At 46.4% G+C, this 492,861-nt stretch overlaps 8 protein-coding genes, 1 non-coding gene and 2 pseudogenes across 16 annotated transcripts in view; 7 read left to right on the top strand and 4 right to left on the bottom strand.

Annotated features, from left to right (window-relative positions):
* The first annotated feature begins 13,213 nt into the window (after positions 1 to 13,213).
* Positions 13,214 to 52,529, top strand: LOC146208057 (luciferin 4-monooxygenase-like). Of its 2 annotated transcripts, XM_084591725.1 has the most exons (10): positions 13,214 to 13,463; positions 20,509 to 20,711; positions 24,364 to 24,565; positions 29,061 to 29,164; positions 31,316 to 31,518; positions 34,885 to 35,053; positions 41,630 to 41,905; positions 47,267 to 47,411; positions 51,341 to 51,613; positions 52,373 to 52,529. In XM_084591725.1, the coding sequence occupies exons 2-10, from the start codon at positions 20,589 to 20,591 to the stop codon at positions 52,498 to 52,500; spliced, it is 1,623 nt and encodes a 540-aa protein (XP_084447851.1). In that variant the 5' UTR covers positions 13,214 to 13,463; positions 20,509 to 20,588; the 3' UTR covers positions 52,501 to 52,529. The 2 variants fall into 2 exon arrangements, with proteins under 2 accessions (XP_084447851.1, XP_084447852.1); XM_084591726.1 differs by lacking the exon at positions 20,509 to 20,711.
* A 13,046-nt stretch (positions 52,530 to 65,575) lies between these two features.
* On the top strand, positions 65,576 to 106,450 carry LOC146208058 (cytochrome P450 3A14-like). Its single transcript, XM_084587214.1, has 14 exons — positions 65,576 to 65,842; positions 77,322 to 77,418; positions 79,334 to 79,386; positions 82,824 to 82,920; positions 86,653 to 86,778; positions 87,247 to 87,484; positions 87,853 to 87,977; positions 90,438 to 90,525; positions 92,998 to 93,067; positions 96,782 to 96,890; positions 100,390 to 100,481; positions 102,123 to 102,263; positions 105,474 to 105,636; positions 106,307 to 106,450. The coding sequence occupies exons 1-14, from the start codon at positions 65,784 to 65,786 to the stop codon at positions 106,394 to 106,396; spliced, it is 1,548 nt and encodes a 515-aa protein (XP_084443340.1). The 5' UTR covers positions 65,576 to 65,783; the 3' UTR covers positions 106,397 to 106,450.
* Positions 106,451 to 108,133: 1,683 nt separating this feature from the next.
* On the bottom strand, positions 108,134 to 109,066 carry LOC146208059 (glycerophosphodiester phosphodiesterase 1 pseudogene; annotated as a pseudogene).
* Positions 109,067 to 124,571: 15,505 nt separating this feature from the next.
* LOC146208060 (uncharacterized) lies at positions 124,572 to 163,798 on the top strand. The gene is made up of 10 exons (XM_084591729.1): positions 124,572 to 124,685; positions 127,684 to 127,885; positions 143,214 to 143,415; positions 149,257 to 149,360; positions 150,459 to 150,661; positions 151,661 to 151,829; positions 156,693 to 156,968; positions 157,561 to 157,705; positions 159,445 to 159,717; positions 163,659 to 163,798. Exons 2-10 carry the CDS (start codon positions 127,763 to 127,765, stop codon positions 163,784 to 163,786), a joined length of 1,623 nt encoding a protein of 540 aa, XP_084447855.1. The 5' UTR covers positions 124,572 to 124,685; positions 127,684 to 127,762; the 3' UTR covers positions 163,787 to 163,798.
* Positions 132,833 to 137,672, bottom strand: LOC146208061 (uncharacterized). The gene has a single exon (XM_084591727.1). The coding sequence runs from the start codon at positions 137,584 to 137,586 to the stop codon at positions 133,048 to 133,050; it is 4,539 nt and encodes a 1,512-aa protein (XP_084447853.1). The 5' UTR covers positions 137,587 to 137,672; the 3' UTR covers positions 132,833 to 133,047.
* Positions 163,799 to 179,100: 15,302 nt separating the features above from the next.
* LOC146208062 (cytochrome P450 3A29-like) lies at positions 179,101 to 186,008 on the bottom strand. The gene is made up of 4 exons (XM_084577990.1): positions 185,835 to 186,008; positions 184,568 to 184,757; positions 181,851 to 182,059; positions 179,101 to 180,060 (listed from the first exon to the last, which is right to left on the bottom strand). Exons 1-4 carry the CDS (start codon positions 186,006 to 186,008, stop codon positions 179,101 to 179,103), a joined length of 1,533 nt encoding a protein of 510 aa, XP_084434116.1.
* Positions 186,009 to 221,563: 35,555 nt separating this feature from the next.
* LOC146208063 (uncharacterized) lies at positions 221,564 to 235,242 on the bottom strand. 4 transcript variants are annotated; one of them, XM_084591731.1, is made up of 11 exons: positions 234,930 to 235,242; positions 234,127 to 234,182; positions 233,697 to 233,761; positions 233,412 to 233,537; positions 230,952 to 231,087; positions 229,303 to 229,448; positions 227,502 to 227,683; positions 226,287 to 226,394; positions 225,381 to 225,569; positions 224,400 to 224,495; positions 221,564 to 222,577 (listed from the first exon to the last, which is right to left on the bottom strand). In XM_084591731.1, exons 2-11 carry the CDS (start codon positions 234,137 to 234,139, stop codon positions 222,343 to 222,345), a joined length of 1,296 nt encoding a protein of 431 aa, XP_084447857.1. In that variant the 5' UTR covers positions 234,140 to 234,182; positions 234,930 to 235,242; the 3' UTR covers positions 221,564 to 222,342. The 4 variants fall into 4 exon arrangements, with proteins under 4 accessions (XP_084447857.1, XP_084447856.1, XP_084447858.1 ...); XM_084591730.1 differs by lacking the exon at positions 234,930 to 235,242 and adding an exon at positions 234,846 to 234,911; XM_084591732.1 differs by lacking the exon at positions 234,930 to 235,242 and adding an exon at positions 234,619 to 234,763.
* A 126-nt stretch (positions 235,243 to 235,368) lies between these two features.
* Oatp30B (Organic anion transporting polypeptide 30B) lies at positions 235,369 to 463,532 on the top strand. 3 transcript variants are annotated; one of them, XM_084591734.1, is made up of 19 exons: positions 235,369 to 235,621; positions 305,336 to 305,522; positions 359,844 to 359,907; positions 422,052 to 422,583; positions 428,564 to 428,717; positions 433,666 to 433,813; positions 434,690 to 434,838; positions 435,326 to 435,482; positions 439,253 to 439,449; positions 441,367 to 441,551; positions 442,353 to 442,563; positions 442,824 to 442,988; positions 444,093 to 444,173; positions 445,777 to 445,894; positions 448,460 to 448,622; positions 449,423 to 449,613; positions 452,636 to 452,700; positions 453,990 to 454,113; positions 457,162 to 463,532. In XM_084591734.1, exons 4-19 carry the CDS (start codon positions 422,290 to 422,292, stop codon positions 457,514 to 457,516), a joined length of 2,757 nt encoding a protein of 918 aa, XP_084447860.1. In that variant the 5' UTR covers positions 235,369 to 235,621; positions 305,336 to 305,522; positions 359,844 to 359,907; positions 422,052 to 422,289; the 3' UTR covers positions 457,517 to 463,532. The 3 variants fall into 3 exon arrangements, with proteins under 3 accessions (XP_084447860.1, XP_084447862.1, XP_084447861.1); XM_084591736.1 differs by having other exon boundaries at positions 439,256 to 439,449; XM_084591735.1 differs by lacking the exons at positions 235,369 to 235,621; positions 305,336 to 305,522 and adding an exon at positions 311,035 to 311,185.
* On the top strand, positions 247,021 to 247,093 carry TRNAR-CCU (transfer RNA arginine (anticodon CCU)). Its single transcript has one exon. It is a non-coding gene; the product is annotated as a tRNA-Arg (tRNA).
* Positions 463,533 to 479,243: 15,711 nt separating the features above from the next.
* Positions 479,244 to 479,570, top strand: LOC146208066 (DNA-directed RNA polymerase III subunit RPC10 pseudogene; annotated as a pseudogene).
* Positions 479,571 to 492,301: 12,731 nt separating this feature from the next.
* LOC146208067 (solute carrier organic anion transporter family member 74D-like) overlaps positions 492,302 to 492,861 on the top strand; it is a 190,170-nt gene continuing 189,610 nt past the window's right edge. For both annotated transcript variants that reach the window (XM_084591741.1, XM_084591739.1), the window contains exon 1: positions 492,302 to 492,817. The gene's annotated coding sequence lies outside the window, so the exon portion shown is untranslated. The remainder of the gene's footprint in view (positions 492,818 to 492,861) is intronic.

Below are 492,861 nucleotides of genomic sequence, written 5' to 3' on the forward strand. Positions count from 1 at the left end.
TGGGTATCTTAACACGCAAAGCAAATCTCTAAAATGCATCGTATAGAGTCACTGCTGAATAGACATTCCATAACAGCTGCTCGTAACTTTATCCTAACCGGGCATAAGCATAAATGCTCATTTGATCAGTTTGTCGCTTATATATGGTTGCAAATAATTTTACCTGCATACATTTGTTCTCATGAAAAGAAATACCCGCGATTAAAAAGCGTAACCATGCTTTCTGCGGAATCCCTGCTTTGAAGCCATGTATCTCGCCACCTCACTGCATGAGGTCTAGCGCTAGCTTTTCCCGGTAACGCATAATGGAAGCATACCTTGCTTACTTTGAGCCTTCTCTTTGTGTTATTATTTAACTCTAAAGCGGGTTTTGATAGGAAACTACGCTTTCCATTTCTCACCACGCTGTTCTGGTTATGTTCCTGGCGGTGGATTCAACTCTCAGCTAGCCGCTGCTGCAACGGCGGCAAAGCTTTCTGGACAGAAACGGCGTATAAAGCCCACGGCCAACTCCTCCATAGAATACTTTAGCTTTCCTGATCCCCGGCTTATCACAACGGCTTATCTCATGCAGTGGAACTGTAAACGTTTACACAGAAATTATACTGGCGTCACAGGTCTACTCAAAACAACGGCATCAATATCTCTTTGCTTTCAAGAAACAAACATTGGGCCACAGCGCAGGAATGAAAAAAAAAAAAAAAAACAATAATTTCCGTACAGGTAGAGCCTAGGCTAACAGACTGTCAGGAGACATCGCAATAATAATACAAAGCGACGTAAATGTAAGAGAAATACCGCTGACAACTAACCTTGAAGTAGCTGCTCCAAACATCATGAGCCATAAAACGCTGACAATATGCTCAGTGCACATACCACCACACCTCCCAGTTACAGTCCATGATTAGGAAGGCGTGATTGAACAGTTACCGGAGCCATATGTGATGGCTGGCGATCTTAGCGCTCGAATTTTCTTTTGTGAAAGCGAACGTAAAGACTCAAGAGGTCAAATTATGGAGATCTCATACTCTCAAATGACATATGTTTATTGAACACGAGAAAGGGTACATATTGCTGTCCTAGCTCCGGAAAAATGAGTAGCCTTGACTTAGGTTTCACAACGCCATCTATATTTGATGATTTCAATTAGGATGTTTTAGGTGACCCCAGGAGGTGTGATCATTTACCAACAATTTTATTTTTATCATCCGCTACACTCGTCATCCCTACGAGGCTACGACGTTGGAAGTTTCACTTCAGCGATTGGCCAGTTTCTAGCACGAATGAAACTTTAGAAGAATTATCTGAGGACCTCAAAATAGACGAAATGAGCGAAAAATTTACTGCTTGTATAACAGCAGCAGCAATAGCAGCCATCCCACAAACTTCAGAACTCTCGCACAAGAAACACAAACTTTAGTGGACAAAATATTGTAAATTGGTATATTGGCCATAAAGCCCCAAAACAAAGCTTGGGAGATCTTTCGCAGGTACCTCACCGCAGTTGCATATAATAGGGCTAATGCCAGAGCACGGTACCTCAGACGCACTGCGAAGAAAAGTTCATGGCAACAGTATGTGTCCCCTATAAACGGTTCTCTAACATCGAAGAAATTGTGGGAACAGGTGCGGAAATTCACAAGGAATTTTACTCCTTTCACTTCTATGCTCACAGCACCCGGCATACAAAGAGCATAAGAAGAACAGGCCAACATTTCGGGCGAGCATTTTTCCAAAGTGTCAAGCTCGTCCAGTTACATACACAGACTCCTAAAGCACGAAGCTACAGCAGAGAAACAAAAACTTGTTTCCAGATCAGTCATGCATGAAGATTACATTGCACGCATTACATTACAAGAACGAAATAGAGTATTATCCTCTGAAGTAAAAAAGCAGCACCGAGTTCGGGCAATGTACACCACGCTATGCTTGCCCACCTTTCTGAATCCGCTGCCGAAGCACTGCTGAAATTTTTTAACGAAATATGAATAACCTGAAAGATATCCGAGGCATGGAAAGAAGCCGTTGTAATACCATTCCTCAAACCTGACAAACCATTAAATAATCCCAAAAGTTAGAGCCAATACCACTTACTAGTTGCTTAGAAAAATTGTTCGAAAGTATTGAAAACAAAACACTTACCTTCATACTTGCAAAACGACTACGTTCTCACACATAGCTCAGTGTGGGTTTAAAAAAAGCTTGCTCAACTACCGTGTTCAACTACCGATCACCTTGCCTCTCACAACACTATCCGGGAAGCGTTCACCTACAACCAACACTGTGTCTGAGTCTTATTCGACTTGGAGAGGGGTTTACGATACCATGTGGATGTTCGGTAACCTGCGTGATCTGACAAAACTATGTATCCGCGGCAGGATGCTGAGCTGTTTCAGCGACTTCCTGGCCAAAAGCATGTTCCGAGTCCGCCTAGGCGCAACCTTCTCCAACACTTTTTAGTGCGCAACTCTTTAGCGCCCGCTCCTGCGTTTTGCGGCGTCGCCGTCGGCGTTGTAATGTGCACTAGAGTATTCTAGTTCACTTTAGCATTGTTCATTGTAACCAGTTGTGCACTGCGCATGCGAGCCCCGCCGAGGAGAGCTGACCGAGTAGAGCAGGAAAGCGTCTGCCGGTACCGCATGCGCAAGACATGAACGTAGATTGTGGCGTAGATTGTGCCTAGAACGCCAGTGAACTTTGACGCGTTCAATGGAACGCTGGTTGGTTGTGTTGGATGCAGCGCTCGGTAGCCCGCACCGCACGAGCCGGAACGCATAACCGCCGCCGTTTGCCGCTGCGAACCGCCTGCCTATATAAATAGTTTATTCTCTGCCAGTTCTTTGTAAGTCATGAGCGAAGAAACCGGTGGAAGTCCTTCGCCTACTACTGCGTGCACAGTTACTCCCTTTTCTGCTGTAGCGCAGTCCACATATGCATTCAGACCAAGAACTGTTTGTGTAGTGTTTCTTGAAGAAGGAATATGTATGAAAAATGGAAAGCTTGTAATTGTACATACACGTCTTGCTCGAAGTGTTTGCCTCAACCTATTGAAATGCTGAAAAAGCTGCGCTCAAATTTTGCATTAGGAGGTAACGTGATCATCGGCAATTTTGTTAACAGAAGGGTGTTCCCCAGGGGTGCATCCTCAGAACAACCTTCTTTATCGTTAAAATGGACTGAATAGCAAAAGTAATTTCAAAATCCATAAGTACTCAGCTTACGTAGATCACTTGCAGATAGCATAAACCTCTTCCAGCATATCTACTTGTGAGCGACAAATACAGGTGAGAATAATCTTGCTATCTAAGCAGATAAAAATGCATTTATATTTTCGTCCCAGGAAAAAAAAAAAAGTGGTTTTACTCTCTTTCAGACGAGGCCTGCAGGCCGATCGCGCACTATGTCTTAAACAAGCTTCACTACCACTTAAACAAGAGCACACATTTTAGGCGTCACTTTTGATTAAAAACCTAACATTTTTATCACAAATACACAACCTAAAGAAAAATTTTCGCAGACCCTCAGTGTCGCTGAAATTGCAGTCTCGAAAACTTTAAGGATCTATAGGGCATGCATATTACATATCTATTGTTCTCTCGTTTGCTCGAAGTTTGATTACTGCAGGTTAATAGTATATGCCTTAGCCAGAGCACCCTACGTAAAACGACTAAACAAAGTCCGCAATCTTTGTTTACGGTTATCATCCGGTGCTCAGAGAACATTACCAATGGCAAGCCTTTATGTCGAAACATTGAACCTTCCTTAAAATATCGGAGTGCAGCATACATACATACATACATACATACATACATACATACATACATACATACATACATACATACATACATACATACATACATACATACATACATACATACATACATACATACATACATACATACATACATACACACACATACATACATACATACATACATACATACATACATACATACATACATACATACATACATACATACATACATACATACATACATACATACATACATACATACATACATACATACATACACACACATACATACATACATACATACATGCATACATACATACATGCACGCACGCACGCACGCACGCACGCACCCACCCACCCACCCACCCACCCACCTCCCCTTCACACACACACACACACACACACACACACACACACACACACACACACACACACACACACACACACACACACACACACACACACACACACACACACACACACACACACACACACACACACACACACACACACACACACACACACACACACACACACACACACACACACACACACACACACACACACACACACACACACACACACACACACACACACACACACACACACACACACACACACACACACACACACACACACACACACACACACACACACACACACACACACACACACACACACACACACACACACACACACACACACACACACACACACACACACACACACACACACACACACACACACACACACACACACACACACACACACACACACACACACACACACACACACACACACACACACACACACACACACACACACACACACACACACACACACACACACACACACACACACACACACACACACATACAAAAAACAAACGAACTCAATAAGAGCTGTGTCCATTACATTTTTTTTTCAACGCAAATAACCATTAACAAACCACTCCTACAAATAACTATAAGCTACAGACGCCAAATGCTAATCACCCGTTTTCTTCACAAACAGTTAGCTTCATTTCAAAGCAGCTAATATACTTTCTGCATATGAAATTTGTACCCTTGCGTCAGTTACTGCTTCATTTGTTCCTTACGGGAGCCACTGCAAGAAACCTGCAATAAGACACCTTTCGGGCGGGGCAAACTTTCTGCTGCACTAAATGTTTACATTATTGTCATTATCATCATCACCAGATATTTAAAAACCCATGTAATGCCTTCGAACTTAATTGATTTCACTGTTAAGAAAGCCTTTGTGTGCTTCATTCTGGTATCTAATCATAATGCATGCATTGCTAAAAACTGGGCTGTCCTCTTTTCTGCTACTCGTGCAATAATCTACTACGAATTCTGCTTTGAGAAATGTTCAGACAAGACTTCCTAAATTTCCCGCAATTCGGTCACGGTCAAAACAGCCACTAAAAAGGATGTGAAAAGCAATTCCGAGGCTACAAATGCCCCACCAAAAAACACGTTCTGAGGTATCAAATAGCCATACATAAAATATGTTGCTAAAAACTGAGGAAATGCTTCATAGTAAGATATCCAAATATTAATATTTTCATTCTTTACATAAACAAAATTTATATAAAGGCTCTGCAAACTTCCACCTCTCCGCACAACATCACTACTAAAGACGGCTCAAAATCAATTAAAGTATCGCGAATTCAAATTTGTAAAATAATTCTAAAATTAAAGAAATGTTCTATTTTAAGCTTGCGAATTTTAATCGATTGATTTCAGAAAGTTTGGCCCTGCCTGACGCAGCCGTGATTTATGCCGTATTCAGGTTCCACCCACGTCCCCATCAAATTCATTACGATTGGGCGTGAACCAAACAGAACAAGTACTCTGTTTATATATTTTTTTCCATGGCACCACATCTTTCGACACTTCTGCCCTGCATCCTAGAGTCCACTCCTGAATTCATGCCGCTGTCATTCCACAGCCATCCCAAAAGCACGCACATTCTGTGGTGGCTGAGGAAGATGGCACGTAGATCGCAGCGCCGATACGCCTGGCCATTTTGTGTCCCTATTTTGAGCCGCCTTTGTTTCCCACAAAGCTCGCCTGTCGGGGTACCGCTTTAGTCGAGCCAGTGCGCAACAGTAAAGCGACACCCGCGTCAAGTTAACGTAGCGTCAGCGAGGGCCTGTTATCGGAAGCGCAAGAAACCGGCGATACATTCGTTCAAGCAGTTGTCGCTAGGAGTGCGGCTGCGAACAAAAAAAAAATAATAATAATAAAGATTAGAAATGCAACATGCTTGCACAACTGTTCAGCTGTTTATAGTTGCGAGCTTCGAGAGACACAACAATTGTGCGTGCTGAGTTTAAAAGTAGAAAATGAAATAAAACGAAGGTTGGTTTTGGGCCAGTAGTCTTTAACACATAGGTGAGTGTTCTCTGCACCACTGGAATTGTCACGTGCTTTCGTTTGAGGAACAATGCTAGGTAGCAGTTCACAACTTCGTGAGACTACTTGTAAAATGCCTTCTGAGCAGTTATTCTGCGGGTTGTTCTATTTTACGGACGTGCTCTGTAGCTAGCTAATAACTAATAATGCAATGGGATATCTTTTTATTCCTGTAGTACTACGTAATATCGTTTTATTCCCATATTCCTACGTATCAGTTTTAATGTTACCTGCTTACCTTTAGTTTCCTGCTATAGAACTCCACAGCTCTAACTATTTTGCATAGTAAAACTTCAGTCGTCCATTGAAATCATCGTACGATTTACTTAGTTGAATAATATCGCACACGGTGGTTGCGAAAATCTGCCTCCACACTTCTAGTATCTTGTTGTTTTGAATTCGGCCAAATGAAATGTACAAAGAATTCAATCTATACAGTACAAAAGCTGATGCATGCGAATGGCCGTTGCAAATACCTCTCCAGCTTGTCAGCACGTACGCCCAAAACAGCGTAGTACTCACAAACGCGCTTTTGTCGAAATTTGTAAACTCCCAGCCTTTTTGCTTTTTACGTAGGATATATATTAGTCTCGTCAGTGAAGGGTGCAGTACATTATTCCTCATCACCTCCGTGGACTACGGTTGATTGTTTAGTGTTGTTTTCGGCGACACAAAGGGTGCCCGGAAGTTGAAATTCACAGAAAAAATGTCATAGCTCAAACATATCACTACTAGCACAGGCTAATTTCATCTAGAAGGAGTCCTGCAAAAGAGTTAATCTCGTTTTCATTTTCTTTCTATAGACCTGACAGATCAGTGCTCTTGTGTTCTTTTGTTTTAAAAACTTTTCAGCTATCGTTTTGTTTCAATTTTTTTTCCGACTCTGCGGTAAGGAATTCAACTAATATTTTCGTCTCGCTTAAGGTGAGGCTTGGCGGTGGGCGTTGTAGGAAGCTTTTCCCCTGTTTGAGTTGTTCTACATAACACATTTAATCATCATGTCTGTGAAGTCCGAATAGGGAGTCACCGACCTTAGCAGATAGAAATCAATGAAAAGAGGAGAAGGTGGTGAGCGATAAAAGAAGGAAAAGAGTAGAGGAAGGAAATGCAGTGACGCTGTTGTGAACAGAGAAGGGGAAAGAAGAAAGAAAGCAAAAAAATAAAACCCTGTGCCGAAGCTTCCGTCCTTACCGCTTAGAGCTTAGCGTCCTTAGCTAATCACGCATCGATATGGCCTCTCGTGTACTGTTATCATCCGCAGGAGTGCTGCCAGACTTTTATTTCCCTCGCTATCTCACACCTCGCTTTGCTTCTTAATTTACTCATTGCATAAGCGAAAGGATGCAGGCAGGAAGCGCAAATGCTCGAAGGGAACAGAGTCATGATTTCCTCCGCGGGTGAATGGGGAAACGAAAGGCAAGATGAAGTTGTGATTTCCGACACGCGAGAAGCCAATCGGCCGTGCAGCTAATCCGGGGTTCACCGGACGGGCTATACTTCTCTATCAGCCAGAGTGACGACAATAAGAGCTATGGAGGGCGGAAATTCAACGTTCGAAGCTACCTCCTTTCATAAGCGGGCTGGAGAGAAAGTTAAGGAATTGTCTGCGCGAAGCACTTACCGCCACTACAGCTCAGCCACAAGACCCCGCTAATTGTTTAAGTTAGCTGCCTAGCTTGAATATATTTAATGCGTTAGCATTAAGTGGGTATGTTTGCAAGGTGATGTCACCAGAAGCTTGTCGGCGAGATTACATTCGAACGAAACGAGTGATAAGAAAACGAATGCATGCACTAGACAGAGGATGACAACTGTGTCCGCGCTCCGAGCACCGCTCGCTTCTCGGAAGAGACGGGCGGCCGTTCCGAAGATCGCCCGTCGCGGTCCGTGAGCAAAGCCCTCGAGGCCTGCAGCTTCCCTCTGCGCTGGGTTGGCGTTCGCCCGTGGTCATAAAACTGGGCTCACCACTCGCGCACGACGCACAAACGCAAGTCGTCCCCGGCATTTTCTGGCAAAGCCCGGTTCGATGAATCCGTCCACGACAATATATATAGACTGATATTCTTGTATAATCTACGTAAGGTGGCGGTTAGTCTAACGACGAAATCCCAAATATGCTATCGCAAAAATTGACCTGTATTATGCGGCTGTCTGAGAAGCCGCAGAAATGGAGTGCGGTGTTGGCGAGCTACGCTTTAGAGTTTTTTTAGCTTTTGTCCACGTCTCGAGTATTTGTGCCTCACCACGCGCAATGTAGCGACCTACAGTAACATGCATGCATTCAGTTTCATTGAGCAAATGCTTCTTACTATTTCGGAATGAGCTGGCATAAAGCGCTCTGGACTAGTTCTATCTATGCCAACGATACTTCCAGGGGAAATATTTCCCAATACTACTTTTATTATGTCACAGACTATTCGAGCAAGGAACTGTAAAGCACCTTTGGAGAAAACTTCCTTAATTAGTAAGAACGCATAGTTATGATCATTGAAGTATTATAAGACGCTGAATCCTCACGTCAGCTGCTGTTCGAAAGGTTAAGCGTGAACGCTATAGTCTGTGATGCCCGTGAGTCATCGTCATCATCATAAGCTGGACTATACCCACTGCAGGGCGAATGCCTCTCCCATATTCCTTTAATATAACCCGGTCATGTGCTAACTGTATTCACTTGATCTCGGCGAAATTGTTAACTTCATCCACCCACCTAATTATATGCCGCGCCTTGCTACGCTTTCCTTCCGTTGGAATCCAACTTACTGCTCTTAGCGCGACCAGCTTTTATTATCTTTCCGCCCTATATTCCCTGCCCATGCCCACTATTTTCTTGATTTCCACTAGAATTTCATTAACTAGAGTTATTTATCTGATCCACTCTGAACGCTTTCTGTGTCTTAATGTTACACCTACCGTTTTCCGTTCCATAGCTCTCTTCGTTGTCTTCAACTTAAGTAGAACCCTTCACGTTGGCCTCCACGTTTCAGCTCCATAGTTGAGTACAGGTAGGAGTACACAGGTGTAAAGAACCAAATCGTATGCGGTCTGAATCGATTCCCTGTGCTATAAACCAACACATATCTCAAGTAGGAGTAATGGTAGAGAGGTTCGTAAACTGCAGATAGAAAAGTATCCCTGGCTGACATAAAGTCACGCCTTTGTTGTCGATAAGCTCAGGGCAGTAATCTTAAGACCGGGTCAAATCGTGGTGGTTTGGTCACGCTTACAGGATATGGTGTGCTATTTCCCAACGTATAATGTGCGATAACTACAAAGGTCTTTGATGGAATATGACAACAAATTAATTGAAAATCTCCTTAATATTTTGTTTGTGTTTGGGATGTTGCCCATAACCTTGTAAAAAAGCTGAATGAAGTGCTTGCACCGATGCACTCTTACGTAAGTAGGTGTCTACTAGCCAGGTACGATAACGCGCACAGTAAAAGAGCTGACACGCGACAGCAGTGCTGTTTCAGCGTCATGCGCGTCTTGGAGGAATAAATATGCTTTTATCTGGAGTGCTTTTCCCCCAGATAAGCTTTTTGCCTGCATAGCGCTAGAGATATGCTCCACGAACCGGTTACGCGGTGGCCTTCTTTTAAGGCTAGTAAATAAAACTGCGCAAATTGGGGTTTAACGCGAGCATTTGTGTTACATACTTTTGAAGACAATTCCCAAATTATGAATTGGCTCTCTTTTCTTGAAGGCAGTAATAAGAAAGTGAGCCAGTATAGATTTTTACTATAATATTCAACATTGGAGAGCGGAAAATACAAGCACTGCAACGTATTAACGCTATGTCTCCTTCTGTTCAAATATTTGTTACAGTTAGCTGGAACATCTGGTGTAGAATCAATGTTACCCGCGCCGCCGCTTCCCGAATTCGCCGTAGCTTGAACTCTGTGATTCAGTGAGTGATTACTTCCTAATTCACAAATATGATTCCATGAAAATGCATCAAGAAAAAGTTTTCTTGGCAGTGTTTTCAGGGCGGTGCTTGCTGAAACTTTCCTTTGTCGAACCCCTCATCTTTCCCGGCGGCCTGCCAGCGATGTTGCTCCAAGTTGCGTAAGAGCGAAAGTAAACGAGCGAGGAGAGCCACTTCCTTGTTCTGACGGGTGCCGCACGCAAACCGCGCTAGGGGCGTGCAGAGCGTGAGAAGTGAGCTGAAATCTTGGTCTGCCTTCAGCGGAACAGGGCGTGTTCTTTCGCCTTTCTCGACCAGTTTCTCTGGATTTCGGCTGCACTTAACGCGACTGTGTTCTTTCGTGCTTTAGATCTTTGGACGAGGGATCAGCTATCCAGCATCCACCTCCTTAGGGGTGAATAATATAAAGCAAACTCTGGTCGAGGCTGTCTTTCTTCACAGCGCTTTGAACAGAGCACGTAAAAAACAAGTCGTCTTATCACCAACATGATGCTTTCAATACACAATGCATCCATTTGCCTCAGAATGCAGTTTCTTCTTCGTTATAAATTTTTTGTTATCCACAGCTAAACACATACTGCATGCCTCGAAGTAGCGTAATTATCTGCCCGCACTTCCATATGTCGTCTGTAGTGGCGTAGTTTCCGTGAGGCGCACGTTTCTGAATAGCCAATGAATTAAACGTCTACTAAATGTAGTAAAAGATGGCAGAGATGACACTTCGTAGAAGAAAAATACAAATGCGCAAACAAATCACCTATTAAAACGATTCTTCATTTCCATGCCTCCTCATCACACGGCCCCTTTTCGACAAACCGCTTCTTATAAAATAGTATACGGCAGCGTTCACATAAAGGTAGGCACCTAGAAATCACGCCATTTTTTTCTTTTATTCTTTTATTACGAATGCAATACTACTCTAGGTTTCGAGCCTTCAGTGTAACGCTGCGGTAGCCACGTCTTACCCACGTGACGCTGTGACGTCATACCCCACGTGGCACTAGGGTGAGAGCTGGGCTACCAACTCAAGCTATAGTGTTCTAGAACACTACTCAAGCGGTCGGCGTAGCGCAGCGGTAGCCACGTCTTACCCACGTGACGCTGTGACGTCACATCCCACGTGACACAAAAGGGAGAGATTGGCTCCCAACTCAAGCGGTCGGCGTGGCGCGGTCGGAGCCGCAGCTCAGTTGGCAGGAGCTGCTAACTTGAGTCTCTCGTTTCACATTGGACGGTTATGTCAGAATTGGCTTGCTAGGACCCTGGCATTCACGTTACCCCTATAAGCCACTAAGGCACGTTCGTATGGGTTGGTTAAAGTGGAGCTTTATATGGTGGGCTGAGGAAGAAAAAGAGAACAACACTTGGTCACCCGCAGCTAATGCTTTCGTTCGATAGTTGGTTCAGCAGTGTTGACATATATATATATATATATATATATATATATATATATATATATATATATATATATATATATATATATATAATGTTATATATATTATATATATATAGTCAGTCTAAGTGCTTTGGCGGCCTTCAGCGACTCACGCTATGAAGGATGCCGTTCCGCATAGTTACCACCGCTATGGTTTTTCTAATATGCACTGACGTTGTACGGAACACGGACGCCTTTGCGTTCGCCACCATCCGAATGCGGCCTCCGCGGTCGGGATCCAACCTGCTTACTCCAGCTTAGCAGTCGAGCTTTATAACCACTGAGCCACCACAGTGAGACAGTTACTGCTGATTCCGTTGTGACTACGATCGCGATCGCTGCCGCCATATATTATAGAAGCGACATTAAAAAACGTCCCTGTGCCGTGCAAAGTGAGCACATAATAATTCAATCAATCAGTGGTTATATTTATTTTTTCTAATATTACACTGATTCGGGCTGAACAAAATTGGAGACCGCTTACCTCAGTCGATTTGTAGCTCTGTTTATATAATTAAATGTTGCAACGTTATCCTGTCTGCTCTATTTTATACCACCTTGTAATGCAGGTATTGTAAGGTGGCCCTCTGGCTGTTTTCACATCGGGACGTTCTAGCGTAATACGTATGTAACCAGCACTGAATAAATATGAAGTCTGAAATATTTGGCATGGTCTAAATTATTAAGAAGTGCTCCACTACGGCTTCATTCAAAGCTATATGCGTATGACTGATGGCTATTAAACTCAGATTTACTTAGTGGTAGGCTGTAAATAAGCGCCCACATTTCTTCTGTCAACAAAAGCCATTAACCATTTTTGGGCTGCTTGAAATAAAACCAAAATTCAAAGTCACGATAGAGCCACTGCATGTCGTCGTTTGCAAAAATCTTAGCACCACTTTTGTGATGTGGTTTTTATTACCTCCCCCCGTGTTTCCGTGTTTCACAAGCAAGCTCACCTAGCACTTGGCGTACCGTTTTCTCACTTGTATTTGCATGGACTTTTATCTACGTCCATATTAAAGCACAGTTTAAGAAATGGTCCATTGGCTAGCGTCAACTTTGACAGGTGAGAACAGAAAATAAATTCTATGAGCAAGGCTATAGTTTTTGTACTCTTCAACGAGCAGAATTTGCAGTGCTCAATTGGTTTACCTTGTAGTTTTGTCTCCCAGTTTTAAAAGAAATCGCTAACGAATATGACATCAACTACCGGCTAGCCTCAGTCCTATTTCTCTTTTTTCGGTGTTTATTTTAACGAAACCATTGAAGAATCGGAACTTTTTCAGGGTATTGCTATCTAGCAACCATTCAACTACACGCTCGAGAATATGGATGGGAACGTGAGTGATCATTACTCGGACACGGCAGAGGTACTCAACAGACGTTACTGCCGATGTGTACTGATTTTTTGGGAGTTAGACATCAGCCCAAGAAGAGCGTCTGACTCGCTGGGAAAAACGCAATCTGGTTTCCTCAAGCAGTCTTCACGGTCACGCGCTGTTGAGCGGCGCATTGATAACCACGCTGTATGGCTTCGCTGCGAGGCGCGCAGGGTGTGCAGAATCGCCTCCTGGCCGTATCAGGCAGAAGGGGCCTTTGCGGACAACGTCATTATCAGCAGTTTGTTTCCGTCGTAACTGATCCAGAGCGCACTGGAATTCGCCTTCATTGTGGCTACATGCGTCGCGTTTAGCTCGGTGGTCAGGTGTAGGCTTGCTTCGCCGTTTCTTTGTTCTTTTGCACTCTTCCTACCCACAAATCTATGGTACTTGTAGCTCGTCTTTCTTATCTTGATAAACGACCGCATCTCTTATCATTTCGCGAGCAGTGAGACACACACTTGAAAGGCAGTCAGACTTCCTTCCGCCAGCTGTGACATTTATAGGAGCCGACGCTTCACCACTTTTTTTTTTCGCTTTGGAAAAGGTACGTGCGTCGATTTTGCACACCTTTTTAATATTTTTTAACTCCTTCCGGGTTAAATAAGAGTTATTTCACTTCTCCAAGTTTTAAAACGGAGCTCTTGACGGACCCTAAATAAAGATAGACCTGTCTGTAGGATCTGTGCGAAGCGCAGTGTACGGGCCCATCACTTGGCCAACTGCGTTTTAACTGCTAACCGTAATGAATATTGTTGCAGGGTTGTCCACTAACCAGTTTGTAGTGCCGGGAAACTCATGGCAATGACAGATTAGAAGCGCTTATACGCTTGACAGCACAAAACCTGCCGCAGAGCATGTTTCTTTTGTACAGGTGCTGCCCTAGACAGTAGCTGCCACTGCCGCCTATTGGAATTTAGGACGCACTCTGAACAAACGTTTGCATACAGGCGTGTACTGTTGAGACCCTTCTAAAACTGTTTATAGACTTTGTATAGGCTGCTTACAGAACCTATATCTATTATTTTCACATTCGGCATTTTTTATCGCGTAATCATGTATGCACTATTCTTTTAGACCTCTTTATATCTTATCGACACAATAGAATCTATTGGATATCCATTGTCCCGAATTTGCATCAGTCAATACATAGAAAATAGTCTTAGAAGGGTGTACGCCCATGAATCTGTAAATATTCCACACGACTTATTTTAAAAAGTCTATAGCCAGTGTAACGAGGGAACACGGGAAAGCTACAAAAACTGGAGCTAACATTGCTATTGTTTTTTTACACGTTTCTTACTTTGCTTTTTGTTGCCGCGGTGACAGGTATGTTTTAGGGAATACTGACAATACATGCGCTGGCAAAACTTGAGTGAGCTGCTTTTCTGGATATGGCAGGCCCGTTGTATCAAGAAAGGCTTCATTAATTGCTTAGAAGATATAATATTTAAGTGTAAATTTTTTGTCCCGTCATCAATTCAAGCTCGAAAAGTCAACAGTGCAACTATACCAGTAGTACTATCCCTGCCTCAATCTGAACGCCGCTGCAGGAAATTGAGAATCCGCTAACACAAAGTGGCATTACATTATTTAAATAAACACTTACCTATTTGCTTAAAAATATGCCCGTGGTTAGGACCCTTGTAGTTTATTTTGTGAGAAATTGTTAATGAAAGCTGCGTTTCTTTCATTGAAAGTATCTCCTTTGTGGTAAGAAGGCGCCACGTAATATTCCCATACATGGCTACTGCTCCTGTATTCGCGTTTAAGAATGAACGAAAAAATATAATGCGGTATTCGATATAGATGTAAGACTTAATTTCATTATTTCCTTAACGCTTAAACCTTGCTACAAAGTTGACGTTCTACTGTTCGTTTGAAGGACGCATATAACAAAAATTGGACTGGGGAGTATAGCGATGTCCTTTTATTTGCCAGAGGAGCAGGAACATGAGTGGTGTTCACTGCAGACGAATGCTAGCAATCTGTTATTTGATTTGATTTAAACGTACTTTATTGAATACCAAGACTCATGACGATAGATGGAGGTAAAGGGGAGTGTACAGAATCTTCATTGTTTGTACAGGTCATCACTGAAATCATATTGCTCTGACCAGGCCACTAAGGGAGCCATACTTGGCAAATATCATTCGTGTGTTAGCGTCAGTTCTTAGAAGGGAATGGTAGTTCAGGCGGTAGGGTTCGATCTCGGAGCGCCCATTACAGCGTAAAATAGTGAGGAAAAGTTGGTGGCGATGCTATATAAGTAAAGACAGAATGCATTGGGATCTGATTACCATGTGCAATCGTAACCTAGGTATGAAGTATCCGTTTAGTCAGCATCGCATCGGCTATAAAACAAAATCTGAGTTATGCTAATAAAAAAAAAAAGAAAAATACTGGAGCAAGAGAGTGGTGGAAGACGAGACGAATAGGAATGCGCCGATAATCTGCCTAGGAGTTGATGCTGTCACGAATGCACGTATGCAGCACAGGTATTAACTGCTCTACAGTGTCTCGCTCTGTAGTGTCACGCTCTGAGTGTCTCTCAGTGTCACGCTGTGTCTCGCTAAGCATCGAGACACTGCGTTTTCAATACAACGTAATCAACGGAAATGTATTTGAGTGCTTAGCTTGATACGCCAGATCAATCATAAAACATCTTATGTGCTCCGTTAGCTATTCTTTTTCTCTTATACGGCTTTCAACTATGAACCTATTAGGATTCCACAAAGAAAAATGTCAGGATCGCACGCTCTTCAGACAGCCAGCAGCGAGAAAATGAGCTCATACCCGTGCATTTTCCCTGAATTGGCTATTTTTGTTTGGATGATGAATTCATTTTCCTCTTGGAATAACGCCATCGCAACTGTTAAATTATTGCAGCGCGGCTCAAAAGCTGCAGAGAGAGAAACCAAAATCAAGTTATCCACACGCCATGCCTGGGATGTGTACTTCTTAAAATACATTACAGCGTAAAATAGTGAGGAAAAGTTGGTGGCGATGCTATATAAGTAAAAAAAAACACACACACACACACACACACACAAAAAAAAAAACGAGCTGTCGGGTTTCTTAACACTAGTTTTTCCAAAACAAATATTCAGCGAAGGTGTCACCCCAAATTTTACAAAATGATTTTCTATGTGTTAATAGTGCGATTCCATTATCACTCCGAATGTCTAATTTCCCGATAGTTTAAGCAACTAATCATGCACTATTTAAATAAAGAGTGTTCACTGGTGGTTATTTCAGTTCTGATAAAAAGTTTGTGTTTTCCATGTGCATGTGTGTATGTGACGTGATCGGGTGCATGAGTTCAGCGACATGCGTGCCGATACTTGGTCAATTAATAATTTAGCGTTGTCGCTAAGGTCTTGAGAGGATTGTGGTATATTCAGTCTCAACTCTCAAATGATGTTCATTGTAACGTGTTCTTCTGTTAAGGCAACTATTTCATCACAGGCATTTGTCAGCCATTAAGTATTCAAAACATTTTGTTTCTCTTTCTCCTCCATCGCGTCTTTTGACAATTCGAATCGCCCTCAGCAAGTAATCCATTGAAGAGGTTCTAAAGAGTGTAGTGAGTTGACGGTGCAGTCAATGGTCAGTCACGAAATCTCTTTGCTGGGCTGAAGCGATCAGTACGAAAAAAACAAATTCCCGTGGAAAAGCCGCCTAAACAGACTCTCCTAAATAAAAACGTTATGCGGCTTCATTACAGGTTACATTGGGAAAAGCTGAGGTGTGCGAATATTAAACGTTTATCTAACCACACGAAATAATCGTAATGCTTTTCTTAAGTTTATCGCATAGAACCACAAATCGCCTCCACGGAACAGAGTGGTGCAAAAACTAAATAAATAACGTTTATCAGATAGTGCGAGGTTGTCATGTGCTCTCTCAAGCGCGGAAGGCGGTTCCGTTCGTCCGACCTATGCAATATACAGCCGGCGCAATTGATCCGTCTGAATTACGTCCTATCCTATGGTGGTATGCACTGGCGTCCCCATGACGCCCAACCGCGTCGCCGGCCACCATGCATGATTCTGCTCCGAAAGTGTACTTTCGTCGTGTCACGGTGGCTCGCGTGCCACATCCATATTGGCGCTTAGTTTCCGCATGCATTGGCAATCGGTCCTGTACTTATCGCACACGATATCTGCATGAAAGTGCATTTCAAACAAACGCCACTTAGAGCGCGCAGATGCGCAGGTTAGCGCTGCTCGAGTCGATGTACGCAGAAAAAGAGCAACGATTAACGTTTTTCGTAGATTCGATTTATTTCGATTAAAATCGGACAACAGCGACAACAGCCTATACGTAAACCCGGGAATACGCGCGTTTAAGAACTTGAGAGGAAGATTGGGTTGATTTATGAGGTTCAACGTCCCAAAGCGACTCAGTCTATGAGAGACGCCATAGCGTAGGATTCTGGAAATTTCGAGCACCTGGGGTTCTTTAACGTGCACTGACATCGCACAGCACACGGGCGCCTTGCTTTTCGCCTCCAGCGAAAAGCGGCCGCCGAGGCCGGGATTCCATCAAGGAGGACTCGACCTGATGGCTGCGGCGGGTCTGTGGTGCTCTTGCATTACTCTGGATGGCGTATCTGGGCGGAACCCTTAATTTCCTGCTGTAGAACATATGCGAACTAGACATGGTGCTTTAGATTTTAACCTGTAGGTTATCTGCGAACATTTTGGGCAAGATGCATTCAGAATAGGCGCAGTAGGGGCACCCTTAAACGTGCCCAAAAGCTGTATGAAATAAAATAACTTCGTCTTGTTTAGGGCCTTGAAATGAGCTTTTAGGGAATGCACTTCGGTTTGCCAAAGGTGTGGCCACCCTGGCGATAACGTCCTTTTTCCTTGCCCACTAAGTGGAAATATTTGCAGCGTCAGGGTGATAATGCAGGCTCGCCGCTTATCTCTGCTAAGTGCCAGCTTTCTCGGCACCGGCTTTTTCGGCAACGCAAGTGATCTGTGTTTAAGATTCCACCACGAAATGCTGACGCGACAGGGATGAAGCGAGGAATATCGAGTATCAGCTACACACTCGCGTGTCCTAGCTTATCCCTTGCTTACAACACTGCGCCACTAAAGGCAATTCATAGGGCTGATAAATTTTTCCAGGCGCTTCATCCCATACAGTGCAGAGCTGTCTCGGCCGCTCACTGACCTTCTCCGGTCAACCGCTGGCCTGTCTTGGTTATCAGCAGCCCGGGCCGCCTTTACTGCCGCAAAACAAGCGGTCGCGAACACTGCTTCTGGTTCATGCGCGCAGCACCGCCCCTACGGGACTGATGGTGAATGCCTCCAGCGTGTCCGTGGGAGCCGTCTTACAGCAGTACATTAACTCCGAATGAAGACCATTGTCTTTTTGCTCTCGAAAGTTACTTCCTGCTGAAACCCGCTACAGCGTCTTTGGCCGAGAGCTTCTGGCCATTTACTCCGTGATACAACACTTTCGGCATTTTGTAGAAGGATGCCAGTTTCACGTGCTGATCGATCATAAGCCTTTGAAGTATTGTATTCCGCACTAATTCCTCGAAGTACGCCTCTCGCGAACTCCGCAAACTCGCCTATATCTCGGAGTTTACAACCGACATTTGCTATGCGCAAGGTGCCACCAACACTATCGCTGATGCCCTCTTTCGTATCGCCGCGGTAGACACTTCCACCGTCGATTGGGCCGCATTCTCTTCCGCCCAGCAGAATGACCGTGAGCTCGCCGCTTTTCGAGAGAACTCCCTCCGACTACGGCTTGTGCCCCATCCACCACAGGGCTCGCCTGAGCCCTTGTGGTGCGATGTGTCAACAGGCCTTCCTCGCCCTTTTGGTCCGGCTTCACTACGTCATCCCATCTTTCATTTTCTACATGAGATATGCCACCCAAGCATTCGGGCTACTCGGCGACTTGTCACCCGGCGCTATGTTTGGCCCGGAATCAACGCTGATATGCGTACTTGGACGCGCCTGTGCCTGCCCTGCCAGACGACTAAGATCTGCCGTCATACCAAGACACCTTCCCAGGCCTTCCTGCCCACTAGCCGTCGTTTCAACCATGTATATCTCGACATCGTGGGCTCTCTACCTATGTCTCGAGGCTACCGTTATACCCTGACCATGGTCGACCGTTTAACTCGCTGGCCGAAGGCAGTCCCCATTCCTGACATCACCACGGAAACTGCTTCCCGCGCCTTCATCTCTGCGTGGGTATCTCGATTTGGTTGTCCTAGCACCGTGACAACCGACCGTGAACCGCCATTTTGAGTCCTCCTTTTTGGCTTCCCTTAATCATATTCATGGCGCCAAGCATCGCTGTACCACTGCATATCACCTGTGTACCAACGGCATTGTGCAACGCCGTAATTGCCAATTGAAGGCCACCCTAGCTGCTCAGTTATCAAGGGACTTTAAGCTGTTCGCCTCAATTGCGCCACCTGGGTTGACTCCTTACCCTTTGTGCTCCTTGGTCTAGGGGCTGTCATCCGGGGAGACTTACAGTGTTCAGCTGCTGAGCTGGTGTATGGTAGTGCTCTGCGTCTTCCAGGAAACTTACTTACATCACAGCAGCTCCCAGCCCAGCTCTAAGAATTCCTTCAACGCCTTTTGGGCTGCGTTAAAGACCCTCGGCCTACTCCACCGCGTCCCTCCCGCCACTATGCCACTTTAGTGCACCCTGACCTGGCCACTTCGACCGACGTTTTTGTTCGCCGCGATGCTGTCCGAGCTCCACTAATGCCGGCCCACGACGGACATTTCCGCGTTATCCGCCGCACTCCCAAAACCGCTACCCTCCTACAGAACGGCCGGGCAGATACCGTGAGCTTAAACCGCCTTAAGCCGGCTTACAGGAAGACGGCACTGGACAGCCTCGCATCGCCACCTGACCTCCTGCTGCAGTGCATTCGCTGGTCTTCCGTCCGTTTCGATTTCAAGACAAGACGGGGAGCCCTGCAGCGCCCTCTTGGGTGGCGCCGGGAACCCGGATATAGCGCACCGCCCTACAAAGACAATAAAGACGGTGCCTGGTTGTGGCTCGTGCAACATCTTGCAAGCAGTCTTGTTCTGGTGCCAATCAACTGCAGTCTTGTTCCTTCGCTCCTGAGGCGTTAGGCATTCCATTTGGTGCAACTGCCGTAAGGGATACCTTAAAGTTTGCTAGTGAAGTGCTGCATAAATCTGAACAGTGTATGTTGCTGGGCGAGTTGGTAGAGCATAACGGAAAACAGCGTTAGCAGACGACGGACAATGCAATAATCGCATCGATATTTTATTATGACTGGTAGTTGTTACCTTTTGCGCATCTTTCCCTTTAAAAAGAAATCTATTCTTTGAAAAAAAATTTGGTCCTATCTTTTTATTTTCTCGAGATATCTCTCTATGATGTCAGTTTTTCCCATTTACATTTCTCGCCTTCCATGACTCCGAAATCATAAATCGTGCATTCTGCGATCTAAGTCAAGGTGAATTATTCTGCGCCAAACTATTCGCCGATCCGCCACCATGCGTGCGTCCGATTCCTTCAGACTCACTATCAAAAACAGAAGCGCCAATATGCGATCTATTGCTTCCTCTCTCCAGAACGGCAGCAAGACCGTGCGTAACCTCTCTTGGCGCAAGGCAAACTCGTGCATTCCTCAGGAGGGCGCACATTGGAGAAGATGAGAGCCAAAATCGAAGACAACGTCGTCCATTCTCCCTATCCCGCCGTCGAATTACCTTGCTGCTCGTTCTACGACGCTGCAAGGAAGGCGCTCCTCAATGACCCTGACAAGTTGGCATTGGTAAGTGTACAAGCAGCGGCTTTATCGAATGCTAAGGGTGAAGTTCATATACCTTGCCCCTCCGGGGTGGTACAGTAGTAAGACGCCCGACTACTGTCCGGAATTCCCGGGTTCGAACCCGACCTCGGCGGCTGCGTTTCGATGGAGGCGAAACGAAGAGGCGTCCGTGTGCTGTGCGATGTCATCGCACGTTATAGATCCCCAAGTGGTCGAAATTACTCCGTAGCCCTCCACTACGGCTCCTCTTTCTCTTTTTCCACTTTAACTTCCATCTTCCTCCCTTCCCTTACGGCGCGGTTCAGGTGTCCACAGAAAACAAGTGAGACAGATACTGCGTCTTTCCCTTCCTGTGAACCAATTATATATTATGTAAGTTCATATATCTTAAAACGGCCTTTCTTTAAAGCAGCCGTTTAGAGCTTTACGTGGTTAGCTTGATGCTCATTTTAAAGACGAGCAGAATATTAATGTTTCCAACGTTTTTACGTTTGGTAATTAAGAAGCACAATGCATGAAATGAAATGAAATGAAAAACTTTATTTACACAAAGGGAATTCTCCCGGCGTTGGTGGGGCCCTCAGTCCAGGGCCCCAGTAGCGTCTTGCGCGCTCTGTCAATCAGCTTGATCTGGTCGTCAGGCGTCGAGCAGGACAGCGCAGCCTCCCACTGCTCCGGTGTTGGTGTGGTGTTTATTGGTGCTACCTATGTTTCTTGACAGGCCCATGTAACACGGTAGAGTGTAGGGGGTTCTCCGCATAGTGGGCATTTATTTTCATATGTGGGGTGGATTTTAATGAGTAGACTCAGATTGGGGTATGTGTTAGTCTGTCGCTGTCTCCAGGCAACCGACTGCTCTCTATTGAGATCTTCGTGGGGAGGTGGATAAATCCTCCTTAAGGCTCTTTGATGTTCAAGGATGGCTCCATAGCGTCTAGTGACTGCGTCCGGTTCCCCGTCGTTGTGCGCCCCCCGGTTGGCGTATGCTCGGGCATTGGCGTCGGCACGTTGGTTACCTTTGACAGTCTCCAGCTAGGCAAAGCACTACAGTGAACGATATGGTATAGCAGAGCAACGCCTCCCTATTTTTATAATGCCTGTTCGCTCAAACCACGACTGAGAGCACCACAATCGCGGCGCACAAATGCACTAGTCACGTGGTATTATTTGTATTTCGCGAGCTTTCTTCTGAGCCCGGAAAAAAAGATACACGTGAGACTTTCTTTGACGCAATTAATGAAATGGGGGTTTATGAAGGTGCTCTACAACTTTCCAATTCACATTTTTGATCTAAAGTCAATATTTAACAAATTAGAAAAATTAACATAATTAGCTAATTAAGTAATTGCAAAACAAAAAATTGCCTGTAGTGCGCAAGGAGGCTGGCAGTTGCATGCATTTGGTTTCACTGACCTAGCTCAAATATATTATTTTGTACCCCTTGGTTCAAGTTAGCTGGGACACCCGGTATATATATATATATATATATATATATATATATATATATATATATATATATTAGCTGCATGAGCCGACGTTACATGCATTGTGCTTCTTAATTACCAAACGTAAAAACGTGTTCACAGGAAGGGAAAGGCGCAGTATCTCACACTTGTTTCTGTGGACACCTGAACCTCGCCGTAAGCGAAGGGAGGAAGATGGGAGTGAAAGTGGAAAGAGCGAAAGAGGGGCCATAGTGGAGGGCTGGGGAGTAATTTCGACCACCTGGGGATCTTTAACGTGCACTGACATCGCACAGCACGCGGACGCCTCTTCGTTTCGCCTCCACCGAAACGTAGCCGCCGCGATACGACGAAAAGCGGGAAGGGCTTTTTTTTTTTTTTTTGTGATGTTATCTCTTTATTATTATGGCCTGCCTGGTAGTGGAGCGCCACGGAGCGTGCTGTTTGCGGCGCTGCTTATCGCTGAGATGCTGCGAGCGCTGGTTTTACAGAGGAATAGATAATGGTGTGCAGCGGCGTTGGCATCGCTATGAAAGGTTGAGGCGGCTTGTTGGAATCATGTATATTTTCTAGATACAAGATAGAACATTTCGGCAGCGTCACTGAAACTGGTAGGTAGAAATATGAAATCGGAGAGTAAATGTAGTTGGTAATAAGTTTACTATATTTACGTTCGATGCAGTCAAGTGTACTCAGGAAAATTAGAGAATGAAATAAAAAAAGGCGTGGTAAATCGACCATGAGAAGGCATTTTTTAAAACTACCAGGTGTCAATGGCTTTAACGCTGCAGTTCTGCTTTAGTCACGATACGCTGTCATCATTACGGTGATAACGAATTTTATCTCTCCGTGTAGCCTACCGCTACTATAGTTTTAGGAAGCAGAAAGTGAACTCCGTTCTCAGACGCATGGCGCTGCAGCAGATGCCAAAGCTCTTAATGGCTGCCAATTAAGTTATCGGCTTGACAGCTCTCTTGTAATTAACTCAGAGGATTCATTTGTGTGTAACGAAATAACAGCGCGAGCGAGACGCAGACGAAAAAGGGGTGAAGACCCAGAGAAAAGCAAAACCAGCGAGATGCAAAGAAAGAACTGCACGAGCGAGACACTTTTGTGGGCGAAATGGATGAATGTAACTTACAACGCTTTATTAGTCTCGCAAGGAAGAGCAATAAGCGACAAAAATAACTCGAACAACGCCTACAGCGCCTCAAGTATGCCAGCCGTGATGCTTAAGTGCTAAGCGGAGCGAACGCCGCACTCATCCCCTCTTCAAACGGCAGGTAAAGTTGCCGCTCCAGCCGATTGGTGTTTGCAAAAGCGCCGTTCCACGAAGATGCACCAGAGGGGTATGAAGCGAGAATCTGGTAGGCGAGTTGTATGATTGGGAGCGAGCCCGGAACTTGAGGGCTGCGTTCCCGTACGCAGGCAGCTTGTACCTAAAGTCACAGGAAATTTTTCTTGTACCCTAATGGGTGGCGCCACATTTTGGCAACTAACTGAAATGAGGTCTACCGGCTGTTTGGCGACTCTTTATGACATGTCTTTTCATTAGTATTCTGATGCTATCCATCTGTACCCCCGCGGACAACAGAAAACTGAACACGCGATTTGATTCTAATATTTTTCACGCGTTGCATAATTGAAGCTAGCAGTTATGTGCGAACCGGTAGTAGACGTCAGCGCCCTTTTTCTTTGACATATATCGTTTTCTTATCTTTAGTGCAGAAAGTGTGATTTTAATTTGAACAGAAAAGCGTGCTCCGTTTACTTATGTCCGAAACTGTACACATTTTCGTGTTGTATAGGAGATAACATCAAATACACATCTGGCATGTGTTGCCGTAAGTTTTCCTCTCCTGGAACGTCTTTGTCATTCTCCACTGGTACCCTGGTACCCGGAACCCGAGCACCGGGAACCCGGGCATAGTTATCTGGGGCTACAACTGCGCGCACTTATTTTGCTGATCCCTCCTTCTTCAGGTATTAGCTGCAGTATCCTAGCTTTTGCGTACAGAACCCGCGCTCCTGACATCGTCATCGAAAGCGACGCCGACGAATGAAAAGGACGCCAATTATTAAACCTAAAAACACATTATTGCAAAACCGTACTGCTGCTTGCATCAGTGCCTTCAATACTTGTTCAATCTGGGCTCAGCTGCCGAAATTCAGCTCGAGGAACTTAAATGCAGGCGGACGGTACCGTCGATGTGACATGCGGAGAACTCTTCAAGCTCATGCAGCGGTACGCCGCTGGCTTTCAAGAGCATGGTCTGGAGCCTGGCCACCGTGTCTGCGTCCATGTCGGCACCAGTGTCGACAACTTTGCTGCCATGTGGGGGTGCGTCTTCGCCGGAGCAAGCATCGTGCTGGCCAAAACGTCGCTCACTGAACGTAAGCCACCGACGTCAAACATTTAGCGCTTTGTAGTGAGGTCCTGTTTCAAATTTGTTGTTTTTGTTTTCCTTTTTTGCCGCAAGATCCAAGCGAATGGTCTCGAAACGTTTTTCAGCAGTATTTCTTGGAATTAGCGCCCACCCTAGCGCCGCCTATAAATGTTTAGGACGACAATGCTAACAATTTAAGCATGTCTTATGTGCCTACATGACAGAAACGAAAAATTACCTGCAAAGGCTGCTATAACCATCAGCACCAAGGCTCTTTGGCCTAGTCTTGTGCATTAAGGAACTTATCGATCACATTATTAAGTTCTGTGTGATAAATTTGAACATGTTGACAAAAATGCATTCCTGTTAACATCGCAATAAAAACCGAAGGAGTGGAAGAGCTACACAGGATAAGCGCTGTTTCTGTTGGGGATTTCTTTCCCTGCGTGTTTACTACGTTGTCGTCTACCATAAATCTTTATGAACTTGCCCTAACGGTTTTCGTTAATCAACGTTGTTTATCATGTAGTGGTCTATTAGCTTTGTATCAGCGCTTGTCCTGACTAGTTCTCTTCTCCTCCATGTTTGTTGGGCTGTTGTCCACCATGAGCCGAGTCCATCACGATTCGTGCCCCGTAGTGTTAAAAAGCTATAGAATGTCCGCGTGAAACACACTTTTGCGGAAATAGAATCGTACAGACCACCCTATAGAAATTTCCACACATCTTCGCCAGTTGCATAGCCAGCGATTATTTCCGGCGAGTGCTATACGCTGCCGGTAAAAAAATAAAAAAAAGAAGCCCGAGGCCAAACCTAATCTTAGTCATGTTCCTGTTCTAATAAAATCGAACGGTTATTTGTTTCATTCATCTGTAATATCTACTTAAAACAACGAGTGCACACATTACTCTGAAGTCTCGATTTGTAAATAAAATTTATTTCCTTGGGTTATTTACAATAATTCCGCATAATATACAGCAACACACAAAACTCTTTTCGGCAGTGTGCGCGCACGCACACACACACACGCACGCACACACACACACACACACACACACACACACACACACACACACACACACACACACACACACACACACACACACACACACACACACACACACACACACACACACACACACACACACACACACACACACACACACACACACACACACACACACACACACACACACACACACACACACACACACACACACACACACACACACACACACACACACACACACACACACACACACACACACACACACACACACACACACACACACACACACACACACACACACACACGTGTACACATGCACGCATATACACATATATACATACACAGATACACGTAGACGTACAAATACACGTTCACGAGATTGAAAGTATATTCAAAAACTGTAATGCAACGGCACCGTAGAAGTCAAAATAAACAAAGTGGAGTTTTAAGCGGAACACTGTGAGTCCTATCATGATCTGAGTGCTATATGAAAGGACAAAATCATTTTCAACTAAGTTTGGCGCTGATAAAGAGGCGTTGTTTATAGCTGCCTGCGTTCCAACGCATACCCTCACTAAATGCAAACATTTTGCTGTAATTCATACTGTTATATTCGCAATTTTGTTCAGCGCATGCAAAAATAGACAACAATAATTTGAGCTCTGTTGTACCATCTGGGTTTTAGAACAGGAACCATTTTATCAACATACCGACACTGTCCTTATTTTCATTTTTACAGTTTAATATATCCATGCGGTGCGTAAAACATCATGGGCGAAAAAAAACGAAAGGGAAGGGGAGGAAAGGGGGAATGCAGCACTCAGAAAGTTTGGGGGAATGGATGGGACGTTCTCGTACCGAGTCGTCTCCCCTCCCCCCCCCCCCCCCCCTCCCCTCCCTCGGCTAAGCACTTGCTTACTTGAACCTTTAACTTCGAATAAATGGCTCTTACGCCAGCAGCACTCTGAGGGATGCGACACAAAGTACAGGAAGGAGAAAAGTAGTAATGAGAAATGAGCTGAAGGTTCGTAAAGAAATTGGTTTACTTAGTTAGCAGAAGATTGCATTTTCTCGGGGAGAGAGGCAGACCGCGACTTTTCGGAACTGTGCGGATGCTGTTTAAACAGTAGTCGCACATCGAGGACTGCTGCTCCTGCTTTTATTATTTATATATTATTTGCGGCAGCTTATAATGAAGGTTAGTGACAAAATTGACATCCTGTGGAAATCTGTGGGACGTCGCGACAAAAACGTCCGGATATCTTTGGCAGATCCCAAATTCATCTGGTAATATCCCATGAACATCCCTGTGGCCGCTGTTTTTGTCTGCGACGAAGGTTTGTAGCATGTCCATATGGATCTAAATCTGGCGCAGGCTAATAATCTCATGGCTATTTGCCATTTAACTTTTTAGATGGTGCCTTAAAGTTCTGAAGCAGCAGAAAGCACAGTAAAAACGGAGAACATGCAGCACAGAATTATTTGATATCTCTGAAAGCATATACCTACAGGGCAGCTAGCCGCACGCTGTGCGACCAGCATGTTTAAAAATGGGTAACATAAAGATCGTAGAGAAAATTGGTACGCATATGTAAAATTTAAACACACAGCGTTTCTCCGTCATCCTTTAAGCTGAAGTGCAAAGAAAGAAGGAGAGCAAAATGCTTGTCAGCCCTTGTTTGCGGTCGAACACATGTCACTGATCGTGGCGCAGTATCCATGCATTGACTACCAGTTGCTGACAAGCGCGCGTTTGGAGACGGAGCCCGAGCTCTTAGTAAACAGCGTTCGCTGTGATCGGGGAAGAAGGTGACATCGACGTTAAATGCACGTACAAGTAAAAGGCGGCAAGTGACACGCGTGCAAATAAACTTGCCGTGAACAACAACAACTAGCACCGCGGAAACACATGCATGGGCACTGAGCAGTAGGAAAAGCGCTGCAGATATTTTTACCTACGAAAAGAAAACAAAATGCACCCCAATGTTTAAGTGAGAAAATTAATAATTACCATAACATTAGTTTATTTTCACACATATTGTTGACGAACGTAGATAAGAGTTTAGGTTCTAATTTGAAAGTAAGCATCTACAGCCAAGCCGCGGCAAGTTGAAACCATGGGTTATGCATCTACGTCAGACTTTGGAATAGTCGTGAATGTAATAGTTACATTATTCTGTGTACACTTCGGTAAATTTGTTCGTGGTAGTTGAATGATTGCGTGAAAAAATGCGTTCTCTGCAAGCTACTGCGAGCATCGTTGCAGAGATTTTGAGAAATTCATTGTGGTAATGCGCGGCCTGAAATTTTACCTTCTTTATCTCAAACATGTACTTCACAAGCAACTATCATGAGTATTTGCTCAAAAATACAAGAGAAATATATTACACGCAATTCTCGGTAACAATACCTTATATGATATCCTGAGGATAGCATGTCCGGGACATTTAAATCGAAGACATCCCTGAGCCATTCCTCGGGAAGTCCAATCAAGAATAGGGTCATGCAGTTATATTTTGGACACCCCTGGGATATGGCGTTTCACCGCAGTGCTGATAATTATACATTGTGCTATGTTGTATTTTTTCCTGATGATAAGCAATATAATATATCAGGATATGCAATAATCAGGGACGTGGGATCAGAAACGTATGCAGTAAGGCCACACTGCGTCAAAATACTTGACATGAGTTGGGCTGTATTTGCAATGTGGCTCAATAGGTGAGGCACTCTTAGCGCTGGCCTCGACACGACAGATTTTATAGTAGCTTCAGCTGTAGCCCCTATGTCTAGGCGATTATCCAAAACAATCGCGAGCTGCTGATTCATTGCCAGCTCATATTTCAAGTAAACGGAAATTGGTCCGGGGCGCTGCGCCACGCGTTCATAGTATCCGTTTCCTTCGGCATTAAAAACAAGTGAGGCTGTTCCTGTGATTCAAACTAGTACGGTAGCTAAAGTATTATTTTCCCATATTCCTCCCAAGGCATGTGCGCAAGACTGGAGCCGGTCGGGCAGCAGGCTCTCATATCCTACTTTTCTGATATGCTCCTACTATTAGAGAGGTTTCAGCGAAAGGTACTCACTGCAATTGAGCCAGAAATGATAAATGTTCCGAAAATGCGGCTGGGCACGGCTGCTTTGATCTAGCCAGAGTGTTGGGTTGCGTGGTTAAACTGTCTACTTCAAGGCGCTTACCAACATAACAACCATGCATCGTACGATGCATTTGCGTAGTTTTCGAGAGCAACGAATCCGACTGAGGAATTTGAAAATTATCACAGCAAATTTTGGTTGAAGATGACGCTCATTTTCTTGCAGAATCTTTTGGGGTTCTGAATAGGTTTATAGATTAGGCATCACTATCCTGAGGTGGTGTGTACAAGGACAGTCATTTTTGCATCGATGTCCACCAGACCACGCGAGTAACGTTTTGAGCGAGTCGATGTCGAGTGATAAGGTCCTCTCTTTTTTTACTTTATGACGTGTCAAGGTGAGTTACGCTACCAGCTCAGTGACAGCGACTGCACTCACGTTCTCACGGAGCCCGCCTTTGCTGAGAAGACTGCTAAGGCTGCAGCGTCTTTACCAATTAAGGTAAGCTTAGGCTATTCAAACTGGAAACGCAGGTCTTTATTGGTAGCCATTTGCATTTTACTTACATGTAGACTGCACTAATTTGGCAGTGCTCTAGTTGCGGGAAGCCAAGGTTCAAGCCCTCGCTGAACCTGGTATTATGATTACAGGACAAATGAGGACGCACGCTTTCGTGCTCATTTGCTCTTATCAGGACCACTGATTGCATATATATATATATATAGCAAATGTGTACAAAACACAACTTAACTGGTGTATAGTGTTACAGCGCCCAGAGTAAAAGGCAAGCTAAGCTTTGTTCACGCTTTCTTCAGCTTTTATCTTGAGAAGAGTGCATTATTTCACTGCATCAGAGCACGCAGTTCGCGAGAACTAGCAGTAAAATAACTAAATAAAAAGTAGACTTAGGTTCCAATAAGACGATAAATTTCACGAAAGGCCCTTGAGATTGATCACGAATGTGAAGACGAATCATGTATGTCTACTCGTGTTTTTACTTGTTTTCCTTTTGTCTATATTTTGATAATTTTCCTCCGTCACTGACTGTGACCAGTGCGGTTTTCATCGCACTTTTGTTAGGTTCACCTTTATTCACCTTTGTCCAACGAGCCATCATTGCTTGAGAGTAGCGTGCAGAAAGGCGCTGCATCGATTATCACCCTGTCCACATTGACCAATTTCCAGCTCACCTCATTTTCATTGGTTACAGGAAGCTTGAAGCGTCGGTCCGAATACTAATCACCTGTTTTGGCCTTGTGATGTCACGTGGGCCAAGAAGCTTTTTAATTTGAGGCTGGTGGCTCACGTCAGAGACTTTGACCAATCTCAGGTTTTGGTGCCATCTTTTGCCCACGCTGCCAAATCGCATTGCTGGAGAGCCATACAAGGCTTTCTCATTTAAAAGTTTGAATATTTCGCTACTTCATGTCTATTCTCGTGTCGAACCTGGAAAACAACGGCGCATGCGCGTGCTCCGCATATTTATGAAGGACGCTGTTGAGGCTACTACGCTACAGGTACATACAGCTACGCCGCGATAAGTGTGCATAATAAAGATTCAGGAAAGCACCGAGGCAGCCAGTCCTCAAGACTAATCACGGCATTATGAGTCGTAAAAAATTCCTCCCGAGAAATCGCTTCATGAGGCCGAGCAACAAGCTATCCTTTCTGGTCACTAAATGTGTGCACAGATCTTACAAAGGCTATGCAGTCACCTAGGAAAAAAAAAAACAAGGCCTGTGTACAATCCCCGGTGTCTTATTTCGCAGCTGTTGTAGAAATGCGATTTTCTTCACCTAACTAAATAACAACACAGGAATTATTTCACGTTGGTGTCTATAAAATGACAGGCGAACGCAAAAGAATTTGTTTTTGTTAGCCTCAAAAAGCGGGCGTTTTAAGAGGTAACTCTCGATACTCGTTTCAATATGGGAAATACTGCGTGCGCCTCTATGAGCAAACGTGACACCGGTAAAAATTCGTAAGATGCTACACACATTATTACCCAAGAAAGTAGAGGATTGAATGGCCGCCGCCGTAGCTTGATCGGTAACATTTTTTTATACCGTTCTGCTAGTTATCTACATGATTACACTGTCATATCACATTTGTCACCATAAGAGCAGATTTCTTGTGCTTTCTTTATTTTCACTGACTTTCGTCTTGTTTCTTCACGTTTGTTGTCTTGTATGTACATAGAGGAAAAATCAGGAAAGACCGGACGATTTGAACAAACGTACTAAGTTATTTTTTAGGGAGCTACCATCAATTTACGTTACCGTTTTTGAAACCACTGTGAGTAAGCCCAATCCGTTTCAAAGCCTAATTAATTTACCTTCATCGATAACACTGCGACGCATACCGTCGAGCTGTACGCGTCATGCGCATGTACAACTTTCTTTATCAGGGTTATCTAAAACATTTTAATGAAGGCGTGTAAAAGTGAGCAGTACGGTGACGATTATCTTGACGATGTATACTTTTTGTTTATGAACATGAATTAAAACTTCAAATAAAAAATCAGGGCAACACTTATTTATCCGTTTTTCCTAAGGCCATCCAACTAGCTCCGTAGCAATAAATGGATATGCGGTGGCAGGCCCCTTTTAAGAAATTCCTCACAATGCCTGCATATCTACACCCCTCGTTCAGGGCTTTTTCGCCATGGGCTCGGCAGAAGGCTTCCTATCTACGGCTGGGTTTCGAGACCTGGACGAAGCAGCCTTCCGTGAGGTTCCCATCAAGGATCCCAAACAACACGTGCTTGTTATCTTCTACACGTCGGGCACAACCGGCCTTCCGAAAGGAGTCATCGGTACCCATTACGGCCTCGTGGGTAATATGGCCACTGAGAGGTGCGTGTGTGGGCGCAATAACATACATGCACAGAAGTGGGCTTCTATCCCTAGTGAAAAAATCCGAAGAGTCGCAATAACCTCATACAAATTTCTCATACTAAACTCATACTAAACTCATACTAAACTCTTATAAATCTCATATAATCTCATACACATGTCATTCATCTTACGAGAAGTATATAAGATTGTATGAGATTTGTATGAGTTTAGTATGAGAAATTTGTATGAAGTTATTATGACTCATACGGTTTTTTTTTTTTTTTTCACTAGGGATATATAACGGCACTGCACGATAGGTATTCATTTACCACCTCTAATATCGAATACCTATACCCGTAGTGTTTACACCTATTCAGTTCAAATTAGAGTAACGCGAACAAGAATCTAGGGAAGTGGGGTCAGCTTAAAGGCGAGGCTGCATGCGCACAACGCCTATGTTATTTATATTTTAAACATTGCCTGAGCTGAAATATGAACAGCACCGTACTTTAGACACTTTTAATATAAATATACGGCAATATCTGTAATAGCAAGGTGCAGCTTAAATATACCATATAAAAAATTTGCAGTTAAAATTCAGTTGAGCAGTTATCAAGTAAAACAATTCTTGTTTTCTGATGTCTGCCTTCATATCAAGAACCTTCGTTGAATATAGAGAAGCAGTCATGAAAAATGTGATGGCTTCGCGTGCGTCATAAATAATGTGCCACATGCTTTCAAGTTGCACTTTGGCGAAGAGCTTAGATACCGTTCATTTATGGCTTCGTCTTAGTTGCCAAGCGTATGGTTGTTAACTTTGCGCGAGCTGTATTATTTCCAACCTCGCCGGGGTGGCGCAGTGGTTACGGCGCTCGACTAATGTTCCCAAGGACGCGGGATCAAATCCCGGTCTCGGCGGCCGCTTTTTGATGGGGGCGAAAAGCAAGGCGCCCGTGTGCTGTGCGATGTCAGTGCGCGTTAAAGAACCCCAGGTGGTCGAAATTTCCGGAGTCCACCCCTACAGCGTCTCTCGTAGCCTGAGTCACTTTGGGACGTTAAGCGCCACAAACCAAACCATTATTTCCATAAGCTCCCTTTAATAAATATAATCCCCGTGGTCGAACTTTCTTTCAGTTCAACATCTACTTTCCCCGTCTCCCACTCTAGACACTAGCTTTCACCTCCCCATGGAAAGGTGATTTTAAATGCAGTGCTAACTTGTGCGGTGCACGGATTGATACCGCCTTGTGAGGGTGCCGCTTCTATGAAAGTTCCACTTAAAACACTCGAATAACTGCGAATATTCAACACTGACTCTGACTGGAAACCTGGGCCGGCTTGCACGATAAAGTCCGAGCTAAGTCCAGACTTAAATGGTGTCTTCAGAAAGACCAAGCTTATTTAAGACGGCTCGTGTTCCGAACGTCGAACGCTTCGGGTTCATGTTCACCAGAGTGGCTTCCCAGAACGGCCTCAGCAACCACTTGGGGCATTTTTACTCGTAACACAATCTTAAGCCGCAAAAAGCAATGGCACGGATTTTACACAACGCAAAATTGACGGAATGTGTACATCTTACAGCAGGGACAGTACCAGCGCATCCCTGTATTTCCCTAATTTCGCTACTTAGACACCTGGCGTCCTTAACCAAGACAGCACTAGAGTCGTAATCATACAAGCGACTTATTCAAGTCAGGACTGAAGCCCAGTCTTGACTCCAGTCTTAAGCGGCCATGCTAGTGGCCTATTCTTTAGACTCCAGTTAAGTCTTGACTTAGCTAAGACAGTCTTAAGATTGTTTTGTGCAAGCGGGGCCTGGTACGCTTCAAATGCACTCGATTATATTGCCATTAGAAGGTTGCTGCCAGCATCGCAGATCTTCACTCCCAATATGAAAATATCTCTATCCTGTAACATTCGGGGAGCGGGGCACTCATATTCTGTTCGGGCTTCAGCGTGTGGGCCTCGCGTCGTAGAAAATGCGCGTCCGTCGCCGGCGTCGCAGTTGGCCGTGAACGAATGATCCGGACTGGTCAACGCGGGACCGTAAAGTCACAGCCACACAACCTCAAATGGAAATTTATGCTTCTCACAGCACTCGGGGCAAACGTGCCTTTACGCATTGTACTGAGAGTGATTAGAATATGACATGAAATCCGAATTAAAGATAGCCTGTACGGTCAGATGATTTAGGCTGGAAAGAAATTATTTTGCTTTAAGAAAAAACGCAAGAATTCAGGTTCGTATCTCTGTTGTGTGGTTTTGCCTCTCAAGTGGTGTCTTGCGAGTGTATGCTGATAAGTATCTGCCTAATTGAAGTCGGGATAATTACAGTAGTAGTATTTATCTAGTTGTCCAGTGCATCTAGTCGTTTAATATCTTTTTTGCCATAGCAGCGCCACCATACAGCGGCCACCGGATTCCCTGCAATGAGATTTACGCCGCTGCCTCTATAGATGGCACCGTATCACTATATACATTAGAGTTACTATGTAGGCTTTGTCTATATAGTAATAAAACCTATATTACTATATAGGCAAAGCCTATATTCGGTAATACGGCCTGTATAGCCTATATAGTAACTCTAATATGAATGACAAGGCCATATCGCATCATACTTAAAGTCGACCTTTAGTTTCTCCGTAAATTACGTCCGTGTTTTGCGCTCTGTGATCTGCAAAGTTGCCTTTGTTTTGTTTGCTTATTAAATTCGTATTCATTCTAATTGTCTAATCATTCTGACCATTCTATTTCTCGTCGCTGTGCTTGCGGCTGATGTTCGTACGTCGACGAATGGACAGACATGACCCCTTATATTTTATATGTGAGCATTATAGCAGTGCATCTCACTACACACTTCCCAAGAAAAACTCCTCGACCACAAGGTTTTGTTTCATTGTATTTGAGCAGTTGACAGATTGTAAAGCTACCGAATTAACAAGATATGCGAATGATATGTCCTTTCAGAGTTTTTGCTTCGGGGCTGTCGGGAGCCGCTACAGGGATTCCCGACAACCTGTGCAACCTGTGACTTTGAATTGTTTGACGGGGTAGGCGGAGGAGGGTGCTGCCCATGACCGTAGTAAGAACAAGAAATGCGTGCTTCTTTCACCACTAAATCAGAGTAAAGATTGCTATCAACTGTGCGTGACAGCCGCACTATTCTTCTTGAGAGCATCATATGTTTCCACCCCAGGCAAGGCTCCATTTGGCAACATGTAGTGCACGTTACTAGAGACTTAAGAAACAAAAATACCACTTTATCTTAGTAGCCGCGTAGCCATCTCGTATGTTTCGTCAGCGTTCGCTCTTTAAGAAGTAGTTTCGCTTAGCTATCTTGTTTAACAAGCTTAGATTCATTCAGTGGTGTTTTGGGTCTTGCAGGTCGTGCTTTTCATGGGACGAGAGTGACATCGTGCTCATCGGGTGCCCCATCGCTCATGCTTCGGGCTTCATCGTTACCGCTCTCAGCGTTCTTCTGGGCATTACAGCAGTGATGACGTCCCCGGCTACCAGTTTACAACGAATCAGCGAGTTGGTGACTAAGTATAAGGTGATATGACAGCCACATCGCTTTAAACTTCGCGGGGGCCCGATTACGTGTACCAGGCATTCTCAAAGGCGCCATGTGTGGGGGGTGTTTCGTGATGAATGCGCATGCTAAAATATGGTGGCTATACGCATTGGTCACATTAGGATTGAAGTTAGGCTTGGTTTGAAGCCCAATGTTAATTGCAGCTGTCGCCCTGTTATCGTTACAAAAAGAAATAAGCTAGGCGGTATGATCGCATATAGGTAGATATAGCCTTCTTACGGCTTACAAAACACTTCGGCTGTGCCAACTGCTGTGGAAAGATGTGTTAGGAACGGAAAGAAAAAAATTACAAGGGTTCAACGCTGCTGAACCAAATAGTGAGCGAAAGCATTAGCTGCGGGTGACCGAGCGTTCTTCTCTTTTTCTTCTTTCTCAGCCCACATATAAAGCCCCGCTTTAACCAAGCCGTATGAACGTGCCTTAGTGGCCTATAGGGGTAACGTGAATGCCAGGGGTACCATGTGAAACGAGAGACCCAAGTTGTCAGCTCCTGCCAGCCCACATATAAAGCCCCACTTTAACCAATCCACAAGTGAGTCGTGACGTCACACCGCGCAGCCGCGACTCCGACCGCGCCACGCCGACCGCTTGAGTTGGGAGCCCATCTCTCGCTTTTGGGTCACATGAGGTGTAACGTCACGCGCTGCGCCATGGCTGCGACCGCGCTACGCCGAGCGCTTGAGTTGGTAGCCCAGCTCTCACCTTAGTGTCACGTGGAGTGTGACGTCACAGCGTCACGTGGGTAAAACCTGAAGTCTCGAAACCTAGAGTGGTATTGCTTTCGCAATAAAATCAATATTCTGAGAGTATTACTTCAGCCGCTCTCTTGTCTGTATTGCTATATGGCTCAATTACGGCCGCCTTGCAGTTATATCTTGCCCATTTATCAACCAATAAATTGTTAGTGATTCGGAAAGGAAAAGTTTCCCCTCTTCTTACCCCGCGGAATGAGTTCATAGTGTTGCCAGAACCAAACGTCCAAGTTACGGATATGTCAGAAAATATGAGTTTGAGTGTTTCAGCGACCTAAAAACTTTTCCAAATTAGTGGAAACGTGGAAAAAGAATATTGTGGACCTTGTGAAGCAGCCAAGGTAGCCTTCCGAGATTATTAGAATTGAAAATCCTTAAACGAGCTTTGCACGTTCTAAAGGGGATCGAAAATCCAGAAGTGACAAAAGGAAATACGAACAGCTTCTGCAGGAGTGAGAAAAATTGACTTCAGGGTCATAAAAGCTTCGAAGACTTCAAGCTTGGACGCTGTGAAACATTTGTGAAGGGAGAGAACATCATGTTTGGAATCAATGCCTTATCCAGCATTAAAAAAGCGCATTGCTTCTTACACCGTCAAGTAGTCATGAACTCAAGTAATCAATAAATTTTTTATTGAAAAAAAAATGAGGCTCCAATAGGATTACATTGTGTTGAAACGGCTACATTGTCTTGTAATCGATCTCATGCGCAATATTTAGTGCAGCAAACACCTCAAACGCAAGAAAAGAAAATTATCAAATCATTTTGATTACTGCTGTATATTCGGAGTAGTTGCGAACGGGAAAGAGATAAATATCTAGGCACACTTCAAGCAGATTTTTTTTTTTCGTTTAATCTGGTTTGCATCCTTCTTGCGCGTATGCCCAATATAGCTTTTATAAGAAACGAGTATCAATTGCGTTTTTTAAATAAAAGAACCATATATTCAACCAACGATTAATGCTTTCATCGTTCTCAACGTGCACTGCTTACTGCACCTGTATTACGTTCGACTTCTTTGCAAACGCGGAAGAAATTTTGTGCCCCTATATTCTGTACGAACTTCTATAACCCGAATATATTCCCAGGACGTTCATCGTGGATCAAATGGGTGGTTCATTAAACTCGCTTTAGTCACTAGCAAGGAACCGGCCTTGAGAGAAAAATGCGTGGAAATTGTCTCAAGGGGCGTATCTCCCTCGCGTGGCGTTTCTCAGCCAAGCATAACCGTGAATTTTTCTTTACCTAAGGTAAAGTTATTTAACTTCTCAAAGAGCAATGAAATCTAGCTTTATGTTTCCTTCCATGGAATACGACAATTGAGTCTGGATCGTTTTGTCGTTTCAGTTTTCTGAACTTCGCAGTTATTACGGTATCTGTTTCTTTTCAATCCCTTTTGTCCAGCAATACATAGGGAGTTTCGCTTGTTGGTTTAAATTTATGTATTTTTATTAGACAGCTCTATTCTATTTTTCTTTACAGACGCTCCATACTGCACAGATAACATCACAGTAGATGGAGCTTCGGCATATGAAAAGGCATAGAGAGTCTACATAAAAAAAAAAAGAAGGATAATCGGAGGTCCTAAATTTGATAAGGAAGCATTTCGTGGCTCTAATGAGCAATTCGTTCCTTGACCCCTCTGGCAATTGTCGTTCACGGTCATTTTTTACCGGCATCTCTCTTCCTAGGCAACTTGTCTTGCGGTGTTCTCTATAAAAAACGAGAGCCAATAAGAAATTGTGTCTTGTACTGTCATGATTTAAGGGTTTCTTTGTTCTGCTTAAGCGTAAGCCCCCCGTAGAACACTACCAATGGGCATTCAAAAAAAAGAAATTCTGATCTTTGATTGGTTCCCTGTTGTGGTCCTCAGGCCGCCCGCCTATCAACGAAAGGCTAATTCTGTTAATTTTTCGTTGGTTTTTACCAAAAGGGGTTGCTATTCGAGTCATTTCTTTTCATTCATTTTTATAATTGTTTCGTGTTTGTTCAGTACAGCTAGGGTATTCGTAAATAAACTAAAAATAAAGAGCGCTGCAGAATTTGCATTGGAGTAATGCGAAAGCACGGATGCTGCTGTTGGTTGCTTCTGGTTGCTTTTAGTTGCTTAATTCACTTCTTGTTTACCCATTTAAGTCTGTGGTACTTTCGAATTGCGCGCCACCCTTCCTATACCCTTTTCCGGCTTTACTTCCGGTTGCGTGACGTCACATCCTCTACTTCACATTAAATTACTTCTTGTTTACCCATTTTAGTCTTTGGTACTTTCAAACTGCGCGCCAATCCCTTCCTATGCCCTTTTTCGGCTCTACTTCCGGTTGCGTGACGTCACATCCTTGAATTCACCCTAATTGACTGCCTTAATTAACTACTTTAGTCTTTGGTACTTTCAAATTGCACACCTATCCCTTCCTATGCCTTTTTTTGGCTCGACTTCAGGTTGCGTGACGTCACATCCTTGACGTCACTTTACTTGCCTTATTTAATTATTTTAGTAATTGATACATGCAAACATGGCGCCAAGCCATTGGCTAATGAGGCCATTTTCGCTTTTATGTTTACATTTTTGCCTCTAATTAATTGCCTAATTAACCTATTGGCCTAATTATTTTTATGAGACAACATTACGTCCCTCTCTATCGATTGACACCACTCGTTAACCTCTACCACCTCTCAATTACTCAGAACTGCTGCGGACACGATTTTGTGTGTTTTGCCTCTAAATAATTACCTAATTAATTTATTGGCCTAATTATTTTTTCGGAAACAGCATTACGTCAACGTCATCGATTAACACTGTTCATTAACCTCTACCACTTTTAAACAGAGTTTATGTCGCCCAGAAATAGCCATGTTACTGACATTGACAATAATCAAATAATTCCTATTAAATATGTTCTTGACTTAATTTTACCACAGCTTGCACATGGATACAATCTCGCCCTCTCAAATGATATCTTTTGAAATGGTATATCCAAAGTTATAGCAGTATTTAAATCAGGTGACAAAAATTTATTTTCTAATTACCACCCCATTTCGATTTTGCCGGTATTCTCAAAAGGCTTAGAAAAGATGATACACTTGAGAATAACAAATATGGCAAATAAGAATGATCTCATCAGTGCATCTCAATTTGAATTCCGTAAAGACAGATCGACAGAACCGGCACTTTTAACGCAAAAAGAAGTAATCCTGAAGCATTTGAACAAGAAAATTGCAGCGGGCCTTTACACTGATTTTTCTAAGACATTCGACAGTCTCAGTCACCTAACACTATCAAGGAAGTTAGATTATATGGCACGTGGGCCCATTAGCATTAATGACATCATACTTACAAAATCGAAAGCAATGTGTAGCAATAGGCAATTATTAATCGAGCTATAAAGCATTTACGACAGGAGTACCTCAAGAAAGCATCCTGTGACCTTTCTTTACTTTTAATTTTTATAATTATGATATAACAAGTATTATCTCGGTTGCAAAGTCTGTCATATATGCTGATGACGTCACCTTGTTTTGTAGTCACAGTTACGATTGCCTAGAAAATGGCACAAACAAAACTCCCAGTGATTTACATTTATGGAGCACATCAAATTCCCTACAACTAAACGGCAAAGAGCAAAAAAAAAAAACAAACTAAGGCAGTAATTTTCACCCCAAGACAGTCTACAGCGACAAAAGGTATAATTTATCTATTGGTCACTCAACAATAGAGGTCGTTGATACAATTAAAACACTTGGTTTATATTTCCATAAGCATATGTTTTGGGATGTCCATGCTAATGACGGGATTTCTCGAATTTCAAGGACCGTGGGTATACTAGCTAAATTCAATAATTTCTTACCGCCTGCTGTTAAACTTCATTTGTTTAATTCTTTATTTATGTCCAATGTAAATTACTGTTTTCTTGTTTGGAGTAACACTACATTCACAAATTTAACTCAAATTCACATTCTACCAAAGAAAGCTGTTCGACTCATTGCAGGTGTAGACCCAAATACACACACCAGAAGCCTTTTCATGGAGTTTAAAATACTTGCCATACATAATTTTTACTCTTTCAACTTAGCAAGAAGATACAAGCAAGATCTGCATAACAATGAGGCGCTTAAATCCATTGCAAATTTAAATTTAAGGGAAGGTAGGTCTACATCCCGGTCACCAGAAATTTGGAAAGTTCCTTTTTTACGCACAACCTTTTGCCGTCAAAGGCTGGAATTTTCACTTCCATTGTTAGTTAATTATCTTCACACTCACAATATAAATGTAGAAAATGTTAGTATGTCAACGTTGAAGACTTCTTAGTATGTCAATGTTGAAGACAGATGGTACCTTCCTTAATAAATGTATAATGATGTTTTCTTTTTCTTTTTTTTGTCCATCCTGTATATATGTATTGTGTTCATTACACTGTTTAAGCAATTTTTTAAAATGTACATGTAGCTTTCTTATTTTATTATGTTTGCTCTAGTTCATGCAATATCCTTGCACATTTATTTCTTTCTATAAAATGTTATCCTGCAGATTATACACTGCTCATGTAAACATTTTTGTACGACCGCTGTATGCCTTGTACACAGGGGCTTGAACCTCGTCAAGTGAAGTGTTTTTCACTTTTGTTCGAGCCCCTGCTTCTTTGACGGAAAATAACCTGAATTGAATTGAATTGAAATTACAGCTGCTGCGGACAACTTTTACATTGTTTGCCTGTAATTAATTACCTCAGTAATCTGCGATTTGCTAATGACATTACTTTGCTAAGTAACTCGAGGGATAAATTGGAAATAATGATTGATGATCTAGACAGGAAAAGTAGAAAGGTAGGCTTGACAATCAATATGCAGAATACTAAGGTAATGTTCAACAGCCTCGGGAAGGAACAGCAGTTTAGGTTATGTAGCGAAGCACTGGAAGTAGTCAGCGAATATGTCTACTTAGGACAGGTAGTAACCGCAGATCCGGACCATGAAAAGGAAATAACAAGAAGAAAAAGATTGGGATGGAGCGCATTTGGCAAGCGCTCGCAGATTGTCACTAGCAGCTTACCGGTATCGCTCAAGAGGAAAGTATACAACAGTTGCATCTTACCTGTATTCGCTTATAGAGCTGAAACGTGGAGGCTAACCAAGAGGGTTCTACTTAAGTTGAGGACAACGCAGAGGGCTATGGAACGAAAAATGGTAGGGGTAACATTAAGAGATAGCAAGAGCGCAGATTGGGTCAGAGAAATAACTCAAGTTACTGGCATTCTAATGGAAATCAAGAAGAAAGGGACATGGGCGGGACACGTAGTGCGAAGAGAGGATAACCGATGGTCGCTTAGGGTAACAAACTGGATTCCAAGGGAAGGAAGCGTAGCAGGGGGCGGCAGAAAGTTAGGGGGGCGGATGAGGTTAAGAAGTTCGCAGGGGTCAAATGGATGCAGCTAGCACAGAACCGGGTTAATTAGAGAAATATGGGAGAGGCCTTCACATTGCAGTGGGTATAGTCAGACAGATGATGATGATGATGATGAAGAATTGCCTAATTAACTTATTGCCCTAATTATTTTTCGGCAGCAACATTACCTCACTCTCTATCGATTAACATCACTCGTTAACCTCTACCGCTTCTCAATGACTCACAACTGCTGCGGGCATGATTTTGCGGACGCGGCCTGCGGACGCGGTCTGCGGACAGAAATCTGTGAAGATAGCGAAGTAATGCTCTCGAATCAATGATATGATTTAGCATGTTCAGAGCACCGTGTCTGCAACATTTACACGCCTTCTCTTGTTGCAGGTAACGGCTCTGTCCCTTCTCCAGATGCACCTGAAGATACTCGTGGCTGAGATGCACAAGACGGGCAACCGCCTCCCCGGTGTCCGCAGAGTCGCCATCGCGGGCAACGTGCTCACAGAGGCTTCCCGCAGGACGGTGCTGGCCGCGTTCAGTGACTTGGAGTGCTTGACGAACGCGTACGCAATGACTGAGTCCATAGGGATCATCTGCGCACCCCCCATTGATGACGCTCCGGGGACTGACGTTGGATTCCCAGCTCCGTGGTCAAAAATAAAGGCAAGCATGCGGCAATTTTGCAGGGGTGCACCGCTCACTTTTCGGTTTCACTTGTACCTGTTTTCCGCTTCCAGGTATTCGCTATGTAACTGAATCAAAAACTCATCCAGATGCATGCTTTGCAAGGAGGAACAGCCTCACATGAAACCTGTACATGTTACTTGCAAACAAATTGCTTCCTTCTTCGATACCTGTTTGATTTTTCGTTTCCGTCCTTTGTATAAAATATAAACTGGAAAGACGTGCTGCAAGCCTTTCAGAAGAGTTATATGTTGGTAGAATTAGTATATTTGATTTAAAGACATATAGCTCGAAATGCAAGGCACACGGTCAGGGTAGACAAGCCTACTTTACTTTCCTACACACCATTTCTAATGTTGCATTCTGTTCTGGCTTTCCATTTTATGCCAGTAGTGTGCGAAAAAAATTAGCTGGGGTTTAACTTTAGTTAAACCCGGATAGTTACGTAAGCAAAGCCGATGTAGCTTCTTCTTGTTCTTGTTCTGCGGTGCGGCTTGGCGTGGCTACCGACCGGGTTTACCCGACGGCTTGAAGAGGGGCCCCATCTGCAGTCGCTCTAAAGGTCAAGCGTGACTACCGGCCGAGTTTACGCGACGGGCTGAAACCTGGCGTAGTATTGCTTACGCAATAAAAATGTGCACGGAGTGACACTGATGTGCTTGGCGTGCGAAACTAGGCTTTCCTACCGCCAGTGTGGATGGAGCCTGCTGCAGAATTAGGGTTTTTTGGCGTTAATCAAATATTACCACTAAGTGAACTGGAACGGGCGTTTCAAGTCCAGTATGGGGTCTAAAACTGCGAGTTCGGTCTACCGGTATAGATGTCTCATCTAAAATACTGTTCATGTGCGGCGTTCTGCTCCAGAACGAAGCGCTCTAGTTAACCACTTCTTAGTTTCCTAAACCACGATTTCTTAGTGATTTAAGGTGACAATGCCGCATTAACCCTATCGACATTATAGTACGCTTACGGCCGCTCGACAGATGTTTCGGCTTCTAAATGCAGTGAGAGTAGATGGTTGGTTTGTGGGGTTTAACGTCCCAAAGCGACTCAGGCTATGAGAGACGCCGTAGTGGAGGACTCCGGAAATTTCGACCACCTGGGGTTCTTTAACGTGCACTGACATCGCACAGCACACGGGCGCCTTGCTTTTCGCCTCCATCGAAAAGCGGCCGCCGAGGCCGGGATTCGATCCCGCATCCTTGGGAACAGTAGTCGAACGCCGTAACCACTGCGCCACCCCGGAGGGAGTCTCAAATAAAGGGCTTGGTATTTGTTTGGAAGGGGTTCCAAGTTGCTCTGGCGAAATAGATACAGAGATAAAACTGTGTTGCCCTGTCTTATATACGAAGTTCTGAGTTGCACCTAATGGTAATATTCAAAAATATGAGATTCTACAGTCTACCACCAACCTGTATTTTCAAAGATGTAATGTATTCTCTTGTTCTGGCAAGACGAACGGGGTTCTTGGGGCTTTTCATGTATAACCTATAATGCCTCAAATTGGGACACTATACCAGGTAACCCTTCGCTGAGAGCGTTATTTGTACAGCAAATACGGATAGAATACTTACGCTCTCCTATATGATGTAGGTGAGACAGCGGCCATCCCACACCACGCCTTACTGCACAGAGAGGGCGACCATTCTCGTGTACTTGCACACTATCAAACGCAGCGCTGCAGGTGGAAAACACTGGGCGCCGCGTCCTATCCCACGCTTCTCGTGGTTTTGCACTGCATCTTCCTGATAAGCAGTCTTGTTGACTAGCTGATGAAAGGGACATTTGTGTGTTCAGAGTTAACTAATACGCTAACTGTTACCTGTATGTTACCAACATGATGAAGCGAATTCTTAGTGTACTGTTAACGTATTGAAAACTTCCATGCTTATTGATAGAACTCAGCTTTCTCGTCACATTGAGCGCTAATCTTAGGTGACTGAGATTAAATATTGAATAACATAATGCAAGTGAATAGAATATGGTAAAATGATGCAGTGAACTCAAAACGACCGTCTGTAGCCCATGTTTGTAATTTGCTCACATTTACAGCAAAACCACGACCCTCACCGTCGAGGTACACTGAGAAGGGGTGATCAGTTTTATTGTTCATTTATAATTTCGGCGTAATTATAAGTCGCGCAACTTCTGTAATAACCATGCGTTCCGGGTATGTACTTCTTGTGAATTATAGTGAGATTTATGCGATTTGCCATTTGTTCTCGAAGTAAAAGGGAAAAGAAACTCTGGCATGCTAAGGTGATTGTGCTAGAACTCATTTCGTGATGCTGCCTTGCTTCGCTGTCAATAATTACCGGGTTGCATCGCAAAGCCAACGACGGGACGTGCAGTGCGCTTGACTCCTGAAGTTCGCTGCCAGTAGCCTTCTGGACGTTGGAGGTAGTTTCATGATATCTGAAACTTTCGCATTTAAAAAACTTAATACTTTGGTGCTCAGCTAAAGCACTAAGGATATTGCTGAACCATCGGCACGCCGTGCGCCAATGACCAAAATTATATCACTGCATGTTAAAACTTCACAGCCCTGGGTGTGAGCTTAATCGGACAATATGTTCGCCTTTCTCGAGCGCCGCGATGGATGTGCAACAGACCTGCGTGGTAAAGTGCTTTGAAATATTGTCATGTGTTAGTGACATGGCCGTAAGCACAATACAGGAGACTTGGTCTTCACTGGAATGAGCTCTTTATTGGGTTGACTTGCACCCGCTAAAGAACTAACCAATTCGGCGGCGGAAAGAAAGCTCTGCTGACGTTGAACTTCAAATGTCCGGTGCATTCGTCAGCGCTCAAATTCAAATGGACGAAGAACCACCTATACAACCGGCCAAAGGAACTTTGAAACGTCTGGAAGGTCACGGAAACAGTTGTGCGTCGCTGCGATCAATCGGGAAAACCTTGGCGCATCTCTCACTACGAAGAAACGTATAAAACCACCTCTCGCGACAGCGAGCATTAACAAGATCGTTTCATGCACTACAATGGTAGTGATCGGGCCGTGAGCTGGCGGCTGTTGAAAGCAACGACAAATAAAGCTTTCAATGGTTCGCGGCAATATATAGGCAAGCTCTAAAGATTGTTGTAGGAAAGAGCACAGCGTCATCAGCCACGAAATAAATATGCCTACTTTGAGCTACGTGGATGAAACAGTAGAATGAACTTAAGCTCGAGAAGTATTTGTAATCCTACTGATTCGAAGCTCATATCCACTGCCAGAAAAATGAACTACAGTATGTGCCAACCCCGCCGGAGTGGCGCAGTGGTTACGGCGCTCGACTACTGTTCCCAAGGACGCGGGATCAAATCCCGGCCTCGGCTGCAGCTTTTCGATGGAGGTGAAAAGCAAGGCGCCCGTGTACTGTGCGATGTCAGTGCATGTTAAAGAACCCCAGGTAGTCGAAATTTCCGGAGTCCTCCACTACGGCGTCTCTCATAGCCCGAGTTGCTTTGGAACGTTAAACCCCACAAACCAACCAAACCAACACAGTATGTGCAAGTCTACACGTGCGCATAAAACCGAACACAGGCTGCAATCCTACTGGCATATTTTTCTTCCTACACACGGTGTTTTATTTGTATAATTATGCAGACCTCCCTTTGGGTCGAAACAATGAAGGCGCAAAAATGTCAGGATCAAATTCAATGCTAGAGGGGGCAGTCTTCAATAAACCTAGGACTACAAACTTATTTCGAGTAAGATAATATTATGGAAAAAATTAACTGAACGCTCTAGTTTCGCTTTAAAAGCGGACATGATAGCGCCTTTTACATTATGGTTTCATTGTACGAATTTGCATTTGTTGTTGTTGTTGTTGAAAGGAAAGTCAAGTGCCTATCTCGCTTCTCGGCCGACGCCAACCTTTACAATTACCGGCACACTATCAAAGGTACAAATGCCGTAGGTTCGAATACCTGTTGTGAACTAGCTTTCAGCTTGACTAGCACACGCATTCGAAATGGTAAGCGAAAAAGTATGACGTCACCCTAAACGCTGCACAGAGAACGGTTCCGTCACACTTTCGATAAGAAATCATGCGCGTCTTTTTGCGTTGCAATCACTGCAACGCAGACACCGACTTTTCGACGACACGAGACCATTGCGCCGTGGCGTAATATATAATGAAGTATCTGACCATTTTTATCAGCCGATACCACTTTAGCAGGCAGGGATAATATATTTTAAAAGCGTTAGTTTTCGCAAAGTGTGGTGTCATGCAACCAGGAACTAAAGCGATGGCCTCGTGTTTTAGTTTCTCTCGGCATGGGAGAGATGCTGGGTTCCATTCTCTCTACCGCCAGGTATCACCGGTAATTTTTAGCGGTGGATATTTCCTATCGGCCTGGTGATGAGCTCCTCTGGACTTAGATGCATAGGGAAAGGGTCCGTCACAAATCACACTTTTCTTGAATGAAAGTTTTAACCGCGAAGGACCGGAACCTTTCTTGGGCGGCAGAATCCGTGGTGGCTCTGTTTTTCTACACATGGTGGACTCAAAAACGTGTTTGCGAGCAAAAAAATGAGGAAAGTTCGAGTGCCACGGAAATTATCTTAACGGTTAGGTGGTAAACCAGCACCACTCTGGACGGATTCCGCACCTCCTAGACGTGAGTCGGATGTTCAAACTGGTTGGTTTGTGGGGTTTAACGTCCCACAGCGACTCAGGCTATGAGAGACGCCATAGTAGAGGGCTCCGGAAATTTTGACCACCTGGGGTTCTTTAACGTGCACTGACATCGCACAGCAAACGGGCGCCTTGCTTTTCTCCTCCATCGAAAAGCGGCCGCCGAGGCCGGGTTTCGATTCCGCCTCCTCGGGAACAGTAGTCGAGCGCCCTAACCACTGCGCCACCCCGGTGGGTTTCGGTTGTTCAAACTACTATGCCACTCATAAGCGGCTAATGCTTTTGTTTCCCTTTTTGCATAATGAGCCAGAAAATCCATGAAGGCTGTGAGAAAAGGCAATTTCGCTTGGAAATCTCGAGCCCCACTGGGCTACTTAATTCCTGCCGCGATTATGGTGGCTCCTGTGTGGTTTTTACGTTTGTCAGGGTTTTTTGAATTACTGTTGCGCTTTCATTTCTGGCTCATTCACGTGCTTTCCGGTACTATTAACGCAATATTTCTCGTATCCTCTCAGAGTGAAGAAATGGTGCACGAATGATTTAAAACAAAATAACTGACAAAACGAAATGACGACGAGCAATTTATTTGCACCTACTGTTAACAAAACTTCAGCTGTTGTCGATGTGCGTAAGCTTTAATTTGCTTGTGTATTATATGGACAAGAGTTTGAGTTAAATCTCCAGAGTAAATGTCTCGCAGATTGTTGACACGGTAACGAGACGAAAACTTGGCGCCAACCAGACGGGCGAGATATGCTTCATCACGCCAACGATGACAAAACAGTACTACAAGAGGCCGAAGGAGACTGCAGAGCTTTTCGACGAAGACGGCTGGTGCAAATCAGGTAGAGGATGCTTTCCTTTAAAGGTGTCAGCTGAAATATACATGCCTAAGGCGCTTTTTCTTCCGTCGTCTCTTCCAAATATTAGAGAGCAGCTCTTTGGCGCCCGTTCATGTGATTCGCGGCGTCGTCACCGTCGGTGTTGTCCCTCGTCACCAGCTCCGCAGCCGAGGCAGCGCGCACTACGCTGCGTCTAGCGCGCGCTTACTCCCATTTCAGATGACAATAAGGAACACTAAAGACAAATAGAAGATTGGTTGGGCTGATATATTGTGGCTGCCTAATAGAAAGAGATCAGTCCAACTCAAAATTGACTTTTCTATGCTATAAGAGAAAAGTGGCAACTCAAATACAAATGCCATCTCCATTTGCCTATTTCGCAAACCAAAATAACGCTGACACGTATTTTCGGGCGCAGACATCAGAGGCTATATTGTTAGGCAATTCACTTCAGAACGATGCAATGATATCCAACGTGATGAGTTACAATCCACAAGGCGTAAGCTTTGTGAGTGCAGTTTTGGTGCTGAATGTACCTTTTGCCAGCTTATATACGTCAAGTTGGCCAGGAAGAGAGAAAAAAAAAATTGCGTTTTTTTTTTCTACGGAGAACAAAGAATGGCGCGTAGTTTTCTTTATTTTGGTTGCAGCACCTCTCGAATGTTCAAGGTCTCACGAGGCCGGCTTGTGAAGGGCTGTCTCCGCACCAATTTGCATTATAGCAACGTGCTCTGGGAGCGCTGCAGGATGCTTATTGGTTCATAATACGGTACTGCTTTTGTAATGCGTTCTGGTGGAGCAGTAACAGCCGTGACCGCAGCCTGCTTTAGTGCGATAGTGTTAAAAGCTCTTTGCACCGATAATCAGCGTCGGCGGCCGTTCGCCGGGGCTGGTGTTGTGATCGAAAAATCCCGAGCGTGGCGCTCACAGGCGGTAGCTGGCAGCTGATAGCTGCGCACTGGATGGACATAGGGTTGGCTGACATTGCATTTTTTAGGGGTTGCCAACTCAGGCCGCACCTTTTACAAGACAGGTTGGTATCAGAATCAGCCACCCATGTCACCCGTATTCACGTTACTCCTACAGGCCACTCAGGTACGTTCATACGGCTAGGTTAGAGCGGGGCTTTATATGTGGGCTGGTAGCCCATGCTATCACATAACACCCTTATAGCTGAGCTTAATTCTCCCCCATAATTTTAAAAAGGAATTCGGGGCTAAAACCACAATTTTCACAAAAACAAAAACTGTTTTTTAATGTTTTCTGTCTTGGATTTTGCATGTATTAAACTTCTCATCACGTTTGGTTGTAATCTGCGGATAACAAACCTTAGAATTAACCATAGTTGAGAGATAGGGTGCACTATCGATCGAAAGCACCTATGTGCGCTTATTTCAAGACCCAACCACATAGCGTGCAAGGATCTGAACACGGGATGCATCCCAAAGTTAAAATACTTGTTTTTCGCGCTCTCAAGCCAAGAAGAACCTGCTATCGAGGGTACAGCAGATAGCTAAAAAGAAAACACAACAACAAAAAAAGTCAAATTTTGTGCCTTTTTTTTTCATCCTTTAAAAGGAAGTGAATATTCCCAAAAATACACCACAGCAAAAACAAACTGTTTTCTTTTTGTCTTTGTTATTTTTTGCACCTATTGTGGTTGCTCGTGGTTATACAGTGTAGGATCTAGGAAGCGGGATCAAATCCCAGCAGCTACCGCTTTTCAATAGAGGCGAAAGCAAGTGCCTGTACACTGGGCGATTCCAGTGCACGTTAGAGAACCTATAATCGGTTGAATACCGATTATAGGTCGAATGAAAGATTTGATTAAGAAACGCCAGAGTATGAAAGCTTCCAATCCAACAGACCGGATCAAATTGGCCGAGGTATCAAAGCTAATCAATAAGCGCAAGGTGGCCGATATAAGGAAGTATAACATGGAGAAAATTGAGCATGCTGTAAAGAACGGGGGAAGCCTTAAAGAGGTAAAGAAGAAATTGGGCATAGTCAAAAACCAGATGTATGCGATAAGGGACAAGGCGGGCAACGTCATCACGAATATGGATAAGATAGTCAAAAGTAGCCGAGGAGTTCTATACAGATCTCTACAATAGCCAGAGTAGTCAGGACCGTAATGAGATGGGCAGTAGGGAAAAACAGTCAGACGTTCCACCAGTAACGAAGGACGAGGTCAAGAAAGCATTAGAAACTATGAAAAGGGGGAAATCAGCTGGAAAGGATCAGATAACTACATATTTGCTGAAGGACGGGGGTGATATCGTGCTAGAAAAACTAGCCACCCTGTATACGCAGTGCCTGGTGTCATCGACGGTACCGGAACCATGGAAGAATGCAAACATTATCCTCAGTCATAGGAAAGGGGACTCTAAGGACCTTAAAAATTACAGACCAATCAGCTTACTGTCTGTTACGTATAAGGTATTTACTAAGGTAATCACTAATAGAATCAGGAATACCTTAGACTTCAATCAAGCAAAGGATCAAGCAGGGTTTCGGAAACGGTACTCTACTATCGATCATATCCATACCATCAATCAGGTGATATAAAAATGCTCGGAATATAACCAGCCCTTATACATAGCATTCATTGATTACTAAAAAGCATTTGACTCAGTTGAAACCTCGGCGGTGATGCAGGCATTGCGAAATCAAGGGGTAGACGAGCCGTACGTGAAAGTGCTGGAAGATATATATATAGTGGCTGCACAGCAACCATAGTTCTGCATAAAGAAAGTAACAAAATTCCCATAAAGAAAGGTGTTAGGCAAGGAGACACACTCTCCCCAGTACTATTTATAGCTTGCTTAGAGGAAGTAATCAAAGACTTGGAATGGGAGCAGTTAGGGATAAGGGTAGATGGAGAATACCTCAGTAATCTGCGATTTGCTGATGACATTGCCTTGCTAAGCAACTCGGGGGATGAACTGTAAATAATGATTGATGACCTATAGACAAGAAAAGCAGAAAGGTAGGCTTGAAAATCAATATGCAGAACACTAAGGTAATGTTCAACAGCCTCGGGAAGGAACAGCAGTTTACATTAGGTAGCGAAGTACTGGAAGTAGTAGGCGAATATGTCTACTTAGGACAGGTAGTAACCGCAGATCCGGACCATGAAAAAGAAATATCAAGAAGAATAAGATTGGGATGGAGCGCATTTGGCAAGCACTTGCAGATTATGACTAGCAGCTTACCGGTATCGCTAAAGAGGAAAGTATATAACAGTTGCATCTTACCTGTACTCCCCTATGGCGCTGAAACGTGGAGGCTAACCAAGAGAGTTCTACTTAAGTTGAGGACAACCCAGAGGGCTATGGAACGAAAAATGGTAGGGGTAACATTAAGAGATAGAAAGCGTGCAGAGTGGGTCAGAGAAATAACTCAAGTTACCGACATTCTAGTGGAAATTAAGAAGAAGAAATGGACATGGGCAGGACATGTAGTGCGAAGAGAGGATAACCGATGGTCGCTGAGGGTAACAAACTGGATTCCAAGGGAAGGAAAGCGTAGCAGTGGGCGGCAGAAAGTTAGGTGGGTGGATGAGGTTAAGAAGTTCACAGGGGTCAAGTGGATGCAGATAGCACAGAACCGGATTAATTGGAGAAATATGGGAGAGGCCTTCGCCCTGCAGTGGGTATAGTCAGGCTGATGATGATGATGATGATGAATCGGTCGAAATACCCTGATGTGTCCACTGCTTCAACCCTCATAGCCCGAGTCACTTTCGGACGTTAAACCCTATGAACTTAACCAATATATTTTAGTTTTAAAGGAACCAAATGGGGGGGGGGGGGGGTATTCCTAATTATTCTGAAAGCTGTAGCTAGTTACTGGGTTATTGAGGAGAAGGCTATAAAACAAAACCCAGAGTGAAGTCCGCCGCTGCCACAATTTACAATGATTCGGCGCAGGAGACGCTGGATACTACGACGAAGATGGCCGTCTCTACGTCGTCCAGCGGCTGAAGGAACTGATCAAGTGCATGGACAACCAGGTTGTTCCCGCTGAGCTTGAAAACCTGATCCTTCAGGAACACGGGGACCAAATAGCGGAGGTTGTCGTGGTGGGACTGCCGCATCCCCTGTTCGGAGAAGCCCCGGCAGCTGCCATCGTACTTAAGGACCATAGTGGGAGCAAGTGTGACCATGGTCTCCTTGCCGAAAGGGTCAAGACCACTATAGCAGGTTTGTGCATCTTGTTGCGCTGTTATTTGTACAGAAACGAACGTTTCATCTTTAGTCTGAATGTGATAGCATTATCTTGCAATATGAAAGCAAGTTTTACATTGACATCATGGTGGTCTTTATATGAATTCTCGAAGCCTGCCTTCCATTCCTTTATCGTTTGTGCCCAGCCAATGAAAAAAGAAGCTAAATATGACAATAAATGTGTGAGTATCACTAAAATACATCAAACCTTCGTAAGCAAAAGCTGTATGCTTAGGGTTAGATTGTCGTAATGTGATTCTGAGCCGACAGGAAGCGTTCGTTTCAGGAATATGGCTTTCACTCAGCTAACAAAAAGAACAGCTTTCAACACAGAAATGACATGTACACCCTTTTCGAGAATTTAGAGCGCAAGCCATACTTCTGAGCCATACTATGTGGCTCGTAATGCATTCCCAGGTTTCCAAACGTTGTTGAGGCAAGAATAATTTCCGTATGCCCTCTCTAATAACTAGCACTTCCACGATTGTTAAAGAACTCATATATGCGGCTTAAAAGCAAACACTCTGGGCTGTAAACTTTTGACAGAGGCTGTACATCCGCCTGAGCTCGAAAATGTACCAAAATATGTAAGTGATAAAAGAAATCAAGCCGTGTCAATGCAGTACTAATATTAGTCGAGCTGCAACATTTTGTCTAGACTTAAAAAACCTTGACCGTACTCTCTGACGCACCAGAATATTGTATGCGCACATATATTCTTTTTTTTTCTTTCAGAAAACCTGGCTGTGCACAAAAACCTCTACGGAGGCGTCTTTTTCTTCGATTTCCTTCCCAAAACAGAGACCGGGAAAGTCAGCCGCACCGCTTTAGCTCAGGCATGCGTGGCTAAGAACGCTTCTTGAGAAAATAAATTTCATTTCACGCAAGTAAACAACCTAAGTGTTTTCCGCTTAGAGCTTTATTGAAGGCGAACTGTCAAATGAAAGTAATGATTTCTCATGGTTGCATTAGAAAAAGATGCTGGACCAACTTGGTGCATGATTTCGATGAAAAAAGCGGACTACAAACAGAGCAGTGAATAGAAGACACGCACACGCACGAAAACTGTGCTATAAACAGGTCACAGAACTGAACACACCAGGAGTCCACGCACACGCGCACACACACTCACGTGTATGCATGTGTGTCGGCGTGCTCGCGCGGCGTGAATTCTGTCAAGATTTTTTTAGCGCGGTTCACGGTAAGTTCTGAAGATTGGCTATGCTGCACATAGGGGTTGAAATTTGTTGCTATATACTGTGCCAGGTGGACGACGGGAAAACGCCGATACAGAGACGCAATTTATAGTCCTTGTTGACGTTTTCATTGAAGTTCTCAAAAATAGCTATGCTGTACTTGGCGTTGGGGATTTCCTCCTACTGTGCGTGGTGAACGATGGAAGAACGATAATACAAGACACAAGGTACTGTGATGTATTCGCTTTGATATCAATATATGCGCATAATAATTAAATATGACTGGCGATGCTGCGCATGCACGTAATATATCCACATGTGTAGAAGTATTTGGAACCTTGCTAGATTGAAGAACAGCTGGCAAGCTGAATAAATTGTAAAGTCGGGCTTGGCTGACCAGGTCTACTGAAACCTGAAGCCCGAGTTACGCACCGTAGCGACCAACCCTAAGCGATGACGATGAGTATCTACATGAAGGGTAAAGTGAATCTGCATCTGTACAAGCTGGAAAGATGAAGCGCAGAATACAGCGTTCTCACTATTTCCCCGCCATGGTTGAAGAGGCTAGCCATGACCGCTGCAGTGCGCCGGATAAAAGGCTTCACAGTAACACAGTTCCACAGTAACGGCTGTTCCGAGGAAGATGAACAGGGTTGACGCAATAATTATTAGGGGAGGTTTGTCCAAGAACTGAGTACGGACCTATGAAACGGCGTTGGAACTTGTTACAAAGGTCAGGAGTGGGTAAGGGTGTCGAGCGCCTCGTCGCCGCCGGGGACATATATGATGCTGAATATGTCCTCAGGCGTGGTAAAATATGTCACATCTTGTCAGCTGTCCTAGCACCGCAAATTTACGGCCTTCATCTCCCGTTGGAATACTACAACTACTCCTTTGCCCCGCCACTCCTTTTGCGGTTGTCGGCATCGACTTACAAGGGCCGCTTCCATTGTCTGCGCAGTCTCCGACGTTGTGACCGCTGCTCTGTCTAATGACCCTGCGTCTGTGGTCGCGACCTCCTTTTTGCAAGCCCTCGTACTGTGCAATGAGGCCCTTTCAAGGGATTCTCACTGACAGTGGCCGCATGTTTCTGTCGACGGTTGTGGCCGAAGTTCTGGAGGTCTCTTCTACAGTTCACAATTTGACCTCAAGCTAGCATCCATAAATAAATGGGCTGACAGAGGTTTCCCCACACGATGTCCGACATGCTGCATATATGTACGCCGACCACGACCACCAAATTTGTGACACACGCATTTTCGTCACGTTCACCTTAACATGGCAGTACAGCCATGTTAGGGCGCATCAAGAGACTTCTGATGCGCGTCCAAATCAGAAAGAATGGCTTTTCACGCGGTGATAGGTTTTGTCAAAGGCAAGTGAGCAGCCGTCGTAGCATCATCGTGGAGGGCCGCCAGAATATGGGCGCGAAACGTTCGTGGAACCACTTGGGACCCAAAGGCTGTCTTCACAGCCTATGTCACAGCAATAAATGTAACGGGGGAACGCACCGTTGTCAGGTCTGAACTGTTGAAGTTACTTAGCATCCTAGAGTTAGGAGGGTGACAAGCGCCGGTAAGACGGTCGACTAGAGAACGACCGTATGGATCAGCTCGTTGATGTGACACAAGGGCGTGACGATTCCGAGCTGTGGTAGAAGGTACCGCGATGATAGAAACCCTGGCGACACTGCGGCGCTGAGGGTGCACTAAGGAAGTCGCATAGATGCACTAGGGATGTAAAATGTCCGGAAAGTTTAAAGCTGAAAAGAAAACAAAGGGAAAAAAACTGTTTTTTCGTAAATATTGGAAAAACAAACTATGATTATTGATATTAATCAAGAAGTAGACCTGCATTAAAACGGCACTTTCTTTTTCTAGCACAGCTAGTGCTTCTCTTGAAAATATCGCGCTGCTTTTAGATGGTTATAGAAAGATAAAAATGTATTTGATGGTCCTAGAAGATTGCTGCCATATGTGTTGCAGCCTCCACTACTTCATGTGAGAGGTGGTCAAAGCTCAATCTGTACACACCAAGTACTGCAATAGGCTTACGGGACATAGAGGGCAGAGGCTATGTTCATTTTTTCTAACGTGTAGCCTAAATTCTCCAATTTGCTGTCTTGCGCCGCAAATGGGAGCAGCAACTATGGGCGGAAAAAGTTGTTTGTTTCCTTGCTTCCTTTTCCTTAGCGCGTTTCTCTTTTTCGTCTCATATATTTTTGACATATGACTTTTTTTTTTTCTAGCGAAATCTTACGCGCAGTTCACTGTATATCTTTTTTTTTTTCATGCAGTCAACTATGTGGCTGCAAGGTCTAATTACCTTTCTGTGCTTTTCCTTCCTGATACTTTCTAGTCTTTTACATTCATGTTCAGTTGTACTCTTTATATTCCTGTGAGTTATCTTGTACTGTTTGAAGTTTATCTCAATTTTTTTTTTTACATAAAATCTGTGATCCAATCTACACTCAACCTTTCTATGTGTCCTCCTGTGTGTTTATCTAGGCTTACTCTTGCTCATGCTCTTACTATTTTCGCGCGAACGTTAACGAGCAGTTCAAAGTTTACCACATTTGTCTCCAATTAAGCCATATGCAGAAAGAACTGTAGTACGCATTTCTGCAGTTAAGCTATATTTTAGTCATTTGATGTTAACTACTCTTTTTTTTTTCCTTCGCTGGTACTTTTTTTTTTAGTCGTTATTTATTGTCTCAGGGCATCAGTAGGTTATGAGATGAAGGATGAATAAATGATTAAATGAATGGAAAAAGGTTGGCTGATTTTATGAAGTCCAGAAGTGAGCGATGATGAAGTCCCTGCGTCCAAGTGACGTATGAGGCAGGATTGGTTGCTGAAATGCCAGCTATTCTCAGGTGCCGGATTCGTGTTGGCTTGAGTGCTGGGCAGTCCCACAGCAAGTGGTGGATGTCGGCCTCAACATCTTCGTTGTTACAGATCGGGCATCCTGGGCGAGGATATAAGTGTTGGAAGTATGACCACGTCCTAGTTACAGCTGGTGTAAGGGCAACACCGACCCGGATCCTCCTAAGCGCAACCTCCTCTGCACGGGTGAGACCGCGGGGAAGGGATATCGCACACGGAGGGATAAGTGCACGTGTGCGGCGCCGGAGGTGCTCCTTTCTTGACAAAAGGAGGGTAGCGTCGTCGACTTCGAGAAGCCGTGGGATTGATGCGTCTTGGTTCACGAGGCGGGTTGCAAAATCAGCTTGACTTTGCGAAGGCAGTAGATCCCGTGGGACCCACTCAATGCGTATTGATTGTGGGATGCGCGCCGCAAGCTGGTGGATGTCCTGGCAAATTTTAGGGCAGCGGCTGACACGTCGGAGCAGACGTACTGCTCTAAGTGCGTCAGTGCGGATGACAATGTGGGCTGTAGGGAGCATGGTTATAGAAGTCACGGAGCAGAGTGCCTCCTGAACTGCCACAAGCTCAGCGCAGAAAGATGTAAGTGGTTCCGAAAGCTGAAACGTAGTTGTCTGATTCAGGCTAGGTCTCCGTGGACAGCGGATTGCCGTTTTGGCTTCACAGCCTTGCAGGCTTCCATCTACGTACATTACTATGGAATCTTGAGGCAGGTTAGTATCTTGCTCTTCAAATCTCTGGCGTAGCAACGATGCAGAGTTGGCAGACGTCGGTCTGCGGATGTCAGTTGGCTTGTTGTCTCCTAACAGTATAAATTTCCAGGGAGGGAGAACTGGCGCAGGTGGCTGAAGAATAATGTGTGACGTTGCATACGCCCTCAGTGCTTGCGTGGAATGTGACAAAGTGGCCTTGAGTCTGCGAGCATCTCGGCGCTGCTGCACCAGTTCATCGATGGTGTTGAGCTGCGCATTCTCCTGTAACGCTACGACCGGAGTGATTCGTGGAAGGCATGTTATGGTCCTCATAGCTTCTCGATTTACGGCTTCAAGGCGATCCCATTGTGCCCTTGTAAGATGCTGGAACTGGGCCTGATAAACAATACGGGGCTGCAGAACCGCCCTCACTAACTGGCGTGCAACAGACCGAGCCAGCGCCACCCGTTTTAGGTGCAATTCTTCTTATTAAACTTATAGTTTGAAGTGCTTGCTTTTTTGCCTGAGAGAGCCAAGCAGTCGCTGATCCTGATTGGTGAATTGTTAAGCCCAGAATTTTCAGGCTCGAACTTTCTTGTATTGGGGTTCCTGGTAGAGAGAGACGAATTGGATTTGAGGCAAGTTTACGGCGTCCCCAGCGGTTGGCGACTGAGGTGTATGAAGTTTTACACACAGAAAGTTGAAGGCCAATGGAGGATGCGTAATCAGAGGTTACGTCTAATGCTGACTGAAGGGCGGCCTCTTGAGTGAGAAGATCATGGTGAGTGCTCCATACCGTGATATCATCTGCGTACTGCAAAAACTTGATTTCAGGGATATCATGTAAGCGCCACGCCAATGGGATGAAAGTAATATTGAATAACGTTGGAGACAATACTGATCCCTGGGGCACGCCACGTAGTGAAACGAATGAACCAACAGTGCCACCGCTGAGGCGTATTGCAAATTTTCTTCCGTCCAAAAATGATGCGACAAAAGTGCGTACTCTCGGAGGGAGATGAAGCATGTCAATGGCATTCAGAATTGCAGCATGACTGATGTTGTCATATGCCTTTTCAACATCCATTGCTAATATGGTACGTACATTGCGGCTGCGGGTAGATGACAGAACTGCTGATGCCAAGACAGCCAACCCGTCCTCTGTACCTATGTATGGACGAAATCCAATTTGAGCAGGGTGATAAAAACCGTGCTGTTCAAGCCACCAAGAAAGTCGTGTGGCTAGCATTTTCTCTGCGAGCTTGCAAAGCGTTGATGTTAAGGAGATTGGTCGTAAGTTGGCGAGGTCCATTGGAGGCTTCCCAGGTTTGGGAATAGGGATCACGACAGCGGTTTTCCAGCTCTCGGGTACGACACCATCAAGCCACACTTTGTTTATGGTGTCTAGTAGTTGAGGGAGTGCAGCAGTACTGAGGTTCTTGTAAACCTCATACTGAATTTTGTCCAGGCCGGGCGCTGTTTTCCGTTTCGTATCGTCAATTGCAGCCAGCAGCTCGCACATCGAAAAGGGGCTCGCAATTCCATCTGCGTCGGCAGCAGATGGTAGTTTCCATGCGTCTGCAGGGATACCTGCCAAATTAAGGTTTACAGCTGAAGGAGGCAGTATATCGTATTTTGAGAAAAATTTTCGAGCAGCTTCTTTGGTGAAATCACCCGGCGACAGATTAGCCGCAAAGCATGCTGTTGCTGCTGCGTCAGTAGAACGACGACCATGTTCCATTGCACGAAACGTTCGCCATAGTGAGGCATTCGATGATTTATCACAAAATTGTTCACACCATGCATGCCACTGGCGTCGCGAGAGATCGCGTTCATATCTCCGAGCCTTCGCAGTAAGATAATTCAGTCGTGTACGTGCCTGCCCCGAAGTAGGGTCTCGCGTAGCAGCCAGCTCAGCTTGACGGCGGGCTGCCCACAAGTTAAGCAGGCCGAGATCTGGTGCCGGTCGACCTACATCAATCCAGGTAGTAGTCGTAGCGCTGTTTAGTGCTCTCTGTATACGGTCAACAAGGAGTGACGGCGAATCTGAAGACATACTGTCGAGACATGAGCGAAAGCTGTCCCAGTTTATCACAGAACATTTGCGGCGTAAAGGGCGGAGACGGGAGGGAAGGAGACCGATGAGGATAGGGTGGTGATCACTTCCCCAGCAGTCCGGCTCCATGTGCCATGAGGGAGTTCCTGCGCCCAACCACCACGTCAAGTCTGGAGCATAGGCAGCACTACGTATGTGACGCACAGGTCGTGTTGCTGTACCAGTGTGATTAAGCAGAACAAACAGGGCATCAGTGAAGGCGTCCCGCACACGCCTACCACGAGGGCTTGCAGTCGGATACCCCCAATCTGGGTGAGGGGCGTTAAAGTCGCCTCCGACTAAAATTGGACACCCGGGGTATTGCCGACGAACACTAAATAACCAGCCAAGATTAATACGGGAAGAGGCGCCTCCAGCTGGTCGAACGTAATAAGAAACAAGAACAACGGTTCCTTTCAGAAATTTCGCAGCAACTGCTACTACCTCTTGGTATGATGTGCACCAGTTTTCGAGAGAAAGGCGTACATGAGGAATACTCGTTTCAACATATATCGCCGCCTTTCCCGGGGGAGAAGCAGTCTGCACGCGACGGTCGGTCATTGAAGGAGACACGTAGCCGCTGAAGCCAGGAATAGATGGCAAGGCGTTCGTTTCCTGAAGTAACATAGCCCACACCCGAAGCTTGTTAAATCGCAGTCGGGTCCTGAGCTCGGCCACCTTCGTGGAAATGCCTCTACAGTTCCACTGTAGTACACCAGGACGACCGGATTTCGCCATTTTTGTGTGCTAGTCCAAGCGCTGTAGTATCACAGATGTCAGGTTGGACAACTGGTTGACCATATAGCGGAGCAACGATGTTGCAGAGTTATCATTGGGCGTTGTGGTACTTTGGGAAGAGGCAGCAAATGGCCCTGTTGCCCGGCATGAAGGCGGTTGTGTTGGGCAATTACTAGATTTGGCGGCTACTTCTGCAGCTCGCCGACGTCGAGCAAGCATTTCGCGGTGTTGTCGGAGCTTAGAGACCTCTGCTAAGAGACGATTGATTTGCTCATCCACTACAGCGATATCGTCGTCTGGTAGATCAGTACACTGCTGTATTGGCTGTTGTCGATGGCGTTTCTTGAGCACCGTATCATTAGACTTTGTCTTAGCTGGAGGCGCATTCGAAGCGGGCTCAGGAAGCTCTGGCCACTCGTCATCATTCCACTGAAGAGCTACAAAGCGATTGGATGTCTGCACCGGTGTCATGTCCTCTATTGGCCAACGCTTAGTGTTCCGAAGACGAGCCTTCTGCGTTGCCTTTTGCTTTGTCGACAACTTGGAGATGTTATCTCGTGGTCGTCCGATTTGCAGAGGCCGCATCGGTACGTAACTTTTCCTTCAGACGCACCTTCATCGGCAGAAGCAAAGGGGCAAGATTTGCGCATGTGCCCTGCCCGAAAACAGTTATAACAGTATACCACACTCGGTTTATACGGCCGTGGCCTTAATATGCAGCCGTAGTAGTACAGACAGGCTGGGAGTGTCGGAGGGCCTTGCAAGGTGATCATGCAGGAACGCCCCTTTCCTATGTGTCGGGCCTGTATGACTCGGTGCGTTGGGCAGTACAGCTCACGTTGAAGGGTGGTTTGATCTTCGTTTATGTCGACGTTGTAAACGACGCAACGCTGCAAGTCGGAGCCTTCAACTAGATACACTTGCACAGGCACTGAGATCTCACTTGTGACTGAAATATAACTAAGCGCTTGGACACGTTCCACCGCAGTAAGTGCCGGGAGCCACACAGCTCTTCTTCCTTGCCGTGAAGCCCCGAAAACCTCTGGTTCCGAGATACGCGTCCAAGTTGGCCTGGATGATCCTGTTTGGTATATCGGTGAGGCTTTTGTTGGCTAGAGATTTAATCGCCACTTTATAAGATGACGATCCCGGTGTAGGTGCAACCTGGTTTTCGATAGTTAAACAGGAGCGCTTTCCTTGATAGCCACCACTTGCCGAGGACGAATTCGGTTGATTATCTTCCGAAAGACGCTTGTGAGGGGCACGGGTGCTCGTTGATACGGATGATGGAGCCGATAGGTCCATTGAAGAGCTTGTCTCCTCAGGTCGCACTGTTGGATGTGCATCTCGTCGTGTTAGCTGAGTGGCCATAGCCGTGCTCCGCCCAGAGAACAGTTCACTTACGGGCTGTTGTCCATTTTGGGAAGGCTGAATGGGCGCTGGTGCTGAAGAACCGGGAGCACCAAGCTGGACCTGAGGCCGATGGTCAGGTTGAGGTGTCGACGGCAGGGCAGGAGTTGCAGCGAGCAGCTCCGGCGAAGCTGCCTCTGCCAGCGTGGCAGCGGCAGCACTAGGCCTAGCCTCCGTGCCGACCTGAGCTGCAATCATGCATGAGTAGCCTGCGCCGGAGGTCTCGCAACCTGACGCGGAGAGGACGTCTGGAGCTTCCTCGGAAATAGAAGATCCACTTCTCTGGAGACAGGACAGGTGCTTACAAGGACGGCAAGAATTTTCAGAGGAGCGATGAAGCCACCTTAGCAGGTAGACACTTCTTTCTCTACCGCATTTTTCTCTAGTACAGAAAGCCATGTGACGAAAAAAATACTGTCCTTTCTTGCGTGTGTTCCCGGTTTGATCTAGTCGATACAATACACGCACGTGAACTGCCAGTTCTGTTCACTTTCCTATAATACTTTTTAGACAGCTGAAAGTTCATCGCATTTCTCATTAAATAATTGACATGGCACTGTGCTCTGGTATTGACGATGTTTGAGTTCACTTCTTCTTATATATTGTGCTAATCTGTTCGTGCTGAGTTTCAGTTATTTTTTTCTTCGAGTTGATTTTGCATGCATTCAGATTTTATCACATTTATAAAAAGGGTTGGGACGCCAAGTTTTGAGGCTATGCGTATAATCCTGTTACGGGTTTCCTGTGTATGTAAGGTCGCCCACGGCCATGTGCTAAACACAATAAAAGAAAATGAGAATGGTTCAACGCTGTTGAACCGAATGGGGAGCGAAAGCATTAGCTGCGGGTTGTTGTTGCTGTCGTTGTCCAAATAACTTATGGCACATACCCACAGAGGGGGATCGGCCAAGAATTGGGTAGCAAAGAAATTTTTTTTTTAATATACTTGCATAAAATAATGATTTGAGGGGTAGAGCAAAGGAAACAAAACGGGGAATAAGTGAAATATAAAATGAAAAGTGGTAACACTCACGGGAGATTGACACTATATTTGTAGGACAAGTGATGTTTTAATATTTAGCAAGGAAAACGATTTGAGTGCAGTAAAAAATTTTGCATGGCGGTAAAAATAGACCTGTGACTGTGCCCAAGGATGGTGGCGCCAAATGATAACAATGTCGGGCTGCTTAAACTAAGGCCAAGCTGTTGCAATGGCCTTTCCATCAACTGTTTTCTCAGCGTAGTAAAGCGGCGGCAAAACAATAAAAAGTGATCTAATGTTTCTTGTTCACCGCAAAATGCGCAGACGGGAGACAGTGCCAAACCAGACCTGTAAAGATAGAAATTTAAAGGTGGGATACGGCATCGCAGCCTTGTTAGTGAAATCTCAAGTTGGGGTGACCGAGCGTTCTTCTTGCTCGTCTCTCTTCTTCTTCTTCTTCATTACCTTCTTCTCCTTAGTGTTCTTCCTCTACCTCTTCATCTTGTCTTCTTCTTCGCCTTCTTCTACGTCTTTGTCTTCTTCTTCTTCGTCTTCTTCGGGGCCGTTCAAGGTCATTCGAAACATCGGCCACGGACTACGCGACGGGCCGAAACCTAGCGCAATGTTGCTTTCGCAACAAAACATTTTGCATGTTTCTTAATGCACTTCCAAAGAACCATTAAATGCTGTTTTGTCCGATCGAGACCCATCGTTAGTACCATAATTAATGGCTTATGAAGCTCATAAGGGTCTCGGTGAATACTGGTGACGTCACATCACAGTAACATGACGTACGATCAACGACGCAAGAACGCGTAATAAATGCCAACCGCTACATGAGCGGTCGATTGGTTGATCGGTAGGCGCCGCCGCTGATGGACCGGCATCGACGCCCGTGCCAAACCTTTTCGCCGATGAGACTGCGACCTGACTACGATCTCTTTGTACCTTATTCAAAATACAAATAAATGAAATGAGGCTACATTTCTCATGTTCACGCTCAGACACTCAGCAGAAGAGGGACAAACAAAAATTAATCATTTCGGCATACTGAATTGTTTCAGTGGATTAAGCACTTAAGACGAAGGCTACCAAGTAAGCCTAAATTGTGCAGCCAAAACTGAATAACAGCAAGTAGTACATTATATTCTTCCGCAGCCTTCGCAGTGTTCTTTCCTTTTTAGTAGCAGCCATCTGTCAATTAGTACAAGGGGATCATACTGTATGTTCTTCTTTTGTTCGGCTTTCTATGCCTCGTGAGAAAAAAGGAGGAAAAACAGCGTTTTGTTTTTCCCCCGAAATTTCCAGCTTTATTTTTTTTTTTCTGAGCCTTCCTATCTCTAAGACGCACTACTCGACGACTCTATAGAAGCGAGAAATGGGAAAGAGCATCGATGTGTAAGTGACATTGAATGTATATTCCTGTGGACACAGAATCCAACGGTCGAGGCATCCAGTCAGCTTTTTGAGGATAGACAAATACAGAGCATGGCGATCGGTGACGACCTTGAAATGGTGGCCGTAGAGGTAGAGGCGATATTTCTGGAGTGGCCAAACCACGGCAAGGCACACCTGCTAGCAAGGCACACTGATGGTGTAGTTACGTGCCGCTGGTGTCAGAGTGCGACTGGCGAACCCAATGACTTTTTCCCGAGAAACACATATCGCACTAGAGAAGTACTGCGGCAATACAGAGGCCGTTGGCACCTGTATCGAGAATGGAGGCAGCAGTGTCGTTGAAGAGAGCGAGGACGGGTTCTGAAGTGAAAGCATTCTCGAGGGTTTGAAAAACTTGCTCGCATTCTTCAGACCGAATGAAAACAGTATGGTCGGTAATAAGCTGGCACAATAATGCTTAAATGGCAGCGAAATTGCTGATAAAACCGCAGAAATTATGAGGCTGGGCCAAGGAAACTGCGCAGATCCTTAGTACGTTGAGGGAGAACGAAGTTCAATTACTCCTCTGTTTGCTAATTTTTTTTATGTTTTTGTTTCGGTTTGGTTCGCAGTCAGCGGAGGGAATTTTGTAAACAGTGTTTTGAGGTCTATCTCTCGAGGGTCGGTCTTCGGGAATAGTTAGCATGCTTCCAAAACTGCTTGAGATTTTTCAGATACGGACTATGGCTTCGGTGTCGCCTCGGAAGTAAGAAAGTGTGACGTATTTTAGGGTTGGAGCTGCTTGCAGTTGGTTGTTTTCTCGAACCTCTCGTTGCTGTTTTACAGGCATATGACTCTAGATGCGTGTGTGCGCTGCCATTCATAGCTAGGTCTTTGAATATCATGTGTTTTTCTTTTGCTTGGTCGGATTCTGTAATGAAAGGCGATTCGTTGCCTCAGACGAACAGGGGCATTGCGTGTCCATGTGTCCTATCATGTGGTCCAATGTGATTTGTTATATATGATAAATAGCAAGAAAATTAGGTAACTTTGAAAAAAAAAAAAAAAGACTTCTGAATGCCTGCGAAGGATAACCACAGGATCTCCAAGTGTCGGTAAGGATCCTTGAGGGCTTCAACGTTATAGCGTTCTGCTCTCTAGGCCACTTAAGTGTATCTCAGTTTTTTTATTGCTTAATAGCGTAGACATTCGTTTCTGAAAAGGCCGTAGCTGTCCCCTACGAGGAGGTCTGCGGCCACAATATTCGGCATCTTAGTCCAGAAATCGCGGCATCAAACTCTAGTTACAAAGACAGCCCTTCGATGCAAACTAAAAGAAAATCAATCTCCTGTGGTACTTCAATTGAAAGACAGACTCAGAAGCCCCCAATATGCGCGCCCCACGGAGTCTAAGTTTGGCTTCGGAACTTGACGACTGAGTCAGTAACAGGGCTTCTAAAACACGCACTGCTTGGTATGTACGTCTATGAAAATACAATGACTGACACAGAGCAACGATTGCACCTCCCCACGGTTCCAATCATCCTGGTCATCGGTTCTGGCATCGCAATAATGCCGCTATATAGCGGATGTCAGCCGTTCAGCGTTGTGCATGATAACTATGCAATTTAATATCAGAAAAATGCTTGTTGAAGCATTACCGAGACAATGCGGCAGGAATAAGAGATACCATTCCCGCCCTCTTATCTCGATTTTACGATAAGTGGTTTCAAAATTAAGCATCGCTCTGCGGCGATAAAAAGGTGAGGGAGACTGCAATTTATGTAGCACGGAAACAGGTTTCGCTGAAACAGATACACTATATTATCCCGATATATGAAATGCGGCAGAAATTGTATTCCTATAACTAGTACCCATCACTCAGTAGTGTGATGTCGTAGCTTGTGCTAAAGACGCGACATATTTCTTTTACGCAGTGCTGCACGTAATTATTTCTATTGCTATATGGTGTGCGAAACGTATGTACTGAAGGGACAAAAAACTATACCCTCAAAGATGCAAACTTTTGAAGACAATTTTAATCAGCTTACATTTGACCTAAATTATTCAATAAATCACCATTTGTCTACGATACCTGCATGGAGATGGGCGAGGCTTCAAACGCAGTTCAAAACCACCAAAGTCGTTATCAGGAAACATTGGCAGATATCGACAGAAGGGGATCGAGCTCGAGAACACATAAATGAGGAGTAATATCTCGCTAGTGGCTTAACGAACTTGACAGCTAATGGGTCTGGGTCAGAAGAAATAAATACACATTCGTGTAGGCACTTGCTCAGTGTTAGCAGTGAGCGCTCGAGTAAAATGGGCACATATCATGTTGATAACATAGCCCGATAATAATAATAATAATAGAAAAAAACAGTTGTTCAAAGAGCTTCAAGCAGTACAGCTTTACGGTACGGTCAATAACAGTACGATCAATAACCTTCGGCCATTCAAAATGTGCAAGCAGATAATTGTTTCATCAATCAAGCAAGGCCATACTGTGGGCATCGTTGTGTCGGTGACCTGGGCGTTAAACAGGCCACACTGTTCTCGCAAAGGGCGTTCAGACCAGACCTAGTGTCGAGGCATAAACGCGACGCACCGTAAGAGGGCGGCCCCTGCACGTCGCTTGCAGCAGTCATCAGTTTACGCCCTCGTAAGCGCCTTTCGGAAAACAGTTGCCGGATTTCTGAGCGAGCCACGTTCGCCCTTTGTTAGGCGCCCCAGCCGAAAACCAGCGGTACGCCCAACTGCCACCAGGATATGTCCGTTGCAGCCGGACTGCTCTTCGTCGTCCTAGTACTAACGGCAGCACTTTTCACGTAAGTCATTCAATCGACCAACGCGTAGCAATCAGTAGACAGGAGTTGCTGACAGACGTGTTTAAACAAGGTTTAAAGGGTATTTCGCGCTATGAGATATGCGTTCATTTCACGTTCTATCTGAGGTCGGTTGTTGTTTGATACATATATCACTGGTTTGGCAGATGAGTTCAGCAGGATCATCCCGCTGAAGTTCTGTAGTGATAATCCAGTGATTGTCTGATTCAAGCTAGCCGTGTCTGATTGCCTACCTCCAGGCTCCTATTTTCAATATTAACGAGCAATGCGCAAAGAATATGCGAGAAGGCGGGAATGACGAGAAAATATTTGCCGTAAAATTTATAACTAATTACCAAAAGTGGTTTGCGGGCTACAGTTTGTCATTTCTTGGTAAAAATCATATCCGATAAATTGTGCCGACAGAAGCATTCTCACGTTTTTTTTTTTCGTTTATTATTTTAAGTTGCAAGTCAGAGAAAAATCTGTACAGTGCTTCCCAACCCCATGCTCCCTATCCAGGTTTTTGCACTGCAACCGATCGAAATTATAACGAACCTGATGACGCGAATTGTGCTCGTTCTAGCCGAAGCTCACAGCAAAAGGAAATCTCTATAGTATTAGGTCCGAAAATATTGCATGCGTGATATCTGACATTTATTCTTCGAAACACTGCATCAAGTGCGTCTATTTCTTCAAACCAGCTCTACCGTGTTTTTTCCCATGTTCTCCTGGGCGATACCTTAGACGCCAGCAATCTGCCACAGAGACGGGATATAACTAATCGTGGTTGAAGCACCCGAGGCAGTCGGTGTCAGCTCGGCCACATTAATTACATTTAGAGCTGTATGGGATCACTCGTACTTTGTCTTAAAACTCGTTGGAGCTCGGCTGTGTGATGTCGTGGACTGCAAGAGCCTCTGCATTAGACGCAAAGTATACAGCCAGCTGTAGGCCAACTACGTGTTGCCACAAATCTACGGGCGCCTGGTTATATGTGTTTTCGACAGCCTTTTATATCGCTTATGGGAAAATTCGGTAACGCAAGTTGCGCATCGCATGTGCGTATAGAATATGCGCTCCAGTATATGCTATCTAGCGCTGTCAGGCAGTGGTATCAGCCCAAATGTTAAGACCAAACTACCCATAGGATATCACGACGGCTTTAATTTGAGGCTTTTCTCAGTAGTCGCAATGAGAATGAGTGCCCTTGTCGGCCATCGGTGGCACATTCGTTGGCAATAAGGTAAATTCTGAATACCACCTATAAGTTGGGTAGTATATAAGGTGTTGTCGTGGGAAAAATCCACTTAACAGCAGTGGCTGCAGCCACTGGTGAAGAGACTTGATTCAAGGATAGTTGAACCACAGTAAATTTGTTTTCTTCTACGTATATTTCATTGCGCAAATCTCAGAGTGACATTTAGGCTTCTCCTACAAGGATATGGCCCGACAGCAGTAACGGCTCCCACCGGCGTCTTGTACTTTCGTATCCACGCTTGACGTATACTGCACTTTTAGACTGGCTTAATCACTAATTCTTTAGTTGGCGCCTCTATGATTTCACACGTATTATCATACATAACATACAGTCATAAGCTAACATATGTGTCCCCGCCCGCCGCGGTGTCGCCTTGGGTAAGGCGCTCGACTACTATACCCAAGGCTGCGGGATCGAATCCCGACCTCGGCGGCTGCTTTCCGACAGAGGCAAAAAGCAAGGTGTCTGTGTGCTGTGCAATGTCTGTGCACGCTAAAGTACCCCTGGTGGTCGAAATTGCCGGAACCCTCCCCCGCGACGTCTCACAGCCTGAGTTGCTTTAGCAGCAAAACAAGATAACACATTATGTGCAGGACTAACCGAAAACCAAGTGCAATCCCCCTTTCACCAAGCTGCGCAAACGTCCATTCGTCGGCTAGGGCCTACGCATCTGATTTGAAAACTTAGGATCTTGGATTTAATTCACATCTAGCACTTCCCTTTGGCAGCTGGCAACTCTGGTATCAGTTTATACCATTTGTGTGGCTACAATCCATGCAACCTACCGATTCCCAGACTCCAAAGGCATGCGCACGTGCTGTTTCGCCTACCACGCCGACTACAATATAACACATTCGCGCAAAGCTTTCCTCTTAATGAGGGCCTTAACTTCCCACCTTAACATTACGCAGCAGTCGGAATAAACTGAGCCTGACCGCTTTTTTTTCCTTCGCCGCCGTAACGTCCACCCATCTTCTACGTTATGCTGCCGTTTTTCCCTCTTCCGTCGTAGAGTGCTCTTTACTCACAATTCGTATCCGTTTCCTCGCGTCCATCTCGTCATGACAATTTGGTTTTGGTTTATACTTGTAGCACCACCTTCAAGTTACGCCTTCTGTGGCGACACCATAACCTATTCTTTCTCTTAACCCACCCTCCATGTTTTTCTTTTTTTTTTTATGGCCGCTCCATTAAGGTTTCGCGTCATATCTTGTCGCCACACAGCCGAGTTCTCTAAGCCACCCGTTACCCCCCTCCCTCTTTTCACATTTCTAAATGACGTAAAAATAGTGGAAGGTGGAATACTGTTCTGCTACTACCTGCCGCGACTGGCAGAGGGTTGCTTGCATTGACGACTGCGACTACGCCAATGACGATACCAAACAACAAATCGGACGTCCACATAAGAGTTGCGCTCTAGAAGGCACTGTTGATCACTGGTAGGAAAGAGCGTCTGCATGGGCGGTGGGTCGTTTGCTCGTTTGCCGAGCGTGTGGAAATCGAGATGGTGAAGATAAATGCAGCTGAAAGCTGACCGAAAAGATAAGGTTGCAGTATAGTCCTCCCTTGGTGATTAGTCACCGGAATCCTCCGTTTACATGTTGAGAGAAAATTAGCTGATCCATTGAAATGGTATGGGGAAACAGCTTCGACTTCCACACAAGTCCTAAGGCTCTGAAAGTGGTTCTCGACCTGAATTAAGAAAACTGCATATTTCATTCGGCGCAGTTTCGTAATATTGTAGCGTGTGCAACAGCAGCCGCTAGGCGGCTGCTCATCGCGAGTCTCGCGCGCGGACTCGAAGAGGTGGCCCCGTAGCGTTCGATGAGAAGAAACTGAAGTTGGCTGCTGTCACTCGGTGCTCTGGACCTGCTCTCCTGTGCCTGCTAGGTCAACCTCCCATTAAAAACCAACCTTCTGGTTACGGGCCTAAACGGCTACGTGACAATATATATAAGGAGATGCATAGATAGTCTCGAAGTTTACATGTTGGGGATTGGCCTTTGGGGGACCGCACCCGAGTAGAGTGGCTGTAAAGTGCTCGTGTGAAAGTGTCAAAGTAGTGACGATTTTCACCTGCTGCAATGATGTGTATGCCTCTGAGTAAAATAATGTCAGTCAGGCATGTTCGTTGTAGTGGTTTGAGCGAAGGGTTGGGCACGACGTTCGTTTTTTTTTTTGACTCATTCAGTCCCAGACTTATGCATGACTTATTCTCATAATTGAGTGCTGCTTGAGAATGCTATCTTTGCCATGAAGACAAGCGTATATCTGGCCATAATGAGGCGGAATGTCTAATTCGAACACAAGACTGGCTTGGATTCAAATAAAGCTTAGAACACAAATTCACACTGAAGGTATGCTACCACAGTCGGTGCAATTCTTAATTAGCACGAAAGACATCTGCATGTGGGATTTGGGGATGTGTGCTCACAAGTTCGTGTGAGGCTTGGAAAGGGGGCAATTATTTCTATTTCACACCTCCGTTTGCAAGTTTGGTGTTTTCTGCGTAGAAGTGTTCAATTGCACCTTCGTTGGCAGCTTAATCTAGACTAAAACGATGAACTTCGATAATATACCTACAAGATTTCTGTCAGGCTAAATCTCATACCCACTGACTGGCAAGTGTATACGAAACACTTGCAGAAGTGCGCACTTGCAGAAGGACCGAGTTAAATATCAGGTTCTTCTTTTCTTGTTGTTTTCTTCAAATTTCTCTCATCTCCCGATTACATGGACCGGAATTCTTTCTAATTGCAGAATACAGAATTTATTTACACTATATACAAATTGCAGCACAACTTCAATCAGGGTGCGGCCTCTCGTCACGGCACCCGAAACGAGTCTCTCTGTTCGCCGCGTCGCTCGGATTCCTTCTCCCCCTCTCCCGGTTCTGCTCTTCCCCCGTCGTCCGGCGTCAGCGTAGCAGCCGTTGCAAGCTCTCCTCCGAATTCCTGGAAACAACTCGCTGACACGGCTGGGGGTGGTTGAGGGAGGATCGGGTGTCCTCTCGGGAGCGGCGCTTTTCTTCGGCCGACATCGCGGCCGGCCGTGCGGCGCCAGCCCGCAGACTCCCTCCCAAGTTCGGGTCTTTCACAGGGAGGTGTCATCCACGGCCGCTTCGCTTGCACACACGCACGCACATACACACAAACGTCAACACACATACGTCGCAGTCTTTCTATTCGTTTGTTCTTTCTGCCCACGATCAGGGCGCGCGCGCTTAACAGACCGTATCGCCGGATGGATGATGACAGACTGATGGATTATGTGTGATCCTTGGACGCGACACTTCCGGGTGCCAAGTCCCCTTCTTATCTGACAACGGCAGGGTTGTGCGTGCTTGTAGGTCGCACCTGCGTGTCCGAAGCAAAAAAGCAAGAATGGCTTATGTCAGCGTCAAACGCTAGCAGGTGAAGACGCGGTGTTACGACCGTGCATCCGCATTTGCGCGCTCTATTGTTCGCCTGTGGGCATGGAAAAGTATTGTGAATATGTGGTGATGGTCCAATGGCTCTAAGTGAGCCTGTTTCCAGGAATCCTGTTTTGTAACCCTGTTTTGCTTTGTGGACACCCTGCAAATGCCAAATTGACCCTGTCAAGAGAACGTCTGGAAAAACACAAAGAAACGTCCCCCTGAGGGAAATGCAGGAAGTGCTTTCTTTCTTTTGTTCACCCTTCCAGTCGAGAAGCCCTATCGTCCAGTGAGGAATGCCTACTTTCCAAAGGAGACGACAGAGTGACATGTCCGCTGACGTGCAGGACAAGAAAGGAGCATGACGCATACGACCATTAAGTGATTTCCCAGGAATGCAGGAAAGATTTGCAATTGTCGAAAACGGACAATGCTGGGAGCGGATGCGGCGTCCACGTGCACTTGGGTTTCTGAGAAGTAAACCCACTTGTCAGAACCAGCCTGTGGTTTCTTTGCTGAAGAATAGAAATGTACCTCCTCTCCTCGCCGTTCCCAAGCTTTTCCCGCCAACAAGTGATCACGCCCAACGAATGAATGCCGGACCAGTCAGTGCTTCAGACCATCAGTGCAGTGATGTGTTCGATTGGATGCCGATACCTGAGGGGCGTGCCCTGGATTTGGTTAGTCAGCATCTTCAGAGAGGGGCTGGACATAGGGGGTTTTAAGGACGCTGCAGAGCACGAAATGTCGCTCTGGGCCCTGGGTAAACGGCTCATCCAGTCGCTTTTCGCTATGAACTCTTAACGCTTGCCATTTTGCTGATGTACCCTTCTTTTTCGTGTAAATAATCTTGTAAATAAGTTTCTCAAAGTGCCATTAAACCTGCTTGTACATATTTCACCAACTTCGAAGATTCAATCCTACTTCAACCCCGAGTCTCTGCACGCTACCAAGTGAAGGCCGGGTCGACATAGCCCCAGCGTCACGACAACTGGTGACCAGCGTTGGGATCTGAATCTACAAGCCACAACATCTGATGACTGGAGGTGGGATCTGGATCTACAAGCTACAACATCTGGTGATTCGAGGTGGATCAGAATCTACAAGCCACATCTTGTGATCGGAGGTGGCATCTCAAGCAACAAGCAGGCGCAACAATCGGCCAACAAGAGAGCAGCTCGGAACATCGATCGCATGTGTGGGTGAGTGCTTGGCTTTTCTTCTGATGTGGACCAGGTTCTAGAACAGGGTTAGATTTTAGAACTGGTAAAAAGTGTTGAAACGCCTTTAGGTTTGGTAGTTTGCACTGTTGTTTTGGAAGTAGCCGACACTCGGAGCGATCATGGACCTACAAAAGCTGCAGAAACCGGAACTGTTGCAATTGTGTGAGGAATTGGGAATTGATACAAGTGGTTTGGCACGAAAACCTTTGATTATAAAGGCAATCACAGATTTGGGAGCCGATGATGAGGAGCTCAGTGAAGCATGGAACCTCATCGCCCAAAAAAAGGAGGAGCAGCTCAGACAGCAGAAAGAGCGGGAAAAAGAAGAAAAGAGGCGTGAGCGCGAACTTGAGAGGGAAAAAGAGGAAAGGGAGCGCGAACGTGAGAGGGAAAAAGAGGAAAGGGAGCGCGAACGTGAGAGGGAAAGAGAGGAAAAGAAGCTAGAAATTGAGCTCCGGAAATTAGAACTAGAGTTGAGCAAGAGGTCGGGCGATTGTCCCCAGCTAGCGGTACCTCGTCTCAACAAGGAGGCAGATTTCAAGATGTCAAAATACATGCAGCCATATGTGATATCAGGGGATATCGGTCTGCATCTGGCTAACTTTGAGCGAACCTGCGAAAAACTGTCCTTCCAGCGAGACACTTGGTCTCAGAGATTATTGACGGTTCTGCCCTGCGAGGCAGCGGAGGTTGTCGCGCGGCTAAGCAAGGAGGACGCGGACAACTACGAGAAGGTCAAAACTTGCCTTCTGAGAAAGTATAGGCTTAGCGCCGAGGCGTTCAGACAACGTTTTCGGAACGCTACTAAGTCCAGGGACGAGAGTTACCCTGAATTCCTGTACAATTTAAGAGTTAATTTGGGCGAGTAGCTAAAGAGCACTGATTCCTACAGTGATAGGGACGCTGTAGTCGAGCGAATTCTTTTGGAGCAGTTTTATAACTGCCTCCCAGAAAAAGAAAGAAATTGGTTACAGGACCGAGGCGAAATTAAGTCGGCAACTGAAGCTGCCGAACTTATTGAGGAGTATGCTTCGCGTCGACAATTCAGCAACCCAGCAGTGGATAGGCCCCGCAATCCCAAGTTGAGTAACCGTCAGAAAAGGCACTTTGCTAGATTTGCAAACGAAGAAAGGAAGGCTTCTTCAGGCAAACGCCCTAGAAAGGACGGCAGTGAGAAAAGTGGGGAAGTGACCAACGCGCAGAACACAAAGAACAAGCTTGGGGCTAGGAAGCCGCTCACATGCTTTAGGTGTAATGAGCAGGGTCACATTGCCGTCAACTGCCGGAAAGAAAAGTTTGCTTTCTCGTATGTCAGTGACTGCGATGAAAATATGCAGCTTTTGGAACCCTACCTGCATGACCTAGTAGTCAACGGGAAGCCTTGCAAGGTACTGCGCGATTCGGCCGCAACGATGGATGTTGTCCATCCGGTGTATGTGTCGCCTTCCGACTATACAGGACAGTGTGCGTGGATCCGCCAGGTAGTGGAGGAACAGAGTGTGTGCTTGCCAATCGCGAACGTGGTCATCGAGGGCCCTTTCGGCAAGTTAACAACCGAGGCTGCCGTTTCAGGAAAGCTTCCTAAGTGCTATCCGTATTTGTTCTCCAACAAATCGGACATGCTGCTGCGAAAGAGGGGCATCCTTTTCGGAGACAGAGTTGTGCAAGCCTTACCACGTTCAAAGGCGCGAGAACTAGCTACACTGCTCATTCCAGAAAAATCCACAGCGGAGGAAACGGCAGTTAAAACAGTGGTAACTGCGGAAAATAGCGGGTCAGAAAGGTTTGAGAGCGAGGCATCTCAGATAAGTCAACTTGAAAGTGAGCTTGATGAGACGCGGAATGAGGAAGTTCTTGAGATTAACCTCTTGCCGCCAGTGTCTAGTAATCTCACGAGACTTCTAAGTGGAACCCGAGAGGACTTAGCTATGGAGCAAGCCAATGATCCCAAGAATAAGCTCGAAGTACAGTGGGAAGGACCTGCTAAAGTCGTTGCAGAGCTTTCTAACACTAACTACGCAGTGAAAATTCCCGGTAGGCGTAAAGAAGTGCGCATTTATCATTGCAATCTTATGAAGCCTTATGTGCAGAGGGAAGCCGTGGTAAATCTAACGTTAAACCTTCCCGAGGAGATGGGGGACAACTTGATTTGCCTCAGCGGAAAAGGAAGCAACGCTCAGGAGCTTCTCAAAAAGACGGAGCAGAGAGGAGAACTAAAGAAATCCCAGCTGTCCGATCTGGGCGAGATAATAACAGAGTTTGAGGCCTGCTTCGTGGACAGGCCAGGCAGAACTGATTTGACTGAGCACGATATTGAGCTGACTTCAGACGTGCCAGTGCGATCAAGGTGCTACCGATTTTCTCCAAGGCAAAGAGAAATTCTGGATAGGGAAGTAACTCGCATGCTGGAATTGGGAGTAATAAAACCCTCGGAAAGCGATTATGCTTCGCCTATGATCTTAGTAGAAGCTCCAGGTAAAGACCCTAGGACTGTGGTAGACTACCGAAAGCTAAATTCTCTCACCAGGGATCAAGTGTATCCTATTCCGAATATTGAGGAGAGAGTAGAACAGGTCAGTAGAGCGGCATATGTGACTACGCTGGACCTTACTCGAGGATACTGGCAAGTACCGCTCACTGAACGCGCCAGCAGATACGCGGCTTTCGTCACTCCGACGGGCAGCTACCAGCCAACAATGATGAGTTTCGGGCTCAAAAATGCTCCATTTTGTTTTTCCCGACTCATGGATAGGGTTTTAAAGGGGTGTGAAACATTCGCAGTGCCTTACTTAGATGACATTGCGGTTTTTTCCGACTCATGGGCGGACCATATGGTACATCTAAGAGCTGTACTGAGCCTTTTGCGTCAAGCTGGACTAACCGTAAAGGCCGAGAAATGTTGCCTGGCAAGGGCGACCGTGGACTACTTGGGTCACAATGTAGGTCAAGGTTTCAGGAAACCCAGCGAGATTAAGATTTCTGCGGTAGCAGACTACCCGCGGCCAAGCACGAAGACGGAAATTCGAGCATTCCTGGGTCTGACTGGGTACTACAATCACTACATCCCTAACTATTCAGCTTTGGCTAGCCCTCTGACCGACGCTCTCCGCAAGACAGAACCGACAAATGTAGTCTGGGACGAACAAAAGGAAGCCTCCTTCATAAACCTGAAGGCTGTGCTGATTAGCCGTCCGGTATTGCGAGCTCCAGACTATGACCGGGAATTCACGGTCCAGTGTGATGCCAGTGATCGAGGGCTAGGTGCTGTTCTCTGCCAGAGAGATGACGACGGTAATGAGCACCCGGTGCTCTACCTGAGCAGAAAACTGAGTTCTAGAGAGAGGGCTTATTGCGCGTCAGAGAAAGAGTGCGCTTGCATTGTATGGGCCATTCAAAAATTGCAGTGCTATCTTGGAGGGGCCAAATTCACCGTAGAGACGGACCATTGTCCCCTGGCTTGGCTGCAAACTGCGACATCGAAGAGCAGTCGCCTTCTTAGGTGGAGCTTGATTTTACAGCAGTACAATTTTGAAATAAGATACAAAAAGGGGAAGTTAAATGGGAATGCGGACGCGCTTAGCCGCTGTTTCTAAGCGGTCCGAGGTGTTCCTCACCATGTATCCAAATTGATAATCAGGTTTTATTTTTTTTTTCTCGTGCGCTTGTATATGTGTGACTATGTAAAGCAGCACGTTTGGTTTTCTAGGAATACGTGGGTCCTGAACGTCTTGAGAGTGGGCTTTTCTCGAACAACAATGGCAGTTTTCTTTTGACCTGGTCTCTTCAGACGGGAGCCGAGTGCTTGCTTCGACATGTGGTTGAGTTTCAGACAGCTCGAGCAATTTGGCCTACGACAATCAAGACAACGCGACAAGCAGCAGCGAGCTTCAAGCGTTCACGTGCAGGCCATTAAGTCGTCTCTTCATGCAGCAGCTGCGGCTGCTGCCCTCCGAGTCTCTTCTGGCGGGGGAGGAGGCTGTTACGACCGTGCATCCGCATTTGCGCGCTCTATTGTTCGCCTGTGGGCATGGAAAAGTATTGTGAATATGTGGTGATGGTCCAATGGCTCTAAGTGAGCCTGTTTCCAGGAATCCTGTTTTGTAACCCTGTTTTGCTTTGTGGACACCCTGCAAATGCCAAATTGACCCTGTCAAGAGAACGTCTGGAAAAACACAAAGAAACGTCCCCCTGAGGGAAATGCAGGAAGTGCTTTCTTTCTTTTGTTCACCCTTCCAGTCGAGAAGCCCTATCGTCCAGTGAGGAATGCCTACTTTCCAAAGGAGACGACAGAGTGACATGTCCGCTGACGTGCAGGACAAGAAAGGAGCATGACGCATACGACCATTAAGTGATTTCCCAGGAATGCAGGAAAGATTTGCAATTGTCGAAAACGGACAATGCTGGGAGCGGATGCGGCGTCCACGTGCACTTGGGTTTCTGAGAAGTAAACCCACTTGTCAGAACCAGCCTGTGGTTTCTTTGCTGAAGAATAGAAATGTACCTCCTCTCCTCGCCGTTCCCAAGCTTTTCCCGCCAACAAGTGATCACGCCCAACGAATGAATGCCGGACCAGTCAGTGCTTCAGACCATCAGTGCAGTGATGTGTTCGATTGGATGCCGATACCTGAGGGGCGTGCCCTGGATTTGGTTAGTCAGCATCTTCAGAGAGGGGCTGGACATAGGGGGTTTTAAGGACGCTGCAGAGCACGAAATGTCGCTCTGGGCCCTGGGTAAACGGCTCATCCAGTCGCTTTTCGCTATGAACTCTTAACGCTTGCCATTTTGCTGATGTACCCTTCTTTTTCGTGTAAATAATCTTGTAAATAAGTTTCTCAAAGTGCCATTAAACCTGCTTGTACATATTTCACCAACTTCGAAGATTCAATCCTACTTCAACCCCGAGTCTCTGCACGCTACCAAGTGAAGGCCGGGTCGACATAGCCCCAGCGTCACGACAGCGGAGGCTTGATTAAGAGTGCCACATATATTTACTTGGAAGCTGGTGCCAACACTTCGAAACCTTAAGGTCTGTAAAGTTATTTATCTACTCGCGTGGTGGTAAAGTGACAACGATTGTCTGACCTCGATGTCAAAATCGCGCCTTCGGTAACACCTACTGTATTCGTGTTGAGTACAGAGCGTGAACTAACATTTACTGCAGAGTAAAGAACCTCGGGCTGCCGAATGTATTTCTAAACGCTTCACTACGACTCGTATCAGAATTAATATACGATAGATCGATCAATAATCAATGAAGGACCCATTCGTCAACAACTCAAAATTTATATGAAACGTCTTTTAAACCGCTGCTCTTGGATGAACTGTTATGATGCCGTTCTCTGCTAGCGTGACGTAACAATGCACATACGAAACCGTAACGCCTGGCTGCCGCATGGGTTTCTGGTTCGCGACCCTTATTTCTGCTTCAGGTGCACCTTTAGAGCATTCTTCTAACTTGGGTCTCGATCACAGCTCGCACTTGATTCCTAGCGGTTGTGCACTGGTTATTTGTAAAAAAACGTCTTACGGCCTTATTATTGTGGAAGCAATGCTTCCCCATGGTTACACTTTCCTCTGTTTCAGGTGGCGATGGCGACATTTCTCGTACTTCCGGAGGATTGGCATTCCTGGACCGAAGCCAAACCTAATATGGGGCAACATTAGGGAATACCACTCCACGGTGAGAGCATTGCCCGACGTTACTGTAGAACTATAGCGTGTAAAGGAGTGGCAACCGCACTCGTTAAGGTTACGAAAGTGATCTTGAAGGGTTCCAGAAGAATCCGGTGACATGAGGCCAGTTAATGTTTTAAACTTGTCACAGTTCTCTCAAATTTTCGCTCGTCGAATTAAGCATTTGTCGCACACGCATTTCCGTCAAGTGGTCTTAAATCTTTCAACGTTAGCTTCCCTGAATGCTTGCGCCTACTTGGTACTATCGCGGAAGGAACCCAGTGCAGATGTCACCCTCTTTTGAAGCGAAAGCTTCACTACGCCATGTGCCAGCCAAGGTCAACTTGGTAGGCCACTTGACCTTGAACAAGCCAGAGGTCACAATGTGGCGATATAGCTTAATAATAGAAAGATTTAGCTTACCGTGTTCCGCGATCTGCCACCGTGACCCTCTACCGCGTGTGGGTGGGGCGCATAAGCTGATTGGTCCCGACGCGGCAGGTGTGCGTGTCGACATCAAGTATATGGCGCCATCTATCGGCGTCGAGGGGATCTGCACATGCGCACCGGAACGCGCGGTGGCGGATCAAGGTAGCGGATCGCGGATCACGATAAGCTAAATCTCTCTAATGGTGCCACATATGGTGTGCCGCAACTTAACCTTTGACGGCAGATGTTGCACCACATGTTGCCTTTTGTTGACGGCGTCCTCGGCAATTCAGCCGCTGCAAAACCACGTTTCCCAAGACTAAAGTTAAGTTAAAGCGTACCGATCCAAACCACATTTTTACTTCGCCAATACACATGTTTAGCAGGGTTAAATCTGAGTCATTTTTTTTTCACTCAAGAAGGTAGGGGGAGATGCGCCCAGCTTTTATGCCGGTGTCTGCGCCCTCTTTTTCAGGTTCAAGGGCGCGCTTTGTTTTATGGAAGCAGTGGTGTGTTCAGCTTTGTCTTAGTCAAGCGGACAGTCTCTCGTACTCGAGGAGCAATCGTAATCAGATTGAATGCAACGTACTCACTAAAAAAAAACATATAGGGTAGGACTTTCTGATGAGCTAGGCCGATTAAACCGTGTGACAGACAGCTTTCCGTCAATACCTAGGCCGATCGGATGGGGAGCGGCGAATTCTCGCCGATGAGACAATAACTAGATCAGCCGCTTTTCCGATAAAACAAGCATAGCAAATAAAAGCTAAGAAACAAGGCAACGGTTTGGCGTGTACGTGAGAGAGGAATTTGGTTTAGAAAGGATATTGGTTCATGGGTGAAATAAACCGGAACTACATTTGCGGCAATTTGGATGTGTTCTCAGGATTGCTTGTACAAAGTTACAGCACTGGTGACGGTAAAGGCGCTGTGGCAAATACGAAAATGTAGCAAGTGGTGTAGTCCGGCTCTGAAGTGTCGAGGGAACGTGGTGATTATCCAACCACAGACGCCACTTTTGACTACAGGCGGCCTCCATTGCTGGCAGTTAACGAGATTAAACTGGTTTCCAGTACAATATTGGTCTTAAAAGCTTGTTTAAATTGTGCCCTAGGTATCCGCGTTCATTTTCATAATGAGGCTTGTAAACTTTTTCATGGCAAAGAAAATGAATCTGAAACGTATTGCGAAGTTCAAAATAAGGGGCAGTGATCTGTCATACGTTCAAGCCACATTTCAGCTACAGTTTCCGTATTATCGTTGTATGCGTGGAGACGCATTCATCGCGGCTTACTGCATGAGTGCGCGCTGCGTGCTGCTGACAATTCCACGTTATCTTTCAACGTTCGCGGCTTCTTTTGTGACCAATTCACATTTTCTTGATAACCATCATAACAAGTGGCTTTCCAGGTATAAGCGCAGTAGGCAAACATCTCCACCTACTTTCTCCTTTCACCCCTTTTCTTTAAATGCGTGCGCTTCTTTGTTCGCAGGACCACTACAAGGTGATCGGCAGATGGATAAAAGAGTACGGTGATACGTTTGGGTAAGTAAGAAGGGGTGCGTAAATGTTAGTTCTTAACCTATTGAAGCTGCAATCGAGCTGTTGAGTTCTTTAAAAAGCGACAACTTTGTTAACAGAGTAAAAACTACATCTGTTTAGTTTATTTTAAGTAACATGAGAAGACGACGCGCTCAACAGTGCTGTATGATTTCTATTTCGAAGGTATTAGCTTTGCTGGCCTTTCTACTTAGAGTTTCTAGTTTCGGTGCTGCTTCACGAGTTCAAACACTTGTTTAGGTACCGGAACTTGTACATGGTAGTCAGCTGCTTATTCCTGTGTACCAATTTCTCAAGCGCCTTCAAAAATTATTCCATGACAAATTTTTTGCCGTCAAATGTTATAGGACCTAACTTACTATATGCTTCCTCTGGTAGGCAGCGGTTGCATGCCTGCGTCGTGTAGGGATGTCATTTAGTTCGACTGCCTATAGTTCATCCAACTTCTTTTTGAGATGTTTCGCCGAGGTCATTGGGCATGATAATTAACCTCAGGTGATGCGCGTTGGCGCTCGCTTTTTTTTTTTTCTTCTTCTTCTTCTTCTTCTTCTTCTTCTTCTTCTTCTTCTTCTTCTTCTTCTTCTTCTTCTTCTTCTTCTTCTTCTTCTTTTTCTTTTTCTTTTTCTTTTTCTTCTTCTTCTTCTTCTTCCTCTTCTTCTTCTTCTTCTTCTTCTTCTTCTTCTTCTTCTTCTTCTTTTCTTGTCTTCTTTTCTTCTTCTTCTTCTTCTTCAAACACCATTGCAACCTTTATTCTTACCGGTAAACACAGCTCCACGATTATACAAAATTGCCTGACACAATGCCACACAGCCGTCCAGTCCCCCGCCTGCTCTTTCCCTTCACCGCCACCGCTGATAATCTGGCGCGCTTCTTGAGACCAACTCTTCAAAACGTCCTCGACACCTTCGGATTGTCCACAGCTCGGCTGCGGTGTTCTTTAGGTTCACAGACAGCCATGGAGGAGCCCAGCGCTGCAACCAGGGCTTTGGCTGTGTTTCCTTGAAATTCGCAGGCAGCTACGGAATAGTTGAACTCTTTCCAATAATTATTCTAGTTGTTTGCGACGATCTTACCGTCATACCCGATGTATTGCATATAGTCCAGCTTATTTGCTTCTTCTGGCATTCGCGCTGCGACATTAGCTTCGCTCTGATGAATCTGCAGAGAGTCAAGCCTTGCTTACAAACTAAGAGTTAATTTTGTTATCATAATGGCTGTTCACGGAGGAGTAAATATTCGAGATGCGTCGGGTCAGCTGAGTCCGAAGAGCTGTTCTCTTCACGTACCTCCTGTCACTCTATGTTGCTGAACTCTGGAGCAATGGGTGGTGGCTTCGAAGTAAAACTGATTTTCTCTATTTGTCGTCGTCACATCCATCTATTGTCTTCGCTCCTTGACTCGCGACCGCGTATGTACCAATTTAGGTGTTAAATAGCCTCACTTCGTATTCAAATGCTACCCTAAAATGTAGTACCATCTTTTACCCGTCAGGGGGTACCTAGTCAAGGATTAGTACTTCCCTAGTTTTAGGTTTTTAGATTTGCTGAAGGACGGGGGGGATATCGTGCTAGAAAAACTGGCCACCCTGTATACGCAATGCCTGGTGTCATCGACGGTACCGGAAGCATGGAAGAATGCAAACATTATCCTCATTCACAAGAAAGGGGACTCTAAGGACCTTAAAAATTACAGACCAATCAGCTTACTATCTGTTACGTATAAGGTATTTACTAAGGTAATCGCTAATAGAATCAGGACAACCTTAGACTTCAATCAAGCAAAGGATCAAGCAGGGTTTCGAAAACTTTACTCTACTATCGATCATATCCATACCATCAATCAGGTGATAGAAAAATGCTCGGAATATAACCAGCCCTTATACATAGCATTCATTGATTACGAAAAAGCATTTGACTCAGTTGAAACCTCAGCGGTGATGCAGGCATTGCGAAATCAGGGGGTAGACGAACCGTACGTAAAAGTGCTGGAAGATATGTATAGTGGCTGCACAGCAACCATAGTTCTACATAAAGAAAGCAACAAAATTCCCATAAAGAAAGGTGTTAGGCAAGGAGACACAATCTCCCCAGTACTATTCACAGCTTGTTTAGAGGAAGTATTCAGAGACTTGGAATGGGAGCAGTTAGGGATAAGGGTAGATGGAGAATACCTCAGTAATCTGCGATTTGCTGATGACATTGCCTTGCTAAGCAACTCGGGAGATGAACTGCAAATAATGATTGATGACCTAGACAGAAAAAGTAGAAAGGTAGGCTTGAAAATCAATATTCAGAAGACTAAGGTAATGTTCAACAGCCTCGGGAAGGAACAGGAGTTTACATTAGGTAGCAAAATACTGGAAGTAGTAGGCGAATATATCTACTTAGGACAGGTAGTAACCGCAGATCCGGATCATGAAAAGGAAATAACAAGAAGAATAAGATTGGGATGGAGCGCATTTGGCAAGCACTCGCAGATTATGACTAGCAGCTTACCGGTATTGCTCAAGAGGAAAGTATACAACAGTTGCATCTTGCCTGTACTCACCTATGGGGCTGAAACGTGGAGGCTAACCAAGAGAGTTCTACTTAAGTTGAGGACAACCCAGAGGGCTATGGAACGAAAAATGGTAGGGGTAACATTAAGAGATAGAAAGCGTGCAGAGTGGGTCAGAGAAATAACTCAAGTTAACGACATTCTAGTGGAAATTAAGAAGAAGAAATTGGCATGGGCAGGACATGTAGTGCGAAGAGAGGATAAGCGATGGTCGCTGAGGGTAACAAACTGGATTCCAAGGGAAGGAAAGCGTAGCAGGGGGCGGCAGAAAGTTAGGTGGGCGGATGAGATTAAGAAGTTCGCAGGGGTCAAGTGGATGCAGCTAGCACAGAACCGGGTTAAGTGGAGAGATATGGGAGAGGCCTTCGCCCTGCAGTGGGTATAATCAGGCTGATGATGATGATGATGATGATGATGATGATGATGATGATGATGATGATGATGATGAATTTTTAGGTAAGTATGCCACCGGTACCGTTCGTATTTGCCCGCCACTAAACACGGATCTGCAAATCGTAACTTTAATCAGACAGCAAATGGGTGGCAATCCGCTGATCAAGAAATGCACAGGCATTTTTTGATGCAGGTCGGTCCCGTATTGAAAGGTATTTGGTAGGCAGAAAGTTTGCCGTCACTCAGCCTGCAACAATAAAGAGAAGTTGAAGCTGGCATATCATCTCACAAAGGGCTTTATCCTATCACATTTACACCTATAATAAATGATTAGGTATCATCCTGAATTTAGGCGGCCCGGGCACCTGAATAAATTCTCGTATAAGAGCGGCATATTGGCTCGGTTAACTTCTTGGTCGCCAATTCTTTGTTGTGCTTGCTGAAGTTGTAGCGAATGTTTTCAATTGCCCTAGCTTCTACGACGGAGACGTACCGTTCGTTGTAACAATGGACCTGGAGTTACTGGAGATGATTTGTGTGCGCAACTTCAAGACCTTCATGTCTCGAGGGGTGAGTAGAGTTTACGACAATGTTGTAAAGCTACCGGTTCGTGCTGCATTATCTGAAGACGTTAAAGCGTCCGTGAAATTTCAGTTGGTTGTCCAATGCACGTATTGTCTGAATACAGCCAACTTAGACATGATGCCATGAATGAGAATTCATAAACGATGGAATAATTTACAAGTATTTAGAGTAAAGTTTCGCGCCTCGCTTCGACCCGTGAGAAATTTTGTCGTCATGATGACGAGGAACTTTGTTAACTTTATGAGTGACAGGACTATCTTGGTGACGTGTGAATTTTCTAAAAATTCCTCTCAGAGTAACCCTGCATCGTATGCAGTGAAATCTTATGCGAACAATTAGGTCAATGTCAAGTTATAAACATTGCATTTCACTTTTCTCCGTCGCAAACTGTAGACTGTAGATATGACTCAGTTCATTTCTAAAAGCCTTATCTCTGCGATATTAATTTATCCACGATTTAGAAAAATAATGATAAATTGACTTTTCTATGTATTGAGCCGAAAACGTATTGCAGCATTTATTGTGGGCCTTCGGTTCTTTATCAAGTATATGTGACAAAATTTGGGGGCGGGGAGGACACTTAAGCTCCGCCTTTATTGATGTAACGCGATGACATTAAAGGCTCCCGTCATGCTTATCCATTCGTAGAACCTCGTTCACGTAAATGCCCTTTCCTGCTCGTTTAATCATTATCTGCTCTAATTATGTCTCTGATAATCAGCATATGTTCACTAGTATGCAGAAGTATCCAGTTATATGATAGATCATCCGACGTAGATATCTATAGAGCCCCGCTTTTAACAACCCGCATGGACGTGCCAATGTGGCCTGTGAGTGCCGTGTCTCAACTTCTCGCCCAAGAGTCCTGAAAGCTTTGATTCCCATTGTCACTCTCACCTCAAATGAAAAGCCAGAGTTAATAATGCACGCCATGTCACGAGGCATCATGATGTCACACAACCCGCCGGTCAATCAGCACTGGGCAATACCACCTGCGAACTGCCACCTGACGGAGCCGCAACCGTTATTTTTTAACCTGATTTTCTGCAGACTGAGCAGCCTTTGACGCTAACGCGTTAAAGCAGGTTTGGTTTGGTTTATGGGGTTTAACGTCCCAAATCGATTCAGGCTCAAATCGATTCAGGCTATGAGAGACACCGTAGTGAGGGGTCCCGCAAATTTCAACCACCTGGGGTTCTTTAGCGCGCACTTATATCGAACAGCACACGGGTGCCTTGCTTTTCGCCTCCACCGAAAAGCAGTAGCCGCAGCCAGGATTCGATCCCGCGTCCTTGGGCACAGTATTCGAGCGCCCTAACCACTGCACCACATGACGGGGCGCGTTAAAACAGGTTCACTCCATGGGCGCGGACAAACAATCGTAGCAGTTTTCCTTTGTTATATTGAAACGTAGGCATCGGGGAAAGAACTAGCCAGAATACATGGGACCTGGACTTTATTGCATTTCACTGCATCCCTATTAATTACTGGTATCGAAATGGTACACAAAAAGAGTATACAACATTAGACACCCCGCCGAGGTGGCGCAATGGTTACGGCGCTCGACTACGTGCCCTGGGATGCGGGATCGAACCCTGGCCTCGGCGGCCGCTTTTCGATGGAGGCGAAAAGAAGCGCCCGTGTGCTGTGCGATGTCAGTGCACGTTAAAGAACCCCAGGTGGTCGAAATTTCCGGAGTCCTCGACTACGGCGTCTCTCATAGCCTGAGTCGCTTTGGGACGTTAAGCCATACAAACTAAACAAAATTAGAGACGAACCATTCGTTATGTCGGTAACAAAAAGGAAGCCAGGAACCATCTAGCCCAACATAGCAGCTTGAAAGGTCAGCGTAGCACTCACATTCTTATCTTAAAGTCTCGATGACGATGCTGATAATTGCTATACGTTACAGTGGCGTTTTCTAGTTCCCGATGTTTTTCCAATCTTTTCACATTTTATCCAGTCGATTGTAGAGCTAGGCAAGAAATAAATAAAACCATACCGAAAATAGTACAAGCTAAAAGGATTGAACTGACATGGACTTCGGGGTTGAACTAGGCTCATGTCATCTAAAATCAGCTTGTACGTTGCTCATTATTTATTTGCCATAAAAGTTTTGCGCGGGCTTTCTAGGCGCTAAAGCAAACTTTCGCTATCACTGTTTCTTAAAGGATGGGCATATAAATATACCTGTCATAACGGAAGCATTTGACTTCAATTCAGTCTCTGGATGTGGTTTTTGCCGGAGAAAAACTCGTATAAATGTTCAGTTTATTTTTTTATTGCTGACTGCGGTTAGAAATTTCCCCGCTGTGCCGCTGCTCCATAGGAGCGCCAGAAAAACCGGTGGGGAAGCTAGTCCCTGAATACGTGCTGTCTCTTGCCACGGAGCTCTCTTTTGGTCATTGCATTGGTCCATTTTCTTGCCACAGCAAGGCCACGCCGTTGGACAGAAATTTTTCTCGCATTCCTGCGCGTGTAAGAACATTGGTAATTATTTATACGGTATTAGTATTCTCCAAAACTTCTGGAACGAGCATTGCTTGTAAAAGAAACAATAGCAGTGCATATTGGTTTCGCAAGTAAGGTTCGGTGCCAGTACGACTTGGCAAAAACTGTGAAATGAACAGTGAGGCAGTAATCTAAAATTTTTGAACAGAATACCCACAGTGTTAAGAGACGGAATTGTTTTCTTAACAATGTCATCTTGTGCTTCAAATAAGAATAGAAAAGCGCTGCCGGGATAACGAAAGAAGAAATTGGGGTAATTCAGTTCATGCAGGGAATGTGCGATAATGTGCTCGTCTTCTGGGACTTATTCCAATTCTGATCCTGTTGCGAATTTCATTTCTATTTGTAATTGCCTCTTTTATTACCTAGTACTGTGTTAATCTTATTATTTTTGAAGACAATCTTTGTCCGACCTTTCTTCTATAAATGGAGAGCGACAATCTGGTGTCGTCACCTGCGATGGTTGGAAGATGAAGACTTAGACTTCGCCCTAGCCACCCATGGATATTTCTGGGCTTGGTGGGATTCTTAATCATATACAATGGACTGAAACGAATTTGAGCTCACACGAAAGGCACTGTCCTATATCATCATCATCATCATCATCATCATCATCATCATCATCATCATCAGCCGGACTATAACCTCTGCAGGCCGAAGGTTTTCTCATACTCCTCCAAATAGCACGGTCCTGTGGTAGCTGCATCCACTTGACCGCTGAGAAATTCTTAACTTCACCACCCAGGTGACGTTCCGCAGCCCCCTGCTACGATTTCCTTCCGTTGGAATCCAATTTGTTGCCTTAACGACCACCGGCTATCCTCTCTTCGCATTACATATCCATGCCTATTTCTTCTTTTTGATTTCGAATAGAATGTCCTTAACTCGAATTATTTCCCTCAACCACTCTGGACGCTTCCTATCTCTTATCTTATCACCCATTGTTTTCCGTCCCATAGCTCTCTGCGTTGTCCACAACTTACGTAGAAGCTTTTCCGTTAGCCTCCACATTTCATCCTGATATTGTAGTACCGTTAAGATTCAACTGTTATACTCTTTCCTTCGAGAGATACCCGTAAGTTGCTAGTCCTAATCTTCGAGTAAAGGATCTCCCCGCCTCCCCCTTGAAAGAAACCTGTGAGATATGTCAGGATACCTTCATAAAGAAGAGTGACAATAAATTATCCAAACTTTGTCCTTGCCTAGCTGACCATGATGGTGGAAAAAATGCATCCCTTTTTGGGCAAGGCCATCATATACGCAGACGGTTGTCAGTGGAAGAGCATGCGGAACACGGTCGCCAGTGGCTTCAGTGCAGCAAAGCTAAAGCTGGTGAGTTCACTTGCTCTTCTTGCATCGCTGTCAAATTATGCCATCTTAATATGCAAGACTTTTACCAGGGATGTAGAACACATTCTCCAATGGGTATTTATTGCCCATGGTCGCAAGCCACATTACGCGTTTTCAGCTGGGGTTGAGCACTTGCATGATATGCTTAGATAGCACACAGAAACTATTAGAAGATAAACGTAACAATGATGTCGTTAAAACAGTAAATCAGTTGGTTTATGGGACCATGTGAAGAGAGCACAAAATGTATACACACCTCATCCAGTTGTATGGTAGTTACCATGTTTGACATAAGGGAGGGAAAAGAAAAATTAAAATGAATTGTTGATTCTGCGAGCACCGAAGTACTAGTATGCGAACGTGGATCGTTAACGAAAGCAGGGGCGGGTACCATTTAACACATTTAACGATATTTTTTTTTTCTTTGTTTGGAATTTTGGATTTGAACAGATGATGCCTCTGCTGGAAGACGATGTAGGAGTGCTGCTGAATTTGTTGGATGAGCGCGCGAAGCCGGGAGAGGAGGTTGACATGCTGTACGAATATGAACAGTTGGCGTTGGATTTCATTTTTCGTGGGTCATTTGGCTTCGATGAGCGGTTCCAGGGGAGATCTGACCACCCGTTTGAAGTCACTGCGAAGTCTGCCAGCCGCAAGCTGATGACGGGCAGTCTACATATGGTTGCACGTAAGTCAAAGCGGTGAATTTTTTTTTTTTAATATGTCCATTGGCCAGTTTTATCGACAGAAGTGCATTTTGTTATGAACATTCTTTGTCTTTTACCTCTAAATGACATCTGTTCTATCCATTGAGAGCGCCTTCATTGTACGCTACTTTGTGATACGCTCACGGTATAACTAGTGCTCTTTGTGCCGCCTATAGCTCCATGTCTCTTCCCCGTGGGATTCGATGACGGGCCGGGAATAAATATGGCAGCTTGTGTGCTTTGCGGTCTCCCTACAGTTGCACTACTGTTCATTCCTTCCAAGTGCTTTACAATTTTCTTTTATTGTTCTCAATTCATTGTGTATCCGGCTCGTCTCCCGGTTTTCCAGAAAGCACTACTAGCTTCGGTCCTTTAGCAAAGCCACTCTCCTGGCTTTCTCTCGTCCTTGACGACGTGGACAAGGTCGCACAGGAGACTGACAAGATAATTGAAGTACGAAGAAGAGACCGTTCGGTGAGTGTGGTAAATCCGACCGTGTAAGTGTGTTTTAGAATCCAGGTGGAGGCCTAGTTTTTGCTGTATGTGCTGATTTCTCAATTATGTCTCATTTTCTGCGCTCACTTTTTTCCCCTCAGCTTTCACTCAATGTTCGAGCCGTAAATTAAACGTGTACACCTCAAGATTATTGCAAAACGCTTCGGTTTGCCAGAAATTAAGTCAAAAGCTTTCTTACCTACTCATCATCAAGTTTATTTCTGTTACCTACTAGTTGAGAAATCAGCACATGCAGCACTGTACTCAGCTATGGGGCTGAAACGTGGAGGCTAACCAAGAGGGTTCTACTTAAGTTGTGGACAACGCAGAGGGCTATGGAACGAAAAATGGTACGGGTAACATTAAGAGATAGGAAGCGTGCAGATTGGGTCAGAGAAATAACTCAAGTTACTGACATTCTAGTGGAAATTAAGAAGAAGAAATGGACATGGGCAAGACATGTAGTGCGAAGAGAGGATAACCGATGGTCGCTTAGGGTAACAAACTGGATTCGAAGAGAAGGAAAGCGTAGCAGGGGGCGGCAGAAAGTTAGGTGGTCGGATGAGGTTAAGAAGTTCGCAAGGGTCAAGTGGGTGCAGCTAGCACAGAACCGGGTTAATTGGAGAAATATGGGAGAGGCCTTCGTCCTGCAGTGGGTATAGTCAGGCTGATGATGATGATGATGATGATTATGGTGATGACCTACCAACCCTTGTGATAGAAGAAGTTGGCCGCTGTAACACGGGAAACCACATCAGAGACGCGCTCTGATCGAGCAGTTTCTTGTCTTTGCTAAGTTTCATACCCAGCAACATCTAGGCGGACGTGAGCACGCAGTGCGCAAGAAGCACAAGGATATTGACGTTAAAATAGATAGCTCGAGCACTTGAAATATGAGCAACTGTTTGCTGGCTCTCTCTTGTCCACTCTCTGCTTGCTGTTTTGGGTCATGCTTGCTCTTCACCAACAAACGTGACAATAAATTATCATTTATCTCTTTGAAAATTGATGATGATGTCCTAGTGAAATTGCGCTTCCTAGCAAAAGAAGTGTAAATGTCGGATAACACGTGCTTCTCGATTCCCACTCAAGAGTTTCTTATGTATCTGAAGATGTCTCCGACACCAGTTACGCGGCACTGACAATGAAGCAAAAGGAACAATACGCCCACCCCGATGGCTGACTGCCTTTGGTATACAAACTGCAGGGGAAGATCATAGGCTTAATGCTATAGCCAAGGCGATTGTGTCTCAGTAAAGGAGAAAAAAAAAAACGCCAGTGTGCATGCTCTGTGCAATTTAAAAAGAAAAAATTAAACCGTGGTTAACGACAGCGTGAGGGACTTCATGTAAAGAGAGACAAGGCAAGCAGAAACTTTAACTGAGCTTTTATGCGAAAAAGCAGCGTTTATACATTGTGACAGGAAGCGAAAAACAAACCAAATTTGGCAGATAAAACGCCTAACCATGAAAGCGACGCACGTTTGATGACTGGGCTTTTCACAGAGATGAAAGAAAACATCTGCGACGCTGTGCTGAACTTCCGAACGTTCTTTCTATCTTAGCATGCTATTTTTGTAGCGGCGGTTTTTTTTGTGAGGAATGAAAGAATAATCTCTTCGAATTCCACCCTAAATAATTAGTCATGGTTTAGCTCTGGTTATACCCTAGTTGAATTGCGAAAGCAACGGCGGAAGCTTCTTTTGACTGCTACATTATTCTCTTATCACACCCTATCAGTGTAAGATGCTACATTATTGGGGACACTTAAGCTCAGCCTTTGAGGGTATGACGCGAGAGCGTAAGCTACCAGCCCACATATAAAGTCGCGCTTCAACCAAGCTGTATGGACGTGCCTGCGTGTCGTAGGCGTAACGAGAATGCAAACGGTTCTGGCAGGCTGATTCTGATATCACCCTCCCATATGAAAGGAGCGACCCGAGTTGGCAGTTCCTACCCGTGGCATAACGGTAACGTGAATTCAAATGTCAAGGCAGGCTGATTTTTTTTTTCTATGAGGAGACCGTAGCTAAGCCTCTTTACGGCGTAGCTACGCCTCTTCACGGCGTAGCGGCGGCCACCTGAGGTCTTGCTTTGGCTATTGTAGTATTGATTTGATTGGTTTGGTTTGGTTTGTGGGGTTTAAAGTCCCAAAACGACTAAGGCTATGAGAGACGCGGTAGTGGAGGACTCCGGAAATTTCTACCACCTGGGGTTCTTTAACGTGCACTGACATCGCACAGCACACGGACGCCACTCCGTTTCGCCTCCATCGAAACGCAGCCGCCGAAGTCGGGTTAGAACCCGGGTACTCCGGTACAGTAGTCGGGCGTCTTACCAAGTATTGGTGTCGCAATAAAATATGGAAACACTTCGAAATGATTCCCTCTCTTTCAATAACGGCTATCGCTTTATGTTTTTTTTTTTCTTGCCTGTGAAGTACCGAAAACCTGACATACTGCAAAACTTGTTGGACGCCAAACACGTGGATGACGAAGGGCATAACGAAATGACCTCGAGAAGCAAAGGTAAGGATCGTTCACATCTCGTTTTTATCTTTACATTTATTGATGAAATATTAAGCTTTTCCTTCCGCTTAGACAGACATGGTGTCGAATTACAGTCTGGAAACATCTTGCGCAAGGCTATCTGCTGTATTTTCGCGTGTTTCGTTTTACCGTCTGGCTCTAACCATTTACCTTCTTCTAATACCTCAGATAGCGGTGGCATGTGACACAACGTAAGAAATGTATAACGCCACATTGGACGCCAGATTGGCAGGTGGAGTGAAGGGGTATCTCTGGAAAAAGGGCCTTGGACGAAACGTTTGCGTCTATAATCTTCCCTGTACAAACGACAACCCGGCCGTAGGAGACCTTGTGCGCGTTCAAACGCCAGTGCCTACATGGCGGACTATAGGGCTCAAATTTAGCATCACCCGAACGCGAGGGGATAGCTTGACCACAAGGCCATGCTAGCACAACACTGGAATTATCATCTTTAGGCTCCCAACTGGAGCACGAGTTTCGTACGCCAGTTTTCCCTGCGCAGCACGCACCCGTATTCCAAACGCGATGACGTGCTTCTAATCGGATCTGTGCATGCAGAGCAGGAAACGGCGGCGCATCTTGTGTTGCCAGAACGCTGCTGAGGGTTCGCTGCTTCACCATCTTTTGTCGAGATTTTTCTGCGTTTAATTTGAGTCGTGAGGACATGTTGGTTTAGAAGACATTCATTTATTTTAAAGGCAAATTCCCTCCGTGACAAAAAGAGAGCTTGGAACGTCTACTCCTCAGACAGAGGCGCCAACTATCTACATTGGCAGCGTTTTGTACGTTGACTAATTGAAATTGGTTGTGGTGCAGCCGGCGCACAACTAAGAACGAGCGTCACTGACTTCCAGGTTATTTTGGCAGAAATAAAACAAGTTCGATAGCCAAACAATTTGTGGGAATTTCTCATTCACAAAAAAATTAATACAAGTCTAGTACGTGCGCTGCGCGCGGAATCACGTAACAAAACCATTTAAAAACCACCGTATACTCTTGACTCAACTTTCCGGCCACAATCATAAAATCAATTGTACGCGCTCAAGATGTAGAGCTACTACCTAGTTCAGTGCCACAGCCGACTCCAGGAGGAGCTGTGGTGACGCTCCATGCCATTATGCACAAAATGTTCTACACTATGATGCTGGCAGAACGGCATTCATTACTTTTCTGGTACCTCCAGGGGTTTCAGAAAAGCAGTGAGTCTTTTTTATCAGTGGTAAAAGTGAAAGTTACTGACGGGCACGTGTAAATAATTCTATCTAGACGAAGTAACCTACTTTCTCCAAACTAAGATAGGAGGGGGTTAAATCATATTTTCGAACAAAGCTGTCCCTTGCACTCACGAAATCAATGTTCGTGCTGCGAAATCACGAAAACATCGTCGTTTTGTCTACCACTGTGCACAGATCAGAGAAAGGTCGCAAAGTTACTATATATAGCATGGCTTTGGATGCCTCGTATCGCGGTTATTATCCTGTGACTTTGTGCTCCCCCCCCCTATCTTTTAAGAAATGTCCCCCTAGATATATGCCTTATCAGGGCCCTTTGCATAGCCTGTCCCTTTGTAAGGTGTATCTGCACCAAACCCGCTAAGTGGTGACTAATCATCTACCCCGTATTGTAGTTTTTCCTGGTACTGCCGCTTTGACTTCTTTTGCAGGCTACAGAATCCCTGGTTCCAGGCGGATAAATACATACTCAAGATTTTTTTTCCTTTTTTTCCTTTTTTCTCTTCTTTTTTTTTTTCTCTTCATGACCCACTTTCTTCTCACCCATCCTTTCCTCCCCACTCCTTCACGCCTACTTTCTTCGCACCCACTTTCCCCTTCCCAGCTCTTCTTCGGAAGCAAAAGCGTATTTAAACCCCTGCCAGTGATGATCGCTTTGCCCAGACGAAGACAAGTCCACTTGTCGAAACGTTGGCTTATCTGCGAACTGAGCCGTACCCCATTCACCCTTGTTCAGTTCTTCATATCGTATCGAACAAGTGTGAAGCCGTCTTCGTTTGTTTATGCAATATAGCGTTTTGTGTTTAGGCTATTCAAAATAACTTCACTGTCATTAGTTCCTTTGTTTTGTGAACGTGATCCCTCTAACTTGGATACGAAAATATTTTGGCAGCCTGCGTTGAAACTGGGTATCTTAAGAACAGGAATGGCTGGCCGCTCAACTTATGCGGGTATGGAAATCCTATCGAAGTTCCGCTGTAAAAGGAAACTGCATGCTCACTGAGTTTGGCGGCTGGCTGTGTCTGCCTACATGAAGAAGCACTATCCCTGTATCATGTAGCGGGTGCGTATTATGCTTAAATTGACAATTCGGAGCAGCTAAGCAGGGTCTTACCGGTAGACATTTAAGGTATCTTGTTCTTTGTATTGCAATAACTTCGCCGGTCATCATTCTAATGTTCCTATTTCTCCGATTTACGTTTCTTTTTTTCTCCATTAGTAAAAGCCAAATCCAGATCATTGACCACCGCAGAAGTCATCACCAGCGCGGTCACCTTATTCGTTGCTGGGTAAGAAACAACAAAGTTTACGCTCTAGGGAAAGCTTTACACAGTTCACGCTTCTCGATTTTACAGGGCATGTAAAACTAAGATTCGGGGTCTGTTTCTCAGATGTGTAGTATGATGATGATGATGATGTATTGTGAGTGATGTCTCCTTCTTACATTACGGTATTTACAATTATAAATGGTGTAATTGGAAGAGCAAATAACAGAAGGCGACTCTGCAATGCTATCGCAGAATACTGTATCCACCCAGTTTTTGTTCTTTTCTTCTACGATGATCCTATGGAAGATGTAAAATTTCAGACAGAATTACTTTGTTTTAGTCGTCGAGATGAGCTTAAATTTGAAAGGACAACTTAACCAGGAGAAATTCGGGCTCAAAATACTACTTTCTCTAATAAGAGGCACAAGGATATCGAGTTTTCCTTTTGGCACTGCTGAAAAGAAGTTGAAGTAGAAATGTCGCTATAACTGTGGTGCTGGAAACTATAAAATGCTTTCACATAACTTGAAACGTTGCGGGCGCTTATTTCGTGAGGAGCATGTGCAGTAAGTGCACGTGCGAACAGCAGAGCGTCTATCCTGTTCATACGTATCCTTTGTGTCCCTTGCGTCTTAATAAACTCTAGAAAATATGATCTCAGCAGAGCGATTTGTGGTGCTTGGACAGGTTACTGGACCTGCCGATTACCTCTGCCTTCGTTCCTTTAAGCGAGGAATTAGTTTTTCTTACATTATAATCAGCCTACAATGGAGTATGGGCAACGAGTAAGCTCTGGCTTTGAGGCTATGAAGCAGTAGCGTTAAATACGACCGTCTGTGGCTCACTTGTGGTTACTCGTCGGCGTCATCTAGCCTCTCGTCGCTTAGATAGCAATTCTTCAAAATGTACCTATATCCCACGCATTCGTGCCAACAAACAGTCCTAGACTGCCACTTTACCTACTTAACGGTCGCAGGCGTCCACTCGGCCTAGGATAAAACAGCGCTTTAACCAACCGTTACGAATATTTTCGTGTGGACTATGATTACCATTCCTGATTAGGCATCCAAGAGCACTGAAAGGTTTATTCCTTTTGTTGTCTTTTGCTGCAGCTTCGCTTCTTTTTCTTCTTCGTACACATGGCAAAGTTCATTCGTACTGGTACAAACCTCCACGTATATAAAACACTGCCTGGCACAATGCCACAGAGCTTTCCAGTCCCCTGCCTACTATTCCCTCGACCACTACCGCTGCCCATCTGGATCACTTCCTTGCACCTTCCCTTTAAAAATGCCCTCGACACCTTCGTGTCGTCTAGACCCGGCTGCGGTGTCCTTGAGGTTCCCACACATCCATGGGGAGTTCAGCGTTTTTGGTTTCTCTATTTAGGTTTAGCCATGTTAAACTTCTCCTTATTTATTTCTTTTTATTTTATTTTTGCGCTGCGCTACATCCATATATGTCCCGCGTTACCTACTTGTCTAAGTTCTCCTGTTGTCGTTTATATGAACTGTGGAAAATGTTTGAAGGATATATTCACAAACTGTTCACTTATAAACTCGTATGCGGCTCTTCGCCTTTGAGCTGGATATTGGTGGGCTTGTTGGTGTTTTAATGCAGACTAAAGGGCGGGCCGAGGAGTACACACCAAGAGTACTAACTTTGAATTAAGTTTACATTTTTTCTTTCTAACTCGACGCAAAGCGCGATTGAGCGGCAATTAACGTCTCAGGTGTTTTGCATACACCGTCAACGATTAAGCGAAGCTAACAGGCACGTGAAAACTGATTTGACATCATGCAAGACTACAGCAAAAGGAAACACAAGACGAAATAGCGAAGAACACAGAAAGTGTGTTGCACCAAATATAAACAGAAGGTCCGTGTACTTTTCTTACAGAAGAAATGTTAAGGTTTCAAGGGGTAAACGTGGATACCTTTTGTACATGCGAGCCAGCACCGTGCTCGTCCCCTTCTCAAAATCCCATGTTTTTATTTGATCTCTTTCCAAAATCTTGCTTTTTAACCTTGCCTTCCTGCAGAGGCTGGAGACTAAATCGGGTAGCTCCTTTAGCAAAGACTGTGACATGGCTTAAGAACTTGTCAGGGAAATTATAACTACACGGAACGGTAGACTTGATGAGCCAAAATAGTCACACAAGGTCACATTTCTCTCACACATTGGTCAGCATGAGCGTTGCTCAAGAGGTTCAGCGTTTGGCATGCCCAGGGTTTACTTTGAACGTTCCCAGAGCCTTGGCTGAGTCATTGCTGCACTGCTGGTGAGGTCAGCGGACAGAAGGAAGTCAGCGTTACAAGGCCTGAAGTATTGACATACGTGTGGAAATTTAGAACGTAAAACGATTGCGTTCAATTTAATTGTGAACATCGCGTTCAGGACACCTTTTAAGCTTTCGAAACTGTACAGTGATGAGCACAAAGATTTTAGGGACACCTAATCTCCACATTTTCGAATGGTATGACGCGATAGCATTAGCAGCTCGCATCTGTCAAGTCTTCTGGCGGATTTTTGTTCTCGTACATAGACGTTGCTACTCACCTAATCACTAAGCCCTAAATTTATCCTCTTAATATCTCACACGCGTTTTACATTACAGTCATATGTTAAAGGCCACCCGACATTGATATAGAACCCGACTTGTGATCAGGCCGTAGCAATGTACTTGCGTGGCCTAGGGGCATATGTGTCGGATTCAGAATGCAATGGTCCTATGAGGCTGATCGCGATCCCACCCTTCCGTGTTTTAGAGGTCCTCTTGGGTAGCTCCTACCAAATCGGCCATCCCATGTGGTTTGCTTTAAGTTAGCAAACCTACAATAAGTCAGTGCCTGGCGACGGCAGCCACCGACTATCACCTGCAAGAACCATGCCAGGGTCATGCCTGTACTTTTTCGCTCACATAACCGGAGCTGACAACACCAACGCGGCATTTCCTAGATAACAGGCCATTTAACGCTATCGCGTTATAAAGGATGAATAGGAGGCCCTGAAAAATCTATAGATATAACTATCCTTGAACCTTGTTTCACGAGTGTTAAGCATCAGCCGTAGTCAACCGCAGTCAATGCTGCCGTTTCTATCTTGCCTCACCTCCGCGCTTGGTAAGTAATTAGTAATTAGGCGAGAAACAAAGTCCAGAAATCTGTAACTAGATTTGGCAAATGGGAGACATTGAAGCTGTCGCGTCGTACCCTTAAAGGCACAGTTCAAGTGTCCCACAATTTTTTGAAGGCCTTTTGACAGTTGTCGTTTGTTGGCTTGCACGACGGAAAATATGCCTGCTCCCAGCATGCAGTCCGGCTATAATATACTACTAGTTTGATGCTTCTGCGCTTGAATTTATTAACCGAAACGAGTGTGGGCCACAACGTATTATTGAAATTAGAGGTCACGTTTTACTCCTGGCGGCGGGGAGAGCACATTTATCGCAGTAAAGCGGGAAAGAGACTCTGAAACAGATAATGGCACATGCAGTTTTCAGAAAAGTAGGCTGTGAAAACACTTGTGAAGTGATGCATTATAATGACGACAAATGAACACGGACGTGTACTTAAGATTCTTAGAGATAGCACGAAGTAGCTCCGCGTAAGTCCGCATTTGTATGCCATTGTGAAAGAAGGCCTGCACTTCGAAGATGACAGCATGTCTTTCTCCAGCCGCAGTGGCGCCATCAGGAACCTTTTGTTTGAGTATTCTATTCGTATCATTACACAGGTACGAAACAATCGCGACATCATTAAGCTACGTCACCTTTGTTCTCGCAAAGTACCCGGATGTGCAAGAAAAAGTGCGGCAAGAAATCAAAGATGTCTTGGGCGATGAGGTAAGCACCTGAACATGTCGCATGCATCCTGCATGCGTCCCGGTTATGTATTAGGATGTGAGTTTTTGCTTCCCACTTACTGGTGCAGCTAACTGAATAGTGCTAGTATATACCTAAGACGGTGCGGTAGAACCAGTTTATATGCTTCTTAATATGCAGCGCTGCGTCTTCCATTGTTTATTATTGCCATTCTTCGGAAACGCCCGCAGCACTTTTTAGGTAGTAAGAAACAGTCCGCGCATTCTGCACGTACAATGTTGCTGACAAACTACGCTACATCAGTATATCAATGCGTTAGTATGATAAAGTTGCTTGGGACCCGCGTCATCAGGCTGATCAGGATGAAATTCGTTTCACTGATTTCTGACACACACCTTGGACTCATTTTGAATAGTGATATATTAAGGTGACCTGAACATTAAGCGTCTGAATAACAAAACAAGTTCGCTTGTTGCAAAATTCTACAAAATGCTGTCAATAATGCGGGGAAAATAATATCGAGGCGAACTAGGAATACAACAAAACGTGTAGAGCGCACATCAAACATGACGCGTTCCTAAAAATGGCATCCGGGAGGAGTGGGCTTCGAATTGACATATATGCTTATGAAAACAAGGGTATTTCATGTATTCTTGTTACCAGGCACCCAAGGAGCTTGGTTATTACTTTTTGTCTTTGTTATTTTCTTGGCTGTATTGACTTGGGAATATTGTTGTTGGCTTGTTTCACTTCTCTCATGTTGGCAAGGCCAGCAAAAGAAGGTCTGAATGATTACGTACACTTTCCAATAATCAAACACTTCTTGCGCACCTTACAGAAGGTGCATTCGCTAGAAACGTAAAATGGGCTCTCGCACTTCATATCACTATTTGCTACTATTGATTCCAACTCCACAGCATAATAAAGAGAATTGGAAGGGTATACGTGATCGTTCAGACATGGAAATTCATTGCTCCTGCTTAGCGCTACTTCCGCGAAACATATTAGATTATAACTTGATATACGTGTTAGAAATTTCCTTATTCTGGTCAAAGTATAAAACACAAGCTCTTCTATTCGCATTCTTTCGATGAGTGCAGGGAATGAGACCGTAGCTTCAGATTGGCCAAGCACGAATGTGACATCGTCATGCTGGAAGCCTATCAAAAGCATGCACCAGATTCTAAACAGCCTTATGAATTAAAGGCGCATTTCTTGGGATTCATCGTGGATTAAGGTTGGTTGTGGTATATTATGAGTAGATTAAGTAGAATTAGGGTACGTTGAGATGGATTTCTCTTGGGTGCTGGTGGGCTGCGGTGGACCAAGAGCATATTACATTGGCCTTAAGAGGGAGGTTGGGTTACATTAAGGTAGACTACGTTCGGGTAAGAAAAATAAGGGTAAATTCAGGTAGAAAAAGGTGCATTACGTTTAATTAAGTTGTGCAGTTGGGCTGTATTCGACGAAGTGTTATGATCTATTAACAGCCATTTACGTTGGATTAAGCAGGAAAAACCTAGATGAAGTGTGCATTTTGGCGTATTCAACTCGAATTGAGGAATTAATGTAGATTACAGTGAATTAGTTGGCGGAATAAAATTACTTAATGGTCACTCCTTCATTTCATCTAAGGAGTCTTCAGAACGGCATGTTCACTTTGTGTTCAGCTAAAAACGTAGGTGCGCTGAATGAGAGAATTCCTTACGTACTCACCGTCTGCCTTAATAAAAAAAAAAAATAGCCGCTGTTTTCGATTTTGCTTATTTTCGGTTCAAAAAGTTAAAAAATATCTTGTTGATTGTAAGTTTTACTGGCTTTTAGGTCTGAATTTTTATATTACTTACGGAACTTCTGAACTAATAAATCGGGATTCCCTAAGCATTGTTAGCAGAGATTTGGTGACAGAAACGTTGAAAGCGCGAGGCGTAAGCACAGAAAATATGTTGCGTAAATGAAAAGAATCAAAGCTTCGAAAGGATATTTTAAACTACTGTTTCACATTGATACCACTTTAATGGCAGAAAGTGAAGTGGAACTCAAGAGACTTCTGATGCGCGTACAAGAAGAGAGTGAGAAGTTTGGGCTTAAACTGAACATTAAAAAGACAAAGATCATGGCGTCTTGCCCTATCAAGTCCTGGAGCATCAATGGACAAGAAGTGGAAGCTGTGACGGATTTTCTCTTCTTGGGCTCCAAGATTACCTCGGAAGGAGACTGCAGCCATGAAATTAGGAGACGCCTGCTTCTGGGAAAGAGAGCAATGGTTAGCCTTGACCGCCTAGTAAAGAGCAGAGACATGAGTCTGCCAACCAAGATCCGTATAACTTGTGCTATGGTCTTTCCAGTTGTGATGTATGGATGCGAGAGTTGGACTGAAAAAGGCTGACCGCCGAAGAATTGACGCGTTTGAATTGTGGTGCTGGCGAAGACTCTTGAGAGTTCCTTGGACTGCCAGAATATCAAATCACTCGATATTGTCGACCATAAACCCTGACTGCTCATTGGAGGGTCAAATTATAAAGTTAAAGCTCTTCTACTTTGTTCATCTGATGAGCAGAGAGGAGTCGCTGGAGAAAGATTTGATGTTGGGAAAGGTTGAGGGTCGGCGGAGAAGGGGTAGGCAGCGAACGCGATGGTTAGATGGCATCCTCGAGGCACTGCAGATGAATTTATGTGATGTTAGGAAGATAGTGAGAGACCGGAAAGCGTGGCGTGACATGGTCCATAGGGTCACGAAGAGTCGGACATGACTGAACGACTGAACTGAACTTCACACTGTATAAAATAAAATAGGGCATTTAGTAGTCACTTCTGTTTCACTAGAAGGACTGCATATTATTATATCTCTACATCCCAATCAAGCGCACATCAAGATGTGAGCGCCACTTTCTTTGGATATACCCAGCGAATTTTCTTCATATATAACTGTACTCACCTACAAATTGCCTTATTTAGCTCGGAAACTCCTACGTTAGTCACATGTGCCACAACTCTGACTATTTTGTTGTTCTAGCTCCCTTCCTAGCTTGGTTGTGAGGCTCGAATGTTGCCCTTATGCAATGTGGTTATGGAACGCTAGCAACAAGTTGAAGCTATTTGGAATTACATTAGTAATTCCAAGGCAAAACTGTCAGTTGAAGAGAAATGAACCAAGCCTTCCCCTTGTTCCAAGCCTGAGCAGTCATAATGACCCCTAGCAAAACATGTATTTGTGAGCTACGCTCGCCAATCAAGATATGTCATCATTATCTCGTAGGCATGGCGTGCGCGATGTCTTACGGTCAGCAGCCTTCAGAAGTTTCCTTCATTCAATTTTTTCTTCTACAGTGCAAGCGAAGGATCATAATTTCCATAATGCAGCCGAGCGTGATAAGCCGCATTCACTTCGTGCTGCAATTAAGTAGACTTCGACTTCACTTTCGTCAAAAAACAAGAAAATATGTCCCGTCCTGAACTCCTCCTTTCTATTTTGAGCGTATTTTGACCTCTGATTTCATGCTCTATTTATTTCTGCCAGGACAAACTAGGCTTTGAGACCCTAATGAAGAAGCTTGTATACTTGGACCAAGTAATATACGAGACGTTTCGGCTGTACCCTCCTGGCCTCATGTAAGTATGGCATCAATTATGGAAAATGCGTTCAGGGAATATTATCAGAAATATTTGCACCCACCAACTCTCTGTGCGAGAAGCATTTACTCGACGAAGGGAAACTGTAATTAAAGAATGTCTCTGTCTCTAGAACCTGAGTGCCATTGCGTTCGTATCTTACAGTTTGTTTTTATCCACACGAGTGCCGCTTTCTGCAGGCCCGCATTTAGCATGGTTTATACAATGATATCTAGAGTACATCAAAAATCTCGGAATCGACTCTGGTCAACATTATATAGAAAGCGGTCCCACAGTTAAATGCCGATTTCTACTTTCTCCCAGGATTATTGATAAGGCTTGATGAAGAGGCTTCAGCGCCTCTGCAAATTCGTTTTGGCAACTACGGACTATAACTGAAATTATCAGTAGTTAGCTACAAGCCCTCTCAATTAAGACAATAACAAATTACCTTGGTGCAAATGCATAGCACCAGAATAGAAGGAAAGGGATCCCTCTTTAGGAGGAAATCTCCTATTCAAGAGTATATGCACTGCATAAAATGCCCAAAACAGCTACATCAATTTGTACTGCAAATAGCAGCCTTTTTGCACGTTGTAAGGAACATATTGTTACTTGGTGGCATGACAAGCGATGGAACACGGCGACACAACAGAAACAGAACGACGTGATGACATGACGATGAAATATGCTTTAATGGCCAGCGGGCCTAGCGCGAAAGCACCTAAAAACCTAAGAGAACAACAGAGCGGCGACTTTACCGCTAGCTGAGCCATAAGTTTCGTACAAATTCTGGAAAAGTGTTCTGATGTCAGTTTTTTTTTTTTTTTTACTCATTCTATAACTGCATCAAACATTCATCTTGGCAGATTCTCTCTCGGCTAGTGTTTATGTTGAAGAACACGATCGTTGCTTTTAAAGTGCAATTCCAATTTCAGTTTGAGAACTTCGCTATGCACCGCGTGCTTAAGTCATTCCGATGAGAACTGCTATGAATGTATATTTTAATATCGCACTGTTGCTGCAAAATAAATCTGTTCTTGACAGTTTTTCATACTTATTGTACATTTAGGACCTCACCAAACTTAGCAAGAATGTGAGAGCTTGCTAATACCAGAGAGCTTCCGTCTAGTGCTGCTACCCGCCGGGGTTACGGCGCTCGGCTACTAATCCCAAGGGTGCGGGATCGAATCCCGGCCTCAGCAGCAGCTTTTCGATGGAGGCGTAAAGCAAGGCGCCCTTGTGCTGTGCGATGTCAGTGCACGTTAAAGAACCCCAGGGGGTCGAAATTTCCCGAGTCCTACACTACGGCGTCTCTTATAGCCCGAGTCGCTTTGGGACGTTAAACCCCACAAACCAAACGAACCAACGAACCATCTAGCGCTGCTGAGCGGTGCAAAACCAACGCAGTGGTTTCCTTAATGTCACTTTATGTCTAGTTACTACAGTTCATAATCAAAGCCTCACACTGGCCATTCACATCAAGTTAACATGCCTACAGAAAACGTTTTGGTGACGCCCCACTCCTCCTAAGCCTATAATAAGCATACTTTTCGCTCCACCATCCCGCAAAGGAGACAAGACATACACGTCCCGAAACGTACGTGTCCACATTATTTGCCTAGTGTCTCGATTACGCAGTTTCGTGACGAGAAAGGCCAAACGTGACTTCGAGTTCAAGGGCACACGATTCAAGGCCGGAACTTGCTTCATGGCGCCCCTATACCAGATCCAAAGAGACCCGCGCTTCTGGAAGGACCCACTGCAGTTTAACCCTGACAGGTGAGGTACGCCTGCTTAGCATTTAGTAGACCTTACTAGAACTACACTGTGCGTCTTCAGTAAAGTTGTTCTCATTTTCGTCAACGACTGTGATGTGCGTATTTTTCAGAAGCTCATGGCAATGATGAGGGCGACATCTTTTGGGAGGCAGCCGTCTCTTAAGGGGCGCCGTAAAACTGTGATTGATCGCGGCGTTATTTTTACTCATTAAAACAATTCTTGACAGAACAGTAAACATGAGCAAATGAGAAAATCAAACTGGGTCATAAGTCACTTGAATTTCCTGGAACTCGAATGCAGTACCTCTCAGAGGCGGTGCAGGAAAGCTCGCACCAAGCTGCGCTATTGCATTTTTTCCAAAACAATATTGAGTTGACCGCTCCTAAGTGATGCAGGATCGAACCCTGGCCGTGGCAGCCGCTTTTGGATGAAAGTGCAAAGCGAGGCGCCCCGTTCTGTGCGATTTCAATGGACGCTAAAGAGTCCAAAGTGGTGAAAATTTTCGGGACCCTTTATTACGACATCTCTCATAGCCTGAGCTATTTTGGGAACCAAGCCAAACGAAAACACTCATAACTAAGTAGTATATTGGGCGGTATACTACTTCTTTAGTAGCTCAAACAGGGGGATACGAGGAAAAGTGATTAGCTCCAATTTGGAGGCGAATATGTCCACGTTCTTCAAGCAGCAGTGAAATGTGTTTACAGCAGCTGAAAATGTGAAAACTGCGACTTCGCTGATTATCAAGATCCACTATTTGTTTCTGCCCTGTGCAGCTAGTTCTAGTGTGTGAAAATCAAAGACGACCTCATATTAACCCAAAGACTGTTTTTTATACATACCTACGGCCCATATTTCAAAAATTAAGAGAAAGCAAGATAGTGACACCTGCTGTATGTCGCACGTTCCGGTCCTTCCTTTATGACGCTACTTCGTTGCACTGGTGCCCCATATTTTAGTAGGAATGCCTACGGTGTTGAAGAAAGGCAGGCAGCAGTTAAACATGACTGAGGACGGGTATACATTGGGTATAGATGCAGAAGCAGAATTGCGAAGTCGTTTGTCTATAAACAACATTCCCCAGAAGTTTGATTTCACATCTCTAGCAATTTTGGCTATATATTTAACGAGTGGTGCAGGGTTTTATTACAGTTAAATGGAATAAGTTAAATGGAACTAAAATCTTAAGTGGAACCTTATCGCAACATCCGAAATGCAGCATAAAGAACGGACGGCTTAGTACGGGAAGCAAGCTCTTACCGAGATGGGGCAGTGGTCAAACGTACTGGACTGCGAAGCTGATGTGTTTGCCTCAGCCTGGGTTAGAAAAATATTGGTAGCAAGATTTTCTTTTTTTCAGCGAGTGATCCAAGTAGGTTTCGCAGCCACATCTGTGATATCCAAGAAATGCTGGCAGCAGTGCTCCTATAGCACCATCTATTGTGCTCGTATTCTCTCCGGATTTGTTGTTGAGCGGTCAGCTTATAAACGATATGTGGCGACTCCACGGCGTTGATTAATAGAGCGATTTAGCTTACCGTGATCCGCGATCCGCCACCGTGACCCGCTACCGTGCGTGGGCGGGGCGCACAAGCTGATTGGTCCAGACGCGGCAGGTCTGTGTGCCCACATCCAGTATGTGGCGCCATCTGGCGGCGTCAAGGGGGGTCCGGGCATGCGCAGTGAAACGCGCAGTGGCGGATCACGGTAGCGGATCGCGGATCACGGTAAGCTAAAACTCTCTACTAAATGCGCAACTCCAATCTAAATAATAATTTTGACAGATAATTTTCTTTCGAGGGGATAAACATAAATGATTTACCTCAAAACAAAGCTTCACTTACACTATGGATAACGTGAATTCATCGGGTCAGTTTATTAAAATCGCCACAGCTAAGCGAAAATGAGAAATTCTGCAAAAAGCAAGGACGCGGATTCACGACCTTTATTTCTTGAGTAAATTGGAAGGCGCGGAAACATGGCGGGTACAGGTCACGTGTTCCCACGTACAGAAAACAATTCCAAGGTAATACAAGCATTAGTAAATTCGAACATACCCATGAGGCTCCCGTGATAGAGGAAGGTTATGCTTGTGCTACCAACGTAACGCTTAGACAGCATTCCTGGATAAATGCTGAGGACTCGCGTTTCAGAATATTACGCGATGGCGTATAGGACTCGTTCAGAGGTTAAGCCGTTGCCGTAGCGTAACATTTAGAACCACAATCTAGAAAATTGCAGGAAAAATTACGAGGGACTTAATTACGAGGAACTTTAGCGACTAAAGTAATGAAAGGCGAAAGCCTGAGTGCCACATTCTGCTACATAACTGGCACTAATCAGGAATGAATTAGTGATGAAGTAGGTAATTAATAAATAAATACTTAATCAATTAGATATCAGTTAGTTTGATCACTGAATTACTTACTTAGTTACTAATTATTGTTCCCGTATAGATCCTTAATTTTAAATAATTGATTAATCAGTGATTACTAATGCTCATTAATTGTCATACGGCCATATAAGGCACGCATTCGCACATACTGTGGAGGTTCTCTGTGATTGGTCGAGACTTTAGGACGTCATCCCGCCTCGGCCACTCAGAGTCGCCGCAAACCGGGACACATTTTGTCCACGACAGCATGATCCATTATTAAAGGCTTTCGTCTTAAAAAGTGTGCTGTTCAATGAAGTATGTTTTGTGTTGCCTTTTGAATGCAAGCCGTCTGAGTAAGAGGCAAGCACACACCGCATAGTCACGAAATGATCTTTCTGGTTTCTTTATTTATGGGTTGTTGTTGGTGGCAAGCTTTTTAGAGGGACATCTACTTGAGCGCGCTGCGGTGTGTATATATGTGTGACATAGTAATGTTTGTTCGGATTGTGTACTGATGTTACACTAATAACAACTAAAGAAGTTTTAGTATATAAACAAAAATAAAAAACGCTTGAATTAATAGGCTGTGTTAAAAGTGGTGTCGCATCTACGTTTTATGCCATGCTTACGCATGCTCCTAGTTAATTCCCCTTTGATCCACTAAAATAAGCCTTTGGCAAAGATCCGTGAATAAAACAAACGAAAAATGCGAAAGCGACGAAGCGAACCGCAGCTTTCTAGATTACAATGAAAAACCACTACGAAATACTGTCGCTAGCAGAGACAGAGGGCGTTCTGTGCCAGGTTCTTCATTTTTTTCTTTTTAACTGCAGATTCGCCCCCGAATGCGAACAAGAACTGAACAAGGACGCGTTTATGCCTTTCGGCATGGGGCCACGGTACTGCATCGGTAAAAACATGGCCATGTTAAAATTGAAGCTGGTACTAAGCAAGCTGTTGCAGCGGTATCACTTGGAACTTGGTCCTTCTCAGATGGTGAGAACGTTAATGCTTGTTTTCAGATTGTTACTTAGGAAGCGTTCTGCATACTAAACATCCTAATCCCAGTGATTTAGTTCTTTATTGTTTATAGTTAAAGTGTGGCAAATTCCCGTAGTGCAGTGGGGTATATCATAATTCCTTTTATTATCGCTCCTTAGCGATCGTTCTCAATCGTTCGTACCGCATTCGGCGAGCTTTTATAATGTTCAATAGAGCCCTCGCTTACTCACGCTGCCTACCAGTTTTGGTTCAACAAATTGAGCTGGTGATTAAGTATTTTTCTCACTTCCCACTTCCATAAGAGCTTTATCCCTTATATAAAGCCATGCATTCTTGGTTCGTTGCATGATCATCAATATTTTACACCTTACGTGCACAATATTTCACACCATGAAATGAAGAGTAACCATAGCTTAGGCCCTTTCATATAACTCGGAATATTTTAAGAGATAGGTATTCGTCACATGTTTACAAATAGAATAATTTGTACAACAAAGATTTTTCAATGCTTGTGTAGTTTGACCCACACCTTCAAGAATAGATTAAATTTTCTGGATTGTAGACCGCAAAAATATAAGTAATAAATGTTTACTAACACAGTTATGAAAATTTATTCAGTTCAGTGGCATTTCGAAACAACAATCAAGGCGTTTTCTTTTTTCAGGGCGTAATGAAGATTGCTTCACGAGCAATGTTGTCCGCCCCGGTCAATGGGCCATGGATTATTTTGCGTCGCCTCCAGGAGCCCTTTTAGTACGATTGCTCTTGTTCTTATTTAATTATGACATAAAACTGTTATTACTACGTTGACATGGTGCATTTTTCAGTTATATGTTGTTTAAATACGAAGACTTAGTTGTGAACTGCCTCAAAAGTGTACATAAAAGGCCGTTTTTTTAGCCCCTAAACCTGTTTATATCCTGGTGAAATATGACTTATATGCTAGCAAATATATACTGTTGTTCTTCAAAAGCGTTAGTATTATTTGTCAATAGTACGCTGTAACGCTGTCAAGGAGCGCTCTTTTGAAACATAAAAAAGTAGTTAAAGATATAAATATGAGCTCTTCACATGGCCGTATTGAAGTGCTTCCAGTGCATATTTTTTATTGAAAGGCTTTGATTCGAAGATTGCTTTTCACCTTTTTGCTGCAGTGATTGAAGGGATCAGTAAGCTTAAGTCTGAGAGACCTACTACGTCTGTGTACGCAGTACTTTCCACTATGGTAACGGAAGGTAACCCTATATTGCACAAAAATTGGCTCGTTTGGTGGGTTGAGGTAATTAGTATGTTTGCCTACCCATGTTATAAACCGCGGTGTAAAATCCCCTTCACGATTACCACTTACTGATGCACCACGACGTTCCATTACAGAAGCAGATTCAACTATCTAAGCGATCACTGCGAAAAAACGTTACTCTTCATAATTCCATTGAAAAATTCCCAATGAGATTTGTTTGAAGCATATCAACACTGGGTTCTGTTAATACAACGCGGCTTGTTTAGGAATGAACCCGAGCTTGCTTCTTAAGTAGTCAGTGGCGCAGGAAACGAGCTCCACGAGCAAAAAGGAAGGATTAAGCGAAGTGAGGTGCAATACGGAGAGAAAGTAAATTCATGAACACCTGAGCCGTTTAAAATGAGAACTTATATAACGACCTTGACGCTTTGCAGAAGGTGAAACGTACCATAAGCAACGACTTTAGGCAGACCTCCCAACAATTGGAATCCATCCTAGGAAGGAAACGAACCCGGTGATGTGGAGAAGCAAAGTCTCATTTTATTACGCTGCTCATATGCACAATTTGAACCTCTATATTTCAGCCTCTTGCAGTTTTCACTTTTTGCTCTACAGCCAATAGCACATCACTATTATTATCGGTCGCTATCTACCACTAACTGGCGGCAGTGGTCTCCATGGCAACCGCGCTGGCATGACGCTAGACAAGGAGAACTAAGAAACGTTTCTCAAGTGCCGGCATGGCTGTCAGGATGATTGACAGCTATAGTGTGACCGAAAGACGACAGTATGATCCATTAAAAGCTTTCGCCTTAATACATGTGCAAATTAGTTTCTTCCAACTCAAAAGTGGACAGGCACTGCGTCAAAGATTCATAAAAATCACTGCTAAAGTGAAAACATAAGGCTATTATTCGTGCCTTCATATAGAATTGGTTCATCAACTGTGCACATTGTACCAATAAACTTTGCACACACGGTGGTTTCTGAGTCAAGGCCATGAACCGCGCTGTGTTCACATGAACACTGTAACAAACTTGGACACATTAGACGACGCGTCACGCTTCTTCTTTCCGACGCATGTCAGAAGCAATTCATGTTTCAAGCAAGCGCAGGAAAGGATTCAACGCATGTTTAATGGGCTGTAAATTGACGGCAATTTTCAATTTTGCCCGATACGGGCTATTATTACCAAACGATTAAACAAATTAAACCGAATACGTAAAAAGGCGTGCATAGAAGCAGGTAGAGCTACGCACTGCGCAAGGTATCTGTAATGATGGGAACGTGGAGCACTTTCCGCAGGAAATCGTTCGCCTTAGAATCACTGGATGTCCACGCAATTACGTGCAGGCCTCGGTCGCGCCAGGCGCGCACGTAAGTGGCACTAAGGAAATCCTTGCTCACCAACACGGCAGAAACGCCGGTCACATAAGTAGTGAGACCGCACTGAAATGCGCTATCCGCAATCCAGTCCAGCGCTTGCGCCATCCAGTGCCTAAAGAACGACTTGAATCGGCGCTTCTGTTGATGCTCGTCCAAATATGAGAGTAATCTAGGGTGCCAGGTTAATGCCGTCACAATGTTCGGATTTCGAAGCCGGAGTTCATAAATCAGCTCGGGGGAACGGGAGGTAATGAGTGCACGGCGATACAGCAATGGATTTTCGTAGAACAAGCGATTCAAACGGATGGCGGAGTGGGTGCTGAGTTCCTTCACTTGGAGTATGACCCGCAGGCCAAGTCGCAGGCATTCGTGGAGAGCTTCTTCGAGCGTAGGCACGGGCTCCCCTTGGTAGCGATGCGAGAACGGATGCTTGCTTGCGGCGTCGAGGTGACGTAGCTGTTCAAACGTAATATCCGACAGGAGGCCTAATCCGTTTGTTGTCCGCTCCAGGGTGTCGTCGTGAAAGAGAATGGCGACCTCATCCTTGGTGAAGGATACGTCCAGTTGAACACCCGATGCGTTGCTCAGCTTCGCCTCGCGGATGGCAGCAAGGGTGTTCTCTGGTGCTTCGCGACCTCCTCCGCGGTACGCAAACACAGGCGGCAGCGAACCGTAGCTCCCCTTTTGCTCACCGAGGATGACCTCTGTGGCCCGTGCATCGTTGAGGCGCGGCCGAGGAGCTTTCAGGGCCAGGTGACCGATGAGCGCTAGGCCGAGCACCAAGTACCACGGAATCATGGACAGCGCCGCGACTATAAGACGGCTTAGAAGGAAGGCCGAGTCCCTCGTTTTCCTCAGGACGTCTAGTCACGACCGTCATTATCCACAGCAGTTTCTTCATGCCACATTCTTAATGCGTAACATCTCGTGTCTGTGTCCGGCACTCTGAGAAGAGTCAGGCGAAACCATGTGAATCTTCTTCCTTCTTTTCTTCCACCTCTTGGTACATATCGAGACAACAGGTGAAATATGGAAAAAGTGCAGATTTCAGTGCATGACAGAGCCGAATAACCAGTCGCGGTTTACTGAGTGAAGTTAGTAACCGGCTCCTGAAACCTCCTGAATGCTTCTGAATGAATCAGGGTGATGCATGGAATCGTAATAATCGCAAGTATCACCACGGAAAACGAAACGCAGCGCATGAAGATGCGCGCGCTCATCGCAGAAATGTGCGTAATTGCGGCGAAAACCTCATTTTTGGCACACGTCGCGAAGCGGTGCTCCAAAAGCGGCTTTTATAACAAACTTGAACGACTGCTTTGGAAAGACCGACCGGGCCTGCAAAATATAGGAGGCTATGTGCGGCGTTATACCAATTTAGTGATCATAAGAATCTACTTGACAAGAGCAGATTTCTTCATTATCTTCATCACCATTATGTAGATCACTTTTGAATGTATTTTCCTCAAGACTTCATACCTTGAACGAGCGATATTGGTAAGAAAATTGCATGCGGCAGCATATGAGGCTAAGGTAGAAGGACCCAGCAGACGCGTAATTCAGTCTCCTCAAGCGGATTAAACGGCGATGTCTACCGAGAGGTGTCTCTGAACGCAACCTAAAGGTAACATACACTCACTGAAGGAAGGAAATAGTTACGGTGAAAATAAATAAGTTACCGTTGTCATGCATGCTGTCACCTCGTGGCTCTGTTCAGGGCTGGTTTTGTGGCTATTAAGAATTAAAAAAAATAATCACATGATGCAACCTAAAAGGGAACACCACCCCCAAGAAAGGTATTAGTATCTTATGTTATTGCTGCAATTTAAAAGAAGTCAAGTTATACATACATGATTCGAACAAATGTTTTATTGTAATGCTCAGGTAAGTAGTGTTAATCCATTGCGCCACTGAGGCAATGATTGCAACAGCCTTTACTTGCGCTCTTATTTATTTTTACAATATTTTCGCACTTTTAAGCATTCGTCACAGTTTTTCAATCTAGAGCTTCTAATGGTGCTCTGCGAAACGAGAAAGGTATTACGATAAGTGTTGCGTAAGTGTATTTCTATGAATAGCGCTCTCGACTCCTCTCGTCAAGTGTTTTAAAACTAATCCCATTCTAAATGACAAATCATAGTTTCCCAATCTATTCTTGGAAGTATATGGTTGCTCTGCACCAAATGAAGACATCACAGGTGCCTCGTGAAATCGGAGAACTGCTTTAAAGATATTCGGTTCCATCTATTCCTTGTGAGGCGGCGTCCGTGAGCGCCTCATTTGTTTGTAAACACAGTGTTGGTCTGTAGGCAAGCAAAAATCACAAGGGAACGGGCGATAGAAGCCAGCAATGCTGTAACCTTGTATCCTTAAAGGCGCAGCTTAACTTTCTGCCTTCTTTAAATTCATGTTTGTTCTCAGGTCCACAATTATAATATAAGAGGGGCGTATGCTTTCAAAATATGGCAGATACTTTGACAATATCCTACACATGGCTTCTTATTGTCTACAATAATTCTAGAATGGAGGTTGGAGCCTGTCGGAGTAGCAGCCCACAGCAAGAAACGCTGCGTGCAAGAAAAACGGGAGCTGCAATGATTGAAAGATGGCGCTTTCCTTAAAAAATTTGCCTCGCATTCCTTTTGCAGAAATACGGTACATTTACGAATTGATGTCAGAGTTCCGATCTTCAACTTGGACCTATTTCTTATTCTATAAAAGCGAAATATAAATCAAACCCCTTTATAAAGCAGCTATAGAATTAGCCTTCCCTCACGAGCTCCCTGTGGGCAGCCAAATCAGATTTCATTCCCCGGCTGGTTTTCGAAGATGGTCTTGTGCTCTGGAGCTCCGAGCTTTAAGACAATAAATGCTTCCTTCCCCTGCGGGAAGTCATCCCAATACCACTGTAAGGGTGATGCCAAAACAGCATTGATTTTACACTTATGAAAATGTATGCACCCCAGATCGACAAAAGGTGTATACTATGGCTAATCGGGCGAGTTGGTGATGCATTCTATAAAGACAGCAACGCGAAAGACGGGAACTAGACATGTATCACGAAGGGGCCTGTGAAATGGTATATCAGCCAGGTGAGGGCAATGTGGGTTGTAAGTCTGAAGTAGGTTGTGCACAAGCACTCCACTGGGCCCCTATTTGTTACCGATTAAGGAACTCATCTTCATCTGTTCACATTCCCCTGCATTGGCAAATGTGAACATCCTCTCCCGATAGTCCTCTGGCGCTTATTTTCAACTTTTGACGTAGAGAAAAAATCAACAATTAGTGAAGAAGCTTGATCATATAAAAGCGCCGATGTTGTAACATGCTTTCGTGTAATCGTTTATAACCGCAGAAATATCGCTGCTATAAAGGACGTGAAGGTTGTCTGCTCGGCACCCAAAAATTGCAAAAAGTGTTTCGCCAAAAGTGAGCAATAGAGAAAGGACACCTGTGAAACAAGCCAACGGGGAAAGCTGGCAGCGTGCAACAGGGTTTCAAGTGCCGCTTTCCTGCCCATGCGGATTTTTCTGATAGACTCGCAGGTGTGTAAGTGGAAGACCCAGGTAACATGTGGCCTCGTTACATTCAACACCCACCCCAGCCGCCTGGCTGTTTGTTACTCCAGCTGTAATCCCTAATGGTTCGCCTGCTTCAATGCTATTAAAATACATGTAAAGAAAAAAAATACAAAAAGCTTTTGCTACTGCACAGGATGCTCACAATTCTGCGCTTTCCTGCGTTTTACGAGAGCTTACTCGAAGGCAGTCACATCAGTTAAATATTGTAAAACCCGCGAAAGCAGCACACAATAAAATGTCGAGATAAAGCCACTTATGTTAACTGCAGTGCCTTTGAGTGCGCCGCTACTTCGTTTCAGATAACTAGACTTATCTATGAAATCTGCTTACACCGCTTCCGTTGTCAAGTCAATATCGAGGTTTTATAACTAAACTTATCAGTGAAATCTGCTTACACCGCTTCCGTTGTCAAGTCAATATCGAGGTTTTATAACTAGACTTGTCAATGAAATCTGCTTGCACCGCTTCCGTTGTCAAGTCAATATCGAGGTTTACAAACAACTACCAGCCGCCGTGTACGTTTTTCGGATAGCCATTCACCACTCCTTACGGTCGTCGTATCTCCTATTTCCGCCATTATCTGTCTGTCTTCATTCCAAGCGTGGAATGAAGACACATGGTGCACGCTGTGAGCCACCGATCATACGAAGCCTACCTTTTGCTTTCGAATAGTTTAAAGGATAGCATAAAATGTTATGAATGTATATAATTTTAAAAAAAAAATTGTCTTTTTTTGTTGTTTTGAACACAACGTGACTTTGACGAAAAGCGAAACATGCTGCGATTGTGGAAATTTTACATTTTATTCTGATCGTGACACGCGGGAGGCATCGCTTGCGGAGGCTGAAGTGGGGTGTATAAAGAATGTGCATAAGCGGGTGTCGAAAACGGACGGACGGACGGACGGATGGATGGACGAATAAAACCAATAACACCAACCAATAAACGTTCATTCATTTGGTTTGCCTCTAGCCGCCATGTACGTTTCGTTATTTCAGTGGGGACGAGGATGGGATAGCTGCTGCGCGATGGTACCCAAGCCACCCGAGTTCGACGATGCGACCAGTAACTGGGGCACTTACCTTGTTCGTTTGGCAGCCTTCTTTGAGGGCCACAGCATCACAGATCCAGGGAAAAAGCGTGCACGTCTTGTGTCGGCACTGAATGACAACGTAGTGAGCGTGCTTCAAGGCTAGTGCCAGTCGGAATCGGTGAAGAGCCTGAGCTATGAAGTCGTCGTACAACCACTTTGATCCTCAAGTCAGTGAGATAGCAGCGAGATACGCTTTCTTTATGCGGAACTAAGAGGAAGGCGAAAAGGTACGGGACTACATGACTGACATGAGGTGTCTCGCAAAGGATTGCAGTTTCGATAACTTTTTGAATCGCATGTTGCGGGAACGGATTGTCTGCTGAATCCGTGATGAACAAGCTCGACCTTTTGAAATTGGACTCAAAGTTTTCGTTTACCTTTTTTTTTTAATTGGTTCACAAGAAGGGAAAGGCGCAGTGTCTGTCACACTTCTTTCTGTGGACACCTGAACCGCGCCGTAAGGGAAGGAAGGAAGGAAGGTAGGAGTGAAAGTGAATAGAGAAAAAGAGGAGCCGTAGTGGAGGGCTATGGGGTAATTACCAGCTGGGGATCTTTAACGTGCGCTGACATCGCACAGCACACGAACGCCTCTTATTTCGCCTCCATCGAAACGGAGCCGCCGGGGTCGGGTTCGAACCCGGTTACTCCGGCAAAGTAGTCGGGCGTCTTACCACTGCACCACCCCACCGCAAACCTCTTCCGGTCAGGTATAGAACCCTCTCACACCTTGGAACCAAGAGAGGCCCTCACGTTTCGCTCTTCCTGTTTCTCAAAAGTTTCTCGGCAGTTCATTGTCGAAGCACAGGGGAGAGATCAGGTAGACGTTGAAGGAGGAATACAGTTTTTCCGTCAGTGGAATTTTGGGTGATTTTGATCCGGTAGGGAGGACACATCTAGCCACCTAGAGCTCCCAAATCTGCCCTAAATAACAATATAACCTGCGTAATAAACCCTGTATACGCAGTGCCTGGTGTCATCGACGGTACCGGAACCATGGAAGAATGCAAACATTATCCTCATTCACAAGAAAGGGGACTCTAAGGACCTTAAAAATTACAGGCCAATCAGCTAACTGTCTGTTACATATAAGGTATTTACTAAGGTAATCGCTAATAGAATCAGGACAACCTTAGACTGCAATCAAGCAAAGGATCAAGCAGGGTTTCGGAAACGGTACTCTACTATCGATCATATCCATACCATCAATCAGGTGATAGGAAAATGCTCGGAATATAACCAGCCCTTATACATAGCATTCATTGATTACGAAAAAGCATTTGACTCAGTTGAAACCTCGGCAGTGATGCAGGCATTGCGAAATCAGGGGGTAGACGAGCCGTACGTGAAAGTGCTGGAAGATATATATAGTGGCTGCACAGCAACCATAGTTCTGCATAAAGAAAGTAACAAAATTCCCATAAAGAAAGGTGTTAGGCAAGGAGACACAATCTCCCCAGCACTATTCACAGCTTGTTTAGAGGAAGTATTCAGAGACTTGGAATGGGAGCAGTTAGGGATAAGGGTAGATGGAGAATACCTCAGTAATCTGCGATTTGCTGATGACATTGCCTTGCTAAGCAACTCGGGGGATGAACTGCAAATAATGATTGATGATCTAGACAGAAAAAGTAGAAAGGTAGGCTTGAAAATCAATATGCAGAAGACTAAGGTAATGTTAACAGCTTCGTGAAGGAACAGCAGTTTAAATTAGGTAGCGAATTACTGGAAGTAGTAGGCGAATATGTCTACTTAGGGCAGGTAGTAACCGCAGATCCGGACCATGAAAAGGAAATAACAAGAAGAATAAGATTGGGATGGAGCGCATTTGGCAAGCACTCGCAGATTATGACTAGCAGCTTACCGGTATCGCTCAAGAGGAAAGTATACAACAGTTGCATCTTGCCTGTACTCACCTATGGGGCTGAAACATGGAGGCTGACCAAGAGAGTTCTACTTAAGTTGAGGACAACCCAGAGGGCTATGGAAAGAAAAATGGTAGGGGTAACATTAAGAGATAGAAAGCGTGCAGAGTGGGTCAGAGAAATAACTCAAGTTACCGACATTCTAGTGGAAATTAAGAAGAAGAAATGGACATGGACAGGACATGTAGTGCGAAGAGATGATAACCGATGGTCGCTGAGGGTAACAAACTGGATTCCAAGGGAAGGAAAGCGTAGCAGGGGGCGGCAGAAAGTTAGGTGGGCGGATGAGATTAAGAAGTTCGCAGGGGTCAAGTGGATGCAGCTAGCACAGAACCGGGTTAAGTGGAGAAATATGGGAGAGGCCTTCGCCCTGCAGTGGGTATAATTAGGCTGATGATGATGATGATGAATAAACCCAAAATGTTGTAGTACAAACAACATAAGGCATCATGCCAGTATGTAAGGCTGAAATGGACATTTTTGTAGCGCGTTGCTCTTGAAGATAAGTTTGCTATTTTTGACTAAATCAACAGCATCAACAAAACAAGCTTTTAATAGTTCTTATAAAAAGAAATGTTACGTAGACGTGATGATTAAAAAACAATGGATGATAAAATTTTAGTGCGCAAGTAGCAGGTTTCCAAATTTGCAACTTCTTGAAATGACAAAAACCGCATTTTACACCTCTAGTTATATACTTTTTTTTTTTTTGTCTGAGAAAACTACGCCGCATCCTGCAAAACTAAGGGTGGTTCCTTTGTGTCGAAACTTTAGTCCACCACATATAAAACTTTCATCGAAAAAAAAATGTCATGAAACCTCAATTACCGTTTTTTTTATCGAACATATCTATATTTATTTTCATTTCGTCTCTTCAAACAGGCTGGTTTATGCAATGCGGTGAATAAAAATATCATCGAATATGATAAAGATTTTTCATGCCTTATGGTGTACCTAAAGCCACCTATATTATCACAATCGTCATCCGTTATTTGTAGCTGAAACAACATCACATCAGGAATTCGATTGCAAATTTTTCACCAAATAAATAGACGTACAAGATAATAACTCACTTATACTATAGTAGAATACAATTTAAAAAGAACAGTGACTAATTATAGGCAAAATAAAGCTATAATATGCGGCGTGTGTATTACTCCTCTGAACAGTAATGAACAGTAAACAAAGTCGATTTTTAACGTTTTAATATATTTGACAAATTATTACATGCTCACATAGTACCAAAATTAATGGGGTATTCCACGCATCTAATGCATATGGTCATTAGATGTGTGGATGACTTCGTTTTATTTCAATGCCCGCGTCACACTCAAAAAACGATTGCTATGATTTAGCTTGTGGTTAAACCTGGAGTGCCGCGAGAGCTATCTGCATGGCTGCGCTTAGGTTCTGCTTGAAAGTAAAGATATGGCTTTTGCACATAGTAGTGTACTCTATGGTTTCAGCTTTATTTATGTCATAGGGGGCACTTACCTGGGATAGAGGCTTTCGCCTCTATCGTGTGGTGGTCCGAAGCCCTCCATATTTCAGTCAAAGCCATAAAGAATTCCGACACAACACTTCATTACTGTAACTATTCAATCACCTATTTATGCTTACCGTTCATTAAAAGACCACGCACGTCTGATTTCAGGTCGTTTTTTATACTCCCAAATGATGCCTTCGATATTAGAATACGTGCATCGCTGCTTGGTATTGACCTATAACTCTAAATAGTTTATAACAGAATTTCATTTCTTCCTAGACGTCGCTTCAGTTTCAACATTTCTAAGACGGCTATGACGTGCACTTCATGTATATATATACGACAGGTGAGGCACAAAGAGCTATATTTGCCGAACCGACGGACCTGACGTCCTGTCTCATTTCGCCAGAAAGTGCGCGTCGTGTTTGAGCGCTTCGCGAGTGATATAACTCGGATGACATGGTCGCCTCACGTAAGCCGTATATTTTTTGTGCTATAAGTCCCGCGTGCGCGTGATTTACTTTGCAGTGACGTGGACGCAGTGCACACGTGGCTTGTGCGCCTGTTTACTTGTTTCGTTGTTTCTTTTCCGCCCTCGAAGCGCGCCTCCCCGTGGTGGCTGAACTGATCCTCTACCTCACGTGCCCGTCGCGCTATCCCGCTCCTCTATTCCCATCGGTTGCTGGCAAAACTCTCCCCTGAGGACGCGTGCTGGGGGGGGGGGGGGGGGGGGGGGGGGGGATTGAATAAGAAACTTATAAAACCGGGCTCACTTGCGCTCTTCATGGCTTTCAGTTCCTCATTATTACCAATTGGAAAGGGGGGGGGGGGGGGGGGGGGTCATTATGACTAATTTATAGCCTTATCATCAAGCGGCATCGCGCACATAATATCAGCCCCACTGTAATATCCGCTTGTACAGACCGCACGGACAGCTTTCAAAGCAAGAACAAAAAAACGCGTCTTTTTCCAGGAGGGAAGTGAGAAGCGAGCTCTTGCTATTTCATATCCGCAGCATTAGTTTTTTGTACTTTGTATCCGGGAGCGCGGCTTGAACCTTCACGTTGTCTTGCCTATCAAAGAATTTCGCTTTGCACCAAATTTGTTTTTGCTGAACTTTTATGGGTGGTATAAACCTCATGAAAGAGAGTGACCTGCCCTGTACGAAGTGTGAACAGGTTTATACCTCACAGCTTTTGCGCTCGAACCGGAGAGACCATGTCAAGTACAGATCTTAAACCGGGGGGATTGGTATAATATGATACCAATATCGAACATACCATTTCCGATGTGCAGTCCAAACTCGACAGGCCATATCCGGCATACGTCTAAAACTGAATTTTCCGGTCCGGTATGGATCAAAAACCGGACGGACCGGTCCAGTATATGAAGCTCATATAGCGGGGAAGACAATGTCCAATTCGGAACTAAATCCGCAGAAACACGTTGTGCACTAGTATCCAGCTGATACCGCTGATACCGGACAGAGTGTCTCCGTTGCCCAACTCAAACCGGACCGATCAATGAAACATACACCCATCGCATCTATACATACACCCACATCTATAAAGGTAATTTCTAGCGCCGAAGCCCAGAAACCACCCGGGACTGAGTAGCGGGCTTGAATTAAGCGACCCGGTGATTTAAGGTAACAGCTGTTTGACGTTCTCTTCGTCGGAAGTATTCACATGCAATAAAAAAAAAAAAAAAAACTCCCCGTGAAGTAGCAGATAAAGCGCCGCACTGTGGTAAAGAACGATCTTAGTTTTAATTTTGCTGTGTGCGCTAAATGTTTTTTAGTCTTTTATGTTTTTCTTTCTTTTCTGAAATTTCGTACTGTTATTTTATATAGCTCTGTAGGTTTTGTCGAGCTCGAGACCGCATTTTGTTTTCAAAAACGAGGGTTACTGATCTATGCGGGGAAATTCCGAAAACGCAGCTGAACGCGGTTTCATGGCAGTCCACACTGTACAATGAACCAGTATAAAATTGGGCGGAATTTTTCTACCGGGCTCTGTGCTGTTTTTTGTTGCAGCATTATCGATTTGTCCATCACGTTGACCTCTGTACGTCCTGACAGGATGCTTTCGTTGAATGAAAAGGGAATGACCGCCAGCTTGCTAATCACCTCCGGAAGAAGCATAGAGAGAAACTCGCGGTAGCACTTCGCCTCCATGAAAATCTAATGAAAGTTTAGCAGCATTTCTACCTAGAGGAACCAAGCTAGCAGGTTGCAAAGATGAGACGTTCTATACAATCGCGGGTTTCTGTCTGTGAATCTGTGCACGGACAGCCAGTATCGGTCAAAACACTAGTCGTCCTACACAATTTGCTAGCTGAACACTCAGACAGGTTTTGCATTTCGCTCTTCTACGTTAACTTGCGCGAAACACAAAAATCATATATGCGAAGCACAAAAACAAAGACAGCACAAGAGCCTGGGCCAGTATTGTGAGTGAGCTGGCAGAGCTCAGCCCCATGTAGGCCCACTGCTGTCATTCTATCGCTGATATAGGTCGTTCCAGTGTAGTCCCGCACTCCTGAGTATTGCATTGTTAAACAACATTGGGCATGCCTATTTGTAATGACACCAATATTGGCCCCTCATATCTATGTTCTCACAATATCCGTGGTACCGTTATGTGAAGAGGGCTATGACGGGCTAGAATATATCCAACGTACCACCGATATCGCCGTTACCGTATGATAAGGATGGCAATAACGGACAGCGTTACCGGTCACTCCACTGACGTTGGCCAATATGTGACATTAGTTGACCAATATTGTCAGCTCTGTTACATTGGCCCACCAATGTCAGATATACTTGGCATATCTTACTTATCACTGGTATTGGCGTTGCCATTTCATAAGGATGGCTATATGGAACAGCGTTAGCCATCACTCCACTGATGTTGGCCAATATATGGCATACGTTGGGCAATACTGTCAACTCTGTTACCATGTTTCTCTAAAGCAGATATACAGTGTACTTTATTTAGTAAACATTGTCTCGTCTATTCCGGCTACTGGTCAATATTGTAAGCAAAATTGCATGTGGCCGCAAATATTCTGTGGACAACAACATTAACGTGTTTTTTGTGGTTGCCAAGCACACTTACTTGTTAGGATTCATTAACTGGGTTGTTATAATCGATTTTTGCAAATTACCTTCGAAAATTTAAATCGTTCGGAAATCTTGTGTCTAATTAATTGTAGTTCCGCGGTGCTAGTTTCCATCGTGTTTGCTTTATTCCCGCCTAGATATGGTTGATGTGTCTTGGGATGGCACCGTGTTCTTTTACACTAGATCATCATTGACTTCAGCTAGCACTGTAATTTATCCGTATGTATACTGTGAAGAATTTGGATGAGACCGACGATCGGTCGACGGCGTCAAATATCAAGTTCGCCTTCGCCATGCGGCGGCAGTGCTAAACTAGCTGCGCGCTGACCGGGAGATTAGAAATAATCAAAACGACCTGATATATATCATGCATAGGCAGTGCTTGCTATATTTTAGTATTCTGATCGGCAATGGTCTAGGTATTTGCGTGGCTGCTCCCGTGGTGATTCCTGCTGCTCTAGGTGAAGAGAATTAGAAAAATGTTAGCGAATTTGTTTGTCACTGAGTGTACCAGTTTTAACGATAGCGGCTTCGGATTACCGCTGGGCGCGCATGCAATGCGATGCAATTAGTGAGCGATAGGCGTCGGCCTATTAATACTCGTACGTTACCCAGATCGACTACGACTAGTGCGCTTACATTTAAATGCACCTAAAAAAGAAACTAAGCCTTTAAGCTATACGAATACGAAGCGTCGCTGCACATACTTTTGTTTAAACGATTTAACACAGGTGATATAAATTAAAGCTGGGGTACTGAGCGGTAAACGTCAGTCCGCGCATGAGCGTCCCCACATATGGCAAATCGTATCGACGCTTTCTGGTTCATTGTAGCACTAAGCAGTGTTAGAAACCAAAAAAAAAAAAAAAAAGTGAGAAGAGAGAAGAGAGAAAACAATGAACGTACTATCGGCGTCAAATGAAGCGCGAACAGCGGAACGCGTGGCGATAGGCCTTACTAAGACCGCTTGCCTGTCGTTATCAGAGAGATGCGTGAATTTTCGGTTCGCAATAGTTTATTTCTGTTTTCTGTGACGTTCGTTTTCTGCTTTGCCACTGGAGCGCCATATTCGTACTTAGCACCGATTATACCTTGCACACCGCTTCGTGCTTCCACCGATGCCATGTTAAATTATCAGCATCTGGTTGCGATGCGAACAGCGCAGGCAGGTTTTGGTGACGCATGGAAACTAGATGTACGCGAAGCTAAGAGCGGTAATACAGAAAGTGTTTCCATTCAAAATGGGTATCTATGTGCGCTAATCTCACTCTAAATGCCGCACGCAATATCGGACTAATGCATGCCTTGAATGCGTCGGGGCGATACGTGACTTTTTAATCGCTCTGTTTTCTGATAAGCCTCTTTGGCCAGAGAAACAGCGCTGCGGCACTTGTGATCAGTGGTAAGTATGAATGTGGCGCTCCAGTGGCAAAACAGGAAAACAAACGCCAAAGAAAATAGAAGCAAACTATCGTGAACCGGAAATTCGCGCCTCTCTCTGATAACGACAGGCAGGTGGCCTCAGTTGGGCCTATCGCCATGCGTTCCGCTGTTCGCGTTTCATTTGTCGCCGATAGTACAATCACAACGTGAATAATATAAGGCTATGCTGAAAAAATTAACTGGGTTAAAGTTTCACTCCTTCTTCATCGCACACGTTCGCACATTTTTTTTCTCAAGCGTCCGCTCTTGTTTACGCACCAACTGTAGTCATTGTAGTCATCCTAAACTTTAGAAAACTTCGCTTTAATAAGCGTTTGTTTGAGCTGACTCAAGGGTTGAGTCGTACCCATATTTCTGCGTAAATTACAAATTTTGGTTTGTTGGCTTTCAAAGACGTTTGAGTACTGAGTTCGAGCTTACAAGAACGCCGTTTAGAGTTTGCGCTGTTTCTGTAGAAAATGTCATCAGTCTTTCCTTATAGAACGTAGTTCAAAAATTGTTGTTTTCCTCAGACTGCGTTCAGCTTTGTGGCTTTTGAGTGACAACAGCAGTAATCATTAATAGACAATAATTACGAAATCATGCCCTGCGATTTCTGGGCTGCCATTTTTCTTTGTTGAACTACGCAGTGGCAAATACACTTGAAATCATGCAGTGCAGTAACCAGCATCGACAGACTGCAATGATAGTAAGCAGTTAACTGGTAGCTAATTCTGCTGCTCTCGCCAGCCTTGTGTCACGATAGCAGACGCTAAGTTACCAGTTTCTTCATATGCACCTGGTTAGAGTCAGCATGCTCTTAAAAATCCGCAAGGCCAATGCCGCCGCTCAGCTCTGAAAGCATTATAATGATCAGTATGTTTACAAGTAGCCCATAATTCATTTCTGCACTGGTACGTCATACAAGACGATTGTTTCACTATATAATAGTGGTGGTGTTTTCTTTGAGGTGCACGTCGAAGGGGTGGTTAAAAAACTCTTCAACAGTCTTCCAAGATCATTTTTAACGGGAGTACGGATGATATATTATCATTAGGCTAAATTTGCGAATCTGCAAGTCCTGCCTGTTTTTCCTCAACGCCTTTTCCTTCGTGTCGAATGGAGGAAATGTTATCGAACATCTTGGTATGCACCTAAAATTACACTAGGTTTTCCTTGGCTCGTTTTGTTTGCGGTGGATTCACAAGTAGGTAGCATACGCTTCACATAAAAGGGGTAAGCTTTATGTGATTATATACTCATGTATATTATCCGAGTATATTGCTGCGAACTGTTTCAATCTGTATTTGTTCTTGTTCGACAGCCTTTGGCATGCGGCCTTATCATTGTGATTCTGGCGCGCTTATCAAGTCTGTATTCCGTGTTTGTTCATGCTCGTTGCCGTGATAAGACGCGTTATCATTTTCTTTGCCGCAAAATATGCGTCGGGGCGTGTCTCGAAGATTCCAGCCGCTCGCGTGTGTTTCTACAGTGTTCCAGGTCATGCTAGTACCATTTGCTGCTTTATCTAGATCTTTCCTCGCCGCCTTTAAATTCAGTGCTGACAAGTGAAACTAGTATTCTTAGTTCGACGATCGAAGAGCACGTTTGTTGCTATTACCGCCGCCAAGTTGCTTAGTTCTTTGCGGGCGCAAGTCAGCCCAATAAAGAGTTTCTTCAGTGCAATTACCGACTCTTAATTTGTGTCATCGACCTTGTCACCAGTACGTCACATCTGGTGGAGGTGCTGCTCTTGATCCTTCAAACGGAGACCCCAGCCTTGTTCCTGTCGGCCTGGGGGACCAGCCGCCTAGTTCAAGGGCTACAACCCGAACACGGTATGCTGCCTGACCCCGTTCGACACCGGAAGGCATCAACTTTGAAAATGTTCCAGTCAACAGCCCCGATTGTCTTCGTACAGCCCCGGGAGCCCCCCATCTTCCAAGGTCTTCCCACTGAAGGTGCGGACAACTGGCTGGACCTTTTCCACCGTGTGGTAGAATTCAACGACTGAAACGAAGTTAAGGCAAGTCTGTTTTACTCTTCAAGGATCTACCCGTATGTGATTAGAAAATCACGAGGCAGCTTTGAAGGATTTGGGAGATTTTCAAGAAAAAGTTTTTTGCTGCCTTTGCAAGTGTCGTTCGGAAGGAAAGAGCCAAGGCCATTCTTAAATCAAGACTTCAACTCCCAAATGAGCCTATCCTGGTTTACGTTGAGGAGATGAAGCGCCTGTTTAGCCGCGCCGACATTATCATGACCGAAGGTGAGAGAGTAAACATTTTAATGCGAGGCGTTAAAGAGTCGATTTTTTCAGAACTTGTTCGGAATCAGCCGAAAACTGTAGACGAATTTGAAAGTGAAGCGTCTACCATCGAGACGACGATGGACACCCGGATGAGCCACTATGATCGACCACTGCATCCGGTCAGCGCAAGCCCTTACAGCAGTGCATCTACAAGCGGAGAAAGCCTTCGGGACCTCATCCGGGAGATCGTGCGAGAGGAGCTCCGCCGATTGCTACCATCATCCCCACAACCCCAGGCGGCGACACTCCAGGACGTCGTCCGTGAAGAAATCCAGCAGGCGCCGGGCGTTCTTGAAGCGACAGCTCCAACGCAAGAATAGACAGCGATAAATTACGCTGCAGCATTACGCTGACCTGCGCCCCGACGTGACTCTTCCAAGCCCTCGCCTCTACCGTCTTGTTCCTGAAAGCCGCCCCTTGACCCCCGCCCGCCATGCCTACCAACGACCCCCAAGCCCCAGGATGTGCGACGCCTGGAGTGCGAAGCCATGTAATGATACGCTCATTGGTTAAAAAGTGCTTGTTGTTGGGCTAGTTAATCCTGCATAATATACATGAAGTTAACGCAGAAATGTTGACGAAGATAAACGCCTGTCTTTTTTTTTTTTCGTATGTGTCTATTCTTGTCTTCGTCAAAGTTTTTGCGCTAACTTCGTCTACATTTTTTTTTTTTTTGCGTAGATCACATCCAAAGCCGTTGTTAGAAAAAAATTAATTTTACTTTACAGGTTAAATGCATGACGTACAGAAGGCTTAAATCGGTCAGGGGTTCTGACACACGGCAACATAAAATGTGAGTGCGATTGTAGAGGTGTTTGAACCTCAGGCGATTGCATATGCAGTGAGCAGTGCAAAAAAGCGGCGAGCCCAGGCGGGGCCAGAACATCGTCAATACGCGCTTGCTAAGCCGCAGCAATTTGCAGCAGCTGGCACATCCGCCACAGTCGCAGAATCCTCCACTCACTTTTTCCTCCTTGCGCTGCCTCCTATTCCGGCCAGACCCTCCTCCTCCGTTTCCTTCTTCACGTGCCTACCCTGCCCTTCGTTTTTCCTCGCACTGCTGCCGTACTTCCTGTTTCGCTGCCCTCCTCACTCTCTCTTCGCTTTTAGTGTATTGCCCTCGGATGCTGGGCTCGTCGCCTCTCCTTCTACTGGTTACAACCAGACACGGGCGCTAAATAGGAGTGTAGGAGTAGAGGGACCATACAAACAAGAGAGGGAGACGGGACACACCTGATAAAAAAAAATATGACGCAAGCGAATTGCGGCCATGCAGGGAGCCAGCAGTGGCTGACAGCTGCAGCTGCGTCTCGCAGTCGCTCTAGCGGCGAGACTTCCAGAATTTCCGGTCGTTTAATAAGTTGTCGGCTAGTGGCCCAGTGAGATCCAAAAGCCAAGTGTCGCTCTTAGACAGTGACTGCAGCAGGCCATATTTGACGCATAGAGAGGACGGCGGCTAAGGGCAGCCACGTCGACATCACGTTAGTATCGTCTCTAATACCTGAGGATAAACGGCACGTAAGATCCCAGCGTCGATGTCGGCCCTGCATCTTTTGCATAAACGTGATTCTAGAGATACATCGTTGCTGAAAGAAAATACACTTTGAGTCCTTACGAAGGCAATGTATTTGATACCCCTCTTATGTATTGTGCGCACTGCAAGATTAGCCGCATTTCCGTAGAAGTGGGAGCAGCATTCCTTCTCTCTCCATAAGCAATCGAGGTGTTCATTTTACGAATTGTGTGGTCAGAGTGTACACTTTCTTGCTTCTGCCGACTGTCGGGGTCTCATACGATATACAAGCAGACCGCAGCATTGGGTTCTTGGTATTCTTGGAAAAACGAATTATAAACAGTGCTTCCTGAGAAAGGGGGGGGGGGGGGGGAGAGAAGGCAACCCATTCCGACTTAAATTGTTTTCACTTTTGCCGCATCGAGTGGCGCGATCCAACTCCTTGTTAAAGAGAAAAGCGCTCTATTAAATTTTGCTTCGTACTATAAAGGACCGAAGTAAATAGGCTGGGGTAGTGACTCGAGGGTGACGCCATAAGGACCCTAAAAGAGGGACGCTTAAAGAAGGCGTAAAAACTTCAAGTTCACATTACTATTAGCAAAAACCGGACTGGTTTTTCATTTTAGTGAATTATTGTATTATTTCGAGCACATAATTTCATGGGATCCTTACACTGTTTTGCTTGTTCGTTCACAGTGCTGAAAACGGTATTTATTACGGCTGGCATAATATTAGCATACGCGCTGTTGCACGATTATTACGCAGCTGCCTGCGTCATAATCATTGCGTGCGACGAGTAACAGGAGGGGAGGCAGCCACCATCTAGCTTTGAAGAGTGTGGCACGCAAGTCAGTAATGTAGTGAACTTCATAAACAACAGAAGGGGAATTGTTTTTTTTTTTTTTCGGCTTTTCTGACAATTTGGACACTACAGCTGAAACTTGAAGTACCGCCATTTTACACTAAGCAGGCGAAGGCCACGGCCACTCTGTGAAGTCTGCCGACGGTTACAAAAATTAGATGCCTACTGATTTGTTCTTGCAGACTTTGAGATATTCATGAGGGGGGTATTGGACGCTGGTTATGTCGGCCTAAATTGGTGGTGCCACTCATAGTGCCCAGGCAAAAGGGAATGTGGGAGGTTGGCAAGGAGTGGGGGTGGTCAGGATGCTCCTCTAGTCGTCGTTTGCTTCATAGTCATGGTCCAGACGGGAGGAGAGCGTCCATTGGAGGAAGAGGCCGATCTCCTCCAGGAGGGTCTCAGGATCTGGTTGGTTGCTAAGAGGGGTTCCTGGTCAGGAACAGCAGCTGGTCCTCCGTGGCAGAAGGGGGTTCGAGTGCGCGGTAGCCTGCCTCCAGCCATCGCAATCACAATCTTTTATGTTCCAACCCAAATTTGGGAGGCACCTCAGCGAAAAAAATCATTTCTAGGGGGCACTTGGATCACTAAATTGCGATGAGGCGAAAGCCTCTATCGCGCGGTGGTCCGAAGCCCTCCACTATGGCACCTCTTTCTGTTTTCACTTCCACCTTCCCGTTGACGCGATAGCGTAAGCTACCAGCCAACATACAAAGCCCCAATTTAACCGCGTGAACGTGCCTGCGTGGCCTAGGGATATTATGAATTCAAGGGTTTTGGCTGGTTGATTCTGATATGGCCCTCCCATATGAAAGTAGAGGCTCGATTTGGCAGCTCCTACCAATAGTAATGTCAGGAAGCCTTACGTCCATTTAGTGCGCGACCATGTCAGCTGACAGCTACCGCCTCTCACGACGTTTTTCCTCTTCTTCTTGCTGCCTTCGGATGTAACGAACAGACTGCCACCGCGAGTATGAGCGCTTAAAAAATTTTGCCTTAAAAGCAGGCGCAAACTGTGTGAGAGCGCCTAGGACCCCTCCCATACATAGCAGATTTCAGTTCAGCAGGAAGCAACTTTACATAGAACACATTGCAGGTATAAGCACAGGCACAAACATTGCAGCTAGGCATTACATATATGAGCAGCGCCAAAAAGCGAAAAAAGAATAGCGTAATAAAAGACGTTGCACAGGATGCTAAGCCACGAACAATGATGAGCAGAACGTCCGGCGATCAGTCGTAGCTTGCAGACGCCGGGAGCTGGGGGCACTGGCACTTGGTCTGAAGCTGCAAGGTCGGCCTCGAGTCATACAGGAAAGCAACAGGGTCTGGGGTCAAGCTGATCTCGAGAGAGTCCACAGCCAAGTGGAGTCCCCCCAGTTCTGCTGCAGTTGAACAGCCCGGGAGAGGCAACCTGCAGGAGCTGGACGTTCCTTTCTGTGCAGCCGTCCTCGCCGCTGCAGCCTGGTCCGTGGACGGCAGTAGAGAGCAGTCGATTCATAGTAGGATGCTCCCTGTGCTCTCTTCCGTGAGGGCGGCGGTAGCCTCGCCAAGAGCAGCAACAGGGGAGCAGCGCTTGTCCTCGTTGAAGTCCAGGGTGACCTCCAAAAGGAGGAGGGGGGGGGGGGGGGGTTCGGAGGCACAATCTAGTCACCTTGGGTGAATTTTATGATTTCTTAATAGGCAGCCGTCAGTTGTCGCATTTAAGAGTAGAGAAGAGCATGAAGTCGATCCACGTGGGTGACACTTCTCCGGAGGAGCAGCAGGGTCAGCGGTAGACACCAAGTTCTGCCAGTGGTGTGATGCATGCTTATTTATTTTCTTCATTCCTTGTGCGACGCAGGGGCTTCGGAGTCGTATCTAAGACTTCACCGTGCCGCGTTTACACTTGTTTTTCAAAGCGGCTAGTTCGAATTTTAGACACACTACGACACAAAGTCCCAGCATGTGTAAGTCGAGAGATCACACCCAGTCATGTATGTTTTCCGGAGTTCCTGGAGTATAATATCTTGAGATATTAACAAAAAGGAACATTAATAATTTTTCAAGACTGCTTTTTTCACTTACATGCTTCGCATTTTCCACCTATATTCTTAATTTTTGACAGGATAAACCAAGCATATATACGACCAGCGTTCCGTGAACGAAACCGGGCCAACACCGCGCGCTGACGCTCAACGATCGAGATGCGGGCCAGGATCGAAGATCGCATCGTGCACTCACCCTTTCCCACCATCGAGATACCGTGCTGCTCCTTCTACCAGGCAGCAAAGGAAGCGCTTCTGAAGGATCCGGAAAAGCCGGCGATGGTATGTGCCTCTCTGTGATTTTTGAAACAGATGAACTTGAATGAGCCAACATTAAAAGCTAACTGCAAAGATTCATTTGTGCCGTAAATGAGGCTGTGATGTATGAGCATTAGAAGTTGCATCATGAAGAGAAACAGGTGTCTGGCAGTGTTGTGTAAATTCTGGTCCACTGCTAAAGAGGACATGGGACCGCTTGCTTGCAGCGCTCTACAAAAAACTCTCAAGACGAATACACAAAGCGCGTACGCAGTAAGCACAGCCGGCTTCTCTTCCCCGAGCGTGCACATGCTGCCGCCAATTCTCGCGAGATATCGGCGGCAGCGCTTATCAAAGTGTGTAGGCCACGCGGTGGCGCTGACATCGAGGCACTCTTAAAGCCCGGGCTTTAGGCACTCTACCGTACAAGGGGTTTTAGTACATGTAGTACACAGGGGAGCCACCTGTGGCGATCGGCAGGTGTACAAGTGGAGAAAAAAAAAAAAAAACTCCTTTGAGGCACTTAGATAACTCAAGTGCGCTAACGCGGAAGCTGTTTGCGACTCTTTGCACTAATTTGTCTCGTTTGTACTCGTTTGCTGGGAATGTACGGCGAGGGTACTGACGCTAGCTTGACGTGGGGCGACGTATGACGGCACGCGCAGGCTTAGAACGCCAAAGGAACTTGTTGCTATGCGCGGCGGCAAGGTGCGGCGCCGCCCGTGACGTCACGCACATGCAAATTGCGGCACGCGTTTTTGCTGTGACATACTGTCGTCGTTTGCTAGACACACCTAGCTAGGCACGCCTATATGAAATTCTTTTATAATTAGTAATGTTATGTCTTCTAATTAGTTACAAAGTACTAATTATATACTAATTTGGTCTTCTAAGTTGTTTAATCATTTACGTTGAGATTCACCCTGCTTCAACGTCTTCCGTTTGTTGTGATGTCCTCGTCCACGATTCCCCATTTTGACAAATTTTGACCATGTCAAGTTCCTCGGCATTCGTAAGTATTAATTACGTTTAATTACATAATGTTTACTCTAATTTGACACAAATCAGGCATTTTCCCGTTCATTCTCGGATATTTTCACACTGCTCCGACAACTTCCAGATTATGTGAAGTCACAAACCTGGTTTTTCGCTTTTTGAACCCAAAGTATATCTTTTTGAGTGATCTTAGCATTAATTGTCTTAATTGCACACTGCTGATCTAATTCCACATAAACCCGGTGGTTCTAACCCCAATTTGACGTTTTAGTTCTACTCTGACGTCTGCTCTATCTGCAAGTCCCCGACGTCCGCACTGATTTGACGCCAGTTTGAGATCTTTGGCACTAATTAATTAGCTAATTACTCTCCAATCATGAAACTCGGGCTGAAGGTCATTTTCTCCTCTATCTGATACAGTTATTGTTTTTTCCTGTCTTTATTATTTGCTGCGCTGGAAGCCATGGAAAGGTTTTGGGACCGCACACTTTCTGCGCGCATCCGTGAGCCTATATAATGATTTTCACCTTAAAAATTATTTTACACTTGTGGAAGATAGATCAATCAGAGGCTGGATGGTGTTAGCCACGGAAGAGTCGCCCAAAACAAAAAATTTGAGTAAAGCAATGATTTTGAGAAGTTTATAAGGAATAATCAGTTCAGTTCAGTCGTTCAGTCGTGTCCGACTCTTCGTGACCCTATGGACCATGTAACGCCACGCTCTCACTATCTTCCTAACATCACATAACTTCATCTGCAGTGCCTCGAGGATGCCATCTAACCATCGCGTTCGCTGCCTGCCCCTTCTCCGGCGACCCTCAACCTTTCCCAACATCAAATCTTTCTCAAGCGACTCCTCTCTTCTCATCAGATGACAAAAGTAGCTTAGCTTTAACTTTAGAATTCGACCCTCCAATGAGCAGTCAGAGTTTATGGTCGACAATATCGACTGATTTGATCTTCTGGCAGTCCAAGGAACTCTCAAGAGTCTTCGCCAGCACCACAATTCAAACGCGTCAATTCTTCGGCGGTCAGCCTTTTTCACGGTCCAACTCTCGCACCCATACATCACAACTGGAAAGACCATAGCGCGAGTTATACGGATCTTGGTTGGCAGACTAATGTCTCTGCTCTTTACTAGGCGGTCAAGGCTAACCATTGCTTTCTTTCCAAATGATTAGAGATCATCCAATGATTTTAAATGCCATCTCTTTAATGATGGCGTGACGGCTGCATTTCACGGCTTAGGCAAACATCGTTTGGTTTCAAGAATTTTGACCAATACTGTAAATAAGAAAATAGCCTGGAGAAGATAAAAAGTGCAAGAGTACCAACGGAAAGCAAGCTGGAGGCCTAATGGGCTATGGAGCATTGTCACTCCATAGTGAGTGCCCCGTAATTTTACTTGTGCTTCGTCAAAACAGAGTTGTAAAATATAATGACATTTGTAATGGAATTTAATGCTTCAGAAAAAGCTCCTACGCTGCTTTTGCAATAAAAAAACATTTGACATTACTTTCTGCTGAAAACGACAAAACGGACCCTTCGACCTTGTAGTCATGCAGTTTCAGGGGCCTCCTGATTACCGTCAACATCGCATAGAGCAGACAGACACTCGTTTTACGCCTCTACTGTTAGAGACTAAAGTAGTAATAGCAACGATATAAAGCACTGCGAAAACTCCCAACGAGCGAAGACTAGCATTGTAATGTGAAAGCATGGCTAGATACATAATGCGAAAATCCGCATGGCATTGTCGTTGTGGTTAACACTCCATAATACCCATAAAATGGCAGCGAGTGGTAGAGTCTGAAAGTAAAGTAGAGGTAATTCGATAAAATAAATTGGTCGGCATTGTAGTTCAAACTCAGACCCAGATCAGACGGGAACGTAACGAATAGGCCACGAAGGGCTTTTTTAGACATGCTTGTTTATTACCCGTGGTCCTGTAAAGTAGGGGGTATATAAACAGGATATTTACAAAACACTCAGCTAATTGCTTCGCTGCACAAGCTTTACAGAAAACACAACATAACTAAAATGGTTGCAAGGATGGCACCATATCAAGATTGGAAAGTAGTATAGTCCTGTGGGAACTCATTTTCTTCACAGACGTCTTTTAGTTGAATCGCCACACGGTTAAAATAAATCCTTGGTACAACAAACACAGGGTTGCGGACCAATATGCACACTTTCCAGTAGTTGTTGATTCAAATCATAAAACTCTTATCATAGGTTTGTAACTAGCTTCAGTAACCACAAGGTATCGTGCACTGTAAGAACTTAAAATACAGTATTTCTTCAGTGCACTTTGTAACACGCCCCAGACAAAAATCGCATCATTGTGAGCAGCGAAAAAGTATTTAATGGTTTCAGGTTCATTGCACAAACGGCAATTAATAGAAGGTACAAAAATGCTTTTCTTGAGCAGTTCGAAGAAAACTGTTCTGGTGCCAGAGAAAACCCGTAATCTAAGTACCTGAGTTAAGTCATAATGACCTTTAACCTGAAATTACAAAGAAGTGTACAATGACAGCAGAAAGAGCATGGTTATCATCTATTCATACACACTCGTGTTCGAAAAAGGATACAAGTCCTTACTAGATGCGTTGGCTGTGAAAAACCGCATTAAACCATAAAACTCCTGCATAAATCCTACCAAAGAGGTGCGGTCAGTAAAATATAAAACAATCACCTAGTTAGCAAGGCGAGTCACGAATTTATTGTGGATGAACAATCTTACAATAAATCAATCAATCAATCATTCAATAAGTCTTGATTTTAACGTGCGCAGCAAGGAACCGTGCTCGAATAAGAAAACAAATGCACAGAAAAACTTCACATATAGGGACAGAAAATAAAATAACGAAATAACACAAAGAGTGAAATTCGAACTGAACGTAGGCTCGTGGGCAATGAAATAGATGATAACCATGTCTTGCAGATCACATTACAAAAACAATGAACAAAGAAGAAGAACAAGAACAGTCGTTAACTATATTAATGCAGAAATGTACAGGCACTACTCTACCATATGCCAACGAATATGTAGTCCCTAGAATACAAGCTAGAAATTGTTGCATTTGGTGTCGCGTGCTCAACCCACCGCTGACGCCAGTTGTTAGGTTTGGGTCGCGAGTGCCGGGGTTGCGTACCGCTGCGGCGCGCGGCCCCTCGGTAGCGTTGGCCTGGCGGCTCCGTGGACGGCGGACGGCATCAAAGGTGCCAGCAAAGACGAGGCGTCTTTTAACGAAACAACCTTTACTGTAACATCAGGAAGAAACGGGCAGTGAAGCTGACCCGGAGAGATTACAGACACTCTCACACAGCTGGTGTCTAGCGTCGTACCAACGCCGCGTCAAAGTAGTCTCTCACTCAGCGGAGTCGGCCGCTGCTTTTTATAGTTTGTCCAGTTCACAGGGAAAGGGTAAACCCTCAAAGGAAAGGGAGAGCCAAACATGTTGGTTCACGACGAATGACTCAATCGCAGGTGTTCCGACCTCATCTCCTCCACCTCCTGCAGACAGGAGAGGGCGACGCACTTTCCCTCGAGCTCCAGGCTTAGCCACTTTTTGCACACACACGCACGCACAGGAACACGCCGAGACTTGTCGGCGGGAGGAATCGTTGCGCGGCCGATGAACGGCGTCGAAATGGCCGATCCGCTCGCGGTTCTGCCTGTTGCCATGCGGTGGCCGCGTCAGCTGTCCCACTTCTCGGTGGAGAAACGTAACAGACTGCCCCGCCGGGGAAGGGAGATCCCGAAGGGCAGGGGACTGCATCCGCTGTCCGGAGGGATCGGGATGTTGCTGCTAGCCGGGGTCGTCCGACTCAGCTTCTCTTGAGCTCAAACGGCCTGAAGAAGTCCTTCGCGAGTCCGGGATTCCAAGGCACTCCGCAACTTGTCTTCAGGAGAGATTTCTGACAACCCACAACATCACAACCACGCTAAAAACTCAACCGGTCAGCCAGCAAGTACGGCACAAACTTCACTAAGTTCTGCCAGACTATTTCCCTCTTATGCCCCCATCTACATTACAGGGCAGCTTAGCAGCACTTGGAACGCGTCCACAAATTTGAAAATCGCATTTTCAAAACAGCATTTCAAACAAAGATAATACAATACAAATTTTCAAAATCCTATGTCAGGAAGAAAAACACCAACTAGTGAATAAAGGCTTCTTCTCAAGTTATGGGCTTCGACTTAAGCCATCGGCATTACCGTTGAGACTCCCCTTTTTGTAACGCACCTCAAAAGAATACTGCTGTAAAGCGAGGCTCCAGCGCAAGAGGCGACCATTTTTGGAAGAAGTTGTCTGCAGCCATTGGAGAGGGCAGTGATCCGTCTCGATGATAAACCTCGAGCCGGCAAGGTAGCACGATAGTTTCTGAACGGCCCACACGAGACAGGCACACTCTTTCTCGGTGGCACTGTACGCCTGCTCACGACCGGTCAGTTTGCGACTAGCATACAGGACGGGGTGTTCCTCTCCTCCAGTCTCTTTCTGGCATAGTACAACTCCCATGCCACGCTCACTAGCATCGCACTGAACCACGAACTCTTTAGTGTAGTCTGGCGATCGTAGCACAGGCTGGCACGTTAGAGCGCTCTTTAAGGCTCTAAAAGCGCTTTCCTTTGTCTCGTCCCAGACGACTGTTTGAGGCTCCGTTTTTCTGAGAGCATCTGTCAGGGGACTCGCAATATCAGAATACCTGGGGATGTATCTCTGATAGTAGCCGGCGACACCTAAGAACGACCGGATATCGGTCTTTGTGCGCGGCTGAGGAAAGTTTCGTATCGCGGCAACCTTTATTTCAGAAGGACGGCGACGACCCTGTCCAACCACGTGACCGAGGTAAACAACTTCGGCACGTGCCAACTGGCACTTGGGAGTTTTGACCGTTAAGCCTGCTTGGCGCAAACGGGTTAGCACTGCCCGCAAGTGTGTCATGTGCTCCGACCAGGATGCCGAGAATACCGCAACATCGTCCAAATAAGGCAAAGCGAACTCCTCAAGTCCCCGCAACACTTTGTCCATGAGGCTTGAAAAGCAGTAAGGCGCGTTCTTTAAACCAAAACTCAAAACTTTAGGACGGAAAGTTCCCATTGGTGAAATGAACGCCGCATACCTACTAGCCTGCTCTGTTAGGGGAACCTGCCAGTAACCCCTGACAAGGTCTAGTGTGGAAATAAACTGAGCGCTACTAACTTTCTCGATGCGCTCCTCGATGTTTGGGATCGGATAAATTTGATCCTTAGTGATGGAGTTTAGCTTGCGGTAGTCGACACAAGGACGAGGGTCCTTGCCTGGTACCTCAACCAAAATCAAAGGGGAGGTGTAATCACTCTCACAGGCCTCCACAACATCCAGCTCCAACATTTTCTTTACCTCAGCCTCCATAATATCGCGCTGGCGGGGTGGTACACGGTACGCCTTGGACCGTACAGGCTCAGAGGAGGTAAGTTCAATGTCATGAGTAAGGACAGAAGTTCTACCAGGCCTATCAGAGAATTGACCTCGAAACTCTTGCAAGAGTTCGTGCAATTCGGTTTTCTGCTCAGGCGAAAGCGGTGCTTTAGCGACTAATTCACTAATTAGCTGTTCGGTGACTTCCCTGTTCGTCACTGTACCTAGTCCCGGAAGTTCGACCGGAAGCTCTTCGGGCATGTTCACCATCATACTCACCACTGCTTCCCTTTGCCTGTACGGCTTAAGCAGATTACAATGGTAAACTTGATGTACCTTCCGTTTTCCTGGCAGACTCACTGTGTAGTTAACGTCCGACAATTTTTGCACAATCCGTGCCGGACCCTCCCACTGCACGTCCAGCTTGTTTTTCAGCGATGGGCGTAAAATCATTACCTCATCGCCCGCCTCAAAGCGACGGGTCCTAGCTGTCCTATCATAATGGACTTTGGCCCTCTGCTGAGCTTTGATCATGGCTTCTTCTGACAACTCCTGCGCCCGCCTCAAACGTTCGAGCAACCTGAGCACGTACTCTACTACGACTGGGTCATCGCCCTGGCCTTCCCACGATTCACGAAGCATGCGAAGAGGAGATCGCAGCGTCCGACCGTACACGAGCTCTGCTGGCGAAAACCCTGTAGTTTCATGCGGCGCGGTTCTTAGGGCAAACATCGCCGCCGGCAGGCATAGCTCCCAGTCAGTTTTTCGCTCAAAACACATAGCTCTCAAAAGCCGCTTCATGACGGAGTGAAGTTTTTCAACGGAATTCGACTGGGGATGGTACACGGAGCTATGCAAGAGCCTTATTCCGCATCTTTCCAGGAATGATGTGGTCAAAGCGCTAGTGAACACTGTGCCCTGATCTGATTGGATTTCTGCAGGAAAACCAACTCGCGCAAATATGGACAGCAGTGCATTCACTATCTCCACTGAACTGAGTTCTTTAAGCGGGACTGCCTCGGGGAACTTTGTCGCGGGACAAATCACTGTCAGAATATGTCTATACCCTGAGTTTGTTACCGGTAGTGGTCCCACAGTGTCAATAACGAGCCTTCTGAACGGTTCCGTAATGACGGGCACCAACCTCATCGGCGCTCTCGATTTGTCCCCAGGTTTGCCCACATGCTGACAGGTGTCACATGTCTTTACAAACTCTTCTGCGTCCCGAAAACATCCTGGCCAATAGTACTCTTGCAATAGGCGGTCCTTAGTCTTTTTAATTCCTAGGTGTCCTGACCACGAACCTCCATGCGACAAGCGCAACAGATCCTGACGATAGCACTCAGGCACGATCAGCTGATCGAACTCAATTCCCCTGCGGTCTCGATACTTTCGGTACAGGACCCCATTTCTTACTTCAAAACTGACATTTTTCTTGGCGATACCTTCTTTTAGATTGCAGCGGATGTTCTCAAGGCTGCGATCCTTTTGTTGCTCGGCTATCAAAGCAGACTTGCTGACATTCAGCAACAAGTTAAGACTCTCTGACGTAGGCGCGACGAACAAACCTGCAGATAGCTCTTCTAAACTACCCGTGTTGGGCATTTTCTCTCCTGTATCCGGTGCCTTCAATTTTTCAGGCTCACTTGTGTTTACAGCGGACGTGGTCTCAATTTCAGCGTGCTGTTCCTCCGACCCTTTTTCATCGCTTGACAACCTCATCTTCGGAATTACCGCCTTTGCAGCTAGCTCCCGAGCTCTAGATCTGGTTAAGGCCAGTACGCTAGCCTCTCCAAAAACAAGCCCCTTTTCGCGCAAGAGGTGATCGGACTTGTTTGAAAACAGGTACGGGTACTGAGGAGGAAGCATAGATGACACCGCAGCTTCTGTCTCAAGAGCGCCGAAAGGCCCCTCAATAAGCACTTTGGCTATGGGCAAACATACGCTGTGAGCTTCCACTGCTTGTTTGATCCACGCGCATTCACCCGTGAACATCTCTGGTTCTATGTAAGAAGGGTGAACAACATCCATGGTGGCCGCAGAATCGCGAAGCACTCGACACTGTTTCCCGTTCACGAGGAGGTCTCGAGTGTACGGTTCGAGAAGCTTCATGTTCTCGTCACTTCTGCACAACGACAAAAACACGATCTTTGGTTTCGTCTCTGGACACTGCGCCGAAAAATGACCAGGCTTCTGGCACGTATAACAGACGCGCGATTGCCTTGCCTCGAACCTCTTTTTCCGTTCGGCTTCGGTTACCTCCGTCGCTTTATCGCCGGCCGGACTGCTTTGACTCGCATCCGCACCACGTTTTTTTTCCTTAGCTTTAAAGGGCTTGAACTTCGGCCTCTCAAACTTAGAGCCGAATTCCCCCTGTTGACCGTCCTTAGCTCCACGAGCCCGACGCGTCACAAACTCTTCAGCTAGCTCGGCGGCTCTATCCACCGTACTAACATCTGGCCTATCCATGACCCAATACCGCACGTTCTCGGGTAACCGACTGTAAAACTGTTCCAGCCCGAAACACTGCAAAACCTTATCGTGGTTACCAAACGCTTTTTCTTCTTTGAGCCACTCATACATGTTTGACATAAGCTTGTAGGCAAACTCTGTATACGACTCACTTTTGCTTTTCTCATGATCTCGAAAATTCCGACGGAATGCTTCTGCTGACAGCCTGTACTTTCTTAGCAGACTCGATTTAACTTTGTCGTAATCCTCTGCTTCCTCTTTTGTCAAGCGAGCGATTACGTCTGCCGCCTCACCGGGTAACAAAGTGAGCAAGCGCTGTGGCCACGTTTCCCGAGAAAACTCTTGCTTCTCGCACGTTCGCTCGAAGTTAACCAGGAACAAACCAATGTCCTCTCCAAGCTTAAACGGCCGCATTAGGTCACTCATTTTGAACGATTCCCGTTCTCCTGCACCGTGAGCCCGACTTGCACTGCCAGCGCGTCCCGCGTTTATTTCGAGACGTTTCATGTCCATAGCGAGTTGACGGTCTCGCTCCTCTTTCTCTTGCCTTTCCTTACGGTCTCGCTCCTCTTTCTCTTGCCTTTCCTTACGGTCACGTTCCTCTTTCTCTAGCCTTTCCTTACGTTCACGTTCACGTTCACGCTCACGTTCACGCTCCTCTTTCTCTAGCCTTTCCTTACGTTCTTCAATGATCTCAAGGCATTCCAAAAGCTCGTCATCTTCAGCTTTCGACTCAAGAATAGCCTTTAACACTTCTGGTTTTCTGAGTTTGTCTGACAAATTCAGACCCAGCTCCTTCGCAAGCTCTAGCAATTTCGGTTTGCGAAACGACTTCAAATCCAAATCCATGGCTGTTCCGAATGCTGCCTTCTCTACTGCCCACTATTGCCTTGCTGCAATTAACCCAGCAACAACGACAACACAATTACCAGCTCTGTTCTTTACTTAACAAAAGCCTGGCAAAACTCAGTAGAAGAAAGTCCCGCACTCACCAAACCTCGCAGCCAAGAATCCAACGCAGTCGTTCCGCTGCAGGCAACCAGTCATCACACAGGGCTCGTTGCACTGCTCCCGCCTTTCCGCTGAGCTGCTTTGATTCACGAGTCACGCCTGTGACATCTCCGCTCTTCCCACCAGATGTTGCACCTCGGTCAGGCCTGGCTCGTTTCACCGACCACGGTCACTGCTTGGTCGTCCTCGTCTCTCCGCTGTTCACCAGTTGTTAGACGACGGTATCGCCTGGCTCGTCCCTCCAACCACGGTTACGGCTTGGTCGTCGTCGTCCCACCGCTGTTCACCAATTGTTGCATTTGGTGTCGCGTGCTCAACCCACCGCTGACGCCAGTTGTTAGGTTTGGGTCGCGAGTGCCGGGGTTGCGTACCGCTGCGGCGCGCGGCCCCTCGGTAGCGTTGGCCTGGCGGCTCCGTGGACGGCGGACGGCATCAAAGGTGCCAGCAAAGACGAGGCGTCTTTTAACGAAACAACCTTTACTGTAACATCAGGAAGAAACGGGCAGTGAAGCTGACCCGGAGAGATTACAGACACTCTCACACAGCTGGTGTCTAGCGTCGTACCAACGCCGCGTCAAAGTAGTCTCTCACTCAGCGGAGTCGGCCGCTGCTTTTTATAGTTTGTCCAGTTCACAGGGAAAGGGTAAACCCTCAAAGGAAAGGGAGAGCCAAACATGTTGGTTCACGACGAATGACTCAATCGCAGGTGTTCCGACCTCATCTCCTCCACCTCCTGCAGACAGGAGAGGGCGACGCACTTTCCCTCGAGCTCCAGGCTTAGCCACTTTTTGCACACACACGCACGCACAGGAACACGCCGAGACTTGTCGGCGGGAGGAATCGTTGCGCGGCCGATGAACGGCGTCGAAATGGCCGATCCGCTCGCGGTTCTGCCTGTTGCCATGCGGTGGCCGCGTCAGCTGTCCCACTTCTCGGTGGAGAAACGTAACAAAATTCAGACAAATACGTTAAGGCAATATAATCACTGAACACTGAACAAACAATCAGATATAAATGCACATTTTTAAATGTGAAATATGATTGGAAACAGGCAGAACAGATAATGAGATATTGATAAAATAAACGGGAGAAAGGGCACAAGTGAAGCTAATACGGTAGGCTTGAAAGTGGAAAATATAAGTGAAGAAACGGGCTGTTCAGAATACAACGCTGCAAACATCCAATGGGACAAGGAAGGCTTATTTGTCGTTGTACCCGAATATAGTTTCCCTGGCCTCGCTGTGGTGGTCCAGTAGTTAGGGCGCTCGACTACTGTGCCCAAGCATGCGGGATCAAATTCCGGTCGCGACAGCTGCTTTTAGATGGCGAAAAGCTAGGTGCCCATGTGACAATAATCTTAAAACATTAAGCTCAAGGCTGAAGACAGCACAAGAAACCTACTTGGATGTTTTCTTCGCGGTGAAGACTCCCAAGACGGACATTCAGTTCAGGACGATTGTTTTAGAACGTCGCATATGGGAGTATACGATCCTTATGGTGTTTCTGCTGGAACACCTCAAGGCGCAGAAACTTAAAGACCCTTTTAAGATACCAAGTTCTTCCACCGTTATCCAATTTTTATAGACAAAAACCAGTTCAGATGCTCTTCAGTGAACATTAGCGTGGAGCTCTTGTTCTATTCATTGCCACAAGATAGAAAAACGAATGTAGTTTATTGTGTTCGGCTGCCTTGTGGCGGAATCTACAACGGGTGGAAGGGTGGATGTCCAAACGTCCCTTGAGTCAGCACTTTAACACTCTTTAGGGGAAAATGCGGAGTCTAATCTGGCAGTGCACGTTCTATCTCGTCAATGCAAGGCGGAGGACGACCGTATCATTGAACACCTGATTTCAGCGATGCTTGTGAGGCTTGTGAAAACAATAAACAAATCTGCTGGGAGATGGTCGCGAGCCTTATTACATCGCTAAGGCTAAGGACACATGTGGTTAAGCCTTCAGTGAAATTTCATCAAGAGGAGTTGGCGTTTTGAAGCGAAAGCTTCACTGGGCTAATTGCGGCGCGTTTCGCGTCCGCCGAAGTTTGATTTGACCTTCAGCCGACCTTCAGCTGCGTGATTAGCGGCACGTGGCCTGCATGCTCGCCGCCCCCTTTTTCTTCTTCGCACGTGTAATGCACGAAGCGTGCGGCGCTGCTGCTGCTTCGCTTCTTCTACATCGCACACCTGCTTCTTGTTCTTCCCACACTTGGCAAACTACATTCGTACAGGTACATATCTCCCCAGATATGCAACACTGCCCGACACAGTGCCGCATAGCCTTCCAGACCCCTCCTACATTTCCTTCCACCGCCAAACTGCCCATCTTGCTCGCCTCTTGGGATCTCTCCCTTCAAAAAGCCCTCGACACCTTCTTGTCGTCTAGCCCCGACTGTGGTGTCCTTAAGGACCGCAGATATGCATGGAAAAGCCGCACGCATTCACTTTGTTTAGCCTTGTTAAACAGTTCTTTAATTTTCAAACCACTCGTTTTCAGGCATGGATGTGTCGGAACCCCTTGTGGAGTGGAAGTGTTGGGCTGCCCCTTGAGACAGGGGTGAGGGGGAGGTGCGATCTTGTGAGGACTGTGAGCTGGTAGTGGAATTGTGATTGAGTAAGGCTTAACTATAATCTGGCTTCATAAGCCAGCACGCCACGGCCTGCAGACGATGTGGGGGAAAAGCAACGCGTCAGCGTCGATATGCATGTCGCTAAAAGGGATTCGACACCTCCCAACACAGCGCCGCTCAATCGTCGGACACCTAAGACACCTTCCATTGCAGGCCCGTCCGGAAGGGCAGCCAGCGCTCCAGTTTCAGTGATGTCGGAATCAACAAACGGAATATACGCTCTCTCTCTCTCTCTTTCGTGCACGCGTTTTTCGTTTCCGCACTCCTCTCTCGTTTCTTTCGCAATGAGAAAGTGAAGTCGGATTGGAATCTTTGTTCTTTTAACCCTGTAAAACTGTGTCTGGCGCGCGACCCTTTTCTATGGGCATGGAATTAACGGACCCTGAATATCGCTTTGTCAACTCTAGGGGTCCGAGCTCATGAAATGTTCTTGTTTCTTAATTCATGTTCGGACTGTGATTTCTCTACGTTGGGCCATGCATTTGATCACCTGAATACTGCTTTTTGTATTGCTTTTTAATGTACTGCAGACATTATGTCATATTCACCTAGTGGCCATTTACGCATAATGCTCTAAATAAAATTTATCTAAAAGTAAGATGAATTAATTCTATGGTTTCTAAAATGGCAAACTACGCTGAATAAACAGTCGCATAAGCTAAAGAAGTGTGCTTATTGCTCTGAAAGGTCCGAAGAGCCTTTTTGGCAACTCAGATATTTTCACGGGAGGCTTGCAAGAGGTGCATTCTTATTCCAAAGTGATGGCAGAAAGAAAAGCGTTTGGCATTTCGCATTGCCTCTGTGACATTCCGAGGGTTAATGACTATACCATTTGAAATAATCAATGCTCACAGTCTGATTACTGCACTTGGTTACATCCCATCGACATTTCTGCGATGACAGCACAATATATACAAAAATGATTTGTAAACTGTTGGTAAACATGTGTGTGCTAAAATAGCTTTGTAAGTACGTGCCACTGATAAGGCTGGCTAAGCAGCAAATTGGGTTTTTAAGGGAACCTCCGAAACTTTGAGGTGGGCCAACTACTGCCACTAGGAAGAGAAAGTGACCCAGAAGCATTGCTGCATCTTCTCATTCTCTCGAAATTATGCGCAGGCTCTCATCTCAGGAACGCTTAACCAGAGTTGAATAAGAATTGACAGAGCTTTCTACAAGCTTGCATGCATCTTATTGGTCGCGTCCAAATCAGAAACGGTCTGTCTGCCTGGCTGCCCTACATGGTCGGTTCCACTGCAACAAACTGCGAAGATAGTGTTGATGCAAACAAAGCGGAAATCACCTATTGAAGATAGTGGTCCATATGTTGCATGATTGCAGACGTACAGTCGTGAGCAAAAGTAATATACAACACTCAGCCGGTGACCGAGCTCGGAAAAACTGCATAGAAATGCCATATATTAATAGTGACAGGGGCAGCGACAGTTACATGTGCATGTGGATAAAATGTCGCACCGCCACGATTATCTTGATCCCAGATGGCTGTTGCTGGATGAAGTCGCAATACAGTTTTCCCGAGCTCCGTTACCGGCTCAGTGTTGTATATACCTCTTTTGATCACGACTGTGCATTCAGTACACAGAATATTGAATGCACGGAATATTCAATGCATGGCAGGGAATACCGTTTCGCCCTCAGAAAAAAAAAAACGTGCATAATATTCTTCTTCTTTCGAAATGTATCTTGACAATATTAATGAAGTTAAAACCACATCACGGATGTGGAATCGAAAGGCATCGACAAATATTTTTCTTTGGCATTCCATAAAGACCACACTTACTGCGAAATAGACAAGCATAAACACATACAAAACAATGCAACCAAACATTACCAACGTGACGCATGGAAACTTACAGCACGGGTAATTTCTCAATGTGTAAATGCACTGAGACGGAATTTATAGATTTGTAAAATATTACGCGCTTGGTTCATTTGAATCATAGTATAGGCAGTGGCATAGTTAAAACAATACACAGCTTGACGTCCGCATGTCACAATGTCTTCACAGTCACAACACAGTCATGCAGTAAAAGCAATCGCATGCACATACTAACCTCTGAACGCTTTGGTAGATTTACTGCCATCTTAGGTGAAGGACTCACTGCTGAGAAACTGACACTGAGGTCTGGGAACAGTGCACCACTTTTGAATCTCTGTGGACAGTATATGGCTTCCCCTGTGCTCTGTACTGAGTGATGCCTTAACAACAACACGATAATAAATGTGCCGACCAATTTTAAAAATGCTTGTACCACCGTGTATGTATAGCCACGCAATAATTTTGTTCTCGGTCGGGTGGTCTGTTTCTTTTCTGGTATTCAGTTTTGGTGTATGGGGAAACTTCTTTTTTTTTTTACATAGAACTTGCGAAACAATTGCTTTCTTTCATAACACAGATTGCCGCGTTGTTGGAACCAATATTTTGTAAGGACTGCAGAAAACCATATCACAGGCTTCAAGTAGGGAGAGAGCTCAATTTTATTTCTTTCGCTGGCTAACTTCAGGTTAGCTGGGATGTACCGAATGTTCGAAACTGCTTCGAAGGTTCAAAGCATTCAGTTAATCGGGAAACAGGCTAGGGCCGCACACACTAGAAGCATTTAAACAGATTTAGAGCCCTTAAAATACTCAGTAAAGTTTAGTCGGCTTTAGTACCGAAGGCGACAATGAAAGCGTGCGAACTGGACTAAATAATTGTTCGAAAGCGAACGCCCATAAATGTGACGTATTGATGCATCAACAATTCATTTGTTTGCGAAATCTAAAAATATTTTTTTGTTTGTTTGACTGTTTGTTTGCTTGAACAACTCAAACGCAGGCTGATGGCACCATCATGGTGACGCGCAGAGAGCTCCTCGTGCTCATGGAGCGCTACGCAGCAGGCTTCCAGAAGCATGGCCTAGGACCAGGTCACAGGGTATGCGTCCACGTTGAAAACAATGTGCAAAACTTCGCCGCCATGTGGGCGTGTGTCTTCGCTGGGGCAAGCATTGTGCTGGCTCGGGCTTCGATCACCGAACGTAAGCAGTATAAATCACGAAACGAACTGCTTTTTTTCCTTTGTTCTTCTTCTTCATTGTCTTAATTATTCGCAGTCATGCTCTCAACGGTGGCTTTTGCTTTAGATTAGGAAAGAACCATTTCGAGTTTAATTCCAACATCTTGCCTTGAGCTTCAAGAGACGCGCCGACAGGGAAGCTCTCTTGAAGTGTTACCCTCTTACTATCTTCGATCCAATCAGTAATTAATAGGATTGAGCTTACCGCTTCCCACACATGGCCCCAATTTTAGGAGAATGTGCAGAAAACAATACACCGTTTCAGACTAAAGTTGCAATAGACAGCAACTGATACCAGAAAGGCTCTCGCTAACTGTTGATTTGGATTTCTCCTAAAAACACACGGTCTATGGCAGTTGCTCAGAAAACGTACAGCTTATAGTCTTCACTGGGATGCACAAAGTTTTCACTTCCTCATCTGGGATATGAACGTTTTTTGTTCGTTTGTTTTTCGACACGCCGAAGCAGTAATATCTACTCTGCTAGCCTCTGATGTAGACTTGTGGGAAACTACCTACAAGCAGTTGCACTAGTTTTAGTGGATTGTCTCCCGAATTGTGTTATATATCCTGACACCTAAGCCAAAATAAAAAAATATGTTGTCAAGTGTTCTAAAGAAAAAAAGACCGCTTCGTCTAAATAAGGATAACTGCGGTACATCACGTGTAAACTGCTTTTCAGTCGCTGATGTAGTATTTAGCAATATCTGGGCCTTCTAGCAGGCCCTCGGGGCGGTGAAGAGACAAGATATTGAATTTTTCCACGTAAGAGGCCTAGGTCCGGTCTCGTTAAACCCTGCCGGACAATAAATTATCACTTATTCACTGTCTCCAGCCAAAGTGTTTTGAAATCTTTCTTCATGTATTATTTCTTCATAGGTTACTTGGCGTTATCATCAGCGGTGACTGTTTCAAATGCCTTGTAAATATTGGTAAATAATATGGCTCAGCCAACCGTCGTAGCTCACGTTTTGTTGGTGTATTCTTGTTCTAAATAAGATTTCGTTCTCTGCCCAAAGTTATCCTGAATTTATATCAACGATCTTCCTTATTGCGTACCACATAGCAAGCGTTATTAAAAAAATGACGCCGTTATTTTTCGTCGGGTTAAATGCTATATTGATATTAAGTTCTACAGCACACTGTGAGATTTTTCTTGTCGATAGGAGGGAGGACACTTCGGCTACACCTTTAAGGGTACGATGAGATAAAGTTAGATCCTTTCGTTGGCGGTTCTTTTTGAGGATCCTATTTCGCCTAGATGCACTTTTGCGATTCCTTGTTCAGTAACTGCTCATTCTGTGCCTCTATTGTGCCTCTATTGTGCTCATTCTAGGCCTCTAACCTAACCTAACCTAACCTAACCTAACCTAACTTTAATCTGACGCATTATATGAGGCATGGATATAGAACATTGATTTAGCCAAAGGTGACAAAGTGATTCCTGAGTGGAGCCTCTCACTCGCGATCCAGGGCTACCGAAATCGGTTCTCATCTCTGCCCGTCCTTCCTCGGAGATGCCACTCGAGTCGACAGCTCCTGCCAACTGAGCCATGTTTGTTATCGAGACGTCAAGTAGACTATCTAATAATAAACAGAGCTACATCTCAGCTGCAAACTTGCACATGCCGGATGCGTCCTCGTGACATTTCACTCGCAACGACAAGATGCAGAATTATCTACAGAACGATGTCTTTAACGCGATCACCTTGATCATTATTGGTGAGAGCAGTGCTGATCAAAACCGAGCTTTTCCGATTGGAATGCCTGTCTCCTGTACTTTTCTCCCTCGCATATGTGCCTGCAAGCCACTGCGCCTGATAATTTAATTTAGTTTGATCAAAAAAATCATGTCATATCTGATTTAACCTGGAAGCTTTTGGTGTATATATTATGCGACCAACAACGCAAAGAAATGCAAGAATGTCTGCCACGAAATGTTGTCGCGCATTTACTTCTTTAAAACCAATTTTTCATAAGCATTACTTCGTGTCTAAACATAAAAGGTAGGGATCCTAACCATGACATCTTATTTAATTCGCATAAACATATTCGAAATAACGGCGCTATATTTTGTATTAATTTGTCCTAGGAGTATGTATAGCAGGAATAGAAATTAATTTCAGCCTTAAATTTTTGCCTTGTCATTGTTGAAAGTTTATAAGCTTAATCTATTATAAAGAGTAGATTGTAATTCCACCTTCAAACAATATTCCTTCCTGGGCTGCAAATACCTATCATTTTGTATTCAATATCACAAGTCTGTCATACCGTTGTGTGAAACGCATTCTTCCTATACCTGATTCGCTCTTCGTACTTCTGAAGATGAATTCTATAGTATTAATGAGAGGGTTGCAGGCATCGTAATTAGGCTTAATAAGCGGTATAAACTGAAGGTTGTACAGGCCTATGCACCTACATGTAGTTATGATGACCAGGCAGTTGAAAGCTTCTATGAAGATGTAGAATCGGCAATGCGAAAAGTAAAGACGCAGTATACTGTACTAATGGGCGACTTCAATGCCAAGGTAGGGAAAAAACAGGCAGGAGACAGGCAGTAGGTGACTATGGCATTGGTTCTAGGAATAGCAGAGGGGAGTTACTAGTTGAGTTTGCAGAGCGCAATAACTTACGAATCATGAATACCTTCTTCAGCAAACGGAAGAACCGAAAATGGACATGGAAAAGTCCTAACGGAGAGACTAAAAATGAAATCGACTTCATAATGTGTTCAACCCCCGCCATTGTGCAGGATGTAGAGGTAATCGGGAAAGTTCGATGTAGTGACCACAGGATGGTGAGGTCCCGAATTAACCTAAATCTGAAGAAGGAACACAATAGATTAGTAAGAAAGAAACCCATCAACGAATTAGCGGTGAGGGGGAGGGCAGAAGAGTTCAGGATCTCGCTACAGAATAGGTATTCAGCTCTAACTGAGGATGGCGACATTACCCTAGAGGCAAGGAACAATAATTTCATAGATATCATTACTGAGTGCGCGGTAGAAGTAGGCGGTAGGATAGTTAGAGAGGATACCGGTAAGCTGTCCAAGGAGACGAAAGATTTGATTAAGAAACGGCAGAGTATGAAAGCTTCCAATCCAACAGACCAGATCGAATTGGCCGAGATATCAAAGCTAATCAATAAGCGCAAGGTGGCCGATATAAGGAAGTATAACATGGAGAAAATTGAGCATGCTGTAAAGAACGGGGGAAGCCTTAAAGCGGTAAAGAAGAAATTGGGCATAGGCAAAAACCAGATGTATGCGATAAGGGACAAGGCGGGCAACGTCATCACTAATATGGACAAGATAGTCAAAGTAGCCGAGGAGTTCTATACAGATCTCTACAGTAGCCAAAGTAGTCAGGACCGTAATGAGATTGGCGGTAGGGAAAAACAGTCAGACGTTCCACCAGTAACGAAGGACGAGGTCAAGAAAGCACTAGAAACTATGAAAAGGGGGAAATCAGCTGGAGAGGATCAGATAACTACAGATTTGCTGAAGGACGGGGGGGATATCGTGCTAGAAAAACTGGCCACCCTGTATACGCAGTGCCTGGTGTCATCGACGGTACCGGAAGCATGGAAGAATGCAAACATTATCCTCATTCACAAGAAAGGGGACTCTAAGGACCTTAAAAATTACAGACCAATCAGCTTACTGTCTGTTACGTATAAGGTATTTACTAAGGTAATCGCTAATAGAATCAGGACAACCTTAGACTGCAATCAAGCAAAGGATCAAGCAGGGTTTCGGAAACGGTACTCTACTATCGATCATATCCATACCATCAATCAGGTGATAGAAAAATGCTCGGAATATAACCAGCCCTTATACATAGCATTCATTGATTACGAAAAAGCATTTGACTCAGTTGAAACCTCGGCGGTGATGCAGGCGTTGCGAAATCAGGGGGTAGACGAGCTGTACGTGAAAGGGCTGGAAGATATATATAGTGGCTGCACAGCAACCATAGTTCTGCATAAAGAAAGTAACAAAATTTCCATAAAGAAAGGTGTTAGGCAAGGAGACACAATCTCCCCAGTACTATTCACAGCTTGTTTAGAGGAAGTATTCAGAGACTTGGAATGGGAGCAGTTAGGGATAAGGGTAGATGGAGAATACCTCAGTAATCTGTGATTTGCTGATGACATTGCCTTGCTAAGCAACTGGGGGGATGAATTGCAAATAATGATTGATGACCTAGACAGGAAAAGTAGAAAGGTAGGCTTGAAAATCAATATGCAGAAGACTAAGGTAATGTTCAACAGCCTCGGGAAGGAACAGGGGTTTACATTAGGTAGCGAAATACTGGAAGTAGTAGGCGAATATGTCTACTTAGGACAGGTAGTAACCGCAGATCCGGACCATGAAAAGGAAAAGCAAGAAGAATAAGATTGGGATGGAGCAAATTTGGCAAGCACTCGCAGATTATGACTAGCAGCTTACCGGTATCACTCAAGAGGAAAGTATACAACAGTTGCATCTTGCCTGTACTCACCTATGGGGCTGAAACGTGGAGGCTAACCAAGAGAGTTCTACTTAAGTTGAGGACAACCCAGAGGGCTATGGAACGAAAAATGGTAGGGGTAACATTAAGAGATAGAAAGCGTGCAGAGTGGGTCAGAGAAATAACTCAAGTTACCGACATTCTATTCGAAATTAATAAGAAGAAATGAACATGGGCAGGACATGTAGTGCGAAGAGAGGATAACCGATGGTCGCTGAAAGTAACAAACTGGATTCCAAGGGAAGGAAAGCGTAGCAGGGGGCGGCAGAAAGTTACGTGGGCGGATGAGATTAAGAAGTTCGCAGGGGTCAATTGGATGCAGCTAGCACAGAACCGGGTTAAGTGGAGAGATATGGGAGAGGCCTTCGCCCTGCAGTGGGTATAATCAGGCTGATGATGATGATGACTTCTGAAGAATGGAACGATCTTTCGAATGATGGTTTGGTTTGGTTTGGTTTGTTGGGTTTAACGTCCCAAAGCGACTAGGGCTATGAGAAACGTCGTAGTGGAGGGCTCTGAATAATTTCGGCAGCCTGGGGCCGAGGCATCTTTCAAATGAAACTGTATCTGTTACTAATCTAAGTAATCTTAATGTTCGCAATTTTTGTATTGTAGTTTATAAGCCAGACAGGTGTGTATAACCTACACATTTTATTGTCTTCTTGCTAGCAAGTGTGGCATAGAAGTAATCATTTGTGCATCCTATTTTGCAAATTGCTTTTCTGCTCACCTACCTCCAAGGAGCGTTTACAGGTCTTGAAGGTAAAATTAAATGTCAAAAATAAATTATATTGTTTTGGGAGCATGATTAGCGCACTTCTGTTGGTTTCATAGAGGTCGAACAGGTATGCCTATGCTCTATTACACTTTGAAGTCACGCGTAATCTGTCACTGAGGTATCATGGTTAAAAAACGTTAAAGAATAATTAATTCTTTCTATAAGACGCCGTTTGAATTGCTATGGACCCCTTTGAATTTTCTAGGGGAATTTTTGATTGACTAATGCAATAGGGAAAGAGCACACTCAAGTACCAATTTAAGGAAATTTTTGGAGGCAAGCTTCTAATCAAACGTTTTCGAATTGCCTGAACGGTGAGTGCCAAACCGTCAACGATTCCGTTTTTAGTGTAATACATATATGAAATTCCTAAACCTCGGTAAGTTGAAACGTGTACAAAAAGGCTGTGAATATCGAGGCCGATTGTAAGTTCACAACAGCTTCATCGAAGTCGCACCGTGAAGGTACTAAAAGAACCAGCGAGCCCAAAACAATGTGTCTCTTTCTTTGTGAAGGGGAATTGCGTCACGAGCTCTGCAACAGCGACAGCACGCACATACTGACGGAGCCAGCTTATGCAGAGAAGACTATGAAAGCAGCAACATCTCTCCAAATCCAAGTAAAATGTCCTTCCCATGCAACCGGTCTTTCAGTTTGAAAAGCTGTTTTCAAACTTTTATTGCATGCAAGCCGGTAAATATCAGACCCAAACGCAAAATAAGTACGCTTTTTGTGTTTTAGTTCAAGAACTTCAAGAATTATTGCATGAGCCTCAAAATTAAAGCACTCTTGTTTCTACCTAGGCACATATGATTTCACCGTTTGGTCGGGAAATCTCAATGTATATATTAATTTTCATATACTACTGAAACACTTTTCAAGAGCTATAACATGGACTGTTGTTTACATGAGGCCTCAGGCAAGTAGATAGCTGGAAATCCTTGTAATTTAGCAGTGGTGCCATTTTAAAGCAGTCCATGAAAACCATTATGGTATAGATAGAACCACCAGTTAATTTTATGTTGGCGCATTTCATGATATTGTTGACAAGAAAAGCTTTTTAGGGTAACTGCTCGTTTCCTAGTAGTGAACGTGAGACACCTACAGCAGGGAATGCTCTCTGAACCACTCTCAAAGAGCCTTACAGGTTCCTTGTTAACTGAAATTCGTGTGTGATTTTCGCATGCATATATGGCGCGCTACTTAATATTAAACATGAAGGATACTTTTCTTTAAAGCAGCATATGTTTTAAAAACGTTTCTTCGAAATCTGTTTTCTAAACTACTTTTACTGCTGTTATAAAGAACTCGTTAGGAAAGCACGCTGCGACGCAGACGTATAAGGTAAGCACGCTGCGATGTAGAGACTTAATTGTAATTGAGCCCTGTATGTACTAATGCGAACGACAGAGAGCATGACGCTAGAATATATGTTTGTATGAATATATAGATTTACTTCAACATCCTACCAGAGCAGCGTCATGAATTAGGTGCCTAATGGTCACGAAGCTGGAGTTCGTTGCTAGACATTACAGATATGCCCTTAAAACCACAATATCGAAAGAAAATAAACTTCTCAAACCAGTTATTTACTCCGTTTGTGTATGATTTTTTAGTCTACGAGCAACTCATAGAAAATTTGGAAGAGAAGCGAGTGTTGGCACTAGGTGGTGCTCGCATTTTTTTAGAGATGAGCTTTGTTTTATTCCACGTGCAGGGGTTCTTCTGCATGGGTGAAGCGGAAGGTTTCGTATCAACAGCTCCATTCCGACAGCTGGATGAAGCCACCTTCACAGAGGTTCCCATTCAGGACCCTCGAGAATGCATCCTGGCCATTTGCTACACGTCAGGCACTACGGGCCTCCCGAAGGGAGCCGTCAGTACACACTACGGTTTCGTGGCCAACATTGCCACCGCAGGGTGAGCGTACGTGCACATTGTGTGTTTTAGAAACGTCATCTATACAATGCCTGTCATAAAAATTAAAGTGCATGGCTATGCATGGTTTGGCAAGTTTGACTTTAGCTTTGATTTTGCTCTAATGGTTATAATTTGCATAGGGATGACGCAGCGGGTTGGTGACCGGAGAGTATTCCATCGGGCGGCCGTGGCAAGATGTTTACCTGTTACCACCTCCCCTCTTCTCTTTGGGCCCTTCGGCGCCACCCTATCACTCACACTTGTTTCTCTATTTAGCTGTAAGGCGCTCCTGCTATAGCACAGGCATTTCTTCCTCACGCAAGTTCGGCAGCTTTCTGATTCAATGCCATTAGTGCTGACACGCGGTTGAGCGAGCCCAAAGACTGGTCCAGAGTCACTGGCATCACCTGAGACGATTAACTTGAGCTCAGTCACTGTGGCCTAAGTGATAGGAGACATCTACTAGCTTTGAGGAACGGTTCATATTCTCCAAAGGGATACAAAGGCTCCAGAAGAGACTTATTATGCACTGAGAAAAACAATAGCATCGATATAGATGCTATCGGTGGTGTTACGAAGTCGCAGCATATTTTGCAGTGTGGGTGCAGCTATAAGTGAATTGATGTGATGCATGCCTATATCAGGCTTATGCGATATGGTGGGCTTGTACTGAGGCGTAAAGTACCATCAAACTTGTTCTCAGAGTATTCACGGCTAAATTTTCAATTTATGGGTTTGTATTCTGTGTGAAAGCCATAAAAATAAAATGGGGGTGCGCAATGTCAGCTGAATCGTAAATTAAAGTGCAGGCAACACTGAAGCGCGTAATGAGTGGCTTATCTTGTAAAGGCGTGGGACAGCACATCAGGACAATTTTTTATCCTCTAGTTCTCGAAGCTGATTTCCCTTGCTGTATGGTAAGCTAGCGCCGCACTTTTAGCACTGGTTTGTTTTCCCAAAACGTGGTATTTTTGACGCACACCGTTGTTTTTGTCGCAGGCACTGCTTTCCGTGGGACGACAGTGACGTTGTGCTCATCGGGTCTCCCATCATGCATGGCTCAGGATTGTTCTGTGTCACTATTGCCGTTCTTTTGGGGGCTACTGTTGTACTCACGACACTCGGCGCCAGCTTAGAACGAGTCAGCGACCTCATCACCAAATACAAGGTGATGTTTCGGTCGGGTCCTTTTACACAACTGCTTGGCATTAGCCCGTCAACTTTTGTTATTTTCGAATGTAATCTTTTTTTTTTTTGTTTGTGAGCTTTGATTCTAGAGGGCATTGGCTTATTAGAGGTAAAATTTACGATGCTTATTCCATTTATTTTCTTATTATGCTGTGTATTGTTCTCTTCAGTCCACTTTTTTATTTAAACTATATATTTGCAAGTTATATAGCATTCAAGATCATTTCATTTTCTCCATTTCCGATTGCACTATTCTGGGTGTGTTTTTATGAGGCCCAAAATGTTCTAAAAGAGGTAACTGAATTAACATTATTTTTGTCCAGGGGCTATACTTGGGGCTACGGCGGACACCAGAGAAGAGACAAAGTGCTTCAAGTCGTTTGCTAATTACCTACATGCGTTAATTAACCTTTTAATTCTTATTTAGGTGGTATATTTTATTTGGACTTGGTGTGTTCCTAGAAATAGTATAGCAAAGGAAAACTATTTCATCACAAACTTGTTACACTGGCTACAAGGTCCACCGATGTCTGCCTGAGAGATAGTTTCGCACAGTAACACTGCTCCAGCGGACACAACTAGCGTAGATCGCTCGGCGAACGCGCGCTTTGAGCTTCGAATTGTTGGTGAAATGACTTTGCGCATTGGGTACCGACGCAGCGGCTATAAGCAGACCGCGATCAAACCGAAATTCACAACGAACCGCCGCGCGCCCGTCAAGCTGTCAGGTGATTCCAACAGAGCAAACTCTTTGCGTGCGGCGACGTACGTCACATGCGCTGTGTTACTGTGTGAAGCAGCCTATCAGGGCGACTGTTCTGATCCGTGTTAAGCGCTCTACAATTAACTTTTTCTTTTTCGCGGCTTTACTATTTGGAGGAAGAGCTTGAATTCTACTAATACAATAAACACCCTAACAAAAATTTAAAAATAATTGATATGTTTAGTTAATAAGCGGACTAATTGAAGTATCTGCATATTAACAGGTGACTGCTGTAACCGCCAATTCCAGGGTAAAATGAATTTAAAGCCGGTTATATTTATACTAAAACTTTGAGCCTTCTGAAGAAAACACTCTAATGCATCCGTTGATGCCTTCAAATTGTTTTTTCATTATTCTCAAGAACACAGGTGGGGTATTTTGTATTAAAATAATACATACATTTTACGTAAAGTTAGCCAGATCAAAGAACACGGTTCTAGTGCACATCAACAATATGGTACCGCTGGTTTTTGCTTATTTTCTTATATGTTTGATGGTGTATGCCTGCTTTTCGAAAATACGGGAGATTTCGAAAAAAATTATTTTCAGTAAGGACTGAACAAATTGGAGCAGAAAATTGTTATTTAAGATTTTTCAGGCACCATGTTTAAATCAATTTGTGAGTTAAAGTTTGGCTTCATCCACTTAAGAACCTTCAAATGTAAAGCGAGAAATTACAGGTAGTGTACTTTAGAGCTTAAAAGCTCGGGCTATTCATATTTTAAGTTTTCACTAGCTTAGACAAAGCTCAAACATAATTAACACCTGCGTACTCAGAATCTGATTAATGATTTTCTGCGCTTGTATGTTTTATACAATGCCAAAGGTCTTCGAATCACAGCAGCGCCTCGCTTAGAAGCCCTTGCGTTCCAGAAGAGCGATGCTGCGGAACTGCATACGCAAATACGTTCTGAGCATTTATTATGGAAACTGTTTATGCAAAAAGAAAAGAAGAAACACCAAAACTCGGTTCGTGACCAGAGACGCTGATGGGGCGATGGCATAATAAGCATTACAAGTAAAAGAAACACCACCTCTCTCGTAACGAAAGTATACGTGTAAGTTTGAAACCATTTGTTACGAAGTTCGCTGTCCAGTAGTCTCGGTTCATTAGTCGGCTTAAGCATGCAGTTAATTTTACGGCGACGTCATTTGCTACGCTCAACGCTCAGCGCCTTTATGAGCATATTTGCTGTATGACTCGTCTCCACGTTCTCACGCATATATAACGTTCTGACGCGTCGGACGTGTGACCCAGAAATGAAGCTAAAGGAGGTCTTGTCCGCACTCTCCGGCATGACTTATTCTCGAGATTAAGTCCACATCCGCTGAGATAAGGGTTTCATGTGCACAGCCCATGTTAAACCTGATTTTGCAGCCGTGCTTAGGAAACATCTTCAGGAGCAGTGGCGCATCCGCAGTGCTCATTATGCTAGTTACGCTGAGAAATCAGCAGTGACTTAAAAGCGTACCGCGCGCAATGACTCCCCATATTTGCTTCGGTGCACGTACCTCTCCTGACGGCGCATTTGAAGTGTCCAGCGAGGATTGAAATAGCTATGTACCTATTTGGATTTGCTAAAGTTAGTTGTTTGCGTCAACCTTAGGGCTGCGTTTCAGGTATTTGCGAAGGTGTATGGGTTTATGGGCCCCTATATCAACACCTACAGATGTTTCAGCAACACGCGCGGATGTTACAGGAGGGGGGTGTTTTGCGGTTGTGTCGCTCTATGGATGGTATTGGGGTCTAAAAGAGGCCGGAGAAAGTGCCAGGTACGTTTAGTCCTTAATGCACCATTTAGTGAGTCGCGCAGGTTTGTGCAATTGCTGAGTGGACAGTTTGATGGCTCACTGTACTGCTATCACTTCATCGAGGTTATCTCCAGGCGGGGTATTTCTATCGTGAAATTTTTGTTGTTGTTGTTGTTGTTGTTGTTGTTGTTGTTGTTGTTGTTGTTGTTGTTGTTGTTGTTGTTGTTGTTGTTGTTGTTGTTGTTGTTGTTGTTGTTGTTGTTGTTGTTGTTGTTGTTGTTTTTCGAATGCATGAGTAGAAGTCTGCACGCATTCCATATATGAAGGGTGAAACCTATTGCGGGGTGTCGTGCGGTGTTCTGCACTTTTCTGCTGTTCCGTGTAGCGGTTCCTGCGATGGCGGAGCCATTCTTATAGAAATTGTAGCTGTTTTTTTTTTTTCTCTGGGCTCCGTCGCGAGCCATTCCAGGACCTTGTCTTAGTAGCTTGTTTCGAGTTTTTGGATGAAATAATTTCATACGATATATGATCCGTTTTTGTATCACGTGGTGGTCACTACCTATGGTGTCCGGTCACACCTCGTGCAGCGTCGTGAGTCAACCGTTGGTAGTGAAATCCGGGGACGTACCCCTGATAATGTCGTTCCCCATATGTGCAGTTGTATGGGGGTTTGCCACAATCGTAAGTGGATATTGCATGAATGTGTTGTACACTAAGGCTCTGTTCGGGGTATGTGAAGTAACTCCAAGCCGTGCGACTCGCATTAGAATCCCTGATTTCTGCTCGAACCGGGACCATAGCAAACATTGCGTGGCCAAAAGTGTTTTGTCATGCACGAATAAATTATATGCCCAATTCATTTAAGAGATCGAGGTTCCAGTAATTTAACTCTGCGGGCTGTTTTTATGATGGTACTAAATGGATATTTTGATATTTGTGCGCAAAGAAATTGTCTTCATATAGTGTATTCTGCCGAGGTGTTCAAAAACATTTCAAAACAGTTCAAAAAGAGCGAGGTGTTCAAAAACATTTTTTTTTTTTACTTAGGCATCGTGACGATTAGTGTCAGAGATGATTGTGATTGAGCAAATGCTATGCCTTAGTATTGATTTATTTGGTCTGCTAGCGTAAAAGAGTCATGAAACCACGTGCGTTATTTCTTCAGGCATGTGCAAAGCCTTTTTCATACGAAATTGTTTCCTCAACCCATTTTGCGCAGATATTCCTGACGAACAGCTCCAGTCACCCTACGAAAATTTGAAAAGAAAAATTGGCCCTCCCATTTGCTCCTGCTGTTACACCTCAGCTGAGAAGTTGTATTAGCTAACTTCTAGCTACGACCGCCTACTTTCGGTGTGATTCGAGGTGCAGCCTTAATGGGTCATATTGGAGACATTTAGTTTAGCACTACCGGTCACCGCTGCTCGCTACCGCTAGCGCGCCGTCAGCAGCGCAGGCTCTGATTGGTCCCTGCGTGCCGAATCCGCCAGCATTTGACGGGAACGTGGCGCCATCTGCCATTATTAGGGCGATCTGCGCATGCGTGCTGACGCTCCCGCGGTAGCAGTAGACGGTCTCGATCAGCGGTAGCACTAAACTAAATGTCCCTATTATTGTCATTTAGTATGCTTTAGTAGCAGCCTCTATGCTTACGCTTCCTCAGGGGCTTGTTCGGTTTTCTGTTGTTGCTTATCGTGGCGGACAATATACATTTCCAAACTGGCCACAGAAAATTTATTGAAACCTAAATACCTGTACATCTTTGAGGTTTTCCGTTGCTGAATCTGCGGTCCCTACGGGAAAAAAAAACGAGCTTCACCTTCCTCAGGCTATATTGCCGCGAAACCTTCAAAACAGTATTTGTTGTTTTTTAACAGCCGCCGGCATACAGGCTTATCACTCTGATTCTGGACCGCGTATCAGTCCCGTAATCTTTGTTAATGCTCGATGTCGCGAGTCACACATTTATCAGTTTTGTTGTAGCGCAAGATGCACCGAGATCTGTCTCGAAGGTTGCGGCCACTCGGGTGTCTTTCCGCAATGTTCCAGCTGTGCTGGTAGCCGTTTGCGACGTTATCTAGATTGTTCTGTGCAGCCTTTAAATTGAGCGTTGCCGAGTGTGACGAGCATTCTTTGTCCGACGACTGACGAGCACGTTTGTTTCTATCGCCGCCGCCAAGTTGCTTAGTTCTTTTGCGGGCGCAAGTCAGCCCAATAAAGAGTTAATTTCCGTGCCATCAAGCCTGTGTCTTCATTTGTGTAATCGACCCTGGTCACCACCACGTGACAATATTGCTTTCGTGCTTACCATAGCTTCTTTATTTGCAGGTGACAGCCTTTGCGCTTCTACCTGCTTACTTAAGATACCTTGTAGGCGAAATGCAGAAGACGGGCAATCGCCTCGCTGGTGTCCGTCGGATCTGTGTCGGTGGTGGAGAGTTCACGGAGGCTGACCGCAAGGTGGTGCAGACCACGTTTAGTGACCTGGAATGCGTAGTGAACATGTACGGCATGACCGAATCAATGGGCATCATCTGCTCACCCTCAAGACACGCGGCCCTGGGGAGCGACGTCGGCTTTCCCGCTCCGTGGTCGCAAATCAAGGTAAACTCAGAAGACAAAACGCAAGAATTTGACGAACGTTTTTTTTTTTTTTTTTTTTTTTTTTTTAATGCGCTTTTCACTTTTCTTTCACGCTGAGTGAGCTACGGAGACAGCGATATATTTCTTAATGCAGCTATTCTGACAACGTTTCCTCTGCATACGAGTCGTCATTTTAAATCGGAAGCCTTTATAAAGCTTATGAGAAACGAAGCCTGCCGTTGAGGGCAGACAATGGTACGAAAACTTGAGATAGGTCAAGCAGGACTATTACGTCATCACCACGAAAACGAGTTAGCAAACGGCGTCATATTTGATGAGGCCTCACCGATAAAAGGTGCTTTTTTTTTTTTTATAAGGACGCATTATGTTTTTTTTTTTTTTTTTGTACAGGACTGGGAGGAATTAAGATTTGATTTACTTGGCTGTATATTACTCGTATAAACGTTATTGTATAAGTATTTGTTACCAAAGCAATGGACTGACGGTTGAAGCATTACGCCCAATATATTTCATGAATGCACTACATGGCGGATATTTAAGCACCCATGGGAAGTTGTTTTAGCGCGGCAACTTTAAACTGGGTGCCTTGCAGGTTGTTGACATGACGACGCGGCAAGAACTGGGCCCCAAACAAATAGGCGAGATCTGTTTTCGAGCACCAAGTGCAATCAAGGAATACTACAAGGCACCGAAGGAGTCGGCAGAGTTCTTCGAAGGCAACGGCTGGTGCAAGTCAGGTGCAGTGCGGACTATTATAGGCCCGAGGTTTAATGTCACCGGCTTAGCGGATAAGATAATAATCGCCATGTTATGTTTTACTTTATCTGGGGTTAACGCTTGGCTGAAATTATGAGAGAAAATGGTAAATGTGATGGTGTTTTTTTTTATGTATTTATATTTCGTCGATCACCTTTCAAAGCAGCAAGCGCTGAACGCCTGACCTATGATTGTGTGGCGTCGGATATTTGAGAACGGAGGACTTAGGCACTTAATTTTTGATGCCGCATAGGCCGGGGCGGTTTAACAGACAGTTACTAGTTACTAGTGAGGAATTACATGACATGAAGCGTTTTATGTTCCGCTGCAAAACCGAACAAAGCACCGTAAATTTCCCCTTAACTGTACTTTACACCGGCGCTCAGAATTGATGTCGGTGATTATTATAATGCCTCAGTAGAATTGTTTATTGCAAGCCTGTGCAGAGCTGGAGTACTAGTTTGAGGTTTAACTACACTGCTGGTACTGCCGATGGCTTTTTATTTAGCTTACCATTAGCAGTGGCGCAAAAGCAGGGAAATTGTAGTTGGTTTATGTTTTGGGATTCTCAACGGCCTTCCTTTCAAAGCAGGGCCCTGAACATCTAAACCAGTCAGATTCTAGAAGACTGCTTTGGATTCAGAACAGGATGTGCGGTATTTGGCGTTAGCTGACGGCATACTTTCTGGTGGGAAACGAAAAAGTGCGAAAGAAAGGCCTGAAACAATTGATGCTGAGGAGTGCAAAAGCAGCAGTTCGGGCTAGTTGGTGCATATTCCTCACAATGAAAGAAGAAGCCAGTTCTGCTAGGAACCAAAAACAAACTCGCTTCTACTGCTGAGGTGCGCTATTTATTTATTTATTTATTTATTTATTTATTTATTTATTTATTTATTTATTTATTTATTTATTTATTTATTTATTTATTTATTTATTTATTTATTTATTTATTTATTTATTTATTTATTTATTTATTTATTTATTTATTTATTTATTTATTTATTTATTTATTTATTTATTTATTTATTTATTTATTTATTTATTTATTTATTTATTTATTTATTTATTTATTTATTTATTTATTTCAGGCTAGCATTCGCTGTTTTTCACAATAATGGATGCAATACGGGCGTCGGCAATTCATATATGGTCTCATAGTCGTTACTATTAAGACGCCGAAACTAAAGCGTTTTAATCTCTAAGCAAGACACGAAAAAATTGGTGGTGGCTTAGCTTGGTTAAGCCTGGACTTTAGAAGCGGAAAGCTTCGGCGATGCCATGACTTAGCTTGTGGTTCCTTGGCGTAGTTGTGGCTTACCTTGAGTTGAAAGCCACGAGATCTTGTATTGCACTTACCGCTGACAGAGAACTTCAGACTTCAAGAAGAGCGAAACAGTCGACATTGTCGCCTTCGGAAATTAGAACAACGGCAAAAAAAAAAAAAGGAAGAGTACACATTTCCATATCCAGAGTTGACAAACAGCGAACCGGTTGCATAAATTAAACGCGTACTCACTGCTCTCCACATAACGTATTCCTTTCAAACATTTCCGTTCAGCCGGCTGCAACTCAGATACGCATGAAAATTTACGTGCTAGCTGCCACTGCTTGCACCCATCTCATTACTGTGAATTGCTCTGCTAGTGCTAACATAGTCATCACACTTAAACGCTCCGAAAGGAACGCTCCTTTTTTTTGTTTATACTAATATTCAACATAGGTGATGCGGGGTACTATGATGAAGACGGTCGCCTCTACGTCGTCCAGCGTCTGAAGGAAATGATCAAGTGTATGGACAAGCTTGTTGTTCCAGCGGAGCTTGAGGAACTGATCCTTGAGGAGCACGGGGAGCATATATGTGAAGTGGCTGTTGTGGGACTGACACATCCCGAGTACGGAGAGGCTCCGGCTGCTGCCGTCGTAGTGAAGAACAACAGCGCCAGCGAGGGTGACGCTACACATCTTGCCAATAAGATCAAGGCCACCATCAAAGGTAAGCACTTAAGTAAGCACTTAACAACACGTTGTTTGTTACTCTGTTTGTTACTCTCCGTAAGCAAAGACAGCGGGGATTCCTCTTGAGTTTGAAGTACGTCAAAAGCACGTTTTTAATCGCCGTGTGTTTCAGCAAACTGCCGCAGAATATGAAGGGCATCCACCACTTCACTCGTCATCTCACCAAATCGGTTCAGTATCATAAATGTCGTTTTACACGGCGCACTTTGTTACAGGCGGGAAGAAGGCGCCCTGAGCTGTTACTGTTGGCTTGAATCATTATATTTTTGGCCATTCTCTAGAAAGCAAACATAATATTAACACTTTGTTACCTTTATTTTTCGAAGAAAAAAAAAAGGTCGTTAAATCAGAACTATCGCAAAATTATTTTTGTCACTTCAAGTTAGTCAAATCATCAGACTCCATGGGCGCCTGAGGTTGAATTGGCTTACGTCGTTAAATCCGGCGTGTCATTAAATCGGGTTTTGTTATATCGAGTTTTCACTAACCACTAGTTTCTCAGGGAGTTTCGTGATGCCACTTTGTTACTTCTTTAGCGAGTTTGACAGCTTACTATTATGACGTCTGCCATGAGGCTTAAATGGTCCTGTTGCATAATAAAACGATTTCCTACGTTGTCTCGTTCAAAGACTTGCAAACAAGTAAGTCAGCATGCTTATAAACCCGGCCGCATGTTGTTGTTGTTGTTGTTGTTGTTGTTGTTGTTGTTGTTGTTGTTGTTGTTGTTGTTGTTGTTGTTGTTGTTGTTGTTCTCCTCTAAGCCGCATGTCATGCGTATATACATACTTGCTTTCGAACGCGTCGTCTTTTCGGGATTCCACGTGCGAGCGAAAGAGCACGCGGGAACTTGCTCAGAAGAAATAGCTCAAAAAATATCCGCCTGACATATGGCGCTTCCTGGTCCAAGAAGTTGGTCAGACTGAACAGCGGCAAACATAAACAACTACGGTCAGATATATAACATACACGTTAAATCTCAAACGGTGTTTATGAACTCTGTCAGTCTTCACGAAAATCGAAGCCTACACGTTAACGCTTCCTCGTCCCCATCAAACGGGTGAACCACTCGTGAATACGCGCTAGAGGTAAAGGACTCCGTTTCTGAGAGAATCTCACGTCTACATTCGGAGAGAAACATCACAATTACGTACTGGCTACTCCAAGAACACGCAGGCACGTTCGATCGGTATGGTTACAGTGGTGTTGTATGTCTATGCTGAATGGTCCTTTGCATGATGTTGTGGCTTGCAACTATAGCTGGTGAGTATATTGAGATAAAGGAGGCACAAACTAATAATTAAGTCATCAGCAAAGCACATGAACGCGGATGAGGATACTAAGGGAAGACGACAGCGTTTCCACGTCATACCTTTAAACAAAGAACTTTCTCTTACCTGTGCAGGAGTTGTATTAAGAATTACACAGGCAACAAAATAGTAATTTTAGTGATTTCTGTGGGATACAGATGCGTCTTCCTGTAAAAATTCGTCTGTTTTTATAGCTAGTCCGCTGTCACACGCATTTAAGATTTGCATCTCAAAATAATATGCTTCTCCCCAAACTTGCAGATTGCTAAAATGCAGCTTCTGTTCATAAAAGATGACAATAGTAACGGCCAAACTACAAGCCTACTTCTATATTACACATATTATGCAAAATTTTGCAGGCTTGTGTTATTCAATGAAAAATAAAATTTAATTCCAGATTCTCAATATGGACTTCTAAAAAGCAGTTCCGCAGCATTTTCAGGCCTTATCTATTCAATATTTCCATAAATGATATTGTGCAATCAGACCCGACTGTAGTATTTATGACCTATATATATGTTGATTTTATCAGTCTGTTTATTTATCATGAAGACTGCCAGCAATTGCTAAATCACGGAAATGAAATGTTATTGAGTTTAGGAGAGGGGGCTTCTAGAAACAAATTAACCATAAAAAAATCAAGAACTCAAACTGTTAAATAAAGTCGAAATATAATTCAAAAACCTATTCTTACACTTAATTCTAATCCTGTTGAGAAAGCAGCTTTAGAACCATGTAATTTTCTCGGAACATATCAGCTAGGACTTGCACCTAATTATTGTGGTGGTGGTTGTAGTTTTGGGGGCTGAACGTCCCAAAGCGACTAATGCTAAGAGGGGCGCCATAGTGAAGGTCTCCGTAAATTTTGGCCCCGTGGGGTTCTTTAATTTGTACACTGACATTGCACATTGCACATCACACAAGCGCCTTGCTTTTCGCCTCCATCGAAAAGCGGCCGCCGCATTCAAGATTCGATCTCGCCTCCTTGGACACATGTAGTCGAGCGCCCTAATCACTGCACCATCACGGCGAGGCCCTACATGATTTAAATATTACTGTTTCCAAAATGGGGACAATTACTACCGTCAGTTCTCGTTATCGAGATCAGGTGTCTTCAAAAAAAAAATAAGTGTTGTCTTCAATATGCCTTGAGAATGTGCTGTGAATAATTTGCAGAGATTTGGTTTTGTTAGTGTAGATAATTTGTTAATTTTAAAACATCCATAGGTTGTTTTTGTTTTTTTTTAATGAAGTCAGGAATACTGTAACTAACCTATGCACACATTGGCTAATTTGTGTACACATAAACACGCTTACGATACAAGACGCTCTGACTACTGGGATGTACCTTACAGCAGTACAAATGATCGGAAACAAAGGAAATGCCATATATCTTAGGTTATTCATTAATTACATGGAAACAGCACGAATATAGAAACTTACGTTTACAGAAATAAAACACCTCTCTGTGTTGCCTTTCGTGTTTTGATGTGGTTGCATCCTTTTAAATTTAATGCTTTCTTTATCAGTCAGCAATTTTTAGTTTACATTGTAACATGTCGAAGATATAATCTAGCCCATAATGCTTGCCATTTGGTGTTTCAATTGTTTAACATCCTTATGTTTAGTAGGGCCATTTTTTTAACCTACACCAGCTACACTAGTGTAGCAAAATACCATTGGAGGTATTGGAAATTTGCTACACCGGTGTAGCTGGTGTAGGATAAAAAAATGGCCCTAGTATTTTTAGTGTTGCCAGTTACACTATTGTGTTCTGAGATGACTTTTGCTTTACATCAACACATACTTCTACCACGTATGGTTTTGTTATTGCTATGCTAGAAACTTTGTTATGATTGCGGGCTTCCACACGCCTCAAAATAATCTGCTGAAAAATAATTTATTTCTGTTTATTTTCTCACAGCATTCGTAAATATCCTGTTGTCCGCCGCGGTTGCTGATTGTAAGGGGGTGACTGCACTGTCGATCTGCTTAAATGCCGCTTTTTCTTCCATCCTTCATGTCTTCACTTGTACATCCCAGTCGAAAAAAACTACAGAACTGTGTCAAAAATGCGGGAAAATATCCTGTAGCCCCAGCAGATTTTTCTGTAGTTCTGTAGTTTTTCTGTAGTATATTTCTGTTGTCTGTTGTCCTGTAGCACTTTTTTGTTGTAACTACACAAATTTCTGATGTTACTACAGCATGTTCTGTTGTCACAACAAGTTTCCAGTCAAAAACCGCACAGAAATTCTGTCGTAACATCAGAAAATTTTCTGTACTTTTTTCCAACTGGAATGACTTAATAAAATATACTGAAATGGCTTATCAGTGCAAATACATCAAACCTTATCATTCTTGTTTTAGGCTTCAGCCTCACCTTCTTCGTAAAGAAAAACAGAAGGATGGTATTTCACATTTGAGCATTTGTAGCGCATATATCTTAATTAAAAGCAACTATTCTGAAATGAAGGCCAGTGTTTCGCCGCAGCTATTTCCGCTGCGCATAACGTCATCCATTTAGTGACGATCCACAATGTACATTTTTATTTGTCTCTACTTGAGCTTCCACACTGCTTTATACAAATAAGCATTTCTTATTCCTTTCCAGATAACCTGGCTGACCACAAAAATATTTACGGGGGCGTCTTTTTTTTCGAGTCTCTGCCAAAGACACAAACCGGAAAGGTCAGCCGCAATGCGCTCGCAAAAGCGTGCTTGACTAAAAATAATTTGTGAATTATAAAAAAAGCAGGCTATTTTTTAAAATAAACTACATTAAGAAGTTTCTCAATTGGAGTGCATTTTTTTTTTTTTTCGTATTTGTAGTCGCTATGATGCCGTCAGCCGGAAACGAAGACTGTGGAGGTATGCTGTTGATATACGCGTTAACACTCACTTTTATCTGCAAAATAGAGGCACACACAGAAATGCTATTTAAATGATTCTATTCTGCCTGATGTTACCACGCATTTCCACTGCAAAAGCTATTAGAGCTGGGCTAACCGTCTTAGCTCTACTATTTCAAAGAAGAGAGCGGTTTCGACCATTCAACGGTGCTGAACCGAAAGTCGAGCGTTTGCTCAAATCAGGGAGCGTGGAAATCACGGGACTACACACTGGGTTCAAATCGCGCTGGAGCCACTGACGGTCGCAGAGATAGTATACGTATTCGAGTGAATGCCTGTAATGTTTTGGTGGAAGCGGGCAGTCTCGCTTACGGAGGGTTTGCAAGTGTTGTCTCCTGGGATTGAACCAGCCTGAACCTAGTTTAGACAGTTCGTGTACATGTACATTGTAAGACAGGGTTTCTGTGGTTTGACTCCTCTATGGCTGCTCGCGTATGTCAAGGGCACCACGGCCGGGTATAGATGTCACGAAACGGCCGAAGGAATATTTAAGGGGTGATCCAGGAGACGAGCTGCATGGGCAGCGGTGGAGGGTAATGCTAGGCAGGGCACTGGAAGATTGTGTGACGATGCGTTTGGCGACGTTGTATATATAATCGTGCAGATATGCACTGGTGCTGATAAGGTTCGTCAGATGTGTCAAGAAGAAGCGAGCGCTGCACGTGCGAGGAAGACGAAGCGAGGAAGACGAAGCGGCGATTGATCACTTTAACGAATGGCAGCAGTGGGCCTAACGCTACAAAAGCGGCCAGCTTACCCTCCTCACACCCTGACTTCGCGATTACAAGGCGTGACGGTGCAATTCTCCTTGCATCGACAGCTGCTGCTCTGTATACACTAGTTTTGCTGCTGCCACTATGTTTCGATATTATGTTGATCGCCTTGGCCTCAGGTTTTTGGCTTCTATGTACCTTCACTTTTTGATTTACTTAGTTCCTGTTGTCCTGGTGCGTGTAGAGGTTCAGGATAGAGTGGAAAGTTTGGCTTGTGAGAGGAGGCCTTCTGGAGGATGGAAGTAGGCTGCAGGTGTGTGAAGAGGGCGGAGTATCAGAGTAAGTGGATATGAGTGGTACTTTGTGGTTTCGTACATGAAGAAAACGCACCGCCTGGTGACCATGTTGTGTCACTTGTTGCTGCTACTGGTGCACTCTGGAATATTAATCAAGATGCACACGTTCTAATGCCTTTTCTAGTTTTCGGGCTTCAGCCGTTCCGCTGGGTTCATACCTGCTGTAGCTTGTGGTAGGATGAAGCTTGGTCAACAAATTGCGTGAAACGTGTATCAGTGTTGCGTCTAACTATGCACTCGAGCTTAAATTTAGTTTGTAGGACGCTTCAAATGTGCGCTGTTGCCCATGGCCTCTACTTCTCCCGAAACTGCCAAGGCGTCAGCCCTGAAGCCAAGCAGACCACGTCGCTCGATGCCACGACGACAGCCGATGAAGCACAGACCACACTATATGATGACACTGCACTTGAAACGCTGCTGCATTCCAGTGATTAAGGGGCATCATCAACGGAGCTGCTGGCTTTAACTTCACACTTTCCAAGAGGAGTGCCGAGCTGCTACTCTGCAGACTGATTGATTTATAGAAAGGGAAAGGTGCGGTAACTGTCTCACTTGTTTTCTGTGGACTGATTTATTTTTTTTTTATAGGAAGGGAAAGGCGCGGTAACTGTCTCACTTGTTTTCTGTGGACACCGCAACCGCGCCGTAAGGGAAGGGAGGAAGGTGGGAATGAAAGTGGAAAGAGAGAAAGGGGAGCCGTAATGGAGGGCTACGGAGTAATTTCGAACACCTGGGGATATATATATATATCTTTAACGAGCACTGACATCGCACAGCACACGGACGCCTCTTCGTTTCGCCTCCGTCGAAACGCAGCCGCCGAGGTCGGATTCGAACCCGGGTACTCCGGCACAGTAGTCGGGCGTCTTACCACTGCACCAGCCCGGCGGGGGCCTCTGCAGATGGAACTGCCGCTGCAGGTACTCGATCACGAGCGGCTAGCTCGGCCTGGGCTAGGTCCGGTGGCTTTGGCTCCAGAGACGCTGAACTATGAAACATCTCGTGTTTCCGTAATTTTTGGCAGAGTCGTTGCGAACTCACTTTGGACGTGGAGAGAAGTCAAACGCGCAGGGTGGCAGGACTGCATTGAGCACTTCATCAACGTATATGGCGTCGTCGTGCCTGCTTACAGTTGGAATCTCTGTCTGGATGGCGAAGGCGACTACTAGTATTTCAAGTAGTGTTATACGAGAGTAATTGCTCATTAGTATCAACTAAATCGTGGTTATGTGGCCACCCGTGAAGCGAAACCGCTTCCATAAAACCAAACGAAGGAAAATTTGCTTCTGGATCGGAATTCGAAGACAGAACAACTGCCTCACGTGGGAAATCGATAAGCAAAGCGGGCTAATGTGATTGGCACGCGTAATAGGACGAGAGAAACTCGATCAGCAGTTTATAGTCGTCCCGATTTTAGACACCATCGCTCTCCCTTTGAGTCGTAGATTGGCTGTAGACTGCTTTAGTGAGGTCATGGTTCATGGTTAGAACTCAAGGCCGTGATGATGTTTTTTTTTTTTTTCAATCATGAAGTTTCTGAGGAACACTATACAGCTTTTTTTTTTTTTTTTTTTGTAGTATGTAACCACGCTGAGGTAGATGTCAGTTATCAACTAAGCCCTTTTTAGGTAGCAGGTTATAACTGGCACTTTCAACTGGCCTAATTACTCTTGTGTAGCCAGTGTTGTAGCAGCGCTTGTGTGCCAGGAACTTGAATGCAGCTTCTGTAATGTTATTTAAAAGCCCTTTCATTGCGCATAGGTTCTCTGTGATCCGAAGTATTGTTTACAAGGAAACGAGGACTTTTGCAGGCGAATCGCACCAGCCCTATATGCCAGAGAAAATGCAAGTGCGCGATTGTTGTTACCAGAGAACGATCCCTACATGCGATAGCGGTCTGAAGAAAAAAAAAAGAAAGAAAAGTGAAAAAACAGCACCCAGGGTGCGGACAAATATGAAAGTGAAGAGTACTATACTAATAAAAAATAGGTTAAAGTCAAATATGCAGCGAGAAATATATAAATGGCTAATATGCCATGCCGAATTCAGGCTTCTATGTGGCATTGAGGCTTAGTATTGGTCGAGGCGCAGTGGTTACGGCGCTCGACTACTGCTCCCAAGGACGCGGGATCGAATCCCGGCCTCGGCGGCCGCTTTTCGATGGAGGTGAAAAGCAAGGCGCCCGTGTGCTGTGCGATGTCAGTGCACGTTAAAGAACCCCAGGTGGTCGTTATTTCCGGAGTCCTCCACTACGGCGTCTCTCATAGCCTGAGTTGCTTTGGGACGTTAAACCTCACAAACCAAACCAAACCAAACCAAACGGTCGCATTGAATGACGGAAGCGTTGCGGAGCTTGCACACCTGGCGGAAAAGCGCCACGCCTTCCGCCTTCTGTTGCGCTGCTGAAGACCAGTTCCTACTTTTTTACACCAGCCGAAGTTAGCTTCGGATGTATATACCACGCTTTTTGAACACCGCCACGAAGATGGTACCCCTCAACCCTCCCCCATTGCATGCCTGCATGACAGATTAGAGATCGTAGTTCTGGCAGCATCACATACGAAGAAGCGCATGTGAAAGATTTCAGTTTGGTACAACATTCTGGCAGGTGTTTGCGTTTGAACCATATTTAAAAACTGCCGCATCGAGACTGTAGCTGCCGGTAAGCTGCAAAATGAACGTGCAGCAACACTGAGGGCAGAATGTGGATAATTACTGGTTTTAAAGTGGCATATTTTGTGAATCAACTGAGTGAAAAAGCAAGTTCATTAGATGCCCACCTTTAGGAGCGCCCCAGGGTGTTACAAAAATACGTTTATCGATAGCATCCAGGACTTTTAAACAACGTCTGAAACCAACAAATTGACCTGTTTTGAGTCGCGTGCGCACAAGTGTTTTGGCATGCATTGGCATAAACTGAGAATATTTTGCAGCTACAAGCACCTGCAGGCGGAACGCAGCAAAACACTTGTGCGCACGCGACTCAAAACAGGTCAATTTGTTGGTTTCAGACGTTGTTTAAAAGTCGTGATAATACGCCCTTTCGCAAAAACAAAAAGGATACTTTGTTCCTGACCTATGCCTTAAGTAAATGAGGGTGCAGGGGGAGTTCTGTAGTAGTATGAACGGTTTGTATTTTTGTGGAGTAAACGTTAGGCTCGGTTTTTTTTTCGTTTTTTTTTTCCTTTTTTTCGTGTTTTTTTCAGCACAATTGTTCTTCGAGATTCCCGTCGACACGGTGGGCGACGCTTAGTTGACACAGAGGCAAAGGGCGATGCACTCAGAGCAAGAGACGAAACTTAACTTCATATAACGCTAACAAAAATTTAGATTTGTATCTTTCAAAGATGAAAGCGTCATCACTTTGGATTACGAAGACTGACTCAAAACTGAGCACAATTTATCAGCAGGCTGTTTGGGGCAAGATAGAAGCATAATAAGTAGAATGTTGAGGTAGTTGATAGTCTGACATGATGAAACACAAAGCTGAATAGATGAGAATACACAGAAGACACGCGCGCGCCCACGCACACATGTCTGTCTGTCTCTCTCTCTCTGTGTGTTTGTGTGTGTGTGTGTGTGTGTGTGTGTGTGTGTGTGTGTGTGTGTGTGTGTGTGTGTGTGTGTGTGTGTGTGTGTGTGTGTGTGTGTGTGTGTGTGTGTGTGTGTGTGTGTGTGTGTGTGTGTGTGTGTGTGTGTGTGTGTGTGTGTGTGTGTGTGTGTGTGTGTGTGTGTGTGTGTGTGTGTGTGTGTGTGTGTGTGTGTGTGTGTGTGTGTGTGTGTGTGTGTGTGTGTGTGTGTGTGTGTGTGTGTGTGTGTGTGCGTGCGTGCGCGCGCGCGCGCGCGCGCGTGTCTGCGTCTTCGGTGCATTGTCGTCTGATCAGCTGCGCGTTTCATCATGTCTGAAGAAGGAAGCAGTTAAGCTGAACGACTTGGGCAAAATAGATAACAAGCCCATAGAAAGAGAAGAAGACACTTGGCCCTTCCTCTTTCTTGCTCTGTTCTTTTGATGACCTAAGCACCAGCTGACCCGCCAGACAATAACTGAGCTCACAGCTCACTCATCACTTCTCTGGTGCCCAGGTGTGCCTGCTTATTACGCTTCTAGCAGCTCCGGCGCCCCATAAGCCTCATCTAGACGCCAGCACATGCCGGCCTCCCTGGCAACGGGGAGGTTAATTCCCTAGCCCGAGGTCTTACATTTTGGGCTAGAGGAATGGAGCCCCCTCTACCTGCCGAGGAGCGCCTGCTCTGTTTCCTTGATATTCTCTGTACCGGGACAAATGAAGAGAATACACAACCCCAGCCCCATCTCTTACCATAGCGCAGGCCGCACACTGGCGAAGCTTGCAGACTCAGACTGCGCCATACCTTACACTTCTACATGACCGATACCCAGACCAGTTTTCCTCATCATGCAGGCTTTTCGGCAAGCCAGAACACTTCCTACACATCCTTCTTACATGCCCCGCCTTTCCTCATCCCCCATCACCGATCGTCGCAGAGTTTTACTAGGAGTCTCTTATGAAGAGCACTTCAAATGAAGACCAGCGCACAATTATCTCCAGTTCTATGAGGAGGATTGCTCTCTAGGGACTTTCTTTTGCCTTGTAAGGGTGTCTCCCGTGTTGTAAGGGAGCACCAAAGTGCCATGATGGGGGCTTCGCCCCCACTTTGCACAAATGGCAATAAAAACGTTTCTACCACCACCACATGACATCCAGAGCACACGGATGCCTCTCCGTTTCGCCTGTATCGAAATGTGGCCGCCAACAGTCGTGCTCGAACCCGAGTACTCCGCTACTGTAGTGGACTACTACTACTGCGCCACCACAGCGTGGCACATTATAGCCCCTCCCAACTTGGTGACAGCATATTGTACCATTAATTCACACAAACCATCAGTGAATCAGTGTTCATAGATATAACAATTCTAGGGGCACTTTCGACTACTAAGGTCGGTCATGAGGGCTGATGGCACTATCAGTATCATGAACTGTCACTGTCATCTTCAGGAACTATTACTGTCACTATCATCATCATAATTACATTCACTAACTACCACTAACCATCGCTGTCAGTCCCTATCTACCACCAACTAAAGTTTTTTCACCGACAGCTTTAAAAGTAAACAGAAGCCAGCGAAATCTCGCAGTATCCTACGGAATCTCGAGACGTGTGAAACGGAGAGGCATCCGTGTGCTCTGGATGTCAGACGGTGGTGGTAGAAACATTTTTATTGCCATTTGTGCTAAGTGGGGGCGAAGCCCCCATCATGACACTTGGGTGCTCCTTTAAAACACGGGAGACACCCTTACAAGGCAAAAGAATGTCCCTGGAGAGCAATCCTCCTCATAACACTGGAGATAATTGTGCGCTGGTCTTCATTTGAAAATCTCTGCGAAGTGTGACACTTCACCCTGCTGGGGTGATGCAGTGGTAAGACACCCGACTACTGCCCGGGGTTCCCGGATTCGAACCCGACCACGGCGGCTGCCTTTCGATGGAGGCGAAACGAAGTGGCGTCCGTGTGCTGTGCGATGTCAGCGCACGTTATAGATCCCCAGGTGGTCGAAATTACTCCGTAGCCCTCAGCTACGGCACCCCTTTCTCTCTTTCCACTTTCACACCCATCTTCATCCCTTCCCTTACGGCGCGGTTCAGGCTTCCATAGAGCAAGTGTGACAGATACTGCGCCTTTCCCTTCCTGTGAACCAATAATAATAATAATAATAATAATAATAATAATAATAATAATAATAATAATAATAATAATAATAATAATAATAATAATAATAATAATAATAATAATAATAAATTATTAATAATAATAATAATAATAATAAATTATTATTATTATTATTATTATTATTATTATTATTATTATTATTATTATTATTATTATTATTATTATTATTATTATTATTATTTGACACTTCTCGCGGACGGACAGACTGATGGAGGCTCATGAGCCTATAAAGGCTTTTCCCATAATAGCCGACTATCACTTCTAAGAACCATTGATTTTTCGCTCACGGCGATTAGGTACTATGAAAGCTGCAGGCAATGCCTGGAAGGCTATGCTGTTCGTATATACTGGTATTACTAGCTCATGCTGATTTTTTCTAGCTTAGAACGGGCACAGAACTACCTGGAGCGGCTAGCGTGTTTTAGCATGACATCTAGATGTATGTGGTGTTCTCCATCGCATTCATAGACAGTGACATGTTGTTTGCGGCGTTTGTTGTCGGAGCTCGCTTCAATGTTTATAATAAAGTTTTGAAAACGTAAGCTCTTGTCAAGTTTGCGACACAATGACGTGCACCAGCTTTGCATTCAAAATAAATTGTGTTGTGGCTTCTGATTTACGTTGGTTAAGCCCAGAATTGTGATTCAAGCGTGCACATAGCGCCTAACACGAATTGCAGCACGTGAAGACAGCGCCTAACAGGAACTGCAACACATGACGTGCACTAGCTTTGCATTTAAACTAAAGAAGCTTTGAGAACGTACGCTCTTGTTAAGTTTGGTTATTTATATCTGTTTGTCCAGGGCTCCAAATTCCGAAGCAGTGTTATCGTGGTGGTGTGTCACCTCAGCAATCTGAGATTGCGTCCATTCTAAGGTCCGAAGTTCGGACCAGTGCTAAACAGCTCGTTGGGTTAATGCACACAAAATTGCCGCGTCGAGCTTTAAAATGTGTGATTGAAGAGGATTAGCTATCCAAAGCAGTTCCCCACTTAGTGGTAGGCACATTTGAATTTCGCTCCTAGGTACCAAATTCGGGTATCAACATGTTGAGCACGTAACGATGATTAATTTTGTGCCACCCGCGTTTTTATGCTGATGCTGGTCTGTCCACCATACCCACCGCTGTGGCTTAACAATTAAGGCGCTCGTCTACTGAACAGAAGTACGCGGACTCGACCGCGGTGGCCGCGTTTCGATAGAGGCGAAACGCAAAGGCGTCCGTGTGCTGTGCGATATCAGTGCATGTTAAAGATCCCAAGGTGGTCGAAATCACGGTGGTTGTTGTTTCGACTGTAGGAAAAAGGAAACGAAAATGAACGGGTCTGCTACTGGCTGTAGCTGAGCCACCTCCGCTGCCTCGTGCGGATAGAATAGAAATAGAAAAGAAAGAAAAAGAAGAGGGAGGAATAGAAAGACGCGCGTCGCAACAGCCGTCGTCCACCGCTTGGTGGCGGTGCGATTACGGCCTACAGATTTAAAAAAATCGGTGGCATGCTCCCCGCCGCAAGTGGCGTTGACCTACCACTCCCAGCCCCGTAAGGCCGGGAACAGCCACCCTTCGCCACCGCCCAAGCTCTACCCCACGGTGGAAGTAATCGTTCCGGAGTCCTCCACTAGAGCGCCTCTTTCGTCTTTGACCCACCCTTCCCTTGTAGTGCGGTTCAGGCGTGCACAAAACAGTGTGAGATACGTGCGGCTTTCCTTTCCTCTAAATAATAATAGTAATGATAATAATAATTGGTTCACAGGAAGGGAAAGGCGCAATATGTGTCGCACGCGCTGTGGACACCTGAACCGTGCCGTAAGGGAAGGTAGGAAGGTTGGAGAGAAAGCGGAGTCATAGTGGAGGGCTGCGGAGTAATTCCGACCACCTGGGAATCTTTAACGTGCGCTGACATCGCACAGCACACGGACGCCCCTTCCGTGTGCTGTGCGATGTCAACGCACGTTAAAGATCCAATTGGAAAAAATTTAGAGCACTGCAGAATCTACATTGGAGTAATGCGAAAGCACGGATGCTGCTGTTGGTTGCTTCTAGTAGCTTAATTCAATTCACTTCTTGTTTGCCCATTTAAATGGGCCTTATACGCCTTATAGGCATCATCCGACATATTGTAAGGCTGCGCCCCGACTACTGCGAGGAGCCGAGCCAACAAAACGTTGAGCCGAGCCACAGCCCTATACACAGCCCCATTTATCCTCCTAGCGTGACGCAACGTTTTTAGATTAGGTCGCGTGACGTAACAAACAGCGAGCGCCCTCTCTCGGCTGTGATACAGCGCCGTGTATGGACTCGCCGCCACCATCCGATGGCGCGAGCTGGGGCCCCGTCTCTCGGTATGGCGTGACGTCACGCGGTCACGTGTATGGAGACGCCACGACACGCCAAAGGCTCGAAGTGCTGGCAGTATTGCTTTCGCAATAAAATTTATCGATCCGCGGTGGTGCAGTGGTAAGACGCCCGTCTACTGTGCCGGAGTACCCGGGTTTGATCCCGACCACCAGCTTGCTTTTAGATAGAGGCGAAACAAAGAGGCGTCCGTGTGATGCCCGATAGCGCACGTTAAAGATCCCTAGGGGATCGAAATTACTCCGTAGCCCTCCACTTTGGCCCCTATTTCTCTCCACTTTCACTGCCACCGTCCTCCCTTCCCTTACGGCCCGGTTCAGGTGTCCACAAAATAAGTGTGACAGATACCGCGCCTTTCTCTTCGTGTGAACCAATTATTATTTTAATTTATCGACCTTGCGGCGCGAGTGGTGTAGTTCTATTATCACTAATATCTTATTATTAATCTATTATCACCAATTCCATTATCACAACCCTTTATAATTAACTATCAATCACAAACCCCCCTATATCATTAATCACCAGTATCTAACCTTCTACCTCTGGTCATCAGTCGCTAGCCCCCGATCACTAATGACCAATGACTAACCTCCTATTACTGATTACCATACACTAATCCCCTATCACTAATCATCAATGACTAATCCCTTAACACTACACTATATTACTTCAACCACTGTCACATTGGCCGCAATTTTGTACACACATTTCAGCACACCAGGATGACCTAGTAAGTTTCGCCTTAATAAATTAGGATGCTGCCAGGACTAGACAATTAGTCACTTCATTAACATAAACGAACCCTATGAATCTCTTTTCGCCTGTATTAAAAGGCAAGATCAGGATGTCCGAAGCAGTCAACTGTAAATGACTCCTGGGGAAAACGCTTTCGGACACATTTAGGTTCACTTGGCCATCCACTAGTATGTTTTTTTTTGTGTTTTTTATTTATTTATTTATTTATTATTTATTTATTTATTTATTCCTCAAAGGTCTCTGATGAGACATTACATGAGGGAGTGGGCGTTACAGGGCATATAAGTATAACAAAAATCTTAATGAGATGTTTTCGATGATGCGCTTGAAAATTTTGGGGTCGATGATCAATATGAGATGTTTTCAATGAGCCGTTTGAATATTTTGGGGTCGATGACTGTAGCGACTTCGGTGGGCAGGCCATTCCAGTCCTGTGCGGTGCACAAGAAAAAAGACTGCTGAGAAGTAGTAGTGTGAGCTTGAGGGGGATACACTGCATTAATGTGGCTGGAGCGGGTGATACGGTGGGCTCTCTTTATGTACGTGTTATCAGATGGCAAAGAATAAAAAAATTTATGAAAAAGGTTAAGACGCGCGATTCTACGCCGTGAGGCTAGGGAGGGTAAATTTAATTGTGTTTTTAGTGCCGAAATACTCGAATAGTAGGAATAATTTGACAAAATGAATCTTGTTGCTCTGTTCTGAACTGATTCGAGGGCATTAGTAAGGTTATTTTGATATGGGTCAAAAATAGCATTAGCATACTCTAGTTTATTGTTCCAAGATCGCTGCTCTTTTGAGCACCTCCTGTCGAATTCTGATTATTGATTGTCGTGAGTGCCAGGTCTTCCGCCAGCTTTTAATTTATATCCTACAGCATCTACAGCATAAACATACAAGAAATCTTTCAAATGCACCTGCTATAGGGAAGAAAAATTCTTGGGGTGCACCTAAGTATGTTTAGGTAGAGTAACGTGACTTACTGACTTAAAAACGGGAGAAGTGAGGGTGGCATCTCTAGTTCATATCCCTAGCAAGTGGAAAGTAGCAGATCTTTCTGCTTAATTGGCTTAAATAGGGAAGACGATTATCCACGGCTTCCTTGCCTTTTTGTGTTTTATTATGAGTGCAAGTGGAAAATCGAGATTACAGTTGTGCAAGCTTTCTCTAAATATATATCTATATGCTTTTGACAGATCAGGTTCATTTAATACTTCATTTCAGGGACTATTGGTCATTAATACAGAAACTTTAGCACTGACACTGTTGTCAATTATTCGTCCCGCGTATTTGGTCTACCTTCTACAATCATTCATCGAAAACAAAGCCAAAAAAAAAAAAAATAAAGAGCCAGTGGTGCAGTTGTGCTCAATGTCAAGGTTGTGAAACAAGGGTCTATAATTACATGTGCCTGAAAATTTTGCGATACGAGTAGGTAGGTTTATTATATTCTCGTAATCATAACAAAGCAGATCACAACTTCTAAGAGTCTCATTTTAGAAGAATTGTTTATGGCAATGTCAATAATAAGAGCACGCGCTCTTATTGCTCCGTGTTCTTATCCTCTCCTCCGTAATCTCACTCGGGAGGAGGAGGTATCCGTGCGCCCGATTCGGGCTGGAGTGATTTAACCCCTTCTGTGCGTCACGGTGGCGTGCCGAACGGCTGCAAGTGACCGGAAAATGCCAGCAGTGTCGTGCTTCACGGAAGCTGTGTGATATGCAATTACTGTAGTGGACTTGTCCAGCTAAAGCTTCTGGGAGACAACGCTACCTTAATGAAAGTAGGCTTTCAGTGCGACCTTGAATGCGGCTATTACAAATGGATACTTGATATTAATCGCTTTAACGGGAACTTCTGCGAATGTTTAAGTGAGACCAGTCTACGTTCATTTTAACTTTCTTCCACTTCCCTCTATCTTTTTCACTATGCCTATAATAACAAGCATCTCGAATAATAATAATAATAATAATAATAATAATAATAATAATAATAATAATAATAATAATAATAATAATAATAATAATAATAATAATAATAATAATAATAATAATAATAATAATAATAATAATAATAATAATAACAATAATAACAATAATAACAATAAAAAGCATGTTGCAAGGAACAACGACTCTTCGTTTCTATACGGACCTTCATGCGTTGGCTTTTAAAAAATTTGACGAATTGATCGAGCAGTTTTCTCTTACTTATACTGCCGTTTACGAATGTATTTAAGTCCCAGAAAAGTCTACAATAAATTATGTATTTGGATACTCTTACCTTTCCCCCTTCAGAGAACTTAATTTGTGCTCGGAGGAATTCATAGGTCGATTTAAAATGGCTCAGAAAATGGCGGTCGTTTTCGCAAAAACGCCTAAAGTCTAAGGTCACATGGCGTGGCCTGTCTGTATACGCAGCATAAATGGCGGCCGGCTAAACTCTCGCTCCTTCGTACCATACCACTAACCCTGCAGACCGAACAAGCCTTTCACGGTTGGTTTCATCATACCTAAATATGATTGCGTGGTAATCTTGCTCATTTTAAGTAATGTTCCGCTCGTTATACAATTTTATACACTACAGACTTGAAGTGCACGTTTCCTTCTTCCATCATGCGCAGTGGCTTCTTCCAGCTTTACAAAGAAAGAGAGAGAAATATTATATATGTTCAACAGTCGGCGTTTTTATTAAAAAAATAGTATATATATCAGAAGAAAACATCTCGAGCTAGTTGGTTCATCACAGAGCAAAACAGCGCAAACTTCACAATGGACAGAGAAGGGCAGACGAGACACAGGCGCTGTGTCTCGTCTGCTCTTCTCTGTCCATTGTGAAGTTTGCGCTGTTTTGCTCTATATATCAGAACTTCTTTCCATGGGCAGTAGAAGCAAACTGGATATTATACATAAAGTAACTTTCCTGTTTACGTAATGAATGCAGTTAAGCAGCCCGACAAAATACCCACGACCCCTACATATTCAGGGGGAGGAGCGGAATTTCAAATTTTAGAGCTCCTATAACCTTTTTCTACCTGCATGGCCTTGATGGCCATTTGTGAACCATTCTATATTTGCGGGCAACTTTTTGTGGCTCCGCTGCCAAAGCTCCAGAGCCGAAACGCATCAGCTGAGGGGCGCAGTAAAACATATATATAGTCCCTTCATTCATAAATTTCCCGGATTGAGGTCACCAATAATACACCATTCCGGAAGTATTCACCTTCTTGTTACATCAATATTGTACTACAATATAGGCCAGTACAACTTTAGTGCAATGCATTTTAAGATCAGTGCACTACGCGGGACAAACGGGATGGCTGCGCACTCTGCCGGGATTCCCCAAAAAGCGTACGTCGGTTGCTTCTGCTGAGCTTACCCGCCGGTTTCACAATGCGCTTCTTTTGGCAACGTGAGGGTGGAGGCATTGAGTTTCTTACTCTTACCTAGAGGGAAAGCTGTGCTGCCGTCTATGGGAGTTTACATGGAGTTTCCAGACGGCCAGTTCAGCCACCATGGGCGCTCAAAGCATCATGGGCCGGAGAGCTACCGAGTGCAGAACTACAACTTTTGGCCAAAACTAATGCAAAGATAAACGTTGTTCTACCATAAATAATGTCCTAAGATTGAATATTGTGACTGTAAATTGCAAAAAGAGAGAGAAACAGCATGTCAGTGTGATGTTTATCCAATATAAGCGATGGCTCTTTCTCCTATTGGCTTAGTTTTGAGCAGCACAAATACCAATATTTCGGACTTAATAGGCAAAATTTGAAACAGAAAAACGTTATAAAAATACTTATGGTTGTGCAATCACTTAAGGAAGTTTTTAGTGGCATTTCGGGAAACAAAAACCATTTATTGGCGACGTCTGCTTTTGCGCCTTCGCTACTATGGCTTTCGCGGTCTATGTACGCACCTTCAGATGATGATGATGACGAAAAAGAAACATTGCAGTAACGCCACTCCACGTACCCGAGAAAAACCGACTGTCCCGCAACAAGTAGCACACCGGCCCATGATTCTTAGCGCGCCCATGGTGGCTGAAGGGCAGCGCCCTCAGCTTTCCCTCCAGTTAGTGTAAGGAACTCTATAGGTGGAGGATATTCACTAACCTGCGGTGACCTTTTATGGGGACCTCAAAGAGAGTAAATAAAGACTGCAATAATAAAATGGCTGTAACTGCCCGAGATTTTTTTTTTTTTTTTTTTTTGCAGTGGATAATTTTACGTTTTGTACATTACGAACAAAGAAATGGCAGTACTCTGCGAGGCGCCTCCCTGCTTGCCGCCTTACGCTTGGGAAATGAGCGGAAGTGAGATAATTCCGCACGATATAAAGGAAAAAAAGATTGCCAGGCAAACGCTGTCGATCTGTCCTGGTTTGCGACCTCGAACACCACCTCAGTAACATACCTAGACTCACTTCAGCAGTCACTGCTCACTAATAGCTTGTCCTTGCGATACGAAGTGCATGCTGTCTTGGGCGCACTGTCCTGTGTACGGTGAAATATGATGGCGAAATCGCAAGGTGTCTCAAATACGTGACGTGCATCTCTACGTGTTCAGTACGCCTAAACGGCAGCAGTCGCTCCCTCTTCTTAGCTATCATATATCTTCACCTGACTAGCCTGCGGTCATTTATTCTAATAAAAGCGCTAAATGAAGCAGACACGGACTGAGTAAAGTCGGATGCAATGACCATAAAAATGGCGATAGTAGACTGCTGAGACGATAGTATAAGGCTCGCACGCAGGTGACCGAGCCGTCACTGCACGTTCCGAAAACTTCCCGCGCCTACTGCATATAGTGCTTATTTTAAGTGGAGCAAATGATTTTGCTCGTGTTATGTGCAGACCAAGATGGCACATGTTTTACCTTCACCATCTGCCGCACTATAAGGAGCTTAATATAAGTATACCAGTGCCATTCCACATCACGGAAATTCCTTGTATTAACAATACAAACATCGGTGAACTATGTTTGGAGGCACGTGTAGCGAGAAGGTTTTGCCGGAAGCGAAAGGGCGGGGGGGTGGGGGGGGAGGGGGGTGTATTTTGAGTGGGTTTCGCGGGGTGGTGGGCTCTTCGCTTCGACTGCGTCAGAGTCCCTCTTCCATGTTTTATTTTCGCAGTTTCTGAAAAATTTCGCTTGCATCCGTTAGTGCTTGCTTTATTTAATTCATTCACATCTGAGCAGAGAAACCGTACGCAGACCAATACTTTAAACATCAGTCTCCATGTCCACTCTGCGCTCGAGTTGGATATTTAGCCCTTCGGGTACCAAAACAAAGCCATGATCGGCCACAATACAGCTGGGTTCTTCACCCCGCAACGATAAGCGGAAATTTTGAAGAATTTTAATCAGTGCGAACTTGATTACGAGCAACGCGAGCTTCTCCCCAATGCACATCCTCGGCCCTATTCCGAACGGTACGTACGACCCAGGGCGCACGCGCTCGTGGATTTCTTCGGCAAACCTGTCGGGACGGAACTGCTCAGGTTCGGGCCATAGATCGGAGTCGTAGTGAATAAGCCATGGCGCAACCAGGATATTCACACCGGCAGGAATGAATTGCCCGCAAACGGTCGTGTTCCGCGAACACTTTCTGACTAAGGACACTGGGACAGGCGGGTAGAGACGAAGGCCTTCCAGGACCGTCCAGGAAAGCCTCTTGAGCTGGCGCAATTCGTCGAAGCTGAGATCTTCTGCTGCCTTGTGAGGAAAAAGTTCTTTAAGCTCCTTCACTATTTCATCCTGTTCGCGTGAGTGCTTAGCCAAGAGGTAAGCCAAGAAGGACAGGGTGGCAGACGTCGTCTCGAAGCCCGCCAAAAGGAAAATTGCGCCGTTAGATATGATGTGCTGATCGTGCAGATGTTGGAGGTGCTTCATGGGCCTCAGGTGGTTATCGCCGGAGCCCTCTGCGCGTGCCGCCAAAAGGACCTGCAGTATGCTGCACTCCTTCGGACACTCGCCGGTGTGGTGAAGCTCTACCGTGCTCCGTACAAGATTGCAGACATCCTTGAATGCCTTGGCATGCCTTGTGAGCGGATACAGCCACGTAAGTAGGGCGCGTACCCCGGGCAGTGTGAAAGCCACCTCGATGGCCGAGTTCTCCATGTCTTTGCCTACTTGTTTCAGGTCTTCCAAAATGGGCTCCTCAGAGCTTCTCTGATTGCTCACCTGAGTAAATAGGCCGGATACAAGAATTTTAATCACGTAGTGCTCAAGAGTAAATCGATAACAAATTTTGGCGTCATCCAGAAAGTCATCTCAAAGACGAACACTGCTTGTTCTAAACATGCATGCAGCTTATCCCCTGCAAAGATCGCAATGAGACAGTGATGACGACTTGCTAGTATACTTTTTGTAGTAGTGGCTATTGCGTAAGTATTGCGTCAGTATTACGTCGGTATTTTGCCAGTTGCAAAAATATATCGACTGTCGGTGGCCAGGTCTTCGCGATATCGGCCACCAACCAGACATTCCTGAAATTTGAAGCCGAATCAGTGCAATATGTCAATATGGAATACATTTTAGCACAATATATAAATATATATAAGCAGATAAATGAAGGGGATATGGGGGTGCTCGCCTAATACATGAAGGCAAGAAGCCAACAGTCGGCCAGGCCAAGAAAAGCATTTGGGGATTGTACTTTGTTTTGTTTTTTTTTTAATTTTTACTGCGGTAGTCACATAAATTAGTAATGTAATCTGTTTAGGGGAAATATATATAAATACAAAGTAGAAGAAAAAACAACGTGCCGATGGTGGGAACCGAACCCACGACCTCCGAATATCGCGTCCGGTGCTCTTCCAACTGAGCTACATCGGCCGCTGTCCCTCCTGCTACTTTCTTGGGTATTAATGTTATCGGTATACGAACCTTGAGAGTGTTCACCAGTCTATATATATATATATATATATATGCTGTATAATCCCCTAGGTACAAGAATGCGCGAACCAAACAAATATGGTAATATTTTTTTTCTTTTTTTGTATCGATGCGTGCGAATGCGAAATATAGACGAAATCATTTCTCAATCAGAGAGATTAGAGTGTTAATCTGCCCTGCGCGTCGAAGCCGCGACCCACGCGCACTACCTTGAAGCCTTTCCGATGTGCAGCTAAGAGTGCAAAGTGATCTAATTAGTTCCCGATGCTAATCACAAAGAAGCGATTCTTTTCTGGGCTCAACATAGGCCTGATTACCCTCCTGCACGCCCGAGTATATGCCTACAATCATAATAACTTTAGTTGCTGCGGAATTACGTGTATCGCTACTTAGCAAGCCAACTTCAACGGCACGTTACGCATCACGCAAGAAATGGATGTGGCATAACTTAACATGTACCAAGAATTGTGGGCTCGAAGAGGGCGGAACTGGCATTCATAGAAGAAACCGGCGAATCGAAAACAGCTGATAATTTAGCTTACTCATGCTACAGCACATGCCATACTTAACGATAACGGGATGAAGTCAAGTAAACCGAATAAACAGTGAGCGCTCTAAACAATTCCCATCGTAGACAAAATAATGAATAAGAAAAGGAAGAATAATGACAAACGAATGAGAGTGGGAACGACAGAGGGCCGAGAAGGAGGGTTTCGCAAGCTGTCTCTGTAACGTGGCTTAGGAGTTGGGGGACTGTCGGCAGACGGCCGACTTGCTGACGACGGCCGTCGGACAAAAATGTTCTAACGGCTCAGTGTGACAGACGCAGATATCACGACGACACGATGGTACCAGACCTAATCAACGTCGTGTTAAACTAGTGTGGGAGGGCTTTTAGAAGCCCTACTATGTCCTTCCTTCTTACATTCGTTCGTTCACTGTACCGAAACGCAATGTGGACAGTTTTGTACATGTCAGTCAATCGGTTGCATCATAAATGGGCTTACATTTCGCACAAAGTAATGCAAAGTCTGTTTTAGTGCCGAAATGATAATAATATAGAAGGTGGTACCCACCTTCTGTGCCAAAACAGCTTTCATGATGAAGTCGAACGCGAAATCCGTGGCGAGCTCGTAAATTTCGACTTGTCCATTTGTTCGACATATTTTCGTCGCTCTGTCCACAAATCTTGAGGAGCAAGAAATCGCTGTCGCAGAGAGCTGCTTAATCACGTTTGAGTTGAATGCGTAGTTTAGCGCCGTCCGAACGCTCTTCCAGGAGTTACCTGAAATAACGAAATTAAGAATCAATCTAAGGAACAGTACTTGTATTTCAAGTCGGCTCATTATGAGCACTTCCATTTTTTCTGTTTCTGCGCATTAATTCAGCGTGCATTCACTGACGACCCTGAGCGCATATCAAGTGCAGTCATTTATAACCCCGACATTCCGTTCTGTTTTTAAAGCGATAAACATTATAGTGCACTTTCGTGAAATAGAACTCTGTCCGCGTCTTTTACGGGAGAAGAAACGAGGGTGTGAGTGTGCTTTAGTAAACGTGATCATTGTATAGTGGGCTACAAACACCACGAAAAAAAAATTTTTTCTTGCAGCATACAGCTAAATACCATCTGGTATTTGATGAGTACAGAGTTGCCTTGCTATATACTATGACCTTGTAGCATGCATTGTGCTAAATCATCCTGGGAATGATCCTGCCATCATAAACGTACTCTGTTGCGTGACCTGCACACTGACCTCTCCTCAGTGCCTTTGTTATTGTATGGGCTTTGAATATGAATGTAATATTTCGAGTCTCATGTACCCAGTGTTTGCTCAGTTTTCCGTGAAATGTGAAATTTAATTTATTTTTTTTTATTTTTTTTTTGCTTGCTCGCTAATCGCGCGAATAACCGACAACGTCAATAACTGTGCGGTGTTTCAGGAGACGGGACACCTCCAGGCGTCCCCAGACGCTTCTTGCATAGTCCACCATTTCTTTATCTACTGCGGTCTCTCTCTGAGTATTCGTTGCTACGTGCACCCCCTATATATCGAAATAAAACAAACAAATGTGATAGCACCTGGATAGCATTGCCCATCGAGTTTCGGGTGTAACGACACACGCGCTCAACACCCGGTAAAAAAAAAAAAAATCCGAACACTGACGCCGAGTCAACAGGCACGTGGTATATCATCCGCTTGCGGCTCAGTGGCGGGCGCTTATTAATTCATGGTGATAATTAGAAGCGACACCTTGAAGAAAAAGGGTATTGAAGAAAAGGGGTCGAGTGCACGGAATGTGTCTAGATTACCTTCAATAGCTGGCAGGTGGTAAGATGGACGAAGGTAAATGCCTCTCGCCTTTTATAGACGAGAAGAAGAAAAGCCGGAAGGTGTCTGCTTTTGGGAGGAAGGAGAAAGTTCTCAAGTAGGAACCGGGAAGTGCGCGGTTGTTACGGAAAGAGCGGGTAGCTACGATGAAGGCAGCCATTCAGCTTTCGCTTTTTAATGCGCTAAGCCGACAACCTCAGCTCCTCAAGTAAGAACACCTAATGATAAAACATCGCAAAATGGCAGCTGTGCTCGTTCTTTCGGCACTTTTGTCTGTCATGTAGGTTCATAGTTGACGTTGGTTGTGTAAGATCTGGCCGCTTTGCCATGCGCATGGTGCTGGGCTCAGCGCGTCCGAGAAAACGTTGTAGCGTCCGTCTGCATGGTATCGAAGTTGGCAGAGCGATTAACGGCGCAAACTTTGACATTGGTCGATCTCTTGAACAGAGCTCTTATCCTGCTTCATGTCACTCATATTGTTTGGTTTAATGACTGATGGGGCGTCTAAGGTATGTGCCGTAGGGCTCGACAGTGGACGAAATGTGCTCAGCGTCTTAGGTGCCTGCAACACTCTCTCGATTATCCACTGTATTGTCGCCATTGGTATGCATGCGCGCCTTTTTGTAATATTATAGCAACTTATCCACTGTCATACTTTGTGATTGCCATATTTGTTTTTAGCCCCGTCTACGTTTCTTCATTCAACCTTGTAGATGCACCAAGGCATGTCTCCGTCCTCTCTGATATTAGTGCATGCAGAGTGACGTGACTAAACAGCTGTAGCTAGCCGAGCACGTGGGTCATAAGATGGGCTCTTGGTGTCATCTCTTGTCACGTGAGGAGGGCGGGCTCATGCTACAAGAACACTGACGTATCGGTACAAACCTGGGCGCTTTCCTTGCTTAATTTCGTGGCCAATATTTAGCTACCTTCTCTGATAAGCGCCCTCTGAAGCGCAAAGTAAAACAAGAAATCCACGAACGAAGGGTGCGCGAATGCGGGCGAACCGCCGCTCTATTAGGCTTTCTTGTCACGTCGGACGCCATGAGTTCGCTGGCCTTGTTATTGATGCTGAAAAGTGTCCGTGATAGCGAACGTTCGTAAACATCCAAGGGGAGATATGTTGTTCATAGAGGGCGGTTCGACGCAAAATTAATTTCAGTGTGGAAACAGGCACTGAATAACCAATTTTCAGTGCAATATAGTAGATTGTGTTAGCCCAACCAAAAAAGCTTGTCATATTTTCTTCAGTGTTCGTTATCCAAAACACGTTTATGTGATAAAATAATATGCAGAAAATAGTGGCATACTTCTGTTTTCTTCAGCTTCTGCGTGCCTCATTATAGGCTGCTGCTGTTCGTCCTGTTACTAATATTGGGCCTGACATGCAATCTGCTTTTGTGGGTGCGCCTTCAGAAAGTCCTTGGTGTTAAGATTGCGTGATGTCTCGTGGGACTTACCATTAAGCTGAAAGATGCTGCTTTTAAAAGGCTCCGCATCGACAAAGCCTATGGGCCTGTCCTGAAATAAAGCTGCTTGCTTGACAAAACACTCGTGCACCATATCCGGGTCCGAGATGACCAAGAAGGGATCGCTACCCATGTAGATACCAAACACAGGGCCATACTGCTTCTTCCACTCCATGAACGTCTGCATCGGAAAGAGCGCCAATAATCTGACTGAATTATAGTGAACTATAAGTCTATTCTAGTACACTGTAACTTAAATACAATCACGTGTAAGCACAAAAAAAAATATTAAGTCCTTTTACAGCACTTCTCCAGCGGAAATGGGCCGTACTGTTTCAGCTATGTTCTAGTACTACTCCTTGGCCTCGAATGTTTTTAACTTACTGCTTTTTCATGCTTTCAAAGTATTCTGAAAGAAATGTTAGGCCGGGACACAGAAAAATGTGCACCCATAAAATCGAAATTAACTCGTTGTACACAGGCTCTGTGGGCAATCTTAGCAAGCAGAACCAAAAGCGAAAAACATATACTTGACACCTTGGATATGCATCCTAAATAATTACAGGGTGTGCGTGCGTTTAGACAACACTGGAATATCGATCAGTGTATGGCGGGAGTGGTTGCGGGCTCATAGCTATAGAAGCCGCCTTAACGTGAAGTGCTTATTCAAACGACAATTATTGTGGGAAAACTACTTACTGCCTATATAGGGCGCGACAGTGCTTGACGTAATGTTATTTTACGTGATAGTATATTCTTCTTAGTAGAGCACTATAATGCTTTGCATTAGACACTTATTTCAACGAGCGGTTGCTTTCCAGAGTCATACACGTTAAATTCCGCTCTAGGTAATCCTAAAATTATTTCCTTCATATTTTAAATCATTACACATGTTACGTTCAGGATCCGCCAATTAATAATGCTCTGTTATAAGACGCAACTATCGTTAGGGGACATCGCATAACATAACGCAACAAGACCAGAAACAAGGCTAAAACGTAGAAACCTTCGAGAAAGCTAGGAAGAAAGGTTTCTTCCCAAGATTGCTATCAGACAAGCGTCCCTCAAAAGTAGGTAAGCAGCCTTACCGGCAAGCAGCGCAACGAAGGAATTGTGCAGCAGCGCTGGCTTTCCTGAGCCCTGGAGTTCCCCGAATTATAGGAGATCACCGAATTCACATAACCCGACCCATAACGGGATGTCCATCGCCTGTGCACTTTTGCCACAAGATGGGTATCTGCAAAGCTTTGATTCGTACCGCAAGTCGGTGGTGGGTAATCTGCTTCATATTTCCCCAGAGGATGTTAGGCTTTGGTCCCGGAATGTTGAGGTCCTCGAAAAACCTGAGCATGCGTCGCCGTCTCAACACGAAGAGCACGGTGGCGGCTGCGAATACCGCCCCAAGACTGAAGACGATGCATATCAGAAGCATCCTCACACGGCCACCTGCGGAGTGAGAATTTTCGATGTCCTCCTCTGAGCCGAGACACGCAATGAAGGAATGATGTGGGTTTAAGCACAACTTTGCATCAGAGTTCGAAGAGACACTTTTTTCTCTCTGGTACGCTGCCCGACAACGAATCAAGACAGTACAGCCCACTGACCCACGTTAGCTCATGTAATAATTAGCTCTTTTAAAACCACTATTTTGTGAGCTCCTTGAGCCGGTGGCGATGTTAAATTATCGCGGAATCTCTGAGAAGATGAATGCAAATTATAGTCCATACCTGCAATACGCGCCCCTTGTTTACGCTAAGGTGCTTGCATCTGTTGCTGCGGACACACGGGTGGGCTATAAGCAGGGCAGTATAAAATCCTGAGGCGAAGAAGAGTGGGTTTCCCTACATGTATTCTGCGGTGTTATTGACGCACATCGAAGATGCTATCTATATATAGCGTTCGAGGTCGAATGCGAGAGCGGGTTAATTAACCTCGCCCCTCCTTCAGACTCGTCTTTTTTGTAAACTTGTTTTTTTTTTCCTGCAATGCATATAAACGACCACATTTTAAGCGTGACCATTGTCAGTAGGACCCTGGATGAATGTCAATAATAGCGCCTAACATTTCCTGTCCAACAATCAGCGTTCGTTATATATATATATATATATATATATACACGCATTACTTAAGAACAATAACGTAGCCTCGCTCCGCTTGGAGACGAGTGTCGAGAAGGTGTTCGCCATTGCAGCCTCAAAGAGATTAAGTGGAAGATGCTTATAATTCTCTTCCGTACTTCGATCAAAAGCCCCTACAGAGATGAAGTAATATTATTGTGTCAGTGAAAAAGAATGCATTTGAGGAGCTTTTTCCTGATCCCCGTTTAAATGTCAACGTACATGGGACTCGAGGCGGCGCGCATGACGCATGACTTCCTTTATAATGACTGAGTCAGAAGTCTCTGTTGCAAGCATAATATATCGGCCGTTTCAATCAAGTTCAGTCAATGAGCAAAACGAAGCTAAGTAAATTCAATAACATATTTATTGTATCCCACACGAGTTTCGGTTTCGCGCCATACAACATTGCTATCGTTATCAACATCCTTCGCATAGAGGTTTGTCTTCTTCTTTAAGAATGAATTAAGCTATGTGTTACGTGCGTGTGTCCGATGCGAGGGCGACATAAATTGATTTACAGGGAGGCTTAGCGCGTAACTGATGAGTAAAATAAGAGAGAGACGCAGTAAGAGAACTAACTTCCAACTGAAACTGGAGCGAAAAAACGTACGAGCTCGGGGAACTCAATAGACCGGATTTTTCAGCCGCTCCCGGGCGCAGCCGTTTTCTGCCGGTTAGCACACCGCCGCGCGGGCGCTTCCTTGGGGACTGCGAGGCCGCCGTATCGCCGCGGCCGCGCCTGCATGGTAGCCACGTTTAGCTAGCCTTCAGGAGTTAGAGAATATCGCCAAAAATATTTTCACCGCTTGCATGGGCTAGAGCAAGTTTATTTGCTTTGTCGTAGAGTTAAAACTGACTAATTATATATGGGCTTTAGTTTGACTTTCAAGTTAACTGTGTCGGTGCTCAGCACGCAGCCGTGCTAATAATGCTGTTGCGATGCCTTACATACGATAAAACATTTGTGAACAATTGCAAACATTACTGTTGCGTATGACTCGCATATACTTTCACTTCCGATTGGCTCTTCATTCCTGTGTAAGTTTCTCCGTATGCTTCCGGTATCTTTCCATGTCTTATCTGTCTTTGTGTAACCTGTCGTGACGCTGGGACTAAGTCGACCCGGCCTTCACTTGGTAGCGTGCAGAGACTCCGGGTTGATGAAGGATTGAATCTTCGAAGTTGGTAAAATATATACAAGCAAGTTTAATGGCACTTTGAGAAAACTTATTTACACGAAAAAAAAAGGTATATCAGCAAAATGGCAAGCGTTAAGAGTTCATAGCGAGAAGCGTCTGGATGAGCCGTTTACCCAGGGCTAAGAGCCTCATTTCGTGCTCTGCAACGTCCTTAAAACCCCCTATGTCCAGCCCCTCTCTGAAGATGCTGACCAACCAGTTCCAGGGCACGCCCCTCAGATATCGGCATCCAATCGAACACATCACTGCACTGATGGTCTGATGCACTGACCTGTCCGGCATTGTTTCGTTGGGCGTGGTCACTTGTTGGCGGGAAGAGCTTGGGAACGGCGAGGAGGTACATTTCTATTCTTCTGCAAAGATCCGATATGGTGGTTCCGGCAAGTGGATTTCCTTCTCAGAAACCCAAGTGTACGTGCGCGCCACGAATACTGCTCCCAGCATTGTCCCTTTCCGGCAATTCCAACTCTTTCCTGCATTCCCGGGAAATCCTCTAACGGCCGCATTCGTCATGCTCCTTTCTTCTCCTGTAAGTCAGCGGACGCGTCATTCCGATCGTCCCCTTTAGACAATAGGCATTCCTCACTTGACAATAGCGCCTCTCGACGGGAAGGGTGAACAGTTGAACAAAAGCAGTTCCGGCTATTTCCCACAGGGCGACATTTCTTTGTATCTTTCTTGAGGTTCCCTTGACAGGGCCAATTTGGCAGTTGCAGGGTCTCGACAAAGCAAAGCAGGCTCACACAAAACGATTCATGGAAACAGGCTCACTTAGAGCCCTTGCACCAACAGTACATATCAATACCATGCCCACAGACGAACAACAGGGCGCGCAAGCGCGGACCATGCACGGTCACAACAAACCCGAGGCTGCCCTAATTCAGTTTGTTTTATCCATCTCCTTCATCCAAATTCAGCGGATAGCTGAGCATGCGTACACAGATTCTCGAGCTCGTGCATTTTTCCAATTTCATTGGCAAGTTAGCACTCGTCTTTTGTCCCTCTCTTGTTCCCGTCTGTCTCACGCTAAGCACGGACCATTCATGCTCGGCACGCGGGGCACACCTCAGGCCGCAGTTCTCACCACGCTGCTTTTTAACATTGTCATGGTGCGTCTGCCGGCCCAGCTGGCAGAGGTCAAAAGCGTGCAGCACGCGCTGTACGCCGACGACATTACCCTCTGGGCCACGCAGGTCAGCGTGGACATTTAAACCTGCCTGCAAACAGTGGCAAGTATAGTGGACCGCTATGCCCGTTGCTGTGGTCTTCAATGTTTCCCCAAAAAATCGAAGTTTGTGCATCTCCGCCCCTCTCCAAGATGCACCACACAAATCTCACTCTCGCTTGCAAGCGGTCCCATTCATGAATCAAAAGAGATCAGAGTACTCGGTCTCTTCATCCATCACCAAAGACGCCCTGACACAACAGTAGCCAAGCTCCGCTAGGTGGGGGACGAGGTTGGCTGCATGGTCAGCTGGGTGTCTAACAAACGGGGGGCTGCGGTGCAAAGAAGCCTTGCAGCTGGCGAATGCATTCGTAACCAGTCGAATCCTGTATTCGACTCCTTACCTCCACTTGTGGACGCATGAGGAGTAAACTCTCGAGGTGATCCTCCGCAAAATCATTAAACGTGCCCTCGACCTGCCAATCTCCACCTCTAACGGTCGGCTAATGGCCCTAGGGGTGGTGAACACTTTCAGGGAGCTTCGGGAAATACATTTGATGAACCAATATACCCGTCTCACACAGACAGTGTCGGGTCTCCGCCTTCTTGCCCGGATTAACATTCAACACAAACAGCTCACAGATGAGAGGTTCCGCATCCCAGAACTCTGGAGACGCGACCGCAAAGTGTGGCCTCTCCCTGCCAACATGTCACGAGAAGATCATAACGGGCAGCGCTTGGAGCGGGCGGAAGCCTTGACCCGCCATTATGGCAACAAATCAGGCGTATTCAAGGGTGTGCCTCGGGCCCCCGTCCAGGGTGTTGGTATACGGCCGCAGTCGTTCACAACGGCAGCACGGTCAATGACCTTGCCTTCAAGGCCAAATCTATAACCCACGCTACAGAGGTTGCCATTGCACTCGCCGACTCAGACCATACCTCTAAATATATCATCACTGACTCGCGAGGGGCTTGTCGGAACGTCGAGCAAGAGTGGACCACCTCCTTAGCCAACAGAATACATCAAAATTGCAGTCGGGACACGGGACCCGCCTGCCAATATCTCGTCTGGGTTCCTGGCCACCAGGGCCTTGCAGGGAACGAGGCAGCGGACGCAGCCGACAGTACTTTCTCTCCGGACAGTTTCCTCGGGACTCGAATCCCAATCCGGCCTACACATCCAAAGACACAATTCTATCAGAACTGCATGCATCCCAAATACCCTAACTCTGCAAAGGGTTGGGAAAAGCGAACGAGAGGCTGCCCCTGCTGCTCTTCACCAACACGATGCTGTGTCTGGCACTATACTTAAACATTTTGACTCCCAATTCACTGGTCAGTCAGTGCCAGTACTGTGGGCAGGTGGCTGACACCTACCCCATGATATGGGCCTGCCAACATAACCCATCCCTTCCACCATCCCTAACCCTTCCCAGGAGGACTTGGAGGCGACCCTGCTCTGCTGCTGCGACCTAGAGGCCAAAGGGCCTTAACGTGGCGTGCGCGGGCGGCGGCAACCGCCAATGGGGTCCCTGACTAGGAATTCCACCTAGTATTTGTAAGGCCGAGGCAATTTTTATGTGTTGTAGGCCTTATTGCACTCGCCACCGCTTCGGTGGTGGCGACGGCTGTTGCGGCGTGCGTCTTTCTCTCCCTCTTCTTTTTCTTTCTTCTCTATTTTCTCGTCTGTCCGCACGAGGCAGCGGAGGTGGCTCAGCTACAGAGCCAATAGCAGGCCCGTGCATTTTCTTTTCCTTCTTCCTACTGCCACAACACTTGAATCATCTTTACAGTGTGTACCATGTGTGGTCACGTCTTCCACTTGAGCTCTGAAGCGTGCCTTTCATAATTGGGTTCACAGGAATGGTAGGGCGCAGTATTTGTCACACTTGTTTCTCTGGACACCTGAATCGCGCCGTAAGGAAAGGGAGAAAGGTGGGAGTGAAAGTGGAGCTGGTTACAATGGACAACGCCGACGCCGCGAAACCCAGGAACGGGCTCCAAAGAGCTGCGCTCTAAAAGCGGGTGTTAAACCGGCTATCGCTACAACACTCAGCTTTCGCTCTATCACTAGGTTCAAGCCGTGCTTAAACTCCCATAAGTTTTCTTTTCCTTCTTCCTACAGTCGCAACAACAAGGGTACCCAGCAGTAAGAGCAATGGGGTCCGATGCTGAGAAAGTGTGTCGCCGCACGAGATAGAACCGGCGCTTAGCCTCGTCTGACGGTCGGGACAGCATTGCGACTCGCCAGGAGAGTTTAGAAAAATTTCGTGAACGGAAGAAGGCGAACAGAGCAACCGAGGGGCCGGAGGAAAGGGAAGAACTTCTCGCTAAGTGGTAACGTGCCGACGCAGCCAGGCGTAAACGCCGTGCGGCATAATCGGTCAGCGCTGGTCTACCATGGTTTAGCCTGATACCAAAGAAACGCTCAACGAACAGCATAACAAGACTTTGTCAGGCTAAACCATCGTGAAGCTACTACTTTGGACTTGGTTTGACCAAAGATAAACCATATTTAACACTTCATTCCATTGGTTTGACGGAGTGTCTGCTATGTGGAGCCACGCTGGGAGTCGTCAGTGTGCTTCTTTGCAGCGAGCAGCTTTGCGTGTTTCCTTTCTTCATTGTAATAAAAACGTACGTGCAAGCCTACTGACCGTAGGCGGTACTGCAAAATATTGGTCGCCTGCATAACTGCATGCACACGCATACGCATACGCACCAGCAGTTTTTTTAGTAGCGGAAAAAAGAAATAATTGCCAAGACTGAGAGAATCTTCTAAAGCGAGTTTAAACGTTGACGTTTTGACCTAGGCTGGGAAATTATACAAGATCTAACTTAGCTTATGAAGGGACTGTTCTGTGCTTTGCTCTAAAGCAGCAAGTCTCCTCTTCCCCCCCCCCCCCCCCCCCCCACCCCCTTCTTTCCCATAATCTAGCGCTTCCTCCTCTGCCGCCCGGGCCACCACAGCCCATGCCTCACTTCTAAGGGGGAAAAGGAGGCAAGCCTCTATACTGTTCTGTATTTTGCTCGAAGGACGGCGAAAAACTCCAAGGCAGCTACAAGTCCTCACTCATTTGAACCACGCCGTCTACGTCGGCCATACTGCCCGCCCTTCTTTTAATACTTTCCGCGCTTTGGACTTCAGCGCTGCCTGCCGGTTGTGGGGTAGCGGCCGTGTCTAGTCGCGACTTCCTCCGCCCACGTCACCAGTCGAAGTTAGACATCAGGCTCGGTGCAGGACAAAGCAGCCTCCCACTACTGCGGAGGGGCCAAGAGGCAGGGGGCAAGTGTGCCGGGCATGAGTATAGGATATGTGAGTAATCGGCGTGGGAGCTGTCACATGAAGGCAGGCCGGCTATTACGTCCGGCTGTGAAGGAGAGCAAGACGCGCTGCAGTAGGAAAGGCGTGGACCTGAAGTTGGCGCCCTAAGTGTTGGTGGTGCTGGGCAAGATATTTGTGCGGAGGAGGTAAGATGAGACGATAAAGGCGGTAGTGCAAGGTGATATCGGGGTACGTGAGGAGCGCTTCGCGCTTATATCTGTTCTCGGTTGCTTGGTTGATCCAATCGCGAGCGATGGAATTGGCCGATTCTTTGCCGTGATGAACCGCGTGAGCGGGCACCCAGATGATTTGATAAGGCGCGAGGAGATGATGCCCGAACGAAAGATACCGATGGCCGTGGGAGCCATTCGTCCAACCTCGTAGTTGTAGATCTCAGGCCTCGAGTCACTGAAAACATATTGGGTGGAGATTTTAGTATTAGCAGGGGCGATAGCTGTCTCTTCGGCCTCGGCAGAAGTCGAACTGTAGACTGATGGAGTTTGAATGTGTCTGATCCGGATGTGACTCTGTTTATCATGATGTGTTGTCAGATAAATTCTACACTTGTGGGTTTAGAGGACCTTTTTTTGTCTTTCCTTGTTAATTATCTATCCAATCGTTCACAGCTCGTTGTATTAGGTTAATATGGAAGTGGCCTGCAACAGACAAAATCCGGTGTTCCTCAATGATCTATACTTGCACCCATTTTGTTTAATTTATATGTCAATGATTTGAGTTCTGTCTGCAAACTGAGCCGTGTTTTTCAATACGCAGATGATACGCTCTTTGTTGCTCGACACAAATGCTATAATGCCGCAATAACTTAATTAATGCTAACAATAAAAAGACACAATTAGTATTTTTCACTATTATTTAAAGGGAATTCATAATGATGTGTCCCTTCCTTTGCACAGACCAAATTGTGCTCATTGCAAACGTCCTTCATGCCTGTGTCAAGGGTCAAATACTTAGGAGTATTCTTCGAATTCGACATGTCTTGGAATACCCATCTGTCTTTTGTCTGTTCTCAGCTCAAATAACAAATAGTATACGCCTTAGCCTACAGTGCATTACGCCATGGTACATGCTTCTTTTATATCTGATCTGCCTTTTTGGAGAAAGAAGGTCAAAACAGCATACTGAAATCCACCCTTAAATCAGTATTACATGCTAAGTCACGAGATGAAGATAGTACCGTTTTTCAACGTTTACATATGCCCGACTTTTCTCAACTATTTTCTGAATCAGTCATTTTCAAACACATCTGGACAAACGATTTTCGTACACCACATGTTCCTCTGAAAGATCTGTGAAGTTGCGATTGTTTTCTAACGTGCTTGGAGTGCCAACCCGTTATTGCGAGCGTCTTCGAAAACATTATGTTCGTTCTGTTCTTAACCGGTTACCAAAAAGATAGTGCAAGCATGTTTTGTCAAAGTACGTTGTTAGTTCCGGTATTCTGTTTTTAATGCTATGTTTTTAGATGTTTTATTATCTCCTTTCGTGTGTATTTTCGCTTTTTTTGCAGCTTGTCTGGTTGTGTTACGACCAAACATCCGCATTTGCGCGCTCTATTGTTCGCCTGTGGGCATGGATAAGTTTTGTGAATATGTGGTGATGGTCCAATGGCTCTAAGTGAGCCTGTTTCCAGGAATCCTGTTTTGTAAGCATGTTTTGCTTTGTGGACAACCTGCAAATGCCAAATTGACCCTGTCAAGAGAACGTCTGGAAAAACACAAAGAAACGTCCCCCTGCGGGAAATAGCAGGAAGTGCTTTCTTTCTTTTGTTCACCCTTCCAGTCGAGAAGTGCTATCCTCCAGTGATGAATGCCTCCTATCCAAAGGAGACGACAGAGTGACATGTCCGCTGACGTGCAGGACAAGAAAGGAGCATGACTCATACGGCCATTAAGTGATTTCCCGGGAATGCAGGAAAGATTTGCAATTGTCGAAAAGGGACCATGTTGGGAGCCCTATGCGGCGCCACGTGCACTCGGGTTTCTGAGAAGTAAAACCCCTTGTCAGAACCAGCATGTGGTTTCTTTGCTGAAGAATAGAAATGTACCTCCTCTCCTCGCCGTTCCCAAGCTTTTCCCGCCAACAAGTGATCACGCCCAACGAATGAATGCCGGACCAGTCAGTGCTTCAGACCATCAGTGCAGTGATGTGTTCGATTGGATGCCGATACCTGAGGGGCGTGCCCTGGATTTGGTTGGTCAGCATCTTCAGAGAGGGGCTGGACATAGGGGGTTTTTAAGGACGCTGCAGAGCACGAAATGTCGCTCTGGGCCCTGGGTAAACGGCTCATCCAGTCGCTTCTCGCTATGAACTCTTAACGCTTGCCATTTTGCTGATGTACCCTTCTTTTTCGTGTAAATATTGTAAATAAGTTTTCTCAAAGTGCCATTAAACCTGCTTGTACATATTTCACCAACTTCGAAGATTCAATCCTACTTCAACCCCGAGTCTCTGCACGCTACCAAGTGAAGGCCGGGTCGACGTAGCCCCAGCGTCACGACAACTGGTGGCAGCGGTGGGATAAAGCCCCAACACTGGTGACCAGCGTTGGGATCTGCATCTACAAGCTACAACATCTGGTGATTCGAGGTGGATCAGAATCTACAAGCCACAACATCTGGTGATCGGAGGTGGCATCTCAAGCAACAAGCAGGAGCAACAATCGGCCAACAAGAGAGCAGCTCGGAACATCGATCGCATGTGTGGGTGAGTGCTTGGCTTTTCTTCTGATGTGGACCAGGTTCTAGAACAGGGTTAGATTTTAGAACTGGTAAAAAGTGTTGAAACGCCTTTAGGTTTGGTAGTTTGCACTGTTGTTTTGGAAGTAGCCGACACTCGGAGCGATCATGGACCTACAAAAGCTGCAGAAACCGGACCTGTTGCTATTGTGTGAGGAATTGGGAATTGATACAAGTGGTTTGGCACGAAAACCCTTGATTATAAAGGCAATCACTGATCTGGGAACCGATGATGAGGAGCTCAGTGAAGCATGGAACCTCATCGGGCAAAAAAAGGAACAGCTCAGACAGCAGAAAGAGGAAAGGGAGCGTGAACTTGAGAGGGAAAAAGAGGAAAGGGAGCGCGAACGTGAGAGGGAAAGAGAGGAAAAGAAGCTAGACATTGAGCTCCGGAAATTAGAACTAGAGTTGAGCAAGAGGTCGGGCGATTGTCCCCAGCTAGCGGTACCTCGTCTCAACAAGGAGGCAGATTTCAAGATGTCAAAGTACATGCAGCCATATGTGATATCAGGGGATATCGGTCTGTATCTGGCTAACTTTGAGCGAACTTGCGAAAAACTGTCCTTCCAGCGAGACACTTGGTCTCAGAGATTATTGACGGTTCTGCCCTGCGAGGCAGCGGAGGTTGTCGCGCGGCTAAGCAAGGAGGACGCGGACAACTACGAGAAGGTCAAAGCTTGCCTTCTGAGAAAGTATAGGCTTAGCTCCGAGGCGTTCAGACAACGTTTTCGGAACGCTACTAAGTCCAGGGACGAGAGTTACCCTGAATTCCTGTACAATTTAAGAGTTAATTTGGGCGAGTGGCTAAAGAGCACTGATTCCTACAGTGATAGGGACGCTGTAGTCGAGCGAATTCTTTTGGAGCAGTTTTATAGCTGCCTCCCAGAAAAAGAAAGAAATTGGTTACAGGACCGAGGCGAAATTAAGTCGGCAACTGAAGCTGCCGAACTCATTGAGGAGTACGCTTCGCGCCGACAATTCAGCAACCCAGCAGTAGATAGGCTCCGCAATCCCACGTTCAGTGTAAATAACCGTCAGAAAAGGCACTTTGCTAGATTTGCAAACGAAGAAAGGAAGGCTTCTTCAGGCAAACGCCCTAGAAAGGACGGCAGTGAGAAAAGTGGGGAAGTGACCAACGCGCAGAACACAAAGAAAAAGCTTGAGGCTAGGAAGCCGCTCACATGCTTTAGGTGTAATGAGCAGGGTCACATTGCCGTCAACTGCCGGAAAGAAAAGATTGCTTTCTCGTATGTCAGGGACTGCGATGAAAATATGCAGCTTTTAGAACCCTACCTGCATGACCTAGTAGTCAACGGGAAGCCTTGCAAGGTACTGCGCGATTCGGCCGCAACGATGGATGTTGTCCATCCGGCGTATGTGTCGCCTTCCGACTATACAGGACAGTGTGCGTGGATCCGCCAGGTAGTGGAGGAACAGAGTGTGTGCTTGCCAATCGCGAACGTGGTCATCGAGGGCCCTTTCGGCAAGTTAACAACCGAGGCTGCCGTTTCAGGAAAGCTTCCTAAAAGCTATCCGTATTTGTTTTCCAACAAATCGGACATGCTACTGCGAAAGAGGGGCATCCTGTTCGGAGACAGAGTTGTGCAAGCCTTAACACGTTCAAAGGCGCGAGAACTAGCTACACTGCTCATACCAGAAAATTCCACAGCGGAGGAAGCGGCAGTTAAAACAGTGGTCGAAGCGGAAGATAGCGGGTCAGAAAACTTTGAGAGCGAGGCATCTCAGATAAGTCAACTTGAAAGTGAGCTTGATGAGACGCGGAATGAGGACGTTCTTGAGAGTAACATCTTGCCGCCAGTGTCTAGTAATCTCACAAGACTTTTAAGTGGAACCCGAGAGGACTTAGCTATGGAGCAAGCCGTGGTAAATCTAACGTTAAACCTTCCCGAGGAGATGGGGGACAACTTGATTTGCCTCAGCGGAAAAGAAAGCAACGCTCAGGAGCTTCTCAAAAAGACGGAGCAGAGAGGAGAACTAAAGAAATCCCAGCTGTCCGATCTGGGCGAGATAATAACAGAGTTTGAGGCCTGCTTCGTGGACAGGCCAGGCAGAACTGATTTGACTGAGCACGATATTGAGCTGACTTCAGACGTGCCAGTGCGATCAAGGTGCTACCGATTTTCTCCAAGGCAAAGAGAAATTCTGGATAGGGAAGTAACTCGCATGCTGGAATTGGGAGTAATAAAACCCTCGGAAAGCGATTATGCTTCGCCTATGATCTTAGAAGAAGCTCCAGGTAAAGACCCTAGGCCTGTGGTAGACTACCGAAAGCTAAATTCTCTCACCAGGGATCAAGTGTATCCTATTCCGAATATTGAGGAGAGAGTAGAACAGGTCAGTAGAGCGGCATATGTGACTACGCTGGACCTTACTCGAGGATACTGGCAAGTACCGCTCACTGAACGCGCCAGCAGATACGCGGCTTTCGTCACTCCGACGGGCAGCTACCAGCCAACAATGATGAGTTTCGGGCTCAAAAATGCTCCATTTTGTTTTTCACGACTCATGGATAGGGTTTTAAAGGGGTGTGAAACATTCGCGGTGCCTTATTTAGACGACATTGCGGTTTTTTCCGACTCATGGGCGGACCATATGGTACATCTAAGAGCTGTACTGAGCCTTTTGCGTCAAGCTGGACTAACCGTAAAGGCCGAGAAATGTTGACTGGCAAGGGCGACCGTGGACTACTTGGGTCACAATGTAGGTCAGGGTTTCAGGAAACCCAGCGAGATTAAGATTTCTGCGGTAGCAGACTATCCGCGGCCGAGCACGAAGACGGAAATTCGAGCATTCCTAGGTCTGACTGGGTACTACAATCACTACATCCCTAACTATTCAGCTTTGGCTAGCCCTCTGACCGACGCTCTCCGCAAGACAGAACCGACAAATGTAGTCTGGGACGAACAAAAGGAAGCCTCCTTCGTAAACCTGAAGGCTGTGCTGATTAGCCGTCCGGTATTGCGAGCTCCAGACTATGGCCGAGAATTCACGGTCCAGTGTGATGCCAGTGATCGAGGGTTAGGTGCTGTTCTCTGCCAGAGAGATGACGACGGTAATGAGCACCCCGTGCTCTACTTGAGCAGAAAACTGAGTTCTAGAGAGAGGGCTTATTGCGCGTCAGAGAAAGAGTGCGCTTGCGTTGTATGGGCCATTCAAAAATTGCAGTGCTATCTTGGAGGGGCCAAATTCACCGTAGAGACGGACCATTGTCCCCTGGCTTGGCTGCAAACTGCGACATCGAAGAACAGTCGCCTTCTTAGGTGGAGCTTGATTTTACAGCAGTACAATTTTGAAATAAGATACAAAAAGGGGAAGTTAAATGGGAATGCGGAGGCGCTTAGCCGCTCTTTCTAAGCGGTCCGAGATGTTCCTCACCATGTATCCAAATTGATAATCAGGTTTTTTTTTTTTCGTGCGCTTGTATATGTGTGACTATGTAAAGCAGCACGTTTGGTTTGATAATCAGGTTTTTTTTTTTGTGCGCTTGTATATGTGTGACTATGTAAAGCAGCACGTTTGGTTTTCTAGGAATACGTGGGTCCTGAACGTCTTGAGAGTGGGCTTTTCTCGAACAACAATGGCAGTTTTCTTTTGACCTGGTCTCTTCAGACGGGAGCCGAGTGCTTGCTTCGACATGTGGTTGAGTTTCAGATAGCTCAAGCAATTTGGCCTACAACAATCAAGACAACGCGACAAGCAACAGCGAGCTTCAAGCGTTCACGTGCAGGCCATTAAGTCGTCTCTTCATGCAGCAGCTGCGGCTGCTGCCCTCCGAGTCTCTTCTGGCGGGGGAGGAGGCTGTTACGACCAAACATCCGCATTTGCGCGCTCTATTGTTCGCCTGTGGGCATGGATAAGTTTTGTGAATATGTGGTGATGGTCCAATGGCTCTAAGTGAGCCTGTTTCCAGGAATCCTGTTTTGTAAGCATGTTTTGCTTTGTGGACAACCTGCAAATGCCAAATTGACCCTGTCAAGAGAACGTCTGGAAAAACACAAAGAAACGTCCCCCTGCGGGAAATAGCAGGAAGTGCTTTCTTTCTTTTGTTCACCCTTCCAGTCGAGAAGTGCTATCCTCCAGTGATGAATGCCTCCTATCCAAAGGAGACGACAGAGTGACATGTCCGCTGACGTGCAGGACAAGAAAGGAGCATGACTCATACGGCCATTAAGTGATTTCCCGGGAATGCAGGAAAGATTTGCAATTGTCGAAAAGGGACCATGTTGGGAGCCCTATGCGGCGCCACGTGCACTCGGGTTTCTGAGAAGTAAAACCCCTTGTCAGAACCAGCATGTGGTTTCTTTGCTGAAGAATAGAAATGTACCTCCTCTCCTCGCCGTTCCCAAGCTTTTCCCGCCAACAAGTGATCACGCCCAACGAATGAATGCCGGACCAGTCAGTGCTTCAGACCATCAGTGCAGTGATGTGTTCGATTGGATGCCGATACCTGAGGGGCGTGCCCTGGATTTGGTTGGTCAGCATCTTCAGAGAGGGGCTGGACATAGGGGGTTTTTAAGGACGCTGCAGAGCACGAAATGTCGCTCTGGGCCCTGGGTAAACGGCTCATCCAGTCGCTTCTCGCTATGAACTCTTAACGCTTGCCATTTTGCTGATGTACCCTTCTTTTTCGTGTAAATATTGTAAATAAGTTTTCTCAAAGTGCCATTAAACCTGCTTGTACATATTTCACCAACTTCGAAGATTCAATCCTACTTCAACCCCGAGTCTCTGCACGCTACCAAGTGAAGGCCGGGTCGACGTAGCCCCAGCGTCACGACAACTGGTGGCAGCGGTGGGATAAAGCCCCAACACTGGTGACCAGCGTTGGGATCTGCATCTACAAGCTACAACATCTGGTGATTCGAGGTGGATCAGAATCTACAAGCCACAACATCTGGTGATCGGAGGTGGCATCTCAAGCAACAAGCAGGAGCAACAATCGGCCAACAAGAGAGCAGCTCGGAACATCGATCGCATGTGTGGGTGAGTGCTTGGCTTTTCTTCTGATGTGGACCAGGTTCTAGAACAGGGTTAGATTTTAGAACTGGTAAAAAGTGTTGAAACGCCTTTAGGTTTGGTAGTTTGCACTGTTGTTTTGGAAGTAGCCGACACTCGGAGCGATCATGGACCTACAAAAGCTGCAGAAACCGGACCTGTTGCTATTGTGTGAGGAATTGGGAATTGATACAAGTGGTTTGGCACGAAAACCCTTGATTATAAAGGCAATCACTGATCTGGGAACCGATGATGAGGAGCTCAGTGAAGCATGGAACCTCATCGGGCAAAAAAAGGAACAGCTCAGACAGCAGAAAGAGGAAAGGGAGCGTGAACTTGAGAGGGAAAAAGAGGAAAGGGAGCGCGAACGTGAGAGGGAAAGAGAGGAAAAGAAGCTAGACATTGAGCTCCGGAAATTAGAACTAGAGTTGAGCAAGAGGTCGGGCGATTGTCCCCAGCTAGCGGTACCTCGTCTCAACAAGGAGGCAGATTTCAAGATGTCAAAGTACATGCAGCCATATGTGATATCAGGGGATATCGGTCTGTATCTGGCTAACTTTGAGCGAACTTGCGAAAAACTGTCCTTCCAGCGAGACACTTGGTCTCAGAGATTATTGACGGTTCTGCCCTGCGAGGCAGCGGAGGTTGTCGCGCGGCTAAGCAAGGAGGACGCGGACAACTACGAGAAGGTCAAAGCTTGCCTTCTGAGAAAGTATAGGCTTAGCTCCGAGGCGTTCAGACAACGTTTTCGGAACGCTACTAAGTCCAGGGACGAGAGTTACCCTGAATTCCTGTACAATTTAAGAGTTAATTTGGGCGAGTGGCTAAAGAGCACTGATTCCTACAGTGATAGGGACGCTGTAGTCGAGCGAATTCTTTTGGAGCAGTTTTATAGCTGCCTCCCAGAAAAAGAAAGAAATTGGTTACAGGACCGAGGCGAAATTAAGTCGGCAACTGAAGCTGCCGAACTCATTGAGGAGTACGCTTCGCGCCGACAATTCAGCAACCCAGCAGTAGATAGGCTCCGCAATCCCACGTTCAGTGTAAATAACCGTCAGAAAAGGCACTTTGCTAGATTTGCAAACGAAGAAAGGAAGGCTTCTTCAGGCAAACGCCCTAGAAAGGACGGCAGTGAGAAAAGTGGGGAAGTGACCAACGCGCAGAACACAAAGAAAAAGCTTGAGGCTAGGAAGCCGCTCACATGCTTTAGGTGTAATGAGCAGGGTCACATTGCCGTCAACTGCCGGAAAGAAAAGATTGCTTTCTCGTATGTCAGGGACTGCGATGAAAATATGCAGCTTTTAGAACCCTACCTGCATGACCTAGTAGTCAACGGGAAGCCTTGCAAGGTACTGCGCGATTCGGCCGCAACGATGGATGTTGTCCATCCGGCGTATGTGTCGCCTTCCGACTATACAGGACAGTGTGCGTGGATCCGCCAGGTAGTGGAGGAACAGAGTGTGTGCTTGCCAATCGCGAACGTGGTCATCGAGGGCCCTTTCGGCAAGTTAACAACCGAGGCTGCCGTTTCAGGAAAGCTTCCTAAAAGCTATCCGTATTTGTTTTCCAACAAATCGGACATGCTACTGCGAAAGAGGGGCATCCTGTTCGGAGACAGAGTTGTGCAAGCCTTAACACGTTCAAAGGCGCGAGAACTAGCTACACTGCTCATACCAGAAAATTCCACAGCGGAGGAAGCGGCAGTTAAAACAGTGGTCGAAGCGGAAGATAGCGGGTCAGAAAACTTTGAGAGCGAGGCATCTCAGATAAGTCAACTTGAAAGTGAGCTTGATGAGACGCGGAATGAGGACGTTCTTGAGAGTAACATCTTGCCGCCAGTGTCTAGTAATCTCACAAGACTTTTAAGTGGAACCCGAGAGGACTTAGCTATGGAGCAAGCCGTGGTAAATCTAACGTTAAACCTTCCCGAGGAGATGGGGGACAACTTGATTTGCCTCAGCGGAAAAGAAAGCAACGCTCAGGAGCTTCTCAAAAAGACGGAGCAGAGAGGAGAACTAAAGAAATCCCAGCTGTCCGATCTGGGCGAGATAATAACAGAGTTTGAGGCCTGCTTCGTGGACAGGCCAGGCAGAACTGATTTGACTGAGCACGATATTGAGCTGACTTCAGACGTGCCAGTGCGATCAAGGTGCTACCGATTTTCTCCAAGGCAAAGAGAAATTCTGGATAGGGAAGTAACTCGCATGCTGGAATTGGGAGTAATAAAACCCTCGGAAAGCGATTATGCTTCGCCTATGATCTTAGAAGAAGCTCCAGGTAAAGACCCTAGGCCTGTGGTAGACTACCGAAAGCTAAATTCTCTCACCAGGGATCAAGTGTATCCTATTCCGAATATTGAGGAGAGAGTAGAACAGGTCAGTAGAGCGGCATATGTGACTACGCTGGACCTTACTCGAGGATACTGGCAAGTACCGCTCACTGAACGCGCCAGCAGATACGCGGCTTTCGTCACTCCGACGGGCAGCTACCAGCCAACAATGATGAGTTTCGGGCTCAAAAATGCTCCATTTTGTTTTTCACGACTCATGGATAGGGTTTTAAAGGGGTGTGAAACATTCGCGGTGCCTTATTTAGACGACATTGCGGTTTTTTCCGACTCATGGGCGGACCATATGGTACATCTAAGAGCTGTACTGAGCCTTTTGCGTCAAGCTGGACTAACCGTAAAGGCCGAGAAATGTTGACTGGCAAGGGCGACCGTGGACTACTTGGGTCACAATGTAGGTCAGGGTTTCAGGAAACCCAGCGAGATTAAGATTTCTGCGGTAGCAGACTATCCGCGGCCGAGCACGAAGACGGAAATTCGAGCATTCCTAGGTCTGACTGGGTACTACAATCACTACATCCCTAACTATTCAGCTTTGGCTAGCCCTCTGACCGACGCTCTCCGCAAGACAGAACCGACAAATGTAGTCTGGGACGAACAAAAGGAAGCCTCCTTCGTAAACCTGAAGGCTGTGCTGATTAGCCGTCCGGTATTGCGAGCTCCAGACTATGGCCGAGAATTCACGGTCCAGTGTGATGCCAGTGATCGAGGGTTAGGTGCTGTTCTCTGCCAGAGAGATGACGACGGTAATGAGCACCCCGTGCTCTACTTGAGCAGAAAACTGAGTTCTAGAGAGAGGGCTTATTGCGCGTCAGAGAAAGAGTGCGCTTGCGTTGTATGGGCCATTCAAAAATTGCAGTGCTATCTTGGAGGGGCCAAATTCACCGTAGAGACGGACCATTGTCCCCTGGCTTGGCTGCAAACTGCGACATCGAAGAACAGTCGCCTTCTTAGGTGGAGCTTGATTTTACAGCAGTACAATTTTGAAATAAGATACAAAAAGGGGAAGTTAAATGGGAATGCGGAGGCGCTTAGCCGCTCTTTCTAAGCGGTCCGAGATGTTCCTCACCATGTATCCAAATTGATAATCAGGTTTTTTTTTTTTCGTGCGCTTGTATATGTGTGACTATGTAAAGCAGCACGTTTGGTTTGATAATCAGGTTTTTTTTTTGTGCGCTTGTATATGTGTGACTATGTAAAGCAGCACGTTTGGTTTTCTAGGAATACGTGGGTCCTGAACGTCTTGAGAGTGGGCTTTTCTCGAACAACAATGGCAGTTTTCTTTTGACCTGGTCTCTTCAGACGGGAGCCGAGTGCTTGCTTCGACATGTGGTTGAGTTTCAGATAGCTCAAGCAATTTGGCCTACAACAATCAAGACAACGCGACAAGCAACAGCGAGCTTCAAGCGTTCACGTGCAGGCCATTAAGTCGTCTCTTCATGCAGCAGCTGCGGCTGCTGCCCTCCGAGTCTCTTCTGGCGGGGGAGGAGGCTGTTACGACCAAACATCCGCATTTGCGCGCTCTATTGTTCGCCTGTGGGCATGGATAAGTTTTGTGAATATGTGGTGATGGTCCAATGGCTCTAAGTGAGCCTGTTTCCAGGAATCCTGTTTTGTAAGCATGTTTTGCTTTGTGGACAACCTGCAAATGCCAAATTGACCCTGTCAAGAGAACGTCTGGAAAAACACAAAGAAACGTCCCCCTGCGGGAAATAGCAGGAAGTGCTTTCTTTCTTTTGTTCACCCTTCCAGTCGAGAAGTGCTATCCTCCAGTGATGAATGCCTCCTATCCAAAGGAGACGACAGAGTGACATGTCCGCTGACGTGCAGGACAAGAAAGGAGCATGACTCATACGGCCATTAAGTGATTTCCCGGGAATGCAGGAAAGATTTGCAATTGTCGAAAAGGGACCATGTTGGGAGCCCTATGCGGCGCCACGTGCACTCGGGTTTCTGAGAAGTAAAACCCCTTGTCAGAACCAGCATGTGGTTTCTTTGCTGAAGAATAGAAATGTACCTCCTCTCCTCGCCGTTCCCAAGCTTTTCCCGCCAACAAGTGATCACGCCCAACGAATGAATGCCGGACCAGTCAGTGCTTCAGACCATCAGTGCAGTGATGTGTTCGATTGGATGCCGATACCTGAGGGGCGTGCCCTGGATTTGGTTGGTCAGCATCTTCAGAGAGGGGCTGGACATAGGGGGTTTTTAAGGACGCTGCAGAGCACGAAATGTCGCTCTGGGCCCTGGGTAAACGGCTCATCCAGTCGCTTCTCGCTATGAACTCTTAACGCTTGCCATTTTGCTGATGTACCCTTCTTTTTCGTGTAAATATTGTAAATAAGTTTTCTCAAAGTGCCATTAAACCTGCTTGTACATATTTCACCAACTTCGAAGATTCAATCCTACTTCAACCCCGAGTCTCTGCACGCTACCAAGTGAAGGCCGGGTCGACGTAGCCCCAGCGTCACGACAGGTTGGTATATGATTTATGTGCTGTTTGCTGCCTGGCACTTAAAACCTTAATGTACCGTAAATAAATAAAAACACATCTTAAAAAAAGAATCGCTTCAATACCTACAGACTGTCATATCAGGAGTGCGTGCTATAAGAAACGTCCAATAAACTTATCTTTCGTTTTCATTTATTTTCGCAAGGCGGGTGTGATGCAAGATTAACTACTTTAACTACTTTTACGAAACGGCCGCTTGCATAATTTATAAGGGAAGTAAAAATGATATACTTGCTTATATACGTATATTGATGAAATTGTTATAAGCATCATAAGCATTATCCAGCTTAAAAATGCGGGTCCAGTTCACGTTGTTGAGAGCATTTCTAAAATTCTCTAGTGAAAATTCTGTTATGTCCTGGTAAGCGACAGCTTTCGTCTGCTTCAGTATTCATGCTGGCATCTCCATACAAATGCCATTGATGGTTGACTGAGGCGTCTCAACAATTTAACAAAACGCGCTTAGTCGTAAGGTCAGAAATAAAATTCTGAATAGTTCATTTAGTTTATTCACAAACTAAGTGGAATATAAAAAAAAAAGACATTTTCGCAACGCAGCATGACAGCAAACAATATGTTCTTGGATTTACCTAGCTGCTGTTTTTCGCTTTGTTTTACTTTTTTCAGAAGTTGCTTGAAACGCCCAATATAATGCGCTTGCAATAGTGACTGCAGACTCAGTCATGATAAAGGAAGTGTCAAAAACCCTAGCCTTTACGATCAACAGAGACGCTAGATCCCGTTTACGGTTACCCGTCGTCGCTCTATAAGGTTTGAGAACACATTTAAAAGTTAGGCCGGTCAAACCGTGAAGTACGTGTGTCGGTGTATGAGGAATAAGTTCAAGACGGTCACTTTCTTTACAAACAATTGAATATTAATAGATACTAGTCCAAATTACTCTGCATACCAATAGAGTAAAAAAAAATTAAAATAAAATAAAACGTCAAATGTTATAGATGAGCCAACTCGAGTCACTAACCAATCCGCCTCTCTGATTGACCATGTGCTTTGCAACAAGGACATAAATGTGTTTGCTGGTGTGTGCGACATTGCCATCTCAGACCACAATCCCATCTTTATTCTTTATCCCTGTGACCCTTTGCTTTATCCTCCCAAGCAGTTTAAAAAACGTACCACCCGAATCGATTACGCTCAAGTGCGATCGCTGCTTCAGTGCACAGATTTCGAAGGCGTGCATGATGATGACATAGATATTGAATATCAATACCTGATAAGGAAAATCACAGACGTCATTGACCGATCCACTTACACATACACTAGGCGTAACTACGACCATGGTATATGCCCTTGGATGACAAAAGCTATACTTGAAGTCTTGAAAAAGAAAGATTCATACTATCATAAGTGGAAAAACAATCGAACTAATAGGTATTACCGGGAACAGTTTCGATGCTACAGAAACAAATCGGTCGCCATGATGAGGAACTCAAAGAAACAATACTACACTAATCTAATTATGAGACAGGAAGGAAATTCCAAAAAGATATGGGGAATTGTGAGCGATGTTGTTGGATTAAAGAAAAAAGAACATATCCTTCCAGACTTAATCTCAGAGGAGATGGCTGATACCTTCAATAATAATTTCGTCGATCGAGGAAAAAAACTGGTTAATGGCTTTCCTTCAACAACGCCTCACCTAGGAAGACCTTTTGCAACAAATAATACCTTTGCTTTCCGGGAGATAACTGAAGAAGAAATGAGGTCAGTAGTTAAAAATCTGCGAGAAAACAAAGCTTGTGGTTATGACGGAATACCATCGAAGGTGCTAAAAGACAATATCGACATTCTTTGCACCCCCTTATGCAACATAATTAACCATGCGATGGTTAGCTCTCAGTATCCAATAAGCTTGAAGATTGCGAAAGTTGTGCCAGTCTACAAGACAGGAGATCCCAATGACCCCAGTAGTTACAGACCCATATCTGTGCTTAGTATAATCAATACTGTTTTTGAAAAATTAATATCCTTACAATTGAACAAGTTTCTGCTTGATAATAATGTAATCTGTGCTGAGCAGCATGGCTTTATCTCAGCCAAATCAACAACCACTGCTGTCACATCACTTTCTCACCATATTAACACTGCTCTTCACAAAAATCAAATTGCAATAGTAATATTCCTCGACATAAAAAAGGCATTTGAGTGCGTCTGTCACTCAGAGTTATTGGAAAAATTAAAATCGTGTGGTATTACTAATGCCTCTCTCCAGTTTTTTGATAGCTACCTTTCCGCTAGAAAACAAAAAGTAGTGCTGAGTGACAGACACTCCACACTACTACCTGTGACTTGCGGGGTCCCGCAAGGATCTGTATTGGGTCCTGTTTTGTTTTCCATTTTCGTGAACGACCTACCGCAGGCCGTTCAATTTTCAAAAGTCTTTATGTATGCAGATGACACTGCTCTTTTGTTCACATCTAAGTCACTCTTGGGCCTAGAAAATACGATAACGTCCGAACTGTTTAATGTTTCAGAATGGTTTCGTGCTAATAAACTAACAATAAATGTAGATAAAACTAAATATGTAGTATTCCACTCCAAGAGAAGAAACATTGACCCTAGTACGATTCACATATCTCTAAACAACGATTGTATTCAGCAAGTTTGTTCTTTCAAATACCTTGGTATCATCTTTGACCAACACTTGCACTGGCAAGAGCAGATAGATAAGCTATCTAAAAAGCTAGCTTTCAGTTGCTACGCGCTTACCAAGGCGAAAAGGTATTTCCCGTACACCATACTACGTTCCCTGTATTTTTCGTTATTTCACTGCCACATCAGCTACTGCTGTGAGTCTTGGGGACAAACGTACAAAACTTATCTACTTCCCTTACAGAGACTGCAGAAGAGAGCATTGCGTATAATATACCGCGTATCTTTCGACTGCAGCAACAATAATTTATTTCTAGAAAATCGAGTACTTTCTTTAGAATCAATGCTTAAATACAAAATCTGTGTATTGGTAAATAACATCATTAATACTAGTATTCCTCTGCCACTTGATATTTTCTTGTTGCCATCTCGCAATACAAGACACGCATTAAATGGCAATTTCAACCTCCCTGCCTGCCACAATGTGTACGGAGAACGTTTAGTACAATTTTCTGGAGCAAAACATTGGAACACGTTGCCTATTAATGTAAAACTTGCAGGTAACTTTAAAATGAGTTGTAAAATGTTCTTTATTAACAGCCAAGGAGAGTTATGATCCCCTCCCCCCCCCCCCCCCCCCCCATTTTTTTTTTTTTTTGTGTGTGCGCTTGCGTTTTGTATTAATTGCCTATGAATTGGTTGCTGAAAAGTATTTTTCTCCGTGCCTGTTGATTCTTTTTGCTTGTCTGTTTGAGTCGTTTTTTTTTTTGTATGTTTGTGTGTGTGTGTGTTTGTATGCGCTCATTACGGCTGCCTGACCAAGTTTATTCTGTACTGGACCGTCTACTAGCCCCCCGGCTATCGGTCCAAATATTCTTTATGTATTTCGTTTCCTACAAATAAAGATCACTTTGATTGATTGAGATATTGACAAAAAACAACTCGGTAAATGTCGAGAGGAAAACCTGACAATGAACAAAACACTGCGAAAAAAGAACGCTATAAAGATTACAATGCGTTGAAAATTAATCGGGGATAAGGAAAAGGCTCCTCAAATGCGTTCTTTTTCGCTGACATAATTAGTATTACTCGATCATTAGAGGCTTTTAGTCGAGGCATGGAAGAGTTGTAAGCATTGTTCTTTAATCTGATTGAGGCTACAACGACGAAAAATTTCTACGACATTTGTCTCCAAGCGGAGCGAGGCTCATTTATTGTTCCTATATTGTTCCTAAGTAATGCATATATATATATATAAGGAAAGATAACAAACGCTGATTGTTAAGGCGGTAGCTGATTTTTGGGCAGGAAATGTTAGACGCTATTATTGGCATTCACCCAGGCTTCTAGTGTCAATAGCGATGCGTAAGACGTGGTCGTTTATAGGCATCACAGGAAAGAAAAAAAAAACTGTTTACGAATGAAAGATGTGTCGGATGTTAATTACCCAGCTCTCGCATTCGACCTCGAACGTATAGATAGCATCTTCGATGAGCGTCAGTAACACCGCAGGAGACCTGTAGGTACAACAAGTCTTCTTAGCCTCAGAATTTTATACTGCCCTGTTTATAGGCCTCCCGTCTGTTCCCAGCAACAGTTGCAAGCACCTCAGCGCAAAAATGGCGGGCATTGCAGGTATGCACTGTAATTTTTATTCATCTCCTGTAATTTAACATCACCAACGGCTCAGGGAGCCAATAAATAATGGTTTTAAGAGAGCTAATATAATTACATGAACTAAAATTTGCCAGTCGACTGCGCTCTCTTGATCCGTTTTCGAGCAGCGTACGGGTTAGCAAGAAGTGTCTGTTAGGACCGTACTGCAGAGCTGTGCATGTACTCACATTAATTCTACATGTATGCATGGAGAATTAACTCAGTGACATGGAGAATTAATAATTTCAATGACTTCTTCTGCAGAGGAAGTCATTGAAAATTATCATAGGTGGGCCTGTGCGGGTACATGATGCTTCTGATGCATTGTCGTAAGTCTTGTGGCGGCATTCGCAGCCGCCATGGGGAGCCGCCGTAGTGAGAAGCCGCCGCATGCTCAGGTCTGTAAAAGACCTCGACATTCCGGGACCCAAACCCAACATCGTCTGGGGAAATCTGAAGCAGATTACCCACCACTGACTTGCGGTACGAATCAAAGCTTTGCAAATAGTGCACAGATGGACATCCCGTATGGGTCATCTTATGTGCATTCGGGGAACTCCCCTCCCCCCTCCTCTCAATCCCCCCTCTATAGCCGGCCATACAAATGATTTTCTATAGCTTACCATAGAAAATTTTTGTATTGGCTCCCCCCCCCCCCCTCTCCTCCTCTCGCTACAGCGGTGCTACACAATTTCCTCGTTGCACAGCTTTCAAGCTGCTTACCTGCCTTTCAGGAATGCTTGTCTTGCACCGATTTTGTGAAGAACGTCTCTTCCTGGCCTTGCCCGAAGTTTCTACGTTCTTTACGTGATTTCTACGTGATTTTATGGGTGCACATCTTTCTGTGTCCCGGCCTAACATTTCTTTCAGAACACTTTGCAAGTATGAAAAAGCAGTAAGTTAAAGACATTCGAGGCCAAGGAGTAGTACTAGAACATAGCTGAAACAGTACGGCACATTTCCACTGGAGAAGTGCTGTAAAAGGACTGTAATATTTTTTTTTGTACTTACACGTCATTGTATTCAAGTCACAGTGTACTAGAATAGTCTTATAGTTCACTATAATTCAGTCAAATTATTGGCGCTCTTTCCGATGCAGACGTTCATGTTGTGGAAGAAGCAGTATGGCCCTGTGTTTGGCATCTACATGGGTAGCGATCCCTTCTTGGTCATCTCGGACCCGGATATGGTGCACGAGTGTTTTGTCAAGCAAGCAGCTTTATTTCAGGACAGGCCCATAGGCTTTGTCGATGCGGAGCCCTTTAAAAGCAGTATCTTTCAGCTTAATGTTAAGTTCCACGAGACATCACGCAATCTTAACACCAAGCACTTTCTTAAGACGCACCCACAAAAGCAGATTGCATGTCAGGCCCAATATTAGTAACAGGACGAACAGCAGCAGCCTATAATGAGGCACGAAGAAGCTGAAGAAAACAGAAGTATGTCACTATTTTCTGCTTATTATTTTACCACATAAACGTGTTTTGGATAATGAACGCTGAAGAAAATATGACAAGCTCTTTTGGTTGGGCTAACACAATCTACTACATTGCAGTGAAAATTGGTTATCTAGTGCTTGTTTCCACACTGAAATTAATTTTCCGTCGAACCGCCCTTTATGAACAACATATCTCCCCTTGGATGTTTACGAACGTTCGTTATCACGGACACTTTTCAGCATCAATAACAGGGCAAGCGAACTCGTGGAGTCCGACGTGACCAGAAAGCCTAATAGAGCGGCGGTTCGCCCGCGTTCGCGCGCCCTTCGTTCGTGGATTTCTCGTTTAACTCTGCGCTTCAGAGGGCGCTTATCAGAAAAGGTAGCCAAATATTGGGCACGAAATTAAGCAAGGAAAACGCCCAGGCTTCGTTACGTCAGTGTTCTTGTAGCATGAGCTCGCCCTCCTCACGTAACAAGAGATATGACACCAAGAGCCCATCTTATGACCCACGTGCTCGGCTAGCTACAGCTGTTTAGTCACGTCACTCCGCATGCACTAGTATCAGAGAGGACGGAGACATGCCTTGGAGCATCTACAAGGTTGAATGAAGAAAAGTAGACGGAGATAAAAACAAATATAGCGATCACAAAGTATGACAGTGGATCAGTTGCTATAATATTACAAAAAGGCGCGCATGCATACCAATGGCGACAATACATTGGATAATCGAGACAGTGTTGCAGGCACCACTGACGCTGAGCACATTTCATCCACTGTCGAGTCCTACGGCGCAGACCTTAGACGCCTCATCAGTAATTAAATCAAACGATATGAGTGACATGAAGCAGGACAAGGGCTCTGTTCAAGCGCTCGACCAATGTCAAAGTTTGCGCCGTTAATCGCTCTGCCACCTTCGATACCATGCAGACGGACATTAAAGCTTTTTCTCCGACGTGCTGGGTCCAGCACCATGCTCATGGCAAAGCGGCCAGGTCTTACACAACCAACGTCAACTATCAACCTACATGATAGACAAAAGCGCCGAAAGAACGAGCACAGCTGTCGTTTTGCGATGTTTTATCATTAGGTGTTCTCCTTACTTGAGGAGCTGAGGTTGTCGGCTTAGAGCAATAAAAAGCGAAACCTGATTGGCTCCATTCATCGTAGCTACCCGATGTTTCCGTAGCAACCGCGCATTTCCCGGTTCCTACTTAAGAACGTTCTTCGTCCTCCCATGGCAGACACCTTCCGGCTTCCCTTCCTCTCGTCTATAAGAGCGAGAGGCGTTTACCCCGTCCATCTTACCACCTGCCAGCTATTGAAGGTAATTTAGATGCATTCCGTGCACTCAACCCTTTTTCTTCAAGGTGTGGCTTCTAATTATGTAAATGAATTAATAAGCGCCCGTCACTGAAAGAGAAAAGTATGCTTCCCGAGCCGCAAGCGGATGATATATACCATCGTAGTACCTGTTGACTCCACGTCAGTGTTCGGATTTCTTTTATCGGGTGTTGAGCGCGTGTGTCGTGACACCCGAAACTCGATGGGCAATGCTATCCAGGTGCTATCATATTTGTTCGTTTTATTTCTATATACAGGGGGTGCACGTAGCAACCAATACTCAGAGAGAGGTCGCAGTAGATAAATAAATGGTGGACTATTCAAAAAGCGCTTGGGGACGCCTGGAGGTGTCCCGTCTCCTGAAACACCGCACAGTTCTTGACGTTGTCGGTTATTCGCACGATTAATAAGCAAGCCAAAAGAAAAAACAAAAGATTAAATTTCACATTTCACTGAAAACAGAGCAAACACTGGGTACATGAGACTCGAAATATTACATTCATATTCAAAGCCCATACAATAACAAAGGCACTGAGGAGAGGTCAGTGTGCAGGTCACGCAACAGTGTACGTTTATGCTAGCAGGATCATTCCCAGAATGATTTAGCAAACTCCATGCAACAAAGTCCTAGTATATAACAGGGCAACTCTGTACTCATCAAATACCAGATGGTATTTAGCTGTATGCTGCAAAAAAAAAAAATCATTTTTTCGTGCTGTTTGTAGCCCACTATGCAATGATCACGTGTACTAAAGCATACTCACACTCTGGTTTGTTCTCCCGTAAAAAACGCGGAAAGAGTTCTCTTTCACGAAAGTGCACCATAATTTTTATCGCTTTAAAAAGAGAACGGAATCTCGGGGTTATAAATGACTGCACTTGAGAGATGCGCTCAGGGTCGTCAGTGAATGCACGCTAAATTAATGCGCAGAAACGTAGAAACAATGGTAGTGCTCATAATGAGCCGACTTGAAATACAAGTACTGGTAAGACTAGCCCCTGTTCCTTAGATTGATTCTTAATTTCGTTATTTCAGGTAACTCCTGGAAGAGCGTTCGTACGGCGCTAACCTACGCATTCAACTCAAAAGTGATTAAGGAGCTCTCTGCGACAGCGATTTCTAGCTCTTCCTCAAGATTTGTGGACAGAGCTACGAAAATATGTCGAACAAATGGACACGTCGAAATTTACGAGCCCTCAATGGATCTCGCGTTCGACTTCATCATGAAAGCTGTTTTAGCACAGAAGGTGGGTGCCACCTTCTATAATAGTACCATTTCGGCACTAAAGCAGACTTTGCATTACTTTGTGTGAAATGTAAGCCCATTTATCCTGTAACCGACTGACGTGTACAAAAATGTCCACATGCGTTTCGGAACAGTGAAGGAACGAATTTAAGAAGGGAGGACATAGTAGGGTTTCTAAAGGCCACGCATGATTCGGACTGCCACCATAGTGTCGTCGTGATATCTGCGTCTGTCACACTGTGCCGATATAACATTCGTCTGACGGATGCCGTAGGCAAATCGGCCGTCTGCCGACAGTCCCCCAACTCCTATGTCACACTAGCCCCCCCCCCCCCCCTCCCCCTTCTCTTATTTCACATCCATTATTTTTTCGTTACTATTCTTTTTCTTGCTCCTTATTTTTTCTACGGCGCGAAATTTTTAGAGCTGCTCACTCTTTATTTGGTTTACTTGCCTTCATCCCGTTATTGTTAAGTACCATGACCAGGGACATTTTATCTTTCATTCTGATTAATTAATTCGGCCATACCAAAACAAGCGCCCATTACTTTACGGCAGTAATATTGCCGGGTCAGAAAAGCAGATCTCAAAAAGTAAGACCAGTAAGAGCCATAAAGAACCGATGGATATCAAAAATGGTGGCACACTGAATATCCGTCCTTAGGGTAGTCGCGATAGCGCAGGCGATCAGGTTGTTCAATGGCGACTGACATTGATTCTCTAAAGTATTCATTTCTGCAAATTACTAATAGGGAGTTTTATAACGCCAACTGTAGACTGCATTCATCTCCAGCTTGCTGAAATAAACGTCTGATATTGCGAATCTAGCCGTACAGTGAAGTAGGCGATTAAATCATCGGCCCATTTCGCTGCGCCGGGTTCTTCTATGAATGCCAGTTCTGATCTCTTCGAGCCCACAATTCTCGATAAATATTAACCACAACCGTTTCTTGTGTGATGCGTAACGTACCGCTGAAGTTGGCTTGCACGACACACACAATTCCGGAGCAACTAATTATGACTGTAAACATATGTACTCCGAAGCTCGGAGGGTCATCAGCCCTAAGATGAGCCCAGAAAAGAATTACTTCTTTGTGATTTTTTATTAGCATCGGTAACTAATTAGTTCATTTTGCACTCTTAGCTGCACATCAAAAAAAAATGCTTCGAGGTAGTGCGCGTTGGTCGCGGCTTCGATGCGCAGTGCAGATTAATACTTTACTCTCTCTGACTGAAAAACGCTTTCGTTAATATTTTGCACCCATCGGTACAAACAGTTTAGTATATCTGTATGGTTCATGCACACTTGTACGTAAGGGATTATACAGAAATTATTCTTTATATATATATTTGTGCTAAAGGGTATTCTTCGTCGACATACTACACAGATTCGGCTTCGCGTTTCTTGAATATGTTTTTGCTCGGTGGCCGATATCGCGAAGACCAGGCCGCCAGCAGTCCAGATATTTTTGCAAGTAAACTTCCAGTTTCAAGATTAGTACTGACGCTTCCCGTCGCACAGTTCCGGTGAAGCACCGCATTGCGGGCACTTTTCGGTCACTTGAAAGCGATCGCCACGCCACCGACGACGCACAGAAGGGGTCAGAGCCGCTTCTGCCCGAATCCGGTGCACAGATACCTCCTCCTCCCGGGTGAGATTACGGGGGAGAGGGTACGAACACGGAGTAATTATCTATTGTGGACCTGCCCAGCTACGACATCCGTGAGACAGTGCTACCTGCGGAAAGTAGGCCTGCGGTGGAACCTTGACTGTGATTATAGAAATGTGGACGCTAAGAATTCAGTTTATCAGCAACCTATGTGATTTTTTAAGGCAGACCTGTTTACACTCTTCTTTCTAGCTTCCCCCTACTCCCCGCTGACTTTTCACTACGCCTGATGACAAACTTCTCGAATATAAAAAAGAAAAAGCACTGACGCAATAGCCACAACAACAAAAAGTATACTAGGCAGTAGTCATCCCGGTCTCATTGCGATCTTTGGAGGGGATTAGCTGCATGTTTGGAGCAGGCAGTGTTCGTCTTTGAGATGACTTTCTGAAATGACGCAAAACTTTGTTATGATTCACTCTTCTTGAACACTTCAGTTCAGTTCAGTCGTTCAGTCGTGTCCGACTCTTCGTGACCCTATTGACCATGTCACGCCACGCTTTCCGGTCTCTCACTATCTTCCTAACATCACATAACTTCATCTGCAGTGCCTCGATGATGCCATCTAACCATCGCGTTCGCTGCCTACCCCTTCTCCGGCGACCCTCAACCTTTCCCAACATCAAATCTTTCTCCAGCGACTCCTCTCTTCTCATCAGATGACCAAAGTAGCTGAGCTTTAACTTTAGAATTTGACCCTCCAATGAGCAGTCAGGGTTTATGGTCGACAATATTGACTGATTTGATCTTCTGGCAGTCCAAGGAACTTTCAAGAGTCTTCGCCAGCACCACAATTCAAACGCGTCAATTCTTCGGCGGTCAGCCTTTTTCACAGTCCAACTCTCGCATCCATACATCACAACTGGAAAGACCATAGCACATGTGGGACGCCTTCCAACCTGGGGGGCTCATCTTCCGGCGCCATATCTTTAATAGTATTGTGACTGGCCATAGGGTTTTTTTGGCAGGAAATACTAGAGTGGGTTGCCATTACCTTCTCCAGTGAATCACATTTTGTCAGAACTCTCTGCCGTGACCTGTCTATCTTGGGTGGCCCTACACAGCAGAGCTCACGACTTCATCGAGTTTCGCAAGCCCCTCCGCCGCGACAAGGCAGTGATCCATTGCCTTGTCGTTTGCATTAGCGGTTGTCAATACTCCCCTCCCCACAAAGACCTAGAGCAGCCGGTTGCGTACACACCCCAACCTGAGTTACTCTGTAAAATTTATCAACAGCACATGAGAATTTCCGTTATGCGAACACCCTGCGCTTTACCATGTTACACTTTTCTGTCAAAAAACAAAGTTCGCGTCAAATAAACAAAACACCAACACCGGAGCAGTGGGAGGCTGCGCTGTCCTGCTCGACGCCTGCATGACTAGCTCAAACTGATCGTCAGAGCTCGCAATACGGCGCAACTGGGGCCCTGGACTGAGGGCACCACCCAAGAGAATCCAAAATTTTTATGCAATAATGTTTTTCACATACTCACTCCTTACAACGAGCGATATGTAGCGGCCGGGCGAGCAACTTCCGATAATAGTCGAGCGCGCACCATAGAATCCCGAAACTAAACACAGCTTTGCAGATTTAATTGCCACAAGCGATTCGGGCTGCTACTGCCGCTCCGCTTACGCGGCGGCCGTTTGCAGACACAGATCGACGATTTTTAATTTCCCATAGGTTCCAATTGTTTTAGATCGATTAATTCAAAATGTTTAGCAATAACTAGAATGCGAGGTTCGATCGGGCACTCAAGAAAATTCCGTTGCGGACGAAAGACTTGCTACGATCGCCATCTTGGCTCGACTGAGGCATCGTGTCGTGAAAGTCGTTACGCTGAGTGCTTTTAAAAGTGACTGTTATATGTTACCTACACTATTTGCCCATAGGCTTGGAAGCCTGTCACCGGTCGCTGCATGCAGAAGCAACTTCATGAATTCGTTTACGAAAATATCCGCCAATTGCCCCTGTCGCTAAGAACAATTCCCCCACTTACTTGTGGCAAAACAGGCTTGTGCTTCGTTCATAGTTTTATTTGCAAAAATTTTCCGCGTAGCGCCAGTACATGGCGAGAGCGAGAAATTGCGTGTTCAGACGAGCTTCTCAAGGCGCGGAGATAGGGCGCGAAAACGAAAAAGCAGGTACTAGTGGGATGTTTATTTCCTACAGTGCACTCTTCAAGTACTTTAGCGCGGTTTTTTTGGAAGAAATTTTTTTTTGTCTCTTCTCTGAGAAGTGTGCCATTACTGCCATCCATATATATGCTATCCACTAAAAATTATTTTCCACGGTAGGAGAGTATAAGGTCAACTCTCATTTTGTACTCATTTACATTCCTATGCTTTCCTGATCCTTTTCTGCAATTTATAGCCAGCATACTGAATTTCAGAGCGTTTGTAATTGTATCAGTTTTTATATTTTTTTCAATGTTTTTGGCCAAACTTTATAATTCTGTGGTTGGAACCTCATCTAATCGGCATGCTTGGATTCCTTGCATCACAGAAAGCAAAAATTCACCTCATTAGTGAATTTTCTTGGTTCTATGAGTAAGGCACGCACTAGTGCTAGATATGCTCTGCAGGCTGTGACAGAGATACAATACCACAATGCCTGTAAAATAAAAAGCAATTCCATGCGTGACAGCGATCACATTTATTTGAACTTTCGTTCATAGATAACCAAAAGTGGGTAATGGCACGCATAAGAAATACACATGAGCAGGGCCACAGAGCCTGACAACACTCATTCCACGCTACACTTTATTACAGGGCTTGTAACAGACATCCACTGCATACAGAATGGTGAAAATCATGTGCAGCACGAAGCTCGCAGCATTAACATTAATTTTGCTGAGGCAGTATTCCAACAGACTGTACTGTAAAACGTTACATGCAACGTATTTGCAAAATAAACAATATGAAGCTTCAAACAACCAAATATGCAAAACTGTGTCAATATTTACACGAACACAAGCAGCACCTAAAGCGTTAGTGCTCACTGCACATTTTTGAAAAGAAGCTGCTTAGGTAATGTAAAAGAGCCATGAAAAGTAAAGCTGTTATCAATTTTATTTCTGAACAACTACCTGAAATCTCAGATTACTACTTGTGACTGACTTCTTTATATATATCAGCGATTTCATAATGCCCATCACTTTTCGCCAGCAACCAAAACAATACTCACCTAAGCGTGCATCTCATAATATACGGAGAGCTGGCAGGTACAAAAGGCTTGTCTGTTCTGAACGGGCCCAAAGCAAAATGCACATAGCTTGCAACTCATGACGAATAATGCAAAAAGGAAAACAGTTACTGACAACGGGCTGCACAGAAGGCCTCGCTTCCTTCAACACTCATGACAACAATTTCCCATTTCTCCAGTGAACAAGAGACTCCAAGACATGCATTGCCTCGGCATGAATTAGGGGGCCGAGATTCCACGCTTTGAGATTCTAAAAAATCCACCACTATTCCGAAAGTTGTGCTCATTCGCAAGTAGGCTGTACACTGAAGGTGCAACGAGCACCCTACTTTCAACAATCGTCCTGTACATACTATTTGTGGAAGCACATACGTCAACACCGTGTGCCTCTTCTCAACCAGCTGCTGCAAGCTGAATGCGCTGTGCATGGAATGCTCAACGTTGATTATAAGCGCTCAACAAGCAAGAATATACAGTGTGGTCACCATTCTCAGTCAAAACAGCTACTATACCAACTTTCGTTCAGTTATTAACAGTCAATAAGTGTGCAACAGAGATTAATACTGGCCACAACAACAAGAATAAGTAAGTTAAAGCTCATCAAGGATACCTAAACTAACCAAATGATGACAGGATTATTTTGCTTGCTCACTATTCATGACTGCTAAGCATGCCTCTATATGAGCCACAAAGGAAATTTAGTCCGCAATTGAAAAGAGGCAATGGCAGACATTTTATCCTGATACTATTATCAGCATAAAACAGACATCTTGTGGAAACTCTTACTGGAATACCACTTCTTTATAGTAAATAAAAACTGAAATTATTATTTGGTTCTACAATTCAAAGAAGCCAAACATCATGAAATCACCAATTTAGTACAAAGAGAGCTCATCTATAGCACCTGTACCATGCTAAATTAGCTTGTGTATGAAATCACATGACTAGCAACTATACTCCGAAAATCAAAGCCACAAGATGCTGAAAACACACTTCTGTAGCACTCTCGATTACGGTAAGAGCTTTTGAATAAACAGAAAGTGCCCCACATTTTTCTTTTTTTTTAGTAAGTAACAAAAGCATGTTCAATAATGATGCATACTTGAGTACAGAGCCAAATGTGTTCAAGTGGTAAGCGATTTATTGCAGCACTCTGCAGCATGTGATGGATTTGATAGTGCTATGTTCAGCGACAGCTTATCCAACTAACTTTTGACGACATACTCAGAAGCAACATTCCAGAACAAACTCCGTAAAGAGATTCACTGTGCAGCTATTGGTTCAAGCAGCTGAACTGGTATAGTGAAAGAAATTTGCTTACAGATAAGTTTCCTTTCAACCCAAATACAACGTCAAACATGATGGTGCTTTCTTGCCTTAACGACATGATTTGAAGAAAGGAATGCGCAGTCTTTACACATCCCTCTGAAAAAAAAAATCAGACAGGGCCATTCCTGCAAAACATGAACACTTCTCTATTGGCACTATCAACAAGAATAATGCCCTGATTACCATTGCAACACATTCCACGCTGTTACAAACATGTGGCGATTCCCTTTTTAAATCTGTCGAGTTCAACACATGCGTCAGAAGCTTGGTGACAGACAAAGGAAAAGCATCTACTGAAATGAGGCGACACGCCAGGACTGCGACATAATATGGGCCTCATAATAGGCATCAGTATCTGGACATTACTACATATAGGTGTAGTGATCTACTTGCAAGATGTACATGTCATAGCTGAAAAGATATGACACCAAAAGGACACAGACCAAACTTTCCATGTGCCAGAGCCTTTGTGCTTTTAGAAAATTATGCAAATGAGACTGTCTTCATGCAAATGTGCTGGTTAACAGTGAAATTAGAACACTGGAGAAACCCATCATTGCAGTGACTGGGTATTTGAAATGTCCAATTAAAACAAAGTCAGGCTTTGCACATACAAAAAGCCTTTGTTGATTCTACAATAAAGAATTTCTACCGAGCACTAACAAACTTACAGCAGAAAGATGAGTACACTGTTAGGTTACCTGCACCAACAGCAGCGTCAAGGCAATGACTAAATGATGACAGCTTTGATAAAGCTCAAGATATCTTTGTTTTGTGTCATATTCTTCTTTAAGTGGACGGAAGCATGCAAATCCTGACCAGCGCATGGTAAAGAGACAAGACAAACACAATGTCACATGCAAAGAAAATTGAGAAGTGGTTTTTTTTAGCTAGTGGCGACATATGTGCACAGTTCAAATGTAAGTGAATGAGTGCCTTCATAGTTCACAGTCACACTTGCACCATAATGAGAGGCTCAAACATCAGGCACAGTTAGAATTTCAACAAACCATCATTTCTTTCAGGTCACAACTGCATAAAACACGGCACACACTAAAAACAGCAGCCTCACAGTACACTAGCAATGCATGGATCAGTCAAATCAACAGGTCAACAGCTACCATTCAGTCATTCAAAATACCAGCAGCAATTAACCTTTCATAAGGTACAAAAAAAAATAAATAAATAAAAAAGAAACACCTGCCACGGGCACCGGCATATACCATCAACGCAAAGGCGTAATAAAGTATGCAGTATAAAGCACCGTACAAGTCAGTACTACATAGGCATTAACAATTATAAATGCGTAGATCATTGCCAAAGCTAGGTAGGTTACAGCCTTCTTCAAAAGTAAACAGGCCACATTTAATGTGACGAGGGTAAAAACCCTGATGTTCAGAAGTTTGACAAGGAATACTCATTCTTCGTAGTGTAAATAAAGCTTTAAAGCTTCAGCAGAGCGCCAAAGCGCTCCAACCGCATGGTCTGAAGAACTCTGTGATGATGATGAGAGGGCATGATGAGAGGGCGAACAAAAAAACAGTTTGCAATACTGCCTGCAATTGTTTTTTATTTATAAAAGGATTGACCTTGCCAGAAAAATTATTGGGTGACAACAGTGAGAGTTGGCTCTGAGTTTTAAAAGTGCAAAATTAAGCTGCCTGAAACTGCGAACTTTAGTGCCAATAATGTGAGCTCAGTAATGACAGAGGGCTATGGAACGAAAAATGGTAGGGGTAACATTAAGAGATAGAAAGCGTGCAGAGTGGGTCAGAGAAATAACTCAAGTTACCAACATTCTAGTGGAAATTAAGAAGAAGAAATGGACATGGGCAGGACATGTAGTGCGAAGAGAGGATAACCGATGGTCGCTTAGGGTAACAAACTGGATTCCAAGGGAAGGAAAGCATAGCAGGGGGAGGCAGAAAGTTAGGTGGGCGGATGAGATTAAGAAGTTCGCAGGGGTCAAGTGGATGCAGCTAGCACAGAACCTGGTTAAGTGGAGAAATATGGGAGAGGCCTTCGCCCTGCAGTGGGTATAATCAGGCTGATGATGATGATGATGAGTAATGACAGCTCAATAATGAGCCCCATGACTCAACTTTCAGATTCCTTTACTAACATTATTCTCGGCCTAGTCATACTGTGACTAGTCGATGCTGACTATTTTACTCTGTACAACCAGTCATTACTAATAAAATATTGTTTATTTATTTATTTTTTTTGAAGATGTGGGGGACGGAGGCTGTCTGTCTACATGAAATCTTTTTTTTCACATAAGGCAGCAAGGGATAGGCTGTTCCTGATCACCATTTGAAAGCCACTGGGTTTTCCCCAAGGCTATAAAGGTTGAAAAACTGTGCTCTGTGGAGTTCAGCAAGTCAACGGGCAACCTGCCGTTGAAGCCCATGGTATGTCAAATAAAGCTTCTTGCTTCCGAAGTGAAAGAAAAAGTACTGCAGTAGAAAAGGTGTTATATAACAAATTATTTGCAGCATGCTAACAAATGAAATAATGGTGGCTTTTAATGATCTACGCATCATAAAGTTGGAAAAGAATCTACAAGAAGGACACGTGCAAAACATGAAGTTTTGCGCCACTGTACCTAGAAGATCAACGGAAGGCCTGAGGCAGCTGGCAACCAATTCCAAATTCGAAGAGAAAGACAACTTTATATATCAGGCTTGGTTGAAATCAACCTCAGTCTTGGAGCGAAGAGAAATCATGAATGCCACTGTATACAGTACCTACCTCGATAGTCTACACTCTGCCTGCATCGAGCAAACTGTGATCGGTTCTGACTTTGCTTTGCATCTAGCCGGCCCGTCATTGTGCGTACAGGCTGATGAAGCCAAGCCGCCTGGCACCACACTCACAACAGTACTTTGCTGCAGAAACCGGGTACATGGTACCACACTGGTGGCACAGGTAAGGAACTTTGTTATCCAGGCCATGGCCAACGCCCTGCAGTGAGCCGTCACTGCCACTGCTGCTCACGTGGGCATCGTGGTCGTGCAGTAGATGTGTCGCCATTGTGCCCTCATTCATCCGCTTGGCCCAGCTTAGAGAACAATATGGGGGAAATAAGGACATTTTAAATATGAACACCAGTCTTAGAATAAGTGCCCAGCTTAGGGAACAAACAGGAGAAAATAGGGAGGGCACTTTAAATATGAGCACTAGACTTAGAATAAAAGCCTAGCTTAGAGAAAAAAAATAGGGGAAAATGGGGAGGGCATTTTAAATGCTGCTGCGACTTTTTCATTGACTCTAGCCAAGGAGGAGGAGGAGGAGGAAAAAAGGAGGGCAGAAGGCAGGGATGTTAACCAGAAATAATTCTGATTGGCTACCCTGCACTGGAGAAGGGGAATGGGGCAATTAAAGGGGGAGGGTAGAAGAGGAGAGGAGGTGAGAAAGTCACAATCTGTCAATCAGGCTTGTCTCTTAAAAAGTGAAGTGCCTTGTAGGCTTTGAGCCAAAGCTTACAAAGCCAAAGTGGTAGCCTTCTGAGGCAGCTATGATACTGTCTAGGACATACAAATGTGCACAAGTTAGTATCAAAGCAAGCCTACATGTTCACTTTTTGTTTTTTCCAGACAATTTTTCGTCATCCACAATGCTTGCTTTTGCCAAAAGCACAGATGTGTTAGCCTAAGAGCACATTGAAAACAGCTGGAATTACACTTACTTAAAGGGTTTCCAGACTACAGCAAAGAAGGTACATGAAGCTTTCAAGGTAACTTACATATGCCTCATCATGTTACCCCAAAAATGTTTTTCTTCCAGAGGCTTAGAGAAAATACAAAGAAGCACGCATGCTACTGCGAGAGCATCGAAATTTGGCTGATCACTGAAGAAAGGCAAGAGTGAAGCACAACTTATGGAAACAGCCATCCTGACATAGTCGAAAGACTGAGAAACATGTGAAAAGCTTGACGATTACTGAAAAAAGATCTGGTGAAAATGGTCCTTGTGCGAGCCTGCCATCATTTGGGCTCAAAAGTAAGGAAATTAAACTCCTTCACAAGTGTGCTATTGAACTCAATTATTATATACATATATCTGTCTCAAAGCTATGAAACAAGAGAAGCAAGACATCCAGAGCCAAAGAAAGACAAATATAGCCCTTACCACACTAGTTGATATTTTTGTGAACTTATGCCTTGTGATTTGTTTATTCTCCACCATTTGAGTTGCAAAGTCAGATGTTCCCATGTGCACAAGTATCTTGATTTATAGTGCCCCGGTTTCCATTTCTGCTGTGTTCAGTGGCTAAGCAACCAATTCAAGCTTCGTACGTCACATTGCTTAGCCTGCACCTGACTGTTATTAGCTTCGGTTACTGAGGGGCTATGCTGTGCTTTATAGAAAGAAGTGCTGTATGCGTTGAAGCTTGCTGTTGGTCATTTGGTGCGTCTTGCACAGTGTAATAGTACACTGCAAAGAGACATGGACAGGAAGGGAGTGACATGGAAACACACCTCTCCTTATACTGTAGTTCGCCATTCGGGCTGTATGCTCAAGTAAATGGCACGAGAGTTAATTTCACAGTTCTGCATCCTGGCCCTCTTTTATTTATTATGTTTATTCCGGGAGAAAAGGATCCTTTAATCTCACAGTTCTGTATCCTGGCCCTATTTTATTTATTATGTCCATTCCAGGAGAAAAGAATCCTAAGCTTCAACAAAATCTAGAACTTGAGTCATTCAATGCTAGCGATACGTCGGGTGCTTGAGAATAACCTTAACGAAGTAAGCACAAATTGCTGTAATAATAATGCCTCACATTATAATGCAACAACTTCGACAACTAACAGCATACAATTGTCTTAATGCACCAAGAGGAGCCTTATTTTTTTCTTTAGGAAAAGGTGGACCACTCACTTGTTTGTGAACTCGCCTGTAAATCCTGGTCTAGAGAGCTCAGCAAACTTGGAATTGAGGTAGTTCATCTCTTCATCCATCTTGTTTTCAGAACCACTGAAAAGAATGGAGAGTTAGTTCGCATGTGTGAAGACGCTGCTAGCTATAATATACCGCTATACGGATTTTATGTGACTGGTGCAGTAGTCTTGATACAGCACGTCGCAGCATTGCTCTAGCATTTGTAGGTATAGGGCTACTAGACATGTATAGCGTGATGTCTCAGTTTCGGCTCAGGTTTGTGAACCAACGTGACCGCAAAATGTGTTTGCTTGTACACACAGCATGCCCCAGGGCAAAAAAAAAAAGAAAAGATTAGGTACTGAGTACGCAAAAAATTCAAGCTAGCCGCAATTTATGTTTGGTTTATGATGGCTCCTCTTTCTCACTTTCTTTTTCACTCCCACCTTCCTCTTTTCCCTTACGGCACGGTTCAGGTGTCCACAGAAACAAGTGTGACAAATATGTAAATTCAAAAGCGGAGCATTTTTTTCCCCCCAGTATTATTTCAACTTGCCACACTAATAACTAAAAGGACGAGCGAAATGCAGTGGAGCCTAACCTAACCTCAGAGGTTAGGTCCTCAGATGTTAGTTCAGAGATCTACGACCTAATAACTGTTTTGACATTGTGGAGTTCGATGAACGACACTTCACAAAGGCCGCCCCTCGGCCAGTCCACAGGGAACAAGCCTCCGTTTATTGCAACATGACAAGTATAGTATATACAGACGCTGAGTATCTCACGCATGCGCCCGGCATTACAAATGTACACGTGCACTTTCCTTTTTTCCTTTTTTTTAGGTTCCGGCTTACAAAAGTTCAGCATTTATTGTAAGTACTAGTTTCTATCTCACAACAATGTAGTGTGTCTTAGTATCCTTGTAGGCCCTAGTCACTTTACATACCTTGGCCAGCTTTAAAAATGCAAGAAATGTGTTACCTGTTGGTACTCGTGTAGCTGTTGGAGTCACTGCCATTTCCATTGACACTGCTGCTGTTACTCAGTCCACCGGTCCGAACCCCCGGCACTGTCCTGGGGTTTTTGGGAGCCATGGTGGTCCCTTTAATCAATTCCCGCATCTGCATATCTGCCTTCTTGTACGGGTCATAGTTGTCGTCAGCTGCATACCTGGATGAGCAGCAAAAGAAAAAAGCGACCAAAGGTGAGGCTATAAAACGATGCGCCTCGAAATTTCTCGAGCTGCTGAATACGATGGCCACCTCAAGCCTGCTGTATACCCAACAGATGTTTCGAGGTTCGAGTATGTGAAAAAAGACACTTAGAACTGTTTTCAGCCCTTTTAAACCACTTTCACAACATCTCAACCATTGCTGGACATGCATTAAGTAAGAGCTTCTGGGTGAATGCTGATTAGTGACGAAAGAAAGAAGTTAAGATGTTAAAGAGTAATCAATGTACAGTACAGTGTTCTATAATTTTCATTAATGAATGCACTGGAACATCCTGAGAACTGTGTAGAAGGAATTCCATATTTCCATCCAAGATTAACGCATGCATTCATTGTGCAAAAGATATTACAAAATGGGTCATGATGTGTGTGAATCAAAAAGAACATGGCAGGCTTGCCTGTATTTATCTCACGATAGCCTCGCACCTAGCTCAATAATGAGGCAGCCAGTTTTAGTAGCCATGAAAACTGAAACTTTTGCAATGTACTACGAGGTCATATACGTAATACTAACGCAAATAAAAAAACATTAACGGTGAACATGGCACAATTAGGAGAGGTCAATTTGAATGAGACTTGGCCAACCTGTTGGTCATGCTGTAATTAGTCTATGCTGCTTGCACTTAAAATAATGAAAATGAAGAAACGTGCCTGACCTGTAAGGGCTGCTAACATGGTTTGGAAATTTTTCCTTGAACTTCATGACGCCTCCCGTCTTGACCTGCTTGGGCTTTGCAGGAGTTGGCATCTGTTTCACCCGGCGACTGTAAGCACGAAAAAAAATGGAAATTTAAACGGGTTGTCTCTTATTGACATTGCCTGCTTGGTATGAAACTTCGTACTATACACGGCTTTGCACAAACAACTCCCTCTCTGTTACAGTGTTTCGAGTGCAGGGCATACGGAAAATGTAAGCACGGGTCCAACTAAAACAACTAAAAAATACAAGTGATATGTTACGTTCATTTACGCCTGGTACTCTTTTAAATCGTGCTCTGATAATTTCCACGTTCCTTACACTGCAACGTCTAAGCATAGTTCCCATGAAGTGTCTCGTATTAAAGGATTAAATACACCAAATTTTGGCAGCATTTTTCTTTGTGTTAATGATGTGTAAGCCATTCCTGCATATCAATCCATATGCAGTTTTCACTTATGACCCTTAAATAATTTATAATTGAATTTTCTTTTCTCACCAGTTTTGATTTCGATATAAGAGAGATGGCTGCGACGTCACAGTTATGTCTTGATGCGCGGCATGAAAAAACAGCGATATAACCGCTCATTCTTCACTTGTAATGATTCCTGTTCTTGAGGCAGGCTGGCTTTATTGTTGTAGTGAATTCAAATGACACAGCAATGGTTATATCACTGTGTTTTCATCCTTCGCGTGACCTAGACTTGACTGTGAGGTCACAGGCATCGCTTGGCTGTTGAAACCGAAACAGGTGAGAAACGAAATTCGATTATAAATTATTCAGCAGTCATAGGTAAATGTGGCGTGGTGACCTGTGTACAGTAATGTCCTAGGCATCATTACAAATGATAAAACACGAACATAAAAATTGGATGTCTATAGTCCTTATAGGTCCACTCATATGACCTGTTCTCCCTTAGAGTAATTTATTTACTTGCATAATGAGTGCACTTGAATATACATGCATGCTTTGTTTTGCCTGTCATAGTAGTTTTTAACAACAAAACATTCAACATATTTAACATATTTGACAACAAAATTAGCTTATATAAAAGACGCACCCAAACTTTTGTAAGCAAGTTGAGAAAAAAAAAAAATAAACTCCCTGAGAAAGTAAATATGGTATCTTTGATTTTCATATATTTCTAGGAATACATCGTGACCAAGTACTTACTTTACAGCTATTTTTTTAGCCTTCTCCATAGTCGCCTTATTCGCATCAAGCATGGACGGTGATGATTTGGTTCTCTGGTGGTTCCTTTCCACTCCGAGTCTGCTCCTGCTCCCATCCTTTGACCCCTGAGAGCCTGACGGACTCACTGTTCCATTCTTCTTCCCCGGGGTAGGGACCTTGTACTGTATGAAGTAATGTCCACGTGCACAAGGAGAACAAAGAAATTCCTTCAGATTGATGTACACATCATGTAACATATTGTTAACACATGCTATAAAGAAGAGGGCTCAGAGTTGTCATTGTGAGATCTCTGAGATACCCGAGCTGTAGATGTGTAGCTACATTTTTCAATATTTTAACTATACTGTACAGTATGTAAAAACAAACGAAGAATAATCAAGTATAAAAGGCATCTATATTTGGAATGCAAGGCGAGAACATAAATGCAACATTCATGTACTATATTTTGTGCCCAACACCTGCCCTTGCATACAAACTGCACCATTATTTTAAGCCCATCAGCCAGAAAAAGCATTGGGCAGCCGGCAATTGGGCAGTAGCAATGTTCGCTTCCCGCTGACACCTCCTTCCCTCCTCCTCCTAGCCCGGAAATATCAGAGAAGCAGTCTTGAAAGTTGAGTGTATCTTTTTTTGTTTTCCCAACCATCCACAGATGGAATCTGGGCTGAGTTCACTCTCTCCGAACACTTTCGCTTCTGAGTTGCAACCACTTCCCTCGATAAAGAAGAGATTAACACACTAGGTTAGAGTCGGGACAGTAAGGCCCAAGAGCAATAAGTGTCTCAGCGCACACTTGTCAGTGGCAACATCCCTTATGAGCCTAATTCACAACCGACAGCAACGGCAAAAGTGGTATGGAGAAAAGATGCTATGCTCAAGCCTTTTTAAGGCAATAGCCTTTAACGGCTCATGCTCGCAGATCGTGTACGTCCATCCATACGTAATGGTTTCGTTAAGTGGGAGGCGGTAGCTGGCAGCTGACATGGACGAGCACTAACTGGACGTAGGGCTTCCTGACATTACCTTTGGCAGAAGCTGCCAACTCGGGCCTCTCCTTCCCTATGGGAGGGTGATATCATAATCAGCCTGCCAATGCCTTTGCACTGACGTTATCCCTAGGCCATGCAGCATGTTCATATGGCTCAGTTAAAGCAGGGCATTATATGTTGGCTGGTAGCACACGCTATCGCATCATTGCAAAGGTGGGAGTGAAAATAGAGAGAAAGCGGTGCCATAGTGGAGGGCTTCGGACCACCGCGCGATAGAGGCTTTCGCCTCATCGCAGTTTAGTGATCCAAAGTGCCCCCTAGAATTTTGTTATTGTTCTCTCTCTCTGTCAATGACAGTGTTCCTCCATTTTCTCCCCTTGCTTGCTTCCTTCCTTCTTCTATCGCCAGCCATCTACATTCTCTTATCTTTTCCTGGCCATTTTGACTGCTGGCTGTGGACGGACTTCAGCCTTATGAGAGCCCAAGTTGTACTCTGTATAATATGACTCAACCCGTGAAAAGGGGTTAAGCTTGGCTTATCTAAGGCTAAGGTAGCGTTAGCCAAGAATGGTTCCCTATGAACAAGTGTTTCTTGCAAAACCCAAAATGCCAATTATTTTCTCTGGCTTTGATCACTGGCCACAACTGCCATCTATTGCAATACTTCCTCCCAACCAGTTGTTGCATCAAATAAGCCAGGTGATGTATGCTCAGACTTGAGCTTAAGCCTGAGCGTCGCACGTTGCGCTCTGCACAAACAGAATGCAGCTAGCCCTGCGATAGATACTGACCTTTGTCCTTGCCTTAAGCCTCTCCACTGCCTCAGCACTGGCTGGGCTCTTGGGTATCCGACTTTTTTTCTCTTGACACCATGCGATGTGTCGATCTGCGGCTCGATCACTGAAGTTGCGGCCACAGCTGGGGCACTCCACATAGCCTAAAGGACGAAAAGACGGCAAGAAAAGTTTAATCCCAGGTCTGGATGACTGGTTCGACAATAAACGTCGCTGGTAAGCGTTGGGTCGAAATGTGAAGAAGGTGAAACGGACAAGCATTACCCTGAAGCCGAGGCTGATAAGGACAATGGAGTGTAATAAATACTGGCTCTTGTGGAGAAGTACATTATTTTGTCACACATAACCCGAACCAAAAATTGAAAACATCCGATAAAAAAGTGGTGGCGTAGGCTTTATGCAAATTTTTCGGGTCACCGCCATCGATCAGTGCCAACCATAGTTACCATCTTAACTAGTGCACAACACATTTACCCCTAAACAAACTACCCAAACAGTTGTGCAGCAGTGTTTTATGAATGTTTTGGAAAGCTTCTCAATTTCGTGCCTTGCTCTGAAAAGTTTGATTAGGTCAACATAAGGTATCATTTGAATTGAAGCAAATGACTGACTTTTATGACAACTGAAGCTATTATGACGACTTCATTTTAGTTACTTTCAGAGTCCTGTAATTATGCTGCAACACAGATATAAAATTTAGTTACTTAAGAGTTACACTTAGCCAAAAATTTGTCGAACAATGCAATCAAACCACCACTATGTGGCATCATAGTGGCTGTACATGAAATGCTTCAAATATTCATTATTATGCCACCTTTTTAATCTTATTGAATGCTTACAGCATATCAGTAGATAAACAGATAAATATAATCTGTTTTTGACATGGATCTTATAATTATGTCAGGAAATTTGGTATCTGCAAATTATTCCAAAAGTTCAAGATTAAATGAAGTGGCCAAAAATTTAAGTTTCAACAACAACAAAACAAACAACAAACAAATTTACAGCCCTTCTCTTTTTGAAATATAAGTTTTTTTGCAGCGAAATCTATGCCTTCCCCACTATATGTTGCGCTCAGAAGATTGTCAAACTATACTGACAGTTCCAGATGATGTTTTCATTCGTCTAATCAAAGTTAATTTAGCGTTGTGGTAAACTATCACCTTAAAGCATAGCAAAGAAAACATCACTTTCAAATCACATTCAGCTGAATGAAGCATGAACAAACATGTAATGGTGCCTTCACTAATCCGCTACTTTAATGTGATCGTCCATCACGCATGGCATTCCTCAAAGCAAGCAATGCTGGTGAAAAGTAGAATAGAAAACTTAACAGATGCAACACACTCAATGTTTTCTCTCAATTTAAATCCCATGCAGTGCATAATCCGTCAAAGCCAAAAGTAAAGCTCTGCATATATATGCATATGGACAGACATGAATCTGTGCTACAACGAAATAGTCCCTCACAATGGCTGCAAATGAATACATATAGTGCATATTAGCTGCGTGCAAAAAAAGAAAAAAGATCAGAAAAGGAAAGGAAGGGGCAGTCCTCCATCATGAGAGACAGTATGCTGGCAACCGTCACAAATTGTGCAAGGGGATGTGGTAAAAATAGGAGGAAAGGGGGTCAGTGAACTTGCCTGCAGGCACTGTTGGCCGGCCGCCATTAGTAGCTGTGTCTGCTGGTGACCCAGCATCTTCACCCCGAGCAGCCCGAATTGTTCGGATTAGCTCTTCATGCTTCTCCTTCCAGTTTGTCCTCAGCTTTGGCTTTGGCTGCAACATTTAAAAGCGTTCCTAAAATTGTTGCAACAAACACTCGCATAAAAGCAGCGCAAGGTAGAACAGTGGAAAGGCTGCATAATACAGAATACTATAAACATCATTATTGCAAGACAAAACTTGGAAACGCTATTGGGCTAGAACAGAGGTCTTCTCAACTAATTTTCACGAAACCACGCGCGTTTTTTAGGTACTTTTTTAATTTCTCTGAGTGCCTAAATGCATGCACACCTCGACCACCAGCTCTGCTCCACTCACTTTATATTGAGACTGATCACATCAATTCTTCAATGAAGACTGTTCCACTGGCTCTGGCGGGTGTTATTAGCTGAATCTGAGTCTTACTTGAAGTGCCATACCTTTGTACGCTCCTTTTGACATGTACGATGGGCAAGTAGGAATCGAATTGAAGATATGTGAAGTTCCCCAGCACCTTTCGAAAGTCACTGTGGTTGGTAGGGGCTAATACTAACTACTATACTAATACTAATAACTAAGCTAGAATGTGCCTCCCACATGAGTTGGAACTGAAGTGGGATCACATGTGTGTGCCTCACTCAGACACAATTTGATGGGCCATTTTTCTGGTACCTTCTGACTACCATGGTCGACAATGAAATTTTGCCTAATGGTGATTGTAATGTTTTCATATTAATACGTGCACACTGCCTATATAGTTGCCCAGAAATCCCATAAAAATGTCACTTCATTAGCTGTCCCAGCCTTTGCAGATAGAAAGTTATGCTTGAGTCAAGCTTGGTATGGGGGTCCTTAAGATATATGAGAACTGCATGAAAAATTTAAGACCAGCATCACCTAGCTTTATCTTTCTAACTTAGCCCTTTCAGATGTCAGTTATGGTTTTGATTGAAAACAAATATGTTTTGGCCCAAATAAGACAGCCAATTTCTTACTTTTCTGATGAAAAATGCCAATGGGTAAATGTTTTAATGCACAAAGTTTTAAAGAAACTGTCTAAACAACTGGAAAATGTTGCATTAAAATACTAGGATTTATTGACCCACCAGGAATCATAGGATCATTTATTGTTTATAACATGGACATGATCACCATGTATGAAGTTCAGAAAAAATACAGACATTATATAGCGCTAGTTCCGAATTCCGTCAGTGAAAGAATGGTGGAAGAGGTGCTACTAAGCTATTTGTTATGTCAAACATTTATTGCTGCATTCACCACTGGCAAAAAAGAGTATCTTATTTGTGAAATAAAAAAGGGCTAAATTCACCTGAAAAAAATTACAGAAAGGTAGAATGCGCTTCTAGAAAAAGGAGCGAATTGTGTATTGTATGTTACTGCGCACATGACTAGAATGAATGAAGTGAAGAGCATTCAGTGCTGTAGTTGCTGAAATGAGTTTGGCCCAATGTACCCTGCAGACAGCACATCTGGATTTTTCAAGTTGAGTGCATTCCACATTCAATTATTTGTTTCATGACAAAGAAACAAAAGCTTCAGGGGCAAGTAAACAAAGATCTCAATGTTTTGCAAGAAGTGATTGATGACTGCTTGTGGTGAAACAAAATTTTTTTGGCAGCAGTCTCAGAGTGCAGAAAGCCACGAAAGCCAGACAAAAATAGAATTTCATGGCTGTGAGCACAAGAAGGAAGGAACGAGGCTTAGCAATAACAAGCAAAAGTGTCTGTCATAAAAGTGTCAACAGCTACGAACAATTCTACGAGACAAGAGGAAAAAGACAGACAGTCACGAGAAAATGCGACAGCTTGTTCTCTCGTGAACTAAGTGATTCCCCTTAATTATACTGTCTGTGCAATTCTATAAACTATACTCTGTTAAAACTTTAAAATCACTAGTTAGGGATGAGTACATAGCTTCTAAAAAACCTGCGCTTTTCTTCAAGTTGTAGTTTGGGTAAACAATAAATTATGTGGATTACAACGGTATTTACGTTTAAGTGAACACAAGCAATTATACTGCAGTAAAAATAAGTGAAGCTGCAAATTATGCACATCTGAGCAAAAGCACACAAATAGTTAGCCACATTGTCTGCTTGAAGCTTTTCCATAAATTCACAAGGGACGCTGTTTAAATATACAAAGTATGTTTGAACATAGACTGGCCATGATTGCAATGTAAGGGTATAGCTTTTGCTTGCACAGGACAAGGAGAAAATTATTTAATTATTCAACAATATTGATTCAATTACAATATGAGGGGTGACTTCTCAACTGTATTATGAGTACAGAAACAAAAGAACAGTACTCTTTTGTGGTGCCCACTTTCAACAGCCCTCTCTATTATTGCTCCTCCTCATAAGCAGCATAAATTAGTGTTACCTTTGGTGCGGGTGATGTCAACTTTGGTGCATTCTTGATCTCTGTTCCTTCAATTCTTTGCTTTGAAGAATCAAAAACTTTGCGCTGCTTAGATTTTGTCTTCTGGCATATTTGCTCATGCCGTGCCTGAAATATAAACCAGACAGCATACAGCCTTTTGTCCCCACTCGCATAAGCTATCTGATCTGGTCACAAATTACAACTAATTTCGGAAGCACGTTTTACAGGCTACCATTATAACACAGTCAGACGTATGTTCACTATAGTGCTTTAGAAGAAGCTTACCAAAGCATCAGGTCGGAACGTCCTTCCGCATATTGAGCATGGAGCTAGTGACGCTTGTGGTGAGGCTAGAAAACAGCAAGCACAGATCATTATACATAAAATGGAAACATGCAGAAAAAAGGATCACATGACTTTTTTATTTTATTTTATATACAACACTAATTACAGAATATATAAACAGACCACAATTGCTTTTAAATCGTCTGGCAGATCTGGAACCCAGAAAATGAAGCCTGCAAAACATTTATACTACTGTACACTGAACCTGCCGGTATTTAACACCTACAATGACTAAATACCTGAATGTACGACTAAATTTCCTTTATCCAGGGTTTTTGTGGCCAGTTTCTTTGAAAGTGTCGCATGCTTTGGTGGAAGTAACTGTGGAAAATCATTAAATATGTGAAGAAAAAAAGCCTGGTAAACTTACCAACGTCCTCCATGCTGCTACTCGGCGTGTCATTCACATGCTGCACGGTGAAACAGCTGCAAGCGGCAGTCCACAAGGACATGAGTTAACAGATCGGACACACCAAGTACAAGATCGGTTAATGAGACATCGCGGATTTCAGGCACAACGGCATGACAAAAATGGTGCCATAAAAATCGATTTCAACGTAGCGAGATGCAAATCACGCATTGTGCCAGCAAACAGCGCGGTGCCACAAACCGCGATCAAGAAAACGCACATATCGATGTTTAGTCGCGCAGGCAACGATCGCAACAGCGCACATTAGGCAGACAGACAGCAGGCAGCGAACACAGACAGCACTTAGAGAGAACGCACGTTTTGAGACAACGCAGTCTCCTTCATGCCAATGCGAGGCTGGAGCCAGAGACACATCAACGACAGCGAGCAAAAGCGCTCGAAATCTAGCCGCCTGCCCATATAAGGGAAAGGTTGGGCTATCCCACACAGTACCTCTGTTAGTCCACACCCAACGAGCAAGCTGCCAAGCAGTACCCCGAACGTTTGTGGTGGTGCCACACCGGTTCGCAAGCCTTGAAGAGTGCAGGCAAAATCCGTAGCGCACGCCGCAAACAATTCCTTTCAAGCAAATGCGTCCGCATCACCATGGCAACCGGAAGACAGGCAACTGAAAACACTACCGCCGCGGCGGTGAAAGAGGGGATGGGAGACCCTTTTACCTTGCCAGTCGCGCGAAATACACGTTGCACATCGCTGCCACGCCAGCGCGAAAGCGACAAGAACTGGACCTAGTGGACACTTACGCCCGGTCCACCCGGCAGGAATTAGCCGCTCCCGAAATTTAGGTTAGGAAAACTAGTCCCGAAGAACGGTGCCGCCACACTCTCCGCCGGCGCCGAACGGAGACCGACGCGCTTTGTTTTTGTTGTCGGTGTTTTCTTTCCACTGTCGCTGCTTTTGGCTGCACTTTCTTTGGACTTCCTGGCAAGACCGTTGTAGTGCACTCAGGCTTTATCACCGGGAAACACAAACATGAGACTGTAGATCCCACTGCAAGCACGGATAGTGCTATGCTAATGCTACTAATGCTTTCATTTCTTGCGCTCACCAGTAACATCGTTTACGCAACTGCGCGATATCAATCGAGATGGCAGCACGAACTCTACTGTGTTAAAAACTGCACGTTATTTTTCCTAGGTGGCAGCACCTACCTGGTTTCACTTTTTCTTTTAGTTCGTTGGTCCGTCCGTGACCTCTCACCGTAAACACAGCCAGAAGAGAACCTTTCCGTACGTGAATCGTTTTAGGAAGCGGAATGACTGTGTGTGTTGATTTGACAGTACGGCCACTGCTGTGATTCGCAACTCGGTTATTGCATTTTCTCTTCGTTGGCGATTCAATTTGTGGACTCCAAGGGCACGGGAAATCACCGAGGATTATCATCTGTCAGCGAAGCCCACTGTCCGCAAAGAGAAAGGCTCCGTAAATTGTGCAGGTATGTGATGGAATGTCCATTTTTGCTAATGGTAATGTCGTCGAATGCTAAATAGGCTCTTTACAAACGCATAGAATATGAACAATCAATGAAGTCGAGCTCAGTGGTGCAGTGTTTTGGTGCCGTTCGCATGCAAACAAAAGCCCAGCTGGTCTGTTGCCGAGGGGCACGTTCACTACGCCTGTGATTATAGGTCACAACATTGTGTCTTGGCAGCTGCATCAAGCGAGGATGTGCTATTATTTAGGCTTCTGCACTGAACGAGCAGCTACTAGTACACGCCGCTACAGATGTCGTAGCTTGGGGTACTAAGAAGCAAAAGCGCGCGCACTTTGTTTGAGGCGACCTTTGTGTCTCGCCTTTAAGCTCGGTGGTTGCTGTGCCTGAATGGCCTGAAGGCCTGTTATTATTTTTTTTTTAGTACTACGTCATTGCTGTAGCAGGTTCCTTGTATGAGGCGACGATTCTGTGGGTCGACAGACAACGCAGCGAAACTCGGAAACCCTCTTGTGAGACTCCGTTCTCTCATGAGCCCTGCCTTCGCGTCTATCCTGTCATCGCTTCGGAACAGCTGAACCGCGCGGTCGCTGTCGATTGTGGGCGCGGGTTCTTGCTCGATTAGGTGGTTCACAAGCTTCCTCAAAATCAAAACTTCATACGAGTGCACTTTTAGCAAAAAGTACGTGTCAAGGATTCGTTTCTGGTTATTCGAATCTCAGTGCTTGCCTGCTACGAGTTGCAACAATTGTCGCGCATTGCTGAAGAAAGCAACGGCGGGAGCGTAGAATTTAGTCTCATAAGAACTCAGTGCAATAACCAGTATTAGTGTGTAAGAGTTTTCTCATTTATAAGAACCGTCATCAACTCCTTCGTTGTATCGCCAACGCCAGAGCGGTAGCTTCCTGTGCTTTTTTGCTGGGGTGACTTGCATGTCTGCGATTGCCTGTTTCGCGGTTGTGCGCACATTCTCAATGATCATGAAATTCGCATAAGACCTATTAACGCGTTGGATGAAAACTGTGCAGAGAAACAGCTGTGGTTGACATTATAATGTGTTGTGCCCCAGCCGTCATGTCTACTGAATGCGCTGTTAGAAAAAAATAAATGTTGGAAAAGGACGGCCCACGGCTGTCAATTGTAATTACAGCTGCATTCTCCCATATTTGAGTAGATTTAACAATATTTATAAAATATATTCCCAGTGGTGTTACTTTTAGGTACTGGGCTGGGAAGCTAAACCGCGTATGTGGCGACATTTTCTCGCTTCTACTTCGCTGTGTAACCTGTTTGACTTGCGCCTGCGGAGTCGACATGGGCGTTATAAGACGGCTTGTACAGTGCATTACTTTGTGCCCGCATTTATGTTTGCATGGTGGCTGTTCGCGTTTATCTAATATAAAATTAAGTCGAAAATTTTTATCCGCACAAGCATTGACAGACGTATGAGAACGCGTCGTAACAACAAAACTTTGCTATAAAGCGAGCGGTAATTCTCTAGCGTTGGCCGATTTTTCGATACAGCAGATGATTTCGAGGCGTGTTTAAGCTTTCGTTGCCTTGCAGAGAGACCTGTTTCTCTCTCTCTCTTTTTTAAGGTCATTGCAAATATTCTGATATGGTTTATAGTTTTCCTTTTTGTTTGCTTTGAATGTCATTACTGGCGATACCCTAGATCAGGAGCCACAGAAAACGACGAGAAATTTTGTTCAAACATTCACGTAGCAAGTCAACTAGTTTGGTACTGAAGGCTCTGCAGCGGCAAAACGGAACCTCTGGGCCAGTTAGTGCAGTGACAAGGAGCTTTTCTTTTTTCCAATAAATGTACAGTGCATGAAACAAAATACAAAACAAATGGCAGTAGCAGGGCTATGTGGCATAAGTGAAATGCTTTGTGCTGCGGCACCATCTCCTGCGGTTATCCTGGATGAGATAACGGTTATTCGGGATCAGCTCAATGCAGTAGCGGCCAGGTCACCCAGCTTGAGCAAACACAAAACTGCACGCAGTTGACTGGTTGATAACATGGTCTACTAGCCTCCTTTTTGCACTTAGAGAAACAAAAGTTAGCACTTTTGGACAGCTGTAATTTAGTATGTCGCGCGACACAACTTCGCCAAAACGCTGGACGCGTCGTGCCCTGTAACCTGGCAGTGTTCTCTTGTTATCTTTCCCTGGCGCTCTTTACCAGGGGTGTTCAAATATCAGCTGATGGCCAGACGGATAACGGTGTTTGTCGCCCTGGCAAACATTGGCTGTCAACGCAACGCAATATCGCGGTCATGGACGTCCGCCGTCAGCTCTTTAATCGTTGACACTGTACAGGTCTATTCACACTTGCGACTAGATGAGGTTGCGCGACTACCAGTCGCGCGACCAGAGGAGAGGAGCTCGCCACTACCGATGTTCACACTTGCGACTGTCGCCTTCTCGAAAAACGAGTTGGGAGTAGGAGAGCTGCAGGGCGATGACAGCGAACGTCGGTAGCAGCCGCTTGCCAGACACTTCAGCTTTTTCAGGCGAGAACGCCGACGACGAATAGACGGTGTCAATCACCGTGGTGTCAATATAAAATGTTGCGCCTGCGTGAAAAAACCATTTTTCAAAAGTTCATAGTCTGAATTGAATATCTTTCCAATCTCCTCCCAGGCCATATCCTTCTCCCTGCCTTTGAACTCCGGGTGCCGTTTGTTGAAAAGGTACGTAGGGGTATTCTTTAATTGCATTGAGAAGGTGCTCGATCGAGAACTCCGGGACCTCCCTGATTGGTGAAATGGTTTGCGACTAGTAGTCGCGCGACTAGAAATTCGAGCAGTGCTCGATCGGCCCGCGGCAGTCGCTTTTCGACCGATGCGACCATTTGCGACTGTCGCTTTTCGACCAAAACGGTCGCGCGACCGCTGCTAGTCGCAAGTGTGAACGAGCCTTACGACATTCCTGTGGCACGCCATTTTTGGGGTTACCGGCTGCGGAAATGTTTGCTCGCAAAAAATGTTTGCAGGAAATGTTCGCTCGAACTGATCCTTAAAGATGAAGCTCTGTCTCCACCAAAAATCGAGCCAAAGCGCGCAAACCACTACTCCACGCCGTGCTCGGGAGTTTTGGGTCAATGTCGCCAGATGGCGGACAAAGTGTCGCCAAAAGTAACCATTTTGCATTGAAATTTCGCCAAAAATGTCGCCATGCTATAAATGTAAGGTTAGAGTTGTTGCTAACTGTAGACAATTGTGTGCGGCGTGTGTATTACTCTGCTGAACAGTAAACGAAATCAGCTTTTGATATTTGACTATATCAAACAAGCCAGATAGATGTATCTAAAATCCTGGGTTTAAAGTTTTGTCTGATGGTTATAGCTTTGTATTTAGGTATCCAGAATAGGTTAAACAGCGAACTGTTTTTTGCCATGGGGAAATTGTGGGTGGCGTTTGTTTGCAGACTTTATTTGTATCTGACTCTAGTAAGAGCAATAATAATAAATCAAAACCTTGTAGAAGGCCGTTTATGAATAGAACGTAACCCTGATGGCGGCGCCAGTTTAACGCCGCCACCGAGAGCATTTTTGCCAGCTGATTTCTCGCGAATGTCTTTCATTTGTTTCTCTCTGCACCCTTATTCCTGTCATCGAAGGCGATATTCTTTAATGTTTGTGCAAGCAGTCTTATGACAGCAACAGATGAAATATAGAACACGTTTGATGGTACGTTTCTTCGGCTGAGGTGATATGTACTACATTGTAGCTCAGACGCGCGGCTCCTAATGGAGGCGCACTGCTTCCGCGTTAGTGCGCAGGAAATAGCGTACGTCAAACGCGGCATTTGTAGAATAACGCCCCTATATGAGCCAGATGAATGTGAGAAACACTCGTACTGTTAATCTTTCTGCTTTCTTTCTCCGGGGTCTTGGACTACCGGCAGGTCTTGGAAGCTATCGTATACCTTCGTACAAATAAATGGTAACGAGGGACGACAGCGCATGGTCGCGGAATGTTATGATTGCGGTGGTTCAGCTTTGTAGGGCACCTGGCCAGTACGAATAAATTTATGCTGAGATTACTGTCATATTCAATATTTCTTTCGAATGTGCGAATTGGCATGCTTGGTCTCTATGGTCTCTATTTCAATGCTACACGAAGGGATTTTACCACGCTCCACCGCGAGGAAGCCACGCTGGCTATCGTGTCGATAACGTCCCAGTCGAACGTACGGCACTGCAAGAGTGCGGAGAAACTGCACAAATGCCGCTGATTCGGCTGAATGCATGGAGCGGAAGCATTTATGATACATATGTCACCTGACAAACGCATTCTACTGTCCCAAAAACGCGGAGAGAACGTTATTGTGCGTTAGTTGGCAAGACATTGGGTTTAGAACCCACATCGCGAGACCTTATTCGAAAATCGCCACAAATATCGCCATGTCGCCACTGATAATATTCGGTCGCCACGGGCCTCTGAAATTCGCCAATTTGGCGAAAAGTAGCCACCAGTGGCAACCCTGTCTCCTTGTCCAGCGTGAGGATGATAGTAGCGATAACAATGACGATGCATTTAGTTGGTAATGATGACAGTAGCGATAGTGATGATGTATGATGATAATAGTAGTAGAAGTGACAGTGGTGATGCAGTTAGCGAAAAGAGTCCTGTAAAGTGGCTTTCGATATTTCCGCTTTGAAACAGGCTTAAGCGCAGGCATGTGATTTTGCGCGTCAGGGCACTCGTCTGCTGCACCCAGGGATGCGGGATTAAATCCTGGCCGCGGCGTCCGCATTTCGGTGGACGCGAAAAGTAAGGCGCTCGTGTGCTGTGTGATGTCTGTGCACGTTAAAGACCCCCAGGTGGTCGAAATTTCCGGAGTCCTCCGCTACGGTGTCGCTCATAGCCTGAGTTGCTGTGGGACTTTAAACTCCATAAACCAAACCAGTCCTGCCATTTTTATTTCCCCTTTAATACCAGACGCCGTTGGGCCAGTCAGAGTGCACTTTATGCTTGGCGCATTGTTGCTGTGTCCGCATTTCACACGTTGCTTCGCAATCATACGTCTGAGGCGTTTTCTCTTCCAACAGTGTGCAAGGGCGCGCGGTGCCCTCATTTGCTTCGGGTTTCGTTTAAGGTGTTATTTGGCATTGAATTATTTATTGTTCGCAGCAAACGTTGGTCCTCTGGCTCTTGTTGGCTGGGTTGACGCCCATCCTGCAGGCAGCAAAAGAAACATTTATTGGACAGAAAATTGGATTTTAAAACCTCACCACTCATTCCAAACTTGTGACGCCCTTACCGAAAAGGAAGGTTGACTACTGCGTCGAACTTAATAGAGTGAGCTTACCGCGACGGCTGTATACCATTGTCCCATTCCGCTTTGTGCGACTATACACCACGACCGGTCTCGAGGGAAGCGCGCTCTTCATTTTCGGCTGTGACTGCGCATGTGCAGATTGCCTTGAGGACACGAGATGGCGCCACATGCTGGCCAGCCAACGGAGCTTACACCTGGCTCGTCGGGATCAATCTGCGTACGTGCGTTGGCGGCGCGCGGTAACGGATTATAGCGGATCGCCGATAGCACTATTCAGTGCACTGGAGATATGTGCTATGGCTCTGTAGAGAATGGCGGTCTGGGGTCCGCACACAAAAATTCATGTCGACGAACACATTTTGTGTGTGATATCGCGGATGATGACACCCGTATTTCGCTTACTTTTTGTGTTTCGGGGTTTATATAAAGAAAAAGAAAAACTCGGCTTAGAGTGTGCGTCCATGGCGCGTTTGCGTTTACATCCCGTCGCCTTATCGTAATCGTTACAGGACAGTTCATATTTTTCATCAGTGTCTCTTCAATGCACGAGACACCTTTGCCCTCTTTGACCACATCAGCTGGAGCGTGGTCATTCACTGCAGTTAGAAAGGGATTTCAACCTTAATTCTAACTTTTATTTTCGCCGTTTTCGTGAGTTCAAGCTGTTTTCATGTATGACGCATGAAATGAGAAAGAGCAGGAATGGGAAAATAAATATATAAAGCAGACAAACAGGTGGCAGTCAAGCTAGAACGGAAACTTGGGGGAACTGCAGGTTACTCATTGCGGACAAACCGAGCGCGAAAGAAAACCTGGACACGTTCATGAAATCCCGTGTCGTTATGGGCGCTAAGTAGAAACTGAACAGATCTTCAGAATGTAAGGATGAAGGAGCTAGGTGAGCACTGTAGTCGGACACACACATGCATGCAAACATCAGTTGCTAACTTTGGTCATGTGATAGACACGCAGTGTGTTCGTGTATTACTCTTCTGAACAGTAAGCACAGTCAGGTTTCGGTATTTGGCTATAATATACCCAACAACCCAAGGCATCGAAATCCTTAAGCTTGTAAATTATTCTCTTGGTTGGTTTTTTATTGGGGCAACAAGAAACAGCTTAACAGCGGACTATACTTTCTGTCACGGAGCAATTATTTGGGGTGGTTACTTCAGATTTGAGTAGTTTCTGACTTAGTCGACACTGCGTGCTACGTAGAGGCAATGACTGAGCAGTCTTCGTTTTTAGTCGTGGCTTAACCGTTCTTTATTTTTTATTTATTAATACTGCAGTCCTACAAGGAACTTGCGCAGGGCGGGTACGTAAGTACAAAAAAAGAAAAATTTCAGGTGCAGATGTCAAAAACTGAGGCAAAAAAAAAAATCATACGTGAAATTAACAGTATTAAACAACTGCTCATCAGCAATAAACAAAGAAAATGATATGTTGTGTAGTTATTACAACCAGTCACCCTCAAAAAACATTTAAACCAGATGGGGAAATAGAACGTAATGAAAGAACAAAGTACATATTAGGACAATAACAGACTTCTAGAAAAAGACGCCACGGATTGGTGTAAAATTTCGTTGTTGGTAAAAGCTGGTTCCAGTCGGTGACAAAACGAATAATTAAAGCAATTATTATTATCGTGAGATCAAGTCCGCAATGTTCCTTTGTTCGCGCAAACACGCACCGTGTCGCTCTCCTTCGACGAGCCCTGCACTGCGATCAGAAGTAGGCCATATAAGGTTCCGCAGGATAACAGGTGTCCTTTCAGAAATTACGACATCGCGCGTTTCATCTGACGGCGCAATCTTCGCGCAAGTCCCCACGATTTACGAAAGCCCGGTAATTAGCCATACGTAATTAGTTGTTAATGATCTCGAGAGAATACTCTCTCTAATTTCACCAGACTGCTGCCAACGGTCCGGCGGTGTTAGTTTCACGTGCGTACAGTGTACGCGGAGTCTTCTTTTTGTTTTTGGTTTTACTCAGCGCAATTACGGGGCACAAATCTGTGTGCTAATTTTTATTTTACACTGTCCTCCTTAGGTCCTACCAAAAATGCTAGAGTTACGTATACTTGGCTACCGAATGCTATAATTGAACGTAGAAAACTCTTTTACGGGTTGTTTTCAGGCGCCTTGGAGTCGATAAGCGCTTGACTGCATTTACGACTGCTTGGACTGTGTAGTACTTAATTTTTTCGCTCATCTGCGCATCGTTTAGGCTTTTTCCCGTGTCTCCGTCGATCTGATTCGTGCGCAATATATTTTATACCTTTATCTATCCACGTACTGTATAAGCATCATCCGGTGACGGTCTTCTGCTGCGTGCAGTGGAGGTCGTCCTGTTGTGTTTCGGCGTTATTTATATTGTGTGAGTTACGTTTTCTTCTTTTTTTTTTCAGTGCTTTTCTTTCGCGTGTGATTCCTTGGCAGTCTTTATTTTCAGCTCATTCGTTTTCTCTCTGGAACAGAATGGGCATTGTGGTAAACAGCGCGAACAAAATCAGGGGTGCCGTCTTCCGCATGTCACTTTTCCGGCCCTTTTCCTGCTTGCGCTACCAGGTGTTTCAGTTTTTCCGAGCCGTTAATTAAGGCCTGCATATACCATTCGGCATTCATTTCAGACAGCACCTAGTCTACTAAAAAAAAAAGAATCTCTATGCCTCCGAGGCGGCGTGGTGGACGGAATCCGCAGGTTATTTGTTCTGTTATAAATCAAGGACCCTCTATTTTGCAAGCAGCCGCGCGCTGTCGGAGCCGGACGGGAAAGTTTCTTTGCTTAGTCGGCAAATTAATCGGTTACAAATTTCGCTTTCTTTTTTTTTGTTCGCTTGTTTAATGGAGTCGACAGCCTGTTATCTCATTGTTTCGTTTTTAAACTTGTATGTGTTCTTTATTTGTGAGCTGTTTGCGCGAATTTGATAACACATTTTCAGTTTTTTGTACTTTAAGAATTGCCTAATACTGTACTTTTGTAGAGCTGCTTTAATTCTTGTCATCATCATTTTGTCGATATTATGAATGTAATGCCCACCTGCTATGGTCTCAACTAGAGACGGGCAGTATTGCAAATAAATAAATAAAGTAAATAAATTCGTAAAACCGGGCTTTGTTGACGACACTTGTCTGCTCCAACAGATCATGTAGGCATCATAATAAAACGCTATCACAAACGAGCGCCTGCAATATGACAGCGCACTTCCCCTCGACGCTTAATTGTGCGTATTACGTCAACGGAAGTAAGGGTTACACTTGACAGGCCAGAAAGTACGTTACACAGTATGTATGAGCTGTTATGGAGTTGCCAGCTAGCGGCAACTGTGCGTCCTTTTGCTACAGTGTTTTTCTGTTAGGCGACAGGGCTGATATACCGATCGCGCTGTTCAGACCGTAGGAGGAGACGTATCTATTGCATATAGATAACTGTATCTACTGGGGTAAGATAACATAAGATGACGGAAGGAAAATAAAAGCTCGGAGTGGTCGCGTTGACAGCAGATTAGTGGTAAGGGCAGTTCTCTTAAAACGGAAGAAACGACTGATGATTATGAAGGGGGGGGGGGGGGGGGGGGGGATTACGATGAAAGCTCCGTCGCAGCACATCGCGCAATGTCACGCGAGACCGGAGGCTAAATGCAAGCAGAGTGACCCGCGTGACCTTCGCACATTCGGAACAGCGATTTGCGCCAAGAGGGGGGCGACGTTCGCGTCGTCGTTTTCAATCACGTTCTATTCGCAGTTTGCTCTCTTCGAGGCGAGCGCACTGCTAAGCAACGCAGCGAACACGGTAAAATTGACTGGCGCACAAGGTACCACTCTGCAATAAATTTTCCCCGCGCTCGCCGCCGCCGAAGCCGGGCGGTGTGAAAACATGACGCTGAACGACGGCAGGCAGGCAGGCAGGCAGGCAGGCAGGCAGGCAGGCAAGGAGGCAGCCAAACTGGATCCCTAAAGTTCGCTACACGCTACGGCTCGCGGAATGGCCGACAACACACGCGCGCAAGTCACCGCTTCCGCACTTCTCTTTCTGTTGAACGCAACGCGACCGCTGGCGCGGCAGTCCTGTCAACAGGCTCTTCATAGCGAGCGGCAGTAGCTAGCGGGAAGACGCGGACGTTCCCGGGGTGGTTCGGCTTTTCTCCAGACCGCATCTCAGCATACACGCTTCGTTGGCTCCTTGGCCCGAGGCCAAGCGTTGGTGCCACGGTTTGCCTGCCGTGGCGAGACCGACTGCTGTCTTTGGCGAAGCGCTGATGGACGTGCGCCCGGACCGCGGAGACACACAAATGGAATCCCGAGGGCTTTGCCTCTCCCGCCGAGCGTCTCCTGGCCGAGCGAACCTGTCACATTCGAGGGCCTCCCCACGATGCCGTATACGAGAATCGCCGCGTTTATACAGTTTTATCCGCTTACTTCGGCGCGCGTGTGCCAGGACGTGGTGCCGGCCGCGCGTCAGCGTATCAATCGTTTCTTGAAGAGGAGAACCGGTGTTTTCGTCTCCCTTTCGGGGAGAGATTGACGGACCCGATTCGTACCATTTTGCTGTGTACGGGGGCGTCATAAAAACCGCTTTAGCGAACTCCGTGTTTGGCCTTGTACTTATATATAGTAGCTCTCTTTTACGAAGTGCCCTTTTCAGAGGGCGTACATTCCGAAAGGATGACCGCTTTTCATCAAAAACGAATTGTATATATACTCGAGACAGAGAGATGCGCCTTCGGGTATAGAAGCGCGGTTTTCGGGGCTGTTGGTTCGCGGTTCCTTTGCCTAGTTCTGATTTCCCGTTTGTATATAGGCGCTGCCAGAATTCGCGCTTGCTTCGCGCGGCCTCGTTTGCCGTCTTTCTATCCCATGTGCAGGTTCGTGATCTGCGTGGTCAGTGAACTGAGTGCGCGCCCCACGCGAAAAGTGACAGCTGTCTCCCAGTCGCACGTGCGCTCATTGCTGCCCGTGGTTCCCAAATGCGGTCCTATGCTTACCGGCCCTTCCAAGGCGCACAAAGAAACGTATACATACACTGTATACGTGCAGCGGGACGATGGAATAGAAGTGAGGAAACGAGAGGACGTGGCACCCTCGTCAGCGTCATCAGGACGGGTCGGCCCTTGCTACGTAGGTAGTGCGTTCATATATATGTGACCGCGTTTTGAGTTCGCTCCCTTTTGGTCTATGCGCGCTTATTCCGCGGGCGCGCGTATATACGGCTCTCCTTTCAGTCTTCTGAGTGGAGGATGTACGAAACTGTGCGCGCGCAGTAACACACGGCAGTGATGGTCTTTACGGTGCATTTACAGTGCTCGATCGAGTGGACACTGACAAGGGCAGATTCAGATAGGCCTAGATTATTTAAGTTCCCAGTTTCAAAAGAAAACAGGGCATATGGTTTCCTTTCACTAGAAATGGGATACTGGTGCCGCCACCACCACCTCCACCACCGGTCGTGTATTCGCTGGTCCGATGCGGTGACGTCAGGGGAGACGAACGGAATGGACAAAAAAATAAAAAATAAGGACTACGCGCCTGCATGGGGCATCACTAATGCTAGTGCACATTTGTTGCATAAGCAGGAGGAAAACGAAAGATTAACACGGAGTGAGTGAATGAATGATGACTGAAACTCCTTTATTGAATGTCACAGAAGGACTCCAATGTCTTTCGTAACCTTCTCGAGCGCTAGGTATTCCCTATGTCAGAGCTGACCAGCTGGGTCTTCCACTGCTCCAAAGAAGTGCGTATGCGTTTCCCTGCATACATCCGGCTTGACCTCTCATTCCCATGGTAATGTGGCCTAGGGAGGGATATGGAAGTTTTTGCACCAAACATAGTCGTCCCATGTATACCTAATCTGATACTTGGATAAAGCTGCAGTTGAAATTTTCGTTCGCGCAGGAATTTTATTACCCCCAACCCCACCCCCACTTAAGTCCTTATGTGTATTGGAGGCTCATAACAGCACCTTGGGATACAGGGATGATAGAGCTCTAGCTGTCCAGCTTAAGAGGCACGCGCACCCGGGGATAAGGGATGAGGGTTGCATAGGCGGCGCGCGCTTGGCGTAAGCTTTAGCGGACTTGGCGACAGCTTTCTTGGGGACGATCACTGCGCCCTCGTGGCCTAACGGATAAGGCATCGGTCTCCTAAACCGGGGATTGCGGGTTCGAGTCCCGCCGAGGGTAATCTTTTTCTTTTTTTTCGTTCCAAGCTTTATGTAAGAATTCCATTTCACAACCAATCATGTTTTTGGCGGCCGGGAGCGTGAAAATTAGGTTTATAAGGAAAAAGACGCCCTGCTAATTAAGTTTCTGCACGACCGAACGGTACCGGCGTGGACCGAGAGAAATGATAGGACGTTATGAGAGGGCCATTAAAATTAGCAGCACAGTGGTACGAGCGGCGTAGAGGGTATATTGATGGTCTGTAGTGAAGTGCCCATATCGATTTCCATCACCTTGGTTCTCTAAATGCAAGCTGGCGCCTCACAGCGCTTGGCATATTTCGACTTTCGCCTCCATGGAAATGTGTTTTTGGGGCCACGTTCGAACCTGTAGCATCCAGATCAACAAACAGGCGTAAAGTAAAGCCAGTGAGTCACCTTTACTGGTATTAAATTAATAATAACAAACAAACATTCCAGCGGATTATTTATTATTTAAGCGCAAAATGGGGGGGGGGGGGGGGGGGGCTATGCGCGTTGTGGCAGAATAAGCATACTTTTGTCAAGTTCAGCTCATGGGCAGTCCATTGACGGCAGCAAGTTTTAATTAATGTAAAGAAAGGAAAAACAATGAAAATACTTAATCGTTTGATGAAACTCCAAGCCTATTCACCATCATCGAAGAGTAAGGTTCCTAAAAAGGAGGGAACAGTTTCAGGGGGTTGGCAAGTTGGCATCTAAGCAGTGCACGTGTGGAGAGGCTGTGATGCCGTCCACTGTACCAGGACCGGAATTCAGGGGGCTCCTACAAACGCACCAGTTGGTGAGGTTCATAGCGTTCGAAAGAAGCATGCCCTCACGTGTTGCTGTCGGTGCTGCGGTGTTCGACGCCGTAGTAGAGCAGCTGCGGTTTGTCGACACCACCATCGGCGGCGCTGGGGTCGCAGGTTCGTCGTCGGTCCAGCGAAACAAGTCGGCCACCAGGTGGACAGGATGGGCGCTCGTGCAAACTGTCCGGATGCCAGCGTACGAACTTCTGCGCGGACAGCATGTCGGGGCACCGTCTGGCGCTGTGCGCGGGTGCCTCGAACGTTTCTTGTCTCTGTGTACGGCTGCGTGGAAGAAGGCGGGCTCTCCTTCGGAGATGATTTTTCGCTCGGCGGGGTTCCGGCTTCGGTCAGGCGTGAAGAACTCGGTCCTTCGTCCCTCCCACTGCCTGAATAATGCATAGGAAAGCAGCGCCCGTCGTCTATCTAGCCTGCGAGGCCTATTTTTAAGCGCGACGCCCTGCTGCGGCGTACAGTATAATCACACGGCCGCGTTACTTGCAGTTACTCGCAGTGACAGTATGCGGATACATGCGCAATGTGCCTGCTGTGAACTACCGAGACGTCTTTCCCCTCTTCCTCCTTGACAGGAAAGGGTTAAAAGTTATTTCAGAAGTCCGGATTTCTTTGGCGGAGGGAGTTATTTACACCGTGTCTGTCATATGCCGGCCGTTGGCATGCGGAGTTTTGGTGTATCGCTTTCGGCAAATCACGATTCCTTCTCGTCCCTTTTTTTTTTTTTTTTTTCGCTAGTTGCAATGCAAATTGCACTGACTGGGCGCTCGAGGAAGGAAGGGTTCGCCTCAGCGGCGTGCCTACATTCGGCGTTCTCGGGCTCGGCGGTCGAGCCCTTGAGCGTATGCTATGGCAAGGTTTCCGTGGCGCATTCTCACGCGGCGGCTTTTCATTCCGTATGTGGGGTGAATGCTCGTTTCGACGACCGTGTAGGAAATGTGTTGCAGCATCGCTGTTCGGTTCGCGTCCTCTCACAGTCACAGCATGCGGTCAGCTTTGCAACATTTCGAAAAAAAAAAAAAAAAAAGTCTCAACAAGGTCGATCTTATATAGGGTTATAGAGCGTAAGCTCCGTTTTGATTGTTATGGCAATGACTAAGTAATGGTGTAACTATAACGTGCTCGTCAGTAGCTTTACGACACTGCGTAGTCAGTCAGTAGATATATTGCACTATTTACCATATTGTATGCCAATTAATGGCATTAATTAACTAAACTATCAGATTATACTTGCTCTCACAAGTATAGCTCTAATTATGTACCACACTATATATTTTAGATTGCAAAATTAATTGCACTGATTAATTATAGTTACTAGCAGCCAGATTTTATTTGCACTCGTCAGTAGCTATCCAATGATATATGGTTCACTAATTATATTTTATATGCTGAGTCGTACTTAACTATTACTTATTACCTTATTAACTAGGAACTTCTTATATAACTGCTCTCTGTACTAATTATACTGTGGTATTATACAACACACTTGGCTTAGACGGCTGCTGAAGACATAGTCCGATTTGACCTCTACCGGGCTTTAAATGTCAAAGCAGGATAGGCAGTCGATTTCCGAGTTTGTTCCCCAGGAATGGTAGTTTTTACGCCCTAAAATCCTTACGCCACCGGATTTGATTACAGATTCTGCAGTTATAGCTCGACCGTAATGTCAGGCACTGGTAATATTTAGAAAATGGGAACATTGCCAACTTCAGGCTTTTATTGGATTTTTATTGAATACCACTAGTTTTGAGGCCGGTATGCGTGTATGGAATTGTAACTGCCGAAGCAAGACGGGCTTGGATGATGCTTGTTAGCAGCCGACTTGTTTCGTGCATGTTAGTTGCCGCGAGTGTGCTGCTTCATTGCATTAACAGGCTGTATCTGTGCATTCGACTCAAATAGCATTTCCGGGCGCTTTCCCCATCGAGAACATGCGACAACCTGCACGTATGGCAATCTAGCCGCGCATTTTTCTCAGTGCCCATATGAGATGCGAGATTCCCGCCTACGAAGCTACCTGTTTGTAAGCACAGCTATGGCCCATCGAGTATAGCGTGTCTGCGAACGCATAGAATCTGGGAAACTGCACCGTTCTCCCAAACCTTAGGGGGAATTAAACCGAAAATAAGTTCCCCCGAGCTCGAGGTGTTGGGGACACTTGCAGATAGCACCAGCTGATTACCAATCTTTGTAAAAATTGATTGTCGGTCTCGCTCTGGTTGTGTTGACGTTTGCCCGCCAGTAGAAGGTGCACTTTTGGCGATAGAAGTGGGTTTAAAACACTACCCGGCAGTCGATTCACAGTCGTGACGTCATTGTCGCAAAGAAAGGACGCGTTTCAACTTTGAACCATATTCAGCGTGGATGGCGGTGAAACGTGGCCTCCGAGATCCCTGTCAGAAAATGGGTGTCGACGAACGCATGTTAATTCCCAAACCAGCCGGTGGAGTCGACACCCGTACCTATTTTTTTTTTTAGCTGCTATAGTGATTTTAGTACTATACTAGCGGCCTAGCTTATAGGGACCCCGTTTTCGCTGAAAATGGTCTGTCTATATGTCATCGAAACTCTGTACCTATACATCGAAACAAGCCAACCACTATTTGTGGTCAGTGACTACCTAAGCGCTACTCTTTTTCGTTCGCGTCATTCTTTCGAGGTAGGTCAAAATTGTGACCACACATTTGAAGACGAAATAAAGAGGAAAACAAAGGGATGTATTGCGTTGCAAAGTGTAGCTAGCTATCACAGCTGAATACCCTCCTTTGGAGGGCCTTTAGGGGTAACCTGAATAAATAAATAAATAAAGTGCCTACATGACGTGCCAGGCCCTCCTGGCCTCTCGATACGCCGTGCCAGCTGGGCTTTACACTGAGCACAAGGAGCGGAAAGGGAGCCTGGACGCTTTTTGTTTTTCCAACCGGCTATGTCGTAAGGCTGGCTGGCGCAAGGACGTCTTGCACTTCCTCGCATGGCCCCCTCATCACAATACGGCAGCGCCCAAAGGCTCCCTAGGAATGGAACCTGCTGCTGCCACCGCGTCGTCCTCTAGCGGGAAACTGCTAAAATCCAGTCGGGGTATATGTGTGTGTGTATTGGCGGAGAAGCCAGCCGTGCGCGGCAGAGGAGATACATAATACTAGGGCGGTCGAGCATGGCCACTTGTCACTTTGGCGAGACTCAAGAGTCAACTCTTCCCTCGGCTCACCCTTTTCCACCACCCGGCTACGTGTGGACCCCATAGAGGTGTTGCCATCGGTTACGACATGAATAGCGGAGAAAGAAGGAATAGCTGTTAGAAGCCAGAATGGGAGACGAGAGGAAACTGCGAGCCTTGGTGGAAGCTTTACCCCAGTCTGAGTGTGCTTTTCCAGCATTGCGTCGGAAGGCGAAATTCGACACGCATCGCCGTACTGGGCGTGATTGATATGGTGCGCAGCGCGCCGGCGGGCCGCCTCTTGGAGGAGAAAACAAGAAGAAGACAGACGGAGAGGGAGATAGAGAAGGGAATGAAGGCTACGTGGAGATGAGGCAGCGAGGAATCTCGGATTTCACGTCTGGATGAGCAGCCGCTCTGGCGGCAGCAGCAGCAGCAGCAGCAAATGTCTCTTCTCGAGAATACTGCCTCCCGGTTACGCGCACCGTCCCGTATGCGGCATAAGAGGAGGATGTGGAGGAACGGCTTCTCTGCAGCGCACTTTCGCCAAGCTCCTTTTTTTTTTTCTGCATTTAAATAGTTCGGCATGGAAATGACGGAAAAAGCGGCGAATTCGCTTGCTCAACGGCGACTTGCGCAAGCTTTCGAAGCATCAATAGGCGGACGATAAACAATTTGTGCGAACGAAGAGAAGGGGGGGGGGGGGGGGGGGGGGAAAGAAAGTTGAGGGCGTAGAGGGGTAATAAATAAATGTATTCGTTAGAGAATCAATACAGACTGTGTACTTTCTTGGTAGTTCGGCGACAAGAGCGTAACACGGCTCCTCTGGTTTGTCTCTTGTCTGTGCCGCGGCTGACGATAGATGTAGCAACTCGCCTCGTTAAGCGCGCGCGACAGCCGATGGCAAAGAGCCAACACTTTCTGGAATCAGGGCTCCTCTCATTGAAGACTCAGCGGCACAAAGGCAGCGGATTTTCTTTCGAGTCTTCGACCGATTCGCGTGCTATCATTTTTTCCCGCCGACGAAGACGCCGGTGACTGCTGCGAAGTAGGCTGCCTAAATTTTTTTGTTGCTGCATTTTGCTTGGTGTATTTCTTGATATGAATAGAGCAAGATATATATATGGTTACGGCCTATAAGGCGAGTGCGCGCGGCTGTTCTATTGGTGTTGCAAAGTCGTGTTTATTAAGGGCACTAACAAGTCAATCCGGTCTATTATGTAGTGTATACTGGAGTCTGGTTCTTTCTTTCTTTCTTTCTTTCTTTCTTTCTTTCTTTTTTTTCTTTGCGGAGAACGAGTCACTGTGGCACCCATAATTTTACTACAGCCGATGCACTGCTGTATATAAGTGTGATTTCGGGAACAGCGGCGCATGATGTAGGCTTGTGCGCAGCGTCTGTGCTTACAAGGAGAAAAAGCGAATTGATGTTGCTTCATCAACCCACTTAGCCATTCGCTTGCGTTCTAGTTTTCAACTTGGTATGCAAATGATGACCGCCTTTTCGAATCAGTCTTCGATGCTCTGCGAAAGAGCGGCCGCAAAATTGACTACTAGAAAGCGAGACAAAGAAAATGCAAGGGGGGGGGGGGGGGGGGGGTTCTCTTGAAGAGCTGCATGCCCCCAGCCACAAGGGAAGCGGAGCACGGCACTGTAGAAATTGGAGCAAGACAGAGGCACCCAATTCGCTTGTCCATCGCGTATCGTCATTTTCTTAACTGCTAAGTGCGAGCGTCCTTTTTGACTGGCTTCCGTAGCTCAGAAGGTATCAAAACAAGTTGCATACCCACTATTACGCTGTGATTGTGTAATGCTGAATTTGGGGGACCGGCACTAACATTTGAAACATGTGCGGTGATCCTCCTCTGCACGGGTCGCACCCCATTTAAAAAGTTTAACTGAAGCTCCTACGAATGGGCTTTAGTTTGTGACATCTTTTGTCTGGCAGTAAAGAGGGGGAAAAAAAAATTAAGACCGAGTCCAGGCTGTAACAAGCAGAGGCGTTGTTTTTGTTTGTTTGTTTGTTTTTTTAATGGGGGATATGCAAGGCTTGATGCCGGGTTCGTCCGCGGGTATGTATTTGATTTTCTTTGCTTCCTGATTGCCAGCGAGAGACCGTTTTTGCGAGGGGCTGCACGCTTGTGTCCGTGCCCTGCTCTGAGCGGTCGCACTGCTCTTGTCAAAGAGCATATATGGACGGATATATGTACTTACGCAATGTCCGCCTGGCCAATGCATGCGAGTGTCTGCATCAGGCGAACTGTTCTGAGCTCGAGCTTCGTTCTCTGCGCCCTCCAACAAAGAACGAGACAATGGGAGCCCGTGTGTTTACCCGTCAAGGGCGGCCGCCTTTTGCCGGGATCGCTATAGACAATGCGCTTTGTGAGCCACGCCATGCAGCACAACTTTCGTGCCTAATCGCCTGTATAGTGTGGTACGGGGTGATCAATAATGTGTTCTCAGCAAGAGGTATACAGTGTAGTATGTTATCTGAAATAACGTATTCAGGCCCGTCTCTAGCTTGTATCGGTGCTGCGACTCTTTCTTTGTGGAAGTTTTCCGTTGCCCGCGTTCTGTTAAGTTGTTCACCTTGGTTCTTAGGTTTGTTTAGGCTTGCTTACCACGGCGCCGTGCGAGGTGAGAGTCATGCCATTTTACCCTCCCGTGTAGTGGATAAAAAAAAAAAAAAAGTTGGCGTGTGTTGCAAGTTTCGTACTCTCTTTACACGAAAACGCTTGACACACTTGCGGTTAACCTACCGGCTGTGTTTTTAAATATCGAGTTCGCAAAATGCTTCATATTGCTTTTCGCACTTTTATATTTCCTGCACATTTGCAGTTTAGTTTCAATGCTTAATTCTAACTTGGGTCCATGAAAACCATGTTTTTTTTATTCATTTACAAAAATGTTTCTGCCCTGAATCCTTAGTACGTTTTTAAAAAAGCTGGGATCAACAGAGTAGTATTTTTCATTTCTGTTGTGATTATGAATTTGGGCAAATTTTTATTTATATATTGTCTGCGAGGCAATGAACTCGTACCGGGACCTTCACGACCATGCTCGTAGTGCCTGAAGAGGGGTAAAAAGGTTATGCATGAATCCATACAAAACCTGAATATGATTCGAAGGATGGTCTGGGCATATGTGCTACCCAAAGGAAAGGTTCGATCTCTTTCGAGGTGATTTCTCGGGGAAATACGAAACGTGTATTCTGAGAGGCAGTATATACACGAACATTTACTGCTCACCCACAAAGGCAAGCTCCTAGGACATGCTAACAAAAACATTATTGAAGATAGCTGCACCACCATCGACGATGATATCGTTTTAGGTTCTGCTAATTTCTGTGAATCTGGTGTCAACTGTATGTATACGTCATTGACACGTACATTCTGTGTCAAAAGTTCCGAGTCTGGGGTGCCTTTTTCGCAGTCATACTTGCGTGGCTTGTGATGCATTTGCAGTGTTCCAAATCTCCTGAAGGCAAGGCGATTTTCGTCCTACGCTCTGCGCCACTGGAATGGCCTAGACGTGACTGCTAGAGGAAAGTCACTGCACGGGTTAGGAGACTTCCTGTGCTCTAAACTTTTGGCAAAGTACATGTAGCGTGTGCACACCCTGTACAACGCGCTACACAGTGGTTTGCGTGGTACACGCTTGAGCCTGCTCACTTCGGCAGGACTTCGAATTGGTCAGCAGCAGGCTTAGAGCGCAACCCGTACAGTTAGCCTGGAAACCCCTAACTCACGTTACTGACGCCTTGGTGCAGATAAGGTCCCAAAACGTCACCCTGCTCTGGCGGAATGGTTTGGATACGTCCACATTAAAATCCCCGACCGTCACCACTGAGACAACATGGGGTCTCTTGCTTTTGCTGTATATATAGCAGCATTACTGCAGCCATTTTTAGAACGTAATGAAGTTGTTAAACGGCTTTGTGCTCTCTAGGCTGATGGTATATTAAGTCGAAAGAGGTTCGTGGAACGAAATGCCGTTCGCGAGAGTTGCACGCGAGATGTGCACTGATGTGTCACTTGTAAGTCATCCTGCTGACGTCATCAGAAAAATAAATAAATCATGTCTCCATCGGGAATCGAATATCCATCCCTCGGATCCGCAGCCGCGCGCTTTAACTATACTTTAACGAACTTCGCCACGCCCGGGATTGTGCAACGCACATCATGCTCCTCCTTGTCTACCGTGAGGGTGACAATGACGCTGAAATTAGTGATAATGGCAGTGATGAGAGTAGCAATGATAATGACGGTGCATTTAATCGATAAAGATAATGAGAGCAAACGTGATGCACCGTGTGCACTATGCATTCTCCGGCTTTCGCATTTCTGCAGTGTGGATTCCACGATGCTCTCGGAATATTTTTTTTTTTCTTCGTAGGTTTTGGTGCGCGCGGCGTGATTGTTTGTGGACGAGAGCTTCGATTCTGTTAGGTAGCGCACATTTTATTTATTTTAGGAGGGCCGTGTTTGATCGAGATGCACTTATAGCGCTTCGGAATATCTGGTCAATGGCAGCTTGTTTTGAAAACGGGCGTCTTGAAATGGTCGCGGGACACGAGCGCGGGTCATCGAGGCTTTGCGTGCCGTACTTCGATCTTCCGGCCTATCTTCCGTGCCCGCGTTCGGCGTCGTGTACTAGGCTCGATCGATGGCCCCTGTCCTGGAGAGAACCACTTGCGTGACCGGCGACCGCTGCGGACAATGGGGCATCGAATCCCGCCTTCCTAAGCTTCCTGCGATCGCTCTGGCACCGCTGCTGCTGCTGTGCTGTTGTCCTGGCCTCGACCGCTCGAGGCGCCCCTGTCGGCCCAGTAAGAGAGAGACCCTTGCTTTCGCGTGTCGGGCGCGCTCAATTTTGCGCTGTTTCGTTTGCGCTTTTGTTTTTCTCTCTCTCTCTTTTCTTATTCCGCCCCGAATACGAGCGATGTTACGTATTCTCCAGGTCGTTGTCGTTGGCGTCGCGTGCACCGCTTGACAGGCGCTGTGCCCTTGCGTGCTGAACGGAAGCGGGCTATGAGCTTGCACATGTGATGCATCTTGGGCCCGTGATAGTCAAATTAGCTTTTATATACGTGGGTACTGTGGTCTTTGGTAGAATTTTGTATATAAGGTGCCCACTGTGCCCTACAGGCGAATTAGTATTGTGTACATACGAGCCTTATATACAGTGAAATTAACTGCGTCTCGTTTATATAACTGGTTCGATGCAGCGTGTCGTCACAGCGCATTTACTGTCTTCGATTATATAGTGCATACATGGTTTCGTTAAATAGGAAGGCCCAAATGCGAATGTGTTAGCATGCTGTGGGAGTCGGTTATTATTCATACCTGCTTTGCAGTTTCCCTTTTTTTTTTTCTGTTACCTTGCAGCGATTACGCAGTGTGTTGCCACTTGCCCGGTTAAAAGCACTGGGGTTTTAGAATTGTCCCCTCTCTCTCTCTTTCTGGGCACTTATGCGACTGCAACACCTAAGGCCCCGCCGGGGTGGTGCAGTGGTAAGACGCCCGACTACTGTGCCGGAGTTCCCGGGTTCGAACCCGACCACGGCGGCTGCGTTTCGATGGAGGCGAAACGAAGAGGCGTCGTGTGCTGTGCGATGTCAGCGCACGTTAAAGATCCCCAGGTGGTCGAAATTACTCCGTAGCCCTCCACTACGGCTCCTCTTTCTTTCTTTCCACTTTCATTCCCACCTTCCTCCCTTCCCTTACGGCGCGGTTCGGGTGTCCACAGAGCAAGTGTGACAGTTACTGCGCCTTTCCCTTCCTGTGAACCAATTTAATTTTTTAACACCTAAGCAGCCAGCACATCGAACCCGACCTTGGCGGCTGCGTTTCAATGGAGGCGAAACGAAGAGGCGTCCGTGTGCTGTGCGATGTCAGCGCACGTATAAGATCCCCAAGTGGTCGGAATTATTCCGTAGCCCTCCACTACGGCTCCCCCTTTCATTCTTTCCACTTTGACTCCCACCTTCCTCCCTTCCCTTACGGTGTGGTTGAGGTGTCCACAGAAAACAAATTAGACAGTAACCGCGCCATTACCTTCCTATAAATCAATCAATAAATCAATCAATCAATAAGCAGCCAGCATGTGCATTCGACGGCCTTCTGCAGCTTTGCGACGAGGCGTTTTCTGAACGGCGGTAGCTGCTGTAGGTAATAATATAAATTTTTAAGGTCGCTAAGTGGAAAGCGAGTTAAAAGTGACAAGAATGTCCGAAAAATTGGCTGAGGTTTAACTCAGCTAAACCTGTTAGGCGAAGCGAAAACGTCGTTTTGCGTTGGTTAAGCTTAGGTTTAGACATGGGCAGACATGATTTTGCAGCGATTGAATTGCCTTGACTATGGAGTAGAGGACGCCGTAAACAAGAGGGAAAACGTGTTGTATCTACCGTCAAAGGTCAAGTGGTAGTGTACCATTGGCGGATACCGTGAATGTTTAAGATATAGTCACCCTGTGACCACTGGCTCGTTCAAGGTGAAGCGGTTGCCCAGATTTACCTTGACTACTGCTACAAAGCGTAGTGAAGTTCAAAACGACGTCTTTGTGCTCCATTTTTGCGCTTCCCCGCGTATACCCTCAAATGCGACGCGCATGTTGTGTGTCGCATTTGAGGGTATACGCGAGTATAACGGTGTTAGCGTTCCTTCATGAAACTTCGCCCTCGTGCGGCCATCTTGTTTTTCAGTTCATTCTCCCCTGTAGCGGGCTCCGTGATGTCCTTATTAGTTCCGTGCAGGGAGACAAAAACGCGCTAGCACAAAGGGCCCGTCGGGCTCTGCGTGCTCGTTGAAGACCACCTCACGTCATTGTTGAACTGCATACACTGTAGGAGAATACAGTAAAAAAAAGGAAACAGCAGTTGCAAACTATGGACAGATCTGCGGCGTGTGTATTGCCCCGCTAAATGATAAACAGGATCAGTTTTGACTGTTTGACTGCTCAAAAACAGCCAGAGGCAATAGAAATTCTTGACCTTATAAAATTTGATCTGATAGTCAACTTTTTATTTAGGTAACCAGAAAAAACTTTAGCAGTGAACTACTTCGTGTCGCGGCGAAATTTTATGTGGTGGTTACTGCGGACTTAATGTTTTTCCGGCTATATATTCGGTAACAACTTTTGGGGTGATTTTTCACGGTTTTATTCGAGAAACGCCGAGACTTGGCGAAAGACTGCCGTTGTCTGCGCGCGAGGGGCGGTCACGCTGAGCTTGGACGGACCGCGCCGGGGCGTAGTGTACCGCTATGATAAGGTTATTCGTTTCCCTCTATCCTTATGTGCATCTCTTCTGCCCTGATTGGCAGATACCGGCGATAACGGGGATTTTGCATCACCGGAGCTGAGCGCTGAATAGCGCAAAAAAATTAGCTCGAATAGAACTGGCGTATAATAGTTCTTTCATCCCGGCCTTTTGTTGTACGAGCCGGGGTCTGCCTCACCACTGAAGTGCAGATTACTGAGGAAACATATGGCGTGGTGCAATCCGCTGCAGGAGAGTATATAGTGGGTGGCCGACGAATGGGCTCGTTACGCACTTCTTTTTTTTTTCCTTTCTATAAGGAGCCCCCGCTTTTGTGCACTGAAAAGCAGGGCTGCCTTCCGCACGCGTGTCCAAGGAAACCGCCGTGTTCTTCCTAATGACTGGCCATTAAATGAAGCCCGCAGCTCGGTCATGTTTTCGCTTCTAAAAGCTGTTTCCATTTTAAGTGTTTCACGAGAGAAAAGAGGCCGGGGCAAAGTATAGCGCCAGAGGACGGAGGATCTGACTCTGGCTGACTGCGTGGTATATTTTACCTGCCTGGCGTGGTGGCGACTCGCGCTTGAGAGTTTGTGAGTCGCCATCTTCCGGAATGCGACGAGCATCTGTGTACTAACGCGTACGAGTCCGTGGATCTTGTCGCCTTGTTGTGATAGCTGAGCTTGTAGCTTGCTGTGAGTTGAACGGGTGCTGCTGTCGCAGTATGTCGTGTTCGTAAACTACCGCGTTCGTTTCGTGGATTACGGGCACGAGTACCAGGCAATGTCGGGAGTGAGAGTCCCCGTAAGGGTTGGTTGTATGTTTCTTGGAGACGGCGAAAACCCACAGCGGAGGCTACTGCGCTCAGCTGCTGGCCGTGGATAACATAACTGGCCTCCAGCTTTGGCACTGCACTGAAGGCATAGGAATCGTCGAGAGCTTTTTAAACTGCGACCAACTATCGCCGGGAGGCTTTCATATAGGCAACTGGACAGTAAGAATATATCCACGGCATCAGCCAGGTGACGGATAACTAGAAATGCGCATGACTATAACCAACGTAGCCCTCATATAGCTGTCGTAGATTACGAGAACGCGTTTGAATCAGTCGAAACCTCAGCAGTCATGCAGACATTGGAGAACTTAAGTGTATATAGCTGAACTACCCGAACCTTCACCCAAGGTTATCCACAGAGATGTTCTTGAAACCTACAAGAGGTCCGCGTGAGAGTGCCGTGTGGATTTGAGACTTTCTTGCGTTATAACCACTGCCGAGCCGCTTCGCTTCTGAAAACAACGCATTTCGAGATGGCTGTGGCTGGGACGCCACTCTTTGAGAGCCTGCTTATTTCGTCCGTATTCACGTTTTCCACTCGTCCCAGGGAGAGAAGAGAAAGATAAAAAAAAAAGAAGAATGATGTGTGCGGAACTATAGAAGAGATCCCTCCTGGAGTGTTGCCAAACCTGCTACCAGTCATCAGCAGAAAACGGCGAAAATATCGCCTCCCATTGTTCCGGCGTGGTCTTCCTTACAATTCCGGCGCAGGAGTCTGCGGCGCCCTGTCTTGAGGACTCCCCATCGTTGTACTCCGGACCGACAGGTCTCTTGGCAGCAGCAGTCTCTCCCGCTTAACGCTCAGCGCTAAGTAGGATAAAAAAGAAAAAAAAAAGAAAAAAAAAACACGCGGTGCATGCAGCAGGTGGCAGATTCGGGATCAGGTTAGAAGATTGCGGTTGAGAGGGCTGCGCGGAGGCACTAACAAATGCCCGCCTCTATGCACGCCGTGACTGGCCGCACACAAAGACTAAAAGAAAAAACAAGCAAGTAGGAGCGTACAATTAAAGGGCGAAGGAGCCGAGCGCGTGGCTCTACTTTCGAGGTATTTTGGGGTCCCCTTGTTCGACGCGACGAAGTAATCTCACCGGCACGGCGGCCGAGACAAAGGGTGCCACCAGAGTATGTGGACGGTGCCGTGTGGAAAGGAAGCCGTCTCGCGATAAAGAAAGAGCAAGAACAACAACAATGACAAAAGAATTATTTCTCTGCTCGTGAGAACTAGGAAGTGAAGAAACGAGCGTTCCTTTGCGCGGCGCGGTCTCGAAAGAAGGCCTGTTGTTACGTACTGTTGCTGGAGCCTGGGACCGCGTGGGAACTCGGCAACGTTGACCTGCTCTCAGCATAAGCATGCATGAACGCGCGTCTTGTACTACTGGACACTTCCGCGCGCTTATCTGCTGTTCGCGATTTTGCGAGACGTACGCGTGCGCACTCGCTGCTTCGCCATATTGGCGGAAGCTGTCACTGCTCGGTATACGTTTTGCCGAACTCTGCCCTTCCGTTCTCCCGCTGGTCGTTCAATGCCACTTGGCAGAAAACTGCAGTTAATGTTGAATTGGAAATCAGTTATGCATACACTGGTGCTTTAGGTAGAGTAATTCTGACGATCATCTATAGTGTTTGCTTCGAGGGGGAGACATCGCCGCTGCGAAAATATATATTATATATAATTGCCAAAAGCTGTTTCTATTCTTTCCGCACTACAGGCAGCTGCTTCTTGCGCAACGTTGTGACGATTCATTTTGTTGTAAGATCAATAACTGCATTGATACTTTTATCTGTCTGAGCAGAATACTACATAGCAGTTATACAAGTTCACCGCAATTCAGTGTAATACCTATGAACAAATATGGAACTTCGTGTGTTCAGGGAGGGAGGCTACATCCGCTACAGAGAAGTTTATTATTATATACGAAAGTGCTGATACTGTTTAAGAGGCTGACATGTGAGTGGGGCTGAATCAGTGGTGCGTGTCCGGGAGCCAGCACGCTGTTGCCTGTACTAAATATATGCCCGCAGCTTGGCGCAGGCTCATCGGGTGCTCTCTACAACAGCGAGGTGCAAAACTGTGTTCACTGCCATAAATGAACGCTTCTAGAACTATGCCTTAATTCGTCGTATATCGATTGATTCGCGATAATTTTCAGATGCGATATAAAAAAAACTGGGCAACGTCGCATTTCGAGGGAGAGGAACTGGCGTGGTCTCCGTAAGCACTGACTGTTATACAATTTAGTTGGCTGTTTCTGAGTTCGGACTTATTTTGGTCACGGTGGGAACGCATAAATCGCGCTGTAAACGTAATTATACACTGTCATTCAGGTAAACTACCTATGCTGCGTTTTTCTTGCCCTCTGAGTCGAAGTAATTGTGGTTATTATGGTACTTCAAAAATCTTTTCTCGTCTCCTTTCTGCTACTTTGGTAGCCATGAACCGGTAATCCATGCGCGACTAGAAAAACGGACCATGAGTAATGCAAGCAAAGTTTAAACTTCTGCAAGGTTGCTACAACAGCGCCACTTTTCAAAAGCACCGATTTTCCAAAGCATCGACAAAAGCACCGCCGAGAGCACCACCGAAAGCACTACCAAGCAGCCGCCGGCGGTCGAGATAATAATAATAATAATACTTTATTTTTCCTTTACTACAAGGAAAGGAAAGGAGCAGCCCCTCAAAAGCTGCTTCGAAGAGCAGCTTGATGGGCGGCTGCCCCTGTATATGACGGCATTTCACAGCAACGAAGTCACGCCCACACAGTTAATAAACAATGAATTGAGAAATAGTTAGACTACAAAATAGCGCTAGGTAAATCAGGAAAAATGCATGAAAATAACACAGACACGCCGCAAGACAGAACACCTCACAGATCGTACCCGGGTTCGATCCCGACCGCCGGCGGCTGCTCGAAATTACTCCGTAGCCCTCCATGCGGCTCCTCTCTCTTTTCATTTGCACTCCCGCCTTCCTCCCTTCCATTACGGCGCGGTTGAGGTGTTCACAGAAAACAAGTGAGACCGGTACTGCGCCTTCCCCTTCCTGTGAACAAATTATTAAAGCACCGTCAAGAGTACCACCGCCAGTAAGCACCGCCACCACCAGTAAGCACCGCCACCACCAGTAAGCACCGCCACCACCACCAGTAAGCACCGCCACCACCACCACCAGTAAGCACCGCCACCACCACCACCAGTAAGCACCGCCACCACCACCACCAGTAAGCACCGCCACCACCCAGTAAGCACCGCCACCACCACCACCAGTAAGCACCGCCACCACCACCACCAGTAAGCACCACCACCACCAGTAAGCACCGCCACCACCAGTAAGCACCGCCACCACCACCACCAGTAAGCACCGCCACCACCACCACCACCACCACCACCACCACCACCACCACCGAAAGCACCGGGTTTGTACTCATGAAAAATACAGTAAAGCAAGAAAGCCCTAATTGATAAAACAAAGAAAAGAGATTTCCTGCTACAGAAAAAAAGCCATCAGATATGAACGCTAGCGTGGCTTGCCGTTCTTACCGGCCGAAATAGCTCAGTGGCCGTCGAAACCAGATCGCTTTGGCAATGTTACGTGGACAGACACACCGACCAAGTACTTGGGCGTCGAGCTGGGTGCCTACCGCGAAAGCGAGCATTATTGGAAAGGGCAAATGACCGAACTACGGGAGAGAGCCGAGAAGTGGAAAGGCGCAAACATGTCGATTTTTGCCAGAGCTACTGTATGCAATCTTTTTTTTATCAGCAAACTTTGGTACGCAATGCAAGTTTTGAGTTGTTCGCGCGTAAACGTACAGAAGTTACACAGGATTTTCGCCGTTTTTGTTTGGGCAGGTAAATGGGAACGCTGCAGCAGGACGAATTTGTTCCGTCGGGTAAAAGACGGCGGTTTGGGACTCGGCCATCTGTTTTTACGGCAGGTGGTCAACCGGTTTTTGTTTTTTCGGGATGCTTCGGACCCTTTCTTACGCACCGTCTGCCAAGTTAGGCTACGGCGCCTACTGCCGGAGTTTGTTGTCTCCACCGAAGAAGCTACGGGTAGGATTTTTGGTTATTACAGGGAGGTCGTCGCTAGTGTAAGACTTCTTTCAGTGCGTTTTTCTAATGAATATTTGTCCACTGTAAAACGAAAAAAGCTGTATCGCGATTTATGTGACATTGTTTTGCCACAACCCTTGTACAGAACCTTATACAGTGGAGGTCCGGGCAGAGATGTCTTGAAGAGAGTAAAGAAAATGCAGGTGTCGCCAGGAGCTAAGACATTTTTCTTTAAATTACACACCGGAACATTATCAGTAAAGAAGTTTTTGGAGGAAAGGGATTTTTTTTACCGTGGGGGGCGCACTGTTTAATCTGCAAGCAGCCGGAAACAATAGACCATGTTTTTTTGCATTGTTGGGAAGGGGTTTATTTCTGGGATGTTTTGCAACGTACGATAAAGAAAGAATTTCCACTAGACTCCCACGGCATCCGGTATTTAAGCATTGATAATGAAGATGGCGTTCCGTATGATTTAATCATGCTCATGGGCCTCCACTCTATATGGCGCTCCAGAATGGCGGGCTATCACTCCGACAGGGATGCTCGACCCGCTAGAATATACTTTCGAGAAAGTGTGAATTGGTTTATTGCCATACAGAAAGTGGCTGCTGAACCTCCCGAATGGCTCTCAAGGGTAGAGCCTTTGCTGTCGTTGCGGGAGTTTTAATGTACTGAGACGAAGCCAGCCTGACATTGGCTGATGATGATGACCTTCCAATATGTACTTTGTTTTGTGTTATTCGTGTTGTGTTCTTGTGAAATGGTATGAACCAAAGCCAGGAAATAAAGGAAAAAAAAAAGAAAAAGAAATAGCTCAGTTGGGAGAGCGTTAGACTGAAGATCTAAAGGTCCCTGGTTCGATCCCGGGTTTCGGCAGCGTATTTCTTTTTCTTTTTCTTTTTTTTTTTTTTTGTCGCAGTTCACAGGAATATGGTGGCCAAAAAAAAAAGAAATTAGCTTTGCGAACAAAGGACCGGGAACAGTGCTTTGAACCAGATACCGTGCACAAAAATCCAGACGTGGCCGCGTATACAAGTCTTATAAACACCCGAGTTCGCAAGGAAGATTTAGCTCCGAAGATAGAGCAAGTGCATGACATGACGTGTATGATAGACGTGTTTTTGTAACCTCTCACAATGAAATATTGTCACTTGGCTATCCGGCTGTGTAATTTCTACCTGAAATTTTATCTCGCTGCTCCTACAGATGTCGCTACAGCTTTGGTTTCAGCCGACTCGAACTTAGCTGCATTGCAAACATCAGCATCCGCTGACAGAGGTGAAGGATAAATGCGCAAAATTGTATTGTTCGCGATCTACACCACTGGCAGAAAGAGTGAAAGAATACAGGGATATGAATCTATAGAATTTTGCCGAAAAGCGCTTCCGTTAGTTCGGCGCAAACGAATGCTCTGATGCAAGAAGAAAGCTTGTTTGGTTACGGACGCAGAGAAACTGCCGCAGCTTTCGAGGCCGTGACTCCAGTAATATCTCTTGCAGGTGTGCGAATGGTGCTCTTCGAAACCGAATCGAATTGAGACAGAACCGAATTGATAAGAATCGAATATTGTATGGAATGAATAGCGCGGTACTGCGAAACGATAGCTTTCAAAATACGCAACACTGATTTCGACTAAGGGAAGAGGCAATAAGAAAGCGATGAACGAACTTTGTCAGGGAGCGAATGCCTTCGAGGAGTGGTCTGACGACATGACGTCACAACTGCATAGCCTCGTGCGGGAATTCGAAGCACTTCGCATTAAAATGAAGATAACTATTTGGGAGAGAGTCTAAATGAAGTCGAAATTGGTGAGAGGGTTCTTCTAACAGGGTATTTTTGAAAATATAAGTAGTTCAATAAAGCAAATTTGTCGCCATTGGCGTCAGAGCCCAGACCATGTGCATGCCAGGAGGCAAGTCAGCGCATAATCCACAAAGGACCTTTAATTGGTTACTCTTGGGGCCCCTAGTGAACGCGTTGTGGTATACGCGTGACTGCCATGTGTTAGAGATGTGTGCTGATGTGGCAGTAGTAATAATATTAGAAATCTGAATCGTGTGCTGAAGAAATAATTCTTTTGAAATTCGTGAAACTAAAACGTGGTGTTAAAAGCGCTGTCGCGTGTTTAGGCGAATCTTAAGCGCCCTTCTAATTTCCTTAGTGTGAAGGTCTATAGTGTTCGTGCCAGGTCGCTATATATGTTTATGCTCGTACGCACCAAGGCGGCATAGCTTATCACATTTCGCAGAGAGCGCTTGCTTTGAGCGTGGCGAGATCTGTCCTTTGGCATGCCTTGAGCAGAATACCGCTACAGTTACTGCGTCACAAACTTGTTTGCGTCTTTGATCGTACTTCGGTTATGTTGGTGCGTCCGCATATGCGGAAACTTGTAAACCTGCACTCTGCGGGCCGGACTTAAAACCATGTGCGGCAGCGTATGTGATTCGGACTAGTATGCGTGCGCGTTATTCTGTCAGATCTCCTGTCATCCAGGTATAGTGGACGACAGCGTGCCGTGACTTTTTTGGTACACCCGAGCAGCTCACTGCGAAATCCTTGTTTCTACCCTGTACTGACTCTGGGGCCTTGGCTGCCGGCCCGTTGAGGGACCGCGCGCTTTATTCCAGTTTTTATAAAAATGTCTGCGAATTTATTTTCATCGCGCCGAGTGATGATCTCAACAGGATGGCACGCTCTCGACGCATCGAGCATACTACGGAGAGCTCTTATTCATTCTTAGTGCCTACCAATTAAAGGAAATCCCAGACTATCGCCCAGGCCGAAGGGCGGCAGTTACAGTTGTGCCTTATAGCTCCACTTCTCCTGGCCAGGTGCACCAGTTGTCATGTCAGCCAGTATCACAAAACCAGTTTTTACATCATCGTCCACCTCCGTTTCCCGACTGTTGTGCGGTGATGCGGTTGGGTAAAATGTTTGCGGACTCCGCGAGAATTTCCACTTGTTCCTTGTGTAGTACCCTTTCTCCAGTCGGCCGAAATAAACTGAATTGCTAGGCGCGGCGAAATGAAAGGAGGTTGGTTAGTAAGGAAGGATTTGCTACGAAGGCGACACACTTTGCCGCGTGCAGGTCACCCGTAGCCGTTGCCGCGTCCTCGCCCGCCACAGTGAATTGCGCGCCTCGCCGTGGCCGTGAATCCTGACGCTGCGCGATGGCCACCGGGGCGAAGACACGAGAGCGAGGCACGATTCGCGGTCACGTCTTTGTGTGTTTGTGCGCGCACCGTATGCCCGCCTCGTGACGCGCCGAAGCCCCTGGTAGACACGAATGCGCCTGGAGCTATTTCCCGTCGCCACGGCTTCTTCGCCTTTGCCGACGTGAGAGCGGGTTGTTTCCCTCTTCTGTCGACGCCGCACGTGTTCAATTAGCCAGCCCTTCCTCGCTTGGCGCGGGGGCACGCATCGTGCGTCAACGTTTGTCCCTTACGCAAGATGCTGCTGCTGCTGCGCGCTGTGCCGACTCCACGGAGTGAGCCGAAGAAGAAGAAAACGAGGAGCGATGACACCGCGAGGCGCTTCCCTCTGTGTTCCTTTTGGCGGTCATCGCGTGACGAGCTTGCGACTGAACACTAGCAGCGTCTGCTGCTGAGCGCCGCCGTCGTCATCTTGTTTTTGACTGGCTTGGTGGGCGCCGTTCAAGGTTGAGGAAAGCCCTTGCCACTTCACTATGCGAAGCGGTTGCCCTGTCAGAGTTACACGGCCTCGTTATCAGTTACGAGCCGGCGTTCCGAATAGAAAACGCCTAATCCTACCATACAAGCTGTTTGCGCGAAGTCAGTTTTAGCATGGAGTTTCCGGAGTCGTGTGCCGGCAGTGACGACGAGTATACGTAAGGCGGTTTGCGGTCAGTCTGCGCATGACCCAGGGAAGTGTGCATTTTCTTTCGGAAATTAGTCACGCTGCCGAAGAGAGGGGCTAGCTAGGTATGTACTGTTAACTTTCTTTATCTCGTTTTCGCTGTTTCATCCCTTTCTTTCTCGTGGCACTATTGAGGTGTCCGGCCAGAGAGAGATCCACCGCTCATCATCTGCTCTGTCGTAGTGGATGAGATAAGCAGCCGGTATGTGCGTGGGAATCTGATATTTCAACCATTGCTAGCCATACCTTTACGTCAGGTTTTCTCCTAAACAGCTTACCTCGGCTGAGGCAAACGTTCCAAGGCAAGTTCATGGTGACACTAATGAAGGAGATTGTAATATAGGGTTAATTTACCATTTAACGCGCGCGCGCGCACCCTTGCGCGCACGCACACACACACACACACACACACACACACACACACACACACACACACACACACACACACACACACACACACACACACACACACACACACACACACACACACACACACACACACACACACACACACACACACACACACACACACACACACGCACGCACACGCACGTACGTACGTACGTACACTCGAGCGGTCACTCGCTTACTCACCAACTCGCTCATCTCACTCATTCATTGCGAACGTAGCAGAAATTAGGGTGAACAGTAAGGTGAACATGAAGCAGAACTTATTCAATGTAACCCTAAACCTTCCCTTCGAATGGCATCCAGCAGAAAAAGAAACAAAAAAAAAAAGCTTTGGCTTAACTAGTTCCTTCCCGTCATAGCCTGAGTCCCAAAGCGACTCAGGCTATGAGAGACGCCGTAATGGAGGACTCTGGAAATTTCGACCACCTGGGGTTTTTTAACGTGCACTGACATCGCACAGCACACGGGTGCCTTGCTTTTCGCCTCCATGGAAAAGCGGCCGCCGAGGCCGGGATTCGATCCCGCATCCTTGGGAACAGTAGTCGAGCGCCGTAACCACTGCGCCACCCCGGCGAGGAGCTACATATGTCATAGGTTCGACTCCCCACTGCTAACTTGGCGCCAACTTGGATGGAGGCTAAATAGTAAGCAACCACCCTGGTAACGCTGCACATATAACGTTAGCGTCACCATTTTGATATGAAATCACGTGATATTTTTTGTTGTCACTTCTTGTTCACTCTTTCTGTCCACATGCTTACTGCTTGCGCCACTCAGGGGGCAAATAAGGCTTTATCCTTAAAACAAGTTTGCCACCCTTGCTAGGAGGATTTCAAAGATGCTGCGGCGGCGCTAACGGGCAGCCTCGTTTCTTGATGCCACTGGTTGGTAGGTAGCCTATCGCGATGTGTAATCGAAATCGCCGTCTTCGTAATATTTAGTCCGTGCGTTTTGCACCACGAGTTCGTTGGAGAGGGCCATAGTGCTATGGCACGTATTAAATCAGCGAAACCATCGGGGGACGCTGATTACGCATGCTCTCCGTACTCAGAAGAGCGCTTCAATTCGGCGCCAAGTACCTAGATCACAAAAATGGGCTGTGCGATGTCAGCGTGCGTTAAAGATCCCCAGGAGGTTGAAATTACTCCGTAGCCCTCCACTATGGCTCCTCATTCTCTCTTTACACTTTCGCTCCCGCCTTCCTCCCTTCCCTTACGGCGTGGTTTAGGTGTCCACAGAAATAAGTGTGACAGATACTGCGCCTTTCCCTTCCTGTGAACCAATTATCATTATTATGCCGGAAGGGACGGAATAGCCCGTACGTCGAGCAGTACGGTACTCCCCTGATGGGGCTGGGACAGGTGGGTCACCGCCGCTTGCGGCGGGGCTGGCCTGCCACAAATTTTTATCTGTTGTAGGCCGTCATTGCACCCGCCACCGTTTCGGTGGTGGACGACGGCCGTTGTTGCGGCGAGCGTCTTTCTCTCCCTCTTCCTTTTCTTTCTTCTCTATTTTCTCGACTGTCTGCACGATGGAGGCGAAACGAAGAGGCGTCCGTGTGCTGTATGATGTCAGCGCACGTTAAAGATCCCCAGGTGGTCGAAATTACTCCGTAGCCCTCCACTGCGGCTCCTCTTTCTCTCTTTCCACTTTCACTCCCGTCTTCCTCCCTTCCCTTACGGCGCGGTTGCGGTGTCCACAGAAAACAAGTGAGACAGTTACTGCGCCTTTCCCTTCCTATAAATAAATCAGTTTTTAAATCAGGCAGCGGAGGTGACCCCGCCGGGGTGGTGCAGTGGTAAGACGCCCGACTACTGTGCCGGAGTACCCGGGTTCGAACCCGACCTCGGCGGCTGCGTTTCGATGGAGGCGAAACGAAGATGCGCGTGTGCTGTGCGATGTCAGCGCATGTTAAAGATCCCCAGGTGGTCGAAATTACTCCGTAGCCCTCCACTACGGCTCCTCTTTCTCTCTTTCCACTTTCACTCCCATCTTCCTCCCTTCCCTTACGGCGTGGTTGCGGTGTTCACAGAAAAACAAGTGAGACATTTACTGCGCCTTTCCCTTCCTATAAATAAATCAGGCAGCGGAGGTGGCTCAGCTACAGAGCCAGTAGCAGGCCCGTTCATTTTCTTTTCCTTCTTCCTACAGCCACAACAACAACAACAGTACGACCAACGTCATCTCTCCCTATCCTGGAATGCATTATACGCTTACACCTCAAGTCTACAGAGAACAAGTGAGACAGTAGCCGCGCCTTTCCCTTCCTATAAATCAACAACAACACGTATTCTCGATGTCGAACAAACGATAATTGTTTTTGTTTTATGACAAACTTTCGCTGTCATTAGTCACTGTTATGAAGCGTGGGTTTTTAATGCCGAAGCTACGCGTGGACTGCATGACGCCGTAGTGGAGGGCTGCGGAATACTTTAGACCACTTGACTCCCCTTTCTTTAGGTGCGTTGGCATCGCGAAGCACGCGGGCGTCTTTGTATCTCGACTCCCTCGATATATGACCGCCACGATTGGGACTGAACCCGCGTCCTTGGGACGAGCAGCTGAACGCCAAAGCCACTGAACTACCGCGGCTGGTCATCTTGGAGTGTATTACGTGCAACAAACAGCGATGTCGCCTTGCGATGTATGCTAGCGTCGCCGCTGTTCGGACTGCGTGGCACGTGTATAGAGCTGAGTTGGCATATTTGCAGCATTTTTTTTTTTTTTTAGGCACATCATGCGGTGCGGAATATATATATTTCTGCCTGGTATGAAAACCTACTCTGCATTCAAGATTTCAAATGCGACCATCTCATGTTTATGTATTGTTATCAAATTGTATTATTTCCTGATGGTTTATTGTTTATGTGCATATAACCGCTGGTCAGGGGTAATTTAGTTACATTACTTTACAAGCCTGCGGTGCTTTGCCCGTGCTTGCAGGCTCCACCTTATAAAGTCATATAGTGAAGTGTAGCAACTAAATGTACTGTGCGGTGCACTCACAAGTGACCGCTTTTCTTCACCCCTACTACCCTCTCCCACAGTGATGTATTTCGGGCCCCCTTTCTGAAATTCATTCATCCCAGTCTTCAATCTGCGCTGCCTAATTTTCGTTGTTAGTACTAAAAGAGACGCGCATTGAGAACTTATAACCATCGGACCAGCATCAGATCTTCTGTAAGACCGGTCTGGCCTCATGCGGTGCGCGTGCTGCTTCTTGCATGTGAATGATACGCAAGGGACTTTGCGACATGACGCCAATTGTTCTTCGATCTGCCCTGTTTAGGTATAGGGTGGACAAACTTGGCTCTACCGAATCAACGCTACTGAACTGTCGGCCGGCCGGTGGCCCAAAATAGCTTCGCGGGAGCCTGGAAGTGTACAGAAGCGATATTTGCGTTCGTAATAAGCGCAGCTCCTCGACAAGGCAGCCAATTTCGGCCAGCGCAGTTGGCAGAATGACAGACCAGCCATTCGGCTGACCAGTCTGTCTGTGTATACTCTGGCGGGTCCAGCGAATGCCGGAAGAGGGTGCTCACGAGACCCGGACCATTCCGCTTTGGGGTTTGTCCTTCGGCTAAAAGTACCTCGCAGACCAAAATACATTGTCGGATTCCCTGAACCCAATCCAGGAGTGTCGGTCATCGATTTGGTCTTGAAGAGCAGCACTTCTGCGCGAAGAGGCCATCTGACCCCAATTATGGACTGTCCTGCACAGAGATCCACTGCAGACCAGGGGAGTTGGGGTGCTACAAGCCCGTCCAACCGTCCCAGCAAAAAAAAAAGAAAGGGGGGAGGGCATTCCACTTTTGCTGTCAGTAAAAAGATAACGAATGTGCCACTCTCAACTCGAATCGAAAGGCGAGGCCTGGGCTGTTGTCGAGGGACGTGTGGCGCGCTTTCGTTCGGCCTCGACGTCATGACGGAAGCGAAATTGCGCGCCGCGACCGCGGACGCTCAGACTGCATGTGGTGGGGCTTAGGGTATTTTTCCCGTCGTCGCGAATAGAAACGCGCACCGAGCCAGCTCGCGAGCTGTGCTGAAACTACGCTGCTCGAATGGCGAAGGGTCGTTCCTTCCCGGACACTTCGCGCCTCCTGTGCCGGCGGTGGCGTGTGTCATTCGGGCGCGAAGACAGCCCGCGTGTTGGGGACCATGCAAGTTGAATTTAGCCGCGCATTCTGCTCGCTCAGAAAGGAAGAACGCCGCTGCCGCTCCGACCGAGGGACGCTATTTCGTGCAGCGTGGCGAAAGGCGAGGCTGCGTAGCATGTGTGCTGATTGTTAGGCCCTTCACAACAGCTCGTCATTTAGGTACACATTGCAATGTAACAACCTCTGTGCGGGCGGAATGAAGTTCGCAGCCCCGTAATGCTACAGGTAGGATGGGACGAACCATGGAACCAACCTTACAAAATTATTTTTATACAGTCCGTAGACCGTTTATAGACCTCTGTCGGTAAGGTCTGTACACTATCTATAATCTATAAATTTATGGCCGTACGCCTTCTTAGATCTGTGTGTATGGAGTGTCTATAGACAGGTTTGCACTAGCTATAGGTAGCCTGTAGATTCTCTATAGACGAAAGGAACTGAAAAGGACTGCATACTGTTATAGACTGTAGTCTTTATAAAACTTATAGACAGAAGCTTTAAGTTTTATAAATTTTTATAAAGACTACAATAAGAGTATGCAGTCCTCTTCATTTCCTTTCGTACGAGGCGTCCGTGTGCTGTGCGATGTCAGCGCACGTTAAAGATCCCCAGGTGGTCGAAATTGCTGCGTAGCCCTCCACTACGGCTCCTCTTTTTCTCTTTCCACTTTCACTCCCAGCTTCCTCCCTGCCCTCACGGCGCGGTTGCGGTGCGTGCACAGAAAACAAGTGAGACAGTTACCGCGCCTTTCCCTTCCTATAAATAAATCAGTATATAGACAGAAGCAGTAGGACCACAGTGTGACGATATGTTATGAAACTTCTATAGAGCATATAGTCAATTTTTATGTGGTGAAAGAGGGAGTCTGATAGCAAGTGTCATTTGTGCAGCCAAGGATCCCACCGAAGAAACTGCGCACGCATTGTCAATTACAGGAAAATAAATTTTGTTTACTTAAACGCCTTCTTTGTCTCGATAAATTTATAATTGCCGACTCAAGAAGAAGGTGCGTTGCCGGGGAAGCTCTAGGCCATTAATGCATTGCAACCTACGTACATCTGCGTGTGCGCCCTAGGTGATATTTAATCACTATCATGAATGCCTTGTGGGAACCTGACACTGGGCAGAGCTTGTTCACTGCTTGCAAGCTTGCTTTGGCCCGTTCTATGCCGTCTCTGTACAGGTCTCGAATGTGCATCGCTCCAGAATCCCGTGATCAGCACCGTAGTTTCCACAGCACTGCACCTAAACGTGGCACAGACAAGGAGAGAGACGCAGTACATGCGTCTGGAGCGTACGCATGGCGGTGAACTTTGCCATCCGTCGCGGTCGAGCTCTAGCATTTCCGCGTTGGGCTGAACAACGCTGACGGCTGGGCGTGAGTCATTTCTTCGCGATCGATCACTTTGCCCCGGGACACGGACGTGCGTGGGGCCAGTTCGGGAGCGTTTCTGCCCTGATTTGGCCGCCTCACCCATTACCGGTTTGAAGCCCGAGCCAAGTGGTGTGACAGCTGTCAAAGGGTGTCCCCTTCTCTACTTCCTAGCACGGGGTGTGTAAGTACGCGTGCGTGTCTATAGGAACGCTCTACACCGCGTCTTTCGCTCCGTGATGGCGGCATCTTACGCCGCAGTCATGCGGTCACCTCAAAGGCCTTTGAGAATCGGGTATGCTTGTTCTAGGCGCGTGATGAGCTGCTTTCGCGCGGAAGGCTCCAGAAGTGAAGGCAGATGTGAGATGTTTATAAGCACACGCACAAAGAAAAACGAATGGTCTTGAAGAAGTTACCGTTACATCAAATGTAAAACACTAAAAAGACACTAGATTTACCGGACTAGTTGATTGCGATCCATATGTATCAGCAGGGCGAGCACAGTCAGGAAAGAATGCAGATGCAGGAAAAATGCAGCGCTCTGTCCTGTCTGCATATTTTACTGGTTGTTTGTTGGTTGATTTGTGGGGTTTATCGTCCCAAAGCAACTCAGGCTATGAGGGACGCCGTAGTGGAGGACTCCGGAAATTTCGACTACCTGGGGTTCTTTAACGTGCACTGACATCGCACAGCACACGGGCGCCTTGCTTTTCGCCTCCATCGAAAAGCTGCCGCCGAGGCCGGGATTCGATCCCACGTCCTTGGGAACAGTAGTCGAGCGTCGTAACCACTGCGCCGCCCCGGCGGGGTTTTTCCTGGTTGTACTCGCACTGCTGATACAATGAAAGGAGGTAAGAGAAATTTTACGCTTCTGCTTTTTCCGAGTTGTCCATGCACCTTTCTGCCGCTCTCCACTTTTCGGTTTACCAAGTAATGGCGCAGATGACTTTCTACAAAGCCACCTCTTCTGGCCGAAAATGGCGCACTCGTGTAAAAACCTCCCTTACCGGAATGATAGTCATGAGCAGAACTTATCAGTATATGTTCATTTGCCCAGTTCATCTATAATTTGTCGCGAATATTAACAGCTGTACATATACGTTTTGTTCATCTTTCTGCCCATTTCTTCCTTCTGGTCCGTCGTCCGCGCCATAGACCTGACATTCATCCACTCCTAAACGCATGTCACTTTCTGTAGGTACTTGTCCAGCTTAGACGCAGCGCTCCTTGTCTCGACCAGTGAAGGAAAGCCTACTTTTAGTACATGAGGTTCCGCCCTGCCGGGGTGGTGCAGTGATTAAGGCACTCGCCTACTGTGCCCAAGGATGTGGGGTCAAATCTCGGCCGCGGCGGCTGCTTTTCAATGGAGGCGAAAAGCCAGGCGCTGTGTGCTGTGCGATGTCAGTGCACGGTAAAGAACCCGAGGTGGTCGAAAGTTCCGGAGTCCTCCACGTGGCGTCTCTCATAGCTTGAGTCGCTTTGGGAAGTTAAACCCCATAAACCAAACCAAACCAATACATGAGGTTCCAGTGCTTATGTACGGCTAGCCACTAATTTGTTCGAAGAAAAGTTATGCTGTGCATATAATAACCAGTTACTACTCTGAAGACTCTTAATCAATACTATACAGCCACACCGCGTTGAGGCCAGTAGCCGTGTTTACATGAATGCGACAGCTAGCGCATCGCATCGCAACCGGTTCCTAGCGCATCTCATTCTTGTAAACAGGGGTAGTGCGCTAGGAAAGCACATCGCATTAATGCGCCAAGCAGGGCTAGATTTAGAGGAGTAAGTCGACTTACCCCTCTCAATCTCAATAGGCGACACCGCGTTCCGCCACCACCGCGCTAATAAAGATGATGCGCTACATGTAAACGCTGTCGCATCGCATTACCGTGAGGCGCTACTAAATGCGATGCGATACGATGCGCTACTGTCGCCTTCATGTAAACACTGTGAGTGTGGCTATTACAGGAACGTTGTCGTAGCGTTTTTCCCAGTTTCTGAGAAGCTTCGAATCTGTAACTTGACTTTTAGCTGCGACACTGCTGTCGTCACCCGGTTTCTCGAAGCAATGTTCCGGGACGCTATATCGCAGTCGCATGAAAACGTCGAAACGATAATTGACCGCGCGGAAAGGCGGGGAAGTGTTTTTATATGTTCTGAATGTTTTTTTTTTTTTTTTCATCGCAGCCATGGTGTATAGTGGCATGTGGCAGAGGCCGTTGCGAGGGTGATGACACCGCGACGTGTTTTTCCGCGCTGGCCGCGGGTATCGCGTTGTTTGCTCAGCGCTGGCCGCGCGACCTTCCTTTTCGTTGTCGATTCGTTTTGCGCCTTCAGCGTACACAGATGCCCCGCGGACAGGGAGAGAACGACAGAGACCGCAGAGCGGCCGTAGACGTCTCTGTGTGTGCGTGTGTGTCCGGACCCCCCACCCTGCGAGTCCCGCCAGGAATACCGCACCGCACCTTCGTGCGGTCGCGTCAAACGTATCGTTGGAACTCTTTTTGAACGAATTAAACGCATGGCATCTACACCTTTCCTCCGTCAGCGTTTTCCCTTTGTACTTTCTAACGATTCTCAAGAATAGTTTTATCTACCTTTGGGTAAGAGGCTATGTAATAAAAGCTGCTTATGCATAGATGGGAAAAGAAGACATATGAAGGTAGAATTGTCTCGTTCACCGCGTGTCGCGGGCTTCTTTAGTCCGATATGAAAGAAAATTAATCGCCTTTTCCCTGGGGCAAAGCGGTGACGGCGACAGCTGGTGCCACCTTATCCACCTCCCATCTGTCGGTCAAGAAAGGTCCAAGGTGGCAAGGCCTAGACTGGCGCAGCATATATCAGGCATCTTCGTGGACGAAGTGTCAAAAGTCATGTATGACGATCTCGCTTACGTCACGGTGTGTCGACAGAGGACGGTGACTGCGCTGCAAACACCAGAGAAATTCCCCGACCGTACTGCTATCGCTGATGAAAGCGTGTTTTTCGGACCGGCCTCGCTGACCTCCGCCACTGCGGCTGCTGTTATCCGGCACGTTAGCTATCAGAGTCCTCTCGCTGCGCGCGGCCGTTGCCTGCGTGGCCTTCGTCATTGCGTCATTTCGTCATTCCACATCAAAGCGCGCCGATCTGCGTTGTCTTGGCCGACCGGGCGTGCAAGATTACAGGTCTCACGTTTCAGGGGCTACTGCGACCCAAGGACGCGTGAGGTTTCCTCGGTGATGTCTGAATCTGCTGGGTTTATAGCTACGTGGCAGAAAGAACAGAAACGGCCTGTGCTTGGAAGCAGGGGATTCGCAGCATACAAAACGGGTGGGTTATTTTTCTCGTTCAAACCAATTCTGGATTATTCCGGAAGGATTAACCAACACGGCTGCTCCAGGCGGCAAATACGCCTCCACTTAAGGCCGGCGCCACTTATAGACGGGCGAAAGCGGCAGTGCCGGGCCCAGGGCCGCTTGGCGGGCGCCCGCGGAGAGTCCCCCGGGGTCCCTCCTCGTTGCTTCCCGAACCGACCCGTTCTCGTAGTATTTGTGTTTTCCCGTTCTCTGGCGGAGCGGAAATTGGTTCGCCGGCCGTCGTCCGAGATGAGTGTTTTCCGGCGGTGGCACTGCTCGGTATATATACCGTCAACAGCGCGCCCACACGACGCAGTATACGCCCGTACGCCCCAGCGGCGCGGATAGCAACACATCGCTACCGCTTCGTGCACGTACGACGAGGACGACTGGGACGAGTCGCGCGGTCCGCTTGCGAGCGGGTATACTTCCGCGACGCAAGCCGGGGGTTGGAACTGAAGTTATTGCGATTTTGCGATATCGCTCGCGGCCGTGTTGCTGTCTGCGGGCGAAGAGTTTACAGCCCCGCCCAAAAGTCGGATGATGTGCCGCCAGCTGGGGTTCGGACATAATCCCCGTTCGGTGAGGGGAAAGCATGACGACTCGCGAGGGGATAAACACGGTCCCCTTCCAAAAGAGCGAAGCGAAAGGTGATCTTGTAAAACGTTGACTTATTTCCTTCTTCGGTGAGTTTATTGCCACGAATCCTAGTGCAATACAAGTGCAGGCCGTTTGAGAGGCAAAAAAAAAAAAAAAAATCACACAGAAAGGAAAACAACTAATTTACTATCCTAAACTCGAGTGATGGTCTATGTTTTCGTTACTTTGCTGCTTCGCTATTATTGCTTATATTGCTTACGTTTCTCGAGAACGTTCGCAAACTTCCTGTAGCGCCCGAAAAGCGACTTTATTTGTGTCGCTTTTGTCTTTCTTATTACTGAGAAAACTATATTCCGTAGTCAGCATTGCGAGGGGCCGCCTAGAAATGGGTGCCATAGCTTATTCCGCATTGTGTTTAGCCTCGCAGTTCTTAGCGATTGTTTCATGTATTTTGTTAAATTTAACTACTTTCTTAACTACTGAGTTGTCACTGTACTATACGAAAATTTGCTCCTTATTTTTAGAGTATTTGTTTTTCTTTCGTTGTTTATTTTCAGCTTTGTATGCCTAGGCCATATTATTCGCCATTGTGAACATTTGGTCGTGTATAGGCGACTATACTGGCTTGAAGCTTATGGTTAATAATGAGCTTTATCTGCGACTTGAAAAAAAAAAACATACAAATCCTGAAAAATATGTGACAAAACAGCTCGTTAATGGCCGCAGTAGTGTTGTATGAACTAGGGAAAAAACTGTCAAGGAAAGAGAGGTGACCCCGGAAAGAAGGAAAATTTTCAAACCTGAAACGTTGCAAGATTACGTTTATTAGATTGCTTTAGAGAAAGAAGCGTTCACAAACGGATGTTGAAGCAGAAAAATAAAAAAAAGGAAAACGAACAACATGGGGTGCACAACTTTTAATTGCTAGATCTTACCCGTGTGCCTACAGACTTCTTCGTACTATTCGCCAGAGTGACAGAAAATGTCGACATCTACTTCGTTCCTATATATACGTAAAGGAACCGACACAGGCACTCCAGCGGATATGTAGGTACACAGTAAAGATTTAGCAATTCGAAGTTGTACACCTCATGCTCCTTTATTTATTTTTTTTTTTTTCAGTAGATCACGTCATGAACCAAACTTTAGATATCCATGTCTTAGTATATCAGTAAGGAAATTTTTGGAAGTCGGTGCTTGTGTAGACTTTTTTTTTTTTTTTTCCTCCGTGATCCCCGGCGTCTACTTGGCCGCGATTTGAATGAATGGTATATGCACCAAGTATTTCCTTTCATCGCGTGCGCACAAACGTTCTAATCTGGCACTAGCGAAGCGCATAGCTCTTTACTAGACTGCGCATATTATATGGGCATTTCTGCAAGCTTTTTCAACTCCGTGGGTGCTCTTTACTGAAGGCAAAACGTGAAAATATCGACGGTGTCATGCGGAGGAAGACCCAAGCGCACTGGAGAATCGTGGTTCTTCTGTGGCTCGCTCTAAACTCAGAGGGTCTGTTACGCTTAAGTCTTGTACTACACAGGTGAAATGCCTTGGAGAAGAGAGAAACGGGACTCATCGGAATTGTTTGCGCGTGCGCCAATAGCAGAACATGAAAGGCGCCACGTATAGGTGTTCTTCCGCTGTTTCTGCATCTCGCGCGCTCTTTAGCTAGCAGGAAGCGCAATCGCGCAGTTCCGTCTTGGATATGGAATTAAGGAAAAGCTGCTGTACGAGTGACGCTGTTACGGACGGCAGCTGCTTCCTCTTACAGGACACGCATGTTACAGGAGCGCACTTGCCATAATCCGCCGAATGTTTCTTCGATATTTTCTCTCTTATTCTCTCTCACCTCTCTTTCTCTCCGCATTAATATAGCCTGCCTGCCTCTGTGGTCGGCGGAGCGTGTCTGTTTCTGCCTAGTATAGGGTGACGTTTCGGATCCGCGTTTTGCTCGTTTTCCTGGGCGACAGAGGTTTGAGGAAGCGACGTGCGCGCAAGAATGAAACGCGTCGCGCCGCGTTCGGCGTTGACGGGACTGTGGAGCTATACAGAGAAGAAATCTCACGCCGTCGAGAGCCCGCACGACATCGTGCTTTGAGATAACCAATCGCTAATTCGCCCGTACAGTTATCTTTTATGGTTGCGTTTTGTAGCGAAAACTACATTGGCCACAGTCTTGCCAATTCGCCGTGCCTGTCTGTGAGAAGAATAAAAAAAAAATAAAAAGAAAGAGAAGAAGCCAGCTAACTCGGTAGTCGGTAGAGGCGAACGACAACAGCGAGTTGTATAGGACAGAAGGTTCGTTCGAACGTTGTGACGGTGGTGCGCCCCGGAGTTCGACGTAGAGACGATATCATACCACTGGAAGCCGTCTACACCCGAATGAGGATGGTCAACAAGAGGCAAGAGGTGCTCATACGTGAAGCGAATCCCCTATGGTATAAATAAAGCTGGAACGATAGAGTAAACTATTATGTGCAAAAGCCATGTCTTTACATTCAAGCCGAACCTAGCTAAGCGGAGCCACGCAGATTGCTCTCGCGTAACTCCAGGTTTAACCACAAGCTAAACCATAGCAAATTTTTTGTCTGTTTTTACCATTATCCTGGCAGCTGATAGACGCTGTACCGCCTTGCAACTTCCAATTCACTTATCCCGTTCGTTATAGAAGCGGCTGGAAAAGAATGGGTGTTCTATCTTGAAAAATGTGCCCGTGTTCTTGCAGTGCGGGTCAATTCAATTTTCTAGGCGACGATGCAATTGGTTCGCAACTACAGATCAAATTTGCACACGCGTGTTCGCTCGTGCCTTGGTGAGGAGCAGCGCAATCATGGTCGTCGTATACATATAGACAGCCCGTCGCGTTCCTGTAGCAAACGGGAAATGCTTTGAAGCATGAAAGCTCTCTGGTTGTGAGCTACGTGTTCTGTTTCCTTTGGTTCAATCGGGCGAAGAATATGTGAGAAAGAGAGTGACATAAAGATATGTTTGATGGAGAGGTGAGGACGGGAGGCTGACGGTAGCCCTCGCCGATCGCGCATCGCTCGTCGTCGCATTGTTTCGAAGCGCGAGCGCGATTTCCATCTCTCGGGGGGCATGCCCCCGTCTGACGTGTCTGCACAAGCGCGCTTACCTCCCCATCCTTCTCTCCTCTGTCTGTCTGTCTCTGCCATCTGATCGAATCATATACCTTTCTTCAGCTTCGCCTGGCGACGCTGTCGAGATGATTCCCTTCCTCCGCAATTTATATAGATATCGGGCAGCCGTACAGTGCGATACACTCGCTCTCCTTCCCTCAGAGCTTCAAAAAAAACTTCCAGAGCTTTCCGTTCCCAGCACCCTTTCCTCGTCGCTCAACTTATCTCTTGGCTTTTTTTAACCTCTAACCCCCTCCCCTCTTCTATACTTTCTCCTGCATTGAGGATTGCCGATATTTATCCTGCATGATTGGACACGTGCCTGGCCCTGCGATTTTTTTTTTTCATTCTTTTCCTTTTTTTTTTCTCGGCTCACAATGCGGGTTGCCAATAATTGATCCATTTTCTTTTATTTATTTATTTATTTCCATTGCGAAGACGGTCGCGATCTGGAAGTGATCGGAGGATTGACGAAGGAGCCACGCGTTTGGCAGGCTTCATGTGAAATTGTGGATCTGAGGGCGCACTATATATATATATATATAGATGAGGCTGCTCGATTTACTTTCGTTCGATTTCTCCCTCGGGCGTACTTGTAGAGGGTGTTTTCGTGTACCGTTAACAATGCTTGTCAATACCCAGGCCCACAATATTTCTGACTTTTCCCAGTATCAAACAGACAAACAGGGAGTCATTTTTTTTTTTCAGCCTCCCAGCCACAAGCATATGTTTTTAACGTATTGTAACACACAAAAGAAACACATATCTCGCTTCCAATGAAAAGCACTGCTTCAGCAAAGCAACGAGGAAAACGAGACATTCAGTTCGCACTAGAGATTACCAAATAATTTCAGCCATCTGCGATTCGGGACCGCAGATGCGAGGACAAGGTTTGCCAAGATCGACATAGCAATTATCGTCGTCGTTATCTCTTATTACCCTTTTATCGATTATGGCTGCAGGAAAAGAAGCGAGTCTTCCGCCGATACCCATAATCATATATCCGTGACATAATTTTCTTGATTTAGTTCAGTAATTTTCAGCTTGCAGATTTTGCCAAGTGGTCATATTTGTTCAAGGAGAGAAAAAAAAAAAAAAAAAAAAAAAAACAGAAGCCGTCCTTATCCTTGTCCCCCCGTCGTTCACTTTGCCGCACGGCACGTGATCACGATTTCGTAGGAGGCAAATTAAAATTAAGCTGGCAGGTTGGGTCCTTCAGGTTGGGAGGAATGCATACAGAAGACGAAAAGGCTAGTTGGCTGGAAAATAGGGGCAGTTTTTCCCTGTTTCCTTTTTTTTTTTTTTTTTTTTTTTAAGCATCATACTTCTTTATTGGTGTGCACAGCACGAAACGGATGTAAAAGAGTGAAAGAAAGTGGCGGGCCAAGTCATGGTGCGAAAAACAAATTCGTCCGTATAATTGTTCGAGATTGTTGCTATATTTCACGCAGTGAAAGGCTAAATGTTTGTGTCGCGTTTCAGAAGTGAAGCGGGGCCCTAGGTTTTAATTAATTACCCCCTTGCCAGTGAAGTCTATTGCCCTCAGTTTGGAATTTCGGACGGCTTAGCAAAAGGAATAAACTGTTGGTTAGTTTACATTCTTACTAAGAAACTAGTTTATCGAAACTTATTTGCTGTTAACGGAGAACATCGACGTCTGGACAACTGCTTATTTCGTTTTCCTTGCCAATTTAGGCTTAGTTTCCAGCTAAGTGAGTGAATTTAGGGTTAAAAGCGCCCCGGAGAATGCCAGTGGTTTAAATGACTTTTTTTTTTTTTTTCTTACTTTGCGCGGCGCAATGGGCCCGCCCTGGACCAATATGGTTAAGTCCCTTCTGTCCGTAGATGTATTTCTTCGCTCTTCATTTTCCTTCTCCAAATATCGTTACGCCAGCAACGTTTCAGTGGCGTGTCCGTGCCTGGATTCGCACTCGGTGATGCCGTCGCATACGAATGCATGCAGACACACCGTGCATTGCACCAGCTACACCCATCTCAAAGCCGCGGGACTCTCTATAACGCTCACTGAAGTATGTATGTCAGATCGACGTGCGTTTTAGCATTTCGGTTCTAACTGTGACGAACAGTGAATGGGCTGCAGTCTTTTTTGCTGTTGCTGCTGTGTGTTTTTGAGCTCCGTGGCGGAAAGGCTTTGTATGAGGTCGCGGCACGTCGTCCGTAAAACTGCCCCGGCACAAATGCGGTTCTTTCGAAGTAGGTGGTACGGATGTTTGCAGTCCCTTTCGATGTCCGACCTGTTTTAAACTTCGCCTCCGAACACGTGTCGTCATGACCCAGACCCTCTCGGACAAGTATGCACGCGTGCTTACGAGCTGAGAGGAGACTGACGCTAGCGCTTCAAACCGATGTATACGAAAACATAACGGGACATCAAGAATCTCATTTGGGGCGCTAAACTTGGAAACACGTCCATACCCGTGGAGAGGGGCAATTGAATCCCACGCCACCAGAGACTATGTGCCGCTTAGCGCACAGAGCTAAGCGATTAAAGCACGCCGCGTTACGAGCCGTGCCTCGCGCGCGCGTTAGGTCGGAAAACTCGCGGCGCCAGGCGCGTTGGCCTACAGCGAGCACTATTTAACCGCTCTCTTTCTGCAAGCGTGCGCGCCGCTGCATTCCCGTCTTGCCTGCACTGATGGGGTGGCGGAATCGGGTGCTTGCGTGACGGTATTGCGGGTATGCGCTCCACGTTTGTGTATATTGGAAGAGCGCAGCTCGGCGGGTCGCGGTTTGCTTTACAAAACCTATTGCGCTGACTTCGTGAAATTCGGAGCATGGTATGAAGCTGTACTGCGCGGCATGAAGCAAATGACGTTATTTTCATGCAGGAGTGGTCTCGACTATTGGTCGCCGTTGGTGTGCCTTTTGGAAGGCTTCTTGGATTATATAGTGTCACAGTTTCGAAGCGCGATAAAGCGACCGGCATTGCTCGCCCAGATAGAGGGAGAGAGAAAAGCAGAGGAGGGCTGACAACGCATAGGGGGAGCATTTTGTAGTTCGTCGCCGTTTGCCTCCCCCGCCTCCTTTATTTTTATGTCCCACCATTCACGTAAAGACTTCCAGGAGTTGCGACATTGTGGTATCTCCTCTAGATTTTTTTCGCTTCGTTCGTGCTGTGTCTTTTTTTTTTTTCTTCCCTTTTTTTATCGCTGTTGTCTACAGGGCGGCTGGGAAGCATATCTGCGCAACACCTACACTGTAGCATTATATTATCCCCGGCCCGAGATATATGCTCGGCGTTGGCACATGTGTCGCGAGGCATGATATTACATCTAAAGTGCGTCGCCCTGCCATTCTGTGCCCTTCCGGTGTGATCCCTCTTGCAAGTGAGGAAACGAGTTGCACACAGAGTCAACCAAGCGGTGCCAGGAGGAGTGCACAAAAGCGCGCTGTCCCCGGTGGCTCGGGCATCTCTTTTCGAAGACTAGTGTGTGCGAACCCGGTTATAACTTTGGGGCACACGCCGCCGGCGTGGCAGCCGCTCATTTTTTTCCGGTCTCCCGCTTCTCTCTTCCTCTCTTGTCGCCTACGTCATTAGTCTCGCCTTTCCTCTGCTGTCTGTCGCGTCGTTTTTCGGCTTTGTTCGTGGGGGCAGCTGACCCCACTTATAACCTCTGAACGCTTAAACAGTGTACCATTAGAGTTTATAGAAGCATTCCAGCAGGTAAGACGTGATGTTGGGCTTGTCGGTTCATGGTTATAACAAAACAGAACTGCGCGAAGGCAACGGGACAAGAAGGCAACAAGGGACAAACGGCGACCACCTATGTCAACCTCATTGCTCTGTCAACATGCCAGTCAAGAGTCTTGGGCTCTGCGCTTTGTGCGTGTGTATTCGTGCCTTCTTGCCCCGTTGCCTTCGCGCAGTTCTGTTTTGTCATTCCAGCAGCGTGGCTTTGATACCGAACAACGCGAATAGTTCATGATGTCCCTAAACGCTCCTGAATATTTCTGCATGAGTGCCTGCGTGCCGTGCCGTCCCTTCGTGCTCCTGGAATGTATCTGCAGTGTTCCGTAGCGTCTCGTACGTAGTCCTCTCGTGTCTAGTTGCGAAGCTAACTGTATACGGGTGTTCTTCCGGCATCTAGTCTTCCGGTCTTCTAGAAATACAAATTGTTATAAACGAGCAGCCATGCACATTTCACAATGCCACGCACCCCGAAACGGCTGCATGTTAAGTAATGGCAATTTTTTAATACGGTTCGTTTGTTAACGAACCGCGTTAAGTTGTTGCTGTTCAGCCAAAAAAAGCATGTTCAAAATTGACGACTTTATTTATTTGCAGTTCACACTATAACGATAACATCATAGAGCTGTGGCGTTATTTTATTGTACAGCTTGCGCTCGGAGGCGGCCAAGTTGGTCACGAAAGAGGGGAAAGCGGACCCAACAAATGTCGCTTGTACTGAAAGTGGTACATATGCGTAATTAGACTACTTCATTTGCAAACTGAATCAGTCGCAGGCTCTTTGTGGCGAAGGCGTCTGCGCGAATCGCTACATCAGGTTTGCGATATTTCGTGACGTCTTTTTTTTTTTTTTTTTTTTTTTTCTAATTGTTAGGCCAGTTTCATCGCAACGCAGGTTGCAGTGACGGTGGAGGTAGCCATTTTTGGAATTAAAAAAAAATACAAACACAGTTTAAAGTATAGTAATATCTGTGGTTCCCGTAACGGCACTACGGACCAATATAGCCGCAATGCATCACCGTGCCCGTTCAGCTCTTAATTCTTAGTTGACAGCGCGCTATCATTAGTTAAAGAATCCTACGGTGGCAGAGCCGAATTCAAAGTTACTGAAAAAAAAAAAACAAAAAAAAAACAATAATCCGCCCTCTTCCAGCCCCCAGTTGGTTATTTGCTCAGACACAGTAACACTGTTTACACCGAAGTTAAAAACAGGAACTGTCGCTGTCTGACATCGTCACACTCGAATGTTTTTCGCCGGTGAGCTCGAGGTTTGTCGAGGAAACGTCGATAAAGGCAGAAAGTGCAGTGCTTGCAGTTTGGTGTCGTAAACAAGGGCATTTCATTACCGTAATGGCTCTCTCTATAATCCCAAGCTTCTATACGACGATGCTCCTAAGACGGTGGTTTCTTAACACACCACCGTTGCAGGACTCGGCCAATCAAACAGCGGGGAACAAAATTTTCCGTACCCTCATTTTCATTATGCTTCCGGCCTTCTCGACAACACCCAATGAAGGGGAAGAGGGGAAAGGGGAACACTGCCTTAGGTAGAGGGGGTTTCGTGCGGAGTTGGTTGGCTGCTCCCTGGGCTGCGAAATTGAGCAAGATGTGATCAGCGTCGGACACAAGGTATAATCACCGAGAAAGTGGCGGCTCACAGACCCTTGGTCGAGCCGGCAGCGCGATTTGTACCTTGTGTTTCTTGTTACCGCTCTCTCTGTACGGCCTACTTAACTGGACAGTGCTGAGACAGCAGGAAAGCGCGAGCGGCGACTGCAGGGAACGTAGATAATGAAAAAAAGAGAAAGATAGAAGGGAGTGAAGATCCATCTGAACAGACTAGCTGGCCAGCTTGCTTCTTCGGGACTAGTTGCGATATGTCTCAAACAGGAAATAGTGACCGTCTGCGCACTCGGCTGTCTGGGATTGAATATAGGAAGTTCGATGCCATCGAGAAATTAAGGCAGGGGAGATACTAGTATCTCTAGTACTAGGGAGATACTAGGGACATACTAGGAAGATACAAGCAGGCTAAGCTTATAGCCTGCTTGTATCTCCTTAGTATGTCCCTAGTATCTACGCTTAGCCTGCTTGTTACATCGCCAGAAGATCATATCTACGTTGTCACGCAGACTGTGGTGTTTTGAATAATAGCAGTTCATGATTAGTATTTGTCGCGCATGTTGTGGTCAACGCGTGTCATGAAAACGTGCACTGTTTGCCGGCGGGAATTAGCGGCATTAACCAAGGCGTTTCAGGCTTCGGACAAACTGTTGTAGGGGCTACGTTAGCAGTGCTAATTTCACTGCACACAGATGCGGTACCACACGTGTCTGTATAACTAATTGGGGAAGTTTTTTTTTTTTCTTTTTTTTTTTTTTTTTTTGGGGGGGGGGGGGGGGGAGCATTATTGTTTTCACACAGTTTAGCGTCCTATCCGATACAGTAGCCTCCTGAGCCCCGTCAAGCTGCTTGTTTAGCATTTAACCCAGGAGGCCGTTTAGTTTATACCGGAAAAATGAACCATGAATGAAAGTTTGATTGAATTCAAGTCATTTTTCCGAGAAACAAATGTAATTATTGAGGATCGCAATCCGTTACATACGGATCGCAATCCGTTACATACGTCATTTTTTTTTTTTTTCCATTCCGCTGAGCAACCGAAAAATATTTGTGCCTGTGCGCGCATGTGTTTTTGTGGTCTCTGGAGGGAAGGGTGGTTGGAGTGGGGAAGGGGGGGGGGGGGGGTGCTCTTTGCCACGGCAGCTATTTCGCTTGGCGGCGCAACGGGCTGACATGATGATGAGATGCATGCTTTTGTAGCCAAGCGGGCCTGGCTCGAGCGCTCCGCCCCACTCCACTCTTCGTCGTCTTCGTAACACAATGTAATAGTACGTACAGACGCAATAGGTCCACAGACTTCATATTTACAATAGCGAAGACTCATGCCTCAAATAGAGCATTCTGAAACGTTTACAATGCGCTCGCGTGCTGGGGGCCGCAGGCCAAATGTCTCCAATTTGATCCAAACCCCGTATTGCAAGCAATCAATGACAAATCGAGGTAGACTCTGATGTGGATACTTTAAGCTCTCATACCTGTGTCAGCCCACCCACTCCCCCTGCTCCCCGTTTAGATCAAAGCACCGACCTTATTCAATAAACGATTTTATCATCATCAAGCTGTAATGGTCGCTTGATTCTTTTGTCACTTTTGTGCAGTAAATTAGTTATTGTATACACACCGACTCGCCCGTATAACTGCGTATAGCCTTTGATATACGCCGTGGGTATTCGAAGTGTGCTTCATCGAGCGGTTTTCTTCCTCAGGAGAGCTGGTGGTTCTTTCAATCAATCAATCACGGTAGCGGCCGGTCGGTCCCAGGCCGTGTCTGCACTCCACTGTCGACGCGGCAGATGATAAATGGCCTGCGGGAACGATTTCGCGGGGATACTATTTAAACGGTCCTCGAAGCAGCGCTTTGGTACCCCTATTCATTTCGCTCTCAAACTTTCCTCTCCCGCGGCTTATTTCCGTCGATTGCCGAAACGCACTGCCGTGGACGGGAACACCTGATGGAGTGGCGATATCTGTGGAAGCACGAAATGCCGGGCCAGATGGCTTACATGTCTGGCTGAAACTTGAAACGAGCGCGGAAAGGCACGAAACTTGAGCAGTATAATGGTAGGGATATCGCTGCAGATCTTTTCGGCTGAGGTGGATGGCTACTGCCAGCCCTACGGAGGCTCCTTTGCCACCGGTGTTTTGGTATCTGTGTGCATGCCGTCATTTCACTCGCCACCGCTCCGGCGGCGGCTGTTGCGACGCATGTTTCTTTCTTTCTTTCTTTCTTTCTTTCTTTCTTTCTTTCTTTCTTTCTTTCTTTCTTTCTTTCTTTCTTTCTTTCTTTCTTTCTTTCTTTCTTTCTTTCTTTCTTTAGCAGATACTGCTGTGGTGAGGCGCCGGTACGAGTTGAGGCTTTTGTGTGTTTACTTGTTGTGAAGTGAGTATTTGATGCGGCACCCGTTACGACCGTTTTCTGGCTTTGAATGCTTTGCACTGGGTGTGTTTCAGTGACAGGTATCGTCGCGTTCCAGATACGTGCTTCCCGTGCCCTTCATATTCGCGTAACCCTTTTATGCCTTTAATTCGCGTAACCCTTTTATGCCTTTAAATAGTAGTCGCTACTTTCGAGTGGCTCTCAACCGGCTTGTTGTGCTAAACTGTCGCCGATTTCGTCCACTTGTTTTTATGCGAAGCATACTAGCCGCACAACCGAGCTCTTCCTTGCTGCGCCGCGCGCGGCCGCGTAGCTACCACTTGACCTACATCGGCGCATCACGTGATATAACGTCACAACAGCTGTGAAAGTGGCTCAACTCGTGCGCTCGCTTGCGGACGCGCAGCTTCCGCCGGCGGCCTAACTCCCGCTCCTGCCGCTAGGAGATACTGACGTCACACAACTGTATAAAAGGCGACGCACTCGTTGAGTCAGTTGAGCAGCGTTCTTGTCTATGAAATGGCTAACCAGGTATACTATAGCCAGGTAATGTCTTGTCTATGAATGGCTAACCAGGTATAGCCAGGTAATGTTTAATTTTTTAGGCTAGTATACTTCGCATCCCAGGCTTAACCATAAGCTAAGCCAGACCAATTTTTTTTTGTTTCTGTTATATATATATATATATTTTTTTTTTCAATATTCCAAACCTATGTGATATGTGCGGTATGACGCGACGGTGTTAACTAATGGCTTCACTTGCGGTTTATAGCCCTTTTGCGTACATGCGCTGTGCTACTCGCTTAACCCCCAATCCCTTAATCTGTGCCTCTATAATCTCGAAGCTCAGTCTCAATGATAAGTTTAATGTAATCTATAATCTCAACATAATTTCATTAGGCCAGTCTTACAAGCTGCCACATTATGGGAAAGAGCACAAAGAACCCCAGGTGGTCGATATTTCCGCAGTCCTCCACAACGGCGTCTCTCATAGCCTGGGTTTCTTTAGGACATTAAACCCCGCAAACCAAACCAAACCAATATATAAAGCCCGGCTTTAACCGATCGAGTGGTACGAAAATAACGTGCCCGTGTGGCTGAGGGCAAGCGGGTCTTAGTTGGGATCCAGGGGTCGCGAGTCCGAGTTCTATTTCGACCTCCAGTCTCAAACAGCTGCCCGAGTTAGCTAACTCGACCGCGTCGTCTGATCGCATGACATCACGCAGACCTTGCCCGATTATGCGCCACGTGACCACTATCAGCTGTCAGAGACATGCTCGTGATTTTAGCTCGCGACGCTAACTACGGATTTTGAGCCGAACATGCTGCGACTTGCCACCTGATACGGTACCAGTATCTGTGGAGAAGGAAATCCCTATCTGCTAGGGGAGAGTGCAATACGGCTACCACTCAAAGAACTTTGCAAATATTTATAGGAAATGGCCTTATTGGGACAAAAAGCCGGCGTCACACGCTTGTCACTTGCAACTAGTAGGGGCCAAGAGTTAACCTGTCATGCACCGTCTACGATTTGGGTAGGGTACCGAAGAACCAGCTGCGACCTGTCTTCTGTCATGGTTGATAGGTGATTAAAGTGGAGAGAGGTGTAAGGTGGCTTCCAGTTGAAGATGAAGTGTCGTAATTAACTTGCGCACGGGGATGCACAGTATGTGCAGTCATGCACCGCGTGTGTGTAATGTATATGTGTGGTCGTGCATTGCATTCCACGTATGGCTTATACTGTCTCTGTCACAGCTAATGGAAAGTGCGTGACCTCCAAGTTTTTGTTTCATCTGTCAGCGTTTTGTCCAAGCCATCTGGTATGTACAGGGTCATCCACTTCTAGCAATAACACGGTCGCTGCTTTCGGAGCCGCATTGCGTCCGACGCAGACGCATATCGAAGCAAAGCGATACAGGCACAGATGTACCCGGAGGTTTTGCTTCCCTTGGCCCGCTACTGGTCGGACGCAGTGGCTCTTCGGAAGTAGTGGCCATGTTACAGCTAGAAGTGGACGAGGCTGTACATATAGGCGAGAACAAGGCGGTACACGGATCACATTGATTAGCTTCCCAGTTTCTGTAACTTAATGAGTGACAGAGTGTTGTTTGTGGTGAGAGAAAACAAAAAGAAGAAACAGAAGGCGGAGCTGACAAGCACTTTTCCTCTTACGTTGCTGTGAAAAAAAAAAAAAAAATGGCGGATATGTCAGAAGATCAAAATAACGGCTTGAGAGGCTAGTTGGTGCATCATCGTATTCAGATATCTTCTGTGTTTGTCTTTGTTTGCGCCACATATCTGAATACGATGTCAGAAGATGCAGAGCTTTTGGATCATACCAGTTTTTTTTAATGAATGAATGAATGAATGAATGAATGAATGAATGAATGAATGAATGAATGAAAACTTTATTGGTTCTTTAAAAAGTAGTAGCTGTAGAGGACGGAGTCTTCGTCTTGAAGTCCGCTTCAAAAAGTCACTAGTTTTTATATGCATTTCTCGGGTGCTTATGAATTGTCGCGCCATCTAGAAGCCTTCAATGAAGATTTTTTCTAATGCCGACATCGCCTTTCGGAAATCATTTTTTTTTCTTTCTTCTTTTTCATCTTAATTAACTCTACGGCTGTTATATCTAGGAATTTTTGTTACTACAAGCCTTGGACTAATTTTATTTTCCAGGTGACTGCGCCTTTGTCAAAAATCTGAAAGTTTGCAACTCAGGTGCAGTTTCCTTTAATGGCCGCAGACGCCGCCACTATTCATATACACCCGAATTTCGACTAATCAAAACCGCCGTTGTTTTATAGTGCCTATGGGATCGTGCACATGTCGAGCAAGAACGGCTACTGAGGCCTGCTGACTTCCAGAGACGCTGAATAACTGAGCAGCGTCTTTTCTTAGTTATACGGTCAAGGCTCCAACAGTGTCGTTGGCCCTCGAGTAAAGATTTGCAGTCCAAACAGGTTTAACGATGCCCTGAGGAATGACAGTTGCACGTCAGGTAGTGGCAGTAGAGGTGCTATTACGGCGTTCCCATGCGTTAAGGTCGTTCGCAAAGGAGTCCGCGAGCCATTCCGGCCACTCGTATGGAAAGCGGCCAACGCATTCCACAGGCGACGCGGCTTCTAGTTGGCAGGCGACAGGGTATTGCCACTTCGCACTTCTCAAGCAGGGTCAAGGGTGCGGAGGCGAGAATTAGATAGCCGCGGAGAAAGTCCAGTGCGTTAACGTGATATAGCGTGCACGCAAATCAAGTTTCTCCTCCGCGAGCGTCCTTAATAACCGTGTCAGCTAGACTAGTCTGCGCTGCTTAATGGGCGAAGCGGGCAATTTTGCCGGCTAGGACATTTGCAGAGACACCGCAGTGACAAGGCCAGTGACCCGAACTGCCTCACGAAGAAATACCTCACGAAGAAATGCCTCACGAAGAAATGCCTCACGAAGAATGCCTCTCGAAGAAATGGCTCATGAAGAAATGCTTGCTAAACCTAGTGTCCAGTTGGGGACGCAAAGGAAAGTTGTCTTGCTTTTCTTTCAGTTTCCCCTTCATTTGGCGCCAGAGTGTATGGTACAACCCAGGAGCGAAGAACCAAATGCCCCGCAAAAGGAGGCCGTTCGGTCAGTGGCGTCAGCGTGCTAGCATGACGTCGCAGTTGATAGCCGCCTTTCATTTATCTGTTAGCGGGATATCAAAAGGGGCTTGCAGTTGTTACCACGCATGAACCGGATTAACTGTGACGGCACTAGAATTGGTCGACGACATTGGCAGGCGGGCATACTAAGAAGGTCATTAACCGCCTGGCTCTTCAGTTGTGTAGTGGGTAAAGCTTTTGTGCAATCGCTATATAAGATTTCTCAAGCATTGTCAAGCGTACTGACCCACTGTTGTAGTCACTCATAGGCTTTGACTTTTACACACACACACACACACACACACACACACACACACACACACACACACACACACACACACACACACACACACACACACACACACACACACACACACACACACACACACACACACACACACACACACACACACACACACACACACACACACACACACACACACACACACACACACACACACACACACACACACACACACACACACACACACACACACACACACACACACACACACACACACACACACACACACACACACACACACACACACACACACACACACACACACACACACACACACACACACACACACACACACACACACACACACACACACACACACACACACACACACACACACACACACACACACACACACACACACACACACACACACACACACACACACACACACACACACACACACACACACACACACACACACACACACACACACACACACACACACACACACACACACACACACACACACACACACACACACACACACACACACACACACACACACACACACACACACACACACACACACACACACACACACACACACACACACACACACACACACACACACACACACACACACACACACACACACACACACACACACACACACACACACACACACACACACACACACACACACACACACACACACACAGAGAGAGAGAGAGAGAGAGAGAGAGAGCGATGGCTCAGTAGTTTCGGCTCATGACTGCTGAACTAGGATGCGGGTTCAGTCTCGGACGCAGCGGCCGCTTTTTGATGTGGGCGAAAAGCAAGGCACCCGTGTCCTGTGCGATGTCACTTTAAAGAAGCCCAGATGGTAGAAATCTGGGGAGCCCTTCAACCTCGTAGCCTCGTAGGTCCCCCCTCGTGTAGTCCTCGTAGCATGAATCGCTTTAGATATACGGACGCCGCGTGTAATAATAAGCGATGACAGCTTTGTTAACGAATCTTCACAATCACTTTATGAATTAGAGTTACTTGATCAATCAGTTGCAGCTTTCCGCAAGGTTTCTTTGCTTGCGCGTTATATATTCGAGCGTGGTAGAAGGCGATGACTCTTTCGTGAGAAACAAATTTTTATGTATAGCGTCCCTTTGTGCTCGCGGTCTATTCATCGAGTGCAATTTATTAGAGCGATTGCAGTTCGATGGCAGTTATGCATGAAGGTATACAGGGTCATGTTTAACCGTTTGCAAACTTGCAGGTGGATATTACAGTGAGGCGGAAATCACGCATGCTATTATCTGAATGATTAGGCGATTCATTGACTGTAGTTAACTAATCAACTTTTTTTATTTATGCTTTCAAGGGAGACGATTATATTGCGAAAGTGAGCCCCTGAGTCGAGCCCTTTAAGCTTTCTTAATTGGCAAAGTGGTTCGAAATTAATATTGAACGGCAGACAGACGCATTTGAACGCACGTTGATTCGACTTTACCGCATTGCATAAGATATAATGATATCGCTAATTTATTCCTGGCAAGTTCGCCCAAACTTCAACATTGCCAAATATATAATTAAAAGGGTAGAAAGTTGGACTTGTCGGTGCAGGATATTGTGGCGAAAAGCAGCGCTAACACGAGATGAAGGAGAGTGGCATAGCGTCGGGTTCGGTCTCTATCCTTTTGTTAGCGCTGTTTTTAGCCGCAAGGTATTTGAGGTGTAAAATTGCTATTGACGTGATTTCGTAAATTAAGTGCCGGAAAGTCAACTCAGCGAGCTTTATAAAAGCATATATTTAAGGTGAAAGCCTTCCTAGGCTATGTCGGCAAGATCTTGTCCGCAAAACATCTCCGCAGCTGTTGTGTCGTCAAACGAATGGTTGTGCGCAATAGAGGACGATATGGAGATGCTGCAGAAAAATAGATTATGTTGGTAGGATGATTAGTTAATTAATTCGAGCGAGAAATGTATACGTAAAATCAAACGTTGACATTAGCAATGCGACTAATGTCGACGCCCAATGGATGTGATGACACGCCAACCGGAAATGGATTGTTTCTGACTTAATAATTGGCTATCAGGAAAGCAAAGACGCTTTCTGTTGACACCTACTGATTTTACTGATTTATTTATAGGAAGGGAAAGGCGCGGTAACTGTCTCACTTGTTTTTCTGTGGACACCTCAACCGCGCCGTAAGGGAAGGGATGAAGGTGGGAGTGAAAGTGGAAAGAGAGAAAGAGGAGCCGTAGTGGATGGCTAAGGAGTAATTTCGACCACCTGGGGTCTTTAACGTGCGCTGACATCGCACAGCACACGACGCCTCTTCTTTTCGCCTCCATCGAAACGCAGCCGCCGAGGTCGGGTTCGAACCCGGGAACTCCGGCACAGTGGTCGGGCGTCTTACCACTGCGCTACCCCGGCGGGGCTTTGTTGACACCTAAACCGCGCCGTAAAGGACACCTTTTTTATTGATTTATAGGAAGGGAAAGGCACGGTAACTGTCTCACTTGTTTCCTGTGACCGCGCCGTAGGGGAAGGGAGGAAGGTGAGAGTGAAAGCTGAAAAAGATATAGTAGGGCTACGGAGTAATTTCGACCACTCAAGGATTTTTAACGTGCACTGACATCGCACAGCACACGGGCGCCTCTTTGTTTCGCCTCCATCGAAACGCAGCCGCCGGCGTTCGGGACAAGGAAAGAAAATTTCCACTGTGCGCACGGCACCAGCCCTGGCCTTGCTAGCAAATGCTGTACATGAAGCGCGCGATGTATACCGTGTGCAGCAACAACGCTCAGGCTTTCGCATTTCTCCACTGCAGATTCTGCATGCTCTCGCAGTTTTTGCATTCATTAATAATTTGAGCCTCATTATCAATTATGAAAATTTAAAAACGGGGCTCAAATTTGCTGCTGACATTTTTAATTTTCTCAGCATATCGTTAACCCTTAGAAACAAATACATAAAGTTGATTGGTTAATTCTCTGTCGCGTGCGTAATGTCCGCCTTACTTAAAACCGGTCTGCACAGACCACACAGGCGAACATCTCGTGGTTTTAAAACAAAGTTTGTAAACAATAAAAAAAAAAAAATCACCCTATATCATTCTGAAGGCAACATGTTGGTAGTAGCACTGACTTCGCGAGCACTATTATGCAAGGTGTTACAAGGAAGCTGTCCACTAATTGTTTAATATTGGCTTCGTGAGATATGAAAACGGCTTCTGCTGCACAATTGTACCAGTGTTGGCGTACATCAGAACACGGGGGGAATAATGCTAACTAGTGAGCTGCTTAATTTCTTATAATTGATTTTGTAACTATAGCCGTCTAGTTCCAGTAAGAAATTGGTAGCCGGCAATTAGTTTAATGGCCATATCACTTTTTCGAATTCCGAAAACAAGTTTACTCAAGGCGCTGTGGCTCAGAAATATTTGGCTGTGTCGTGCCAAAAGACGCGCACCTTTGAAAAACCCTCACCGTGCAGCGAGCGCCGTCAATCAATGGCGCAGGTGTCACGTCATCTTTTCTGCCCTGCGTGGTCTGGAGCAGCAAGCAGCGGCGAGCACCGCAGGCCGGTCACTTGCGCCATAGATTGACGGTGCTGAGGGCAGTGCTGTAAAGAGATTTTGTCAAAGGCGCGCGTCTTTTAGCAAAAAATTTTTTTTTTTTTTTTTTTTTTGAGCCGGCCTTATTTGAAACGGGGTAGGATCCGAGAATTGGAGGCAGATGCGGCTGCCGCACGAAGGAGTCATGTGATGATCGTGGGGGCGCTTTAGGCCGTGACGCCACGTCCCCAGCCATGTATGAAAGGAGGAGCGGGGGTAGCCACGTGAAGCTACCATGTTTAACGTATAAGCTAAACCACAGCCAACTTTTTGAGCCACAGAGCTAATCGCATTTTCGGAATTTGAATAACTAATGTGGCCTCACTAATGACGGGCGAAATAGCTCTAATCGATATAGACGTCTAACAATAGCGTGTGCTGTGCGATGTCAGCGCACGTTAAAGATCCCCAGGTGGTCGAAATTACGCCGTAGCCCTCCACTACGGCTCCTCTTTCTCTCTTTCCACTTTCACTCCCACCTTCCTCCCTTCTCTTACGGCGGGGTTTAGGTGTCCACAGAGCAAGTGTAACAGATACTGCGCCTTTCCCTTCCTGTGAACCAATTATTAGCAATAACAGTGATAAAATTAATGAGAAATTAGTTAGCCAGCTTAGTTAACTTTGTTCTTATGTTTCCCGGTGTTCGCCAACACATGGAATTTTGCTTCAGACGCCCACCTCTATGTCTCAAAACGTCTCTTTTAAAGAATTATTGGCCACTTTCCGTGAAACACCTGCATGGTTTAGTTCCATTAAGCTGCACCCATTTTTTCGCTCCATATCTATCCACATGAGAAGTTAACGCCAGAGTTGTTTATTCATACCATTGTCACCCTCACGATTTACGCGCCGCCATCATTTAGCCTACAATTCCCTCTTTCAACCACAGGGTAACTACACCACGAGTTATACAAAACAGAAGCTATGTATCCTAACGCGTCGCCGAGTTAATGCCGTCACGTTATGAGAGAAGGGAACCCTCACGATCTCATTCTCATGTTGCGCATCTCTCAATTCGTGGCGCGAGTTTCGAAAAGCCATCTGTCTTATGAAGGACGCCTGTGGCGCTATCCAGTGGTGCATTAATGGTTCAGTGCGGCAGGTGTGCGCGCGTTTCTCAAGAGCAGTGTCTGAGTCGACCGTCGACGCTACTTGTCGTCTAAGGAGTCGCACGCTGCCTGCAACTTCGGACCAAGTCTTTCGCGAGACGTGGAGTTGCAGAGGTGCGCCCGCATTTTGGGCGTCAGGGGCCGAGTAGATGGCTCTCTCAGCGCTCCATTGTTTCCCATTAAAGGGGCTCAATCGATCGCAATTCCATTAGGCTGGCAGAGCGCAGATAGCGCGCCCAATAGCAGCAGTATCGCGCTCCGACGGTGCGCGTTCTTCTTTTTGTCTCTCACCCTTCACTCTCTCCTCGCCTCGTCTCTGTGCTCTCGCACTTTTGTAACCTTTGCTTGCTTAGCCGGAGCCCCCCGTTTGCTTGCTGCAGGTGGCTGCGGTGGAGGTTGGAGGTTTCGATCCGCGAAAAGAGTCATTTATTCTCTTCGCGTGCCTTTTCCTCTTCTTTTGCCTTGGTCTGGATTTCCAGAAAAGTCGGCGCGCGAACCAGAAAGCTCGAATGTGAATTGTGGTTGAATGGCTCCAGTTAATTTGCCACTTTCCCTCAGGTCTGTTTCGTGTCTCCCTAATGTGCTCCTCTCTTTCTCTTTTCTCATCTCATCTCATCTCTCTCTCTCTCTCTATTTTCGTTGGCACGCTGTTCCTTGGCAGCGGTGGCCGCCTCTTTTCCTGTTCGCTTTATTTTGCAATGTTTCGCCTGGGGCAGTAAAAGGAACGCTTGAAGAAGAAAACCCGGTACTCAGTGCTCTCGTCTTAATTAGCTACTGCTGGTCGTTGACTGAGTTTACAGTGCGGGCGCTAAAACATTTCGCCCGTCTGAAATCGCTCTCCCAGGCCGTATATTCTGCTTTGATCTCAACGTTTGTTTGACTGGCGCGATTCCAAGCCGCTGTTACTTCGCCGTCACGCTACGTCAGACGTGTTACTTTGCGAAGGTCTTTTCTGCATCGAGCTGGATAGGCTTTGGATCTGCCGACAGCGCGAGCCAGGTAAGTATACGAGCTCGAAACGGCCAAAGTGTTCAGTGTCGCGGCGTCGCTCGTCACTTGTACACTCGTGAGCAAAAGTGGTATACAACACTAAGCCAGTGACACAGCTCGAGAAAACTGCATCAAACGACAGCGTAGGGGCCTGCGACATCTACATATGAATGTCGATAAAATGGGGCACCGCCGCTAGTCTCGATTTTAGATAGCGGTTGGTAGATAAAGTTGGGATGCAGTTTTCTCGAGCTACACCACCGGCTGAGTGCTGTATACCACTTTTGCTCACGCCTTACGTGATTTACGTCTCATGTACGCTAATTTTCTCACGCCAAAAAAATTGTTTAGAGAGTGCTTACACTTTCTTTTAGGCAGAGCTTTCGTCATCATCGTGAGTGAGTGCCCTAGAGGCATACACAATACCCTTCTTGCCGACTCCCTGTTGATAACAGCGTGGTCGTTATCGGCTGGCCTGTTCCGTGCCCCCAAAACGCTGCATGATTGTCTGTGTAGGTCCATGTTAGAAAATGTTAAAGGCCCACTGTCCACCCTCCGGTCGAAAATATTTTCTTCCCCGGTGACTGTGAGACTTCGCCCCTAGAACGCAAGGCCGCAAAATGTTTTTGAAAAGAGTAACTAATAACGCAGTTACAGCCACCGCAATTACCCGATTCTGTCATGCTTCTCTCCTTCCGTTCCCTCGCAAAGGTTTTTCACTCTCCTGCCCGAGGTCGTCTAGCCTCCGCAAGATAAATTCCCCTTCCTCCTCCGCGTTTGGCAGGAAGTGGGGCGTGGCACTCCGCGAGCGCGAAAAAAAAAAAAGAAAGAAAAACGGCCGAGGGAGCGCGCGCCGCTGGATTCAGTTAAAGCCCCTAGATTCAGTCTGGCCGTGGCGAGGGAAAAGCGCGCAGCGAGCGGTAGGCACCCATCCTTCTCCCGTCAGTCAGCGAGACGGACCAATGGACGTCGTTCGCGGTACGTACGTCATTACTGTGGCCCGTCGGGCCAGCGCAGGAAACGGGGAAGCTGGCTTCCCAAAGGAGAGCATGAGAGAGCTTTGAATTGTATTTTCGATGCTTTGCGGCGCGCGTGTCACTGTAGCATTTTGCACAGACTATCTCCGGTACCTGATCGAAACACTGGGCTCCTTTGCTTAAAAGGGCCTTCCCTGGACAGTGGCCCTTTAAGGGGAGCACTTACAAGTCACCTTACGTGCAGCAAGTCGAAAGCCTTTCGGCCGCCCTGCTGAGATCCTTGGAACACCCCCGATTCCTCGTGAGAGAGAGAGAAAGAGAGTGTGTGTGTGTGTCTCTGTCTATATGGAAGTCTCTCTCTCTCTCTAAAGAGAGAGGAAAAGAGGCTCTCTCTCCAGAGAAGGGGAGTAAGTAAGACATTATGCTCTCTCTCGAAAGAGTGTCTCTCCCTCTCTGCTCTGGGAGGGGGAGAGGGACTTTCGCTCTTTCTGATCGATCGCTCATGAGCTGTTAATTGTTTTCGCCTTAAAATGACGATAAATAGCATTCGGCGTCCACTTGGGCTCCCGGGCGCGATAAAATTGAGTCTTTGCGCTGTGGAGTATACACACCCATGCTACGTACATCACGCGAGCACGGAGCCAGCAGACTGCCAACTTAGGGTTTAGTCTCGCAAAAGCAAATCTATTTTCTCTTTCCCGAAACTTTTATGCGTTCCAGGTTTCTTCTTTTTTTTTTTTCTCTCGCTATTGTTCCTTTGTTTCCTTTTGTTTAGCTCTGTATAATTTCACACTGCAGTCGGAATATACACACAGAGCGTGTGACAAGGCTATCGATGGTATAGCGTGCACCGATGAGTGGGGAAAAAAAAAAAAAGGCGAAAAAATAAATGTTCACGCGTTGAGAGCGAGGCGTCAGCGCTGCGTCTTTGCCGGTTTATTTTACTTTTTTTTTTTTTTTTTACTTCTCTTTTCTCGTTCTCTATTTATATGGCTTTCTCGCCTTACGCTTCCTTGCACGAGTGGTGCACGGGGTGGAAGTCGGGAGCTTGACGCTGGAGACCGGCTACTGCAATTGGACACGTCCGTTCCGTTTTGCACGACTAGCCGTCGTTGATGGCGTATATGTTGTTCGGGTCCGGCCACCCCTCACGCCAATGACACACACGACCGCGACGCGCCACTTCCCTGCGCGCGCGAAATGAAGCGTACCAACTCGAGAACGCTTTCGTTCTCTTGCCTTTCGACGCGACAGCAGGGGCGCAGCTCTAGGAGTCTCCGTCGACAACGGCTTCCTCGTCTTGTCGCTTTGTACCACCGCCGACAAGCAGCAAGTAGCAGGCAGTGGTGGCGGCGGCCCGGGCGTGTGTGCCATACGTGCGCTGATCCCGGCCCCCGCCCCCCGAAAATAGGCTCTCTCGGACTTTCGCTTATGCATACCGAACAGAAATAGGAGGATGCGGAGGAGGGGAAGTGAGCGCGCGCCGCCACACACGCACAACCTGACACAGATACAAAGCTCGACCAGGGAACACGGCTTCGCGGCTGCTTCGGCTACTCGTTCATTTTCCTGCTGCGATTCGCCTACTCTCTCTCTTTCTAGCGTTCCTTCTTTCCTCGCCTTCGGCGCGTAGCGCTTTGACCGCTTTCATTCCAGAGTCCGCCTGCCGGCGCCTAGTTCCTGCACAGTGTTCTTCTTGGATGGATGTTGAGGAGAGGGTACTGGCGCGTCGAGCGCCACCCGTTCACTGCCGCGTTCAGTGTGCCGACTCGTTTTGCGCCACGGTGTTGGCTTCGACCACGTACTCTCTCTCTCTCTCTCTCTCTCTCTCTCTCTCTCTCTCTCTCCATATATATATATATTTTTTTTTTCCTCGAGTTTTTCATTTTGACTCTGCGAGGTGCAGACTGAGGAGTAGCGTGTAGGCGCATCGTCTGAAGCAGCTGCGGACCTTTGGCATTCAGTTGCTTTAGCGAACGTCCTCGCGCACTCTTTCTTTTTCATTTTTCAATGTATATCGATGTATAGGTTCAGTCCCATTCTATTATCTCCCGATGGAAATTAGTCTGTATGTGTGCGTTTATACGTTATTATTATTATTATTATTATTATTATTATTATTATTATTATTATTATTATTATTATTATTATTATTATTATTATTTTACATCGACATTTGATGAGAGGTTGAGGACTGACAGCCACTTCGGTCGCTTCTTTTTGTTCGGGGGGAAATTACGCTAGCCACGCGCAGTCTCACAAAACGTAATGACTGGGGACGCGCGTCCGAGTACCGCCACTTAAAGCGACCAGCGGCGGAAATGACCGTTCAGGTCACACGTTCGAGCGCTCGTATTATGATTGGCCCGCGACTATTCAGCACGATGTATCTGGGGCTGACGGTTATGACGGGTGCCCGATAGTCACCTTAGCATTATGTCGGACCCATCGGCCAGCGCTCAGAGGCATTAATATCAATTGAGGCCACACGCTCGAGAGCTCTTGTTATTGAATGCTTGCGAGGGCACATATGTGCATGTGAGTATGGAAGCGCTGCGACACTAGCCTCGTGCGAAGTTAGAAGCGAAGAAACGCAGCAACCGGTAACGCACCCACAGAGTTCCGCGATGTCTTGGCTGCACCGCGCCGCGCCTTATTTGTGACCACTTTTGCCATTCAGGATGCAAGACTCAGCTTTGCGGTGCTTTCATTTCTTCACACCATGTAGCACACGGCGGGATGCGCGTAATAGCGCACACTGTCAGTGTAGCCTTTGTCGCATAGGAGTGTGTTACGCTTGCCCTGAATTCCGTTCACAATACTCTTAAGTACGACGAAAATTGAGATTAAAAGAGAGGGAGAGAGAGTTGCAGCCTGCCTTTCGCAATCACCGTTGGGACGGAATGAGTCATCGCGTGGAAAGAGAGTTTGCAACACGTTTGTTCTTTCTTGCTGCCTTAAAATAGAAAGCTGAATATATCGCGCCTTTTTCTCTCGAGCATATTCTTGCAAAAGCCATTTCATAATCCAGCAAACAAATTCGTTCTTATCGTTCCCTATTTCATTTTTCTTTTTTTTTTTCGCGTGTACAAGGGATGCCCGCGACGAGAAACGATTGCGACAGCGCGTGCTCGTTTTCATGACTTCATGTCGTCGTAAAGTTACGCCGTTATTGTTTCCACGGGTGTTTAACATGGGGGCAAATGTATCGAAATACTGACAGTTTGGCAAATGAATGTATAGGCGGCGCATAGTATACTGAACGGGCGGCGGTGTCATATTGGGGTCGACTGCTGCTGTGATGTTCAACGCGAAAAAGATACCTAATGGCTGTCAGGAAGTTACTGCGTGCTCGTGTTCGTCGTGCTTATATTCGCTCTGGTGCATTCCGTACACCACCGAAAAAAAAAAAAAAACCGCTGTCATTATCACTAAGGCAGGAGTTTCAGACCCTCATTGTGCAGCGGTAACGCGACGGCGTGCATTAGCGTATCTTTTTCTCAACTTAACGCCACCATTACAATGTCCGTTGTCGGTCGCTGAACGTTGTCCGTTAATAGTATAAAATATAGCTTTCAAGCTTGGTTTTGAAAACCAAGCTTTTTACCCTGCAATCATGTGACCTATTTGTAGCAAAATGTTCCCTGTATTTAACAAGCAACGAATTCAGGAATCAAATAAATCAGCTATCTCTGTTGACATCAAGGAACTTTACTACTCTGTGCCCCATGATCAGCTGTTTGAGGCAATGCGGGACCTGATCGAGGATTCTGGTACAGTTGAGTTCCAAAACATGTGTGGATGATCTGTGGGTGGCTTTTGGAACTTCTCAAGGCATGCCTATCTTCGACGATGATTGACTTTATTGATAACATGTATGTTGCGGAAGAGGAGAATATGTAAAGGCTGTAGTGTAGCGCCAATCTTAACCCGCATTTATTTGGTCCGTTTTGGCACCGTGCTAAGAGAGAGATTGGAAATGGCATGTTTGACTGAAGTCTTGCGGTATGTTGATGACTCCCTTTAACTTTTCAATGTTACTCTAAATGACAATTTGCAGGATGTAGCCGCTAACGTTTTAGACTGAGTTAGGTCATGTTCTAAAGCTCTAACGTTCGCTCATGAACTACCTGACCGCGCAACAATATTAGATTTTTAAACATCATTCTAACGCATCATGGCAACGGGTACCTTTGCTGGACTTACGTTCCACGCACAAGAAAGACATTGCTACCATACAGCTTATACCATTCAAAGCTAACCAAAAGAACTTATAGATAACCGGTGTCGTTATAACGCATTGCAGAAGAGAGAGAGAGAGAGAGAGAGAGAGCAGAGCTTTTTATTTATTCCAGCGGATGAGGAGGCTCCGGCCCTCCGTCGCTTGGGATGGATGGCTGGTGCCCCGCCTCGGACAACTTTCACGCCATGCAAGATAGCTTTCTGCTACAAAAGCAACATTTGATCGAGAATCAGAGTTCCCTATGCACGTAATCCAAGAGATATCTGGAAAACTGCTGAAGACAGTAAAGACGAAACAAACGAAGCCGACATATAAAGTAGAAAAAAAGAAAAATTGAAGTAATGCCTTACTTGCACGCGCTTTCACACAACATAGAAAAGGTCGCCAATGGTCAAGATAATCAACTGGTTTTTTCCACACCGCGTAAACTGGCTAGTTTGTGCACGAGAATCGGTAATTATAACAAAACATCCACTGTGCGCAGTTAACCATGAGCCAAAAGTTGTTCCCTGTGTAACTCAAATTGCGTATTTCATTATCATGCCGGAAAATGTATGTCGGACAATGGGCCGCTTCTTAAATGCCCGGCTTCGTGAACATGAAAGATCTGTACTTTCCGATAAGGGGGCGAATCTGCCAAAACGCTGCCGAAAGCATAAATGCAGGTCGTTGCTTAAGGGAACCATCATTCTGGGTGGGTTAACACAAATAACCAACGCGAAATCCTGTAAGCATGTCATATTATCAAAAAGGATGAGAATCGTGTCAGTGGCACGTCTGTGACCTTATTCGATAAAAAATTACAGCCATTCAGCTCCTACAGCGCACATAGATAGTGTGCTGTGACGGGCATTTCATTTTCCTCGTGATTATCACTATTTTTTTTTTTCTTGTCATGTGCGCATGTGTTGCTTCTTCGCTGAAGGGTATATATGAATGCGAATTTCTTAGAAATAAACTCGGTTCATAGTCCGGCAGTATACTGTGTACCTCTCTGTGTCTACGTCCTTCCACTGATTTCAATATTTACCGATATGTACCAAGTGGCCCAGCTCTCCAGTCTACTGGATTCGTGAGATTGTTGTGTGTTGTGAAAATTCAGCTCTATGCGCAGTATACAGTGGCTTTCGTTTGTCGAATCTGTGCATCTTTGCTGAAGTACAACTTTTATCGGCTTCAAGCGCATAAAATTAGAGAGAGAGAGAGAGAGAGACTGGGTATCCTTTATGTTGTGAGCGAAATATAAAGATTTTGGGTGGCAGAATCTACCTGCGCATGTTCTCACACCTGTCTTAGCAAAGCAGAAAAATGACGTCCGCGTTTCTGCGCACGTACGGCACATCAATGCGCCCAAGCCAGTGGCAAATTCACGCGAAATGGCGGACGGAACGAAGCACCACTTGATTCATATTGAGAATTACATTGATTCGTGGCCGGGTTATGTGCAACGGCCATGCGGAGCCATGTTCACGCCAAATGTGATTCACACTGTACGTACTTCACACTTTGTGCATAGCTACGGGCTGTGTTGTCAGATGCCGTCTACTGTTCTGGCGGTCATCCCGTTCTCACAGAGGACAATCTGGAGTTTGTGACCGCATGAAAAAGCGGAACCTTCAGTGTAGGCAGAGCTTTCGCATAAGCTAAAAAAAAAAAAAAAAGAATGGTAAATAATGTAGTGTATCTCGCCATCACCTTTTGATATCAGAATTCCCAAATAGAAAATGTTATCCGAATACAGTATTTTCGCCGCCGTTTCCGGAGTCGGTTCTATTCAAAGCGGTGATCATGGAGCTCTGTTCGGTGTAGACGTCGCGGGTTTTATTCGAAGGGGTGGAAAAGCGTTTGAAATCAAATTCCCTCGTAAACCAATACATCTTTTACTGCCGGACAAATATCGATTTACCTGGAAAAAGTAATATTATCGATATTTATGCAAATCCGAAACAAATTTAATTAACAGCTCAAAATTATTGGGATGCAGTCAGCGGTATCCCTCCGCCCAAGAAGTCTTTTTTTGTAGTTTGATGATCTATGCGCGATCCCCTGAATTCTGTTCTCAAGTTCTGTGCAGAAAAAAAAAATAATTTGAAAATAAACCTCACCTTCTATATTGCCCGAAACGAACTGTGACTGCCAGGACGCGATCGTAACACTGCGCGAGCGGCGCAAATTTCGCGCGCCCCTTCACGGCCTCGCGCAGCCATCAGCTGTTTGCTGCGGCGACGGACCGCACGTGCTGGTTGGGCGACGTCACGCGTGACGTAAGCCAGACTGGGTCAGGTGATGAGGGAAGCCCTCCTTGCTTCGGAGGAGAGGGAAGGTGCCGGAGGAGGAAAGGAAGGGAAGACGAGCAGAAGCGGCGCGGACGAACCCAAGAAAGAAATGGACGCTCTTCGTCTTTCTCCCCTCTTCTTTCTACTTTCTTCCTCTCTCTCTTCTCTCTCACTTGTCGACCCGCTTCCAACCCGCGCGGACCAGTCCTCAGCTGTGCTGCGCGAGTCGTGCAGCAGACGCCGCGCGGAACTGTAGGCCGGTGAAGAGCTCGCTCGGCGCGAGAGCCATAACCGAGTGCGCGTGTGCGTTGTTGCTTACGTCTTGCTGAAAGAAGAGTGGTGATCGCTTGGGGCTCACTTGCCTCATACCAGTGTTGGTGGTTCCATCTCGTGACGAAGTTTCGTTCGTGTTGTTGCTCTCCTTCCAGTGATCGTCTCTCTGGAACGGCAACATCGGCTGTGGCTAGCGTACTGTGCGCGAATCCATTGTTCCTGTGGGAAGATTGCAGTGAGACGACAAGGTTCTGGAGGCGGGCAGGATATCGGCGCTCCGCAGGAGATTCTTGTCCTCGTCTTGAGCTTTCGGCGTCGCTTACCTGGCGTGCTCGACGGCTGGTGAGTGAAGCTCTTACTACTTTGCAGCCTTCACGTTTGCTTGCACGATGCTCCCTCGTAAATGTCTCATCGAATGCCCCTTTGATTTCAGATTTTCTTGCAATGCGCTGTCCGTAATGTGCCCGGGTGACGTGGGATCGAGCATGAAGGGTGTTAGAAGAAAGAGAAATGGGGTTAAACGGGAAATCGCGTTCGCCGATGTCGCGCTTTATTCGTGGATTCGAGAGATTACAAAGTGTGCTACGGGTCTTCTCCGCGAAACACGTCGCGTTATCTGATGTCGCTATGATACTGCACGGTCTGCGATGCAGCGTACAGTGACGCATCACCTACTTAATCGTCGCAAATTGCTCACAGAGAAAACGTCAGTTGAGTGTTAGAAGGCATCAATAGAAGTTATGGAGATAGGTCGAGATGAGATGTCAAATAACGAAAAAATTTCAGCTCCAGATTTGCGAAGAAATGCACGCATCGTCTGGGATCTTGCACTCTTTTGCGCCACCATCTTGCTGACTGGCGCAGTAACTGGGCCGTCGCAATAAAAATAAAAAGGAAACAGAACGTAGACAAGGATTCGAACTAGAAAGCCTTAATGGACGATATAGTTGTTGAGTTGCTAATTGAAGCGCCATCTCTACCTACATTCTTCATCACTTCTTCCAAGGGATCGTAGCTGTTAAGGCGGTAGTGCTTGGTTCTTTGCTCTCGCTGCTACAGCCACATGGTGCAGCCGTCAGCAGCAGTTTAGAGGATTCTGGTGTGCGGAACAGTTCTTACTTTGCCGCTTTTACGCAAACCATTCACATGAAATGCACGTATTCAGATATGTGGCGCAAACAAACACACATATCTGAATACGATGATGCACCAACTAGCCCCTCAAGCCGTTATTATGAAATGCACGCTTCATCGGTTGGCATTAATGCCATGCTAATGAGTTGAGAGGTAGCGCTGCAATCGATCCGTTCCCGAGCACACTTGTCCCATGAACTTTTGCTGCCGACTGTACGTTTCTGTGTGTGTGGGGGGGGGGGGGGGGGGGGGTCGCATACCGCCAATTACTGTCGAAAGTAGTTTTGCCCTGGGGTTTGGGGTTTAGAGATACCAATGGTCGGGTGAATGAATCTGCGGTGGAAGATAGCAAAAACCCGATTGGAAGATCGGTGGCTTAAAAGCAGAAAGGTGGCGTAAGTTAGTAATGTAAATATATAAAAATTCATTAAATGGAATGATGGTATAGTTAACCGACCTAAAACGATATTGAGATAGGGGGGGGGGGGGGGGGGGGAACGAGCATAATAGCAACTGCTATCACCCCGTTTCAAAGGGGCCGTTTCTATATTCCATCCATCCCGAGTACACTGTCCCTTGTATTTTTGCTGACGGCGTTCGAGCACCCCCCGACCGTCGAAAGTATAGTTCGGTGACCGTCGGGCTGCCCTTTCCTTTTGCGAGCACTCCCTCTCTGCGAGCTTGCTTTTCGCCTGTCTGTCTAGAATGGCCTGTCCGCCCGCATGCGTTTTGCGTACAGCGAGTTTAATGACCGGTCATTTTTGATGGCCATCTCGCGTCTCCCTGCCGTTACAAAGAGGTCGACGTACACAAGTAATATGCAGCGCGCTCATAGGCAAACCCTTTAAGATACCACTTTCGTAACCAGGTGTCGTTGTTCCTTTTTAAAGCTCTGGGATTGTCAGCATGGGCTGCCAGCTAGCATAGCTGCATATGAAACATGCCCGCTGTCATGCACATGTTTCAGAGCTGCTTTCCTATAAGCAAGGAAGTAATGGCGACGCGGTTGTTCCGTAAGGTAATTGCCACCGCGTAGCATTTGTGCCTGCGGCAATCTACGCATCAACAAAGGCATACGTGTATGGGGACGCGCGCTCCGCCGCATCGCGTTGTGACCGCTTGCGCTACCTTGTAAGAACCAGTTCGCTTGTTCTTGTATCACCTGGCCTCTGCATGGGACCTCATAACGGGGACTAGCAGAGCGGCTGTAGTCTTTCAAAAGTGAAGCCGCGAGGTAATGCTTTTCTGCCATATCTCTCGAAGGCCTCAATGAACGTGCTTAATTCCGACGCTTAATTCTCTGTCGCTTAGTATGAGAGATGATGTTAGTAACGGCAGCAAGGTGTAATTTCTTTGAAAGTGCGGTATACGCTCCGGCTCGGCCCGAGAATTGTCTCAGGACTCCGCTGATGCACACGAAACTTACAGCGTACACTTCAAGTGCCCTTGTCTGTTGCAAGCAGCAGCCTATACTTCATACCTGTGACGTCCCAACTTGTATAGGACAGCCGCTGCTGCGCAACCTAATAATTGCACATCGTGTTCTGCTGAAGCGAGAAAGCCAACGCACATGCATCTCGGTTGGGCGAGCTTAGCTGCTGGCTGGCGACTTCTCTACTACTTTGTCTAAATAAAGTTTCGTTCTACTAATCGAAAAGGTTCTTATTAGGACCTCTCCCCGCTGTGGCTGCCCTGTGGTGCGGCTTCGCTAACTCGACCAGCGCGGTTTTCCTTCTTTATCCTTCGCCCACCCGTCTCTCCTCGGCGGGCCGCGGACACACCAAAGAACGCCACACCTTGCACAAGCAGCCGCGGTCTCGATTCCCAAGCTGCAGTATCGGGTTGCAGCGGCGTAGGTGTCTGGTCGGCTCCTCGTGTGAGCCTTGTTTGGACTCTTTGGCGGGTTTGCGCGTTCTTCAGTTTTCTTCTAACATCCGGGACTGCAGATGATGCATTAAGCCCGAGTGTCGAGTTTATCGTGCACCCTAATTTCATCACAACGGCCGACGGTTTAATGAACGTTTAATGACTTCTTTTCCACATTTTAGACGAAAGATTCCCTTGAAGGAATAGTGTATCGATTATGGGCTTAGCATTTATTCTCTGCAGGGAGGCTGTCACAGTCGCGGGCTGCTTGATTTATCACTGTTGACGTCATATATTCACATCAGTCCAGGGCTATGATATCGATAGAACGAGTCTTACTTGAAACAGCGTATGCGCAGGATAGTCGTCATATTGTCACGGTGTGAAGTCTCTGATCAGAAGTCACCGCGAGACACAGGAGTAACAGAAGTCACAGTGCGGCAGGAAACTAGCAGGCTACCTTGATATGTGGTTTATTGCGTAGGGAAATCGTTCAGGTAGAGGGGGATAAGCGAGTGGATCGATGCTGTGGGAGTGCAGTCATTACTATGTTGTGAAGTCCATGTTTGGTTATAGCCTACACACTTGTGCGTGCAGCGGTCAGCCTCGGAACATGCGCTATATTTTCCGTCTTTGTACCCCAAATCTTCGGAAGTTGAAACGTTCAACACTGTGCCTGCCTTACGCGCTCTTTGCAGGCCGCCCTCTTTCCTCGCCTTGCTAAATATAATAACTGCGCTCCCAAATAAGCCTTAAAAAAAAAAAAAAATTAAAGTCTAATACCGTCATGTCTGTGTTGTACGAGCAGATCGAGAACGCTGAGTGACGTATAGAGCGTTTAATACTTATTCACCCGGAGAAAAAAAAAAAAAAAGAGTGACTTTATAACGGAACCGTGAAACGGAGCATGGTGTTAGAAATCTTTCTTCGACGTGGCAAGTTTGTTTACGTGCTCGATGAAGGTGCATGTGTCTGTTTTCATGCACATTGTAAACAACCAATTCTAGTCGGTAGCTTCTAAAAAAATGTAAAAGAAGGCATCGTCTCGTGCTCTCGCGCTGTTTACAATATGTCTCATTGCGCTCTGCGGCGAAATATTCCTTTCTGCGTCTAACCAGCTGTAGCGAGCGTGCGGGGAAAGGTTAAACGCTCAACCAACCGCCGAGTCGTTTTGCAGTTCGCGTACGCATTTCGAAGGCTGCGTGGTCTATATATGCGGCTGTGGCGTGTTTGTCTGTCCGTTATACTATGTGGCACGGCCAGAGGCTCTTTTTTTTTTCTTTCCTTTTCATGCCTCAACATAATATATGTCTCTCATTGAAAAATGTATAGTCAACCTTTTTCGTTAGAGCTTGATCTTTATCGCTTTTAAACGTCCCGCTAGGAACAGAGCGCAAGTTTGTGCAACCGCGAAACTTACCCGATACTCTACTGGCGTGGTCCTTTTTTATATTGCGTATATGTATAGTGCAATGCGCCTCTGCACATTGTTGTAGCCCTTCTATTGTGCTTATTGTTCCTGCTCAACATTTATTTAGCGGAAAACGGACGTACCAAAATGAACTTATCATAATTATCGGGTCATTGGTGAAATCCCGAAGAGGAGGCGCGTTTATCACAGGCATCAGAAATCGTCGGCTCAATAATGGAGTGTGTTGGTAATACATTGGTCCAACCTAGTGCCAGAAATATCCAACATAGTTCCAATATTGGGCCGACATGGTTAGCGTTTCCTGAGATGCACAGGATGTTGCGGGGCTCGGCGTATACCTGAGTCCTCGTGTAAGTCGGATACAACTCGAGAACGGCAGACGCCGCTAAAGAGAGGCCCTGGAGCCAATGACGTCACTGTTAATTCCCTAAACGATGACATCGTATATATTTTTTTGACCTTGTATTCAATATCATGTACTGCAAACTGAGCACGTGCCACCTATGTATAATTAACGACAGGATGCAGTTTGTGTACTGGCTTATTCTGTTTTAAACAGCCCGCGTTTTCCATGCGCGCGAAATCGAAATAATGGATGGACAGATAACTATTTTGTGCTGTGCTAATTCCCTCCACCTCCGTCCCGCTCAGATGTATACGAAGTCGTTGCTTTTGTAGCTCCAACATACGCCGCACGGTTAGCGAAGAAACCGCACCGACTTTCTGACCCCCAGGTCACGTGTCAAATATATATGTCATCCTGCATCCCGGGATAAGGATGGGGGTGGACGTGAAACCGTTCCTTCTTATCTATCTACTGTACACATTTCATTTTTATCGTTTTCGCTTTGGGCCTCCAGTCGGGGTTCCTTCGCGCGATCACCTCGACTCTCTCTCTCGCGAGGCTGCAGCAGCTCGCTCGCGTTTCGTTTTGCTCGCCGAGCACGAAACCTTCCGTTCCCCCGCCTTCCGCAAAAGATGTGGAACAATGAAAACGGCAAAAAGGCCGACCCGAGTGGCAACGGCGGACGGAACTCCGTCGGCCAGGCTGCCGCGTTTCTTTTGAAAACGGGAACGCTGGCGGCGGCGGCGGCGGCGAGACCGACAGTGAACGGGTGAGCTTGCGCGAAGGAAAAGCCAGCGGAGAGGAAGTGCTCGGCGGCGGTCGACGTCGGCGGCGGGCCGCTGTGTTGCTCCGCTCGACGCGGGGTGCACAGCTCGTTGCCGCTGGGGATGTTAGTGCGGCGCCCGATTTTTCTCCCGTGTCGCAACCTCCGCTGCCGCTTTCCAGAGGAAAAGCAGAAATGCCCAGCGTGCCGTGGCGGAGGTTGGTGCGCGCGATAGGCAGGACGTTGCGGAACGCCAGAGGTGTGCGTGGTTGCTGGTGGCGGCACGAAGGCTTCCGAGAGAGCGCCAGTTAGTGCTAGCTGTCGCTTCGCAATGCGTGGTGCTCATCGGTGCGTAAACTGTCGCGTGACGGAGCCCGAAGGGCGTCCCGATGGGGTGGCCTCGCGTGACCCTGCTCCAGTTGGAGACGAAGAAGCGGCGTGGTGCGGCTCGTGACCGCGACGAGGTTAGCGCGCTTCTTTTTTTTTCCCTCACCCTCCTTTTTTCTTTCTCGCTCTCTATTTTAGCGCTGCTGGCGCCGACTGGTGACGAAAAGCTTTGCGAGTGGGGTGGTTGCCATGCCATGGTCATGCGATGCTGCGGCGGCAGGTCTTGTACTTCGCCGAAGGCGACCAGATATAGATAAGCAAGTGTTGTAACGATGGCGCCGCAGTCTTCTCGAGGGACTGCTGTGAGCTTTTCGCAAAGATGTCGTCGCTTGGACTGCCGAGGAACACGCCGTACTCTTCTAGGGTTGCGCTATGAGCAGTAGTGATGAATGCAGTGTGCGAAGACAGCTCTCTTGCTTCCTTTATTTGGAACCCTATGGTTTCTCTTGAGCAGACGAGAAGTCTCCTCGGCGGGCTGAGGCCATCCTCCATCTGCGAGTTAAATTTTGTCGAGGGGAAAAACAGCTTTCCTCTTATCTTTGGTATAGGGCTCATTTTCGCGACGTGCGCACTTTCTCTGCTGGCTTAAGAACTCCCACATATTTGGGTCGTTTTCAACTGTGAGCGTACAGTGACGCTGGGTTGTCTCGATGGATGGTCCCGTACGTGTTACGCCTGCGGCATGCATCGTGGGGAACTTGACAGCAGTCTCGGGGCTTGGATAGTTCCTCTTTTTATTTCCCATTCGCTGCCGGTTTTCGCCGAAGTGCCGTTCCTGTTTCCGCTGTTTTCCTGGAGTTTGAACTATGAAATAATTATCACAGGAAAGAAAAAAAGCACGCAGTAATTCTCAGAGATTCATCCGGTGACTGTGGCTCATTTCATAGTAAGTAGCTAGTGCTGCACTTTCCGGTTCGTTATCGTTGGCCCGACCGTACATACTTAGACCGGAGTGTAATAACCTTGCCCCTTGTCGTTGCGACGGCGGCCCTGTTTTGCTGCCGCCTCGTTACAACTTTTCTGGGGTTCATGTAATCGGCGTGAGAAGGCTGAAATGCGTCGAGAGGCTTGACAGCTGTATCGCTTTCAAAATGTCACTCACCGTGCGACGCAGCTGGTGCAGAACCGGCCGCAGGTAATGGCCAGAACGATGCCGCAACTCTGTCGAATAAAGGGAGAAAAAAAAAAAGAACTGCCTGCCCTACATTTTGGGAAGCGGAACTCTGCCGTGTAGGCATTCCTTGTGACACTTAACAGTCCCGCTGTTATCTTTTGTCCCCTTCTTTTTGTCTTGCCAGTAATGCGCTCACGGCGATCCTGTCTGCCTGGAGGGGTCGTGACCGGGTTGACCTTGCTCCACGATTGACGCTGTTGACCCCGGTTCAGGGTTTCTTCACCGCGAACCATGCCCGACAATGTGCGTCACGGAGATCGCTGTACGAGGCTCTTCTATGGTCTCGAGAGAAAGAAAATTGCCGGCCCTGAACGCGGGTGCCCTTTTTATTTCTCTGCCGCCTTTCTGTCTGCCGCTCGCAACAGCTGGGACTGATGTATCTCGGCTCCGTCAGGCGTACTCTCCACGAGGCTTGCCGAAGAAGTCTGTCTCCTTCCAAGTGCATGCAATCACAACGGCAGCCGGGGTTGAGCGGCTAAACTGTGAGTTGTGGGCGGCTGCGCAATGGGACGCTGTCGAGGACGCCTACGCCGGATCTTTTCACGCTCGCAAAAGAAGAACCCTTGATAGCGGTGTGAAAGGCTCGCTTCTGCATCCTGACCTCGGTGAAGCAGGATTTCCTACTGGTCCCGTGCGGTGTGACAGTCGGGCGAGGGGGGATGCTTAGCAAGGATTTTGCGCTGCTGACCATGGATAGCGCAAGACAGCTCTTTGGAGAGCTATCGGAATAAGTCCCGGTGGATGCGGATAACGATAGCAGTTTCATACTGGTTTGGAGGAAATGTTGTAAACAAAGCTGGGTCGATCAGTTAGTTGGCCTACGTATGTTTCACTTTGCAACAAACGGCAATGCTCTTCCGAGGCTCAAGTGATCGGGGCTCATCACCGTTTGGCTCGAGCGTCGTTGAAAGCAAAACTTGATGCACACATCGCACAACGAACGGAATGCCCAGAAGACGCTGCATGCGTGGCCGGAGGACAAAAAAAAAATTAGCTGTGTGTTTAACTCTGGTTAACCCTCGTTGAATTGCTATATCAACGGCGGAAGCTTCTTTTGCCTGCTACATTATTCTCCTAACACGCCCTATTAGTGTAAGGTGCTACATTATCGGGGACACTTAAGCTCATCCTTTAACAGTATTACGTGAGAGAGTAAGTTACGAGCCCACATATAAATGAGAAGAAGGGTTCAATGCTGCTGAACCGAATGTGCAGCGAAAGCATTAGTTGCCGGTGATGATGATGATGACCTCAGACAAAATTGCACATACCCACGGTGGGGTATTGGCCAGGGTGCATTGTAGTTTGTAAATATATATATGTTCAAAGACTGGAGTATTCAGATAAATATGGATGTTTAACTACAATTTGGAAAAAATAAAAAGGAAAAGAAACGGTAACCGAGCGTTCTTCTTCTTTTCTTCCTCTTCTCCTTCTTCTTCTTCGCGGCTGTTCAGGGTCAAACGTGGCCCTTCCCGGGACGACGCGACGGGCCGAAACCTGGCACAGTATTAAACAAACGCGGAAACGAGTCACAGCTGACTTTACAACAACTCCATGAATGCAAATGAGCAGCACGCATGCCGGCAGGCTGTGTGGCGGTTCCTTGCATAGGACTGTATTTTCTCCCTCCTTCTCTTTTGCTCTCCTACATTGAGAGCGAGAGCCTGTATGCGGCAGCGCTCGTCGAGTGCTCGTTAGCGAGCAAAGGCGGTCGTTGCAATTCGCGCGCCCGCCCTAACGGCATCGTTTCTTCTGCTGTGCGGCCGCAGGGACGCGTGCCGGGTCGGAGATGCAAACGACGCAACTCGGCCTCTGGGAATCGTTTCGGCCCCCTTTATTGGTGCGCGCTGATTACTGCCCCTTGCTCTCTCTCTCCCTCCCTCTTCGGTCTCTCTCAGAGACACGTTACAAGTTCGCGCCGCGATACACTTTCACCGGCGGTGCGGCGTTGTTGTATATAGTTTCCTTTTCTTGTCGCGCTTCTCGTGCGAAGTGCGCCGTCTGAGGTCGTCTTCGTTCCTCGGAACCCGTGCTTATTCGGACGACGCGTTCCAACTGACGATCGCCCGTAATGCTGCCTCCGATTCCTTCTACAAAACTCCGTCGCAGTATGTTATTCGGATCGTCTTTTAGGTAGCTGAGTGGTGCTATCGCAACGCCGTGAGGAACTCCATCTCAAAAGTGTTTGAAGGCTGGTGAACGCCGTTGTGTTGTCTCCTTCTAGCGTTCTTGGCGGCGGCTGTTTCGGCGCTCCCTGTCTGCATTGTTTGCTTTTCTTTTCTTTTTCTTTTTTTTTTTTTTCGTGTCGCGCCGAATCGACCCCAGACGGTATTTGCGAGAGCTGCGTCTGTGTGTGTGGGTTTCTTCTCCGTCGGGAACCCCGCCGGGGTGGCGCAATGGTTACGGCGCTCGACTACGTACTGTTCCCAAAGATGCGGGATCGAATCCCGGCTTCGGCGGTCGCTTTTCGATGGAGGCGAAAAGCAAGGCGACCGTGTGATGTGCGATGTCAGTGCACGTTAAAGAACCGCAGATGGTCGAAATTTCCGGAGTCCTCCACTGCGGCGTCTCTCATAGCCTGAGTCGCTTTGGGACGTTAAACCCCACAAACCACCACTCTCCATCGGGAGGCCACGCATGCCCAGCGAGTGCAGATGTGTGTCTGTGCTCGTTTCGTACGGTCGCGCGGAGATCCTTTGTGAGGCAGGAGTGTGCAGGAGCCAGTGCTGTCGTCGTTAATTTACTTCGCAAACCGTTTTTTTTTCTTTTTTTTTTTTTCTGCATGCACCTTTCTTACTGGATCGCTTTTCTCTCTTGTTTCATCCCTGTTTCGTAACGTTGGAGATCAAACTTGGAGTCGACAGTTGCAGGCGCACGAATTCCGCACCTGCCACACTTTGGGGACCCAGCTCGGCGTTTATGAGCTGCTGCGTGCGGACGTGTCTTGTGTTCCTGTTTAAGCGAGTAAAAACGTTTGCATCGTAAAGAAAAGAAGTGGGTATCACAGACATGCTGTCAGTTTAGTGTCTCTTGTGTAATGAGGGTACGCAGCGTATTAAAAATCCTCGATGCCTTGCCGAGAAAGCATATAAAAGCTTAGAGGTCAGTGCACAAACTGCATTGGAGGAATGCGAAAGCATTCACTGCCGCTAACTTTTGTTAGCGGCAGTGAACTTTTGTTAGCGGCAGTGAAGTTAGCGGCGCTAACTTTTGTTAGCGGAAACTTTTGTTTAGTTCTCATTTTATTCTTTGCTTTTATTTTATTTACCACTATCATTAATTGGTATTCTCATTTATAATTATTGTTTTATTATTTCTCATAACCACCGTTAGAATTATTTTTGTTTGTCTTATTATCATCAATTATCACTAATGACACTATACTAATAGCCACCTCTTTATACTCAGAACTCACTTCCGGTGATTAGTGTTGACGTCACCGTGGGATGACGTCACATCATGCGGCACACTTTGATGTCAGATTTTTGCTGGCACAACGTATAGTTTACTAATGCTTTCGCATTAATAAATAGTACGTTGAGTGGTTTTACAGCACACTTGGAGAGCGTTCGTACAGTGCTCGGCCCGCACTCAGGTGACGACGGCTGGATGTGAGAATCGATTTCTAAAACCGAACACACGAGAAAACGAGTAGCCCCGCCGGGGTGGTGCAGTGGTAAGACGCCCGACTACTGTGCCGGAGTTCCCGGGATCGAATCCCGGCCTCGGCGGCTGCGTTTCGATGGAGGCGAAACGAAGTGGCGTCCGTGTGCTGTGCGATGTCAGCGCACGTTAAAGATCCCCAGGTGGTCGAAATTACTCCGTAGCCCTCCACTACGGCCCCCCTTTCTCTCTATCCACTTTCACTCCCACCTTCATCCCTTCCCTTACGGCGCGGTTCAGGTGTCCACAGAGCAAGTGTGACAGATACTGCGCCTTTCCCTTCCTATGAACCAACCAACCAACCAAAACGAGTAGTTGCGGGACATTTTTGCGCAACGCATCAGCCTAATCTTCTTTGTCCGTAGCGCAGACCTTTTATCGGGCGAGGTTTTTCGGTTTTGCTGTCTGATAGCCAGGTTTAATTCTTTTTTTTAATGACGCCGCTAGTCGGCGTCATTAGCGCCAAGCAATTAATTCTTCTTCACCCGCACATTCGCGGTGCTCTTCTATTCCTCGTGCTCTCTTCGTTTTTCTTTTCTTCCTCTTTCGCTTCTTCTGCCTCCGCGTTCCTGTAACGAATTACTACAGCCGAGTCCGTCTCGTTACGGAACAGCGATTAGCACCGCCCTCGTCTCGCGACCAGTTATATAGTATAGTAATCTGCGCCCTGTCGCCCCTGCGTCGTGCTCCCCCGTGCGCCCTACTGCAGCGACGGGGCGAATCGCTGCATAACTCACCCGCGCATATATATCTCCCGAGTCGCTTAGCGGGTTTTCCTTCCGGGTCGCCGTGGCGTCGCAGAGCTGCTTGAATGTGTGCCCTGTGCATGAACAGTAAGGGTTGCACGGCCGTCGTGGGCAGGTCGTGTGGCGGCGCCCAGGCGGGCGCTGAAGGTGAAGACGTGGGGCGACGGAGGAAGCCTCAGTCCGGCGCGAGACTCTTTCAGGGCCTGCACGCCGGTAGATAGGCCGCTGTAATGAAGGTAAGGCGACGTCGGCGGAGCGTTAGAGCATGGGGGGAAAGGAACTCACGCTTGCGAGGGCATAAATACGGAACCCGCTTTGTTGATCCGCCGACGCCAGGAGTCGTTCCGGTTTTCACGTATCCCCCCTTTCTTCCTTCGATCTGCCAGTGGCGCTGCCATTGTGTGGTCGGATGGCGAATGGGGTTGCTAAAGGGGATGAGTGGTAGAGTACCTGCAGGGGGAGGGGCGCAGTCTAGCAAGCGTAAAGGAAAACCAGGCCAGGCTAGGGAGCGCCATAAAGGCGCGTGCTGGGTCCCCATACAGCGCACTTGCCGACACACGGCGAGATAGAAAGAAGCCGTGGTGCCGCGCGCTCGGAAGCGGGCGGCTTGCTTTCTTGTCGGCGACGCGTGCGGCTTGCAACGCAGGGCGTCCTTGGCTTCCGGGGTCGACTGGCGAAGGCGGCGCGCGATCGTGTGTGCGCGCATTGAAAAAGAGGCTGCTGTCAGACGTGGCTTTGACTGCCACTGAGGTGCTGTTCGCCACCGTAGTGCTATGTAATGCGGCGATCATGGAGAATGGCGTCGAGACGCTGAGAACACGTTGGTAAACACAAGATGGTAAACACATTGATAACGGTTCTGGCTCCTCTAGTTAACGCAGCCTGCGCCGAATGTACAATTGAGTTTTTTTTTTTTTTTTTTTTTTTTTTTTAAGTTTTTGTGTGTGTGACAACTACACTACGGTAGGCTTTCAAGACCTCGGGGGGCCGCAGGTACGCCGTGAAGAGGCGTAGCTACGGTCTCTTTATAAAAAAATAAATCAGCCTGTCATGACATTTGAATATCACGTTACACCTATGCCACGGGCAGGAGCTCCTAACTCGGGTCGCTCCTTTCATATGGGAGGGTGATATCAGAATCAGTCTGCCAGAATCGTTTACATTCCCGTTACCCCTACGACACGCAGGCACGTTCATACGGCTTGGTTGAAGCGTGATTTTATATGTGGGCTGGTAGCTTACGCTCTCGCGTCATGAGCTTGTGTGCCGAATAATGTAGCATCTTACACTAATAGGGCGCGACAGGGTGATAATGTAGCAGGCAAAAGAAGCTTCCGCCCGGTTGCTATCGCAATTCAACTATGGTCAACCAGACCACCACAACTAATTTTTGTTTTGGATGGTGTTCGCCTTCCTCCCGAAAAAAAAAAAAAAAAATGCCGTGGCGATAGGCGAACTGTGCTTCGGTCGCAAGGAGAAGCTTGTTGTATCGCTTGCTCCGCGTTAGAGTGATATATATATACTTCCTGCCGGTCGGTCTCAGTAGCCATCTCACTATTTCCACTGCCCCCCGCATCTTACGCAAATCTCGATCATGTATTACGAGAAAAAGCGAAACTGACGACAGAGGCAGGAACCATGATACTCCACGCATCTCCTCATCAATATAGCATTTCATCCTCTGCCCATTCAATTGTTGGGCGCTGCTTCGCACCCAATTCGACCTCGCATGTGGGGCTCCCATTTTTCTATGTATTGCTTGCATTTGAAACTGGTTGGCCATGATTGCCCTACTTTTCCGCGTATACATATCTCGAGTGAGCAGAGGGCGTATGTGTATATATAGTATATATGCATACTTGGCTTATTATGAAAGTGCTACCGATTTGTAATTGGGGCGGTCGCGCCAACTCGTCGCTTTGGCCAAAGAAACGTGAATGGGGTCTCCCGTTGTCTTGATTTTTTTTTAATTATTATTTGTTCGTTCGTTTTTGTACGTCATGCCTTTTTGCCGCCCTCCCTTCCTTGAATGGGCTGCGTGTACATGGAAAGTGTCCAACGTGCACAATGTTGCGCGCGTCCCGTGTGGTCTTCGTCGCAAAGTGTCCAACGACCTTGAATAAGGAAGGTGAAGAGGCGAGAGAGATAAGAAACCATGTTTTGCTTTTCCAACTTGGCCCTGCTAACGTTATCTTTCTCTCTTTTTTTTTTTTTCTTTTTTTGTGCTTCGTGTAGCGTGGTTGGTGTCTCTTGCGTACTGCATGAACTCTTCCACAGCTGTGACGCACGAGAGCTTATAAGCTTCGGCCAGGCGAACGAAGGGTAGGAGTCATGAATAATGCAGACACATCTCTCTCGCACTTCGTTGTTTCTGTCTTTTTTTCCTTCTCGAATGCTGTAGCGGCGACGTTGCATGAGCTGGAAATGCCATTTTGCGTTCGGGAAGCACGCTCAGTCTTGTCGACTGATGCAGCGTGTTTTCACGGTACGATATAAGTAATCCGAGCCCCAACGAAAAGGTTTGCGTTATGGATATGTGGCGTTTCTTTGTACCATACGTGGCTCCGATATGCCGCATCCAGAGCTTTCTCAAAGGTGCATATGGGGCTTAAGGACATTATACATTTCGGCACATGGCTCTGGGGAAGTGGGCATTATTATTATTATTATTATTATTGATCGTACTCCAAGCAGTTTTTTTGCACCTAATCATCCTTCGAAAGTACTTGATAGCACGATTCTTCCACAAGCATGTAGAAACTAAAGTGCCAGGAACGGAAAACTTTGAAAAGCTGATATATGGAAACGGAAAACAATCTGGGCTTCTGGTAAATAAAAAGAAGGGAGGGGGGGGGGGAGGAGTAGAGGGAGGTTACATACCAATCTATCAGCGCGATTCATGCGGTGGTGTTTATCAGTTGTCCTCATAGTCTGCCTGCCGTTTGCGTTTCCTGTACACAGCTCCAGCTTCAACGATTCATTTGCGTATTTGAATTTGCTTGCACCATTCATTGGTTTGCTGTGGGAGCTGCGTGGATGATGATGATGACGATGTCATTTTCCCCGTTGTATCGCACCCTAGCGCCTTAGCCGTTATTTAAAGAAAGGAACTGGAGGTGTCTGGTGGGGGTGGGGGTGGGGTGACGCCTTCTGTAGGTTGGATGTGGAAGTGGGCGGAGGCCTTTGGAGATGTGTATATACATATGCGGGTAGTAGGTGGACGACGCTCGTAGATGGAAGCTGCAGTGCGTCTGGGCCGTAAGTGCGTTTGGAAGGTATAAGCTTGACACGCGAACGCCAGACACTTTTTGCGATAATGGTCACCCTAATGCTGGCGCGTTAAATACAAATCGCCATCCATAGGTTTCATTCAACGTTTTTAGATTAAAAACGTTGGTTTCATTAGACGATTCAGACCGTACTGTAAGAGTTGGGGAACTCTTGAGTAGAGGTGGAGTCAGGCCCGTTTCACATGCATGCGATTTTCGCCTGCGACACTGCGAATTCCGTCGGTCTGCGACTGGGAAGGGGAAGCCGCAGACAGCTTGCGACGGGTTTCCAACTTGTTGGAATTCGATCGCAGCGTCGGTGTGATCGGTCTGCGACTGACCATGGACTGACCAATGGGGAGCATCCTGACGGCGCGTCATGAGCGCGTCACTTGCCGTCACGTGCTACCGCCGGAAGTGAAGTATCGCAATCAGCGCAGCAACGTAGTTGTTTAATAATGCAAACTGATTTATTCCAATAACAGTGTACGAAATATTCTGTCGTGACTAAAAACGCGCATAAAACTAGCAACATCGATACACGTTTTGCTGTGTTAATGTCGTATTTAACAAATGGTTAGCTGTACATGCATCAAGCAACCCTGCATGTCAGCCCGACCGAATCCGCTGAGAACGCGTTGTACGTGAAAGCACTGACCGAAAATCGCACTGCAGCGTCACCGACTAGACCTATTATTTTCGGTCCAGTCGCAGCATGTGAAACGGGCCGCAGACGACGAACCATGCATGGGGCCACGCGTGCCGGGCGTCACGTAATGTCCCTCTTCCTCTTCGTGAGCTACGTGCCGGGTACGCGAGCGGTAGCTAGCGATAAAAATACACGAGATTAATAAATTAATTAGCGATTACTGTCTAGTGTATTAATTAAAGCAGGATATGAATGAAGCAGATTAGCCATGCTCGCCGCCAGGAAGAACTACAATAGTAGTTCTTGGCGGCCCGCTGTGGCTAATCTACTTTAGAGCCAGCGGATTTTTTTTTTTTATCATGAGACTCTATAATCTGTTTACAAAAGTGAAACTAGCGAAGGCATATCAGATGTCATAATCCTCTTATGCTACCGGTTACGGCCGTCACCTTTGCGGGTGGGTATTAGCGGCATAGGCAGGGGCGCGCCCTTTCACTGCTGCTGAAGAGACTAACCACGCCGGCAACAACACTCTCGTGTGTTGCTACGTGTTACGTTCACCAGCGCTATGCGCAAATGTCAGAGGAACTATTTAGTAAATATCGGAGACGTATAAACGTACATGTCCCTGCGCAAGCGCTGTGGCATGGGTGGACCTACCTGGCCAAATCGTTGTACGTTTACGCTAGTATACGTCTCCGCTGCGCTAAAGCGCTAATTGATGTCGTTAAAATGATAGATAATTCTTGAAATGAGCTGTTCTCCTTCTTCATTTCCAACATGCGTCTGCGGAAAGTACGTGCTCTCTCTCTCTCTCTCGCTGTCACTTTGCGCGTTAATTCAATGAAGCATGCGTCTGTTTGCAGAACTTCGGGGTAAACTGCGTTGTCCATACGAAGCTGTAGGTCTTGAGGTAGAGCGCGGACGTTTGTGCATGTTACTACAGACTTTTAGTAACAGCCGTGCGCGCGAGCTTCAATGCGCATGCGCAAATCACCCTGATGACAACAGACGGCGCCACGTTCTCGTCAAATATCGGCGGATTCGACACGTAGTGACCATTGTGTAAACTACTTTTACACCGTGGCAGGGACCAATCAGCGCGTGCTGTGCTGGCGGCGCGCGACAGCGGTAAGCGGCCGCACTGAACTAAATGTCGCCATTGTTTCAGCTTGAGACACACGCAGGGGCACATCGCTGGGTACGTCGGCGTACGCGAATGCAATTTCACGGCTTCTTTCTGTGTAACTGTGTCATTCGTCAGTCATCATCACAATCTTTGAACGTGCAACTTTGAGTGGTCTGCCTTTTGACACGCGCCCGGCGTTTTCCTTTGCTTTAACGCTTTATAAGTAAGGAACTATTTTTTTGAATGGCTTCGATGTCTATTTAGTTTTTTTTTTTTTTGCTCTTCCCAGCTTATTCCAAAGCTGCTTGTTGTTTTGCTTTAAATTTACCAAGTTCGCAGTGCGCGCTTCATGCTGGCGAATCTTGTATGACGCGAATGGGCGCTCCTGTTTTCGTTTCTTTTTAAATATTTTTTCCTCCACAGGATGGCGTTCCCCTCTCCTACGCACTAAAGTCCCCTGATAATTTTACTGCGCACTAGGGCGCTGCATCGAGACACCCTACTGCGCACTAAAGAAAGACTCGTAGGGGTCATTTCATGCTTTTTTTTTTTTTTTGCGTTTCGGTGTTGTGGTCGTTTCGCACGTGGAGGCATTTGGACGTGATTGCCTTCCTCCGTGTCGCTATGGTCCCCAGTTTCGAGGCCTCCCGCATCCCTGTGGCCAGCCTGTCATCTTCGGCAGCTATGCGTGGAGCAGGTGCGCACGGAGCAGTGGTCTGTGAGCAGTTTTATTACGATATCGGGCATTCGCGAATCAGGTCGAAAGGTTACTAGTCGCTTGCATAGAAGTTTGCCGTCCATGCTTCGTGAGGATGTTACTCGTGTAATCTCGGCTTCCTCCTGGCCCTTCTTCGAAGCGCTCTGAGAAAGTTAAGTCGTCGTTCTGCTGTATACGAAACGGTTCCTCTCTGTCTAGCTCTGCTAGATGAACGACGCGTGTCGTAAGCTGAACCGAATCCCCGTGACTCATCATCGCACGCTATTGGCTGCGCTTTCGTGCGCTTGGTCCTGTGATGTGCGGTTTGCCGGTAATTATACTATACTATACTACAGCTGTATGCACTAAAGTCGTTGTCGTGTCACGCACGAGCGACCGCAGTCGCGTTTCACCTCAGTCGCTTAACCACGCCTTAGCCCACTGATGCTGTGTGACCGTAACACTAACGCAATGACATCCGGGTTTCGTTGCAAGCCCTTTACGGTGATTCATCGCGAATGAAAGTATACGCCTGTCTCGCGTTATTGTAGTTTACGCGATAGCATCAGGACCCCATGTGCCGTCGGCAACAGAGTGTGCAGTGTCGTTTGTAACTGAAGACTCCGAGGGACCTTGAAGAAGAAAAAGAAAAGAAAAAGCATTACAATTCAAGGAAAGATCCAAATGAAGCGCCCCGAAACCGATGCGACACGAAAACGAAGTGAAAACCTTATATCCAGACCACCTTACATGTCTTGGCCTAACCGCGCTAAGTAGCCCATGTTTTATTATTATTATTATTATTATTATTATTATTATTATTATTATTATTATTATTATTATTATTACAATCGCACTCGAAGTGCCGTAGCCGAAGAGGAAGGCGTCGCGATGTTTCTCATCAGCGGAAGCGTCGCTGCAGGTTTTTTCTTTTTTTTTTCTTTTTTTATGTCTAAGATTGCTTGTTTCGAGTGGCTGTTCAAGCACTACTGGTTGGGAAGAGCGCCCCGTCGGCAGCAGCAGTGGCGGCCGAATCTGTCGGACGTGGTTGCTCGTGCGTGCTAAAACTGTCTCGTTGGAGTCCCGCACAAGACGGAGAAATGTTGCGGAAGCCGGTGGAAACGTTTATCGTTGTCGTTGCCCTGGAAAACGCGCGGTGGGACGAGGCCGGCAAGCTCCACTCGCGCGTGTTCTTTGGCGTCGGAATAAATCAGACGCGGGTGTAAATATATGGTCGTCGCTCGGCGCGTTACTGGCGAGGGTTAGCATAGCTGGTCGGCAAACATTGCTGCCATCTTTAAAAGACTGGGATTTTTTTTTTTCCCATTTTCGCCTGTTGTGTCCTCCTCTGCTCCACTTCTCGCGCCAGCATTCACTCTCTCCCTCGTTCTCCGCTGTCAAAAAGAGAACGGTCCGTCGTTATCCCGGCGAGAAGAAGCGAGGCCGTTATTTTGATCGGCGCTTATAGCCATCCGTCGTCGTTGTCCCACTGCGCGGTGGCCAGCCAGCCATTTAGCCTAGCTGCGCTCTTGGTTCGCGTATATGCAAGTGCCTGTGTCCTCTCATCATCCCATCGCTGCCTTAGCCTCGCTCGCGCGTATTCCTTTCTCTCTCTCTCTCTCTCTTCTTCGTGCGGCAGTGCACGGCTTGACCCCGTTTCCAAACGACCGGTGCAGGCTGTGCGGCTTGCTTCGCTGGCCCGGCTTCTGTCTTCTCCTCTGGACTACAATTTATCTAAGAGAGAGAGAGAGAGAGAGTGAAGGAGGTACGACGAGGAGAAAGAGTAGGTTGGAATAGATGGGGGGGGGGGGGGGGGTGCTGTCCGTCTTCATTCCTGCCTCTGCTTCCGCGCGGGCCACAATGACATTCATTGCCGCTGCAGAAAAAGGGGACTCCCCCCCCCCCCCCTTTTTTTTTTCTTTCTTCTTTTTTTTCGCCTGTGTTTCTACTTGCGCGCAAGATGATGCGTGCTTGTGTCCGCATCTCTCTTTCTGTTCCTCTATCTGTGTGCCCGTGCAGAGGAGATGATGGAGGAGGAGGACGAGGAGAAGAGGGATCAGATAGTTGTAGCAGTTGTAGGATAAAACCCATTTGTAGGATGCTCTGATTCGCCCCCTGGTGACGCTGTTTTGCGGAGATGGCGGCCCTCCTAGCCATGCTTGTGGCCGGGCGAGGCTTGTTGCTTGCATAGCTCCCCGCTGCAGCCTGCCTCAGCAGTGGTTTTCGCCCGCCAGAAAAGGGCGGGTGAAAGGGGTCAACCCGCGTTCGCTGCTTCTCTGGTTGCCCGCCGGCTTGGCCGCTCTTCGCGCTGGCATCCAGTTTCTGGGACGACGGTCGAGGAGTGGGACGCGACCGACACGCCGCTCGAGTCGGTGCTTCAAAACAGCGTCACCTCTTCATTGCCTGCGCTACACGGTTGGATACCTGTGCACACTTATTCGGCATTCGCTTGCCAAACTCTAGGCGATTAAGAAAAGAGACCAAAGACACAAACAAACAACAAAAAAAAAGGGGGGGGGGGGGGATTTCTTAGGTCGGCGCAGGCAGTTGTATGGTGCAAGGCTCTTGTTTGTTCGTCGCGAAAACTGTGGAGTAAACGCTTACCGATGTGATATTCAGAAGGGATGAACAACAAAGGCTGCTTCGCATTTTGGCATTTCAGTCGTGAACGTTTGCATCACCCCGAGTTAAAACGGTCTTTCTTCGTTCCGTCCCGGGGGCGAGAAGTGATAGTCGGATGCGGACTAGCTGGCAGAGTCAGTGCTTTCAACTCTTTTCAAGTAAAGGCTGGGGAAGTTAGCTGATAATCTTGGCTGTAATGTGATGCTGCTCTTTACCACCATTCTGCCACATTATGCCTGCGATTAATTCAATTCGTCATTCGTCGAATTTCATACGTGTTGCCCGAAAAGAATGCCGGCATGCCCTTGGGTCCTGTCGGCATTCACCCTGAATCCAGGGTAGTGAAAGCGTCCGAACGTTTATCAGTGTGGCTTTCACTGTCGTGTACCTGTAGTCTGTTTTCTGCCGTTTCCTTGCTCGTCGTACGACGCCCAGGTCAGGCACGTAGATATGGGAAGGAGGGGGGGGGGGGCACGCCTGTAAGCGAGGGCCCATCGGTGTGTACATCGAGATCGTCCGCAGAGAAGACGCATTCGCGCGCAGTCTGATGAAGACGCCGATGCTATCTGTCATCGGTGCGTAGGCCCGCACATATATGGGTACTGTATTTGCCCGCTCGGCGGCGACTCGTTTCGGGCACTCGGTGGTTTCATGATGCGCGTACAAGGAAGGCAGCAGCGTTGGCCGTAAGCGTAGCAGCCTTAATTCTATCAGTGCACGAGGTACGTATACCCCGAGCAGGGCGTATACGGTACAGTACACGCAGCTGCTTACTTTGTTGCGTCTTAGTGAAGGCGCGGTGGCGGCAGCGCTCACGATGCACCGTTCGGCTTCTTCAAAGCTATAGAGGTTACGAGGAAAGGAACAGCTACTGGTATCAGTCTGAGCGAACGGCCGAGCCTCGTCGTGAGGGAAGGGTGGAGGTATAGTGCACACGTATACTTCTTGCTCACCGAAGGATCGAGACACAAAGTACAGGGCACGTCGTACCGATCGAATTCAAGCAATGCGGACTTCAGCGCGCCGCGCACGCGAGGCATGCCTGAGGGATGGAAGGCGGTTGAAGCGGTTGCCTGCAGAGTTAGCGCGCTGCTAGAAGGGCGGACAAGCGAGCGGGATGTTTCGTGGACCGTGTGTGTTTGTGTGTACACGGCATCGCTTGGGGCAGCTCGTGGGGAGAAACTGGCGCGCTGTGCTTCCTCATTGGAAAGCGGAGCGTTCGTCACGTGTCGTCACGTTCGTATAGCAAGCATGCGTGCGCACGCGCGATGCTTCGTCGCAACAGGGAGTAGAGTGACCGGACCAACTCAATTTAACACGTGACTGCGGCGAGGAATGAGAAGCTGCAAAGGTGTGTATGAGAAGGGTATTCGGATTTGGATCGCCCTCTAACGAGAGCTGGTGGCGTCACTACAGCAGAGCAGTGCCTGGTGCTGTTACGGGCTGTGCATGGTGTAGGATGGGAACGAGAGCGCGGCATCGCGTCGCGTTGTCGTTGTCTTCATGCAGTGTGGGAACCCGATCGAACGTGCGATCTGATGTGCGATGATGCTCTGAGGCAGCTGCCAGTTATTTCCCTGTGGACGTCGATAACAGTATCGTTCTCTCTAGGTATAAAATAACAAATAAAGACTTTGTAGGTGGCTGGGAATGCCAGCGCCGGGTACTTGGCGCTTGTAGATAACACGGAAGAACAGGCACAAAATGAGAAAAGACTTTGTGGGTACTTGGCGCTTTAGAAAGCACGGAAGAAAATAAAAGCAGGGTGAAGGGGATCCGATATTTTTCTGATCACAAACAAAGGTGTGTAGATAATACAGAAGGCACACTTGTTTGCTTGTTTGTATGTGCAGCCTTTGTCAAAAATATACGGCCCAAGGGGTTCGATTCTAAGCACTCTAACTAAACCCCTGGAACCAATACTGGAGTATATAGGTAAGCATAGAGGAGAATGATGACTAGATTTGTCGTCTACTAGATTTCGAATGGTGCAGATGCGTACTGAGCCCCGTTATGGGGCTAAGAAGAAAAACCCTTGGGCTGTATATTTTTGACAAAGACTGTACTTTTGTTTGTTTGAAATGTACTGCCAAAATTGTGCAAGCTCTTCGGCAGGAGTGAGCGGACAAATTAATGCAGAGGGTGAAGAAGAACGTAGAATAAAGCACTACAAAATAGCTGCGCGGGTAAGAATAAAAAAATAGAAATCGTTATTGTTACAAAAATACAAATAAATGCATTTCAATTGAATTGGCTGCTTTATCTCTTCTTTCTGCCTCATTGCCCCCCCCCCCTTCCCCTTTTATGCTTTTGCTTGCTTCATTCTTCGGATTACAGTGAACAGAGCTTTATAAAAAAAAAAAAAATTCACTACTTTGTAAGCCTTGTGCCTTAAAAACGACAGCACGATTGAAATATGACCCTCACCCCGCCTTCCATGCCTTCTTGAAAGTATCAAACGAAAAGCAAGTGAAGGACAAACAGATATATATATATATATATATATATATATATATATATATATATATATATATATATATATATATATATATATATATATATATATATATATATATATATGTGAACGGGAGTTTTTTTCTCTTTTTGTGTGCATAGCTGTGAATAAAACGACCAGCTTTTTGTGCAGATGTTCTTTTTTCCACATAGTTGTATTGCTCCCCGGAAGACTGAATTCTTGCGCGCGACTCGTCTTCGAGCCGTCTACTTCTGCAGTATCGTGGCGCCAACTTGTGGGGTCCGTTAAAACTTTGCACTGACTGTTAAGGTTCGATCTGTACGCTGTACGTCTCCATTTTATTATTATTATTATTTTTTTCGTTGCTTTCCGCGGGCACAAATCACCGTCGCCTCGTAGTCCTGGAAAGCGTTTCGCGCGCACCCCCCGGCCTGTCAGGCCGGAACGCATTTCCCTTATCTTGATGGAAACTGACGCGAGGAGCGACTGTCCATTGGTAGACTTTATTGCAGCTTCCTCCGCTCCCGGAAACAAGATAGGGGACAGCGTCTGTCTGAGTGGAGCCGGTCAGTGCATGAGTAAAAGAAGACACACACACACACACACACACACACACACACACACACACACACACACACACACACACACACACACACACACACACACACACACACACACACACACACACACACACACACACACACACACACACACACACACACACACACACACACACACACACACACACACACACACACACACACACAAACTAACGAACAAAGAAAAAAAGAGAGGTCATTCCCACATACGTATAAAGGGGGAGGTAGAGTAAAAAGCAGTAACTGCAAGCTCCATCGATATATAAGCGTACGCTGTCCACCGGCGGGCGTGACGGCGCACGGTAGATGTGCAGCGTATGCGAAAAAGCGCCCTCCAAAGCAGCCTATGTATACCCCCTGCTCGAAGCGGCACCGGCCACCCGCGTTGCCCCGACTACGACCTGAATCGCGGACCGCCTTCACTCAAGCGCGCGTATACCCTGCTTCTATATACACGCTGAAGAGGGGTGATCGAAACTCACGGCTACGCTGTATACTTACCCCCCCCCCCCCCCCCCCCACCCTTCCTCCCTTTTTTACTTCTTCCGCAGCATACTGTATGGTGGGGTAAACTGTTCGCTGTTCTGTCGAACAATATGGTTATATATATATAAATATTCATGTTTCTCGCAAACCATCACTGGGTGGAATTTTTTTACCTGGAGGAGTAATATAATCGCTTGTGCGCAGAGCTTTGCAGACTGGCGGCTTTGCAAACAACTCTAAGAAAGGCCACCTGAGAAACGTACCCAAGAATAGTGTACACGTGATTTTACCTGTTAAAACAGGCTTCTCTCAACATCTTCCCTTGTGCCAATCTTGTGTACTTGTTATAATTTCATTTCTTTCCTTGTTTGTTTTGTTTGCCCTCGTCGTCGGCAACATCGGCATCTCAGGACTCCTCGACATGCGAGAATGAAGGCCTAATTATCCGTAGGGGGAAATTACCATTAAGTTAAAACCGCGGAAAACACAGGACGGAGGCAAATGAGACAACACAGGGCGGTACTGTCAGTTGTCAGTACCGCCCTGTGTTGTCTCCTTGCCTCCGTCCTGTGTTTTCAGCGGCTTTAACCTAACGATGTCCCACAAAACTGGCCTACAGCCATGTTGTTTCGAAAGGGAATTTTGTCGACGTCACATACCAGTTGGGAATTAATCCGCTTTAGAAAGTGACCACATGTCTATGCATTTTTCGGGTGCTTATGAGTTGTCGCGCCATCTAGAAGCGGTCAATAGAATCTTCTGCTATTGCCATGATTGCCTTTTGGAAATCACTTTTTTTATTTCTTCTTTTTCATCTTAACTCTGCGGCTGTTATATCTAAAAAATTTTTCTACTGCAAGCCTTCAACTAAATTTATTTTCCCGATTATTGCGCATTTGTCGACAGTCTGAAAATTTGCAATTTAGCCGCAGCTTCCTTTAATGGCCGCGGGCGCCGTTACTATTCGTGTGCACCCAAATTTTGACCAATGAATTTTTTTATACATGGACCCTAGGGGAAATTTCCAACTGGTAGTATCGAAGCGCTCTGATGGCGACGTCCTGACCGGGGAAATTATGTCGACGTCTGAACGTATTGCTACGTCTCGCGGAATCTCGCGAACGCGATATTTCCACTATGCGCCTAGAATGGCTTGCGCCTTAACATTGCGCAGTGTTGCTGCTAATGGCCTGCTGTTGTTGTTGTTTTAGCGTGTTTTAGAATCGTATTGTGCTTAGAATCGTCTCGGCGTTATGTATAGTTGTTTCTGTTCTTTGCTTGTTCCTGCTTAGGCAGTAATAAGGTATTGAGTATCGTGTAGGTAAGTAAAGTAAAATAAAATGCTCTAAATTATCGCCGCTTTATCTGCAGTACACTTTCTCAGGCCCACTTTCGCTTCTAGATTTGTCTCTGCGAAACCTCATACGCTCACTCCTCTTCCTATGTTGACAGTTTCTCTCTTTCTCTCTCTCTCGTCTATTTCAACTCACTGTTTTCAAGTGTTTCTCCTTGGCTGAGCAAACGCCCCGGCGCCTTCCAGGTTGACCCAATTTCCGCAGATCGCGCGCGAGCGGAAACGGTCTTTTTTGTTCCCATAGGCGGCGCGCGCCGGGAACCGCCTCCTCACGATATTTTTTTTTTATACGTTTCGATTTTCACTCCGCCCTCTTGTTTTCCTCTACGTCGGGGTTGGCTACGGTATCGTGTTGTTATTGCTGCCAGCCGAAGGGTCAAGCTAGTCGATTAACGTCGCCGAGGGCAGCAGCGGCGGCGAAGAATGAAAATTGAGGGATAGAGAGAGAGAGAGAGAATTCGACCGCAGCCTGCCTGGTTCCTTGTTAAGTTTGCAAATCGATGGGCGCGTGACTGTGATTGTATGGAAAATGTTATCGTTAGACGGGCTTCGCGCGTGACGGCTTGGCCCGCTTTTCCAATAACGGCGGGAACGGGGCTCATTAGGCTGCACTCGAGTCTCCGTCGATTGCCAGGATCCGCGCTATACTTCGGCAGCAGCGACGCTGTTTTGTTATGCGAATCCCGCACCGAAGCTGGGCCGAATATCGTCAATAATGGAGCGTGCGTCTAGATCGCCGCAGTCTAGACGGATGGTTGCTTCGTCTGCCTGTCGGTCTGGGCTGGTTCGGCGTTCGTTTTGGGGTTGTTGGGCCAAAGGCCTATCTCCGGTGTATGTGCTGTGCGTGGTAAACTGTAGAGATCGTGGAGAAGAGTGGTCGAATTTGGTGCGCCACTGGCGGAGACTCTTGAGAGTTCCTTGGACGGCCAGAAGATCAAGTCAGTCGATATTGTCGACCATAAACCCTGACTGCTCATTGGAGGGTCAAATTCTAAAGTTAAAGCTCAGCTACTTTGGTCATCTGATGAGAAGATAGGAGTCGCTGGAGAAAGATTTGATGTTGGGAAAGGTTGAGGGTCGCCGGAGAAGGGGTAGGCAGCGAACGCGATGGTTAGATGGCATCCTCGAGACGCTGCAGATGAAGTTATGTGATGTTAGGAAGATAGTGAGAGTCCGGAAAGCGTGGCGTGATATGGTCCATAGGGTCACGAAGAGTCGGACGCGACTGAACGACTGAACTGAACTGAACTGAACTGTTTTCACACGTGTACGCGTAAATCAAAAGGAACAGAACAAGAACAGAATCGAACGGGCGGCATACCGAGAATATGAGCATAAAGGAACTTTTTGCTAATAAGTTAAAGTGCAACACATCAACAGCGTTAAAAAAAATATGGGCGACACTTAAGCTCCTCTTAACGGTTTGGCGCGATAGCGTAGTTAATATGTAAAGCCCAGCTCTATCTAACCGAGCCGTATGAACATGCCTGCGTGTCCTATTGGTAACGTGTATGCAAAGGGTTCTGCGGGCTGATTCTGAAATCACCTTCCCTTGTGAAAGGACAGGTTCGAGTTGGTAGCTCCTGCCGAGGCCCGAACGTAACGTCAGGAAGCCCTGCACATCCAGTTAGTGCTGCCGTCTGCCAGCGTCATGCTCGTGATTTATCGCTCACAACGCCGGCCGCGGATTTTCGTAAACGGAGCCTTTAACGTTATCACGTTGCAAAGAAAACGTGGCACGTTAATACGTCTTCTTCAAAATATGCGCAAGGTTCCTTCACTATTGCTATACCCATGCCCAGTGGGCAGGCTGTGAGCTTGGGGCCGCGTATATTTTTTCGCTTACCAAATACCGTTCATCGCCGCAGCCATCATCCTTCATGACGTGTGAGAAAATATTTCGTAATACTTGAAGTATGTCCGCGAACATTATTCCAGTACCGAACTGACGTCTATATAGTACATGGTTTTGTAGTTCGCCATCCGCGCTGTACACAAGATGCGCGTATTCATCCGTCGCCGCTATCACCTCACGAGGAAAAAAAAAAATGGTTTGAAGCATTGCCGCATTATTCAACGCTTTATAGATGGCTTCAGCCGTCGTACACTATAGCGCTGTGATCAACGGTTCGTCTCAGCAGCAAGTTTGACCTTGTTGCAGCTTGTATATCTCACCCAAGTTGGTAAATTCTCAGCCCGAGGCTAGAAGGTCAGTGGCCTCTGAAGTGCTTACGACACCGCTGACGCAGCCAAAGACAGATATTCCAGCTCTGGATTCTTTTATTTATCCTTCTTGCTCGTGAACCATGCTTTGTTTCGTTCAGCGTCGAGTGTACCGCTGAATTTAGAAAAGAGAAAAGTGTTCGCAATTTATAATAAAATAAATGCAAGAAACCATTCCGCGTAAGCTTCTTCCCTTCTCATCTTTTTTTCCAACCTTCATTCAGTCCTCCGTTCATATATTTAGAGAAGCCCGTGCCCAATCGTCTATTTAACCCGCATGATGGCTGTATGCAATGGTTATGGCGCTCGAATTCTGAGCTAAACCTGATGACGTGGGAACGATCCTAGCCGCAGCGGCTGCTTTTCGATTGAGGTGGTGCACAATATAAGAAACTCCTGGTAATGGAAACTTCCGAAAACTCATAGCCCGTGTCGATTGCGGACTTAAACCCCATAAACTAAGCCAAGCAAGTTGTTTATTCCGGTCACGGTGTAGCACCACCACTGCTGTCCTGGTGGCGGTGCTACACCGTGGTGAGAGCCATGGCGAATATGTTAAAGGGCCACTGTCCAGGGAAGGCCCTTTTAAGAAAAGGAGCCCAGTGTTTCGATCAGGTACCGGAGATAGTCTGTGCAAAATTCTACAGCGACACGCGCGCCGCAAAGCATCGAAAATACAATTCAAAGCTCCCTCATGCTCTCCTTTGAGAAGCCAGCTTCACCGCTCCCTGCGCTGGCCCGACGGGCCACGATAATGACGTACGTATCGGGAACGACGTCCATTGGTCCGTCTAGCCGACTGACGGGAGAAGGATGGGTGTCTACCGCTCGCAGCGCGCTTTTCCCTCGCCACGGCCAGACTGAATCCAGCGGCGCGCGCTCCCTCGACCGTTTTTTTTTTTTTTTTCGCGCTCGCGGAGAGCCACGCCCCACCTCCCGCCAAACGCGGAGGAGGAAGGGGAATTTGTATTGCGGAGGCTAGACGACCTCGGGCAGGAGAGTGAAAAACCTTTGCGAGGGAACGGAAGGAGAGAGGCAGGATAGAATCGGGTGATTGCGGTGGCTGTAACTGCGTTATTAGTTACTCTTTTCAAAAACATTTTGCGGCCTTGCGTTCCAGGGGCGAAGTCTCACAGTCACCGGGGAAGAAAATATTTTCGACCGGAGGGTGGACAGTGGGCCTTTAACATAGCCGTGACCCCAGGGGCGCGACGAAGTGCTTTCTTGGCCGACCGCTCGCATATTGCTCTAAACTGAAACCCAGGGTCGCTCGAGTGTGCGGTACGGGGGTGCACGACAACAACAGACAAGGAGGTCCGCGTGGCGAGCGAGGACACTGTTGATTGGGAGAGCAGGTCAGAGGAGCGGGTTCTCTTCTGTTGTTTGGATTTGCTCGTCCGCATGCGTGTTCAACTGAGCACAACTCGAGGCGACATATGGCCACCGATACGTCTCGGAATGCAGCCATGTTTACTCTGTTGGCGTCTCTAACGGCGACGGAGCTAGTGACCTCCCTTGAGCCTGCCGCCGCGTGCGGCTGAGGATTGGGTAGTTCAATAGCATGGCTTAAAAGTATATCGGACCGGCATATAGTGCCTTTTGTGGTACCTATTCTTCACCGGCGTTAAACTCCATAAACTAAAGAAAAAAAAAAGAGATTTATTCCGTCTCTGCTGTTGGGATGGAACCTGCGATCTTGAGTTCAGCAGGCAGTCGGCCGTTGCGAGATGCCGTGGCAAGCCCGTCACCTACAAATTATTCGTGCTGCTATGACGGAGATTGCAGAGCAGTCTTGAACTGTTCGAAACGCAGGCCACAGCGGTGGGTTTTTTTTTTTTCTTTTTTTCTTTTTTTTTTTTGTCGGAGTGGCACACAAAGCAGCGACGGTGCGGGCATCGAGCATGGGCATCGAGCATCGCAGCCCTCGCGTCGGCCCTGAAAATGGATGTCGGAGAGAAGACACGAGCTCCACGCGTGTTCACGCGGTGTGCATCCCACACTTGCGGCGGCAGAAAGCCTTGACACGTAAGAGCTCGACTGTGCAGACTTGAGAGGCGGTAATAACGAAGCGGGAAAGAAATACGTGCACGGAAATTGTAGCCTGTAACAAGAGGTTGGTCGCGCACGATACGGCAACGTAACACTCCGCGTGGTGCAACGGTTCGCGCGGAACTCGACAGGCGAGGGAATTCCTACGCAATGTACACGTCGTCGTCCCAGCTTATAGGCACGTGGCTATCGTTGTGGTGAGAGAAACAAAAAATATGTGAAAAACGATAAAGTGGTGTAGCTACTCGAACTTTAATTTCCTTCCTTTCCCGGTGTCTTTTTTTCTCTCTCTATCTATCTTTCTCTCTACCGAGATAAGAGCATGTCCGCCGCATGAGAGCGGCTCTCTCAGTCTGTGCGAGCCTCGCGTAAACGTGGACAGGCGGACGCATTAGGACGCATGGCGCGTTTCTCGAGTCTCGCGGGTTTTTTTTTTTTTTTTTTTTTTTTTTCAAACGTTTCGGCTGCCCCGCAATTCGTGTAAAATGCATTGGTCGGCCGCATTTGGAATATGTAAACAGACGGCGTTGAAAGCGGTGTTTGCGAACCACGCTAGCTCGGATGCCTCTGGCGTATGCGTCGCTCTTGCGTTACGTGTTGATCTTCTTCAGGGACAAAACAAGAAAAAAAAAAAAAAAAGATTGTGAAATGTGTGTTGGTTGCGCATTCGGTTGGTCAATTTTGAGCGGCGCGAAGTGTGTGTTGAAACGCAAGCTTTGCCTGCGAGTTGTGGTAAACGCTGACCACCAATAGATCGCGCCATTTGTAGAGAGAGAGAGAGTAGAATAAAAAGGCATGGAGGTTAACTAGGCGTTGTCCAGTAGGCTACACTACAACCTTTGTAACGCGCTGTTGTTGTATCGTGGTACCACGACAGAGACTGGGAAGCTCACGACTCATCGAACAGTTGATTTTGTTGAGCCTAATTCACTGAACTGGAGAAATCGATGATTCCATTCAGTTCGTCATTGAGCTCTCCAAGTCATACCATCATTTAGTTATGTTAAACGATTTAATTCTTTATTGAACTATCGAAATCGATGAACTCGTCGAGCTCCCATCGTGTTCATAATAGAGGAAGTCCTCGCGGCCTGCTTGTTCCTTATCAATCATTGGGAAAATAAACGAGCATACTGAGAGAAGACAAGCGCTTCCCTACTGAAAAACCAAAAGTTCTACGAGGTAATACCTCATAAAATCTAATCTAATCGCATAGACTCTCATACGGTGCACATCATTATCATAAAATATTGTCCATAATGTATGATTATATGCAAGAAACTATGAGACCTTGTGCAATTATATGCGCCTTGTATGTGATTACTTATGTGAATTGAGTGAGATTCTGTGAGAAAATGTGAGGTTATTGCCTCATACAGTAGGCTCCGCCCAGTCGGAAAAACTACAGAAAAATTTCTGTTGTTACGACAGAATTTCTGTGCTGTTTTTGACAGAAAACCTGTTGTGACAACAGAACTTTCTATGATAGCATCAGAGCTTTCTAGCCTTCTGTAGTTACAACAGAACTGCGACAGAACTACTGACAACAGAAATATACTACAAGAAAACTACAGAACTACAGGAAAATCTGACGTTTACGACAGAAGTACAGAATATTCTGTCGTATTTTTGACATGGTTCTGTAGTTTTTTTTTTTTACTGGGCGCCGGTTTGGCGCAGTGGTTAGGGCGCTTGACTATTGTGCCCAAGGACGCGGGATCAAATCCCGGCCTCGGCGGCCAATTTTCGCTGGAGGCGAAAAGCTAGGCGCACGTGTGCTGTGCGATGTCTGTGCATTTTAAAGAACCCCAGGTGATCGAAATTTCCGGAGTCCTCTACTACGGCGTCTCTCATAGCCTGAGTCGCTTTGGGACGTTAAACCCCAAAACCAAACCAAACCAATTTTTTCAGTAGGGTTGTCGTATGTGGTCTTTCCATAATGTGCTCGTCTTTTTATTCTTAATTTGTTCCACTTTAGCATAAATTATGAATTCTTACCAACAAGCCCAAGATCTTTCCCTCCTTCCTTAGCTTATATCTGTGTTATTAGCCGGATTGCGTGTATTATATTTTTATATTTATATACTAGATTACATTAATCGTCACTAAAAAGAGCCAGTAAAAGGGCGCTCCCTCCGCCATATATATTATATACTCCCTGAAATGATCGAGGCGTTCTACATCGTATCGCTTACCAGAGTATATTTTATTCAGTTCGCAAAACTTTCTCTTATACGCGTGCTCCGAATACAAAGTGTTGAAATCACTATAGTTCAAACTGCAGTGATTTCGTTACAGTTCAACGACATCTTCACTTGATTCGTACAGATGGTCCGGACTGAGTCGCGATCGCGCTCTGTACGAATCATCATCCCTCATTCGCGACGTATGTACGTGTGCCGCATGCCAATTAAGCAGATTGCAGAACGTGGCATTTACGTGTCGCACCTCGAAGAAGAAGAAGACGCGTGCGGCACTCTTCGTAATTGGGAGCCGGGCGCTGAGTCCTCGCGGCGTGATGCAATTCGAGCAGAGCGGATCGGCTTCGCTTTCGCGCCGAGGACGGCTCAGGTTCGCGCGGTCACTTTCACCGTTCTGTGCTGTCGCCGACCGTTGCGTGATCAGTCGGCTCGATTGCCTGCTTCGCTCTCCGGTCGGCATTCCTGCCTTGCCCGCAACGTCTCTTCATCTAATCAATCCCTGTAGAACCGGAAAGTGGGTGATTGCACCGTTTGGCACCGTCGGGGAAAGTTCGATCGTTGCCTTCGTAGCCTACAGTATACATTTCTTGGTACAGGCAGTTGATAGCATGGTTTTGAATTCCATTTTGCTTTGCTCGATTTCTCAAGGAGGAGCAGTAGGAAAACCTCTATTTTTGGGGCAAGTTAGTGATGTTGCATAAAGTCCGATCAGATGATCACTAACTTTTGTACTTAGATTTTTTCGTGTCTGGTAGAGCTCGTTTTCTGTACGCACACGTGCGACTCTCTGCTGACCTCTCGGTGTCTGATGTGCGTAAGCGCGTGTGTGCCGTCTGTTATGCATGCGTGTGTGTCGCATGTTATACTATATATGTTGCATGTTTTATTTGTGCTGAATGCATTGATCAATTTCGAATGTGTTTGTGCGATTGTGGTTTCGCGGCTGCGCATATATGCCAGTTCAGCTGTACTGCAATATGCATGTTGCTAACAAAAAAAAAAAAAAAAGTATGCTATTTTCAGCCTCAGGAGCCCATTAATTCCAGAGTTTTTCGCTAGATGTAACGATGTGTCGTGTTTTTTGTTTTGTTTTGTTTTGTTTTGCGATTACGAACTTATCTGCCGCTGCACACCTGGTGGTTGCAAATCGCTAGCATTAGCCCCGCTACTTCTAAACGAAGAACGTAATCGAACACATTTTTTTTTTTTTTCGTGGCTGTATTGAAACGAGATGAGAATTCGCCGGTAGTTATGTATTAAAGATGGCTTTTCTTCATTCGCTTTTCGTTCGTGTTTTCGGCTGATTATAAACCTGTATATTAGATACGCATATACCGTAAAATTTTCCGCTACAAGTAATAACTCGTTAATAGCGGAGGCAAGCAGAGAAGAATGTGTGAGAGGCGATGCTATCGATGGGAATGGCTTTATTCGCAAAATGTTGTCAAGAAGAAATGGGATTATGAAAAGGTAATCGCTGTGACTTCCAATGCTTTTCAGCAATAGTTTACCTAAGGAAAAAATAATTTTCGCAATAGTTTCATATCGAAAATCTGAGGAGATAAAAAAAAAATGAGCATTATATATGCTCACTGAGACATAGCTTCTATTAAATAAAGCTAATTTCTTTGCTTTTGGTTTCGAAAAGGGCTTGCGATATTTAATTTTATGTCGATATTGTCAGAATATCGTTCGTATATGCCCGGCCACTCTGAAATGGAAACATCCACTCGCTTCTCGTTGCTCCGTTTCTTCTCCGATCGTCTCCTTTCTGTCTTTGTTTTTCTTTCGCGGAAAGATGGAGCGCACGCCAGGGGCGGCTGGGCAGACCGCCGCAGTACCAACGTTACCCCGTGCACTGGTTGTGTACACTGTGCGGCGCGCTGCCGAGAAAGTGACGTTTGCGCTCGTGTCCTAATTGGACGTTCTGTTCCACCATTCGCGGCGGTGACAAAATGCGCCCCGCCGTTGCGAGCGACGGCGAGGACGTCGTTATTACGGCAGCGCCGCACTTTGTCGCGACAGGAGAAATTGCAGCGGCGATGGCAGGGCCGCCCTCACAATCTGTCTCGGCATTCAGGGGACGTGTCCCCGGCCCGTAAACAGCATGAGCGGCAAGACGTATGCGCTATCCCTGGCGTGCCTTCTGCCTTCCCAATCTCTGTCGTATTTTCCGCCTTTTCCGTGCTAGGCAATAAGTTATCTTCCTCGTGCTTTACTGTGTGGGTGGAATTATAGGCTGAGCCATCAAAGCCAGCAGAAGCGTGTTTGACGTGGCTCCCATATGTAAACACTTCAGTTACAGTCGAAGATATATGACAAAGCATAAAATAGGTTTAGGATGCGATTTAAGAGATATGCGTTATACGCGCAGCTTTGTAGGACATTAATTAGCATTAATAGACAAGAGAAATAAGTAACAGCATTACAGAACGTAGTGGAATAGATGTAATCATGAAAACAATAATAATAATAATAACGATGATGGTGGCGGTGGTCGTAACTATATTTCCGAGGTACAGCGACATGGGCTGAAACCAGCAGCTGCAGTAACAGTAGTACAATCGCGCACTATAGATGGTAGTTATCCTGTTAGCAACGACCTGAAGGAGCGTCCGAAGCAAACCAGTATCAGCGAGATTAATATTTGTCAACGCGTAGCAATCTACTCCACTATAGGATCTACGCATGTCATTCGCCGACGTAGCGTTACCTTAAATTCTTGAAAAATCAGATGCAATGTCGTAATTACGCAGTCCGGTATTAGATCCGATGGCTAGCTGTCTTGTTCTCATTGCCAACAGCGACGATAAATTGGTCGAGTTCTTCGTACACGCTGTGCAAATTGACTGATGTTGGTGCAGTAACTCTCCAGAAGATAGTATGCGTAGCGAAATGTAACATGGTACCAACTCTGTTGGTGCAGATGCTCCGCGTGGCGTGTGGGAGTGTGGAACGGGACCCTAAGTGCGCCACGCTCCTCATCAATTGCCCCTCCCTCCTCCCCCTAGCTCCCTTTTGGTTCCTTGAAATACACTGCGCTCGGGCAGAGTGATTGCCGGCACTGCTTTCTTGAGGCTAGAACGACCTGCGCTCGAACACCTTGCCCTCTTTTTTTTTTGTCCGCCTCTTCCTTATACCCATCTGCCTTGCGCTGACGCACAAAGTAACCTGAATAGTTCATGCACTTAGGGACACAAAACATGGGCGATATTCCAAAAAGGGGTAATGAGCAGAGGCGACGTCGAACAAGGCGTTGTCAGCGATTACGCGGTGTCGTCTATAGTGCGGCCTCGTGATGGCAGCGCAGTTCGGGGTTTCGAAAAGGTATCACAGTTGTCGACAGCGTCAACACTGCAATTCTTTTAAAACTCTTGGTCGTCGCCTTACGGCCAAGAGGGGAGGAAGTGTAACAGTGTAATTTCAAACCGCTACCGGGCCATTAAGCCAATTAATAGCAAGCGTTCAAGCTTCGATCCGAAAGATGCGGGTCAGTTGACTACCGGATGTCACCTCGGCGGTTTTGCCCTCCGTGGCTGGCGCACTGTCGGCGCCGCGCCGATATTGCAATGAGCACTCAGGCTCTTTTATATAGACTCGTTCCCAGAAGGCGTTCATAATTGCGCGCGCTGTTAACACCACTCTAATTGCGCCCACTGCTCTCCACGTGCGAGTGCAGAGGGGACGGGGAGCAAAGACAGGTTGGTAACTGCATTTCCCGCTCCTCGTTGGCGTTCGGCCTTGGAGGCCGGCCTCCAAGGCCGACAGCAACTGCGGCCGCCTTCGCCGACGCAGGGTGGCTTTAAATTTAGGTTGTTGTAACAGCGGTATATTAAGATATACATGTCGCGCACTTACGTTTTGTGGCATTATTATTATTATTATTATTATTATTATTATTATTATTATTATTATTATTATTATTATTATTATTATTATTATTATTATTATTATTATTATTATTATTATTATTATTATTATTATTATTAACAATGGGCGGTTTCAAAGAGGAGATGAGCAGCGGAGAAAGCGCGGCTCCGTAGTCCCTTTCTGCAGCCTCGAACGTTTGTTTCCTCCCGACCCTTAATGCAGTCACTATCACCGGTCACCGCAGTGTTATTGCCAAGTCGCTATATCCGGCGTTATATTATAGGCAGTGTTTCGTTATAACCAGCGTTTCGTTTTAGCTGGTGTTTCGGTATAGCCGGTGTTTCATTATAGCCTGCGATTCAATATCGTCCTGAGGCTGCAAACAGACACGGTGCCTGCATGAGACTCGTCATGCTGTCACATTTAGAGGGGATATTCAGCTGCGGCCAGAAGATTCTACTTTACACTCAAACTTTAAGAAGTATGGCTCCCTGAACCCTCTAATAACGTAAACATATCTTCTCCCTGTAATCCTCTCAATGGTGATAGGTGGTAGAAGCATACCGGGCGGAGAAGAAATGTTTTTTTTTCTCGATTTTTTTTTTTTTTTTTCTGGCGTGCAATCCGCAAAATTGTGCTCTCTATACTGACACCCTGTCTTCAAACTCCGCAATATTCGTTAGGTAGAAAGGCACAAACCTGGAGCGAACTGTATGCCGTTTGAGAATCTCCGCATCTTGTTGCCCCGGTGGCGATATCCGGGCATACGAGAGAGCCTCGTCCAGGCGGAAGCGGGCCGGGCCGCCAGCGCTCACTCCCACCGCCATATACACTTTGTACGCGTGTACCGCAAAGGAAGCAAACGGGAGGAAGTTGATTCGCTAGTACTCGTCTGTTCACCACGTGCACATATACGTTCGTCAACAAACAGACCACCATCTCCTCAGACAACGCCGCTGTTGCTACGCGGCCCAGCTTTTTCGGAAGTGGCGGGGATGATGTTCATCTCGCCTCCTTCCGCTCGGCAGAAAAACTTCCTCCCCCACCCTCAGACCTTGCTTAGGTGCCGATGCCCCCGTATGTCTCTTTAGTCTGTAACTTTTCCTCCGTGATTTTATTTCTTTCTTCATCTTGACTCCGGTGCATTGCCGGATCCTCCGACGGAGCCAGGGCTCTAGCATCTGCGGTTCCTTGCTGCCTCGGTGGTTCGGGAAGGAGGCTCCGGTTTGTGTATCTGGTGCACCACGCGCGTACACTTCATTGCCCCCTCCACGGGGCCCTCCCTCCCCGAGGAGACGCACTCGAGCCGGAACTTGCGTCTATTTCTGGCCACATTGCATGCGTCTGGGGACTAGGCGTTCTCGCTGTTATATTTGTTCTTTCTTTCTTCTTTTTGTCTTTAATCCCTTTACGTGGTCGCACGTCTCCTACACGTCATTTCTTCAGCTGCGCTCTCAGCAAAGCTGTGCAGCACTTACCTACCGCTGGCTCATTCTGTGGCGTCGTTTAACTCACACGCTGTGGTCCTAACTGTCTATAGGGCGGGCATTTTGATAAGGACACTCTTATGAAACTCTTCCGCAGGGGGCAGTGTATCGGAACCGGACTCAGATAGGTCCAAAGATAGTAGGCGATTGGATGATTATCGCACCGTCGCATATATATAGTTTTAAAGGAGCAGGCAGTCTACGAGTCCAAAGCAAGCGTTCGGAATTTTTTTTTCTGTTTAGTTGTTGATATTTGACAACAATTAGTATTATAGGGATTATCGGCATAAAAAATATTAACGCGTTGTCTTACGCGCGCGCACACACGCACGCACGCACACACACACACGCACACACGCACACACACACACACACACACACACACACACACACACACACACACACACACACACACACACACACACACACACACACACACACACACACACACACACACACACACACACACACACACACACACACACATCTGGACTCAGACGTTTCCAGTGGCATCTTCCAGTGGTGACCTGTCTCGTTCGGCTTCCGATTTCCGCCTGTGTGGATGCACGCTCTATAGCTTGCGTTACGGGTCGGCGCTGTTAAACGGGTCGCGGATTCCTGCAGTTCCTGCGCACCATGCTGCGAGGGCGACCGCACTCCGTTTATTTCTCCCCTGGGGCATTTTGCTCTCTCGGGCGCGTCGAGGTGTTTTTGCATGCTTTCTAATTTATATCATGGTCGCCGGTGCTGTTCTTGCTTTCGATGCGTCGTCTTCCCCATCCATCGCGTGCGCCGCGGTTTCTCCCTTTCCTTTTCGGTTAAGTGCCGGGGCTGGTGGTGGTGGCGTCGTCCTTATCGGTCGCTGTGGCGGCCGTCCCTCCGAGGTGCTTCGGGCCACATATGTTGGATGACGGTGGCTGCTGCAGAGTTCGTTGACTCCTTCCCTTGGGGCTGGCGTTGCTGTCCGGTTGCTGGCCCGCTCTTTCGTCCATTTTGCAAGTGAGAAGCGTGTCTGCCTACGAAGTGCGAGGATGGACGTGGCACGCGTCATGCAAGAAGAGACGAACGCAGCAAATGACCGTCCGGCGCTGGGAGAAACGCCAAATCAAAACGGCCGTGGCGAGCCTTTTTCAGCGGGGAAGTTCAAAGAGCGCGCGTGAGAAAAAAAAAACTCGCTTCGAGCGACGCGCGAGTTCTGTGTAATGGAAACCGAGGAACAGAAAGCAGTAACGTCGTCGGGCAGCCCAAGCTCTGTGCTGTATGTACGGCACGGAACGTCTGTGTCCGGAAGTGAGGAAGAAAAAAAATGTGCGCGAGAAAAATTACAAAAGGAAAAAAGTGCCGCACCATTGTGAAAAGGAGGTGATGCGACGAGGAAGCGGCTCGATTTTAAAGGCTGCCTGGCTGGGAAAGGGGAGCGGGTATCAATGAAGTATGAACAAACATCTACTAAAGGGATATAGACAGTTGGCAAATGAATAAAACCGCAGAATATATATATATATACATATACATATACATATATATATAGTGTGTGTGTGTGGGGGGGGACAGAAGCCAACAGTCGTCGGCGAGGCCGAGGAAAGCGTTTGGGATCGTACTTTTGTGTCTTTTTTTAATGTTTACTTGGATAACCACAGAAATTATTAATGTAATCTGATTAGGGGAAAGATAATTAAACACAAAGTAGAAGAAAAAACAACGTGCCGATGGTGGGAACCGAACCGACGACCTCCGAATATCGCGTCCGGTACTCTTCCAACTGAGCTACATCGGCCGCTGTCCCCCCCCCCTGCTACTTTCTTGGGTATTTATGTTGTCTGTATATATATATATATATAGCGTGGATGTGCAGAATATGTTAGCGTATATTTTATAAACAACGTTACCATTGGGCGTTATGCGGGCTTTTTCGGTTAAAAAGAAAAAAGTATACGTGCTTGCTTTTTTTTTTTTTTTTGTATAGTTAACGTGCCGCCGTATCCTTCTAAAGGGCACTGCTGACATCAGTTCCATTTCAATACAGGTTTTATGCAGTGGCCTGCCGGAAATATGTTTCCCTTCATGTTTCAGTACGGAAATTCGGATCTTTTCATCAATGCCTTTTTTTGAAGACGGTATAGTTCGAATTCTCAGAATTCGGGCACGTGTTTGAGGTGATTGGATTCGGCTTGAAAGGCTGCTGTGCGCTGCTTACTCCTTCTCCTGTCTACTGCCTGATCGCCAGTCTTGCATCCAATTCGTCGGCACATCTTTGAAGAGTGGTCGATTCTTTTTGCAGCCTGTATTCTTGTTGCGTCACCTCTAATCAGATGCAGGTCAGATACAGGCATCAGGGATCATGCTGTGAATCAAACAGATATATCGTATACTGCATTTTGAGAGTACATGGTTTGCTCGTGAATGCAAATAAGAAGAAAAAAAAGAGCGTTTTTTCTATTCTGTCCGTCATCTTGGAAGGCGGCATGCTTTGCAAAACCGGAGAGCAGAATTGTACATGTATTTTCACTTTTGTCGAACTCTCCGTAACTCCGTAAACGCGAGCAGGCTTTGACAGCGCGCCCGTGAGTGCGCGGACGATTCACGTTCAAAATTTTCACCGTGTAACCGGCTAGCATTATTCCTACACCGTTCTTTACTGCTCCATATTCACACCATCTTTTTTCTTACATTTCACTTACGGAGTTCGTCTCTCTCTGCTCGGTAACGCCCGTGTTATTCATGCTGCATGTGTTCTGTGAAAGCTTTTATTTCAGCTGGCAGCCTAAATTTAATGGATGCCTTATGGTACTTCGCGCAAAAATGAAGCTGCCCGCCCCCTCCCCCCCCCCCCCTTTCCCCTTTAGCTTCTCAATAAAGAAAAAAACAGACCTTGGAGGGCACCTATATGTTTGGTTTGGTTTGTGGGGCTTAACGTCTCAAGGCGACTCAGGCTATGAGAGAAGCTGTGGTGGAGAGGGCTACGTAATTTCGACCACCTGGGGTTCTTTAACGTGCACTGACATCGCACAGCACGCGGGCGCCTTGCTTTTCGTCTCCATCGAAAAGCGCCCGGCATTCGATCCCGCTTCCTTGGGTTCAACAGTCGTAGCGCCCTAACACGTCACTAGTGAAAAAGCCTTATGAGTCACAATAACCTCATGCAGATTTCTCATACTATATTCATACAAATGTCATACAATATCATATATTTCTCATACGTTGAATGATATTTGTGTGCGATATGGAATTTCTATGAGTTTAGTATGAGAAATCCGTATGAAGTTATTGTGACTCATGGGCTTTTTTATTTGTTTATTCACTAACTTTTCTCTGTAATAACGCGATAGCGTAAGCACCTCGCGGTGTGCTGCCATGCACGACCACGCATACCATCTACATATACGAACACAGGATGCATGACAGCACAGTTCTATCTTTTAAATTGGTCAGAATCTTTCATCTTCACGTATAGCCGCCACCTTCCGGTCTCTCCCTCTTCGCTCCCAGAAAAAAAAAAAATAGAGGGGGATGTTTGTAGGATGTGGGATTCGACTTCCAAGTGTCGCATTGGGATTCAAAGTTGTGACCACCACCACCACCAGCATAATATTCTCATGCATGGTCATAGCATACCATGTTCATTTTCCTCTTTCTATTTCAGTTGCCCAAACCCGTAGTGCAGTTCCGTTTGTTTTGCGCGAGCTCCAGTGCTGAAGAGTAACACCGTGTATGTAACAAAGCATGGTTGGTCTGGGGTCACTAACGGGGTGTAGAGCTCTCTTCGCTGTCTGAGAATAAGCTGTGCAGCATGCACGTGTTGAGTGCTCGCTGCGGCTCGGCATTTTTGCGAAGGACAGAGAAACTCGATCGCTGTTCTGGCGCGCTCCTTTAAATTGTTTGATTGTCGGTGGTCGTTTTGTCGCCTCGTTGGGCGCTCTTCACTGGCGCGGAGCCACGTCGCTGTCAAGGCGTGATTGCCACCCGACTTTGGCGTGTATACGTATCGCACTTGTCAAGTGTTGTGACATTCGTTAACAGCTTCTTGTGCCCCTGTCGTTCCTCCTGCACTCTCGGAACTTACGCCGCCCGTGCGTGCGTGTATGTAAATAGGAGGATGGGGAGGTGTATCGGTTTTTTGTCTACCGCTAGGGTGGTTCTGCACGGTGCTAGCTAGAACGGCGTGTGTTTGCGCATAGGCGCGAACCACATAGGAAACGTGGCACACTGAGAAGCATGGACTCTGCTCAGACTTTGCCTAGCTGCAATGACGAATTTTCTGGACGTGTGCAAATAACGAAATCGTTATTTATTTTTTTACTCAAGAACGGGCCTTTGGCCTTAATTTTCATTAGTCGAACATTGGGTGGGGTTATAATGGAAAGCGCACTACGCGGTTCTTTAAAGATGTCCTCTGTATACCTTATCGTGTCTTGCATTTCAGCGCATCGCATTGCAGTACAGATTCGTGCGTCGCTTAGAGCGCCTTCTAGGCGGATTATCTTCCCTAAGTCGCTGTATTGTTCGCACTCATATTTAGCTCATAGCAGCCATTGAATGCGGATGGTCTGTACCGGTTTAGCCGAAAGGAAATATTTTAAGGCGAAAGCCTTTAATGGCTCGTGCTGTCGTGGACAAAAGGTGTCCCGCTTTTGCGGCGGCTCTGATTGGCCGAGGCAGGATGACGTCATAGAGGTATCGACCAATCACAGAGCACCACCACAGTGTATGCGCGAATGCGTGCCTTATATGGCCACATGACAATCAATGATCGATTACTTAAAATGATTAATGGCTGATTAAGCAATTAATTAATTAATTGTTAAATAACGAAGTAATTGCCTGCGTAATGCCGAATCAATTACTTGATATATAATTACCTAAGTATTTACCAATTAGTGCCAGTTGCGTAGCAGAATGCGGCACACAGGCTTTCGCCTTTTGACTACTTTAGTCGCTAAAGTCCCTCGGAATTTTTATTATGAGCTGTTCTGAGCGACCAAACATAGTATATCCCACCCTACACGGACTAAGCTGTGAAGCTTGCGTTAAATCCGGCACCGAGATGGCGGTTTCTCAAGGTCGAACAACAGCCGAGCTCGGGCAGAGTATCGGCGAGCTCCATTAACCCATGCCAAGCCGCGCGCCTCCGCGTTAATTCCCTTTCGGAGAAAAGGAACTTGTAAAGGTCCCTATCCTTGCCCTACAGAGCCTCGACAGGTGTCCTCGTCGTCGACAAGTCGATTCTGGCTTCGCAATTTATTTATTACTTTTTGTTAGGCGCACAGCTCAGAATGAAAAGGACCTCGGGATAAAAGTCGCCTGTGCAGGTTTCTCTCCGCCACTGCGACCTGAAAATCCTTTAACGCGTTCTCATTCATTCACCTCGCGAGGGATACGAGGGGCGCGCCGCGGGTCCATGTCTTCGCCGAGCCTAAGATGTTCGGACAGCTGGCCATCGCCGATGGCGAAGAAGCAGGGTGCGGCGAATTTGCCTACCCGCCTCTGCGAGCGGACGCCTAGCTCCTTTCTTCGCGCGAACAGGCTGCGTGCCTCGGCCTCCAAGCCGCTTTCTCGTTCGCTTGTCGCAACGCAGGTGCAGCGGGTGTGAGAAATGAGGCTCTCGTTGGCGCTTATGCGCCGTCATCAGTCACAATCGCAGCAAGAGCTACGCGGGTTGTGCCAGGGGAGGAAGAGAGAGGGGGTGTGTGTTTTGTTGACGTTGCGGTCTGGTTCCCCGATCGCGGTTAGTATCTCTCACCTCTTGTTTTTCTCACTTGCTTCCTTCTTTGCGCTACCTGGGTTTTTAGTTTTGATTTGGCGTGTACTTGAGCTTCCTACAGCAACGGCGCTACAAGTGTGCCCTAAAAGATAGGCGGGAAGGAGGGGGTAAATGAATTCCTCAGCGTTTCTGAAGTCCTATAGCTTTTTGGCCCTTCTTTTTTCTTTGCGTTCTTATGTCTAGGGTGCAGTTGCACCAGCTTACTTTATTGGGAGGAGAGGCTGCGAAACTCCGATCTCTCCAAGGTAGAGTCCCCCCCCCCCCCCCCCCCCCCCCCACCTCCGTTCCGCGCACACACCCAAGGAAAATGGCAAATTATTCACGCCTGCTGATTACGAAATTTCTCTTAACGGCACATTACTATAACTTCCACTTCCGCCTCCCGATTCTGCTCGTCTCGCTGCAATGAAATGCTTATACCTATAGTTCTAGGAATCATCATCATCATCAGCCGGATTATACCCAGTGCAAAGCGAAGGCCTCTTCCATATTACTCTAACTATCCCGATCCTAGCTTGACCCCTGCGAAGTTCTTAACCTCATCCACGAAGTTTCTGCCTCCCCACGCTACGCTTTTTTTTTTTAATAAACTGGATTCCTTGGAATCCAGTTTATTAAAAAAGGGTAATATTAAAAGGGTTTATTACCCTTCGCGACCATCGGTCATCCTTTCTTCTCACTACATGTCCTGCCCATTCCTTTTTCTTGACTGCCACTAGAATGTCATTACCTCGAGTTATTTCTCTGATCCAGTCTGCACACTTCCCTATCTCTTAACGTCACACTTGCTATTTTCTTCTCCATAGCCAAGGAATATGCGACCTTTTTAAAAGGTAACGCACATCGAGGGTGGTAAATGATTTGCGTTGCTGTGATTTCCTTGTGGGAAACTACAGATAGAGGAGGAAGAAAAATAAAAAAAATGGAGCCGAAATGCTGGGCTTCTGGCTCAAAAATGCAGCATTTATTCGTTGCACTGCGATAACCGTAAGACTGAGCAGTTTTAAATGCGCCCTTATTCGTTTGCGTTAAATTTCTCCTGCTTGCCGCTGGGTGGCGCTGCATAACCAGAAGCGGAATTCGATGGAAAAGAAACAGAGTGTGGAATTATACCGAAAGTGGAAAATGCAGATCAGGAAGGAAGATTTCTTTGATAACTCAAGAGGCAGTGCCCTACTTTTCGAAGCTAGATCAGGGTGCCTTAGAACACGCAGCTACAAAAAGAAATTTAACAATGGAGATGACGCGTGTGCTGTATGTGGAAACTCCAGTGAAACAATTGACCATATTATACTCGAATGTAATGGTATCCATCCGGAAGTTGGTGCAGGCGCAATCACTGTTCCTGAAGCTCTGGGGTTTAGAGATAACAGTGGCCGGGTGAATAAACCGGCGGTGGAAACTAGCAAAAAACGACTGGAAGATTGGTGGCTTAAAAGCAGAGAAGTGACATAATGTTAGTAATGTAGGAACAAAATTTAATGAATAGAATGATGGTTTAGTTAACCATTCTAAAACAATAATTAAGATATAGGGAGAAAAATGAGCATGATAGCTACTGCTACCACCCCGTTTCAAAGGGGACGCTCCTATATTCCATCCATCCATCCATCCATCCATTTCAAAAGGGACGCTCCTATATTCCATCCATCCTTTGTGCGTCTGTATCGTTGAGAGAACGGACTCGGGCGTTCGGATGCGAGCAGGCACGTCAGCACCCGCACCGTACTCTTCGACTTGCTGCGCAAACGTGAAACGCCGCAGTGTTGTCGCGGCATATATATACGCATGCGAAAGATAGCGCAGAACCTGTTTTTAGGGGAACTTCATTTATGACACATCAGAGCAGCACATTCGTTAGCGATCTTCGCGCCCCCGCCATTTCCAGCTTTGTTGCGGCGCCACTTGCTCGTATCGCGGTAAGTCCGAAAACGAAGCAACGCCATGCCCGGAGAGAAGAAGCCAGTACACGCAATTTTACGGGGCCAGTTCATGCTCGCCTTTCGGCTGCTGCTGTTTCGCTGTTTTATTTCCTTCCAGAGCGTGCGCGCAGGGAGAGGACGTAAGACAAGCACGAGATTAGTTGTGTTTCCCCCAACTCCCGTTTACTCATTCGTCGCGTGTCCAATCGCTTCCGACGTTCGCATGAATTCGCGCTGGAGCTCCTGTCTTTTCGACGGCCAAAGGACTGGTTGGTGCTTAGTCCTCTAGTTTAGTGTTCAGAACAGCGCCCTCTTTATTCATGCGCCGTAAGCTCCACGCGATCGAGGGCGTTGTCAAGCAGATTGCATGATTAGCCAGCTGCGCACGCCAGACCCGCGCCTTGAAAGCGCTTGCAGAGGGCTTATACGTGCCTCACGCGATGCTGGGCGCCCCCGAAGTGTTTTCCGAACCATTTAGCACGCGGGCGGCGGCGGCCTCTCAAAGTCCGTTTTCCAACTTCCGCCATCGGCAGCTCCACTCTTAGGCGTCTTTACACGCGAAGAGGGAGCAATCTTTGTTTTACTTTTTTTTTTTTCGGCATACTGCACGCGTGAGTCTGCTTCGATGGCTCATTGTGTGGAGTTTGCACTCCAGAGGCTGGTTATAACTTCGCTTTCTTTCCTTCTTCATTTCCTCCTCGTCCGTTTCGTATGGTTCAAATATTGTGCGATGCTGGCTGTTTAACAATGCTTTAACCACTTCAGAAGTGTTGTTTTTCATAACGGTGGGAATGGTTTTAAACGTGTGCTTTTCGCGCGGCGTCTCGTGTCTCCAAAACCTTGCGTTTTAAGCTTGAAGGAAAACTTTGGGTTCAGTGAATTATTTCGTAATTGTGCACAGAAGGGCAACTGTGTACGCGCGACACAAGTGGTCCGATGGGATTCACCAGAAAAGGTGGTTCGTTAACAGTAGTAAACCACCAACTTGCCTATAAGCTTCCACATTGTTTCTGCTTTTAAAGCACACGCTTTACGTTATCTCTAACCTTGTGTTATCTAATCCGGACAGATTAGACCGGCCTGCATTGAAGCTGAAAGATAACGTTTGAATTTTGCACGTGCATGTATACGCAGCCATTAATTTCTTTTGCCGGCATTCAAGAATGAAGCGTTCTTTTTGTTGTTTTTTTTTGTATTCTTTTTTTTTGCCACCTGAGAAATTTCTCGCAGTGGATCGCAGTCGCTGCAGTCTCCATTTTCCCTAAACACTCTTAATGTCGTCAGTATAGAGAACAGTGACACATTCATTCATTCCTAACCGCACCTCGTAAATGCAGAAAGATAAAGGGATACAAGACCGGCCATTGTGGTGCTCTAATACTAATATTCGCAGAAGAGCCGGCCTTTGCTATGGTCGGGCTGGATATTGTATAGACTTGTCTAAACCCGCTACAACATGCCACAGCATAAATACAATGATCGCTGTGACACTGCCATTACGAACGATGCCATTTTCTTCTTAAACCTGTAAGACGCCGCATATATATAACATCATAATCATAATAACAATCCTAGGTGAAAGAGATAACCTCAACCGTGAGCTTCACCGTTCTGGTGGCGTAAACAAAGCCGTATGCCGAGAGCAGCATTTCGCAACTTATGCATGGCGCCTTCTGCCTCGCATCATGGACAGGTGGAGGCGACGGTCCCCTCCTCTCCTTCTTATATTCACATCTATTCTCCTTGACGTCTCTCCTTCACTCTCCCTTTTCTAATCCCGCGCGCGGTCATAACGGGTCTCTGTCGTAACCTGTGTGAGGAGGCTGTATGCATCCCATATGCGTAGCGCGCGATATGAGCCTATAGCTCTTCCTTGGCGCGCGTACCCAGACGCTCGCTATTACTAGAGTTCTTTTCTTTTTTTTTTTTTTTCTTACCCACCCCGGGCGTGAAACTATTCAGCCGGCAGCAGCGTCTTGGCCGCCCCTAACGGAATCCGGTTTTGGACTTGGCGGCGCCGCCGATGGCTTTCTTTTAAACTTTCTTTGCATGGCGAAGGACCATCAACTGAGGCTGTCCTTGAAGAGGGGCGACGTTTTGGCAAGGCGACCAGGTTCTGCCCTTCAATTTGCCCGCGGTAGACGCGTTTGTCAACGAGCTTATGTGCTCACCCGTACAGCTATTTTTCTTTGCTTTCCTTTGGCAGGTGGCTTTTTTACACGCCTCTTCGACCTCGCTCTTAACAATTAGGCGGAACAGCGCAGGCTAGAAGAGGACGACAAAGGGCAGACGAGACACGAGGCTCGCACCTTGCTGGTCAGGGCGGGCAATATGGCTAGACCACATTCGTTGTGAAGTAGCAGTAGTGGTGATGATAATGTTGGCTAGTCCCTTTGTATCGGAACCGACATCTAACGGAACACAGCCTATTGGTTACCATTGCGATTTCGAGATATCTCTCAACGTGTCTGGCCTCTTTATGTCACCTCGAAGTACTAATAACAAGTTGGGGTGGGTTAGAGTTTACCCACTGCAAGAAAAAGAAATCTCTCGGTGGTGAGGTGACCGGCCTAACGTTTTGAATGAAGAGACATTGCTTACAGCAATCCTGACCCTTGCGAAAAACACACACACACACGCACGCACACACACGCGCGCACACACACGCGCACACACACGCACGCACACACACGCACACACACGCACGCACACGCGCGCGCACACACACACACACACACACACACACACACACACACACACACACACACACACACACACACACACACACACACACACGCACGCACGCACGCACGCACGCACGCACACACACACACACACACACACACACACACACACACACACACACACACACACACACACACACACACACACACACACACACACACACACACACACACACACACACACACACACACACACACACACACACACACACACACACACACACACACACCAGGGGTCTCGATTCTGGCAGTCTTGAAGCCAGAGGTAGCGTAAGAGGGTTCTAGCACAGCTTTCGCCCTCGCTCTTGATCACGTTCTGCGTGACGCTGGCGGTAACACAGGACGTTCCACGTCCACCGCTATAGTTGAGGGTGGCGCTGGTGAACACGCTCAAGGTTCGTATACAGACAACATTAATACCCAAGAAAGTAGCAGGTGGGACAGCGGCCGGTGTAGCTCAATTGGAAGAGCACCGGACGCGATATTCGGAGGTCGTGGGTTCGGTCCCCACCATCGGCACGTTGTTTTTCCTTCTACTTTGTGTTTATCTTTCCCCTAGACAGATTACATTACTAATTTATGCGGTTACCGAAGTAAAAATTAAAAAAAAAAGTACAATTCCCAATGCTTTCCTTAGCCTCGCCGACTGTTGGCTTTTTTTTCTTCACATATATATATACTATACGCTCAAGCACTGTACTGGATGGTGTTGGTTACTTTTTCCGGAATTTGGGCTTGCGGCCAATACTTGGTCATTTCATTGTTTTTTTGCGTCTCCATATATTTTCGGACCAGGATTCGAGGAGGTATGCGAGAACACTCGCATACCGAAGTTTTTGTTGCGACTTCAAAAGCCCATTCACACTCAATGCGAATCCTGAAGGCCGTTAGACCGGCTGTTGCATGCGACCAAAGAGCTTCTTACCTCTACCGATGCGCACGATTACAGAACGCATTCTCGAAGTGGTCCAGGTAGGAACGAGACCTTTCGATTTTGACTGTCCACCAGCAACGAGAAGCCGGATGCTAAACTAACTTCCGTTCTCTTCCTCTGCGCCATTGATTGGTCAACGGTTCGCTACCAGCAACCGCAAGGCTGGAAGATCGAGCAGTGCTCGACTACAGTCCGCGACTGTCGGTTATCGACCATTTGCGACAGTCGATCGCTTTTCGACTAAAACGTTCAGTCGCGCAAGATATGCCAGTGGCAAGTGTGAATGGGCCTTATAGGACTCCTGGTGGTGGAAATCGATCCGGAAGACCCTGACCGCAGCATTGCTTACATCGCAGTCTCGCGCTTAGAGTATCACTAAGTTTTATCTCATTTTGCTTTTGTTCAACTTACCTTTTGACACCAGTGATGTTGACCCATTAAACTTCTTTTTTTCAGCAGTAGTTCCTCCCAGGTGAGAATTCTCGCATTCTCAGCGTGTTCCCGCAGAGTGAATGTCCTTATACTGCGACCGATATATTACGTTGCCTGCGTTTGCTTTTTTTTTTTTTTTTTTTTTTCCTTCTTTTTCTCTCTGCAAGTGCGGGATGGCCTCATCGTTTGAGGCGACAGGAACTCGTGGCGTTTCAAAGATCACTATCGGGGTCGGCGGATGCCGCTTCCTTCGCGAGCGTGTGCCCCCAAGCTTCTTGCATCCATCGTCATGCTGCCCACGCTCAGCGCGTCGGTCGGATGCGGTAGCGTTGCTTGGCGCGCCGTTCGTTTCGCCGCTCACGCGCCGTGACGTCCCAGGTGGTTGCGACTCCGTCGCATACAGGTAGAATCGCTGCTGTGTGACCCCTCCGCGCACATTAATACCCACTGCACTGCGGTCCAAGTTGATGGTGTGGAAGCGTTGGTGCATGGTAGCTCGCGTGCGCGCACTCATCGGCACGACCGCGGTGAGGCTCGGGTTATGTAAGCGCTCGACGGAGGAGAAGTTATGCATATTGCAGTGACTGTGGAGCCGGGCCGATGTGTCCCAGGTCAGGGAAGATCTGCGACCAGCGCATATAGAAAGCGTTGAAATGCGAAGAAAAAAAAAATGCCGCGAGGCAGCTCTATATGTTGATGCAAGTTGAATGAACCTCTTATTCCTTCCATAACGCCCAGCCCGCGTTGCAACTGAGAGCGGGATAACACTGCTCTCTCCCTTTCTATGCAATTGCACTGAACAAATGCAGGCAGTAGTAGCCAGGTGCGATGTGTGCATCAGTATCACTGCTGCTGTCGCATAAAAAATTGTTGTCCCGGCTATCATCATCTCCACGCAGACTATCAACGTTGAAGCGTGCTAAATTTTTTGACCGCTTCTATGTTTACAGAGCTGGTAATCTTAGTAAGCGCGAATAAATCGGATCCTATGGAGGCAGCCCTCACAGAGCTTCGAAGGTTCATGAAGATTAATGATTTTGGTCCAAATAATGGGTTCACGAAGGACTGACGCGAGGGATTTCGGAAGGTGAGCCAAAGGGACAGGAAACGCATCCTTGCACGTAGCCAAGTATGGTTCAGGGATAGCGGCGATGATTGTTACACAGGGTGGTTAACTATATCCGTTTGCGGCCTGCCGGATTAGCCGATTCCTTTCTTCTGGTCGCTTATGTTGTTGAAGAAGGAGAATGAGGACCAGAACGTGGCGTCGCTGCTTTCTTGATATGAAAGCAATCCGATTTGCAGTTCCGGTCGACTTCATCCGGGGCGGCAGAGGCAGAAGGAAAGAGAGGAGGTCCGATCCGCATTGTACAGAACTGGGCCAACCGGTAAATTTTCATCACAGTCGCAAGCGTAGAAACGAGGGCAACGACGTTAGGGACGAATGTAGAGATAGCAGAGCGCGCGGCCCTTCTGTCTGCTTCATCTCAATCTGCATCGTTTGTTGAGCTTGGTTCGGCGCTTGCGTCTACCACAAGTTAGCCTTAATTATCCTTCTCGTTCCGCCTCTTCCTTATGGCGCGCGTTTTGCATCCCAATCACACTATAGCTAGAGCTTGGCGTCGATGACGCTAACTCGGCCCTGTAGACTGCAGTGTAGAAGAAACAAAGCTCTCATTTCAATCAAACCGGACGCGAAGAAAAAAAATAACAAAATGTACCCGCTGTGCGTAAGCCACAGACATGCGCTTCGCTTCGACTTAAGTGGCTTCCGTGCTTTGCCTCTCTGCAGCGGTTGGTACATAGTAGCGGTGCAACGGTTTTATGAGTGTATGTTAGCATATGAATAACACACAGAGCGAGAGAGAGAGGGAGGCAAAGAAATAGTGACTACATCCCTTCTATGTTCCACATGCGCGAAAACATCCGCGTGCATGCAGAAAATGCTTTCGGCGGTGGCTGTCTACAAGGCGGCCTCGCTTTCGGCCGGCCAAGTAACGGTGGCTGCTCTCCGGGATTTATAGGTGCCCCCACGTAGGGCTCTAGATGGGGGCAATAATTTTGCAGCCACCGGCTCCTCGCGGCCTTTCTCCACCTCGCGGTCGATTCGCCCCGGCGCTCCATAGGCGTCGAAACAGCGCGCGCAAACGCGGGTGCGTGCGTCGCCGCCGATATGTCGCCATGTGTTACTGCGCCCACCCCTCCACTGTGTGCAGCTTTTTGTCCTTACTGGCGGTAGGCCGTTTTTCAATGTTGCTCCACCGGACGCGCTGGCGCACCCTGTTTGCGGAGCGCTTTTGGCTGCGAACGCGCGGAAGCCTGACGGAAATGGTGTGGACACTTCTTGCAAGCACCCCCGGGTGTAGTGTGCTGTGTTTTTGACGTGTCCGTACACGTCTCCCGAGGATTGTTCTTTCTCGTTCCCGTGGCTCGGATTTCGTAACGGGATTGTCACGACACGGGCGTTGCGTTTAACGTTACTTCCGGTAAAGATGGCGCAAGCGGCAAGTATATGCTCATTTAATATATTTCTCACGCCCGCCTTCGTATACACTGCGGAATGCTTGCCACACTTTCACCTGATTTTTGTGCACGTTGAGTATTGAATACTAGCTGTTTCGACATGCTGTTCGTGATTCGGCTGTATATTTTAATGCGAAGACATATTTCGGCTTATGGGTGACAGGGACAAGAAACTGTGCGGACAGAGCGTGCACGCACGAAAGGTCATCCGCTGAAAAGGTTTCGAACCCGTGCGCCACCTTGGCCAGGCACCAAAGCAGTGTACTATCGCCGCATCCTATCACGGCTCGTGTAAAACTGCAGCATGCACATTCGCGCTGTGCACTATACATCGTCGTCTTTATGAAGACCCATCTGCGCCGCTCCTTCATTTAGGATAGGATAGGAAGAGATAGGAAGCGTGCAGAGTGGGTCAGAGAAATAACTCAGGTTACCGACATTCTAGTGGAAATTAAGAAGAAGAAATGGGCATGGGCAGGACATGTAGTGCGAAGAGAGGATAACCGATGGTCGCTTAGGGTAACAAACTGGATTCCAAGGCAAGGAAAGCGTAGCAGGGGGCGGCAGAAAGTTAGGTGGGCGGATGAGGTAAAGAAGTTCGCAGGGGTCAAGTGGATGCAGCTAGCACAGAACCGGGTTAATTGGAGAAATATGGGAAAGGCCTTCGCTCTGCAGTGGGTGTAGTCATGCTGCTGATGATGATGATGATGATGAAATACGCCATACGCATATGCGCCGTCTGGCCGAGTGCGGCCGAGGTTCGCTAGTGTAGTGTCGGGCGTATCCACCAGGCGCCGTGACAGAGCTCGCAATGCATTACTGCACCCGTGGATTTTTTTTTTTTTTTCTGTCATGAGATTCGCAAGCACTTGAGCTCATGTGTCTCGAGGCGAAGGCATTACTACCCCGCCTCGGTTTAAGGTCAGCGACGGCTCACGTTTGAGCTTCAGTGAACCAGAGGAAGCAAAGACCATGCACCGCCTATATGGTGTCGCTCCACCTTTCACTGGAAGTGCGGCTATAAGCAAAGACCATACTGGCACTTAAAGATAAGATGTCTCCACCGGGAATCGAGCCTCTATCCTTCCGATCCCCACACGATCGAGGAAACCACTACTTCACTCCGGGCTCGTGAGAAACCGATCACAATTTTCCTTGTCTGGCGTGAGGGTGATAGTAGCAATCACAGTGACAGTGCTGTTAGTAATAATGACGATTATAATAGTAGTGGTGATGATACGGCATGTCAATGATGGTATTGATAGTAGAAATGACAAGTGACTGTGCATTTGTTTGATGATGGTTATAGTATCGAGATAGTGATGATGATGAGTGACAAGAAATGCCAAGCCTAACGACGCTTTCGCTTCGTCTGGGTTTAGCAAGATTAAACCACGGCAGTATTTTCTTCTCTCTCTTTCTCTCTGATAATTGTCGCTTTGGGACGCTAAACCCCATAAACCAAACCAATCTCTCTGATAATTGCACGATGCCTCGAAGCTCGCCCGTATGGCCTTGTATAGATGGTGCGTGCGAGCACCTGCTCTGATCGGATGTATTTCTTTCGGTCGCGATTGCAACACTGTTTCATCTCTCGAGTGCGTCACGAAGGATCAGCTGAATTGGAGACGCCGTTGTTTTCGGCAGCGCTTTTTGCACGCTATTGCCGCTACTTACGGCGGCAGCCTCTTTTGCAGCAGCATGGGAACACTGCGGCTTCGAATGCGTTTGCCTCTTTTGTATCCCCCTCCCCGAATGCCCTGCGCGCCCTCTCTATAAGACCTTCTCCGCTTGCTAAGGCTGAATCATACGCGTCTCGTGCAGTGGCACGGGGGAAATGATATGCGTCTTGCGCGAGGTGGCATTACGTCAGCGCGCGAAGAATTTCTTCCTCTGTTCCCCTGTGCATATCTCGTCGCGCTTTCATTGCATCGCATTTTCTCCGTAGCAACGGTGGATGTCTCGAGGGTATACTTGAATGCTGAGACGTGCGCAATTGCTGAGGCACACTTCAAAGAAAAAATGCTGGTATGCGGCACTATAGGTTCTTATTCGCGTGCAGCCTAGAAAAACCGGGCACTTATGCGTAGCATTGTGCGGCCGCGCTGACAAGTATGGCTTGCTTGCATAAGGGGAAATTTGACAGCAGCTGACGGTTCTCACGTAATGGGTTCGAGCCTAACTCGACTTTTACGTCTATGTGGTTCAACTTTCGTGCAAGCGGTTAGTCCAGTACCTTACAGCTGCGGATATAGATGTCGCTTTATTTGCCGAGTGACCGCTGCATATAGGCAGACAGATACTTAGGATGCGATATAAGATTTTCTCTCTTCTCCCCCTCCTCTCCCTCTATCTGGAGCGATCCCCACGTAAGTCTGACGCCAACTGTGCATTGACAGACGAGTGATCCCTGATTAGGTTTTTGTAAATGGTTTTTTTTTTTCTTTTTTTTTCCCCTTATTTTGTTGCACGTAACTCGTCTTCGCCTTCGTGCGGAGAGAAGCGCGAGGTACCTTCTGGGAGGCTGTCGTCATATGCGGCTGTATCGTGCAGTGGACTTCTGTGTTGCGCCGCGGCGTTCTTTGGATAGCACAGCACATCGCCTCGGTCGCACACCTCGCCTCGCCCGTGTACTGTATTCATGAGTCTTCCTTCCCTGGGCCGTCGTTTCTCGGTGTGCCTTGCGGACGCTGAACCTGATGGGTGTCTCGGCGGCGGATCTTTCTGAGCACACGCGGATTATCAGACGTATACAATCCTTATTGCCCGCCTAAGCTTGTTGGCGCCGGCTTGAAACTGCACTATTTGCTGCGATGGCCCATTCTGTTTGGCGCAGCTGGCTAGAGAAAGCTCATGGGAAACGTTTCCTTTCTTTCTTTCTTTCTTTCTTTCTTTCTTTCTTTCTTTCTTTCTTTCTTTCTTTCTTTCTTTCTTTCTTCCTTTCTTTATTTCTTTCTTTCTTTCTTTCTTTCTTTCTTTCTTTCTTTCTTTCTTTCTTTCTTTCTTTCTTTCTTTCTTTCTTTCTTTCTTTCTTTCTTTCTTTCTTTTTCGCCGAGGAGGTGACACTGGCAGTGGCATGTGCTAGAACTTGCCACAGATAGAACGGAACCTCTGTGTAGACGCAGAACGGCTCCGCTAACAAGCGCATTTGTGGAGGTGCTATACTCGTGTCGTCGTCACACTTGCCGTCTGTTTGATCCTTGTCTTCATCGCATCTTGTTCAAGCAAACCCAGCAGTATCCTCAGCGCAGCTTAAAGGAGCCGTGAGAATAAATGATAGCAGAAAGAAGAGAGTTTTTGAATGACAGAATAGTTACAGCCGCCCGGCTTGGTAGTGCGCTGCTTTTCGTTTCCTACACAGGCTTACTCTCGTCTATAGACTCTTTTCTTCTTTTTTTTTTTATTGTAATGAACTGAATATAACGTTAGCTGATCCTATTTAGGTCAACTATCATCACTAATTTACCTGTATTTGGTCACAGGAGCGTAACGGCCTGAAATTTGACGGGACGTCGCCTTGTGCTTCCCATCCGGTTCTTTCTTTCTTTCATCACATTGTCGTCTCACTTCTCCGAGATTTGTGAATGCTTTGGAATCATTTGGAGGCGTAGCGATGTTGTCACGGGCGGGGACATTAAATAGTGCGTGTACTTGACCGTGTGGACTCCCTTCACCCTGTCAACTGACGTACACCGTCTTCGTGTTTTCTTCTTCCTGTGCAGGAAGCAGCAGCGGGATTCGGAAACAGAGGAGAAGTCCTGCGGACGGACGCACACCGGATACGCGGTGAGTCCGGCGACTGTAGCTGCTTCTTCCTGGAAATCGCCCCGCCACGACCGTCTTATCATCTCGCGTGTGTACACGAGACTTGGTTGGTGGGGCGCTGTTGTGCTCTACAGTGCGTGGCGCGTAGGGGACACACACGTCGGAGCGTGCCGCCGGACAACAGCGTTTTCCTCTCTCCCTCTCTTCCGCTTCGTCGCACACTGTGAGCTGCAGTGCCTTCCCGCGGTGCGTTGCCCTTTTGTCGCCGGTCCGGTTGTCTCTACGGCGCCCGTTTTCCGCATGCGCCCGCCGGAGCTTGAAACGGAGACGTCGCTGCCTGGTCTGCCGGTAGTACCGGTGGATTCGACTTGGCCTTGTGTCCCATTTTCTGCAATGATTAACTGTCGTCCGCTTCCTTCATAACCTGCGTATTTCCGAACGCCTGCAGCATAATCTAGTAGTTTATAATTTCGTTTCTATTATTCTTATCGATCAAGCACTGTGAATTGCTGATTTTTACTTGTGCAACTTTCCATGAGGAGATGTTGCGTGTAAATCACACACACGAACAAACAAAGAATAGCTGTAGTGCGCGTGTACCGCTAGCTGATGCGATCTAAGTGTAAATTCTTTTTAACCTGGATATTATTTTCCGGGGTGCATTCTGTCACGTGACGTGAGTTTTCGGGTGTGCGCGTATGTGTGTTCAGAGCAGAGAGTGGGTTCGAATCGGTCTATTTCCAAGTACGCTAGAGGTAGGCACGCAAAGTTCCGAGCATTGATCGCAGCCTTTTTCCTTCCCCTACGTCACGGGACCGTGATTATAAGGCGTCCTTGCATGCTAGCGGGGTTTCATAAGCTAATGGGTTTGAGCCATCGCGTTTTCTTTTCTTTTTTTTTTTTTTCTTTGCCCGGCCAAAACCACGGTGCGCAGCACACACAGCTGAACGAAGAGAAATGCTAAATAACAATAACAACTGCATCAAATGAATGCCATCTATAGGCCATTTTTCGTCTTCGCTTTTCAGCGGTGCGGCTGTACGAGGCAAAGCACAGATAATATTTAATGCACAAAACCAGTGAGCAAACCTTAAATGTAGCAGCGACGCTCTATGAATTCTGCTCATTACTTTTCGAATTTGAATTTAACTCTCCACATTTGGAACACACGATGTAAATTTCACGCTAGCGCAATTTCGCGTTTAAATGTTGTTTTGTGGGTCACAAACACGCTCATATTTGCGTTATGGAAGCCGCGAACTGATTTATGTACTTTTGGCGAAGCCTGGAGCGCAAAAAGTACAGGGACGAGAGAGAGATCGACATGGGATACTTCGCTGTTTTTTTTTTTTTTTCTATCTTTTTTTTTTCTTTTTTTTTTTTTTTTGCACTTCAGGTTTCGCCCAAAATGATCAAACTGTATATACCAACTAACTCAAGAATCAGCCTTGCTGATTCACATAACCTATATTTGACTGGTCAGCTCTTAGCTTTCCCGGAGACATCTTCATGCGGAGGTCCAGTGGTCATGCCGTCCGAGTCGAATACAGGACGCCTCAGCCGGTGAATCATACGGCAGCCGTGGTTGTTACGCGACCATAATTGTGGTTCTCGTATTGGAGTCCGCTGGTTTCTGCGAAACGGACACTCATGTGCTGCAGCTAGCATGCAATGCACTCAATCCGTGCAGAATTGCAACACTGTTCGTTCTCGTCCCGTTTCCATTCCGAACGCGGGCTTCCCCGAGGTCGGGCTCTCAACGCCTCTAGCTCCACCACTCTAGAGAAGCAGAGTGACTCATTCCATGCGGGAAAGAGCCGGAGTCCCGATCGCAGCATCGCTTCTTCGTGCGGCTATCCGGTTTGTCCGCCATGTATCTGCAGCTGTAGACTGGAAAACTCTAGCGTCCATATTCGATGCTTACGTATATCGCCCTTGTCCTGCTCGCGTACGTTGAGTGCGACTTGTAAACGGGTTACCGCACGCGCTTCTTTTTTCGCACTCAGTTTTTTCTCTCCAGCATCCCACAAGGAAGGAATGAGGTACAGAAGAGAAACAGCGGTAAGAAAAAGAATAGAGAGCGCGCATAAGGAAAACAAATCTGCTCGCCGCTCTTGTGTTCGCCGACCATCGACCCTTTGTGCGCGGGATTTCCCCTCACTTTTGCGGCGGCGTTTGCGATGCGGTTGCGCCCTTGGGTTGCACCTCTTTCAAGCGGATGGTGGTCAGCGGTCGGATTTTTGTCGTTGTATTTGTTTGTCGTCCTTTGAAACGCTGTTTGCTCCTGTTAGCCCTCCACTCTCTCTACCCTGTACCGGTTGAACCGCTCTCCCGATATTATGTTTTTTCGTCTGGCCAAACGGACCGAAGCTATCGGTCACGAAATCCCTTGAAGGGCACTCTCTTGCAGGGTTCCATCAGCTTTTCGGGGTGTCTGTCTGCAAGCACCGGGTTCGATGTCATCCCCGGATAACGAGTTGCATGCGCCAGTACTGACGTGCCGGTACAAAAGCTTCTCTCTTTGGCGGCCGCCCTCTGGACCGACCTCGCTTTTTGGATGCATCGTTGTGCGCGCGCGGGTTCAGCTTTAGGAGCACGAAACAATTGTTTTTTTTTTTTTTTTTTTTTTTTTTTTTTTTTTTTTTGCAATTTATTGGTTTTACTTTTTGTGATTTTTATTTTATGCTCACTTTGCAGACCACCTCCGCGACTTGTGGGATCTGTCCTCGTCAAAACCGCGTTAAAAAAAAAAAAAAACGCGCTGGCGCGCAACCGAGGGTCACTCTTTCTTTGTTAACGTCTCTCTGTCGAGGGCGGAGGTGTTTGTTGTTTTCCTTCCTCTTTCCGGTTTCTGCCGGGAATGCTTTTGGCGTATGCATAACAGACGACTCAAACGACCCTTTTTCACTTTTTTTTTTTTTTTTTTCGCACGCGCACCTTCATGCCAGTTGGGTCTTCGCTCCACTCACGTGCGCGCTACAAGCTGGTACCGCTTACTTCTCTCTCTCTCTCTCTCTCTCTTTACGCTCCCAGTTTAGACGCGGCATTCCGCGCAATCCCGGCCGGTTGTTGGGCCAGTTCTATTTTTTCGTCTGCGCCGCTGACGAAACCTTGTCAGTTGATGGAGGTGAAAATAGAGGCGGTAGAGAAGCGGGCGGTCTGACAGTGTATATAGGCTGCTGATTTTAACCCTAACGCCGAGTGAAATCTTTCTTTACCCTTTCTTATTATTTTGCATGCTTTACACTGTAATCGCGTATACTTCGCTGTTAGGTCGTGACCGCCTCACTTTTGGGTGGCAACGAAATAGAAGGTCGAAGCATAAAACTCGTGCCCGTCTGCTGGCATGACGCGGGGAGGGGGTGTCTCTAATAACTGCGCAGTGATTGATGGCATGCAAGCGGCAGACGAAGTTGTTACTGCGGCTGGGAGCTGGTAGAACCCTCGTCGGTCGCTGCAACAAGACTACTGCTCTGCTGACGACGTCGAGTCGTTTCTAGGCCGTTTGCTTGCTATGCCGGGTAATAACATAAAAAAAAAATATATGGGAAAAAAAGATTGCACAGTATAATGAAATGGGGTGCAACAACGCCGCGGCTAGGCCATTTTTCTTAGCATTCACTTTCTCCCCCGTCTCAAATGCATCTCGGTTTGCTTTGCCGGCATTTGAGCCCGCGACGCGTCATAAACCCAGGGCAAAAAGGATTCCTGTGCCGTCTGCTGCCCGTCGTCTCTTGAAGGTCGCGGCGCGCTTGTGACGGAGGGGAACCGCGGTACGCACAGTCAGAACTTCACCGAGAGTGCTGCTGCCCCGTTGCAGCCACCCCTTCTCCAATATACGGCTGCCTGGGCCTATGGAAGTCGCGGTACGCTGCGTCGGCTCGCCGTGTTATTATATAGTGCATTTAACGCGGCTTCGGTGATTTTCTTCTTGGAAGCTCTCTTTCCGGATGCTATCCCTCTCTCTCTCTGCATCTCGCCCACTCTCGGGAACCGCGGAGGCGACTGCATCAGTGTACGAGCGACTTGTGAAGTTCGGAGAACGTGCCTAATGGCCGGAAAGTGCGCGCGGGGGCGAAAACGCGGGCGAAGAAAAGGTCAAGATGTTTAGTAAAACGCGAAGAGGTGATCCCGGTTATAAGGTAACCTAGTGTAGCTTCTTGCCGCTGTCGTTATAAAGACTTTTATATGGTTGTAGTCACATATTTCGTTCTTCCCTTCACGCCTAAATTCCGGTCACGCGCCTTTTTTTACATTGACAGATTAGTGACTGTCTTTTCTTGATTGATGGAAAGAAAGTCGGGGAGGTTAACTGAGCGAGTTTACGTATCTGTTTGCCAGCCAGCATAAGGAGAGGGGATAAAAAGAAGATAAGGCGACCAATAGTTTCTCTTAGAAAATTGGTAAGGGCATATCGAGAGGACGGCAGCAACATGAAAGAATGGCGCTATCTCCTCTTCTCCCTCGTCGCTTCCATCTGTCTCCGTCGTGCTCGAAAAAAAAAGGAGTCAAAGGGTAGTCCAAGATGGCAGGCAAACACATCCGATTCCATCAGTGGGGCAAGCCGGTTCCATTTACATTGTTCCACGGGGTCCTCGTGTAATAATTCTTGCGCAACGCACCGCAAGCGTTTCCCGCGCCGAGCCGGCTGTCTGCCACGCCATTTTCGCAGCCTTCGGGCTCGCACGGCATATTACTGTTCTCTCTCTTTTTTTTTTTTCTTTTTTTTTTTCAACGCTCTACTTCCGAGACGTCGACTTCCTTTCCTCTGCCTGCAGGCTCGCATGGGGCATGTATTGCCACAGCTGATTCGCGTGCGCGGCAACAACGTCACGAGACGCGCCCATTGTCTTCACTGCGTGTACGGCTGCTTTGCGCTAGTGGCGCCGCTCTCGTGTGACGCAAGATTTTGGAGTACGCGTACCAGCGGGCACGACGCCTTCTTGGTTGCATTTTTCTTCTCTGCCCTTTCATATTGTTCATCTTTTTCTTTTACTGGAGGGCTTCCGCGTCTTGATATGTCCACTGAGTTTAGTGGAATCGGGCGCCTTTCTAGTACGCGCTCTCGCCCTTAGGTTTTTTTTTTTTTTTTTTTTTTTTGCTGTTCTGACGTCGCTGCCTGATAAATTTTCTCCGTTCGGCCACTAGATTACACCGCTTTATTGGAAACAACGTGGACTCTTGGATTGCACATTTGGCACAACGGATGCATGCTTCTCGCTCTGGCGGCTTTCTACGAATACGCTTTAGATTTCTGCGAAGTAATGAGACGCGCTCTAATTTTCCATTACTGAGTATTGTTATCGGCACCTTTATTTAATAGGCAATAATTGGCAAGAAACTCAGAGTAGGGAAAGCTTTCTTTATTTATTGTTATTAAATGTGCAACATTTTTTTCCCGAACTGTCGCGGGAAGCATTAATTCGTGCCAGGGGAACTATACAAGTTTTCAGACATCACTGAGAGGTCCACCCTTGTCACGTATACTCTTTACTGGGGCTAAAGCGATCCCGTCGATAATGTGCGCGTGTCGGTTCGGACTGTTTGGAAGCACTGCATCCGCCTATACCTGTTCGGCAGCTGAACCCAAGGTCACAGTATTTAATCCCAGCCTCAGCGGTCAGGCGGCTGCGCTGTATATGCGGGCACAGTTTAAAAGAGCCCCGGGGAGTCGAAATTAATCCCCAACTTAATGCGTCCCTCGTAGCTTCCGTGCGTTCGCCCCTACTTACCACGTGTACATCAGCGCGTTGCGGAGGAGCATCTCCATGTGATGTGAGATTGTTATCTGTGTACGTAAAAGATGTTCCTGAAAAAGTGCACCGCTATAAGTATGGGCAGTCGTGGAGTGGCGGCCACGGCGCGCATCGCCGTTGCCGCTGGCCGAGGCGTTCAGCGGTCAGGAGGAAAATGAAAACAGGGTTAAGGACGTTGCAACGGCCTGGACGGACGAAACTATTTCTGGGCTGCTTCTCCCCAGCTGGGCCGATCGGCGCTGCAAACACCTCGGTCGCCTGAGTGCGGCGGCCCCGCCGCGGACTCAGAAGCGTTGGCACGTCTTTGCTGTGCTTCGCGGCCGACTGGATCTGGAAGCAGCCGGTCCGTGTCCAAACAGGCTGGCCGGGTGCCGGAAGGACGAGCATTCGACACATATTTTCGCGTGTGCGCGTGTATGTGCTGAGCGAAGAACCAGTCGCGTCAGGTTTGCTTGCAAAATACTCGTTCGGACGTTCTTGTTTACCTTACGGATGTGTGTACGGCTTTTCTATTTTTATTATTATTATTTATTCCGAAAGGCAAAGTTAAAGATGATGCTCAGTGAATGCGGCGGCTGCTGGACTGACTGGCTAAGGAGGATGCGCTCAAGTGTTTGGTATATATAGAGAGAAAACATGTAGTTGGGAACATTTGCCTCGTTTCCTTATGTATTTTATGCCATCTGCAGTTTATAAAGGTCGCGGTATAACTTATAGCAGCCTTCTGAATCGACGTGGTTAGAAACATAAAACGGCATTAAATGTCATGCATCGGTGTCACATCTGTACATTTTTTTTTTTATTTTAAACATGTAGTTATCTGGAATCCACATCAACCCAGTGGTTGAAGACTGCGGTGAAGCCGAAGGAAAATTCCTCCTCGACCTTCGTGTTTCTTATGCCCGCTTTTCGTGCAACGCTGCTGTTGATCCGTACCTCGTGGTCATAAGCATAGCCGATAGCGTAATAACTTTAGGGAGTCGCGTTATACTTTCTGTGTTTGCAAAGATGATTCATGATGTGAAAACATATATTAGCCGCATAGACAGTGGGCGCATAAGGAAATATATTACCTACTCGCAGACCGCTGCATTATGTCTTTTTCTCCCCGTTGACAACTGCTTGCTGCTGCCCTTGCCGAGACTTCGTACTAGCACTGGGCATAAACACCGCATACACGTGCATTGAAGTGGGCGGTGGAGTGCGATCGGCTTCATTTCAAACGTTCGTCGTCTTCAATACTGCCGTTGCAGTGTGTAAAGAGAAACGCTTAGATGTATGCTAAGGTTGTACAAATCGGAAACGTACGTACGTATTCGACAACGGAATAGTCGAGTGCGCCCCGAAAAAGAATAATATGGGTGTATCTGGTCTCTCATTTTCTAGCACAATATGTTTGATCTTCTCGATCTCGATACGCTGGCAACGTATGCACCCGTGGCGTCCTAGGCAGGTCACATAAGCACTGCTCAGTGTTTTTGATTTCATCAGCTGGTGCTTGATTTCTGCTGGAACGGAAGCACCGTATACTTTCCTAACTCGGTCAAAAAATCGGAAGAAACAAGCAAGTTGCAGAACGGTTCTGAACACCCTTACGAGCCTGCTATAGCTGCTGCTTTCGACACTCTGCGCTGCGTTTTACGTAAACACCAGCGACGTCTTTAAGCTGCTTTCCGCTGCTGCTTTATGGCAAGCCTTCCGTTTAACTGAACGCTTAGCAACAACAACCTCGGCAGGTCACACGTGCTAAGCAGAGCTTACGTCAGCGCCTTCCCTTATCTCCATCGGCGCGTGCCGCGATGCAGAGTGTGCTGTACACGTCAGGAACGGAAGTGAGGGGTTATAGTTGCGGGCCAGTGGGCGAATGATGGGTTTATGGTCAGTTGATGACAACACTTGTATACCTCGTGGCACCGAAAACTGCGCCGCACTACGCAAGCATTCTCGAAACACACCAGGTCGGCACTGAATTCTAAGAGGGATTCGTGGCATTCGGTTTCTTCTCGGTCGTTCCAGTTACGAAGTTCCTCGTGGAAATACTTCTCCGAAACCAGTCTGGAGCTTATCAGTCTGTGGTGTCGCCAATGGCCCGCCCAGGCGGCACACATCATGGGTCGAATATTGATACTGCATTGGTAGTGTCCGGCCCAACATAAGATCAGTGCATTGCTAACTCAGTACCAATATTGTGGCCATAGTTTGTAGGGAATTACCAACATAGTGCATTTATTTGGCTCGTGGTTTGTGCTGCCTGCAATGCAGGTAGCTTCAGATCGTTAGTGTGTGCTGGCTGCGATGTTTAGCGCTCCTTTAGGGCAGTTGAATTTGCCATCCTAGATAGCGCAGTTCGAACCACTCAGAACCTGCACTAGCGCTTGTCCCAGCTTGTTGGAACAAAGCTGTTTTTCTCCACCGCTGTACAGAGTTTCCACAACTGTAACAAATTACGTGGTCTGTGAGGAGATGAGTTGATTAAGGCGCGTTTGCCCAATCTATCGCTTTTTACACAATACGCAAAAATGCGCATGATTTTTATTTTCCTCTTTCATAACTGCACGAATTGCTAACATAAAAACGGGCTTCTTTAACGCACCTGCGAAAACGTACTAGCTGCCAAAGATGCAAGAGATTTGCTCAAGGTTTAGGAGTACACAGCCAAAATTTCATTTGGTCCTCTTGCCGCACTGGCAGCAGATGGCGCAGTTTAGAATTTCGCGCTAGATGTATTCAATGTTCCTGCATATTTAGGAACAGGTTTACCTCTTAGGCGTTTAGCAGCCGTCGTAATTAGCTCAATTTAATTTCGCATAATGATGTCTTACTTTAAAACAATTTTCCATATTTATTTTTCTACATTTTTGTACTGAAAAGACGGTTAATGATGAATGCTTGGAATTTCAATTTTTTTTTCTGGAAGATTTTAGCGCCTGAGTATTGTATTAGGTCGTTGACCATCCTGAATTCGGGCAGCGGAGTGGCGACGCCTGATCGAGTTAGTATGTTTGCTCCACTTATTAATGACCGGCGCCGGCTCAGACCTTCGGTTCTGCTGCATGGTTTTGCTTACGTTTCAGTGTATAGCTGCACGCGCGTGGTTATTTTCGCGCGGACCACGCTGTTCGGACGTTTTCGACACCGTGCACGAAAGCTGCCCGTTCTTTCGTTTGCTGTTTGCGTTGGTAACCACGTTTACGCGTAGGGGGCCCGCGTGCTCTGTGCTCCGGTCCGCCCCCTTCCGCTTTTGTAGCTTGCGTGTTTATACGCTACGCGGCCACTTACGTAATTCTGTCTCCTTCAGTGCCAAATTTATGAGGCTTTGAAGGGAAGAATACTGCGAAGGCGGGAGGTTTAGGAAAGGGGTTGTGTGCTTTCCTCGGCATACCTTTATATGTGCGTACGTGCAGATTGTGTGTGTGTGTGTGTGTGTGTGTGTGTGTGTGTGTGTGTGTGTGTGTGTGTGTGTGTGTGTGTGTGTGTGTGTGTGTGTGTGTGTGTGTGTGTGTGTGTGTGTGTGTGTGTGTGTGTGTGTGTGTGTGTGTGTGTGTGTGTGTGTGTGTGTGTGTGTGTGTGTGTGTGTGTGTGTGTGTGTGTGTGTGTGTGTGTGTGTGTGTGTGTGTGTGTCACGCATTGATTGCTTTACAAAATCAAGTCAAAAGCGAACTAAAATGGCAACAGCAAACTTACTCGCGCACTAATCACTCACTCCCGTGTGTATTGTTATCGTCGGTTCCTTCGTAGCGGGGGAAAAAAAAAAAAAACGAAAGTTCTTGTTTATTACTGTTTATTGTTGTTCCCGGCTATGACGTCTAAAGCGACGCTTTTATACCTCGGTCGCCGGGCATCCATCTTCACTGTCGGCAAGCGCAACAATGATGCCGTGCATGCTTACGCCCAGAAAAAAAAAAAAAAAAAGAAATAAGCGCCCCATAAACACGCTAGCCCTCTTCTCTACTTATTGCTTCTATCCCCTTCTCCGCGACGGCCAGCCTCCTCCCTCCCTTTCTCGACCCCCCATGGCTGCCTTTATCACATCGTAGTAAACATCCCCGATCAATATACAAGGGCAGAACCTCTATCGACCGGTGCACGTAGCCGACCATCGAACAGCAGAGCTGCGCGCGCGCGCCAACTGTCCATTAATTTTTCCCCTTGACAGGAAGAAAACGATGAGACGGCTGTGACGTGGCGTATTGGCGCGTGCGCGCACATGTTGAATCGCTGCAACTGGACGAGCCCCATTCCCTTAAGCTGTTCTTATCGTTTGAAGTTGCGAAGCCGTGGCTCTCACACCGCCTTTACCATCATCATCATCGTCGTCGTCCACCTATGCTGCTGTAATGGACGTCAGCGTCGCGTTCGGGAATTTGTCGGAATCCGTCAGAGGGCGTCGCTTATCGCTTCGTTGATGTTTCGCATGAGCTAGGCTGCGAATTTGTTTCGTTCATTCGTTGAGACGCAAGACGAAGGGAGGCTGAATGCGCCTAACAGCGAGTGGTGCTTACATAGGCGTAAATGCGGTATCATGCCGTTCGCCGAATCGGGACGGATCCTAATGCGCGTTGCGTGTTCCGCTTCGCTGCGTTTTAGTCTCTCAGATAATACTCGATTTTCTTTTTCATCTTTATATCAGTGCTCAAGTGGAGCGGAAATAAGCGGGCGCATACCGATGTTTCGGAATCGCATATGCCGGGCAGGTTTCTGAAAGCAGGACCCCTTCATGCGAGAGGTATAGGCTGGCCTCCGTGCTCGTTTTAAAAGGAAAATCAAATTCTTGCTTGTTCATTTTTGCTTCTTGCGAATTAAATCTGCAGATTATGGAGAGAGGAGCGGTAATAGAAACGGTTCCTGAATCTCGCCCCTCTTTAGGTTCGTAATGTATACCTGCGATTTTGTTGATATTAACGTGATGAATATGTCTGCATTGCGGTGTCTCCCTGTGATATCACCTGCGCTGCAAAGCTTTACGAATTTAGAACACTTTGAAATTCGAAGCTAGAAGCGAAACTGCGGCGCGTCAATTCGTTTTCAGTGCGCGCGAGGTAGGGAAGTGCGGTGAGTGAGTCTTCCAGAATTTTAAAACTGTATGCAATGTATACTGCACGTCGAGCGCTATATAGCTGGGACTGACCAGCATGCAAGAAGCGTATAGGGCAGCTTGAACTGTGTAATCTTGCGAATGGATCAGAATTACTGCAGGGCGATGACGTAAGCATTGAGGGAGAGGAAAACAAAATACCCGATATACTCTGCAATTTTTTCAGAATTGGCATCTTCTGCCTCCTGCGCGACGGCTGCGAAGCGCCGATCTGTAACACGTGATGAGCGTATGTGCTAGATTTCCAGGAATTTCTCGGCAGCGAGGGATCTGCTGCTTTTCTTTGGTGTGACCGTTGTTTCCACGGGAGCCTGTAGCTACGCCTTCCTGGTCGGAGAACAGCTCGAGTTTCCGCGTCCTTCATCTCTTGTTAATTTATGCGCTTTCTTCGTGGCCGCGTCCGCATATCGCCGATCTCGCTTATGCCGCCGACCTCGCGGGTATACTCCGGCCGCGAGGCATGAAATATGAGACGGAAGCGCGGCCCGAGCACTTTCGCTGCCCTGACTCTTAAGCGCATACAGTTCGCGTGGAGACGAGCCGCCGTTTAATACCCCCCCCCCCCCCTCTCTCTCTCTCTCTCTCTCTCTCTCTCTCTCTCTCTCTCTCTCTCTCTCTCTCTCTCTCTCTCTCCCCGAACGTTTAATTTTCTTTCTATTTGTTCCCTTTGCCGCCAAGCTCCGCTGCAGCTTGTGCAAAACGCCGCCTGAACGAGCTTCCTTTAGTAGATTTTCTTTCTTTCTTTCTCCGTTCGTCCCTTCTGCGTTGTCCGCGGACGTTGCACCTACTACCGTTGCATTACCGTGAGTTCAAAGATAGTCGGCTTTGCTCTCCCATGAGAAAAAAACAAAAAAAAAAACAAGCAAAACAAAATAAGAAAAATGTGTAGGCCGCTAAGGGGAATCTCTCCGATCGACGTCGGACGTTGCAGCAAAGTGGCCAGTGAAATCTTTTTTTCTTCTCATTTTGATTCTCTTGTCTTTCAGGGCGTAAAAGCGCAGTACTTCTTCACGCAGCGGAGTAACCGAAGGCCCCGTGAGAGCCTGCGCGCACGAAGAGCGATTGAAACCTTTCGGACCACCGTGTTTCGGACACTGGCAAGGCACTCGGCGGCGTTCCACTGAGGGTGCGCTTTTAAAAATCGCGGATTTCAGATTGGGAGCTGCCGCTGCGCTGCTGAGCAGCCCTCGCTCCGCGAGAGTGCCTTCTCTCTGTTGGAGTTATCTTTCAACTCGGCTTCCGTCCTCCTGCCTTTTCTTTTTTGAGCGCCTGTATATTATTTGCCCGCATCGCGTGTGAAGAGCACTGGGTTTGTTGACTCGGAAGAACGATCGGCGAGTAAAGAAAGTGCTGTCTGTACGGCATACAAATTGTACTTATGATGTCCGGCTGAAGTGGAGCTGGAAGTTCAGACGGCAGTCACGGCTTACACAAAAGTAAAAACCAAACCCGGATGAAAGAAAGAAAATACAGGTATCCGGTTCACTGTCACTTTCGCGTGGGCTTTTAAAAACTCTCAGCAACTTTTCAACCAGGAGCTACATGAACGATATGCAAGAGAGAATGACGAGCATGTAGCGCCTTATTTAAAAAGAAAAAAAAAAGAAAATAGCACGCAGACTCTTCTAAGCCCGGCAACATACGTTGCTACGGTATTTAGGCTTCCTCGAATGAAATATTTACTAAACCTTGCAGTCAGCATTTTATTGCATTAGTAATACTACGCCAGGTTTCGGCCCATCGCGTCGTCTCGAAAAGGGCCACGTTTGACCTTGAACAGGAGGAGGAGGAGGAGGAGGAGGAGGAAGAAGAAGAAGAAGAAGAAGAAGAAGAAGAAGAAGAAGAAGAAGAAGAAGAAGAAGAAGAAGAAGAAGAAGAAGAAGACTAAGAAGAAGAAGAAGAAGAAGATATAGAAGCAAAAGATGACCAAAACGAAGAAGAAGAACGCTCGCTCACCCGAAGCTCCACATTCGGTTCAGCAGCATTGAACCCTTCATATGTGGGCTGGTAGCTCACGCTCTCGCGTCATACTCTGAAAGGATGAGCTTATATGTAGCACCTTGCACATGATAGGGTGTGATAGGGGAATAATGTAGCAGGCAAAAAAAGCTTCCGCCGTTGCTATCGCAATTCAACTAGGGTTAACCAGAGTTAAACCACAACTAATTATTCGGCCACGGTGGCTCGTACGTACAGACTGCGTGTAAGCCGCGCCCTGAGTCGCTTTGTTATAGCGTGTCTCGTTTTCTCCTCTGTGAAAGAAGTGTGCTGTTAGTTTCTGGCTCACCAATACGGGACACCGCTAATTGCCTGTGAAGCAAACCTCCCGCCATTCGCGTGTGAAACCGAATCGTGCTATCGGTGCGAGCTCGCATAACCACATGGAGTCGGTTATGCTCGAGTTTCTCGCGCACTCTACAGCTGGGAGCGTCAGCTGTGGTCTCTCTGCTGAGTTCCCCCGCCCGTGCTTGAGAGTGTGGGTGCACGCAGGGGCCATCGTTAATGACTGGTGCTTGTGTGGGCGCCGCAGACCACGCCTTCGGCTCGCTTTGAAAGCGGTTCCGATCGAACGTCGCATGCACACTGGAGGTGGGCTTCCGCGAGCCAGTCGAACTTGTAAATACGCGCCCGAGTGTCTGCCGAGCTTTTCAGATGTATTGAGGTCAGGGGGGAGATGATTACTCTTCACACACGCCTGGTGTAACGAGCCGTGTAACGCGCTTGTTGTGCTTCGCGCTGGCGAGAGAATTCGCCGCAGCGCTGCATTTGCGGGCAGAGGGTGCGGGATCGGAGCTCGGTAAAAGGTTTGGATGGCCATGTGGGCGGGGCGAAGCAGGTAATGATTGGCTTGCAGTGTGACTAAAAACGAAGGACTCTGAAGGGGTCGTCGACACTGTGTAAGTAATAAGGTGACGCTGACACTAAACAAGGGAGAGAAATCGTAAATTTATGCCGTTTATTTATTTATTGTTTTGAATGTGTGTGTGTGTGTGTGTGTGTGTGTGTGTGTGTGTGTGTGTGTGTGTGTGTGTGTGTGTGTGTGTGTGTGTGTGTGTGTGTGTGTGTGTGTGTGTGTGTGTGTGTGTGTGTGTGTGTGTGTGTGTGTGTGTGTGTGTGTGTGTGTGTGTGTGTGTGTGTGTGTGTGTGTGTGTGTGTGTGTGTGTGTGTGTCACTCGTTAATTGCACTCGATACATATCCTCCAGTTTCCACCGTGACAGAATTATTCTGGGTAGAGACATGTAAATGTGCAGCTGGCATAGGCAAAACTATTTTTTTTTCGTCTGTTCATTTTAATCACTCTCAAATGCGTTTGGTTTGAGGCATGCACAGCTAACGAGCTCTTTGTATTGAGCAAGCAAGTGTATACGAAAATGAGGGGCTCATTGTCATGCACATATTCATATACTGAGTCACTATAACGAAGGGAAGCATTGGGGACTGGTTCTTGTGCTTTTTTTTTTTTTTTTTAAGAATATGGGGTGTTTATCAGTTGGAAGTTTGAACTGTGTATTCATTTCTTTTTTTTTTTTTTTTTGGTCTGAAAAATTACAAGCAAAACTCGACTCAAGAGATTCCGGAAGTTGGTAGAGCACCGCATACATATACGCCACATACGGAGAACGTTGGATTAGGATCCCACCGTATATCTAAGTATAGTTATAGTAGACTGCGCCTTCTATAATTAGTTCTATTTCAGGCATAAAATGATTACACCGCTAACTCCCCATTGCCCTGAAACTAATTGAAGAAAGAAAAAAAAATATATCCTATACCTTTATTGGCATCGGTGGCCTTTGGCTATTCCGTCGTGTGAGCGAGCACTTTATTTATACGAAGGCCGCAGCGTCTCTATATATAGTTGACGCTGTAAAAGGGATGTTCGCCAACTTATTTTCTTTTGCGAAGCGCTTCCTCTAATGGAAGAGTCGATGGCAAATTCAGCTCCACCAAACCCATGATTTTATGCAGACTGCGATGCGGTGGGTCGAAATGCATTTAGCATGCGAATCACTAATTTTATCGGCATCGAATTAGTTTTGTCGCAGACACACAGCCAAACAGGGTTTTCTTTTCTCTCTCTCTCTCTCTCTCTCTCTCTCTCTCTCTCTCTCTCTCTCTCTCTCTCTCTCTCTCTCTCTCTCTCTCTCTCTCTCTCTCTCTCTCTCTCTCTCTCTCTCTCTCTCTCTCTCTCAGCATTACAGGCTGCTTACGGCTCAAGCACAAGTCAAACTCGAAAAGACAAACTGCGTTATTCCAGGAGACTGCAGGAGACTATTACGATCCCACTTTCGTTTTCTAGTGCGTATAATGTGTGCGTGCTTCCCACGCTTCGGGGCTTCATTCACTTATAATTATCTTTTTTTTTTCTTGTTTCGATCCTGCATGGCTAAGGAGCGCCGACAAAAACGCACTTATGCATCCAGATCGGTGCTTTTAATAAAAGGCTTAACAGCGCCTCGAGGCTCAAGGGGGCGCCGATCTTTTGCGCCCGGCAACGCGGAAGTTTTCCCGAGACACTTGGGCCAGAACCGAGAAATCACGTTAGCGCTCGGGAGAGGCGACGGAGGTTGCGCGCGACCCCGGGACCTTTCTTGTGTGCACCGCCGCAACCGCTCCGCATGCTTGACTCTAGCAGAAAAAAAAAAAGATAAGGAAGACAATAATTTTAACTTTTTTTTTTTTATTACCGTCAACCGACTCACCCCTGCATGCGTGTGTATGCGTTTGCAGTTTCGCGCGCTTTGCTCAAATAGGATTGGCGAACCGAGACTTTTAAAAAGCTCAGCGCTACTATACCCCTGCGTGTGACACGCTGTTGAGTGCTTCCGCGGAGAAGCATGCGTGGTAATTCGTTTGGCAAACTTAAACGAAGCCGCTGCCCGCGAGCGGCGCAGTTGGGCGTCTGTAGCAACGCCTAATTGTTCCCCCCGTCGCTATGTGTCTGCCAGCTTCCGCCTTCTAGTTTTCGTGCCCGAACTGCGTGGTGAAAGTGCACCGACCCGTCTTCTTTGTGCGGGGAAACTGATTTCGTCCGTCCGACGCTGCTTATGCGCCTCTCTTGCTTAGATTGCTTGTGCGTTGCGTTCGCGTTTCCTGGCTGCAGTGGGCTGCTGATCAAAAACAGAAATAAGTCGGTTAGTTTTTCGCGTTTACAGCGGTGTGAAAGCTATTCTCTACACACCAGACAGTGCGAAAGCGAATGACATGAGCTACGTTTTCTTCAGTAGCGTCTATCTATACTTGGAGAACGTCGACAGTCGAAGCATGGCATTTCATCGCTGTTGCTTCGTTCTTGGATCTCTCTCTCTTTCTCTCTCTCTCTCTCTCTCTCTCTTAGCTATTTTCAGCGCGGGACATTTCTCCGACTTTCTATACCGGGTGAAAGCTTATGAGCGGCTTTGTTTTTGTTGTCAGCGTTTAATTGTGCGCCTTTTTTAACGTTGAGAAACTGTGTTGCTGCTGTCGTATCAAAAACAGTGCGGCCCCCATAACAACCATTCGTAACGTCGTGCTGGGAGAAATTATAGGAAACAGAGCTTGCGCGCTTGTTTGCTGGACACTCTCTCGAAGTGCAATTCTTCAGCGTTGGTCTTGAAAGCGCTTCACCTGTAGACAGTTACTATTCAGCGTTGCAAAATTTCTCCAAAATTTTTTAGACAGGCCGTATATATAGTTAAGGCCTCCGGGTGACACCGACGCGCCGCGCGTTGGCTCCGTGCATGGATCTAACCATCGTCTTCCGGAAGGGTTCCGGGGTCGAGACCGACGCCTTGACTGTGGACGTTTGGTGTACCTGGCGTGCTAAAGCACACATGTTGTGAGGTTTTTCACAGTGCGCTGTTTACATAGCCTAAATTTATCCGTAGGCCTTCCGACTTGTCTTGCAGCCTGCATTGGTGCTTTGACGCGCAATATTGTCCAGAAATCTATAAATGAAAACATTCATTCGATCAGTGACCCCTGATTACCCGAAGGTTTCTTTAATTTCAATCCAAATATTATCAGTAGAGGTGACTTTTCTTGTTTCGCCTCCATCAAAATACATCCGCTGCAACAAACATCTAACTCGCGACCTCGCCCCAGCAAAACTGGGGCTGTGACACATATTGTTGACCATTATGCGTTGTTGCTCGGTAGGTGTTTGCGAAAGGGAGCCTGAAGGAACAGGAGATGTGGAGTGGGAGGAAGATGGCTTAACACGGATCGACACTCGAGGGGACGAGTCGCGCGCGTGTCATAATGGTGACCTTGTTGTCTCCTGCCTCGATGGAAGTTTACCGAAAGGCACGCTGTCCATGCCCATTCCACCCTCATGTTTTCTCCTCTCCTCATTGTGATCGCGTCCTTGCTCTTGATCCGAGACACAGCTGCTCCTGTCCATGTCAGGTGCAGCGGGGCTGTTGTTTCGCATTGCGCTGCAGCGTCTGACACTTGCTGTGACAGCGCTGAAGGGGCGTTACGGTGCATGAAGGGAGCAGCTGGCTTGGTGCGTGCGGCGAAAGCTTCGATTCGTCGTACAATATCCAGCAGAGCTGTTTGCTGAGCGCGATTTCTATTGTGCATTCGCGCGCGCTCCGCTCGCTTGTTGCTGAAGTGAAGCGAGGCGTGGTGATTGAGCGGCAGGCAGTGTATACGGAGGAAGCGAAGCGGGTCGGCTGACATTCATGTTTTTTACCTTTGTACGCGGTTCCTTTCACTTTATAACAGGGATTTTATGCGATTGAAGTCATCTTTATCGCCGTTTGTGAGTGGACTGAACACTGTGTGCCGCCGTTTCCTTCATGTTCTGAGAATGATGAAGGGAGAGCTTAGCAGGCTTGTTTTTCTCGGTCAACCAGCAACCACGCTAAAAGCGAAAGAAAAAAAAAGGCGAGGGGGGAGAATTCTGGCGCCCTTTTTTTTTTTTTTTTTTTTTTCCTGGTGGATTCCAGTAATCGTTCATAAGATAGACAGCACCGCTTATCACCGGTTTCATAGGGCCACCGAGTGAACGAACTGAGAATCGCTTAAGTCGCAAGAGTATACCAGTCGTGAGCGACTTTTTTTTTATTATTTTTATTATTATTTCGACGTCAGGCTCATTAAGCCTCTCCCTGCCTTCCATCTGCTGCGACCTTGAGGCCGATATATCTCTTGCGAGCTTCGGTCGTGTCTTCATAGAACCATTAAGGCTTCCCACGATCCGCGCTGCCGCCGGACAAAAAGGGCTCGCACATGTGGTGCATAACGGCCACCCTCAAGGTCCAAACGCAGCGTATCTCTGTATGCGTGACGGGCGGCAGCGCTCCGAACTCCGCCGTGTCACTGCACGCGCTGTGTACTAGCTGACGGCACGCACCAGCGCATGCCCCGTTGCGTGCGCGGCTTTGTAGGCTGCCTGCTACAACAGGCGAGGGCCAGTCCATGGCTGGCCGTATACGTTGCTCGCCAACCTCATCTCTTCAGCTTCTCCTCCGATGTGGACCAAATAGCCTTGAGCTTTCGCCGACGTAATCCGAGGGAGTAACGGCAATCTTACTGCGTGAAGACGTGAAACAAAGGCATATTCTTCTGGATGATGTGCGCTCACGCGAGGAGCTGCCACGCGGCGTTCCTTTATAAACAAATATGAATGCGACTGTCGAGTTTTGTGCGATGAATTGCGCTCCGCTGTATGTTGTTTCGTAATTAAGTCTCGAGCCCAGAAGATGTATAATTTTGCCGCAAAACAGCATGCGGCGTATACACCTTGAGTGCGCGTCGCTTTAGATCTTGCGTTGTGGCAGGGCGCGCTGGATAAAAGAAAAAAAAAGAAAGAAAGAAGAAAAATGAACGCCATATACGCAGATGCATTGTTCTTACAGACCACGTGAACTCTGCTGTTCATTTCTGTTGCGCAGTATACGCGAGGTTATTGTGCGTGCAGCTGACGATGGCGCTTATATTGCCAGGTCGCATTCGAGGGTGATTTAGCGAGTATCATTTTCGGAGCGGCTTTGCTCTGTGGGCCCTGGGGAATCACTTTCCGCGCATGCGGCCGCTTGCCATGTTGTTGTATACGTATACATCATAAAAAGAAGCAGGTACCTGTACGCGTGCTTTCTAGCTTTAAATTTAAGCGGGCAAACTGAGCATGCAGGTGTGGTTTTATTTAATAGCTGGACCCCTCGCAATGGCTTCCTGTTAATCGCCTCCGCCTTGTACCAGCTTCAGTGACCCCGTGCGCCGTTTTGAACTCGCTAATCTCACCATACATGAAGCAAATAGCTTGTACGGCGGCCTTCAGATGTCCCTTTAATCTGTGTGTTTTTAAGTTATAAGCGTCGCCCTATATGCGCGCAGGGGGCGCCTCAGTATACACCGATCGATGACCCAACGACTCATCGTGTGTGTGCGCGAATGAAATCGGCAAAAGCTCGCAGCATGCTTTCTTGCCCCTCTCAATCTGTATCGGTGTTATTATTTGTGCGCGACTGTACTGACCGCACAGACTTGCGGAATATGTTGAACAGTTCTCGGAATTCTCAGGCGGTTTCCACTTTTATATATGCAGTGCGATTCTTTGTTCCTGTGAGCTTGATTGGGGTATCCAAACTTTCTTCCGAATTGCCTCCAGCGGGTTCGGCATATTCTGATTCATTGTCCCGTTTAATGTTATATGCAGCAGCGCCCTGTAAAAGAGGGCGGGTTACCTCAGTTCTTATAGTTTTCCGCATCTATAGGACAGCGTTTTGTACGCCCACCTCAATCGGTTGTCGTTAATTAACCCTTAAGAAAATGGGTTTTGAGTTTCTGGTTTGGTCTTAATGTTTTGTTAATGAGTACAAAGGAACTCAACAGATATTCAATACCTTCTGTGTTTTAGCAACAGCCTTAAACCAGATTTTCAGCTGACATTTCACATCATTTTTTCTTGTTTTGAAAATCAAAGGCTTTTTTTTTTTTTTTTTTTTTTGTGAACTGCTAATGTGTAAGCACAGAATGTGAAAAGTCAACGGAAAGTATGATGTGTATTTTCTCGGTCATTGCGACCACTCATTGAGAGGACACGGTGTGTTTCAACTTGAAACACAGTGCAATCTGAGCAGTTCAGTATAGAAAGAAATTAACCATCACTACATGTGCGTTACCATTACTGCTTGATGATTTTGGAGGACGTACACATAATTAATGAGGAACAAAATATTTTTAAAACAGTTTAATGGATGCCACATGCCCTTCCATTACTACAAGACAGGAAGGTGGCCTGAAATGATTGAACTCAAAACTAAGCATTAAATTGATCATTTGACAGGAATGTGCGTTTAATTTCCTTTCACACATGCTATGTTTACAAAGTAATCACTCAAAAGGAGACAAGGAAGAGAGTACTATTACCGAGCGATGGGCCCATGAGAGAAAAAAAAAACAACATACTGCGCTTGTATATACGACGGTGACTGAGCTTGCACAGGAACCCTGCAGACGCGCCCTCGAGCCGCGCTCGAAGTTGCGTTACCGGCGTCGCGACACGTATAGCCGTGGCCGCCATCTTCTATCGTCGTCCTTGAATTCATTATGTATACGCAGTCACGGTGAATCCCGTACGCGACGTCGTCCATCCGCCGATGCCTGTCGTTGCGATCGTGCGCGCTAAATCGCTTTCTCTGCGAGCCGTGACGGCGGCGCGGGCCGTCCGCGCTCTCTCTCTCTCTCTCTCTCTCTCTCTCTCTCTCTCTCTCTCTCTCTCTCTCTCTCTCTCTCTCTATCATGCCATGTAGCTCGGGACTGGGGGACCTTTTAAATGACCCCTTCTCAGCCGCTCTGCTGCGCCGTGCACGTGGCGAGGGCGGCGCACATTCGTGCATGGATGTCCGGCCGAAGAGAGACGAGCAGGCAGCGATACATGCCGATTGGTCGAGACGCGCCGTTATGCGCGCGCTAATCGATAAATAGTTATGGGAATGCCTCGGCACTGCATACACGGTCTGCTTGCGGCTGATAGCGGCGGCATATGCCGCATGACCTCTACCACTTAATGCTTCTTCGTTCTCTTATTTCGCTCGGCAATTACTTTGTCTGCATGCCCCCTCATAAAGTGGACTGGTCGTACCAAGGGCGTTGAGGTCAGTATGTGGAAGCGTTGCGTGGTTATATAGCCACTGTGAAAGTGCTCAGGCGAGAGGTGACGCAGAGGTCACGACGGTGTGCCATTTGTTTATACGCGAACTGCCCGCGACTTCGTGGGTTAGTTTGGGATGGGCTTTACATAGCTGGTATTCTAGCAAGCATTTCTATAAGTACTTTGTATAAGCCTTTCTAACAGCCATATTTCTCGTTTCGCTCTTTGTGTGCGCGTGTTGTAAGCAAAGGTAGGCGGAGGGGGCGACACGAGCCACCGTTCTCACGACAGAGAGCGGAGTGTTTCGCCGTTAAAGAGCGCCCGATGGATAGCTATTTATAGTCATTTAGTCGGGCACTACATCTAATTCCTGTACTGCGGAATCTACCAGTCGGGCTGAAGTGAGCTGCTCACAATCGTAAGGCCAGACAACGAGCTTAGCCGTGACCGATAGAAACAGCAACTACTCAGGCTGTAGTGAACGGCAATATTCGCAGACAAAATTGTCCGCTATATATACGCGGAACCGCCACCAATAATACTTTTTTTGTTTCAGCGCGATTTTTAATTCAAAAATCTCCGGTCATAGAATTGATTCAGTAATTAGCGGGAAGTGACGTGTTGATCACTAAACCGGAAGCGACAATTATGCATTTCGATGGATCTTCACGGCGTCTGTGTCACCCAGCACCTCTATATAGACATCTTCGGGGAAACATTTACACGCCAGCAGTCACCCGCAATCACAATCCGCAGTCGTATGGGGCATCAGCAGCCTCGTGGCATATTACTCTGTTTTTTCAGATACGGGAAAGCAAGCCATAATCGCGTTTTGACGTTTCGTACGAAAAAAAAAAAAAGTTCCAAATCGACGCCTCATGCGAGCTCACCGTAGCAGCGCACGAGCGAAAATACACAACCCTGATGTGCATTTTATGCGGCTATCCGGTTGTCCTTTACCCGATGCCGTGTGCCTCCCACGCAAAGATGTTGACGCATACTCGATTAGAGAAGGCGTCCGTCAAAGAAACGTGACCGGCGGTGACCCCGAAGAACTGCGCTCCGCCGATCAAGCAGTCCGCGACCAAGGGCGGCGACGGTGCCTTTTAAGCCCCCGCTGAGCATGCGGCTATATAGCCAGGCATCGCCGCTTGCACCACGCAAGGACACTGTCCGACATCACCCTCTTTTTCTCCTCGGCAGTCCGAGAAACGGCCCGCTGTCGTTTCCGAGGGACGGCTGTGTCAGGCCCGGCCGCCCTCCGTTTGTTTCACGAGCAACGTGGCCCGACGCCGCGCGCGCGTGTGTACTACACGCCCGCCCAAGGTTTATGGTTCGGAACGAGAACGACGTCTCGCGCCGCCCAGTGTGTGTAGACTCGAGCGTGTTTCCCCTCGGCCTGAGGGACTGACCGACGGTCCTGTCACGCGGAAGGGAATGGCTTTATCCGCTGCGTGCGCGCATTTTAGTTCCGTCAATTTGTTTTATCGGGAGCGCGCCGGTATCCTGGCCCTGGCCTAATGGAGTGCGGAGGCGGACTCTGCTGCTGTGCTCGCCAAGGAAAAGACGCGCGTTCTCTCTTCTATTTTGTCTGTTTTCAAATGCGGCGAGCTCTTTTTAATTTCTCTCTCTCTCTCTCTCTCTCTCTCTCTCTCTCTCTCTCTCTCTCTCTCTCTCTCTCTCTCTCTCTCTCTCTCTCTCTCTCTCTCTTTCTCTCTCTCTCTCTCTCTCTCTCTCTCTCTCTCTCTCTCGGCCTTTCACTCTCGCTGGTAGAACTTATCCCGTCTCAGGCCTTGTATACGGGTTACTACGTTCGCTTTCTACCATATCGGCTGCACTTACGCCAGTTCCGGTTCGATCGGGGTTTGACTGGTATATTTTTTGGGCTCCTATACTGTGTTGCTACGGCCTCGACGGTCAAGATTCTCCGGAACACAGCTTTGGGAAACTGCACGAATGGCTCGGGACTTTAATTTGCTTTCCTTGGCAAAAATGAATGAGTGGCCAACACATGATCGCTCACAGGTGTAACTTAATTTAGTGGGAGCGCCTGACACCCATGGAGCAAAACTTCCATGCACTCCAATGAGAATGCTTGGCGAATACTTTGCCACGTCGGCATAAACTTTGAAGGAGTGTGTACACTGAGTATAGTTTCCCGAATTTTTTCTGTTTATAATGCTACGTGTATAACGTCATAATCATGGTGTGCCACGTGCTATAGTATAGTTTACTGCTGCTAAGAAATTTCTTTTTTTTTATTATTCGATAGTTGCCATGAGGTTATAGGTTTGGAAAAGGGGCCAGAAGCGTGGGAGAAAAAAAGGGGCGATGGAGGTCAGTATCGCTCAAAAAGCTGAAAAATGTGTCAGTGAACCGTTTGAATGTTGTCCACTTTCTGTACTCTCCTTCTCGGTTCCACCACAAGCCCGCCTCCCTCAGGAAGCGTTTGCCCACAGATGTCATTGCCGGACATGACGGTGACAAGTGGCGCGTATTACACGATTCCGGTGAAACGCGTTACTGCGAGGGGTGCACTTGTCAGCCATTGATAGCTGGGTGTTACACCACCAATGGCGAATAGATGGATTCATAGCTGCGCGGGCCCCCAAATCTGGCGCACGGATATCTCCTTCTCGCGAATGAGACTAAGTAATTTAATTATAGTAGAATTTCTGGTGTCGTGCTGTTTACGTTTCAGTTTCATCAACCGAACCATGGCTGTGGCGTTGTACAGTGCGCTTGGGCCACATAAGACAAAAAAATAGGAACTGCACTCTAATCGCTAATATGTCGTTCTCATCCCAAATCCTGGAAGCGGGTTGGTTTTTCATTGCAGTGATGATACGTGGCCGCTATTATATCGCTTTCTTTTCACAGCTCAACCTAGACAAGAATTACAAAAATTAGTTATTCTCATTAGTCGCTAGTGAAACACCGCGGATTGATACATGCATACTGATATCTTAAAACACGTCGTTTGAATAAGAAAATATGTAAGCAAAACTTTGATGTTCATAATCATTTAAGTCATGCAGCTACAAACTGATATCGCGTTGTTGCATGATATCTGTCGCACTTATATCCGCAGACACCTGAACCGCGCCGTAATGGAAGGGAGGAAGGTGGGGGTGGGAAAATGTCGTAGTGGAGGACTTTGCAGTGTAGTTTCGACCACCTGGGGGCCCAGTATGAGCTGGCATCGCACAGCAAATGGGCGCCTCTCCGTTTCGCCTCCATCGAAACGCAGCAACCCGGGTATTAGTCAAGCGTCTTAAGCACTGAACCACCGCGGCGGGTGACCACGAGTGAAGAATAAATTGGTTTTGGTCTCACTTTTTTAGTAAAAACGTCTCAACAGAGCGGTCGGGGAAGCGATGAAGGAGGGAGTGAAAGAAAAATGGAGATGCCCTATATAGTGGAATTAAGGCTGCGGTATAATTTCGACCACCTGTGCTTCTTTTAATGCGCACAGCATACGGCCGCCTCCCGCGTTTGGGCCTCCTCCACCATTGAAGAAAAACCAGCACGCATGGCGACCGAGAGATGTAGGCGAGATGCGCGAGGCGAGCACGCAGTTCGTGACTGCCGGGCTATATGGCTGGCCAGGAGCGCGCAGCTAGCCATCGCATACGACGCGAAGTGCGTGCAATCTCTTCTTCTTTTCGAGGTGCGTCTGCACACGGGTGCGTCTAATTCGGGAGCGAGACGCCGCCGTCGCCTTCTCGCCCTCCGATGAATATAAGTTGGGCGTCGTCCATCACCTTCCGACGAGGAGCGGACGTATCGTCGCTGTGGAGACCCGGTTTTTGGGACCCACAGTGGCTTTGCGAATTCAGGAAAAGCCACGTGTCGACCGTTTTAGTGTTCTCACCCTTGATCGCAGCTTTCCTGTCGCGCATACCAATCCCTGGTTCGCGGTTAAAATCTGCTGGAGCGAAGTGGGCACGGTGGCTGGTTTGCTAAATTGTATAGCTGGTGACCCGCGGCTTGAAACATTTTAACCGCAGCGTCACTGGTGTTTACCGCCCTCAACGGGCGCCAACTCCCTCGACGACCGTATGCCCTCTAATTTTTTTCTTTCTGCAATATTAAATTTTTCTCTTCCTCCCCCTCTCTTGGTTGCTGCTGTTTATAGTATGTAGCATGAAGTTCTCCTTCGTCTCCAAGCGACAGCAGCAGCGCTCTAACGGAAAACTTGCACTAAACCGTTCCGTATTCTTTGGTTTGGTTTGGCAAAACTTTATTTCCCACAGTAGGGGTCCTGGAGGACACTCGGCTAGGCGCCAGGTGAAGAGGGCAGCTCCCACGTCGGAACAGAGAGCCCAAAGCTCTCCGCCGCCGCGCGGGCCTCCTGGACAGCCCGAAGCTGATCATGTAGTGAAGCACTTTTTAAAACTGCCCCAACGTTCCTTGTTCTTGGCGTAGGCGTCGCTCGATGCACAACCACACAGCATATGGTTTAAGTCTACACGGTCACTGCACCGTTCACACACATGTTGTCCGTCGTAGTTTGGGTCGATGTGCTTCATGCGCCAGGGGTTGGGGTATGAGTTCGTTTGGAGCAAGCGTAACGTGACTGATTGGCTGCGGGTTAATTTCTTATCCGGGAGGGGAAACGCTCGTCTGCCTAGATAAAAGTGCTTAGTGAGCTCGTTGTACGTGAATAATTGATCTCTGTACTCGATATGTGGAGTAACAGGGAAAACCGGAGGGACGCGGTCGATGAGTCCTCGCGCCGCCTCGTGTGCGATCTCATTGAGATTCCGCAGGCCGCCCCCTAAGCTGCCCATGTGTGCCGGGAACCATACGATGGAGTGATCGGTGATGTTACTTCCGCCTAAGATCCGTAGCGTCGTCTTGTCTATCCCGCCCTTGGCGAAAGCTCGAGTGGCTGCTCTAGAGTCGCTGTATACAGTTGTGAAGTCCGAGTCTTTTAGAGCTAGTGCTATCGCTGCTTGTTCAGCTACCTCTGGCTTCTTGGTGTAAAGTGTGAGTGAGTTGCGCGTACGCCCGTGTCCGTCGACTACTGCTACCGAGTAGGCATGCTTTCCCGGTATGTACGCTGCATCCACGAAAGCTGTTTGGTCGGGGAACTGTGCCGCGTCCGCAGCGAGGGCTTTGGCGCGGGCGAGCCTTCTTCCTTGATTGTGGATCGGGTGTACGTTTCTTGGGAAGGGGGACACTTTGATTGCTTCTCGCACGACTTTAGGTAACTGCAGGACGTTGTCCTTTTCTACTATGCTGTTGAGGCCGAGCTTAACGAGAATCTCTCTGCCCGCTTTGGTGCTTGATAGGCGTGCAATCTGTGCCGTGTGCTGTGCCTCGATGATTTCGGCAAGGGTATTGTGCACTCCTAGCTGTAAGAGTAGTTCAGTGGGGGCATTATCGGGGAGCCCCAACGCTGTCTTGAAAGCTCGGCGTATGTGTACCTCAAGCCTTCTTTGATGTTCCTTTTTCCAGTTGAGCATTGCAGCCACGTATGTGATGTGACAGAGTACAAAAGCATGGACCATTTGAATAGCGTTGTCCTCGCTCAGTCCCCTGTGCCTATTCATGATGCGCCGAAACATCCGGATCGCGTTTGCAATCTTGATCGTGATGCTGTCAAGCATCGCCCAGTTGGACCCGTTGCTTTGGATGATTAGTCCTAGAATTCGTATTTTAGCGACCGTGGGTATGCGAATTCCATCCCTGTCGTATAACTCTATGCACGGTGTGTGGTGTCGGCGCCAGTCGTTGGACGGGCGGCCTGGTCTTAGGGGGTGGTAGATGAGTAGCTCGGATTTTCTAGAAGAGCAGCGAAGTCCCATTGGGGCAAGATGGGCCTCGGTAACCGTGATGGCTTCTTGCATGCGCGCTTCTAATTCGGCATCGCTGCCACCGGTGCTCCAGATGGTAACATCGTCTGCGTATATGGTGTGCTCCACATCAGCAATTTCACCCAATGCGCGAGAAAGCTTTGTCATCGCCAAGTTAAATAAGAATGGTGAAAGCACTGAGCCTTGTGGTGTTCCCTTATCGCCCAGATTAAAGCTCTCCGAGACGTGTTCGCCTATCCGGATAGTGGCTGTTCGATCCTGCAGAAACGCCTTGACGTAGTGGTAGAAGCGTGTTCCGAGATTGTGGTCAGATATGGCTTTGAGAATGGCTTGATGTTGGATTTTGTCAAAAGTTTGCTCCACGTCGAGTCCCAGTAGCGCCTTGGTGTCTCGTGTGGGGCGATCCAACAGACTTTTCTTGATGCGTAGCATAGCGTCTTGCGTTGAGAGACCTGGGCTAAAGCCAATCATATTGTAAGGGAAGTACTCCTTTTCTTCTACGTATTCCGATAGTCTATTCAGAATGACGCGTTCGGCTAGCTTTCCTAGGCAGGACGTCAGTGAGATCGGCCTTAGGTTGGGTAGGCCCAGCGGCTTGCCCGGTTTTGGGATGAGGATCGTATTGGCATGCTTCCACTCTGCAGGCAGTTGGCCAGTTTTCCAGACTTCATTGATTTGTTGCGTTAGGAACGTGACCGAGTCGTCCTCTAAGTTTCGGAGAGCCCGATTTGTGATACCATCGGGGCCGGCTGCAGAGTTACTGTTGAGTTCGTGAATTGCGAAGCGTACTTCGCTTTCTGTGAAGTCCGTATCTAGCTCTGAGTTTGGCGCACCGTCATAGCTGTTCCTTTGTAAGGTACTGGGTAACCCCGATTTAAGCGGTAAGTATCGTTTGGCAAGGTCATCCAGAAGGGCTTCGGCGGTACTGATTTGCTTCTCGCGATGTACTAATTTACTTAGCCTGATCCGTTGCATAGTTTTGGACTTTGTTCCGTGTTCGTCGAGGAGGTGTTTTATGAGTCCCCACCCACTTCCTCTGCGTATTTGCCCATTGAGGGAGTTACAGACTTCATCCCATTGTTGTCGGGAGAGAACCATGCAGTATTGTTCAGTTGTCTTGTTGAGTTCGGCTAGTTTCCTTCGTAGTCTTCTGTTAAGACGTTGACCCTTCCACCTGGCTAGAATGGAATGTTTGGCTTCGAGAAGATTCGCTAGCCGACTGTCCATCCTCTCTACCTTAACGTCCGTGGTAATTGTCCGTTCCGAGGCTGCGATGTCTGCTTTGAGCTGCTCGGTCCAGCTCGTTATCGTGTGCTTTGTGGTTGCTCCTGATGAGGCTTGAGAGAGTTCTGACGTCTGAAGTCGAGGAACGTGGAATTCGTTGCGGGCTAATTGCACCATTCTGTGTGTCGCAAACGGATGTTGAGTTAGATGTTGGGTCGCGAAATTAAATGCGTTCTGTGTGTCGCGTAAAAATCCCCCCCCCCCCTCCCTTTTTTTTTTCTCTCTCTCTCTCGTTGTTATCACATTAGCCGGGGGAACAACCGTCCGAAACACGCCTTGTAGAGGTGTTTTTTCTTTTTTTTTTCTGCCGGTATGCGTGCCTTCTGTCAGCTTTACGCTAAGAATATATTTTTTTTCTTATTCTGTTTTCATGATTTCTGTGTTTATTCTACATTCTTAGATTTGTTTTGCTTTTTTTCTCTCTACGGTTGTTATGCGCCTTGTCAATCCATTTGGTTGGGGCTGCCATGAAACATCCCAGAAATTAATACATTTCCAGGTATATCGGGAGCAAAGAGCGAGCGAGTTGAACTATCTTACAAATTGTCCATGTCTTTTTTTTTTCTTTTTTTTTAACTTGTTTCGAAATAACGGTGAATTCATACACTGTGTACTTTCCGGAGAGAAGCAGCTTGGGCTTTAGCGCTTGGACAGTAACCTGCATGTCTTTGGAAATCATTCAGGCACATCTTCACCGCCAAATATATGAATTAAGGCTTTCGGTACTATACTTCGTTTCAAAAGCTATTAGAAGTACTAAAGGTTAGCGCGATCTGGGCCGTCCCAACTGACGGCAAAGGTGGGTAGGGGCACAATAATTTAGTGCGCCCCATAAGAGGATGTGATACTTTGCTTTGGTTTATATGGGGTTTAACGCTCCAAAGCGACACGGGTTATGAGAGACGCCGTAGTGGAGAGCTCCGAGGATTTCGGCCACTTACTTAAAGTGCACTGACATCGCACGGCGCAGGCGCCTTGCTTTTCGCCTCCATCGAAAAGCGGCCTTCGGGACCATGATTCGATCCGGCACCCGTGGATAATGCAGTCAAGCGCCCTAACCACTGCGGCTTAGAGCGGCTTAGGGACGGTGTATACATATCATACATGCAAAAATTACTTTTGAAAAGGAATTAAATTACATTACTAATTACTTTGCTGAAATTAGCAGAAAAGTAATTAAATTACATTACTCATTACTGCTCCCAAAAAGTAATGAAATTACATTTCAATTACTTCTACTGAGTAATTAAATTACTTTTAAATTACTTTCTAGTTTCCAACCATGCAAAAACTAAGCAAAGCTAGTAAGCAAAACAACTTGTTCTCCAGACGCGAAGCACCCACATTCGTCTTCCCGCCAAATTCCGTCCCAGAAAGCTATTCCTTCTTTCTCTCCTACAGTACGTGCGATTACAAAAACAAGACTACCGCAAAAAATAAACGGTCCTGAAATGACCGGCGAACCCAGCGTTTTGCTGGCCCGGAGCTGTCTCCGCCATTTGAAGCGCCCGAGAAGCTAGGTTATTTATTGCTTCCGCAGTCCCAAGAATCGATGTCGGCACATTTTTGCTCACTGCTCAGTAATGCTCAAGCCACGGTGCCTCACGTCATGGACCCTTCTGCCTATCTCCCCCAACCCCAATCCTCCTTCGCCCCGTGGTGTTGAGTGTAACCAGGCACCACTGTGCCCTAGCCGACGCAACAGGGAGTGCCGGTACGCCGCGCTCCAAACTAGTTTTCAGCTGCAGCCTTCTTGCACCATCTCTCTAGCATTCCCTTGACGCCTTGCATCCTGCTGCTTGGAGAATGGTTAAGGTCTCAGACGCACTGTTCTGCACAACTGTGTCCCCTTTTGCCGATCCGTTACGCTGGCTTCGCTTGCCGCACGCCGTTCCTGCTTTCGCGGCACTCTACTTCGTCGTCTATTGAAGGAGTAGTGGCGCATTTTAGGAAAAGTAATTTCGAAAGGAATTAATTACTTTTGCTGCGAAATTACTGCCAAAAAGTAATTCATTATGTTACTAAATTACCAACCTGAAAAAGGAATTCATTACATTACAAATTACCGAGAAAAGTAATTAAGTTACAGTAATTACATTACTATAATTCAATTACTGCCATGTATGATACATATAGCGTGGTTCGTGGTCTCTTCTTGATTGCCCTTCCACATCGGCGCAAGCTGCACGATTAAGCAAAATGCATTTTCTCGAACCTATTCAAATTCCTCCGTACAATTAATTTTTTCAGCTTTTCATTGCCATCTTTCTCTGGCATCAGCTAATCCTCTTGTACTGTCTTTCACAGGTGAAGGACGCTGCCATATTTGAGACTGGGCTGTGCTCGTAGTGCAGGAAAAAAAAAAATCTGATGATGCCTTTTTCGTAGCCACAGCCAAACTGGTTTCTCCAAGGATCATGAAAAGTAATCCTCAGCTTTTTCCTGCGCTACGAGTCCCAAATATGGCAGCGCCCTCCACCGCCTCTTAAAGGTCGAAAGCGTTTTGCAGCAAGAAATGTTTGCTTGATGACGTCTCGTTGGAAAGAGAGCGCCAAGAACTCGCCTTCCCGAGCTGGATGGTTATCTCTACCCGGCTTTGGCACGGAACCGGCCGTATACGGAACGGCTGTTTAACGCAAACCTATAACCTCGGTGCGCGTGATGTCGGGATCAGTAACCTGAGGAAACTGGTTCGCTGGCAAGATTTTCTTCTCTTTCTTTCTACACGTTTCCTTCTCTTTTTTTTTTTTTTTTTCTCCCCGTAAAGTCAATCAGGAAGGTCGTTAGTCCGGAGTTAACTGGTCGCCTCCGATCTCCACACTTCGTGCGCCCGCTCTTGTGTCGGAGCTCTTACGTCATCGCCGCTCACTCTTAGGTTAGTCGCGCGGGTAGCCACAACGACTGCACCGCGTGAGTTCCGTTATCGCTCCGGAAGTTTCGAAGCGGCCCGTGTTGCCTATAGGGAAAAAAATAATGAAGAAGCTCTCTCACTGTCTCTAGTTCTTATCACTGGCGACTACCATGCCGAATGGTTGACCCGGCGCAACCGGCTTGCGCCTAATGGCCACGTTCTCTCTGCTCAGAGATGTACGTATACCAATCACCCGCTGCTCCGGCCGTATCTTGTTTTGATTTCTTTGTTTGTTTGTATGTACGCGCGCGCGTGTGTGTGTGTGTGTGTGTGTGTGTGTGTGTGTGTGTGTGTGTGTGTGTGTGTGTGTGTGTGTGTGTGTGTGTGTGTGTGTGTGTGTGTGTGTGTGTGTGTGTGTGTGTGTGTGTGTGTGTGTGTGTGTGTGTGTGTGTCGGGGGGGGGGGGTGCAGTCCTCGCTACATAGCAGCCGCTGCTGGAGTTGTTATGCATCCCACCTCCTAATTTCTTTAGTGGAGGAGTACGCGTTTTGTCTGTCGATGTCCTCTGCCTTATCCTGATATGTTGCGTCTCACGGCAGCGATGCCACTTTTTTTTTTCTCCTTGATGAATTCTTCCTCGGAACGACTTCATTGTGTTCGAGTATTCGCGTGCTTCCCCCCTCCCCCGCCCATTTTTTTCCTGGTTGTTTTATTAGCCTTTGTCTCGATAGCTCTTGTGCTTCGTGGTTATGTATCTTCTTCTTCTTCTGCCTTGATATATGGCACATACCCACGAAGGGGGATTGGCCAGGGTTCAGTGTGAACTGCCAAAGGCCCTACGCAAACTGAATTAGTGCATTAAAGTAATTGTCAACTGAACAAAAACATCAGATTTAAGTTCACAAAATGAAAGGAAAAATACGAAGCAAAAATTTGGAAGTTTGTAAATTTGGAATATGTATCTGCGTGATCGCTTCGTCCTCGTCCTCGTCCTCCTCTTCCCTGCGCCATTTTTCGACTTCTGTAGGAAAACGGATGCTTCGTTGCTTAACTTTCGCTGTATAATTGCTTCTAGGACAGTTTCCGGCAAGGCAGCGACCTATATAGCGGGAACGCTGAGGGAATGCGATAAGAACAGCGGAAACGGACATACCGCCAGCAGCTCGCCTGTGGGAACCTTATATATACTGTCTATATTTCTCGCACTCTTATGTCGTCTCGGGAATTACCGTTTGGCGAGATCTGCGGGCGTTTTTAAATGCGAGGGCATTACCTAGCCAGTACAGAGCAGCCATATACTGTCTCGTTCTGCGCTTTTTCCAGTCGTTTAATTATAGCAGAGCGTATACGGTTCATGGGTCCGTCATCTAATGTGTGTCTGCATGTATGTGGTCATGACTGCGTCTCATGATAATACAACCGCATTAAAAGAACTCTTTACCCCTATTTCATTCACTGAGCGCCATAAAATTCCAAGAATGAATTTAGATGTTCTGTCCCAGAGCATGTGCAGAGTGAGAGGTGTCAGTTAATTGCTTCCAGGACTGCGAGCTGGTCACATTATATCTTCAACACATTTCAAGTCCTTTTTTTTTTTTTATCTGTCTTATTCTTTGTTGGAAAAGTTATTACTGCATTTCTCCGTATATCTTTTTTTTTTTCCTTCGTCCTTTATGGGATACGAACGCGAAATCTGCGGCCGTAACTCATAACGTTATTGCATTCCTGCAGCACGCTACTTTTCCGATCGCCTATTAGAAATGCGTGCTCAGTGGTCCAGATGAAGTTATTGCAGCTTTCTGTGCCTGACGTTAAGGCACCGAGACGTGGCGAAAAATTACGGTCCCTATATCTTACTCAACACAGGGCTCGCTGCGCATTGCAACGGAGCCAGCAGTCGTGATGTGTACTACATACCCCGCGCGGCTGCGACATCGCCCGCTAGCACTGCGGCCTCGAACCGGGCAGTTTGTTAGAGTGTAGACACACACGTTCGTTGCAAAGCGCGTGCTCTGTATACATGTCGCAATAATACGATACGGAAGGCTCCCCGCAAAATTTATTGCCCCGGCTTACGCTATCCTCGCCTCTTGTATGATGTACTATTATAGTTGCTGGTGCAGAAGAAGGGCTTTATTTTAAAACATAACAAAAGACAAGACGCCGTCGTGGCCCACGTATAACGTGAGCGTATGCATGAAGGAAAGGGTTGAGGCGATTTCTTTAGATTGGGCAACCTCGCCCATTCAGAGAACGACCGGAACGGCCGTAAAACTTTCGGGCATGCCGGGTTTGCTAGCTACCACGGCCGCCGTTTTAACCTCTTATTGCGCTAGCGCTGCAGTTATGACCAGTCCACGTCAGGTCCTTTGCGCCCTGTAAACATGTTTTATTCCAAGGGCGCGTGCTACTCAGTGGCGTTTAGAAAACAACGGAGCGTCTGCCGTTTCGGGAGATTTTTAGATGACTTTGGGGTGTGCGCGTGGCGGCGGCTTTAAAGCTGAGCTCGCGTCACTGTGTTCCTTGAATCCAGTGCATGTCACTCTAACATTTCGGCTGTTTATTTACTTTGTACGTTGTGTGTATTTTTTACTGCCGCAGCGAGAGAGAGAGAGAGAGAGAGAGAGAGGGAGAGATTGAAAGTATTCTGAGCAGCATCTATTTTTGTTTTATGCTTGTACGTTCGGCAGCAGTTGCCTGATAATGTACTCTCACATGAACAACAGTTTGCAGTTGGTATACGAAGCACTTGAAGTGGTAGGCGAATGTGTCTACTTAGGACAGGTAGTAACCGCAGATCCGCAACACGAAAGGGTAGTAATTAGGAGAGTAAGATATGTGGAGCGCATTTGGCAAATACTCGCAGATCAGGACTAACAACTTACTAGTATCGCTCATGGAGGTATATAACTTAGGCGGCACCGTACCGGTACTCCTCTATGGGGCTGAAACGTGGAGGCTAACGAAAAGGGTTCTACTTAAGGGAGGACAACGCAGATATCGAAAGGAAAATTATAGGAAGCGTGCCCAGTGGGTCACAGAAATAACTCGAATTAATGACATTCTAGTGGAAATCAAGATCAAGAAATGGGCATGTGCAGGACATGTGGTGCGAAGAGAGGACAACCGATGGCCGCTAAAAGGATAACAATTAAATTGGATTCCAAGGGAAAGGAAAGCGTAGCAGAGGACGGCAGAAAATTAGGTGGATGGGTGAGGTTAGGAAGTTTGCAAGGGTCAAGTGGTTGCGGCTAGCACAGGACGGGGTAATTGGAGGAATACGAGGGAGGCCTTCGCCCTGCAGTGGCTATAGACGTCCGGCTGATAATGGTGTACTCTTCACATCCCAGTTCGATTAGTGTGCGGGTACAGCGCCATAATCACTTGCTTAGCGGCATAGATTTGATAACGTGCTGCGTATGATGCAGACAGAATGTCGGATTACTAAATATATCACAAACCTTTCGTTACCTTATGGCGGTCACTCATTATCCGTGCATGCGGGGTCTGCTTTTCGGGCGTATTTAACTTGCCATGCGGTTTTTATTTCGTTCAAATCTATCCTCGCAGCATCTCACCGGACAGCAGTAGCTGAAATTATTCCGTCACTGAAACCATAATTATTGAAACCGGGGACAATGAGATGCAAGAGGACAAACACGACCCAAATGAAAAGGTTAACGATCTATGTTTAATCCATCGACAGTGCGAACACACGGCGGCGCGTACTCCCAGGGTCGTTCAGGTAGAGGAGATTTGCGAACAAACACTAGACTCCGCCGATCGCCTCAGTTTCGATAGGCATCAAAATGAAAGCGATAATTGAATGCGGTCAGAGCGTGGATCAAAGGAACCGCGGCGTAATGCATGTGGCTGAGGGGACCACTTTTATCTGTTGGCCGTGTGTTTGCGGACGTATACGAAGGACAATGGTGTGACGTCTTGACGTACACTTAATGAGTTTCTTGTCTTTAAAGTAGTTCGACTTTTTTTTTTTCTCTTCAATGCAAAATTGTTTATTGGAATAATCCCTATTCATTTTTATTTTAATTGGATTAACCCCGTTATACTTTGTGGCACGGGCAGAGGCTCTTTATTTTTCTTTCCTTTTGCATGCCTCAGCATAATATATGTACTGGGGTGCACGTGTTTCGCATTTGCAAAGCGGCAGTAGAGAATCCAAGCCCCACGGAGGACTTATCGCTCCCGTGGGAAATATATGACGTCACACGCTTTTCAGTTTCTTCAATACCGTTAAAGTGACGCATGGTCGCCGTCCTTGTTACAAGGAGGAAGAGGCATAGCGCTGAATGACATTATAATGCCGTCTAGTGGTATATAATTGTATGTGAATAAGTATCGCGCAAGCGCCGATTTAAGTGCTGCGGCGCCGAGATGAAGTAGAGCTGAAATCAGGAGAGAAGCCGACCGCGCTGCCGGAGCCAGCGTCGTGTACTTGCAAAGTTTTGTGGCCGAATTCTTAGCCCGTATTTCTTTTTTTTTTTTAATGCTCTATTTGGTGCGTGTTTTTTGCTTTGATTAAGGCAAACAAGTAACGTTTTGAGCGCGACGTATAGCCCCTTGTTGTGTTCGCGGGTAATGTTTTCCTTTAACTCAGTATACGCCGATATTGAGGGTCCTCTCAATTAGCTATTCGTAAGTAATAGTCACAGTTTCTTGCACACGCTTTTATCGTTAATACCAACCGCACTGTATGCAGCCGATAAAAAAAAAATAGTTGTGGTTTAACTCTGTTTAACCCGAGTTGAATTGCGATGGCAACGGAGGAAGCTTCTTTTGCCTGCTACATTATTCCCCTATCACGCCCTGTCAGTGTAAGATGCTACAATATCGGGGCTCGTCCTTTAAGAGTATGACGCGAGAGCGTAAGTTACCAGTCTTCTTCTTCTTGTTGTTGTTCTTTTTCTTCTTCTGTTCCTCCTCCTCCTCGGCTGTTCAAGGTCGAGCGTGGCCTCCGCCGGGATCACGCGACGACTCGAAACCTGGCGCAGTATTGCTATTGCAATAAAAATCAAAGCTTCTTGGACCTTGATACATAACAGCCGTTGATGGACTGGGGTGGCGTCGCCATGAACAGAACCTCCACGTGCCGCTCCTTGGAGGAGAGCGCTCGCACAAATATTTAGTAGGGACAGGTCGGAGCTCTCGCTGCTCTCGTCTCGCGGCGCGTGGCAAAAGTGGCATTTGGGGTTGTGGTTCTTCTGTCAGCACGAGGCAGCGGAGGTAGACAGGCCCGTGCATTTTCTTTTCCTTCTTCATACAGTCACAACAACAGCAGCACACCAAAGCTACTGCAGCCAGATGCTGCTTTGGAGGAAACCACCGCCTATCATAAGAAGTCTAATAATATTATTGCTGACGCAGTTCGAGCGCAATAATAATTCATTTAAAATTGCGCAATTCATTCCTGCGTCGTCTTAGCAGCGAAGCATGACACGCGAGGCTAGCTTCACTGCACAACGACCGGTTCATTGAATGCTGGCTTTTACGCATGATATCAGTGTCGTGATGAAAACAACTCCAGACCTATGGTCGCTTTTAAGCGGACTCGATATTCAGCTCGTCAAGCGGTTGGCTACGCAACCGACCCGGCTCCTAGCTCGCGCGAGAAATGGTACTGAAGCGCCAATAGGAGAAGCATACTTTGCAGGGGCACATGCGTAGTTCGATATATCGAATGGTCCATCAAACGGAAGTCCGATGAACACGAAAACCACTTCCTATAATTATTCATGGGATTTTCAATGCGATATTTCGAGTTCGATATAATCAATAATTCGATATATGCAGGATTTATTGTAATTTTTACGTGGATTTGAAGGAGGGCTTAGCTCGTGAGAAACAAGGACATGGAAAGAGACACAGGACGAGCCTTACCAACTGGCCCCAGCTTCCATTTTGCTCAAGTTTTACGGGTGGCAGAAGGCGGCGAGAAGTGTTTCCCAATATATTTTGGCAGGGTTAGCAACGTAACCAACCCTCATTGCGAAACGAGTTATTTTTCAGCCACCGACGTTCCTTTGGATATTTCAAGGCCTTATATTGGGCGAAAGTTGTGCACGCGCTCCGTGGCCAGCGATGCGAGATGTCATTAACTGCCCACTGGTGCCCGCCTCCATTAACTATCATCCTGTCCTCTCGCGACACCGCGTGATAGCCTTCTCATCAGGACCATCGGCACTGGCCACTGTCAGGAAAGAACGGCAGGGAGAGAAAGGCCGAAGCCTTGTGGGCGGACGCGGCGCGAGAAAAACCAAGAGACTGACGCTCGATTACCGGCGCACGGGGCCCTCTCTGCCTGAAGGAGGTCAGCAATGGCGAGTCGCTCCCGTAACGGCATGGAGGAAATGCGTAACGGCCACTGTCACGCCCCGCTTGTGGGTGATTAGCGCCACCCTACCCTCTTTTCTCCCCTTTCCGCCGATGCCGCCACTTTGCGCTTTCTCTGCTCTTCGTTATGCCTTTATTCGCGAACGTTGACGCCCAGCCACCAACCGCACCTTGCCGGACCCGCGCTGTGTCCTTCAAACGCGGTACTGCGCCATGCTGCAGTACACGGAAGGGGTGGAGGCTGTATTGGAAGAGGAAGGGATACGGAGAGGAGGAAGTTGCGCTGATAACGCCAGTGGTGCATAGCCAATTGCGGAGTATAGAAGGACGTTGCAGCGCGGCAGGCCAAGGGACATGGAGGAGTGGGAGATATTTCTCCTTCGGTGTCGTATATACGTCGCATAATATGTTTAAGCGCCCTTAAATCAGCGAGATGGCTGCCGCCGCGACAGCGCCGCGTCGTCATCGTCGTCCAGTGGATGTGCTTCGCATACCTCTGAAAAGCGCGTACTGAAGCGCGCGTCGCTTTTGGCGGCGACGCTTCGCCATCGCACCGTCCCTGCGGCTGCGCTCACTTCGATGGTGAGGCGCGGGCTTGATGCGGCGCCACGGCCTTCGGGGATCAAAGGGGGATAAACTTATGCCCGCTGTCTTCCGGACTTTTGTCCGTGTTTGTGTGTTTTTCTTCTCTCTCGCTCGATTCTTGTCTGTTTTTTCCTCTGGCTGTTTCATTCACCCTCTTCCCCCCCGCCTCATATTTTATTCCCAAGAGCGCGGCGTATAGTGCCCACTGCGGCTTGGTCTTCCGGGAGACATGCGGTGCGGTCGTTCGACGCGAATACGATTCTTTGTTTTCTTTTCTCCTAGCAGAGGTCGCTGATTTGAATTTTGAATCGGGAAAAAGTGTGTGTGTGTGTGTGTGTGTGTGTGTGTGTGTGTGTGTGTGTGTGTGTGTGTGTGTGTGTGTGTGTGTGTGTGTGTGTGTGTGTGTGTGTGTGTGTGTGTGTGTGTGTGTGTGTGTAAAGGGGGGGGGGTGCAGGACTGCGACCTGAACTAGCGTTGCGGACGATGCTACTCTTATAAGGACGGGACTTTGCACCTCTTGTTTATATTTTCTTCGTACCTGAGCAATATTTACGTCCTTTGTCGCTAGTCCGGCCTGAGAAGTAGTTTGTGATTATTCGAGTCTGGCGTCCTGGATTGGTTTTAAAATCTTGAGCGATATATAGACGAAAACGCGAGGAGTGCCTTGTGATTTCGATCCGGATTGGGGCTGCAGTAATGCAGAGACGTTTTTGTTTTTATTTTTCCGAACGCCGGAGCGGAACTGCGTATTATAATGTATGTGCACTCCGACGAAGACGTATAGAACACTGCGGGTGGCCGCGACGGTAACATATAAGCGCTCAGCCTGGAAACGAGTTTTCTGTGCACGACCGAGGGTAATGCGCGTGTTTTCATTTATCTATTTTGTTTTTCTAACATTGTTTCCGCCCCAGCCATGTTGCGGACGTTTCGAGATAAAAGAAAGAGCGGCCGCAACGCAAGGGGAAGCGCAGTGTATACCGCCTGCTCGTGAAAGGAACACGACCTCTGTGGGAGCGCGGGCCTTGGATGGAACGAGCGCATAGCCAACTTACGACGTCGCTTTCTGTAGTCATGTCAGGCGTGGTAAGGTCGTCATGTTCTGCGGTGGTGTGCCTCCTTCTTGGTATTGTTTGTTCGCTTCAAATTCGTGGAGTGCCTCCAGCCCCTCGGCATCATCTATTTTGTCGTGCGCTGTCGATGACCGAGTAAAAAGTTCAAAGTTGCCGAGGCTGGACGCGTTTGTTGGCGGTTACAAAGTTGCCGTAACCGCTAGGTCATGCTTAAAAATCGGGCTTAAGTTTCTTTTTTGCGATTTTTTTTAACTGCTTGGCTTATGACCAAAATAAATCGACTTGTCCCTTTTCCCTCATTCCTCCCGCCCCTCTTTTTTTCCGTCTCCCTCCGCTTCATCCCGAATTGTTGCCATTTCGCTTAAAGGTCCTCGATCTGGGCTCGAAGTCGGGCGTTTAACAGCTCTGTGGAATTTATGAGTGCAGTTCCCTTAAACGATAATCTTCATATCTTCGCGTACGAGCTGTCCGCCGCATATCATCACCTAGCGCGGGCACTTCTCGCAAGGAGATGCAGGAAAAGGAGGGAACGGGGAACGGATTACGAGAAATGAAAGGCGAAGAAAAAGATGTAGAGTGGAAACAGAGGATGAGAAAGCTCGTCCCGTGCACGAGCCCTTTCCTTGATTAAATAAATCTCTCATTCGCCGCGAAGCTCCCACGCTTTTTTTTTTCTTTCCCGCCTTCTCGCGCCCCCTCGCGGATATTATTCGCTTGCGTGGGCGGTAAACGCGTATACTCTTATATACACCCCGTATGTGCCTCCTTGCGCGCTCCCAAGCCCTCTGTGCCGCATTAGCTCGCTTTATTGAGTACATACATTTTCTCCGCCGATCAAGATTTCTCCCGGGTTTCTTGGCTTCCCTTTTTTATTACTCGTTTTCTTCCCGCATTTCATGGTCGGCTTCGTTTTTTTTTTTTTTTTCTTCTAGCTCCTCTTTTATAGTATTTGTTTATTTATCGCCTTATGCGTGGCGCTGCAATCGCGGAGGAAAGACCTCGTGTAGTATTAATGCGCGAGGCGAGCGCGAACCATTAGGCGCTCCGCACGGAGCCTGCACGACGCCAACGCTCCCGTGGCGCAGTGCGGAGATAGGCAGTGCCTCCTACTACTCGTCCTTCGCCCGCCTTCCACGTGTGATATTATTTACCGCCTCCTGCGCACAGTGTACCGTCTGCACTGCATGTGCTCTCGGTGGGTTCTCCGATGAGATTCCTTCCTCAATAATTGAGGCGAACTTTGTGATGCGCTGCTGTCTCGTTATACGAGGAAAGGGTGTGCGGAGAGGTTCCTCTGCGTCACTCAGGTCCGTGCTTGCGATCACGGGTTTTAGTACAGGCAGTGTCTTTATCATCGCTACGCGTATGTGCTCCGTTCGAGGTCCCCCTTCCTTCCTTTCTTCCTGACGCCGTTTGAAAAAATTGAAAGTAGCCATGTGGGCTTTACCGCGCGAAGCTGATTTAAGTTGCTCGACCGCAGAACAATTCTACATGCCAAAGCAACGGTCTTATTTATTTATTTATATGCTGTGGGCACTGACGTCGCACAGCACACGGGCGCCTTGATTTCCGCCTCCATCTTAAAGCGGCCGCCGCGGTCGTGATTCGACCCCGCTTCCTTGGGTTTAGGAATAACTATAGCGCGCCGTAATCACTGAGCCACCGTATTTCCCGTTGCGTGAGCCACGCACTGCTAGTATAATATAGCATGCCTAAAGGAATGTGGGGTATATTGCCTCGCGCATACAAACTGCCCTCTGTTATTGCAAATTGCTCGCTGGAAGTTCTAGTTAGGTTTCCTTTCGCTATTGTAATTCATTTAAACGTTCGGATATATGTGCACTACACTCGAGCACTTTCCGCACTTAAACGTTCGAGCACTACATGACAGTGTCGCGTGTCCTCCTTTGTGCTTGATTTCTTAACCGCGAGCTCCTTGTCATAAAAGTATGGCACACATTTAAGGGGGGAGGGGGAGAGTCGAACAGTGATAAATTAATGATATTTGTTGCTTGCAGTCTGTCGCGGAAAACAGTTATGGGTTAGTATGATGCTGCATGTTCTAAAATTCACACCTCTGTTGGAGTGTCTGCGCGTATAGTTCGATCGTATACTCACAGTCAGTGACATCGTATACGTTTAATGAGCCGTCCGCAGAAATGACAGGCGCCCCAATGAACCTCCCCAGTAGGAACGTTAATATTGCTTGTTCTGCACTTAATTGCTTCTAAAAAAAAAAGAAAAAGAAAAAACAAGAATAAAGGTGAAGGCGTTCTTTAAAACTCTTATTTCACGTTTTTACGGCACACTGATTCGCCGTTGCCCGGTGTCGGAAACGCAAAGCGCGAACTACGAATATGCTAAGAATTCAAAGACCAGTCTTACCGCGAGTGTTATCGTCGTTTCTCAGCCCGAGCACGCGAATGGCCGTTTCGTATTCGCCGTGCAAAGCCAGCTAAGGTGTACGGTTTTAATCCGGCCGTTCACTTCAGCTTTCCAGAGCGAGCTTACCCGCAACGTTCTAAAAGTCATTCCTGAGAAGCCTCCTCTTCTCTTTTTTTTTTTATTTTTTTTTCCTCTTTTTTTCTCGCAACTGTAGGGACGAACCTGCGCAGGGTTTCCTTGCGGGGAAACGGTTTTAAAGGGCAGCACTCCTGTCTCGCAGCTGCGCGCCTTCTTCCTCCATTCACGAAAGCGGCGACGTTTCTCTCTTCGTGTTTGCGTGTGGGCCGCGCGCTCATGCGACACCCCGGAGCTTGCCTTCAGGCGGGGGGTCTCGTTGATTCATGCGTACCATGTATACACGTAAACGCGGGCTATTTTTTTTTTTTTTTTCGCCTTCCCGCTCTCGGCTTTGGGGGACACGAGTGTAGGGTTAGGACGAAAATAAAGTAAGGCACTGGTCCCGGGATGATTCCTGGAAGGCAGAAATGATGTGAGAAATTTTCGCGATGCCTGAAGCCCGTTCGCGGAAGGAAGGTCGAGGGAGATAGGGTGGTAACAGTAATTTGTGGCTCATTAGCGTGGCACACACTGTATATTATAGCATTGCATAACATCTTATGGCATCACGTGGTATATGGTATGTGTCGTATTGTATGGTGGGGTATGGCGTGATACGGCGTTGTATGGTATATATGGCAAGAATGGCCGGTAAGCATGCGCAAACAGCTACGACAAAAAGAACTCGTTAGTCAGTGGCTGCAATAAAAAATAAAATAAAATAGGTTTCTCTGTGCCTTTGCATTTTGCTGCCCATTCATTAAGCAAGTACCTTGAATTTTGGCTCGAAACACGTGATTGAAGTTGGATGTTCGTCCGTAAGGGTCGCCCGCTGTTTCAACCTCGCCCGCTTTCATTGCTGAGAAGTCCCCCTACAGCAGTAGGTGGATCCTAGCATAAAGTAGGTGAAAAGAATAATAACAAAGGCTCGCCAGCCGTAGTTTGGCCGCCCCTGGTGTATGGATACGGCGCATTATGGTACCATCGATCCCAACTGGAGCTGAGGTCGCTTTTGAAAGGCGGTGTCGCACACATGCTTTTTAAATCCGAAGCTTCACTATGCGAAAATCAGTGTAAACCTCTGGGAGCGAACAAGTCCACTCGATGAGAAGGCGAAACGCGAGAAATAGCGTGCGATGATGCTTCCTTGCGCAACGACGCAATAACAGCCGAAGTTCGTTCACTCTTGTCTGCCGTTTCCTCGTGTTCGACACTTCGGCACCGCCCGTCTGGTGAATGAGTGAATGAAATTTATCGAAAAAAGTTTGGTTGGGTGTATGGGGCTTTTCGTCCCGAAACGACTGAGGCTATAAGAGACGCCGTAGTGGAGAGATCTGGAAATTTCGACCATCTGGGGTTCTTTAACGTGCACTGACATCGCGCAAAGCACGGACGCCTTGCTTTTCGCCTCCATCGAAAAGCGGACGCCGTGGCCGGGATCCGATCCCGCATCCTTAGGCACAACAGTCGAGCTCCCTAACCACTGCCTGCACCACCGCGGCCGGGCTTATCGAAAAAGTGCTAAAGAGGTAAAATTCACGAGATCCCGCGACTCACGACTGTGTTTTGTGCGTGCACCCGTAGTCAACAGCAAGATAAGAAAGATAATGATCCTTCCTCGCTCGACGAAAGGGATCCCGCAATCTTAGATGTCTGATCCACGCAGCCCGAGAATAAAATGCAAATTCGGGGAATGCAACTCATCCGGAGCTGCTCGCTGCCATTCCGATTTCCCTTCGGAGCCCATCACTCGTCTCTGTAGCTGTGGGCGTGAAAGCACTGGACGGTTGGGAGGTAGGGAAAGGTTATTACTCCATCGATCCGAGCATCCTTCCTCGCCGTCCGATCACGTGCGCCAGGAACACAACACACACATACACAGAAAAAAAATAAAAGAAAAGCGCGGCTACAGGGTAGCAGACAAGGAAGAAGAAATGGATTAAATTAAGGAAAACTGCAGAGCTCGAGGAAAAGGAAAAAACCAAGGAAGGAAGGAAGCGAAGCAACCTCTGGGTTGGCGGCGCAAAATAAAGCCGTGAGCTCTTGGACGTGGAGAGGCAGTGGAAGAGAGGGGAGGGTAGTGAATGCGTACGCCGAGAGCGGAGCGATGCTCCGTTCCTCTGGAAAGACCCAGACCGAACATACTATAGGAGAGCAACGCTCGCTTTCTTCCGTCGCTATTAAACAGAAAAGAAATGTCGCTGTGAGGATCCTGCGTTCCTTGTGGGCTTGTTCGCCCACTGTTAGGTTGTTCGTTCCTATTGTGTACTTGTATGATTGCTTGTCTGCCTCCTTCCCCATAGCGTCCGCCGGGGGCGACGACACCGATTCGCGCCGCTGTTTTTCGGCGGGCCCATTTCGATTCGCCCCCCGGCGGAAAGAGACGGGTGGTTTATGGTTTGGGTGGTTCCTTGGACAGAGTTGTCTTGTTTACTAGCTTTCAAGTGCCGTCCGCTTCTTTCCTTAGTATTGGGGCGAAGGAGTGCTGTGACCTTGCCTATTATATTGGACGTGCGCTGATGATTTTTTTCGGTAGCGTGGCCAAATTGAAGCTACGTAGGAAATATCCTGAATTTCAGTCGGTCGTTATACTCCGAATGGAAGGGAAGGGTGTGAAATGTAGTCAGTCACACATAGGGCTGCGTACCCAAAGAACTCCTACATCTGATCTCGCTGTCTGCGGGTCTCGGCACTTGTTTTATGCACCGGACAAGGACACGTTCCCGTGGCGTCCGTCTAGATGGAGCGTCTCGTCACTGCTTCCGGCAATATTCGATGATAGTATTTTACCTTTCTTAGTGCGTAGCACTACTAGCCACAATCACGGATTTCGCCGATGTCTGTCCGAAGCCGCTCACTCTCTATCTTCGTGAACTTGAAGTGGAGAGAGAGAAGGTGGCTACGTGTGCGCTTCGCGGCTCAGCATTGAGGAGGTGGAGTGGCCGCAGAGCTGTAGTAGAAGCCGCTCTCTCTCTCTCTCTCTCTGTCCATCAGTGTGAACTTGAAGAGGATGAAGGGAAAGTGGCGACGCCCGCATCACGCGACTTAACACTGAGCGGGCGGAGCGACCGCATGGAGTAAGACACTGAGAGAGGCCGTGTCAGTTGCGGACTTCCATCTCGAAAAAGAAAATGCTTCAAGATGATCTGTAGCGAGGGAACGCTCGCTCGTCTGCCTCCATCCGCGACCTGCGAGCGCTTGCAACAGAGTCGTCGCGCACTGACAACTTATTAATAACGCCGTCCCGTGCGTTATTCCACTTCCACTTTCGCGTATAGTACCGATGACTGCGTGGGAAAATTGCGGTGGCTGCGGGTTTTCTCTTTTTTTTTTTTCTTTTGAGTGTGCGCCCTTAGTTTGCTGGGACGTCTGAGCCTCGTACTGCATGCATGGCGCATATATGCATACGGTGCACTCCATGCACCTCCTCTTACGCATATCAAGATTGCATGCCACGGTACCGAGTGGCGGGCGCAAATTTGCTTCCTTCCGCGTTTTGCCGGATGCCGCCCTCACGGCTAACCCGAAAAAAAAAAAAAAATACTGCACGGGTGCGCCCAGCTGTAGTGTATAAGGGAGTGGGGGGCGCACCCGTCCCAGCTGATCTATTTTCTTTTTCTTATTTGTTTGTTCATTGTTTTCTTGACGCCAGCTGTCGTCACGCTGCAGGCTCCGCCTCGCGTTTCCATCAGGACGCGTCGCGGAGGAAACCTCCACGAGTGCGTAGGAAGCCGTGCCTGAAGTCGGCCGTGTGCAGCAGCCATCGTCGGCGCTCCCGTCGAACCCATTTTCCGTGGGTGTCATTTCCATCGTCACGGCGCCCGGAATGGCTTCACTCCAGTTTGCGGAAGAATGGCGCGCGTGCCGTCAGTGCGGAACAATGGGCCCGGATTCGGACTGGGCGCTCAAAGACAGTGCCACGCTTTGGACGCGTTTCTCTGTGAAAATCGGGTTTGCCTGCATGCGTGGAGGCGAACCCGCGACCCGTGCAGGAATCTTGCTTTGTGTGCAGGCTTGGGAAGCATCCGCTTTGTTTTAAAATCTAGGTATGCTCGTATGCTCGTGTCGAATACAACGAGAAAAAGGGAGAGGGAGAGAACTGTTGCTCCTTGGCGAAGTTCTATGTATAGTGCGTGCACTCAGTCACGTGTGGGGAAGCTCTCCGCAGTCGCATCTGACGTCCTGTTGTATTTTTTGGACCTGCTTGCGGGTCGTACGAGAATTTTGGGCAGGTTATTTGTAGCGCGCGCTGTAAAAGGGAAGATTTGAAGCGAGAAATTGAAACGCAGACAGAACGCTGTATGGTTCCTGGTCTTCATAGTACTTCATGCGCTGTAATTTTGTTTTTTGTTTTTAAGTTCTCTCTTGCCTTATCAGTTAAAAGTGTCCAGTTTGCATGAACAACTTCTCTAATATAGCCGCAACCGTGTTTCTGCGGCCTCTTATAGTGAAGCATTCGGTCCGGATTCTCGCAGGCACTTATCTGACAATATCAGATTAGTGGATTTCACGCACTGATGTTACATCTAAACTTTAAGGGATGCCGTTGTGGGACTGCCTGCGTTTTGATCATTAATGTGCATCGGGGTTCCACAGCGCGCAATTAACATCTGAGGTTTTTTTTTTTTTTTTTTCTTGTACACTTAAGTGGCAAATACTGAGATGATCAGTTGGGCAAGTTAGTAGCATACGAATTCATTTTTAGATAGAAAATAGCGCCCAAAAAGAAATCGAAGTACATATGAGCAGGGGAAGCAGCGGTCGTCTGTGCGCATTCCCTGTTCCTCTGTCCTTCGTCCTTTTGCGCTGTTTTCCGCTAAGAAAAGAATAAGTGTCAAGTGCCACGACGAAGAACCGAAATCGAGTGTCTTACTTTGCATCAGACCGTCTCCGCCTCAGTAATTCATCCGAGCTACCGTCTACAGGTTGCCCGTCTCCGCTCGCTAATTCGGTTATCCGTGCCGCGGAGCGGAAGCCTCCTGGCGAATTCGCGAAATTTAGATCACTTCCATTGAGAATACTCTCTCCCTCAAAAGGTTTGGGTGTCATTTTGGAATATCAGCGACCCTGTGGTGCGCGAATCACCTCATTTCGACAAGTTTGTGCGCCGCGCTTAGACATGGAGCGCCCAAATCGTGAATGAGTTGCTATCCGCAAAATGCGGCCATTCAAAAAGACGCCGCGATAAGGCCAATTTCTGTTGCGGAGCTCACGCTCTTCCAAGCCCCCTGCGAGTGGCAGCGGCCGCCACCTCTCTCGAGACGACGACGCCGAACGCGACAGGCCGTGACGTTTCTATCGATCGCCAAGTGCCTACCGTGCCAATGTTGGGGGGCCCCAGTGGCGGCGGCGCGTTGATGGTCTTGGCCCTGCGACTAGAGGGAGCACTGGGTCATTGCACACACATCCTTCCCCTCCTTCGGCGACCCAGGGCTCGTCCCCCCCCCCCCTCCCCCTCCTAGCCGTGGTTGTCTTACAGCGCCCCCTCCGTCTCTTCTCCGGAGGCCGTGCTGGGCAACTCGGCATGACGCGAAGCCAAGGTCGCCCTCTGTTTTCGACGTCCCACGAACGGAGGGGGGAGGGCTTTACGCTGCCTGCTTGGTTGTCGTGCGCAGCTGCTGCGTGTGCGGCCTACCCCAAACTTGTTCGCCACTAGACGTCCGGAGAGAGGATTCGGGAAACCAGCATAACAGGCTGTAGGTTGAGTTGTCAGTGATGGTGGAGTTGGATATTTTTGTTAGTAGTAGTAGTGGTGGTAGTAGTAGTAGTAGTAGTAGTAGTAGTAGTAGTAGTAGTAGTAGTAGTAGTAGTAGTAGTAGTAGTAGCAACATGTTTCTTTTACCAATTAGAACTATATCACACCACATTTCCCATCCTCGTGGTCATACGCGAGCTGCAGCGTCGCCTACTCTGTCACGCATGTTTGACCTAGCCTGCTGTGTAACCTAATCTGCCAGGTTGATTGTCTGCTTGATAAAACTTTTATTGACGAGGATGGTGCCTGGAGTGATTTTACCTGGAGGCCCTCAGTCCAGGGCACCGCAGGCTTCTGGCGATTTTCTGGCGATGAAGGGGAGAGTGCGCTGGCCGCCCAGTGGTGCGCTGGTCAGCCTCACCTCCAGCATCACCAGGCCGGGCCGCCTTGCGCGCCTCTGGGGCGGCTTTAGACAGGGGAAGGGCAAAGAGGGGGGCATTTCCAAGCGATATGTGTTAGAGTTGGGGTGTCGCCGCAAAATGGACATTGGTGGCGAAGGGATAGGACAGGAGGGGATGGCCACGCGCATTAGATGTATATTCTCGAGCTGTGGTTTCCTCCGTGACTTTGCCATCGAGGCCCTTGTAGCCGGGGACCCTGGTGATGACGGGATCTTGGTAGAATGTGTGTCTCAAGATGCGTAGAGCTTGACGTGGGGCACTACCGCGTGAATATGCTTGACAGGCCGCTTGTGAGCAGTTGAATATGTAAGCACTGTTGGAGTGGGCGTCGCTCATTTTGATGGCTACGGCGATCGCTTTAGCGGTGGCTGGGTCTTGAGCTCGGAAAGAGGAATGTGGATGCGGATAGGGGTTGTGGGGTGGCGGGTATTCTTGTGAGCCCAAGTGGCGGTTTGCATGAAGGTGTGGTGGATTTCCAGTGTGACCAGCCGCAATGTTGAGGTGCACATGGGACGGTGCGAGAGCAGCATGCAGAGAAGCAGTACAAGGACACAAGAACACGCGGAAAAACAAGTCTAGCGCAGACAAACGAACTTGTCGCCACAATTTCGACTTTAGGATCTTCATGATCATTCTGGCATGATTCCAGGATGGTTCAACAAACCAGAACATGACCTTAATTTCCGCTGGCACCTGGGGTCATGCCTTAGAAGGTTAATATAAAGCTGGCGACAAGTTCGTTTGTGTGCGCTAGTCCTTTTTTTTTTTTTTTTTTTCCTTCTGTTCTTGTATCCTTGCGCTGCTCCTCTCCGTGATGCTTCACCGACTGTATGAATCGAGAGCAGCTTTGAAGGAAGTGCGGATGAGGACTTGAACTGTGCATTTGTTGGTCTTGAGGATGGTGGAGTTAGGAAAGGTTGTATTGAACTTGACTCCCTAGCATCCCTACAATGTTCGCATTGTCATCTCGCTGCGTTGCCTCGTTCGATAGTGTTTACTTGCTTGTTGGACTGATGTCAAACAGGTGTAGTTTTGTTTTATGGCGTTAGCAATACTGCATCAGGTTTCAGCCCGTCGCATAGTCCCTGGAAGGACAACGTTTGCCCTTGAGCCGCAGCCAAGCCGTATGAACGTGCCTTAGTGCCCTATAGGGGTAACGTGAATGCTGCAGGGTCCTGGCAGGCTGATTCTGACATAACCGACCCATGTGAAACGAGAGACCCAAGTTGGCAGCTCCTGCCAACATATAAAGCCCCGCTTTAACCAAGCCATAGTGGCCTATAGGTGTAACTTGATTGCCAGGGTCCTGGCAGGTTGATTCTGACATGCTTAAGTAGTTTTACGGGCCACCAGTGTGTTCATCGGGATTAATAAAGGGGAAGGAGTCGTTCATTTGTGTGGCATGCCTTTACTCATAGCTAAACATCTCAAGCTACACCATGCTACACTACATGCTGAACCATAAGCGCAGCCATGGAAGTATCGCAACGCAATTCAACCAGGCTTAACCAGAGCTGAACCACAGCCAATTTTTAATCCACTCGCCACGATAAACACGTTCGGCTCCCGCTCTTGTCGCGAGCATAGTGCGGCGGACAGCGGAAGCTTTCGCCATGGGCTTTCATTCTGCGACAGTGCGCACGCGGTGGATTCACAAGTTGTACATGTATAGGACGCGTATTTTTAGAGGAGATAAATACATCGTTGATTAGTAAGTAAACGTCGGTGTGGGGCGAAGCGTGTTATTTGCATTTTTTTTTTCTTCTCATTGTGGCACAGCGCTACCCCGTAACAAGCGCAATTTGGCCCTTAACCCATTCGGTTGTGTTTTGCAACCGCCGTTACAGGCAAGCCTATATAGCGTCACCTGTAATCTTTTCGCTCGAGCAGAAGGCTCATTTTATTACGGGAACGTTTCTGAAACGGCCTTAAAAGAGGCTTTCGGGGTGGCAAGGCGCTCATTTGCGATGGTGCAATTTGGCTAGAAAACGGCCGTCACTGGACGCGCCTAAGGCGCATACATATTGGCTCCGCGCCTTTGTGGTAACAAGCGCATTCCGTCTTTTCTGCCTCGCTCGCTGTCTTTTTCACTGGTAGACCAGCACGCATATTTCAGTGCTTTTCCAGTCCTTGCGACGATTACCATCTTACTTAGTCTTTTTTTTTTTTTTTTGCTTGTTTCATTCCTTACTTTTTCGAAGCAATAAAGGCGAGGGACATGGTCAGCTAGGGTCTGGCTTGAGAATTAAAACTGTTCGATCGCTGGAGCGCATTTCCAACCGAGCAGTTCTTTTTGCGTTAAACGAGTAGCTTCAAAGGAAGGATGGTGTATCCGTGGCTGACTTGCTCTAGTAATTGATCTTGCAACGAGAGCACAAGACCAGTCCCACCAAAGAGGGAGCGACAAATAAACCGCGCGTTTCACCCTGCACGCTCGTTTGTATGTGGCTGACTTGTCGATAAATGGCACACACATACTTTTCTCGGGGTATCACGTGCACAATCGTCCGCCGAAGTACAACGACTGCTCCAAGCTACATATGAATATTCGTGTCATTGCCACACTGACACTTCCTTTATCAATGAAACCGCTCAAAAGCTGCGGCGTGCGGGTCGCTCTCCAAGTGCTGAGGTTGGGTGCCTTCTGTGCATGTGACCGTCGTAACGAAGGGTTTTCTTTTATCCAAGTTACTTGCGCGTAGCAACCGCTCTCGGGATTGGCGCGCGCCACTGCAGGCGCTATCCAATCACGAAACTTAACTGCTCATACGTCATCCTTAATCGCCGACGATGTCCTGGCCTCTTCTCATGTAAAGTATCAGATATGCGAAATAACTTTCGATTAGCCGACGCTCGCTGTGTAGCTTTCGCCGTACTGCGCGGCTTTAATGTGACAAAGCCTGTCTGCGCTTATCATAGTCGAGGTGAAAACCTGTTCCGAGGAAAGCGGGCTGAAAATAAACATCTGTGCGACGTCCAGAAAAGTCGAAGATAAAAAAAAAAAAAAAAGCGCGCTTACAGGAAACTGCCGACGTTTGGAACAACCCTTTCTTATCCTGCTTATGTAATTGCTGTTATTATATACATCCGCGCACCTTTTTTTGGCTTCCTCTGTTACCTTGCGTTTGACGTCCACCTCTGTCGCGCAGCGTTGTCGTGACTGCATGCCCGGAACTGCGGTTTGTGGCACGTGTTCGCCATTAGTGCAGCGGCTGCTTCACATGCCTCTATTGCATTTTTAGGAGTGTATATGCAGTACTTAATGTTTAAGTGGACGCAAGAATTACATCTCTGAATTCAAATCTTGAAGCGTGCGCGTAACATGCGGCTGCATGCGTCGGGCTGCTGTACTTTCGGCTGCCGGAACAGTGCGGAAGACGCAAAAAAAGTAATTTTCCCTTCTTCGCGGTGACGATAATAGCAACAGAAGGAAGCTATCGCCTCATTAAATCGGGCGTAAGATTTTCATGGCCACGGAAAACACCTGACTATGCGAAGGGATTTCTGTCTGCTTAAAAAGCCGTTCGCTTACCCGGGATGGCTTTTGTTTGGGCATATGCAATTTCATGAGCAAAATATCAAGAACGCTATGACTATGTAGTCATTACTTGTAAATTGGATGTCTAGTGAAAAGTCACTGCCGTTTCGAGCCTCCTTACTTTCCCGAACAGATCAGGACTGCAATATTACGCGTGGAATCAATGCTGTCAAAGTGCTCAGAATGAAAAGCCAGTGCTTGATTATGCTGATTACTAAAATTTAGTTCGTACAATTGATCAGTTAATTGATATAAATGAAAAATGAAACATTGGAAAAAGAGGAGGTTGCGAATGAGTCAAAGTGATCGAAATGGAAAGTCAAAATTTGCCTGTGCTAAATATCGGTGTATAAAACTAAAAAATAAAAATAAAACTTTGTACCATAAAAAATGAAAAAAAAAAAAAAAAAAAAAACAGCCGTGTGTGTGAAACGTTATTGAGCCATTGTTTTAACGGAGGAGTCTAGCGGCGTTGCATCGAATGCAAACAAGTTCCGCTGAAGGCGAGGGACTCGTCAAGTTTCAAGAGGCGGCATCCAAGCATACTGGTGACATTATTGCCCGACAGGCTATAGGGAAAAGAATATAAAGCAAATAAAGAATAGAAAGTCAGAAAACTATATCCGTGAGCTTTGTATCACATCATACCCGATTTTTTTTTTTTTTTTGTATTTGTTCGAAGATATACATGCGTTGGTAATGCACAGCTGCAAAGAAACTGACTTTTTCTCCCAAATAAAGCTATTGGAATACTGTAAACGAAATAAACTCTAGCCAAAAAAAAAGTCTGTACAACGGAGTATACCCGAACAGTTAGAAACGCAATGACGCCCTTATTTCATCAGAGCTCTGTGCACAACGACGTTCCCAAAAGTTGCAGAAAACTCGCTGTCTACTTATTTTTCAGTAAGGAAACGAGCGCAATAAGTTTACTGAAATATCATTTCTATTTTAAGTTCGCTACGAATTTCAAAGCATAATTATTGAACAGTTTCCTAGCCGGTGTACTGAGTCGAGAATGGTTCAGAAGAATGAGCTGGCTCGTTAACGCACGCGTTTTTTTTTTTTTTTTTTTTTTTTTTGACGTTTATGCTGCACACGCACGATGAAGTTATTATTCCTGTCTTTTGAAATTTCCTTAGCAGCAGAGGACACAAATCTGTTGAATTCACCGGTTTATGTGTGCACCGAGCGCGACTTCATGTGTACGCGGTATACGCTCGAAAGAGTGCCACGCGTCGTCTGCTAGCGCTGCCCCTGGACCCCTCGAGAGGGCGCTCGGGTAGTTGTCGCTACCTTTAAAAAAAGAGGAGCCTTAGCCTCCGCGCGTCCGGTACTCCCCCTGGCGGTGAGTCCTCGGAATCACAGTTCGCGCACCGAATTTCCTTTGGTACTTGATTTCTTCTCCGTCTCTTGTGGCGTTGGCGGCGTTTATCGATGATCGCGCGACTTTAGTGGTTATTGCTCATAACCGAACTCTGAAAAGGGCATAAATGAACACAGAAATGTGTAAATATTTTTCCTATTTAAGAAAACAGCGTAGGTCGCTTGCGGCTGAAGCTAAACGAAGAGACTGTTTTCACTTTCTTTATTTTCTTTTTCAGTTATTGGCGGCAGTGTTTAGTTTCTCAATTTTTAAAATGAAGGCGATTAGGTGTGATTAGCCAGAAATATCTTTCTGAGCATGCCTTGCTTTTTGTCCATGTTGTATCTAGAAGGGTAGACGTCAAGCACATTGTAATTATGATTTTACATAATCATGTTCAATGACATCCAGTGGTTTCGGGCTCTTAAAATAGCATTGCAAGCGAGTTGAACAGGGCTTATGTTTATATAGGTTTTACTGCGAAGTTCTACATTCTTCTTTTATCATTTTTATACCCTTGCGTTCGTGATCCTGTCATTTCGTGTTGGTGTGTGTGTGAGGTGGAGGGGGGGGGGGGGGCAGTCTAAGCTTTACCTTTTTAGCAGCGTGGCTTTGTACTCTATCAGTCTCTAATAATCACAACCACTTGCTGAACCGCGCTCAAAAGTTGTGATGCGCGCTTCTTGTTTAGGTATAGAAGGCACCGCTTCGTGTGCGTACAAAGCGAGGCTGAAAGCTTGAGAGCAGCGGTCAGTGAAAACTCCCTAGAAAAATTCGAGGAGGCTTTGGGTCACTCCGATCGTCCCTTGCTATCATTTCCGCCGCGTTACTTTCCTCTGCTACAAGTCGCGATCCTAACAGATTCGTTTAAACACTCTGTAGACAGCCTGCGGATCTGTCTATCTAAAATTTTGAATTCTATTTTCGCCGGCATAGTTTGGTGACGAATTCCGTGTTCGCCTTCCTGCCTGTTTTCCACGACTGTGTCACGTGACGTGGCAGTGTACCGGTGCATGCTTATCCAATACTATAAGAGCGCGCCTGCATGGATGAGGAGCTAGATCTAAGTTTGCGAAATGAAATGAAAAAAAAAAAAAAAAGAAAGAAAGAAAGAGGTGGCGCCTGTTTGCGTTTCGGGATATCTTCTCATTTCTCTCACCCCTTTCCTACAGATAGGCAGAAGTTGCGCTGGAGGATCCATGCTGGCGGTCGTTGCCACCGAGTCTGGCGTTAAACTCGTCCAAACTTTTCCCCGGGGCGGTTATCTAACCCGTGGCCTTGACCTCGTCGTCCGTGCATACAGTGCGGGCATGGGTGCTGCGAGATAGTCTCCTAAAGTGATCGTCAATCAACCTCAGCCGTGCCTCCCAAGCTTGCGTCACCCTGTCGCGCCCTTGCGTTAGAACTCCCGTACACAAGCCCGGATGCACTTCGGTCTCCCGTGCACACGTCTTCAGGCCGCGCTGATCTGGCTCTTTTTTACACTGCAAGACGCGAGTCTAACCCATTGTTGTTGTTTTTTTCTTTTCTGTAATCTCTGGCACACCAATTTCAGTCATACGTCATTTAGGTATACCAGCCATTGTATACTATTGTTAGATTTGGTCACGATCAGTATGTGGGGACGGTGTGTAGGGAGAGGGGTTGTTCGCGATACTCAGTTTGCAAGGGTTCAGAACGATTGAATGGATATGTGTTTATTTAGACTGGGATGGTTCTTCACTGTCCTGTTGTTTTACAAAGAAACGGCAGGGGGACGATGACGTGTATGCTGAATAAAATTACAAATTACACCTATCGATCACCTAACTTTACACTCTGTGCTATATTAGGAGTTCAAAATTTTCGGGTCTGTTGGGTCACTGTATGCATGAGCAGTTATTGTACTGGTATGTGCAAGAGAGAGAGATACGTGTGCACTTAAAACACTCCGTCCTGTGAGTCTGCTTTCCCGGTAAATCAGCATGGAGGTGCTTGTACACATCTTTGCCTACCCTGATGAAAAAATTGTATGAGGCAATAACCTCACATTTTCTCACACAATCTTACTCAATTCACATAAGAAATCACATAAGTCGCATATAATTGCATAAGGTCTCATAGGTCCTTGTACATTATCATAAGCAATGTACGAGATTTTATGATAATGGTGTGCACCGTATGAGAGTCTATGCGATTAGATTAGATTTTATGAGGTATTACCTCGTAGAACTTTTGGTTTTTCGGTAGGGTAGAGCTCGAATAAGAGCACAGTGAGGCGGATATATGCAAATATGTGCGTACTGCTTAAGCAGACTTTTCAGTGAAATGAACTCTTGCCTAATCCCCAACCGAAACCGCCCCTATATCCAATGAAAACGAGTATATCTTAGTCAAACGAATGCAACTCATTCTTCCATCTCAGCAAACGGCAAGTTGCAATGCCTTCGGCAGACATGTGGCGATTTTCGTCCATAGAACTTGTATTTCTGAGATGCGCAGCTTGCGAACTTGCTTTAGGTTGGTATATGGCTACGAAGCCGGCTTGTAGTTGAACGGTATCCGGAAGTGTTGTCTTTAACCAATAGCACGCTTGCCTAATTGTCAGCCTCATGAAGTGTATGGTCGAGGAAGAACATTGTTTGGAAGCAAGCATAACAAGAATTTCAGCAGCAGAGGCCCTAATGTGTCTGTACAAGTTCGAGACGCCACACTGAGAGGGACGCACAAAAGTACGCAAAGTTCCACCGTCGAAATCTACAATTTAGCAGCCATTTACTAAATTTTATATAAAACAAAAGAGTAACAGCACAGTGCAAGCATTAAGTTAGGGCGTTATGAAATTAAATGTTTTTAAGAGCCGTTTCAGTACTTTGGCTCATCGAAATGAAAAGATAAGTTCTCGTTTCGATTGATGTGTTTTCACTTTGATGAACATTTCCCAAAGCCTTCTGGAGTTCATTGAAGTAGTATGTTACTCTGCACACGACAGGTGCCCGCAAAAGTTTTCGGCGTACTAAAATTGCAATGCAGACAGCTGTGCATCCCATATTGCCAGGCCGCCCCTATATATATAGGCAATGAGAAAACTAACGCGAAAGTATTTTGTTGGCCCATGGGCGGCATGGACAGGATGTGTGACCACAAGATGTGTACATCTGATAACGATGATAAGAACGGCGATAACTAAGGATAACCAGGCAACTGACAGGGTATCATCAATGACAATGAGATAGATAGGTCATAACAACGTTCTGTACAGATTACTAGTTAGTCGGGATAGTCATGACAATGAAAATGGGATAAATAAAACGTAACACACTTCAATGGGAATTTAGGTCACCATTAACACTAAATATGTTACATCAGATTAGATAGGTAGTTAGTAATAGTGATAACGGCAATTAAGCAACTGTATTTAGCGACGAAACGCTTAGCGATCTACAAACAGAACCATAGCACGGAACTTGCAATGTTTTCACATTTCCGCACGTGAGGGGAATTCAGTTCACAGCTGTAATTTTTCAGGGTTTGCTCGACTCCAGGGCTGCAAAAACTTTTCTGGACACCACTAAGCCCGTCCTCGTGGCATCCACTGGAAAAATAATTCTTTGTTTCGAGCTAACACCTTCCGATCTGGTTCGGAGACCATTGCTCCATAGTTGCCCTCTTTTGCTTTGTGGCATAATTTTTTTCTTCAACTATAGTTTTACATCACTGCATGAATGAACGAGTGGCAGGGAAGCTCTAAGTAAATGGAGCCATCGAACGGGCGGTACGAAGTAGAGCGATGGAAAAAAAAAGGAAAAAGGAGGCAGAAAAGACAAGGTCCGCGTTCGCTGTAGACAGGAGGTAACGAGCGGCATACAGAGTGCAAGTCAAGGTTGTACCAGAGTCCTTCAATGCTCTTGTTGTACTGTACTGGTGAAGGGGAAAGGGGTCCGGTCTGGCCGCCAGCTATGGGAGCCATTGAACGGAATGCAACTTCAGGAGAGAGAGAACACGATGCATAAAGGAGGCGGCCGAATGGAAAACGCCCATTCTCCGCTCGTTGATGCAACAGCGCCACTCCTCAGCCACCCCGGGTCGGTAGTTTTTAGCGCAGTTTGCTCAGAAACAGGGAGAAAATGGGAAGAGCGCAGGGCTGTAGTGCGTTAGTGCGGGCGGTAGTGATGCAAGTGAAAACATCTCACTCTCTCTTCTATGCATACACCGCCTCGGGTCGGCGAGCTTTCGCAATTCAACAGCTCGCCCGGGAGCGTATGAAGCGCCGGTCAAAGACAGCGCCGATGTGGTTTGCACTGCAGAGGATCCGTACATATATATCGACGTCGTGCCGCGGCTCGAGCTCGCAATTTTTACTCAGTGCGAGCTCAAAGCCGGCGTCAGATCGATGCGAAAGTTTTTACTGCCTGATGGGGAGGCGCAGTATCGCTCATGAAAGGCGCGAGCATGGGTTGTCGTTTAATTTCTTTTTCTTCACATCAATTTTTTCGTATTTCATTTGCTGACCCCCCCCCCCCCCCCCCGCTTTTATTATCGCCTCCGTTTTACCGCCTCAGTGCATTGCTTAGAGTCGCCGCCGCCTCCGTTAAGGCGAAGTCGGGCGTCCAAGTAATTCAAAAAGGACGAAGGGCGGTGATATGACGTAATTTGGAGAAATAAAAAAGCGCGGGGAATTGATGGCGATTGGTGGCGTCCTCGTCAAGAGAGAAACTTCATTTACGCGGGACTCACTTTGTTGCTATGCGTGGCTTCGCCGCCAGACAGCATGAAACAAGGTTATGTCACGTGCAAGGCCAACCGCTCTGCTCTTAGCCTGCATGCGTATGTCGCGAGCACGGATGTTCTCTGTCACAGTGGGCGAAGCGGGACAACCATTGCCGTTCTCTTGGCACCGTTCGGGTGTCTGACTATAATGCATGAGATATCGATAAACTGAGTGGCTGCCGCTGCCGCCTCCTCCTCAGCCGCCAATGGGTGTTGTCAGGCGGTCGCAGATATGTTTGCTTCGTGGTGCGACGCTGGCAGGCGTGCATGGTTACGAAAGACAAAGTGCGAATAAACAGCCTGATTGTTTGCACATCGGCCGCAGGGCGCGAGCGGACTTGAAACATGTGATCATTTGTGAAAAGAGAGGGAAAGGGGGAGGGGGGGGGGGGGGACTATCGGGGGCTCTGCCTTGCGTCGATGGCCTGAGTTCGTCTCAGGTATGGCGTTTTCTGGGGTGCCGACTACATCGATGGGCTTATGCTGTGGCAGATTCTGTAAATGAGTAACGAGTTCTCCTTCGAGCATGCAGTTTTATAGCATAAACTATAAAATCCTAGTTTATAGAATGTACAGTGACAGAGTTCATGGATATCATACCGCGGAGCACCACGCGTGGATAGCAGAACAGCGGAGGATTAAGTGTGGCGGATGGATGAATAGATGGATCGACTGTAAAACTTTTATTGTCGTCGATTTGAATGCGAAGGATATCGATCGTGCGAGGGACAAGGGGAAGGAAACGAAGGTGCAGTCATTTCTCTCTGAAAAAAAAAAAAAAAAAAAAAAAAAAATCTAAATTGGCTTATGGGAAAGGTATGGAGCAGAATCTATTTTCTCGCACAAGAATACGCATCTCTATTTGAAACCCTTAAGGTGGAAAAGTTGCGCAACGGTCTTCCTCGTATTTATCGCCCTTGGCCGGGCGTGTCCCAGAACCTTTGTGCGCCGAATACAATGAAGAGCCTGCTGCTCTGTCCGTCGTCATTTGTCGCTGATTCCGCAAATAGAAGGCTCTCTTCCTCGCCTTTTTGTTTGTTTTCAAGATTTTCCCTTTTTGGTTCATTTATACGGGCTCTTTATAGTCGGCATATGCGTCTCTTGTGCCTAGAGAGGCATTATTCATGAAGAGAGCGGGAAGCGTGCCATGCAATCGGGGCTTCGCGACTCCGCGCACTATATTCCATTGAGTACACGCGAGGGGGAGTCCGGAAGCCGTGCAAACGACGCCGTAAACTGTGTGTCGCTCCGCGATCCCCAGCTTTCGTGCAAAGGCACGCTGACTGCCCTATGCGATGATATAATAGCCTAAGGCCTGCCGTTGTTGAGAACAATGGCGTTCCTTTGACTCATTCATCATCTTTGTTCACCCGCTCTGTGTCATTGTTTTTTTTTCCCATGCCGTTTCTTTTTATATGCGGGCTCTATTTTTAGACCTGGCACGCTCGGTTATAGCGCGTGCTATGCAAGCCGCGCTGTGACGCTGCATGGACGGGTGCATTAGAGTGCCTCGGGCGTATTCAGGAACGGGACGCAAGTGCAATGAAACGCCAGTCGCGGTGACGTCATTAAGCTTACACTGGCCCAAGTAATGCACTGTATGTGTAGCTGACCAAAGAGAAACATTCTCTCTCGCATACGCACGACATGCGCTTTCTCTGTCGGCTCGGACAATTATTAGCGATGTTTGTTACCCTTAACAAAATAAGTCTCGTCATTACAATTCCGAGCTATTGATATAATTTAATGCGAGAGGAGCTTAGTAAAGCGAAAGCCTTCATTTGCTCTCTGGGTGTGTGAACAGAGCTACAGTGCCATATAACCGAGCCTACTATCAGAGCATGTCCTCACCAGCTGACTCTTGATGGGGAAAACTGCCTCGACGGAGTTTCGAATCCGCGCCAGAACGAACAGATCAGCTTCTCTTGCCTACGCACGAGAGCGCTATACTATATATATATTTTTAATGCATGGGAAAATTTCCGAAGAAGAGAAACTAAAAAGCTCATATGCCTCAACACCGTGGGATGCAGGCCCGTTTGTAACCCAGTAATTCCCTACCATAACAAATATCAAAATACGCTGTTACAGTATTCGCTTTTTGCCTGTTTTCAGAAGAACTGTGATGTGCGTTACAGTTTATGCTGATGGGTCTATTTAGTTTATGAAGGAGGTGAATGATGGAACACGATCATCGAAGTCTTTCGATCATCGAAAGCAATGCGCTTCGGTGCGGGGAAGTATGCTGCCTGCCCTGGAAGAGCCGTATAGTTGGCTACCGCATTTCGATGTTTGTGTCTCCCGAAATTTTCTACATTTTCTTTTTCTTTACTGTCTGCTTAAAGATAAATGCAGTATAACAACACGACTCGTTTAAAACTGCAACACACTCGCGCTTTGCAACGAACATCATTGTCTTCATGAACCTCGGTCAGCACCGCGCCTTCATTTAACCTAGATAAGTACGCCATACACATAGGCAATCTGGGCGAGTGCGGGCGAGGTCCGCGAGTGTAATGCAAAGCGATCCAATCAGGCGGCGTGACATAACAGAAAATAAAACGAAATAGTGCCGGCGCATCTAGTGTCGCAACAGCAGTACCAACTTTCATGCTTTCGCATTTTACTAGTGCAAGTTCCGCAGTGCTCTGTAAGGCATTTTTTAGCTGTAGGTTCGGCCTGAGAAAAAAAAAATTGAAAATAAAGGGTACGGGAAGAGCACTATCCCTACATGTCAACCCGAGGCTGCTAACTGACGGTGGAAAGCACTCCCAGCATCGACGTTTTGTAGAGGCTTTCATTAATAAATCTACACGAGCGCTATAGCAAGTTCTGCGATGGCACGTGTAAACGCCGACTACATTTGCGTGTTTCCGTATATAGTTTATCTCGCCAGCGTCACTATATGTTGCCATCCGTGCAAACCAAGCCTACGGCAACAAATGTGACTGGGGTGGAACGAAGCTGAAGTTCCGCTTAATTGACAGTGGAAGATTTCCATCCGTGTCCGACAAAACAATCGCCTTTGTTTTATCCCGATTTCCGGCTATACGCGGGCGCGACATGACCTTGCCGTAACCGAAGTGCGGCGATGCTGTGAATATTCGCGCTGATCTACCGCGCCATTTGGCCTGTTCCATATAGTTTGTGGTGGTACCCATGCTGCACTGAAGACTGTCCGAATGTCACTTCGGCCGTAACGATTTCCGAGGTAATGATGATGATGACGACGATCGCGCGTGTGTGCTGCTTCCATTCCCCAGCAGAATGGTACCGCCAACATATTTTACGAGTATTGAGCGCGCACTTGCGCGCACACGCACGCACGCACATGCAAACGTCAGACGAGCATCAAAGTAAAAGCATGGCTTTTTAAGTACGCGTGTCGCCGAATGATCTCGCTATGGACGCCATGATATGGAATCTTTGAGTGTGTTGTAGGCCGAAAATCGCAAAACAACAGTATAGTTTGCTTGTTTTGTTTTGTTTTTTGCGCTGCCGCCTGTACATTAAAAATGCGCCTGCTTCTTTTCTTTTTTTTTTTTTTTTTTTTTCCCCTCGGCCGTTGGGTTAATCGCTGCTTGTGAAAACCGGTTGTAGGCACTTAGCAGTGACCATCGAATCGCATTGCAGCGGTTGCAGTAATGGCCTTTTGACTCGCCAGACTGGGGGCTGGTAAGGAAATATGCCCTATTTTGGGGCCTATATACACGGTGTATATGTACGGTTCTTGTACCTATTTATTCGCGTCGTACTCGAGGCCTTATTTTCCGCAGAATTTCTGGTCGTTCTGTGTGCCTGGGTGGGCTGCATTCGGGAACAGGATCGGAGCAGCGCTTGTGGACAACCGCGGCCGCGATGTGACCTGGTTTTCTCCCCTTTTCATCTCCGCCTTGGCTTGGCTTTTGTCTAGCGTCTTTGTTTGTTTGTTTGTCTCCTGTGTCTTTCAAATGCGGGTCTGCTATGCGTATACTAATATCCCTTTCCCCGTCGTATCCTGAGCAGGGTGTGTAGTGTAGCTTGTGTTGCGTGTACTGTACCAACCATAACACCCGGATTGCGCTCGCGTCATTGCTGTAGTGTCATTCGTGCCAAATTACGGGGTCTGAACAAAGCTTGATGCTCACCTTTTTCTTCTTCTTTTTTTTTTTCTTTTTTTACCTTGCTCTACTTGTAGCCGCCATCACCTTTAGGCTTTGTATAGTTTCTTGTATATCATTCTTTTCTCCTTTTTTCCTACCTTTTTCGGTGGGGCTGCGTGGTAGCTTGTTCGGCTGTCATCCATTCGGCGCGGCTGATCGCGAACCCATGTTCGTGTAAGCGGTACACGCACATAAAGTGCTTGACCCGAAGCTCCCGTGTAAGCAGTGCGGTCCAGTTTCTGGCAGTCGCTGTCCCGATTCTCCCTGTCATTTAAAAGGGTGAAGTGGCTGGGGTAATAAAACCCAATCGCTTTGAGCCCGTTCAACATGGACTGCGAACTGGCTCGTGACTTCTGTGTGTTTGCTCGAGCAGTGGCCGCGGCCGGTCTCTTTAGGCGTTTTCTTTCTAAATAAAAGCTTTGCGGACAGAAGCTTCTTCTCGATGCGGCTACCGTGCGCCCATCTAAACCTAACCCGTTCGCTAGCGCTGACGTTAACTCACGCGCCGTTTCAGCATAACGGCTTTAAAGGTCAAACCCTCAGTCGAGAGCTGTGTAACTTGCAAATGAAAAGAGTGGGAGTGAAATAGCTTTTTGTTTTTGTTTATTCGCCCTTCAGAAGGCGTCTCTGAGCCGCATATGCGATGCGATCTTTCTCACTAGACTTCCCTGAGTGCCTTCTCAAAGTTCGCCAGAGGGCTTTCGATTGAATTTGCATAGAGCTCACTGTGCATAGTATTTCGAGCTGCTTCTAAATCACGGCGCTGACTTTTTTGTTTGTTTCTTTGTTTGTTTCTTTTTTCATCCACCATCAGTGAGTGCGAGGCTCGGAACGTCTGGGGACCGCAGCCATAGTAGCAGCAGCCATGTGTGGTCGTGTCTGCCGCGGTCTGGAGACGAGGAGGCCGGAGGAGCCGGCGACGCTGCCGCTGCTGCTGCACTAGGCCCGAGCGCAAACCCTCCGGGGAAGGGTATCATCATCCCCCGGCCACTTGCTGCTGCTGTCAGGAGCGGGCGCGCCCTTGGCGGTGCCAGCAGAAGGAGACCACCACGATGACGTCCAGCTGCCTGGACCTGAGCGCCAAGATGGCTCCGTGCTTCATGAGCCGCGACGACTCGCACTTCACGCCGCACAGTTCGCACCAGCAGCAGCAGCAGGCGGGCGGCCACTGGGCGCGGGGCCACCGTCGCACAAAGAGCGCCGGCAACTATGGGCCCCGCGACCTGAGCATCTACACCACCATGGGCCTGTACGCGCACCACGGCACGCCGCTGCCGCCGCTCGCCCAGTCCGAGTCCACGCTGGCACTGGCGCCCCTCTACGAGTGGCAACAGCGACACCACCAGGTGGGTAACTACTTGGCCAGTACGTGTGTTATGGTGGCTAGAAGGAGAGGTGTCAGCATCGGGGCGCCGGAGAGGGAGCGAGAATTCATCCCGATGCGGCGGCGCTGCCATCGGCTCCGAGACGCCCGCCGCACGCGCGCGCGCGCGTAGCAGCCGTAGCAGCCGCTTTCCGTTGCAGCTATTTCACGATACCGTACGGATTACAACAAAGGCTAGTTGGCGCACTTTTCTCACAGCTCGCAGCAAAGCATGTATTGGCACTAAAAACTATGTTTGAACTTGCTTCCCTGCCTATTAGCTGCGTGCGCCGCTGGCACCCCGAAGCGCTGGAAGATGGTGAATCAAATGAAATGACTTGCCGTGAGCTTGTCACCAAAACAACGTCCGTGCAGTTTTTGCTTTGACGCCGCAGTGTTCTCCATGACGTCTCAATTCAGGTAGAAGCATCAGCAACAATACCTGAATGCTTTGTTTTGATGACTTGCACATCAAAAAGCTAGGGTTATATCGTACAAGCTTTAATAAGAAAGACATGATTTTATTTGACGCACTCTTACAACTGAACATCAAAAACACCATCAAAAGAAAATGAACAGAAAATATGCATCAATGTAGGGTAGAACTGCAAGTTACACAAAAACTGTGCTCAAGGAAATAAATAAGGCAAGTAAAAAGAAGTTGATATGCAATGCTAAAAACACATGGCATTGAGGTTTGATTGGCAAACGCAGATGCATTCATAAACGAATTTACGAAACACAGCCAGATAATGGGACCTTTGTAACAATGTGAAGAAGACATTACAAAAAATTCACAACAGACGACACAATGTGGGTAGTGTACAATAACATGAAAAAAAAAAAACAACTTGTTGGCTGTGTTAACATTATGAATTTAAGTAGTACGTCTCAACTTCAAGAACTTCATCTTTTCTCTCTTTTTTTGATTGGATGCATTTTCTCCAGCAACAAGAAAATGCATCCTTGTCAGTGTGAAGAAGCGAATGATTTGATTTGTCACTTCCACTTTGTGCTGCTCACAGCCGACCATATTTAATCTCTTCACAGACAGGCAAGAGATGAGGTCCATGATGCTATCCGTTTTCAACTTATTGAAACTGAACCAATAGGTAAGAGAGCCAAGAGAGACGCTTTCTTCCCGGGCCGAAACATAGCCCGCTTTGCATCCAGGTGCAAAACAGTGTCTTTGCTATTTAGAAATCACTGTGTCATGGCCACGTCGGTACGTAGCGATCCCAAATTTAAGAAAGCACACCGCCGACATTGAGAAAACGCGTGCCAGTACCTGTCTGTAGGGGACGAAACGTGCGGCGACAGCGGTCGGCGGGTGCTCTCGACGGATCTCGGTAGCGACGTGCGCGCCGCCCCGCGGCGGCATGAAACACCAGTGCGCCTCCGAACACGGCGCGCCCGCGACGATGCTCACACCTCCCCTTCTAGCCACCATACGTGTGTACCAGGGCTCCCGCGGACTTCCTGGGGACGGACCGCAGGCCTGTCTTTCAGTCCTCGCGCATTTCATTGGAGTGGGTGGCGCGAATCGCTGACGTCAACGTGATGTCACGGCCGCCATGATAGTGCACATGGGCTTATACTTTCACTATGCACATTGATCGGAGCATCTCGGTCCGGTGCTTAGATTGTTAAAGTGCACAAGGTTCTCCCGTGCTTGGTCCGCAACATGGCGGCCTCTGTGTGACGTCGTTACAAGCGTCCTTGTAGAGAGCATTCTATCCTAGGCGTCGCCATTTTGCTATCTGGACTTCGTCCTCATGTCACTACCAAGCGCTTCCTGGGCGTCGCCTTATCAGAGACTTTTAGTTTAGCGCTACCATTGACGGGCACCGCCTATCGCTACCGCGCGAGCGTTAATGCGCATGCGCAGACCACCCTGATGACAGATGGCGCCACGTTCCCGTGAAATGCCGGCGGACTCGACACGCAGGGACCAATCAGCGCATGTTATGCTGTGGCGGCGCGCGGTAGCGGTAGACGGCCGCGGTAAAAGCGGCCACGGTAAACTAAAGTCTCTATTGTTCGCTGGGCTGCTGCACGCACTTGGCGCGACGGGTGTGGTAGCGCCATGTGCAAGTATAGCAGCGCACCGAGATATATGTGCTATACTTATAAACGCGATAGCGTTAAAGGCCCCGTTACACAGAAAATCCGGCGTCGGCGCGTCAACGTTGTGAGCCGAAATTACGGACATGGCGCTTTCATGTGGTATCTGGCAGCTTAGTGACCGAGCACTGATTCTTCGATGGTTTGTGCGACTTGGCGGAGACCACATGGCATGAGTTGGGAGGAGCTGCCTACTCGGGTTGATCATTTTATGTGGGAAGGGGGAGTAAGAATCAACCTTCTAGCGCTCGTGGATGCCCAGTCAAGCTCGCTACAGGCTGCACGTTCATACGGCTTATTAAAGCCGGACGTTATATCTCGGGTGGTCGCCTATGCTATTGCGTCAGGCCATTAAAGGGCCACTGTCCAGGGTATAGCATTTTGAACGAACAAGCCCAATGCTTCGATAGGGTATCGGGGTAGTCTACAGCCTTCCTGCAGACACCACGCCATCCGCCAAACAAGGAGGAAGAAGAGGAATTTGGCTTGCGGAGGTTAGATGGCCAGGTAGAAGAGGGATAAACCTCTGAGAGGGAACAGAAGGAAAATGACACGGCAGAATTGGTTGATTGCGGTGGCTGTAACTGTACTACCTTTAAAAAAAAAATGTTTCGGCCTTGAGTTCTAGGACGAAGCCTCACAATCACCGGGGGAAAAATCTTTTCGATTGGAGGGCGGACCGCGGTCACTTAAAGGCGCAGCTTAAGTGCCCCCCATAATTTTTCTCAGTTATAAGTGACGCTCTGCGGTCGGAAGGGTTTCGCGCGTACAGTGCACGTACCGAAGATAGACGTGCACGATGCCCACTCGGTGCTCAGAGGTAGAGAAACAATATAGCTGTTCGAGCCGTCGTCCGTCCTCATCGCAGTGCTGACCCATTTTTGCGGGGACTGCACCAGTTTCCTTTTCTTTCTTTTTGTCTCCCCTCACTCTGTCCTTGTGCTTTGTTGTGTTAGGATTCCTTTCGGCTTGACTAAAGAATGAAGTTTCGCAATTGATCGGTTTCACTTTACGAAGTCGGAAAAAGCGCGTTTGCTTTTTACCAGGACGCGCGCGGTTTGACGACAAGAATATATGGCTTGCTGGACGACTGCTATGCCGAATGTCCCGTAGTGTCTCTCCGTACGTGGAGACAAAGGAACGGCACGAAGACGAATGGTGCGTCAGGCCACTTTAATAACCGCTTTAAACGTACTGAGCGGGCACGTCGAAAGGAAACGTGACCGCGAAGCTTTCTGTGAACGTACTGGCGAGGTGGGCGAAGAATAACTTGAGCAGCAACTGCATAGTATGACGCCATGATACTCGCGAGCATGCTCTTCATCGGCCGCTGTTGCGTCATGGGAGACCACACTGCAGGATGCGAGATTGCAAGGCAGTGGTGCGCAGCTGTCCGCTCTCTCCGGACAGGAGAACTTCGCGTTGCCTGTCATCGGAGAGCTGTCATCGGAAGCAGAACATTAAAATTTTGTCGGAAACGACTACAGGGAGCGAAAATATGACACATATATGTGTGCGCGCAGAGTCCAGTGCTGGGTACTGGGTGAGGGTGAGTCCCCGAGCTGTGGACTCCGAGATGGGGACGAAACCGCAGGTTGAGCGAAAACAGAAATTATAACAGTGCGGATCTATTTATTCACTGTGCTGCTCGGAATTGACTGCCCGTACTTAATTTTCTCCTTGCGGCGACTTGTGGGTTAACATTGGACTTAGTTTCGCCAATGTTTCGCTACCCGTAAAGAGAACGAAGCGAAATTTTGTTTCACGTATAAAGTATCTTGTAAAGTTTTTCAGCGTGTTGTTTACAATGTCTGAGGAAAAAGCTTGAATCATACTGCGCGACATATTAATGTAAATGTGTAATACTTTGCTTTCTTTAAATACACTTCTGCACTGACTATTTAGGCTAAAATAATTAAACGCGCCAGATGTTCCCTCAGAAAGTGGGCTCTGTACTGAACTGAAATTATAAAACGAAATCTTATCGTTGTTTCGAAATAGGTCTTTGCGTACCGTAGATTCAATTTTCGCACTTTCTGCGAAGGAAAAAGGAAAAGTTATAATAAGTGGATTTTTTTTTTTTTTTTCGGCTGCATAGTTCCTTTAGTTCAGCACGTGCACCACGCGTGTAGTAAAATTTGAAAAAATAGATGAAATGCGGTCTAGCAGTTGCGGAGAAAATTTTTAAATGCACAGAAAAAAAATACAATGATTTTATAAACTGCAAATTAAAGCTAGCTCGCGTAATCACGTTTTCCAATTATGCTCCCGGTACGTTTCCGCAGTCCTCAGAGCCGTTTCTTTGAACTGCGTTGTGAAGCCGTTACTGGCACGTTTCGTCATCTTTCTTCTTGCTTTCGGCATGCAGAGCTCCGAAATTGTGCCCTTGTTATTATGATGTTTTACATGGCGCTTCATTACCAAGTCCGTCTTTTCTGGGCATCAATTTTAATAGTCGTGCAACTCTTGAATATTGTAACGTATACTGTTACGAAAATGTTGAAGGGAACGCGGTCCAACTTCCAATGCACAGCAATATTTTTCTTTAAAGTTAGTCATTCTCTCGCATTAACTAGTTGAGGCTGCTATAGAACACGAACGGGGAGAGGTTTTGACGATAACGAAAACTTGAATAGTAAATTACCTCACCAAGAGAGATCCGAAAATATATCCATCTTTTTTTATGGAATCTGCGATATGCAAAAAAAAAAGGGGGGGGGGGGGAGGTTGGGAGGGGGGGGGGGGGGGGTTCTCAGACAGCTTCCCTTCAAAAAAAGGAAAAAAAAAAGCGCGTACGCTGTTAGAACTTAGAACTCTTCAAGTATAGTTAAGAATCGCCAGCCGTTGCCTGCGCAGCATTAGTGCGCGCTTCGCAAATGTGACAAGCGCACGGTCGCTTGAACGAATCGCAAGAGAAATTGTATCGATCTCAAGAGTCGTCCGCCGTAATGAGAGTGTTCGGCACTGGAGGAGACGAGCGCCTGCAATCACGAGCCGCCGAGCCCGCGGGCGGCGTTAATCTTGGGATGTTAATTAGCGAAGTTCCGCCGCCGCCCAATGACGTCAGCGTTCCCGCGCCGCATCGCTCTTGGCTCCCGCGTACTCGCTGGAGGCTGCGGTCTCGCCTCATTAGATTTTGGCTCCGAAACTGCGCAATACCCGCCGATTAGAGTGACAGCCATTTACTGCTCGTGTAGTTATTTCGCTTAATTTTTCATTCCGCCTGGGAGTGATTTATTGAGGGAGATGGGTATATCTTTGAAGTTCTTGGGTACGAAGAAGGAGGCACAGACGTCATTGATAACAAACTGTTAAACATCTTGTTAAGTTATTAACCATGAATCATCTGAAGGTTATCCAACGCCTTCAAAAACCGGAACGTTGTCATTGCGGCGCGTTAGTGCAGGCATATATATATCTAAAGGGCTGCCTGTGCAGTCACTTTGACACGATAAATAGAGCAAAAAAAAAAAAAAAAGCGCGCTACTTCAGCGACGAAGATACACAGTTATGATCTTTAGTGTATAGTCAGCATGTGGTCACCTTTGGGTACGAAGGAGTTTGCTTGTTTGCTGGGCATACCAGATGGAAACTGCGCAAATACGAAACAGAATTAACAGTTGTAGAATTACCGAAGCAAAGGAATAAAAGCTGTTGCTAGTTAGCGCTCGTATTGTCGTCTTCTCCCTCTCTTAGGGCGCTTTCCAACCAACAGCTATGCGTATAGTGTGCACTGGCATATAGCGTACGCGAAACCTGTAAAGCGAGGGTGTCTTTTTTCGCATTTTCCGAGCACTTAAGCGTGAATTACCGCCTCGTGCGGTTTCTCTGCGTTGCAGCTGTCGGGCCTGGGCGGCGGCAGCACCTCGGGCCACCACCACCTACACCACGTCCACCACCACCACGCGCTCTCCGAGGTGACCTACAGCAGCGCTGCGGACTTCGGCCGAGCGGGGGAGCACCGCGGGGAACGCCTGCTCAGGCCAGACCTGGGTGAGTGTACACGGCTTGGCTGCTCAAGCGCCACAGGCTTCGCATCGCGCGTATATATATATGCGCTTCAAACAAGTGGTAGCGCGTCGCATTACTACAGTGAATTAGCATTACCCTGTCGCCTTCCAGTCCCGTTATTTTCCATACAGTTTCCCCTCAACGCGGCGGGCCTAGCTAGCCTCGCACCAGTGGGCTTTGGTGACCCAACGCCCCATCTCTCGTTCTCTCGCGTTACATTGATGGAGTGAGGCGAACGCGCGCCGACGCGCGAGTCTCATTTACCCGCATTCAAGTAAAGCAACGAGCATTTTGTCGCGCTAACAGCCGGGTGAGAAGCGCAAAGCCTTCACAGAGCACCCGGAAACTCAAAATGCACGTTGTGCTCGGCGCTGTTTTAGCATTGATCATTTCGTGGGTCACTTTGAAGGCAGTGCATACCTCCGGATTGTCAGCCTTTTCGTAAAAGTCCTACTCATCACATCGTGATTATCGTAACGCGCATTTAAAATGGTAAATCTGGCTAAGATGTCCATGACGGCCCAATTTTCTTCTCTAGCTTGAATGAGCGTGACGGATGTGACCTGCAAAACGTGCAGGTTTGAAGTCCCTTCTGGATGCCTTGAGAACAATTCATCTTACTAGTGAAAGGAGAGGCAGAGGATAGGGATGCGACGGTGAGCAGAGGCGGAAGCGTAGCGCAGAGTGGAGGAGGAGGGTACGGCCGGAAAATAGAGAAGCATACGGCCGGGGTACGGGAAAGTGGTCGCGCTCAGCTTGCGCCGGCTGATGCGTAATGTGCCGCAAGAACGCAAAGGCGTTAACAAGTCACGCTGGGCGTTATGCCGATACTGCTGTATATATAAACTTCTTATTTTTTTTGTTCCTTCTTTTTTTATGCCCATCGTCTTGTCACGCACGTTCGGAGCCCAGGGCGCCGCGTATGGCGGCAGGAGTGCGCGCCGACATCCTTGAAGTCACTCCGACCGAAGTCCCTGTACGACAAACAGCCATGGCCGCTCAAGACGAGCGAAGATGACTTTAACGAGATTTCTATAAGCTGCAGCCAGGCCTAAAGGTCGATTTTTTCGCTTCGTGTGGCAAAACCGGCGTGACGAAAAAAACCTTCGGCTGTGCGCATCGAGAAAGAGAAGGCACGGTGGAAGCTTATATCCATAATGGCCTTCGCTGCGCTTTCTAACGCACTTAGCCGACGGAGTGGTGAAAAATTAATGCTGCCGTTAATGCAAGCTCAGCATTTCTCGTGCAGGAACGCTCTATTTTTTTTTTTTTTTCCTTGACCCGGGTTAGCTAAAGGTACGTATACTGATAGCACTCACTTCACTTTGCGCGCAGCATGTTACGCGAGCATGGCAGGGGGAAAGTTAAAAGGAAATGTTGTTTCTTTATAGGAGGGCACGCTGATTTCGCTCCGTTCCGTCGGCTGAATAATTTAGCACGTGTTTTTCTGCTGATTGTCCGCGCTTTGATTTTTGTTGTTGTTGTTGTTGTTGTTCATCGTCATCTCTCTTATCTCTCTCTCTCTTCTTTCTTTTCTTGCTGACGCTGCTTCATGCATCTCCTTCGCTCTGTGTTTTGTGCGGAAGGGTACATTGTCAATACTTCTGAGGCAGCTCGTACGGCATCTTGCAGCCTTTCTTGATTGGCTGATCAAAGTTGCATTGCTTCCGCTACGTACTTTGTAATTCTGTGCGCTCAGGCCGCGCAGTTTGTCTCCTCAATTGTTGTTTTTTATATTCCATCTCAATTTTTTTTCTGTAATTATTTGTTTTTATGTCGATGCACCGCTTCCTTTGCTCATTGCTGAACTCCCTGTTGACTTCGGCCCTACCTCTCGTTCAGTGTTTTGGTATAACTTATTTGTACACGTGTGCCCGAAGTTTACTATCGGTCATTAAGTTGTGAGCGGCTAGTATTGGAACACTTACGCATTAATACAAGCTTGTTACATTTTGTTTTCAAGCAGATATCAGTGCTATAGACATTATTTATTATTTTTGTTGTTTTGCGTGTATGGGCAGCCGGTCTAGCTCCGCAGAGGGACTTCTTTCGCCAAGCGGCGCTTTTGTAATATGGCCGGGATCGCAGAGTCGCACCAACCTCGTCCCGCCTCCATTTCTTTCATCTTTTCGGAGCTTGTTTCAATACCTGTTTCGGATGTTTTACTTCATCCCGAAGGGAGGTGCGCGGCGTGTCTTTCTGTTCTTCTTCTTTTTTTTTTTTTTTTTTTCCTGCTTTCTCGCCGTTAAAGACGAAGCCTGCAGCAAGGTGCCCAACAGTTGTGAACTCATGAGGATGCGTACGCTCCGCGAGCTCAGGTCGTGACGACGATAGCGTCTGCTGCACACTTTGGGCGTGCTGTCGTGGGCATTAATCAGCTGCTCGTTGGAGCCCAGTATTGATTGATATACGCATACGCGCCAGTGCAGGTTCCTATCAAGGCCCATCATGCGTGCTCGCTTACCGCCCTAAGCCCACTTCCACAGTCTCCTCGTATCCAACCCCTCATCTCACTCCGTCTGCAAGTTAAAAAAAAAAAAAAAGTAATAAAGGCTTAAACTATCCGCCCGTGCTAGAACGAAGAAGTGATAACAAATCAGAAAGGCCGCCCCCGCAGACCTGAGATAACGTGACTGCAGATGTCGGGCTTTTCTCTACAATACAGGTTGTACGGCGAAGACGGCGACACTGTTTCGCTGTTAGAGTTGTCGAAATGGGAGGTACCGCTTTTTTGCGAGGTCGTTCTTGTGTCGCAACTGCTACTATACGACTGTCACGCTGTAAATTCCTGGAACCCTCGGGTAAAGCCTTCCTGTAAAATCTCGTTCTGCTGGGCAGGCCAAGATTGTAGGGATGCACGGTGCACTACGACAACCGCGCGCGCTATCATTCTGCGCTCAGTGATAGGTTTGCTGCGACCACGGTGTCGCAATTGCGAAGCGTGCCAGCAAATGAGGCAGTGTGGGAAACGGTCGTGGAAGTGAGGGGTTTCTATTTTTTGCGCGCTTCTAGGTGATGTCGCGTTTTATAGTTGCGCGTGTTCTTTAGCGGCTTTGGCCGCAGAGAGTTTCATTCGCAGAAATGTGTGCTCGCTTTCTGAGATGTCTTGCGTGTTCGTGCATCGAAAAAAAAAAAAAGACAAGCAAGAAAGAAGGAAAGAAGCTAAATTCTACGTCGAGTTAAGTTTGGCGCCTAGCCCATACAATAAAATCTTACTCGGCCTAAAATGTAGAAACGCGGTCGGCATTTTCCCTAGTCAGTGGTTGGGTAAGTACCAGGGAGACTCGGGCGTGATTGCGGGGGGAAGACTGTCGAAGCATTCGCGCTATGGTGGGCGCGCCTACGCCACCGCTCCGGCGTCTAAAGCTCATTCTGATTGCGAACCTTGCCCGCTGTATTCGCCTTCGTGTACCTTGGCGTTGTAAAAAAGAAAAGGAAAAGGTCCGCGCACTAGCTGTAATGCGAATTGCTCTCGGGCGCTGTAACGTCTTGCCAGAAGACAGCTTGTTTTAAAGCTTCTCCTAACCTAACTAATCGTAACCTGCGAGCCTTTGCATCAACGGAGTTGCGAAACACTCTAGTACACCAAATATGCGAAATTGTCGTCTGTTACGCTCTTGGAAGCACTGTGGCGCAATGGAGTGCCCAAAAAAAGCAAACAATAAAACGTTGCTTAGCTCTTCCACGAATTCTCCTAAATTAGGCTGTTCGGTGTTCCTCAATAAGGACGGTTCTCCAGGTTTTTTCTTATTTCTTTGTCCCATACCCCCCCCCCCCCCCCCCTCCCCTCGATGTCGTCACCGATTTGCCCGTGTTGGGGGGCTTTATACGTCACCAACAAAACTGAAGCGGGGACTCTCGAAGCAGTGCTCGCGCCAGCTAGGCTGGCTATGCCCGGATCCCATGTAATCCCAGCCGTCCTTTCCCATGAGGCGCCATGGGGGCCGCGTGCGCGTCCTCTAATTACGCCGGCTGGCTTTCTCGCGTGTGCAGGCTACGGTGCGCGACCCGTGCCCGCGCCGAGGTCGCCAGATAGAGCAGCTGGCGGCGACGTGGCCCCCTTCAAGGCCGTTGGTGCGAAGGCATCGTGTCACTGCCTTCGCGTGGCCCTTCTTGCCCCCGCCGGGTCGTTACAGAATAAGCTGTCAATGGTCACGTGGTGTCACAGGCGCCATTATGGTAGACCACGGGTAGCTTGCATAGCGCACATCAGAGCAGACAGCATAAAGTTGAGTTAGATAAGCGCTCATGTTTTAACCGTGATGGCGATCGCTGTTACGTTGGTGCAGTGCAGTCATAATATTTGCGGGCCTCAACTCGAATCAGGTGCCTATTGTGCTTACCGCCTACAATATCACACTCAATGTTTCACAATAAATGTTTAATCAACTTAAGTCTGTGCTTACAGGGCGACCCCGACGCTTTTTTTTTTTTTTTTTTTTTTTTTGCTTTCTTGCTTGCTTGGGAAGTAAAAGTTTAGGAAGCCACAGACCACACAGGTGGATTTTAAACGGCTGAGAAACAAGTTTGGTGTATGAGTTGCAAAATGTGCTCATCGCCTTGTTTAGGCTTTGTTCGGCACCTCATGGGAATGTGTCCCTCTTTGGCAGCTCCATACAACAGGCATAACATCTGAATATTGGCTAGCTAGCCGCGATTTTTCATGTGGTTTCTTAAGAGTTTTAATTGGGTGTAGTCTTTACATCTTTACATCTTTAGCCTTTTAATTCTGCATTTTGTCCATCACTTCCGCTCACAGGGTGCCTGTTTCTGCTGCTGTCATACTGAACAGTCCTGCATTGCATCTATTTAGTCTCTCCAGGGCATTTATGCAAAACTTCTCGCTGTATGTGGTTTAAACTCAAGGAAGTCTCATGAACGTTTGCCTTGCTAACATTCCAGCCTTTGGCTTTTCCTTTTTTTCCCCCAGATGAGGTGGATCCCAATTTGCGGGAGTGTGGCATCCTTGGCTGTCGGCCGCGCCGCTTGCAGTACTTTGCCAACATCCGAGTGTTTGTGTTTCTCGCTTGCCTGCTGGTTACCCTGCAGCAAGCCCTGTCCACTGGATATGTAAATAGGTAAGCGCTGCAGCTTTTTATGTTTGTGATTGCTAAGAAAAGTACAAACTTGACAATGACAGCACCATTGAGAGGATGTGGCCTACATAAGTGATGAATAGGATGGCTGTAGCAGATGTGCAGTTCCAATTTAAATGCATGACCATACAATCCGGTTCACTTAGCTGGTTTTTTGGGAGCTGCAGGAAAAGTAATTAGTGTTTTGATTGGGAACAATCTGATATCGAAAGTTCATCTTGCATTGCTGCGAAGCTCTGCAATGTTTTGTTTTTCGCATCTGCCTTGTTCATTACTTGCCAGCGTGCAGTCTTTTCACTCAATAAATGTGGTAGAACAACACACTGCTTACGCAAAGGAAACAGCTCAACAAGAAGATAGTCCAAGCAGTGTTGGAACCAAGTATTTGAGTGTGTCATGTTATAGCACAATTACAGCAAAACCAGGAACCTAACTAGAATTATACTGTAGTGTCTAACCATACTGGGCCAGTTACCTACATGGGAAAAGCCTGAGATTAAACCCAATTACTCTTGTCATGAACAGTAGGCTCAAACAGACTACTCAAAAAGGATGAAAGATTTGGTGCAGCATTTTTGGGCGGTCTAACTTCACATGTAGATTCTTTTGTTCTATATTTGTCTTCACAGTTACGACAACTGCCAACAGTGATGTGTCATAAGTATCAGTCGTCATCGTCGCGGGAAGAAATGGCAATCAGTTGGGAAATCAGTTGTCTGTGAAATGTTATAACGCATTTATAATGTGCATTTCTCGATGTTGTACTGACTGTTATGTATTTTATTTTATTTTATTTATTATTATTATTATTTATTTATTTATTTATTTATTTTTTTCCTTTTTTTTTTTTTTTTTCAGTGTAATTACCACAATTGAGAAGAGGTTCGATATCCCTAGTCGAGTGTCAGGAGCCATTTCAAGTTCCTTTGAGATTGGAAATCTGCTGACCATTATTTTTGTGAGCTACCTTGGGAGTCACCGCCACATTCCTGTCTGGATTGGCAAAGGTAAGCATTGTCCCACCTATCCAGAGGTTATGCTTGTAAGGTTGAAAGCTGCGTTATTGAAACAAGAGATGGCCTTTTGAGCCAGTTATACATAGATGCCTGGCACAACTTCAGAGATCTTTGGTTCTTTGTATGTTCCTTTGCTGACTTTGCAATGTGCTTATATGATGCTGCCAAGCATATATTATGCTTCTTATTTTATTGTTAGCAGTGCCAAGATCAGCAATAGCTGATCTTGGCACTTTCATGAAGGGCATATGTGTTTGGGTAAAAATTGTGATGTTTTTAATCAATTAAGGGCACCTATTCACATTGTTGCCAATTGCATTATTCTATTCTATCACATTTTAAGCAATTTAGATAATATCTCTGGTTGTGATTAAAGTTTCAAAAGGTAGTAATTTTAATGTCTTTATCTTCCAAAGGCTGCGATGCTTGTGTTTTGTCTTATTTTCTGGGATCTTACAGCAATTACTTTGCCTTTCAGGAACCATTGTAATGGCAATTGGGTCTTTTGTCTTCTCGCTTCCGTACTTCATGGACCAATCTAATTCGCCGAGTATTTATAAGCTTAACGTCACTCGCATCGAGGACGAAAACACATGCCAAATGCCCACTGCTGCCATGGTACCCGAACACTCGAGGTAAGTCACACCGCAGCTCTTTGTCGTTGTGCTGCATGGAGTATTTTGTTTATTTTTTGTGTAGAACGAGTCACCTTTGCCATTTTGGTTTTGGCAGTTAAGCCATAAAAAAAGCCCGTCAGATAACACTGTTTATTGACGAAACTCAAATTACCAACATAAAGCATACACATCACTCTGAACCACTCATTGCAAGTAGTACTCAATATTTTTGTTTCCTGCTCTGGAAACAGACTCGGTGGACATGTTCAGCATGGTAAAGATTTTAAGTTCTTTTGGTTTTGGGACGCATGTTTTGATATTGAGATGCCTTAAGGACACTTACAGCTTGTTACCTCTGCATGTTTTACATGAGGCTTTCTGGATTGTCTCATGTTTTGTAACATGATCTTGTATTATGGTAGAATATACATGCATTGCATGTTTTCCAGCATGCATATAGAGCTAAAGGGATCTACATTTCGTTGTGACACATTGCTTTAAACAAAGTTAAACATTGCTTTAAACAATAATCTGAAGTGGCATTTTAATACCAAATTATTGTAATCAAGATGTATTAAAAGGAGTCTGAAGAATGAAACTACCGAAATGTTACGGTGAATTCACTAGGGGCAAGCAGTCTCAAATTTTTTGCCTCAAGGAACCAAACGGCGGTCAATAAGTGCCGAGGAACCCGTCTTCTCCTGTAACGTTTGGTTGCCACAAGTGTCACAATCAAGCGATGTTGCTTGAGCAAGGACCCTTCCTTGCTTTTTTTTTTTATTATTATTATTATTATTAACGTTTTTAAGTGTTTGTTTCCTTGCTTTTGGCAATCAACTTATTATTAAATGCCCACCTCTCACTTATGCTTCTAAATCCTAAACAAAAACCAGGAAAACTATGTTTGCAAGAGCAATGTCAATTCATGCCTTGAGTGGCTTATGCTTAGGGTTATTCGGTTTCGGGTTTTATATTTTTTCAAATTCGGGGGGTAAAAATCGGGCGTTATTTTTCGGCTTGATAATAGGGGAGAAATCGGGTTTTTCGTGGGAAAATTCCGCAATTCGGGTTTTATCGGGTTAAATTTGCAAACTAATAATTTATTCGACTTGCTCTAACCGATGGGTAACAATTAGGGCTAGATTTTGGGCTGCTTTCAAGAAAATATTGCAAAATTTGGCGTTTCTTTGGTAATTAATTATTGCTCGCAGTGAGAGGCAACGGTCAGTTTTGAGAAAAGAAACATTTTATTCACGAGGGCTGGTCATCGACATTCTACACGTCCTTATTAACATACATAATCATCTGCATGCGCAACATCTCGGTTTCCATACGAGACCTGTCTGGTCTCTGCAGGTACCTTAGCTGCGAGAACGTTCGCTCAACGTCACAGCTGCCATTAGCTAGGCACAACAATGATAATGCTGCATATGCTAGCCTTGGGTAACGCACAGTTGCGTCGTTCCAAAAGTCCATCACTTCAACACCTTCATTCGTGGGGCTTGCTTCCAGCAAGTACTGGTTGAACTCCTCGCGAAGCGAGCCTACATCGTCCATTACGGAATTAAAGAGAGGTCGGTAGTCATCAAACGACTGACTCAGCAGCCGCTTCTGGAACGGATCGAGTACGGCTCCCAGTTTCCACAATGTCAACTGGTTTTCTTCTTTGTCTGAGACGTTCCGTTTCAAAGTGCAGTCCCATTTTGTGGAGATTTTGGCGCAAAACTCTTCACAACAAGTTTTTACTAATATGGCGCTGCTCTTAGGCAACATAGACAAAACACTTTTCGCCCGATCACTTTTACCGATCGTCATGGAAAGCTCGTTGACAGTCTGCTGTAGCTTGACGTTTACGAAATGATCGAAGCTTGGCATGAGGAGTTCTCCGCTTTCAAGCGTTTTCTGGACATCTAAAAGAGGCTCGAGTGCATCTCTCATTAAGACTGCCTTTGCATAAAGAACCTCTTTTTCAGAAAGTATCGCTCGAAAAGCTTCCGCTTTGGTGCTATCATGCGAGCATTCAACAAGTTCTGTTAATGAGCTCCACATTTCTATGACGACAACAAGCGCTTTGTAGAAGCTTTGCCATCTGTTCGGAACTACAGAAGGAGGCTTCTTTGCATCAGCGCCAAACAGACTATTAGAGGCACATATTTCGATGTACTTTTGGTGCAGCTTGTTAGAGTGCTTAAATAATGCTCCAAACTTGATCACTGCGGATCGAACATCAGACACGCAAGGTGACAAAATCGCATGGTCAACGCTCACACGGATCAAATGGGCTAAGTCCTTTACATGCAAGATGTGGATCGCTTCAGCTTCGCAGATCTCACGTACCATTTTTCGCATGTACTCCGCGGAATCTGTGGCTACGGCTACAACATCCTTCCACGTCTTGCCCACAGTAAGGAGAGCCTTGCCGACTACCCGGGCCACTGTGTAGCTCTTCGAAGCATTAACTCTGTCGAAATCGACTAAACAAACCTGCTTCTTTTTTGCTTTTTGACTATAACAGCACATCAGAGTGTTAATGGTAGGCACTCCGGTTATGTCAGGGGATTCGTCGACGATAACACTCACTTTAACGGCTTGCATATCATCACGGATTTTCGCCATGTCTTTGTCAAAAGCTTCTTTCAGGTATTTAATCCGAAGTCGCTGTCCAGTCGGCATAGTTTTAGCGGCCCTGCAGTATTTGCGTACGAAATCCCCCAGAGGTCCATCCGCCTGATGCATGCTGATTCCACTGTACGCCAGGACACAAACGAAGTCATGAATCACGCCATCCGCTTCATTTTCTTTCGCACGCTGCCTACAGGAAACATCGAATAGCGTTGGCTGAGATGTTCCCGCCTTTTCAGCTTCTTGGACCGCCATCTTCAACTTCTTATGACGCGATGACGCGAGATTCTCGCGAATTCGGTCGTAGGGCTTCTTCGCTGGATCGGTGACCATCTCGGTGTTGCAGTACTTGCGCACCAGCGCGCGGCTGCCTTCATAGTCTTTTGTTGTAGTCTGCAAATCCTCGTGTTCTTTGCACCAATCATCCAATGTCTTTCGTTTTCTTCCCATCTTGAACGCTAGTCGGCAGTGCTGCGAATGCACGATGTGTAAATATCGCCGCTGCACGTGCCCAAACTACCGCATGGCCGGTCTCGAGGGAGAGAGCGCTTCTCTTCTCTAAAAGAGTGCGCGCTCTCTCCCTCGAGACCGGTCGTGGCTACTGGCGCTGTGTTCGGGACTCCGACGTTAGATGGCGCCACGGGGCCTGCAATCAACGATTGTCTGTCTGTCGGCCGCTTTGGCTGCTTTGGCTGCTTTGGCTGCTTTGGCCGCTTCTCGGTTGCGCACCAACCGGAGGCACAGCAATTCCGTGGGCACAGTTGTTTCAGAAATCGGGAAAAATCGGGTTTTACCCGATATTTTAGGAACACGCTCGGGGTGCAAAAATCGGGTAAAATCGGGTTTTACCCGAAAACTAACAACCCTACTTATGCTCGACTCGCTGGGCTATGCAAAGAATCACGGGAGTGAGAGCTCACTAGGCTTTCTTTGCTATCTGCTACTCCCTAGTCTGGCAGTAGAGTGGAAGTAGGGCAGTCTAGTGAGGGGGCTCGCATAACCTAGGAAAAGCCACTCCTCCTTTCCACTCCTGTGCTAGGGAGTGGAAAGTTGAAGGTGAAATACTACAAGTACTATTATTTGACGGTCTTTTTATGTTTGACTCGCTGTTTTGTTTGGAAGAAAGTTTCACCTGGTGGCTTTTTTTTTTGTGCCTTTTTTTACAGCAGCCACTTTATCAATCCACCCCTGTCACCCGACGCTGAGCAACGCTGCATCGACGGGCGATCTTCGAATGCCTTGTATATTTTCATATTTATGTGTGCCCAAATTCTGATTGGGTGCGGTGGGACACCCATTTTTACTCTGGGAACAACCTACATCGACGACCATGTTCGGAAGGAAAGCTCTTCCATGTACATTGGTGAGTGGTAGTCCTGCTAAAGACAGATGGGGCAAGACCTATATAAACTCAAGACTAATTTTGTGTAGTTCTGTAGGGGCCAAACTTCCTAATGTGCCGCACTTTTTCTTTTCTCCATCAAAGTTCACCCTATCTAATAGCAGACATAAGATGTTATGAATGATTTGTAAGTTCAATCAGTGCTGCACAGCCAGCCACTTGTGTAGAAAAGCTAACAACACTGAAATCTTTTTCCTTATATAATATCTTAACCGCTTGTGTTTTCTACACAGAGTGTTCTTTGAAAACTTGTACTACATTTACTACTTTGTGGTTGTTCATTGCTGTGTTTCCTTCATGCAAAAATGCTGCCTGTGTAAGGGATACCAGTTGAGCACAGACTCAGCATCAATTGCATTCAGGGTATAGGAGGTCACTCATTGCTTCAGAAGGTGCTTTACTTATGAACTGGAAGTACAGAACATCCAAGTTTCAAGCTACCCTTAGCTTAATACACGTGGAACCTTCCTTTGGGTCTTTCCATTGAATGCAGTTCAAGTTGCTTTAGTGGAGCTCTGAGCTTTTGTCAGTGCTCGTTGTAAGAGCATGACAAATGGTAGTCAGGAAGTAGGTGCCCAACATTCTGTCTGCTGTGCAAAAGCACTATAGAGGGCCGATTCTTCTTCTGATGAGAGGCCCCCCTACAGTTGAGGCCAATCTGTTGCCATGGCACTGAAGTCAGTTACCTAGCACCTGCCAACCAGCTTGCCGTGACACTCTTAAAACAGACATGCAGCTGTTAACTGCAATGTCATGACAATGGATCAATACCTTTGGAGAGCCTTCTACAAAGGTGGAATCACATGACGGACCAAATCGCGAACCGGCGCAACGTGACCCTACGTCAGTGATTTCCGCTGCTCTGCTTCAGTCCGCGAGCAGCGATTCGCGATATGGCCACGAGACCTTTTTACAGTTTGGATCCTTTGCGGACAACACTTTGTTTTTGTTTTTATTTTTCTCGCGGAATACTTTCCAGCCATACTGCCGGTCCCAAGCATGCACTACGTAACATATTCCACTGAAATGCTAGAGGAAAGCAAGAAACAGCTTTAAAGGACTGATCTGTACGGCCGTGAAGCTAGCACGAACGGGAGTCACAGTGTTCGGTATCCCGATCATCTCAGTCAGAAGCATGTATTGCATGCAGCGATTTATGTTACCCACAGTTCCGTAAAAGTAATAAACGACAGCAAGAGCTCATTAACACCTAGCGACAGTCGTTTCTATTTTGAAGTCAAAGTAACCTGTAATTTAAAGCTATGTTTTTGCCTTCGCATAGTCTTTTTCGTTCGCCATAGTACATGGTTTGCACAGAAATTACCGTGGCTTTTGACACGTACCCGGAGCATAGAGGCAGCAGTCTGAATGGTCCTCTTCCAGGGGTTGAAAGCAGCATGTTTATGCAGCTCTCATAGAGTAAGCGTGATCACTTGTACTGCAGAAAACTGCATGCATAATATATTAAATCGAACGGGACAGTCGGAACAGCAATACTATGGCAAAACGGTGCAGTAGCTGTAGTTGCAAGTCCCCCGCAGGTCGCTGCGCCTGCCTGCATCTCCACCCACTGTCCATAATGTAGGCTACCCTGGACAACAGCGCGCCCATGCGCAGTTATCCTCTCGCACAGTGCTCTGGGAGGGAGAGTAAGTCCGCTCTGTCATCTGCTGTTCTCTCCTGCCGTGTGAATTCGCTCGCCACGTACAGGCGGATTGCGAATCAGAGGTCACGTGACTGATTGCTTCGCAATTAGGCCCATCATGTGAATAATTTTAAGGGGAATCTGATGCTTTGCTCTCAAGTAGGGCCTGACTGCACATAGCGCACTTTTGTTCTGATCTCGTTCCCATTTGCCCCCTTTCACCTTCCATGCAGGCTGCATGTACAGCACAGTGGCCTTTGGCCTAGTGGTGGGCTACCTGCTGGGCGGGTTCCTGCTGTCTCAGCATGAGAATTCCTTCCTGGGTGGCACTGTACCACGCGGCATCTTCCCCGGCAGCCCCCGCTGGATTGGTGCCTGGTGGGCCGGATTTGTCCTGTGCGGCATCTTTCTCATGATGGTCAGTGGAACAATGGGCTTACTTTCTTTTCCTTTTCTCTTTTTTCTTCTCGAGACTGCCTGGCCTCGAGACAAGCTTTAAATATGATGTGATCTGGTTTGCTCTGTTCAAAAGCATCCACAAAACAAGAGAGAGAGAGTCACGAGCATCCAAAGTGTGAAAAGCTAGTTGGTTTAGCAATCTTGAGAAAGGAGCTAGATGCGAATGAAGCAGCATGGACTTCACACAGTCTAGGTACTTATAAACACCTATAATCTATAAAGGTAAAGACCTATAAAGAGCATAAAGTTTGTACTCTCAGCTCCTGCTTTTGACTAAAAAAAATATTAAGAATTTTGTTGCTAGTCACTGGCTGTGAAATTTCAGAGTATGTTTCAGATTTGGTTATGAAGAAAATTTTTGTAGAATGCATATTTTTCTCAGCGCAAAATTACAGACAGGACAAAATGAGGAGACAGACAAGGGACTACTTATCAAGACCAACTAGTCCGTCTTTCTACGTTAACAAAATTTTTTGTGACATGAAGTACCCATGCGTGATGTGAAATAGACTTCACTTTAGTTCACCTCCCCCCCCCCCCCTTAAGGGAAGGGAGGAAGGTGGGAGTTAAAGTGGAAAGAGAGAAAGGGGAGCCATAGTGGAAGGCTAGGGAGTAATTTCAACCACCTGGGGATCTTTAGCGTGTACTGACATCGTACAGCACACGAACGCCTCTCCATTTTGCCTCCATCAAAACGCAGCAGCCAGCGATCGGGATCGAGCCCTGTAATGCTGAAAACCGATTTCTTTCTGCGTTGCAGGTTGCAGTGCCTTTCTTCGCATTCCCCAAAGCCCTGCAAAGAGAGAAAGTACGGCTGAAGCGCGAGGAAGAGTATGTGGCAGGAACCACCAAGATAGTCTCCGGCCTCACCCAGAAGGTGGAAGTGTGGAAGCCCTCCGGGGCTGCGGACCAGCATAGTTCTTCCACTCACGAGATTCCACAGAAACAGAAATATGGCCGGGACATCAAAGGTATTGGTGGAGCCCCAAATGGAAAGCGTGGTTTCTTATGTGCACGAAATTTACATGAAAGGCATTCCACACATTTTGAAAAGCCCAGTTCAGTTATAGTGATGCAATGTTTGTAGCAAAGTCAAAATATATGCTTTTCAATGCACGTCAAAGCCGCTCTAAACAGTGGTTTTAGTAGCTGTAGTAGTAGTAATAGTAGTAGCTATAGTACATTGACCTCATCAAGCCTTGCCAATTCGCTGTCCGCGCTACTCTTGCAGACATCCCGGCATCCATGTGGCGCCTACTGTGCAACCCCATATACATGGTGACTTGCCTCGGCTCCTGCATGGAACTTGCGATTGTCAGTGGATTCGTCGTCTTCCTGCCCAAATACCTGGAAACACAGTTCAACATCGGCAAGTCGCAGGCCAATGTCTTCACAGGTGTGTTGCATATCCACTTGCTCACTCTTCCAGATTGCTGGGGCCGGGTGCTCACATAATTACTTTCAGTTTAGTTTCAATTGATGCACTAGAGAGAAGGTAGTGAGGAGAAGTACAGAAAGCAGTAGCTGGATAGGACAAAGGAAAGATTTTTTTGTGTTACTTACAAAATGCCTTTAGTATTTTGCTAGTAATGTATAAAGCTCAAATAACTAAGTGCGAGCAGCCACTGGCTTAGCTTACTTAGCTACCTCACTGTGACTGTAGTAGTTTGCTTGCTTGCTTGCTTTCTTTTTTGTCCATTTGATCACACAGACAGACATGTTTGTTTTCTTTTACTAGTAAATTATATAGTTATTTCAATTGTAAATAACTAATCACTCTTATAAACCAAATTACGTTGCAGATGAAGCGATGAACATTGCAAAGCTTTGTGAATTAAAAGTGCCACAGAGTTCTGAACAGGCAGGTTTTTGATAGCAAGTAACGAGACACGGTTATGGAGAGTAGTCTCGCTGTCGTTTTGGTTGGCGGGAAAAACTTGGAATCATTTGCTCATTCACAAGGTGCTGATAAAAGCCTGAAATGAATTTGCACTAGACTGACAAAAAAGGTAATTTCTGGGCAAATTTGCCTTCTCACAACTGGCTGCAGCCACACCAGCGCCACTGCTCCAGTTCACTGACTACGCACTCAGAACAGTACCCCCTTAGACAATTACTCCAGAATAGGGCTTTTGTACAAGCTCACTGCAGAACCGCAATGACATGAACTTCACGAGGTCACTTCATCTGAAATGTTGTCTTAATATGAACAAAAGGGTTCGCATTATCCAAATGCTGCATATTGCATTGTACATTGCACATTGCACATTGTACATTGCACTCCGCATGGGAAATTTTTACAAATTTTTATCAACTGTGCTCTTATCATCGAAATTCTACTGAACTGCAATGCTAGCCAGGTAACAGTAGGTTTTGCATCTCCTTCTTTGTAGTAAAAAAGACTTTATGCTGTCTTTGTTTTAATTCTGTAAGTGCCTCCACTATGTCGCCACCATTCTATTCATTTCGTCGTTGTTGTTGTTGTTGTTCTTAATTGCAGGTGGTATAGCTATCCCTGGAGCCTGTGTAGGAATATTCTTGGGTGGCTACGTCCTAAAGAAGTTCCAAATGAGACCAAAAGGTAAAGCAAAGCAACTCTGTTCTTTCTTTCCAGCTATAGCTAGATACAACTGGAGAAAAAAGCAGCAGGTGCCCCTTGACGGAAGGCCCTTCAGCCAGTGGCATTGACTGATTTTCATGACACTGTTGGTTATCCTGATTAGGCCATGGTAAACCCGCTTTCATCTGCTGTGCCTAGCATTGTCACACTAGCAGATCCAAGTGGATTATCCACAACGTCATGAGAATCGGTCGACGCCATTTGCTGAGGCAAGGGACTACCTTGAGGGCGAAAGCTGCTTTTTTATTATTTATTTGTTTGTATCCAGCTATAACTGTGTGAAAACTGAGGTAAAAGTATAAAAGTGGTTTCAGCCAACAGTTTATGGTTTCTGACCATTTACTAAGCCACAACTTATTTTACCATTTTCCCTCTCTTTATGGGCTTTCCTAAACAGAAGAGAGAAAGGCTTTAAATGGGGGGCAACAATGGGCGACTGTTGCTGTAAGCTCTGCTTTGCCAAGTTAAATCAGCTTTGGGAGGACATAATACTTGATTACTATTACAGTCATGATTTAATCGATTCTTTGAACAGGCTGGCCATACAATAAAACTGGTCGCTATCTTTTGTCATGTCATTACATAATGCCTTTGCAATGTCATAACCTTATGTATCATGTGTTTGATTTAGTGCTGAAATACTTACCTGCCTGACAGGGGTTCCTGATTCTTGCAATGAGCCCTTTCTTGACCCACTTTATAATATATTCCTTTGATGTGTTTGCACCATTTTATTTAAAGCTTACCATCTAAATCATGTGATCGGTAACCAGAGCCTCTCCTCTTGTATTTCTGTACCGAGTTGCCGAAGACTGCAAGGCTTCGCACCAAAGGTGGCCCATCGGAGGTGGTCCGGTGGTCTTGCGATGTGTTATGCAATGCCGGGAGTGAGGGATTATGACTTAAATTTTTATGTACAAAAATTTACATAATTACAAGTTTAAGCACTTCCAGGCATTTTTACAGCGAAGAGATACAACGAAAACAAAAGGATGGAACTGGCTAAAAACAAGGGAGCCCCTTTAATCGACATAGCCGAAGATGTATAACACGTGACCATAGGCCAAAACAACGGACAGGGCTTTCGGGCTTGGTTTTAAAACGGCAAGGTTCAGCCCATATTCAGTTCACATCTACTCACCACAAACATCAATATGATCGATTCTTTCCTGCGTGCAGCTGTCCCTTCAACTTTAACGGTGCTAAATATTCTCTCCTTAGGATGCACACGTTTGCAAAAGGTAAGGAGAGTTCAGCCAAAGCGATTGGCTCGTCTGTAACATTGGCAGAGAGAGTACACCCTGCCAAAGTTATGGACCAGCCAATCGCTTTGGCAATGTGCGCTCTCTCTTAAAACCAAAAAAGAAATGAGAGAGAGGAGAGAAATTCTCTAATCCCTCGCCATTTTCATGCTGAAGTCATTAAGGCAATGAAAAGAGTCATTTCCCACAACAAAAAACCGCAGCCATCCTGCGGCCCCCGCTTTTTCCAAAACTTGGAGTAGGTGAAAAGTTAATGCATAATGCAAACCCTGCATATAACATCTGTGTCTCTTCGTTTACAGGGGCCATCCAGTTTGTGCTGTGCTTCAATTTGCTATGCATGGGCCTCTACACGCTCCTGTACTTCTTAGGCTGTGATAACATCCGTATGGCAGGTGCCACACTACCATACTTCAACAAGTAAGTGTACGCTGGTGGGAGCACTTATGAAGAGGTGCCTGGAAATGGCCTGTGGTCAGTGCGGTCATTGTTTTGGCTCTGATGTCTTCCCTCATATGTCAGCATATCCATATAGTACAAGTAAGGCTTTGTGGTGCTGTTTTGTTGATGTATTTATTTATAAGTACCCTCAGTGTCAAGGCAAATTGAGCATTGAATAAAAAAAACAGAAAATAATAGCAAATTATTCAAACAGAGTATTAGTAAACATTTTTATTTTTTTATCGATCATATAATTTAACCCTTCTAAAGGTGCTGGAACTGCTTCTAAGTAAAGTCATGTAATTGGAATGCTGTTGAAACCAGTAAAGAACGGTAGCAGATAATTTGTTTTCCTGATGAACTATGTAGCTATTGTCAGCTGTGTAAGGACTATTTAGTCCTAATATGGTCACATTTGTAATTATTGTAAGGTGGTGTTTATTTGAAGGCATTGGGACCAAAGGAGCAGCAGTGACAGCGGCCCACGGTCAGACAAGTCAAGATCCGAGCACATGCGAATCTATATCAATACCATTGAAGATTCTCTTCAATGAAACTCTGAAGAGAGCTTCTTCTTCGTCTTTACATTATATTATAAAATGTGGGCCTTCCTTTTTTGCTGCATTCATGAGAAAGCGGCCTTTCCTGTGAGGAAGCAAGCTAGCAGTTAGACCTTATTCTCACTGTACCCTCACAAGCCATCTCTGCATAGCACAAGTTGCCAAGGATGGCTCGAGGCTAGTGAACAGTAAGAAAACAAAGAGCAGCTGACAAAAGTATTTTTTAAGGCACCTTAGATATAGAAGCACTAGCTGCTGTGTTTAGTCAAATTTAGGTCAGTAGCATATGCCTGCCAACCTCCTAAATTGGGAGCTGCATGAGTTTAGCAAAAATGTTGTTTCGGCATGTATGTTTAGCACAGGTACCTTGGAAGTTCTCTCTCAGCATGATATGTGTGTTTTCGTAAGGCTAGGTAATTGCCATGCCTTATTTTGTTTTGAAGCTTTTCCTTTGTTCTGCCTTTGTGGGGACAAAATATCTGAAGATGGCGAGCCTTATTTCACCTTGAATGAACTTACTGAGGCATATATATATATATATATATATATATATATATATATATATATATATATATATGCCTCATATATATATATAGGTTATATATATATATATAACCTTGAATGAACTTACTGAGGCATATATATATATATATATATATATATATATATATATATATATAACCTTGAATGAACTTACTGAGGCATATATATATATATATATATATATATATATATATATATATATATATATATATATATATATATATATATATATGTATAAATGTGCACTTAAGCACTACTCTTTATAGTTCCGACACATATATGTAGTCATCCTTCAGCGACATTTCTTTCGGAAATTACTGATTTTGTTACAAAGGGAGCTTGTGATCTGTCAACTGGCAGGTGTTTTTCAGGTGCCAGACCCATGCCTGGTCCAGAAAGGCAAGGTTTATTAGTGAGTTACGCTGGTCTTCACAGCGGTGAGAAGTGTCGCCGTGTTTCATCGACCTCTTCTCTTCTGCACGCTGTTATTTCACCAGGGCTCATTTACACATCAGACGGTGCAAACTAGTGCTATGTCTCTCTCGCTTGATGCAGTCTCTTCCTTCAATTTCCATCTTATGCTTCCGCCTTTCTTTTTTAGCTGCATCCCCTCCTGCACATTAATTTCTCGCCTCCATGTGGCCCCATTACTTCGTTCTTACCATCAACTTCTGTTTTTACAGTAGTCACCTTTCTGCTCTTTCCTGTAGAAGCAGCAGCCTGTGGTTGCACGTTACACGGCACTCATCATAGCTTCCTCTTTTGCCACTGAGTTTTGTTGGCGCATGTCTCTGTTCTCGCCATACACCCAAGCCTCTAAGCCACCCGTTGCTTCTCACCTTCTCTCTCCCTTAAATGGGGGAGGGGATTTCTAATCTCCCACTTTACCACCTGCTAGCCATGGCAGGTGGCTGGAGGAGGTTCGCTTTGCTACAACCTGCCATGGCTGGCAGGTGGCTCGTATGACCATGAAGTAACCGAGACCAAGCAGAATCTTGCGCCAAAAGTTGGCCTTTGCCACTTGCAATATGTGGCTGCCCGGGGCACTCTATCCAGGGTACACTTAAACTCCGCCTTTTAAGTGCAGTGCGTGGCAGCATTAAAGGGAGCCTGAAGGTCCCAACCTTGCATTCACCAGACTCTCCGAGACATCTGAGTTCTGAATGATCATGGCAGGTTGCAGGTGGCTGAGCAGGATACTGCACCCGAGGTTGGTCAGCTGAAACTATTAGTTGCCCACTGGTTACGATGACCAGGAACGGGTGCCTAAGAGCTCTGCTCTAAAAGCATTTCGTGTTTGCTGCTTCGAATACTATCAAAGTCGTACAAGGTTTAGCATGTGCTGTTCTTTCCATCTGAGGTATGTCCCGAGTTTCCGGATGAATTGGCGTTTCCTGCTCTCACCGTACCCTTCTCTCTTCCCTCATTCATACACCTGTAGCAGCAGCGAGCTGGAGACGTTCCAAGTGAACCTGACGGCCGACTGCAACATGGGCTGCCGCTGTTCGCCCAACGACATCGAGCCCGTCTGCGGCCGCAATGGCATCACTTACTTCTCACCGTGCCACGCCGGCTGTCGGCCCGGAGCTGGTCATGGATCGCATGTGAGCACTTTCAGTGGATTTTGAGAGCACCTATGTCCAATTTGTGTTTGTAGCAAAAATCGATTTCATGGCTTCTTTTTTTAGTTGTTTTTGTTTTTTTGGCTGCAAACAAACAAACTGGAATTTGAAATGGTGACATAACACCAGGGAGGGTGGTGCAAGCAATTTCTTCAGTTGTGTTCATTTCCTTCTTTCAAGCATATCCGCTTTAGCCCTAGCAACTTTTCTTGCCAATGGTGCCGAAGCTACACTGACGAAACTTGCCCTGTCTTCTTGTATGCGGAATACACTCACTTTTTTTTTTTATTGCAATAAACCTTTGGGTACGTTACATAAGATTTAAAGTTCAATTATTAGCGTAGTGACATAGTTACGGGCGCTCCGCTCCTGTACCTTCTCTTCACTGCCAAAAAATGTTGTTGCCGAATGTAGTGCTTCAGTCAAGTCGTTGCCAGGTCTACTCACCTAGCACTTAACTGTAGGGAGGTATGAATGTCATCACGGCTCAAAATCGCTGATTACATAAACACATCTACTGTTAATTCTTTGTTTCACTGAAAATACATAAAGATTTTACATAGGACTAATTACAGACCAAGAAAATCTCACAAAAAGAGAAAATTTCCAAACGGAATGTCACCGAGCTAGCACGTAAAAACTTACCGTGCTTAAAAACCTGTAAGCTCTACGCTTTCTCTTTAACTTTGGGTGCTAGGATTGCGGGATTTTTTGTTTGTTTGTTTGTTTTTTCGTGTCCTGACTGTAGATGTCTGTTTTTGTTTTGTTTTTTCATACCGAAGCTCAATTACACGTCATGTGCCTGCATCGTGCCTAACGTGACCGTGAGCCCCGAAGTGACTGCGGTGCCCCTTGCAACAAGCGGGCCATGCCCACAGCCGTGCCTGGCATTCATCCCGTTCATGGTACTCCTGTTCGCCATGACACTGGTGGTCTCCATCACACAGATGCCACTGCTTATGATCATATTGCGGTGAGTGCCAGTCGCTGAAGGGAGTCTCGCATTCCCTGCTAGCATACAGCTGACATGTTTGGTGAGCAGTTGATCCTATTCGTACCGTACTCAAAGGGGATCGTGTAATTGTTTAACATATTGATATGTTCGAACAATGAGTAGGATTACCTGCAACCGAAAGTTAAAAATTCGCGGGACGCTTAAGCTTCATCTCTAAGGGTATTTGCATATGTGCACCTTGCTTCTCGCTTTATGACTGGCCCCCTTAATTGGTGCCTTTGCTATCATACACTTATGCCTTAGCATACAGTCTTAAGGTACCACATTATGCGCAAGACCGCATGACATAGATACAAAGTCCCACTTTAACAAAGCCATGCAAACTCGCTTGTGTGGCCCAGAGGTAGCATGTCTTGGCTGTGGATCCAAGGGTCCCTGCATTCGATTCTCATCTCACAGAGAGCTCTCGAGTTAGAAGCTCCTGGTAATCATCATTTGCTGACTACCACCTGCCAAAGGCATGTTCATAACTTGACACATATTCTTCGGTGAGGAGGAGGAGGAAACAACTTTATTTAACGTACAGATGTTTCGTATACTGGCATACTAACAGTAACAGCAAGCCCTTGTTGGGCTTGCTGTGTGTTGCTTGGCCTAGCCTTGTTTGCATCGAAACCGCTGTTGACGCCACTTTGTATCTAGCCTCTGCCAAGCGTAACAGGCCTAATCACGTTACCAGCTCACATTGCAAGCATCGTAATCTTCCGTTAAAATTATGGTACAGTTCGTTTTTGCAAAGTCCTTGGCAGTGAAGTGAGAAAGCAAACCTGCTGAAAGCCACCGCAAGAAAGCCTTTAGGAGAAATACCACACGTGGGGGAGGGCTGGGGATCACTGAATTGTTATATTGAATGTTTTGTTTACGTTCATTCGACCAGGTGACTTAGCTTCGTCTCATGGTCAGCATTGTACAGCAGTGTTGCATGAAAAATGCGGGCACCAGACGGAATGCTACGACCAATCGCATTCCACATTCCTCACATCATGTAGCTTTACATAGCACAGCTAGTAAATTCCCAAGGTTGCATAAAGTTATCACGGGAACAGGGTTGTGCCACCATGTGACCACATTTAGTAAACTACGATCGGTATATTGGTAAATTAAAATCTTTTGATTTGTACCATCTTCAGTATAGCTTTCAATGTAACAATAGAAACTATCTCTTCCTTTGCTTTGCCAAATTTAAGTACTTGGATATGGTGGTACTATATATGACATCTCGCTCTTCCAGCTAATGGTTCCAGCTAAGGTTGCAAGGAGCTGGCAACTTTGGTTACTCATTTGAGATGGGAAGGTCAAATAAGAATCCAGTGTTCTTGGATTTCGAGTCGGGCACACCGACTACTTCTAGGCCACACAGGCACATTCATACGGCTTGCTTAAAGTGGGTCTTTGTATATCGTATGGTTGCCTACGACCTGTAGCTAGATAATATGGTAGCTTAAAATATCTTAGTGCTATTGTGTTGCATCCATAAAGGCAGAGGTTAAGTGTGCCTCATATTTTTTGCATTTATTGGCATTAGTAGCTTCATTTGGAGCGTGCAAAAATGCAAATCTGCGCTGTACTGTGCCAAAGCTGTTAAATCATTGTGTGATGGCGGCAACTGCATAATTTGTTGTTTTCCACAAACTGAGGATAGAGGAAAAGCTTTATCAGCAATAACAATGGTATTATAATAAGGGAGTAATTACTCATTGGCATCCACCCAAGCGCAGCCATATGGCTACAAAGGAAAAAGCTTTCTCAGAAACTTCGCAGTTTATTTATTTATTTATTTGGTTACTATCAGGGCCGTTGAGGCGTTACAGATAGGAGTGGTAATAATACTTACACAAAATTAAAAATAAGGAGAATTTTTTAACGTAGATGATGAAGAAGCGCAGATTTGAAAACCTCGGGTTCAGAAATGGAGATGATGCAGGTGGGCAGGTGGTTCCAGTCTGAGCTGGTCTTGGGGAGGAAAGAGTAGAAATACTGGTTAGTCCTGCAATTTGGAACATTGACTTTGAAATGATAATCAATGCGGGATGATATGTAACTCGGAGTAGTGAAAAGACTTTGTTTCAAGGATTCATTTGTGTAATATATTTTGTGGAATGTGGAAAGTCGAGAAACATGACGCCACACCGAAAGATCTAGGAGATCTAGGGTTCTCTTCATGAGTGTGACACTAGATGAACAGGAGTAGTTATGCAAAATAAAACGTGCTGAACAATTCTGGACAAATTATAAGATATTAATAAGAGTCTTGATGTTGGGATCCCACACAAAAGAGGCGTATTCCATCTTACTACAAACGACCGCTTTGTAGAGAAGTAGCTTTAAAGAAACCGGAGGAAGTGAAAAGTTACGGTGAAGGAAGCCAAGCATGCGATTAGCGTTGTTACTTATATGTTCGATATGCGCTTTCCATGAAAGGCCACTGCTGATGTGTACGCGTAGATACTTGTATACTGAAATGAAGTCTAAAGGAGAGCCATTAAGAACTTATGGGTGTGGGTTAGCCTTGTTAGGAAGTCGTGTTACTTTCATTGCTTTACATTTGAATATGTTAAGTTTCATTAGCCAAGTTTCACACCATGCAGAAATGTTATTAAAGAAAAATTCGTCCTGGTCCGAGGAATGAACCCGGTACCGCTGCCTTTCCAGGCCTGTTGCTCTACCAACTGAGCTAACCAGTACGGTCAGCAGGGCAGGTGGTAGGACGAGAGCGAATTGGTCTATAACTTGAGATGGGAATGTTCTGGTCGAACATTTAGGGGAATGAGTAATTGCTCCCTTACTACAAATATACTTCACCTTGGGGGATTCCAGTAAATATTTGACCAATAACGATGGTGTTGAGAGCGAGTGTCCCAGACATTCTTAAGGTAGCGAGTGAATAAACTTACTAAATTATAGGTTATTGAACTGGTCTTATGGTAAAACTCCATTCAATAGAACGGTGCTCATGCTTTCTGTGCCTTATATTTTGCAGATCTGTTGGAGAAGAGGAGAGGTCGTTTGCGCTGGGAATGCAGTTTGTAATATTTAGGCTATTTGGTAAGCATTCTACATTTATGCTTGCCTCTTTGTTGGCCGCATAAAGTTTGATGTGCAAGTGCATGAAACACTCATCTGCTGACTCTTATTCAATAATAATAATAATAATATACAGCAGACTTCATTTTTTCCTGCAGGGTATAATTTCATAAGGTAAAAGTCTCAGCAGCAAGCACTTTGTTGATATTCCTGCTTAGATTAACTGAGTCAAACCTAGTTATTGGCCCGACATATGAACAACAGCCATCAGTCATCGAAACTAAGGGTAGGGGATTTTTAAAATTTTTATTTCTGATATTAACCAGTGGGAAATTAATAGTTTAACCATTTTGTGGCTGGAAGATAATTGATGAGGAAGTAGAAGGGGCATGTAAGGGCAGGGCATCAATGTGGCAACGAGGCAAGCGATTGTCAGTGAGGTAACGGAGAATGCATTGGACAGCTGAGAGTCACATGTTTGGATGCGGTAAGAAAGTTTGGATGGATGGGCTAACATAGGACAGGGTAAGTTGGAGGGCTATATGAGATGCCTCCTGTGTCCTGGAGTGGGTGTGATTATTCTGATGATTATTATGATGACTGGGTTTTTAAATACCTTACAACTAATACTGATGTACATACAGGGCAAATGTTTGGGGCAGGTAAAACTAGGGCCATGATGCTGAAAAAATGTTAACAAAGTGTTGAAACTACAGCATGCAAGCCTTGATGAACATTCATCTCATATGCAAGCCCTACATGTTTTTTGTGCCTTACCTTGTTCATTGTACAGGGTCATCCACTTCTAGCTATAATAAGGTAACTCCTTTCAAATCAACATTGCGTCCGACGCAGGCACATATTGAAGCAAATCAATACAAGCACAGACAAACACGGAGTTGGTGCTTCGCATGGCCAGCCACTTAGCTTTACTGCGTTGGCGTGTCGGACGCAATGGCGCTTTAAAAGCAGTTACAGTGTTATAGCTAGAAGTGGACGAGGCTGTATGTGACACTAGGAGGCCTTTTATGTTCCCTGTTTCTTGTATAAGATTATAACTCTACATGCTGGGTCAAGTGTAACTGCTGCAGAAGGAATCTTGTGTTGCGATTGCAGCACTTGAACCATAGCATAAGTTTGGCTTAGGCCATGTGCCTTTATATGCCTGAGGAGCCTGAAACTCTTAATTATATGTACCCCTCTGAGTCAACCTCCCCTTGCCCTCTCATGTTTGCTAAAAATAGCCTTGGCCTGTGTACTGTAAAATGTTGAGGCAGCTGTAACATTGGTATTTCTTTTTCTGATTACAGGTTACATACCAGCTCCAATAATGTTTGGAAACGTGATAGACTCGTCTTGCATCCTCAGGAAGGCTCATTGTGGCAAGCCTGGAGGATTCTGCTTGGTCTACGACATTGAGCAGTTCCGGCTAAGGTAGGCTTGACAACTGTGACTGCTACTGTGATCGCCTTAAGTAGTGCAATAGAACCTCTTTGATTTTTAGATTAAGAAAGTGCAGAAGATAAAGCGTAATTTCTGGGAAAGCATATAATCCAGTCTGACCGAATTTTAAAAGTGGAATTGCTGAAATACATAAAGGACATTTTTTGCCTATTTTGCATCACAAAAGCGTCCGTTAGCATTTCTTGGCTCAAGGTCCAAGCAGATGCATTGCTAGTGGCTGCAGAATTTAGTCCGCACATGCGTTGTGTTTACTCTGGAGAAATGTCTAACATTGGTGTGAAAGCTTAGCAAGGAAGAAGCACATCCAACCCTTCGACGGCAATGGCAATCGAATCCTGGCCTCGGCGGCCACTTTTCAATGAAAGCGAAAAGCTAGGCACCCATGTGCTGTGCGATGTCAGTGCACGTTAAAGAACCCCAGGTGGTCAAAATTTCCTGAGTCCTCCACTACGGCGTCTTTCATAGCCTGAGTAGCTTTAGGACGTTAAACCTCAAAACCAAACCAAACCAAATCTCCACCATTCTCAAGAAAGTTGCTTCAGGGTATAGTACAATTTTTTTTTTTTACGCTTTGCGGCCTTTTCATTTAGGCAGGCATCACAGAGAAGTTACCGTGGCCGGTGACTGCCACTGCAGTTCAGTCGTTCACGTTGCATGCCCCGAGACTTGGCCCCCTCCTATGTTTGCCCCATATTGCGGTTAGTTACTAAACGTATAATATGATAAGAATTTGTTGAAATTTTAAGCTTTAGTAGCCGGCAAATTGTTTTAAGCAGGAACATATCAGTGAGGTTCTACTGTAGCAGGAGCATATCAATGAAGTTCTACTGTAATTGTCTCTTAAAGATAACAGCAAAAAGAAAGAAACTTTAATTGATGACATCTGCATGTCAATGCTTAAGTCTGAAGTTTTACATGTTGTTTGAACGGTTTTTTATCTGCATATGCCACCATGAAGGTTAAAGCAAGAGTGTCAGTAGGCTATGGTTTGGTATTTTTTTTTTATTTTATACATTTTATGTTGTGTTGGTATTTGTATTTTTAATATATCGCACTCTATAGCATTCTCCTGGCAAATATCATGTCATAAAGAATAAAAAAATGGATGCAGGATACATGCATCAGATTCCTATAAAAGTAAGTTTTCGAAAGGAAGGGTGTCGAGTAATGCAAAGTATTTTTATCAAGAAATCTGAGTTCTGGATTTTCGTTATACAAGACTTATAAACTGATAAAGTACTTGTCATCCAGGTTTGGTAATGATTTGTGCAATAGAATTTCACGCATATTTCAGCTTGTTCTTGGCCTGCTGAGGCATTTTCTCAAGACTTTGTGGAAATGCCTAGAAGGAGCATGCACTTCAAATTTCTGCTCACGCATTTTACCTTTTTCCAAATAATGGATTAGGCATTAGTATACACGGATCACGCCACGGTGTTCCCCTAGTATCGCTGAATAGTTTACAAATCAATTTCTTCTCGAGGCTTTTTCGGTCGAATGATGGCAGTTGCATGTTCAGGCTACGCGAGGCATAAAAGAAAAGTACAATATATTTGCTGATGTGTAGTTATAATTTACTACAACACTTAAGCTACTCTACTTTTAGAACTAGAATAACAACAAATGATGTGTTGATGCTTGTATTTAGTTTGTTTTTTTTTCCTGCCTCGCATGTCCTAAACAGTTCTCGCACATCACAGCCAACGCTCGGTTAACAAAACCGAAACGGCTAGCATGAGAGAAGAAATTCAATTGTATATATTATTTAGCAGTCGTAGGCCAATAAAGTATGGTGATCCGTGCATTGTAATCTTGCTTATTATTACAAAGGTCAAAGGTGCCGTTAAAATGGGGGTGGCTGTTATCCCTTAAAATTGCAAGTGGAAAAGATAAATGCTAGTCTTGCGATCCATAATTGGTAAGCATAACAAAACTAACACTATAATCATCAAGATGAATGTCTAGCATTTATTCTTTATTAGACTGGTTTTTATCATGCTACTTATGCAGCTGATCGCAACTGATAAGCAATACAAATATAGAAATATAAACCATGAAAATTGCAAGCACTTTCATCTGAAGTAGCATCGAATTGAAGAAGCAAGTCCTTATTTATGCAGTAAGTGCTTTAATTTGCGATTTAATTGAGAAAAAAGTCCCCTCAAACGAAAATATGCATGTGCAAGTCTTGGAAGGCATTATTGCCATATTCTCACATTTTGAGGCCATAGTGCACATTGAGGGAAACTGTTGGTTTTACACTGAAGAGCCAAATATACTTTAAACCTATTTCTTAAGAGAAATTTTGCAGGGGGGGGGGAGCAAAGTCATAAGCCTCTAAAACTGCCATTTTCATTTGTTAGGTTTTTACGTGAAAATCAAATTTTATAACGCGGTAACGAAGCCATACGAACAACTCTTCCCCTTATCATGCTTTTCTGAGGTAGCCTATGTCTAAAAAATTTAACAAATTGCAAGCATTTTTAAAATGACACTTTTCCTAACCTGACAATCACTAGGTCATTCCATTACGAAGCATTTTTCACGCTCAAGATACAGTATTCAAATTTTTGTTGTTTTTTAATGGCTGGTCCTTCAGCCCCACATTCCCCCTTTATTCTAACTTCTGAAATATAGTTGTTTAAATTGTTGCTTCAATCTCGTTGATGTGAAGTACATTAATATAGGCTCTCCTTATTTTATTTTGAACACTGCTCTGCCCTAGAATTTTCCGTCCTAAGTTCTTGGTGCTGCCATTTTAAAATAAACCATATTTCTTGAGAAAAGTAGTATTCAGAATGAAAACACTTCTCTTGCACGTCTGAGCATGAAATGATAAAAGACCGGCTTCAAAAAGCAGGTTATTGAAATGAAAGAATTTCTGTGCAACTTTTTTTTATTTCATAACGAAACTATTGCTGCAACAAAGAATATTGCAAGTTCTTGGCACGGTAGCAGTGGCTTCCAGGTTGTTTAGCCATCTTGCTCTTTCTTTGCTCTCTGGATCTCTTCGCGCAGGTATATTGCTGTCTGCTCCGGTCTCAAAGTGGCTGCAGGGCTGTTGTTTTTCCTCGACTGGCTCCTCATTACGTGGCGTCACAAACGGGAGCTTAAGGAAGCTCCACCCATGACGGTCGGGGAGATCGTCTCCTCAATAATTTCCCTAGACCGACTATCTGCCCTCGGCTGGGGCGACTCAGAGCAAAAGGAGGACGTCCTTCCTTTGGGCAACTGCTCGGAAGACATCGTCGAAAGCGGCGAGAACGTCGTTTCTTTGGCTGCAGAGCACGACGAAAAGGAGCGGCAACAACATTGTCAGCCATTGCTCAGGAATTCCGCTGCGCATGCAGGCCCGTCAGAACTCGCCTGCTAAATTCTGTAAAGGTGTGCAAGAAGTGGAATTGCCTGTCAGTGTGCGAGAAGTAGAATCGCCTGTCAGTTGTGTAATAGGGACCCACTGTCGTTTAGGCGAGGGCGAAGTCAACCATTAGCCCACTTCTGGTGGCAATGAACAGCCGTACGACAAACTCAGGGCCATGGAGTGAGAATATAAGAGTGGTAGAACTCGCCATTGAATGTCCCGTGGCAGACAAAAGCATTACATCTCGTGTAAGTGCGTAGCAATGGCTCATCTTACCGGCCATCGGGTGTCACCACTGGTGAGGGGCTCCTGATCACTTGAAGTGACGGTGACACATAAAGTGCTAGACGTGGAAGTTCTTCTTTTCATATATTCTTGCTTCATGCCGAGGATTAACAGGCTTACAGCAGCTGTGAGAGCTGTCGCTGGTTTGTACGAGTGAATAACGAAGGCAACGTGCAACAATATATCTCAGCAGTGACATTTCAGGCTACACTGAAGAGCCTAGCGGTATCGAAACAATACCGTGGTGTGCCTATGGCTGCTTCTTCGAGATGCAGGAATCGTGGTGTACAATTTGTGCAGGTAATATGCAGACCTTAGAGTGCCTACTATGCTTGTCTCAGAACAGCTGACATTGTTGAGTGAATGGGATTAAAGGCTACGTACAGGTTCGGCAGCGCCATGGCAAAGAACACTAAAGACGTGCCTGCTTCAGGCCACAGCAGCAGCAACCCATACCTGGGGTACCTTTTGTGTGTGTGAGTGTGTGTGTGTGTGTGTGTCTATATGATTTTTTGAAGTGGATGCTTCTGTGCGGTAACCAACTGAGATTGTTTTCATTTGTTTGCGGACTCTCGCCATCCACTTCACACTGTACAAATATTACTAACGTCGAGAGAGAAAGACACCATGTCAAATATTTTGCCGCTTCCATTATAGGATGGCTACCGTCTATATTTCTGCGATTCTCAAACAGTCGTCTGGCATTTAATATGTGTGTGGTCACACACTGCCGCTGCATTTTATTGTTGCATTTTGTTGTGTTCATCAGCTGTGAAACATCGCCTGTACTCTTTCCTTCCTTTGTGTGCATCGAAGAACAATAAGCTCGAGTTTTCATTAGTTTCCATTGTCACGTTTTGTTAGCAGTCAGCTTGCCACCGTCTAGATATTCACATCAGTTCGGTGAAGCTACCTGCACAATTCGAGCAGCGAATACTAGTTCTAATCGTTAAGGTTATCGAGTATCCTCACTGAGCGTTTTAGTTACTTCAACCCCGCTATGACAGCAGTGTAAAGTATTTGTTGCGTGAACACCGACTGCACCATCTTGATGTTGCCTTATAGACTGAAAACACTTGGACACAATATAGTCTTTAACGTTTCTAAATTTATCAGTTAGCAGCCTTTTTTTCTTCCAAATATGAACATTTGAAAACAATGTGTTTATTTCATGTCTCTGTCCAGCTCTATTTAGGTTCTTTCGGTGTCCTTAACACCTTCTTTTCCTGTTACGGCTGATGAATACGGACTTTCGTGCTTCCATTTAATGTGTTCTTCCCTGTTTGCCATTTTTATGGCTTTTATGGTGGAAATGTTTTGTAATGTCATGCTTTATTATAAATGGTTCAGTGGACCAGAGATCTGCCTGTGTGCATGTGTGTATGTGCGTGTGTGTGTGGGAGTTGCCCCGCTTTCTTTTGTACGGTCGTTTCTCGATAGGGACAGTAACATGTTTCTTATCGCTGGGTCACATCTTGGCGAGAAAGTCGTGGAGATTTTGTCCTTCTTTGTTCATATTTAAAAACTATCTTTCCCGTAATGACAGTGCTGTGTTATGGTAGTCCATTTGAGGCAAAGGATTGTATTGAAATGGAAGTTAACAGTCTTTAATGTAAAAGATGCATTTTGCTCAAAAACGATTTACCATTTTTATTGCCCGTCTTCCCGGTTTCTCTGTACTTTCAGTTTCTTAGCATGTGTTCATGCTCTGTCTGTACTTAAGAGGAAAAAAAGTACAACATTCGTTTTATGAAAATATGTTGTTCAATCAGTTGAAATCAACTTTGTGCAACTAGTAGATACCCACCACATATTATTTTTCGTAACCACATATTTATTCCTCATTTGAGGAGCACTACTGCTACTGTAATTGCAGTTAATTTACAAATTACAGATTGATAGCTCATTTATTTTGCTACTAGTAAAGTCTGCCGATGATAAATTCTATTCTTTCCTGTGTTATGCTGAGAGTTAGTATCAGCCTCGCTGTGGATCTAAATACTTATTCTATTCATGCTGATCAGGACTGCAATATCTCTGACACTACTAAGCGCCACTGTAATCACTATGTAACGTCATGCGGGCTGGACATTAATATCAGTTCACTGTTACCTTAGATGCTTTTCTGCTAGGAAACGCTGCTTCCTGTTGGAAATGCCGCTTTGCTATGTAAAGCACCGGACCCTCTTGTACAGAATCTCTGAGGTCGGAGTGACCAATCTCGAAGTCGTGTTCAAGTGCATGTGATACGGTGTATAATACTGTCGCAGGTGGTTCTTGCCTTTTGTAATATACATATAAATATATGTGATAGATGAGATATTTTCACAGAGCAAAGATTTAGCGTCACTTAGCGTACATAACAAGTTTGTGCATCGAGTCCCTGATAAATTAAAATAGGGAACACTTTCTTGAAAATAATGGCAATATCAGCACTAGAAGTGCATGAATATATCCTGTGTGTTTAATACAGCAGATGAAAAGCTGTTTTTAAGGCGATAACATTAAAGGCCGCGTTCTCTTGAAAAACTGAAGTTGGCATTGTTCATTAAAAATCATGACCGTGGCTCTGGCAGGTGGTAGTTGGCAGGTGACATGACTGTGCACTGACTGGCCGTGGTGTCACGTGATGTCACGGGACCATCTGACATGATCGCATTGGCAGGCACTACCAACCTAAGGCTCTGCGTTTAAGATGGGAGGGTGAGATCATGATCCTGCCCTCCAAGACTTGGATCCCAAGGTAAACATGCTGCCTCGAGGCCACACAGGCACATCCGTACGTCTTGGTTAAAGTAGGCTTTTATATCTGCGTTGGGCTGTCTTTCATATAAAATGGTAGCTTAAAGCTGTATGTTGATGATAATTGTGTATGGGATAACAGAGGCACAAATTAATTGATCGGGTATTAGGCGAGTAGCAAAAGTGCACATACATGAAAGTGGATCCGTCCTCAAGGGGAGGATGGGCAAACTGCAAACGGGCGCCATTAAAGCTTTCATGTCATGCCATCAAAGGCGGAGCTTAAGTGTCCCTTCTTTTTTTTTCTGTCTGGTCTTGAAGACTGTACTCGGCTCATCAACTGAGCACACTAATCATTTCTCTGGCTACACAGATTATGTAATTGGGAGAAAAACATTTTGGCAAGTGTCGTGCTGCATTAATATTGTTCAATTTTGTTATTTCCACTGTTTTGAATACTTGTTCAGAAGTTCAAAAAGAAATGTTAGAGGAATAAAACCATAGGTTATGCTAAATGTCGATTGCTTTGAAAACTTGCGCATTCATTTTGTTGGGAGGAAATGTATGCTTGAGAATAGCATAATTTGCATAGTGGGATTGGCTTTTTTGTTACACATGGTTTGATCAGTGTGAGCAAGAAATGGTATGAGATGATTACTGCATAAGTAAAACTTATTTGAAAAAAATATAAATATCATGCTTCATCATATCATTATGGTTAGTCCCTTTCTTATCTTCAAGTCTTAACTACTGGGCAGATCGGCCAGTGGAACCTCGCTAAATAAACTCCTCAGTAGTACAAGATGTAGCTACATGTCAGATTTATGGGAGCATTAACCTACTGATCGTAGCTGAACAGGCACCTGCACTTCTTCTATTGCATTTCTATTATGATTATTAAATTCATTGAGAAACCATTTTAAGAATGGTACATGTTAACCTTAATGCAACAATACATGTTAGACTTCATGCACCATCTTTTAAACCTGCTCTGGCTTGCCATTCAAATACAGATAAGTGCAGTCTTCAATTAATGCATAAGCCAGCAGCAGCAGAGTACAGTTTAAACTAGAACCTCCATAGTGAATGTGTTCAGTGGCCGGGCAGTTTCTTTGTAAAAGTTTCAGGAATAGTATAGATAATGACAACAAAGTATTTAAGCATTTTGTGTTTGTTTACAGCATTGCAGCATTATGCTGCATGACAAAGCGCTGTCTTCCTCCTGTCTGAATTAGTCAATATTTAAAAATTAAAAACACATTTCTGACCAGGCAGGAGTGCTAAATATTTGCCCTATGTTGCTTGACCTACTTTGTAATGTCAAGGTTGTTCTGTGTCACACATTTCGCTCGACAAATAGGTTTGTTGCCGACTGCACTGAAATGTGCAGAGATATCCTGCGTAAATTGAGCCAGCTTTTGAAAAATTACATATGTTTTACAAGGATGAATATGACAGGACGTCATTTTGAGCTGTCTTGCAAAAATGAAATTGTAGTTTAATGTAACTTCTCTCTGTTGCTGTCTTTAAAAAGGAGAACTCAAGTCTGAACAAAATTTCCTCCGAGCCAACCTAAACCTAGTACATGCTGATTGAGCACTGACCACAAAAAGTCATCTGAATTTGTAAAATTTTAGGGTACAAATTCTTGGCAGCAAAGGAGTCTGTAATATGTTTCTACTTCAGGTCACTTTTGCTTTTTTCTGTGAAAAATGAATAGACATGAATAGTACATTACCTGTAGCTTGCAGCTTATCAAGGATCAAATTTTACATGTTGCTTAGCCAGTTCATTGTTAATGGTGCAAAATGAAGACATGCAGCCAGTATCAGGACACTTATTCATTTCAAACACTGCACTACTAATGCAGTAACCTTCTGAAAGTGACACACCATTAGACTGTAATGAGACGAGCACAAAAAAAGCACTTTTTAGGACTGACTCACCAAACATCACTTTGCAACAATAGCATTTTGCATATAAATTTACTAAAGCTGCATACTGCAGAGAAACAAAAGAAGGATGATTTTTTGCGATAGGGTGCGTGTTCACAAGAACTGTTAATCATTAGCTGTAACAGATAAACGGCCTTCGGGATTGTCATAGTATAGTTAGTTGTGTTCTCGGATGCCATATAATGAGATTATGTCTTGGCTCAAATTGCCTAGGATGCTTTGTGCATACTGTATAAGCGTTTACCTCTAGCGACCCCACAGATACGCTGCAGACATTTATGCACAATGAACATAGGAAAACTCAAGTTTGTTTCATAGGTGGTCCAATGTGGCGACCAACAAAGTAAAATGTCTGTCATGTGGACTCGTTTACATGTACGCTTGCCTCTGTGACGTGCTGCATTTTGTTATTTTGTAATGCGAGAGGTCACCCTAGAGAGATTACTATAGTTGCACTGTACTTTGTTCAGATGTTGAAACTCGGGCAGTTTCGAACTATTTATTTTTTCGGTTCAATACTGTGGTATGTATATCTAACTAGCATAATGTTCTTGCAATGGTGTTTAGGGTTTCCTGGCCTAAGAAGTGCATGCTGTTGTCCTGTGTAATGGAAAAAAGGTGCAGCAAAAGGGAAGAATATGTGTTTGCGCGTAAAGTGGTAATCCGCACTGGTGACCGTGTCATTGCAGTTGAATCTCCACTAAGCAACGTAGCGCAAATTATTTTTATTGCATTACTTTAGCATAGTACGGAACTAATGAATTCTTGTTCACTGCATTCTCTTGGAGGTACTGACACCTTCTAGGTTGCCTTTTGGCACTTTACAAGCTTGGCTTATGCATGCTGCCATGTGTCTTCATGTTATGAGTTAAAAAATAGTTGTTGTTTTTTTTTTCTAATGTGCAATCTGACAAAATTGTATTGCCATCATAACCACGCTGCGAAATTGTCTTTGTGGCTGCGTCAGTTGTTGCCGTTTTCGCGCCCACTTTCTTTTGTATAAGAAACTTCATGGCACATTAAAGGCTATATTGTTTGAACATGTTCATACTGTTCACTTTCTGCTTATTTCTGTCCAGATTAGAGTGCGAAACAAACTCTAAACGTGATTGTTTCCAAAGTAAAGCTGAGTGTTGGTGGCTATGGGAATTCATAATGAAATGAAAAGGAAAAAGGGCAATGTTCAGTTGATCTACTGTTAGAAGCTTGCAAACTCAAAACTAGTCAAGCAGTCAGGAGTCCTAACTAATTAGTGTTACGGATTGTGTGAAATAGGAGCAGGATAAACAGGAAGAAGTAATTTTGAAACCTTGCAGAGTAACTGTCTGAAAAACTAGTGGTGCTGGACTTTTCCAGTTTTGAACTGTTTGCGGAAAACACTGCTACTTTTGCAAGATTTCGCAGCGCATTACGGCGAACGTGTTGTGGTTTAGCTTTGGCCCTTTTTGGATATTGGGAAGTTTTCTCTTCACATAGCCATAAAAAACACTAAAGTTTTCTTGTTTTTTGTTTTTTCTGCTGATCCAATCTTGTGTCAACCTTTTCTTACATTTTTGTCATACAAGTCCTGACCATCGCAGGAAATATCTTCAACTTCCTTGAAGACGAATTCTCGGGCAAAATGAACAATATGAGCTAATTTCCTTGGTTTCCCACAGGATTCAAAGCAAAAAAAAGAAACAACAAAGAGTGGTTAGCAGGTATTATTTGGCATGATCTTAGTTTTCTCAACTATATACAGGACGTCCAAGCTAACTTTAGCAAAGGGTTAAAAAATAAAACATTTTAGTGAGGTAGGAGAAACTACTTGTATACAGCTGGCAGCCATATGGCACATTACATGGAATTTTTTATTTCTGCAATTAATTAGTAATTAAAATATTTTTCTCATTTACTTTACTGCATTTAGAATAAAATGTGACTTGCAAAGTTTGAGAGCACCTTCTGAAACTCCCATTCCATTTATTTCTGATAAAGAAAGCCTAGTGTGTGTCCTCTTTCCAAGCTGTGAAGAAAGCCCACTAAATGCAAACAATATCATGTGAAGTGTATTCGCGCGCCACGATTGTGGTGCTCTCACCTTGGGTTTGAGTGAACGAAATCTGTGGCCATAGCTCCACGGAAACACCGTTGCACCGGCATGCCGATGTCTGCGAATAGCGCATTCGCGAGGGGGGGGGGGGGGGGAGAGAGAGAGAGAGAGCAGAGGTGTCGAGCATTGCAGAGCAGTACAGGAGCACGTCGAGCGAGGGTGTAACTGACCTCCCACGGGAACGCTCTATGCGTGTCGAGAGCAACGCGCCACGACCACGTGACCGCACTTCTCTCCCCAGCATTCTCCGCCTGCCCGCAGTGGCGGCAGTTGCAACCCGAGGAGAGGCCAACGCTCCGTGAAGAACTGCTTGTTTTGTATGCCTTTGTTCCCATAGCGCGGCGATTTGCCTCCTTTGGCCCTTTCGACGCCAGCAGCGATTCTCAAACATGTATGTAATACCTGAGCAATGATTTCCGCTCGCCGAGCGCCGACGCTTTGCCGCCGCCATTTTGAGCGTCGCCGACTCAAGAGAGGAAAAAAAAAGGGGGCGCGGATATGACTCTTTATGCCATATGACTTCCCCTACACTCGCTTTAGACAAGAGAGCAGCCGGGAGTGCACTCGGGTGCTCTCAGCGAAGGAAAAGCCCTCCTCCTCTACCATTGGAAGCCAGTGATTCTACTGCTCTCCCACTAGAGGGCGCCCACTTGTCTGAGAGCACTTTCGAAGTGCACTTCATTCCCAAACCGGGCAAACCCATAAATATTAACAATCTACGGCCCATCTCTCTCACCTCCTGCGTAGGGAAAGTTATGGAGAAGGCGGTACACATCAGGCTTACCCGATATCTTGAAGAAAACGACTTGCACCCACACACCATGTTCGGATTCCGGCCTGGCCTATCCACCCAAGATATACTCCTCCAGCTTAAGGAAGAAGTCATAAACCCCCCTAACAAGCCTTTCTTCAGGACAATTCTCGCTCTTGACCTCAATGGGGCGTTTGATAACGCAAAGCACCACTCTATTTTGGAAAATATGAGCCACATCAATTGTGGTGCAAGGACCTATGCATACGTAAAAGATTTCCTTCACGATCGTACCGTCTACGCCGACCTCGGTCTGGCAGAACCCAGCGGCACGCCACAGGGTGCTGTTCTATCACCCTTACTTTTCAATATGGCTTTAATCAAACTCCCAGCCCAGCTAGATCAGGTATCGCATCTACGGTACGCCTTCTACGCGGATGACATCACTATTTGGACCACGGCCTATTCTACCGCGGAAATCGAAGACCGCCTTCAAGAGGCCGTAACCATCGTGCAAGCCTACGCCGCTAACTGCGGCCTTACTTGCTCCCCCGAAAAGTCGGAGTTGCTGGTACTACACAGCTCCCGCCAACGCAGACCCACTGTTGAAGTCAACCTCAATGGGAACCCAATACCACAGGACACCATCAGGGTTCTAGGGCTTTACATCAACGACAAGGGCAGAAATGTGTACGCCCTCACTCGGCTCAAAAACATCAGTCTGCAGGTTGCGCGTATGATAGCCAGGGTCACTACCAACGACAGGGGTATGCTCGAACAAGACATCCTGCGCCTGGTTCAAGCATTCATCATTAATAGAATTGTGTATTCGACACCGTATCTGCACCTCAAAACGGGAGACTATAAGCAAATCGACTTCATTATACGAAACGCAGTTAAAAAGGCGCTGGGCCTGCCCCAAAGCACTTCCACAGAACGTCTTTTGCAATTAGGGGTGCACAATACAGCTGAAGAACTCCTTGCCGCCCAACGCGCCACCCAGATAAATCGACTAGCAGCAACCCGCACGGGCCAGACCGTTCTTATGGACCTTAACCTGACTAGCCCGCAAGGTCTCGTACAAAAACAGGCTATACCGCCCGGGTGGTCAGACTCGTTCATAGCCAATCCCCTACCCCGCAATATGCATCCTCTGTTCCACCAAGGGCGCCGGAAGGCGCGGGCCAAATACATCCAGGAAAAGTACGGGACGGACACTGAATCCTACTACGTAGACGCAGCAAAGTCAGAAGCGGGGTGCACGGTAGCGGTTGTGATTCACCAACAACTGGTTGATGCCCTCACCATCTGCGATGACAATATAGAAATGGCGGAGGAGGTGGCCATTGCTTTAGCCGCCACGCATACCACCTGCGCCTAATAATAACAGACTCTATGGCTGCCTACCGCAACTACATCAAAGGGCGAATATGTCCCCGGACACCCCGAACAAGACAAATGCCTCGTCTGGACAGCGGGACATCAAGGCGTGGAAGGGAACGAGTGCGCCCATGCCGCTGCCCGAGCTCTCCTCCCCCAGGACTCGACCCCTCCATCCTCCACACCGCCCTATCCCGGCCCTCTGGCGACGTATGCGGAGAGGTTACAGCACTGCAGACTCTCTCGCAGAAAATATCCACCCCCAGCCAAGGGGCTCTCCAAAGCGGAGGAAGTTAGATGGCGACGCCTACAGACAGGTACATATAACACACCAGCCCGTTTAAACACAATAGACCCCGGGTTCTGCGACCCCAAATGCAAATATTGCGGGAAAAAGGCAGGCCTGCACCACATGGTGTGGACCTGCCCACACAATCCTCCAGATGATCCGAATGCAGTGCCAACAACTGTGGGGTGGGAGGCTGCCCTATCCAGCTCTGGACTAGAGGCCCAACGGGCCCTCGTGACACGTGCGCGGGTAGCAGCGGCAGCCGCTGGAGTCCCGGACTAGGGACCCCACCTACACATCCCCCTCCCTTAAATATACTTAATAAAGTTTTTCACTCACTCACTCACTCACATTTCGAAGTGCTCTCGAGTGCAGCTGCTCTCCCACTCGAATTCGCCATTAGTCCGCTTCATGCAGTCGGCGCATGTGACGGTGCAAGTTGCTGCTATTGCTGCGAACTCACCGCGCTCGCTTTTTTTTTTTCTTTATTACCGTCTTGGTAGCACAAACAAACACAAAATACATTTACATGACAATAAAAGCAACAATCACTTTCTGGATACTGCACGATGATAGAATGGATTAACTGATTTTATTTTGTCGAGGACTGGCAGCCATTCAGGTTGAAGATCTTGCTGCCCGAACACTTCCTCGTTGCAACCTTCGCCAGCATATCAGCCTAGAACTTGGCTGTCGAATCATTCATTCATTCATTCATAAACCTTTATTCATGAGGATGACCTGAGGCCTAGAGGGGAAGGGGGTGGGTTAGGTGAGGTTGAGGGCGCCAGACTCCGACATGAAGTCTAGCAGGGCACTAAGCTTGCGCTTGGCGTTGGTATTGGGGGCTGTCCAGTCTTCGTAACTCTGAATGTGGTGAGCAGATGTGTAGCGTGCGCGGAGGCCAGCCGTGCCAGTACAGGTCCAGACCAAGTGCTGCAGGTCAACGGAGTCAGCAAGGCAGTTGGGGCAGCTGATCTTGGTTCGGCGCCATTGACTCAGGATGTCCGGTGTGTACGCTGCACCGGCTCGCGCCTTGTGAGTTAGAACTTGGGCTGGACGAGAGAGGCCGGAAGGGATCGGAGGATTAATACCGGGGACAAGGTCCCGCAACAAACCCCTCCGCTCATGTTTAAGCCGCTTGATGACAGAGTCCGGTATGATGAAGGAGACGGAACAGTAAGGGTGGTCCGAGTTGGATGGGCCCACATCAAGGCTATGCCGGCGGTCTTCCTCTAGCTGCGCGCCAGCGGCCTCGTGGGCCATTCTGTTCCCAGTTCCTTGTGCGTGATGTCCAGGTGTCCAATGAATTCGTACCGAGACTTGTGAGGTCTCTCGCAGGTATCGGCAGCGCTCTTTGATGCTGTGTTGTACAGAGGTCTTGTAAGAACGGGCTTGCAGGGTTTTTATAGCCTCTTGACTGTCGGTGTAGATGTGGATGAAACGATCTGTTCCTTTGGTGCAGTGTTGAAGGGCCTCGTCGATGGCTGTTAATTCGAGTTCAGTTGCGGACCAGTACCTGCGACCACTGTGGCTAGTAGCGTGCAGCTGTGAACCCTCTTGGTAGTAAGCGGTGGTTGCAAACGTGATGCCGGTGTCATCGTCATGATATAGGGCGGCGTCGGTATAAATGCGGAGACCGATGTGCTGGTCTTGTGTATCAATTATGTGGCGTTGTCGGTGATCTCTTCCTGGCCCTTTGGTGTTGGTTGGAAGAGGTTTTGGATCTGTTACCAATGTTTCTGTCCATGGTGCTGTAAGGTGGTCCAATATGGGCAAGTGTAGGTTAGCTTCGTCAAAGATTCGAGTGAGGAGGAGATGCCCGTTGGGTGTGTGACGCAGGCGAGTTTCATGATTGGCTCGGTGCGTAGCAATAAGTGCATCCACTGGTGGGAGCTGAGCGAATCTGTGGAGCTCCGTGATGCGCGTGTGTACGGGTAGACTTATAACCCTCAAGGCAGAGTTATAAAGGAAGCCAAGTGTCTTGTAATTGGCTGCGGTCAAGTCAAAGTAAGGGGCACCGTAGCGGAGCTTAGCGAGCAGAATAGCGACGGTGAGGCGACGCGCTACCTCCGTCCCTGCGCCCCCACTCTTGCTGCTGAGCCGTTTGATTAAGTGGAGCGTTGGCCTCCATTGAGATTTTAGCTGTTGGATCCAATCCTTAGCAGTACCATGCTGATTGATGGGAACGCCAAGTATCCGGAGATAACCTTCCGGGGGTTGTGCGATGTTTTGACCGCCGAAGTGAAGGTTGACGTCCACGCCGCCAGGCGGTGGATGTATGACCAGAAATTTAGTTTTTTCTGGGGATGGACGCATGCCTGTAGAATGAAGTTCAATCTCGATTGTATCTAGTGCTAGTTGCAGCGTCTCCGTTTGTTCTCGAGCCGTATTACGGTACGTGGTCCATAGCGTGATGTCGTCCGCATATATTGTGAACCATAGGCCATCGATTTTGTCTAGTTGCCATGCGAATTTCGCCATGACGATGTTAAATAAGGTGGGGGAAATGACTGAGCCCTGAGGCACACCCGTGCGGTTTGTAAAATGCTGTGCCGTGTGATTGGTATCGATTTGAATTTCATAGGTTCTATTACTCAGGAAGGATTTCACAAAGTTGATGACGCGGGCTCCAACTCCAGTGTGGATGAGCGCGTCGACAATGGCTTGATGGCTGATGGTATCGAACGCCTTGTGTAAATCGACAGCTACGAGTATGTCAGGACGGCCTTTGCACCATCGGCGTGCTCTGTTCAGGTTGGTGTGTAGAAGATAAAGGCTGTCCTGTGTTCCTAGCTGAGGGCGAGGGCGGAAGCCAGTCTGGAACGGGTGAAAGTAATTTGAGGTCTCAAGGTAATGTGTAAGTCGATTGGTGACCATGCGTTCCATTAGCTTACAGACGGTTGAGGTTAGAGAGATCGGTCGCAAGTTGGCAAGTTGCGTGGGGTGTTTTCCAGGCTGTCGAATCGCGGCCACAGCTGATTTCGTTCACTAAAATCACGATTGAGAGCACCACAATCGTGGCGCGCATTTTTCTTTTTTTTTGTATTTCGCGGGTTTTCCTTAGAGCTTGGAAAAAAAGATAACCGTGAAGGTTTTTTTATAGAAAATAAATGGAATGGGGGTTTCAGAATGTGCTCTCCAACTCTACAAATCACATTTTTCTCTAAATTCAATAGTCAGTTAATGAGAAAAATTATCTTCATTATTATTTAATTGCAAAATAAAAAGTTGCCTGTGGTGCGCCAGATGGCTGGCAGCTGTTAACTTGGACACCCGATAGATATCGTAAACGCGCGTGGCACTGCCGAGGATTGAAATCATGAAATGCTTCCAAGCAAGACACCGCTCTCCCGCAAGAGAGACACTGTGCACTTTGGCTGTAAAGTGGGGGAAAGCCATCTTGCGGGTGGAGAAGGTAGTTGTGTACATAGGCAGTTTCAGTTTCCATGCTGGTCAAAAACCTTTTTTGTAGCGAAAGCTACACTACACTAGGTTTCCAAGCCGTCGGCGTGGCACCATGGAAGAAGAAGACAAAAAGGACGAAAAAAAGAAGGAAAAACAGAAGACTAAGACAAATAACTCGGTAGTTGGTATGGGCGAACGACAACAGCGAGTTGCTAGGAAAGAAGGTTCGTTCGAGCGTTGTGACGGCGTTGTATCCCGGAGTTCGACGAGACGATGTCGTACCACTAGAAGTCTTCTACACCCGAATGAGAATGGTCAACGACGAGAGGAAACGGGTGCTCATACGTGAAGTGGTTCCCCTATGGCATATAAAGCTGAAACCGTAGAGTAAACCACTATGCGCAAAAGCCATGTCTACTTTAAAGCCGAACCTAAGTGTAGCTATACAGATTGCTTTTCCAACTCCAGGTTTAACCACAAGCTAAACCACAGCTAATTTTTTTTTTTATCAGACGACGATTTAGTGGACAAACTATTTCTTGCAAATGCTAATGAAAAAAAAATTTAGATGAGTTCAACGCTGCTGAACCGAATATTGAGCGAAAGCAATAGCTGCGGGTGACCGAGCATTCTTCTAATTCTTCTTCTTCTTCCCCAGCCCACACAACATAAAGCCCCGCTTTAACCAAGCCGTATGAATGTGCCTTAGTGGCCTAGAGGGATAACGAAATGCCAAGGTCCTGGCAGGCTGATTCTGACATAACCGTCCCATGTGAAATGAGAGACCCAAGTGGGCAGCTCCCGCCAGGGACCACGCACACGGACATGACGTCGTTCAATGAAGACCAGTCGTTCATTTGTGCGCCATGTCTTTACTCATAGCTAAACATCTCAAGCTACACCATGCTACACTACATGCTGAACCATAAGCGCAGCCATGGAAGTATTGCTAACGCAATTCAACCCGGTTTAACGAGAGCTAAACTACAGCTAATTTTATTTCGTCGTCTGCGTATTCTTTTGTAAATGAGTCGACAAGGACATGCAGACGACAAACCACGCAGCGAGATCATTAGTAAGCAGGCGGTACAGCGCACAGCATAGCAGACGTGGGAGAAGCGCATACTGTGTACTGTTTTGTTTAATATGCGGATGGTAGGTTAGGCAATGAAGTGTTTTGTCGTTCAGGGTACGGCAAAGGAAACGAAAAGTGCTCTTGTTTCGGCCGCTATCTGATTCCCAGTTTTGGAGCTATGGAAGCGGAACATACTCTCCAAAATGGGCGATAATTAACTCAGAAGCACAGAGTGTGTGCGCGGCATTTCAGTGATGAATTTCTTTCCCTGTAATACTATACAGCGTCCCCACTGTATATTTCAGCAAAATCAAGAACCCAAAGCTGTTGTGCTCTCAGAATCAAGGAGAAAACTTGAAATAAAGCTTGTAGTGCACCCAACAACATTATAGTCTATTAGAGTGTCCTAGGCCAGCTACTCACTGTTCTTGTATGATGAGCGAACGTCAGTGCGCACTGCAGTGGCCGGTTTCTCTTTCTTTTTTGGAATAAATAAACATCTGAAATATCCATAGTAGCTTTCAACGATGGCCCTGCATTAAATTTTTCCCCGGCGTGTGCTTACATGGATTTGGCTACATGGCAGGAAAACTGCTCACTTATATGTTGCAACATGTCAGTTTCGGTTCCCTGTGCAGTTAATATCCTGTGACTTTATACTTCTCCCACTCCCCCCCGCCCCCCACCTTTGCAGAAAGTTTTAGGAATTGTCCCCCTTAGATATATGCCTTATCAGGGCCCTTTGCCTAGCCTGTCCCTTAGTAAGGTGTATCTGCACAAACCCCGCTTAAGTGGTGACTGTCATCTACCCGGTATTGTAGTTTTCCCTGATACTGCCGCTTTTACTTCTTTTGCAGGCCACAGAATCCCTGGTTCCAGGTTGAATGCATACTGAAGATTTTTTTTTTTTTTCCACTTCATGACCTACTTTCTTCTCATCCATCCTCCCCTCCCCACTCCTTCACACCTACTTTCTTCTCACCCACTTTTCCCTCCTCAGCTTTTCTTCTTCGGAAGCAAAATCATATTTAAACCCCTGCCAGTGATGATCGCTTTGCCCAGACGAAGACAAGTCCACTTGTCGAAACGTTGGCTCGACCTGTGAACTGAGGCGTACTCCATTTACCCTTGTTCAGTTCTTCCATGCAGTCTTACCCTTGGTTACTCACAGCCATACCAAGTTGTTCGCTCCGCGGGGAACTATCATTCTCCCACCGATGCTGCATCTACAACGCTGAGGTGCGGAAATTTAATAAACGCACAGATTATGCGCGCGCTGTGCGATGTCAGCGCACATTGAAGTGCCCTAGATGGCCCAAACGGATCCTGAACCATCCACTTTGGCTTTTGTTCGCCTATGTGCAGGCGCCGGACACTGAACTTGACATCCCGTACCGTTTTTCTAATCGACTCACAACAATTCCATCCACAGGACGCAAGAGAAAACATAGAGACTTTAAAACGCGCTGCCTGCATGGGGATGTTCGCATATGGGAAGGAGCCAACGGGACGCGGCAGGTGAGCTGTATGAAGCAGGCTAGCGCAACGCGACTGAAAGAGATTTATGCCAGCGATGAGGCAGGCAAAAGGCGACACGTCAGTGCAGTCCGCCTTGGTGCAGTTCGAAGATGCAGACAACACGATTTCAATGGATATATTCGCGTGGCGATGCAGGCGACACGCAAGTGCAGCGACAAGCAGACGACAGATGCGGTGGCAGCACGGGACCGTCGGAGCGGTGGCGCGTCGGCGGCATGCTTCAACAGCGTCGGTGATAAATCCTAGCGTCATCTCTCGGATCCACCACCAAGCTCCCTCCGATGTAGCAAAATTTCGCCTTTTCAAAAGCGGAGTCGGCGCTCCTGTCTATCCCCCTCCACTCCACCCCTCCTCTACTCACTTCTTCCCCTTCTCCCTGCACAGCCCCGTTGCGGTGGTCCCTAAGTGCTACTAGGAGACAGTTATAGGTCTGTGCCCCCCCCCCCCCATTTTTCACACTCCCTAATCACACCCCCTCCCCTCCCCTCCACACACACACACACACACACACACACACACACACACACACACACACACACACACACACACACACACACACACACACACACACACACACACACACACACACACACACACACACACACACACACACACACACACACACACACACACACACACACACACACACACACGCACACACACACGCACGCACACACACACGCACGCACACACACACACACACACACACACACAAAGAACCTCAAATTTCTTACTCCGTGGCCAAGGGTTAAAAAATAAAACATTTAAGATAGGACAGAGAAACCACTTGTATACAGCTTCCAGCCACCTGGTGCACCATAGCCAATAGTTTTATTTTGCAATTAACTAATTAGTAATTAGGATTTTTCAAATTTAGTAACCATTTTCTTTAGAATATACATGGATTTGCAAAGTTGGAGAGCACCTTCTGAAACCTCCATTCCATTTATTTCCGATGAAGAAAGCCTCACGCGCATCGTTTTTCCAAGCTCTAAAGAAAGCTCGCGAAAGGCAGAAAATATCACGTGACTAACGTATTCGTGCGCCACGATTGTGGCGGGAAATATGCCATCCCAAAACGTTACGGAGAGGACCTTGCAACGTCGTCAGCAAGCGACATGCTTTTTACACCTAGGTTTAGAAGAGTTAATTAAACCTTCAGCAGTTTTTCGGGCTTCTGATTATGAGGTTGCATATGCCACCTGCGCACCGATGTTTGACATGGTTGCCACAGATGCAACAACTGGGTGTCAACGCATGGAGTGCCCGGCGTAGCTAGCCAGCTTACTGCTTTGCTCGAGTCTTTGCTCGCGGTCCTGAATATGACGAATGAAAGGGACGGTGGCGTCTACTGTCGTTCCCCTTGCTCTGGAATGTCTTCTTGTCCGGCGAGCACAAAAGCTGCAAGGTCTACTAACTTCGCGTAGCAAGGATTTGAGGTGCAGCGCAGAGCCAATTGGGGGAGCTGTTGTGGCTATGTTGTGTTCTGAAGAACTTTGGGTGCTTCATCTGTTTTTTATCGGTCTCTTGATCCTTAGGGCGCACAAGGCCGATGGAAGCGTGGAGGCCGCCGCAGTTGGCACAAGAAGGGCCACGCAAGTATGTCTTGTCAAAAAAGGGAAGATTAGTGCCCCTAGTGGGGCAGCGAATTTAACTGGGCGGTGGGCTCACGTCTGCGCGATGACCGAAGCGCAGGCAGGCAAAGCACTACTGTTCTTTAGGACAATATGTCTTGCAGAGGTGCATAGCACGATAGTGGAGCACAGTGTCCGAGACGACTGCGCCTTGGAAATTCGTCACCATGTAGCGCGATCTCTGTATTTCGCATCATGTAAGCGGCAAGGATGTGAAAGTCGAGTGCTTGAATGTTGGCAAGGAGTTACGTCGATTCCATGCATCACGCACGCTGTATACGGGCCATTGATCCTCGCGTTGTTGTAAACGGTGCGATGTTTCTGGTGGCTCGAATTTCCTCACGAATGCGCATGCAGCCTCGGTGGGAGATGCGGCTTGTTTAATCATTGTCATTGAATATGCTAGGCGATATTTTTTAGAAATAGTCCTTCTCGTGGTTGGAGGATTATTTTGTGGCATGTGGTCTTGGAGATTTTTCGTCTGTGTTTTTTCGAGTCGAATCGCGTTTTTGTACTGAGAATTATTAATTTCGAGAAGGGAAGCTGTTGATGTGATGCGCTCATCTCATGACATCGCAGCTAGGCGTGCTTGGCGGCAGAGTAGCGGCCGTGACTCCCGTGCAGACGTATACAGCGTATTGGAAGGCCCGTTTAGGGGTCGGAGCGGTTGCCGGTATAGGCTCAGCGAGACCTCCGAACAGCCGTACAGCACGCCCGATCCGTGCGCCGGTTGAGAAGAGACTCCTGCAGGAACGTGAGCCTAAGATACCTAAGAGCTGCGGTCTAAAATGGCGTCAAGCTTGCGTCAGACACGTGATTCTGCTGCTACCATCGCGGAATTTCTTGGTGGAAGCAGTAGCGAAAAGTTCTAAGATGACCTCATGAACTCTGACAGCTCCGAACAGAGTTATGCATGCTATATCGCTATGTATTATCGCGATTTTATCTCTATTTTCTAGGGGTTTAATAACCTCTCTTAGAGTTTCAACAACAAAGAAGCATTTGGTGCGCCGCTTCTTCAGAACATCATTCACGTGCAAATAACTTTCAGCCACGTCGAACGCGGTCTGAACAATTAGCTTTCAGCAAAGCACACCTTCAGCAGATTTTCAAAATTTATGGCAGATCAACTCACAATCCGCAAAACGTGCTGGCCATAAACTTCAAAATTTTTACAAACGAAATATATCGTGTTTCGAGCAGAGGAGCGAGCTGAAAACAAACTTTTTCTTAGTAATTTAGCAATAGGCAGTTTTAGCAACGCCGTACGGTAAACATGGTATCTATAACGCAACTGCTACCATACTGCAAATATGGCTAGACAAGGCTGGCAGTGGTATCAGTGGCGACACGTTATTATATATGATTTACTAGCACCCGGCTACGGTAAATCTCTCTGATGTTACGAAAACGGCACTCCTTCAATATGGACATCACCACATAAGGTATTAGCGCTTTGATAGTTTGGCTTCACTGCATTCTATCGGTGTAGTTGGGAGAATAGGTACTTCGGAATCACAACAACCGCTGTGGAAAATTGGTGTTTACCACTGTTTCTGAGGAACACCGAAAAAAAGAAACTTAGCCATGTACATACTTTTTTATATTCTGTATTTCCTGGCATAAAGGAGAAAGATTGGGGTACCAATGTCTGCCTTGCAACAAATGACGCTGGAGCACCTTCATTCTAAGCACAATCGCCAAATACATGAGTACACAGATGGCTCAGTTACGTCAGCCAGCACAGTATACCGGCAAGGCTTGTCTTAATAAAGCTAAAGACTGCACATCTCACCTCTTCGACTGGTGCGGAACTAGCTGCCCTACGGGATGCAGTCGAATACATCAGCCAGGAACTCCCCCAAGAATGGTCAGTTTTCATTGACTCCAAAGCAGCACGCACTTCAGGGCATGCAAGCGGCACTGCGCCACGGTTCAAATGAACAACTCATTGCAGAGATCCGCACCCTGCACCAGGCCGCAGTATCCAAAGGTCACGACGTCATCTACCAGTGGTAGCCAGGACACTGTGGTATTGCAGGAAATAACCAAGCGCACGACGCTGCCCGTTCTGCCCACTACGACAGACTTCCAGTCCAAATTCCGTTAACGAGAGCCGACGTAGCGAGCCGGCTTCGCTGTTTGGCTGTGGAGCTGACACATTCAGCGTAGAACACTGGAGAGTTCTTCAACCGTTGCATCAAGGCATTGAACCCTGGATAGCGCCTGCGCATTCTCCACCGCACAACACGTCGTGAAACAACGTTACTGTGCCGCCTATGGCTTGGCGTTGCTTTAGCAAACAAATGCGCCTTCCTGATCGGAATGGCTCACAGCCCTTCTTGTGAACGATGTGGCGTTGACGAAACGATTGAGCACCTCCTTTGTGAGTGCCCTGTTTTTGCAACTGAAAGACATACGCTGCGTACTGCATTCGATCGTCTGGACGCTCACCCCTTAACGGAAGGGAAGATCTTGGGACCATGGCCACAAAAGTCATCTGCGCTCAAAGCCTAAGAGGCACTTCGCTTTTTAAGAGAGGCTAGCCTGATTGACAAACTGTGACTTTTTCACCTCCTCTCCTCTTCTACCCTCCCCCTTTAATCCCTCCGTTCCCCGTTCCCAGTGCAGGGTAGCCAACCGAAATTATTTCTGGTTAACATCCCTGCCTTCTGCCCTCCTTTTCTCCTCCTCCTACTGTACTAAGATGTCTTCTTTGTTACGCTTCGTTATTAATGCAAAACCACCTGCCAACAGCCAGCTGCCTCAATAAATTGAAACGATTATTGATGCGAAAGCTTTACTTCGCTATGTTCACAGATCTCTTTCCGCAGACCGTGTCCGCAGACAGTGTCCGCAGACCATGCCCGCAGACCGCGTCCGCAAAATCGCGTCCGCAGCAGTTGCGGGTAATCGAGAAGTGGTAGAGGTTAATGAGTGGTGTCGATCGATAGAGGCTGACGTAATGTTTGAAGTGAATTTAAAGTGGTAAGTACAAGCCAGCATACCCGTCATGGCTGGCAGGTGCTTTTGCATGTGACATGGCCGACTCCAGACCGAGCGCTGATGGGTAAGCGAGGTTTATGAGAGACCACGTACGTGACGCGGTCGGCTTGGCAGGTGACGATAGGCAGCTGGGTGGCATGGTCACGCGCTGATTAGTCGCCTTGGAGGCCTGGTTGCGTGATGTAGGAGATCACTTGACTCGACTCAGTTGAAAGATGCTCTGTAGTTGACAGGTGACATGGACGAGGGCTTCGTCGCCGGTGTGTGAGACGTCACGAGACCACGTTATATTCGCACGTGTGCTGGCAATTGGCAATTGTGCACTGTTTACGTCACATGGCCAAGAGGGGGGTCGGTATCTACAATCTCCTATAAGTGCAAAATATCTTTAAAAACAACGAAAAAGATACTTAGGACTGCGATGACAAAAACCTGCCGCAGCAATTTTGCTTCCAATGCTGATGTACTCCGCCACTGAGGCGGCTGAAGCATCCCCACATTTTTATTTTATGTTCGTGCCTTTTTCTACTTTTAGTGTTGTTTTCAGCTCTATCACAAACACATTTTTTCATCATATCATGGGCAACGTTTAAACAAACATTTGTGTGTGCTTGAAAGACAGATCTGTCGCATTAGAATATGACCATCAAAATCATTTCATGGCCGCTTTAACACAAGCACCTCATAAGCCTCTTCTTCGATACCCACTCTTCGCTTTTCATCCTTGAAGAGAAGGAAGAAACTACCACGAATACGCGTAGTGGACCCAACACATACCCGAAATGTTCAGCGCCACCACCAAGATGCATTTTCTCTGCCTCTGTGGAAGCAGAAGGGCTTAATTTATTGAGATAACAAAATACTAGAAGCGAAGCTTGCTGTCAGGTTACTGCGTATATAATAGCCTGCACGACTACGCTTAGCACAAAGGTAGCGTGAGTGTATGTCATATAACAGCTCTTCGGATAAAAAATAAAATGACTGAATTATTTGGTCATCGTGATGCCATTCGTTGACAGCATCGGAGAAGAAGAAGGGTGGCTGCACAGCGGTACTCGAAAGTGCCAACATCTCAACGTACGTATTTGTTTTAGCCTTTGTGTTCATTCGGCCTATTGTAACCTGCAGCAGGGGCTTCTTTTCTTCTTCTTTTTTTTTTTTTTTCGTCTACGGCTTTACGTTAAGTTTCTTGGGGCTGCAACGTCCTGTGCTGGCGTAATTGATCGTTTTACGAGAAAGCCTGCGAGCGGTGATCGTTGTTGCGTTTCCTGCTACGCCGCGGTGTAAATTTTTGTGCTTTTTGTGCTCTACTGTGCAACTCTGAATTTGGATTTGCCGACGCGTTCCCCAAATACCCATATGCACCAAAGGGGCACTGCACCAGCCCCAGCGCTATACGCACTCTGCTCATATCAGAATGCCCAAATCGTCAGCGTCGTCAGGTCTCACTGCTTCATGACGAGGACCCCTATACCGCGTGTTGTATATTGTAAGCTGTACCATAACGTGGGCTATATTTGCCCTTGTCTTGATAACGCAGCACTGCACTTGTCGACCCGCGGAAGCAGCTCCTTTCTTCGAAGATGCTGCGATTTTGCCCAATGTGCGGCAACTTTCTCTACCCAGTCAAAGTGCAGAAACGCATGCAGTTGGAGTGTCTCACTTGTCCTTACGTGTACAAGGTGAACCAGACGCTGAGACACCGGGTGCAACAGCGACTCAAAGACGTTGACGTCGTTCTGGGAGGTGCTGACGCCTGGAAAAACGTCGATTCGACGGAGGAGAGGTGTCCCAAGTGCGAACACGAGCGGGCATTCTTCATGCAAATCCAGACGCGGTCGGCGGACGAGCCCATGACCACTTTCTATAAATGCTGCAATCCGGAATGCGGCTTCCAGTGGAAGGAATGACAAGGTCGCCTTTGGCCATTGTCCGCTTTCACAGCTCGGGTGAACGAAGAGCTTTCATTTCACAGGAGGTCGCTGCGTGTTACCGGCAGAGAACACTTTCAAAAAAAAAAGAAAGAAAAAAAAATGAAAAAAAAAAACAGAAGAAAAGAACATGTAAGGATATTTGCAAAATAAATCCACGCTGGAAACCGCAGGGAATATCATAAGCCTTTGAATGTGTATTTCCTTCCATCACTGAGCATTCGGAAAACTACGTCTATCGTTGTTGTGCAGATGCCGTTTGTGTATTTGGTCAGATCGAAGTTATTGTGACTCTGAAGACATTAAGAAACGTAACGAAGTCAATTATCAATGCGGAAAAGCCCCCTGAGCGAGCTTTCAAATCCACATTTTTGACCCCATATTTCGAACCACCGGGCCGATTAAGAACATTTTAAAACCGGGGCTCACCTTTGATGTTGACGGCCTGCAGTTTCGCAGTATAACTGGTATAATGATACGCTATAAAATGAACAAGAAGCTAATCTGTTAATCATAGTTATTTAATATTCAAATCAACGAGCTCTATCACGTATATGATATCCGCCTTGCTGTAAAACCCATCTGCACAGCCGCACATGTCTATTTCTCGTAGATTTTTAATATACAAGCTTGTAAACTTCTGAAGAAAGCCAGTTGCCCGCATTAGAAGGAGGACCGTCTAAGTGCGACATTCGCTGAGCCTAAATAGAAAGCATATTGCAAGCGCGAACAGTTTTCTTCCTCACTGCCACTATAATGAGAGGCCTTTTTACGACAGATGTGCGTGGTGGTATAGTACTTTGTTATCCACAAGCAGAGCTCGGGAGGTGGGGGATATTTCATTCCGATTTTTTAATGCATTAACAACAGATGCTTCAGTTCGCGAAAAACTGTCTGATGTCATGTGTTCTATAGGAAGCCCCGGCTGCCACCTGAGCGGAAAATCCTCTCTCCATTTAGGGGAGAAAGAGGGAGCGGGCGGAAAGTGGCGCTGCCATGGGGCCATCTGAGGTTGCGGTGGGCGGAGGAGGTTGTGGCGCTTGTGGGGGAAAGCGTAACCTGAAGCTGTTGCAAAACCATGTCAAATGGTGCTTTCGCACGGCTAAGTTTACGCGATAGCCCATATTGCTTGTTAAGTCCAAAGAACGTTTTTGTCGTGACCTGAAATTTCCGTGAACTGGCTTCGCACCAACAGTCGACAAAGGTGTCGAGAAAACACACTATTGACGCATAAGCATCTCCCAAGATTTTATAGTTAAAGCTTTACAATAAAAATTCTCTCTCTCTCTCTCTCTCTCTCTCTCTCTCTCTCTCTCTCTCTCTCTCTCTCTCTCTCTCTCTCTCTCTCTCTCTCTCTCTCTCTCTCTCTCTCTCTCTCCGAGTTACAACTTTCAAAGTCAGCAAAGCTGCGCCGTGACATTGAAACCAGTAGGAGCGGCTGGGTGCGCGTGACGTGATACCAGGTGACTAGTTGGGCCTCGCTACAGCAACGTGATCACCAATCACGTGGCTAGCCGCGTCTCGCCGGTCTCGCCGCTCCGCCCGCAGTTACGCGACAAAGCTAACGGCTCCCCTTCCCTAGCATACCCTCGCTCGCGTAGATGCACTTTGCCACTGACTTCATCATTGATCCTTCAATGTTCACGAACGTGTCTGCGCGGCCTGTAGATATAATGCATGTCTGACACGGAATGCTAGATTCCTGAAAGGTTCGCATGTCACATGAATTAATTGAATTCATGAATTCATTGACTTGCTATTCGAGTGTCTGGCTGCCAACTCGGCAGCTGTCCGGTGGGAAGGTGACATGGGAGTCGAGCCCGGAGCTCTCGCATACCAACTGAGACCCCTGCAGGGGTTCTCCACTCATGTAAAGGGTTCTTTTTGGGCCTGCACACTCTCATTGTCTAATTAAATGTTTTTCACCACCACCACCACTCAGAGGCATTCGGACGGCTTAGTTAACGTTGCTTCACATGTTAACACAGCTCAATTAAACAGGACACGAGAAGAAGACAGCACACAATGCGGGAAGGAATCTGATTTCAGTACCTTACAGACGCGTCTCGTGTCATCCCAGGAAGGCTCTAGACTATCAAAAATGGCTTGACCCTCCAGTGATGTAAATATTCTCTTGAGGCAATATTAGAGCACTCTCGGAAGACATGTGGCGACACCAGGACAGCAACCAGTTTGACCAAGGCACGGCTGGTCGCGCGCTCTCCCTCGAGACCGGTCGTGATCGAGGCTAGAGCAGAATCGTACTTCGGACGATGAAGCAATTTTGCGGTGGCTCCTTAGAATGGCTGTCATACCGCGTGCCAGGAACTACAGAAGGAAGCGAAGTGCTAGTAAAAGAACCTAAAAATACAGATGTATAACTATGCACATCTTTATCATCTGACATTTTTTTATCTTAGTGTATTTGGAAACGCAAAATACATCGACAGTCATCGCTAAACCTCGCGTTGCACAGCGATAACCAGTCTATGGAGCTTTTTTTTTTTTTTTTTTGATGAATTTACTGGGTCCTAGAACATTGCGTGTTCTCTATACGCTTCCTCTATACGGCACTTTCTCACTCACCGGGAGACGCGATGACGGTATGGACAAAAATATATACAGAAATCAAAAACATCACGCCATCCCCCACATCCACACAGGTGACGCAGCACTTGCAATAGCTTTCCTCATCCTGTGGCTCCTCCTAAGAATTTCTGTTCAAATGGCGAACGTTGGCAGGGGCAGGCTTACTTTTAACACCAATTCTACGACATGTCAACGTCCTAGCTCTCCCAAACTGCTATATGTAGTCTCCTTACAAGTTAGCAGAGACATAAAAAAAAGAAGTTTATCAAACATCGTGTCCAGTAGCTATGAATATGCTAGGTTACCACATGCTGAAGCAGGAGTAGCAGGAATTCTTGTCAGCGTTCCAGGTATTCTCACTCTGGAGCCGAACTTCCGGGAGACCGTTTAAAAGAAGACTTCTTGCGCCACACTCACGAAGCTGTACACGCTTAAAATGGATTTCCTGGCAGTGATTCGCCGCCATTAGCGAGGCCAAAAGAATAGTGAGTCTAATCCTGGAGTTCGCACTTCTCACTTCAAGCCACCAGTGCAAACACGTGTTAAATTATGCATTGTGGGCGCTGTCATATTCCCACTGGACTGCGTCAGCAACAGCCAGGTTGGCAGATAGGACATGTGAAACTCACTAAGTATATGCAGCGCAGTTCAGACTGCACGTGTACTGAGCCAAGTAGTGAACAGGCCACTCTTTGCACCACTTAAATGTAACAATTTGCTCCTTCCTTCTTGTCATAATCTGAGTCTCGCCTCAAAATCCTTTCAGGTGGAAGCGTCCAGTGACGTAACCAAAAGAGCGCGACTTGGATTAACATTTTCATGTCACGTAAGCTGGCCTTTTGAAAATATACTATAGGCACTGTAATAACCTAAACAAGATGTCGTTCTAAACTGCATCTACCAAAAACCTGCCTTGTGAAGTGAGACTCCTTTGTGCTTATTCGACGTTGTTAAATATATATATATATATATTTAACGTTGTTTTTTCTTCTACTTTCTGTTTAATTATCTTTCCCCTAAACAGATTACATTACTAATTTCTGTGATTATCCAAGTAAACATTAAAAAAAAAAAACGACATAAAGCAGCATCCCCAACGCTTTCCTTGGCCTCGCCGACTGTTGGCTTCTTTCCTTCACACACACATATATATATATATATATATATATATATATATATATATATATATATATATATATATATATATATATATATATATATATACAGGGAGGGGGTTGAAGCTCGAATGGGTCCGGTAGGGCATAGACTTAAAGTAGTTGACACACGGTAGAAAAAACAACACTTTATTCCGACGTTTCGGCCGGGGTCCGGCCTTTGTCAAGGAATGTAGCTACATTCCTTGACAAAGGCCGGACCCCGGCCGAAACGTCGGAATAAAGTGTTGTTTTTTCTACCGTGTGTCAACTACTTTAAGTCTATATATATATATATATATATATATATATATATATATATATATATATATATATATATATATATATATATATATATATATATATATAGCGTTCAGAAGGCGAGATTCTCCCTGCACATTGGGAACACGATAAATGCAGCTAAGACAGTAAAAATATGTGCTTCTTTTTCAAACCTAAATTCTTTTCTCAGTGCCTTCGACGCGAATGAGTGCGAAAACAAGCGGCGAGAATCGCCCTGTATAATACAGGAGCGCCAGAGGGCTTCTGAAATTCCACAATATGTGCGCAAAGGAGATTTCCTGAAGCTCCGAAATAGGCAAGAGGAAGCTTTAAAAGAAATTCAGTATCAAAGGAAAAGTGACATGGAGGGTTGCAGGATGTAATTAGAGGCCTTTCAAGTCTTTATTTTGTTATCAGAAGAGGGAAAACATTCCTAATCGCTGCCAGCGCTGTGCGCTGGTACGTGAAAGCAACGCGTTTGAAATTCAGCGCCGCCGCATCCGTGCATGAAGTTGCCTCGTAACGGAGCGGCCGTTCGGCGATTTAGGTGGCGCATTTTTTCCACTTCGCGGCAACTGACAGGATGGAGTATTTCTTTTGTAGCGTAAAGCTACACTACGTGGGTCAGAGCCGAGTTTCGCGTGTGTGGGCGCCGCCAGTTATGCGCATGTGCGAGAGCCGCTTAATTCGGAGCGACCAACCAGAAGTCTTTTAAGTTATCTTGAACTTGCCCAATCACGTGCTTAATTATGCTAATTAGGAAAGCTTAAAATGTGTAATTGGTCAATTAACGAATTGAACTAATTGAATATTGAAACACTGGAAAAGGGTGATTTAAAGAGAATGCTCAGAATGAAAAACAATGATTGATGATGTTTATTAAAAAAAATTTGGAGTGTGTAATTGATCGACTAATTAAATAATATATATGATAAAAAATTAAAAATGCCTTCAAGGCTGTGAAACTGCTCACAATGGAAAGCCAATGTTAGCTGATGCTAAGTATCGGTGTATGAAAAAAAAAATAAAAGAAGGTGATTAAACATCGTCCTTGTGTTTTGCGAAACGTTATCGCGTCCTTCCCTTAAAGGGCCACTGTCCAGGGTATGACTTTTTAAGAAAAGGAGCCCAATGCTTCGGTCAGGTACCGGAGATAGTCTGTGCTAAATGCTAAAGCGATACGCGCGCCGCAAAGCAGCAAAAATACAAATCAAAGCTCTTTCATCCTCCCCTTCATGAAACCAGCTTCCCCATTCTCTACGAGCCGCTAGGCTGACATCGGAGTAGCGACGACATCCATTGGTCCGTCTCGCTGACTGACGGGTGAAGGATGGTCGTACACGACTAATTGTGTGCGCCGCTCGCTGCGCGCTTTTCCTTCGCCTGTTTCGTTTTCGCGCACGCAGAGTGCCACATCCCACCTCCCGCCAAACGTGGAGGAGGAAGATGTTTGTAGTACTGCGAAAGGCAGAGTCACCCTGGACCAATAAGGATCACGCGCACTAAAATAGGCAATTGTGCTCCTACGCGCCTCTCGTTCCCTAAATTAGCGGGGGTGACAGAAGGAATACAATTCTCTATTATAGTGCGAAGGGGGCGAGAGGCACTTAGGAGCACAGTCGCAAGGGCTCCTAGCCTTTCGCGGTGCTGCAGATATGTTGTAAACCCTTTGTGAGGGAACGGGAGGAGAGAAAAGCAACAGAATCGGGTTATTGCGGTGGTTATAACTTCATTATTAATTACTCGTTTAAAAAAAAATTCGTCCTTGTGTTCTGGGGGCGAAGCCTCTCAGTCACCAGGGAAGAAAATATTTTCGACCGGAGGATGGACAGCGCTTACATGTCCCACTAATATTTTTGTGTTCCTTCGCATCTTCCCCATATTCCTTGTGTCACTTGTTACGTTTCTCCACCGACAAGTGGGACAGCTGACGCGGCCACCGCATAGCAACAGGCAGAACCGCGAGCGGATCGGCCATTTCGACGCCGTTCATCGGCCGCACAGCGCTTCCTCCCGCGGACAAGTCTCGGCGTGATCCTGCCACGCGCCAAATGTGTGTGCGTGCGTGTGTGTGCAAACGCCGGCCAAGCCTGGAGCTCGTGAGAGAGTGCGCCGCCCTCGCCCGTCTGCAGGAGGTGGAGGAGATGCGTTCGGACCACCTGCGATTGAGTCATCCCATCTTGCCCAGACGTGTTTGGCTCTCCCTTGCCTGTGAGGGTTTACCCCTTCCCTGTGAACTGGAAAAGCAGCGGCCGACTCCGCTGAGATAGAGACTACTTTGACGCGCCGTTGTTACGACGCTAGACACCAGCTGTGTGAGAGTGTCTGTATTCTCTCCGGGTCAGCTTCTCTGCCCGCTACTTCATGATGTTTTAGTAAAGGTTGTTTCGTTGGAAGACGCCTCGTCTTTGCTGGGACCGTTAATGCCGTCCGCCGTCCACGGAGCCGCCAGGCCAACGCTACCGAGGGGCCGCGCGCCGAACGTAATAACTGGTGGCAGCGGTACGCTACCCAGGCGCACGCGAACCCAAACCTAACACACTTTAAAAGGCCTCGAACCGAGTATCATTCGACTGAACAAGCAGTCTTGTGGTTCATCACGAAAATATTTACGCGCATTCGGTTCAAATGCCATTTTTGTACGCTCAAGCGTAGTGTCTTCCCGCCATCATTTAAAAAAGAAAAGGAATTAAAGAGAACCTAAATAAGAATTTTTAGCTCCTGATTAACATTCAACATGTTTTTCACTACAGCCTATATGAATATGCACTGTATACAATTAGCATGCCGCATATGGTGGTGATATTCGGTGTGTATGGCTTTTGCCTCATGGGTATCAGAGACAAGATGCACAACGACAACAGCCCTAAAAGGAAACTGATTGTCTTCATTAACGACACCAATTTACGGTCATTTAAAGTAACGAACACGTCATAAGCAAACGCGTAAAGCTAGCAAACGGACAACTACGCGCATGCAGAGAGCATTGAAAAATCATTGTCGACAGGCAGCAGAAGGAAGACGCCTACAAAAGAATACCTCACAGGAAAGAGATCTAGCGTAATTCGCATGCAGAAAAACAAAAGAAACAACTTATGAAATTACATTCAAACCCTTTACTGACATTAAAAAAATCCTTAGCCATCTAACGTTTCAAATATTCACGATTATAAAAACTCACATGAATTACTTACGGTAAATTGTAAATATTTTGAAATATATGTTAAACGAAGATTAACATTTTGAACATTCCCTTTCGGCGGCCTTGTTATTAGAGAGATTTAGCATACCTTGATCCGCGATCCGCCATCGTGACCCTCTACCGCTCGTGGGCGGGACGCACAAGCTGACTGGTTCCGATGCGGCAGGTCAATGTGCCGAGATCAAGTATGTGGCGCCATCTATCGGCATCAAAGTTATCTGGGCATGCGCAGTGGAACGCGCGGTGGCGGATCGCGGATCACGGTGTGCTAAATCTCTCTATTACCGTGTGCGCGACCGCTGTCAACGGACTACGTCTGCCGCTGCTCGTGTGGTCCCCGTATACATTTCAATAAATTTCCATCTTATATTTGGTGGAGTCTATCTTCGACGCTTCCCCTCCGTCGCTTTGACATCATCGACTGCTGTAAAGCTTTTGGCTTTATGGCCGAATAGACCAGCACCCGTCTAGGCCTCTGTGATTGTGGTGGGGCCAGATGCTAAGAGCAAAAATGTACACTCCGGAATTTGAATCAAAAGCGCGTTTCAATAAATCACATCACCGACATGCCTTCAACGCAACACACGCACCACCTGGACCAATTCCCTTCTTTATTTCTTCCTCATGCTTCTCCATCGCGTCCTCTCCGCCGCCATGTTTCCCACCTTACCACTTCGCGACGTCATCCTTTTACGCCGCAACTACAGTGCAGATGGCCGCAAGTGAATGCTAGTTATTACGCTGCCACCTATGGACAGCCTTATTCGCGTAACATATATAGCAGTGGGGCACGTTTCGTGTGCGCCCGAACTGGCTACTTTCCTCGTAAGTGCACTGAGCGTACACACCTCGAGAGCAGTCATTGCCAAATTACGTGTAGGTCATCCCTCCGCCTTCGGTGAGAAAGGGGCTGACGAAGAGCAACGAAGAACAACGGCAACTCTGGCTTTGGTCAAACTGTACAGCTCCTTCCCCTCCCTATACTATTAATCAGCTGCATAAACTATGCTACATCTGACATTTTTCCCCCCGGACTCTCGCCTCTCGAGGTGACGAAGTTTGTTTCAGGTGTGAATGCAAAGAACCGTATAGGCAGCCCTTCTGGAAGCAAGTCGCGCCTAATTAATTGCCCATGGTTCGACTGCTAAAGAGACTTGTTCCATGCGGCCTTTATATCCTCTCAACAAGACATGTCCTTTCTTACTGCATGTCTGCAGCTAAAGACATATCTTCTACGACAGCTTATATTCACGGCATTATTGAAGCTGTTTCCTATATCCTGCACCGAACCTCGGCCGATGGGTTTCCTTCATCGACTCTAAAGCATCTGTGCAAGTCCTCTCTAACTTTCTGAATAAAACCAGTCATCAGCCCGTTTCCCTTGACATCAATAAGGTACATCATTTGCCTGTGGCCCAAGGCCACGTGTCACTACGTAACATTTTAGTGGATGCCAGTTCACAGTGACATTCTGGCCAGTTGAAAAGCAGGTGAAGTGGCCCGTAAACGCCATCAACATTATAGAGATACATTTGCACTTTCTTCACGAAGTGTGATGTGTCCTTATTACGAAAAATGCGCGTACAACAAAAAGAAAACAAAGAAAGAACACGCGTCAACCGCATTTGGAGGAAATACCCTAATTCCCAGGACTTTACAAGTGTCGTCGTTAAGCTGGTGCGATAGCATTTCATAAACATGGAGTAGTAGTTGTACTTCTTGGTGGCGCATGCCACAAATAACCGGAGGCCGCGTAAAGAATCGTATTATAGTAGTTCGTGGTTCCAGTTATTATTGATTAATTGATTAGTGATATGTGGTGAAAAGTTAATGAAGTCATTGTAAATAATTAATTGAGCTAACGAAATGAAAAACATGGAAAAAGGGGGTTCATAGGCGCCAAATGCTCAGAAAGGAAAGCCATTGACATCTACCCGAAATGTTAATTCAAATTAATTAGTGAATCTTATTTAATTGCGTCATTAGAAGAACTGCTCATATTTTCGTACTTGAATGTTCAAACGTCAAATATTTAGGAATTTTTGAGGAGGAGTACAATATATTTTAATTCATTTAGCGTCGGAGCAGAGGACCTTCAGTCCAGGGTCCCGTTGGCCGATGCTACAGGAACTGCGCGGCACGCCCACCCACTAGATTTGTGACGACCTTGGTCAATGACTCAATGTAGGTCTGGGCCCTAACAATTCCTCGCACAGAATAACTAATATGTTTACCACCACCATCCGCGTTCCTGCCATCAAAAACACCACTCCCTTCTGCTGGGAGACCGCTTTTCTGACCACGCGACTTGCAGATCAGCTATAGACCGTTTTATCATGGGCGCTGCCATTTTGTGTATGTGGCGCCATCTAGCGGCCGAGTTGTGGACAACCGCCATGCTGGTATGAAGGGTCCCATCCGTGGAACAGGCGACAAGTCGCGTAAATCGGCATTTTGGAGCTTTCGCGTGCAAATTTTTGCTTTCTGAAAGTGCCTAGCGGAAAGAAAAAAAATTTTCAGTAGCAGCGAAGCCATTCGGTAAGAAATGACATAAAAATTATGCTCCTGATCAGGTCGGCTGAAGGCTACAAGCCTGATTACAATTAGTGTGTAACTTTTATGTGGCACAGAGAGGCGGCGGCGCACCACTGGCAGTGATGGCAGGTTTCGATCTTTTTATTTTAAATGATTTCTAGAGACTGCTTACCGTAACAATTTGAGTAAAGAAAGAAAGCGAATGTAGCCGTTTCATATCACGTTTAGGAGTAATGCTAATCGCGCTAGATTTGTTGGGTCAACCGATCATTCATATACTCTTTACTGCTTGAGCGGCTACTGCGGAAGTTCCCACACCCCCACTGGGGTTCTATTCTTAAATATCCATTATCCATATTGGATCCATTTACTCTACCCTGGCTACTTTTGTTGGGTGACAATCAGGTATGGTGTTCAAGCGTCCACTACCAGGCACTTGGATTTCAGCATTGTCTACATGACTCAACCACCTGTTTGCCGGTATGTGCGGGGAGTGGCGATGACTTGTCAATGGCGGGAGCTGCTATCCTGCAATTTCTCTGACTGGGCGTTAGTTGTGTTTGTCTGACGCTGCCATCATGCTGACATCCAAATACAAGATAAAATGGGCAATTGATACCTATGAAACAGTGACCTTAAATTATGTCCCATAATGACCTCATCAAAAGTTGTTTTTGACAACAATTATATAGTCTATTTCTCGTCGCAAAGTTTGCTTACTGCAAGCAATCGCTGCTATTACTATGATTCTCCTTTATTATCGGCAACAAAATCTGACGAGATGCGTGTTTTCAAAAAAAAAAAAAAAAATATTTTAGCGCTGTTTCACTAAATAAGTTGACAACCAATTTCAAGTGGGACAGGTTCTTTCATACTTGCATTAACCTCAGGTGACTGAATCGAAATAGTTCTTTACCTGGCGGCATCTCGTAAATATTTTCGCAAGGAATATCATCCACTTGTTGCCCAAAGTCTGCCGTTGTTGCACGGGTATTGTTTTTTCGGTCCCTACTCTATAAACACAGTGTTCGGAACTCGCACGAAAGGCCGCCAAAGCGAAACATTTTCGGTTGCGGCTTGAAATTCAGAAACTGCTCGTCTTCGCCCAATTGAGTAAGTTGCAAGTGGAGCAGTGGCGAGCAACACACGCGCATACCACCGCTATTAATCTTTTACCTTCTGTTAATCATCTCCTTTGGTTGTTTTTTTTTTTTTTTTTTTTGCAAGTGGAACAGTGTAGATTGCGATTGCGTTAACCGCGGCAGCTCTTAGCAGCTAAACTGCGGCCGGCGGAAATGAAACGATCAGGGAAATGAGGGAAAGAAAGGGGCGAAAGAAGAAAGAACAGGGAAAGAAAGCACATCCCTCACATAAGCTAATCGGCTTAGATACTTTGCGGCTATTTAAGACACCATGTGTGCAAAAGACTGCAACGTGTGCCCTTTCTCCGTAGAATGCCCCGCCGCCCCCGCTGCTATCCCCGCGTCCCCACATACCTGACAGGAGGAGCCGTGCAGCGCGTTCCGGTTCGAGGCTATTTTCCTCCTCGCCGCGAAAACGGTCTATACTACTGGTCGAGCGGGCCAATTAATCTAGGGCTCCTAGACCAAGGAACCCTCCTTAGAGTGTCTGACTTAATTTTCATTAAATAAAGTTTTTTTCCTCCTCCTCCTCCAGCACCATCGCCACCACCAGCTAAATTTCCTCTCTTTCGTTAAATGGTCTCTCTCTCTCTCTCTCTCTCTCTCTCTCTCTCTCTCTCTCTCTCTCTCTCTCTCTCTCTCTCTCTCTCTCTCTCTCTCTCTCTCTCTTTTTTTTTTTTCTTTCTTTCGCGGCCTTGTACATCGCAAATTCCTTTGCTGGTCAATGCTGGCGAAACGTGCACACGAAGCCCAGGTCGGCAACGCCGAGGTCGATACTGTTTTGACACATGGATAAAATCAACAAATATAAATCCAGAAGCAGGGCGTTTTTTCCTTTCAAGTATATCGGGCATCCCAACTAAGGCAAGGGAGCCAAAGACCAAAAAATGATATATTTCATGCGAGCGAAAAAACCAATCGCATTTTGCTGGTAGACACCGTGAGCGCCATAGGCGATATTTTTGTGTGCTACTGCCTAATTAGTTAGTGAAGTTTACCTAAATTACTAAATATGGATTTTAGACAATAAATAGAATTGTTTGCAGTTGTTGAAGCAAATCGGTTTAGAGGAAAATAAAGGCGCATGTATCTGTCACTTCTAGGTGGACACTTGTCCGCGTCGTAGAGAGGGAGAAGAGAGAGAGCAGAACTTTTATTTATTCCAGTGGATGAAGAGGCTCCGGCCCTCCGTCGCTTGGGATGGATGGCGGGTGCCCCGCCTCAGACGCAGGCCGGCAGACGTTGTTGGCCGGCGGCGTCCCAGGCCAGCTGGATGGCAGCTAGCTGGAGCCCAAGGTCCGAGCAGCGCAGCATGGCAAAACCTTTATTTGTCCAACAGAGTGACTATCCCGCACTTCAGGGTTTATAGATCCCGAAGGTTGGGACAATCGCCTTAGCTGCAAGCCGGTATTTCTTATTAAATCCTCTTCATTCATTTAGGGTCGGGGCAGGGGATCCTCAGTCCAGGGTCCCGTTTGCCGATGTTGCAGTAATTGCGCGCCGCGTCACTGATGGCGCTCCGGTCAGGGGTCTTGCAGGGCGGCCTGAAAATTTTTGATGAAACCCCAAATTTGTGTAAATTCAGATACCTCCTCACCATTTCGCATTGTGCCCCATATGCTCCGGCGCCTGCGCGTTGCTGGTTTCGACGTCGGAGAAGCGATCACGGCGACGGCCGGCGGCAGTCGCCTGAAGAGAGCGTCGGCCTCCGTCGCGCATGCGCGCGCCGCCGCCGCTCGCGTTGCGACAGTAGCGCCGCCGCACCTCTACCTGGCCGTCTGCCGCGTGCGCCATGATGACATCGGCGCCGGCCGCCGCACTTCAGTTCCTCCGGCGGCAACTCTCGCCGATCTCCGGAGGCGTCGTCGCACCCCGCGAGCTGCTGCCACACCGCACGCCCCGTTGCTGCAACAGGCCCCGTGATAGGCCTGCTTCTCGCGAAGACCACCGAGTCGACTCGGCAACGCTTGCGGCACGCAGCCCGACGGAGCGGCGGCGGCTCTAGGCTACGAGAAAGCGTCGTCGTTTCGCGCGGCTGCTGCGCGTGCGGACGGACGGATTACGATAGCACGGGTTCCCGATCTCTGCTATTTTGCCGTTTCAACGCACCTCCTGCACGCGGTCTCTGCGTTCGACTTGTTTGCGCGGGATAATCGCGCTCTGTGGCATTCGTGTCTCTGAATATAATCTGTGTGGCTGCGGCGCGTGCGCTCGGTGGTGTGGTTTCGATTGCGGCGCGGCGTGTGTGCACTGGATACGACGCGAACTCAGTGCAGTCTGAAAGTTCGTCTGTGAAACCGGCTCCAGCTCGCACCGATACCGGTAAGTTTCATTCTCTTGTACTTTCATTTTTGTTTCGCTTTGTA

This window comes from Amblyomma maculatum, chromosome 1 (assembly GCF_055883805.1).
Source record: "Amblyomma maculatum isolate TAMU_Amacu chromosome 1, ASM5588380v1, whole genome shotgun sequence".
NCBI classification, from domain to species: Eukaryota; Metazoa; Arthropoda; class Arachnida; order Ixodida; family Ixodidae; genus Amblyomma; species Amblyomma maculatum.

Excerpts from the sequence above, each read along its gene's own strand:
- LOC146208057 (XM_084591725.1), top strand. The coding sequence starts at position 20,589 with ATGAGAGCCAAAATCGAAGACAACGTCGTCCATTCTCCCTATCCCGCC. Across the intron at positions 24,566-29,060 it reads CAAAACGTCGCTCACTGAAC|GTGAGTTACGCTACCAGCTC; the intron begins GTAAGCCACCGA and ends TGACGTGTCAAG. Across the intron at positions 41,906-47,266 it reads CTCCGTGGTCAAAAATAAAG|ATTGTTGACACGGTAACGAG; the intron begins GCAAGCATGCGG and ends AATGTCTCGCAG.
- LOC146208058 (XM_084587214.1), top strand. The coding sequence starts at position 65,784 with ATGTCCGTTGCAGCCGGACTGCTCTTCGTCGTCCTAGTACTAACGGCA. Across the intron at positions 96,891-100,389 it reads AAGATGTCTTGGGCGATGAG|GACAAACTAGGCTTTGAGAC; the intron begins GTAAGCACCTGA and ends TATTTCTGCCAG. Across the intron at positions 105,637-106,306 it reads AACTTGGTCCTTCTCAGATG|GGCGTAATGAAGATTGCTTC; the intron begins GTGAGAACGTTA and ends TTCTTTTTTCAG.
- LOC146208060 (XM_084591729.1), top strand. The coding sequence starts at position 127,763 with ATGCGGGCCAGGATCGAAGATCGCATCGTGCACTCACCCTTTCCCACC. Across the intron at positions 150,662-151,660 it reads GCCAACATTGCCACCGCAGG|GCACTGCTTTCCGTGGGACG; the intron begins GTGAGCGTACGT and ends TTTTTGTCGCAG. Across the intron at positions 156,969-157,560 it reads CTCCGTGGTCGCAAATCAAG|GTTGTTGACATGACGACGCG; the intron begins GTAAACTCAGAA and ends GGTGCCTTGCAG.
- LOC146208061 (XM_084591727.1), bottom strand. The coding sequence starts at position 137,586 with ATGGATTTGGATTTGAAGTCGTTTCGCAAACCGAAATTGCTAGAGCTT.
- LOC146208062 (XM_084577990.1), bottom strand. The coding sequence starts at position 186,008 with ATGCTTCTGATATGCATCGTCTTCAGTCTTGGGGCGGTATTCGCAGCC. Across the intron at positions 182,060-184,567 it reads CAGCATCTTTCAGCTTAATG|GTAACTCCTGGAAGAGCGTT; the intron begins GTAAGTCCCACG and ends TCGTTATTTCAG. Across the intron at positions 180,061-181,850 it reads AAGCTGTTTTGGCACAGAAG|GTGAGCAATCAGAGAAGCTC; the intron begins GTGGGTACCACC and ends CTATTTACTCAG.
- LOC146208063 (XM_084591730.1), bottom strand. The coding sequence starts at position 234,877 with ATGTGCAACGTGTATTTCGCGCGACTGGCAAG. Across the intron at positions 226,395-227,501 it reads GCTAAAAAAATAGCTGTAAA|TCGCCGGGTGAAACAGATGC; the intron begins GTAAGTACTTGG and ends TCGTGCTTACAG. Across the intron at positions 225,570-226,286 it reads CATGTTAGCAGCCCTTACAG|GTATGCAGCTGACGACAACT; the intron begins GTCAGGCACGTT and ends CTGCTCATCCAG.
- Oatp30B (XM_084591734.1), top strand. The coding sequence starts at position 422,290 with ATGACGTCCAGCTGCCTGGACCTGAGCGCCAAGATGGCTCCGTGCTTC. Across the intron at positions 433,814-434,689 it reads TCCACTGGATATGTAAATAG|TGTAATTACCACAATTGAGA; the intron begins GTAAGCGCTGCA and ends TTTTTTTTTCAG. Across the intron at positions 445,895-448,459 it reads ACACTACCATACTTCAACAA|CAGCAGCGAGCTGGAGACGT; the intron begins GTAAGTGTACGC and ends ATACACCTGTAG.